The sequence below is a fragment of the Cavia porcellus genome, unplaced genomic scaffold, assembly GCF_034190915.1.
Source record: "Cavia porcellus strain 051 isolate PalLab524CR breed Dunkin Hartley unplaced genomic scaffold, mCavPor4.1 scaffold_61, whole genome shotgun sequence".
Lineage (NCBI taxonomy): Eukaryota > Metazoa > Chordata > Mammalia > Rodentia > Caviidae > Cavia > Cavia porcellus.
In genome coordinates, this window is record NW_026947544.1 from 1,875,919 (window position 1) to 2,363,505 (window position 487,587).

General features: G+C 39.6%; 5 protein-coding genes, 1 non-coding gene and 2 pseudogenes across 16 annotated transcripts; 5 read left to right on the forward strand and 3 right to left on the reverse strand.

Moving 5' to 3' along the window:
* Positions 1 to 26,743: 26,743 nt before the first annotated feature.
* LOC100735240 (protein Shroom2) lies at positions 26,744 to 217,119 on the forward strand. The gene is made up of 10 exons (XM_013144438.3): positions 26,744 to 27,065; positions 127,140 to 127,291; positions 156,196 to 156,327; positions 158,399 to 160,694; positions 162,308 to 162,408; positions 192,671 to 193,351; positions 203,639 to 204,190; positions 207,028 to 207,199; positions 212,301 to 212,573; positions 214,467 to 217,119. Exons 1-10 carry the CDS (start codon positions 26,928 to 26,930, stop codon positions 214,731 to 214,733), a joined length of 4,764 nt encoding a protein of 1,587 aa, XP_012999892.2. The 5' UTR covers positions 26,744 to 26,927; the 3' UTR covers positions 214,734 to 217,119.
* Positions 58,728 to 66,956, reverse strand: LOC134475117 (uncharacterized). Its single transcript, XM_063244508.1, has 2 exons — positions 66,392 to 66,956; positions 58,728 to 61,002 (listed from the first exon to the last, which is right to left on the reverse strand). Exon 2 carries the CDS (start codon positions 60,933 to 60,935, stop codon positions 59,061 to 59,063), a length of 1,875 nt encoding a protein of 624 aa, XP_063100578.1. The 5' UTR covers positions 60,936 to 61,002; positions 66,392 to 66,956; the 3' UTR covers positions 58,728 to 59,060.
* On the reverse strand, positions 178,421 to 178,594 carry LOC134475119 (U2 spliceosomal RNA; annotated as a pseudogene).
* LOC134475120 (U6 spliceosomal RNA) lies at positions 188,686 to 188,792 on the forward strand. Its single transcript, XR_010046091.1, has one exon. It is a non-coding gene; the product is annotated as a U6 spliceosomal RNA (small nuclear RNA).
* A 42,271-nt stretch (positions 217,120 to 259,390) lies between the features above and the next one.
* Positions 259,391 to 260,412, forward strand: LOC134475105 (large ribosomal subunit protein eL15-like). Its single transcript, XM_063244467.1, is given in 1 exon segment — positions 259,391 to 260,412. A coding segment is annotated over 1 exon segment (609 nt). The 5' UTR covers positions 259,391 to 259,506; the 3' UTR covers positions 260,116 to 260,412.
* Positions 260,413 to 263,027: 2,615 nt separating this feature from the next.
* LOC134475109 (probable ubiquitin carboxyl-terminal hydrolase FAF-X) lies at positions 263,028 to 448,199 on the forward strand. Of its 9 annotated transcripts, XR_010046058.1 has the most exons (48): positions 263,028 to 263,091; positions 264,830 to 264,878; positions 272,796 to 272,933; positions 275,604 to 275,719; positions 284,663 to 284,742; positions 286,836 to 286,948; positions 288,554 to 288,772; positions 300,545 to 300,660; positions 300,849 to 301,100; positions 301,191 to 301,326; positions 303,042 to 303,194; positions 306,512 to 306,616; positions 311,641 to 311,847; positions 315,075 to 315,211; positions 316,110 to 316,243; positions 320,181 to 320,268; positions 321,925 to 322,267; positions 324,048 to 324,143; positions 325,011 to 325,222; positions 326,422 to 326,662; positions 327,289 to 327,438; positions 328,108 to 328,228; positions 360,089 to 360,219; positions 360,397 to 360,675; positions 364,403 to 364,528; positions 366,472 to 366,597; positions 367,055 to 367,224; positions 375,577 to 375,685; positions 375,917 to 376,063; positions 376,836 to 376,982; positions 377,595 to 377,817; positions 379,508 to 379,728; positions 382,475 to 382,659; positions 391,982 to 392,155; positions 394,229 to 394,370; positions 395,619 to 396,357; positions 396,931 to 397,054; positions 397,630 to 397,855; positions 398,446 to 398,575; positions 402,257 to 402,442; positions 402,843 to 403,063; positions 403,150 to 403,238; positions 415,350 to 415,506; positions 415,637 to 415,849; positions 416,666 to 416,758; positions 444,418 to 444,467; positions 447,252 to 447,312; positions 448,172 to 448,199. XR_010046058.1 is itself a non-coding variant. In XM_063244488.1 (47 exons), the coding sequence occupies exons 5-47, from the start codon at positions 275,709 to 275,711 to the stop codon at positions 418,939 to 418,941; spliced, it is 7,410 nt and encodes a 2,469-aa protein (XP_063100558.1). In that variant the 5' UTR covers positions 263,028 to 263,091; positions 264,830 to 264,878; positions 272,796 to 272,933; positions 274,006 to 274,052; positions 275,604 to 275,708; the 3' UTR covers positions 418,942 to 420,430. The 9 variants fall into 9 exon arrangements, 8 of the variants coding, with proteins under 8 accessions (XP_063100558.1, XP_063100557.1, XP_063100550.1 ...); XM_063244488.1 differs by lacking the exons at positions 444,418 to 444,467; positions 447,252 to 447,312; positions 448,172 to 448,199 and adding exons at positions 274,006 to 274,052; positions 418,804 to 420,430; XM_063244487.1 differs by lacking the exons at positions 444,418 to 444,467; positions 447,252 to 447,312; positions 448,172 to 448,199 and adding an exon at positions 442,923 to 443,044.
* On the reverse strand, positions 364,907 to 365,939 carry LOC134475114 (small ribosomal subunit protein eS8-like; annotated as a pseudogene).
* LOC134475111 (ATP-dependent RNA helicase DDX3Y-like) lies at positions 416,671 to 486,543 on the forward strand. Of its 3 annotated transcripts, none has more exons than XM_063244506.1 (18): positions 416,671 to 416,758; positions 444,418 to 444,467; positions 447,252 to 447,312; positions 448,172 to 448,219; positions 450,513 to 450,642; positions 452,203 to 452,358; positions 452,437 to 452,536; positions 452,877 to 453,012; positions 454,485 to 454,570; positions 454,803 to 454,901; positions 455,139 to 455,299; positions 455,576 to 455,720; positions 455,823 to 455,967; positions 456,138 to 456,319; positions 456,391 to 456,508; positions 456,966 to 457,119; positions 457,375 to 457,493; positions 457,680 to 486,543. In XM_063244506.1, the coding sequence occupies exons 2-18, from the start codon at positions 444,420 to 444,422 to the stop codon at positions 457,757 to 457,759; spliced, it is 1,968 nt and encodes a 655-aa protein (XP_063100576.1). In that variant the 5' UTR covers positions 416,671 to 416,758; positions 444,418 to 444,419; the 3' UTR covers positions 457,760 to 486,543. The 3 variants fall into 3 exon arrangements, with proteins under 3 accessions (XP_063100576.1, XP_063100575.1, XP_063100574.1); XM_063244505.1 differs by lacking the exon at positions 416,671 to 416,758 and adding an exon at positions 443,754 to 443,927; XM_063244504.1 differs by lacking the exon at positions 416,671 to 416,758 and adding an exon at positions 444,014 to 444,309.
* The last annotated feature ends 1,044 nt before the right edge of the window (positions 486,544 to 487,587 follow it).

The window sequence follows — 487,587 nt, forward strand, 5'->3', positions numbered from 1 at the left end:
GACTGACTGTCATAAGCCAATTTTGTTGCTTCTGTATATCCTGGGTTATATCTGTTCTCTCTAGTAAAACCCTGACCAATACAGTCAAGGTGAAATATCTTGAAATTGCTTAAAAAGCACCAATATGCCTGCCTCCATTTCCAACAATCTATCATGTGATGCAGCAGCGCTTCCTGAAAAGACAGCAACCTATATGAGATTCTACAGTGAACTGGACATAAACAGCACACTTCAGGGGGCACTGTCTTCTCTCAGCCCCAGATAGGACCTTCTAATTGCAGGAAATCAAGCTTGTAGCTCCCATTGATTTTGGGCGAGTTGTAAATTATTTCAGCATATATTAAAATGTAGTCATCAAAATAAAGAGCACAATAAATGCAGTGTGCTGAATCACCCCCAGTCCAGCCCCATCTCACCAGTCTGTGCAAAAACTGTCTTCCACAGACTGGTCCTTGATGCCAGAAAGGTTCAGAAACACTGCTGTAAGCCATGCTCAGCCTCACTGTGTGGCTCCAGGGGAACTTTAATTTAAAATTCCCCTGCCTCTGCCTCCCAAGTGCTGGGATTACAGTGGTATGCCACTGTGCCGGGCTTGAAAGTATATTTATTTTTGCATCATTGATCCTCAACCCCTGCTTTTTTTGTCCTTCCTCTAAATTTAGTACCTACATCTGCTGTCCATTTTTAGTTGGGCTACCTAGAGAATCTATCCCCTGGAAACGCTCTATTCTTAGCTTTCTCTGCTCCATGATTTGCCTATCACTCCTGCTTGATCAGCTGCCTTAATGGCTGGAAAAAGCTCAGTGAGTTTTTGTCTCAGCTACTTATTGTTCACTGTGGAGTGTCCCGTTGTTCCGATGTCTCAAAGGATCAAGTTCACAGTAAGAATCTCTGGTAACACATGGAGCCCAGTGAAGGAGGAAACCAGGTGCAGATGGAAGGTGAAGAGACTGCCATTCACAATAACAGGTACTTAAATAATGAAGTAGAAACTAAATAATTCATGGAGCATGGGAAGGCACTGTGCCCTGAATTCTATATTTATCATCTCATTCAGTATTAATAATGAGCATTTCATGTGGGTTTTTCTGATACCTAAACTGATGAGGGTAATCCTGAAGCAAGTGAGCATGGCTGTGTGCCAATAAAACTTTATACAACAGGCAGAGGGGGTTTGCTCATTTCCTAAGAGCCTGAAGCTTATCCAGCTTATCCTGCAGCAATCTCAGAGATCTCAGAGTGTGGGGGCCAGTGAACCAGAAATGCAGGGGGTTAACACCTAGTTGTGTTAAAAGGGCTGTGTGACATGCAGAAAGTTGCTGGCAGATCAGTAAGTTACTCAGCTTTCATTCCTCCTTAAAGATGTTCTGGGAGTGGCCCAGAGCACCCAGTTGGATTTCTTAGGGATCTTGCACCATAGTGTGCATATTTTTAAAGGCTGAATAATATCCCATAATATGTATGCACACTAACATAGACACATGTACATGAACATGCACACACACACATCTCCCTCCTTGGTCCCCTTCCTCTTGTGTTATAGTCTCTGTTCTAGTTTGATGTCATCTTCCACCACCTTGTGGCCCTTGTTTTTCTGAATGTAGTTCACTTTTCTTAACAGGCTCTCCAGTTTGATCCACTTCCTTGCAAGTGACTTCAATTTGTTTTTCTTCATGGCTGAAAAATACTCCATCGTGCATAAAAACCACATTTTTTTGCTCACCCACCGATCATCATTTGGGAAGTTTATTTTGGGGACTGTAAACACAGCTGCAGTAAACATGGGATGCATGCAACTGTGCCAGGTGAGAAATTTGCCCCCTTTAAATAGCTGCCTGGAAGTTGAGGCTGAGTCATGAGGTAGGTCAGATTACTTTAAGAGTTCTGCACTGCTCTCATAAATGGCTCTATCAGACTCCATTCTCAACAGCACAGTAGGCTTCCCATTTCTCCACACCCCACCACATTTATCTCTTGTCTGTGTCATTTCATTGTTTTTTTAGACGTGGACCAGGCTGACCTTGAATTCCTAGACTCAAGCTTAAGTTAAGCAATCCTCCTGCCTCAGCCTTTGGAGTAGCTGTGACTATAAGCATAAACCGCTGACTGGCCTTTGTGTTTTTGATAACAGGAATTCTTATGGGTATGAGGTGAAATCTCACAGTGTTTTGGATTTTTACTGTACTGGGGATGGAACCTAGGGTCATGGCACTGAGCAACATCTCTGAATTTTTTTTTTCAATATGAGACAGGGTCTCACTAAGACATTAAATTGTCCAGCTGGGCTAGAACTCCTGATTGCTGGGATTACAGGCCTGCACCATCATGCCCAGCTGCTCATTTTTACTTCAGGTTATAAGGCTGAGAAAGGAGGCTCACCATGCGTTAGAGGCCAGCATGAACTACAGAATAAGACTCTGCCTCAAAAAAAAAAAAAAAATCAGTCATTTGAGTTTTTGCTATGGTAATGAGTTGTAAGAGTTCTTTGCAAACTATGAATCTTAACCTCTTATCCAACATATGGCTTGCAAAAATTTTCCCTATGCTCAGAATCCTTAGGCTCTGTTTGCTAAGAAACCCAGACCTAAACACTGCCTTTCCAGTCAAAAGTTCAGTGCCATAGACCCAGCCCTCTTTGGGATCACTGAGACCAAGAGCAACATGGCCTCTCCATTCAGCTCGATGGGAATTTATTGAGTTTCTATGTGCAAGGAGGCTTAGCATAGCTAAAGGGATGGTCTGTGTCCCATATATAAGGGACTGTCACAGACCTCAATAAAGAACACATGAAGAATAAAGGCATTTGCTTACATCAAACAAACCAATCATTAACCAGGCACAGTGGCATGTCTGTAATACCAGCACTCCAGGAGGCCAACACAAGAGGATCCTCAACTTTAGCCCAGCTTGGGCACCTCAACAAGATTATTTCAAAATAAAAAAGAAGGCTGGGGATGTAGCCAATGTAAATGCCCTGGGTTCAGTCCTAGTCCTGCCAAAAAGAAAAGAGATACACAATGGAGTAGAAAGATACAAGGATTGGATATTGGTTAAAAATGATATCCTAGCTTATGCAGTAGTATGTATCTATAGTCCTAGCCAACTAAGATACTGAGGCAGGGGGATTCCTGGAGCCCAGGAGTCTGAGACCACAGCAAGACTTCTGCTTCAAAACAAAATTTTAAAATGTGTATAAAAAATATGGAGTCAGGAGCTGGGGATTTAGCTCAGCGGCATAAGCGCCTGCCTTGCAAGCAGGCAGGTGTGAGTTCGATCCCTGGTACCAATAAAAAGGAAAAAAAAGACAAAAAAAATATGGAGTCACTGAAAGCGACATCTGGCCTCAGCTGAGAACAGCATTTACTTGTTGGATTTCATGTGCACAGCCTTGTGAATTTTCCAAAAAGGCAGATCCCGTTCAGAATGTCTGGGGTGTCTGGGATGAGAGTCTGCATTTCTCCCAATCTGCTGGGAGATGTACAGGCTTTCTTTGAGGAGCAAAGCCTTGGGCTGGCATCTCCCATGAAGAACAAAGGGAAGCCCAGGATCCTGCATGCATCTGGAGAGAGCTGTGGTGAAGACATACAGAAACCTGGGCACTCTCCCAATGCAGGGAGTGCAAGACACAAAGGAGAGCAGTGGCCAATAAACAGCACCCTTCCTCTGGACTTGGAAGGCCCAGGAGTGACACTGGAGGTAATACTGAGGAATGAATGCCAGGATGCTACAAATGGAAGAGGGAAGACTAGGAAAGACAGACAAGTTTGTGTTGAGAAACATGCTGACAGGGGCAGGGATTTAGTTCAGTGGCATAAGTGTCTACCTGGCAAATGCAAGGTCATGCGTTCAATCCCCAGCACATACCGACCCCTACAAAACCTACTGAACAAAACATGCTAACAATTTTCTCAGCTTGAAAGAATTTTTACCCCAACCTGGAGCCTTTTTTTTTTTTAAATCGGTACCAGGAATCAAACTCATGACTACAGACTTGCAAGGCAAGCACTTAAGCCACTGAGCTAAATCCCCACCCTTAAAGCATAGTGAATGGAATAGGGCCACTTTTTTTTTTTTTTTTGTACCAGGGATTGAACTCACTACCTCTCATTCTCGCTTGCCAGGCAGGCACTTAAGCCACTGAGCTAAATCCCCAGTCCCTGGAGCTTTTTTATTTTTAATATCGATTAATTGCATGAAACGGGGTCTCACTATGTAGTTCAGGCTGGCCTTGGACTCTCAGCAATTCTCCTGCCTCAGCCTCCTGAGTGCAGACTGCAGACATGTGCCACCATGCCTGGCCCAATCTGGAGCTTTTAAATGGGACCATGGCCTTGCACAAGCTAGGCAAGTGTTGTACTACTGAGCTCCACCCACTGTGTTAGTCTGCATGAAACAGCAGGGTAGCCATGTGTGGAACTCCCTGGGAGAGCAGCTCATGGCTCTCAGTGGAAAAATCTGGTTGCTAACAATCCCTGCCCACCATACACCATTTTATTTATGATTATAGTTCTTCATATATCATCTTAAAGGCCTTCTTGCTGCAAGTCAGCCAGCAGGTTGCTGAGCAGGAGAAGGAAGGCCTGTGCAGGGTTCACCGCATAGTGACTGGACTTTTTATTCAAACCTCTGTTTGCTGCACCACATCCATTCTAAAGAAAGCACCACTGATGACTGCCCAGAGACGGAAGTGTACCAACACATCCATCTAGCTCAAAAGTGGAAACTGGCATCCATAGGAAAATAAACACCAAGTGAAAAGAAAAGAAAACCAAGAGTATTTCAAAAGCTTGTGATACTGGGTGTCTAGCGCAATTAGCTAAAACATTTAAGGACTGAGTGAGAGAAAAGACCATAGGCAAGAACTACTAAGGGGGTACTTCAATGTTAATGACAAGTCAGAGGCTTTATATGTGAACCATTTTTTCCCCAAAATTCATTTTATTTCAAAGAGAAAAAAGAAATACAATTTCAAAACACATCAATCATGGGGCAACAATAGTACATTTTCTTTCTTGGATGCACATAAAAACACAATTCTACATCCCTTTATAGTAAAAATTAATCCTGCTCACACTTGCAAACCTGGAGACATTTCTCTATCATGCTTCATAACCAGAAACTGATCATCAGAGCCTCCTCAGCTTACTTCTTATTCTCCATGCTGGACTTTCAGGTTTGAAAAGAGAAAAAGGTTTTTTTTGTTTGTTTGTTTTTTTTGTTTTTTTTTTTTTTTTTTTTTTATGAAGAATTCTAACACTCAGAAAGGCACGTCATGATTTTGGGACCTGGTGCCTATTTCCATATTTTGAGTACACTTGTCTAAAGTGCACTTTTGAGAGCATGACATGTGCACCTTTTGTTCAAATATACACACAAAATTAACTCTTCATAGAAGTGTAGAAAGGGCTGGGGATTTAGCTCAGCAGCATAAGCGCCTGCCTTGCAAGCAGGCAGTCATGAGTTCGATTCCCAGTACTGATAAAAAGGAAAAAGACAAAAAAAAAAAAAAAAAAAAAAAAAAGGAAAAAAAAGGTCTTCAAAGAACATGGCGGACAGATAGCAGCAGCTATGGAATCTCTCTGCAAGACCCAGCTTAGAATTCAGGAATGGTGCGGAGTAAGGAATCATAAGCTAGAGGAGATATGCCCTGCTGACCCAAGATGAACTGGGCTGAGAGAAACCAACTGGGAATGCAATCCTGGTGTTATAACAGGAACAGAAAAGCCTCAGTCTGGAAGCTGGAGCCTGCGGCATTGGAAGCCGCGATTTGGGTTTCCCGCCTCCGCTGCTGCATCTACATTGGCTCAGCAGGGAGGGAGACGCACAAAAGCTTTGAGAACGGGAATTGGTGAACGGAGTTGAAAGCAGGACTGGCAGGGAGCTGTGCATTGACCTGTGGTGAGTGAGAGAAACTGGGACTCTTCCACAGTCTAGGACACTCCAACAGAGGACATTCTGGGACCGGGCAGACTTGCAGGAACAGGGCGCTGCAGTGACTTCAGTCACGTACCCCCCTCTCAAGCAGGATTGGTGAGCAGTGCCTAGCCTATGTGACCCTGCTGGCTGAGACCCAGTAGTCTAGCATAACCCAGGTCCCAGCGCCTGAAGGTAGATTGACCTGAAGGGGCAGGCCCCGCATAGGCTGCCTGGTCTGCAACTTCCTGGTATGTGGCGGTGGGCGGGAACACATAGCCAGCGCAATTCAATCAGACTGTGGCAGACAGGGAAGGAAGCTGGGTCTCCTATATACGCTTGCATATATAAGGAACAAAGAACATGGGAAGAGGCAGCAACAATAAAGGGTCCTCGGCCCCCAATCCTAAGAAAGAGGCAATAGTAGATACAGCACCAATAGATATAAAGCGCTATCTCCAGAGCCTCATAGACAAGTTCAGGAATGAAGTTATTAATGACTTGAAGCTAGACATAAGCAGAATAGTGAGAGAACTGGGATTATCTGAACTGGAGGGCAGATTTGTAATATGGGAGCATGAAATGAAAAACTTCTTAAAAATAACAAAGAAACAAACAGCAATAATACAAAGAAGACTTGAAGATACAAAGAATACTAGAAGATGATAAGAGGATCTATAACTTAAGAATTAAGAACATAAAAGAAGTAGGGACACAAACAAATGAACTACAAAAGCTACTCACAGAAATAATCCAGGAGAATTTTCCTAATTTAGCAAAAGGTAAAGATACTCAGTTGTATGAAGCATACAGGACCCCAGCCACCTACAACCCAAACAGAGCAACACCCAGGCATATAATAATTAAAATTCCAGAAATCCAATACAAGAACAGAATACTAAAAGCCATCAGAGACAAGAAACGAATCACTTACAAGGGAACCATCAGAATTACAGCAGACTTCTCGGCACAAACCATCAAATCACGAAAAGAGTAGGGTGAAATAATTCAAGCTTTGAAAGATAATAATCTCCAGCCAAGATTGAGATATCCTGCACAACTATCCCTGGAAATTGATGGAAAAACAAGGTACTTCCAGGATAAAGAGGAACTAGGGGAATATGCAACCACCAATTCAACTCTACAGAGAATACTGCAGGATATCCTAAAAAAGAAAAATACGCAGAATCCCGAAATAGTGGCAGAGAGGCCACAATGAATGGAGCAGAAAACAAAATGAAGAAGACAAACTGATAACTAATGACAGAAAAAGAGCTCAAAGGAATGAGGCAGAGAAGATTGGATGATAGGAACAGCTATTTTGGAGAAAATGACATAATACTGATTTAGTATCATCTTGTTTTGAAGTCTCATCAAGCTTTTGTTCTTCTATCTCCACTGGTCTAAACAGGTTGTATCTTGTTGGATTTAATTATATATGATAGTATAAGCAAAAACTTTTATAGACAAGGAGATTATACAGAAACCATTGTTCATTTTCTGTTAGTTGATTCTAAATACCCTGTAATACTGTCATTCTCTTAAGTGGTTTTACATTGTTTTGATATATTTGATGCTACAGTATATGAAGTTATACCCAAAGATTTCAAGGAAAGAGACAATATGGTAACTACTTTTATGTTGGGATTATCTTGTGGTGAAACACTATTTTGCTTAAATATGTTGTTTTGATCTGCGCTGTTTTGCTGTTATGCCCGCTTTTATCTCAATCTCCATTTTATTATTTACTTTTTTACCCTTTTAAGGGAAAAATAAATTAAAAAACAGCAGGATATATTATAGTAACCCATTTTGACTTTCCATTATCTTGATTTAAAGCCCTGTATTGCTCTCACCATCTTATTTTGACTGATGTTCCTCTATTCTGTTTTGCTTGATAGTACCAGACGAAAGTTTAGGCAACAGCTGTGAAGATAGTGGGATTCATTATGACGCCCATTCTGGTTGACTATTATCTACTTTTGAAGACCTGTAATGTCTCCAATGTTTTGGTTTTGTTGGTTTCGTTCTTTACTGTTTTGTTCAATTTTATTATAACTGATGATAGAGGCAATTCTATTAGAGATAGCGGGAGGCATGACGGTAACCATTGTTGATCACCTTGTATTATGTTTTACATTATCTATTATGTTCACCCTTTTGATTTGACTGACTCTGTTCTGTTGTGTCACATTTGGTTCTACTCTCTTCCAAAAAAAGTAATAAGAACTGTGGGAGCAACAAAACCCAAAATGTGTAATTGTCATTGTACAAAAGAGAGGAAAAGAAAGTGCTCTAAATGATATAACTGCATGTATATTTAAGTGTATAAGATAGATAATGATATTACTGAGTTTTGTTGGATCATTGAACAGAACTGTTTGCAGTCTCACTGTTGGAATGTCCACTTTATAAGCTTTAATTTTGTAACTTGAACAATTATTTCTAAGATGACAATATGTAATCCATTAACTAGTTGTTTCCTACTGTTTATTTTTTTCTGTAAATCTGTATAACTTGTACCCTTCTTCTGCTTTTTTTCTTTTTGTCCTTAAATAAAATTTAAAAAAAATTTAAAAAAAAAGAAGTGTAGAAAAAGATAACATGCACTGACAGCCAACCTGAGCTCAGGAAAAGGCTGAATGAGGGACTCAGGTTATAAATAAAAAGAAGACAGAAAACAGTGAGAAGGGAGGTGGACCTTTCTCTTGTGGAAGGGGGCTTAAGAGGGGTGAGGGAAAGGGAATGCAGACCTGTTATTTCTGGGTACCTAACCCCACCCCAGGAATGTAAACATTACAGCCAACATGGACTCTAAAAAAAGGCTTGTGCATTTAAAATCGTGAAAGATGGAAATGATTTGTTTAATCAAATGTTAGTTGAGGCTGGGGATCTAGCTCAGCAGCAACAGTGCCTGCCTGGCAAGCATGAGGCCATGAGTTCTACTCCCAGAATAAAAAAAAAAGGTTGAGGGCATAGCCCAGTGGTAGAGCATGTGTCAACATATGTGCAAGGCCCTGGTTTCTATCCCCTGTACCACACACACACAGAGCCAGGAACCCCAGTTCCATCTTAAGTGATGTCCTGAAGGTTTTGGTTGGATGTTTTGAGTTAGGGATTCACTATGTCCAAGCCCAAGGTCCCTGGGGCCACCTTTCAGAGGTGCCTGGATGGAGACACTACAACAGGCTGCTAATGACTCTGATGTCTGCTTCTGGAAAGTGGCCGTGTCCCAGAGAGAGGGTAGGACACTTGGTTCATCACCTGGCTACCTTCATTTGATGAAGTACCACGTGCACTTTGGAGAGGCCCACGTGGTCACAGGTAGCCAGGTGTGATACCTTGCAGCTAGTTGCTGTTTTCAAGCACATGTGTGTGTTTGGGAGGGATGATTACAATGTACCCGCATGCATCTCATGACATGTTTCAAACATTTGTTCAGTTTTTTTTTTTTTAATTTAAGAGGAAAAAGAGAAAAACACAAAACAAACCAAAGCGGTGTAAGGGTACACGTAATACAGAACTACAAAAAAACAAAACAAAACAAAACAAACAAACAAAAAAAAACATAACAGTAAGAAATCACCTGTTAGTATATTACATATTATCATCTTGAAAATAGTTCCTCAAATCACAGTATCAAAGAATACAAGGTGGACATTCAAACAGGTAGACTGCAAACAGCTGTGTTCAATGATCCAAAAACATTGATACAGTCAGCTATTTAACACCCCTAAACACACTTGCTGTTATATCCATTACAGCTCTTTTTCTTTTTTTTTTCCCCTCTCTTTTTTACAACAAAATTCACACACTTTGGATTTCATTACTCCTTAGTGCTTATTACTTTTTTGGGGGGGGGGGAGAATACAGTCAAATATGGCAAAACAAAGCTGTCAGTCAATACCAAGGATAGACATAGCACATGATGTAGAACAGAGTACAAGTTTATCAACAATGGTTATCAACGTTGTCCCTTGATTCCTTAAAAAGAATTGTCTATGTCATTAGATATTATAAAGTTGGACAAAATAGTAGAGAACAAGACCAATAAAACTTTGGCATTGTAAACATTACAGGACTTCCAAAGAAGACAATAGTCAAACCAGAATGGGTATCTTAGTGAATCTTATTGTCTTCAAAGTAGTTGCCTATGTCTTCAAACTTGATACTACCATATAGAATGGAACAGAGTCTAATCAGTCAAAACAAGATCGTGGGAGTACTACAGGACTTCAAAACAAGTTAATAGAAAATCAAAAAGAGTTACTATTTATATACCCTAATTTTTTGAAATTTTTCTTTAATTAAGACAAACATAAGAAATGACTAAATAATTTTTTTAAAACAATAAGGGGGAGATTGAGATAAAGCAGGACATAACAATATAACAATAGAGGTCACAGCATGACTGTTTCAACAACCCAGTACTTCACCACCATATAACCTGACTTAATAGTAGTTACCATAGTGTCTTTTTCCTTGATATATTTGGATAAAACTTCATATACTCTAGCTTCAAATATTTTCAAATCAAGAAGCCCAGAATAAAGCCTTTCTAATTAATGAGTGAAAACTTTATAAGGCTCCAAGGCCACCTAATGGGGAATCATGATTACCACATATTTTTATATATTTGAATCATTACTTACATTAGGGAAACTATTCGGTATTCACACATGCGAGATTGATTTATTTCACTTATGAGTATGGTCTCAAGCTGCGCCCATTTATTGATAAATATCTCAATGTGATCCTTCTTTATAGCTGGATAATACTCCATTGTATAGAAATACCACAACTTTTTTTATCCATTCCTCAGTTGATGGACACTTGGGTTGTGTCCAAGATCAGGCAATTACAAATTGTGCTGCTATAAACATAGGTGCACATATATCACTGTGGTATGATGCTTTCAGTTCTTCTGGGAATATGCCTAGAAGTGGAATCGCTGGAATAAATGGGATTTCCAGTCCCAACTTTTTGAGAAATCTCCAGACAGATCTCCACAAAGGCTGTACCAGTCTACACTCCCACCAGCAGTGCAGGAGAGTTCCTTTTTCCCCACAGCCTCTCCAGCATTTGTTGTCGGTTTTCTTGATCCTGGCCATTCTTTCAGGAGTGAGATGGTATCTCAGTGTGGTTTTAATTTGCATTTTTCTAATGATCAATGATGATGAGCATTTTTTCATGTATTTATTTGCCATTTGCATTTCTTCATCTGAGAATTGCGTATTCATCTCAGATGCCCATTTTTGGATTGGATCTTTAAATTTTGGAGGTCTGAGTTTCTTTAATTCTTTATATGTTTTAGACAAGAGTCCCTTGTCTGAGAGAGAGTTCACTAAAATCTTTTCCCAGTTTGTGGGTTTTCTTTTCACTATGCTGGAGATTTCTTTTGACATGCAGAAACTTTTTAATAAGAAGTGGTCCCAGTTATTGATTCTGGGAAGTATTTCCCGTGCGGTTTGAGTCCTGTTCATGAATGCTTTACCTACTCCTATGTCTCCAAGGTTTCTACCTAATTTGTCTTCCAAAAGATTTAGTGTTTCTGTTTTAATATTCAGATCTTTGACCCATTTAGATTTTAATTTAGTACATGGTGATAGACATGGGTCTAGCTTTAGTTTTTGGCAAATGGAGAGCCAGTTTTTCCAGCACCATTTATTAAAGAGACTCGTTCTTCCAGTGAACCTGCTTGGCTCCTTTATCAAAGATATGGTGGTTGAGTGTGTTCATAGTTGTGGTTGTATCTTCTAATCTATTCCACTGATCTTCGGCTCTGTTTTGATTCCAATACCATGTTGATTTTACTACTGTTGCTTTGTAGTATAACTTCAAGTCAGGGATTGTGATGCCTCCTGCTTTGTCTTTGCTGCTTAGAATTGCCTTTGCGATTCTAGGTCTCTTCTGGTTCCAGATGAAATTTAGGAGTGATTTCTCTAGATCTATAAGGTATGTTGATGGAATTTCTATTGGGATTGCATTGAATCTGTATAACAGTTTTGGGAGAATGGCCATTTTCACAATGTTTGTTCTTCCTATCCATGAGCAAGGGATGTCTTTCCATTTTCTGAGATCATCTTCAATTTCCTTTTTCAGTGTATTATAATTTTCACTGTATAAGTCTTTCACTTCTTTCGTAAGAGTATTTCCTAAATATTTCATTTTTTTGCTTGCTAATGTGAATAGTCCAGTTTCTCTTATTTCCCTCTCTGTAATTTTGTTGTTCATGTATAGGAATGCTATTGATTTCTGAGTATTGATTTTGTATCCAGCCACATTACTGAATTTATTTATTGTATCTAAGAGTATTTCAATGGAGTTTAGGGGGTCTTCTATGTAGAGTATCATGTCATCTGCAAACAATGATAATTTAACTTCTTCTTTTCCTATCTTTACCCCTTTTATTTCTCTTTCTTGCCTAATTGCTCTGGCTAGTACTTCCAGTACTATGTTAAATAGGAGAGGTGATAAAGGACATCCTTGTCTTGTGCCCGATTTTAAAGTAAAGGCTTTCAATTTTTGGGCATTTAGTATGATGCTGGCTGTTGGTTTGTCATAAATGGCCTTTATTATATTGAGGTAAAGACCATTTATTCCAATTTTCTGTAAAGTTCTTATCATGAATAAGTGTTGGACCTTATCGAAGGCTTTTTCTGCATCTATAGAGATGATCATGTGATTCTTATTTTTGGCTTTATTGATATGGTGGATTACATTTATTGATTTGCGTATGTTGAACCATCCTTGCATTCCTGGGATGAATCCCACTTGGTCATGGTGTATAATCTTCTTGATGATTTGCTGGATCCTATTTGCCAATATTTTATTGAGGATTTTTGCATCTGTGTTCATTACGGAGATCGGTCTATAGTTCTCTTTTATAGTTGGGTCTTTCTCAGGTTTTGGTACTAGAGTAATATTTGCTTCCAGGAATGACTTAGGAAGGATTGCTTCCCTTTCAATTTCATTGAATAGTTTGAGGAGTGGCGGCATTAGGTCTTCTTTATATTTCTTGTAGAATTCTGCAGTGAATCCATCTGGGCCTGGGCTCTTCTTGGTGGGTAAGGCCTTAATTACATTTTCAAGTTGATTAGCAGAGATTGGGTTATTCAACAGTTTTATATCCTCTTGATCTAGCTTTGGTACTTCATATGCTTCTAAGAATCTGTCTATTTCTTCTGTGTTATCAAACTTTTGAGAGTAGAGGTTTTCGAAATAGGTGTTCATGATCTTCTGTATTTCTGTTGGGTCTGTAGTGATTTCTCCTTTTTCATTTCTTATTGCATGAATTTAAGCTTTTTCTTCCTTTTTTTTAATAAGGTTGGCTAGGGGCTTATCGATTTTATTTATTCTTTCAAAGAACCAACTCTTTGATTCGTTGATTCTTTGGATTGTTTTCTTAGTCTCTATTGCATTGATTTCTGCTCTGATTTTTATAATTTCCTCTCTTCTTTTGGCTTTGGGCTTGACTTGCTCTTCTTTTTCTAGCTGTTTGAGGTGTAGCATCAAGTTATTTATTTGTATTCATTCTGTTTTCCTGATGTGGGAACTCAGTGCAATAAATTTTCCTCTCAGAACGGCTTTCATTGCATCCCACAGATTCCGGTAAGTTGTATCTGCATGTTCATTTTCTTTTAGGTATTGTTTAATTTCTTCTTTAATTTCTTCTGTGACCCACTGATTACTCAAGAGTGTGTTATTTAGTTTCCATGTGTTTGTGGAATTTTTGCAGTATCTTTTGTCATTAATTTGTAATTTCAGAGCGCTATGATCCGATAATATGCAAGGGATGATTTCAACTTTTTTGCATTTGCTTAAATATGTTCTGTGAGCTAATATATGGTCTATTTTAGAGAATGATCCATGTACTGCTGAGAAGAATGTGTATTCTGATGTTGTTGGGTGGAACATTCTGTATATGTCTATCAAACCCATTTGTTCACAGGTGTGATTCAGTTCTGTTATTTCTTTGCTCATTTTCTGTCTGGTTGATCTGTCCCTTGGTGTCAGTGGTGTATTAAGGTCTCCTGTTACAATTGTGTTACTGATAATTTGAGTTTTCATTTCTGTTAATAATTGTTTTATACAACTGGGTGCTCTGGAGTTTGGTGCATATATATTTAAGATAGTTATCTCTTCCTCTTGGAGTTTTCCCCTTACGAGTATGTAGTGACCTTCTTTGTCCTTTATGGTCATTATTGGTTTAAAGTTCATGTTGTCTGCAAACAGAATGGCTACTCCTGCCTTTTTTTGGATTCCTGCTGCATGAAGTATTGTTTTCCATCCTTTGACTTTCAGTCTGTGAGTATCCTTCTGGGTTAGATGGGTTTCCTGTAAACAGCATATGGTTGGATTTTGTTTCTTGATCCATTCTGCTAGTCTGTTTCTTTTGATTGGTGCATTGAGACCATTTACATTAATGGTTATTACTGTTAAATGCTGGTTAATTGTAGGAATGTTATCTCTCTGCTGTTGCATCTTTATCTTTCTGTTCTGTTTAATTATTTGCTTTGCTTAGTGGTTTTTTCCTTTGTGTATCTAAACTGTCTTTCAATATTTTTTGCAGAGTTGGTTTGGTGTTCATGAAGTTCTTCAGCTGTTCTTTGTCATGGAAGTATCGTATTGCACCATCTATTTTGAATGATAGTTTTGCAGGATATATCAGTCTCGGTTGGAAATCATTTTGCTTTAGAATCTGGAATACTTCACTCCATGCTCTTCTTGACTTTATCGTTTGTGCTGAGAAGTCTGCTGTGATTCTGATAGGTTTTCCTTCTCTGTGACAGCTTTTAATAATCTATTCTTGTGTTGGATTTCTGGGATGGTGATTATTATATGTCTGGGTATAGTTTTATTTTGGTTATGACTGTTTGGAGTTCTATATGCTTCACTGATCCTGATGTCAGTTTCTGATCTCATGCTTGGGAAATTTTCAGCTATTACTTCTCTAAATATCCTCCTGACATCCTTCATGTTGTCTCCCTCTCTTTCATTAATCCCTATCATTCTTATGTTATTCTTCTTTGCATCATCTTGCAGTTGTTGAATTGTTGTTTCCTGATTCCTTGTTATTTTCAAAAGAACTTTCCTTTCCTGTTCACTAGCTGCAATCCTGTCTTCAAAGTCTGAAATTCTATCTTCACTTTCATTAAGGTGGTTTTTACAACTTTCAGTGGAGTTTTTTATTTCCTGTATATCTCTGTGCATCTGCATTATGTATTCTGTTTGTTTTTTATATTGCTCGTCTAGGGATTCTATTTTTTTGTTTAGTTCCTCCAATTTTTTATCTGTGTTTTCTTTAGATATATTTAGAATCTCTTTCATTTCTTTTATCATTTCTTCTTTTATCTGGGAGATTATTTCGAGTTTGAATTTCTTTAAAGCTTCCTGGAGTTGCTTGTCAATTTCAGTGGCTATTGTGTCCGATATATGAGGTGTATGGGATATATTTTCTTCTATATACATCGCTCCTAGGGTTTCTTGAGATGGGCTGGAGGTTTGAGGTTGTAATTTGGTCTTTTGTTTTGTCATTTTCCTATATTTCTGTGTTTCAAGTGTTATTTGAAAGCTTCCTCAGGATCTGTTGAAAATCCCCTTCTATGTTTGGAGCTACTGAGACTCTGGCACCGCGCTATCCCAAGCCATTGCGCCTACAGAACCAGTGGCCCTCCTCTGCCTGCTCAGAACTCCACAGTTCCAGACAAGCTGGGCCTCAGGGACACTGTGCGCCCACCTGCCCCTTGGAAGCTCCACAGTTCTTCAATCACAGCCGGGTTAGGGTACTCACCACAGGCCGCAGTGCTTCAGGAACCTGTGGACCCTCCCTGGTTGCAGAGATATCCACAGTCCTCCAGACACGCAGAGAGGCCAGTGAGGGCACCCCAGATCTGCCCAGCTCCTCCTCTGCAGACCTGTGGCCAGGCACGGCAGCTAAACAGGCTGGGCTAGGCTGGTAGTGTGGGCCAGCCCACCTATGGGGAGCTCAGCAGGTCTCCAAGTGAAGCCGGAATGGGGAGGCTGATATGGAAGCCTCAAACCCACCTCTCTCCTTCACTGCACCTGGAAGCCTGGGGGAACTCCAGCAGTCTGGGCGGAGATATCCAGAGTCCTCCAGACATGCAGAGAGGCCAGTGAGGGCACCCCAGATCTGCCCAGCTCCTCTTCTGCAGACCTATGGCCAGGCGCGGCAGCTAAACAGGCTGGGCTAGGCTGATAGTGTGGGCCCGCCCATCCGTCCGCAGCTCAGCAGGTCTCCAAGTGGAGCTGGAATGGGGAGGCTGATATGGAAGCCTCAAACCCACCTCTCTCCTTCACTGCACCTGGAAGCCTGGGGGAACTCCAGCAGTCTGGGCAGAGATATCCAGAGTCCTCCAGACACGCAGAGAGGCCGGTGAGGGCACCCCAGATCTGCCCAGCTCCTCCTCTCATTTGTTCAGTTTTTATCTAAGGTTCCTTTTTGTAGCACACCACACTAACACAGTATAATGAGGTGACCTATTCTGGGAGGATTATGTTCTATGCAGTCCTCTTCCACACAGACCTGTCAGAGCAGACCTCTATTGTCTTTTTTCATTTTCTTTTTTTTTTTTATACAGGGGTCAAACTCATGACTGTGCACTTGCAAAGCAGGCACTTACGCTGCTGAGCTAAAGCCTGGGCTCAAAGCAGACCTCTAATGCAAAGGACACTCATTAGCCATGGCCTTGGCTGCTTTACTCTTGGTGCTGTTAATAAACCCAAGGAGCCCAGAGTGCTAAACACATGCTCTAGACCTCCAGCCTGACTTGGGCTATTTCTCCAGTGTCAGGGAAGATGTGGGTTGAACCAGGATCTTGCTCATGCTAGGCAAGCTCTCTACCACTGAGTTATATCCCCAGCCCTGCTATAATTTTAGTTTGAGGTCGAGTCTTACAAAGTTGCACTTGCTATCCTCCTGCCTCTGCTTCCCAAGCAGGTGGGACAGCTTGGCACAGGCCACCAGGCATGCTGACTTTAGCTAATGATGAAATGACTGTCACTCAAGTGGCAACAAGCAAGGAATAGGAAACCCACATGAACCTCAAGGCGTGGGCCTGTGGTTAGCGCTGGCGTGTGGCAGAGCTAGCCTGTGAGACACAGGCAGTTACACCTGAGTAGGCTAGGTGCCTTACACAGAATGGTAGTCTCCTGAGTCTGCCCTTGCACGAGTGGAGCTTAAGACCCCAACAACCTGTCACAGAGGTCAGAAAACATTCCCTTAGAGAGCCAGCTGGTGGCTGGATGTGGTGGCATACAGCTGTAACCTCAACAGTTGGAGGCTGACACAGGAGGATCACCACAAGTGGGAGGCCTGGGCTACATGATGAAACCCTGTCTCAACCTGCTCTGCCCCACAAAATAAGGATCATGGTGGTACGGATTTCAGCCCTTGTGTGTCACATAGTGGCTCTGCTGTAATTACCCAGCTCTGGCCATAGATGGATCCCAAAGTGGTCCCAGTGCACAACAAAAGGACAAGGGAAAAAGTACAGACAGGAACTGTCCCGGAGCAGAGACAGGACAACTAAATGCAATGTGAAATCTTGGATGGGAACCTTGGATAGAAACAGTACATTTGTGTGCAAATTGCGGAAATTCAAGTAATGTCAAGGTTAGTTAACAGCAACAGTAATTACTTAAGTTTTCTGGTTTTGCTTGTTTGTTTTTGGTACTGAGGAACTGAGCAGGGTCTTGTGTGTCTGTTAGGCAAATGCTCTATCACTGAGCTGCTACACCCCAAGTATTTTTATTCTTTTTTATTTTGAGATAGGACTTCAGTCTGGCTTTGAACTTTCCACCCTCCAGTCTCAGCTTCCCTAGTTGCTGAGATCACAGGCAATCAGTATCATGTGGCACTGATTTCTTAGTCTTGACAAAAATACCTCAGTACTGAGTTATTTATCAAAGAACCACACTTAACATTCAGAGAAAGTGGGGTAAAAGGGATCTCCTATGAGCTCTCGTCCCTAAATAAAAATTTACTTCTAATAAGATGTAAACCACATATTATTTCCTGTGGGCCTTCCATCTATGTAATTATAGAAAGGTAAAGAATGAGCACAATCAGCTTGTTAGGACCTTCCTTTGTCTGCCTGTACAGGAAGGGAGACAGCCTACTGCCCTTTGAACCAGGGCTCTCCACTACTTACTTCTTGTGACTTCTGCTTGTCAGATATTTCTACATTCCTTGAAATACAGAAAAACAGATCAGATTGAAACAAGTACTTTGGCCAGCAGCCAGTGAAGGAATTTCACACAAAAGCAGTCCTCTAAAACATCCAAGCCACAGTGGCTTCAGGTTCCAGCCTCACTCTGTTCCACGCAGCACCTGGATTGTTTCAACACTAAGGATGTGAAGACTCCTATGTGTGTGTGTGTGTTTGTGTGTGTGTGTGCACGTGCACGTGTACACATGCACACATGCATGTGTAAATCAATGAACCCCAGCCACTTTAGGGTGCCCAATAAGACAAAGTGATTAGATACAATGGGGTAAGCCAGGCATGGTGGCCCATGACTGCAATCCCAGCATTCAGGAGGCACAGGCAGGAAGACTGCCATGAGTTCAAGGCCAGCCTGGGCTACGTGGTGAGACCCTGTCTCACGCCCCTCCCTACAAAAGGGTGGATTCTAGGACATTAGGAGAAATTTGAGGAAATCCAGATAAAGTGGGAGCTCTTGTTAATAATCACACATCCGAGTTGATCTGTTAATTGTGATCACTGTGCACAGCATCAGACTGAGAGCTTGGTGCACTGTTAGCTCAGTTTCTCTGCACATTTTAACCTGTTTTGGCTTGGTTTTATAGGGCCACTGATGAAAACTGTGGGATTGAAAGCAGCATGCATTTCTTCTCTCCTGTTCTAGGGCACAGAGGGGCAAGATCAGGAAAGGAAGGCTGTGCAGCTACAGAAGTGGGGACTGGATCAAGCAAGATGGCACATGCCTGTAAGTCAGCACTCAGGCAAGAGGATTGCTCTGAGTTCAAGGTCAGCCACAGCTACAAAGTGAGCTCAAGGCTAGAGTGAACTGCATAGTGAAACCCTGTCTCAAAACAAAACAGAACAAATAAAAAAGATTTCACTTTGGCTGAGGGTTTAGCTCAGCAGCTCAAATGCTTGCCTGGTAAGCATAAGGTTGGGAGTTTAACCCCTGGTAGAAAAAAAAGGCTTTACTCATTCTTTTTTCCCTTCTTCTTGCTACTTTCATTTTTCTCCTCCAGACACTTTTGTAACTTCAGTCATTTAGCAATTAATTCTAACATAACGAAGCTCTTTTTGCTAGTGTACAGCACTAAGGTCCCCTTGCTGTGCACACAATACTCCTTTTGTGTGTCTTCCTTTTGCCATCCTCTGCTTGCCATGAACTGTTGCACCTCTGTGCTGCTCCTCTGCCAAGTCACCCTGCTGGCCGATTATGGATTGAAACCTTTACAAACTGTGAGCTAAATAAACTTTCCCTTTTTACATTTAGGTGTCAGATATTTTGTCTCAGCAATGAGAAAAGTAGCTAAGAACTCCCCACTCAAAAAAACAAAAAAAAAAGCCAGTGCAAATCTTTGGTTTCTGGGTTTTAAAAAATTTATTATTGTTATTAATTATTATTATTATTATTATTATTATTATTATTAGTAGTAGTAGTAGTAGTAGTAGTAGTATTTTGAGACAGAGTTTTGTTACGTAGTTGAGGATGGCCTCAAACTCATGGCAATCCTCCTGCCTCAGTCTCCCAACTGGTAAATTCTTGTTTTAAATTGGGAAGATGTAGAGGTGCTGGTGGTGGGATAGTTTAGCATTATTTTTATTTTTTGGAACTAAGGATGGAACTCAGGCCTGATGCATGCTAAGCATTTGTTCTACCATCTTGCCTTTGAAAAAAAAATACCAAATTAAAAGGTATTCTGAATTAGGCACAGTGGCACATACCTGTGATGCCAGCATGTGGGAGGTTGAGATAGAAGATTAGCCTGGACTACACAGGAAGGCCGTCTAAAAACAAAACAATGTAAATTTTCAGGAAAGCTTGACTTACTATTTTGTACTTTTATTTTATTTTATTTTATTTATTTATTTTGTCTTTTTGAGACAGAATCTTGCTATGCAGTTCAGGCCAGCCTTGGGCTCACTTTGTAGCCCAGGCTGGTCTCGAATTTGCAATGACCTCCCCTGCCTCAGCCTCCTGAGTGCTGGGATTGCAGACATGCAACTCCATGCCTGGCTGCCTACTATTTGGAAGGTAAAAGTAAAAATTGGAATCATATCATCCAACACACTTTATAATGAGTCTAAATCTATTAAAATAAAAGGATTTGATCTTTATTTCAGGTAGATTAGCTATTGCTGAGCACAGCAGCACACACCCCTAATCTCAGCACTCTGGGAGGCTGAGGCAAGAGGACTGGGAATTTGAGCTCAGCCTGGGCAACTTAGAAGACACAGTGAGAGACTTCTGGGAGAACATGGCGGACAGATAGCAGATACTACGGAGGCTCTCTGAAAGGCTTGGTTCAGAAGTCAGGAATGGTACGGACTAAGGAGACATAAGCCGGTGGAGATATGCTCTGCTGACTCAGGAATGAACTGGGCTGAGAGAAACCAACTTGGAATGCAGTCCTGGTGCTAGAACAGGAACAGAAAAGCCTTGGTGTGGAGGCTAGACCCCGCGCCATTGGAAGCCACGATTTGGGTTTCCCGCCACGCGGCGGCTGGCTGCCTCTACATTGGCTCAGCAAGGAGAGAGACGCGCGGAAGCTCTGAGAACGGGAGTCTGTGAACGGAGTCAAAAACAGGATGGGCAGGGAGGCGTACACTGACTTGTGGTGAGGTGAGTGAGAGAAACTGACACTCTACCACAGTTTGACTCCAGCGGAGGACTTTCTGGGCCGGGGCAGTCCTGCGGGAGCAGGGCGCGGTGGCGACTCCAGCCACACATCCCCCTCTTGGACGGGATTGGTGAAAAGTGCCTGGCCTGCGTGACGCTGCTGTTGGACCTGGTAGGCTGGTCCAACCCAGATCCCAGAGCCTGACGGTGGCTGGGAGGGCGGGCCCCGCGTAGGCTGCCTGATCTGCAACTTCCTGGTGTGCTGCGGTGGGTGGGAATACCTAACCAGAGCAATTCGATCAGGCTGTGGCTGACAGGGAGAGAAGCTGGGTCTCCTATGTAAGCTTGCATATATAAGGAACGGAGAATATGGGAAGAGGCAGCAACAAGAAGGGCTCCTCGGCCCCCAATTCTGAGAAACAGGCAATAGCAGACACCGCACCAATAGACATAAAGCACCATATAGAGAGCCTCATAGACCAATTCAGGAATGAAGTTATCAACGACCTGAAGCTAGAAGTATGCAGAATAGTTAGAGAAATGCTAAGCACCACCCAGGAAAAAACATATGGTGGAATGGAAGAACAGAAAAAGAGGGGAGAATTGTTTGGTGGAGAAAACAGAGAAAGCATAGAGTACATGAAGCAGGTTCAAAGGGACTATCAAGAAATTAAGAAGTCTATCCAAGACTGGCATAACAGCTTGAAAGAAACTAAGGACAGACTATCTGAACTGGAGGGCAGATTTGTAATATGCGAGAATGAAACGAAAAACTTCTTAAAAGTAACAAAGAAACAAACAGCAATAATACAAAGACTAGAAGATGATAAGAGGATCCATAACTTAAGAATTAAGAACATAAAAGAAGAAGTAGGGACACAAACAAATGAGCTATAAAAGCTACTCACAGAGATAATCCAGGAGAATTTTCCTAAGTTAGCAAAAGGTAAAGATATTCAAATGTATGAGGCATACATCTACAACCCAAGCCATCTACAACCCAAACAGAGCAACACCCAGGCATATAATAATTAAAATTCCAGAAATTCAATACAAGAACAGAATATTAAAAGCTGTCAGAGACAAGAAACAGACCACTTACAAGGGAACACCCACCAGAATTACAGCAGATTTCTCTGCACAAACCATCAAATCACGAAGAGTGTGGGGGGAAATAATTCAAGCTTTGAAAGATAATAATCTCCAGCCAAGATTGAGATATCCTGCACAACTGTCCCTGGAAATTGATGGAAAAACAAGGTGCTTCCAGGATAAAGAGGAACTGGGGGAATTTGCAACCACCAATTCAACTCTACAGAAAGTAGCGCAGGATATTCTAAAAAAAGAAAAATACAAAGAACCCAGAAATAGTGGCAGGGAAGCCACAATGAATGGAGCAGAGAGCAAAATGAAGAAGACAAACTGACAGCTACTGACAGAAAAAGAGCTCAACAGAAATGAGGCAGAGAAGATTGGATGATAGGAACAGCTATTTTGGAGAAAATGACATCTTAATAGGTAATACTGATTTAGTATCATCTTGTTTTGAAGTCTCATCTAGCTTTTGTTCTTCTGTCTCCAATGGTCTAAATAGGTTGTATCTCATTGGATTTTATTATGTACGATAGTATAAGCAAAAACCTTTTAAAGACAAAGATATTATACAGAAACCATTGTTCATTTTCTGTTAGTAGATTCTAAATACTCTGTAATGCTGTCATTCTCTTAAATGGTTTTACATTGTTTTGATATACTTAATGCTACAGTATACAAAGTTGTACTCAAGGATTTCAAGGAAAGAGTCAATATGGTAACTACTTTTGGCTCGGGATTATCTGGTGGTGAAACACTATTTTGCTTAAATATGTTGTTTTGATCTGCGCTGTTTTGCTTTTATGCCCTCTTTTATCTCAATCTCCACTCCATTATTTACTTTTTTCTTTTTATCCGTTTAATTAAAGGAAAAAAAATAGCAGGATATATTATAGTAACCCACTTTGACTTTCTATTATCTCGATTTGAAGCCCTGTATTACTCTCACCATCTTGTTTTTGACTGATGTTCCCCTATTCTGTTTTGCTGGATAGTATCAGTTTCAAAAGTTTAGGCATCAGCTGTGAAGATAATGAGATTCAGTATAATGCCCATTCTCGTTGACTTTTATCTACTTTTGAAGACCTACAATGTCTCCAATGTTTTGGTTTTGTCGGTTTTGTTCTTTACTGTTTTGTTCAATTGTATTATAACTAATGATATAGGCAATTCTATTAGAGATAGCGGGAGGCATTATGGTAAACATGTTGACCACCTTGTATTATGTTTTTACATTATGTATTATGTCCACCCTTTTGACTTGACCGATTCTTTTCTGTTATGTCACATTTGGTTTTACTCTCTTCCAAAAAAGCAATAAGAACCGTGGGAGCAATGAAACCCAAAATGTGTAATAGTCATTGTACAAAAGAGAGGAAAAGAAAGTGCTCTAAACTATATAACTGCATGTATATTTAAGTGTATAAGATAGAAAATGATATCACAGAGTTTTATTGGATCATTGAACAGAACTGTTTGCAGTATCATTGTTGGAATGTCCACTCTACAAGCTTTAATTTTGTGACTTGAACAATTATTTCTAAGATGGCAATATGTAATCCATTAACTAGTGATTTCCTACTGTTCATTTTTTTTTCTGTAAATCTGTATAACTTGTACCCTTTCACTGTTTTTTTTTCTTTTCTCCTTAAATAAAATTTTTTAAAAAATTAAAAAAAAAAAAGACACAGTGAGACCCTGCCTCAAAATAAAACATATAAAAAGGTAGGCTGTAGCACCGTGCACAGGCCGTGGGTTCAAACCCCAGTTAACCCTCACCTTACACAGATTAGCAACTGATAAAATCCCTGAAAGTTAGTTTGCTTTTTATTACTATAAACTGACTTATTGTAGGCAAAGCCAAAGCAAAACTTCTATGAATATACATCTCTTCTCTCTAAGAGAATGCACAACAGGCTAGCTGGCAGCACTCCTAGCGTTGCAGGGATGTCCAAGGTCACATGCCCTAGAAGTCCACAGAGCACGCAGGGTCTCCTAGGCTATGAAGCTATGAAGCTGAATGGTAAGGAGTGGGCAGCGACACAGACAACACATGCCTTGGCTTTCCAGAAGGACTGAGGACAGATAGGAACAAATATATTCTCCCTGTGCTAATCCCTCCAGGAGCCTACAGTGAACTCAAACAGATGAGGTGCCTAGCAGATAAACTGGGGCAGTTGGTCTCGAGCCATCCTATGATGATGTAACAGACATGATACAGAACACTGGGGTGCAGTAATGGATGTGCTCAACTTCACAGCACCAAGAATGTCAATGAAAGTACTTGTAAGTCTAGTCTGGTATGGTGGCACATTCCCTGGAATTCCAGCACTCAGGAGGCTGAGGCAGGAAGACTGCTGCCAGTTTGGGGCCAATCTGGGCTACATGATGAGTTCAAATTAGCCTGAACTACATAACCAGACCCTGTGTCAAAAACAAATAAAGCCAACCAATTCACCCAGATGTAGTGGAGCATGCCTGTAATATTGGCATGTGGGAGGCTGAGGCAGAAATATCACTGCAAGTTCAAGGTCAGCCTAGGCTACACACGGAGTTCAAAGTCAGTCTGAACTACATAGTGAGACCCTGTCTCAAAAAACAAAACAGAAATAGGGGCTGGGGATTTAGCTCAGCGGCATAAGCACCTGCCTTGCAAACAGACAGTCGTGAGTTCGATCCCGGGTACCGATAAAAAGGAAAAAGACAAAAAACAAAAAACAAAAACCCCAGAAATAGCAAAAAAGAAAAAGAAAAGAAAGTTGTGTCCTATGCATACTGCATCTTCCTGTCAATGGTGACATTTTATAAAACTACAGAATAAAGCTGCAAGGTGGATATGAACACTGATACAACCCGACAAGTTAACTCAGTTTCACACACACTCATCTGCATTTTCAGTTCTGTGCCACTTAATCTGTACCTCGATAAGCAATTTACAGACATATACACTTGGAAGCCAGGAGGTGGCTCATACCTGTAATCCAGGGGCACTCACAGAGCCTGAGGTCTGAGAATCGCCAGTTCGAGTCCCACCTGGGTAACTTAAAAAGGGCTAGGCCATAGTTTAGTGGTAGAGCCCCGTTGAGTTCCACCCCAGCTTTGGGGCTAGAGAAGGAGATATCCTTGCAGTTAATTCTGACAGGCACACTCTTGAGTTTCCATTTAAAAAGAAAAACCTTGCCTCATTGTAACTAGAGGCACTCTGAAGACCTGAGGCTTGCAAGTTATGTGGGGCAGTACCCTCGACAGTGATAGCTGCCTGTGGGTTTGGAGTTCAGTTGGTTGAGACACAGGACACCAGTCCACAATGCAGATCCCAGGCGCACCCAGCCTTGTGGCACCCTATTGGCCCAAGGCTCTGAGCTTGACCTGGTCATCAACTCCCAGAAGTGTCACCTGCCAAAGGACCTGGTCAGTGGACACAGGTGCTCAGTGGAGTCCAGCCACATGAACCTCAATGGAAACAATTTTTGCAAAGTACACAAATAACTACTGATTTTCTTTCTCCATCTTTTGGTGCTGAGTGTTGCAACTGTGGCCTTCACACTTTGCTACTTCCCCAATTCCTTTTTATTTTCAGTGTTGCTAAGTCCCTAAATTGCACAGGTTGGTTTTGAAGTTGAGTTTCTCCTGCCTCAGTCTCCCAGGAAGCTGGGATTAGAGCAGTGTGACATCATGCCCAGTTTGACGCAGATGTTTCCAATGCAGTCTGGAGTTTTACCTAACCTCAATACTTTCATCAATTACAGGCCATCTTTGTACAGGGCGCAAATGTGAGCCAGGCACAAGGATTTCGTGGCACAGTTCCATAAAAGGGAAGAAAGAGCAAGGTCCCAAAGAAAGGCTTGCAGCACTGTGACAACAAGGAGAATGGACCAGGTGCTATTCAGGACGCAAGCTGGCACCAAGACAGGGAATGTGTGGGAGGGTGTGGGGGCCCCTTTAGGAACAGGTCGGGGGTCCCTCCCGGCCCAGGCTTTGAAAGCAGCCCCCGCACTGTGAGCACTTTGGGACGAGCCGCGTCAGTGCAGGTGTGCGCCCACTGCGCTCTGGCCCACTGTCTTTGGCTCCCGGGGTGGGACGCAGGCGGTGGCCCCTCCAAAGAGCTTCCGCCCTCACCTGGCAGCTGCTCGCCTCCGCGGCAGGCGGGGACAAAGGCGAACGTCCGCGCCCCTCCCGAAGAAGGCACTGGGGACTCCTAGTGGCCGCCACCGAGTGCACACCCTGCTCCACGCTGCCGCTTCCGCCGCTCACCTGTTGCGCCCCGGCCTCTGGACGTCGCCACCCTCGCCCTCCCTGGGCCCTCAGGTGGCGCTGGTCACGCAGCGCGCTCTCCACGTCCCCAGCTACGCCAATCGGCTCTTCTCCACGCGGCCCCAGTTCGGAGTCGGCGCTGAATCTTCAGTGCACATCGGGCTACCGCCCCGGGCCTTAACCTCCACCCCGGCAGGACCCGGAATGGCCCCCCACGTGCGGGCCGCTACCCAACCGGGGCGGGATCCCGGATCGCGCGTCCCCGGGTGCAGGCCGCTATCTTCCATCCGGGCGGGACCCCGGATCTTGCGCCCCCGGGTTCAGACCCTTTTCTCCCAGCCTCGGGGAGACCCGTACCCTCCAAGTAGGCCGGGACCCGGGATCGGCCGCCTGTGTTTGGAGTCCCGGCTTCCTCGCCACAGGCGGAGTGCGCAAGTCCGGCTTTAGCTCTGCCCGCTAACCTCCAGCAGGAGCAGAAGACGAGAGCGCACCCCTCTCTTAGCCCCGGGCCCCGCCCCCACTTCTAGCACAGGCCGGAGGCCCCCCCCCCAGCGCGCCCCGCCCCCCGGCCTGCGGTGTTGCAAGCGGTCGGAGCGCGCGGGCCCCGCCCCTCTCCACCTCCCCTCTCCGCCATCTCCTCCCCACCGCCTGCGTGCCCTCCTCCCAGCTCCCTCCCTGCCCGGCAGGCTTTCATCCCGAAGTTGCGGCGCAAGTTCGCGGTGGCTGGTGGCGGGCGGCGGCGGCTAGGGCGCTCGCAGCCTCTCTTGCCGTTGACTGGCCGGGGCTTGCCAAGTGCATGGGCGCGCGTTGCTGCGGTCCTCGCCATGGAGGTCCTGACGGAGGCCGAGGCGCGGGCGAGCCGCGGCGGGCGACTGGTGGAGGTACAGCTGAGCGGCGGCGCTCCCTGGGGCTTCACTGTGAAGGGCGGTCGCGAGCACGGCGAGCCGCTGGTCATCACCAAGGTGAGGCGGCCGCGCGCCGGGGGCTGCGTGCGCGTGGGGTGTTCCAGTTGTGCGGTTGCGGGAGTCACCTGTGGGGACCTGCGCTCCAGGCCTGCGGAGATGTGTGGTTCCGGCGCCGATGGGCGTCCAGTGGCTCCTGTTCCAGGTCCCCTTCCCTTCCTCCTCCGCAAAAGGGCCGTGGCTGGGTCCCCTGTAACTCCAGCTACGGCGGTGATCCGCACCTGTGGGGCTTCCCCCAAGTGCTAGGAGGAAGACGGGCTGGTTGGAGCAGCCCTCAACTGTGTGGGCCTCGCCAAGGTCCCCGGCTTGGGACCTGCACCCGTTATCGCTAAGGAGAGACCCAGCCGGGCAGCTGCCGCGGATCCGGCTTCTCGATTCCCATCAGCCATCAATATTTACTGACTTTCTGCTGCCAGCCCTACGTCCTCGTGCACCGCCTACCTGCAGGAACTTAGAGAAACTTTGCAGTAACTGTAGGACTTGCTGTAACTGTAGAACTTGGATTCCCATAATAAGAATTCCTCCTGCGTCTTTAACTGCAGTGTCTGTGTGTGTGGGAGGGAGGTTGCTTCCGAACTTTGAATTCTCCAGGCTCAAAACCAAGTTAAGTCTTGAAATGTACCACCGGTGTCTGTAGGAACCTGGAAAAAGAAACCGACCAACCAACCCCTGTGTTTTCTTCTAGTGGAAAGTGCCCACGGGTCAGTTACTTTGGGAAAGGCCGAGCCAGGCCAGTCAGACGGACAAAGTTCCTTTTAAAATGTAAATGTTCTTGGCTGCTGGAAGCGTTTGAAGGTGACTTACAGGTTTTTCTACTTTCCTCCCCCACTACAGCCAAAGAAATCCAGTGACTCCTAACCTCATGAGATAACCAAGCTTCTTTCCCCCTCGCTGGACTCTCAGTCTGTGTCACAGATTGGGCCCAGAGTCTCAGGCCGAGTGCTGTACTTCAGCCCTTTCTTCTCTTGTGTATTTGCAAACTAGAAACTTTGATAGGAGTCTTTAGCTGTGCACTGAATTCATACTGAACTCAGGAAGAAGCTTTTGGTAGTTAAGAATTTAACTGGGCAATCCTTTAGTGTTTCTTTTTCTTTAACTTTTTTTTTTTTCTGGTGTAATAGTGAGGATTAAATTCAACACTTTTGCCCTGAGTTACATCCTTATAGCCCTCTTTATAAATTTTTAAATTTTTTTTTTAAATTTCCTGACCAGGTCTCCATAAGCTGCTATGTAGAGCCTAGGCTGAACTGGAACTTGTGATCCTCCTGCTTGTATTACCACTATGCATCACCAGGTCCCACTCAACTTTTTTTTTTTTTTAAGCTATTTATTCAATGCCACATGTCTTCCTTGTCTTTATAGCCAGTGAGTCAGTTGTAAAACGTTATTTAACATGAAATGTCTTGCATTTTGGCCTTTCATAGTATAAGACACTTGGAGTTCTCTTTAACTGAGAGTAGTTTCATGAGAAGTTGAGGGAGGGTCTGCAGAGCCCCTCCTCCTTCCTACCCTGCCCCCTGCCTTCTCAGTGTTCTCCTGTGCCTTCTAGAAATTGAAGGGGCTGCTCAGACCCAGTGGGCCCTGCTTCATTTATTTGTGAGTCCAATCTGACTGGAATGTTGGGATCTTATTGTTTAAGATGGAAGAGATTTGGAACAGACTTTGTTTTTTCTGTGTGAATAATCAGCTTCTGTACAGTGTCAGCAGTATTTCTTGGGCCTCTTAATCGGAGCAAGATCATCCATGATGTTTGTCTACAGCCCGACAGCTAGCAACTAGCTGTCCCACAACTTACAAAGGGCAAAAGGAAGTGTGTCCACTGGTGACCACTTAAAAAGTGGAAATGGGCCATTTGTGGTGGACCAGGGGAAAAATTCTACAACCAGAATTACATTAATCTGGGACTCCAGTCCTTCTTCCTCTTGCAGAAGTTGCTGAATAGTTCACTGGAGCTCATTAAATAATCATTATTCTTGATACGATTATTTCCAAAAGATGAAAAGTATTTCCAAAAGATGAGAAGTATAAAACAAAAAGAGGTCTTTATTCTAAGAATAACTGGCACCCCGGCCATTGAAGTCTGGTGATCTCTCTCGTGGACAAGTGGTGGTGGAGGAGGGGTATAAGTAGCCTAAACTTAGGGTAGAGCCCTAAGGCCATTAGAGATGCACAGGTATTTCATTGGCACACGTTTGGCGCCAGGGGCAGATTCTGAAGGGTGGGGAGAGATAGAGTTACAGGTAAATCTCTAGGTGCGGGGAAGACAGGAGCTCCCTGATTCAGGCTGAGGTCTTTCTGGCTACAGTGTCCCATCTGGGCCAAAACCCTTTCAATTCTAATAGTTCTTTTGCACTTTAAAAAAAAAACCTTTTGTAGTCAGTTACCTATTACAGTCATCACATATCGCATGAGATTTTCTGTTTAACAGACTCTGATTTGGAGGTAGCTTGATCCAAATAGAAAAAAGCTCATATTATTTTCATGAGGATATGTGTGAGTCCTCATGGGAGTGCAAAACTTGTGCAGCGGTGGCCCTGTCTGTAATCCCAGCTAACCAGGAGGCTGAGACAGGAGGATCACAAGCTTGAGGCCAGCCTGGGCAATTTAGCCACTTCGCAAGATCCTATATCAAAATAAAATTTTTGGGCTGGGAATTTAGCTCAGCGGCATAAGTGCCTGCCTTGCAAGGAGGCAGTCATGAGTTCAATCCCCAGTACCGATAAAAAGGAAAGACAAAAAAATTTTTTTTAGAAAAGTACTGGGGACATAGCATAACAGCAGAGCACTTGCCTAATGTGAGTGTGGCTCCATGTTCAATCCTGAGTACAGCAAAAACAACATAAAAATCTGAAAGGACTGTGTATATAACATAGTGGTCATGTAGTTGCCTAGCATAATGAGGACCTGAGTTCACCCCCAGTGTCACAAAAAACAAACCAAGAGTGCTGTCAGGCCTAGGGCTGGTTCAAGCTTGGTGTAGGGTGTCTCCTGAATGCCAACACACAGGCCAGGCTACAGGAAGTTTAAGCACCTTGCTGACACCTGTTAGATGATGGCTTTTCAGCCTGGACCCTGGTGACATTCTGGGCTGAATCGTTTTCTGTTGTGGGGCTGCCCTCTCTGTTGTTCCATGCCTGTGGTGCGGGTCTCCAGATGAGACAACCAAAAAGCTTCCCAGACATTGCCCCTTGGTGCCCCAGTTTTGAATTTGAACCCTTTTGTGAGGTCAATGGTTGCTTGTGAAGTGTCTCAGCAATTACTTATTTCTTCCGGAAGACTCTGGCTGGTAGCATGGTATGTTTGGATCCCTGGCATTTCCAGTGTTTGTGTGGAGGGCCATTTTCTTCTGAAGTGTTGGCCCTAAGGAAAGGCTTTATTTGTGTAGTGGGACACAAACAAATACTTGCTTCATCTGCATTTTGTAGCCAGAGAAAGGAAGTAGATGCAAGGACTCCCCTGTCCTTTGTCTTGCACTGTGGAAGTGGCTGTGGGCAAGATCTGCCTCTTCTCTGGGTCTAGTTTGAAGTTAAAACTCCCTTCCTGGGGGGAATGAGATGCTTACCCTAGACATCCTGCAAAACCTCTCTAAAAGATGGAGATGATACCTGATTCCTGACCACTAGGTGTGCTTAACCTGACTTGCAGTTTGAAGTCAATCTACTGTCAGCAAAACATGTACTGCAGCCCAGCTTTCCTTGCTTGAGTTACATCGGAGGGCAGGAATGAGGTCTTGCTTCTAAGAGTGCAGGGCTTATGTTTCTGAGGGGTATATGCAGAGAGATGCAGGGATGCTTGAACCTATGGAGGCAGACTGGATAGGATGGTGGCTGTGGTCTTGCCCATTTTTGCTGCTCTCTCCCCATCAGTTCATTTAGCTGAAAACCATAAAGAGGGGGTGGCAGACTGGTTTGTAAAATGTCACCTAGTGGTTTGAATTCCGGAGAGGCTGTGGAGAGGTGGGATGGGCTCTGAGGGTCAGTAGGCCCCCAGCGGCCTCAGGAATGTTTGTTACTGGAGAAGGAATGAAGCCAGTCCCACCCTGTCATCATCATTTCTTAGAATCCCTGTTAAGAATGTCAGAGCCAAGGAGGAGAGATTGGTTGGGGCCAGGCCTGGCCTGGCCTGTGTCCACCTCCTGTAGCTCCTTTGGGAGCCCATTGCCTTTGGCAGCTGAGCCTTTCAGGGTGTGGAGGGCAGGAACGCCCGTGGCTGCCTCCTTTCTGCTGGGAAGCTGAAGGCAGAATCAGTACTTTTAGGGGACCACACCCGCAGTGGTGCATTTGCTCAGGTCCAAGAGAACAAAGGGCTCTGGACCAGGAAGGACTGAGGGACCCTACGCCCCTCTACCTCCTCCCTCAGTGGTTTGATAAGGGGACTTCATTTTATGAGGCCCTGACCTCGTCAAGGTCATCCTTAACCTGGGCAAAAATAGCACCCTAGGTTGGCAGGCAGACTGTTGTCCCTGACATCCTTGTGTTTGCCCCCAAGAGCCAAGTTCTATGTCAGATGTCAGTCATGGTTCTGAAAAAGAGGAATCCGTTAAAGAACTGGGGATCTCAACTTGTTTGTGGACTTGGGTCGACTTTCATGTTTATGCTTCAGGGATGTCAATGTGAGGACTTGTGGCACCCCTGCCTGGGCACCCTGCTGGCTGTGGCCATAGCAGGTCCTCAGGATGATACAAAGGCCAGTCATTCTCTGATGGCAGTCAAAGTGTTTTCTTGACTTATTAGGATGAGTATAATTCTAAAGACTCATTTGTTCTGGGGAATGCATAGCGTGGTTTAAAAACCTGAGTGAGTTTTGTTTCCTGTGCTGAAAGACCTTTTCAGTTGGGAGACCTCCCTTGCCAACTGGCTTTCAAATGTATCTTTATTACCCTCTTCCAGCCTGCAAATTAACATAACCCTGCTGAATTCTAATCCTTGTTCCTCTGGAGATGTTTTAGGTGTGGCTAGGGAGCTAGGCAGAGTCCCATCCCCGGCCTTGGGGTTCAGCTGGTGGAGGATTCTTCCTCTCTGAGATGCTCAAATGCTGGACTCAGATCTAAAACTCCAGGGGCTCCTACATCATGAGTAGCTATAAACTGAAGCTGTTCATCATACGTCTGTGGTGGGGTGAATTTGGTTTTCATGGCTCAGGAATATTTCTTAACATGTCCTAACATTTATCTCTCAAGGGGTGGGAGAAAAACTGCCTTACCTTGCCTGCAAGCGGATGTACAATAACAAACACTGTATTAGTAGTTTTCATCTTGTTTCCTAATTTACCTTTGTATTTCATGGCTAAGTGTATTTTTTGGAATGTATTTTGGACTTGTCTCTGGCAGAATTGTTTTGTGTCAGCATGCTAATAAGCCTAATTTGTGGCCAAGCTCTTAGGGCAGGGGAAAAAGCTCCGGGCTGTGTGAAACTCCTCTTTCAAGATGGGCCCCTGGGAACATCCAACAAGATAATTTTAGGGTGTAGCAGCTGAGAAGACTTTACTTAGGTCTTCTGCTTTCAAACACTAGGTAGGAGCAGGCAGCACTCAGCAGAAATCCTACAGGTTTCTGCAAGTCATCGCTTTTGTTGTATAGGCAAACACAGAACTCAGTGTGGTGTGGTGCTTGGATAGACCATTCCAAAACATTGCCAAGGTTGGAGGACAGATGTAGCTCAGTGGTAGTGTACTTGCCTAACATATACGAGGCCTTGGTTTGATCCCCGGCTCTGCAAAAAAAAAATACATGTCATAATTGAAATAACTTCACATAGCTGATCCTCTAGAGCTAGATGTTCTCAGTTGCAAAGGTAACCTTTTTTTCTCCTGGAGGAGAGCTAGGCTTTTTTTTTTTTAATTTCTGGAGTAATAAATTGCAAGCAGTGATTGCTTCTTTTGGGTAAAGATGGAAGGAACATTGTTCTGGATTGGCTAGGAAGGTTGGATTATCTTCTGGTCCAAAGTGAGGAAGGTGTTTGATCAAAGGTGAATTGTGAAGGTTAAATGAGAACAGGGCAGGATAGATTATAGATCCCTGAAAGGCATCATTTTCCCTGATCAACCAAAGAAAGGGTGAAACTATTAGTGTGTCATTTTATCTGAGTTCTATTTTTGTGTTTACCAAAGCGCTCTTGCATAGGGCAAATAATCTTAGCAGTGGTGTTGCACACCAGTGACTCTGTCTCATTGTCCTTTCTTCCTCCCTGAGAAACTGCTGGAGCATTTAGCTGATTCTTTGTGGCACATCTGTCCTTGCCCTTAAATAACGAATTCGTATAATAGCAGTGACCTTTGTATGTCTATATGTTCTTCTTGCTGTAGGAGATAAGGATTTTATCACTACCTCCGCATACCACTTCCCTGAATACTAGGGCATATTCCCCTCCCCACCCCCATCCCCCAGAACTAACACTTTTAGGCTGGATATAGGATATAGCTCAGCAGCACAGTGCCTGCCTGACAAGTACCAGGTTGTGACTTTGATCCTGCTATCAAAAAATTTTTAAAAAGCCCACCAAAATTAACACTTTCATTGAATCAAGTTTCAAAAAAAGTTCAGGTAGAAAAGTTAACAAGGGTTTTAAGAGGCTGGGGATTTAGCTCAGCAGCATAAACACCTGCCTGGCAAGCAGGTGGTTGTGAGTTTGATCCCCAGTACCGATAAAAAGAAAAAGACAAAAAAGGGGGGGGGTTATTTATTTATTTATTTATTTGTCTTTTTCTTTTTATCGGTACCGGGGATCGAACTCACGACTGCATGATGTCAGCAAATCCACTCTTCTTCGTCCTTCATTCCATAATTTGGCCCTTTCACAAAATAACCTTAGGGTTCCCATCACTAAATTTAAATCACTCATTTTGTCTAAAAGATAGTGAAATAGTGGTTCATAAACACTTACCAGTTGCACGTTGTTTTCGAGAGTAACAAATGAGTCTGTCTCATTGTCCTTTACATTGTAACCGTGTGCAAATGTAGTTTTTAACATGTACTAGCAGCCAGCTATTCCATTTAACATTCATTCATTTTAAAAATTCAGTGACATAAAATTTTAATAAAGTCAGATAAATACTCCAATCCTGTATTGCTTTTGCATTTTTAAAATCCTTAATAGAAATTCTGTATATAACTCAGCAAATTACATGCAAAGATGGATGTGTAATGTATTAATATGTATATATACAAAAATATGCATGTATGTCTTTAGCTTTGAATGCATTTCTTTAGACATCTTGTTTATCTGGAAATAAATAAAACACCTGGAAGTTTGTACTGTAAGTTGCATATTAGCTATTGAGAAACACTGGTTATTGAAAGTTCTAAGGCCAAAGGACTGTGGTAGGACTTGGAGTGTATCAGGCCTGCAAATCAGTCAAACAAACAAGATTGAAATGACCTGCCATAGGGTGTATTTCTTCACTGTAAATTGCACCATAATTTTGGTTAGAGGAGGATTTTTTTCAACCTTGGTTATGTTGTGAGCCTAAGAATTCTTTGTTGTGAATCCATTCTGTACATGGTAGGGTGTTTAGCAGCCTCCCTAGTGTCATAGGCATCCCCTAAGCTCCCCAGTGTGGCCTCCAAACACATCTCTAGACTTTATGAGACATAGCCATTGCCTGAGAGTCCAAATGGCCCTCTCTGAGTGGTTCTGGGTTCATCATATTGAGTGTTTACTTTATGGTGCTCTGTGCATGATAGGCATGTGTTGTGTGGTTGAGCTAAACCATTAGCCTCCAAAATTTTTATAGCTTTCATTTAGTCATTTGTCTTAAAAATTTTTTTTTCATCAGTAGGTTTGGTATACATAATCATTATATTCATTGTAGGGTGCTGTTGCCATGTTACTAATGCCTCTCAGTTCTCTTTTCACCCCCTACCCCTCCCTTCACTCCCTGTTCCTTCCTTGGTCCCTTTCCCATTTCCAAAAAAACCACTATTTCATTTTTTCCCATCCCTTGTCACTGTCCCCCTTGTCCCTCCATCTCATTTCCCTTCCCATTTGAAAAAGACCTTTTTGCTTCCTATTACCTATCTCTTGTTTTGTTTTGTTTATTTTTTTTTTTCTTTTTGAGACAGGTTCTCACCATGCAGTTCAGACTGGCCTTGGGCTCACTTTGTAGCCCAGGCTGGTCTCTAATTTACAGTGATTCTTCTGCCTCAGCCTCCTGAGTGCTGGGATTACAGGAGTATGCCACTACTCCCGACTTTCTTTGGTACTTTTTTGTAGGTATTTTTTTGTGGTGCCAGAATCAAAAGTGCTTTACCAGAAGCTATTTCCCCAGTGCTACATTGTTTCAATGAGATGCTACCACTGTTGAGCCTGGGGTACATGGTGGTGATTTTTCCTGCCCAGGATTTTTCAGTCACTAAAAAATGACAGTTTTGTTTCTTTGCTTAATTGCCTACACAATTTAGCATTAATTCATCCTCTAAATCCTCGCTAATGATGAATCATCTCTTACTATGCTCACCCAGAGTCACACAGAGGATGATCATTTGAGACTTTTGTTGTCTGTAAATGTCATGATTTAATCTTGATAATTGATCATTTGGAGATCATATTAGCTTTCCTGTTGCTGGGACAAAATACCTGATACCTGCAATTTAAAGGAGGAGAGTTTAATTTGGCTGTCTTCAGAGGTTCAGTCCCTGGTCTACTGGCCCCAGTGGAATGGTATGTTGGAGCAGTGCTGCCCACTTCATGGCCTCTAAGAAGCAGCCTGAATAGAAAGCCAGAGAATGAGATAAGCCCTCTAAAGGCGTGCCCAGGGTAACCTACCTCTGCCAGCCGGGCCCTGTTTCCTAACAGTACATTCAGCCAGGAATTCATCAATGGATTGATCTGCTGATGAGCCTACTGCCCCGTGATCCAGGCATTTTCTGTGAAAATACTATCTCTGAACACATGAGACTTTTGGGGGACATTTTAGATCTGAGCCATAGCGGGGACATTTGTCCCTCAGTTCTTTGAAGGTGGTCTTCATTCCCTGCTGTTGCATGGTTTTGCTGGGAGGTCAGGTCTTTCTGTTTTTTGATCCTTTGGTTTGACCCTGATATTTATTTATTTTCTTTCTATTTCTCTTCTCACTGGGAGATTTTGTTAACTTTGTTTTCTAATCCTTGTGTTGGGTTTTAAATTTGTGTGCCCATTTTTTTTAATTTCAATTTTTATTTTATTATTATTTTGTTGTTGTTGTTGGTACCCAGGATTGAACTCATGACTGTACCACTTGCAAGGCAAACACTTGTGCCGCTGAGCTATATCCCCAGCTTTTAAATTATTTTTTATTTATTTTTGGTCTTTTTGACACAGGGTCTCATTATGCAGTTCAGCTAGCCTTGAGCTCACTTTGTAGCCCGGGCTAGATTCTAACTCACAAGGGTCCTCCTGCCTCAGCCTCCTGAGTGCTGGGATTATAGGCATGTGCTACCATGCCCAGCTTCAAATTCCAATTTTCTTTGGTTTGTTTCTTAGATATTTTGTTTTTATGCTATACTGATTTTGTTTTATAGTTCTTCACTCATTTTTTTGATGATATAGAGCTGGTTTCTGAAAATGTGCTCTTAAAAAAAAAGTAAATAAAAACATACCCTTTCCCCATGCATTCTTTGATCTCTGCTCTCGTTTGTTGTGTTTTTTTTTTTTCTTTTTCCTTTTTATCAGTACTAGGGATCAAACTCACAACTGCCTGCTTGCAAGGCAAGCACTTATGCCGCTGAGCTAAATCCCCAGCCCTAACTTGTTTGTTGTGGCTTGACCCTTCCCTGGCAGAAGTTTTCTTCAAATGTCTGCTGCTCTTTAGCTATCAGTATGCAGAGTCCATTGACCAAGGTAACATATGGAGGCTTGGTGCATAAAAATCAGACTGGGGGGATGCTTTTTTCTGGGGACATCTTCCGGACCATAACTTCAGATCATTTCTTTGTAGGTTGACCATGTCCTTGTCAGATAGTAACTGTTTTACATTATACATTTTAGGTATTGAAATGTGAGGGAAATTGACCAATGGAGGGGATCCCTGGCCAGCTCAGTGGGTGAACATATTTATCTCTGCCCCTTCCTCTGGCCACAGTGGTTCCAGCTTGGAGGGGAGGTCACCCCACTAGCAGGAAATGGGAGTTGTTGCCTTCTTGCTTCTGGAGTGGGCTCCTGTGCTATGTCCTTGGCCTTTTCTAAACCATAATCCTTCGGTCAAGCTTTTGTTGTGTAATTTGGGGGATCAAATGAGGCAGCATGTAAAGCTAGTTCTGGTAAATTTGATTTGCTTCTCTTCTCTCCTGGCCCCACCCTATTTTCAGCACCTAATGTTTCATTAAGATTTTGAGACACTAAAAAACAGTAATGGGAACATGTTAACCACTTATTTATTCCAGACAGATTTTGAGCTGGATTTTGTATGGCAGGAGCTTAATGTGCCTGGGATGATTTTGATACTGATTTTGACTTTCTCGTGGGATTTTTAGGAATGCATTTAATTAAAGGGTGCATCTAATGCTAGCTCTATATGTCACCATAATTTAAAGGCAAGGTGGACAAGGCAAATAATTTTTAAAATAATATTTGCTAGGATTATTTCCAAAAGATGAAAAATATTTCCAAAAGATGAGAAATATAAGATAAAAAGTGGCCTTTATTCTGAGAACATGGAGCGAGATGACCGGCACCCCCACCACTGGCGTCCGTTGATCTCTCCGGCGGACATGTGGCATGGGGGCCTGTAAATAGCCTCGATTTGGGGTGGAACCTAAGGCGGGCATTAGGGATGTACTGGTAGCCCATTGGTCCTAGGTTTGGCACCATATGTAAACTTCCAGGGGCAGGAAGATGGCGTCACAGGTAACTTCCTAGGGGCAGGGGAGATAGGGGCTTCCTGCTTCTGGTTGTGGCTTTCCTGGCTACAGTGTCCTGTCTCAGCCAAAAACCTTTCATATCCCATCTTATGATTATTAGTATGAAAAGGGGTGAAGATTTCTCTCTTTACTTCCTGCTGGCAGAGGGCGCTGTACTGGAGCCTAGGGGAGTCGACGGGATGAAGGTAGATGCTCAGGTAGACACTGGTGCCAGGTGTTTTAGCCAGGACAACTTCACTGGTGAATGCACGTATGTCAGACTGGAAAAACAAAGAGACAAGATGTTATGAGGAGACATGGCACTGTCATATTTAAGGACCCAGATGAGGTAGAGGGAAAGGTGCCTTTGATTTAGACATGTTCCACAGTAAGGCACAATTCTGAAAATTAAATGTGGGGTTAGGAGGAGTGGAGTTATGAGAGGTGCTTACTCCCACATCTGAAAGCATAAAAGTTAAGACAGTAGTTGGTAAGGCTTGTCTCTGGTATGCATGATGTTGGAGTTTGTAGGCAATACTGTTAAAGAGTACTGCTGTAAAATGATCATTAATAGAATGTAAGGAATTAGGAACCAAAATGGATAACAAAACATGACTTAGCCTGTTAACTGTGGCTGCGAGGCCTTTGTGAGACGGAGACGGTAGGCACCAGAAGATGAGAAGACCACTCAGAATGATCAGATTTAGGGCTGGGAGGGCACCTCTTAGCCTGAGTGATGTGAAACCAGGATGGGAGTCCAGCAACTTTGATTTAGGCATGGGTCGCTGTAACCCATTTGTATTAGCAGTTTACCTGGTTGTGGGAAAGGCTTTTATGTATCCTGAAAAAGTATAAACAAAGTGAGAAGACAAAATGTATCTGTCAGTCTTGACCAGGGTTGTCTGACAAATTGGTGAATAAGAAAGGAATGGGGTGGTCTATATCACTGAGGAAGGGTCCACCAGCAACAACAGGTGGAAGCTGTTGAGGCCTCAGTGTGTCTAAGTCAGCCTGTATAAAAGGCATTTTAAGATTTAGGACTGGGACCTGCACAAAATAGGCCCTGTTTGTAAATGGCATAGGTTGACCATCAATACCCCATCATAGAGATTGAGGACTTAATATAGCAGCCTGAATATTCAGGAAGAACTCTGTATATATGGCCTCTATGTCCACAAATATAGAGAATGTCTTACCTGAGACTTTTGTGCGTCTTGGAATCTGAGACGGACACCTTAAAGGGGGCTGTTGTTGCCCTGAAGCCTCTCAGTCTTCAGCAGCAATTTTCTGTTGGTGATGAATCTAGCAGTTTCGACATTTCTTGTGAGGGCTAGAACGTAGGATGACTTACCCACTCTCTGGTGGCTAGGACAGTCCAGTAGCCCTGGAGTAAGGTCTCAAAGAATGCCAGGAAGGGGAATTTTGTTGCCCAATGTCTTCTGCTGCATTTGAGCGTGGTCCATGGGGAGCCAGGCAGCTCCACCTTGTGTAGGTTTACCTGCCTCAGATCTCCCAAGTGTCACAAGTGTTAAAAATACAAAAAACCATATTGAGATCTCTCTAAGGTTTGAAGGTCAAGTTTTGCCTTTTTGTTTGGGATTCGGACTATAGTAGAATTAAGTAAGTATGCAGGAATTTAATTTTGGCATTTTAGATTAGAGAGCAGGCTTTATCTGGATGGCACATCGCTTTTTTATAGGGTGACACGTAGACTTAACAAAAAAAGCTTTAGTCTGCCAAACAAGGCTTTAATGTAAACATTTTGCAGTAAAGGTTTAGCAATCTTATGAATAAATCTATCAAAACTGATCTAATACTGTCAAATCTGAACACATTTACTTTTAAAGTTGTTATTTGCAGTAGTATGAGCCAAGACAAATAAAATAAAACTTTGAAGAAAACCCTTGTCTTGGAATAGACCTAGTGGTTTCCAGCAAAAAGGAATTTATAACCTTAGTTGTTAAACAGGAGATTGGTGAAGGCTTTGATTGATAAACAAGGCTGGTAAAATTATCAGGTGGCCAATAACCTTGATTAAATGGTTTGAGAATTGTAATAAAAAAAATAGCATCTCTTGAGTGGAGCCAAATTGTTAAAAAAAGCATGCCTGAGCAAAGCCGCTGAGCTGCTGTTTTGCAGCTCGCCAGCAGAGCACACCCAGCAGGTAGGGAAAGCGCTGGGACGTAGCACACAGGGGCAGGCTGGGACTGCCTCCAGAAATGCATAAGGTGGTAGCGACAATGATGGGGCATGGGGGAGGGAGGGCTGGGATGGCGCATGAGGGAGGGGCTGGGAGGCAGCCCAACACAGTGTGCGAAGCTGCAACTGCTCCTGGGGCTTGAGGATTAGAAAGCCAATTTAGGAACACAGCTGGGTTTTGATTATCCTCCTGGACCTGTTTTAAAAGTTTGTTATAGTTAGTATGCTTGACCTGCTCTGGTACAGGTATAGGCCCAGGGTCATTATCAGCGCTGTTTACCTTATGTCTGTGATCAGCTTCTTTTTGAACTGCTTGCCACAGCTGATTCCATTCTTCTGAGCTGAGAGTGGTATTTAGAATCACATAAACGTCCTTCAAATGTAAATCATAACAATTAGTAATAAATTTAAGTTGCCTGATACAATTCTGTGGGTCAACAGCGAGGCTACCTAATTTAAGGGTAATCTGAGATAGATCAGAAAGGGAAAAAGGCAACAAGTTCCTTGGGGCCAGCTTGCTCTCGAAGCAGTAACAGAGCCTGAGGAGATTCCGGAGCAGAGGGCCATTGGGCAGCCATCCATCCAGTAGGCGCGTGTGAGCAATCATCTGTAGAGCGGCTACAGAGCTGCTGCGGTCACCCTGGGAAACACAGGCAGATGGCGTCTCACTGTGTGCCTTGCAGCGAGAGGACTGCTGTCGGCAGCACAATGAAGCATCATGTGCACTGCAACAGGGCAGCTGTTGCAGTTCACAAGAGGAGCCACAAGGGGGCACCCGTTGACAGTGAGGGTCCTGGGAACATGGCGGTGCCTTGTTACCTGACCCAAAACATGGCGGCGCCCTGTCGCCATGTGGCCCTCCTGAACATGGCGGCACCATGCCATGTGGCAGAGGGTTGCAACATGGCGACTGTTCCCGGCGCAAACTGGAACAATCACACGGCCTGCTGGAAGGACATAGTGACTGAGACCTAGTATGGTGGGCGGGCAGTGAGAATGCTGTAGGGGATAGAGAATTCTCAGGAGAAGAAGAAGTCAGAGACTGCCAGGAAGCGCTAATAGAGGGATCAGAGCAGCTGGGAGAGTTATGGGTCCCAGGAGACGGAGGAGAGGATCGCACAGTGAGAGATAACTGCAACAGAGAGGGATTAGAGCTGCTGGGAGAGTTATGGGTCCTGGAAGGCGGATAGCGAGACGATCACACAGCAGGAGGTATCTGCATGGAGAGGGATTAGAGCTGCTGAGAGAATCAGGCATAGTGGGAGGAGAGAGCGGTCCGGTGGGAGGTAACGGCAGGGAATGAGTTTCATGGTAGGCAGGCAGCAGCTGGGAAAACACCAGAGGGCAGGATGGAAAAGTTTGTGGCGCAGTAGATTTAGCTAAAAGTATCTGAGCGGGAGCACAAGACTTAGTGAGAGATGGGCGTGTTCTCAGAATAAGAAAGGCTTGAATATAAGGGGGTTTTAATAACTTGTTGCCAGCTTGACAAAAATCATACAAGTTCCTGAGAATGCAGGGGTCAAATGTTCCTTGTTGGGGCCAATGCTTGCCAATAAGCGGGTAGGTTGGCCAGACCTCCTGGCAGTAAAAAGTTAGTTGTTTAGTTTTTATAGTACCTTTAATTTTTAGAGTACATAAATTGGAAATTAGGCATTATAAAGGCGTCTTTGGGAGTTAGAAAATACGTTCCCCATGACTGATTCAGGCAAGAGAAAAACCAGAGGTCCAGAAAAGTCATCACTTGTTTGTGGCACCACACGGCGGCTACGGTTCCAAAAACTGGTAAATTCCAGTTGTCACTGAGAGATTTACAAGTGGAGCCTGCGTGGGGTCAGTAACAGTTTTGCCCGTGAAAGCGCAAGGCTTTAAGGGAAGTGAGGTGTTCTTTCAGTGTGGGCAGTCCCAAAAATCTCTGCTTTGGGCTATCCAAACCCAAAGAACGTGAGAGATTTTGTGGACACAGGTTTTGCCCAGAAAGAACCCTGCCCTGGGCAGTCCTAAGGGCGTGAAAATGCACAGACCCACGCAGTTGACTGGGGCTACCCAGTGCCAAAAGTCCCCCGGGGAGTGCTCACGTGAAATCAATCTGGCCGATGCTGAGTGCAGGCGGCTGGTGACAGGGATGTCTTGGAAGAGGAAAAAGCTCGGAATTAATCCAGGATGTTATCTGGTTATCGGCTAGGGGACTCAACTGGGTGTGTGTCCCAGCAGTCAGTCGCCTGCCAATGGAGCCACAGCACCAAATGCTAGGATTATTTCCAAAAGATGAAAAATATTTCCAAAAGATAAGAAGTATAAAATAAAAAGCGGCCTTTATTCTGAGAACACAGAGAGAGATGACCAGCACCCCCACCACTGGTGTCCGTTGATCTCTCCGGCGGACATGTGGCGTGGGGGCATGTAAATAGTCTCGGTTTGGGGTGGAACCTAAGGTGGGCATTAGGGATGTACTGGTAGCCCATTGGTCCTAGGTTTGGCACCATATGTAAATTTCTAGGGGCGGGAAGATGGCGTCACAGGTAACTTTCTAGGGGCAAGGGAGATGGGGCTTCCTACTTCTGGTTGTGGCTTTCCTGGCTACAGTGTCCTGTCTCGGCCAAAACCCTTTCAATATTAATGATTTTTTAGTTCACATGTTCAAAACAGGATTTTTTTTTTTTTTTTTGGTACTGGGGATCAAGTTCCCGACCTTGCACTTGTGTACTGTGCTGCCGAGTTATATCCCTGGCCCAAAAAGAGGATTTTGGGCAGTGAAACTAGTGGGAAAGATGAAGGCTTACTCTCCCTGCAACTGCATACTGTGTTTCTTCACTGTGTTTGCAACTGCATACTGTGTTTCTTCACTGCTTCCACTCTGGTGGGGACAGTCTTTCAGGTGTGGCACTGGAGCCCCAAGTGTGCCATCCAGAGCTTCTTGCTAAAGTTCCTGGAGACTGGTGGGGGCTTGCTGCCCTGTCAGTGCATTTCCCAGCTTCCCTTGGAGCCAGGCAAAGTCATGTGATAGCAGTCCTGCCTGCCGGTAAGCAGGCTGGGCTGTGTTTCCTGGCCTCAGGAGGGAAGTTGGGCTGGGGCGGGTAGGGTGAGGAGGAATATTCTCCACTTTTCTCTTTGCAGTTGTCTCGAATGAAGATGGCTCCAGGGCAGAGGCTTATTTATCAGTTTCCTGAATGGCTGAGGACCTTCATTCTCCTCCCAGTTGTCAGTGGTACCATTGTGTGGCTCTGAATAAAACCTCTGTTGTATTTGGGCATTGTGTCTCTTGGATCACTTGGACTAATCGCTGGTCTAACAAATGACATCCAGATAGAAATCAGAAGTTTCCCTTTTAGCAAATATACTCTGCTTTAAGAATCAAAATACACACCACTATTTCCACCCATCCAGGCGGGAGTGATTGTTTCCTTTTTGGAAGGGGTGACCTTGGGTGTCCAATTAGCACCTAGCTTGTTCCCCACATTTTATTATGTAAAAAGAGACTTCCATACCCATGGCTCCTCTCTACCCTAGCTTTTTCTCTCAGCTGATAATTTAATTTTCACTCTGTCTTGCTGCTTCTTCCCTTCCTTGCTGCCAATTGCCTGGGCATCTTGGAGAGGGAGGGCATAGATAATTAGCTCTTAGGATGGGCTGCCAGAATCTGAGTGGAGGTGGGTGGGTGCCCAGTGTTGGAATTTTTTCAGGGCTTGGACCTTTCTCCTCCTTGTCCTCTTAACCACTTGTCCACATGTGGAATTTGTTGCTTGGGGTTGGAGGCACATTAAGTCCTCATTAGCAGGGCTGCCTTTATCAGATTAATTATAATCCTGTATAGGCGATTTTTTCTTTCCTAGAGGAATAACACTTAGACACCTGCATTAGACCAGCAGAGTCAGGAGCTGGACATGGGCCAAGGGTGGCCAGCCTTAGGCAGAGGGTGGGGATGGGAGGCTGGTAGGAGGGTGCTGAGGAAGTGGGAGAACCTGCTGGTTGGTCACCTTGGAGGAGGTCTTAGGGACTGGAAGAAGCCTTGGGAATTGGAAGAGGTGTTGGGGATTGGAAGAGTACAAATGGGAGGAGGGACCCAGGAGGTCCAGATCTTTGGAGCTGCTCTTGCAGAGGTTAGTATTATTTGTTTTTGTCTGTGGCATGCAAATTTGGAAACTGATGAAACTCCGCTTCTTTCTCTGTTAGTTGTCCTGTGTGTATACATTTGTAAGCACAGTGATATGTATCTGTGGTAATTGTACATATGCTTATAAAGTTACAAGCATAATGCTATTTTTTTCCTTCTAAAAACATTCAAAATATTGAAAAATGAGAATAAGGACATGCTTGATCAGTAGTACTCAAAGGTAATCATCTTCCATGTAGAAAAGTGTAAGTATATTGACGACCCCACCCTCATGGAATTTTTAGCTTTGAATGTAGAGGCATAATTACTAATTATTTGAAGATAATTGTCTGAAGAATTCCATTGCAGACTCTGCAGACTCTGGAATCAGGTGATGAAGAAAGTTTAATTTTGTATATGATACTTGAAATATTAAGAAATGGGCCTGGAAGTGTAGATCAGTAGGTGAGTACTTGCTTAGAGTGCACCACCAAAAAGCAAAAAAAAAAGAAAGAATGAATGAAAAGAAATGAGGCAGGTGTGGTGACTCCTGCCTGTCATCACAGCACTAAAGGGGGCTGAGGCAAGGATATCACGAGTCTGAGCTCAGTGTGAACAGCTTAGTGAGACCCTGTCTCAGTGCAGACAACTTAGTGAGACGCTGTCTTAGAAAATCAAGGTGTCTTAGAAAATCATGTAGCCAAGGATGAAGGCCTTAGTTCAATTCCAAATAATACAAAAAAGAAAAAAGAATTATTGTTTTATACTTGAACAACAAACTTCTGAAAAAGTCACACACAGACAGACACACATAGACACAGGGACACACACACACACACACACACACACACACACACACACACACACAGAGAGAGAGACACACACGCCAGACAGACAGACACACGTACACACATGCGCGCACACACAGACTTTTAACATTTTTGTTATGTTTAGAGGCCCTGAATCCTGAATTACCGTTTGGAAAGACAACAGCTGGACTTGAAAAGATAAGAGTTGCTGCTGCTCCAGTGTAATTTATTTTGTGTTGATTTAACAAGAGAGGTTTTACACAGCTGATCCCATTCAAGGTTTTAAGAGCTGGGGGTGGGAGAACTATTGCCACCCCCGCTTCCCTATTTTAGTGGCCTCAGTGTTTTGGAGAAAAGTAATTAAAATCTCATACCACTCTGCATAGTTGTGAAATTGCAATCACAAAGATAAGATTTTGCACTGGTTGATGTTTCCTGCAGATGCACCTCATGCCTCAAGCAGGAACTCACTTGTTTTCACAGAGTTTAATTCTCAAATTACCCATGCTGTCATCACAGCCCTGAAAAAGATGTTTCATTCACACCAAAACTACTCATCTCATCTACCACATTTCTGTTTCAGGCTGTTTTTACAATGACTTCTGACATGTTTCCTCTGCTGTCTCTGAGGGCGTTGATTTCTTTCAAAGATCTCTCCTCTGGTTAGGAAGTCTCATGCAGGTTCTGGAAATGAAATATGCATAGAGACAGCTTGAAAATCAACATAGGCAGATCTTAGCTTCTCCACTAAACTCAGGTGACCTTTGCAAGTTGCTCAGGCCTTTTAAACACAGTGTTATCCAAATGAGAATCATTCTTTTCTTTTTTTTTTTTTTTTTGCTCCAATGCTGGGGATTGGTTCTAGTGCTTTGGCTCCTTAATTAACTACAGCAGGACTGTCACAGCTAGGAATGTGTCACAATTTCCAACCGGGTCTTGTGCCTATGCTGGAAGCCTCAGTAACTTCTAAAGCACTTGAGATGGTTGAGGAAGGTGCTTTGTGTTTACTCCCTGCTTTCCTACCCACATGTGTTGGTCACTCTTTCTAGACCACTTCAGCTGGGTAGTCAAGGCTTTGTCTCTCTGATATGGTGACTGCATCATATATGACCACCCAGACTGTGACTTACCCAAACTGACAAACTGACATGCACTGTGAGTTAAAATGCACACTGGACATCAGCAGTAGTTAGAAGTGAAAAAGATGCAGTGTATTTCTTTAACAACTTCTTTGTGTTCATTATGTGTTGATCATATTTTGACTGGAGTAAATGGAATGTATTAAAATTAACCTTGTGTATTTTTTACTTTTTTTAAATTCATTTTTGAGACAGGTTCTCCCTATATAGTGTAAGCTGGACATAAAGTTTCTGTGTAGCCCAGGTGAGTTTCAAACTCAAAATCTTCCTGCCTCAGCTTCCTGAGTGATAGGATTACAGTGTATACCATCATTTCGAGCTCTTTTTACTGTTTAAAGTACAGCTCTGAGAGACATGTTAAGTTGTGTGGACAGCTCTATTTTAATTCTGTCAGGCAGAGGGACTTGGAGCAGTGCAGAACACAGAGCCTCCTCACCATGCTAGCCCACAGGCCCATGTGGGTTCATGCACACAACCACTCTGCAGATGGGTCATGGAGATGGGTTCCCTGCTCTCCTAGCAGCCTGCGTTAGTGTGGCTGCACCGAGGTTTTCCCCATGCCCTTCATGATTGCACAACCCTTTCCCTCTGTACAACCAGGGGAGTGAAGCCTGCTCTTCCCTCCCAAGGCTGCACAAATAAATGGTGAATGCACACATTTCTAATACTGATTGCAGTAAAAAAAAAAAAAAATACATATTGTGGTGATCTGTTCCACATAGCCATTCTTCAAATGCACATATCCTATCATTCTAGCCACTTTCTGGAGCAGTTCTGGAAGTTCTCTTTCGTGTGGCACTTCCCTGACTGCTCTGATGTCCTGAATCGATTCAGAACATGGTTTCATGGTTTTGATTTTGGGGAAGAGCCCAGTGCAGCACAGTGCCCTGTGTGGCAAATAAGGTGAATAAGGACACAGTGTCATGTTTCTGTGAGCCTGCCTTTCTGTTGGATGGCGATTGGCAGCAGTATTCGTATGGCTTTCAACATGCCTTGTGAAGGTATTCACGATAAGGACTTCAGAGCTTCTTCAAAAAGCAGTTGACAGTAATGGGATGAGTGTGTTCAAAGTGAGGGAGAGGATTGGTTTTGAGGGTGATGAATGGCAATATTTTTTTTTTCTTTTTGAGACAGGATCTTGCTGTGCAGTTCAGGTTTGCCTTGAGCTCAGTTTGTAGCCCCACTGGTCTTGACCTTGCAACAATCCTCCTGCCTCAGTCTCTTGATTGCTGGGATTACAGATGTGTGCCAGCATCCCTTGCTTTAATACATTTTTAAAATGTCAACTTTCACTGTCTGTTTCAACCACCCTGTAGATTCCATCATATGTGCCAGTCCATTGGTGAGTACTCTTTCTTGTTGGTTCCCCTTCCTCCCTGTTGGTGATGCCTCATCTACTAACTGATGACTTTGGCAAGGTAGGGATCAAGGGGGACCACATATCCACTGGGGACAGGAGAATTGACTTACCCTTTTTCCCAGGATCTGGCATCTTGAGCACATGCTTAAGGTCAATGTCAAGGTCTGCTGTAGGGTAGGGCTGGCCTGCTGTGCCATTAGGCCAGGAGCCAGGGCTGACAGGTTACTCACTGTGACCTGCAAGATTGTCCTCAGGCTGTTTCTGGCTCACTGTTGAGTTTTGGCAACCTTTCCCCCATTCTGAGGCTCCTGGTAGCATTTTATTAGTAAACCACCTTGCAGCTTAGGTGTGAGAGTGGTTTATGTTCCTCACATCCAAGAATGCCAGGCCAGGAGCAAACCGGTGAAACCCTGAGACCCTGGGACAGGGTCACATGTCATTTGTTCCCTGCTGCACACCTGGCACTTGGCCCCCCGGGGAGCAGCGGCACCCTAAGAGTGTCAAGGACGGGTTTCTCTGTTGGCCCTGCTGGCACTGGTGGTCTGGGTGCTGATAAAGCATGGCAGACAGTGCCACCTGTCATCTACTGAGTACCTGCCTTATGCTAAGGGTAGAGTTTTGTGCTGTGATGTCCCAGGCACTAGGGGTTGCATTATACCTGGAATGAGAGATAGTGTATTGTGGAAGCTGTGCTGCGCAAGTCCATATGCCATCTGTCCAGGCTCCATAACATGGCAGTGACTGGTTAATTTCATGTGACTGTCACAGCATCCTTTGGGGTAGGTTTTGTTTTGTTTTGTTTGTGTGGTGCTGGGGGGTGAATCTTATGCATGCTAGGTTGATGAGCTACACTCCCAAGCCTTTTGGGGTAGGTTTATAAATTTGTGCCGGTGGTAAGGTCTGAATATTGCTGGTCACTCCCAGGTTTTTAGGCTGATCCTACCCAAGGTGATCATATCAGGAGGAGGAGTGGTCTCTGGGTTGAGGTTAAGGGGATGGAGCTTTCATCTCCTATTATTAGGTCTTTATAAAAGAGAATCTAGAGAGCTTGCTCCTCTTTTACCATGTGAGGATACAGCAAAAAAAAAAAAAAAAAAAAAGGCACTGGGGGCCAGAAATTTAGCTCAGCAGCATAAGTATCTGCCTGGCAAGTGTGAGGTCTTATGTTAAATCCTGGTATAAAAAAAAGGCATTGAAAAACAAGAAATGTGTCCTCAGCATGCCTTGATGTGGAGCTGCCTACTTTCAGAATAAGGAGGGATAAGTGTCTGTTGTTTGTGAGCCATGTGGCCCATGGTATTTTGTTACAGCAGCTGTACCAGCCTAAGACAACCATTGAGGACACCTAGCTGAGGAAACCTGATGGAGGTTGGAGCAGGGCTGACATCTTCACTTAGCACAGTGGTAAACCTCAGAACCCATGACAGTGGTTTCATTTTTAGTCCAGAGAAGTGTTTGTTTTTATATTGCTGGGGATTGCATGCATTGCACTACTTTGCACATGCTAGGCAAGAAAATGATTTGAGATAATATTGCCTTAATATTTAATGTTTTGATATATATTTTGAAATATATATACATATATATATATATATATATATATATATATATATATATATATTTTTTTTTTTTTTTTTTTTTTTTTTTTTGGTACTGGGAATCAAACTCATGACTGTGTGCTTGCAAGGCAGGCGCTTATGCCACTGAGCGAAATTCCCAGCCCGAAATATATATTTATATAAAATAAGTAGCATTCATTTAGTATGTAACACCTTGATGCCAACAAGTTTCATCCTTTGTTGGGGCTGATGGTAGATCTCAGTGGTAGATCACCTGCCTGGCACATTCAGTGCCCTGGGTTCCATTCCCAGAGCTCAGGAACAAGTTGTTCTAGCCTGTTTGGGTTCAGGGCCTCCTGAAGGTCTCTCCCCCTGTGACTGTGATAAGCACATGGAGTTGCTTCATGTGTGACAATTTGGGTATAAGGGTCAGAGCACTCAGGACAAACAGGTCATGTAGGGCATTGTTCCCCAAGGGACTCAGAGAAGGGCCTTGGAGTATCTGGAACATAGTAAGGACCTTGGTGTCCTGTAAAGATGTAGCATCAAGCTGTCCAGTCATCCTGGCAATGTGGTACATCCTAGGCATGTGAGGCATGTTGGACCTAAAGCCAGCCCACAGATCACCTGTTGCTAGAATGCCTCACAAGGTGCCACCTCAGAAGCAGAACTACAGGTAACAGTGAGACTGAGATGCAAGCCACTAACTTCCCTCTCTTCTTCCAGGTTACTTGTAGTACCACGACCGTGCAGTGACAAAACATTGCACACACACACACACATAGGGGTGAGGGAAAGGGCACAGGGCCAGTGGGCTCCTGAGTATCCAACCTCTGTGCCCCTGTACCTCAGGGCTGCTGGTAGTCTGGCTCTGAGTTGATCAACTGCTTCCTATGCCTTTTATGACCAGGGTTCAGTGTCACTGGGAGGCCAGGAAAGGGAGTGACCCTGCTGATGCAGAGGGAGTGGGCCTGATGTGAGACCACCCCAGTTGCTGATTGCACTGGGGCTTCAGACCAGAAAAGCCCAGGCTGCCCCGCAGAAGTGTTGTTCTTTTCTTCTGGGGCCCCACTGTGTTGCCTTGGCTAGCCTTGAATTCTTAGGTTCAGGCAATTCTCATGCCTCAGCCTCCTGAGTGGTTGGGACTACAGACCTGTGTTACTGTGCTGGGCTAATATCCACCAATTTAAAGAGTACAATTCAGTGAGTTTTTCATTCACAGACTTAGGCAACCATCACCAGAGTGCCAGAATATTTTCATCATCCCATGGGGAAATGCTGGGCACCCAATTGTCCATCCCCAGTCCCCCCTACCCCCAGTCCATGGCCACTACTTTGATTTTCCTCCCTGGCCTGGCCTATTTTGGATACTGTGTATGTGGTCTTTTGTGTTGGGCATAATGCTTTCGTGTGGTCATGGGGCTTGGAGTCATTCCTTTTCCCAGGCCCTGCTACTGTCAGTCTATTTGCTTATCCATTCCTTGTGGCTGTGACAGTCCTACTGCTGTGAGCTTTCACTCTCTAGTCCTCCTGTAGGCATAATTTTTCCTTTCTGTGGTGCGTCCTTGTGTTTCCAGCTTGCCACCCACCCTGCCCCCAGGCCCAGTGTTAAAGCATCTCTAATAAATCACAAAACTGAGATTGTTCATTGTGGCTTGCAGGCCTTTTAAGCAGAACTAAAGTTAGTGGGGCATGCCGTGTGATGGATGTGGTCAGCAGCTCCTCTGGGCTGTTGGAGTGTGGCTTGCTGGGGAACAGCACCCTTAGGATGGTTACTAAATTTTACTGAAAAGCTCGCCTCTGTATGACTCCTGTAAGGGAGAAACTCAAAACACTGACCTGGACTGATAAATGTGAACAGGCCTTCCAGCAGCTCAAGCAGGCCTTGACAGAGGCCCCAGCCCTGGGACTCCCTGATGTTACTAAGGCATTCACCTTGTTCATAGACAAACTCAGGGGCATTGCCAAAGGAGTCCTAACTCAAGACATTGGCCCTTGGAAGAGGCTATAGCCTACCTCTCCAAAAGACTTGATCCAGTGACAAGAGTATGGCCCGCTTGCCTAAGAATACCAGCTGCTGTGACAATGTTACTTAAGGAGGTGAAGAAACTCACTTTGGGCAAGTGTTTCTGTGGTAACCTCTCACAGTTTAGAGACTCTTATCAAAACCCCTCCTAAAGAAAAAAAAAAGGCTTTGGAACGCCAGAATTCTACACTGTCAAGCCCTGCTTCTAGACCCAGAGTCAGTGATATTCAAGACTTCTTCAGCTTTAAACCCAGCCACCCTTATGCCTGATGATGATCGGGAGGAACAAAGGACACCTCTCCATGTGTGTACTGACATCCTTGAACTGCAGCAGAACCCACGGGCTGATCTTACCGACCAGCTTTTGGGAAATGCCAACAACTATTTCATTGATGGGAACAGCTTCATCCAGAACAGCAAACGAGTGGCCAGGGCAGCAGTGACCACCAAAAAGGAGGTACTCTGGGTTAAGCGAGTAGAGCCTGGCACCTCTGCCCAAAAGGCAGAGCTTGTTGCTTTGACTGAGAGGCTAAAACTAGCCATGGGAAGGAGGGTAAACATTTTAACTGACAGTAGATATGCTTTTGCTACTGTACATGTACATGGAGCCATCTATCAGAGCAAGGTCTCTTAACCTCAGCTGGGACTAAGATTAAAAATGCTCCACAGATTCTAGACTTGCTGGCAGATGTCTGGCTGCCTCAAAGAGTTGCTGTTATTCATTACAAGGCTCACCAGACAGGAGATGACACTGTCACCTTAGGAAACAGTTTGGCAGATCAAGCCACTTGAAAAATAGCAACCACATCAGAGGGGCCAACCAAGAAAGTAACTGCTCCAATGCTAGTCCCTCCGACCTTGTCAGAACCAGTCTACACAAAGAAAGAACTACAGTTAGCATCTCAACTTGGAGTAAAGTCCCCCACCCCCGGGGGCTGGTACCAGTTACCTGATAAACAAGTACTGTTACTGAAGGCACTAGGGTGGGAGCTGTTTCACCAGGCTCACCAGACTACTCGTTTAGAGAACACTAAACTTGTGGAATTGTTCAGAACTCGGTTTTTCATTCCAAAACTCTGCAAACTGACCACCTCTTTGAGCTCCAGATGCCCACAGTGATTGGGCATTGAAGAATTGTTCCAGGAGAACAGTAAAAAGTAGACTTCATGGCATGGTAAAGCCTGATTTACAGGGGTACCGCTATCTCTTGGTATTAATAAACACTTTTACTGGCTGGGTAGAGTCTACTAAGTCTGAGTCATCCTTAGTGGTAGTTAAAAGGCTATTGCATGAGAGCATACCTTGATTTGGCCTCCCACTATCAATGGGGTCCGATAATGGCCTGGCTTTCATAGCCCGAGTCACCCAAAAGTTAGCCCAGGCATTAAAGATTAATTAAAACTCCACTGTGCCTATCAGCCACAAAGCTCAGAGCAAGTAGAACATATGAACCAAAGTCTCAAGGACATTTTTGCTAAGCTGTCTTCAAAAACTGGCAATAATTGGGTGAGCCTTCTTCCCATTGCACTAAGAGCTAGATGTACCCCATATGTTTCTGGAATTTCCCCCATTGAAGCCATGTTGGGAAGCCCTGCCATTGGTTCCAAGATTGCCAGAAAATAAACTAGCTAAAATAACTAATCAAGATCTCATTAAGTCCCGGTAGACTCTCCAACTCGTGTTGACTTCAACCCACCAGATGTTTAGACTAGACAAAACACCCCGATCTGCCTTCAGAGACACCTCTCAAGGTGCCGATCAAGCCAGGGACTCCAGTCTTGGTGCAATGTCACCACCGTGACTCCCTCGAACCCTGCTGGGAAGGACCTTTCACCGTGGTGCTCAGTACCCCCACTGCCATCAAGGTAGCAGGATTCACTACACTCACGTAAAGCCACTGGAAACAGTGGACAATGAGGGACATACTCAGTGGACTACACAGCAGACTGGTAACCTCTTAAAGTTAAAATTGACTAAGGCATAGTTAGATTATTCTGGTCATGAACTGTTTTAGCTTGCTTGCTTTGACTTTAATAACATTGATGCCGACCTTGCCCGGCGGCTTTGGTCCCCCTGTAAGCAATTGTTAAGATCTTTATGTGGGAGCTCCTGTGATTGTGGAGGGGGCTATATTACTAAAGATAAAGATACCAACTGGGGGGAATTATACATACAATAGGAAACAAGGATGGAGATCCTTCCCACACAAATGATAAATTGTATACATACAGTCTTCGGACAGATTGTGGGAACAAGTTAACATTCCTTGTTGTTATACCCTCAGTTACAGGAGGTTTGAATAAAAGGTGGGTGTAAATTATAAAGCCCTGTGTGATACCTAACAAAGGCAGCCAGTGAGGGCCATGCCCTCAGAATTGTTCTTAGTATTCAGAAATGCATTCTTCCTACTATGACTCTGTTCAAGAATGTATAGGCATAGATAGCAAAACTTACTTCACTGCTGATGTTATGAGGACAAGGGCTTAAAGAGTTAAAGATGATTGGTCGACAAATCTGACAGTGATAGGAAGTTCAAAGTATGCCCAAGCTTCATGTCTCAGCATGGTTGATAAATCAGTGTGCTGGAGCAGGATGGCCCCTATACATGTGTCTGATAAGGGCGGGCCAAAAGATAAGATCAGAAAACTCTGGTGGTTGAGGAATGAGTCAAGCTGCTAATAAAAATAAGCAGCCTAAATCGCGGGGAATTGGTCTGGATGCTCAAACTTATGATATTCTAGAGGCCACTGATAAAGCCTTAAATGCTTCCAACGTAACTTTTGCTAAAGAATTGCTGGTTATGCAGGGCACAGGGTTCCCCCATCCCCCTTGCCATCCCCAGCAGTGTTTCTCTGGCTACACTGGAGAAACAAGATTACTTAAATTGTAGTGCTAGTCCCCGCTTTAGAGTACAACCAGTAGGCTTCAAGGACTCTCTGTCTCCAAGGAGGTTTTCATAACGATACCTCCAACATTGACGTGGAGTTCGTTACATTTACTAATTGTAGTTCCATAGTTAACCAGACTACCTCCTTTAACCTGCCAAAGGACAAGTATTTATTTGTGGAGGAAATGTGGCCTCTACTTTTCTCCCAGCTAACTGGACAGGGATATGTGTAACAGCTGTCCTGTTGCCTGATATAGAGATCCTACCCGGGGACAAGTCTGTCCCCATTCCTAGTTTAGATTATATCACAGGCCACTCAAAGAGGGCAATTCAATTTATTCCTTATTGGTAGGCCTAGAGATATCAGGAGCCTTAGGTATGGGGGCAGCAGGAGTAGAGGTTTCTGTTCAACCTTCCAACCAGATTGTTTGTGATGTGCAGGCATTATCTAATACCATTCAGGTCATTCAAGACCAAATAGACTTGTTGGCTGAAGTAGTTCTCCAAAACAGAAGGGGACTAGATCTCCTAACAGCAGAACAAGTAGGGATCTGTGTGGCATTTTAATTGACTCCTTAGCTGAAATAGCTCTCCAAAATAGCAGAGGGCTAGACCTCCTGTTAGCCAAAAAAGGAGGACTGTGCTTAGCTTTAGGAAAGCAGTGCTGCCTGTATGCTAATAAATCTGGGTTGGTAAAACAAAATTTAGCCGAACTCCAAAAAAGACTAAGGTGAGAAACCCTGGGATGGGCAGAACAAATGTTCTCCTTCCCATCATGGATGACAAACATAATAGCGACCATAGCCGGTCCTCTTGTTATGATTCTAGTATTAGTTACTTTAGGTCCCTGCATAGTAAATAGGCTAACTGCATATATCAGGCATCAGATGCAGAGCATAAAATTAATGATGGTTAAACAACAAGCATATGAACTTGTCCCCCGAGATCTTTAGGTCAAAGATTTGACCTCAGTCACAACATCAGAGGGGAATGTAATAACCTAAGGCCCCCTAACTATCGTGCCGTGAAGCCTGTTTCTGTATAAGCCTGCCTGCTGCTTTCCCTCCTCTTCCCCCTTCAAATCTAACTAGGTTAAGTTTTAACTTCCTAAAAGGCCATAAAACAAAGGCCTGAGGTAATAGCTCCTGACAACTCCCTTCTCTAACTGGTAGCCTTTCATAAGTTGTGTTAATTGCATTAGGTTATAATAGCTTCGTTTGTATCATAGCAGTACCTGTGTGTTCCTTTCCCTCTGAGCAAAGGATTGATATGTTAATCAATGCTCTCCTCTGTAAAGAATTGTAAAATCTTGATATGTTAACCATTGTTGCCCTCTACAAATAACAGTTGTGGTGCTAAAGTAAGGTAACTAAGGTTGTTAATTGCTGCTAGACTTCTCTATTCTTTGCTGAGAAAAACAAGATTTCTTCTTATCTAAACTTGCTAGACTTGCTTGTTAGCACAACCCTTACCTGATCTGGCCCTTCCCAAGACATGTAATCGCCATTTCCATAGTGTGTCACACCCCCGTCCCCCTCCTTACGTTGTGTGACCAGCAGCTGTTTGTGGATTTACAAGATAAAAACCCTGACTTTTAGCCTTGAGGTGCGCAGTCTTTGGGTTGACCCTAGAGAGACTGTGTCACCAGGCCTGGAAGTAAAGCATTTGCTTCCCAAATTTTAATTTCTTGCTTCCTTGAATTTCATACTGGGGTCCGTGTTATCACACTGTAATGTCTCCAATGTTTTGGTTTTGTTGGTTTCATTCTTTACTGTTTTGTTCAATTTTATTATAACATGATATAGGCAATTCTATTTGAAATAGCGGGAGGCATTATGGTTACCATTGTTGATCACCTTGTATTCTGTTTTTACATTATCTGTTATGTCCACCCTTTTGATTTGACTGACTCTGTTCTGTTATGTCACATTTGGTTTTACTCCCTTTCAAAAAAGTAATAAGAACTGTGAGAGTAGTAAAACCCAAAATGTGTAATAGTCATTGTATAAAAGAGAGGAAAAGAAAGTGCTCTAAATGATATAACTGCATGTATATTTAACTGTATAAGATAGTCAATGATATTACTGAGTTTTGTTGGATCATTGAACAGAACTGTTTGCAGTCCCAGTCCCACAGTCTGAATGTCCACTTTATAAGCTTTAATTTTGTAACTTGAACAAATATTTCTAAGATGACAATATGTAATCCATTAACTAGTTTTTTCCTAGTTTATTTTTTTTTCTGAAATTCTGTATAACTTGTACCCTTTTCCTGCTTTTTTTTTCTTTTTCTCCTTAAATAAAAATTTTTTTTAAAAAGGAGAAAATGTGATTTAAGTTTTTATTTTATTTTATGGTGCTAGGGATTGAACCTAGGCTTCCTGCATGCCAGATAAGCACCTCTGACCATGCTTCCTGCATGCCAGACTAGCCCCAACATTTAGCTTTTCAGTCAGTGAAGTTCACTTGCATTCTGGATTTGCCCCCTGATCCTTTTAGTTTAAACAGCAGTTCAAAACTTAAAAGAGCATTGATTTCTAACAAGAGAACATGTAAGTTGGGATCCATAGACCTAGAAATCTTCCATAGACATCCCCCACCCCCGCAAAGTACTCATTTGGACTAAAGTAATTCCCTGAAACCTTTCTTAGCTAGTTCCCAGACTTCCGGGCCAGGGACAATGGAGGAAAGCTGGAGAAGCTTTGCACGTATTGGAATGCTGCTGTGGGTAAGTGGATCAATAGCCCTGCTGTGCTTCTGTGATCCCAGCACACAGGAATTCTGCCCTTTTGAACTGTGCAGGGTCTTAGCTGGGCAGGACCAGCTACCTTGGCTGTTTTCTCTGGGTGGGACTTGGGAATTACATCTCAGTACCTAGAGTAGTGAGAGATACTTCAAAGCCTTTCCCCCCAGGGCTGAGATATTCTTAGAACTGCAGAGTAAAACAGTTTCACTGCTTTGAATGAAGTATTTCATTTTCAGATGTAATAAGGCATGGAAATTTCACTTGGATGTAAGCACACTATTCTTTTCTTTCTTTCTTTTTTTTTTTTTTTTTTTTTTTTATCAGGGATTGAACTCATGACTTTGTGCTTGCCAGGCAGGCACTTATGCCACTGAGCTAAATCCCTGATCCAAGCACACTAATTTTGAAGCAAGAGCTTTGGAAAAATCTCCGTGTTGGAATACAAAAGTTATAGATACTATGTGCTTAGAATAGCTTTTAAGGTCTCTCTCTAGAAAAGTCAATTGTTCAAAGAAATTTTGTGGCTCAATATTGGAGAAAAATAGGCGATGCTAGAAAGATGTCATAAAGAATGTGTATTTTTTTTTTTAATTTTGTAATGCTGGGGATGGGACCCAGAACCTCAAGCATAGTAACAGGCATATGCTTTGCTGCTGAGCTACACTGCTGCCCATGGGGAATTATTTAAAACTAGCTTTCTTCACTGGCATTACTGATGCATAACTCACTTAATGTTACCCTCATTCATTGTGTTGCTTAGAACTTACTTGAAAAAAACAGTATGTGGGACAATAATCCCATGATAGCATTAGATTTTAACTTTACCTTTTAAAATGGTGAGACTTGCCTGGTACTTTGTTCTTATAAATGCAACTGTAAATGAGAAAATTAATGAGTGGGGATTTTAGAGACAGTGCATTGTAATTTCCCTTCCTTTTCCTATGTTTACATCCAGGCTGATAAAACTCACCTGCATATAGTGTGTTCTCAGGAACTTGGGTCAAGGACAAATATGCACAGCCCCCAGGAAATGGGACATTTTCTAACATTTATTTTTTATTGGACAAACAGTGCTCAAGCTGTATATCTGGTACCATAATCAGCGCATGTATACATGTGTGCAAGACTGTGTATATCAACAGGAAAATAAGTTACAAGCTTCTTCCTCACCCTGGCTAACCACTTTAGACACCTGGAAACTTCTTTTTAAAGAGTTGTATCTTGTCGGTGTCGATCCCGGCCGGCAGGAAAAAACACACGACACGAGTAGTTGGCGGATAGCCTCTGATTTATTTTCTCTCTTTGTACGCCCTGTTCCGGGATCTCGGATCCCGCCTGAGGGAAGCCTCCTCTGGTCTGTTCTCTACGGCTCCTTGTGTGCTTCTCTCAGCAGTCCCTCTTTTTGGTGTGTGTTCTCTCCCCAGGGGTGGTGTCAGCATATATATGGACACATCGACCAATCACATCAAAGTAGGCAAGACGAGCTGATTGGCCAGCGTCAGCTGTTGCTGGGCAGACTAGCTTACAGGGCGTGTTGTTTACTAGCTAGGGAGCAGGAAATGGGCGCCATCTTGGCATACTCGATGGGAGGGGTAATCTAGCTCAGGCTTCACTCCTCACCACAGGCCTCATATCACTCGGTCGACGGGAGGGGCAATCTAGCTCAGGCTTCACTCCTCACCACAGGCCTCATATCACTCGGTCGAGCTCCCAACATCTCCCCCTTTTTTATTTATTAAGATAGGGTGGTCTGTGGGTCCATGTGAGGTGTCTGGGAGTGGGCCTATTTCGTAGGCCGAGGCATGAGAGAATGTAGAGGTCTATACCCTGCTGTGCATCACCTTGTCTCGTACATATCCTTGCGCCAGGACCATGCTCAAGGTGAGTGGTTCATTTTTTCGCAGGGCCAGGCTTTTGTGAACCGAACCTGGATGCATATAGACATTTATTTCTGCCTTCCCCTCAACCCTCGAGGCGGATGGCACTGTAGTACCCTTGGTCTCGCATCTCAATGTCATAACTCTCACTCCCTAGAGGACCCTCGGAGTAGAGCCTGTCTTAGGTTGATCAGGAGAACTTCTCCCGTCTTACCCGTTGTTGGCTTGCCCACTCAACTCTTAAAGCTTATATCTTGGGGGAGACACGGAGGGGTCAGCCGAGTGACATTTGAGGAACCGCGTAATCACTAATTACCAACCATAATCCCCGTTTACTACAATCACTAATTACTATTTTCTAATTATCAATGGGAACACGCCTTAAGCGTGGGGTCCTTCTAGTCTAAGTTCGCAGCCGCGACGGGGAAGGAGACGTACGTAATAATACTAGAACATCCGTAAGAATAATGGCGAGGGCAGCCACGTACTGGTTAAAGGAGCCGTGCCTTTCTAGCCTGAGCCCAGAAAACGCTAGGTGTGGAATCCCCTTGACTCTGGGCCAGCAACATCATCAATGTCATATGTGTCTTTTGGGTCGCCCTTATCGACCGCAGGCACCTAAGAGTCACGAGAGCGACAATCACAAGAGCAAGAATGATCCCATACGCAAGAAGTGACGAAGGTTTGAAGAAGGAGCCTATCTGGCTTAGGACATCATCAAAAAAGGAGGCTGTAAGTATAGGCACCTCTATCTGATCTAGCTGCCGGATAGTCATATCCAGGCGCACGCTAGCGTTCCAAAAGGAAGAATTATAGGTGGTGAGAACATAATCCTGAAATTGCCTGTAAGCCGAACGGTTGACCTGGATGGGGGTAACGCACAACTGGGTGAATGCCCATCTGGCGTCACATAAATTGTTAGCCACCTCCCAGAGTCCCTGGACTTCCTGAGCGATTAGGTCGATCTGCTGCTGTAACGCCATTATGGCGTTGTGCTGGAGGAGGTTGACTTTTTGTTGCTCCCTCAGCGCCAGGGAGGTGGTGTCCGTAAGATTGGTAAAGGCCTGAGCCGTCAGCGTAGACTGGGTCAGAGCAACGGCAGCCGTCACAGCCGTCGCAGTCAGAGTCACGAACAGTGCTGTCAGGGCCGCTGTGATCTCAAAATCTCTCTTACGTCTGAGCATGGGTAGTTGGTCCTGCTGATAGACGGGATGAACCCAAACAGATTCGTTAAAGGGAACCCACATCAGTGGGGGTCGAAGAGCCAACATAGCATACGGGAAAGACCCATTCCAGCAGTTCCCTGTAAAGCATGGTTGGTTACTGCACTTAAAGGAGATGTCAGCAGAGAATACCCATAAGTAGGGCGGTTTTACGCATGCAGCCTCAGAATTAAGGGTGACATTGGTGGTTCCATTAGAGGCAGAAGCGTTAATAGCGAGCATGGGTCTTAAGTCCATGCAGGCTCCGGTGGAGAGGCACAACCAATTTTTATTAAGGGGGAAGGGGAAGCTTATTGCCCACTTGTTGTTCACTCTCAGGTAGGACTCCCACCAGGTCAACGCGAATATGTTGTTACTACCGGATGGAGGAGAGAACCGGGACCACCAAGACATGTTTAGATGAGTCACTCCCACGCCGTCGACAGTACAGGGCTGCCATGAAAGTTGTGACAGGTCCACCATCTGTCTTTTTCGGCTTGGGGACACACGGTATGGGCATGTGGGGAAATCGGGACGGGTGTGCATGGCTGCTCGGGGTTTGCAGGTTGAGTTAAAAGTGATGACTCCGCCGCTAAGTGTGCCAGCTTTAAAACATCCAGGCGAATGCAGGGATGGGACAGACAACCTCACCGTCAGGGAGGTATTGTACCATTTTACAAGGAGGGGCAGGAAGCTAACGCAGGATCCCCGGTGACACGAGGGGTTACTATTAGTGGAAAAAATGACCACGTCATTGGTGATGGGAAGGTCAAAACGTATGGGTCTGATGGTTAACGGTATATCTGGTATGCAAGGCAATCTGGCGGAGCAGTTTTTTGCATACAACTTTGGGAGAGAGGGGGCTGTGGTGGAGATAGCGGCTAGCGCTGGCGGATGATGTATTGCTGCCCACACCAAGTCTGCTCCTATTTTAGTAGTGGTGGTGAGCATCAAAACCAGAAGGAAGGGGGCTGCCGGAAGGCGGCGTGGCCTAGCCACTCTGGCTGCACCGTACCCTAAAAGAGAGCCAATTACTATCGAGAGCATAATCATTACTGTGTCCCATAAGTCATACGGTATTCCTCGGTCGAGCAGCAATATCCTGGTCGGACCGATCTTGATTAGGCTGTCCGCTGCCGTTGAGTTTTGGAGTGTCTCCTGCATTATGTTTCGTTGGATTCGCCACACGCGTCAGCCGTTCTGGGACCCACAATGGTTCTCGTCCTGGTTCCTGCGGGAAAACACAAACCGCACCTCGGTTCCAGCTAACTACTGGATCCGGGCCCATCCATTGTCCCGTCAGGACATCTTTCCATTTCACCCATCCCCTATTGCCAGGAGATGGATTACAATGTTCCATGGCCGGGGAGTGATTGTTGTTATTCAGGTTCAGAAAATTGTATGTGAACAGTGCCATGGAGAGCCGTGCCTTTGGGGGCAGGCCCTGACTTATTCCCCCTTTTTGTTTTTGTAGAATATCTTTAAGGCTCCTATGAGCCCTTTTAATAATTTCTTGACCTTGGGGATTGTATGGGATGCCATGTTTTAACTGTACCCCCATTTTTTCACAGAACTCATTAAAGGCTCTGCTTGTATAAGCTGGTCTATTATCAGTTTTTAATATTTTTGGTTTGTCCCATGCGGCCCAAGCTGTCAGGCAATGATTGATTACATGAGACACCTTTTCGCCAGTTTTAGCAGTCGCAAATATAATATGAGAGCAGGTGTCCGTAGAGACATGAACATATTTAAGAGATCCGAATTCTATCATATGTGTGACATCCATTTGCCAAGTGTCGCCAGGAATCAATCCCCTGGGGTTAACTCCCGTTGATACGACGGGTGTGTATGTGGCGCAAGAGCCGCATAACCGTACGATGTCCCGCGCGTCAGCCCTGGAAATGTGGTACTGGTTGGCTAACGTCCTGGCGTTGACATGAAATCTGTCATGAAACAGACGGGCTTGTTCTATTGAAGATAACATATTGAGTATCTACAACGGGCGAGTGGCCACGTCAGCTGCCGCATTGCCCTGTACCATGGGCCCTGGCAGGCGCGTATGTGCTCTTATGTGAGTGATGTATATTTTGTTGTGTCTATTTATCAGCAGAGTCTGGATAGACAAAAACAAATTAGTCACTTTGGAGGTTGGCTTAATCGGGCCCGCAGTCTCAAGGACCTGCATGGCATTAACAACGTATTTTGAATCAGAAACAATATTAAGGGCCCCTGGGAACTTCTCGAGGACGGTTTGTACAATTTGTAACTCTACCACCTGTGGTTGATCTGGTTTAAATTGTATGCTGATCGGAGGCATACCTGAGACCACATAAGCCCCTATCCCGGTTTTTGACCCGTCTGTATAGATCGTTGTTGCAGGAGTAAGTGGTGTGGACGCGGTGATTTTTGGAAATATCACCGGATGTTGAGTAACAAACTGTAGTATGGGGTCCCTGGGGAACTGGTTGTCTATCTCCCCAAGAAAAACACATCTCAGGATGGCCCACGTATCTATACAAGCAGTCAGGATTTTTATTTGAGAAGCGGTATAAGGTACCCGAATAGCATGGGGTGCAGAGCCAAAATGTTGGATAGCCCTGCCATGTGCCTCCAAGGCCAGGGAAGCGACCGTTTTCGGATAATGTTTGATAATCTTGGCAGGTGAGACCTTAGGGTGCACCCACAAAAGTGGTCCCTTTTGCCAAATCACTGCCGTAGGTTGAGAAACGGTCTGCAACAAGCAGACCTCAAAAGGCTGTTCTGAGTCAATTTTCTGCAATGCAGCTGTACTTAGGGCTTCCTCTATCTTTTTTAGAGCAACTCTGGCTTCCGGGGTGAACTCCCTGGGGGAGGCAATATCCGGGTCTCCTTTCAGGAGGTCGAACAGGGGCTTTAAGTCCGAGTTAGGGATGTGTAAATAAGGTCTGATCCAGTTTATATCTCCCAGTAGCTTTTGCATGTCATTCAAGGTCCTTAGGCTATCTGTTCTGATGGTTACCTTTTGTGGAGAAATCGATGTGGGGGAGACTTTGGTGCCCAGGTAGGTCACTATGTCTCCTCCCTGAATCTTGTCAGGGGCAATATGTAAATTTGCCTTTCTCAGGGCCCTGACCAATTGGCCAAGCATATCCTCCAACTCAGTCACATCTTTTGCACTGATTAGCAAATCATCCATATAATGAATACATCTAATTCTGGGGAAGGCTTCACGCAAGGGGGCCAGTAGAAAATCAAGATACATCTGACACATGGTGGGACTGTTGGCCATACCCTGGGGTAATGTAACCCACTCGTACCTCTGATCAGGACTCTCTTGGTTAATGGTGGGTAGGGTAAAGGCGAATCTGTGGGTGTCCTCTGGATGCAGGGGGATTGAGAAAAAACAGTCTCTAAGATCTATGGCATAAACTGGCCAGGACCGAGGGATGGCTGAGAGGGCTGGTAGTCCCCTCTGGATCGCCCCCAGGGGCTGCATCTGTGAGTTGACAGCCCTCAGATCATGGAGCAGCCTCCACTTGCCTGATTTCTTCCTGATAACAAAGACAGGGGTATTCCAAGGGGAGGTTGACGGCTTTACGTGTCCCGCCTGAAACTGGGTTTTGACTATCTCAGTTAATGCTAAAAGCTTCTCCTTGGGTAAGGGCCACTGAGGCACCCAAACTGGATTTTGAGATTTCCAGGTGATCTTAATTGGAGCGGGCAGGAGAAGTTTCTCAGTGACCCCTAGGAAAAACCCAACCCGTGTCTACCTTCCCTTTTTTCTACAGGTACGGGGGATGTCCGGCCCTGCAGGGCTGCGCCCAGGCCCTTGCCGGGGACATATCCCTGATTTTTGAGTATCCCTTTGGCTTGGGGAGAGCAGGTGGATGTAAGAGTGACATCCATCTGGGTGAGAACGTCTCTTCCCCACAAGGATACTGGCAGCTGCAAGACAAAAGGTTGAAAATGTCCTCGGTGACCTTCCTCATCACCCCAAGGCAGGGTCACGGCACTAACCTGGGGGGCAGCCACTATCCCCAATCCTTGGAGTGTGTTGTCAGCTGTGTTGGTAGGCCAACTAGGGGGCCAGTCTTTTTTGGAGACGATGGAACGGTCTGCCCCTGTATCTAGGAGTCCTGTTATCTTTTTTCCGTTAATCCTGAGCGATAGCATGGGCCTTTTATCAAGAGTCATATGAAGTCCTTTAAAAATTTTCTTAGAGGAGCCAAGTCCCTGACCCCCTCTAACCCGTTGACCGGACCGGGGTCTCTCATGGAGACTGGGGAACAGTAAAAGTTGTGCTATCTTATCCCCTTCATCAATTACTATGGTCCCTATATGAGATTGTACCATGATTTTGATGTTTCCTAAATAATCTGGGTCTACAACTCCAGGGATCACGGTAAGGCCCCGGAGGGCTGTGGAGGACTGTCCAATCACTAAACCAACTAGCTTGTTGGGTAGTGGTCCTTTGGAGGTGGTTTCAACCACCTGAACGCCCATATCGGGTGTTAATAGGAGTCTGGAGGCGACACAGAGGTCCACGCCTGCTGGCCCGGGGGTGGCCCCTGTGGGGGGGTGCCATCTTGTGTTGTCCTGTCTAGGGAGTGGGGGCCCGTCCGTAAGGAGGGCCCCCTCTGGCCGTTTTTTGGCTCCGTAGTCTCCCTGCCACTAATACGGTTCCCCTGGGCATCAAAAATAGATCTGTAATCTTTTGCTTTGTGAGAACCTTTACCGCACCTTTCGCAGGTTCCCGTTTGTCTGTCTGATTCCTGTCTCTTGGATATAAACTCCCCCTGTCCGGTCTTGGGGCAGTTTTTCCTTATATGGCTGGGATCCCCACACTGGAAACATCCCCTGGGCTTACCAGGGTGATTGGTCTTCTGAGGCCCTGTCTGTTGTAAGGCGGCGGCTAAAAGGGCAGCCACGCCTGAGTTGGATAATGGCCCCCCTATTTCTCTACAAATTTTAATCCACGCCTCTATGTTTTTACCTTTATGGGGTGCTATGGCTGCCCTGCAGTCCTTGGTGCACTGTTTGAAGATTAACTGTTTAATAAGAGGAGCAGCAGCACTCGGATCTGAAAAGAGTCTGTCAGCTGCCTCCTGCATTCTGGCCACAAAATCCACAAAAGGTTCTGTGTTGCCCTGAACAATTTTAGAGAGGCATTGTGAGGCCACCCCTGTGTTGTTTACCTGCTTTCAGGCGCGGATGCCTATGTTATGTATCTGTTCATACACATTTGGAGGGAATCTAGTTTGATCTTGAGCGTACTGACCCTTACCCATAAGCATATCCTCATTTTGCCCCCTATGGCCCCTAGCCGCATTTTTTTCAGCCTGTTTGGCGGCAAACTCAGTATACCAGGCGCGCCAATCCAGAAAAGCCCCGGGGGCCAGGCAGGCTTTAGCCAGTTGGGTCCAATCACTGGGCGTCAGAAAGCCACCGGCAGACAAATTCTCCAACATAGTTATAGTGTAAGGAGCAGTAGGGCCAAATGTGGCAACCGCATTTTTAAGCTCCTTAATTTGCTTGATCTCCAGTGGTTCCCAGTAATTGGGTCCTTGGCCTTGCGCTAGGAGCACCGGATAAAGCCCACATTGTTCATACTCATTCGCCCCTTGAGGAATCTGTTCCATTCTAAATGTCCATCTACGAAAATACCTTCCCTGGGACCTTGGCATTTTTTCACAGGGTGGTGCCTCCCCATGAGATGTCTGTCCCTCCCTATCACAAAATTGTATCTCTTTGTAACATGGCCGACCAGTCTTTGGGGCACAAGATGGCGGGTCGCCAGGCAGACAAGATGGTGGCCCTACATGTGACAACGGTCCAGGCCACTCCCTCCATGGGGGGGGTGACGGAGGATGGCCCCAGGCCGCCATCTCACCACAGGAACCGGTGTTTGGGACCTCCCAGGGTGGCGCGGAAGGCTCTACGGCTTTCCGTTGGGGAGTGCTCAGGAGTTTTTTTCCCTTCTCTAGGTCTGTCTGCATCTTGACTAGGTCTCTACGTAAAGCTGCAAAGGGATTAGGGGGGTCACTTGCCTCATTGTCCTCGCCTTCCGAGGTATCTGAGCCCGAGGAATCCGAGGCAGGGGGTACCTCTCTCTTGTCTTGCTCTCGCGAGCGCCTCCGCACGCTCCCTGCGACGGACCCCTCTCGGGAGGACTCCGAACGGGCCCCTTCAAAAGCTCGGCGGGCCTGAGAGAGCCCATCTGTGCTATCCTTAGCCCCATTCCTCTCCCCTTTGAGGCATGAATGAATCATCTCCCAGAGCGGCCGAACCGAAAGTGGGAGTCGGCGCTCCTCTTCTGCTCTTTTTAAATCCTTACCTAATTTCTCCCAGCAAGGTAGGGACAAGTGCCCCGTCGGCAGGAACCAGGGTGCCGCCTCATCTACTTGTTGGAGAAACTCCGTAAGTGTCTTGGAGCTCATTGATATATCTGAAATCTTGAGCAGGTCTTTCACCGCTCTTACCAGTGACTTGGAACTCTTAGTGGGTAAGTTGCCCATGCCTGTTACTGAGGAGTCCGTTCTCACCGTGTGAGGCTAACCTGCCACATATACGTGAGCTTGAGGGGAGTCTAAAAAGCCCTGTAGGTGCGCGCCACCCAGAGCCCAGGTTTATCCCCTACTCACCTGTCCTGCAGAGCAATACTGGAGCGTCGTCCGCCTCGCCTCGGGGGTGATCAGTTCCCCGTACGGGCCACCAAATGTCGGTGTCGATCCCGGCCGGCAGGAAAAAACACACGACACGAGTAGTTGGCGGATAGCCTCTGATTTATTTTCTCTCTTTGTACGCCCTGTTCCGGGATCTCGGATCCCGCCTGAGGGAAGCCTCCTCTGGTCTGTTCTCTACGGCTCCTTGTGTGCTTCTCTCAGCAGTCCCTCTTTTTGGTGTGTGTTCTCTCCCCAGGGGTGGTGTCAGCATATATATGGACACATCGACCAATCACATCAAAGTAGGCAAGACGAGCTGATTGGCCAGCGTCAGCTGTTGCTGGGCAGACTAGCTTACAGGGCGTGTTGTTTACTAGCTAGGGAGCAGGAAATGGGCGCCATCTTGGCATACTCGATGGGAGGGGTAATCTAGCTCAGGCTTCACTCCTCACCACAGGCCTCATATCACTCGGTCGACGGGAGGGGCAATCTAGCTCAGGCTTCACTCCTCACCACAGGCCTCATATCACTCGGTCGAGCTCCCAACAGTATCTGAACCTCTGGGTTTTTAGCTCTTCAAGTGATGCTCCCTGCAACTCAGGCTGCTTTGATTTTGAGCTCTGGCAGATGCATTTGCCCCTACCTGGAGTGGGTGTCTGTTTTCCATGGTAGCAAATTTCAGTTTGACAGTTTGGGCCAGGCCTAGTAGTGTGACCTGGGGCTCCTCAGGTTATTGTCCATATCACATTGCTCAGCATCTGCTAATACTCAGATCATGGCATGGGTACTGCTGGCTGCTTTGAGCTTGATTTTAGGGAGAATCGAGACCAAAAAGGCAGAGTAGAAAAATTTTTAAAAACTTAAATTTTGACCCCGGAGAAACCATGTATAAAGTGGAGGTCAGGGCAGGTGTGGCTGCTAAGATTAGCACCACTAAAAAGAAAGCAAGTACTTTCTACAGGGACAAGAAGAAAATGACTACAGAGCTTTCCAGGAATTAGTGAGGCCCCACCCCTCACAGCCTCCTAGGTGTAAAGACATAAATCTTGCTTTTGAGAAGAGAGTCCTTGGGTTGCCTGCTTGAGGATGGTCTCCTGGAAAGATGGTTATCCAGGATTCATTTCACAATGCCCAGAACTTCAAGCACTTGTAGGCTGCTACAGTAATGGTCCAAATGGGCAGCCTACTTATTCAAAGAGCACCTGACCTTGGCATCACATCTACATGATGCTGGTTTTACCCAGGTGCAGAATGTAAGAGTTGTGGGGTCATAAAGGCTACCACCGCAATTTCAAAGGAAGGCCTGAGAGGCCAGGCAGTGTTGCCCTGAGATGACAGTACATGAAGCTGTGAGAATAGTGCCAAAGGTGCAGTGGAGACGTCAGGAACCCAGAGATGCCAGGAAGGTGAAACATCTTCTGAAGAAATTGCAGCTCAAAAGTGGAGTCAGCCTGAGAAGGAGGCCAAGTGGACTTCCACCAGCAAGGCCAGCTGTGTGGGCCTACCCAGACTTTGGAACTCACGTCTCACCACTGTGTGCTCTGGATGCTAAATACACTGATACAAGACTTAATGTTTGCCTCGCTGGGCTTTGATCTTGGCTTTTTCTGATTCTTTCCCACCTCTCTCCTTCCCTTTTGGAATGGGAATGCTTACCTTATACCATTGTACTTTGAGAAAGTATAATTTGTTTTTCATTTTTAAAGAGGTTCACAGCTGCCTTGAGTATCAGAAGAGACTTGGTCTTTTGAAAAACGCTGGAAGCATTTCGATTTTGGGGAAAGAATTACTATACTGCATTTCAGGTTGTACATGAAATAGTTGTATTATGGTAGGCAGATTATGAACTTGCTATCTTTATTTGGGGATTATGAGGAGAAGTGGATATGAAGTTGACAAGGGGTGGGGTGTGACCATTAGTCCTGAGAGGTCATCTTTTTTGGATTAAAAAGCACATGGCAGATTAATGAAGCATGCTTCTGGGTGGGTCATGCAGGTGTGGTCTTGGGTACTGTGCATGGTACCTCACCATTCCTCTCTTGTATTGTTGTACACTAGAAAAAAGGGCTTCGTTATGTTTGTATTACACCAAAATACCTGTAACGCGACCCTAACTGTTCTGTATACGTTTTTCTCCCTTCTCCCTCTGGGTGACCTAATTAATATGTTAACCATTGCTGCCCTCTACAAGTAACAGATATGGTGCTAAAATAAGGTAACAAAAGGTTGTTAATTACTGCTAGACTCTTCTGTTCTCTGCTGAGGAAAACAAAAGTCTTCCTCATTAACAGATTTCCTGATCCACGTTCACAGCCCCCTTACTTTGTAAATTGTGATGTATGCTTAAAGGTGGAAAATATAGAGGAGCAACACACACAGCTTTTGCAATCTCCAACTACACTGTGTCGCTGGGCCCAGAGTAAAATAAATCAGCGCTGCTTTTTAAAATGTTTTTGCTTCATTTTTTGAACTTGAGTTTTGGGACTGGTTTGTGGATTACAAGAGTATAATCCCTTGCTCTGATTCCTGCCACCATGAACTAAACAGTTTTGCTCTGCCTTGAAGTTCTTGCCTTTGAGGCTGCAGATCATGGACTGAACTGACTGAAACATTTAGCTTTAAATTAAACGTCTTCTCCCCTAAGTAGTGAGCGTGAGGTATTGTGTCCAGGAATGGGAATATGGAGTAATTCAGAAAGGAGTCAGCAGCATCCACTGCTTGCCAGAAGCGGGAGTCTTGGGTCTTGCCACCCTGAACCTTGGCAGTAGTGGGACTTGAAGAGCCACCTTTCCTTTTATAGTTAGCCAGCGGCTTCTGCTTATAGGCTAAAGTTAGAAATGTAGGCTTTACAGACTTCCTTTTGCATCTCTCTATTTGTGTGATGTGTGTGTGTGTGCATGTGCACGTGCACCCATGTGCACACGCTTTTTTAGTGGTATTGGAAACTGAGGCTCAGAGACTCTTCAGTCTATGGTACTTACTTGGTTTATTGTAGCTGTAAAATCTGGAGTGTGGCTGTGCCTCTTGGGGTGGTGCTGTGAAAGACTCTTGACTCCCAAGTTGCCCGTCTTTGCTTTAGCTCCTTCCATGCTGACAGAGGCCAGTGAAAGGAGGTGTTAATGTGTGGCTACCAATAGGTGTCAGTGCATATTTACTTTTTTAAAAACACATATGCACAATTACTTAGGATGCAAAATACATAAAAGCATATTCATGTGTGTGTATATATCATTTTTTTTTTTTGAAGACCGAGCTTTGTCATGTTGCGTAGGCTGGTTAATTGCCTAGGTTCAAATGATCTTCCTGCCTCAGACTCCTAGATGGCAGGACCACAGGCATATGTTTCTGCTGTTAGGTGTTTCTTTAAAAATTTTTTGTGTAACTGTGGTACATTTGTTTATCGCTTTCATCTATTGCCCATCCACTTATCCATCCACATGTACTGTTATACAAATGGCAAAAGAAAGGTTATTTCTGTCATAAGTAGGCAAATAGAAATCTTCAGCGAAGTGTGGAACAAAAATAATATATGTGGTGGATTGATAACTGGTGGTCCACTTGTAATACCAGCTGAACTGAATCAGCGGGATGCTGGATGTGAATGGCCCACCTGAAGTGTGTTGCCAAGATAGAAGGGAGACCTGGAGAGGAAGAAGTAGTGTTGTTGTTTGATGTTGTTTGTTCTCCTGTTGCCAGGAATACTCTTGAAGGAGCTTGTTTAACTTCTTTCCTGATGTTGAATTTGGCTGTTACCATCATCAAGAGCTTGGGACCTCATTGTTGCTGAGGATGGCTGTGGTACTTTCTAGAGGAGCTCTTTCTTTGAGCATCGCTTCCTGGCTCTAGTGCAAAATCCTCAGCCTACTGGCAGTGATCCTTCATCCTACAGGCACAGAATTTCTAGCTTCCACTGCTCTCCTTGGAACCTTCCCAGTGCAGATCCATGAAACAAACTTGCATGAGTCAGTGTCCTGGGCTCTAGGCCTCCAGTTGGACTCGTGAGGCACTGTCATGGGCTTTAGGTCTTCAGCAGGACTCATGCAGGATATTGCTGTGGCATCGAGGCCCCACAGCTGGATCTTCTAGGCCTTAGTGTGTGGACAGATTTCCTATACTTTCTTCACTCAGGTGACCATTATAAATAATACTATAAATTCTGTGTACTGTATTCTTGCTGTCCTTGTAAATCCCTGACTACAATAACATATGACTTGGAAATTAAGATGCTAGCTCCTCATGGTGATTGACCTTAAAGTCTTTTTTGGTGAGTAGAGCTAAAATTTTTGAGTCACTTAAATTTTTTAACCATGATTTCCTTGTATCTAAAGTTGCAGGAAAAAAAATCAAACTTCCCAGGGTTGTTGGAGATGTTTTTATAACAATTAGATATGTTTTAATGGCTGGTAGTTTTATGAACAGCACTAGACAGATTTTTCCCTTTTCAGATGTCTCTGTGCTCTGCATGATTGGCTTGTTTGGCCAGGGATTTCCCCCAAGATCCCTGATGGTGGTCATGCTTTCTTGATGGACTCCACAGATTCCTGGCACCCTCGTTGGAGCAGTACAAGGGCACTATCTCTTCCAAGGACGGACTCCTCACTCTGATTGCCTTTCAGCACTTTGGGTGAGGGGTTACTTTGTGATTCCAGGGCAGAATGATGAGGTGTATCAGTCCTAGCACAAGTCACTTATTTTATGTTTTTAAAAGATACGAAGTCAGGCCTAGAAAATCTGAAAGTTGAGAAATTGTTGTTGGCTTTAAGGTAAGTCACAGGCAAAGGTATTTTTAAAATTGGTATGTAAATCAGGTAGGAGGAATGATTCAGATTAAGATAAAACCAGACACTTGTCGGGGCAGTTATCTGAGTGAGCTTGTGGTTGACAAGCTGATATTCTGGTTGGAGTACAGACAAAGATGAATGATCATGGATGTTTTTGGAATGAGGAAGCCTATGACTTAGACCTAATATGATACTGCCCAGGTTTCAGGGTCAGTGGATGCTTTCAGGAGAGTGTTTTGACTCATTGCTGATCCTCAGTGAGGATCATTTGTTAATAGCTTTAGAAAGTATACAAGGTTGTTTTCAGATTCCCAAGACCAGGTATGTAAGTATGCAAGTCTGAAGGAAATGAGCATTATTTTTCTGGGTACTGGGGATTGACTCAGTGTTGTTGTGCTGAACTACCTCCCCAGCATTTTTATTTTGAGACAGGGGTTCACTCAGTCATCCAGGTTGGAGTTGAATTTGTAGTCTTCCTGTCTCAGCCTCCCAGAGTGCTGGGATTACAGGCATGAACCACCACATCCAGTTTGAATCATCACATTCATGTGGAGGTAAACCTGACTGCCCCAAACTAGAGATATGGATAGGACCTCAAAGGATTATCTGGCGATTCATAAATCCCCACAGGGCAACCAAATGTGTGACTCATCTTCAGAAACAACAAATGTAAACAACAGAGTATCCTAATTGTTTCTAAAGAATCATCAAGACAATGGCAGTTGCTATTAAATCATACTGGTGTACTGGCCTGTATGTAGTCCCAGCCCTCTGAAGGGCAGATGCAAGAGGACTGCACGTTTGAAGCCAGCCTGGGCAATTTAGCAAGACTCTGCCTCAAAAAAAACCATAAAAGACTAGGGTGTTGCCAGTGGAACATCTCTGCTTTTGATCGCCAGTACTGGGAAAAAAACAGAGACAAAAAGCTAAAAATAAGTTCTTCCAGTCTAGGACTTTCAGAAATATGTGCAAAATCAGGGGAGACTTTGCTTCCTTAGTATACGGCGCCGCGGGCAATGAAAGATGTAACTGTGTTTGGATCAGCTCTCAATATTTATTGTGTACATCGAAGCTGGATCTGACAAGATCTGCCACCCTCAAGTTTCTTCCTCTTTTGCACGTTGGGGGCAGAAACACACACTTATATAGGATCTGAGTAACCAATCAATACGAAGCAGAAGTCGCATGCTGATAGGCCACAGTCACCGGTAGCTAGGTAGACACTCATTTTGGCAGGGTTGTTTGCACGGCAACAGGGACCCGGAAGCAGGAAATGGGCGCCATCTTAGGGGAGTGGCTCGAGCAACCCCCAACATCTCCCCCTTTTTTATTTAAATTTGATACACAAATCACATGGGTCTTTTCCCCTCCGCCCGTATACTGTGGCCAGTGCCAAAAGAAAAGGGGAAGGCCCAAGACAGGCCGGGACAAGAGAGAGTGCAGAGGTCTATACCCCGCTGTGCACCATCTCATTCTATGCATATCTTTGCGCTAAGACCATGCTTGAGATGGGGTGCTCATTTTTCACAGGGCCAGGCATTATTGAGCGGAACCTGGATGCATATAGACATGCATTCCTATCACCCCCTGTTCAGCTCAACCAGGGTGGATGATATTGCAGTACCCTTGGTCTCGCATCTCATTGCCCCTGTTATTCGTACTCCCCAACACATCCGAGGAGGAAGAGGAGGAGGAGGACCCATGGGTGCAAACAGCCAATTTAAATCTGGTGTTCTGCCAGGCGCAACAAATAGGCTGCAGCCGGTCCCCCTGTCGGGCCCTGTACTGTAAGTTGCATAGCGGCCAGCGCCGTAAGCCTAACTTGTTGTTGAGTCTGCATTAATCGATCAAGCAAACACTTAATGACCACTAAGCCTACTAGTATGGCTACAGCTATGAGGACCCAAGTGGTGAGGTTAGGCCACGAGAACCATGACGTTACACGATCCCACAAGGATTTCAGGACTGTCCTCAGACTATCAAGGTCATAGGTTACTGGCTTTAGGCGGATATTGTCCATGCGATCAATGGCACCGAACACCTCTGCGGAGATGTTTTTAAAAGTAGGAAGGTAGGTGTTTTGGAGCCAGTGAGTCACCTTTTTCATAGTGCCAGTTAAATTAGTGCGAGCGGGGGTCACACAGAGGCGGGCAAACAGCCATCTTTGATCGCATAGCTGCATGGCTACATTCCAAAGGTTGTCAATCTCTTGTCCGATTTCGTCAATCTCCTTTTGGATCTCTAAGATGGTCTGGCTGTTAAGTTCAATGAGGAGCTCTTGTCTCCTCAAGGCGTAGGTGGTCTCATTGGCAAGATTGTTGACTGCTTCCATGGTCAAGGCTATCTGATTCATGGTCCACGCTTGCAACACCGTTTGGCCTATGGCTGGGACAAAAACAGAAGCAGCAACTGCGAGAGCATTAATAAGCCAATCTTTAACACTTCTAGTCTGTCTGGAGGGTAACTGAGAAGCTGAAATCTGTTGGACTACCGGACCCACCCAAGAATTTGTCTCTACTGGTACCCAAAGAAAGCTTGGGCGATATACCAAGACAGCGAAGGACGGGTGTCCATTGCAGCAGTTAGATAAACTGCAGAGAGTGTCAGTTTCATTACAAAGTTGAAAGTTATGTGTTGTGGCAAGGAGAAATAGGAAGGGTGGGTCCACACAAACATAATTATGAAGGGGGGTAGTGCTATTGCTTTCACTATTGCTCATGGATGTACTATGGAGCGTTCCATTAAGGGTGAGAAATGGCCTCAGGTCGAGACAAGCCTTTAACGGGTTGCATATCTGATGTCCTGTAAATACCTGTGGCCCTTGAAATGCTCTATATCACAATGTCCAGTATAATTCATGAAGGAATTATGGTGTGGCTGTGGGCAAGCAATTGCGCCAGAAAAGATTTTGCATAATATCACCTCTCAATAAGGCAGGATGATGAGAGGGAACACAAGGGTCCATCCATGGATGTTCCAACGGATGAGGGGACCAATTGCAATCTTTAAGATCTATAGAGGGCCATCTTACCTCCATCTTGAGGCAGCGTGTTACATTACCTTGCTGGCTTACAGAATCAAGACATTTTCTGCGTGTCCAATTGAGGAAGTTAATGAACGGGTGAGAATCATTATATAATGCATAGGACTCGTTGCAGGTGAAGTTAGCATAGGAGAAAACAAGGGTATCTTCTTCCAGCGGAAAGGAAGCATTAAAGGGGAAAAGGCTTGGGGAAGTTCGCTTGTAGGGGAGCGATATAAAAGAGTCATTAGGCACAAATACCATGGGAGCACTAGGAGACAGCGCAGAAAAAGGGGCTAGAGTAGGGGGATGCCTCCAGAGTCCCCACAGATATGTGGTCGGCTCTGGGTGCGCCACGACAGGATGGAGCACATACAACAGACAGAGGACAAGATTACTTATCCGGATCCCTGGGTGTTTGTCCTCCCAGCGATGCTTTTCCTCCATCTTTTGATGAGTCATCTTGGATTTCCCGGTATGCTGGCTGAGGGTTCACTGTTCGTACCAACCGCTCAGGGATCCACAGGGGTTCGCGGCCTGGTTCCTGTGGGAAGACACATACCGCACCTCGGGTCCAGCTGACTACTGGATCCGGGCCCATCCATTGTCCTGTGAGGACATCCTTCCATCTCACTAGGCCTTTATCAGAAGGAGATGGATTGCAATGCTCCGCGGCAGGAGAATGATTATCATTATTGAGGTTCAAAAAATTTATGGTAAATAGTGCAAGGGATAACCTCCCTCTGGGTGGTAGGCCATGGCCTATTCCCTCCTTTTGTTTTTGTAGAACAGGAGTGTTCCATGGGGAAGTAGAAGGTTTAATATGCCCTGCTTGGAGTTGCACCTGTATCAATTCTGAAGCTGCTTCTGCCTTCTCCCTTGGTAGGGGCCACTGTTGCACCCATGCGGGGCTGTCTGTTTTCCAGGTAATCTTTATGGGAGCAGGTGTGAGAAGGCTTTCAGTGGCCCCTAGGAAAAAACCCAGGCCCTTTCTATCTTGTTTGGGAGCACCTCGAAGCGGTGTTGCTCTGCCTTGTAGGTTGATGCCCAAGCCTTTTCCTGGGATGTAGCCTTGCTTCAATAGCATGGACTGGGCCTTTGGGGAATATAAAGTGGTTAATGTAATGCCCATGTTTGTCAAGACATCTCTTCCCCAGAGGGACACAGGCAATTGGAGTACGAAGGGTTGGAATTGGCCAGTATGACCTTCCTCATCTCGCCAATTCAATAGTGAGGCGCTGACTTTCGGGGCGTGAACAAACCCCAGCCCTTGCAGGCTTTGCTCCGCCACATTTGTGGGCCAGGAGCGAGGCCAATCCTTTTGAGAAATAATGGAGCGATCAGCTCCAGTATCTAATAGGCCCTTAATAGGTTTCTCATTGACATTTAGAGTCAACATAGGCCGTTCCTGTAAGGTCATGTGTAGGCCTTTGAAGACATCGCCAGAGGAGCCGAAACCCCCATCTCCGCGAGTCTGTCTTTCCGCGGGGAAGTGCTTGTGAAGACTTGGCAAAATTAGCAACTGAGCTATCTTATCCCCTTTGTTGATCAGAATAGTGCCCTGCAGAGCTTGAACCATAATTTTTATTGTGCTCGTATAGTCCGAATCAATGACCCCTGGAATAACTGTGAGATCCCGAAGGGCAACTGAGGACCTTCCCAACAAGAGCCCAACTGTGTCTGGTGGAAGGGGGCCTGGGAAGGAAGTCTCAATCAACTGAACTCCCATCTCCGGGGTCAATAGGAGTTCGGAGGTGGCACTGAGGTCCAACCCTGCGGAGCCTGGAGTTGCCCGCCCTAAAGGGTTTGGGAGGCCTGCTGTTGTTGTGGCTGAAACTGGAGAAAAGTTTGAGTTTGTGGGGACCCCGCCTGCCAGTGAGGTCTCCTCTGGCCATTTTTTGACTGGCCTTCAGGATGTCCAGAGAGTCTCCTTCCGTCTTTATCAAAAATCGAGCGACATTCTGCTGTGGAGTGATCACCCTTGTGGCATCTTGGGCACAACCCTGAACTAAGGTTGTTATCCCCCCTCGACTGCTTATTAGGGCAGTTCCTCTTTATGTGTCCTGATTGGCCGCAATTGAAGCATGCGCCCTGATTTTTACCTTTATTCCCTTTTCCAAGTTGTTTACCCCCATAATTACCATTCTGGAGCACGGCTATCATGGCGGTGGCAAGCCCGTGGTTAGTTACTAGTCCACCGAGCTCCTGACATAATCGTGTCCAATCCTCCAAGGTCTTGTTTTTATTGGATCTTAAAACATCACGGCACTCCTTGGTGCATTGTTCAAAAATTAACTGCTTTATAAGAGGGTGAGCAGCCTCCGTGTCTGGAAAAATCCTATTTGCTGCCTCAAGCATGCAAGCCACAAAGTCTGAAAATGGTTCTCCCTGACCTTGGACAATCTTAGTAAGGTGACCCGTGTGTTCACCCTTTCCTGCCAATCGTCTCCAGGCCTGAACACCACAACAGCTAATCTGTTCATATACAGGGCGAGGAAACTGTGTCTGATCTTCCTCAAAGGCTCCCCGTCCTAGTAACATATCTCTATTCCATTCCCTATGCCCATTATCCCTATTAGTTGCTGCCTGTTCTGTGCAGAATTCCTCATTCCATGATTTCCAATCTAGGTACTGACCAGGGGAGAGACAAGTGCGTGCAAGTTGTGTCCAATCCCCGGGTGTCAGCAACAAGCCAGCCAGGGCTTCCAGGAGGGCCATGGTAAAGGGGGCATTAGGTCCATTGATAGCCTTTAATTGCTTTATCTCTAAAGGTTCGTAATATCCCCCTCCTCCTCTGCCCCCTATTTGAACAGGGAAGGCATGAAGACCGGAACAGTCAAAGGGTAAGCATGACCAGACTCTCTGATGAAAAGAGCACCCCCCCACCGGTCACAGGTGGGGGTGGCAGTCTGGGAAGTAACTCCTCCCCCTGCCACGGCGGTGCAGTGGGCCACGGTGCCCCCAAGGGGGCAATTGCAGGCTGTAAGCCCTCATAGGGCTGAAGGAATCTCAACTCCTGTCGTAAGTCAGTGTACCTGGGACAGGAAGGCATTGATTTTCTCGGCCCATGTTTAGTATCTTTAACAATGTCCTTAGTGTCAAGGGCCGTGACATCATCTGGGTCATCCGAATCCGACCCCGAGTCCTCAGAGCTATCAGAGAGCTCTGGGGCAGGTTTAAGCAGTGGATCTAGCTCCTCAGAACATTTGGAACGGGCCCTGGCAAAAGTCTGTCTGGCTGAGTGTAGCCTGGGGGCGTCCTCATCCGCCAAGCAGGTCCTAACTAGCTCCCATAGGGGCATGACCATTGGGTCCAAATTACCCCCTTCTTTTGCACGTAACAAATCCTTGCCCAATTTTTTCCAGGAAGGAAGAGTCAGGGAACCCGTAGGCCAGAACCAAGGTGCCAAGTCATTGAGGTGATCCAGGAAGCGAGACATGGTATCCCGGCTAATCTGGATGCCTCGGGATTTTAACAGAACTCTCAATGAAGCAGCGAGGCGTTTACAGGCAGCGTTGCCCATGGCGTCGAAAGCGAAAGTAAGGAAGGCAAGCGAGCTAGAGAATATAACAGCGGTGTCTATGTGTAAGACGCCTCAGAGCTTATCGGGCGCGTCCACCCGACCCAGGTGACCTAGTACTCACCTGACCTAGGTATTTATCCGCTGTGTCATGCGTAGCTGACCCAGGGTGTTGAGAAGAGGCGCTCCCGGTCCTCTGCTGTTATTAGACCAGATCTTCCGTTACTCACAGATCGTGATGGAGGTCATGCCCGCTGCGTCCCTTGGCCAGAGAGAGCGCAGCGGTCGAATAAATTAGTCCCCGTACGGGCCACCAGTTATACGGCGCCGCGGGCAATGAAAGACGTAACTGTTTGGATCAGCTCTCAATATTTATTGTGTACAGCGAAGCTGGATCTGACAAGATCCGCCACCCTCAAGTTTCTTCCTCTTCTGCACGTTGGGGGCAGAAACACACACTTATATAGGATCTGAGTAACCAATCAACACGAAGCAGAAGTCGCATGCTGATAGGCCACAGTCACCGGTAGCTAGGTAGACACTCATTTTGGCAGGGTTGTTTGCGCGGCAACAGGGACCCGGAAGCAGGAAACGGGCGCCATCTTAGGGGAGCGGCTCCAGCAACCCCCAACACCTTAGCGTCTGATATTTTTTCCAATTAGAAATGCAGTGGGCTGGCAGTGTGAAATTACCGGGTTAAAAACAGGTCCTGAAATTTCAGGTGGACAGAAAATTAGGAATGCCTACAGAGCAACATTCTGATTTGTTGGCAGGAGTGGTGGTAACAGGGAGTGAAGTGTTCTGTCCATGAGGCCCACCCCAGTCACCCCAAAAGCAGTAAAAATGGGGCACTTTTGCCCAACGCTACCTTCTTTAACCTTCCTCCTGGATGGTTGAGGGCTTTCTGTCCTGGTCTCTGATTGGTTCTACCCAATATCTCTGTACCTGATTGGTACTGCCCAGTGAGTATTCACCACAGAGCTAATTATCTGCTAAGTATAGGACACAAATAATCTGATTTAATTCTGCAATAGCTCCTTGTTACGTACTATTTCTTTTGTTTTCTTTTGAGATGGGGATGATGTTGGTGTGTTGTCCAGATTGATCTTGAACTCCTGGGTTCAAGTCATCCTCATGCTTCAGCCTTTTCTGTACCTGGGATGGCAAGTGCCTGCCACTAGACACGGGTGGGTGACTTCTGTTTTTATTTCTATAGTTATTGGTGGTGGCACTGGGCTTCACATGTAGGGGGCTATCATTGAATTGCATCCTCAACTGTTACTCCCATTTTTAAATTGGAGACTTGGAGTTCGGACCTGGTAAATATTACCCAGATCCCTCCAGTGGCCTTAGGGTGAGGAAAGAATTCGGTGGCATTTACTGTGAATATTGTGTTCTCAGAATACCATTTCTGAGCTGGGAGGCAGGGACTCTGATCCACAATACAAAGTGTCCTATGCTTTAGTGGTCAACAAGTCCATAGGAAGGAGGGACAGGTGACAAATACTCAGACATAGATATGTATGTATGTGATGCCTGTTCCAGAAGCTGACATCTGTCTGGAGAGCTGTCTGGGCGTCTGCCCTCCAGCAGCTTTAATGTGGTGAATTTTGCTGTTTGTTCTATGGAAGCGAGACCATCAGTGTTTTCATCATCTCAGGAGCATATTAGAACTAGAGTACAACTGAGGAAATCCTAAAGCCATGCTACATTTTAGGAAGATATTAAAAATAATTCTTAGGCCTTTTTACTAGGGCTAAGGGTGAAGAGGGAAAAGCACAGTTAGTGTATTCCACATTTATAACCCGAAGGTGGGGTGTGGCTTTCGGCATAAGCATATGCTAGAAGCATTTTTTATTTTATTTTATCTTCATTAAATAATTAAGCTGAGGGTTTTATTAGACTTAAAAAGACATTTTGGATAATTTCCCTCCCTTTTTAAGAATATTATCTGGTTCATAGGTGACATAATACTCCTGCTTCTGTGGGAGTAGCTCTGAGGAGCTCTGTGCTTTATTTTTTATTAGTATATAATGATTGTGTTAGTCTTAGGGAGTAGGTATATGCATCTAATGCATCTTAATTCCACGGTTGTTTGTTTGTTTGTTTGTTTGTTTGTTTGTTTGTTTTGTACCAGGGATTGAACTCACAACCTCACACTTGCCAGGCAGATGCCTGTTCTGCTGAGCTAAATCCCCAGCCCTTAACTCCCTTTTTATTTCCCTTCTTTTCTTTTTCCTCCCTGCTCCCTAGGTCTCTAGATCCCCTTGCCATTTGCAGAACTTATTTCTTTGATTCCTATTGTCTTTTTTTTATTGGTACATTTTAGATAAATAAAATGATAGCATTTATTGTTGATAGCAATAAAATGAATGCTATTTGTATCTATACATGATAGATCTTGTTGCTGCCCCCCTCCCCATTTTCCTCCTGTCCGTTTCTTTTTAAAAAATTATTTATGGTTTGGCTTTTTCATATAAGAGAAGTTATATGTTATTTAATCTTGTGTATCAGGGCTGGGGAATTAGCCTAGTGTGTAACACCTGACTGGCAAACACAAGGTTGTGAATTCAATCCCTGGTACCAAAAAACAAAAAAAACAAAAAAACAAAAAACTTGTGTGTCATTCATTTTCCATAAGTGACAAAGTTTATCCTTATAGCAGAGTGGTGCTTCATTGATCCGGCCTGCGGACCAATCTATGGGTCTTACCTGGAGAGGGGATTGGGGATGGGGGCAGGGCAAGAGAAAAGAGAGATGGAGACAGGATGCGATTCCAATCGAGTCTCATTTATTTTTAAAATGGCTACAACTTATATAGGGTGGATGCGGGCCAATGGGGCAGGAAGAGGGCACAGAGTGTTATCTGATAGGTCATCATCACATCCGGATATATGACGTAAGCAGGAGAGGATTATGGGTAATGTAGGCAGACATGAGGATCATGGGAAATGTAGGCTGACACACAAAATGCCCTCAGGCAGGAGGGGCAGGACAGTAGCAGCTATTCAAAGCCGCTCCCTACACTTCATTATGTACAAATACATTTTCTTTATTCATTTGTTTGTTGATGGGCATATTGACTGTTTCCAGGATTCAGTTAGTAGGAATTGTGTTGCCATAAATATGGCTGTGCGTGTATCACTGGCATGTCTTTAACTTTTTTGGGAAAATGCTTAGTAGGAGAAGAGCTGGGTTGAATGGAATTTCTGTTCTTAGTTTTTTGAGGAATCTCCATACTGATGTCCTGGTGGTTGTACAAGTTCATATTCCCACCCGCAGTGTAGGAGGGTAACTTTCCCTCTGTAGCCTCCCCAGCATTTGTTATTCTTTGAGTTTTTTGATGATGGCCATTCATCATCAACACTGATGGAGTCAGTGTTGTTTTAATTTGGATTTCTGTAGCGGCCAGAGACTTGGAGTATTTTTTCATATTTTTGTTGTTGGCTATTTATACTTCTGAGAAGTTTCTACTGCATTTCAGTTGAGTCCCATCCCACCCCACAATCCTCCGCTTTTTTTCTCTTTTTTTTTTTTTTTTTTTTTTTTTGGTCTTTTTTGAAACAGTGTGTTGCAGTGAAGTTCAGGCTGGCCTTGAGCTCACATTGTAACCCAAGCTAGTCTCAGATGCACAATGATCTTTCTGCCTCAGCCTTCCAAGTGTTGGAATTATAGTCCTGTGCCACGAGGCTCAACTCTGTTTTTTGTGGTAGTACCATGCTGTTTTTATCACTGTAGCTTTGTAATATAACTTGAAATCCTGGATTGTGGTGCTTCCTGTTTTGTTTTTGTTGCCTAGGATTACTTTCACTGTTTTGGGTCTCTTTTGGTTCCATATAAATCTTAGGATATTTTTTTCTAGTTCTGTAATGTATGCTGTTTGCATTTTGACCGGGAATAAATTAAATCTAAATGTCAGTTTCAGTAGGCCATTTTGAAAATATTTGTTCTGCCACCCAGGAACAGGGAGTGTATTTCCACTTTATCTTTTTCATTCTCTTTTTTTTCAAAGTACTGTGGTTTTTGTTGTAGATGCCTTTTACTTCCTTGGTTAGATTAATGACTCAGTTTTTGTTGGTGCTTTTCTGAGTGGTATTATTTTTCTGATTTCTTTTTTTCATGAATTCATTATTGGTGTATAAGAACACTATTAATTTTTGTGTGTTGATTTTGTAACCTGCTGCATTGCTGAATTTGGTTTTAATTGTAGGAGTTCTGGTGGTATTTTTTGAATCTTCTATGTAAAGGACCATATCATCTGTAAATAATGATAATTTGACTTCTTCCTTTTCTATATGTATCTTTTTCTTTCTTTCTCTTGCCAAATTGCTTTGGCTAATGTTTCAAGTACTGTATTGAACAGGAATGGTGGTAGTGGAATCCTTGTTTTCTTCCTGATTTTAGAGGAACTATGTCTATTTTCTTCAGATTTTTATCATGAATATATGTTGGGTTTTGTCAAAGGCTTTTTTTTTCTGCCTCTATTGAGACAGTCATGTGATTTTTGTTTTTATTTCTGTTTCTATGATAAATTGTGTGGCATTGATGTGCATATGTTGAGCCATCCTTGCATCCTTGGGATGAAACTTGTCTGCTTGGTCATGATGCATAGTCTTTTTGATGACTTGTTGCATTGTACTTGGCAGTATCATTTTGAAGATTTTTACATCTGTATCCATTAAGGAGATTGACCTTTAGTTTTCTTTTTTAATTGCATCGCTGTCTGGTTTTGGAATCAGGATAATGCTAGCTTCAAGGGATGAGTTTGGTAGTACTCCTTCCCTTACAATTTCATAGAATAGCTTGAGTGTTACATCCTTCCTAAAGTTCTAATAAATTCAGCTGTAAATTCATCAGGTCTTGGGCTTTTCTTAGTTGGGAGATTTTTTTATTACTGGCTCAATTTCATTGCATGTTATGGATTGTTTGGGGGCTTTATGTTTTCTTGGTTCAGTTTTAGTAATTCACTTGTGTGTAGAAATCTGTCCTTTTTTCCCCCTAAATTCTCTGATTTGGTAGATTACAGATTTTCATAATACTTATTTATCTTGGTTTTGGTAGTATTGTGATTTTGCTTTTTAAAATTATTAATTACATTGATATGGGTCTTTGCTTCTTTTATTAAGTTTGGCTAAAGGTTTATGTATTTTGTTTATTCTTTTCAAAGAGCTAGCTTTCTGATTCATTGATTCTGTTGTTTGTCTCAATTTGATTAATTTCTGCCCTGTTATTTCTTTTCTTCTAATAGGTTTGGATTATTATTGTTTTCCTAGGACCTTGAGGTACATTGTTAGATTATTTGAGCTTGCTGTATTTTTCTAATGTGAACATTCACAGCAGCCAACTTGCCTCTTAGAACTGCTTTTATTGTGTCCCATAAATTTTGGTATGTGGTATTGGCATTATTACTTGATTCTAGGAATTATTGTATTTCTTCCTTGATTTTTTTCTGTTGAATATTTAGAAGTGCATTCTTTAATGTCCAGATGTCCATAAAATTTTTGTGGTTACTTTTGTGATTGGTTTCTAGTTTCAGTGTGATAAAGTCTGATAATGTATACAAGGGGTGATTTGGATTGTATCATATTTATTTAAATAGACTTTGGGCTAGTATGTGGTCTATTTTGGAGAAAATCCCATATGCTGTGGGAAGAATGTGTGTTCTATTTTGTAGTAGGGTTGAGTACTCTGTAGATGTCTGTGTATTTGTTTGTTTGAAAATGTGGTTCAGCTCTGATAGCCATTGAGTTTTTTGTTTTGTTTTGTTTAGTTGATCTACTTGTGAAAATAGGGTGTTGAGGAGGTTCCCATTTGTTTGATCTTTTATGTCCAGTAGTGTTGTGTGCCGTGTATTCTGTGTGCAGTGTGTCTATGTTCAGAGGTGTTCTCTCTTCCTGTTGACTTGTTCCCTTACTAATACGTAGTGACCTTCTTTGCCTCTTTTGATCAGCTTTATCTTGCAATGTACTTTAAGAACAAGCTTGCTATGCCTGCTGGGTATGCTATGCTATGCTGCATCAGAGTCCTGGTGCTTGGGATGCTACTTTACATGCTTTGGTTTTTATTAGATGTGTCCCTTGTATATAGTAAACTGCTGACTTTTATTTTTTTATGTAGTCTGCCAGTGTCTGCCTTGTAAGTAGGCAGTTGAGGCCATTTATATTGCATGTTATTACACAAAGGTATTTTTATTCCTGTCATTGCATTAGTTTTCTGTAACTGACTCCTTTGTTTTTCTCTTGCTTAATTTTTCAGCCTGCTTGGTCCCATCATTCTTTCCGGCTTTGTGGTTTAATTGTTTCTGTTTAATGATACATTTTGGAGTGCCGGTTTGGTGGTCAGCAATTTCTTCAGGTGTTATAATGTCTTTACATCTTAACGGATTTTGAAGGATAGTTTTGTAGGCTATGTTAGTTCTGGGCTAAAAATTGTTTTCTTATAGGGCTGACACACGTACACTCTCTCAGGATTTAAAGTTCATGTGAAAATGTGTGCTGTACTCCTGGTGGGTTTACCTTTATAGATGACTTTTTACATTTCTCGGACAGCTTCTACGATTCTGTCCTGGTGTTGGACTTTGAGGATTTTAATTATGATATGTTATGGGGAGCTTCCTTTTTTGTAATCATAATTACTTGGAATTCTGTATGTCTTGCTCACCTGTATGATAAATTCCTTCTATAGACTTGGGAAGTTTTCTGCTGCTGCTGTGGTTTCTGTAGACAGATTTTTTTTTAATGCATTTCTGCTCTCATTTTTCTAACTTCCATGGCCTTAGGTTAGTGTTTTTTTTGTTGTTGTTGTTGTTATTTATCGGAGATTGAACTCATAACTGCATGCTTGCAAGGCAGGTGCTTATGCTGTAGGTTAGTTTGCTTACATGATTAGTTTTCCTTGCTCTCTTGTCATTCTTTCTTTTTAACTTTTCTATATTTTACTTTTTAATTCTTAGTTTTTTTATTACTGACTATTGTAGTATACATTGATCACATTTGCCATGAGCAGTTTGTGTGTGTGTATATATATGTATGTATATATGTATATATATATATATATATAAATGTATCCTAATTCTTTTGTCATCCTCTTTTTTATTCGCACCAACTTTTACTCCACGTTTGCAGATGCTTTCCATTTTCTTTTCTTGTTTTCTCTTTTCAACCTTTCCCCTTCCTGCTCCTTCCCTCTGTTTCTTGTTCTCCTTCGCATTTGAAAAAGAACTTCTTATTTCCTGAAATCTATTGTTTTTATCTTTATTTATATTTCAGGTTTCACATATAAGAGAAACAATGTAATATTTAAGCTTATGCAAAATTAATTTATTTCACTTAACATTACAGTCTCAGGGTGCTTCCACTTATCTACAGATTTCTCAGGTTTATTCTTCTTTAGGGCAGAGTAGTACTCCAGTGCTGACTGATTTTTTTTTTAATTTTATTTAAAAGGAAAAAGAGAAAAACACAAAACAAAACAAAGCAGTGTAAGGGTACAAGTAATACAGAACTACAAAAAAAAAAAACAGTAAGAAATTACCAGTTAATAGATTACATATTATCATCTTAGAAATAGTTGCTCAAATCACAGTATCGAAGAATACAAAGTGGACATTCAAACAGTGAGACTGCAAACAGTTGTGTTCAATGATCCAACCAAAAACATTAATATGGTCAGCTATTTAACACCCCTAAACACACTTGCTGTTGTATCCTTTAGAGCTCTTTTTTTCCCTCTCTTTTTTACAACAAAATTTATTTGGGTTTTATTACTCCTTAGTTCTTATTACTTTTCGGGGGGGGGAATAAAGTCAAATATGGCAAAACAGAGCTGTCAGTCAAAACCAAGGATAGACCTAGCACATGATGTAAAACAGAGTACAAGGTTATCAACAATGGTTATCAATGATGTCTCTTGTTTCCTTAAAAAGAATTGTCTATCTCATTAGATATTGTAAACTTGAACAAAACAGTAGAGAACAAGACCAATAAAACTTAAGCATTATACACATTACAGGACTTCCAAAGGAGACAATAGTTAAACCAGAATGGGCATCTTAGTGAATCTTATTGCCTTCAAAGTAGTTGCCTATACCCTCAAACTTGATACTATCATACAGAATGGAACAGAGTCTAATCAGTCAAAACAAGATCATGGGAGTATTACAGGACTTCAAAACAAGTTAATAGGAAATCAAAAAAAGTTACTATTATATATCCTGCTAATTTTTTAAATTTTTCCCCTTAATTAAAACAAACATAAGAAATAACTAAATAATTTTTTTTAAAGAATAAGGGAGAGATTGAGATAAAACCGGACATAACAATAAACAATACAGGTCAAAGTATGACTGTTTCAGCAACCTAGTGCTTCACCACCAAATAACCCAACTTAATAGTAGTTACCATAGTGTCTGTCTTTTACCTTGAAATATTTGAATAAAACTCCATATACTATAGCTTCAAATATTTCCATATCAAGAAGCACAGAATAAAGCCTTTGCAATTAATAAGTGAAAACTTTATAAGGCTTCAAGGCCCCATAATGGGGAATCATGATTACCACATATTTTTATATATTTGAATCATTACTTACAGTAGGGAAACTATGCAGTATTCACACATGCAAGATTGATTTATTTCACTTATGAGTATGGTCTCAAGCTGCGCCCATTTATTGATAAATATCTCAATGTGATCCTTCTTTATAGCTGACTAATACTCCATTGTATAGAAATACCACAACTTTTTTGCCCATTCCTCAGTTGATGGACACTTGGGTTGTTTCCAAGATCTGGCAATTACAAATTGTGCTGCTATAAACATAGGTGCACATATATCACAGTGGTTTGATGCTTTCAGTTCTTCTGGGAATATGCCTAGGAGTGGAATATCTGTAATAAATGGGCCTTTCAATCCCAGCTTTTTGAGAAATCTCCAGACGGACCTCCACAAAGGCTGCACCAGTCTACACTCCCACCAACAGTGCAGGAGAGTTCCTTTTTCCCCACAGCCTCTCCAGCATTTGTTGTTGTTGGTTTTCCTGATCCTGGCCATTCTTTCAGGAGTGAGATGGTATCTCAGTGTGGTTTTAATTTGCATTTCTCTAATGACCAATGATGATGAACATTTTTTCATGTATTTATTTGCCATTTGGATTTCTTCATCTGAGAAGTGCGTATTCATCTCAGATGCCCATTTTTGGATTGGATCTTTGAATTTTGGGGGTCTGAGTTTTTTTAATTCTTTATATGTTTTAGACAAGAGTCCCTTGTCTGAGAGAGAGTTCACTAAAATCTTTTCCCAGTTTGTGGGTTTTCTTTTCACTATGCTGGAGATTTGTTTTCACATGCAGAAACTTTTTAATAAGAAGTGGTCCCAGTTATTCATTTGGGGAAGTATTTCCTGTGTGGTTTGAGTCCTGTTCATGAATTCTCTGCCTACTCCTATGTCTTGAAGGTTTCTACCCAATTTGTCTTCCAATAGATTTAGTGTTTGTGTTTTAATATTCAGATCTTTGACCCATTTAGATTTTAATTTAGTACATGGTGATAGACATGGGTCTATTTTTAGTTTTCATCAAATGGAGAGCCAGTTTTTCCAGCACCATTTATTAAAGAGACTGTCGTTCTTCCAGTGAACCTGCTTGGCTCCTTAATCAAAGATATGGTGGTTGAGTGTGTTTGTAGTTGTGGTTGTATCTTCTAATCTGTTCCATTGATCTTTGACTCTGTTTTGATTCCAATACCATGTTGATTTTACTACTGTTGCTTTGTGGTATAACTTCAAGTCAGGGATTGTGATGCCTCCTGCTTTGTCTTTGCTACTTAGAATTGCCTTTGCTATTCTAGGTCTCTTCTGGTTCCAGATGAAATTTAGGAGTGATTTCTCTAGATCTATAAGGTATGTTGACGGTATTTTTATTGGGATTGCATTGAATCTGTATAACAGTTTTGGGTGAATGGCCGTTTTCACAATGTTTGTTCTTCCTATCCATGAGCAAGGGATGTCTTTCCATTTTCTGAGATCATCTTCAATTTCTTTTTTCAGTGTATTATAATTTTCACTGTATAAATCTTTCACTTCTTTCTTAAGAGTAATTCCTAAATATTTCATTTTTTTGCTTGCTAATGTGAATAGTCCAGTTTCTCTTATTTCCCTCTCTGTGATTTTGTTGTTTGTGTATAGGAATGCTATTGATTTCTGAGTATTGATTTTGTATCCAGCCACATTACTGAATTTATTTATTGTATCTAAGAGTCTTTCAAGGGAGTTTAGGGGGACTTCTCTGTAGAGTATCATGTCATCTGCAAACAATGATAACTTAACTTCTTCTTTTCCTATCTTTACCCCTTTTATTTCTCTTTCTTGCCTAATTGCTCTGGCTAGTACTTCCAGTACTATATTAAATAGGAGTGTGGTAAAGGACATCCTTTTCTTGTGCCTGATTTTAAAGTAAAGGCTTTCAATTTTTGGCCATTTAGTATGATGCTGGCTGTTGGTTTGTCATAAATGGCCTTTATTATATTGAGGTAAAGACCATTTCTTCCAATTTTCTGTAAAGTTCTTATCATGAATAAATGTTGGACCTTATTGAAGGCTTTTTCTGCATCTATAGAAATGATCATGTGATTCTTATTTTTGGCTTTATTGATATGGTGGATTACATTTATTGATTTACGTATGTTGAATGATCCTTGCATTCCTGGGATGAATCCCACTTGGTCATCGTGTATAATCTTCTTGATGATTTGCTGCATCCTATTTGCCAATATTTTATTTAGAATTTTTGCATCTGTGTTCATTAGGGAGATCGGTCTATAGTTCTCCTTTTTAGTTGGGTCTTTCTCAGGTTTTGGTACTAGAGTAATATTTACTTCCAGGAATGACTTAGGAAGGATTGCTTCCCTTTCAATTTCATTGAATAGTTTGAGGAGTGGCGGCATTAGGTCTTCTTTGTATTTCTTGTAGAATTCTGCAGTGAATCCATCTGGGCCTGGGCTCTTCTTGGTGGGTAAGGACTTAATTATATTTTCAATTTCATTAACAGAGATTGGGTTGTTCAACAGTTTTACATCCTCTTGATCTAGCTTTGGTACTTCATATGTTTCTAAGAATCTGTCTATTCTTCTGTGTTATCAAACTTTTGAGAGTAGGGATTTTCAAAATAGGTGTTGATGATCTTCTGTATTTCTATTGGGTCTGTAGTGATTTCACCATGAATTTGAGCTTTTTCTTCCCTTTTTAAAATAAGGTTGGCTAGGGGCTTATCGATTTTATTTATTCTTTCAAAGAACCAACTCTTTGATTCATTAATTCTTTGGATTGTTTTCTTCGTCTCTATTGCATTGATTTCTGCTCTGATTTTTATAATTTCCTCTCTTCTTTTGGTTTTGGGCTTGATTTGCTCTTCTTTTTCTAGCTGTTTGAGGTGTAGCATCAAGTTATTTGTTTGTATTCGTTCTGTATTCCTAATGTGGGAACTCAGTGCAATAAATTTTCCTCTCAGGATGGCTTTCATTGCATCCCACAGATTCCGGTAAGTTGTATCTGCATTTTCATTTTCTTTTAGGTATTGTTTAATTTCTTCTGTGACCCACTGATTACTCAAGAGTGTGTTATTCAATTTCTATGTGTTTGTGGGATTTTTGCAGTATCTTTTGTCATTAATTTCTAATTTCAGAGTGCTACAATCCGATAACATGCAAGGGATGATTTCAACTCTTTTGCATTTGTTTAAATATGTTCTGTGAGCTAATATATGGTCTATTTTAGAGAATGATCCATGTACTGCTGAGAAGAATGTGTATTCTGATGTTGTTGGGTGGGACATTCTGTATATGTCTATCAAACCCAATTCTTCGCAGGTGTGATTCAGTTCTGTTATTTTTTTGCTCATTTTCTGTCTGGTTGATCTGTCCCTTGGTGTCAATGGCGTATTAAGGTGTCTGGTTACAATTGTGTTACTGATAATTTGAGTTTTCATTTCTGTTAATAGTTGTTTTATATAACTGTGTGCTCTGGAGTTTGGTGCGTATATATTTAAGATTATTATCTCTTCCTCTTGGAGTTTTCCCCTTACGAGTATGTAGTGACCTTCTTTGTTCTTTATGGTCATTGTTGGTTTAAAGTTCACGTCTGCAATGTGACAGAATGGCTACTTCTGCCCTTTTTTGGATTCCTGCTGCATGAAGTATTGTTTTCCATCCTTTGACTTTCAGTCTGTGAGTATCCTTCTGGGTTAGATGGGTTTCCTGTAAACAGCATATGGTTGGATTTTGTTTCTTGATCCATTCTGCTAGTCTGTTTCTTTTGATTGGTGCATTGAGACCATTTACATTAATGGTTATTACTGTTAAATGCTGGTTTATTGTTGGCATGTTATCTCTCTGCTGTTGCATCTTTATCTTTCTGTTCTGTTTAATTATCTGCTTTGTTTAGTGGTTTTTTCCTTTGTGTATCTAAATTGTGTTTCAATATTTTTTGCAGGGTTGGTTTGGTGTTCATGAAGTTCTTCAGCTGTTCTTTGTCATGGAAGTATCATATTTCTCCCTCAGTTTTGAATGATAGTTTTGCAGGATACATCACTCTAGGTTGGAAATCATTTTGCTTTAGGATCTGGAATACTTCACTCCATGCTCTTCGTGACTTTATTGTTTGTGCTGTGAAGTCTGCTGTGATTCTGATAGGTTTTCCTTTATAAGTGATTTGTCTTTTCTCTCTGACAGCTTTTTATAATCTATTCTTGTGTTGGATTTCTGGGATGGTGATTATTATATGTCTGGGTGTAGTTTTATTTTGGTTATGACTATTTGGAGTTCGGTATGCTTCACTGATCCTGATGTCGGTTTCTGATCTCATGCTTGGGAAATTTTCAGCTATTACTTCTCTAAATATCCTCTTGACATCCTTTATGTTGTCTCCTTCTTTTTCATTAATCCCTATCATTCTTATGTTATTTTTCTTTGCATCGTCTTGCAGTTGTTGAATTGTTGTTTCCTGATTCCTTGTTATTTTCAAAAGATCTTTCCTTTCCTGTTCACTACCTGCAATCCTGTCTTCAAGGTCTGAAATTCTATCTTCACTTTCATTAAGGCGGTTTTTACAACTTTCAGTGGAGTTTTTTATTTCCTGTATATCTCTGTGCATCTATATTATGTATTCTGTTTGTTTCTTACATTGCTCATCTAGGGATTCTATCTTTTTGTTTAGTTCCTCCAATTTTTTATCTGTGTTTTCTTTAGATATATTCAGAATGTCTTTCATTTGTTTTATCATTTCTTCTTTTACCTGGGAGATTATTTCGAGTTTGAATTTCTTTAAAGCTTCCTGGAATTGCTTGTTAATTTCAGCAGCTAGTGTGTCCGATATTTGAGGTGAATGGCATATATTGTCTTCTATATACATTGCTTGTAAGGTTTCTTTAGATGGGCTGGAGGTTTGAGGTTGTAATTTGGTTTTTCGGTTTGTCATTTTCCTATATTTCTGTGTTTCAAGTGTTATTTGAAAGCTTCCTCAGGGTCTGTTTGAAATCCCCTTCTATGTTTGGAGCTACTGAGACTCTGGCACCACGATACCTCAAGCCACTGGGCCTGCAGAGCCAATGGCCCTCCTCTGCCTGCTCAGAACTCTGCAGTTCCAGACAAGCTGGGCCTCAGGGACACTGTGCACCCACCTGCCCCTTGGAAGCTCCACAGCTCTCCAATCACAGCCGGGATGTGGAGGCAGATGTAGACGCCTCAAACCCACCTCTCCACTTCACTGCACCTGAAAGCCTGGAGGGACCCAAACAGTCTGGGCTCTGGGCAGAGTGTGCTGAGCACTAACCACAGGCTGCAGTGCCTCCGGTGATACCGGAGTATCGCCGGTACATACTTGGTGATGCTCCACCGCCTGCCAAGACATCCACAATCCTCATGCTGACTGATTCTAAGAGTTAGCCATTATAAATTGTACTGCTATAAACAAGGCATGCACATATCTTTGTAATATAATGACCTTAACTCTTTTGGGAACCCACTTAGAAGGAGAATAGCTGAGTAAAATGGAATTTTTGTTGTTAGTTTTTTTATGAGTCTCCATAGACATCTTCATAGTGGTTTACTAGTTTACATTCCTCTCAACAATGTGGAAGTCCTTTTTTCCCCGTCTGAATGGCATTTGTTATGATTTGATTTCTTGGTGATAGCCATGTTGTCTGGAGTAAGATTTAATCTGAATTTTTTTTATTTTTATTTCTCTAATGACCAATGATCTGACCATTTTTTCTTGTATTTATTGGCCATTTGTACTTCTGTGAATGTCTGTATGCATTTCAGTTACCATTGTTTGAGTTTTTATTTAGAGAGAGCTAAAACTTTTTTGGGGTTTATTTTTGTTCTTTACATATTCTAGATGTTAGTTCTGTGTCTTTGAAATAGCTGGCAAAATATTTTTCAGTAAGTTGTTTACTGTGTTGGTTTCTTTTGATGTGCAGACAACTTTTAACTTAGTATGATCTCATCTGATGATTCTCTGTATTATCTCTTTTGCCATTGAGAGTCTGCTCAGAAAGTTCTTGCTTGTGCCTATGTCAAGAGTTTTACCTATTTTGTCTTCCAGCAGGCTGTGTTTGTGTTTTAACATGTAGGTCTTGGCTCCATTTTGATATTCATCTAGTACATGGTGAGATGTATGGATTTAGATTCAGTCTTCCACATATGTATACTGAGTTTTCCCAGCACCATTTTTTAGAGAGGCTATTTTTCCTCTATTATTTGGTTTTTGGCACCTTGAAGGCGCAAAGGGTCTGAAGTGTAGCTGATGATTTCCAGGTCCAATTGGTTGAGCCCTGTCTCCGTGTCGGGCAACAGTTGGTCCCCCAGCAGCCCTCCACTGTCCCTTTATTGCAGAAACATCAGATAGCTTGATGTTTCTGGGATGGTTTTTGCTTCCATTCTGTTCCTCTGATCTATATGCTCATTTTTCATATTGAAATCACCATAGTTTTGTAATATTTGCAATCCTGCTTGCTAAATCTCTTGCTTTGCCCTTTTTACCCAGGATTACTTTTGCTATTCTGGGTGTCTCCTGGTTCCATATAAAATTTTATATTCTTTTCTGTGGATCTTTGAAGAATAGTATTTCATTAAATGTGTGTATCAGTTTTGGGAATGTAACTCTTTTGACATACCGATTTAGTCTCTCTAGGAATGTGGGATAGCTTTCTCTAGTCTGATGTCCTCTGCTATCTTCTCTTTGAGAGTGATATAGTTTCCATTGTATAGGGCTGTTCACTTCCTTGTTTTGATGAATGCCTACCTAGTTAATTTTTCTTGATACTGCTGTGAATGGCATTATTTTCCCAATTTCTCTTTCAGTGGGTTCATTGTTAGTCTATGAGCACTTCATCACTTACAATCTTGTTGTTCTATTCTCAAAGTCTGATGCTACGTCTTCTCATTGTTCATTTCTGCTTTTTGTGTATTCAGTAGAATTCCTTATTTTTGAGATTTCTGTTTGGCATCTTTTCATGGAATCTATCTCATTCATATTTCGACTGATTTTGGTCAGCTTTTCTGTTTGTTTTCATTTGATTCTTTTTTAACCAGGTTGGTCAGTTTGTTTGTTGGTTTGCTATCAGTTTAATTGTGTCATCCTGGAACTCACTAAACTTCTTGCTTCCTCGGTAGTCATTTTGTACAGCTCAGCTCTTTGATATTTGATTTCCTTTTGTCTAGACCTTTGGGTCTGCTTTGGGAGAGTTGGAGTCTTCGGAAACATTTCATTGCTTTCTGTCTCTTGCTTTTTTCACCCTCCACATTCCTGTTTGTGTGTGTATGCCTGTCTGCTGAGCATTGAGGTCAAACAATCTGAAGAGACCTCTCTGTTGGTATGAAAATCTCTTTAGTTAGGTTCTGCTTTCCAGTGATATGACCTTGGCTTTATTTTTCTACCACTTCATTCTGTTCAGCTTAATAGTTTTGGCCTTGGTCGCTGTGTTGTAGGGAGAGAATTTTTACTGGTTCTATCAATCATAAATATTAAAACTTGTTTTGACAATTTCCCCTTCTTATCATACTAATACTCTGTTATTAGCAGTTAGTCTTGGTTGCCGAGGAAGAAGAAAAAGGAAGAGGAAGGGGAAAAAGATGTGGGTAAGTCAGTAAGAAGAGAGGGATATAAGAGAGATGTTAGAAGGTGGAAAATAGTAGGAAGTGATTTTATGGCTGCAATAAAGGGACAGTGGAGGGCTGCTGGGGGACCAACTGTTGCCCGACACGGAGACCGGGCTCAACCAATTGGACCTGGAGATCATCAACCACACTTCAGACCCTTTGTGCCTTCAAACCAGATCTCCTGCCTCACTTTTCTCCCTGTATAGCAGCACATCAGCAGGTTCAGTGCCATGACTTTCCAGCTTTCTCCCTATGCCCCTATGTTTCTGTCACTGGGTTATGGAGGTTGCTAGGATTATTTCCAAAAAATGAAAAATATTTCCAAAAGATGACAGGTATAAAATAAAAAGCGGCCTTTATTCTGAGAACACAGAGAGATGACCAGCACCCCCACCACTGGCGTCTGGCCATCTCTCCAGCGGACATGTGGCGTGGGGGCATGTAAATAGTCTCGGTTTGGGGTGGAACCTAGGCAGGCATTAGGGATGTACTGGTAGCCCATTGGTCCTAGGTTTGGCACCATATGTAAATTTCCAGGGGCAGGAAAATGGCATCACAGGTAACTTCCTAGGGGCAGGGGAGATAGGGGCTTCCTGCTTCTGGTTGTGGCTTTCCTGGCTACAGTGTCCTATCTGGGCCAAAACCCTTTCATATCCCGTCTTATGATTATTATTATGAAAAGGGGAGAAGATTTCTCTCTTTATTTCCTGCTGGCAGAGGGCACTGTACTGGAGCCTAGGGGAGTCGACAGGATGAAGGTTGATGCCCAGGTAGATCCTGGTGCAGGTGTTTTAGCCAGGACAACTTCACTGGTGAATGCACATATGTCAGACTGGAAAAACAAAGAGACAAGATGTTATGAGGAGACATGACACTGTCATATTTAAGGACCCAGGTGAAGTAGAGGGAAAGGTGCCTTTGATTTAGACATGTTCCACAGTAAGGCACAATTCTGAAAATTAAATGTGGGATTAGGAGGAATGATGTTATGAGAAGTGATTACTCCCTCATCTGAAAGCATAAAAGTTAAGAGATAGGTCGGTAAGGCTTGTCTCTGGTATGCATGATGTTGGAGTCTGTAGGCAATACTGTTAAAGAGTCCTGCTGTAAAAATGATCATTAATAGAATGTGAGGAATTAGGAACCAAAATGGATAACAAAACATGACTTAGCCTGTTAACTGTGGCTGCGAGGCCTTTGTGAGATGGAGACGGTAGGCGCCAGAAGATGAGAAGACCACTCAGAATGATCAGATTTAGGGCTGGGAGGGCACCTCTTAGCCTGAGTGATGTGAAACCAGGATGGGAGTCCAGCAACTTTGATTTAGGCATGGGTCGCTGTAACCCATTTGTATTAGCAGTTTACCTGGTTGTGGGAAAGGCTTTTATGTATCCTGAAAAAGTATAAACAAAGTGAGAAGACAAAATGTATCTGTCAGTCTTGACCAGGGTTGTCTGACAAATTGGTGAATAAGAAAGGAATGGGGTGGTCTATATCACTGAGGAAGGGTCCACCAGCAACAACAGGTGGAAGCTGTTGAGGCCTCAGTGTGTCTAAGTCAGCCTGTATAAAAGGCATTTTAAGATTTAGGACTGGGACCTGCACAAAATAGGCCCTGTTTGTAAATGGCATAGGTTGACCATCAATACCCCATCATAGAGATTGAGGACTTAATATAGCAGCCTGAATATTCAGGAAGAACTCTGTATATATGGCCTCTATGTCCACAAATATAGAGAATGTCTTACCTGAGACTTTTGTGCGTCTTGGAATCTGAGACGGACACCTTAAAGGGGGCTGTTGTTGCCCTGAAGCCCCTCAGTCTTCAGCAGCAATTTTCTGTTGGTGATGAATCTAGCAGTTTCGACATTTCTTGTGAGGGCTAGAACGTAGGATGACTTACCCACTCTCTGGTGGCTAGGACAGTCCAGTAGCCCTGGAGTAAGGTCTCAAAGAATGCCAGGAAGGGGAATTTTGTTGCCCAATGTCTTCTGCTGCATTTGAGCGTGGTCCATGGGGAGCCAGGCAGCTCCACCTTGTGTAGGTTTACCTGCCTCAGATCTCCCAAGTGTCACAAGTGTTAAAAATACAAAAAACCATATTGAGATCTCTCTAAGGTTTGAAGGTCAAGTTTTGCCTTTTTGTTTGGGATTCGGACTATAGTAGAATTAAGTAAGTATGCAGGAATTTAATTTTGGCATTTTAGATTAGAGAGCAGGCTTTATATGGATGGCACATCGCTTTTTTATAGGGTGACACGTAGACTTAACAAAAAAAGCTTTAGTCTGCCAAGCAAGGCTTTAATGTAAACATTTTGCAGTAAAGGTTTAGCAATCTTATGAATAAATCTATCAGAACTGATCTAATACTGTCAAATTGTGAATACATTTACTTTTCTTTGATTGATAAACAAGGCTGGTAAAATTATCAGGTGGCCAATAACCTTGATTAAATGGTTTGAGAATTGTAATAAAAAAAATAGCATCTCTTGGGCAGAGCCAAATTGTAAAAAAAAAAAAGCATGCCTGAGCAGAACCACTGAGCTGCTGTTTTGCAGCTTGCCGGCAGAGCACGCCCAGCGTGGGGGTTGGGCAAGTGCTTGGACTGCCCTCAGAAACATGTAAGATGGCAGCAACGAAGACGGGGCATGGGGGAGGGAGGGCTCGGACGGCACATGAGGGAGGGGCTGGGAGGCGGCCCAACACAGCACTCTAAGCTGGAACTGCTCCTGGGGCTTAAGAATTAGAAAGCCAATTTAGGAACACAGCTGGGTTTTGATTATCCTCCTGGACCTGTTTTAAAAGTTTGTTATAGTTAGTATGCTTGACCTGCTCTGGCACAGCTATAGGCCCAGAGTCATTATCAGCACTGTTTACCTTATGTCTGTGATCAGCTTCTTTTTGAGCTGCTTGCCACAGCTGATTCCATTCTTCTGAGCTGAGAGTGGTATTTAGAATCACACAAACGTCCTTCAAATGTAAATCATAACAATTAGTAATAAATTTAAGTTGCCTGATATAATTCTGTGGGTCAACAGCAAGGCTACCTAATTTAAGGGTAATCTGAGATAGATCAGAAAGGGAAAAAGGCAACAAGTTCCTTGGGGCCAGCTTGCTCTCGAAGCAGTAACAGAGCCTGAGGAGATTCCGGAGCAGAGGGCCATTGGGCAGCCATCCATCCAGTAGGCGCGTGTGAGCAATCATCTGTAGAGGGCCTACAGAGCTGCTGCCGGTCACCCTGGGAAACACAAGCAGATGGTGTCTCACTGTGTGCTTTGCAGTAAGAGGACTGCTGTCGGCAGCACAATGAAGCATCATGTGCACCCCAACAGGGAGGCTGTTGCCATTTACAAGAGGAGTCACAAGGGAGCACCCGTTGACAGTGAGGGTCCTGGGAACATGGCAGTGCCTTGTCACCTGACCCAAAACATGGCGGCACCATGTGACCCTCCTGAACATAGCAGCACCATGCCATGTGGCAAAGGGTTGCAACATGGCGACTGTTCCCGGCACAAGCTGGAACACTCACGTGGCCTGCTGGAAGGACATAGAGACCTAGTATGGTGGGCAGGTGGTGAGAATGCTGTAGGGGATAGAGAATTCTCAGGAGAAGAAGTCAGAGATGGCGAGGAAGTGCTAACAGAGCTATCAGAGCCACTGGGAGAGTTATGGGTTCCAGGAGTCGGAGGTGGAGAGGATCGCACATCGGGAGATAACTGCAACAGAAAGGGATTAGAGCTGCTGGGAGAGTTATGGGTCCTGGAAGGTGGAGAGCAATAGGATTGCACAGCGGGAGGTATCTGCACAGAGAGGGATTAGAGCTGCTGAGAGAATCAGGCATAGGGGGAGGGGAGAGCAGTGCGGCGGGAGGTAACGGCAGGGAATGAGTTTCATGGTAGGCAGGCAGCAGCTGGGAAAACACCAGAGGGCAGGATGGAAAAGTTTGTGGCGCAATAGAGTTAGCTAAAAGTATCTGAGCAGGAGCACAAGAATGAGAGACTGGCGTGTTCTCAGAACAAGAAAGGCCTGGACATAAGGGAGTTCTAATAACTTGTTGCCAGCTTGACAAAAATCATACAAGTTCCTGAGAATGCAGGGGTCAAATGTTCCTTGTTGGGGCCAATGCTTGCCAATAAGCGGGTAGGTTGGCCAGACCTCCTGGCAGTAAAAAGTTAGTTGTTTAGTTTTTATAGTACCTTTAATTTTTAGAGTACATAAATTGGAAATTAGGCATTATAAAGGCGTCTTTGGGAGTTAGAAAATACGTTCCCCATGACTGATTCAGGCAAGAGAAAAACCAGAGGTCCAGAAAAGTCATCACTTGTTTGTGGCACCACACGGCGGCTACGGTTCCAAAAACTGGTAAATTCCAGTTGTCACTGAGAGATTTACAAGTGGAGCCTGCGTGGGGTCAGTAACAGTTTTGCCCGTGAAAGCGCAAGGCTTTAAGGGAAGTGAGGTGTTCTTTCAGTGTGGGCAGTCCCAAAAATCTCTGCTTTGGGCTATCCAAACCCAAAGAACGTGAGAGATTTTGTGGACACAGGTTTTGCCCAGAAAGAACCCTGCCCTGGGCAGTCCTAAGGGTGTGAAAATGCACAGACCCACGCAGTTGACTGGGGCTACCCAGTGCCAAAAGTTCCCTGGGGAGTGCTCCCATGAAATCAATCTGGCCAATGCTGAGTGCAGGCGGCTGGTGACAGGGATGTCTTGGAAGAGGAAAAAGCTCGGAATTAATCCAGGATGTTATCTAGTTATCGGCTAGGGGACTCAACTGGGTGTGTGTCCCAGCAGTCAATCGCCTGCCAATCGAGTCACAGCACCAAATGCTAGGATTATTTCCAAAAGACGAAAAATATTTCCAAAAGATAAGAAGTATAAAATAAAAAGCGGCCTTTATTCTGAGAACACAGAGAGAGATGACCAGCACCCCCACCACTGGTGTCTGTTGATCTCTCCGACGGACATGTGGCGTGGGGGCATGTAAATAGCCTCGGTTTGGGGTGGAACCTAAGGCGGGCATTAGGGATGTACTGGTAGCCCATTGGTCCTAGGTTTGGCACCATATGTAAATTTCCAGGGGCGGGAAGATGGCGTCACAGGTAACTTCCTATGGGCAGGGGAGATTACAGCATGCATTTTCTAAGCTGTTTGTAGCTGTAACTTCCTAGGAAGCAGGGGCTTTCTGCTTCCGGTTTTGGCTTTCCTGGCTACAATGTCCTATCTGGGCCAAAACCCTTTCAGAGGTATGTCATGTCCACACTATAAGTAAAATTCAACTATGTTAAGGGAATGATTCTGTGACTTTTAGTCAATTCAGAATTGTACATCTATCACCACCATCCATTATCCAGTGTTAGAACTTTCTTTCACCCCTCAAAAGGCTTCACACCCATTAAGCAGTCACTCCCCATACCCTCCCCAGCCCCAGGCCACCATCACCATCTATCCTGTCTCTGTGGGCTTGCCTGTTTTGGATGTTCCCTATTAATGGACTTTTGCAGTATTTGCCTTTCGGAGTCTAGTGCTTTTACTTAACCTAGTATTTTCTAGGTTCATTTGTGTTGTGGAAGGTGTCCTACCTCATATTTGACTGGTACTGAGTCTTGTATTGTTTTGTCCTGTGGGTGAAATGTGGTCCAACCATTGGACAGCTGCTGGGCACTTTTCTTGCTTTCTTATGCCACGTGGAGCTAACTGCTCATGTAATAGTTCTTGAGCCCCTGTGGGCACAGAAGCTAGCCCCAACTCTGGGAGGGACTGAGCTGTGTGGCTTAGGGGAGGGAGATTATTTAAGGCCTTAGAATATAAACTCCATAGCTTGTGATTAGGGATGAGTTTCTGTGAGCGTAATCTAGCATTCTTTAAAAAATCTAAAAAGTCCAATATTTGAAAAATCTGTTTCTTAGTGCCCCTCTCTGACCTTCTTGTCATGGAGAAAAGCTGCAGCTGTATTAATCTGACAGTGGAATGCACAGAGGCTTGTGTGTGTGCTGCATGTGGTTCTTCGGGAGGGAAAGCTGTGCCATGCACGGTCTGTCCCACAGATGGTTCAGAGCATGTAGCATGTTTAGAAAAAAGCCATGGTTTCAATAGCAGCAGGTTTCTCGACAGTGCAGCAGTGGGCTGAAACAGACTTCTCTCTCCCAGTTTGCTTTGTTGTCTTTGGTAAAGGGGAGATGCCACCAGCTGGTCAGTCACCTGCTGGGCCTGGCTCTATGCCCTGTGCTTTCTCTGATTTTCTACAGATGCTCTGTGTACCAGTTACCCACAGCTGGCAGGGCTCCTCATGCTTCTGTCCTGACCTGAACTGTGTCTAACTAGCTCACAGGCCTGATGGATGCCTTCAGTAGGCTCTGCCACAGTCCCTCCTGGCCTCTGAAAATGGTGACACTTGCTTGCCCACGTGCATGCATCAGGCCATCAGAGCCCAGAGGGCCACAGTCAGCCAGCTGGATGGCTGAAATTGGTGGTTCTAGACATTTCCTTGAGAAATAGGAGTACTTTGAATGGTCAGAATTTAAATAAATGGAGCTGGCTGGGATTGATTGATTGCTGACCTTGAGGACAGCTACAAACAGCTTAGCAAATGCATGCTGTAAATGTTTTATTGTGATGTGTGAGAGTACAGGGAGCCTGGGGACACTCAGGTCCACATGCAGATTGAGTGTTCTGACCAAGGGAAGAGTTGCATTCCTCTGGATAGAAAGGACTGAATCCTCACAGTGTAGCCTTGCTTTTCTCTGGAAATTTTTTGGTTCCAGTAGAAACAAAGACGGAAGTAAGGTACATTTAAGTCAAAGTGGGGTATGTTTAATTCGCAGCATTGTCTAGACTGGCCCTTTGTACCTGGACTCAAGTGATCCTTCCCCCTCAGCTTTTGAAGTCATTGGGACTCCAGGTGTGCACCACCCCCAAGGTCTCTGCTCTGAGCTTTTACTCTCCTGTAAGCCCAAGTGACACTGAGCTAAAACAAAAAAAAAAAGCCTCTGATAACTTGAAAGCCACTTCCCTGTCATGCGCTTGTTCAGACTGGAACATGTTTGCATTGTTAGCCATAGAGGGCCAACAGGATTCTCTAGAAATAGCTTCACCATGCGCAGAGGAGTGACCTGCTAAGTTTAATAAGGGAAGAAACCAGAAACCCTGCAAGAAAGAGAGCTGGGTGGGTGCAAGAAGAGGGCTGCATCTTTTTCTGCACTGAAATTTCACCAGGTCCCACCTGGTGTTGAGATGCACATCATCGAGCACATATTAATTATTCCTGACACTTCCCAACAGGTGTCTCCATCTCAGCAGCTGATACATCTGTCATGTCCTGTTAGGAAGTAAACCTAAGACTCAGTGTTTCCATGGTGATGAGGCAGCTGGGGGAAACAGTTTTCCACTGGTCTCCTTCTGAGGTCTACAACAGTCACCTTCCTGTAACCCACATTTCCTTACCGGCCTGGAGTCTGGACAGCAAGCAAATCCTGTCAGTCTGGCTCGTGTGTCCCCCAGTCCTGTGCAACTGTCATCACCATCTCCAGGGGTATTTCAAAACATCTGCCTTCACCCCACTTCGGCCCTGTACCCCAACATGGATGTGCTTTCTCGCCCTGTCGGTAGATTTGGCTGATCGCTTAGGTCTGTGCAATGATTCTAAGTCCAACCCATGTCCTCCGACGTATCTATAACTCCTTCCTTTTATCCTTTGCTTGATGGCATTGCGTTGCCAGCTTGTGAGCAGATTTGCCTTCTTTAATGCCAGAGATTGCATTTTAGGCAGCAATTGGAAGGAGAACCAGGAGGGAGAACCCAGGCACTTTCCCTTGTCCCTGCAAACTGTTCTCTTGGGACTGAGAGAGAACAAGGTCCTTTGGGAGTACAAGGCAAGCACTTCATTCCTGAGCTACCCCATGTCACCTTTTCTTTTCTAATTCCTTTGTTCCTTTGAAATGTGAGTTACCCCATATCACCTTTTTTTTCTGATTCCTGTGTTCTTTTGAAATACCCCTAGCTTTAATTGCAACCTTGATTCACTTTCCAACTTAAGACCTCTTTTCTGAATATTTGAGGCCACTAGTAAAAGGTTTGTATTGCCAGAAGCACGAGAGTGGAAAGTGTCGGGGCAGTTAAAAGGTGAGAGTGAGAACTCAGGACAGCACACTCCTTTAATCCACCAGTTTTAGGGGCGTTTTCACAGTGCAGGGAGTTCCCCACTTAGGAGTATTTGAGTTGTGAGCTTTTGCATAGATCTCATATTTCGAGTATTAACAGATGTGAACAAATCAGACTCTGCCATAGTTGTGCTGCTGTATGCTTACTGTACATTTGTGCAGTAGTGTTAATAGTAGAGTGATTAGTCAGCCCAGGAGGTCCGGAAACAAGAGAAAATAGTGCTGTGGAAGTTGTCTTTTTTTTAATGCTTTACATTCTATATTTGAGTCAAAGGTATTAATTTTGTTGGATTTTCGAATGAATCCAGCTTCCAGTGTTCTCCTGGAACCAACTTGTTCATAAGTCTGGGACCTGCTAGACTGCTTTAAAAATTGGAAGACCATTTTTTTACTTAAGGGAATCTCCTTATACAGGAAACATTGTACGTTGCACTCACAAATAGTGTTGTTCCGGTTCCAAATTCCTTTAAGTATATGGCAGGAAGTAAGAACTTTTGACTTAGGGTTTAAAGTTGTTGCTATTTTCATAGTTGCTAGGTGAAAATAGACTCAGAATTTATGACATTGCTCAGACAGTGGGCTCTTCCTAGGGGTGCAAGCTGCTGTTTATGGGATTATATGTTTATGATGATGAAAGCCCAGTGGCTTCTAAGTTAATGCAGAACTGTATGTCCATGGGAAAGTGAAGGGAGACTTGAGACCAATCAAGGTATCACACATTTGATTTCTAATTGTGGGATATGGATGGGTCTTCCTCATGTGCTTCTTTACATTTTTATAGACTTTGAAACTCTTCTAGAATGAAGAAGAGTATTTTTGAGAAGGCAGACAGATGGGGGATGTAGCTCAGTGGTATAATGCCTGCCTGGCAAGTGTGAGGTCCTGAGTTCAATTCCACGTACCCAAAGAGAAGGCAGACAAATGTTGTGTACAACTTGATTTGCAAAACTTAGCTTTTCTCACTACAGTTAATTGTAGAGGAAGGAATTTTGTTCTCCTTTATTACAGTTCTTACTATCCTCCATGCCAGTGAACATTGTAAAATAAATATGCAAGGATTTTATGAAGCATAAAATCATATGCAATAGGAATTACTGCACACACCTTTTGTTTGCCTTTTCCATGTGGTTTGTGTAATAAATGATAGCTTGGCAGATTTCTGATTCAGGCCATATTACATTGTAAGGTATGAAAAGAGAAAGACAATAATGGATAAGAATAACAGTGGGTTGGATGTGAGGAACAGTAGTTTTTTATTGAATTTTTGGTCTGCTTTGTTGTCTACCACTCAGTGCAATTGCTTACCTTGACCATCCCCCTCTACTTGTCCTACATGGTTTCAGAGATACTTGCAGTTAGAACCTAGGTAGGGCTGAGTGTTTCTGCCTTCCATACTTCAGTAGTGAGTAATTATGCAAACACACAGACAAACAGGAAGGTCTCAGAGACTGGAGTGGGGTGGGCTGTAGAGTGACATTTCTGATTCCAACATCCTCATATTGGGTAGTGTTGCTGTGTAGTGCAGTATCCCCTTGCTGTAATAATCTTACAATTTACTTAGCAAATCAGATTTCTCATTTATCATTACTTTATATTTTTCTTTTGAGGGGTCTTGAGGATTGAACCTTGTGGTGCTCTACTACTGAGTGACACTCCCAGTAATTTTTTATTTTTGATTTTGAGATAGAGTCTTGTTACCCTGGTCAGCATGGCTGGCATGTGTGCTCCTCCTGACTCAGTTGTCCACATAGCTGGGATTATAGGCATGTGCCACTGCGCCAGGATCTGTCTTTCATAACACGATATATCTGTCTTGATAACATGATATAAATTTGGAAACTTTGGAGGAGCTTCCTCTTCAGTTCCTTTAGCCAAGCAAGTCTCTGTCCCCGGAAGTGGCTTCTTCTGTGAGCTGTGTGGCTGGCAACTTGGGGTGGTGAGTCAGTTCCCGCTCCTACCTTCTCTCCCTGAGTGGGCAGCCAGCACCTTTGATGAGCTCAAGTCTGTGACTCAGGCCTTGCTAAGGGATTCTCCTCCTTCCTCCACCTGCAAATGACAGGGTGGAGGCAGCCAGAGTGCTTTCAGAGGCCAAGTGTGTGTTGTGTGTGGTTGGTAGCCACAGTGGCACTCAGGAATGCTATCTGGCCTTGCTGGGCATGGGCAGGGCTGTCTGTGGGCTCTGTTGTCTGTCCGCCTTCCTCCTCCAGCAGTCGAGCCCTGCCTCCACGCCAGGGGCCAGGCAGAGTAGGGAGGGAAGGGAAGGGGGGCAGGGGAGGGAAAGTTGGAATTTGCCCCCATAGCTGTCTGTTAATTGCTGTGAGAGCCCTGCCAGTCAGAAAGGTGAGGTGCTGCAGGCAGCATGTGGGACACGGGGTTTGTTCGTGTAACCTGTATGGTTGCAATGGGTTCCACACCCAGCTTTTTTCCTTATAGTGGGTCCTGTGTCCCAGCTACAGATTGCTTGGCTCCAGTATGCTATGTGTTGTTACCTGAAGCCAGTGCCCTATGTGGAGTGCCTCAGTTTCCCTGTTCATCTTTTTTTGTTTCAGGAGTCTGTCCAGGATGCTGTGTAGCTTGCAGTCTTCCTGCTTGTTTAGGTCCTCCTATGTGGAAGTTTCTCAGACTTCCATGGTTTCTCATGAGGTGGAGCTTTTAGAAGAGTGATACATTTTCCTCAGAATCTGAAGAGTTTCTCAGGGTAGGATGAGGTTTAGTGCTGGGGGAAGGAGGCCAGGGAAGTAAGGGGTTGTTTTACCTCACAGAAGGTAAAGCTCATGCACTACACAAGCACACATTTTGTTTTGATTTTCCAGGTTATCTTAATTCTAGGAATTAAGATTTTTCACAAAACCTATACTTGAGAAAATTCCCTTCAATGATGAAATTTCTTTAAGGAAGAAAACAAATTAATTTTCTTCTGAAAGCATCTCATTGAAGCATCTCCATTGTTTATGGAATATTGATAACTGCTTCATAGCAATAATTATCCTAGATGAGAAGATTTACTAATTAGGTCTTGAAGATACGTTCTTTTTTTTTTTTCTTTTTGAGACAGGGTCTCACTATGCAGTTCATACTGGCCTTGACTCACTTTTGTAGCTCAGACTACCCTTGAACTTGCAGCAATCCTCTTGCCTCAGCCTCTCAAGTGCTGTGATTACAAGTGTGCCCTCTCCCCTCTTATATGTGATTTATCTTACTTTATATTATTGTGCATCCTAGAATAGAAATATCAGGTTTCAAAATAGCATTTGAAACCACTTGCTTTGGCCGTGTCTCTCTGTCATGGAATCATGAGACCTTACACTGTTAGACTTGCAAGTTCATATAGTTCTTTAGTGCGGGGCTGGAGATAGTACTCCCCTCTGCTCAAATAAAACCTAACTGGAAAATAAACCCTTGCATAATTTTTCAGATTGCTCATAATGTAAGCTTTATCCCAAAAATAACTCCCAGTGAAGATCATTAGCAAGACGGACACATTCAGTGTGTCTGTTGCAGCACAGGAGATGTACTACAAAATATTAATATGTAATTAAATATGCATATTAGCAATAGTACTTAAATGATAATATAAATTATAATCAAGTATTGTAAATACCCACGTGGTGCCTTTGGACAAGAGGCAAAATGCCTGTGTAATCAGGTGATTCAAGATTTACTGCCGAGTGACCAGTTGTATAGGCACGGCCCATGAACAACATGCACACTTGGTAACAGATGTGTGTGGTTGTGTCTAATATGAATTTTCATAATTCAGTTTGTCATGTATTGTAACAATGTACTTACTACATGGATAAGAAGTGCTCATTGGTGGGGGAATTGAGAACAGGGTCTCACCGTGTAGTGCAGGCTGGTCTTGAACTCACTATATAGCACAGGCTGGCTCCTCCAAACTCCTGAGGATCCTCCTGCCTCAGCCTTCTGAGGGCTGGAGTTACAGGGGTGAGCCATCACACCCCACACCTATGAGGTGCTCATTTAAAGAGAGCTATGTTTCTGGATGTGAGAGACTGGGTTCAGGTGTTTCGCAGACAAGGAATTGCAAGAAATTTGAGCTGGAATTTAGTGTTTGGAGAGTTAGTTCCAGAAGATCATGATATGACCATATTTGAATAAATGCAGATTTTTGTATATGAATGAATGTAGAGTTTTGTACATAAATAAATGTAGACTGGTATATGTGAATAAATGTAGAGGCTGTACATTAAAAAGTAAGACACCCCCTGAAAATAAGTCCTATTTTGTTTTTTGGAGCAAAAATTAATATAAGAAGCTGGGCATGGTGGCACATGCCCGTAATCCCAGCACTCGGGAGGCTGAGGCAGGAGGATCTTTGCAAGTTTGAGACCAGCCTGGGTTATAAAGTGAGCTCAAGGCCAGCCTGAACTGCATAGGGAGCCCTGTCTCAAAAAAAAAAAAAAAAAAGTCCCCCCCCCCCATATAAATCTGAGTATCTTTTCAGGGACATAACTGTAAGAGCTTTAAATTTTGCTGTCTTTGAGGTTGTTTTAGCAGAGACAGATCGTGTAGGTGTGGAAATACTACAGAAACCAAAAACAGTGTGCAAATGAAGGTGTGCCTCTAAACTGTTCTTCAGGAATATGCAAATAGGCTCTGCAGACTGCAGTTGGCTGACTCCATTGTGCTGTACAAATGTTCCCTCATCGTGTCCTTTTTGCTTTTTCAGAAGAATTTGTCTTGTTTGCTTATTTGGCAAGTACTATACCAGGTATCAACTCAGTGTTTTTGGCACCCGAGTGCTGTGTTGCTAATTTTGTAACGCTGACTGAGAGACAACCCTGGGTTACTACATGAGTAGCTCCTCAGCCTTGGCTTTCTGTAACTGCTGCCCCATGATCCCGCAGCAACTAGCCATGTTTGTTTGCTTTGTCTTTTTGAGACAGGGTCTCACTGTGTAGTTCAGGCTGGCCTGGAACTCATTTTGTAGCCCAGGCTGACCTCAGACTCCACAGGAAGCTTCCTGCCTCAGCCTGCCTAATGCAGGGATTGTAAGGCTGCACCGCCCCACCTAGATTGTTTGTTTTGGGCAAGATTTCTCCTCTAGTTCAGACTGGCCTTGAACTTGCCTCTCAGAGCTCCTCTACTGTGTTCAGCCTTTGATATCACAGGGGAATCATGGCAGACTGTGAAAGTTGCGGGACATCATTGTGTCTTCTTCTCTTGTCCTACTTTTTGATGCCAGCTGGCTTTTGCTGTCTAGCTGTTGGAAAGCAGGAAGGTGGTGCCAGCTTTCTGCCTCCTCACCTGGGGCACAGCAGGCCTCCCAACCATGGTCTCTGTTTAATCTTTATATAACAGACACTATGCAGTATGTACTTGAGATTAGTTCGTTATTGCAGGGGGCATTTCTAATAGTTCCATACATTTTCATTGCTGTGATACCCTGACACCACCTTCAATGAGGGTTTAGCCTCCAGGCTCCTAGCAAGAGTTGCATCCACAGGCCTTTTTATTTTTTTATTTAATTTTATTTATTATTTATTTTGAGACAAGATGTTGATAAGCTGCCCAGGCTGGGCTCAAACTTACCATCCTCATACCTCAGCCTCCCAGGGTGCTTGGGGAGTATAGATGTGCCGCACCACATCTGATCTGTTTTTTATTGTATATGTTTAAGGATACTTTTGAAAAGGTTTAGTGGTCTTTGTTAGGTCTGAGAAGGGGAAGTGGGGAAGGAGTGGGGAAGGAGTGGGGAAGGAGTGGCCGGTGGTGGCTGAAAAGATAAGAAGTATAAAATATAAGTAACCTTTATTTCGGGAATGCGGGGAGACACACACACACACACACACACACACACACACACACACACACCCAGCCCCCGGGGCGCAGCATCTCCACCCCAGGGCCGGCGATCTCTCTCTGGAACCCTCTCTCTGGAACACGTGGAGTGAGGCACATAAGTAGCCTCGGCCTGGGATGGCACCTAGGAGGTATTAGGGATGCACAGGTATTTCATTGGTCTTAGTTTGGTGCCAGAGGTCGGTTTGTAAGGGTGGGGGTATAGGGTTACAGGTAAATCTCTAAGGGCGGGGGAGGCAGGAGCTCCCTAATTCCGGCTGAGGCTTTTCCTGGCTAAAGTGTCCGGTCTGGGCCAGCAACCCTTTCAGTCTTCACCTTCTTGTGGTCTCTTGTTATCCTTCCTTGAAGATTCATGTTAATTTGTAGCCCTCACCTGGCACTCAGGTGTTGGCATCCCCAACCTGCAGCTGTTTCACTTAGCATGTTGTGGCTTACAGTGTTCTGGAAGACTTGATGCTGATAAGGGCCAGAGGTGTCAAAGATGAAATCTGGACTCTGAGATTTTGAAAGGACAGTTCAATGACCAAAATATCATCATTGCTCTGTTGGATTTTCTCATTTTGGTTTCTTAAGGCACTTGCCACGCAGGCGCTGTGCTGCTAAGCATATCCCTGGTCCAAGGGAGGCTTCTTCCTTGTCACTTTTGTCCTTTTTTTAAATTTGAAAACAAAACAAAGACTAAAAGCGATACAGAAATCAAAAGCGTGAGGGGGGCGCATGCTTGTAATCCTAGCACTTGGGAGGCTGAGGTAAGAGTATCTTTGCAAATTCAAGACCAGCTTGAGCTACAAAGTGAGCTCAAGGCCAGCCTGAACTGCATGGTGAGAAAGTCAAAGGGTTCCTGATCTTTATTCAGTCATGTTGATTTCAAGGATATAAATCTTAAGTGCCTTGTTTTCTTCATTTTTTTTTAAGTAGGCTCTTGGTATGTAGCTCAGGCTTAGCTTGAACTTACTATGTACCCCAGACTAGGAGATTCCTGGATATTCTCCTGCCTCAGCTTCCTGAGAGCTGCTATCACAGGTATGAGTTGCAATGACCGGTTCCTTGTTTCCAGTCTAGATAATAGTTCAGCTATTTTTGTTTACTTCTCATATCAATTTGTTCTGGATAAATTATACTACTGATAAAATAAGGAATATGTTTGCTAACATAATGGAAACAACTGCCTCTCCTACTGAGTTTAAATTATTTAAATTTTACAAATGTTGATCCTTTACCTTCCTTCATGGCAATTTTTTTAAGTTCATTTTTAAGGGGCCAGCAGTTTAACTTAGTGGCACAAGCAGTCTACCTGGCAAGCATGAGGTCATGAGTTCAATCCCCAGTACCCCCCCCAAAAAAAGTTCATTTTTAAAAGTTCATTGGAGTCAGCACCCCTGTCTATCTGCTCTGACTCTTCCATAGATTCACCAGCCTTAGGTCAAATCACTCAGAAGAAAGACAGTGTGTCTGTATTGAACATATACAGACAGTTTTCTCTTGTCATTATTCCCTAAACAGTGCAGTGTTACAACTGTGAATGGAGTGTTTGTGTTGTATGAGGTATTGGAAGTGATGTGAATGCTGGTTGTACCATTTTATAGACTTGAGCATCCAGGGTGTCATGGTTTATGTTTGTGTCCCCCAGGCATCATGAGTTTGCATTGTTCATTTGTGATGGTTCATTGTATAGTGCTTGGATTGATGGTGTCAGTGCTCCACCCACATAGGGGTGGAGCCAGGATGTGATATAAAGGCAGGAAGAAGGTATGTCTTGCTCTTTGCCAGTTCCAGCTTGCCATGCCTGCCTGCCTTGGAGCCAACTGAGTGTGGCCTGAAACCTCCAAAACCTGTAAGAAATAAACCTTTCCTTTCCCAACTTGGGCTTCAGGTATTTTGTCTCAGTGACAAGTAAAAAAAGTAACTAAGACACAGGGATACCAGGGACAGCTAGATTTCCTGGTCAGCAAGGAGTGCCCACATCGGATAAATAGAATGTAATGCCTCTGGTACAGCTTGTAGGTTGTAGGATGGATGCAGAGAGAGAGAGAGAGAGAGAGAGGGAGAGAGAGAGAAAGAGAGAGAGAGAGAGTGTGTGTGTGTGTGTGTGTGTGTATGGTATGTTGGGGAAGAGAACCTAGGGCCTGTGTGTGAAAAAGGACAAGATACTACTGTTCCTCTTGGTTTATTTTATTTTATGTTTTTATTTATTTAAAGAAAAAAACAGAACTAAACAAAGCAAAACAGTAAAAGGCTAGAAGTATCATTAGAAGTAATACAGAATTTCTTTTTTTTTTTGTCTTTTTCGTTTTTATCGGTACCAGGATCGAACTCATGACTGCCTGCTTGCAAGGCAGACACTTATGGCGCTGAGCTAAATCCCCAGCCCCTAATACAGAATTTCAAGAGAAAAAATATACAGTAAGAATTCACCAGTTTACAGATCACATATTGTCGTCTCAGAAACAGTTGTCCAGAATACAAAATTAAAGCATACAAAGTGGACATTAATACAGTGACATTGCAGACAGTTCTGTTCAATGATCCAACAAAAACTCAGCAATGTGGTTCTCTATCCTACACTTTTAAATATACTTGCAGTTATATCGTTTAGATCACTTTTTTCCCCTCTCTTTTTTACTCTAACAATCACACATTTTGGTTTCCATTACTCCCATAGTTCTTATAACTTTTTCTTTGAAGGGCAAAAGAAAAAAGATTAAAAAAAACAAAACAAAACAAAACAAGACAGACCAAAGAAAAACCCAATGTGACAAAGCAAAACAGAGTCAGTTAGAACAGGAGGATGGACATAGTATATAATGCAAAAAGAAAAAAAGAAAAAGATTACTAGGTGATCATTATGCCTCTTATTATCTTAAAAAGAGTTGCCTATATCAGCTGGTATAAAAGAATTGAACAAAACAGTGCAGAAGACCAATAAAACCACATTGGAGACCTTACAGGACTTCCAAAGAACATAATAGTCAAACGATAACGGGCATCATAGAATATCTGGTTGCCTTCCAATGGCCTATACCCTCAAATTTGATAGTATTCAGCAAAACAGAATACAATAAAATCAGTCAAAACAGGATGTGGAGAACAATACAGGGGTTCAAAATCAGGTTAATAGGGAAACAAAAAAGTTACTATAATATATCGCACTATTTTTAATTTAGTTTTCCCTTAGTTAAAAGATACCAAGAAATAAATTAATTTTTAAAAAGGGGAGGGGAGATTGCGATTAAAAAAAGAACATATCAATAGAACAACACCAGTCAGAACCAAAAAATTTAAGTATCATTGTGTTTCACCAACAGATAGCCTGACATTAATAGTAGTTACCGTAGTGACTCTTTCCTTGAAATATTTGGGCCTAACTTCGTATACTGTAGCTTTGAAGTTATCCAGGCAGTGTGAAACGGTTCAAGAGAATGAAATTATTGCAGGGTATTTAGAACCAGCTAACAGGAACTGAACACCAGTTTCTATATTATCTCTCTGCCTATAAAAACATTTGCTTATGCCATTGCATACATTAAAATATAATAAGATACAACATGTCATAACCAATAGAAACAGATGAACAACAACTTGATGGGGCTCCAAAACAGGATGATATTAAATCAGCACTAGCTATTATGCTGGCTTATTTTCTTCAAAATAGTTATTTGTGGTATCACAGACAATAAAACAACCCAGATTAAAACCATTCCAATTAATGAGTGAAAACATTATATGGCTTCAAACCAGTGTGACTGGGAATCATGACTACCATGTACTTTTATGTATTCTTGTTGCTTCTTACACTAGGGAAACTATTTGATATTTACACATGTGAGTTTGATTTATTTCATTTCTGAGTATGGTCTCAAGCTGCGTCCATTTATTTATAAATGTGTCAATGTGATCATTCTTTATAGCTGAGTAGTACTCCATTGTATAAAAACACCACAACTGTTTTACCATCCCTCAGTTGATGGACACTTAGGTTGTTTCCAAGATCTGGCTGTTACAAATTGTGCTGCTATAAACATGGGTGCTCATATATCACTGTGGTATGATGCCTTCAGTTCTTCTGGGAATATGCCTAGAAGTGGAATAGCTGGGTCAAATGGGGCTTCCAGTGCCAGCTTTCTGAGAAATCTCCAGACTGACCTCCACAAAGGCTGTACCAGTCTACACTCCCACCAACAGTGCAGGAGAGTTCCTTTTTCCCCACAGCCTCTCCAGCATTTATTGTTGTTGGTTTTCTTGATCCTGGCCATTCTTTCAGGAGTGAGATGGTATCTCAGTGTGGTTTTAATTTGCATTTCTCTAATGACTAATGATGATGAACATTTTTTCATATATTTATTTGCCATTTGTATTTCTTCATCTGAAACTTGTTTATTCATCTCAGATGCCCATTTTTGGATGGGGTCCTTGAATTTTGGGGGTCTGATTTTTTTTTAATTCTTTATATGTTTTAGACAGAAGTCCTTTGTCTGAGGGACAGTTCACTAGGATTTTTTTCCCAGTTTGTGGGGTTTCTTTTCACTATGTTAGAGATTTCTTTTGATGTGCAGAAACTTTTTAATAATATGTGATCCCAGTTATTGACTCTTGGAAGTATTTCTCGTGTGGTATGAGTCTTGTTCATGAATTCTCTACCTACCCCTATGTCTTCAAGGTTTTTACCCAATTTGTCTTCCAATAGATTTAGTGTTCTCTTTTAATATTTAGATCTTTTATCCATTTAGATTTTATTTTAGCATATGGTGACAGGCATGGGTCTAGTTTTAGTTTTCAGCATATGGAGAGCCAGTTTTTCCAACACCATTTATTAAAGAGACTGTCATTCTTCCAGTGAACATGTTTGGCCACTTTATCAAAGATAAGGTGGTTGAGTGTGTTCGTAGTTGTGGTTGTATCTTCTAATCTATTCCACTGGTCTTCAGCTCTGTTTTGATTCCAGTACCATGTTGATTTTACTACTGTTGCTTTGTAGTATAACTTCAAGTCAGGGATTGTGATGCCTCCTGCCCTGTCTTTGCTGCTTAGAACTATCTTTGCTATCCTGGGTCTCTTCTCACTCCTGATGAGTTTTAGGAGTGATTTCTCGAGATCTATGAGGTATGTTGATGGTATTTTTATTGGGATTGCATTGAATCTGTAAAGAGTTTTGGGAGAATGGCCATTTTCACAATATTTATTCTTCCTATCCATGAGCAAGGGATGTCTTTCCATTTTCTGAGATCATCTTCAATTTCATTTTTCAGTGTATTATAATTTTCCCCATACAGGTCTTTCACTTCTTTCATGAGAGTAATTCCTAGATATTTCATTTTTTTGGTTGCTAGTGTAAAAGGTGTGGCTTCTTTTATTTCTCTCTCTGTGATTTTGTTGTTAGTGTATAAGAATGCTATTGACTTTTGAGTATTGATTTTCTACCCAGCCACATTGCTGAATTTATTTATTATATCTAGGAGTCTTTCAATGGAGTTTTGGGGGTCTTCTATGTAGAGTATCATATCATCTGCAAAGAGTGATAATTTAACTTCTTCTTTTCCTATCTTTAGGCCTTTTATTTCTCTTTCTTGTCTAATTTCTCTGGCTAGTATTTCCAGTACTATATTAAATAGGAGTGGTGACAGGGGACATCCTTGTCTTTTGCCTGATTTTAAAGTAAAGGCCTTCAACTTTTGGCCATTTAATGTGATATTGGCTGTTGGTTTGTCATAGATGGCCTTTATTATGTTGAGGTAAAGACCATCTATTCCAATTTTCTTCCAGGTTCTTATTATAAATGAATGCTGTACCTTATCAAAAGCTTTTTCTGCATCTATAGAAATGATCATGTGATTCTTATTTTTGGCTTTATTGATATGGTGGATTACATTTATTGATTTGCATATGTTGAACCATCCTTGCATTCCTGGGATGAATCCCACTTGGTCATGATGTATAATCTTCTTGATGACTTGCTGCATCCTATTTGCCAATATTTTATTGAGGATCTTTGCATCTGTGTTCATTAGGGAGATCGGTCTATAGTTCTCTTTTATAGTTGGGTCTTTCTCAGGTTTTGGTACTAGAGTAATATTTGCTTCCAGGAATGACTTGGGAAGGATTGCTTCCCTTTTGATTTCATTGAAGAGTTTGAGGAGTGGCGGCATTAGGTCCTCTTTGTATTTCTTGTAGAATTCTGCAGTAAATCCATCTGGGCCTGGGCTTTTCTTTGTAGGTAAGGACTTAATTACATTTTCAATTTCATGAATAGAAATTGGGTTATTCAGCAGTTTTACATCTTCTTGACCTAGTTTTGGTACTTCATATGTTTCTAGAAATCTGTCTATTTCTTCTGTGTTATCAAACCTTTGAGAGTAGAGGTTTTTGATAAGATAAAGAGGTGTTGATGATCTTCTGTATTTTTATTGGGTCTGCAGTGATTTCACCTTTTTCATTCCTTATTGCATGAATTTGAGCTTTTTCTTCCCTTTTTTAATAAGGTTGGCTAGAGGCTTATCGATTTTACTTATTCTTTCAAAGAACCAAGTCTTTGATTCATTGATTTTTTGGATTGTTTTCTTCATCTCTATTGCATTGATTTCTGCTCTGATTTTTATAATTTCCTCTCTTCTTTTGGCTTTGGGATTGACTTGCTCTTCTTTTTCTAGCTGTTTGAGGTGTAGCATCAAGTTATTTATTTGTATTTGTTCTGTTTTCCTGATGTGGGAACTCAGTGCAATAAATTTCCCTCTGAGGACAGCTTTCATTGCATCCCACAGATTCCGGTAAGTTGTATTTGTGTTTTCATTTGTTTATAAATATTGTTTAATTTCTTCTTTAATTTCCTCTGTGTCCCACTGATTACTCAAGAGTGTGTTATTCAGTTTCTATGTGTTTGTGGGATTTTTGCAGTGTCTTTTATCATTAATTACTAATTTCATAGCACTATGATCTGATAACATGCAGGGGATGATTTCAACTCTTTTGCATTTGTTTTAATATGTTCTGTGAGTTAATATATGGTCTATTTTAGAGAATCATGTATTGCTGAGAAGAATGTGTATTCTGTTGTTATTGGGCAGAATACTCTGTATGTGTCTATCAATTCCATTTGTTCACAGGTATGATTCAGTTCTTTTATATCTTTGCTGATTTTCTGTCTTGTTGATCTGTCCATTGGTGTCAATGGTGTGTTAAAATCTCCTGTTATAATTGTATTACTGCTAATTTGGTTTTTCATTTCTGATATTACTTGTTTTATATAACTGGGTTTTCTCGAATTTGGTGCATATATATTTAAGATATTTATCTCTTCCTCTTGAAGTTTTCCCGTAACCAGTATGTAGTGACCTGCTTCTGATCCTTATTGGTTTGAAGTTCACATTGTCTGCAAACAGAATAGCTACCCCCGCTTTTTTTTTTTTTTTTTTTTTGAGTTCCTGTTGAATGAAGTATTGTTTTCCATCCTTTGACTTTCAGTCTGTGAGTATTCTTTTGGGTTAGATGGGTTTCTTGTGGACAGCATATGGTTTGATTTTGTTTCTTGATCCATTTTGCCAGTCTATTCCTTTTAATTAGTGCATTGAGACCATTTACGTTAATGGTTATAACTGTTACATATTGGTTTATTGCTGGCATGTTATATTTCTGCTGTTGCATCTTTATCTTTGTGTTCTATTTAATTGTCTGCTTTGTTAAGTGGTTTTTTCCTAAGTGTATCTAATCTGTCTTTCAGTATTCTTTGCAGGATTGGCTTGGTGATCATGAATTTCTTCAGCTGTTCTTTTTCGTGGAAGTATCTTATTTCTCCATCAATTTTGAAGGACAGCTTTGCAGGGTACATCAGTCTAGGTTGGAAATCATTTTCCTTTAGGGTCTGAAATACTTCACTCCATGCTCTTCTTGCCTTTATTGTTTGTGTTGAGATGTCTGCTGTGATTCTGATAGGTTTTCCTTTACAAGTGATCTGTCTTTTCTCCCTGACAGCTTTTAATATTCTATTCTTTTGTTTGATTTCTGGAATGGTGATTATTATATGTCTGGGTGTAGTTTTATTTTGGTTATGGCTATTTGGAGTTCTATATGCTTCACTGATCCTAATATCAGTTTCCAATTTCATATTTGGAAGTTTTCATCAATTACTTCTCTAAATATTCTCTTGACATCCTTTATTTTGTCTCCTTCTTTTTCATTTATCCCTATCAGCCTTATGTTGTTTTTCTTCGCGTCATCTTGCAGATGTTGAATTGTTGTTTCTTGATTTCTTGTTTTTTTAAAAGATCTTTCCTTTCCTGTTCACTGGCTGCAATCTTGTCTTTGAGGTCTGAAATTCTATCTTCGCATTCATTGAGGCGGTTTTTACAACTTTCAATGGAGTTTTTGACTTCCTGTATATCACTTTGCATCTGCTTTATGTATTCTGTTTGTTTCTTATATTGTTCACTTAGAGATTCTATCTTTTTGTTTAGTTCCTCCAATTTTTTAACTGTGTCTTCTTTAGATATGTTCAGCATCTCCTTAATTTCTTTTATTATTTCTTCTTTTACCTGAGAGATTATTCCTAGTTTGAATTACTTTAAAGCTTCCCGGAGCTGCTTCTTTATTTCGGTTACTATTGTTTCAGGTTTTTCAGGTATATGGCATGTATTTTCTTCTACGTACATGGCACCTAGGCTTTCTTGGGATGGGTTGGATGTTTGAGACTGCATTTTGGTCTTTCGTTTTGTCATTTTCCTATATGACTGTGTTTCAAGTGTTGTTCCTGAGTTTCCCCTGGTTGTGTTGTAGATTGACTCTTGTGTTATGGGCTCTTGGGACTCCTCTGGTAGTAGCTCCCTCCTTGGGCATCGGAGCCCCTGGATTAAAAGAGGCTTGCCAGGCTCCTCTCAGGTAAACCGAAAGCCTCCTCGATTTGCACAGTTTCCCCTTCTGGTAGCAAAGCTCCCCTGAGGGATAGAAGGCCACCTGGTATGGTCTAGGCAGTCCCAAATCCTGCTAAGTCCAGTCTAGTGTGGCTGCAAGCCCAGTGGACCCCCCACCCCCTAGAGCAAGAATCTCAAAATCTCCCAGGGATTGGATGTTGTGTTAACAATCCAGCTCCTTGGATTGCAATACTCCCCAGGCTGATAGAAGGTCCCCTTATGGCCTAAGTCAGCCTCAAACCTCCTCAGCAAGACTGCTTCTTCATCTAGGCAGTGGCAGTAGTGCTGGTGCTCTCCAGATCAAAAGAAGGTTACAGGCAAGGTCAGAGCAGGTTCCAGCGGCTCGACCCAGCTCCCTCCTTCCGGCCAGCAGCTAGGTGTGCTCCTTGGCCAGACAAGGCAGTGTGCAGGGCTGGACCAGAGTCCCTCTGCTGGCTGGGCCCTCTCCTTCCAGCCATTGACAGTGGTGTGCTCCCCAGGCGGGAGAGGCAGCGAGTCACTCTTGGTTTATTTTTGAGACACACATCAGTTTTGCTTCCTGGTACCTCTTTTTAATTACAGTGGAAAACAAAGTTTTACTGACCACAGCTATTCTGATGGGTCTTAAGTTTTGAAAAGTTACCAGCATTAAAAGAAACATAAAGTATATGCTTTTTTTTTTTTTTTTCTTTTTGGTATCTGGAAGTGAAGCCAGGGCCTGGGACTTTCCAGGCAGGTGTTGGGCTGCTGAGCTACATCCCCAGCTGTACTTCAGGTTTATAAAAGCTGTGAACTGTCCTACAGTCTAGGCGTTCTCGGGGAAGAGTCATGCAGTTGTTCCAGTGTGGGCTCCTCACAAGGATGTTGGAGGTCCTGGATCAGGGACTTTCCCTGTCCTGTAGTCCTTGGCACTGTTCTTTGGATCTTTCTTTCTGATCACTGCATCTGCAAGCATCCTGTCTTTGTTCAGGGCCAGAGAGAAGGGAAAGGGCAGTTCAGAGTCCCTGCCCTTTGCCTGCAGAAACAAAGGCTGTCCTGGGAGGCCTGCCCCCAACTCTCTTCCCTGTGTTAGGCACCAGCAGAGTCCAGGCCCCTCCCTAGCCCTCCCCATGATGGGGCTGAGACCCCCCACACACACTCTCCACTGTGGATTCAGACCCTAGGTGGGGGTGGGGGCCACCTTACAGTGCTTGGTGTTGACAGTGAGGGGGAGGGAACACCACTTCCGAAAAGTGCAGTTAGGACTTGGGACTGGAAGGAATCCCCGACAGAGAGGCCAGCTCTAGAGAGGCACAGAGATTGGAATGTTAAGTGCTGGGTAAAGAAGACAGCAAGGGACCCTGGGAAGAATGCTCTGGGATACAACACTGATTCCCACAGAGAGGAGACTGATGTTTACATGTCGGAATAAGACTCGGGATATGCCTCACCTGAGGCAGAGGATGCTAGGTGTGGTCACAAGTCCTCAGTGATCATTTTGGGAGAGCAGGAGAGTTTTCTCCTATTGGGAAAAGGAAACAGAGGAAACGTACCTCCTGCCCACACCCAGATTTTCAGTCAGCACTCTTTCTATTTTGGGTACTTATTCCCTGCTGTGGAACTGGCTGATTATGCTCCTAGAGCAGCGGACCTTACCACTGCCCATTGGGGGTCCCCTGCTTGAGGGCCTTGCTTGTAAGCAGTCCTGCCATTTGAGTCAGTCCCCATTGATCATGGAGCTACTGCATGCACCATCTGGGCCTTCCTGTTCTCCCTCCTTGCTTAGTTGGCCTGTGCTGACTCCTGACAAAAGGCGTGTGTCCCCGAAGAGGGTTTTTTGAGTGGAGAGAGCCCCTCCACAAGGAGCCGGACCCTCCGACCTGAAGAGATCCTGGCTCGGACGGTGCAGCGACTGAGGGCAAATCCACCACAGCTCGTGCCCCTCTGCCTCTCCACGACCTTGAGGCCTTGGGTTGTCAGAGGCTGTGAGTGTCTTTGAAACAGCTATCAGATTGGGGTAGGGGTGGCAGAAAGCTATTAAAAATAAACAGCCTTAGGTCCTGAGAAGCGGGGAGTCTGTGTTTGTTTCCTGCCCTCCTCTGTGTATCTGCTCTTTGAGGTTGCCTCCTCCCTCAAACCCTACAGATGGAAATCATTCTGGTCATCTCACTTCAAGCAGATGCTTAAACAATCTGAGTGCTGGTTTGCAAAGTCTCTCTGAGGAGGACATGAGAAGCAGGGCAGATCTGTGCTCGTGGTTTGGCGAGAAGCCTGTTGCTGCTACTTGTAAAACTCACTTGAAAGAGATGTACTAGTTTTTTTCCTTCCCCTTCCCTCCCATAGTCCTGAGATGAAAGCTGGGCTGTCCATGGGAACTTTGCTTATCTCTGCTAGTTCACTTCCTCTCTTTCATCCTCTCCAGAGACCTTGCCTAGTGGATGGCAGTGTACTGTACTGTCTCGGCAGGGAAGAGGAGCAGAGAGAGAATTTGGGCCAGCTTGTGGGTGATTGCAAACAGGATGTCCAGGGGCAGAATATATGCATGTCTATGACAGGCCTATGGTGTAGCCAGGGGACCCAGTGCACACAGCTCTGCAAGTGAACAGACATGGACAAAGGACCCATTGTCACTGCAAGTGTGATGTTTGGGCAGGGTCGCTAATGTTCACAACATCAAGTCCTGTTTTACCTGGAAGTTTTGTTGGGACTTTGTTGAGTGCAGTGGCCACCACCTGGCCTTTAGAAGGCCTTTCTTCTGAGACAGGTGGCTGTCTGCTTGTGCTTTAGTTAGTCAGGGTGTGGCACAGGCTTCAGAGGTTGTGTTTTTCTGTTCCACATGGCTGGGGTACATAGAAGAGCAGTTCTTCACAGAATGGGGAGCAGTTCGATCCCTGGCAGACAAGGGGTGATATCTAGAGACTCTGTGGTTGTCCTGTTGTGGCACAGAGCCCTCTTCTGGCTTCTGGTAGGAGAGTCCGGGTGCTTTTGTGCATCCCCTACAGAACACAGGAGCCCCCCAGCAAAAGCAAGCAGGCCACAGATGTCTGTAGTGCCCAGTAGAGAATCTTGATTTAGAGGACTATATTCTTTGATGTATTCCTAAGTTTTGATGGTTGACTATGTGGGTGAAATAGTCAGTATGGAGTATTATAGACAGAGCTGGTATAAATCTCCTTTGGGGTTTTTTTTTTTTAAATGTCTTTTTGATACAGGGTCATGCTGTGCGTTTCAGGCTAGATTAATTTTGTAGCCAGGCTGGTCTTGAACTCAGTGATCCTTCTGCCTCATCTTCCCATGATCCTCCTGCCTCAACCTCCAGAGTGCTGGGATTACAGGCATGTACCACTATACCCAGCTCTTTGGAGGTTTCGGTTACATAATGTTATAGCTTGAACCTTAAATGTCCCTCAAGGCCCACAAGCCAAAGGCGCTTGTGGTTCTGTTTGAAAGCAATGGAACCCCTAGGTTGTAGGATCTAGGGGAAGGATGCTGGGCGTATGGCCTTGAAGGAAGGGGATGTGAGGACCCTGACCCCTTCCTCTTGTTCTCTTTGCTTCCTGACTACTATGATGTGAACCATATGCTTCTGCCATGAATGGCCTGCCTTGCTGCAGACCTGCAAGCAACAGCACCAAGTGACTGAAACCTCGGAAACCAGAGCCTCCCAAAGTTGATTCTTTCAGATATTTTGTCACAGCTGTGGCAAACTGGCTGAGGCACATGCACATACATGTGCACTGCTGAGCTGTAATAGGTTGTTCAGTGCTTTTCCTACATGGTGTCAAGTTTTATATCCACCCAGTATACAAGAGTTGCAGGTGTATAGGAAATAGTCCAAATGTCCCAGCAGATGAATGGAGAAAGAAAATGTGGTCTCAAACACGTTGGAATCTTGTCACATGCTATAACATGAATTTGATGCCCAGAACAATAAGCTAATCATAGAAATCAATTATCATATGATCCCACTTACACGAATGATCTAGAATAGTTGACTAGATAGAAACAAAGTAGAGTGGTGGCAGAAGTTGGCGTGGGAAAGGATGGCCTATGGGTTAGTGTTCAACAGGTACAGTTTTACTTTGGCAAAATGAAAAAAATTCTAGAGCTGTGTTACACCACAGTATAGTTACTGGTAATGTGTCTGAACTATATATAATTTAAAAAGATGGTTTAGAGTAAGTTTCATGTTACGTATTTGTTACTGCAATTTTTTAAAAAGCTGCAGGTGGCCTCGCCTTCATGGGCGCAGTTGTTCCTAGTAAGTGTTTTGGACATCGTGGGTGGTACCTACCACACCCATTCCAGTTCCATGTTGCTGACTCTGAGGGCACAGGAGGCTGCCTCTTGTACCAGGCTTCACTCAGGCAACAGTGGCATTGGGAGATGCTAGGTGGAGTAAGAACTGGGACATTGTGGGAGAAAAACCACAAGGGGGAGTTGAAGGAAGAACTTCCATTGGTCCTTGCACATCTTTTTTGAGTGGGCACCTCTGGGGGAGCCTGGTCCTCCGTGGGTGAGAGCCAGTAGACAGTGCTACTATAAATGTTCTGCTAGGCTTTTTGGTTATATAACGTTGTCATTTGAACCTTAAATGTCCCCCCAGGCCCACAAGCCAATGTCCCAGCTATGAGGCCTCAGGCACCTCTTGCCATGCTACTGTGCCCTGTAGCCACAGTGACTGATACTTTCAGTCAGCTTTCTCTTTGGCCACAATCTAACCACACAGGAATGTGGAAGGTTAACCTGGTACCTGGAACTGTCAGGAGCTTCTGAAATTCGCTTTCACTCTCTATTTTGGTTGTACTCAAATGTAAACAACCAGCAGATGATTTCACCTCTTTTAAAACCAGCATTTTTGTCACCCCAAAGATGAATTGAGATGGGAGTCTCTCCTAAATTAAAATGTACTTCAGAGCTACTGAAAACTTCCACTTACAAAATAGTTGATAAGGAAACTGCCCAGGCTTGTCACAGAAAACAGATGCAGACCGTGGCTGGGCTCTAGGGTTTGTGATGTTAAGAGTGGTTCTGTGAACTTGTGGCATGCGTGCAGCAGTGGCATGTTCCTGTCGCTGAAAGCTCTAAAAGGTTTGCCAGTGCTGGTCTGTGGGTTGGAGGGGTGTCCGTAGGGCTGGGAGAAGGATATGTGGGGTCTGGGCAGGGTCTATGATGTTAAGCATGCTTTTCTTTTGGCCAGCAGCTGGATTCTGGCTGATTGTAGTTTCTGTGCAGGTGGCCTGGTACTTGTTTAGTTACTTCAGCCCTTCTGCCGCTTGCATCCCTTTCCTGTTGTTTCCCTTTCCTGCCGTCCTTTTGGCCTGGCTGCCCCTTGTGTGGGGCAGGCTTAGCTGACCACTGTACCACTGTCCTGGGTTTTCTGTGCTACCCTCTGGACATGGCACGTATCTCCTTGGGTGTTGGGCTGGCATTAGGTGCCCTGCAGATACAAGCTCCTGTGCCTGCTAGCTGCTGCCCCTTCCTCCACTGGGTCCTCTGGGACCCACCTCAGGGCCAGGAGTTGCTGTCTTCTCACTCCAGCCAGCTTGGAGGGCGAGTTGCCTCTCTTCAGGGTGCGTGTGTGTCTCATTGAAGCCGAAACCTGCTGTGTGGTGAGCGGTAGTTGAGTCTTGGCCATCTGCCACCATCCCTACCTGAATCAGACTTCCTTCCCTTGGGACCTGAGCCCAGTTAGGATGAGGAATGCAATCTGATGGGGCAGATCTGGAGGTGCCTTCAGCAACTGGCCAGCCCTGCAGGAAGGTTACTCTCTGAAAACTGAGGCGATCAGAACTGATAAAGTGCCAGGTGATTCATCCATTTAAAATAGGGCAACAGACTGACAGAACAAAGCAGGTCTTCCTCCTTCCATTAGGGCCTCTGGTTCCTGTGATTTTCCAAGCTGGGATCACTGCCATGCTCTGCCACTTCAGGAGTCCTTGGTTTCCCTGACCCTCTGCCCTGTGTTGGTGTTTCTCTTGTCTCCCATCAGGAGGACCACAGAGACACGGGCAGGGAAGCATGCACAGCTCTCGCTGTTCTCACTGCTGGAGACTGCATTTGCAGGCTTTCCTGAACTGTTTTGCGTTTTCCCCCCCCCCCATCAACGTTTAGATAGAAACCTTTCCAGAAGGATAGCAAGGTGTTCCCTTGTACACATCCTGAGACATTTCATTTCTCAGTGGATTTTCCCGAATACTGTGGGGCAGATCTGCTCTGTGCCTGCCCTAACCTTCTGCAGACATTTACATTGCAAATATGGGGTCAGAGTAAAATTAGCATCCCCTGTGGGCTCCTGATACACTGGAAGGACACTGCTATCTTCAGTCCTGTGGAAACCAGTGCCAGTGTTACGCTCAGACCTTCTTCATTCTCCTCAGCATGAGAAGTTAAATGCATTAGAAGTGTAGAATGTACTTCTTCAGAGCCTGTACTTTTCTGACTACCTCCCCCATGAGCACATACATATCCCAGAGATATTTTCTCTTGGCACGAAGACCAGTGGAAAACAAACACTACCTTATCTCACAAAGCCGAGCAGGTTTTCTGGGGAGTGGAGGAGGTATAGTTGCGTGAGGCAGCTGTATTGTGAGAGGAATGTGGTCGTCCTTCGGGTTTTTTGGTGGTAAGCAGAGGTAACATGCAAGCTCCTTCCCAGTGAAGACAGTTACTAGAGCTGTGGCTTGGGGTGAGTCTCACAGGGTTGCTAGATGAGTGTCCATGAGCATGAGTTCGAAAAAGCCCACTATAGTAGCTGAGTCACACACAATTTGTCACCCTGAGAACATGCTGCTTCACAAACTGTCCCAGGATACTTCCCACTGGGTCATTAGTCATCAAGGCTTTATCTGAAGAGTGGCTTTGAAATACTTGAATTCAAAGGTATCAGAGAAAAGGGCATGTGGTTTTAGATACTGAAGGACAGATAACATTTATTTGATTGCTTGATTGCTTGCTTGCTTGATTGATTGATTCATTGACTGACTGAGACAAAGTCTTGCTGTGTAGTTCAGGTTGTCACTGAACTCACTATGTAACCCAAACTGGCCTCAAACACGGGGCACTCCTCTTGCCTCAGCCTCCATGTGCAGGAGTTAAGGGCATGTGCCACCACACCCAGCTAAGGGATATGTAACATTTTAGTATGGGAAAATACACATAATTTAAAATTGACCAGAGAAACAAAGATGCTTTCTGCTTTGGCCATTTTTTCATTGTACAAGTTGGTGACATTAAATACATTTATGTGTTGTACAAACATCATTATCAATTTTCAGGACTTGGTGTCACCTCCAAAACTGAAACTGTACCCACTAAATATTAATTGCCCATTCTGTGCTCTGTTTTGACCACTCAGTATTTTCTACAAGTCAGATGATTCACTATCTTTGCATGTCTGGCTTACTTCCCTTAGCATGATGTGTCAAAGTTCACAGTGTCATGGCATGTAACAGTATACTGTCAGGGGGTACTAAGCACTGAACCCAGACCTCATGCATGCCAGGCAGGTGCTCTGCTATTGAGTGACACCCCTGCATGGCCTCCCATTTCTAAAGGGTGAGTAGTATTCCACTGTGTGTATGCCAGAGTTCACCCATTTATCTCTTGAATGACATTTGGGTGGTTTCCACTAGGATGAATGATTGTTTAAAGGCAAGAGTAAACTCTGCTTCTGCTGTTCTGCCCATCTGACATGGTCTTGCATGTCTACCAGATAGCTGGACTGGGCACTGGATGACATTGCTGGCTTTCCTGGTAACCTGAGTGAGGCTAGCTGGAGTACTAGAGGCTCCTGCTAGAGCCACTTCCTTACCCCTTCCTACACTGTGGGTTGCAGTAGTTTTTGGGAGCCACTCTTATCTCCTGAGGTGGCCCCTCTTCACCAGTGTTGCAGACTCAGATCTATTCTGGGTACTTGTCTGTCCTCTGAGCCCTGGTTTGATTTCTGCACAGGTGGCCTCCTTTTGTGGCCTTTAACCTCACCATGAGGCTATCAATACTTTCTGGTGCTGGCCACTACGTCTGTAGGTCACCTTGCCCTGCTATATCCAACACAGCCAGTTGCCCTTGATCCATCCACTGGAAGCCTCTGGATCTCTTTCTCTTTCTCCCCCTCCCCCTCCTTCTTTCCTCTCCTCCTCCCTTTTGTTTTATCTTCTACTAGGGGTTGAACCTATGACCTTCTCACTAAGTTGTAGTCTCTGATCTTTTTGCCTTTCCTTTTTCTTTTTTTTATTTTCATATTTTGACACTGGGTCTTGCTAAGTCACTGAGTTGCCTAGCTGGCTTTGTGGATCCTCCTGTCTCACCTTCCCAGAGTGCTGGGATTATTGTCATACACCACCATACCAAATTTATCACAACTTTCAAAACTCATTGTTGGACTGGGGATTTAGCTCAGCGGCATAAGCACCTGCCTTGCAAGCAGGCAGTCGTGAGTTCAATCCCTGGTACCGATAAAAAGACAAAAAAAAAAAAAAAAAAAAAAAAAAAAAACCAAAACTCATTGTTGACCAAAGGAATCATTTCATATTTTTGTTGGGAGTGGTCTTTGAACTCCTGTATGGTGTTGATTCTTTTTTAACAAGAATTCAGTTGTTCTGGGTTCTGAAAGGAGGTTTTAGAGAAGTTACTGCTTTGGGACAGGCTTCCCACAGCAGTTTTCATGAGTCTTTGGGCTGGCTTTGGAGAAGTGACCCTCAGGTTAACCTGGCACAGAGCTAAGCAGTGAATAGCTACACAGGATCTACACAGATGGCTCACAGTAAGCCTCCAGTCAACTCCCATCAGGGTTTCTTCACCATTTGTAAAGTCTTTCTGGGGCTAAACAGGAATTGGCTGATGTTTTCTTGGAACAAGCCAAGTAGTAAATATTTTTGGCTTTATGGTTCAAAGACTCCTTGCTGCCTTGTAGCAGCAGGTAAATGAATGGTCCCAGGTATAGTCTAGGAAAACAATAGCAGCCGTGGCTACTAGCCAGTAGCTTACTGCCGTGGTTCGCCAATGTCTTGTGTAGAAAATAGATGTATTAGCTGGGGTTAATTGCCTTTTCAAATGGTATTGTTACTGTGTAGGAAGAACTGGCAAAGATTTGATAGATCAGATTTTCCCAGAATAAAAGTTACAAAATAGATGACATTCAGGTCTTTTTGTTGTGGGTCTTTGTTTCCATTGCTGTCTTAAGGATGGAATCTGGGCCTTCTACACACTAGCCAAGAGCTCTATCACCAAGCCATGCCCAAAGCCCCACGTTGAGAGTTTCAAGGGATCATTTAAGGAATGCAGAACAAATGGTGTTCAGACTCGAGCCATAGCAAACTAGCTTAATATGCACCATGGTTGTAACACAAGAATATGATTAAGACTATGATAATAGTGTTAGCAAGGATGTGGGGGAATTCTCTGGTGGGAATGTAAAATGGTGCATTGGCTTTGATGGTTCTTCAACATGTTCCAGTTGCCGTAGGACACAGAAGTTTGGCTTCTAGGTATATACTGTGCAAGAATGAAAACGTATCCACACAAAAACTTGTATACCAGTGTTTGTAGCTGCATTGCATCATAACCAGATGTAGCAACACATGAATATCTACCAGCTGACATGGATACACTTCTGTTCATGTCATGAAATATTATTCAGCCATAAAAAGAATGAACTGTAGGCTACTACATACACGAACTGCAAAAGCATAATTATGCTAAGCTGAGAGAAACCAGATGCAAAAGGCCAAATGTATGCTTCTACATCCGAGCATAGGCAAATTTCTGGAGGCAAGACACACAGAAGGTACATCATTGATTACCAGGAACTGGAAGGATTGGAAAGTGACTCACTTGAAGATGAGGTTTCTTTTGGGCTTAGGGAAATGTGAAATGGATCATGGTGATGATTATGCAACTCTGTGCATACCAAAAGCCACACATTTATGTGCACTTTATATGAATGAATGTAAGGTATCTGCATTCCATTGCCATACAGCTAACAAAAACAATCTAGCAGTCGAGACAGATGCAGGATTGATGTATGAGAAACAATGAGTGCTTAATAAAAAATGGTGCAAAAATGCAGGAGATGAGTCAGTGTCTTTGGGTCCCTTATTTTTGGTTCGATTCTGAGTTTTCCAAGTGCCTCACGAGATACCTCAGTTCTTGGAAAGGGGACAGGAGTGCAATGGAGGGAGAGGTATGTCCACAGTCTCCCCTGTAATGCCGTCAGCCCTGGGCCCCTGTGCATTTCAAGCTTCCTGGGCCCATTCAGATCCTGTGGTTGCTGACTAATCCCACAGCCAGCTCTGGGATCCTAGTCTGGGAACCACGTGGGCTCTGGTCTGTTATGCTCCCAGCTGCTCACAGAACTTAGTGTGGACTCTGGAATTGTTGGCTCCTCATGGAGGCTCACAGAACTTGCTTCTCTGTTACAGATTGAGGAAGGAAGTAAAGCCTCGGCTGTGGACAAGTTACTGGCTGGAGACGAGATTGTGGGCATCAATGACATCAGTCTCTCAGGGTTTAGACACGAAGCAATTTGCCTGGTGAAAGGGGCCCATAAGACCTTAAAGCTGGTGGTCAAAAGGTAAGCTCTGCGTCTCCTGGATGTTGGCAGGGGATTGCTTTGTTCTAGGGTTGTGTGTGTGTGTGTGTGTGTGTGTGTGTGTGTGTGTGTGTGAGATTGGTTCCAGGGCCCTACAGTTAGGGTTGTATGTGGGGGAGGGGGGGATTGCTTTGTTCTAGGGTTGTGTGTGTGTGTGTGTGTGTGTGTGTGTGTGTGAGATTGGTTCCAGGGCCCTACAGTTAGGGTTGTATGTGGGGCAGGGGGGGATTGCTTTGTTCTAGGGTTGTGTGTGTGTGTGGCGGGGGATTGCTTTGTTCTAGGGTTGTGTGTGTGTGTGTGTGTGTGTGTGTGTGTGTGTGTGTGTGTGTGTGATTGGTTCCAGGGCCCTACAGTTAGGGTTGTATGTGTGGGGAGGATTGCTTTGTTCTGGGGTTTTGTGTGTGTGTGTGTGTGTGTGTGTGTGTGTGTGTGTGTGTGTGTGTGTGATTGGTTCCAGGGCCCTACAGCAACCCAAATCTGAGGGTACTCAAGCCCTGTCTGTAAAATGGCACTTTATTTACATGTAACCTACACGTATCTTTGCATATGCTGTAAATCATCTCTGGATGACTGATACTACCTAGCACACCTTATCAGTAGTTATGCTGTATTGCTCAGGAAATGATTATAAGAAAAAAGTCAATACATGTTCAGTACGAATACATTTTCCCCCCAAATATTTTCATAGGTTTTGGATGTAGAACTCACAGGCATAGGGGGCTGAGTATATTATACCTCGGGATGAATTCAGCATTAAAAATGGATAAGATCCCATTTTGGCATTGAATTATATTTCTATTGTCTCAGTACTCAGGAGGTTGAGGCAGGAGGATCACTATGAGTTCTAGGCCAGCCTGGGCTACATAGTGAGTTTAAGGTCAGCCTGAACTACATACAAACAAACATCCAAAAAGAAAAGGGCTCCTTATTCTATTAGTGTTGTTGTTGTAAGATTTTCATTTGCTGAGTGAGTTTAATACTTGCATTCTCGGCCGTATGCTATGTAGATAATATGGTGCTTCTAGTGAGGTGACCTGTCATTACCCATTGTTCACAGGAGTGGCAGGCTGCTGCGTCCAATGTTTTACACTAGAGAGGGAGAGGGAGGGTGTTCACTGGGTCCATTTATACACCAGCTATCAGGTATTCCTATTGCTGGGCCAAGAACCAGGGGCGGAAGTTTAGAAATGAATGAAGAATGTTCTTTGCCACATTAACTTAGCAACCTCCTTTCTAAGCACAGTATCGTTTTTATGACACAGGATCTTGCTGTGTATCTAGGCTGGCCTCAAAGTCTCAGTCCTCCTTGCTCAGCCTTCCCAAGTGTTGGGATTACAGGAGTGGACCACAAAACTCTAGAACATGCTATGCATGACCACTGTTTTAATAAGACCTTGTAACTCAAGAACTGAAGTGTCAGGGTGGTGGCTATGTCTGAGCCAGGTGGGGAGGATGGCCTGGGAGAAGACCCGTCACTCTACAAAGTCAGGAAGCACGGCAGACTTGATGATGAGGCGGGGGGAGGGGGATTAATACCTAAGCAGTCGATGCAGCAGGCAGCCTGCAACCCTGGGCTTCTCCCTGGTCAAGTCCCTAGGGGCAGCAGAAGGTGTATGCACCATAAACAGTGATTGATGTTGCCCCTGGCCACTTGGTGTCCATGTCACCTTTACTGTCATTATGTTTTCTCTCTGTGAATGTAAGAACTGAGAAATGATTTTATCACTTTTGATTTCATTTCTGCAGTCACAAGCAAAGCTGGGCCTCCTGTGGTTAGAAGTGTGATATATGTAATATGTAATTCTTTTTTTTTTTTTTTTTTTTTTTTTTTTTGTTCTGGAGAGTGAATTCATACTGGGCAAGTGATTGCAGATTTAAAAAAAAAAAAAAAACAAAAAACCAGAAGTATGGCCAGGGATATAGCTCAGCAGTGCAAGCATCTACCTGCCAAGCACAAGGTTCTGAGTTCAATTCCTGGCACACTCCTCCACCTCCCCTCACCAAAATGTAGGAGTGCATATTTAAGGACAGACACAGAAAACCTGAAACCCGTTCAGGGGACAACATGCAGGCTATTTGCGAAGGAAAGAAAGAAAGCCACAGACCTGCTAGTTTAGGTCTGAAAATCTCTGGGGAAGAAGGATTCAACCTTTGTCCAGAAGGGTTGACTGAGGTTTTACATAGAACCCTTTTTTGCATTTTAAAACTACCAATTTCTTTTAAATGAATGTCCTCAGCCAGGCATGCTGGGCATGGTGGCACATGCCTGCACTTGGGAGGCTGAGGTGGGGGATTGCTGTGATTTTAAGGTCAGCCTGGACTACAAAGTAAGTTCAAGGCCAGCCTGAACTGCATGGCAAGACTCTGACTCAAAAAGAAAAAAAAAATGGATGTACTGAATAATTGTGCAATTTGCATAGTATTTAGTAGGTTGAATAATATATAGCAAGATCCAAAACTCAAGCCGTGAATTCAAAAACTTTCAAACATACTCTTTTTTTTTTTTTTTTTTGTCTTTTTCATTTTTATCGGTACCGGGGATCGAACTCACGACCGCCTGCTTGCAAGGCAGGTGCTTATGCCACTGAGCTAAACCCCCAGCCCCCAAACATACTCTTAATAACATACCAAGGTTTTCAAAGTTTTCAAAATTATTTTGTTAATTTTCAGTAATTGATGTAGGTAATATTTTGGCGATTAGACTAGAAATTAGGCTTGACATGGTGCTTTGTTCAGTGAGGCAAAGGACATTTTCTGAGTTATACATTAATACTAGGGTTAGTTGCTGTCCCGCTGAGTAAGTTCTGTGATTGATAAAAGATGTACGTAGTATGTGTACAACACCAAACTTTGTCCTAATTATAAAAGCACCGGTAAGTGGTTTAAAAATTATTTTTCAAGCCAGACAAGTATCATTCTCTGTCTAAATTCTGATCTTCTAACCAGCTTCCTTCACCATCCCCAGAGCCTGCTAATCTGCCTTTTGTCATGCTGGATTAGCTGGCATTTACTAAACTTGCTGCTCAGAGCTGCAGGGTGGAGCGTGCCCTCGAGCAAGCTGCAGTGGGAGAGACTGCAGCTGCAATCTGGTGGTACAAGGTGACTAACAGGTGGGAGGCCTTACTTTCATCTCTGGCACCAAAGTAAAGGAATGTCTGGTTTATCAAAATGCCTTCTGTGGATGGCTAATGGCCTGAGCTGCAAACATGCACATCAGTATCAGTTACTGCCTTACTTGAAAGCATGACCAAACGATTGATTTGGTAGCTCAACCCTGGACTTGGCACCCCCCCTGCCAAGCCGAGGGAAAGAGCCCGTGTATTTCCAAGTTCTGCTATTCTCTGGTTACATCTTTGCTTGGCCAGAAGAAGTGCATGTTCCCGAGGAGGTCCAGGGTGGAGGGTGGCCTTTTTAACATGTGTTCATCTCTCTCTCTCTGCACTTGTCTTGTGCACTTTTGCCCTCTGTGTTCAGGTCCCTGGAGATTCTGTGGCCAGGTCTAGAGGGGTCTGGGTTCTGGGATTTTTCAGGGAACCACAGATTACTTTGCTGGGTAGCTGTGATGACTGAGCTTTCACTGGCTTAAGCAAAAACCGAGGCAAGAACTGGGTGGCACAGTAACTTCCTGGCCTGGCAGGTGAAAGACCATACTGTTGCGAGAACTGCAGAGGAACAAGAGCACTATGTTGGCCACTGGCTGGAGCTCATGGCTATCTCTGATAGCTGGGCACAATGTCTTCTGGTTTTCTTAATTCGCAGGCAAATTACTGTAAGCTGAGCTCCTATCTAGACTTTCACACGTCTTGTTAAACACTTACTTTAAGTATGACACTATAAATTATTTTGAGTCTTTTTTCCTTAAATTTTTATTTTAATACTAGTTTTCTCAATGATGAAGTGCACCTGCCACCTCAGCCTTAATAAGCACACTGGAAAGTTTCCTTTGTGACCTGTCTTGGGCTGCAGGCACTTTTGTCAAGGTGCCAGATCATCCACAGGGTTCACACATGTGGTTTCCTGCTTCTTTGTGACAGACTTAAACCCTTTTGTGATTCTAATGACATCCGCTAAGCCTGTGTTCAGGAGCAGATTAATGTCAAGGAGAGGTTTTACTTGGGTGGCTATAGGTCACGGTGTGACCAGGCTTGTACGGGCCAGGAGCAGGTTTCTTTGCCGCAGCATCCCTTCTGGGGATGTCTCACAGCTGCTTTGATGTGGGCTTCAAAAATCAGTCCAGGGCAGGGCTCCTCCCTGCTTTTGGCTTCTTGGAGCTGTACGAGGGCAGGTGGCCCTGGGGCCCTAACACTGACTAGCACAGGTGTTCTGGCGGGCAGCAGCTATGCACAGTGCTGTGGCAGGAGTAAGGAAGGGACAGGCAGCAGTGCTGGCAGATTGCACCTTGCTACCCACCTCCTCTTCCCTCTCCATCCCCTTCTCCTCCCCTGTGCCTCTCCACCCAAACTTTTTATGGGACCAGGTGATCATTTGAAGGGAAAGTTTCTAGAGGGGCTGCTAGGGTGTGGGGGAAGCCCTTCTTAGGGGAGTGGTTTCTATCATGGTCAGAGGGACCATTTCTACTGCACATGCTTAGATGGGCCTTTGTGTTAATCATTCTATTAGAACAGAGGAGAGACTGAAGTTTATGCCAGATAGACACCCTGACTTGTTAAGCTATTTCCAATGTTGTTTTATGAAGCAAATCAAGACAAAAACAGAGAGGCAGGCACCATCAGTTCCAGAGGCCCACGCACTTTCCCCAAGTCCAGCCAGTTTGGAACCCTCGCTCGGCCCCGTCCAGGGAACCTCACAGCTTCTGGGTGCACTGGAGCAGCATGGCAGGTCCATAGTGCCAACATTGGCCTCCCCACGCCAGGCTGTGCTTGGTAGACTGTGGAGTTTTAAGCAAGCAGGCGGGCACTATTGGTTCCAGAGGCTGGGCTTGACCTGGCTTGCTGTACCCCCAATCAGTCTGGGGAACTGGGTACCAGAGTCCCAGGAGCTAAAGGCATAGAAGAGGATTTATAACAGACCCTGGGGAAGCCTTAGAATAACACTTGAAACACTTAAAACACAGAAATAGAGGAAAATGACAAAACAAGAGACCAAATTGCAATCTCAAACCTCCAGCGCAGCTCAAGAAACCAAAGAAGCGATGTACATAGAAGAAAACCTAGGCTATACACCTGAAATATCAGACATAAAGCAACTGAAATAAAGAAGCAAGTGGGGGAAGATTTAAAGGAACTCAAACTAGAAATAATCTCCTAGATAAAAGAAGAAATAAAAGAAATGAAAGAGATGCTGAATATACGTAAAGAAGACACAGTTAAAAAAATTGGAGGAACTAAACAAAAAAATAGAATCCCTGGATAAGCAATATAAGAAACAAACAATACATAAAGCAGATGCACAGGGATATACAGGAAATCAAAACTTCCACTGAAAGCTGTAAAAACTGCCTCAAGCAAAGTGAAGATAGAATTTCACCTTGAAGACAAGATTGCAGCTAGTGAACAGGAAAGGAACGATCTTATAAAAAATCACAAGGAATCAGCAATAACAATGAAACAACTGCAAGATGATGTGAAGAAAAACAACATAAGATTGATAGGGATTAATGAAAAGGAAGGGGACAAATAAAAGACATCAAGAGGATATTTAGAGAAGTAATAGCTGAAAATTTCCCAAACATGAGATCAGAAACCAACATCAGGATCAGTGAAGCATATAGCACTCCACATAGTCATAACCAAAATAAAACGACACCCAGACATATAATAATAACCATCCCAGAAATCCAACATAAGAATAGAATATTAAAAGCTGTCAGAGGGCTGGGGATTTAGCTCAACGGCATAAGTGCCTGCCTTGCAAGCAGGCAGGGTGAGTTCGATCCCCTGTACTGATTAAAAACAACAACAAAAAAATAAATAACTAAAAAGCTGTTAGAGAGAAAAGACAGATCACTTGTAAAGGAAAACCTATGAGAATCACAGACTTCTCAGCACAAACAATTAAGTCAAGGAGAGCATGGAGTGAAGTATTTCAGATCCTAAAGGAAAATGATTGCCAAACTAGACTGAAGTACCCTGCAAAACTGTCCTTCAAAATTGATAGAGAAATAAAATACTTCTATGACAAAGAACAGCTGAAGAATTCATGATCACCGAGCCAAGCCTGCAAAGAATATTGAAAGACAGTTTAGATACACAAAGGAAAAAACCACTAAGCAAAGCAGACAATTAAACAGAACAGAAAGATAAAGATGCAACAGCAGAAAGGTAACACATCAACAATAAACCAACATATATCAGTTATAACCATTAATGTAAATGGTCTCAGTGCACCAATTAAAAGAAACAGACTGGCAGAATGGATCAAGAAACAAAATCTGACCATATGCTGTCTACAAGAAATCCATCTTACCCAGAAGGATACTCAGAGACTTAAAGTCAAAGGATGGAAAACATCCTTTCATGAAACAGGAACCCCAAAAGAAGCAGGAGTAGCCATTCTGTTTACAAACAATGTGAACTTTAAACCAATAATGATCAGAAGAGATAAAGAAGGTCACTACATACTTGTTAGGGGAAAACTTCAAGAGGAAGAGATAACTATCTTAAATATATATGCACCAAATTCCAGAGCACTGAATTACATAAAACAAGTATTAACAGAGATGCAAAGTCAAATTATCAGTAACACAATTGTAACAGGAGACCTTAACACACCATTGACACCAAGGGACAGATCAATCAGACAGAAAATCAGCAAAGAAATAATACAACTTAATCACACCTGTGAACAAATGGACTTGATAGATGCAGAGTGTTCCGCCCAACAACATCAGAATACACATTCTTCTCAGCAGTACATGGATCATTCTCTAAAACAGACTATATATTAATTCAAGGAACATATGAAATAAATGCAAAATAGTTGAAATTATTCCTTGTGTATTATCAGATCTTGTGCTATGAAATTCAAAATTAATGATAAAAGATACTGCAAAAGTCCCACAAACACATGGAAACTGAGTAATACACTCTTGAGTAATCAGTGGGTCACAGGGGAAATGAAAGAAGAAATTAAGCAATACGAACAAGGAAACAAAAATACAAATACAAATACAATTTACCGGACTCCGTAGGATGGAATGAAAGACATCCTCAGAGGAAAATTTATTGCACTGAATTCCCACATCAGGAAAACAGAACGAATACAAATAAATAACCTGATGTTACACCTCAGACATCTAGAAAAATAAGAGCAAGTAAAGTACAAAGCCAAAAGAAGGGAGGAAATTATAAAAATCAGAGCAGAAATCAATGTAATAGAGACTAAGAAAACAGTCCAAAGAATCAATGAATCAAAGAGTTGGTTCTTTGAAAGAATAAATAAAATTGATAAGCCCATAGCCAACCTCATTTTAAAGAGGGAAGAAAAAAGCTCAAATTCATGCAATAAAAAACAAAAAAGGTGAAATCTCTGCAGACTCTATAGAAATACAGAAGATCACCAACACCTGTTTTGAAAACCTCTACTCTCAAAGGTTTGATAACAGAAGACAGATTCCTAGAAACATATGAAGTACCATAGCTGTCCAGAAGATGTAAAACTGCTGAATAACCCAATTTCTATTAATGAAATTGAAAATGTAATTAAGTCCTTACCTACAAAGAAGAGCCCAGGCCCAGACAGATTCACTGCAGAATTCTACAAGAAATACAAAGAAGACTTAATGCCGACTCTCCTCAAACTCTTCAATGAAACTGAAAGGGAAGCAATCCTTCCTAAGTCATTCCTGGAAGCAAATATTACTCTAGTACCAAAACCTGAGAAAGACCCAACTAAAAAAGAGAACTATAGACCAATATCCATAATGAACACAGATGCCAAAATCCTCAATAAAATATTGGCAAGTAGGATACAGCAAATCATCAAGAAGATTATACACCACGACCAATTGGGATTCATCCCAGGCATGCAGGGATGCTTCAACTTATGTAAATCAATAAATGCAATCCACCATATCAGTAAAGCCAAACCTAAGAATCACATGATCATTTCTATAGATGCAGAAAAAGCTTTTCATAAGGTCCAATATTCATTCATGATAAGAATTTTACAAAAAATTGGAATAGATGGTCTTTACCTCAATATAATATAGGCCATCTACGACAAATCAACAGCCAGTATCATACTCAATGGCCAAAAATTGAAGGCCTTTTCTTTAAAATTACGCACAAGACAAGGATGTCCCTTATCACCACTCCTATTTAATATATTATTGTAAATACTAGCCATAGCAATTAGACGAGAGAGGAATAAAACAGGTAAAGATTGGAAAAGAAGAAGTTAAATTATCACTGTTTGCAGATGACATGATACTCTACATAGAAGACTCCCTAAACTCCATTGAAAGATGCTTAGATATAATAAATTCAGTAATGTAGCTGGATACAAAATCAATACTCAAAAATCAATAGCATTCCTATACACTAACAACAAAATTATAGAGAGAAATAAGAGAAGCCATACCCTTCACACTAGCAAGCAAAAAAAATGAAATATTTAGCAATTACTGTCACAAAAGAAGCGAAAGACCTATACAGGGAAAATTGTAATACACTGAAAAGAGAAATTAAAGACAATCTTAGAAAATGTAAAGACATCCCTTGCTCATGGATGGGAAGAATAAACATTGTGAAAATGGCCATCTCCCAAAACTTTTATACAGATTCAATGCAATCCCAGTAAAAATACCATCAATATATTTCATAGATTTAGAGAAATCCTTCCTAAAATTCATCTGGAGCAAAATGAGACTTCGAATAACGATGACAGTTCTAAGCAGCAAAGGCAAGGCAGGAGGCATCACAATCCCTGATTTGAAGTTATACTACAAAGCAACTATAGTAATATCAACCTGGAACTGGAATCAAAACAGAGCTGAAGATCAATAGTACAGATTAGAAAATATACAGCCACAACTACAAACACACTCAACTACCTTATCTTTGATAAAGGAGCCATATAGGTTCACTGGAAAAAAGTCTCTTTCATAAATGGTGTTGGAAAAACTGTCTCTCCATATTCCAAAAACTAAAACTAGACCCATGCCTATCACCATGTACTAAATTAAGATCTAAATGGACCAAAGATCTGAATATTAAAACAGAAACACTAAGTCTATTGGAGGACAAATTGGATGAAAACGTTGAAGTCAAAGGGGTAGGTAGAGAATTCATGAACAGGACGCAAACCGCACGGGAAATACTTCCCCGAGTCAGTAACTAGGATCACCTCTTATTAAAAAGTTTCTGCATGTCAAAAGAAATTGTCATTTCAATTTCATGAAATGACAGCATTGTCATTTCAGCATAGTGAAATGGAAACCGACAAACTGGGAAAAAATCTGAGTGAACTCTCCCTCAAACAAGGGACTTCTCTAAAACATATAAAGAATTTTAAAAAAATCAGACTCCCAAACTTCAAAGATCCAATCCAAAAATGGGCATCTGAGATGAATGCACACTTCTCAAATGAAGAAATACAAATGGCAAATAAATACATGAAACAATGTTTATCATCATTAGTCATTAGAGAAATGCAAATTAAAACCACACTGAGATTCCATCTCAGTCCTGAAAGAATGGCCAGGATCAAGAAAACCATCAACGACAAATGCTGTTGAGGCTGTGGGGAAAAAGGAACTCTCCTGCACTGTTGGTGGGAGTGTAGACTGGTGCAGTCATGGAGGACAGTCTGCAGATTTCTCAAAAAGCTGGGATTGGAAGTCCTATTTGTTCCAGCTATTCCACTTCTAGGCATATTCCCAGAAGAACTGAAAGCATGATACCACGGTGATATATATGCACCTATGTTTATAGCAGCACAATTTGTAATCGCCAGATCTTGGAAACAACCTAAGTGTCCATGAACTGAGGAATGGATAAAAAGTTGTGGTATTTTTATCCATTGAGTACTACTCAGCTATAAAGAAGAATCACATTGAGATATTTATAAATAAATGGACGCAGCTTGAGACCATACTCATATGTGAAATAAATCAAACTCACATGTATGAATACCGAATAGTTTCCCCAGTATAAGAAATGATACAAATACATAAAAGTGTGTGGTAATCATGATTCCCCATTATATGGCTTTGAAACCTTATAAAGTTTTCACTCATTAATTGGAATGATTTTATTCTGGGCTGTTTGATATTATTGTCTGTGATGATATAAACAGTTATTTTGAAGAGAACAAGACATCATAATAGCTAGTGCTGATTTAATACCATCTTGTTTTGAAGTCCCATCAAGCTGTTGTTCTTCTGTCTCCATTGGTTTTATCATACTGTATCTTATTGGATTTTATCATATGTGATAGTATAAACAAAATTTTTTATATGCAAGAGATAATATAGAAACCATTGTTCATTTTCTGTTAGCTGTTTCTAAATACCCTGTAATACTTTCATCTCTTGTATGGTTTCACAATGTCCTGATATGTTTGATACTATAGTATATGAAGTTATATTCAAATATTGCAAGTAAAGAGACACTCTGGTAACTACTATTAAGTCGGGTTATCTCGTGGAAAACACTATGTTGCTTAAATTGTTCTGTTCTTACTTATATTGTTATGTCGCTATGTCCTCTTTTATCTCAATCTCCCCCCCCCCTTTTTAAATTTATTTATTTTTTATTTTTTTTAATTAAGGGAAATTTTTTTTTAAAAATTAGCAGCATGTATTATAGTAACTTTTTTGATTTCCTATTAACTTGATATGAAGCCCTGTATTGCTCCCACCATCTTGTTTTCCCTGATTTTACTCTGTTCTGTTCTGTTTGATAGTATCAAGTTTGAGACAACTACTTTGAACGCAGATTCACTATGATGCCCATTCTGGTTTGACTATTATCTTCTTTTGAAGTCATGTAATGTCTCCAATGTTTAGGTATTATTGGTCTTGCTCTGGACTGTTTTGTTCAATTTTATTATAACTAATGATATAGGCAATTCTTTTTAAGGTAGCAAGAGGCATTATGGTAACCATTGTTGCTTACTTTGTATTCTGTTTTTACACCATGTACTATGTCTATCCTTTGTTTTGACTGACTCTGCTTTGTTTTGTCTTATTTGGTTTTATTCTCTTCAAAAAAAAAGTAATAAGAACTATGGGAGTATAAAACCCAAAATGTGTAAATTTTGTCATAAAAAAGAGAGGAAAAGAAAGTGCTCTAATGGATACAACTGCAAGTGTGTTTAGGTGTGTAAGATGGATGACCATATTACCAAGTTTTTGTTGGATCATTGAACACAGCTCTTTGCAGTCTCACTGTTTGAATGTCCACTTTGTATGCTTTAATCCTGTAACTTGAACAACTATTTCAAAGATGACAATATGTAATCTATTAACTAGTGTGTTCTTACTGTTTTTTTTTAATTCTGTATTACTTGTACCCTTATACTGTTTTGTTTTGTTTTTCCTTTAAATAAAATTTTTTTTAAAAGACAAAAACAGAAAACCATAAGGATCATAATTGTTTTATTTTGGAGGGAATTACTTTCATTCAGGTTTAGTGTGGGACTTAAGTTATTTAATCAGACAAATACCTAAGTATGTGAGATTTTACATATACTATGTTAAGAATGGTGGAAAGTTAGAAGTTTATTGTTCCTTTTATTCACTGCAGTAAAGAAATTACTATTTCATAAAATAGTAATGAAATATATATGCATATATGAAATATGAATGCATATGAAATATATATGCATGAAATATATATGCATATGGATAAACAAGGCCTGCAAATGATGTCTATGTAAGTTAGTGGGGAAATATTTTTTTTTTTTTGTCTTTTTCCTTTTTATTGGTACCAGGGTTCGAATTCACGACTGCCTGTTTGCCAGGCAGGCGCTTATGCCACTGAGCTAAATCCCAAGCCCCTAGTGGGGAAATCTTGATGGTGTCTAATATATTAGACAGAGGGTTTCACATGTGTTTATTTATTGTTTTCTGAGAATTGTGATTGCAGAGAGATTGGGTTCACACTACAGACAAAATTCATCGTGAGGTTCGAGGACTTGAGAAAATAATCCCAGCGTTAACAGCCTTAAAAAGGCGTTTTGGTGTGCTCTGTGCAAACCTTACCTCTGTGCTTCACCAGCAACCTTTTTTCCCTTGAAGGAATGGCTCTGATGAGGTCCCTGCTGCAGGAGAACAGATGTCTTCTGCTGGCCTCTTTGCCAGGGTGCTGTCATGGGAGAGAGACGTCCTGCTGAAGTTGTGGAGCGCAACTTCCCAGAATGCCCATCCTGGAGTCTCAGGACCCCAAGATTACAGGAACAAGCCACGGGGCTGCCCTGGAAGAGGTGGCTAGATAAATGTCGCCCCGTCCTGGAACTGCTACCACTAACCATCCTCCACCACTACCCCTTAGTTCCAAGGCGAGTGAGGAGTCTGGAGAAGAAAGCAAGCTCTTCACCATTGCCATCATTATTGAATCCTGCACTGGCATTTTATAGAAAGTGAGGGACACATGTCGCTGTTAAAGAAAACCTCCTGTCCTCTGTGAGAAGATTAAGGATGCAGAGGACCCTTCTGTGGCTTGATGCTTTGAGAAGGCTGCTTCCTTGCTCCCTTGGTGAGTTGGTAACTGATGAAACATGAGAATTTTCACTAGCCACTTAGTGCATGTAGATGGTCTCACACGTGAGTGGGCTGATGGGTTACCAGAGTGACCAGGACTGGACATGTGCATTGTCACCTACCAGTTCTCCTCAGGTGTATGAAGGATCATAAAGAGTGTGGGTTAAAGATGAAAGGTTTCCGTTGGAGAAAATGTTCCTCCCATAGAGTAGCATCCAGCCATTGCTGCAGTCAGCAAACCTGCAGCAGGCGGGGCCCCTTACTTGTACTTAGAGAAATTCTTTGCTGGTGGTTCCATAGGAACTGCTCTTTTCTATCTGGGGACTGAACCCAGTGCCTTTGCACTGAGCTACATCCCCTGTGGTTCTTATATTTTTTGAGGTAGGGACTAAGTTGCCCATTGGCCTTGGTTGGACTCAATCTTCCTGTCTCAGCTGCCCAGAGTACTGAGATTTCAGGTGTGTGCCACCACACCTAGCTCTTTCCTGACTTTATGTTGGAATTTTATCGCTTTTCATACTAATGACTCCATATGTCTCTGCCATATTGTGATTGTAATGTTGCTTTCTTTGGTTATTTTCCTATACCTTATTTATCTCCTGTATTGTTTACTCATTTTTCTAGAAGGAAGTCTTTTTTTTTTTTTTTTTTTTTTGTCTTTGATACCGCATCTCACTACACAGTTCAGGGCTTGGGCTCACTTTGTAGCCCAGGCTGGTCTCAAACTTTCAAATCATCCTCCTACCTCAGCCTTAAAGTGCTGGGATTACAGGAGTGTGCCACCACACCCCAGTGGGAAGTCCCTTCTTAACTGTCTCAGTAATTTTTAACCTGAGGATGTTAAGAAAACCATGCCTCTAAGAGGAAATTTGTGGACATATTGAGTGAAAATGCATGGTTTTGTTTTTTGGAGAATTCTAGAGTCAGGTCAATGGATATGTTGGGATTTCATTTCTTTCTCTTCACATTGGTTTCAAAGATAGGCCTCTTTTGTAGATGTAGCACGTGAGCCTCTTTATATAGATAGTGTATCTCTCTATATTTGTGTGATGCTAGGGCTGGAATTAAGGCGTAGCACTTGCTAGGCAAATGTTCTACCACAGTGCTGAATCCTCAGCTGTACATTCACAAGACATTTAACTGGCAGCAATCCTGTAACCTCTAGTTGCCTTTTTTTGGCCTCCTTGTTGGCTCATTTATGCAGCACTGACAGATTGAATCAACAAATAAGGAAAAACCTCTCGTGTATTTTTATAAATAAGACTCATTAGTTCTATTGCTAATCCTTTGGGCTGTTTATAGTTATATTAGTGGTTGCACATTTGAGTACCTTTACTGTGCTCAACAACACACAGCCTTCAAGAACATCATTCATCATTTATGCAACTTGATGGGTCAGTTCTTGCTTTTGTCTTTGCTGGTCCTGGCGTTGGAACCCTGGGCCTCCCACACACTGAGCTACAACCAGTCCAAAGCTATATGTTTTGCCTTGAAATATCTTTTATTTTGCCAACAAATGCATTCAGTTGAACCAAAGCCAGCAGTTTATGCTGTACCCTCATTTAATGTGGAATTGGCAGGATGTGCTAGCGTAATCCCTATGATCTCAGCAGCTTGGGAGACTGAGGCAGACAGGAGGATCACAACTTGAAGCTTAGCCTGGATGAGTTAGACTCTAAATTTAAAAATAATATTCTGTATGTAGTGGTACATGCCTGTCAACCTAGCATTCTGAGAGACTGAGGCAGAAGTATCACAAATTTGAGTACAACCTGAGTGAGTTGGTAAGATCTTATCTTTAAGTAGAGGAAGAGGAGAAAGAGGAAGAAGAAGAGAATGAAGAAAAGGAAGGAGAGGAAGAGGAGGAAGAAGAGAAGAAAAAGAAAAGGAAAAAGCAAAGCCTGAGCATGTAGATCGCTGTGAAGGTGGCCCCAGTACTGGTAAACTGACAGAGACAAACATAAAAAGGATTGAATATGCAGCTCTGAGTAGTTCAGTGGAGTAGTTCAGTGTTTGGAGGTCCAGGGTTCTATCCACAGTACCAGCAAAGACAGAAGCAAACATAGGCCCCTGGAGTTGCATGAAAAGCTGTGTGATGTTCTGCAAGGTTGGGGAATGTGTTGTAAAGTGGAGGTGTTTTGCATACCGAGCGGGGGAACCCTCTTTTTCTTTTCTTTCCAGTTTAAAAAGGCTTATAGAATGAACATGATAAGAGTTAATGGAAGAAACAAGTCATTCAGGTCAACCCTGATTCCGGCCCTCTGTGTGTTCCTTGGATGGCCTCATTTCAGCAGTTACCTTGCCAGAGTCCTGGAGGGCTTTCAGGCTGAGACTAGAGGCAGAGCTGGTCTGCCCTGGCCTGGGGAGAGGCCGGGAGCTAGCAGGTGGAGAGGAGCACGGGCTTCATCCTATATGAACGCCACTGCTGGTGCTGGAACTGCTGCTTTGATGTGTCCTATGAGTTTCAGTTGCTGAGGTCAGCTGAGAATTTCTGCCTTTCCTTAAGTCTTTTCCTGAATAAAACCAGTAAGGATCACACAGTACTGTTGATTTTATCAGGCATGATGTCACCCTCCATGGCATGACATTAATCTATACTACTGCCCAGGAAAAGAGTGAGGTGAAATTAGACCAGAGAAGAGGAGGAGCTGGGCAGATCTGAGGTGCCCTCACTGGCCTCTCTGCGTGTCTGGAGGACTCTGGATATCTCCGCCCAGACTGCTGGAGTTCCCCCAGGCTTCCAGGTGCAGTGAAGGAGAGAGGTGGGTTTGAGGCTTCCATATCAGCCTCCCCATTCCGGCTCCATTGGAGACCTGCTGAGCTGCGGACTGATGGGCGGGCCCACACTATCAGCCTAGCCCAGCCTGTTTAGCTGCCGCGCCTGGCCATAGGTCTGCAGAGGAGGAGCTGGGCAGATCTGGGGTGCCCTCACTGGCCTCTCTGCGTGTCTGGAGGACTCTGGCTATCTCCGCCCAGACTGCTGGAGTTCCCCCAGGCTTCCAGGTGCAGTGAAGGAGAGAGGTGGGTTTGAGGCTTCCATATCAGCCTCCCCATTCCGGCTTCACTTGGAGACCTGCTGAGCTCCCGATAGGTGGGCTGGCCCACACTACCAGCCTAGCCCAGCCTGTTTAGCTGCTGCGCCTGGCCATAGGTCTGCAGAGGAGGAGCTGGGCAGATCTGGGGTGCCCTCACCGGCCTCTCTGCGTGTCTGGAGGACTCTGGATATCTCTGCAACCAGGGAGGGTCCACAGGTTCCTGAACCACTGTGGCCTGTGGTGGGTACCCTAACCCGGCTGTGATTGAAGAACTGTGGAGCTTCCAAGGGGCAGGTGGGCGCACAGTGTCCCTGAGGCCCAGCTTGTCTGGAACTGTGGAGTTCTGAGCAGGCAGAGGAGGGCCACTGGTTCTGTAGGCGCAATGGCTTGGGATAGCGCGGTGCCAGAGTCTCAGTAGCTCCAAACATAGAAGGGGATTTTCAACAGATCCTGAGGAAGCTTTCAAATAACACTTGAAACACAGAAATATAGGAAAATGACAAAACGAAAGACCAAATTACAACCTCAAACCTCCAGCCCATCTCAAGAAACCCTAGGAGTGATGTATATAGAAGAAAATATATCCCATCCACCTCATATATCGGACACAATAGCCACTGAAATTGACAAGCAACTCCAGGAAGCTTTAAAGAAATTCAAACTCGAAATAATCTCCCAGGTAAAAGAAGAAATGATAAAAGAAATGGAAGAGATTCTAAATATATCTAAAGAAAACACAGATAAAAAATTGGAGGAACTAAACAAAAAGATAGAATCCCTAGACGAGCAATATAAGAAACAAACAGAATACATAATGCAGATGCACAGAGATATACAGGAAATAAAAAACTCCACTGAAAGTTGTAAAAACCGCCTTAATGAAAGTGAAGATAGAATTTCAGACCTTGAAGACAGGATTGCAGCTAGTGAACAGGAAAGGAAAGTTCTTTTGAAAATAACAAGGGATCAGGAAACAACAATTCAACAACTGCAAGATGATGCAAAGAAGAATAACATAAGAATGATAGGGATTAATGAAAGAGAGGGAGACAACATGAAGGATGTCAGGAGGATATTTAGAGAAGTAATAGCTGAAAATTTCCCAAGCATGAGATCAGAAACTGACATCAGGATCAGTGAAGCATATAGAACTCCAAACAGTCATAACCAAAATAAAACTACACCCAGACATATAATAATCACCATCCCAGAAATGCAACACAAGAATAGATTATTAAAAGCTGTCACAGAGAAGGAAAACCTATCAGAATCACAGCAGACTTCTCAGCACAAACAATAAAGTCAAGAAGAGCATGGAGTGAAGTATTCCAGATCCTAAAGCAAAATGATTTCCAACCGAGACTGATATATCCTGCAAAACTATCATTCAAAATAGATGGTGCAATACGATACTTCCATGACAAAGAACAGCTGAAGAACTTCATGAACACCAAACCAACCCTGCAAAAAATATTGAAAGACAGTTTAGATACACAAAGGAAAAAACCACTAAGCAAAGCAAATAATTAAACAGAACAGAAAGATAAAGATGCAACAGCAGAGAGATAACATTCCTACAATTAACCAGCATTTAACAGTAATAACCATTAATGTAAATGGTCTCAATGCACCAATCAAAAGAAACAGACTAGCAGAATGGATCAAGAAACAAAATCCAACCATATGCTGTTTAGAGGAAACCCATCTAACCCAGAAGGATACTCACAGACTGAAAGTCAAAGGATGGAAAACAATTCTCCATGCAGCAGGAATCCAAAAAAAGGCAGGAGTAGCCATTCTGTTTGCAGACAACGTGAACTTTAAACCAACAATGACCATAAAGGACAAAGAAGGTCACTACATACTCGTAAGGGGAAAACTCCAAGAGGAAGAGATAACTATGTTAAATATATGTGCACCAAACTCCAGAGCACCCAGTTATATAAAACAATTATTAACAGAAATGAAAACTCAAATTATCAGTAACAAATTATAACAGGAGACCTTAATACACCACTGACACCAAGGGACAGATCAACCAGACAGAAAATGAGCAAAGAAATAACAGAACTGAATCACACCTGTGAACAAATGGGTTTGATAGACATATACAGAATGTTCCACCCAACAACATCAGAATACACATTCTTCTCAGCAGTACATGGATCATTTTCTAAAATAGACCATATATTAGCTCACAGAACATATTTAAGCAAATGCAAAAAAGTTGAAATCAGCCCTTGCATATTATCAGATCATAGCGCTCTGAAATTAGAAATTAATGACAAAAGATACTGCAAAAATTCCACAAACACATGGAAACTAAATAACACACTCTTGAGTAATCAGTGGGTCACAGAAGAAATTAAAGAAGAAATTAAACAATACCTAAAAGAAAATGAAAATGCAGATACAACTTACCGGAATCTGTGGGATGCAATGAAAGCCGTTCTGAGAGGAAAATTTATTGCACTGAGTTCCCACATCAGGAAAACAGAACGAATACAAATAAATAACTTGATGCTACACCTCAAACAGCTAGAAAAAGAAGAGCAAGTCAAGCCCAAAGCCAAAAGAAGAGAGGAAATTATAAAAATCAGAGCAGAAATCAATGCAATAGAGACTAAGAAAACAATCCAAAGAATCAACGAATCAAAGAGTTGGTTCTTTGAAAGAATAAATAAAATCGATAAGCCCCTAGCCAACCTTATTTAAAAAAGGGAAGAAAAAGCTCAAATTCATGCAATAAGAAATGAAAAAGGAGAAATCACTACAGACCCAATAGAAATACAGAGGATCATCAACACCTATTTCGAAAACCTCTACTCTCAAAAGTTTGATAACACAGAAGAAATAGACAGATTCTTAGAAGCATATGAAGTACCAAAGCTAGATCAAGAGGATATAAAACTGTTGAATAACCCAATCTCTGCTAATCAACTTGAAAATGTAATTAAGGCCTTACCCACCAAGAAGAGCCCAGGCCCAGATGGATTCACTGCAGAATTCTACAAGAAATATAAAGAAGACCTAATGCCGACACTCCTCAAACTATTCAATGAAATTGAAAGGGAAGCAATCCTTCCTAAGTCATTCCTGGAAGCAAATATTACTCTAGTACCAAAACCTGAGAAAGACCCAACTATAAAAGAGAACTATAGACCGATCTCCGTAATGAACACAGATGCAAAAATCCTCAATAAAATATTGGCAAATAGGATCCAGCAAATCATCAAGAAGATTATACACCATGACCAAGTGGGATTCATCCCAGGAATGCAAGGATGGTTCAACATACGCAAATCAATAAATGTAATCCACCATATCAATAAAGTCAAAAATAAGAATCACATGATCATCTCTATAGATGCAGAAAAAGCCTTCGATAAGGTCCAACACTTATTCATGATAAGAACTTTACAGAAAATTGGAATAGATGGTCTTTACCTCAATATAATAAAGGCCATTTATGACAAACCAACAGCCAGCATCATACTAAATGGCCAAAAATTGAAAGCCTTTACTTTAAAATCGGGCACAAGACAAGGATGTCCTTTATCACCACTCCTATTTAATATAGTACTGGAAGTACTAGCCAGAGCAATTAGGCAAGAAAGAGAAATAAAAGGGGTAAAAATAGGAAAAGAAGAAGTTGAATTATCATTGTTTGTGGATGACATGATACTCTACATAGAAGACCCCCTAAACTCCATTGAAATACTCTTAGATACAATAAATAAATTCAGTAATGTGGCTGGATACAAAATCAATACTCAGAAATCAATAGCATTCCTATACACGAACAACAAAATTACAGAGAGGGAAATAAGAGAAACTGGACTATTCACATTAGCAAGCAAAAAAATGAAATATTTAGGAATTACTCTTACGAAAGAAGTGAAAGACTTATACAGTGAAAATTATAATACACTGAAAAAGGAAATTGAAGATGATCTCAGAAAATGGAAAGACATCCCTTGCTCATGGATAGGAAGAACAAACATTGTGAAAATGGCCATTCTCCCAAAACTGTTATACAGATTCAATGCAATCCCAATAGAAATTCCATCAACATACCTTATAGATCTAGAGAAATCACTCCTAAATTTCATCTGGAACCAGAAGAGACCTAGAATCGCAAAGGCAATTCTAAGCAGCAAAGACAAAGCAGGAGGCATCACAATCCCTGACTTGAAGTTATACTACAAAGCAACAGTAGTAAAATCAACATGGTATTGGAATCAAAACAGAGCCGAAGATCAGTGGAATAGATTAGAAGATACAACCACAACTATGAACACACTCAACCACCATATCTTTGATAAAGGAGCCAAGCAGGTTCACTGGAAGAACGACAGTCTCTTTAATAAATGGTGCTGGAAAAACTGGCTCTCCATTTGCCGAAAACTAAAGCTAGACCCATGTCTATCACCATGTACTAAATTAAAATCTAAATGGGTCAAAGATCTGAATATTAAAACAGAAACACTAAATCTATTGGAAGACAAATTAGGTAGAAACCTTGGAGACATAGGAGTAGGTAAAGAATTCATGAACAGGACTCAAACCGCACGGGAAATACTTCCCAGAATCAATAACTGGGACCACTTCTTATTAAAAAGTTTCTGCATGTCAAAAGAAATCTCCAGCATAGTGAAAAGAAAACCCACAAACTGGGAAAAGATTTTAGTGAACTCTCTCTCAGACAAGGGACTCTTGTCTAAAACATATAAAGAATTAAAGAAACTCAGACCTCCAAAATTCAAAGATCCAATCCAAAAATGGGCATCTGAGATGAATATGCAATTCTCAGATGAAGAAATGCAAATGGCAAATAAATACATGAAAAAATGCTCATCATCATTGATCATTAGAGAAATGCAAATTAAAACCACACTGAGATACCATCTCACTCCTGTAAGAATGGCCAGGATCAAGAAAACCGACAACAAATGCTGGAGAGGCTGTGGGGAAAAAGGAACTCTCCTGCACTGCTGGTTGGGAGTGTAGACTGGTACAGCCTTTGTGGAGATCTGTCTGGAGATTTCTCAAAAAGTTGGGACTGGAAATCCCATTTATTCCAGCTATTCCACTTCTAGGCATATTCCCAGAAGAACTGAAAGCATCATACCACAGTGATATATGTGCACCTATGTTTATAGCAGCACAATTTGTAATCGCCAGATCTTGGAAACAACCCAAGTGTCCATCAACTGAGGAATGGATAAAAAAAGTTGTGGTATTTCTATACAATGGAGTATTATTCAGCTATAAAGAAGGATCACATTGAGATATTTATCAATAAATGGGCGCAGCTTGAGACCATACTCAGAAGTGAAATAAATCAATCTCGCATGTGTGAATACCGAATAGTTTCCCTAATGTAAGTAATGATTCAAATATATAAAAATATGTGGTAATCATGATTCCCCATTATGGGGCCTTGGAGCCTTATAAAGTTTTCACTCATTAATTAGAAAGGCTTTATTCTGGGCTTCTTGATTTGAAAATATTTGAAGCTAGAGTATATGAAGTTTTATCCAAATATATCAAGGAAAAAGACACTATGGTAACTACTATTAAGTCAGGTTATATGGTGGTGAAGTACTAGGTTGTTGAAACAGTCATGCTGTGACCTCTATTGTTATATTGTTATGTCCTGCTTTATCTCAATCTCCCCCTTATTGTTTTAAAAAAATTATTTAGTCATTTCTTATGTTTGTCTTAATTAAAGAAAAATTCAAAAAATTAGGATATATAAATAGTAACTCTTTTTGATTTCCTATTAACTTGTTTTGAAGTCCTGTAGTACTCCCACGATCTTGTTTTGACTGATTAGACTCTGTTCCATTCTATATGGTAGTATCAAGTTTGAAGACATAGGCAACTACTTTGAAGACAATAAGATTCACTAAGATACCCATTCTGGTTTGACTATTGTCTTCTTTGGAAGTCCTGTAATGTTTACAATGCCTAAGTTTTATTGGTCTTGTTCTCTACTGTTTTGTCCAACTTTATAATATCTAATGACATAGACAATTCTTTTTAAGGAATCAAGGGACAACGTTGATAACCATTGTTGATAAACTTGTACTCTGTTCTACATCATGTGCTATGTCTATCCTTGGTATTGACTGACAGCTTTGTTTTGCCATATTTGACTGTATTCTTCCCCCCCCCCCCAAAAAAAAGTAATAAGCACTAAGGAGTAATGAAATCCAAAGTGCGTGAATTTCGTTGTAAAAAAGAGAGGGAAAAAAAAAAAGAAAGAAAGAAAAAGAGCTCTAACGGATATAACAGCAAGTGTGTTTAGGGGTGTTAAATAGCTGACTGTATCAATGTTTTTGGATCATTGAACACAGCTGTTTGCAGTCTACCTGTTTGAATGTCCACCTTGTATTCTTTGATACTGTGATTTGAGGAACTATTTTCAAGATGATAATATGTAATATACTAACAGGTGATTTCTTACTGTTATGTTTTTGTTTGCTTGTTTGTTTTGTTTTTTTGTAGTTCTGTATTACGTGTACCCTTACACCGCTTTGGTTTGTTTTGTGTTTTTCTCTTTTTCCTCTTAAATAAAAAAAAAAAAAAAAAAAAAAGAAATTAGACCAGAGGACAGTGTGAGCCTGGAAGCAGTGCTACAGCCTGACAAAGAACCTGGGAAGATGGGCTTGCTTCTGAAGAAGGTGAGAACCATGGATGGTTCTGGGCAGTGGTCCGGCAAGGAATTAAGTAGGATAGAGTGGGCATGGGGAGGCCTTCCGGAGGCTTGGCAGGAAAAGAAGCCAGCACAGAGTCAGAGGCAGTCTAGCTTGAAGTTGGAGGAAAACTTCTGTGTGCTTAAAGAATTAGAGGCCTGTGTGTGGCTGCCAAGGGCTGGCTGGCCAGCTTCTTCCTCCACCCTAGGCACTCCCAGCACCCCGCTGGGCTGGCCTGTGTTGCTGCCTCACTTGCATCTTGGAAGATCTCTATGCCCAGGGCTTAGTTGAAGCCCCTGGAGGCTTTCAGCGCTGCCCTTCCTTGCACTAAGTCCTCGCAACACTCTTCCTGGCTCTTAAGATTCCTGATCCTCCCTCGGGCCACTGGCATCTTTTTCCCCAGCTGTCCTGCTGTCTGGCAGGGTCATGAGCTGGGCCTGGTCTCTTTGGGCTCCTGGGAGGCCCAGGGCATCCTTCCTAGCTGCCCCACCTGGCACCTGCCGTACTTCCCATCTTGCCAAGCGGGGCACATGAAGCAGGAGCTATTTGTTTGGAAAGACTGCACATCTAAGAGGGTAGTAAAAAAGCCAACACTGATGTGATTTTTTTTTTAATAAAGGAATTTTCTTTTTGTAATGAATATTTCATTTGGAACAGTCCTTGCAATAATCAAAATAATACTTGATATCCTGACATGTTCTTAATTTTTGTTTTTTTGTTTTTGTCTTTTAATTATTTTTTAATTTTTATTTTTTGGTCCACGGATCTAACTTATGACCTTGTGCTTGCCAGGCAAGTGCTTGTGCTGCTGAGCAAAATCCCCAGGCCCCTGTTTTTGTCTTTTGGAGCCAGGGTTTCTTTATGCAGGTCAGGCTGGCCTTGAACTCATTGTAGCCCAGGCTGAACTCAAACTCACAGCAATCCTCCTGCCTCAGCCTCCTCAGTCCTAGGACTGTAGGTGTGTGTCACAATACCCAGCTGTGTTTTTTAAGTTTTAAGGATATAGTAACATTGTTTTTATATTTGTGGTCTGAAACCCCTTTCCTTTCAAAAACAAAACCTAAAGAGTATCTGGCCCTGTAAAATTGTTTTTCAAAATTGAAGTAACTGTAAATCGATTTTGATGAGCGAATTATGGGAAAATATTTCAGGAGAATCATGAAAATATTCTTTTATCATTTGAAGATTGAACCCAACAATGCCGTTCTCAGTGAGGGTCCGCTGTGCCTTATTTTTTATTTTCAGACAGGGTCTTGCTAAGTCACTAGGTGGCCTGAGCAGGACTGAGACTTTAGAATCCTCCTGCCTCAGCTTCCCAGAGTGCTGGGATTATGGGCAGGGCACCCGGCTCCCTCTTACACTTTCTGCTAAGTAGATGGAGTATCTGCAGTGAAGTCCTCCATTCAGTGTGTGATACGGAGAGCTGGGCACAAACTCAATGTGATCAGCAGCTATCAGCGCATTTGTGCTCTTGTGGCACATGCTGTGGCATCCCACGTCTTGCTCACAGTTCCCACACTTCTGGGCTCCAGTGTGTATGTCACAGAGAAGGAACAGCACAGCCACTTTGGGAAGAGGCCTTCAAATCCATCATGAATGCCAAGGTGCTGGCTGAGTCTTAGGGAAACCGTGCCAAAAGTGCAATGAGTGTATGTGGCCTCTAGGTGGCACCAGAGCGTTCTGTCCCAAAGTCCTCAGCCTGGCCTGTATTTGATTCCCAAGAATGGTCATGGTTTTTCCGGAAATTCAGAGGACATGACCAAAAAAAGTGCATACACTGGAGGTGAACGCCATCGTAGCCATCAGCCATCGTAGCCATCGTAGCCATGGGAGGAATTTGTAACCCTTTCTGTTGCCTTTCTTTGTTTGTTCCCTTAAAGAAATAGCCCTCTGAAGGACATTGCTGAACTAGACACCTGCATCTCTGTGTGGTCTTTTTGCAGAACAGCTCAGGTCATTTGTGTTCCCTCAGCCTAGCCCTGCAGTCAGCCCCCAAGGACACGAGCCATGGACGAGGGCCGTGCAATGGCTGGATTTCCTCGGGACTCCTCTTCCACCCATCAGTGCCTGCTCATGTCTCTGCCCAGAAATTGCTCCCCCCCTCAATCAGGTTTTTATTAGAATATTTTAGATATACATATGATCATATTCATTATGGAGAATTTGTACCTATATGTGATATAACTTGATTCTTCTTTTTTGCCACTCTTCTATCCTCCCTTCAACCCCTCTTCCCCTCCCCATTTACAAAAGCTTTGTTTCCATTGTCTATTTTTTCCCTTTGGTGCCATAATCAAACTTTGGACCTCGACATTGGCAAGCAAGCACTGTGCCACTGAGCTATATCCCTAGCCCTCCATTTTTTCCTTCTTTCTTTCTTTTTCTTTTTCTTTCTTTCTTTTTTTTTTTTTTTTTTTTTTTTTTGGTCCTTTTGAGACAGTCTCACTATACAGCTCAGACGGGCTGGTCTCAAACTTGGGATGCTCTTTCTGCCTCAGCCTCCCAAGTGCTGGAATTACTGGCATGTGCCACCACATCAGGCTCCATTTTTCTTTCTTCTTTTTGTTTTGTTACTTTTACCTTCTGTCCTTTCTCCCTCCTCCCTCTCCCATTCCATTTGAAGATTTTCTTCCTATTCCACAATCTCTGTTACACATTTTGATCCTTGTTTATGCTTTCAGTTTCTCACACCAGAGAAACAGTGCGATATTTACAGATATGTGTCCAATGTACTTCACTTAAGAGTCTGATCTCAAGGAGCATCCATTTACCTAGAAATGTCTCGAACTTAACCTTCTTTATTCTCTCCGGAAACTGTGTTGGTAGTAGGTGGCGGGGGGTGCTTGGCCTGCACCCCAACTCTGATGACTTCGGGTCTTGCTCCCTCATTTGCATGCCTGCAGTTTAACCTCTCTGTGTGCATTTGTGTCCTGACAGCATGGCACAGCACAGCCATGTCCTGTGACCACTAGAGACCCCTAAGAGACCTTCAGATTTTTTTTTCTTTTTTTTGTAACTGTGGTAAAGTACACACAACGGGTGATTTATCATTATAACCACCTAGAGTGTGCAGTCTAGTACTGGTAAGTATATTTGTATCGTGCATTCCTTAGAACTCTTTTTTGTCTCGCAAAACTGAAGTTCTGCCCAGTCCACTGCAATGGCCCATCCCTGTTCTGCCTGTCTCAGCCTCTGGAATCTCCCATAGCATTTTCTGTCTCTGGGAATGTGGTTCCTCCCCGTGCTTAGTCTTAAAGTGAGATCACACAGTACGCAGCCTTTTGTAGCTGTCATGTTACTTAGCATAATGATATGTGTGTGGTAGCAGGTCTCAGAATTTCTTTCCTTTTTCTGACTGTATGCATTTTGAACATTTTGTTTATCCATTCATTCATTAGTGGGGCAATCTACATTTTAACCAAATGATTGGTTGTTAAAGTCCATATTAGATGTAAGCTGAATATTACTCATATAGAAACCTTTTAGAGTACTAGAATGCATTTGAAATGTTTTATCATTAATCGTTATTACAGTTTTTTTTGAAAAGCTCTTTTCAGGTTTTTGGAGTGACGTTTTGGTCCAGGAATGGAATCATTTAGCTCTGTTGACTGCTAGTGTCTGGTTACTGCCTGCCTCATTTACAGTGGATAAGCCCCTGTTTTCTTAGGAGGTCAGTGCAAGGGTGGACATTTTCCCCCCTACCTGTGCCATATGATTAACGTTACCTCTGGGCTCCTTTCTCCTCCGATTGCAAATCATCTTCCACTTCTGTTTCGCTTCCCACTTGGCTTTGAACATTTGATGCGTGGGGACAGGTGATTCCCCTCGAACCGATGCTACTTCTTGAAGCTCTGGGTACTTAGGGCAGGAGGTGCTTCCTACAGAGTTTCAGAAGAAGGTTTCTGGTTGTTGCTTTCTATCCTGATCATCTGGGGGCTTAATCAGAAGTTCCCCTCCCCCATTCAGGGTATCAAAATGGAATTTCCATTGTCAAGACATGAGAACATACACCACCTGTGGGAGGTGTGCTGTGTGTTCAGGCTGATCATTCTGGGATGGAGGTTTTGCCATAGGTCATGCCCTGCTAGTGGCTACTTGTTCTTGCAGGCAGAGGAGGCACGGAGACACTGCAGGTGATTTCCCACTGAGTGGTGTGCTGTCTAGTAGGACTCATAGCAGTGACAGAAAAGGCCATGTCCGCATAACCTGGTGTAGCAGCCACCAGTCTCCCGTGGTTATGGAGCACCTATGATATGACTAGGGTGACTTTATTTTATTTTAATTAATTTAGTAATGATGTGTAGCAACTAGCAGAGGTCTAGGAGCCTAAGTAACCTGCCTCTTTCTTCCTGTCTTGGTAGTGACTACCCTTGGCATTGATTCCTGTTTGTTCAGGCCAAACTAGGAATCAAGATACAGTACAGCAGGGACGCACTCAGTGGATGTTGCTGTATGCGGAGGGCAGTGATGGGGGCGGGGGTTGAACAGGCAGAAATGCCCTGAGATTAGGGACCTGGTCCTGGCTATTTTCTGGGTTCCTTAGTCTTTCTTCACGTCCTCTCTGCAGGGGAATCATGGCAAGTGGCCTCCTTCTGATCTGTCTGGAGCACAGGCTGCAGCATTGTGACCACTGGCTATGGTCTGCTTCAGTCTCTGCTACCTGTCCTGCAAGGCTGGCTTGGGCACCCTTACAATATGGCTACCCCAGATTGCTGGGTTTCTTAGTTGGTGGAGGGCTCCGTCCCTCGCTGCCTCCCTTCCTCCCTCTTTCCCTTCCTTCCTTCATTTCAGGCCTCTAGGAAGAAGAGAAATGTCTTCCTATGGATGTGCTCAAATGTACTGGAATGGCCTTCTTCCCATTCTGTTTTTTAGGTCACTTGGGCCAGCCCAGGCTCAAGGGGAGGAATGTGAAGCCACTTTTGTTGGCATAGAGAATAGCAGAGATTTAACATCCATTTTTAATCTCTTGCACATCCTTTGTGAGAGCAATTTCATGGCTGATTTTTTATCTGTACTGGCTGATGGTAGTTTTTCTGGAAGAACATTCCTACTGCCTACTGAGCACGGCAGCCACACCAGTCCCAGTTAATCTACCAGATATCTGGGCATTGGGGTGCATACAGCCTTGCAGCAAGCACCAGACATTTTCTTTTCTTAGCCTTCTTTTTCTGTTTGCCTCCATTTTAGTCAATCTAAGTTATTTCTCTGATTAACTAACTATAAAGAAACATGAAAGAAGCAGGGGATATTCTAGCACCCAAAAAGCCAGCTGAAAATGAAATTCACATGGCCAGAAGCTTCCTCACAAGGATTTTAAGGAATTCAATGAGGTATAGTCTTGATTTTGTAATTTCTTACTTCTGTGGTATAGGAATTTGTCTCAGAGAGTCATCAAAACCTTTGTGTTACAAAGCTTTGGTTTCATTTTGGAAAGCAATTCTTTGTTGTTTTCTAGTGTTGTAGCCTGCTGGGGGAGATGTCTGATCATTGTAAGGCAGCAGAAGATGCTCATTTGGGTTCTTTTCTCCATTCTATCCATGGGGAGCTTGTTGCTGCCTGCAGAGGCTTAAGAATGAAGGAAAGCTGGCTTTCTTCTGGAGCTTTGGAGGAGAAGGCAGCTTAGATGGTCTTTGGGTTGGGAGCACCTGTAGGGCTTTCCAGAGGGACACACCTGGCCATCTGGGCAGGTGTGGCCATAGCACCCAGAGGCCACAATCAAGATGATACAGATTGTGGCAAGGGTTCAGGAAGGCACATGGAAAATTTCTGTTGAAATGGACTCCAGCCTGTCAGTGTGGGGCACTTTGATTATGATGCTAGGATGTCTTGGTCAGCCTCGTAGCACATGCTGTAACATGCAAAGGCAGGAGCACCAGCTGGATCTACTTAGCTTAGCAGCAAGACAGCAGGGTCCACCACATCAGTGGACCCATGCCACCTGAACTCTGTGTGGCCTAGCCAGCTTAGGGACTCAATCCCATCCTTTCTTCCAAGGGGACTCGGGGTCCTATGCAAACTTGCACTGAAACTCAGAAGATAAGGAGAATCCAGTTTTGTTCACATTATTGGGTGAGGGGTTGTTTTTTTAGAGCAGTTTTATCTTAACGTGTATAAGATTTTCATTGGTAAATGATAATTATGTGTGTTTATATAGAAATCAATTTTTTTTTGTACCGGGGATCGAACTCATGATCATGCACTTGCAATGCAGGTGCTTATGCAGCTGAGCTAAATCCTCGACCCTCAGGAGTCAATTCTAAGGAATAAGTGCTGCCGCATGTTTTGCACCCTATGGCTCCCACTCAGCATGGGGGCAGGATGGACACCGACAAGCTCCTAAAAAGAGTGAGTGTGCAGGAATACAGTGGCCAGCGCCTGAGTGCCACTCTGCGGGTTTCACTAAGCAGCCAGGGCAGACTTCCTGTCTGGTTACACAAGTGTGCAGTATGCAAAGCGCCTGCCTGAGCTGTCCTCTTTCTTTTCCAGGAGGAAAGATGTGAGCTGGAGACCCCACTCATGGCACCCCACCAAGTTCTCCGATGGCCACTCGGAGTCAGCTGCCTCTCAGTTTCCCACTGCCAGTGGCTGCTCTTCTTGGCATGGCCACCACCACGCCAGGTAGATGCTCGCAATCTCATTACCTGACATTGGGGTGATTTTGATGTTTCTGATGAGACCAGGCCATCCATTGAGACCTGGTTAGGGTTAGAATGCTGAATGTTTCACTGGCCAGGAAAGTGTGACAGTGGGAAATAGAAAACGATGTGACAAAGTGGAGGATGAACAGGCCAGCATTTTGTGTGTTACTGGAGGCGAGGCTTAGGATGGGTCACCACAGTGGCTTCCCTTTGGGACTGTTCTGTGGGGCGCCAGGCAGTCAAGGGTTCAGAGCTGGAAGGGTGGCTTCATGTGACATGCACATGTGCACAGCCACCACCCTTCTTTCAAAGATTTCACAGAGGATTGGAAGGCAGGAGATATTGGTGGGGTGGCAGATGTATTTTTTGTGAAAGTTCCCAGGGAGATCCTATTGTACCTCTTCCTTCTTCCCCCTCCCATCTTGGTATTAGTGACAAAAGTGTGCACATAGTGTAGTTTTAGGGGATGTTTGTGTGTGTATCCCATACACACATGCATATGTGTGCATGTGTGTTTGTTGTGCATGTTATGTGTGTGTGTGACTATAAATGTGTACAGATGTATATGTACCCATATGGGTATGTTTGTGTGTACCTGTGTGCATATATGAATGGGAATCTGACTGCATGTATGTGTACATGCATGTTTGTATACACACATGTGTGTGTTTAAAACTGATATACTCATCTCAAAACCTGTCTGTCAATAAATACTGGTCTGCCACACAACTCCAAGGTAAGGCTCATGCAGTGTGAAGGAAGTATCCCTCAAATACAGTATAGTGGTCAGAGTGACAAGGGAAGATGGCACTGTATTTAGCCCAGAGAATTTTCTTGCAAAACCAGATTCTGAACCGGGTTGTAAAACTTTGGCAAAAAATAAGCCTTTCATGTCCTTACTGAAGTGACTTGAATGCCATAGGATGTCCATTGAGCCCACTAGGAATTTGGCAGGTGCTGTTGAGAGAGAGAGGAGCATGTGTGCTGCCCACGTCTGTGTGGGAACAGCACTCAGTGCTGTTGAATCTGCTCGGATCTAGGATCTCAAGGCAGAATCGCTGCTGGGGAGAGAAGTCAGGAACACACTCCATCTCTAAGCTCACAGAACATAGCAGTGTCCAACCTGCGCAGTCATCTCCCTCCTTTACATGAGCTCACCAGTGCATCCCCCCAACCATGTCCTTGGTGTGGTTGAAGATTGTGCCACTGAACTACTCCCCAGCCTACAGTATTAAAATTATTCTCATTTGATTACTGCCTACAGCATAAGCATAAAGCATGAATCTGCATGCTGGTTCTGCAAAAGGCTAGAAGGCAGATATTTTCAGCTTTGCAGGTCGACCAGGCTCTGTCTCGATTACTCAGCTCCACTGCTGTAGTACAAAAGCAGTGATAGTCCAAGCATGGACAAATGGACGCAGTTGTATTCCAGTAAGTCTTTGTATGTGGATTAAAACTGGTGGTTCATACCATCCTCACAGGTCACCTAGAAATTTCTTTGGTTTCTTTTCCCATGACCATTTATGAAATAGAAAAAAAAATCCTTAGCTCATGTATTATTACTCACCAGTCTCTGCCTTTGATGAGAGATGGTCTACAGATAGGTTAACTCCCGCATTGCCTGCTACTGCTACAGGCATTAGGGTAAAAAGTCCCCAACAGTGAAAAGAATCTATTGAAAAGGCCTCTAGTAGGGGAACTGGACCGCAGTCTTTCCAGCCAGTCCTCCAGAAGTACCCTGCCCTCCTGCCTTCCCCTCTCCTCCCCTCCCCTGCCCTCCCTGTATCATCCTTCTTTCTCTCTTTTCTTTCTCTTTCCCACCCTCTCCTTCCCCCCAGGATTCTGTCCCCTTTCCCTATTTCTCCCTCTGCCTTTCTCCTTTCTCTCTTCATAATTCAGGTATGCTAGGTAAGATTTCAGACCCAGGGAGCTCATCCTAGGAGGCTGCTATTGGCATCCTGACTCTCTGTGGAGGGCCAGCTGTGTTCATACAGCTGTTGCCCAGCAATATTGCCATTTGCAAACCTTCCGGTTGCTGTTCTTTCCTGTAGTTCTTCCTCCCAAGACCTGTCCATTTCATGGAAGCAGACAAACCTACAACGCACATCAAACCACTTCAGCTCCCTGGGCACTGTTGACAGCTTGGACCACCCCTCCCAGGCCTACCTCTCTGGACACCTCTTGACAGCTAAGTGTAACAGCAGCATCGACCACCTGGGTGGCCCCAACCAACGTGATTTGGCTTATGGCTCGTTTTCCACCAGCTCTGGCACCCCGGACCACACCCTGCCCAAGGCTGAGGCCTCCTCAGTAGAGAACATCCTCCACAAAGTTGGGCTCTGGGAGGCGGCCCCTCAGGCCCTGGAGAAGAGGCCCTCCACCTTCCTGCCCAGAGCCCCCGGGGACAGCAGTAAAAGCCCCAGGCCAGAGGACACTGTTGAACCCAAGCTGACCGCTTCCAGCAGGTCCATTTTCGGGCCCATCTGGCATGTTCCCGACAAGAAAAAAGCCCCTCCATCACCACCCCCTCCTGCACCTCCACTGCGCAGTGACAGTTTTGCTGCCACCAAGAACCATGAGAAGCCGCTGGGCCCTCCGTTCTCAGAGGTGGCCGCCACGAAGCTCTCGGCAGCCCCGATCCAGCCGCAGCCTCGTGGTGATTGGAGGTCAGACCTGGCTGATCGCCAGCGGAGGCCCAGGTGCCTGAGCATTGGGAAGGAATCAGGAGGCCACCATGAGTGCAGCCAGCCAGGTAGTCTCCCAGGCAGTGTCCAGGCCTCCCTGTCCAGAGCTGATGCATCCCTCACACAGCCTACCCACGGGAGCCAGCACCCACGCCAGTGCAGTGATGAGGGCATCACTAGAAAGTCAATGTTCCTGTGGGGATGGCATCATGTGGCCCCATCCGGAGGGTGGCAGGACCTGCCTGTGCCTTACTGCAAGGATATTGGCTCCCCACAAGCCAGGTGGCCCAAGGCTGTCGACCAGAGCTATTATTCTTGTGTGGCTGCCAGGCAGCCCCTGTTCCAAGGGGTGTGTTGGCACTGGGATGTGGTCCCTGGAGCCCCCAAGTGCCTTCCCCGACACCCAGTGATGAGCCCCAGCCCGCAGTGCCCCCTAGCCCACCAAGAGGAGCCTGGTCCCCTGCCAGACACAGTCACTGGGAGTGGTGTCTTGAGATTCCACGAACTGTCCAGGACCAGCCACGCTGAGCAGGGGCCACTGGCTGGTGGCTTCAGGGTGGCAGACGGGGAGGGCAGCAAGATCTCCTGCCAGCAGACCCCTATGTTGCACTCACTGAGCCAGGAGGGCCAGATGGGCGCCGTGGAGAAGTTGCCATCCTTTGACACACAGGTGGGTCAACCTGCACAGAGGAGCGACCGGTTCACCACCACACTGAGGAATGAAATCCAGTTTCGCAGAGCCAAGCTGCAGAAAAGCAAGAGCGCAGCGACCCTGGTTGATGGGAGTGAGGCTGATTCAGAGACTGGCAGCTGGCAGGCCCAGCTTGGAGTCCCTTCAGAAGATGCCTTCTCCAGCCCCTACAAAGACCATCTGAAGGAGGCCCAGGCACGGGTCCTGAGGGCCACCTCCTTCAAGCACCGTGACTTGGACCCCATCCCTGCGGACCAATATCCTGGGCCCCCAGGACACAGGGCTGGGGAGAATGGGGCCACCTTGTCTTGTCCTGTGGAGCTAGACTGCGCGCCTCGCTTTTGGGAGGCAGGTCTGACCAAGCCAGCCTCACCCAGAAGTGGGTCACCCCAGGTGTCCCGAGTTGGGGGCCGGAAAAGGTTCACGGCAGAGCAGAAGCTGAAGTCATACTCTGAACCAGAGAAAATGAACCAGGTGGGGCTATCAGGGGACTGCAGTTCACATCAGCACCCTGGGACCCCTGAGGACTGCATGGGCACATTCGCTGACAGGTGGAAGTTTTTTGAAGAAACGAGCAAACCTGTTCGCCAAAGGCCAGGCCACAGACAAGCTGCATTCGGACTCCCGAGAGAGAAGGTGGGGAGGCCTCGGACGGTGGGGATGGTGGACCCAAGAAGCGAGAGCATGGACCATCGGCTGCAGAAGAAGTCACGCGCCCCATCCTTTGGAGAAATCCTCAATGGTTACAGGAAAGTAGAAAACCCTGGGAAGCTGGACCCACCACAGAGACTTGGGACCTTTGCAGAGTACCAAGCCTCTTGGAAGGAACAGAAGAAGGCTTTGGAAACCAGGAGTGCTGGGCGATGTCACTCTGCAGGTAACATTCTGGATGCAGCACTGGACCAGCACCAGAGATCCCAGTATGTTCATGAACGGTCCCGGTCGTCACCATCTACAGACCACTATGTGCAGGTAAGCATCACACTGTGGGCCAGAGTGTCTGCTGCCTGCCCCGGCTGCCTAGAGCCACCTGCACGCACACAGAACATAGTGGCCCTGGTGGTGCTATAGGAGCCCAGCTGTCCAAGTACCTGCAGCACTGGCATGACTTGTCTTTAAGGTGTTCCAGCTGCTTGGGGGCAGAGTCTCCATAAACAGTGATTGTCATGCTTTATTCCTGCAGACCCACACCTTCCCTTCTCAGTCATCCTGTCTTAATGTCTCACTTCTTTTACTGTCTTTCCCTGTTACTAGCTTACTCCTATCTTAATGTCAAGCAGAGGCATAGTGAATAGCTCTTTTGAAGTAAAAGTGGGTGCTTTTAAAACATCACATACTATAGCCATTTTTTTTGAGGTACCAGAGGTTAAATACACTGGGATTGCTGACGTGGGCACTATACCTACCACTGGCTCTCTAGAATACAGATAGCCCTCTGATCTTTTATTAGAGGAGGGCACAGTGCTAAGGATCAGATCCTGGGCTTCATTTGTGCTAGGCAAGTATTAACATTGCTAGCCACTTTTCAAATATTGATGCCAGCTAATGTCTATAATTGTTATTTTTTAACTTGCAAGAATTTTTCAGGATTTCGCTGGGACAGAGTATCTTTTAAGATGCATTAAACTATTGCACTATTTTAGAGTGATAATTTTGATAGTGACAATTAACTTAAAACTTCCTAGAAAGTACATATGCTTCTCAATACCTCAGAGTCTGGTCTGTCTGATTCACTTTCACCCCCTTTCCTTCTCTGTCATATTCTTCCTTTTCCATTCCTTCTCACAGCCTTTTCTGCATCTTTTGCCTGCAGTGGTGTATTTCTGAAGAGGAAACAAACAAACAAAAAAAAAAAACTCCCTGTTGCAGTCACAGATTCAGATTCTAATAAATGAACCAACAGACACCCACTGCCCTGCCCTGGTTTGGTGGTGGTGGTTTTTCAAGATGGGCCTTGCTTAATGCCCTTTAGGATTATGTATGCCAAGCCGTCTGGAACTTGTGATCGTCCTACCTCAGCCTCCTGAGTGCTGGGATTACATGTGCCACAGCACCTGGTATGTGGTGATTTTCGTGTGTCTACCATGTGCAAGGAAAGACAGCTGCCCATTTGCCCAATGGCATCTTGTGCTGCAGACCTTGCACGAGCTGTTTCTACCATTGCTCCACCCTGCCTGTGGTCCATTCTCTCTGATCTATGAGGATTCTGAGCTCACCTGCTGGGGAGTGCAGAATTGCAGCCTCAGACAAGACCTGCTGTGGGAAGTCTCCCACAGTGGCTTATGACCAGCTGTCCTTTCTTTGATTTCTTTTGGTTGGTGGGTGGGTGCTTGGGTTGAGTCTCATGATCTTGCAGGCTGCAGGCAGGAACTGGTTCCTGTCTAGAGCAGAAGTATCCATGGGGTCCTAAGTTCTGTACCTCAGGGAGAGATGCTGTGGAGCCATACAGCACAGTGGGCAGAACACGTCACTGGCATTGAGGCACAGGCACACAGGCAAACCCACAAATTGAGGGCTTTTGTAATAACAGCTGCCTCAGGAAGGCGGCCTGAGGGTTTTAAGTCTCGTGCTGCCATCCTTTGCAGGAGGCATCTGTCGAAACTCTAAGGCATCCAGGGGACCCCAGAGAGCACCAAGAAATGCCTGTTTCTGCAGTTTGTGCACAGGAGGCACATTTCACTCTGAGGTAAGTAACTTCTGGAGCTGGGGTCATTTGCTGCAAGGATGTCTTGGCGGTGGGCTGCCCTGTGGAGTGCAAGCGCTGGCTTCCTGCAGTCTGATGTCTTGGTTTTGGCAAACCCTAAGCGTAACTGGGCATGATTTCAGGCACTGTTGTACGCTGGACTTCTGAGGAGAGACCCTGTGCCTGGCAGCCCTGCCCAGAGAATCATGGCTGTGGCAGTTTTGCTTCTCAAAGTGGCTGCTGTGTTTTCCATGAAGTGAGACATTTTCTGGGGACAAGATGGAGAGTCCTGTGTAACATGCTTGAGTTTTTCCTGTCCTGCTGGGAGGGATTTCTGAGCACTTCAGATTTGGAGTTGGGGCTCAGGATTGTTACTCTGGAGGGGAGAGGGCCAATCTTCCTAATATGGACTTATTGAGTGGGTTCATTTAAACTTGAAAATAGAAGTGGAACCAGTGAAAGAAAACTGATAGATTTAAGATTGGAGGAGACAAGACTATGCTTCATGTGATGGTGACCCCCAAAAAACCAAGAATAGCTTGCCGATCAGCCACGGAATGGATAGGAAAGATATGGTATTTGTATACAATAGAAAGCTCCGCAGCTGTAAAGAAGGATAACCTCAAGGCACTTGTAGGTAAATGGATGCAACTTGAGATCATGCTCATGAGTGAAATAGTTCAGACTCACATGGGTAAACCTTGTGTTGTCTCCCTAGTTAAAAAAAAAAAACAACTGAAGGAGTTAGTGGGATCCAAAATGTATAGTAGACATTGTGAAGGTGAAAAGGGAAGAAATGCCTAAAAAGGGAAGGTGGTAGCCAATGCTGATTTCCTATTTCCTTGTTTTGAAGTCCTGTAATCACTTGCATTGTTTTGTTTTGATTGGTTTTATTCTGTTCTATTCTGTTTGATTTTCCTGTGTCTGATGGTGTGGGCAGCAATTTTGAAGATAACAAGATAAATTGCGGTAGCCATTGTTAATTTCCTGTTGCCTTGTTTCGAAGTCCCATATCGCTTTTGCTATTTGTGAGGTTTTGTTTTATTCTGTTCTGGTCGGTTTGATTTTATCATATCTGATGGTATGGGCAGCTATTTTGAAGATAACACGAGGCATTATGGTAGCCATTGTTGATTTTCTATTATCTTGAAGTCCTGTCTCCCTCTCACTGTTTTGTTTCAATTAGTTTAGTTCTGTTTCATTTTGTTTGGTTTTATTCTCTTTAAAATAAAATCAAATAAAAAAAAGAAGAAGAAGAAGTGGCATCAGTTGAGTCCCCAGATAGGGCTGAGAGGTGCAGTGTTAGCTAGCAGTCACAGCACGTGATTCTCAAATGTCCCACACTTCACAGTTCTGCTGTTAGGGTGGGACTCAGATAAAATACAGGGTATTCTCTGGCTGCTGCTGCCTGCTGTAGGACATGACAAACGTGTGTCTCTGAGAAGGCATAGTGTGACTTTGTTTCCCAAGTGTTGAGGGGGGACTGGTGGAAGGAATTGTGTGTGCCTGAGTTCTGGACTGCCTCCAGACCCTGCTGCCGTTGGTGTGGTGTGTAAATCAAATGCTGACTGCAGAGCTGGGGAGTGCACGGCAGCAATCACCAGGCTAGGTGTTCACTGTCAGCAGCCTTCAGGAATAAGGTTTTCTTTCATTTGGGTTTAAACACAATGCTACCAGTTGTACAGGAATGTAGACATATTTAAGGCAACCAACAAGTTTTCTGTCCTGTGTGTACCTGTGTGGAAAGTCCTTCAGTTGTTTAACACTGTGTAGCTGGAGCAAGAAGCAGAAGAGTAGGAAAGGCTGACGAATAATCCCCCATCGAAATGTCACAGTGCTGGCGAGGCACAATTCCAGCTTTGTCCCTACTGTGGGCTCACAGTAGGTTATGTGCCTGGCGCCAGCTGTGGTCTGTTTGCTAAGCCGGCGTCCAGGCGCCTCTGCAGTTGTGGAGCCAGTGGTGCAGTGTGCATGGCAGCCTGGGTCAAGAAGGGGGCTGTGCACAGTACCCTGAGCCAGCAGTGTATGCTTGGGCAGAGGGCACATATTGGGGCCGGTGGTTAGAGCCTCCATTCTGCATAGAGGATGTCACTGTGTAAGGTAGAATGAGCATTGTGTGTGTGTGTGTGTGTGTGTGTGTGTGTGTGTGTGTATGTTTTAAGAGTGCCAAAGTGCAATAAAATTCTACACTGCAATTGTCAAAAAGTCCTTTTCAACTTAATCCCAGAGACTGTTTCATTTTCTGCAGAATCAGCAAGAAACAATATGCTTCTACAACTAAATGCAAATTAACAAAATGTGGGCGAAAGAGTGTTATTTGTTTGCCAAAAAACAGTCTCTGATACAGAGAATAAAAGCTACCCAGGATTGTGTGCAAGTTTCAAGTATGCATATCAGTATAATGAATAGATGACCGATACAGTGACTGATGTATTGTAATAAAAAGATTTTAGTTGCATTCCATTGGAATAACAGGAGAATGTTGAGATTGGAATTACTTTGTTTGCTGGTTTTATCCAGGTCAAACAAATGTTTCTTGAGGAAAGAAACTGGGAAAGAATGGTGCAGATATTTATACCTGAAGGGTTGGTACAGAATTATAACTCCTAAAAAGTTAGACTGAGTGTAGGGGGATGAGGCAGGAGGATCATAAGTTTGTACATTAGCTTGGGCAATTCAGCAAGACCTTGTGTGAATGTAAAAAGGGCCAAGGGCGTAGCTCAGTGGTAGTATGCTTGCCTAGCATGCCTGAGCCGCTCAGCTTGATTCCTCAGTACTGGAAAAAAAAGTTACATGGTATGCCCAGCAGAAGTTGGAGATGAAGGTGCTGTGACCTCTGATTGTGTTATAGGGAAATAGGTGTAGTTGGGTTACAATAAGCCTGAACCTAAGTGGGTCCAAGGGTATTTGCTCACCTGTAGTGAGTTCCCCATCTTACCTGTGCAAAAGGCCTTTCTCAGCAGTGCTGACAGCTTTCCAAGTTCCGTACCTGCCCTAAAGCTCAGGGTATCTTTGCAGATGCAGTCTCCTACTGATGGAGCGCCCTGGTATCAGGGCTCCCATAGTAATCATAATGGCACCCCAGTTAGCCTCGGAGGCTGGAGGTCAGGTTTCAAGGTTGATGTAGGGCTGTTCCTCCTAATACCTTTCTCCTTAGTTTGTGGATGCCTGACTTCTTCCCACATCCTCATCTGTTTGGTTGTCCCTCTGGGTATTTGTGTGTCCGGACTTTTAAGGACACCAGACAGTTTGGATTAGTGATCTTGTTTCCCTTCCTCTCTGCCGCTTTAAGAGTTTACCTTTCAGGAAGATGCAGGCTGCACACTGCCATGGCATGGGAGGATGGTGACTCTCGCACTCACATTGTGGACACTCTTGCCACATCTTTTTTTTTTTTTTTCTGGGAGCTCCTGGAAGACCAAGATTTTACTTCTGCATTTTCCAGTAGCTTGTGTCTAGCGTAGTTCCTGCAAAGAGGAACTAAGTATTAAATAAATGATTAGTTAGATGGATGTACTGGTTAATGAATAGATGGATGAATGACCACATGGATGACCAGTCTTCCTGTGGATAGATGGAGATGCAGATGGGTGGACAAATGAGTGTCCAGGTATGTGGATGGATGGATGGATGGATGGATGGATGGATGGATGGATGGATGGATAGATGGATGGATGAGTGTATCAGTCAGGGTTTACTAGAGAAACAGATATAACACAAGATATACAACTTTATAAGAAATTACAAGATGAGCTTACAGTGGCCAGCCACAAAGCTGAATATAAGGGAGCGTGCTGAGGGTGTCTGCATGCTAGAGGTTGAAAGGTCTAACCTTAAAGCTGGAGCTTACTGCAGTGCCCTGTGCAAGTCCATATCAGGAGGCCAACGGGTCTACAATGGAAGAATCTACGATGGAAGACTGAAGAGCATACAACTAAGGCTGAAGAGTCCCAGGCAGAAGCTGAACAGTCTGTGCTAGAAGCCAGGAAATGACGACCAAGCTGAAGGTGAAGACTGGAGCTACTCCAAAGAAGCAGCAAGCAGTCCCTCCTGGTTTGCCTTTGGTACCACCAGAGATGGAACTCATGACTTTTAGCTAGCCAGGAAGGGGCTTATGCTGCTGAGTTAAATCTCAGCCCCTCATTTGCCTTTTAAACTATGTAAGCTGCTCCCCTGGGGTGGGTGTAGCACTCACACTTGGGGTGCCTTCCTCTTGCACAGGCCAAGGAGGTTACAAACTAGGGACCCTGGCCCCCTGCTGAGTCAAAGTGCTGACCTTCTCAACTTGACACAATGAACAGTATCCTAGAACTATAAGTGCCTGTACTCTACACCCCAGAGGTAGAGCTGCTGAATCACTTGGTTAAACTTCTAGACTTCTCAAGATGACACAGTATATAAACCATAACAATAGGTAAATGAGTAGGCAGGTGGATAGAAGGATGAATAGATAGAGGTGTGGAAAGATGGATGGGTCAATGAATTTAACCTTTCTTGAGTTCTTTTTTTTTTTCCATTTAGTACTAGGAATTGCATTCCGGGCTTCACGCAGTCCCTAGTACTTAATCCTTAACCCATATTCAGTGCCAAGTGAGCACTCTAGCACTAAGTTACCTCCACAGATGTATGTATTTTATTTGAGACAAAGTCTTTCTCAGTTGTTCAAGGTGGCCTGTAACTCACAGTCCTCCTGCTTTAGCCTGCTGACTACCCGGGATTACAGGCATGTGCTCCCGGGCAGCCCTTGATGATGGTGAGTAATGATCCCATGGTGGTCCTTTCTGTGTGTGTACAAATACTTACTAAGATTTTTAGCTTACATGCTAATAAGTGGAGTGGGCCTGACTTGATCTTTCTGCCCTTGATTTAGAGTCAAGAAGACAAACATCTCAGAGTCGGTCTAGTAGCATGGACCTATTTTGCAGTGTTGTTTAAAACTTCTGGGAAGACTGAGATGTAGTTTGATTGTGGCACCTCAAGTCTGAGCAGATTTGGAGGTGCAAGTCCGGGGAGGCACTGGAACCTGGAGCTGAGAGGAGCCCTGGGCTGACTGAAAGTGAGGAGCGCTGGCATTATTTGTTCTTCTCCCTCCCAGCCACTTCTGCCCCATCTGTGGGGCCAACACTGTCATCAGGCAGGAAAGGGGAAAAGGAGAACATGAATGTACCCTGCATCCTTGTATAGCAGGAAGACTGCACATGGGTGAGATCACCGTCTCGAGGAAACACTTGCTTCACTATGAAACGGATAAGACAGACTAAGCTGCGACTTGACCTCTTGGTGCTTTGCTCAGAGCAGATTTCAAAATAAGTAACCGAGATTTATCATGCAGTTCTGCACCATGTACCTCAGGAGCAATTGAGGCTTTCCATTCTGAACCTCTCTGCATAGGTAATTATGTGGCCTGAACTGCTCTGTGCTGAGCAGCACAAGCTCTGCCTTTTCTGAGGGCAGGGCTGGCAGTTCCTTCCCTGCAAAAGAGCAGAGGCATGCTCTCTCTCCCTCACACCTCAAGTAGAGGCACCTTTCTTTGTAAGGGACACTTGTGGACAGCACCCAGAGACAGCAGCAGTTGCAGGGCAGAGGGTGCAGCACGAGACCAGTGGCTTTCTTTTTATGTCTTACTTTGCAATTGTGGTACATCCCTCCACTCTGTCTGTTTCTGCCCATTTAGACCTGAGGATCACAGACCGGGGACAAGTAGCTACAGGTGTACTGACTTCTTAGTTTGGTTATGAGATTGCATTATTAAAACCCAGGCCACAGAGCCCAGCAACCCGGTTTGGGGCCTCAGAGGAGGCAGTGAGACCTGGGAGCCAGACCCCCAGTATGCTGCACAGAAGGATAGGGTGACCACTGGGAGCTGCATGGAGTGCCCCAGTTGAGGGAAGCAGGAAGGAAATACAGTTGCCCATTGAAATGCAGCAGCTGAACGTCAGGTGGGTCAAGGAAGTGTGGGATTCTGGGGCAGAATTTCCAAGCGCAGCCTCTGGCATTCCCCAGGAGCCCTCGTTAGACTTGCAGGCTCTGGCCTGGTGCTTTCTTTCCCAGGAGAACCTATATCCTTGGGAAAAGCATGCTTCCGAGCCACACAGGAACCCTGGAGCCATGGTACAAACTGATCCTGCTCTTTGTGTCCTGGTGTTGGTTCTTCTCCACTGACTTCTTTAGGGCCTTTGCACTGAGCTATCTCCTCAGCCTTTTGTTTCCTTTTGAGAAAAAGTCTTGCTGAGTTACCCAGGCAGGGACTTGGCTTTATAATCCTCCTGCCTCAGCTTTCCAGAGTGCTGGGACAACAGGCCTGTGCCACCATGACCTCCCTGGACTTCAGCTTTCAAAGCTCTCACTCTTGTCACTTGACCCTGGTTGACTTTGCCCATAATGGAATTCTTCCTTGTGTTTACTTCCCTGCAGAAATGCATCTGAGAATACAAAAATCCACTGTCTTCTGTAGATTCTTCCAGCCTTCTTGGTAGGCCTAAGAGCAGGCTCCCTATGCAGGTAGCTGCTTTATTTTGGGAGATGAAGGTGAACTGCAGTGAGGTCCCTTTCTACTTTAAACATCTGTGCATGAGGACCGTGGGAACATTGTACCTGGAGAGAGTGGCTGAAGAATTGGAGGCCTCCTAGGTTAATCTCTCTTAAAAGACAAGCAGGAGGACTGGGTGTCTATCCTGCCTTCTCTTGAGACCTCTAGGCTTTGCAGTGTGTGAGGGCCACCTTCACTCCTACTTAGCTGTGAGGTTATTATACATGGCTTGCTTCTGTCCCTCTCCTCCCTCTCTCCCTATCTATCCCTGCAGGGAGGTTGTACATTTATTGAAATTGTAAGGTTCATATAACATACAATTTACCATTCTAACTCGTACAAGTTGGGAGCATTTAGTACATTTTTAAGGTTGTATAATTACCACAGAACATTTTCATCACCCATAAACCTTTCCCACTTCACTGTCAGTGACTCCTAAAATATGTTTATTCTTATACTTGACTTGATAGAATACTGAAAACTCATGTCCTAAGCATTTGGTGGATTGTTGCAGTTAATATAGACATCTATGTAGCTTGTTTTGTTTTGCTTTGGTTTCTTTTTTTCCTCTTTTATTAGACAGGGTCTAGTTATGCATTTCAGGCTGGCCTTGAGCTCACATTGTAGCCCAGGTTAGCCTCAATCTCAAGGCAGTCCTCCTGCTTTAGCCTCCCTGAGTACTGGGATTACAGGTGTGCACTACCATGCCCAGGTCTTTGCTCAGTTTTTAAAGAGTCCACCTAAAAAATGTGACAAGTTTTATGCATCACTTTATTCTCAACATAAATAGACTGAAAAGCTGAGGGAGGAGGATCCGAAGTTCAAGCCCAGCCCAAGCAGCTTAATGAGACCCTGTTTCAGAATAAAAAAAGTTTTGAAGGCTAGTGAAAATTTTTACAAATATACTGTATTTCCCTGAAAATAAGTCAGGGTCTTGTATTAGACCCTGGGCTTATTTTCAGGGGATGTCTTATTTTTCATGTAGAATAATCTCACAGTCATTTCATCTTCTCCTGAAACAACCTCCAAACCTCATACTCCAGCCTCAATTTCTTGTGACTCTTGTTCCTGTAGAACCATTGGCCCCAGTCTCTTATGTCCAGCAGCAGAGCTCTCTTCTTGTCCTTATAGCCCTGACAATTAAACCATGAATTCTCCCCTCAAGTCATGCCCTCTTGCAGGCTGGACTTCACTAAATTTCTATTAAATCAAGTGTTAATTGGAGATTTATAAGACAGCAGCAGCCACAAAAATGATGAGAGTTGGGAATGATGGTTCACACACAAGTGACAGGAAATCGCAGGCACCAAAACTCAGAAAATGTTTCTTTGCTTCACGTGAGTGCATCATGTCTGTTAAACACACTAAGTTTTGAAGCAGGAAGGTTCACGTTAGACACATCTACCTCCATCTGTTACCAAGTGTGCACATCTTATGTGCATTGTCTGTAATGCTGGTTAGTTATTTGGCAGCAAGTCTCGAGTCATGTGTTTCCATAGATGCTTTCCTCTCATCCAGAGGTGCCTGCTTGGGTATTTAAAATACTTAATTATAGTTTATGCTATCAGAGCTGTGTGGCAAGCCTGTGGTATGTATGTTGCAGCAGGCTGTTTCATTGAAAGCTCTCAAAGCTTCACCCTTCCTGCCTAGAAGGTGTGCATCGCCATGACTCACAGCATGTCAGTCTCTGGTCTTTGGTCACAGCATGATAGTCCCTGGTTGGGAGGAAGGGGTAAATGCAGGGCTGTCACAGAAACTGTGCTGTCCTTGGGGACCTCGGGCTGCCATGTCAGCAGAGCTACTGGGAGACACTGTCCCATTAGTTGAAAGAAAAGCTATGGATCAAATAAATCCCTTTTTTGGCATCCAGGAAACCAACGTAGCTAGAGTTACAAGTGTCATGGCGTACTCTGGCCAGAGCTCTGTCATCCTTCATATTAAATAACATTGATTTTGTTGTTTTGCACTGAACTTGCAAATTCGTTTGTGGTTTATAGTTGAGAACTATCAACATGAGGAAAATAAAATCCATTTTATATTTAGACATTTAACAACATAATAAAACTTAATCAGAGCCACTGTAAAGTGTCCTGAATAGGCAAGCCCACAGGAAGTAGATTTGTGATTATCAGGTCTTGTAGCCCAGAAATGAGCCCCTAGAGGCCCCCAACTTGGTGTCCAAAAATGGGGCAAGACGTATTTTTAAAAAAGCAGCTCTGATTTATTTTAACCTGGGCCCAGTGACACAGTGCAGTTCAAGTTTGCAAAAGCTTGAACTCCCTCAAAAATATCTCCCTCAAAAGTTTCCCAACTTTTTGTATAAAACACAGTTTACAAAGTAAGGGGTTGTGGTCCTGGATCAGGAAATGAAAGATCCTTGATCTGTTAAGGAATAAGGAAGACCTTTGTTTCCCTTTTCAGAGAACAGAGAAGACTCGCAGGAATTAACAATGCTTTGTCAACTTAGTTTAGCACTCAATTTTAGATAACTGTTGTTTGCAGAGGGCAGCAATGGTTAACATATCAGTTAGGTCAGGTTCCCAGAGATTTATAGTTCTTTATAGAGGAGAGCATTGATTAACATACCAATTAGGTCACCCAGAAAAATGGCACATACAGAACAGTATGACGGCGTTACAGGTACTTTGATCATATAACTTAGGCATAACACAAACATAACGAAGCTCTTTTTGCTAATGTACAGCACCAGGGGCCAAGGAAAGAGGGAGCCTGTGGAGACTGCATGGGGCAGGGGTTTCTTTTGGAGTGAGTGATCAAGGAGGTCTGGAATTAGTGATAGTTGTGTGACTTGGTAAACATAACTGAAAACCAATGTGCTCGCACCTTTGCAGAGAGTGAATTGTGAGACACCTAAAATTCTGTCTCCATTTTTTAGGAATCTAAACATGAATGTTTAGATTCATGTTTAGATAAATATTCTTTTCATTTAAAATGTGTGTGAAGAGCCTGTAGCTCAGAGGCTTGCAAACTTGGTGCAGGATCACGGGACAAGCCACTTACTGATCAGGCTGCCCTCCCAGTCAGCCCAGGAAGAGGCTTCTACTTGGGATCAGTGCTGAGCGTTCATCAGCTGGGCACAGTAGCCACACTACTCATCACACCAGCAGCCACAGGCTTTTCTCTACATCCACCACTCCCGAAGGTAGGAACCAATATGAGCCAGTCCTCAGTTCTGTTCTGGGTGAGCCCAAGGTAGGAGGAGCAGCTTGCAGGACTCTCCCTTTAAGTGCCCCTGTGTGTCCTGTGGTCAGTCCTGCCTCCCACCTACCAGTTAGTTCTGTGCCACCAACCTTCCCTGGACCCTGCTTAGGCACTTGGGTGGAGCCAGAGTCCAGTGAAGTGGGCTGTCTGACAGAATCTCCTGGTGGGGTCCTCCTTCTCTGCTCCCCATGTAACCACCTATCCATGCTAAGTTCCTGCCCACCTGTCGCCTCCCAGAACCATCTGCCTTTAAGTTTCCCACACCCTCTCTTGGACACACCCACAACTGTGCATGCAGAACCCTAGAGAACCTAGGGGAAGGAGATCGACTTGGACAAAAAAGTGAACCAGGGAGTTGAACTCTGTCTTCTCTGGTGGGAGGAATGTGGTAAAGCATGGTTCAACATGGTGGTTTTGCAAAGCAGATGAGTCAACAGAGAGGGGTGGTGCAACTACTGGTTTAATGTGGGTGGGGACCGAGGCCGCCTCTGGCCCATGGTTCTTTTGTTTTTTATTTTCTTGTTTGTTGGTTTTAACTAAGGTCCTCTTGGCCTCCATTTGCTCACAGATTGCCTGTATCTGCTTCTTCACTGTAAATAGCAGAAGGGAATCCTAGGAGTAGGTGTGGCTTCCTGGAGCTAAAAGATGTTGTACCTGAAAGATTCCATGTCCTTTTATGGAAAAAAGGCTTGCCAACTGTGTGGGGTTTGGTGCAGAGATTTGGGGAGTGTCCCTAAAGGTGTGCGTGGCCATCACGAACATGGAGCTACCTGGATGTTCTCAGAGACATTTCCTCTTGGTGTTGTGGATTCTCTTGCCAAACGATAGCCATTTATTTCTCTGTCACTTTCCTCTTCCTGCAGGAGATGGGGGGGGGGCCTTAAGTGCCGGGCCCTGGGGAATACTGCTCAGCTGCTTCAATTGACAGGGTTGGCTGGGGAGGATTATCCTTGGATGGCAAGCAAGGGCTGGAGGTGCCACTCAGTTCATGGAGAAGGTGATGGGAAAATGTCCCACTGTTGGAGACTGTTGGAAAATTGAGGCAAAGAAGTTTGTTTTGGAATGTGAGGGTGCTAGGTAGCTACTTTGTTCTATGATTTTTTAGGTGTCGGATTTTTCAAGGGCACATGTGTTTGTGGCAGTTAAAAGCAGATTCAAGCGCAGTTTATTATAGGAACTTACAGTTTAACTTTTAGTAGCATTAATACTGTAGTGCCTATGGAAAGATCTGAATGGCTTATGAACTGTGGTAGTTCTGTCCACTCCAAGACATGTGGATATATGAAAACCCAGTGACAAACCTGGGTGTCACACAAGTGCTTTCTCCCGAGAAACAATGCCTGGAAGGGCCCCTTCCTAAGATGTGGCCAACACATGGACCTTGCAAGCTGTCTGATACTTTTCTCCAGTAGGCAGGACCAGAGGCACTGGGGAAACAGTTGCTTTGAGGATGGAAAAGGGAGTAGAGATAAGCCAACTGGGGCAGCCCATGGTGCCAAGAAGGAAGGGGACACACAAGTACATGCAAATGACCCAAATGGTAACGAGGGTGTGTTAGAGGGACCAAAGCCAACAGTGACCAAAGCCAGAACAATGTAAGCAATGAAGTAAATAGTGGATTCATGTGTGAAGTAAATCTGTGGGCCCATGACATACACAGAAACCGTTGAATACATTAATGCATGCCAAGCAGAGCAGTTTGTCTTACCAAAAAAATTCTTTATCAGGTAGCCAAGGTCAGTGTCAACAGAGATAAACATGCTCATAGCATGTAAACTTTATAATAGCAGTATTTTCCCTCCATGGTCTTTTCACCTCGAATTATTAATCCTGCTCTAATCATAAATAGAAAAAAATCAGTTCCCAAATGCTTGAGTAATCCTCTTCAAAACTGTCAAGAGCATGGAAAACAAGGCCTGCCTGAGAAGTTGTATGTTTTGGTCTATTCAGGCTATTTATTTTATGTGTTAGATTTGGTGGCTTAAAACAAGACATTGGATTTTTAACAGCTCTGGCGGCTAAAGTCCAAGGCTGAGGCATGGTGGATTTAGTGACTGGTGAAGGCTGTTTCCTGGTTCATAAATGGTGCTAACTGTGTGACCTAACTTGTTGGAAGAGAAAGGGATCTCTTTATTATAAGGGCACTAATTCCATTTATGAGGCCCCATCTTCATGACCTCATCACCGCCCAAAGATCTCCAGCTCCTCATTTCATCTTCTTGAGTATTAGGTATTTTTAATACCAGTACTGACAAGAGTTGGGGATGGTCACAGTTCTTAGCACTGGCACCTAAGGAGACGTGCTGAGATGCTATTTTTTTTTTTTATGGTAAATGGTGGGTCCTAGGACCAGAAAAGGACATTAAATAAAGAGGATGTCTGAGTAATTTTGGCCTTTGGTCACTGTGATGGATTAACAACTCATGGCAACTTGTCACACCCAGCTGACCTCAATCAGCATCAGTGTAGTACTGGGTATGGAGGGCTTCCTTGAGGATTGTTGCCAACAGCATAAAAGGAGACTCAGAGAGGAAGAAGTACTGCTGTGGTTCTCCTGGAGGAACTTGTTAAGCTTCTTTCCTGATATGAACTCAGCTGTTTCATCAGAGGAGCTTGGGACCTTGTCGCTGAGGATGGCTGTGAAACTTTTTGGGGGAGCCCTGGTTCTTATTTGAGCATCACTTCTTGGTTCCAGTGCAGATCCCTCAGCCTGCTGGCACAGATCCTTCATTCTGCTGGCACAGACCTTCTAGCTTCCACCACTGACCTTTGGGCTTTCCCAACACAGATCAATGAAACAGACTTGTATGAGACATTCTTTGTGGGCTCTGGGCCTCCAGTTGGAATCATGAGGGGCATTTTCATGGGCTCTAGGTCTTCAGCTGGACTCATACATGACATTGCCATGGGGCCCAGGTCCTCAGCTGAATTTCCTGCATTCATTGCTTCATTCATTTGACTCTTTGAGTGACTATTATAAAATAATTCTGTAAATTATGTGACCTGTATTAAATCATTTTCCTTGCAAATCCTCCCTACAACGGTTACTATTAACACATCAGTCTTGGCTCATTAACTGAGACAGTCAGCTTTCCATTGCTATAACAGAAGTGCCCAAGACAATTAGCTCTTAAAAGAGAAAAAGTCTATTTGAAACTTACAGTTTTGGAGGTTGTGGTCCATAGTGCATTGGATCTATTGCTTTTGCACTTGTGGGGCAGCAGCACATCATGGCCATACTGTGTGGTAGAACAGAACAGAAGCTAAAGAGGAAGAGAAAGAAGAGGTGGAAGGGGAGGGAAGAAGGTACTCCTTGACTTATGATGGTTCCACTCTGCTGTTTTCAATTTTACGATGGTACAGAAGGGAGTGTGCATTCACTAGAAACCTGACTTCAGGGTTTGGGTTTTGGTCTTATCTCAGGTTGGCAATATGCTATCATATGCTCTCTTGAGATCCAGGAAGTGAGCTGCAGTTTCTTTTGTCTTTTTGAGGCAGGGTCTCTCTATGCAGTTCATGCTGGCTTTGAGCTCACTTTGTAGCCCAGACTGATCTTGAACTTGCAATGATCCTCCTGCCTCAAACTCCCAAGTCCTGAGATTACAGGCATGAGCCACCACACCCTAGAAACTTTGAGCTGCAGTTTCTAGGCCTATCATGATGGTGAGGGAAGTAACCAAATAACCGTGTATGTGCTGGGCCCCTGGGCTAGGATGTTTGGTAGATTAGATGTATTGAAGCCACTTTTGGTTTACAGTATTTTCAATTTACAGTGGGTTTATCAGGACATCATCCCTTCTGAGCTGAAAAGCATCTCTATCTAATAGGACACACCTTTTGGAAAGTTTGGTGTAATGAAGTGTTTAATTGGTTCTCAGGAATTAAGTGGATTCCTGTTGGATGTGCATTGTGGATTTGGAGTAAGGCACCTGCCAGAAGAATGTTAGCTTCCTCCTCTGTTTGCAACAGAAGCACGTACCTGGTGAAATAATGCATGCAGATGAAAAATACTAGAACGAATGTGAGCTTCACAGTTGAAGACACTGGTTCAGATCCTCATTTTGCTTCTCGTTGTGGCCGTTAGGCTAGCAAAACTTGCTGACCTCATGGCCCTGGATGATGGGGAATCCATAGCAACCCTTCTTGCAAACTTACTTAAATGCTTCACAGATATAAAAAGAGTTTACCGTCAAGTAGGTGGGGGGGGGGGCAGTTACTCTTACTAAAATAATCATGCAATGCAGACTAAAAAGCAGTTTGCTTCATTTAATGAAATGGGTAGGAAATGTGAAATGAAGCAATGCCTTGGATTGCAAGGAGTTGATGAGAACAGGCAGGAGAGAGAAAGTCCCTCCATTGGCTCAACCCAGTATTTAGAGTTAGGGGCAGCAGTGGGTCCTGTGCAAGGCCCAGGCACGAAAGTCTTGGGTACCCCTAGAAAGGGAGGTGGTGCATGGAGACCCTAAATGCAGATCATTGTGAAGACAGATGAATTGGGTGATTCAGAGTTAGCTGAACAGCTTTGTCTTCTTCCCCAAGTGCCATGCACACAACAAAACTTTCGGAGCACTTGGTTGATGGGTTGATGGATTACATTCCTGATGAGTATGTAATCACCCAAGCATATAGATATACACCAAATAGGCCATTGAATGTCTTCTGGGACTTTATTATGGCTGTAGAGTTGAACTGTGTGTCACTCGTGTGTGATCATCAGGAGCACCGAAACAGATGCAGCTGCATGACAGTGGTGGGGAAGGCTTTTTTCTCTTTCCTGTTTTTGATGTATTAGAAGGAAGACTCCTCATGATGCCTGGGGTTTGAAAGGAGAAGCCTCTGGAGGCTTCCATATGGGTGCTCTGGGAGCCCCCCTCCCTGCATTTGCTCAGCGGTGAAGGTGAAAGTTGACAGAGCCTGCATGCACTCTGTCACAAGGCAGCCAGCTGGCGCTGACACACCAGCTGTTGCTACCAGGGCTTCTTGACTCTTCAGTGCTGCAGACAGTGAGATGTGAGGGCTGCAGCAGTAGGCAGGGAAGGGGCAGTCTGTGCCCCCCCACCCCCACCCCCACCCCAGCACATTGCCGTCACTGTTGGCTGTGAGCTGGGTGAGCTCAGGTCCACTGCAGCGAGCAGGGGAGCAGGTAAGGGACTCTGGCACTCATTGGAGAATGTTTCATTTGCAAGGGGACTCATTTGAAAACATTTGTGCATTTGTCAGAGGGTTGTTCTCAATGCCTCTTTTGTTCTGCTGTCTTGAAGTCAGGTTGCTTGTCAACTCGCAGTGGTGTGGGTAAGGTCTGGTAGAATCTGTAGATGTTTTCATTGTTGAGTGTTCTGCCCAAAGATGAAAAATAATGCAAATTGGGGTGCAGCCTCGGGCCAAGGCTCTGCAGTTATGCACGTGTGTACATGTGTGTATGCTGGAGCTGCACAGGTATCTGTAGATACATGCAGTTTTTTTTGCAGCTTTGGCTTTCACAATTTGTTAAATGCACATTGGTGCTGGAAACCACAGCAGCATTGTCTGTCCCAAGGGACTGGTAGCCCTTGGTATATGGGATTGTTGCTCTGCGTCATGTCTGCAAATGGCTTATTCAAGCAGGCTCACTCAAAGACGCTGGCATCACATTAAGACCCTTTGCCTTGCTTTTCATTTTTAACTTTAGTAAGAAGCACCTCTCTCCTGAGGTGTTGTGTGTGGATGTTGAAAGGAAACACTGAATTAACCACATCCAAATTAATTAAAAAAAAAAAGAGAGAGCAAAATCAAGGATGTTCACTTGGTCACGAAAAATGCTTTGTGGATACATTCACACTCAGCCTGCTACCTGCAGTGAAAACTTCCCAGGAAGGAATTAGAATCACTGTGGTTCTTAGTATTTTCCAGTTCTGTTTGGTGTGATTGTGATAGTGCAGAGTAATGCGTTTCTGTAAGGATGTTACTGGACATGGACTTTTTTTTTTTTTTTTTTGGACATGGACTTTTACAAAATCTGTTTTGCCCTTTATGTTGTCATAAGAAGAACAGATTATCCTTCTACTTATGCTGCTAATGGTTGAATTGCTTTTGCTTCATGAGAGGCAGTTTTGTGTGTGTAGAGGAGCTGCCATTTTCACAGGGAAAGTGCTGCATAGCTATATCTACACAGACACACACACACTCCCTCCCTCCCCCACTTCCTCCCTCTCTCCCTTTCAGGCGGTGGGCACAGACTTGTGGAATGAGGTACTGTATCATTTTGTAGGTGCTGAGGGAACTAGGGAAAAGGAGCTCAAAGAAAGGTTTCTGAAAATCAATCTGCAGTCTTTGTAATTAAGCAGCCTGCTGCTTACCTATACAGTGTCCTAAGATTTATAAAATAAATGAATGAAAATAACTTTTTAATATCATATTAAAAAACTACACTTGATCTTAGCCAAAAGGCAAAGAAGTGATGTCTCATTAAAACTATAGTTTGATAAGATTTGGCAAATGATTGGCCTATTTTTCATGCAAAATAGAACCTTTGAGGACTCACTCTGCAGTATTTGTGATGATTTTGTTGCAGAAAACATGGTAGAAAAGGTCACATCTGTATTTTGTGTTGCTGTACAGAGAACAAACATTTTATGCTTCCTCCTTATTTTGTCCATCTGTTTTGTTTTTTCTCTCTCTTACACAAACACACTGCACACACGCATGCGCGTGTGCATGTGCACTCCTTTTATCTGGTGAATTCTGATTCTTAGTGGTAAACACAAAATCAAGTTTGTAGAGTCCTGGAAACTGTCATACATGTATGTTAACTGCATAAGTTGCAGAAGGCTTCATTTTTGCTCACCTGGAAAGATAAATGGCCCTAGTAAATGCACGCTAATTTGCCACTTGTTTTGTGTGATTGGCTGTTCCCTTAAAGTCTGCCTTAGCATTTCTACGTAATCTTTGACATGTGTTTGTGGAACACTTCACTACCTGTAATCCTTTGCCTCTAAAATATGGATGAAAATATGGGAAGGTCAGTGTGAGGAGGCAGTAGAAGCAAACTGTGTTTTGTGTCTACTTGACTGGCCCATCTGTGGTCAGGCACCTGGTTTTTCTAGCTGGCTTTTCATAGAGGTTAGCAGCTTGGCATTTCTGAATGCTAACAGATTTCCCTGGATGTCCAAAGAGATCCGAGAGTGATTTAATTATTCACTTTTAAAAAATATCTTTGCAGACCCCTTCTTACAAACTGGTGAGCATTGACAGTACCTTTTTGCATATATACCTTGGGTTTTGCATATATACCTTGGGTCTCAAGCTTATAGTGAAGCAGACTGGGTGTAAAGTGACTGAGTTATTCCTCTGGTTACAGCAGGTTGTCACATTGGTGGATTTCTGGTGACTCATAAGAAAATGGCCTACAGGTAATCATGCTGTGAATGTAGAACTTTACAAGGTTTCAGAACATCTCAGGTGTTCAGCTCACAGATGAGCTTCTCTAGGGTGTGACTTGCATGCAGTTAACCGATTATTTTAATTATGTTAGCAAATCTAGCTAGTGGGTCCATTCAGTGTACTTGGATGCTATTAAAGGTGGAATAACTAGAAATTCTAGGAAGATGTTTAACATATATGCATAAGTATATATGTGTGTAAATGTGTGCATACATATATATACATACATATATATATACATATATATATACATATATATATATATACACTACAGACATTTTCTATAGTAATTAAATGTGCAGAGTAATTAATGTATAATAAATACCTAAATTCTTGTGTTGTTTCCAAGCTCAACTAAAGAGCAGTTACCAGGCAGTCATCTGAGGTGTGACATTTTCAGAATTTTAGGCCACATGCAGTTGTGTTAAAGGAAGGCAGCTGATCTAAACAATTTTCTCTTGTTTACGGAGATAGCTGTTGTAACTAGATTTTTAATAGGCTTTACTAGTGGGCTCCCTGAAGTTCAGAATTTGCCTCTTGTTTGATGTATGAAAATCTTAACCATTAATCTGAGATTACAATATCCTAGGATGTGATATACAGTTTATAATAACTAATAATTTAATTTTTTAGAAAATCTATTTCCCTAATTAAAACTTTTTTTTCTTTTTGTTAAGAATATAGAGAGGCCCTGGAAAATGGAATGAAGATATTAGAAGTCCCTTACCCAGGGGCTGTACTGTGGAACATGGAAGTATACTAGCTGCATAATTCCTTTTCTAGACAAATATGTTTGTATATATGCAATCCTTTGCACACATTGTGCAGAAGCTGCCTTTCTGAAAAGCTTTTCTGTGTATGATGTGCCCTCCCACAAGTGAGCCTTGGCATTCAGGGCTGATTCCAGCTTTTCACAATTACCAGCATCACTGCTATGACTACTTCATTGTGCAATAATTGTGTTCTTCTGTGCCAGTTTGTTTAAGATGAAAATCCAGACATAGAATTGCTAGGTGGGCATTTAGGGTCCCCGTGGTGTCATATTTAGAGTATGTTTACTCTTTGTGCTGCAGTCATCTATGATTCCTTCTTTGCCCAAAACTTTGTCTGTTTCTTTTCCTGGTGCTAGAGATCCAGCCCAGGGTCTCTCACATGCCAGGCAAGCTTTCTGCTACCAAGCTATATCCCTAGCACAATATTAGGCATTTTAAAAAAAATTCTTTGGTTGGTTAAAAGAGGTTATTTCATTTTTAACACACACTCTTTCAGTGTATCTGTTGGCCATGTGTTGTTTTGCTTTTCTGCATTACTGATTATACTCTAGTATATTTTGCTGTTGTAGGCTGGACCTGTCTTGATCATTGTCATCTGGGTTGCAAATACATGTATGCAGTGTGCTGAATGCTTTTTACACATTTGTAGCTAGTTAGGACTAGATTTTTTTTTTAAACCTGCAGATGTGTTAGCATTGTCATGTTGTGGCCCTTGTGTCTGGAGGCTTTTGCAGCCAGCTCAGTATTAGAGGCTGTTGGCTTATGGAGATATAGTACATGATAGACGTTGCCATCTGGTTATGGTTTGGGCTGCAGGTTACTTCTTTTGGGAATGAATTCCCTAGGATGTGTTATCCTTCCTTGGAAGTAGCCTCCAGTGCTTTGTGCTTTGTAAAGATGACAGAGCTACTAAGGAATAAAAGGGACAAAAGGTTTCAGATTAGCATGTAGTATGGTACTGCAGAAGCCAGAAGGTGACTATCTAAAGCCTAGCTCAGATATCAGGTGAATCAGGTCCTCTTGTGGGGCTTCTGTGTGCTCAGCTGTGTAAGGCTGGAGTACTCCCTTGTAAGAGGAGATTGCTGCATCTTCTCTGTCTTGCTTGTACTTGCAAAGCAAGTTTGGTAATAGAACTGGCTCTATGAGGAGTTTGGAAATGCTTGGTGTTCCCAGTAAGCCCAAATTGTCATACCTCCCTTTTTGCCCTGGTCAGCAGCAGGCCTGTGTCCTGGAGAAGACATGACTGTGTACTGCTCACCCTCGGGCCTCCTTATTTGGGTTCTTCCCTGGCCTGTGCCTTCTACTGTTTTCTGCCAGTGTCTCTGGCTGCAGTGTATTTATGTTAATTTTAGTGCACAGGTTATGCATACTATGTTAATTTTAGTGTAGAGGTTATGCATTTGTTTTCCTTGGGTAAGCCACCTGAAACCATTTGCTCTCTTTCAGGGTATAACTCTATCGAATTACAATGAAGGGAGCCATATTATTATAGATGTATGTCAAGAGGAAGGAACTTCTCAATTCCAGATCATTATTATTATTTCTTATATTGAGATCACATCTTGCTATATAGCCCAGGCTGGTGTTGAATTCAAGAGCTAAGATCTCCCAAGGGGCTAGAGTTACAGATGATCCAATTAATTTTGGATATTTGCCCCTTGGTAGACCTGTAAGTTTCTTTATAGTTTCCTAGCATAATACAAAAGACCAAAAGCACTGCAGTGGTATGTTGAACTTTATGAATGACTGGACTCTGGCCTTAGACATATGCCTGAGTTTCTGGTAATAACTTGAGATTAGCCAGTTACATTCCAGCTAGGATGAAGTCAGTTTTGCCCTAACCCATAAATATTCTTCCTTTCTGACCCAAATTGCTTAATAGCCAACTGGTTTTGTTGCAGCCTGGGACCACATGTTCATCTTTAAATTTGCCAGCAGACCACACTCTGTGCAAGCCTAGATCTATCTGTCTCCTTTGGTCTGTTAACATCTTAGGACCTATCCTCATCTACTGAGACTGAGTTCTTCCAGAATATGTTCCAATAAAACTTTATTTCTGGGCTGGGGATTTAGCTTAGTGGCATAAGTGCCTGCTTTGCAAGCCAGTGGTTGTGAGTTTGATCTCTGGTACCGGTAAAAATACAAAAAATAAAAAACAAAAAACTTTATTTATAAAATCAGCAGTGGGAATTTGGTCCCACGCTCTAGTTTGCCATCCCCTAGTCTACAAAGCAAGACAGGTACTAATTTTCAGGGGGGACAGAAGATATTTGCATGGTGATAGAGTCTGTTGAGCTTTTAAAAGCTATGATTTTGTGACTTTGCAGCCTCTCTGAAGCTGCTTCTAAGAGCACTGGTCCATGCACATGTGAACCTGCTCCACATACTGTGTGCCTTTTGTAGTCCTGGCAATTAGAAGAGATGTTTGGCCTAGGGCTCCGGGACTGTTGTGACTGGTGGGATATGAACTGGTCTCTCTTGGGTTGGTGCCAGAGAGCACACAGTCTCGCTGTTTTTGCAGATGATGACAATTAGTGTGGGAGGAACATGCCAAGCTAAGGATTCAGACATCAGGAAAATAGTTTGTCAAGATTCAAATGTAGTGAGCAGGGAAGTGGGAGAGAAGAATTTGAGAGGGTAGGGCTATATGGCATCCATCCCTGCTTCAAGGCTTGCCTGGGAGTAGACTGGCAGCCAGTCCATCCCTCCCTGTTCCAATCTCTACCACATCTGGCCTTCTAATCTGTTAAACTTGAGTAGAGCGCAGCTCCCACTGGCCAAATCTTGGGGCCACACTGGAGGTTTTTCAGGCAGGGGAGAAAGAGTTGGAACAGATTCTTAGAATGTGTCTACATAATATGGTCCCAGTGGGGTACTAGGGCAGTTGTCACAGATACAGACTAGGATCTAGGCATTTTTAATTACTGGACACTAATCCCTCTAGAAGATAAGTCATCCACAAGTGGAATTTCTTTTTTACACTCCCCACCTCTCCACAAAGGATTTGATTATCAATCTGATTCAGCTTCATTACTATTGGGCATCTAAGTGCCTGTAAGCAAGAAATGAAATCCCAAAGAAGATGCAGACCTTTGTAATTGTCTAGGAAGACACTGAATAAATAAAATCCATGTGATTTTTCCTAAAATAATTGCTTTTCCCATGTGACATAAGAATCCTGGAAGAGAGAGAGCATGTCAGGGGGCTGCTGTGGAGAGAAAAGCTTTAGTAGAGATGGAATAGTAAGGAAACAGGCAAGAGAAAGATGATTCTGTACTTGTGTTCTTTCTCAAAGTGGGTTGTGCAGGACACAGAGTCTCCACATCACTCTGGTCCTTCAGAGGATAGCGCTCAGCCTGTGTCGTTTCCATGCCTGGAAACTGCTCCTGCAGAGCAGACAGCCCTTCCCCTGCTGGGACTTGTGGTCTAGGGAGTCTTGTGATAGATTGGTATTGCTGAGAAGGAAGTGGGAGGTGGCGATGCTGATACTGTTATTTACATATTCTAATGTATTCTTGTCCATCCTTCTGTGGGCTGATCCCCACGGCATGGCTGGCTCTTGGTACGCTCAGGCTCTGGAGCTTTACCCTGATGTCCCTTTTTCTCTATTTTACTATGGAATTTATTATGTGTTGCTGGAAGGGCCTCCTGCTCATGCTGGACGAGGAAAGCGGTGTCTGCCAGGGATTGCCCAGATGTGGGAGGCACTGTGAGACCACAGGGGCTCATTTAGGAGACTTCTCCATGGGGTGGGGTGGATATTTTCACCTCTCCACCATCTGACTTCTGTCCAGAAACCCAGAGGCCTAGTTGTACTTCAGCACCCACCAGCCCTGCCCATGACTGAAGGGCAGACATGCCCACAGACATGTCTGTGATTTCTAATAGTCATCTACCCTTTACAAGCTCACTTCTGTTTCCTTAAATTCGCAACTGATGGTGTCCTTTGTAAATGCTACAGTCACATTGGTAATGTTGAACTCAAGGTGACGTTTGAGGGACGGTCCGCCTTCCCTGTTCATGGAATCTGTTTGGAAAGCCCCACCTCATACAGTAGATTCAGAAACAGCTCTGTCCATTGCTGCTGTGGACAGTATTCAGGTGGACAATGTGTTAGTGTATGACATGTCAGTGAGCACTTTCCGTGGATTTAGTTGAAAGGGGGAAGTACCTCAGTATTATTTTCAGTCACCTCTAACTTGCTGGTTGGCCTGCCTAAGGGATGCCTTTCCCAGCACCAAGGCCTGGGTGTTCTGCCTTGAGTGTGGTGTGTTGTGTTTGGGAAAGACATGTGTGGTGGCATTGCAGCTGGACCTGTTGCACCAAAGACCGGCCCTTTTGTCTTCGGTACTTAGCACAGTGCCTGCCTCATTAGGACACCACAGAGCTCCTCCTCCTCCCCTCTGTGGACTTTGTGTGTCTCTGACTCCCATAGCCATACCATACTGGAGTCGCCCATGCAGATCATGTACCAGCGAGGACAGAAACTTTCATAGACACACCTGCTGGCCGGATCTCAGAGTCTGGCACAGGATGGATCCTGATTGGAAATGCCTGCCCCATACAGCCCCAAATAGACAAAGCTAGACAGAGCCCTCAGGCACCAGAATTCTTCACAGCATTGGACCTATAGTAGCTGAGATCCTGTCATTGACACCAAGAGAAGAGAGGGGCCTGGGATGTGTCTTCCTTAAGGCATCCAGAAGACTTGAGAATTCCCCCATCCTTCTTGGTAAAGGGAATTGTAAACCCTGTCTGCAGGAAACAGTGAATTAAACAGCGATATTGGAGCAACCCTGAATGGTTAGCTCTGCCTGGAGTGTTTGAACATGAGTGGTTTCACTGAGTTGGCCACTAGGTCTTGAAAAAACTCTGCTCTTCTCGGGGCAAAGTTTAGCTCAGCGGCATAAGTACCTGCCTTGCAAGCAGGCGGTCATGAGTTCGATCCCTGGTACCGATAAAAATGAAAAAGACAAAAAAAAAAAAAAGAAAAAACTCTGATCTTCTCATGAAAACTGTGCATGGTGACTGATGGTGCTGGCCAGCAAGAAGTGTGTCTCTGCCACAGGTGATTGCACAGCATGATGGTGTAACAGCCTGCCATGTGGCCCAAGAAGATGCTTCAGTCCAAGGGGAGCATGTGTAGTGAAGAATGAGACAGGGACAGTTGGGCAGGACTGAGGGCCTGGGTGGTACAGAGCCAGCTGTGCACAGATGCAGCCTAGTGGGGAACAGAAAGAAGACCTGAAGTCCAATGACTCTAGGGAGAATGTAGTGAACAGATGGAGTCTGAAAGTAAAACAGCCACCTCTGATGTATTAAAACCTGGCATGTGGATCTGATCCCCTTCCCCCATAGCAGGATTAGACACTTCGATTTGAATAATAGGGATGGTGATGGAGTTCAAGAGTGTAGACTCTTTTTGGCAGAGGTTTCTGTCCAGTAACAGTGTATTGTGCTTTGGGCAGCATTGAAGACAGCCCTTCCCAAGGGCTGGTCCTCCTAGATACCTTGTTTAGTCCAGTCCCCATTAGGGGACCTAGGTTCTGCAGCTATGGCCCATCCACTGAGGGCCACTGAGGATGGGGGCTAGTGCTCTGCTGGACAGGCAGCCTTTCAGAACCTCTGCTGTTGCCAGGAGCCTGCCCAGCTCACCTCTCCCCACTGAGAGCTGTATTGCTGTCTCTGGTAATATGTTATTAGCATGTTTTGCATTGAATGAATGAGGGAGTCAGCCTGAATATCAATTGCCAGGATCCTAGATACAGCTGCCTTTCAGAATCCTTTGTGTGGCTTCCCTCCCTGTCCAGGCACTTTCTTGCTTTTTTGGTGGATGCACAGAATCCTTAAATCCTTCCTTTCTCTTGCTTTCTCTTGTCTCTGGACCTGCTTCTTTTTTTTTTTTTTTTTTTTTTTTTTGTACTGGGAATTGAACTCACGGCCTCATACTTGCAAGGCAGGTGCTTATACCACTGAGCTAAATCCCCTACCCTGGACCTACTATTAAGGTTTTTTAGTTTTTTTTTTTTTTAATTTTTAAAAGTATAGAAAAGGTCTATATATATTATGCATGCATGCAGAGACAAGGTCTAGACAATCTCATCACAGACACTTATACAACACACACATTACTGCGATGAATGTAGCAGGTCAGAGCCAGACTCCTTTGTACACTGAGCAGTGGATTGCAAGCACACACATGCCCCCAGTGGCAAGTGAAACACAGCTACAGGTATTGAAGACCTTGGGAGATTGTACAAGTCTGTGCTGACAAAAATACAGCATGAGCAAAAAAGTGGTGCCAGAATGACAAGAACATAAAGACATTGCACATAGAACACAGCACACAGAAAAAAAGTTTTGGAATTTAAAGGATATGTGCCTCTACCCATATATGCAGCCTCCCACTGAGTTTCTAAGTATGATTGACAGGGATGATTGACAGGATGCTGTGTCATCTCAGGGGCTCACAATATGCATGTCTGTCCCAGAATTCACCCTGCTCTTATTTATGAGCGGTAGTACATAAACCCACTCATAAGGTTTGTTTTGGGTTTTTTTTTTTTTTTTTGGTGGTACTGGGGATCGAAATCAGCACCTCACCTTTGCTAGGCAGGTGCTTACGCTACTGAGCTAAATCCCCAGCTCCGAGGACCCTCATAAGGTTTTTAAGTAGGGTGAACGTGACTGAAGATCAGGCCAGGGGATCTACTGCCCTGTGCTGTCACTCAGCCTACTAGATGTCTGGTACGAGAGTTTGTGTTCCCTAAAATTGGAGAATGAGTTTTAGGAATAGCAGAGATTAGGAGCAGAATATATTTATTGAGAGAAAAAAAGCATGTCTGAGAGAGACAGAAGGGGTCCCAAGTGGGTTGCCAAAGACTGTCTTTTCTAGGGACTTTATAGAGCAAAACCACAAAGTGAGGCAGGTCTACGGTGAGGAAAAGTGGAGCCTTATAAAGTTTCCACTCATTAATTGGAATGGTTTTATTCTGGGCTGTTTGATTGTATTGTCTGTGATGATATGAACAGCTATTTTGAAGAAAACAAGACATCATAATAGCTAGTGCTGATTTAGTATCATCTTGTTTTGAAGTCCCATCAAATTGTTGTTCTTCTGTCTCCAATGCTTTTATCATGTTGTATCTTATTGGATTTTATTATATGTGATAGTAAACAAAAAATTTTTATAGGCAAAGAGATAATATAGAAACTATTGTTCGTTTTCTGTTAGTTGGTTCTAAATACCTTGTAATACTTTCATCCTCTTGAATGTTCTTTCACACTGTCTTGATATGTTTGATGCTATAGTATACGAAGTTATACTCAAATATTTCAAGGAAAGAGACACTATGGAAACTACTGTTAAGTCGGGTTATCTTGTGGTGAAACATTACGTTGCTTAAGTTCTGTTCTGACCTGTATTGTTATGTTGTTATGTCCTCTTTTATCTCAATCTCTCCCCTTTTTAAAAAAGTTATTTATTATTTTTTTAATTAAGGGAAAAAGTTTTTTAAAAATTAGCAGGATATATTATAATAACTTTTTTGATTTCCTATTAAGTCAATTTGAAGCCCCACATTGCTCTCACCATCTTGTTTTGACTGATTTTATTCTGTTCTGTTTGATATTATCAATTTTGAGGGTATAGGCAACTACTTTGAAGGCAGTAAGATTCACTATGATACCCACTCTGGTTTAACTATTATTTTCTTTTGAAGTTCAGTAATGTCTCCAATGTTTAGGTTTTATTGGTTTTGTTCTGTACTGTTTTGTTCAATTTTATTATACCTGATGTTAAAGGCAATTCTTTTTAAAGTAACAAGAGGCATTATGGTAACCATCGTTGATTACCTTGTACTCTGTTTTTACATCATAAACTATGTCCATCCTTTGTTTTGACCGACTTCTACTTTGTTTTGTCACATTTGGTTTTATTCTCTTCCAAAAGAACTGTGGGAGTAATAAAACCCAAAATGTAAAAGTGTTATTTTAAAAAAGAGAAAAAGAAAGTGCTCTAAAGAACACAACTGCAAGTGTGTGTAAAATAGATTACCATATTGCTAAGTTTTTGTTGGAACACAGCTGTTTGCATTCTCACTGTTAGAATGTCCACTTTGTATGCTTGATTTTGTGACTTGAGCAACTATTTTTAGGATGACAATATGTGGTCTAATAACTAATGATTTCTTACTTTTTTTTAAATTCTGTATTGCTTGTACCCTTTTATGGTTTTGTTTTGTTTTATTTTCTTTAAGTAAAAAAAATAAAAGCTCAAAAAAAGAAAAGTGGAAACTCACAAGATGGGCATGAAGTGGGACAGAACTATGTTCAATTGTGCTCGCTTCTGCAGCACATATACTAAAATTGGAACAATACAGAGAAGATTAGCATGGCCCCTGCGCAAGGATGACACGCAAATTTGTGAAACGTTCCATATTTTTTTATCTCAATCTCTCCCTTATTCATTAAAAAAATTATTTAGTTATTTTTTATGTTTTTTTTTAATTAAGGGGAAAAATTTTTTAAATTAGCAGGATATCTAATGGTAACTTTTTTTGATTTCCTATTAACTTGTTTTGAAGTCCTGTAATACTCCCACTATCTTGTTGTGACTGATCAGACTCTGTTCCATTCTGTATGATAGTATCAAGTTTGTGGGTATAGGCAACTACTTTGAAGGCAATAAGATTCACTAAGATGCCCATTCTGGTTTGACTATTGTCTCCTTTGGAAGTCCTGTGATGTTGACAATGCTTAAGTTTTGTTGGTCTTGTTCTCTACTGTTTTGTTCAACTTTATAATACCTAATGAGATATACAATTTTTAAGGAAACAAGAGACATTATGGTAACCATTGTTGATAACCTTGTACTCTGTTTTTACATCATGTACTATGTCTATCCTTGGTTTTGACTGACAGCTTTATTTTGCCATATTTGACTTTATTCTCTCCCAAAAAAAAAAAAAGTAATAAGAACTAAGGAGTAATAAACCCAAAATGTGTAAATTTTGTTGTGAAAAAGAGAGGGAAAAAAGTGCTGTAAAGGATACAACAGCAAGTGTGTTTAGGGGTGTTAAATAGCTGACCATATTAATGTTTTTGGTTGAACACAACTGTTTGCAGTCTCACTGTTTGAATGTCCACTTTGTATGCTTTGATACTATGACTTGAGCAACTATCTCTAAGATGATAATATGTAATCTATTAACTGTTGATTTCTTACTGTTTTTTTTTTGTAGTTCTGTATTACTTGTACCCTTACACCGCTTTGTTTTGTTTTGTCTTTTCTCTTTTTCCTTTTAAATAAAATTTTTAAAAAATATTTAACGGTAAAAAAATAAGAACTACGTTCAATTAATAAGATTAATTGCTTCAGTAAAACTGATTAAATCAGGAACAGATGGGGAAGCATGTTACATAGCAGGTGGTAGCAAGCATGCATGCTTAACAGAGCAGTGACTCTCTGTAGCGGTTGGGATGCCAACTCCTGGCTTCCTCAGGGTAATGGGGACCTATTTAGAATATCAGTCCTTAGGATGTGGTGCATTTGCTTGATCTTTTGTCTTGAGGCCTGGCCCATACCAGAAGATGTCTTTCTCCTCCAAGGTTGCAAGGTATTTGGATCTTCTGCACTGGCTACTTTGAGGGCCCAGCCCTGTCTGACTGCCTAGAATATTTCTATCTAACTCAGCTGCCTGTAACAGAAGGTGAAATGACCCTCGGGTGCTTTTCAAACTTGTGAGTGGATGAGAGTGATTTCCTCACACACACACCCCCCCACACACACAGACACACCCCAGAATGAAGGTCTATTTGTACATAGCACACACATCTATACACGTGTACAGTGCAGGCACACACATTTGTATGCATTGTATACATTCATTTGTATACATTTGTACAAATATACACAACATAGTTGTATAGCATATGTACCTCCATACATGCACACAGTCATCTCCACTTGAAGGTATATCTACATACCATGCACACATATTCCTTATCTACACAGTCCTCTTTTGGAACCTGTTAGGTACGAGATTGCAGTATGAACCTAACAATACCCTAGATTCCCATTTCTCAGCCCTTTCAAATCACATATGCCTCTAGGTAAACAAAGGCACTTAGATTCTATCCCAAATGGAAACTTGTTTGATTTTCTGTCAGTATGGTGTGGTAGCTATTAAATAATATAAAGATGCCAGGTCTCTTTAGATTGATCTGTGGATACTAGATTGCAGAGTTGGAATAGGAGGAAAACTGTTCAGGCGCACCTCCACTTTCTGGAAAAAGAACAAAGAAAAAGAAGTGTGGAGACATCTCTTGAGGTGTGCTTTTCAGAATCCGTCATCAGTTTGACAGTATACTAATCCTCTCTTTTGTGGCCCAGCAGCTACTCAATTGAGTATTGTTCTCTGAGTCATCCTTTGTTGTGTCTGAGCTGAAGAGTGGTTATTTTTGATGGACATTAATAGGAGGGGTGCACTCAGAGTGAGTGCCAGCAGAAATGAAAAAAGTGACACTAGCAGGGAGAGAAGTGGCCCTAGGGATTGAGGAGACAAGGGATGGAGTGAAGTAGCTTAGGCCTCTGGTTTTGGAAACATGTGCCCTGTCCAAGATGGCTGTCATTGGGGCGTCCACAACATGGTTGACAGAGTGCTGTGTGCATAGGATCTTTCCCAGAATACAGTGGGTTATTACACACGTGATTTGCAGCTCCTATGTAAGAACTGTTAATGAATTTGGAGCAAGGAAGGGTCATTGTGGTTCAAGCAAGTGTATCTAACAGACTAGACTGGAGCTTTAGGGATTTCCTGGGTCTTTTTGTTTTTTTATCCTTGGTCTGTTGCTCAAATTCGGGTGAGGGAAGTGGGTGTGGTTTCACATCCCAATTGTACGGTCTTTAATAGTGTAGTTGCAGCTAGTGGAGCTCTTTTGTATTCTTCCAGATGTTGAGGACTTCAGCTCCTGGCTGTAGGGGTTTATTCCCTGGCTCTCTTGCTGCTGTGCAGACTCAGGGAACCTTGGCACCAGGCCCGGGCTTGGTCTGTGCCAGAGCATCTGTAAAGGCTACCTACTACCCAACTGCAGCAGGACATAGGCTGGCCTCTGCCTCTGTTCTGCACCCAGTGTTGCAGACCCATCTGTAGCACTGACAACACACATATTGATCATCACCAGATGGTACAAGGACAGGAGGGACAGGCAGGTGCTTCTGCAGGCTGCAGCCGGTCCTGGAGTGAGGCACTGGTGTGCTGTGTAGGACCAGGCATCCTCTGTTCTGCTGCTTACTGAATGGGTTGTATCTTTTCTTGGTGCTTGAGCTTATCTCTGGTTCTCCATTTGCTTCCTGGGGTTTTGTTGATGAGTCCTTGTGCTCCCCACTCAGTGGGTAGGACTTAGGGTCTTGTGTGTCGTAGGCAAGTGCCTTTCTCCTGAGGTGTACACTCCAGTGCTCGTATGTCATTTTGTAAAAAAATAAAAGCAGTTCTTACCTTAAATTAGAAGATTGTTTTGTTAACTTTGGGCCTGGAAGTGACGCTCAGGCAAAACCATGCAGTGGGCTAACTTGTGCTGGTATCACGTTGGAGCCCGTATACTTTAGTAGTGACATAGATAAGCACATGCATGAAGCCTGCACACATGTGGGGGATGCATGTATGTAAGTGTGTGTACATATATGTGATGTGGTAAAGTTGTGAGCAGATTCACAGGTCATCTCTGCTTCCAGAAGAAGTGACCGTTTTCTTGTCATGAGACTTTTTGTGAGTGCTAGGTGATGTGCATCAGGATTTGAACCCAGGGCCTTGCACTTTTCAGGCAGGTACTATACCACTGAGCTACAGCCCTAGTACATTATTGGATTTTAAAGATTTGTGACTGAATTGATTCCTAGTCCATCTAAAGATGATGCACCCCAGTGTCTATGGCAGTTTCTGAGAAGCAGTATAAGAATACTGCAACTGGAATGAAATAGTTCTCAGTACAGCTATAAATTTTCACATTGTTTTCCACAATTTTGTGTAATTTTTGAAACTAAAAGAACATAGTAGGTGTGTGTATGTATCTGTATTTGATGTATGTGTAGGTCTTGTTTCATGCTTTAGTTCCTTGTATAACATACCTTGTACAGTGTCGTATTATCTGTAGTGTGAGAGGAATGCCACCTTGCATTGTTGTGGACACGGGTCTGGGAAAGTATAACTTGATTTAACACCTTTAGTGACTCCAAGGGATTGTCACGACATGGGTCCAGTCCCACACTGGGAAAGGGTGTCTGGTGGAACCTGTGGCTGACTTTTATTTGTTCTTCCTCTAGGCAAGCAGATGCCCAACATTCTGAGGCCAGTCCAGCAGCACAGCAGGACCCACCAAAGCAGAGTGCATGGCCTTTGTCTGCGGTGTCCAGTGCAGCTCCAACTCAGGAAACCCCCGAACTGCCCCGAGAGGGCAGGGGTCGAGCAGGGACCCTGCCCCGGGATTATAGGTACTCGGAGGAGAATATGCTTGCACACTTGGGACTGCAAATGCAGGGTGCCTCCTCACCCTTGCAAGTTCAGGGACAGGACTCAGTGAGTCCTGCTGCAGTGCAATGCCCAGTAAGCACTGCTGCACCTCCCAAGAGACCAGCCCCACAGAGGCCTCCACCACCCAAGCACGAGCCCGGGAAGCACAGGACCCCGGACACAGCCCCTGCAGATGTTCGCCCGGCTGTCCTGCCACCTGTGCCCCTGAATGCTGCTACAGCCTGCCTAGCCTTGTCCTGTAGCCCCTCCACGTTGAGCAGTACTCAGACCCAAGACACCTTGAAGACCACTGCGTGTGAGCGAGATAGCCAGCATATGAAAGAGGACCCACTGCCAGAAGTGCTGCCTTCCTCCAAATTTCAGCATTTGAAGGCATTCGCCATGGAAACCTCTCGATCCCCCTCACCTCAGTTTGCCCCCCAGAAGCTGACAGACCAGCCCCCACTCCTCATCCACAATGAGCATTCAACAAGGTATTGTCCAGCTAGGGCATCCCGCCCATTCTGTTGCTGTAGGCACAGTTTTGTATGTGCCTCCTGGGTGGTCGGTGGCTGGTACCTTGCTTCAGCCTAGGACCCAGGATGGAAACATGTCCTGTAGGGGAAGCACGATTCCAAGTGATTGGATGTAGCCCCAACTCATTAGGGGCTGTCCTTGTCCACCCAGGATGGCTGGCCTTTCCTTGCAAGACAAATGCATTTATGCCTGTGTTAGCCCTCAGACATCCGCAGATTTGGGGTGTGGAGTTTTTTAAATCATTTCAGACTTGTGATCAAAATCAGGCCTATCCCAAATGTAACACCTTTAGGTGAAGCTAATGTTTACATAATGAACGATATTTTTTTGTTCCTTTTTCCCCTGCTTTAAAAAATGTTAAAAGCTGGCTGGGATTGGCATACTGGTTGGTGCCTGTGATCTGACCAAAAAGGACTGCAAGTTTGAAGCCAGCCTAGGTTGCATATTGGGCTGACCTGAAATGCATCACAAAGTGTTTGGGTGAGGGGACCTCACCCCATGACAGGATCCTCCCCTAACTCTTACCAGAAGTCATATATCCAGATCTCAGGATCACCACCTATGGCTCACCCCTCCTTCCTCTCTCCTTCCCTTCTTCCCTTCCCTCCCCTTCTCAGCTCCTTTCCCCTCCCCCTTCCCTCTCCTCTCTCACCTTCCCTTTCCTCTCCTCCCTTCCCTATGCTGACTTTGAATTCCCTGTAGGTTCCCAGGCTGCTCAAACTCTTAACTCTCCTGCCTCAGCCTTTTGAATGCTCAGATTCTAGGCATTAGCCACTGTGCCCTGCAAACACTAGAGGTCTGTTTACTCTCAGAAGTGTTTTTCAGCATGTTTCTTATTTGTGTCTGGGAGTGTGTGTGAACAGAGAGCAGTCAAGGCCCCTTCAGACACAGTGGACAATCAGCATGGTGGAGGCACAGATGATGGTGTAATTTGGGAGACCCAGAATGGCTGGCAGGTCCACAGACAGCCGCATAGCATGTTTAGAGCTTTGGATGGCACAGCAGGAGTCCAATGACCTGCAGGCTTATGTTCTGGGAGGCATTGCAGGCCATCCTCCTCCATCCCCTCAGTCCTGTTTTCTGATTACGAATGGTGAGCTTAGCAGAAAGGTCTAATTTCTTTATTTTCCTCTCCATCAGACTTTTTTTTTTTTTTTGTCTTTTTCATTTTTATCGGTTCTGGGGATTGAACTCACAACTGCCTGCTTGCAAGGCAGGCACTTATTCCGCTGAGCTAAATCCCCAGCCCCTCCATCAGACTTTTAAAGGTGGATATTGTGACCATTTTTTTAAAGATAAGAGATCTATTTGTGCTTAGAAATGATCAGGAAAGGCTGGGGATGTAGTTCTTGGGAAGAGTGATTGCCTCACATATGCACAGCCCAGGATTCTACCCCCAGCACCATAGATGGATGGGTGGGTGGATAGATGGACAGACAGGTAAAGATGCTTTCTAAAAAATATATGTTAGCCTATGGAAGATTTGTTTTCATAACTTAATTTTTTTCTGTTACTTTCCTTCACCTGAAATCAAATCTCTCCACAAATGAGGCCGGGCGGAAATCCAAGCTGAGTTAATTGTCAATAAAAGGTGATCCTGTTTCCTAAGTGCAGGAAGGAGTAAATGCAAAGGTTTTGTTTATTTGCTTATTCTTGCTTGGCTAAGATGGCAGGCTTTGGCTTGTTCAAGTCAGTATATCTAAGCAAGGTTTTCCAGAGGTAGACTTTTATAAAGTGGTTCACAAGGAAGGAGTTGTGTAGATCATATTAGAATCCAGGTAAAACCTATCAGATTCTTACTGTGTCTCCAGGAGTGAGGGAAGAAAATAGAAAATCATTTCATTTTGGCATGTGCAGCACCGTCTCCTAAGGAGCTGGAGTCCTCCTATGTCCCTCTAAGTTATCCAATTAGGGGCGAGAACCAGCATTTCACTTAGAAAGGAGCAATGCTCCCTAGCCATTACTATAGCTTCCCCCATCCCACAGAACTCTAGGTTCTCTCTTTTCCCCTCTCAGTTTGGGTTCATCTGTTGTTCCTCTTCAGAAACCAGCAGGTGGCTCTGTTTCTTCCCTAAATCCTGTGCAAACAGCCAGTCCTCAGAGCCCTGGTAAAACCCCACTACTCCCAGGTTGTCCCAGGCCAGCCTTTGTGGCACTAAGTGGTTTTTCCTCACTTTTCTCATTCCTTGTGAATATGTCAGACACCTCCCTGTCCCCTTTCACCAAGAAACTTTGTTTTTGGTTGTTTTTTTAAAAATAGGGCTCAATATGTAGTTCAGGCCTTGAGCTCACTTATGTAGCCAGAGCTGGCCTTGAACTTGTGATCTTCCTGCCTCAGCCTCTTGAGTGCTGGGATTACAGGTCAGTACCACAACCAGCAAGACCTATCTCTTTGAGAAGGAAACAGATGCCTTTTGAACATGTTCGTGACCACGACACGGAGCCAGTGAGTTCCCTGATGTTTTGGGGATCCTGTCCTTCGTGTGACATCCATACAATGTGAGGCTTGGGGGCACTCAGCCAAACAGTGATCTTCATGGAAGCCCTCCGGGGGCTGCCCTGACCCTACTGCAAGTCTCCCCCACTAAAAAAGTTTAAGGCTGCCGCTGGCCTGGAAAGAGTCAAACCCAAGCCTATGTCTGTGACTCAGTACCATTCACGGACCTCAGAGGAAGAGAAATAGGCCCCATGGGAGGAAATCATGGAAATGCGCAGACAGATAAGGCCTCCTCCCTCGAAACCATATCATTTCTTTTTTTTTTTTTTTCTGGGTTGGGGTTTATTTTCTTTTGTTTATGCTGTTCTGCTGGCATGAACAGCCAGACATTTTATGGAAGCCTTTACGTATCTACTGCTGGCTTGTTTTGAGGTTCTTTCTTGCATTCATTGTTTCGTTTTTATTGTTTCTATTCTACTGTAAGAACCGGTGTCACAGGGGAGAAGACCCCAAGGACTCAGCTCGTAGTGAGAAGTAAAAAGTTTATTTCCATGCGCATGGGGTCCCCCAGGCAAACAAGTGCGGAGGGCCCTGAGGGGGAATTGTGTAGGGTTTTTAAGGGTGCAAACGGGAGGCAAGCGAGTTTACAGAAGCAGATTGCATTGGTTAATTTTGAGCAGGATAGGACTTGGCAGAAGTTGATTGGAGGGGTTTGGGGTTGAGTAACCATGGAGACTGGGGGTCTTAGCCCAGTCACTATGTGCCCAGAACAGAACAGTTACTTGTCTTACTTATCTCGTTGAGACAGAACAACCTTGCAGGTGCATTTTTTTTTTTTTTTTTTTTGCTCGGTTCTGATAGCTCTGGGGAGTTAGGCATTCCTTTCTTCTCTGCTCTGATAGCTCTGGGGAGTTAGGGAGTTAACCCTTTCATCTCCCCCCTTCTTCTGCATAATACCTCTAATCTTAGAGGTCAGTTATAGCTAAGGGAGTATGTTGTTGTCTAAGGACCATTATTTTTATCTGAGAGACTTGGGAGTTAATAAACTGAGTTATGTGATTTATAAAGAAACCTTTAGAGCCATCAAACTTGTTGACCCAAGTCTGGAAACTGTATTGTTGTTTACCTAGCTCTGACAATCTCGGGAGCCCCCGGTTATTTTTTAAATTACTCCCATCCCGCAGACTGACATTATCTCAGAGTGGCACGTCTGCAGCAATATTTGGAGAAGAAAGTGGAGAGTTAATTATCTCAGGACAGCTTGTCTTTGCTAGTGAGTGCGAAGGGGTCACAAGTTATGAGACACTGGAACTTAAGTTTTACAAAGACCTGATATCTAACTCATTTGATACATACAGAACAAAAGGAAAGCACCGATTGGGGTTTGGGCCATAGTATTACCCGGTAATTTTTTTGAAGCTAAACAGTTTTTAAACTTTGGGGCAGGCTTATTTTATAACAGGTCATCACCAGGTCGGGAGGAGGTCACCAGAAACCCAAATTTTTTATGGCCTAGACAGATAGGTGAGGGGAGAGGGAGGCAATAAGGCGCCATACAGAACAGAAAACGGCGGTTATGTGTCAAGGTCAGAGTAAAGGGCCAAACTCACACGCAAATCTCTCTGCACACAAGCAGGTTACTTTAAACAAATGTAAATTAATTGTCATTTTAGTTTTTTTTTTTTTTAACGGAGAATAGAGGCGCCTAGCAGTGATTAACAACCCTTGTTAGCTTGTTTTAGTACAGCTTTTGTAGTTTGTAGAGGGCAACAATGGTTAACATATCAATTAGGTGAGATTCTTGTAATTTTTTACAGAGGAGAGTGTTACTCAACAAATCAATTAGGTCACTTAACATATCAGTTAGGGAAAAAGGATAAAAAAAAACATTTAGTAAGTCACTTTACAGGTTTATTATAATATATATATAACGAAGCTATTTTTAAGAGTACAACATTTTCTATTGATTGACTCATTAGCATCTGTTTATAACCTTGTATGTGTCTTTAAAATCACAAGCTTTTAAGAACTTTGACATAGTTTATCAACTTGTTTACAACATAAGGCCCAGTAGGGGGATTAACAAAGGTCTTGTAGCTGTCATTAAAGCTGTTAACCAAAAGGAGAAAGAAAACCAACATTTAAATTTACTCTGTTTTATCATATAAGTAACAATTTTTAAGTCAGACAGAGGCCTCCTTGGAGTCTCTATAAAGGAGGAGAACACAAAATTATCAGTTAATATTAGACAATCTTAAGCTTTAAAGTGTCCTTGGAAGAAATGACAGTTTACTTATTTGCAGGCTGATGGTCTTTTGAAGTTGGGACTTGTCTGCATTGGGAACGTTGAATCCAGGCAGGCTTTTAGCTATTTTGACAGTCCATTGTGGCTCAAGAGATTTACGGTGAGGTCGCTCTCAAGAGATTTACGGTGAGGTCGCTTGTCCAGGTGTCTAGGCTCTTTAGCTGCAGTGGGCAGCAGCGAAGTAACCAGTGGATGGAAGTCACAGCTAGCTGAAAAGTCTGGGGAGACTTACTAAGATCTTGATTAGTTAAATTAGCTAATTTCTAGAAACCTCACATAAAACCTCCAAAGAGGAAATATCTGTAACATAGGGGGTGTATCACGCATGCAAAGGGGCAGAAGGAAAAGAGACTCACCCAGTTTTCGCCAGTTTTTAAGGCCATTAGTAATTAGTCTTTAAAATCTAACATCTTTTTACCTTTTTTGAACTCTGAGGCTGGTAAGCCCAATCGAGTTTTTTTTTTAATTGATCTGTAAAGCTTAGGTTAATTTGAGTTACTAGGCTATAAAAGCCAGGCCATTGTTGGACCCCACGGATAAAAAGGGAGACCAAATCAGAGAAACTGCTATCAGAGCTGACTCAGACTAAGTAGAAAACACTTATATTTTTGAAGTTTAGGCTTTTTATTTTTGTAAAATCTATTTTTTAGTGTTTTTAGGCATAGTCCCACGATAACCAGTGGTTTTTATTTGTTGCAGTACTTTTAGATTTACTAATTGGCACTGAGGGCATCTGAAGCTCACAGACTGGGCTAGCTTGATATTAGCCCCCGGAATCTCTTGGAAGTTGAGCTGCCAGATGCTGGTCTTTTTAAGTGCAAATGGGCTCTTGAGAGACATAACTGTTTTCATCAGAGAAGTAGGATGGAACTCTAGACAGTAGCTTATCAACTAGATAAGGTCGATGTTCCGTGAGGTGATCAATGAGGCAACGAGGGATCATCCTCAGGCAGCAAAGTAGCCGAGTTTGAAGCTGTTGTTTCCAGAAATAGTGCCTGATAATGTATGGCTCAGGAATTAGACATCCATCAGTCTGGTGGGACCTTGATGAGAGTCTCCAGTGAATAGGAGGAAACAATTAAGAGTTTGTGTCCAAAAGTCAATTTTTAAGCCTCTTTTATGAGGGGGCCATTGATGAAATCACCGCAGACAGGGTGGCCATCTGGCTGCCACAGAACCAAGTCTCTTGGAAAGGTAGGCAACAGGCCTCTGCCAGGGTCCCAAACTCTGGATCAGTCCTGTGGCTCCTAGAAATTTTGTATTTGTCTTTTAGTCACAGGGACTGGAATCCGTTAGATGGCTCACAACAACCAGTGTAGTCTTTTTTTGTGTAGACTGGTTCTGATAAGGTCGGGGGGACTCGCATCAGAGCAGTTACTTTTTCGGCTGGCCTCTCTGATGTGATTGTTACTCTTTTAGCGGCCTGATCTGCCAAATTGTTTCCTCAGGTGAATAGCAGCAATCTGCTGACAGCCAGACTGCTGCCAGCAAATTCAGGATTTGTGGAGCCCTCTTTTTTTTTTTTTTTAATCTTAGCTCTGGCCAAGGTTAAGAGACCTCGCTCTTAATAGATGGCTCTATGTATATGTATAGTAGCAAAAGCATATCTACTATCAGTATAGATGTTTACCCTCTTTTTCGTGGCTAGTTTTAGTACATCAGTCAAAGCAATGAGCTCCGAATTTTGGGCAGAGGTGCCAGGCTCTAACCCTTTAACCCAGAGTACCTCCTTTTTGGTGGTCACTGCTGTCCCGGCCACTCATCTGTCTCTGCCGTTCTGGATGAAGCTGCTTCCATCGAACAGTTGTCGGCATTTTCCAAAAGCTGGTCAGTAAGATCAGCCTGTAGGTTCCGCTGCAGTTTGAGGATGTCAGCACACTCATGGAGAGGTGTCCTTTGTTCCTCCAAGTCATCATCAGGCATAAGGGTGGCTGGGTTTAAAGCTGAAGAAGTCTTGAATATCACTGACTCTGGGTCTAGAAGCAGGGCTTGACAGTAGAATTCTGGCATTGGAGAGCCTTTTTTAGGAGGGGTTTTGATAAGAGTCTCTAAACTGTGAGAGGTTACCACAGAAATCACTTGCCCAAAGCGTGTTTTTTCGCTTCCTTAAGTAACATTGTCACAGTAGCTAGTATTTTAAGGCAGGGGGCCACACTCCTGTTACTGGATTAAGTCTTTTGGAGAGGTAGGCTATAGGCCTCTTTTAAGGGCCAATGTCCTGAGTTAGGACTCCTTTGGCAATGTCCCTGAGTTTATCTATGAACAAGATGAAAGGCTTGGTAACGTCAGGGAGTCCCAGGGCTGGGGCCTCTGTCAAGGCCCGCTTGAGCTGTTGGAAGGCCTGTTTACATTTATCAGTCCAGTTCAGCGAATTTTGAGTTTCTCCCTTATGGGAGTCATATAGAGGCAAGCATTTTAGTAAAATTTAGCCTACAGTATCCAATTGTCCCCAGAAACTCTCGTCTGTTTTTAAAAGTTTTTTTTTTTTTTTTATAGAGCAATTTTAACATCTTGGCTATCTTTTTATAAATTTTTTAGTTTTTAAAGACCTTTTTGTGCTATCTCTATTAACTGGCTGAGGGGCATTTTTTTAAACCTCTCAAACCTTTGTAATTTTTGTCTAACATGTGGGGCCGACTGAGCTACAAAGAGAACAACTGGCGATGCTGGGGAAACCCCCTTACCTCTGGATGTCCAATTGGGATGGAACAAAGGGAAAACATGGTTTTGGCATTCCGGATCAGAGAGCAGGCTTTTTCTGGATGGCACATCATCCTTTGTCCCAGGCTGTCACGTGGCATTACATCATTTTATTGAAATTAAATACTTAACAAAAAGAAGCTTTTTCACAGGTAACAAAATTGTGCCATATAATCTCCCAGATGTCCACAGCACATGTAAGAACTTATATCTTAACTTTATTATCATCTATAATCTCATATTAATGGAAACACCTTGCAGCAAAGGTTTAGAATCTTATAAATAAATCTACCAAAACTGATCTAATATTGTCAAATTTTGAACACATTTACTTTTTGTCAAACCTGCTGTTTTTAGTACTATAACCAAGACAAATAAAATTCACATCATCTCGTGCTTTTTATAACTTACAATATACCTCCAAGTTTTATCTTTTTTTTTATATTCTGGCACAGCCAGATATTTTTACTTGAAAACAAACCACTTTATTTTTTCTCCTTTTTACTATTACCGGTCAATTACCTTTTTTCTCGTTTCTCAGACAACATTAAAACTCACAACAGAACTTTGAAGTCACCTTCTAGTAGTCTAAATCATATTTAATTATTTTATGTCTTTTTACCACATTAAAATGCTGTTTTTTTTTAAAAAAAAAAAAACTATAACCTTTTTACTGGCTCAATTACAGTATGACCTGGTTTTCACTTGGTAAAGTTGATATGATTCTTAATAACCATAGATATACATATATATGTGCACATGTTTACATTTTCACCAGAGAGAAAAAAATACTCCTTTTAAAAGGCATGCTGAGGTTGCAAGCAATCAATTGAAGTCTTACATATTAAACAAGGCGCCACAACATTAAAGACACAAACAAAGGGAGCTTCTTGCATAGTTTGGTGAGCTAAAGGAAATAATTTTTCTTATCATGAACCTTGAATCTAATAAGCCATATGGATCCTGCAACAGAAATGGGCAACAAGCCCCTAAGTTAGTAACAAGTTTAAATAGGCAACCAAGGAGAGGGCGGAGGAAGGAAGGGTTTTACCCACGGTGGGGGCTCCTCCCTGAGGTCCTGTCATACCAAGATGTAGGCGACCTGGTCGGGGTGGCCCTCTCGTCCGGGGCGGAAGATGATGTTCTTAACTGCTAAGATGAGGGGAAGGTGGAAAGTCCCCTCCGGTGGCCAGTCCACGGAGAATGTGGGCCACTCAGACGAGCAGAAAGTCTGCCATTTACTTTTTTAACCTGTAAGGAGAGATTGTGAGCCCTCTCTCGAACCTCCGACCAATGGTCGAGGGTGAGGGACAATGGGGACGATGTCGTTTGTCCCATGATGTTCTGAAGACAAAGAGTGGTTAGCGTACGCGCGACACAACAAATAACCGATCACAACAGTCACAACACACAGGACAAACAGGCCGGCCACCTCACTCTCACGCATTACTTTCACATCAGACGAGTCACCTTAGGGGGTGCCTCCAGATTGGCCCGAACGGACCACAGATTGGGAATGAAATTCCCCAGATTGGCCCAGACGGACCACAGATTGGGAATGAAATTCCCCAGATTGGCCCAGAAGGACCACAGATTGGGAATGAAATTCCCCAGACCGATAGGAAAATCCTATCGCAGACGGTGAGTCACGGAAAACCGTGTGGGGCGTCCCCCGGTCACCAGAGAACAGATAACAGAAATTGCCCCTAGATTGGAGCAGCTCGGCTCGGGGGCGTAAAGTACTGGTAGATCGATCTCAAAATGAAAGTAAACAAAAGTGACTGGTCGTACTCACCCACGGTGTAAGGCGGAGCCATTGAGGTCGTCTCCCATGAGACATACTATCTCGCTAGGGCCTCCATATGTAAGAACCGGTGTCCCAGGGAGAAGACCCCAAGGACTCAGCTCGTAGTGAGGAGTAAAAAGTTTATTTCCATGCGCATGGGGTCCTCCAGGCAAACAAGTGCGGAGGGCCCCGAGGGGGAATTGTGTACGGTTTTTAAGGGCGCAAACGGGAGGCAAGCGAGTTTACAGAAGCAGATTGCATTGGTTAATTTTGAGCAGGATAGGACTTGGCAGAAGTTGATTGGAGGGGTTTGGGGTTGAGTAACCATGGAGACTGGGGGTCTTAGCCCAGTCACTATGTGCCCAGAACAGAACAGTTACTTGTCTTACTTATCTCGTTGAGACAGAACAACCTTGCAGGTGCATTTTTTTTTTTTTTTTTTTGCTCGGTTCTGATAGCTCTGGGGAGTTAGGCATTCCTTTCTGCTCTGCTCTGATAGCTCTGGGGAGTTAGGGAGTTAACCCTTTCACTACCCTGTTCTGTTTCATTGTTAATATGGAAAATGTGGTATCTGCAGCTCTTTTGAAGGCAACATACGCATTGTGGTAATTGATAATGATTTCATATGGTTTGGAAATCTGGTATCACTTATTCTGATTTATTTTGATAGATTTTATTGTTTTATTTTTCTTGGGTTTTTTCCTCTTTAAAATTAAAAAAAAAAAAAGTCCACAAAAAAAAAAAATAACGAACTTGTCACTGTCTGCACTGTGAATGGGAAGAAAACAAAGAAATATGGGCCTATCCTTGAGTCACTCAGTCAGCCAGCTACCTACCTCTTGTCTTCCAAGCTAGTAGGGAAGTGGTCTGTAGGTCAGGGAGACCAGTGGGGAGGGCTTTCACAGGTGCACCTTCTCAGCCTCCTAGCCCATTCGAACTGGCAGCACTTGCCGGTTGAGCGCCCCGGAAGGGTGGGGTCCATCTCAGAGTTTCAGAGTTGGGCCCTTGTCTTCCAGAATCGAGCGGGTGATAGACAACAACCCCATGCTGAAGATGGTACCCATCAAGATCGTGCACTCGGAGAGCCAGCCCAAGAAGGAAAGCTGCCAGAGCCTGGCACGCCTGGCCCAGCTGCCTGCGCTGCTGAATGGGCTGGAGCAGGACCAGATCAAGACATTACGCATGTCAGAGCAGAGCTACTTCCGCTTCTGCGTGTACACACGGCAGGGTGCCGAGGCTGAGGCCACACTGAGGGACCAGCTACCTGCACCCCAACCCTCTGTGCCTCCCACAGCCCATGCATCAGATGTCTGTGCCTCCCCTCCAGGGTTCAGCTATGCAAAGACCAAAGAGAAGACCGTGGAGGACCTGAAGTCTGAGGAGCTAGCCAGGGAAATCGTGGGCAAGGATAAGTCCTTGGCCGACATCTTTGATCCCAGCTTGAAAATCAAAACCACCATGGACCTGATGGAAGGAATCTTCCCAAAAGACGAGCATGTTCTGGAAGAGGCTCAGCAGCGAAGGAAACTGCTCCCCAAAATCCCTTCTCCCAGGACCTCAGAGGAGAAGTGAGTAGATGCTGCCCTCCAGCGGGTTCGTGATTCTGCCCACATCTCTTAAGAGTGAAAAGGAAGGAGGAGGGCTTATCTGTGCATTTCCATGATTGCCCTCTCAGCCTGGGACAGATCTTCCTGGGAGCCCCCAGTGCCCATGGCTTCTCCACAGGTATCCCTAGGGAGAGGTTGAGCTGCAGACTTGCCGACCTTAGGGCCTGACAAAGGCGGGAAAGTTCACGTGTTAGGGCTGATGCCGCAGGGAAAGAGACCCCAAGGACTCAACTCTTGGTGAGGGAAAAAAGTTTATTTCCATGCGCATGGGGTCCTCCAGGCAAACAAGTGCGGAGGGCCCTGAGGGGGAATCGTGTAGGGTTTTTAAGGGTGCAAACGGGAGGCAAGCGAGTTTACAGAAGCAGATTGCATTGGTTAATTTTGAGCAGCATAGGATTTGGCAGAAATTGATTGGAGGGGTTTGGGGTTGAGTAACCATGGAGACTGGGGGTCCTAGCCCAGTCACTATGTGCCCAGAACAGAACAGTTACTTGTCTTACTTATCTCGTTGAGACAGAACAACCTTGCAGGTGCATTCTTTCTTTTTTTTTTTCTCTGCTCTGATAGCTCTGGGGAGTTAGGTATTTCTTTCTGCTCTGCTCTGATAGCTCTGGGGAGTTAGGGAGTTAACCCTTTTATTCCCCGCTCTGGGGAGTTAGGGAGTTAACCCTTTCATTCCCCGCTCTGGGGAGTTAGGGAGTTAACCCTTTCATTCCCCGCTCTGGGGAGTTAGGGAGTGAAACATTCTTTGCTGCTTTTTATAACTCGGGGAGGGGGTTATAGCAGGGGGGTCAACTCTCACACATGCAGCACCTCAAGTCTGTGACTGACTTTGGAGGCTGACTGGTCAGCATGATGCCTGCAGAGTTCCTTTCCTTAACACAGGTTCTTGGAGAGGTCATTCACTGCCCCAGGGCCAGTCAATTTGGTCCAGGGATTCTTAGGCTGGTACACAGGACAGGAAGATCCTGGTCTCTGGTGGGAAGAGACCAGCATAATGCTCTCAGCCTGTTTTAAAAGTGAGCAAACAAAGCTGGGATAGAAAGGATCCAGAGAAGGTATGGAGGTCCCTGGAAGGCTTGTACACCAAGGGTTGGTAGATTGTGGCCTCTTGGCTCAAGCCTACCTATTGCTGCAGGGACATTCTGGACAGTTTGTTGGACTGAAAAATGTATTAACCTCTACGTGAACACAGTGGTATTGAAGCCCCAATATTATATATTGTCACCAAAATGCTGTATATTGTAATCCAAATGTTGTAATCTTTTTCCAGTTCACCTCATAATCCAGAGAGTTATATTTATAATCCCATAGAAACGTTACTGGAATTCCAGTGAGTTAATTCTAATCTGCCACTTCCAATGTAATCTATGGTGACAGTAAAGACACTAAAACATATTTAAAGTTATGGACAGCTAAGGGGTTCTAAGCCCCATCCAAGTGAGGATATAGGGACCAAGGCCTTGATCCAAGGCCTCTCCCTGAACATATTATCTCGTGAAGAAGAAAGTGGTTCAAAGATGAGTGACAGGACAGCAGGAATTATTCGAGTAGCTGGAGCTAGCTAGTCAGGTGGGGAGAAAAGTATCTTTGCAATATGCAGGGAAGAATCATGCAGATGGATCAGGCTGCACAAATCAATTAAGGGTAGCATAGGAATGGTTTAAGGAGGCTGTTGCTTCAGTTTCTGATATGTAAACTTTTGTGCCCTGGGAATTCATAGCCTCTTACTTTGAGGCTCGTACCCAGCTGACATTCCTGGAGCTGAGTGGCTCTGCCATCTGTCTGTGCTTTCAATCCTTTACAGGAAGCACTATAGGAGGAAACAGGAGCCTGTAAGATTGGCTTTGAGGGGGGCTGGGGATTTAGCTCAGCGGCATAAGCGCCTGCCTTGCAAGCAGGCAGTTGTGAGTTCGATCCCCGGTACCGATAAAAAAAAAAAAAAAGATTGGCTTTCAGGATCACATATTAGTACCTTAGTTGGCCTTATTTGTGTCACTTGGAGCCAATTTTAGGGGGAAGGAAATAGCATAGCCAGCTCTGTACATATCAGTACATGGAAATAAGACTCAACTTAACTAAGGTTGCAGCAGGTGTTCTGCATTCAAGAAGAGTTTCCCAGGTCATCTTCCACACATTGGTTTTAGTTTTGTAAGTAACACTCACTTGACTGCATTTGGGTGCATGCAGTACCATCTTTCCTGCATGTCCTCTGTCGTCACAAGCATTATTTGGAGGCAGCAGAGCAGTGCCTCTCTCTGAAGGGCAGCAGAGGAGGAACAAGGACAAATCTAAGCCAGGCTCAAGGGAAACCAAGGAGACCAGCTGTGAAAGGGTTGGCATTTGTTGTACTATCTATGTGGTCCTCATCCCTGTCAGCCCCCAGCTCTCCACATGCACAATCTGGGCTGTCACCTCTGTAGCACAGATTTTAAGATGGTTCTACTTATATGAAGTTGTTGCCCTTGTTAAAAATTCCCCTACCCTGGGCTGGGCACGTGGCTCAATGGTAGAGCACCTCCTAGTATACATGCGGCCTGAGTTCAGTCCCCTACACCAAGAAATGAAGCCAACAGTAAAAACCATTTCCATGGACATTGTGAGCACCCATTTGGCAAGGTTTGTTACTGTGTTCATTTTAACATTGTTAGCTGCTTTCTTTTCCTTTTCTGGCTGTCTCATCCCAGCTGGTTGTCCTGCTGGTGCCAGCTTTCATTTGTCACAGCTTGGGGAGCAGGTCCTAAGGGTACATCTGGTATACCATTGCAGCTAATTGAAGTTCTGACCTCTTTATCCAGGAAGAAGGAGCCAAGTGTGCCGGCAGCCATGTTCCTGGCCACCAATTCTACCTACTACAGCACATCAGCTCCTAAGGCGGAACTACTGATTAAGATGAAGGACCTGAGGCAGCAGCAAGAGCCTGAGGAGGATCCAGGCAGTGACTTAGATCATGACCTGTCACTGAAGAAGGTAGGAAAGGGAATTCCACACTAGAACCTCACACTGGAGCTGTATATGGTGGCTGGTGCCTTGTAGATCCAGTTACTCAGGAAGCTGAGGCAGAAAGATCACCTGAGCCTAGGAGTTCAGTGCTAGTATAGGCAACACAGCAAAACCCCATTTTAAAATGAAGGGACTGCACCAACCCTGCACTATGTCAGGGCATTTGCATTTTGTACTCCTGCAGGACAAGGAAACACAGAGCAAATAAGCAAGCCCTTTGTGGTTAATTCTCTGTATTCTCACTTGCTGTTGAGCTTTTAACATCTCTTTTATGTAAACGAAAATGGAGGAAACTTAATTGTGTTGCTTTTAATGTGTCACTTGTTCTGTCCTTTTTTAAATATTGAGTTCAAATACCAATAACCTGATCATTTTAAATAAATCCAAAGTCAATCAGAAAATACCTTCTCTAGGCCAGGGTGTGGTGGTGCACACCTGTAATCCCAGCACTCAGGAGACAGGAGAATCACAAATTGGAGGCCAGCTTGGGCTACATAGTGAGACCCTGTCCTATGACAGAAAGTGCTTTGTGAATCAAAAGTGTTCACTCCCAAGTACTTAGCCTGGCTTCTGTGGCGTCAGCAGTAGACAAAATACAAACAAAATAGGACCCTTCCCTGAGGGAGCCTGTGTACTCATGGGTCAGGTGAACACCACCACAAAGACAGTTGTACAGTACAGAGCAGGCTCAGCAAACCTGGCCCATCACTTGTTTTTGTAAATAAAGTTTTATCAGAGCACAGCCACATCTCATTTGCATATGGACTATGGTGGCTTTCATAAGATGGTAGCAAAACCAAGTCATGGCAGTGTTTGCATGGCCTGCAAAGTCTGAACCGTTTACTGTCTGGTCCTCGACAGATGAAGTTTGCCAGCCCTTGATGTCTTCTGTCAGGTGATGAGAGCAGTGGGAGCAGGATAAAGAGACTGAGACAAAAGGCTGTGATTGTAGAGGGGTTCAGCAGAAGTCATGGCTGAATAGACAGGGCATGAGGGGTGAGCCTTGGAAGGTCCAACGTGGAGAGTGAAGGGGTGCAGAAGTCCTGAGGAAAAGCATCAGGGATCAGGGCCAGGAACCAAGGGAGCTAGAAAGGGCACATTGGAGATGACATTAAAATGGATGAAGGAACAAATTATGGACAACAGCCATGATGATGTGGACAGAATTAGCCGACATCATTCCTGCTACATTAGCTATCTATCTACACATGGGTCGGCAGGCTAGGCCCGTGACACCAAGGAGGCACCCGAGTTGTATATGAGGGATGCAGGCTTGGCCAAAGGCTGGTGCAGGGACAGTGTGTCTGTGGTTTATTTCCTGGGCCTTGGCTGCCCCCTCAGCTATGAGCCCTGGGGACAAAAAAAAGGGATGGCATTGTGCCTGCTGTGGGCCCTGTGTGGCAGAAACAACGTCCATAAAAACTGCTGCCTTTTTTTTTTTAACAAGATTTTTGTTATGTTGAAAGGATGTTTGTATTGTTAGTGATTTTTAAAAATACCATGGATTGATTTTTAAATGTGATAGGACCTGTATAGATTTGAAGTCTTTGAGGATTATAGTTGTTTGGGGAACATCGAGGTGGGCACAGAACCCACAGGAAAGACACTGCTTTTTCCTTGGAGTACAGCATGTGCTTACTGAGTGTGAGACCTTGGTTCCATCTCTGGCAAAGCACCCCCACTCCTACCACCAAAAAATAAAAAGACAATGTCCCTGCTGAGAAGCACTTGCTAAGGGTCCTCCTGTGCCTCTGGAGAGCTCCATTCCTTGAGCTGTTCATTCAACTTAGAACTGGTACTGGGCAGGGGTCAGGGAATTTTTCGTGTGTTTTCTGTTTCATGCTTTTCCCTCAAATGGTAACTGTTTAAAATGGGGCCATGTTCTCAGCTGTGGGAGTTGGGGTTGATTTAAATAATCTTTGCAGATATCCACGTAAACAACATGCATACCCAGAGGGAATTGGGAGAAGGGACAAATATTTTTAAAAGGGCTGGGAATGTAGGTCAGTGTTATAGCCCTTGCCTGACATCAGCAAAGCCCTAAGTTCCATTCCCAGCACCACAAAATGAAGACAGAGAGAACATAAAGGAAATTTAGACATGTTTATTATTTAAATCGTAGGGAAAGAAAATGTCTTTTCACTCTGTATTTTGAGAGCTTGACCTAGAAAAGCCAAAGCAATTTATAAATCCCATATGGTCCTTTTAGGGCAAGAACTGTGTGTCTGAATCTCAGTGGGGCCCAGTAGCCTGGAAAACTGCATACTGCTAATCTGTAGGTGAGTGGGGTGCACCAGGCCACCGAAGGCAGGTGACAGCAGCCCTTTCCTGGGCATCAGCTTTTTGCTGTTTGTTCTGCTTACAGAAATGCTAGATGGAGACTTTTTACAGAGCATCTGAGATGCAGCCCTCCATGGGAATTGCAGATAGCCTGCAGTGGTTCAGGGTTTCTCCTAGGGAGAATTACCTCCCTGCTCATATGGATAGCAGGATGGTGGTGTTTCCTCACTAGTGCTGCATGCCATGAGGCTAGCTGATCCTGTCCTGTGCTGGCAGTAGCTGACACATGCTAGGCACCTTGTGTGTGCTGTGACAAACCCTTTCCACATGACACTCTTGACCACCTAAGCCCAGCCCAGTGGGTGGCCACTGCTGCTCCTGCATTGCCATAGGACGTCCTGTCCTTCGGAATGGATGTGAGCCTTCATCTTTTAATCTCCAAGCCAGCGGTCAGTTGATGATTTCAACCAGCTCCAGATGCTAGTACCACATGGCCCCCTGTTATACACTCATCCTGCTGACCGTTGCTGCTTTAGCATTCACCCTGGTGGGGTAGATAGCCCTTGGCTTGTGTCACAGGCAGTCTCCATGGCTGGGGAGGCAGGCTTAGTTGTTAGGAGGTAGTTTTCAGAGGGAGCCATCCTTGCCAGACTCCTGCACAGCCATCCTGAGAAGTGTTCTCCAGGATGATGGTGGCAAAAAACATCACTGCTTCTGTCCTAACTCACATCAGGCTACAGGGTGCTTCTTCACTGCAGGGTTTAAAGGATTAAACCCTGAGCCGCTTTAAAGGATTTATATAGCGTGTCTTTGGTTGATGCTTTGTAATGGATTAAAACCTGGTTGTCAACTAAACACCAGCTGAATTAGATCAGCCTTGTGCCTGTTGTAGATGGCCCATCTGAGGAAATTTGCCTGCGTAGAGATGTGGAGAAGAAGAGCTGGGCATTGTAGTCACTCTAAGTGTTGCTGTTTGAGCCATTCATTCTCCTGGAGGAGCTCGTTATGGCCAGCTTCCCCAGTGTGAGTTCGAGCATTGTCATCTCGTTATGGCCAGCTTCCCCAGTGTGAGTTCGAGCATTGTCATCAGAGGAGCTTGAGATCTTGGTGAGGGTGGCTGTGGTTCACTTTGGGGGAGCCCTGGTCCTAACATTGAGCATTGCTTCCTGGCTCCAGAGGGGAAGATGTGTGCTATTTAATCTCCAGAAGAAGCTTGTCATGCTGGCTTTCTGGCATGTTCTCAACTATTCTTATCATCAGAGGAGCTCAGGACCTCCATGTCACTGAGGATGGCTGTGGTACTTTTCAGGACAGCCCTGGTCTTATTTTGAATGTGACTTCTCAGCTCCAGTGTGGAACCCTCAACCTACCAGCACAGCTTTTTCACCCCACTAGCATAGACTTTCTAGCTTCCACTGCTGACCTTTGGGCCTTCCTAGCACAGGATCCGTAAAAGAGACTGACGTGAATCCTTCTCATGGGCTTTAGACCTCCAGTTGGACTTGTGGGAGGCTTTGTTATCAGCTCTAAGTCATCATCTGGACTCATGCAGGACATTGCTGTGGGATCCAGGCCCTTGCTGAATATTCTGGGTCTTTAATGTTTTGGGCAGATTTGCTGCACTTTCTTGTGTTTAACTCTGGGTGATCATCATAAAATAATATTATAAATTCTATGACCTGATTCCAAAACCCCTGACTACAACATGCTTTAAAAATGATTCCCCCAAAGGGCTGGTGTGGGACACTGTGTTAGTGTTCACTGATTACACTGTTCCACTGGGGAAGACGAAGGCTCAAGTGGGTGTACTGCTTGTGTCTGCACAGCGTTGTGAATGTGCCTGGTGCCACCTTCCAGGATGGCTGCAGTGAGTGCAGGGGCGTGGCTTGGAGGCGGAGTATAGGCCTGGCCCTTGTGATGTCATGAGCTGCTGTCTCAACCCCATACCCTCCACCAAAACAGTTTCTGTGGTAAATTCTCTGTGCTTTTCCGTAATAGAAAACTAGCCATTTGTTTGCCTCTTGGTGCAAATGAAGTCACTAGGTTCTATTAAATGACTGTTAAGCTCACTGACAGCTCTTCAGGGATCTAAATTTTTAATTGCTAAGAAGGAGGACAGGGCATTTTCAAGGTAAGGGGTTCAGCACTGGATGTGAGACCCAGCACTTCTCCATGTGTCTGTCTTCATTTGGAAATTTCCAGGGGACTAAGCCCAGAGCATCACATAGGCCCTGACACCTGCAGAGAGGGGTTTGGGGGCAGCTCCAATGTGGTCTAACAGGGTAGTAGCTGAATAAAAAGAAGTTGTGTATTTAAATTTTTTTTGTATATCTGTATACTGTATATAATTTGTTTTATTTGTTTATTAAATGCCAATAATTTACCCAGGTGTCCTTCCCCTTCCTCTAGTCTTATAAATAAATACTTTAGGGGCTGGGGATTTAGCTCAGTGGCATAAGCACCTGCCTTGCAAGTGCACGGCCACGAGTTCAATCCCTGGTACTGATAAATAAAACAAATCATAAATAAATGCTTTATTATTCATTGGTGGAGAAATGAACCTCACAACCAGGTAAAGTGGCACATTCCTGCTGTGGGAGGCTGAGGCAGGAGAATCAGGCAGGTATATAACCAAGCCTTCCCTGGGTTCTGTGTCAATTACTGCAAGGACAAATAACAGACCGGTTCATCCAATTGTGCATAATTCCATGTGGGAGGCTGCTGGCACCAAGGTGCAGGTGCAGGCTGTGCTAACCAGTGTTTCCATGTTCTCCTGACGCCCCTGCAGCAGGAGCTCGTAGACAGCATTGGCCGCAAGCTGCAGGTGCTACGGGAAGCCCGGGAAAGCCTGCTCGCGGACATCCAGGCCAACAATGCTCTGGGAGAGGAGGTGGAAGCCATCGCCAAAGATGTCTGCAAACCCAATGAGTTTGACAAGTTCCGAATGTTTGTCGGGGACCTGGACAAAGTGGTGAACCTGCTGCTGTCACTGTCGGGCCGCCTGGCCCGGGTGGAAAATGCCCTCAATAACTTGGAGGACAGCCCTTCTCCTGGTGATCGGGTATCCATTCCAGATGCGCCACCTGCAAATGGGTGGGCAAGGAAAGCTGTCCCCAGGGTGATGGGAAGAGCAGCTCCCTGCAGGGCTGACGCCATGTGCATTGCCATTGCCCATGGTTGCGTGTTCCTTGGAGGAAGGAGTGGGGCATGCTGCTGGGGAGCAGTGAATTCAAGACTTCGCCTCTGCACAGGGCACCCTATGAAAGAGTCTCCCTTTGCAGATCCTCCCCTTGGTTTTTACTCCCTCAAGAACACAGACTTTCTTTTAACTGTACTGTGTGTCAGTCCATAGACCAAACTCCTACTCCTCCTAAAGGCCAGAGGTGCTAAGTGATAGCATTTTAGTGCTGTTGCCACTGTGATTCAACACAAGTATGTCTAGCCATCTGGACAAGGTCAGAGGGCTTATCTGACTTCGTCCCCCTCCTGAGATGACGTCTCTTAGGGATCTGTTTCAGTTTTGTTATACATGAAAGAAGGGGAAGGATCTCTACCTTGTTGGCTTTAGCTCCTAGGTATCTAATATTGGTAAAATGTCTTGTTCTGTGCTTACACAATAGATCTTGAAAATAATCATTTATTATTACTGAACACACACACACACACACACACACACACACACACACACACACACATGTGTATGCATTTGCAGCTGCCAGGCACTGGTGACTGGCTGATTTTTTTGTAAACTAAGGTACATTTCTGGATTCAGACATCATTCTTTCTTTTCCATTGGAGGAAATTGGCCTGCCTGCACCCCCACCAGTGACAATGCATGGTGTTTTTGTTATACTCACACTGAGGACTAAGACATTCCTCGGAAGTGAGTCAAGAGATTGGAAGTTTTGTGATCCATGGCACTTCACAAAAGTGGTATGCCAATGCCACTTGCACTTTCTGGCTGCTGCTCAATGACAGTGGCTCTGAATCAGCTTTACCAATGACCTTCTGTGCCTGCTGTGTGGCAAAGTGCTTTGTGGCATTGCATGCACCCCAGTGGCTGCAGAGAGATTGCCCTGGTCCTCAGCCTGAAGTCTGGACCCTGGCTGCCAGGGATAGCCCACTGCCAGAGCTTGGACTTTTGCTTCCCTGTGCAAGGCCCTGCAGCAGAGAGAGAAATCTGAGCTAAGACAATGAATGCCTGCTGCTTTCCAACCTGCATGTGAGAGCCCCGTGCCCATCCCTTCCTTTCCTAGTTTTCCTTCAACTTGGCTTATGCAGGGAAGCAAGGTGCATGTTCTATGAGAAAAGTGTGTGAGTTTCCTGTGTAGGGAACAGGGTTGTTGCCTGTGCCCTGGGGCAGAACCCTCTTAAGGACGGAGGGGACCAGTCTCCAGGCCACTCACTGTCCTGTCCCCTCCGCTATCTTTTGCTCTGCCCTGTGTCCTCTGTGGTTATACCTACAGATTCTCTTGTCAGGAGCTTGAGACCTGCTATCCTGGAATTTCATTGTCTTTCTCTTGCCAGCCTTCCCGTAGCATTGTTATGGAAAGGGCTTTGATGCAAACAGTACCCCCAAGTCCTTTGAGATCTTGAGCACCTGCCCATTCTGTAATTTCTGGTCTCCCAGTTATTTTTACTGCTCCCCACAATTTCTGTTTTTCGTTCAAGGCAGGTGGGAGAGAATGAGGCCAGGACAAAGGGAGAGAACCCAGGGTGTCCACTCATGGCATCAGGAGAGCTGCAGCCAGATGCATAGTGGTGCATAGTCATCCGTAACCCTGGCATTATTGTGTGGGTCCTATCCTGTCTGCAGTGACATCGGGATTCCCATGGACCATGCAATGGACAGACGTGGGAGCAACTCCCTAGTCTGACCCATTTTCAGGGGCTGGGTAGGGGCTTCTGTCTTGGTTCTGGTCATCACCAGGCTCTTGTCTCTGTGTCCCCACAGCAGTCACTGATGGAGAAACAGAGAGTCCTCATCCAGCAGCATGAGGATGCCAAGGAGCTCAAGGAGAACCTGGACCGCCGTGAGCGCATCGTGTTTGACATCCTGGCTGCCTACCTCAATGAGGAAAGCCTGGCAGACTACGAGCACTTCGTGAAGATGAAGTCAGCACTCATCATTGAGCAGAGGGAACTGGAGGACAAAATTCACCTGGGTGAGGAGCAGCTGAAGTGCCTGCTTGACAGCCTACAGCCTGAAAGAGGCAAGTAAGTAGCTGGTCAGCCTCGCAGAGAATGTCCACGGCCCTCTCCCCATGCACACAAGCTCCAAGCTGTGCTGAGCTCCTGGAAAGAGACTCATCCCAGGGCACAGTAACATAGCTTTGGTTGGATCACCTATTGAGTCATTTAGTTTCCCTTTGGAACAGAGCAGTTTCCTCACATGTGACTATACAAGTTTCCAGGCACTGGCAAATGTGGTCCCTATGGATCCACTAGGCTGGGGTTGTGGGACATAGACTATCGCCTCCAACAGAAGGGCCATTGTTCCTCCATCTTCCAATGCCAAACCAGCCACAGAGGAAGACACCAAGAACATCCTCAGGGTGGAGAAGAGGGGACTCCCTGATGGACATCTTCCCTCAGGATGAATCCAAGGATAGGTCCCTGGATTTTGTCTATGCCAGACCCACAGCATGAGTGCCCATGGCTTTGCCCTGTGAGCATATTCCCTGACCCGGCGAAGTCATGATGAGGATGATAACTTATTAACATGTAGGAAATGTCAATGGTTTCCTATTGTTGAAAACCAGCTGGGAAATGGACAACCTACATGTTGGGTGTACTGTCTCTAAGATTAAAAGTGCCACTTAAATGATGTACATGCTTTAGGACTGAGGCACATGACAGACAAACCACTGTGGTCCTTCTCACCTGGCATCAGAGGTTAAATGATGTTCTGCAGCCAAGTGAGAGTACGTTGCTATGTGTGTTCAGTACTTGTGCTTGTTAGCTATTTATTTCCTGAGACCAATGGAATATTTTTCTAGTTATGTTTCCCGCAGAACATTAATTTTGTGCACACATTCATTTGTGACCATTGTTTTTTGTTTGTTTGTTTGTTTCTGTTTTGCCACCAAGTTGGTCCACAAACATTGAGGACTCCATTCAATGTACTATGGGAGCTTTCCTTTCCCTTTCCTGGGGACCTGTGCTCTATCTTAACTCTTAAACTTGAGCCTTCTCTGCTGCAGAGTTTAAGATTGTGTGCCTCTCTGGGGGGCCTGAGACATTGAGACTCCAAAGAGAGACTTCTCATTAAATAATATCACAGTGCTGCTGTTTCCATTGGCACTTGGAGACTGAAAGGAAGTGTTTGCAGATGATGGGTCTGACAAAGGATTTGTACCCAGAATGTATGAAGACCTCTGAAAACCTACTAGCATGAAAATAAACAGCCCATTTAGAAAGGAGATAACAGACTTGAGCAGACAGTTCACCCAAGAGGATGTACACAGAGCTGATAAACATGGGCAACCATGTCCAGCTGCTAGTGGCTCTCTGGTTTTCACCTAATAATCATAGGCCACATGTATTGCTAGAAAAAGTTCATCTGACTAAAGCTGTGGATAACGGTGAGCCAGTCCCTCAGATAACTGGATATTTATGTAATACTTGTCCCACATTTCTCCTTGATCCCCTAAGGAATGAACAGATTTCCCCTCAAGGCCTTCCTAAAAGATGTACACACACTCCCTACACATACACACACACCCTACACACACATCCCCTCCACACACACACACCCTACACATACACACACCTTATATACACACATACCTGATACACACACACCTGATACACACACACCCGATACACTCACACACACCTGATACACACACACACACACACCCTACCCCTACCTTACACTTCTGGCAGCCTCCCAGGTACTGAAGAAGTTAGCCTTCCCACAGGTGGCAATTCCTATTTCCCATGAGCTGTGTGACTTTGCGGTGGCAGCTTATCCTCCCCTCCACCTGGCAGCCCCTTGTTGGGAACACAGGCCTCTGGCCATCCACTCATGAGTAACTTGGTAATTTTGTTTATAATTCAGACAAAAAAAAATCTGTCTTGGCCCATACTTCTTTCCCCTGCAATTGAGTTTTGTAACCATTTTAATAATATACATGTGAAATATGAATAATCAAATGTGTGTGCCCATTCCCAGCCTTTCCTTGTCTTTTTGGACTCTGTCTTATACTTAGTAACACACAGTGCTTTGATGTTGTTTTCACCAAGCACTTGCACACGCTTCCCTTCTGGTTTTCTGTTGGTCTCTGTAAGGTTGGGCCACGGGACATGAAAGAGGTCTCCATATACATAAATTATTACACAGATTTATTATTGATATTTTTTTAAAAATATGGTGCTGCCAGTGGCCCTGGGCTTTGGGAGGTGATGGCTGATTCCTGCCCCTCTCATAGCAGAGCTGTGAATTCTGCTGAGTGGGCTATCTCTCCTGTGGGATGTGTGCAGCCTGTGTCCTCAGCATACTGTTTCAGATGTGTACATTTTTCATGCTTGACACTTCCCACTTACTGATCAATGGAGTATCATGCTTGATTTTAACAAAATAAATAACTGTGTCTTTGAGTGAATGTACTAAGTCTATGATTTACTGACATTACAGCTTTGGGGTTTTTTTTGACACCAAGATCGAACTCACAATCTCACCTTTGCCAAACAGGCACTTACACCACTGAGCTAAATCCCTGGCTCATTATAGCTTTTTTAAGAAAATCACAGCAGTGGGGCGGGGTGTGTCGCTTGGTGGTAGAGCACATGCATGCAAGGCCCTGGGTTCAACCCCTATAACAAAAAAAAAGAAACAACGTAGAAAGAAATTTCAGGGTATCTTCAGAATGTTTCAGATCTTTAAAGCAAGTCTTGTAAATTGTAGTACTGATCACCTGCTTGTAACTTGCAAGTAGGTATAAGGCCTATCAGCTTGCAATTACAACAGAGTCAGGGACGCATTTAGCTATTGTCTCAATAATGCCCTGTAACAAAAACCTACAACTGTACAGCAGTATACAATAGGAAGTATATACTTAGCCTATGAGTTTGCACATCAGTGGCTGATCTGGGCAAGGCTCCAGCCCATGTGCCTTTCTCCTTCCTCTTGGGAGCACCAATCTGGACTGGGCTGTGTCCCTAGTGGGGCAACAGAGCACAAGACCAGGCATAGAGCAGTGTGTCCTGGCTTTGGTCATTTCACAGCTGCCAACCTTCCATGGCCAAAGCACAGAGCAGGGCCAAACCCAGAGCCCCAAGGATTGGAGCAGGCTCCACGTGCTCAGTGGAGGGAACTGCAGAGACACAGGGACCAAGAGTGATACAAGGGGTTGTGAGATTAGGGTTGTGCTCGGGTTCCACTTGCCTCTGCAGTGTCTGCTAACGTAGAGAGGTCCCCTGTACTCCAAAACCACAGAGCCAACTTGCCTGCTACAAAGCCTTCTATGGGGCCTCTGAGCTGTGTGGCCCTGAGCAAGTGAGCTGGCTTCTCTGAAGCCTGAGTCCTCTCCTGTCACTGCAGATGAGGTGCTATCTGGTGAGTACATGGCTATGCTTGGAAGCCAGGTCTGGGTCACAGAAGAGCTGCACATGCTGTGATCAGAGTGTCTCTGTGTCTGCAGAGGCCGGGCTCCTGAACTACAGTAAATACCAAAACCACCGAAGGGTATAGACAAGGGAGGGAAATTCCTGTGTTCTGCCATTATTTCTGGCTTAAAAGATAGCATATTTAATCCAGAAAAAGAGGCAAGTGTTTTACAGGACAATTAAGAACAAATACAATTGTTTGCATTCATATACCATTTTGCACACAAACAGTTGTTTATTTAATATTATCTTATTCTATTACCAGTTAGAAAGTCTGAAATGCATGGGTCTCACTGAGCTGAAGCCAAGCTGTGAACAGAGCATCCCGGGCACCCTTTCTCTGGGCTCTGAAACAGAGCTCATTCCTCCCTCCTGGCTTCCCAGGCCTGGCCTGCCATGCCTCCTGCTTCTTCCTCCAGCCACAGAGCCAGCAGCTCAGCCTCCTGCCATCCTCCCAGCCCTCCACCTTCCCATCTGCTTCACTGACTTCCACCCTCCTACCTGAGGACATGGGGAACTCCCAGGTCCTGCAAGATCAGGTACCTATCTCAGGACCCTGCTTTACTCACACTCCCAAAAGGTTCACTGCCCTGCATGCCCCACATCCACTCCATCCTCCCTCCCTACTTCCTCTTTCACTCCTTCCCTCTTTTTTCTCCTTCCATTTCTCTGCTTTTCTCTTTTAAAAATAATATTACACTAATCACATATCTTTGAAATCTTTTCACTTTGCAGAATTGGAAATTATTTTCTTAAATTATTCTTCAACATGATTTTGAGGTTGAGTAACATGGTAAGACTATAAAACGTTTTAGTGGCTGTGTCTTCTAAATGTATTTTAGGATGTTCCTTTTCATTCCAAATATACTCTCATATGTACTTTACACTTAAATCTCTGTAGACATTTCTACTCACATGCTTGGAAGAAATTCCTCATTATAGAAGTGCTGTAAGCAGAGGACTCCACTGCTATTGTGACTTCCGTGTGACATCTAGTGCTAAGTAGTACCAGAAGGACACCCTTTGGCTTTGTGGCAGCTCCGTTTCTTATAGAAGCTCCCTCTGAAGCTGCTGTCACCACTTTAGCAGGCCAGTGTCTCACAAAGGAAGGCCCTGCCTACATGATGCCCTTGTCTTTCCCACATGCACCTTATTGCAGCAAGTGTGAGTCAAGGCCCAACCAGAAGGGCTCAATTCCCCTGAAGGAAACAGCATCTGTCCCAGTGTGTTGAGCATCAGTGGCCTTGCACATGGAAATCCTGTCCAGGTGGGTGCCTCTTATACTAACCCTCATGTTTCTACACTGCTGCTGCCTTTTTTACAGTGTCCTCATGTGTGTTTGATGTGAGAGACTGTTTCTGAAGGAAAACAGAGGAGATGGTCACATGGATCTCAATGGCCCATTATACTGTCCCCAAAGGCTGACAGAGAGGCAAGGTACACAGAGTGTCAGGGCCAATATGGAGGACAAGTGTCATTATCCTGGTGAGCTGGCAGCTCAGAACTTGGCAGGTGGGGATGGAGAAGGGGTGGAATGCAGTGACCATGGAAACTGCAGCAGAAGAGCTTGGCACTGAGAGCCAGGCCCATCTCATAGGTGAGACTTGCTGGCCCCTGGACCAAGATGCCATTGTGAAGATGTGGTGAGGACTGCGAGGAGCTGTGTCCATCAGCCTGCTGGCCAAGTGAGTGGCCCATCGTCCTGCCCTGTCACTGGGTCCTGAAAGGCCCCACGCGGGTTAGTGGGGGCTCTGTCCTTTATGCTTGTGTATCCTTTTTATTGTGGTAAAAGCGACAATCTATAATTTGCCTTTCTAACCAGATTTCAGTGTACAGCATAGTGACCATCATCACCATCCATCTCCAGACCTTCTCACCTTCACCATGGGAAACTGTCGCCATGAACTCTCACCTCCAGTTGTCCGTGTCCCCAGACCCTGGCCACCACCTTCTCCTGCCTATTTCTGGAGTTCACTCTCTAGGGATCCTGTGAAGGGAATCACACAGGACTGGATCTTTTCTGCCTGGCTTCTGTCACTCAGTGCAATGTTCTCTTCATTTTTCTATTTTGCAACACAGGACAAAAAGAATCCTACTTGTGTCCACATTCCCTGTTTACATCCTAGAGATGGCAACTTTTATTGTCTATGTATTGTCTACTGTGTGCCCTGTGTATTTTTCACCTAATCCTGTGTCAAATAGTCTTGCCTTAATTTTCATCAAAATGGAGCCATGTCTACAGTCTTGTCTACATGTCTCCAGCTGATAATTGTATCTAGCAAAGGGTCTGGAATAGCCTTATTTGCAAGATATTTCCACCCAACCATCCCTTTGCCTCTGTGTATATTATTGTCTGTAAGTCTCTGTGCACTTTTCTGTCAGTCTCTCCCTTGTCTCCATTTCTATCTCTGTGGGTCACTCTCAGTCTTTTTCTAAGTCTGTGTCTGGGTCACTGTCTGTCTTGGCCTCTTCAGTGAAAACTCCACATGGGAGGGTAAATGAATTGTGCACATACTGTGAATGGGACAAGGTCTTGTCTCCTCAGACCCCTCAACCGTTCACAGACCCTTTTGAGGTGCCAGGTGCTGTTTTTCCATATCTCTCCATGTGTATTCCCAAGCATGGAAACATGTGGAGATCCTCTTAAAGTCTATAATCTTATCATTTATGCCATCATATTCTCAGTAGTCCCATAAGCCTCTCTGCCCTTCTGGTCCCCTTGCTAGTTGGAACGTTGTTTCCACCACTCCCATGATATCAACCCTCACTCCCTCACACCCCCTTCCTAATGCCCAGGAGCCCTGTGTCAGGAGATAGCTTACTCTTGGGGTTTCTGCAGGAGGACAGGAGTAGAGCTGCCATGTAGATGTTGCAGATTAGAGGCGGCACACAGTGACTTCTTATAAAGGCTGGAACAACACCTATTAACACTTTTCCCTGGACAAGGATCCTGCACTCCCAAACTGACCAAGCCATGAGATACCCGAGAGAGCCTAATGACTTTAATTCACTCTCATGCCACACCAAGCACTGTTCTCATGAATGCAGGGTAGCAGAGGGGTGGAGTTGGTTGCCTGAGCCCTTGGGCAGCAGATGGAGCCACCTTTTCCAAGTGAGCCAGCTAAGGCGGTAGGCATCCTGGTTCCTATGCAGGTGAATCTGCCTCTTCCACTACACATCCAATCGCTGCATTTCAATGCTTTCACCAGTGCAGGAGCTCCAAGGGCAGTACCTAATGTGATCTCAACAGAAATGCCTATAGTCACTTAAACCCACTCAGAATTCCCAGCTGCCACTTTTACACATCCTTCATTTAGGCTGATGGATGATGAGAGGACTTTTTGTTTTTGTTTTTGCTTTTTTTCATATGACACCTGCCAGAATTTTCTGGCCATTGAGGCTGTTTCTGGTGTGACCTGCAGCATCCCCCACCCTGTCCTCCTCTTAGAGCCACAGTCTCCCCCCAGCCCTCAATATTCTAGCACAGGCTTTCCTAGCTGCTCCTGCCTCTCTCTTTCTTCATGGCTCCACCCTGAGAAGTACCTTCCACACAGTTTCCACACAGTGGCCTCCTCTCCTCCCATTTCTAGCACTAAAAGTACTTCTTTTGGTATAATTAGGACAATTTTCCTTCAGAGACCCCTGTCCTCCATGTGGTATCCTCTCTGCAGCATGTGTCTGCAGCTGCCTCCCAGGCCTGTTCCACCTCATCTGCATTTGTCACTTCAATGTCTCCTCCTTCCAAGATGAATCTTCCTTGAGTTAAGGGCATATGAATGACTCCTCTTCCGAGCACCCAGGAAGGTTTTGTGCACATAGTAGGAGCTCTGCACAAAGCTTCCTTGCACCTCTCCTCTCTGCATCTTCTAAGGACCCTACTATGTTGGATTAGGGCCCAGTGTAACCCTGATTTGATTTTGATAACCTCTATAAAGATACTGTCCTTCAGGACAGTCTTATTCTAAAGGTCTAGGGCTGTGACTGTGACATGGTTTTTTTTGTTGTTGGTGGTGGTGGTGGGTTTTTTTTTTGCCTTTTTCGTTTTTATTGGTACCTCAGATCGAACTCACAACTGCCTGCTTGCAAGGCAGGCACTTATGCCGCTGAGCTAAATCCCCAGCCCCTGTGACATGGTTTTTGGGGGGACACAATTAAGCCCATATGCTGAGATAAAAGGTTGCATGAGAAATGCAGATGGGAAGGAGGGTGGTGTGATGGGGAGGGACTCATCCCACTGCTGGTTATGGTGGTGCCTGAAGAAGCAGGGAGAAGGAAGCAAGTGTGTGTTCCCAGGAAGGAGGCAAGGAGCCACTTAGCAAATCCCAGAGCTTTCTCCAAGAGAAGGGGACAAGAAATGGCAGGAGGGGGCTGGGAGAGGTGAAAAAGGAATGAACAGGGAATGTAGATGTCCTCTGAATGTGAACCAAGTCTGTACCAGGAATGGAAGCTTTATGTATTGGAAACAATAAGATAAGGATGGAAAGATGGGTGGTGAGGGAGGGAGGAAAGGGGAGGAAAACAGGAATTAAGGTGTATTATGTACACATGCTAGCTTCCCAGTAGGACTGTAAACATTATACACTAAGAACTCCTACTGATAAAATCACTTATGAAAAAATGGGAAGGGTTGGGACATAACCGAGTGTAAGATCCCTGGATTCAGTTTCCACTGTCTGCTTTTCTAGTGATGCTTTCCTTCTGTGGTGAAATACGTGTGGCATAAAAGTCACCATCTTACACATTTTGAGATGCACAGATCTCTGGCACCTTGTATATTTCATTCCCATCTTTCTAGACCTTTTTCATATTGCCCCACTGAAACTGCATCTCCACTTTCTCCCCTTCAGTCTTCTCCCAGCTCCTGGCATGCAACATTCTACTTTCTGTTTCTAGAATATCTACCTCCTAATGGTACATTGTGTACGGGCAACATGTGGCATTTGCCCTTTTGATGGACTTCCTTCACTCACTGCGATGTTTTCAAGGTTCATGCAGCTTGTAGCATTGGCAGAGTTTTTTTTTCCTTCATGTTCTATGTAGAGCCCTCGTGTGTGTAACTGTTCATTCCTTCAGCTGGCATTTGGGCAGTTCCTCTCCCCCCTTTAAATTACTGTGCATAATGCCCCAATCGTGGCAGTGCAAACACATACCCAAGACCCAGCCTTGACCAGTTTGCATGCATGCCCAGAAGTAGCACTGCTAAGTCACATGGTGATTCTGTGGTCAGTTTTCCCAGGAATTGCTACAGTTTCCACAGCAGCTGCACCCAGTTCACATTCCGAAAGCAGCATATAGGTTGTTAATATCTCCATGTGCTTGCTCAGGTTTCTTATTTTCATCTTTTTGAGTGAAAGACTTGTCCTTTAAGAGGTTTTTATTCAATCTGAGATGAGACAAGGAACCAAGGGTTTTATATTTTTCTGGCTGCTTCTCTCAGCCAGGATTCATTTTTAGAGGACTCTGAGAAGGTTGTGGATGGGCACTGACACAAGAGTCATCTATGTGTTGCCATTCTTAACTTGTAGTACTGTGAATGGAACCTAGGCTCCGTGCACATGAGGCAGGTGCTCTACACTGAGCAGCAGCTCCAGCCTTGTGGATTCTCTTGATGTGAACAAATCCCACCGAGTATCATGTGAGGCAGGAAGCAGGGTGTGTGAGGGCTCTGAAGTCTGCATTGCCACTTATGTGTATGTCACATAACCTCTTTGTGTTCTGTCTCTCCAGCAGTAACAAGGATCATAATTTTACCTCTGTCCCTGGACTCTCTGAGATTTGCCTGTATTAATATCCATGCAGCATTTACACAAGACCCTGACTTTATACAAATCATGTATTAAACCTATAGTGAATATTTTATGAGAGCGATGACATTTTAGGCTATGTTTACTACCTCAAATTTTATCTAACAGTACTTCTTTTCTTGTAGGTGGGTCATCGCTTTTTGTTGGTCTCTTCCCAGTGGTTGGACATTTCTCTTTCCCCGTTGAATGTTTCCTGTTCTCTGAAGAATATTTACTGTTCCATTTCCCAAATGTGGAAAAGGACCGTAACTCCCATCGGTAACATGTATGTAAGTTCCATATAGTCTTCTTGGTCAGTCTTTGAGAAAAATATATCCCTGCCCCACTGGCTTGAGACATGGGTGGCCCCAGATTCAGCCAGGTTAGCACATTTTCTTGACAACTGCAGCATTCTCCTTCCCCGAGGCCGTCTCTTCATCAAGGCTCCTGGATCCTGTCATCCATTCCTTCAGACCTCATTTGACAAGAAGTGCTCTGGACAGTGAGTTCTCAAAACTGCCCACTACTTCCACACCCATCTCGTAAGGGACCTCTCAGAGTCAGCTGCTGCCTTCTCAAAGAGGAAGCACATTCCATGGCAGCCAGAGGTACGGTGGGGCCTTTTGGCAGAGAGCAGACGACACAGGAAGAAGAGAGAGTGGGGAGGCTCCTACAGTGCTGTGCCTGGGCAGCACCTACATTGTCCACACACTTGGGCAGGCATCAGCACCATCTTTTTCAGAATCAGCACCAGGGTATGCCCTCCAACTCGAAATTTCTTACTATTCCTGATACAGGCATTGGAATGGACAGGGGAGTCAAATAGGTGGGCTCACTGTATGAATGTGTAGTGTTAAGTTTTACTTCCTAGGAGATATCTGATGCATATAAAATATATCAGGACTGTTTTAAGCTGCACCCAAAACAAGCCAGGATGTAAAGGTACAGTTCTGAGCAAGCAGGGTTAAAATTCTGAATAGGCGAGGTGTGATACTTAACATGTACATCTGAGGTCACAGTCACTCTGCCTATAATTATAAAGTATGTATACTTCTCAGTATACAAAGCATTTACAGATAGGCTGAAGGTTTATCCCCGTGGTAGGGCACTTTTTAGTGTGATTGAAAGCTCTGTGTTCAATTCCTACTACTGCAGAAATATATCTAAGAATGAAAAGCTACTCTACCAAATTGATTTCTTTAGAATTATTCCTTTTGCGTGCATCTTTTCAAGTTTTGGAAAACTGTGTTCATATCTATTTGTATGTGGAATAGCAAACAAGTTTTTCACTTAACACAAATGTTCACACCATGCATTTTATTTTTCATTTTGGTTTTGCATCTTACTCATTTTGGGTTATTTTGTTTGTTTTTTGCTCCCTACATTTCATATGGTTTAACATGTTCTTGGCAAGGGCCAAGTAATAGTCCACTACAGTCTTGGAGATACCATAATGTATTGGACATCCCTCTACTTGTAAACACTTTGTTTATTTCTAATTTTCTCTATTGCAAATGACACTGAACTGAATATTGCCACATATATTTGTACAAACTATTATTTTAGTATGAATTCTCAAGATTGGAATTGATAGACATGACATGAACATTTCCACTTTTGGGTTTTTTTATTTCTAAAAATAAAAAACAGGAAAAGAAGGACAGAAATAATACAGGATTTTAAACAATAGCAAGAAATCAACAGTAGTTAATATTTTGCATATTGTTATCTTAGAAGTAGTTGTTCAGGTAACAAGATCTAACCATAAAAAAATGAATCAGACAATGACAGCACCAACTTTTTTTTTTTAATGAACTAACAGAATTAGTAGTATAGTTATCTGCCTTGCACACATATACATACATACAGTTATATGTGTATACCTACTTACATTTCCACTTTTGAAAGACACTATCTTCCAAAATCTCCACAGCTCATACTCCTGCAGCTGTCATGGATTCCTACGCTTTTTTCCTTCCCTCCGCTCTCCACCTCTCTCCTTCCCTCCTCTGCTTTCCTTGCTCTCCTCCCTTTGATTGCTCCCCTTCTCTCTTTCTCCCCTCCCTCCATTCCTTTTTCCTTCCCTTCTTCCTTCAGAATGGATTCAAGACCAGCCATGAATCACTGTGTAGCCTGGGTTTGCCTTGAACCCTAGATCCTCCTGCCTCAACCTTATGAGGGATGGGATTACAGGTGTCTAACCACATATAGGTGCTAAACTTCTTTTCCTTATTTAAAATGTTTATGATAGTCGTATGTATATAGAACATTTCAATGTAACTTTCATATATGAACAACATGTAAATATTTACCTCTTTAACCATAACTCAGCTCTGTTTTTTCCTTTTCTTAGTATTCCTGGCTTGACTTGCTGCCTCCTCATCCTCTGCAGTTTTCCTGGAGTGAAGCAATACTTCTACGCCCTGACTGTCCTGTTTAGTGCTATGGCCTGGGTGTTCAGCATTATCCTAGTAACCAGTGTATTCTGGCGGGTGTGGGAATTTGACAGCCAGGTCATTCCCATTGCCTTCCTTGGCCTTTGGAAGACTCAGTACTATCGCAGATCGAATGACTCTGGCTCAGTGCATGATGTGCTAATAGACGCCAACATCCACAGTGGGTGGACCCATGCAGTTGAGCTTGAATATGCAAAGGATCTAATGGTGCTGGTGAATTTTATGCAGCCAGTGACCCTGATTTTCTGCATAGTGGCTTTTCTGGTCAGCACGTTGAAGCGCACCTACCCAGCTTTTGTGCGACTCTATTCCAGAAGCTCGGCCCTCCTTCTTTTCCTCAACTCTGTCTTTGTGGCTATGGCTGTGGGCTGGAACTACATGATGGACATTTCTGGCCAAAGCACCCTTGATTTCCCACTAGATATTCCTGTTGACAAAGAAGATGTGATCAAAAAACACTTTTCCCATGTGTTCCCCTAGGGATTGTCACTGCTGCTCTGTCCTTCCTCAATGATATCCTATGCTTTTGGACCATGACCTTCCTAAAGGCTAAATCAGTGAAAGTGTGAGATGTTTATTAAATCTCATAGGAAAGCATGGGACTGAGAGTTGAGATATGTGGGAAGTCCTGAGTGCAGGACACTTGAGAAAATTACTATGTAGGTGGCATATTAGAAGTGTTCATGCAAATAAAGTCTGTGCTTTGGTTTTTCAGCTTGTGTCTCAAGCTCCTGAGCTCCTCAGTTCCATCAGTCCATCTCTTCCTTGAAGGGTTTCATTTCCAGAAGTCAGCCTCCCAGCACTTCCTGTTCATGTGCTGCCAAAATCTACTGTCAGGGAAGTGTGCTGGCTGGGGTATGCAAGGACTGGTACCAAGTGTGGAAAATAGTTCTCGTATGTGCATGGAAGATATCCATTCTCAAAATTAGGAGGTCTGTCAGATGTGGTCAGTGGTGAGGTCAGGGCACTTTCTCCAACTTTGCCACTAAGGACACTTTGGCCTGGATTTTTTAGTAACATGGGTGCATTGAAGACATTAAGGAGCATCCACAGCCTCTTCCCACTAGAAGCCAGTAGTGGCATTAGTTCCCTGAGTTGCAAAAGCCCAAATGATTTATTTCACTTATGAAAATGGTCTCTAGTTGCATCCATTTACCTATAAAAGCCTTGAGTTTATTCTTCTTTATATCTGAGTATTATTCCATTGTATAATAATACATCTTTTTTTATCTGTTCCTCAGCTGATGGGCACTTACATTGTTTCCAAGATTTAGCTATTTCAAGTTGTGCTGCTATAAACATGGGTGCATATGTATCACTGTGATATGTTTTCAGTTCTTCTGGGAAAATACCCAGCAGGAGAGTAGCTAGATTGAATGAGACCTATAATGCTAATTTTTGGGCCATCTTCACTAATTTCCACAGCAGTTTTATCAGTCTGAAGTTCCACCAACAGTGGAGAAGGTGTTCCTTTTTCTCCCTACAGCCCTATCAGCATTTGTTATTGGATGATTTCTTAATGTTGGCCATTCTTTCTAAAGTGAGATGGAGTCATGAGTGTAGACTAGTGATGTTGGACATTTTTTCATATATTTATTTGCATTTCTTCATCTGAGAAGTGTGTTTTCATCTCAGATGCCCTCTATTATCTCTCTAGTGTAAAAAACTGAAAGAATAAGATCCAAAAGTTACAACAGATGTAGTGAAAGGGAAAGAAACTGCTCAAAGGTAAAGAACAACTGGAATGGGAAAAAACAGAAAAGGAGGAAGAGGAAAGAAAAAATTATGTATATAAACATAAGATAGCAAAGATAATCATATTTCTAGTTCTAATAGTTTATGGAAATGAAGATTTAAGGCTCATATGGTTTGATCAGTTTTGCATGCCTGTATCTGGTAACCTGAGCAACTCTTTTGATGATAACCATGCAATATTACAATCATTGTTAAATTTCTATTATCATGTTTTGAAATCGTGTATTGCTATTAGTTTATTGTTGTTATTATTGTGGGGTTTTTTTTGCTTGGTTTTTTTTTTTTCTGTTTTTCCCCTTTCAATTAAAAAAGAAATAAGCAGTCATTTCCAAGTGACCTCTGAGATGTGAATGTGTTCCTACTGAGTACTGCTCTAGATGTAGCTGTGACCAAGGCCATTAAAGTTAACGGTAAGGAAGTTTTTGAGAGGATGTTAAAGAAATAATCTAATGAAACTGTAGTCTTATGCATTACTTTAACTCAGGGGTCTGTTGGAGATGAATTTGCTTCTTCCAAATGAAGATACTTGACCATGTCAGTGTCAGTGTAAAAATGTAATCTCCAAAGTATCACATACTTTTAAAAAGGTATCAAATGCTATATTCAGATAAGATAGCTAGACAGGTACAAGTGTTGATTGGGAAAACTGGATTACAAAGCTTTAAAAAAAAATCACCTGAAACAGGAGAAAATAAAGGAGGCTGCTAAATGAGGCTTTCAGAATTTGAAGGTTAGACATTTCTGCCTTAGGTGTCTCCCACTCAATCATTTGGTGTGATTGACAGGAATGATGATAGAGTATTTAGTCATAATGTGGGCTTTTAGCATGCTTGAATGCTGATTCTGAAATTTGTTCTAATCTTTTTTTTTTATTTTTGTCTTTTTTTTTATCAGTACTGCGGATCAAACTCACGACTGCCTGCTTGCAAGGCAGGCACTTATGCCACTGAGCTAAATCCCCAGCCTATTTGTTCTAATCTTAATTATGTTTATGAGACATAGACATCTTTATGAGCCTGTAACAAGCTGGAAGTAAGAGAACTAGGATGATCTAATTTAATTAGGCTTTTTTACTCAAATTGCAACGATCAGTTAAAAATCACAAAAAAATGGGTCAGAGATATAGCCAGTGGCATGGCACCTGCCTGGCAAGGTTGGGGTCCTGAGTTTAATTCCCACTACCAAAAAAAAAAAAAAAATCACAAAAAATAGACAAGAAAGAGCATAGTTTGTAGCCAGGACAGAACAAAGGTCTTTGCAACCAGGGTGATAGAACAGCCTCACAATGGAACTGTGCCACTGCCTTTAGTGAGTTCCATTGGAAAGGCAAATCAATGCAGTCAGAAGCAACTAGGGTGAAGTTAGTGGACATTAGACGAGCCAAAATGAACAAGGCTGTGGGAAGAGTCTAAAGAGCCAAGGATGAATCTGAGAGCTCAGCAGAGCCTATGGGACAGAAACTGGAAGGCCATAAGCTGCTCTGTGCAAAAGCTGCTAGAGCAGATTAACCAATGGTCAGTTTGTTACATCCAGCTGAATTGAGTCAGTGGTGCTGGATATGGAGGGCCTACATGAGGACTGTTGCCAGCAGCATAAAAAGAGAGCTGGAGGGGAGAATGGTGAGCTGCTAATTGTCCTGGAGAAGCTTGTCATGCTCATTTTCCTAATATGAAATATTTTCCTAATATGAAATGAACTGTTCTCATTGTCTGAGGTTGTCACTGAGGTTGGTTATGGGTCTTTTGGAGGGAGCTGTGATCCTGATCTTGAGCATCACTTCCTGGCTCCAGTGCAGACCCTCACTCTGCTGGCACAGATCCTTCATCCGTCTGGTGAAGACTTTGTAGCTTCCACCGACTTTGAGCCTTTCCAGTACAGATGCTTGATACAGATTTGTATGAGACATTTTCATGGGCTCTAGGCCTCCAGTTGGACTTATGAAGAACATTGTCATCGGTCTTGAACTAGACTCATGCAGGACATTGCTGGGGACCCAGGCCTTAGTTTGTGGACAGATTTCCTGAACTCTTCTGTATTTGACTCTTTGAGTAAATATTATTAAATATATCTAAAAGTCATGTGTCCTCTATTAAATCTTTTCCCTTGTAAACCCCAACTACAACAGCTGCTAAGGACTACTTGGAATGACATTTGCAGTTAATTTGGAATAAATGACACAGACTGCATTGAACCTGTTACTTGAGTCCTGAAGCATTATATGAAGAAACTGCAAACAAATTTTTGTCTTCAAATGGAGAGAGAATGTACACTGGAAATGAGGGTGCAACAAACTTGCTAGAGAGTGAATGAGCTGGGACAGCAATAGCAAACGAAAATTATCAAGGAAGCTTTAGGAATGTAAGTGCATCATGCCAGTCCCAGAATTTGGGAAAGTGAGGAGGATTATTGAGAGCTTGAGGCCAGCATAGAAGCTATACTGAGTTCAAGGCCAATAGCAAGAACCTGTATCAGACACACACACACACATACACACATATTCATGGGGATAGAGGGGAAGAAAGAGACAGAAAGAGAAGAAGAAAAAGAGAAGTAAGGAATAGAAAAGAGGAAAAAGGATTGTTGGCCTTGTGCTGGCCAGTTTCCTGTTATACAAATACATAGTCCAAGGCCCACCGAACTCTCTCCAGCGTCCCACCAGACTACTCTCAATAGACACTAATAGTACCTATGACTGGTATTATGGTTGTGTCTTGATGTCCTCCCAACACTTCCTGTAACTAAAGTGATGAGGTTTTAGAGTTTGTAACTGATTTGTAATCTAATGCTATAAGTCTATTTCCTAGTTTAATGGGTACGAGTGCTACAGTCACCTTAGGATAGGTAGCCTGCACACAATATAAGGGACAGAAAAAGTGTTGCTCTTATCTCTCTTGTTGCTTCTGGTGTCTTCTGCCACCATGAACTCTTGCCCCTCAGCCAAGCCACCTTGCATTGGAGACAGATGATTTTGGACTGAAATTTCCAGAAATTGTGAACCTGTAAGGAAGTATATAAGTAAGTTAAGTACAACAGATGACAACACCATTGGCTATGTTAAACTGAAGCCCGCAGACTGAATGAAACTCATGTTTATGGCCATGGGTATTTCCATATAGTATACTGTGATTTCCCCCTAGGTAGTATCAGTCTATGATAAACTGGCATGATTTTGACTTCAGAAGCCAGCAGGCAGTATTAACAATCTTACTGCAGATGTACCAGTATCGAGTAAGAAAGTGCCAGGAATGCTGACAAATAACTTTAGTGCAGAGGTCAGCAAGTTCAAAGGGTGATCCAACCCCATATGTTACCAGTACTGACACGAGAAAGCATAGCCTAAAGGAAAGAGTAAACCTACAAGCAACATTGAAGTTATTAGAATTAGAATACAATTATTCATAGAATAATTAAATTTGTCTTCATCAATGAATATTTTTCTATTTTCACTGCTTATCCTTGGCAACAGAAGAGATCATGGACATACACAGCAAAGTATGTATGACTCACTTCCCCAGTTCCCATTCTTGAGAGAAATGACTGGATTTGTCTAGTGTAGGGTTAGACTACCCACAGGAAGTATAGTTGTGGCAAGAAGTTAGCATCATATGGAAGACAAATGGGATAAAAAGAACCTTCCATTGGATTTCCTATGTGAATGAAGGCTCTACCTGATGTTGGCTTCTTTGTGAGTTATGGCTTGCCTTAGAGATGAATTGAAAGCTAACAAATGCCTCAATACTGTTTTCCTGCTGTGTTACTAGTTGTGAGCTCATGTTTGTCCCTTTTGATTGTTGGAAATAGCAGAATCCTAAAGAAAGTCTTACTCATTAATACTGTCCTGTCAGTTTCCAATTGACAAATCACAGACTTGAAGAAAATATTTTCAAGTGGTATCTTCAATAAAGGACTTGAATCCAGAATATATAAAAACTATTCACACCAAAAAAAAAAAAACTTTGCAAAACAAAGGCTGGAAAACAAAATCTTTTGTAGGCACACTCCACTAAAGCATTGTATATATATAAGCAGAGGTAAGAATGTCCTAGCAGGGGCTGGGGATTTAGCTCAGCGGCATAAGCGCCTGCCTTGCAAGCAGGTAGTCGTGAGTTTGATCCCTGGTACCGATAAAAACAAAAAAGACCAAAAAAAAAAAAATGTCTTAGCATAAAGAACTTGATTATAACTTGATGACTATTATGTAAAACTTTTAATTATGCATATTTCTTCAAAATCCAGTCATCTACCTAAAAACATGTTCAATGGAGAGCCAATCCCTGGGATGACTAGATGTTTAGGTAAGATTAAGGCACTTGTCGTACTGAGGGAATGTGTTAATCCTCATTTCCTGTTAATTGCATAAGGAAATATCCACCAGGTGGGGAAAGATTTCCCTCTATCAAAAGTAAAAACCACCTTCCAAAAAATTGCTCCCTCCAACCAGGATATGTGTACATGTACACAGCGAGCTGAGTGTGTATCCTATACACAAACATATCATACACACGTATCCTGATCAAGAGAACATAAGGCAAATATGTTGTGAGAACAGCCACGTAAAGTAGAGCAAGTTTCTTGCCTTGTGATTGTACCTATATGTCCCTACAGAGCCTTATGTAGTTGTAAGTGGGGAGTTTTGAAGATAGCTGGATTAGGGTATGTGACAGGGTAAGGAGTTGATACTAGGACTAAGACTGTTACATAATGGAAGCCTTAACCTGCGTGGGTGTCACCAATCAGTAGGCTTATACATGAATGGGATATAAAGGGGCAAAAGCAAGACAGGTTGCTGCAGCTGCTTGTTGACTTCTGCCTGCCACACACACACACACACACACACACAAAAATTGTTTCTCCTCTGTGATACGCCTCTGCCATACCATCCTGCTTTAGAGCCACTAAAACTGAAACTCATGCAAACTGTACCAGGTGTCAGGTATTTTGTCTGAGCAACAAGAAAAGTAAGACAGACTTGATTTGTATGTGATAAGCCAATAACTTGGGAGCCTCCCACTTCTTAAAAAAAGATTGCCTTTTGAGAAATTATTCCAATCAATGGAGCTTTTTCTTACTTGGGTCTCTGTTATGACAAGACCCTTTACCTTTCTAGCTGGTAGCCCCTTGCTTGAACTATATGCCACATGAGAACATGTGATGTTAGCTATCCTTAGGCCTTCCAAATGATTTGTACATTTCATTTTTCATTTAGAAAAAGTTTTGATTTTCTACCTCAAAACCAGTACTGTGAGCATTTTAATACATATGTAAAATAATCAAACGTGAGTGTGTTTCCAGTATTTACATGTTTTTTAGGACTTCAGTACTTACTTAGTAAGATATAATGCTTGATAGAAGCCCATATCAAGGGGCTGGGGATTTAGCTCAGCGGCATAATCGCCTGCCTTGCAAGCAGGCAGTCATGAGTTCGATCCCTGGTACCGAAAAAGACAAAAAAAAAGCCCATATCATCAAAATCTTCCTACGTAATCTCCATTGTGTCTGTAACATATACTTTGTGAAACACAATGACACTAGGAATTATTCATAGTTGTATTATTCAGAAGAGAAATATTTTATTGATGGTTGCCCTTGGTCATTCTGAGTCGTGATTAACTGTTAGCTCCAATTATAGCAAATCAAAGCAAAGCTTTCACTGAGGTGTGTGCTCCCTGTATTGTACAATCCATAGTTCTGTCTCTGTCTCTGTCTCTATCTCTGTCTCTCTTTCTCCCCACCCCGTGTGTGTGTGTGTGTGTGTGTGTGTGTGTTTTTCATGGTTTGCAAAACTTTCTGATCAATAGGTCATTCTGTTTGACTTTAACAAAATAACTAGCATTTCATCAAGTGAATGGAACCTGTCTTTCATTTACCTAAATTAACAATTTCTTCAGAAAATTAAAATTTTAGGGCTGGAAGTATAGTTCAATAGTAGAAGTCATGAATGCAAGGTTCTAGGTTCAATCTCTGGCACTAAAAGTATAAAAATAAAGAAAAGTCAGAATGTCTTCACTTTTAGTCAAAATGTTTAAAAATTTTACTAAACTTAATATATTGATTGTTGTCTTGTAATTTGCCAATTTGGTTAAAGTCAATCTGTTTGCTGTCAAAAAAAATCAGAGGGACAGGATGGATTGGTTAGTTACTGGGCCAGTAAATGATGTATAAAAAAAGGGAAAATTTTCAGCAGAGTGTGATGTAACAGACTTACATAACTTCTTAGTTTGCAGTTCAGCAGCTGATCTGGCCACATGTCTATCTCCTTCTTCCAAGAAGAGGCTGTCTTGCGCTTGGCAATAACTTTGGCTGCTGCAACAGATATCAAGCCTACTCATAGACCTACATATCCTAGCTTTTGTCATTTCATTTCTGCTAAACTCCCATAGCCAAAGCTCAGCACAAGATCAAACCCAGAATCAATGAGAGTGGATCAGGCTTCCTTACTCAGTGGAATGAACTATGGGGATATAGTCAGAGTGTGGATGTAGAGTAATATGAAATTAGAGATGTTCATGGGATTCAGTGCAACAGCAGTGTTTTCTAGTATAGAGTAACACTCAGTACTCCAAAACCAAGAACCAAGATGTCTGGTGCAGTCACCTTTCTCACTTTCTGGCTGTATGGTCCAGAGCAGGTGATCTGGGCTCACTGAGTTTCATGTACCCTCATCCTTGCAAATGCACTATTGTGCTATGAGTACATGACTGAATGTGGAACATGGATCACCAAATGCTGAGAACGCTGTGATCACTGCAACTACCTGTGTCTTCGGAAAATAAGCTCCTGGACCCCTGTGAATGATGACGGAAGAGACAAACATGGAGAAAGTGGAAGGAAATTCTTGGTTTCTGATCATATTTATAACTTTAAAAAGAGCCAAATATTAATCTAGAGAAAGAAGCACACACATTGCAGGACAATAAGCAATAAATAACTTGCTATTCACTATCAGAGATAGCCACTGTATGAGAGTCCACTAGCTGCAATGATTGCTACAGATTGAGTGTTTTAAAATAATATTAATTCAGAGAAGTGTGATTTGACTGGTGGAGAGATGGCTGCCACTACAGAGGGAGCCAAGGGCCAGGCAGCCAAGGTTTTACAGTTGTTTTTTTAAATATAATAAAATCCAGCAAAATACAACACAATAAAGCCAATCAAAACAAAGCAGTGAAACTGGTACTGAACTTCAAAGTATGATACTAGCAAAGCAATGATTACCATGTATCTTCACAATAGTTGACCATTCCATCAGGTATAGCAAAATCAACACAAAACAAAATAGAATAAAACCAATAAAAAACAGAACAGTGCATAAAGCAAAACAATTATTCAGAGCACAGTGAGAACAATACAAAACAGAACAACATTGAATTTCAAAGATAAGAGAAGGAAATCCCCCATATTTGCTATATTGCATACTGTCATCCTCCCAATAGATATTCAGCCTATTCTTCAAACCAGCTGTTTACTTACGGGGTTGGGGATGGCACATGTTGTTTTTCAGTCTCCATTCTGGTAGGCTTACCAGAGGTACTAGTTTCTCTTTTCCTGAGGCCTCATGGCTTGCACAGCTTACCAGAAAAGCTGACTACTTGCCTTTTTAGTCAGCCCCTTCCAGTCACAGCATGGCCAGTTTTCAGAAGGTACTGAGTTTTGTCTTTTAGTTTTAAAGCTCTTTAAAACACTGCGTAAAACTAGGTAAGTTTTTAAAAATGATGCCAGAGATTTAGAAGCAACCACAATAAAGATTAATAAAGCATTCAAAATTGACAAGAGTGAAAGTTATCCTTGTAGGACAGTAAAAACTAAGGCTGAGTTGATAGCAACTAAGGCACAAAAAAGCAACTGAATGCTTGTATGGTTTGGTTGATTTTGCAATCCTGGGGCCAGCAGTCTGAACATCTATTGGGAGGATGACAGTATGCAATATAGCAAATATAGGGGATTTCCTTCTGTCTTATCTTTGAAATTCAATATTGTTCTGTTTTGTATTGTTCTCACTGTGCTCTGAATAATTGTTTTGCTTTATGCAATGTTCTGTTTTTTATTGGTTTTATTCTATGGTAGGATATTCTGCAAGGATAAGCGGAAGAACTCATAAAAATAGGTTCTGATATTGAACTGTTACTTAGAACATATGTCATACACAGACCACAAAACACTGAAATTGGTCCCTAAGAGAGATCTTCTTGTAGAAAAATGAGCCATACTGTTATGTACCAACTCAGAATCAGTGAATTTTTTAGGCTAATATAAGTCTTTGCATTTGTGAATTTTTAGAAACATAACTCTTAGAAAAAGTTCTAAAAAATTTCTCTGAACTACTGTACTGAAATGAATGACTTAATAGTTCATACTTAAATTTTACATTAAAATAACATTGCTGTGAAATGTGGAACATATTTAAGCATTTTTAACATTAAATGAAACAGTAATTTTTATTGAAAATCTAACTTTATAAAATGAATAAATATTTAGAGAGATACAGCATATTCATTTATCTAAGACATGATAAGTATTTTGTACTTTGTGTCTATTTGGGGGTGCAGTATTGGATAAGTTGGTGTCTTCTTCCCATGGGAAACACAATTATTAAATTAAACTGATATTTATTCACCAAAATATTAAATTGGATAGAAAATTACAGCATATGACATCTCTCCATAACACATGTTATTTTCTAAAACAGGAATTATTTCTGTAGCTAGTGAATAACTGCATACTTTCTTTTTAGAGATAGGGCATGTCTCTGTACATATTACATATATATGTACACACATACACATACACACAAATATGTATATTTGGGAATCAAATTTAGCACCTAACACTTGCCAGGCAGGTGCTACACCATTGAGCTGCATCCCTGACCCATCCTGTTCTGATATTTTTAATCAGTCTTCTGAAAATAGATCAGTAAAATATCAAAACTTTCTAGGTTTGAACGTAACCCTAACCCTAACCCTACATTCACTGTGAATAAAGAAACCTTAGGATTTTAAGAAATAGTGGCCAGTGATGAAATTACAATGGACTTACTAGAATAAACTATGTTTAGACCAGTTAGAGTTCATTGTGAAAAGGTAAGGAATGGCTTCATTCTCTTCTATTTAGTCAGTAAAACTTAAATGGCTTCTATATGTCTCTTCTCCAATGACATTGTCAGTGTTATCAAAGGGCTTGGCATTGGTTCCTCTACTGATAAGAGATATAAAATTATATTTGACCTTCTTTCTCTTTATCTGTATATTTACTACTCGAATTTCTGTCTCACTTCAAAATTTTCTATGATTTGATGATGACACAGTGTGTGCAATTTTGCAAGATTCTCAGTGTCAGTTTTTTAAGTTTGTTGGCAAAGCACCCTGGTGTATCTATACTGGATATAAAATGTAATATCTGAAAATAGTTTCATTTTGGAAGATCCAAATATGATCAAAATAATTCAAAGCTAGAACATTTATTATTAAACAAGAGGCTAAACTTCATGTCTCCTCAGTTTTGAGGAGATAATTTCCATGTTCTGAAATGAAATACATTATATATGTCCAAAATTAAATATGTTTTCATCTTTTGTATATATAGCTTCTTACTATGTATATAGAAATTATACCTAGGGAAAACAAAAGTTGTATCAAATTTTAAATTTGCACTTAGAAGACCACTAAAAGTCATCTTTGCCTAATCAGTACATAGATACAAATACGTTGCCTTTTGGGGGATTGGGAAGACAGAGTTTTACTATATAGTTTAGACTAATTGCCTGGGCTTACTATGAAGACCATTTCCCAGTCTGGCCTAAGAGATTTTCCATAAGATATGCAGATACAGATAGATAAATAAAGGCCACATTGTATTTTCATGCCTTGCCTTAAAATTATCAATATGTTCCTGTGAAATACATTGACTCATCAATAGTAGACTTGACTGTCACAAAATTTTGGAAAATATGGCACCCTGTCCTCTTATAGCATATTAGCATATTTCAAGTGACTCTTACTTAGTTACTTAATAATGTAATCACAAACTAAGTTTTAAATTCTTGGCCTTTTGTAAAACAAAGGTTGAGAGCTGATATTCTAGATAAAAAAAAAACTACTGCAGCTACAGGGTGCTTATTTTGTGCATAACAGATAAATAGGTACCTAACTTCTCTTGTTCAATGTCAGTATTAACTAAATCTTTTAGTTTAAAAAAAATAACTGTTCACATTCCCATATGAGTTACCCAAATTGCACATTCCAATTGACTGTTGAATCCAGTAAAAGTCAAGTATGTGGATTGTTAATCATTGCAGATATTGTAGCTCAGAGGCCCAGCAGATGTTTGTAAAAAAAATTTAGCATAGTTTAGAAGTATGACTGAAGCATTAGATTTGGCAAAGGTATATAGGGAAGAGTCCCTTTACTGAACATTTGAATGTAGGGAAAACTTGCAGATATTGCAGTTTGCCTCATGTCTAATTGAGAATATTAAAGTTAAGATTTGAGTTAGACTTTAAACTGGTTTTTATTTCACCTACATTTGCATCTCTCAACATCAGTACAGTTTAAAAGTAGATAGAATGTCAATATTCACTGATAAGACAAATGAATTTTTTATTCTTTATTTTAAAAACAAAAACAATGATGCACCATTTCAAAAGAAAGTAAGATTTATTTTTAGGGCAAAAAATTTAACAGGAATACAAAGCCACAGGCCAACAAATAGAAAGCGAGCCCATAATACCAACTACTGGTGATGTTAAGGCAAGTAGACCAAAAGTTGAGGCCAGCCTGGACAACTTAGTGAGATACTATATCAAAATGAAAACAAAAAGAAAAGGTTTAGGAACATAGCTCATTGGTAGACCATTTGCCTACCATGTCCAAGACCCTGGGTTCAATCCCTATTAGTGGGAGGAAAAAAATATATTGACACTGAGGCCAGCATGGGCTACATGATAAGTTCAAAGCTAGCCTGAACTTCAAAGTGAGGCTCTTGTCTTAAAAAACAAAACAAGAAAAACGCCCCACAAATTTAATATATTGAATCCCAATGATTAATATTTCTTCATAAAAATAAACTTTTCAGGGCTGGGGATTTAGCTCAGTGGCATAAGCACCTGCCTTGCAATGGCACAATCATGAGTTTGATCCCCGGTGCTGATTAAAAAAACCAACAAACAAAATAAAATGAAAAAAACTTCTGTATTCTGTGGAAAACCACTACATGTGAAATATAGAGAAAATTATTTCCTCCAATGTAATGATATAACTACTTTATAGGTGCTTCTCTATAGTCACAGTTAACAAAACAACTTAGTGGAAAGAAAGGACAGATTATATAATTTAAGAAATTCACAGAAATTACTTTTAGTGATCATAGAAATGCAAATTAAAATGGATGCTTTTGTTCAAGTTGTTAGAAGTAAAAAAAACTTGCATTAATAATTCATAAAGGTTGTAGGGTATTTAAAATGTCACTTTTTAAAGAAAAATATAAATTTCAAGGCAAATTTGAAAGGAAAATTGATATTATCAAAATTTAAAATATATACATTCAATGCATTATTGATATCTCAGAAGTATACTACTTATATGTACTGAATATATGCATAAAAGTTTCTGTAATACTATAATTTTTAGAGATGGAAAATGGGCACAGTGGCAAACACCTGCAATCCCAGCACTCAGGAAACTGAAGCAGGAGGACTGCTGCAAGTTTGAGGCCAGCTTGGCCTGCATGGTGAGACTCTGTCCATCCAAAATATAAAATAAGTAAATAAATATAGCAAAGTATATAGTAATAAATATAGTATAAGTAAATAAATATAGAAACTTATGTTTCTAAGTTTGAGAGAATAATTAAAATGTAGTTCATACAGGGCTGGGGATTTAGCTCAGTGGCTTAAATGCCTGCCTGGCAAGCATAAGTTGTAAGTTCAAACACCAGTAACAAAATAAATAATAAATAAATAAATAAAATGTAGTTATACAGGAATTGAACAGAGTGTTTTTTAAATACATGTTTTCAAGTGCAAGCAGCAAGTTACACTCTGAATCTATATATGAAACTACATATACATATACATACATACATGAATGTACATGTACAAATGCATAGAAATGGTACATGCCAAATGTTACAGTTAATCAGGGAAGAAAGTGAAGCTAAGAGAGGAAGTATAAATTGAGGCCTTTTATTTTTGTTTACTTTCTATTTAAATATTGTTCATAGAGCTGAGCATACATATTTGTGATTGATCACTGGCCTAGCATGCATGAGATCCTGGGTCCAGTGCCAGTACAGACACACGCCCACCCCACCCTCACACACACATGCACATGCACAGACACGATAAGTAAATATCGTTTTTAGACTTAAAAATGATGTTTAAAAAATAAAAGATGAAACAATAGTATTAACTCATTTTGTCATTATTGAAAAGATCAGAAGTAGGAAATGCATATCATCTAAATAAAAGTCTAATTAGGGTGAAGCCACATTTCTGGCAGGCTTTGAAACAATTGGTTTTCTCTTTTCTGGCTTCTCAATGGCAATGCCTGCCTTCCATGTCCCCCACTTCTTTCTCTAGCCACAGAGCTAGCAGCTCAGCCTCCTGCCATCCCTCTGAGCCCCCTCTACCTCCCCTTCTACTTCACTGACTTCTACCTGCCCCCTCCCACAACCCTTTGTGAGGTCATTGATCCCCCCAGCCTCTGCACAATCAGGTTCCCATCTCAGGACCCCGCTACTCACATCCCCAAAGGTTCTACTGTTCTGTGAGCCATCTATACATGTCACCCCTCTTTCCTTTCCACTTTCTTCTAGTACTTCCACCTTTGTATAATGTCATTAGATGGACTTTGCACTGACATTTCTGCATACTTCTCTGCTCAATTGTATGAATAAAAAAAAAATTTTTTTTTTCAGACAGGTTTCTGTAGTTCAGGCTGGCCGTTAGCTCACTTTGTAGCCCACGCTGGTCTTGAACTCACAAGGATCCTCCTGTCTCAGCCTCCTGAGTGCTGGGATTACAGGTATGAATCACCACTCCTGGCTGAATAAATTCTTTTATGCAAGCATAAGATTCCCCAGGGATTTTCGTCTTTGTGTGACATTTTTCTTAAATATCATCCAGCTCAAAGTCTTTATTTTTTGTTTGTTTGTTTTTGTAAGACAGGGTTTCACTATGCAGTTCAGGCTGGCCTTGAGTTCACTGTGTAGCCCCGGCTGGCTTTGAACTCAATGATCCTTCTTCCTGAGTTTTGGAATTATAGGTATGTACTACCCACATACTTTACCCTCTTTTCAACTGTGTTACTTATTGAAGCTCCATGAAACTCCTGTCTTCAACTTAGCAAGCTCACAAAGAAGGACCCTTCTGAATTTTTTCCTTGACTTACCCATGTGTAAAACCCCACAGAAATGATAAAATAACAAACAAAACGGAGTTATTTTCCATTAAACAAGATGACCCCATACATATTTCCATTCATATCTTTATCTTAGTTATTTTTTTTCATTGCTGAGACAAAATACCCAGAACCCAAAATTAAAGGAATAAATTGTTTAACTCACAGTTTTTTGAAGTTTCAGTTTTCCAAGAGAGAGGTATGGCAGCAGGGCAAAAATTCATGGTGGCAGAGCTCATGTTGCAAAAGCAACAATAGCAAAGGGAATGAGCAAGCCACTTTTCCATGCCATAGGTTGAGTGTATCATTTATGCCCTTCTTAAGTTTAGTGGCATCCCAGACTAGAAAATGATGTAATCGATTTTTTGAAAATGGCGGCTTGCTAGGGAATCAGGCGGGGAGTCTCTCCGGAGAAATCATATTAGAAGCTAGAATATGACAACATGGAGAGGGCCAGACAAATGGATAATGATTCTTATTAACCAAGATAGTGCAGCTGGAGGATTTAAAGTTGTGCTGAGACTGTGAAGGCTGATAATGGGAGGCTGCAAATCCCGCGCCTTTAAATCAACAAACTGACCCGTGGACCCAACAGGAAAAGCTGTGTTGGCTTTTGGTGGCAGCTGGAAACTGAGACCTGGGACCCCAAGAAGCAGTCAGGACTGCCCCGCTGCACCAGAGGAGATCGTGAAAGGCTCTGGAGCTCCAAAGCTGAACGCTGAGCAGATTTCTGACCATTCCACGCTGTGCTGGGAGTGCAGGAAGGGTGGGCAGCGTGGTATGCGGTGGACCCAGGAAAAGGACCTGCGCTGGACCTTGGTGAGTACTGGGGACCCTGCGGCTGCTGGGGTTGGCCAGAGAACATCTTGGAACTGGGCAGTGCCCGCCACCACAGGGACATCAATAACACAGAGTCTGGTGGCAGCCATCTTAGAGTTGGGCAGAACCTACAGCTCGGTGGCATCACTGAGTCCCCCAGTAGGGAGGCTGGTGGGAGACATCTTGAAATTGGGCAGACCCTGAGTACATGCTGGCTTCAGCGTCATACAGAGAACTAGTGGGAGACATCTTGGATTTGGGCAGATCTGCTGTTCTGGTGCTCCTGTCACAGAGAAGTCTGGAAGAGAACAGCTGGGATTTGGGCAGGACCCTGTGCCATAGTGACATTAGTCAGCTGCTTCTGGTACAAAGAGAACCAGCAGGAGCTACTGGGGCTAAACCAAGCCTCTGCTTGGGGCCCAATAAGCGGATACAAAATAGTCACAACTCAGTGACACCCAGAAAGTACAGCCTAATTTACAGATTGACTGGTGCAGAGGCTGGAGACTAGCCTGTACCGCCCCTGCATCCCAGCCTACCCCAGATAACAGCAAATTGGGGAGGACAGCAAAAACTCAAGCCAGCACGCTTCTGAAAGGCCCTAAGCAATTCGGAGAGGGCCAGAGAACTCCAGGACAGTCTGAAAGAAACCAGAAACATGACAAGAGATAAAAATAAAAAAAATATCCAGCTGCCCAACAGGAGAAAATAAGCCCAGGAGAACTAAACACTGAAGAGAACAAGCACAGTAACCATCCACTACTCGACACAGCATCAGCCGAAATTAAAAAGTACCTACATGATCTCATAGAGGAATTTAAAGCTGTACTCCTGATCCAAGTGAGGCAAGATATAAAGAGATTAATTTAAGAAATGACAAGCCCTGCCCAAGAGAACACAGATGGAAGAACTGAGGAAATCAGAAAAGAAAGAGAAACTTCAGAAGAAGAATTTAAACATAACTTAGAATACATGAAACAGATCCAAAGAGAATACCAGGAAACTAAAAACTCCATTGAACACTGGCAAAATGCCTTGACAGAAACTAAAGACAGCCTTCTGAAACTTGAAGAGAGATTTATGGCATATGATCGTGAAAGAAAAAGCCTCTTAAAAATAACAAGGAACCAGAAAGAAGCAATTCAAAAACTAGAAGATGACAAAAAGATACATAACTTAAAAATAAAGAATGTGAGTGAAGAAGCAGGAGCAACCAAAAATGAAATACAAAGAATATTCACAGATATATTAAAGCAAAATTTCCCATGTATAGCAAAAAGAAATGATATCCAGATAAAACAGGCATACAGAGCACCAGCTACCTACAACCAAAACAGATCTACGCCTAGACATATAATAATCAAGATTCCAGAAATCCACCAAAAGAACAGAATATTAAAAGCAGCCAGAGAAAAGATGCAGATTACCTACAACGGGAAAACTATCAAAATAACAGCAGACTTATCAACACAAACTCTTAAGTCAAGAAGGGAGTGGGGAGAAATTCCAAGTCCTGAAAGAAAATAATATGCAACTGAAGCTCATATACCCGTCAAAACTCTCTCTCAAAATTAATGGAGAAATAAGATACTTTCAAGACAAGGAGGAACTGTGGGAGTTTGTGGCCACCAATCCAACCCTATAGAGAGTGCTGAAGGACATTACAGAGAAAGAGAGGAAGAGATACCAGGATTCCAGCAACAGTGGCAGAGAGGCCTCAGTGAATGGGGCAGACAGTGGAATGAGGGAATAAGGTAGACAAATTATAGCAGAAAAGTGGAGTAGCAGACATGAGGCAGAGACGGTAAGCTATAGTCTTTAGTATGACAGCTCTGAAACTCTATTAAAAAAAGGCAGAGGTCATTGTTAATGTTGTATAAGGATTTAAAAGACACAGTAGTCTGATTGCCATATTTAGTTTGAATTTAATTTGTACTGGTCTGTCCACTCATGTCAGATTTGAGGGCACAGACATCTTGACCCAAAAATAGCAGGTTATACCATGGAAACTATCCTTACTTTCCTATTAACTTAAACTGAAATCCTGCAATCCTTACATTGTCTTACTATGACTGATCTTAATTGAATCTGAATCATAAGACTATGGGTTGGCCTTGGCTGATTTTATTTGAAATTGGTATGCTTGTTAGTATCAACCCCAAAAGTAGAGGCAACTACTCTGAGGATGACAAGATGTAAAGGATATCCATACTGGTATTAATTAGTAACAGCTCTCAAATCCTACAATGCTGTCAAAGTTAAGCTTTTATGAAAATAGGTGATACTATATTTAACTATGATAATCCAGTGTTGTGGTCAAATCTATTGAAAATAACAAGAGAAAACATAGTAACTATGGAAGATCATCCATATTGTGGTCTTATATGTCTTATCCATTGCATGTTTTTCTAGGAAATTGTTTTGCTGTCTTGCTATGACTTGGTATTCCCTATAATACAGAGAGGATAGATATATATGTAGAAATTCACACATGGGTTTTTTTTAAAAATTATTTACGGGAACAGATTATATAATGCAAGATGTAATGAACAGATACTCTGAGGAAGAGACGCTAAGAAACCCGATGCTAATTTTGTAGCATTATGATATAAATTGTAGCAATACTATTGTTCGCTGATTAGAATGACATTGGACTGGTTTCTTGAGTTCAATTTCAGCATATGTAGAGAAGGGGACAGCTATCACAAAGAGAATGAGAGATGCGATGGTAGTTACTATTGTCTTTCCTAATTTGGAACTTGAGGACCTAAAAAGCCTCCAATGATTTGATTAGTTCTATAATATGCAATAAGTATATAAAGTGGGTGAAAATGGGGACAATTATTTGTAAGAAACTAGAGACAGTTAGATAGATAATGAAGATCTCCAGTGGACTTGCTTCGAAATCTGTATTTCTTTAGTTTTTTTTAATTGCTTTGTTCTATTTTGATATGTTTAATCTTACCCTCTTTGAGTGAGATGTAAAACAAATGTGTAGGACTGATAATCATATTACTGAGCTTTTGTTTGATCATAGAGCAGAACAGTTTGTAGTGTCACTTTTTGAATGTCATTCTAAAAACTTTAATTCTATAGCATGAACAGCTATTTCTAAGATGACAATGTGTAACTTATCAACCAGCAATTTCTTACCGTTTGTTTTTCTGTAAGTTTGTATTATTTCTACCCTTTTTTTAAATCTCCATGTATTTTTTTGTTTCCTTTTCTTTAAATTAAAAAAAAAGAAAGAAAGAAAATGATGTAATCACAAACTCTAGATTCAGCTACATCTGAACAACCCATCCTCCATGGTTTGGAGGGACATAATGCTTTGGGAGGACATCCAGACACAAGCCATAACACTTTCCATCATAAAATCACATTCAGGTGGATTCCACTTCTGCTTACCCTTAGTAATACATAACTATTGCCTTTTTAGACATCAAATAGTGCAGAGATGGATCTAAATCAATCATATGGATCTTGAATATAGACTCAGAGCGTATGAATAAACTTACTATTCCCAAAAGCCTGCTCAGTACTCAAGAAGTCACACTTGTGAGTACGGTTGGCTCAGTCCATCATTTTGTCCATTACCAGGTTGTTGAAAATATCACCATTGCTTAGTACAGACTCAGTTCTACATAAAAGATTGTATTGAAGCGGCAGCTACAACACTATTTTAAATAGACTCCACATTAACTCTCTTTAGTCCTCTGCCTACCTTTCTCAACTTCCTCTTTGCTGAAACATGCAGAATAAGCAGCCATAATAATTTTGTTCTGGGTGACTTCATCTGAGAAAGCCCCTCTTGCCACTGAAGGCACTTATAGTCTTCACCCCAACAGGAAAAATTACACTAAATAAGGAGAAAACCTAAAATCTAGAAATCACCCTTTATGTAATGTCCAGACACCCAGCCCTGGGGGCCGCCACTCTGGACTCCATGTTAGATAGTGTTCCCTGATTAATAAAGCTTGTTTGCCTGCTTCTCAACCTCTGTGGATAATTTCCTGCATCATGTTACAGCACTATATTCTTACTGTGGTAAAGTCCAGTAAGAAAACACATAGCCCAATGGTGGTGAACCTATGACTCGTGTCACAGCATGCTGTAGCATGGAAAGCTCTAAAAGGTTTGGCATAATCCTTGTTTTTCTATCTACTTTTAAGTGTATTGTCCACTGGCATTGTGTTTACTGAGAGTATTTTCCCCAAGTGCGGCTTCGTTTGGTGCTGCACAGCGCCTCCCAGCTGCTTCTCCAGGACCCACAAGTTAAACCACTCGCTTTTTGCACACAAGTTAAAGGCTCCTCCAGTCAGTTGTCAATAGTTCATTCCAGCCCCCTTTTAACTTCGCCCTTTGTCAAATTCCAAATAAAGCCCTAGGTTTTTTCCTAAAATTTCTAGAGAGCCTGTGCCTCTTCAGCAGCTCTCTCCTTCTTTCAATAAAGGTCTTTTTTCTTCTGCCCTCTGTCTCTTTCTTCTCTCACCCACCAGAGAGGACCTCACCCACCAGGGAAGACCAAACAGATGGTGCCATGACTGGAGTGGAGAAGTTTCTGTGATTCTCAGGTTACCTGCAGTTCGAGTTACCTACCGCTGTAGACTTTTTCTCCTTTTTCTTTCCTCTCTACTTCTGTTATTGCTGTTATTAGCCTGTATCTACCACCGGCCCCCGCTTAGTTCTCGCAGATCCATGCAGGTGAGTTAACTAGGAAGTCCTGCTAGTTAGACACTCCTCCCTACCTCGCTCTCCTGGGCTAGTCTTCCATCCTACCAGTGAAGACTGCTGGGCTTGGGAGTGGGACTCTCTCTGTCGGGGACTCCCACTGGGGTGACCATTCTTACAGGGACTGCCACTTGGTATTTTTGCCTGTTGGTCTGCTTTTAGTTTGGTCGCCCATGTAAATTGCCACACCGCATGGCTAGCCTGCAATAACCATCAAGGCCCACCAGAGGATTCTAAACAGCGACTAGTCCAATTCAGCCAGGACCCTCCCCCACACCTCCTGCCGCCCCATGACACTTTGAGGCATGTTGGGCAGCCCAAGCTTTTTTGTTTTGGTTCACTCCACACTGCAAGCTCCTTCCCCCAACGCATTTCCTGGAGAGGCGTCCTTCTCTTCTCCGCTGCCATCTCCCTCGCCATCACTCTTTTCCCTTCTGCTCTTCCTTCTTCCCTCTATGATGAACCACTAGCCAACATCACAGTAAAAGGTCAAAATTTGAAAGCTTCACTCTAAAATCAGGTATAAGACAAGATTATCCACTTTTACCAATATGGTTCTGGAAATATTAGGCAGAACAATTAGGAGAAAGCAATAAAGATTAAAAAAGGAAGAAGTTCAATTTTCATTATTTTCAGGTGACATAATACTCTGCATGGAAGACCCCAAATACTCCACCAACAGATTTCTAGAGTTTATAAACAAATTCAGAAACTCAGCTGGGTACAAACTTAACACTCAAAAGTCAGTACTATTCCTGTACTCAAACAAAAAACTCACTGAGAGAAATTAAGGAAACCATTCCCTTCATAATAACATAAAAAAATGAAATACTTATGAATCAGTCTAACAAAGGAAATGAAAAGTGTGTACATTGATAATTATAGTACTCTGGAAAAAGAAATTGAAAAAGAATTCAAAAAATGAAAAGTAGCCCTTGCTCGTGGATAGGAAGAACCAACATTATGAAAGTATCCATTCTCTCAAATCCTAATCAAAATACCATTAACACAGATCTAGAGAAAACATTCTTAATATTGATACAGAACCATAAGACACTTAGATTAGCAAAGGCAATCCTAGGCAGCAAGGCAAGGCTGGAAGCATCACAATCCCAAACTTGAAATTATACTATAAAGTTGCTATAATAAAATCAGTGTGGTATAGGCAAAAACACAAACTGGAGGATCAATGGGCCAGAATAGAAGATACAGACACAGCTACAAACATAGTCACTTTATCTTTAACAAAGGGACCAAACATGTTCATTGGAAGAAAGCTTCTTTAGTAAGTGGTGTTGAAAAAACAGGCTTTCCACATGCCAAAGACTTAAACTAGACCCATGTGTATCACCATGTACTAAACTAATGTCAAAATGGGTCAAATATCTAAATATTAAGACAGAAACACTAAAGCTACTGCAATAAAGTAGGTAAAATCTTGAGGACATAGCAGTGGGCCTAGAGTTCATAAACAAAATCTAAACCACACTGGAAGTACTTCAAGGAATCACAACTGGATCTTGTCTGATTTAGAAGTTTTTGCATGTAGAAGAAATCAGAAAGAGAGTGAAAAGAAAACCCACAGATTTGGAAAATATTTTTACTAAATGTCCTTCAAATAAAGGATTTTTTAAATATAATACATAAGAAACAAAAAAATCAGGCCCTCCAAATATAAGGACCCAATCCAAAAACGGGCATTTGAGATGAATACACAACTCTCAGGTGAAGAAATACAAATGGCAATTAAATATGTAAAAAAAGATGTTCAACATCACTGTCATTTGATAAAGGCAAATTTGGGGCTGGGAATTTAGCTCAGCAGGCATAAGCACCTGCCTTGCAAGCAGGCAGTCGTAGGTTCGATCCCTGGTACGGATAAAAAGGAAAAAGACATAAATAAATAAATGCAAATTTAAAAAACACTGAGATACCCTCTTACTCCAGAAAGAATGGCTAACACCAAGAAATTAACCAATCATAAATGCTGGAGGGGCTGTGAGGAAAAAGGAACTTTTCTGCATTGTTGGTGGGAGTGAAGATAGGTATAACCATTGTGGAAATTAGTACGGAGATTACTCAAAAAACTAGGTATTGAGATTCCATTCAACCCAGCTATTCCTCTTCTGTATATTTTCCCAGAATAATTCAAACCATACCACAGCGATACATGTGTATCTATAGTTACAGTAGCACAATCTGTAATAGCTAAATCTTGGAAATAACCAAATGCCCATCAACTGAGGAATAGATAAAAAGATGTGGTGTTTTATATAATAGTATACTACCTAGCCATAAACAATAATAAATGAGACTTTTATAGGAAATGGATGCAATTAGAAACTGTACTCATAAGTGATTTAAGTCATACTTGCATATGTAAACACTATATTGTCTTACTAGTGTAAAAAACTGAAAGAGTAAATAATATTCAAAAGTTACAATAGATATACTAAAAGAGAAAGAAACTGCTTGGAGGGAAATTATATTATTTGATTAATCTTACATGTCTGTGTCTGGTAAATTGACTAATTACTTGAAAGACAACAACATGCAATATAACGACCATTGTTAAAATTCTATCATCTCATTTTGAAATCCTATATTGCCACTTTTTTATTTTAAAAAAGGATTAAGATAAGGGGCTGGGGATTTAGCTCAGTGGCATAAGCGCCTGCCTTGCAAGCAGGCAGTCGTGAGTGTGATCCTTGGTACCGATAAAAAGGAAAAAGACAAAAAAAAAAGATTAATATAAAAGAGAACATAACAACACAGGTCAGAATAGAACAATTTAAGCAACATAGTGTTTCACCACAAGACAATCTGACATAACAGTAGCTACCATAGTGTCTCTTTACTTAAAATATTTGAGTATACCTTCATATACTATAGTATCAAACATAAAAAGGCAGTGTAAAACCATTCAAGAGAATGAAAGTATTACAGGGTATTCAGAACCAACTAACCAAAAATGAACAATGTTACTATATTATCTCCTTGTCTATAAAAATTTTTGTTTATACTATCATATATAACAAAATCCAATAAGATATATACAACATGATAAAACTGATGGAGACAGAAGAACAAAAGCTTGGTGGGACTTCAAAATAAGATGATATTAAATCATCGCTAGCTAATTATAATATCTTATTTTCTACAAAATAGCTGTTCATACCATCACAGACAATAAAATCAAACAACCCAGAATAAAACTATTCCACTAAATGAATGAAAACATTATAAGCCTTCAAGGCAATATAATGGAGAATCGTGATTACCATGTACTTTGATGTATTCTTACCATTTCTTACACTAGGGAAACTATTTAGTATTTATACATGTGGGTTTGATTTATTTTGTTTATGAGTATGGTCTCAAGCTGCGTCCATTTATTTATAAATATCTCAATGTGATCCTTCTTTATAGCTGACTAGTACTCCATTGTATAAAAATATCACAACTTTTTTATCCATTCCTCAGTTGATGGGCACTTAGGTTGTTTCCAAGATCTGGCTATTACAAATTGTGCAAACATGGGTGAACATATATCACTGTGGTATATCACTGTTTTCAGTTCTTTTGGGAATATGCCTAGAAGTGGAATAGCTGGAACAAATGGAACTTCCAATCCCAGCTTTCTGAGAAATCTCCAGACTGACCTCCACAATGACTGCACCAGTCTACACTCCCACCAACAGTGCAGGAGAGTTCCTTTTCCCCCACAGCCTCTCCAGCATGTGTTGTCGGTGGTTTTCTTGGTCCTGACCATTCTTTCAGGAGTGAGATAGAGTCCCAGTGTGGTTTTAATTTGCATTTCTCTAATGATTAGTGATGATGAATATTTTTTCATGTATTTGTCATTTATATTTATTCATTTATGAATTGAGTATTCATCTCAGATGCCCATTTTTGGATTGGATCCTTGAATTTGGGAGTCTTTAAAAATCCTTTATATGTTGTAGACAGACGTCCTTTGTCTGAGGGACAGTTCATGAAGATTTTTCCCGGTTTGTGGGTTTTATTTTCACTATGCCAAAGATTTCTTTTAATGTGCAGAAACTTTTTAATAAGACATGCTCCCAGTTGTTGATTTTGGAATGTATTTCCCATGAGGTTTGATTCCTGTTCATGAATTCTCTACCTACCCCTGTGTCTTCAAGGTTTTTATCCAATTTGTCTTCCAATAGATTTAGTGTTTCTGTTTTAATATTCATGTCTTTGATCCATTTAGATTTCACTCTTACCTAGTGATAGGCATGGGTCTAGTTTAGTTTTTGGAATATGGAGAGCCAATTTTTCCAACACCGTTTATTAAACAGACTGTCATTCTTCCAGTGAACATGTTTGGCACCTTTATCAAAGACAAGGTGATTCAGTTTGTTTGTAGTTGTGGTTGTATCTCCTAATCTATTCTATTGATCTTTGGCTGTTTTTATTCCAGTATCATGTTGATTTTACTACAGTTGCTTTGTAGTATAACTTCAAGTCAGGGATTGTGATGTCTCCTTCCTTGCCTTTGCTGCTTAGAATGTCTTTGGTATACTAGGTCTCTTCTGGTTCCTGATGAATTTTAGGAGTGATTTCTCTACATCTATGAGTTATATTGATGGAATTTTTATTGTGATTGAATTGAATCTGTATCACAGTTTTTGGAGAATGGTTTTTTTTTTTTGAGAATGGCCACTTTCACAATATATATTCTTCCTATCCATGAGCAAGGGATGTCTTTCCACTTTCTGAGATCCTCATCAATTTCTTTTTTCAGTGTATTATAATTTTCCCTATATAGATCTTTCACTTCTTTCATGAGAATAATTCCTAAATATTTAATTTTTTGGTTGCTAGTGTGAAAGGTGTGGTTTCTCTTATTTCTCTCTCTGTAATTTTGTTGTTAGTGTATAGAAATGCTATTGATTTTTGAGCATTGATTTTGTATCCAGCTATATCGCTGAATTTATTATATCTAGCAGTCTTTCAATGGAGTGTTGGGAGTCTTCTATGTAGAGTATCATGTCATCTGCAAACAATGATAATTTAACTTCTTTTCCTATTTCTTTACCCTTTTATTTCTCTCTCTTGTCTAATTGCACTGGCTAGTATTTCCAGCACTATATTAAATAGAAGCATTTAATAAGAGACATCCTTGTCTTGTGCCTGATTTTAAGGTAAATGCCTTCAGTTTTTGGCCATTTAGTATGATACTGGCTGTTGCTTTGTCATAGATGGCCTTTATAATATTGAGGTAAAGACCATCTATTCCAATTTTCTGTAAGGTTCTTATCATGAATGAATGTTGAACCTTATCAAAAGCATTTTCTGCATCTATAGAATGTGATTCTTACATTTGACTTTATTGATATGATGGTTTACATTTATTGATTTGTGTCTGTTGAACCATCCCTGCATTCCTGGAATGAATCCCACTTGGTCATGGTGTATAATCTTCTTGATGATTTGCTGCACCCTATTTGCCAGTATTTTATTGAGGGTTTTTGCATCTGTATTCATTAGGGTGATTGGTCTGTAGTTCCCTTTTTCAGTTGGGTCTTTCTCAGGTTTTGGTACTAGAGTAATATTTGCTTCCAGGAATGAATTACGAAGGACTGCTTCCCTTTCAATTTCATTGAAGAGTTTGAGGAGTGGCAGCGTTGTCTTCTTTATATTTATTGGAGAATTCTGCAGTGAATCTGTCTGGGCCTGGATTCTTCTTTGTAAGTAAGGATTTAATTACATTGTCAGTTTCACTAATAGAAATTCGGTTATTCAGCAGTTTTACATCTCTTGACCTAGCTTTGGTACTTCATATGTTTCTAGGAATCTGTCAATCTCTTCTGTATTATCCAAATTATGAGAATAGAATTTTTTGAAATAGGTGTTGATGAGCTTCTGTATTTCTACAGAGTCTATAGTGATTTTGCCTTTTTCATTTTCTTATTGCATGAATTTGAACTTTTCTTCCCTTTTTAAAATGAGGTTGGCTAGGGACTTATCAATTTTATTTATTATTTCAAAGAACCAACTCTTTAACTTATTAATTCTTTGGATTGTTTACTTAGTCTCTATTGCATTAATTTCTTCTCTGATTTTTATAATTTCCTCCCTTCTTTTGGCTTTGGACTTGACTTGCTTTTCTTTTTCTAGATGTTTGAAGTGTAGCATCAGGTTATTTATTTGTATTTGTTCTGTTTTCCAGATGTGGGAACTCAGTGCAATAAATTTCCCTCTGAGAACAACTTTCATTGCATCCTACAGATTCTGGTAAGTTGTATTTGTATTTTTGTTTGCTTTTAGGTATTGTTTAATTTCTTCTTTCATTTCCCCTGTGACCCACTGATTACTCAAGAGTGTGTCACTCAGTTTCCATGTGTTTGTGGGAATTTTGCAGTATCTTTAATCATTAATTTCTAGTTTCATGGCACTATGATCTGATATTGTGCATGGGATAATTTCAACTCTTTTGCATTTATTTAAATATGTTCTATGGGCTAGTGTATTGTCCATTTAGAGACTGTCCCATGCACTGCTGAGAAGAATGTGTGTTCTGATGTTGTTGGGTGGAACACTCTGTATATGTCTATCAAGTCCATTTGTTCACAGGTGTGATTCAGTTCTGTTATTTCTTTGCTGATTTTCCGTCTGGTTGATCTGTCCCTTGGTGTCAGTGGTGTATTAAGGTCTCCTATTATTATTGTGTTATTACTGATTTGGTTTTTCATTTCCATTAATACTTGCTTTATATAACTGGGTGCTCTGGAATTTGGTGCATATATGTTTAAGATTGTTATCTTGTCCTCTTGAAGTTTTTCCCTAACCAGTGTGTATCTCTTCTGACCATTCTTGGTTTGAAGTTCACATTGTCCACAAACATAATAGCAACTCTTTCTTCTTTTTTGTGGGGGGAGGGGTCCTGGTGCATGAAGTATTATTTTCCATCCTTTGACTTTCAGTCTGTGAGTATCCTTTTGGGTTAAATGGGTTTCCTGTAAACAGCATATGATTGGATGTTGTTTCTTGACCCATTCTGCCAGTCTGTTTCTTTTAATTGGTGCATTGAGACTATTTAAATTAATCATATAACTGTTATATGTTGGTTTATTGTTGATGTGTTGCATCTCTATCTGTTCTGTTTGTCTGCTTTGCTTAGTGGTTTTTTCCTAAGTGTATCTAAACTGTCTTTTGATATTCTTTGCAGGGTTGGCATGGTGATCATGAAGTTCTTCAGCTGTTCTTTGTATGGAAGTATCTTTTTTCCCCATCCATTTTGAAGAACAGTTTTACAGAGTACTTCAGTGTAGCTTGGAAATCATTTTCCTTTAGGATCTGGAATACTTCACTCCATGCTCTTCTTGACTTCATTGTTTGTGCTGAGAAGGCTGCTGTGGTTCTGATAGATTTTCCTTTATAGGTGATCTGTCTTTTCTGACAGCTTTTAATATTCTATTTTTATTTTTGATTTCTGGGTGTAGTTTTATTTTGGTTATTGCTATTTGGAGTTCTGTTTTTTTAAATTTTATTTAAGGAGAAAAAGAAGAAAAGCAGAGAAAGGGTACAAGTTATACAGATTTACAGAAAAAAATAAACAGTAGGAATTCACTAGTTAATGGATTACATATTGTCATCTTAGAAACAGTTGTTCAAGTTACAAAATTAAAGCTTATAAAGTGGACATTCCAACAGTGAGACTGCAAACAGTTCTGTTCAATGATCCAACAAAACTCAGTAATATTATCTATCTTATACACTTAAATATACATGCAGTTATATCATTTAGAGCACTTTCTTTTCCTCTCTTTTGTACAATGACAATTACACATTTGGGTTTTGTTGCTCCCACAGTTCTTATTACTTTTTGGGAAGAGAGTAGAACCAAATGTGACATAACAGAACAGAGTCAGTCAAATCAAAAGGGTGGACATAATAGATAATGTAAAAACAGAATACTAGGTGATCAACAATGGTTACCGTAATGTCTCCTGCTATCTCTAATAGAATTGTGTCTATCATCAGTTATACTAAAATTGAACAAAACAGTTAAGAACAAAACTGGCAAAACCATATAATAAAATCCAATAAGATACAACCTGTTTAGACCAATGGAGACAGAATAACAAAAGCTTGATGAGACTTCAAAACAAGATGATACTAAATCAGTATTACCTCTTAAGACATCATTTTCTCCAAAATAGCTGTTCTTATCATCCAATCTTCTCTGCCTCATTTCTGTTGAGCTCTTTTTCTGTCATTTTGTTGTCAATTTGTCTTCTTCATTTTGTTTTCTGCTCCATTCATTGTGGCCTCTCTGCCACTATTTCTGGATTCTTCGTATTTTTCTTTTTTAGAATATCCTGCCGTACTCTCTGTAGAGTTGGATTGGTGGTTGCATATTCCCCTAGTTCCTCTTTATCCTGGAAGCACCTTGTTTTTCCATCAATTTCCAGGGATAGTTGTGCAGGATATATCAATCTTGGCTGGAGATTATTATCTTTGAAGACAAGTGAAAGCTCTGAGTGAAAGCTTGAATTATTTCCCCCCATGCTCTTCATGACTTGATGGTTTGTGCCGAGAAGTCTGCTGTAATTCTGATGGGTGTTCCCTTGTAAGTGATCTGTTTCTTGTCTCTGAGGGCTTGTAATATTCTGTTCTTGTATTGGATTTCTGGAATTTTAATTATTATATGCCTGGATGTTGCTCTGTTTGGGTTGTAGGTGGCTGGGGTCCTGTGTGCTTCATACAACTGAGTATCTTTACCTTTTGCTAAATTAGGAAAATTCTCCTGGATTATTTCTGTGAGTAGCTTTTGTAGTTCATTTGTTTGTGTCCCTACTTCTTCTTTTATGTTCTTAATTCTTAAGTTACAGATCCCCTTATCATCTTCTAGTCTTTGTGTTATTGCTGTTTGTTTCCTTGTTATGTTAAAGAAGTTTTTCGTTTCATGCTCCCATATTACAAATCTGCTCTCCAGTTCAGATAATCTGTCCTTAGTTTCTTTCAAGCTGTTATGCCAGTTTTTGATAGAGCTTTTAGTTTCCTGGTAATCTCTTTGAACCTGCTTCATGTATTCTATGCTTTCTCTATTTTCTGCATTAAACAATTCTCCCCTCTTTTTCTGTTCTTCCATTCCACCATCTGGTTTTTCTTGGGTGGTGCTTAGCATTTCTCTAACTATTCTGCTTATGTCTAGCTTCAAGTCATTAATAATTTCATTCCTGAACTTGTCTATGAGGCTCTAGAGATAGCGCTTTATATCTATTGGTGCTGTGTCTGCTATTGCCTCTTTCTCAGGACTGGGGGCCAAGGAGCCTTTCTTGTTGCTGCCTCTTCCCATATTCTTTGTTCCTTATATATGCAAGCGTATATAGGAGGCCCAGCTTCCTTCCCTGTCTGCCACAGTCTGATTGAATTGCGCTGGCTATGTGTTCCCACCCACCGCCACATACCAGGAAGTTGCAGACCAGGCAGCCTATGCGGGGCCTGCCCCTCCAGGTCAATCTACCTTCAGGCGCTGGGACCTGGGTTATGCTAGCCTATTGGGTCTCAGCCAGCAGCGTCACATAGGCTAGGCACTGCTCACCAATCCTGCTTGAGAGGGGGATATGTGACTGAAGTCACTGCAGCGCCCTGTTCCTGCAAGTCTGCCCGGTCCCAGAATGTCCTCTGTTGGAGTCTCTTAGACCGTGGAAGAGTCCCAGTGTCTCTCACTTACCGCAGGTCAATGCACAGCTCCCCACCCGTCCTGCTTTCAACTCCGTTCACAGATTCCCGTTCTCAGAGCTTTCACTCATCTTTCTCCCTGCTGAGAGGATGTAGATGCAGTGGCAGCAGCGGGAGACCCAAATCATGGCTTTCAATGGCGTGGGCTCCAGCTTCCACACTGAGGCTTTTATGTTCCCATTATAGCACCAGGATTGCATTCCCAGTTGGTTTCTCTCAGTCCAGTTCATCCTTGGGTCAGCAGGGCATATCTCCCCTTGCTTATGATTCCTCACTCCACACCATTCCTGAATTCTAAGCTGGGTCTCTCAGAGAGCCTCCGTAGCTGCTGCTATCTGTCTGCCATGTTCTCCCGGAAGTCTATTTGGAGTTCTGAATCCTTCACTGATCCTGATGTCAGTTTCCATTCTCATGCTTGGGAAATTTTCAGCTATTACTTCTCTAAATATCCTCTTAACATCCTTTATGTTGTCTCTTTCTTTTTCATTTATCCCTATTAATCTTATGTTGTTTTCCTTTGCATCATATTTCAGCTGTTGAATTGTTATTTCCTAATTCCTTTTTTTTTTTTTTTTTTTTTTTTTGTTTTTTGGTCTTTTTCGTTTTTATCGGTACCAGGGATCGAACTCACGGCTGCCTGCTTGCAAGGCAGGTGCTTATGCCACTGAGCTAAATCCCCAGCCCCGATTCCTTGTTATTTTTAAAAGATCTTTCCTTTCCTCTTCACTCAGGGCAATCTTCTCCTTGAGGTCTGAAATTCTATCTTCACTTTCATTGAGGCAGTTTTTGCAACTATTGTTGGAAGTTTTGATTTCCTGTATATCTCTTTGCATCTGATTCATGTATTCTGTTTGTTTCTTATATTGTTCATCCAAGGATTCTATCTTTTGTTTAGTTCATCCAGTTTTTTAACTGTGTCTCTTTCAATATGTTCAGCATCTCATTTCTTTTATCATTTCTTCTTTTACCTGGGAAATTATTACTAGTTTGAATTCCATTAAAGCTTCCCATAGTTGCCTCTTTATTTCAGTTGCTGTTATTTCAGCTATTTCAGCTGTATGGCATATATTTTCTTCTAGCTTTCTTGGGATGGGCTGGAGTCTTTGGATTACATTTTAGTCTTTCATTTTGTCATTTTCCTATATTTCCATTTTTCAAGTGTTATTCCAAGGCTTCCCCGGGGGCTGTTGGAAATCCTCTTCCATGCTCTCAGCTTCTCGGATTCTGGCTGCCGAGTTCCCAGGATTAGAGTGGATCACTGCTGGTGGGGCAGGCAGGCTCAAGCCTTGCTGAGCCAGTGCATGAGGCAGGAAGCCACAAAGTTCCCTGGCCAGGGGAACTATGATCTTAAACTCCTTCCTGGGGCTTGGGATGGTATGGGGGCACTCACCCCAGGTCACCCAGTCTCCTGCCATTGTTTTTTTGTTGTGGTTCTCATGATCATCATTTTGTTTTTGTTGTTTTTTTAAAAAATTATTTGTATCTTGATTTTTCTGGGTTCTTTCTCTTTAAAATAAAACAATTAGGAAGAAACATATATATTTAAAAATACATTCTGTGAAAAAACAAAAAGAAAAAAAGAAAAAGAAAAGGGCTGGGCATTTAGCTCAGTGGCATAAGTGCCTGCCTTGCAAGCAGGCAGTCGTGAGTTCAATCCCTGGTACCGGTAAAAACGAAAAAGACAAAAAACAAAACAAAACATTCTGTGTATAGGTTCTAAGCTGGTTACCAAAAGCTATGGACTAAAACTTTCTTGTTCAGAGTTTATTCTTAAAACTTTCAATCTAACAATTCTTCAAATATACATTAACTATTTTGAATAATGTGACTACTACATAAATAAAGTTCTCAAGAATGTTTACGAAAAAAGATATTTAAATTCATATGCTGGGTGTATATGTAAAATCTGGTACAATTAATCCATTGCTACCTCTAATAATGGGTCAGTATTTGGTGAAACAGTTTTTCATGAATCTTGAGTGCCCTCTATTATGTTTTACTGGGGATGCCAATAATGTAGCATATTAACAACTCTTTATGTCATTTACTAATAATCTTATGAGATAAGGAAATGGCATTTCTTGACTCCCAGCACACAATGCATTCTTATAAAATTATTTTTCCCAAGGTCAGTGTTCCTTAGATGTAATGAAATGTAACATTACAAGTGGGGTTATAGACATATTTCTTGTTTGCATTACTTTAGTAAGTTACAAAGCAAAAGATTTCTGTAAATATAATGCTCATACTTGTTTTGCTGTGAATACTTGATGTTTGTCCCAAACATCATATCAGTAACTACTAAATAATAATATAATCCAGTAGCTTTTAAGTAAAGGGAAATAAAATCCTTGCACCAATAGTATTTATTTGAACTGGTCATGATTATTTAAAGTTGAATTGTAAAGTTTAGAGGAAATAACTCTGATCAAGCATACTTCAGTTCCTTGGTTGCCCAGGTAATAGTTCCTATTATAGTTTCCATCGTTTCTATTCTATAGAAATGACTTGTCACTATAATGGATAACTGGTCACTATGATGCATATTATAAGAACCAATCCCCAACTGACAAGGCATTCTTCTTCAGTACTGCCTGCTAGTGTATCCTATTTAAGGATAGGTCACCAATAGTCAGGGTCTAATATTTTGGGAATGATTCCAATAAATATCCATTGATAAAAATAAATCTTCATTATCTTTTCCCCTGGGGGCAGCAGTCAGGTAAGTCAAGATGGGTGCATACAAGTACATCCAGGAACTATGGAGGAAGAAGCAGTCAAGTGTGATACACTTTCTTCTGAGGGTACGCTGCTGCCAGTACTGCTGGCATTCTGTGCTCCCCAGGGCTCTCAGTCCTATCGACAACCCCATCCTGCCAGATAAAGCTTGCAAACTTGAATACAAAGCCAAACGAGGTGATGTCATATACAGGATTTGTGTGCCTCCAGGTGGCCACAAACGTCCAGTTCCTAAGGGAGCGACTTACAGCAAGCCTATCCATCATGGTGTTAGCCAGCTAAAATTTGCACGCAGCATTTAATATGTTGCTGAAAAGTGAACTGGACACCACTGTGGTACTTGGAGGGTTCTTAATTCTTACTGGGTTGCTGAAGATGCCATATACAAATTCTTTGAGGTTATCCGGATTAATCCATTCCACAAAGCCATTAAAAGAAATCCTGACACCCAGTGGATTACCAAAGCAGTCTATAGGCACAAGGAGATGTGTGGGCTGACATTTGCAGGTGGCAAGAGTAGTGACTTTGGAAAGTTCAACAAGATTCACCACATTAGTGGTGGTTCTCACCATGCTGCTTGGAGAATGTGCAACACTCTTTAGCTCCACAGTACAGCTAATATAAGTGATGTTTGTAAAATTTGTAACCCAATAAAAAATTTAGGCCAGTCTTGTGTGCTTAAAGGTGTTATTTGTCTGTTAAGCACTCTACTGATTATTTCATGAATATTTTGTCAAATGGAAGTTAAAGTACAATAGTGTTTGAAGACTACAAGTGATGATGTATCCTTGTTCCTAAGAAGATAAGCTTTTTTTGTCTTTGTTTTGTCTTACTAGGAAGTTATATGTTTGAAACATGCTGTGATATAATAAGTATAAAATAAATTCCTTAACAGAGAAGTGCTAAAATTAGTCCTGTAAATCTTTTTGGTGCATGTAATGAGAACTACAGGTTTACTGGGGTAATGCAGTATTCTGCTGGTTTGAAGTGATTGGTTTTTTGGAGTTTGACAAATATACACTTAAAATCAGATAACCCTATGTCTTGATTATATGTTTAAAAGATGGGGCTCAACTAGAACTTTTTTCAAATTGAACCCAGAATTCCCATTTGTACAATTGATGCTTCTAAAATAATTAAAAAATTTTTTTTGTCTTTTTGGTTTTTTTATTGGTATCAGGGATCAAACTCATGACCACACACTTGCAGGTGTTTATGCCCCTGAGCTAAATCCCCAGCCCCATAAAAGAATGTTTTGAAACTGTCACATTCTTTTTTTTTTCTTTTTATTGGTACCAGGGATCGAATTCACGACCGCCTGCTTGCAAGGCAGGTGCTTATGCCGCTGAGCTAAATCCCCAGCCCCAAACTGTCACATTCTTAAAAAAATAAATCTAGTGCACGAGGTTTCTCTTGGAAATAAATTTAGCTTAGCATGAACAAAATTACTCATCTCCATAGTATCAAGTATGTTTACATAAAGTGTTCAAACTTCTGGTTTAATTATTTGACTTCATGGAATTGTGAATTTGTTGCATAGTGATCAGCCATAATGTTTATACTGGTATGTTTCAAAGCTCATGGATATTGAATGAATATTAGGTAAGTAAACTTACCTTAAGGCTTGTAAACTAATGATAAATGCTAGTGTGAGAAGCTAAGATAAAGTGGTCATTTAGTACGTACTTTAGAATGTTTTGAACTCTATAGCCATGTAGGGGAAAATATTAGCCATAAGTCTGTTGGCATCTGTTATGCTATTATACTCTGTTATACTCTTCTGTAATGATCACATTTCAATCCTCTGAGTATGGAAGAAATACAGAAGAAATTGCAATTTTAACTTTCAAATTCTGGATTTGCCAATTTAAAAATAGGGGATCTAGCTTCAAAATATAGATGATGCTTTCCCTGCACTGATTTTTCTTTTTATGGGGGCTTCAAAAGCGTCAGTTATTTTCAAGGAACATTTGTTAATAGATATAAAGCTTGAGACCTAAGCTTTTAATGAACAAGGGGCCCATATATGTCAATTTCGTGTAGAGATTCAAATAAATGTTTACCAAATTGAAAAAAAAAAGACAATAAATCTATCTCCCAATTCTAGGTGTCATTTCAGTGTTTCCACTTGCAGTTGCAATGTGTTATACTTCAATAAAATATTCTCCAAAAACAAAGAAAAAAGTGGCTATGTTTAAATATCACATATCAATAGTCTTCAGAGGAAAGACAAGGAATAGAAGGCACAAATAGGATTCAGAGATTTTAGTTACGATTGTTTTGAGAAAGATGTGAACCTCAACATGAAATTTAAAAGAGATTAAAAGACTAGCATATTTCATTTATTTCTGTTTCTTGATTTTGGAAAGTTAATGTATTCTATATAAATATTTTATTCGTGGAAAGTCAAAAAGACCCACATTTGATGGCAACACATATCTTAATAGGAAGATAAATGCTGTGTTAAATAACATTTTAATCTTTAGCAAACTTATGTGAACATCACAAGAAATTATTTTTGGTTGGAACACCAATCTACAATACTAAAACAATGTTTAATAAGATGAATCTCAAATAGGCCAATTTATCCTGAAAACAATATATTCCAATGTACTTTTGTCAGCATTTGTAATTAAAAAAACCCTTTCCTTACACCATTATATAAAACAAAAATCCCTTTCATACCCTGGTGTTAACTGGTCAGTTTTTGTTCTATTGTTCTCTCATCTACCCTTCAAATTACAACTACAGATTACTTGGTAATACTAGCCAGTTATTGCTAAGTGGGTGCTTTCATTCTATTGTGTAAATGGAGGGTGCTAATTTTCATGACTCACATATAAGTAGATTATATATAAAAGTAAAATTGTGACTTTGTCTTTTAATATAGCCAATTGTCCTGCTAGGTACAAACAAATGAGAAATACTAATGTATGTATTCAGCACACAAAACAAATGTATGGCCAAGTAGGATTTATTCCAGAAATACGATTGTTTCAACATGAAAATACATGTGTTAGATTAATAAACTAAGGGTCTTGAAGGAAATGAGTTTTTCATCTGCTTGTCAGGACAGATAGCTAGTCCTGGATCATGCACCACCATCACCTAGTTTCACCCTTCTCTCGAAAAGCGAAAGCATTGGGCCCAAACTGTAGCATTCTGAAGAACTGCAGGCTGCCAATCATTCAGTAAGCCATCTGAGTATCTCTTCAACAAAGCCCATCTTTTTTCAGTATCTTCTATCCTAAAAACGTTCCACCTGAAAACTGCTGCATGTTCCCAAAGCAAAAAAGAGCAAAGAAAATGACAGAGAGGAAGAGGTGAAGAAAGGAGCTCCTCACCCCCTATTTTAGTTCTTCCTAAATTTGTACATTTCACTAAAGAAGGAGCTCCAGGACTTTTGGATCTAACAAGCGTAGTATATAGGGGAAGGGAGGGGAGACCGGAAAGACCCTCCGAAGCGAGACATATGAAATGGGAGGTAGGGGGTGGAGTAGGGCTTTCTGGTTCTTAAATTTCTATGAGCTCTAGGCGGCGCACTGCGGAGGGAGTCTGCGCGCTACAACTACTGAAAGGTTTGTCGTGGGTTTTTGTTTTGCCTGCGTGTCTCCGTGTCTGTGTGCCTTTCCTGCCTTTCTTTTTGTCTTTCTGTGTTTCTCCGGAGTTTAGTAGCTCCGCCATAATAAAGAGCGTTTTGTGTGAGCCGCAACCGCTTTTGAGGCTCAATTGGTCTGAGTCTCTGTGGGACTCGAGGAGCTAACAACTTGAATCACGGGAGGTAGCAGTCTCAGTCCATAGGTGCTGGTGTAGATGCTGAGAGCTAAGTAACTCAGCGAAAACGCTGGGTCTAGAACAAGAGAAAGTAAAACAGTAGGTGCTGGACTAGTCAGAGGTGACGCAAACAAAACGCGCCATCTAGATTAGAGCCCCGGCTTCGACGAGAAGAGGTAAAAGGGTCGCCGCCTACTAAGGAAGGCGAGGTGTTTAGGGCTGGCGGTCACTTTTGTGAGGAGCAAAGTGCCTAGCAAATTTGGCAGCAGCCATTATTCGTTGTTGGGTGTTCTATCTGCGCCTTTCTGTCTGGTAGCCTAGCGGGAACGTTTAGGCTGGGCGGACATCGCAACGGTTGGGTATTTTGGCATGTAAGAAAATATGGCGTCTAAGGGCCCCCGCCCCGCCCCCTTTTCTGTTGTATCATAAGAGCGTAGAGTGTCTGGAGTCTTGTCTCGGTCAAGTCTGTTGACTGAAGCCTGAGTCAGCGCCAGGTGTGGTTAGCTCGGGGTTGCGGATCTTCCGCAGACCAGAGTTACTTGGTCCCCAACGCTATCGCTGAGGTGAATCGGTTTGGCATGGAACTCTTCGCTGTTTCTGTTATCATGCAGGACTCCTGGTCTGCCTTCTGAAGTGAGGCATGGTTTGTTCTTGGGAGGCGAAGAAATGATAAAAGTGAAAGATATTTTAAAGAACTCTTTCCAAACTAAATCTTTTCATGTTAGTGATAAAACGATTTTTGTGATTTTTATTTATATTTCATAAATAATTTTGTGAAAAATTAACATTTTAAATTATTAGCGTGAAGCATATGTTTTATAAATCGAGTAAAATATACTTTCCAAAGTTGTGTATATTATATATTTATTTTGGTGTTAAAAAAGTGATGATCATTTGTAGTGGATTAGTGGCAGAATTCCATTACAGAATAACATGTTTTATTGTGTCACTTATAGGTGTTTGTGTAATGTTTTCAGACATTACTGAATTTAAACACTTATAAATGATAGTTAATCAGTTTTTAATTTTGTTTAACTCATTTACTGTAGGGAGATAGAGTATAAGGCTGACTTTCATTTTCATCCCTTACTGTTTTTAAATTTGACATAGCCTAATCAATTAGCAAAATCCTTTTACCTGAGTTTCAAGTCAGCTAGGATTACAGGTTTAATACACCTGATTTGGCATATATATATATATATATATATATATATATATATATATAATTTTAACGAATATTCTCTTGTAGGAAAAGTCATTTATTTTCTAATCCATACTGTGACCAAGAAACTAATAAAGTCTTTTGGTTCTCAGTAGTAGTAAGTAGTACATGTACTGATTAAGGCAGCTAGTTTAATAATCAAACCATGACCTACAAAAAACTTTTAGAAAAAAATTATACCATTTTCTTGGACTGTAAATTCAGTGTTTTAGTACCTGCAAATACATAAAATATTTAAAGAAATTTGTAAAATGGGAACTGTGTTCAGTTTAAGGCTCATTCTTACTGTTTTAATTTTCATATGTTAACTTTTTCCACAGTGTATGGAGACAGTGAAAATCTGAAGTATTTCCAGTTGGTGTTAAAAGGGTGAGGACCCAGTAGTTTTTTTTCACTGACTTAAAAAAATAAGATTCTTAGTTTAACTGTTAACATTTTTTAATGCAACATTTCCATAATTCCTATTTCATCCTCATTTATTGTTGTTGTTTGCCTCAGAAAGATCTAGTATTTCTTCTAAACTTAGAGAAAATTTCAACAACTGTTACATAATACCAAGAATATGGCAAATCCAGCTCCTAAATAAGTAATTTTAAGAGTTTTTGATATCATTTGGTATCAGTTTTTGTTGACTTTTTAAAAGTTTATTCTAGAACTGGTAAAGGATTTATTGTGGATGTTTTTTAACTGGCTCTTGAGATGCTTTTTTTAAAAAATTAGATGCCTTAAGGTAAAATTCATACTTTAAATTTTGGATAATAAGCTTGTTTCGTTAGGTGCTAAGTTAACATTATTGAGATAGAATTTACATATATAATTTATTTCTTTGACATGTACAACTCTGAATTTTAATAAATTTGTAAGTTTCTAGAAAAATCACCTCAATCTAGAATTTTTATCACTTGAGCCAGATGTCTTCACTCCTTTGTTGTTACTGCTTGATTTCATATTCTTACCTAAACAAGCTTTAATTTATCATTTATATCAGTTTTGAATGGTTCTTTTGAAACTTAAAATACTTAGCCTTTTTACCTAACTTTCATGTAAATATTTTGAAATTCATTCATATTGCAGTGTGGATCAATACCGTACCTCTTTATGCCGAATATTTATTGTATGGTTATACTACATTTTGTTGAACTCTTATCAGGGCAAAAGTAAATGTTTATGTCTTGTCTATTTCTATCCTTTCTGCTTCATGTATACAGTGATGAAAGGCCTACAACTTTTGCAAAAAAGCTCTGCAAAGCCCACTTTGCCATCTTGACATGGGTCCAGGTCCTTTATGATTTTGTCCACAGCCAGAGTATCCTCTTGATTTTCCAAAAATACAGGGAACTCCTTTTTCTATGTCCCTAGGAAATCTGTGAAACACATCATGGTTTCTATGGTGTTTTCCATTTCGTAGAGCATTTTAGTGAGGTTTGTTGAAATCTGGGCACTAATGCTTTGTAAATGAGGGGCAAAAGGTTGTGCTGTCTGCGTGTGAGAGTTCTTGATTTGGCATGTGAACCTTCACACAGTTTTGGGAAATAAAAAAGAAGACTAAAACTAATGTAAAGACCAAAATCATAATTAATTCCAGAAGAAAAATGCAAAGTTTACTGCATATTATGTGTGTGTATACATTTATTGTTTTTATTTTTACTTTAAATATAAAGTGATAACCATTTAAGCTATAAAAAGTAATCAGTTTTGATGCAAATTTTTACATCTAATCTAAGTCTTTTAAATATTTTTGTGCTAGACTAAGCTTACTTCTTTAAACTTAAGTTTACTTTCTATATATATGTATATATTATTTGATAGCAAAATTTTAAAAATTCTGTCAACTTATTATATAATTGCGATTGATTGATTTTACTCCAGTGTCTGAGAAACTATTTGACCTTTAGAGTACATGAAAAGATTCTAATAGAGTAGATATGAAATGGAACCTTTATTAGTGTCAGTTGCTTTTCATTTTCATTGGCTGGTAAGGATAATTCACTTTAGGACTAAACTTTTTTTAAGCGCTATTGTTTATATTGCTTTTCATACTTGAAACTTTGGCTTCTGCATTTTAAATTGGCACTGTCCTGAGAAATGAGGTGATTATATGTTTATACCTATATAAAAACAGCAGAAAATCTGTAAATTCTGTACAAGAATTTAGTTATACTTAGAAGTGTTTCTTTGTCTTATAGGGGTTCTTGTTTTGTTTCAAATTAAAAGTTCTGGGTAACTTAAAAAAAAAAAAGGATATATTTTTTCCTAAAATGTTAATTTGTCCTTGTCTAAGATGCATTCACAATGTGTACTTTTATATATTATGTTTTATATGTTGACAGCTTCAAGGCCCCTGTATGTTTTTTCAGAATTTAAACTTAGCTTACTAGGTGATAAGAGAGTCTTTTTGTTTTACTTTAGGTGATATAGTTGGTTTTGAGACTGTGAATGTATTTGTGTTGGGGTGTTTTGTATAGATATTTTAAGTTGATTGATCTTACAGGATGAAAGAAAAAAATTGAAAATATGATTGATTCTAGCCCAGCATGGTGGTGTATGCCTATATTCTATCATTTGGGAGACTGAAGTAGTAGGATTGCTTTGAGTTGGAGGCCACCTTAGGCTACAAAGCTACAAAGTGAGGTCAAGGCCAGCCTATATTGCATAGTGAAACCTTGTCTCAAAAGGTAGAGAGAGAGAGAGAAAGTATTCTACTAATATCATAATGTAGCCAAAAGGAACTATTAAGGTATGGTGAATCTGTGACATTAGCTTTACTGATTCTGTTAACTTAACTGAGAGCAATGGTTAAAATGAATAAAATAGGACTGGAGATAGAGCTCAGTGGTGTAGCTCCTCCCTGGAGCTGAATTTGAGTACTGATACAAAAAAAAAAAAAAAAAAAAAATGTAAAGAGTATTTGTCAGGGTGTGGTGAAAAAGGAAACATCTTTTATTGTTGGTGGAAATGTGAACTATTACAGCCATTAGGGAAATCAGTATTAGATGTTTTTTTTTTTTTTTTTATGTAATGGGGATTGAACTCACAACCTTGTGCTTGCCAAGCAGACACTTAACGCTACTGGGAAAATCCCCAGCCACTATTGCAGTGTTAAAAAGGAACTGAAATTAGTAATTCCACATGACCAATTGCTCCCCCTGCAAGGCACTTTCCTCAAAGAGCTTAAAACCTCACAAGGTAGCAGTGTGTGTGTGCCAATGTTTATAGGAGCACAACTCATAATAGCTAAATCCTGTAAACAACCTGTGTACAGATCAAGAGATGACTGAATAAAGAAAATGTGTCTTATGTAATGGAGTACTACTTTGTTTAAGGAGTAATAGATTTGAAACATTTGTAGGAAAATGGATACACCTGGAAAAATATAATGTTGAGTGAAATTAACCTAACACACAAATTTAAACACTATGTACTGTCTATCATTTGAGTAAGAGAGTATAAAGAGAATAACAGAATGGATAGAGGGGACAAGCAGATGGATCTCTTGCAGTAGAGAAGTAGTTTAAGGGAAATAGTCGAAGATATGAAAAGAAGGGGAAGTTTGAGTAAGAAAGATATACCATGTACAGGAATGTGACCTCGGTTAGTGTAAATGTTATAACTTGGGCCCTGATATAAAATCCAAGGAAGCAAGAGACTGAAAATTTAGGTAGCAAAGGCTTTATTTTCAGGCCTGGTGATGAGTCTCCGGGAGCCAATTTGGAGACTGTGTCTCAGAGACTGAAGGGAGGACTTTAAAAAGAGGCTGGAGGAAAAGGGGGGAGGGGGAGAGCAAAGAAACCTGCAGAGCCATCAAACTTGTTGACCCGAGTCTGGAAACTGTATTGCTGTCCACCTAGCTCTGACAATCTCGGGAGTTCCTGGTGTTTTTCAGATTACTCCCATCCTACAGACTGACATTATCTCAGAGTGGCACATCTGCAGCAATATTTGGAGAAGAAAGTGGGGAAGTTAATTATCCCAGGACAGCTCGTTTTCGCTAGTGGGTGCGAATGGGTCAAGAGTTACAAGAAGCTGAAACTTAAGTTTTACAAAGATCTGATATCTAACTCATTTGATGCATACAGAACAAAAGAAAGCACCGATTGGGGTTTGGGCCATAGTATTTCCCAGTAATTTCTTTGAAGCTAAACAGTTCTTAAAATTGGGGCAGGCTCATTTTATGACAGATCATCACCGGGTCGGGAAGAGGTCACCAGAAACCCAAATTCTTTATGGCCTAGATAGATAGGTGAGGGGAGAGGGAGGCAATAAGGCGCCATACAGAACAGAAAACGGCGATTATATGTCAAGGTCAGGTAAAGGGTTAAACTCATACGCAAATCTCTCTGCACACAAGCAGATTACTTCAAACAAGTGTAAATTAGTGGGCCATCCTAGTTTTCTTTAGCTCTTTACTGGAGAATAGAGGCACCTAACAGTGATTGACAACCCTTGTTAGCTTGTTTTAGCACAACTTCCGTAGTTTGTAGAGGGCAACAATGGTTAACATATCAATTAGGTGAGATTCTTGCAATTCTTTACAGAGGAGAGTATTGCTCAACATATCAATTAGGTCACTTAACATATCAGTTAGGGAAAAAGGATAAAAAAACACATTTAGTAAGCCACGTTGCAGGTTTGCTATAATACACAAAATAATCAAGGTATTTTCTTAGAGTACAACAGTAAACATGTCATATCATAAACTGCAAGAATAAAAAATGGAATAGAGAAGCTGGAGGAAGAGGGAGTGAATGAAGCAGAGGGGATTTAAAAAAAAATAAAGGAGATGTTCATATAACATTCCAGAAGATGAGTATAAACTGTGTGAACTGTAAACATTTACTAATAAAATTTTTGTAAATGATTGAGAGTTGCTGGGTTAGTAATAGCTGTGGATCATGTTGTCTCTATTATAATGGCTGAAATAGCAATTTTTAATCATAGTTTCAGCTGGTGAATAACATAGCTTTGTTGTTTGCTCTGGTTCTAGATCTCCGCTAACACTATATGAAAGTATTTTGTTTTGTTCTATTTTGTTCCAGAAATTGAACTTAGTGTACCTTACTAGGTAGGTACTCTGCCACTAACTATATCCCCAGTCCTTCTAAGGTTTGCCTGTGGTTGATGTCTGAAGAATTGACTAACCGTGACTATGTAAACTTATTAGGGTGACTATTAAGAATTATTTTCCTTCTTTCCTTTTTCTTCTTTTGTTGTGTGTGGTTTTGGGGATTGTTGGGGAAGCGTTAGCTCTGAGTTACATCTCCAATCTTTTTTATTTAAATTTTTTGTTTTTGTTTTTGTTTTTTTAGATAGGGTCTTACTATGTAGCACAAACTCATAGTGATTGTCCTTCCTCAGCTTCTTGATAGAATTATAGGCCTATGCTACCATGCCTGGTTGATGTTTAATGTTGTTGTGGTTTTCTTTTACTTTATGGTTTATGTTATATTTTATTTTGAAACAGTGTCTCACTGAGCTGCCCAGACTGGTGTATAAATTAAATACTCCTATCCCCACCTTACAAAGTTCCAGGAATATATCATATCTGGCTAGGATTCAGTTCCTTTAAGTTTATCCATAATACTTCATCTGTTGTCAACTGTAGAGCACTCTCAAGTCCTTGCCATGTTGTCTTCATTATAAAATAGGTCACAAAATAGCAACTTGCGTCATGAAAAAGAGTTCTTAGACATATTATGAGATACCCACAACTTAAAGGAGAAGTTTGCCTTGGCTTTCAGTCTATGGGAGCTCTCCAAGGCAAAAACAGTTCCTATCAGAGGAACATGGTACTTGAAAAGCTACTGTTGATATGGCAATCAGGAAACAGGAAGGAATAATTAAGGAGTGTGATGAACCCTTTTAGGTCAGACATCAAGTAGGGATCATTCCTCTTCTCACCAGTCCCCAACTCTTTTTAGCTAAGAATTCATCAGTTCATTAATCCTATGACCCAGTTTACCTTCTTAAAGCCCCCACTCTGAACTCAGGAGGCTTTTGGGGGATATTCTAGATCTAAAGAATAACAGATAAAATATAAATAACATGAAAATTTTGTAGGCCACTTTAGCAGCTCATGCTTATAATATTTTATGATACTTAGTTATTAATCTTCAGATGTTATTAATCTTCAGATCTTAGTTATTAATCTTCAGATCTTCTAAAATGAAGTATATTGTTCTATCACGATATGTTATCTATTTTGTTATCAGTGATGCAGAATATATTTAACTATTAAGGTTACTGTTGTGATAAGTCTCAATCGTATTTATCAATATACTTATTGTATTCTGTGTAACAGAGTCAGTGAGTGGAGTAACTAGTAAAAAATGATCATTTTGCCTTTTGGGGGGTATTCTCACAGTCTAGTACAGCATCTTGAGTTAGACTTAGTTTGTCCTGTTATTGGACATCTCATGGTGTCTGGAGACATTTTGGATTGTAAGATCAGGTGATAGTTTGTCACAGAGGCCATAGATGTATTGAGTTCCTTAAATTGCAGAGTATTCCCTTCTAATTTGTTATATGGTCCTAAATGTAAACATTAAGATTGAGATATCCTAGTCTGTCTCATCTTTTGTATACTTTTCATATTAGACTCAAGTCTTGTAGCTAGAATGATTAGTAGATTGGACTTGCTGGTAAGCTGAATAGAAATGGGACTGTCAGAGAATTCTAATGGAACAATCCCTTCATGTGTTTCTTGCTGAGATACAAGAAGGTGTTGTTGTCTGAGCCTCATAAATACCTCATACTTGACACTGAACCACTTTATTGGAAGGCTATTTAGTAATACTTAGAATAGGCTGAGTATACTGATTTACATTTGTGAAACAGTTACGGAAAACTTCTTTGATTCCTTTTACTAGATATAACCTCAGGTTGCTTTTGTCTTCTGGTTTCTTTTTTCAAATACCATTAACCTCATAACATTCTCAGTTCCACTACAATGGAGTCAAATTTGCTGTGATTATCATTTGCTCATCTAATTGAACTGGCCTCAATTCATGTGGATGCTCTAACCTGACTTTCTTTTACTGTCATTCTTACAATATGTTTAGTAATGCTTTTTTTTGGTACCACGTATTGAACTTGCAGCCTTGTGCTTGCCAAGCAGGTGCTTATGCTGCTGAGCTAAATCCCTAACCCTTTTTAATTCTTACTCTTGTTTCCTTTTTTTGTCTGGCATATGTTCCTTTCATTATTTGTATATGATTTGTAGCCCAGTTCATATGTCATGCTGTGATGTGGTAGCAGGTGTTGTTGAATCTTATTTATTCATTTGGCCTGCCTACTTTTTTTGCCTAGGGATTTTAATTTGTTTACATTTAAAGTACTTACTGATTGAAATAGATTTACTATTGCCATCGAATTATTTATTTTCTATACATTTGTGGCTTTTGAGGGGTTCTTATTTTCTGTGTCTTCCTTGTGTTTTATGTTAGAAGTTTTTTTGATAATGCTTTTCCTTTCTTTTGCGCCTCCTTTCAGCTTATTTTGGGTATCTTTTATGGATACTTCGTAGTTATAATTGTGTCAAAATATGTTTAATTTGAAGAGTTGTGTAGGGTGTTTGTCTTGGGGTGTTTTACGTTTGTCCTTGCAATTTAACATTACTCTGGAACTGCACTTTCCTAAAGTAGAATTCCAGTATGTTAGCTAATACTTAAGTGGACAAATCTTTTTTCTCCGTTGTGTATTTCTGTTTATGTACATATAAAAGGACATAAAGGATTTTTACCTATACTTTTTACCTATACTCCTGGGCTGTCAACTAGCAAAAAATACCCACCATAAATCTACATAGCCTGTAGCCCCAATAGGATTCCTAAGATATATTGATGACTGCCCTAAAGAGCTGTCAATAGGATTTGTTTCCTTTTCTTTTGTTTCTTCTTTTTTTTTTTTTTTTGTATATTTTGTGGCTCCCAGGAGTCAAACTTAATATCTTATACTTGCCAAGCAGGCACTGAGACAATGTGTTTTTGTAATATAACCATTTGTGCTATAATATGAAATTAGTATGGGTAAGAGTATTATAATTTTAACTTTTGATTTCTGTTTTATATATAGTGTATTATTAACTGTGAAGAGTGATATTTCTATAAAAGTTAAAATTGGAATAATTTATTATTCATCTTTTTAATATCTGATGCAGTTACGCTCTCATCCACTTTAAGATTATGAAATGATCTCTCAAGGATAATGTGTCTATGAATTGAAGATGTTTAGGACTATTGTATGCTAGTACTTCATCTTTCATAAGTGGGGATTAATTTTTTCTCTTAGGAGTTACATAAACAAATTGACAAAACCTGTTCTTTGATGAGCATGACAGCCACAACTGGTGGTTCTCCGGTGGGAGGGAATGACAACTGTGGCCAGGCTCCTGATGGACAATCTCAGCCTCCTTTCCAGGCAAACCAGGTACAATTGAATTTCTGTTGTTTTAGGCATTGTGGAATATGAGATGATGGAGTATGCTGTGAATTATTTTTATTTATAAAATTTATTATTTTAAGTAATATTTTTAAGGATATGACCTGAATATTAGTAATAGGAAACCTTAGTTATCACTTGTTGAAGAATCATGAGTCCTGGCTTTTGTTTTTAATCTAAATAGCTATATGAATCCAAGAGCCAAAGTATTAAGTTAATCATTACTATTTTGGTTAAAAGTGTATGCTTATATTAGTAGTATGCTTATATTAGTAGTTTGTTAAGTATCATCTTTGTATGATAAAGTACTGAATCTTCAGTTTTCCTATTTGTAAAATGAAGATAATTAATATTTTAAAGCATTAATATAGATTTTAGTATCAGAGTTATACACTGACTTAATTGGATGAGATTGGGTGCATTCAGGGTGGTGTTTATTCATTGACTTATAGGCACAAACTATTTTTCTGTTTCCTGAAGTAGAAATTTTAGAAAATTCCATTAAACTTTGCCTTGATGTTTCTCCCATTTATAAGTAATATTCTTTCTTCTATCTTACTAATTCATTCATTTTGCTTCTTGGAATTTGATGTCATTTTACTAGTTCTTTTTTCCTGCTTTCCCCAGATGGAAATTAGATTATTGATTAATTGATTTCCAATTTTTTTTTTAATTTTGCAGTATATCCGGTATGTGCTACTTATGCTTCCCTCATTTATTGCTTTTTCCTCTTTTGTTAGTATATACTCATTTTTGATTTTTCTTTTAAATGTTGTTCTGGAGTTTACAGTATACATTTATAATCCGTAAATCCACTTCAAATAATGTGATGATAATAGTGTATATACTTTATAAACAAAATAACATAATATCAAAATGGATGATCTAATAACAGGAACAGTTACTAAGTGACTGACTAGCAATAAACATGTAAGTCATGACTACACCAAAAACTGTCAAGGCAGGAGGTTGTGTGATGCTTGAATCATGCTACGGAGAAAACCCCATAATAAAAAATTAAGGCATTGTGTTTCTGGTTTTTTCTCTTTATCATTTTTAGATCAAAATTGACTTAGGTAACTGAAACCAGCAAATATAAAAATTTGGGTAAGTTGCTGCTATTTGGGTGGGTTCATTTGCTTCATTCTTTCTTTTTAGTTGGGAGAGTGATCTTTTTGATCACAATGTGGTATAGACTGACCTTAAAACCACTCTGTAGCCCAGGGTGGCCTCAGACTCATAGCAGTCCTCCTGCCTCAGCCTCCCAAGTGCTGGGATTACAGCCATGTAAACTTGGCCTGTGCTGTACTTTTTGTAGTTGGTTTATACTTCTTAGATATTTTGTTGTATTTTTACTTAACTAGTTTTCCTTTTTGCATTTCTGAAAGTCCAATAAATGAGTCAATCAGGAATATCCTTCATTCTTGTTACTTTATTTATAGCATTTGATTTTGATCCTTATGTAGAATTATTATGTCTTTGCTTTTATTTCTCATCTTTTGTCTTACCATGTCTTCTATCCAGTGGGATTCTTACCTTATTGATAATAATTTTCTCTGATAAATCTAACATTCCTGCTCTTCTGAGCCTGATTTATTTATTTATTTTTTTATTTTAAAGAGGGTAAAATTAAACAACAAAACCAAACAAAACAAAACAGATCAGAAGGAAACAATTTTAAGAAACACAGATCAAAGCAAGGCCACTGGAGATCTTCACTGTCTATCATATTGTCTCTTGTTTTCTTCCAAATAGTTGTCCTGAGTCTGATTTTGATGCTTAACTTTTTTTCTTAAATTTGCTTTTTGCCTATTAGTATGTCTTCAAGTTTGTAGCTGAAAAGTGTTAAAAGGGACTTTGGGCAGAAAGCCTCTCTAATAGAGAAAGGATCCCATCTAAAACCCTAACATGTTAGGATAGTTCCTATCCTTTTATTTTCTTTTTCCTTTGAGTCCTTGGATGTAAATTGTGTTTGTTATCTTGTGTAGTTTGTGTGTGTAGTTGTATTTTGTGTTTTTATCTTAATTCATTTTGATGGAATATTTAACACCTACTTATTAGTGTAAAATTTACTAATATATATCAGTTGTTTTTTGTGGGTTTTTTTTCCCCCCTTTGGTCTTTTTGGATCAGGATCTCACTATGCAGTTCAGGCTAGTCTTGGGCTCACTTTGTAGCCCAGGTTAGTCTTGAACTTGCAAAGATCCTGCTGCTTCAGCCTCCTCCAGTTGCTTTAAGAGTGTATATGTGTATACCTGTGTGTGGTGGAGAGGAGCTTATATCCTATATCTCTCGGAGAGGTTTATCCTGTTAACTTAATTACTTTATTGCTTGGTTGATATCTAAAAAGGTTATTTGAAGCTTATCCTAAAGATTTGTAATTTATGTTTTAATTTGGTATTAATTCATACTGTAATACATAAATACCTCCTCCTTATCTCGGGAAAAATATTTCCATGGTGATGTAAAAGGGATAGGGAGTAGCAGTGCTACCTCAGTTTTATTAAATACATTAATATAAATACAGATTAATTAAAAATATGTATTTCCACATAATGTTTCCTGATGTATGAATTGCAGATGTATATACATTATAGAAATTTGAGTTTGGGATATTTCATTTTAGTTAAGACCTTGTCTCCTGGTTCTTTTAATGAGAATTTTCCAGCAACTCCTCCAGAATATGGTCAAGGTGATGCTCCGACATGGCCTGAAGATGAGGAACCTAGTTTTCCCTATACTGATCTTGCAAAATTGGATGACATGATCAACAGGTATTTTTTTTTTTTTTTTTGTAATGAAGTGGAAAGACCTCTCAAAATCACCATTCCAATCAATATTAAGAAAAACGAGTAGACACTGTTGTTCTAAAACTGTTAACTTTATTACTAGACCAAGTATAGCCAAGTATTTTATAATTGATTTTCTTAGTGCAAATACTTTTATGAATTAGAAAAATTAACAGGTCATGACAGTATAAAACAATTCCAAAATTATTATGGCATACAATCTATTTGTGTATTTCTAGGCTAGATTTGTATTTCATATCTCTTTTGTATGTTCTTCATAGCAAAGTTTTTTAAAGGACTTTTCTAACTTGTGGAATGTTTATTTTCTGTATATCAAGATATTGTTACCCAAAGGTTATATTTTTGTTTTTACTGTTTAATTCTGGTGTTGCTGAATTTTATTTGTTTTTATTTTTCATAAGGACTGGTAGACGGTTACGGGTGAAATGTTTTGTGTAAACCAAGAAACAAAAACATATTTGTTTACCTCAGAGATTTGTTTTTTAGGGGCAAGTTTTGATTTGGTTTGGATTGGTTTGGTTTCGGGGTTTTTTGAAACAGACTCTGACTATATAGCCTAGGCTGATCTCATTTTCATAGTGATCCTCCTGCCCCAGCCTCCTGGGTGCTGAGATTATAGATGTGCACAAGCATATCATGTTTCTCCAAACATCATTTGTAATCAGGTAACTTTTCTAATAAAACTGGTACTTGTTGATTTCATTGTCTCACAATATGCTAACAAAGGAATATAGACAGAGCTTTTTGAAATTTTATTAGTATATTATTTGCAGTACATAATTAAATCATATTCATCATATGAAATTTATATCTGTATATATAACTCTTTTTTTCTCACTTCCTGCCCCATTTAAAAATTTTAGTATTCATTTATTCTGGAAGAAAATTTTCATGGGGAATAGTAAGTGGATCCTGGGTATGTCTAGATACCTGAACTTTTTATGAAACTCAAGAAAGAAACACTTATAACATGATAGTATTTGCATCAGGTTTTAATGCAGAAAAACTGTGTAATGATTTATGGTCTACTAGCATTGCTTTTGAACATAGGAATTTATGAAAATAAGCTTAGTGGTCCATGGAAAAATTGGTGAATGTCTCGAGATTAAGTAAAGGAGAAATCGATGTTAGTCATTTAGCTTTTGTCTTCTTGAAACAAAATAAGTTTCTCACATTGTTTCTTCTTCCTATTAATTCTGAACTTAAAAGAAATACTTTACTGTTAATGGATAAAACTTTGTTTCACTTGGTGATGCTTTAAAAATTCCTTTGGAAAACTAGACTTTTATCACCATGTACTAAAGTCAAAATGGACCAAAGATCTAAGTATAAAAATAGAAACACCAAATCTACTGTAAGAAAATATAGGTGGAAATCTTGAAGATAGGAGTAGGCACAGTGTTATATATGTTAAAAAAAAAAAAACCAACGAAGTGAAAAAAAAAAAACTCAGAGTAGAAAAAAATTTATAGCCAGTGTCTTTTAGACAAAGGGCTTATATCTGAAATGTATAAATAATGAAAAATATATAAAAAATGTTCAATGTCATTTGGTCATTCAGAAGTGCAAACTAAAACAATACTGAGATTCCATCTCACTCAAGAAATAACAACTATCATCCAGAAATCAACCAATAACAAAGGCTGGTGAGACTCACATTTGTAAACATTGTATTGTTTCCCTGTTTTGAGGAACTGAAAGAGTGAATAGGGTCCAAAATGCAAATAGATTTTTGTGAAACAAGAAGAAATTATTCAAAATGAAAAAGGAGCTAGGGAGAAAGGAAGGAAGGAAAAAAGAAAAAAAAAAGATAATTGTACTACTAGCTTATCTAGTTCATTGAAAAGAAAGGTTAGGGCTGGGGATTTAGCTCAGCAGCATAAGCACCTGCCTTGTAAGCAGGCATTCGTGAGTTAGATCCTCGATACCGATAAAAAGGAAAAAGACAAAAAAGAAAAAAGAAAAGGAAGGTCTGTCGATGTCGCTCCCGGCCGGCAGGAAGGACACACGACAAAGTCTGGCAGTGGACAACCTTTTCTTTTATTTTCCTCTCCGTACAGCCTGCCCTGGGATCGCTCCCAGCCGAAGCCTCCTTTGGTCCGCTCCCCGCGGCTCCTTCTGGGCTTCTACTTCCGGGCTTCTTCTTCTCCCCCAGGGGTGGCACCAGTATATATACGGATACAGTGTCCAATCATGTTAAAGTAAGCAAGGCAAGCTGATTGGCTAACATCATCAGTTGCCAGGCAGACTATATTGTTGAGCGGGTTGCTTACGCGGTAAGCAGGAAACTAACGTGCTCGATGGGAGGGGTAATCTACCTCAGGCTTTACTCTTTACTACAGGCCTCACGTCTGCCAAGTGAGGCGACCGGGCTCAGGGCTGCGGCTCCCAACATCTCCCCCTTTTTTATTTTTTATGAATGTGCGCATCGTAGCCCTTCCTGGACTGGGTGCAGAGGCTTATGCCCTATGCGTAGGCCCACCGTAGGTCCTTGGCTTAGACCCTGGTCGGCCGTCCCATGGTCCGCCAAGGCCCTGAGGCCCTCGTCCTTTTTCTAGGGCCAGGCACAAACTGGACGGAACCTGGATGCACACAAGCTTGCACTCATTTCCTCTCCGTAAAGAAATCCCCTCGGAGAGAAATTTAGACCTGGGCAGCATCTAACAGTCCAGCGGCTTACGTGCAGGATGGGGTAGGGCCTGGCTTAGGTTGAGTCGCACCGGGGGAGTACGCTCTTACCCGTCATTGACTCTCCTACCCAGCTATGTCATAATTTTTTAGAGGAGGAGTGTGGGAAGCTCACCGTCCCTAGACTCGGTCGTAGGCTAGGCGAGCGAGCCATGCATATGCCTGAGGATCTTTTTGTCCATTTCGGGCTACCGCTATTTCTATTCATCTTGTTGGTTGGTCTGTGATGGATCTCCGGTAGGGCAGGTCTGATCTTCAGTCGAGGGCTTTGTCGCCCGTGTCAGTCTCTCCGGTACCCACAGTGGTTCTCGTCCCGATTCCTGTGGGAAAACACAAACCGCGCCTCGGTTCCAGCTGACCACTGGATCCGGGCCCATCCATTGTCCTGTCAGGACATCTTTCCACTTCACCCACCCTTTATGGTTGGGGGAATGGTTGCAGTGCTCCACGGCTGGGGAGCAATTATCATTATTTAAATTTAAAAAATTGTGTGTGAATAGTGCCATGGATAATCGTGCCTTTGGGGCCAGGCCTTGGCCTACTCCCCCTTTTTGTTTTTGTAAAATTTCTTTGAGGCTTCTATGAGCCCTCTCAATGATTCCTTGACCTTGGGGATTGTATGGGATACCATGTTTTAATTGAACCTCCATCATTTTGCAGAACTCATTGAAGGCTTTGCCTATATAGGCTGGTCCATTATCAGTTTTTAATATTTTTGGTTTGCCCCATGCGGCCCAAGCCGCCAGGCAATGATTGATCACATTAGACACTTTTTCACCTGTTTCTGCTGTTGCGAATATGACGTGAGAACAGGTGTCTGTGGAAACATGAACATATTTAAGAGTCCCAAACTCCTGTATATGTGTGATGTCCATCTGCCAAACATCACCAGGGATCAAACCTCGAGGGTTTACTCCCATCGGTATGGCAGGTTTGTATGTGGCACAGGAGTCACATAGTCGCACGATATCTCGTGCATCTGCTCTGGAAACATGGAAATGGTTTGCTAGTGTCCTGGCATTGACATGAAACTTATTATGGAAGGCACGGGCTCGCTCGATTGGTGTTAGTAAGGTAAAAATCCATAACGGGCGAGTGGCAGTATCAGCAGCCGCATTCCCCTGTGCCATGGGCCCCGGCAGGGATGTATGTGCTCTTATGTGGGTGGTGAAGACCTTATGGTGTCTGTTCTGAAGCAATGTCTGGATAGACAGGAACAGCCCAGCCACTGTGGAAGTGGATCTAATTAAACCGGCAGTCTCAAGCACTTGCATAGCATTGACCACATACCTAGAATCGGAGACAATATTAATGGCTTCTGAGAACCGTTCAAGAATCATTTTAACGATCTGCAGTTCCACCACCTGAGGCTGATCAGGTTCAAATTGTATGGTAACCGGGGGCTTGCCTAGGATCACATAGGCGCCTATCCCCGTCTTGGAGCCATCTGTGTATATTGTAGTTGCTGGGACTAATGGCTCAGAGGCAGTAACCTTTGGAAAAATTATAGGGTGCTGAGTGACAAATGACAAGATAGGGTCTTTAGGGTATTGATTGTTTATATCCCCATGGAAAACACATCTCAAAATGGCCCACGTATCTATGCAGGCAGCCAGGGTCTTGATCTGGCTGGCGGTATAGGGTACTTGGATGGCTTGTGGTCCTGAGCCAAAATGTTGGACAGCTCTATCATGCGCTTCAAGGGCCAATGAAGCGACTGCTTCCGGGTAATGCTCTATGACTTTTGCAGGTGAGACCTTAGGGTGTATCCACAGTAATGGTCCTTTCTGCCAAATCACCGCTGTGGGCTGTAGACTAGTCTGTAGCAAACAGACATCAAAGGGTCGCCCTGGTTCAATTCTGTGTAAGGTAGCCCCACCTAAGGCTTTTTTCACTCTCTGTAAGGCAGCTCTTGCCTCAGGAGTGAGCCTCCTGTGGGAGGCTATATCTGGGTCTCCCTTTAGAAGGTCGAACAGGGGTTTGAGATCTGAATTTGGTATATGTAAATATGGCCTAATCCAATTAATGTCTCCCAATAGCTTTTGCATGTCATTTAGGGTCTTAACGCCATCCGTCCTAATGGTGACCTTCTGTGGAGAGACTAGCATAGGGGAGATTTTCGCGCCTAAGTAGGTCACCATTTCTCCTCCCTGAATCTTGTCGGGGGCAACATGCAGATTAGCTTGTCTCAGGGCCTCGACCAACTGGCCGAGCATATTATTTAGCATGTCTGGGTCCCTGCCGCTGAGTAAAAGGTCGTCCATGTAATGCACACATCTTATCTTGGGAAAGGATTTCCGTAGGGGGGCCAGTAGGGAATCAAGGTAAATCTGACACATAGTGGGACTGTTGGCCATACCTTGGGGCAGCGTTATCCACTCGTATCTGAGATCAGGGCTTTCTTGGTTAATGGTGGGTAAAGTAAAGGCGAACCTATGAGTGTCCTCTGGATGCAGGGGGATTGAGAAGAAACAGTCTCTAAGATCTATAACATAAACTGGCCAGGACTGAGGGATGGCTGAGAGAGCTGGCAGCCCCCTCTGGACCGCCCCCAGGGACTGCATCTGCGCGTTGACCGCCCTTAGATCATGGAGCAGCCTCCACTTGCCAGACTTTTTCTTAATTATAAAAATGGGGGTGTTCCATGGGGAGGTTGACGGCTTAATGTGTCCTAATCTAAGTTGTGTACTGACTATTTCTGACAAGGCTAATAGCTTCTCCTTAGGCAGGGGCCACTGAGGTACCCAAACCGGATCATTTGACCTCCAGGTGATTTTGATCGAAGTGGGTAGGAGAGCTTCTTCAGCGGCCCCTAAGAAAAACCCAGCCCTTGCCTACCTTTTTTGTTCTCTACTGGTATTGGGGATGTCCGACCCTGTAGGGCATTGCCCAAGCCTTTGCCGGGGGTATATCCCTGGTTCCTGAGTATATCCTTAGCCTGGGGGGAGCAGTTTGACGTAAGCGTGACATCCATCTGAGTGAGGATGTCCCTTCCCCATAGAGACACTGGCAACTGCAACACAAATGGTTGGAAATGGCCCTGATGACCCTCCTCATCACACCAGAGCAGGGTTGAAGCACTAACCTGAGGAGCTGACACCATCCCCAGGCCCTGCAGCGTGTTATCTGCAGTGTTGGTGGGCCAGTTGGAGGGCCAATCCTTTCTAGAGATAATGGAACGGTCAGCTCCTGTGTCTAGGAGCCCTGTTATATTCTTGCCATTGACCTTAAGTGAGAGCATGGGCCTTTTATCAAGTATTATATGGAGTCCCTCGAAGACTTCCCCTGAGGAACCGAAACCTTGACTTTCTCTAATTTTCTGCTTTGAGGGGAATCTCTTGTGGAGACTGGGGAGCAGCAAGAGCTGCGCTATCTTGTCTCCTTTATTGATTACCATAGTACCCACAAGAGATTGAACCATAATTTTAATGTGTCCTGTGTAGTCTGAGTCTATGACCCCCGGGACTACTATGAGACCCCGAAGGGCCGTGGAGGATCTCCCAATCACCAGACCCACGGAATTTTCGGGTAACGGTCCCTTAAAGGTGGTTTCAACCACTTGAACACCCATATCAGGCACTAATATAAGTCTGGAGGCGACACTGAGGTCCACACCTGCTGACCCAGGGGTGGCCCTTGTTGAAGGCTGCCATCCTGAGCTGTCCTGTCTCTGGGGCGGGGGCCCGCCTGTGAAGGGGGCCCCCTCTGGCCGTTTTTTGGCTCTCTAGCATCTCGTCCACAAATATGGTTGCCCTGAGCATCAAAGACCGACCTACACTCCTCAGCTTTGTGTGATCCCCTCTTGCATCGCCCACAAACATATGGTTCTTCATTCCTAGGGCGAGGCCTAGCATCTGCATTGTTTGGGCAATGACGTTTAATGTGTCCTGGCTCCCCGCAGGCAAAACACCCTTTAGCCTTACATTCCCCTTCTAACCCGCGAGGTCCCCTCTGCTGTACAGCCACGGCCAGGAGAGCAGCCACTCCCGAGTTGGAGAGCGGCCCCCCTATCTCTCTGCATATCCTAATCCAGGCGTTGAGGTCCTTGTTCTTATGAGGAGCTATCGCTGCCTTGCACTCCTTTGTACATTGCTCAAAAATCAGCTGCCTTACCAGCGGTCGAGCCACTCCCGGATCAGAAAATATCTTATCGGCAGCATCTTGCATTCGGGCCACAAAGTCAACAAATGGCTCTGTGGTACCCTGAATTATTTTTGAAAGACACAAGGAAGCTGTTCCGGCACCACTTACCTGCTTCCAGGCGCGGAGCCCTATGGCATTGATTTGTTCATAGACAGCGCCGGGGAACTGAGTCTGATCATCAGCGTGCCGACCTTCTCCCATAAGCATTTCCTTGTTCCACCCCCGGTTTCCCCGACTGGCGTTTCTCTCAGCCTGCTCTGCAGAGAACTCTGCGTACCAGGCTCGCCAATCCAGGTAACTACCCGAGGGCAGACACGCCTTTGCCAGCTGAATCCAGTCCGCGGGGGTGAGGGGCCCAGAAGACAGGTTCTCCAGCATGGCAATGGTGTAAGGCGCAGTCGGCCCAAAGGTTGTAACTGCATTTTTAAGTTCTCTAATCTGCTTTATCTCAAAAGGCTCCCATGCATTACGTCCCTGGCCCATAGCTACTTGTACAGGAAATATCCCGTAGGGGCCACTATCTATCCCAGGTGGTGGATGTACCTCATGAGACAAACGTCCCCCCTGCCATAGCCGCCTGTAAAAATACCGACCCGCCGGCGGCGGAGCATAAGACGGCGGCCGTGATTGGGCGGAAAATGGGGGCCCGTGCATCACTTCCTGTTCTGGCGAAGGGGAAGGGAGCTCCCGGGCAGCCGCCTCGCGGCGAGGGATCGCCTCCGGGAACAGCCCCCAAGGTGGGGCGGAAGGCTTCGCCTCCCTCTCGCACCGGGGAGCGCTCAGGAGCTCTCTACTCCTCCGCAGACCAAGTTGAGCGGAGCGCAATTCACGGCGCAATGCTGGGAAAGAACCCTGCGACTCCTTATCGAGCGACTTAGGCTCCTGACAGCTGGTCTCTTTGGCCTCCTTGCCATTCAACTTTCCCTCGTCCTCGGAGTCAGACGACTCCGAGGCTAGAGCCCCGTCCTTCTCCTTAGCATCTTTGTTCCCCTTGACGGGCCCCTCTCGGGAGCTCCCTGACTGGGCCTGCTCAAATACCCTGCGTACTTTTGTAAGCTCTTGAGAGCTTTCTCCACAACCACCCTCGCTCTTAGTGTTGCTACCTAGCATGTTTCCCATCTTTTAATATGTTACTCACCGCGTGAGGCCCAAGGAATCCGCCACTTACGCGTGAGCCTGAGGGGAGTCTAAAAGCCCTGTAGGTGCGCGCCACCCAGAGCCCAGGCTTATCCCCAACTCACCTGTCTCGCAGCTCTGTACTGGAGCGTTGTCCGCTGTCACGTCTCGGGGGTGATCAGTCCCCGTGCGGGCCTCCAAATGTCGATGTCGCTCCCGGCCGGCAGGAAGGACACACGACAAAGTCTGGCAGTGGACAACCTTTTCTTTTATTTTCCTCTCCGTACAGCCTGCCCTGGGATCGCTCCCAGCCGAAGCCTCCTTTGGTCCGCTCCCCGCGGCTCCTTCTGGGCTTCTACTTCCGGGCTTCTTCTTCTCCCCCAGGGGTGGCACCAGTATATATACGGATACAGTGTCCAATCATGTTAAAGTAAGCAAGGCAAGCTGATTGGCTAACATCATCAGTTGCCAGGCAGACTATATTGTTGAGCGGGTTGCTTACGCGGTAAGCAGGAAACTAACGTGCTCGATGGGAGGGGTAATCTACCTCAGGCTTTACTCTTTACTACAGGCCTCACGTCCGCCAAGTGAGGCGACCGGGCTCGGGGCTGCGGCTCCCAACAAAGGTCGTGCTAGTATCATTTGAAGATGTTTTTATGTCCATATCTTGTATTCTGATTAAAGATAACATATAATATGTTAATTGTTGCTATTCTTCTATTATTTTGTTGACTTTTTACTTTTCTCCATTAAAAAAATTCCTTATGAGACTGAAATGTGTTTCTTAATTCCAATAAAGAAATAATTTGTGAGTTTCCTTTTAAAAAATAGATGTAAGGTGTTTTTTTTTTGTTTTTTTTTTTTTTTTTTTTACTTTTTTGTAGTGAAAGTGGTTGTATTTGTTGTATTTGACTAGTGGTCGGCTGGTAAACCATCTTTTTATTTTATAATAATTTTTAGACCTCAGTGGTTGGTTCCTGTTTTGCCAAAAGGAGAATTAGAAGTGCTTTTGGAAGCTGCTATTGATCTTAGTAAGAAAGGTAAATTTGTACCTTTTCATAACCTATGCTATGTTATTGCATATACTTATTGCCTTAAAGCTTTGCTTTTCTATATTATAATGTTACTCTTAATTTGTAATGTATCACTAATCATTGTACTACAACTTATTTTATACTCACATATATATACACACTGTTAATGGAAATGGTTGCATAGAGCCTTGTAAGACTGTGTTTATCTTTTAAAATGTTATGCAGAAATTTATACATATTTTCATGTTTATAGCAAGATCTATTGTTTCATCAAATTTTCAAAGGAATCATTATCCAAAAGTTAGAAAAACATGGTTATGTGACTTCATACATAATTTGGTGATAACCTAAGGCTCTTGACAAATGTTTATTTATAAATAATTTCGGCAAAAAGCATTTAAAGTTACTATTTTGAATTATTTTCAAATGAAAATTATTTCACTAGTATGTTTGTGTGTTTAATAAATTAGAGAAACAGTATTTTTTAAAAAGCATCAAGTTGTAAAAGATCAGGTCTTATTTTTAAAAAAGATTACCTAAGAAAAAGAGGTAAAGAAAATGCAGTATTTTTGCTGTAACCCATAACTTTAAGATGTATTTTGATGACTTTGAAGTAAAAGTATTTTGATGATGTTGTCTTAATATTGGGTATAATAGATTTATGTTAGCCAGTAGGTGATTTTTAAAATGTGATTCTTTAAAAACTCTGATAACTTAAAATGAAAAGTTCACTCACAGCATTTTAATATCTGTGTTATATAACACTGACTTGAAATAAGTTTGTTATAAAACAAAGACTTGAAATAAGTTGTATATTAACTATCAGTGTCACTACTCTTTTTTTGTTCTGATGTTGGTATGTTGCTGTAGATTTCATCGCCAAAAAAAGTTACCTTAACGCTAATTATCTTTATCATAATTATATTAGTCACCTAAGATCTGTTCCTTATTATTGACCTTAATAAAATAGTGACATACAAAAATGTTTTACCAAATTAGAATGTGTCACTTTATGAATCTTTTAGTTAATTTACATGGGAATTACTTAAAACAGCCATTCTCAGGGACTTAGATACTAGGAATTTAGTACAAAGTGTACAAACCTGTAAATGATATTTAATAGCATTAATAGGCAATAGGTATATATCATTATGGAGAATTTTCCTCATAGATTTTTTGGGGATTATGGTTACTGTGACAGATGACGCTTGTTTGCTTGTTTCTTTTTTGTTTGTGTGTTACTCAGTATTTTGAGAAAGGGTCTCAACTGCCTAAGTTGGGCTTGGATTCAGAAACTCACCAAGCTCAGCTCCCTGAATACTAGGATTGTAGACATTGTCACCATGCCTACCTGGGAGTTAATTATTTTTAAGGAAAATTCAGGTTTTAAATAATACCCCAGTATATTTGCAATCAAAGTAAAAACTGGATTTAATGGTATATACCTGTAATATAGTATTTAGGAGGCTGAGGTGGGAAGATTGCCACAAGTTTGAGGTCAGACAGAACTATAAAGTAAAACTATCTCAAAAAACCAAAAGAGAAAACAATACAATAAAGGAAAAACACACCTTATTGTACAGATAAGAGAAAGATAAGAGTAAATAACTTTTGAGATTTCTTTAAAAGTAATGTTTTGAGTGAAAGCGTATGAGTTTTTGTTTACCTTACATTAAATTTAAAATTTGATGATAAATTTGATGATGATGATGATAAAACCTAACATAATTAGTTTTTAAAATTGTAATTAGGTTTTAAATTTTAAAGTGTGTTTCTGTGATTAAGAGTTTGAAGTGGTGTATCTCTGAGTAACTTGAAGTTATTTTTGAAGCTTTCTCATTTATCTGAATTTTCCCATTGTGGTTTTGTACTATTTCCTGTTTCTGAAATTTCACTATGTATATTTCATTCTCTCTCTGAAATCTATGTTTTTCTACCTTTTTAAGTTCTCATTGCCAATGTTAAAATATTTTTCACGAATTGGTACTTAGAATAGTTTCTGACAATGTGTGCCTAATAATATAATTGGCTATTTTGTCTAATATACTATAATTGTTTTCTTTATGCTTATTTTAGTTTCTTTTAAAATTTTTCTTGAGGTCTTGATGTTAAGAGTGAAGCATGCCAGCGTTTTTTTCGAGATGGCCTAACAGTATCTTTCACTAAAATTCTTTTGGATGAGGCAGTGACTGGTTGGAAGTTTGATATTCAGGTAAGTTTTGTGATTTTTATTACTCAAATTTACTTGATGATTTCTGTATATTTAAGTCTGCTGATAGGTATGGTAGAATTGAAAGCATTTTCTATTAAAATGAACATAAGATTTGACCTATAAATCCCTAATTTAATTGTTAACTGGAATTTCAAGTGGTCTATAACACTTGACAAAAGTCTATAGCACTGCACAAAAGAATTGCAAATATGTGTTACTGTTAATTTTAAACCTATACATTTGGAAGGAAAAATCTTTTAGGTAGAAAATGTAATAGCAGACTGTTAGTGTATTTGGGATACCAAGTATGTAATTTTAGTGCAAGTACAGTTTATGCAGAAATGTCAAGAAAACTTAAAACTGTAGAAGGAAAGTACTCTCCCTAGAAATCTAGGCCATTAACCATTTTTTTCCATAAATTCAAACTATCGTTATCCTCATACCAAAAAAATAAAACTGAATTTACAATGTTCTCCATGTGTTATAGTCAAGTGACTGGCAAAAGTGAAAAGGTCCTACCTTTTCTTTAGAACAAAAATTAACACCCAAACTGCCACTGAGTTTGAGACCTCCGTGTTAGAAAGATAAGAGTAAAATGTATTTGAGTTATTGTAATTACATTAGATCTTTGGTCTTTACAAAAGATCTTTGATCTTTTTACTTAGTAAAAGTTGTGAAACAGCTAGAGATGTTGATGTTTTCACACAACTGGAAAACTGAGGAGGATCATAAATTGAAGTGCAGTCTGGAAAATTGAGTGAAATCCTTTCTCAAAAAGTAAAATGTCCTACATATGCAGCACAGTGTGAAGCCCTGAATTCAGCTTATAGAGCTGCACCCCCAGCCCCCATTCCATCCCTCAGAAAAGGTTAGTGATAGGATTATTTTCAAAAGATGAGAAATATAAAACCAAAAAGGCCTTTATTCTGAGAACACAAAGAGAGAGAGACCCCCTCCCCCACCCCAGTCCAGCGATCTCTGGCAGATTGGACACGTGGCGTGGTAAATTTCTAGGGGCAGGGAAGATAGGAGCTTCCTGGTTCCGGTTGAGGCTTTGCTGGCTACAGAGTCCTGTCTGGGCCAAAACCCTTTCAGTTAGAAGCCAATATACATAGTTTTGAAGAATACTTTGGTATTTTCCAGAATGATTATTGCCTGCATATAAATGTTTACATCTCCTAAACTGACTTGTAGAAATAATAGCTTCTTGAAAGTGATACTTGATTATCTAATTGTGTTTAAATTACAAATTTCTTTTGTCATGGGTAATTGGCCTAACTTTATATGTCTACCTTTTAGAATTATTTCCTCAAGGAAACAAATTCTAGATAGAGAAGCTGGTACTATGTGTATCCTCTGGGCATAAAGTTGTTATATATACAACCTTTTAAATTAATTTTTCAACTAGGTGAACAATTATAAAATGAAGTAAATATTGATTTTTCTTTGCATAATATTCATTTGATCACAGAATTTTTGAGTTAAGCACAATCAGATGACCAGAAAATGAAGGAAAAAATACTAAAATGAATGGAATAAAATATGCTTGAAATTGCAGTTTTCTATGTAAAGGATATCATTTTTTTTCCTTCTCCCACTTAACAGAAGTGCATTATTAACAATACTCATCGCCTCGTGGAGCTTTGTGTGGTCAAGTTGTCCCAGGACTGGTTTCCACTTCTAGAGCTACTTGCTATGGCATTAAATCCTCAGTGTAGTTTTCATATATACAATGGTACACGTCCATGTGAATTGGTTTCCTCAAGTATTCACGTACCAGAAGGTGAACTCTTTGCCTACTCGCCTGATCCTCGATCACCAAAAGTAAGTTTTTTTTAAATTAAATATCAAAAAGCTTTGAGGCTGGTTTGTTTTGTATTGCCCATAGATTAGTAGAAATACATGCCAATGAAAGTATAGTCTTTAGTCATACAAGTCTGATTTATTTCACTTGTGAATATCATCTCTAGTTACATCTATTTACTTACAAAAGTCTTGAGTTTATGTCTGAGTTGTACTCTGTTGCTCATTTTTCAATGCTTCTGGGAAGCATTTAATGCTTCTGGGAAGATACCTGGAAGGAACATAGCTGTGTCAAATGGGCCCTTCAGTCTTTACTCTTTAAGGAATCTCCACACTTTAAGAAATCTTGTAGTAGTCTATATTCCCACAAAAGTGAAGAAGGGTTCCTTTTTCCCCATAGCTCCTATAGCATTTGTTACTAGTTGATTTCTTGAAGAAAGCCGTTTTTTCTGGGGTGAGGTGAAACCTCAGTTTTTAAAATTTAATCTCTTAAATGTGCAGTGACATTGAAGAGTTTTTCATGTATTTATTTTCTGTTTGTATTTCTTTATCTGAGAAGTGTATATTCATCTCAGATGCCCATTTTTGGATTAGGTCTTAAATTTGGGAAGTCTGATTTTTTTTTTAGTTCTTTTTGTATTAATATGTAAGTTTCTATTTAAAGATTCATTATTCAATACATATTATTGACTAACATTGAAATCATGGTAATACAACTGTAAATTACAAGTGTTCCTATATACTGATTAATTGATGAATATGCTTACTGTATCCTTTGTTTCCCCTAGAAATAGTGGTTCAGTATTTGCAAATGCCTTTGGAGAATATAATTACTACAAGTAGTACTATATTGTGTCTGAGCATGTGTGTGGATTTAAATGAAGCAGAAAACAAACTGAGATCTAAAATTTTGAGTTATTTTATAACTTACTTAGTAGATATTCCTTGAAGTGCAGTTGGTTGCTTAGTATAAATCAGGATTGACCAATATCTGAATGTTGAGTAAGGAAAGTATACTTTATTCTTCTGTCATGCCTCCCTTATACTTGACAAAATTATAATTTACATTATGCAATCATGGTAGAAGAAAAGAAGGAAGTAATTGCCTCAAATACATCAAAAGAATTAAGAAAAGCCTCCAACACTAGTGGCCTAGTAGGCAAAGATATGCAGAAAACTTCTAGATTTGAAAATATAGATTTTTAGTGTCACTACTTTTTTGTGTCTCTAAGCCAGTTTGACTACATTAAATTTGATAAATATATGAAAAAGATTTTACCAATAGCAGAAAAGGTAATTTTAGCGTGTAGTCATAATTATACATGTACACATGCATGTGTTGATTCCAAAAAGGAAAATAAAATGGTACAGAGTTTCTTTAAATCATATAAAGTTTCTATAAATTATTTCTAACATGAAAACCTCTTTTGTTTTTCTGTGGCTAGGACTTTCAGTTATTATGTTGATCAAAGGTGATAAATGCAAACATGTTTGCTTATTCCAAATCTTAGAGAAAAAATTTTGTCTGTGATCATTTAACATAATGTTGTGTGTGCTTTTTAAAAATAGCACTCTGTATGTTGTACTAGTTTCCTTATGTGGTATCAATGAAATGTTTTTTTTTTTTCTTATTAATGTGATATATCAAATGATGTGTATTGAAGTTTGATTTTATTCAGAAAAAATAGTACTTATGTATGAAGTTTTTAATAAGCTTTGTCATTAAAGTGTTAACAGGAGTTTTATATCAATATACATAGGAAGACCAGTGTGTACTTTTGTTGTACACACTCCATAAGTAATGTTTTTCCTATAAGTGCTGGTCATTGGTACCTGTTTTTCCTTTTGAGACAGGCTTGTTATGTAGTCCAAGCTGGCCTGGACCTGATTGGGTAGCCTGGAACTTGTGGTAACCCTCCTGCCTCAGCTTCCTAGATGGTTTTTTGAATGGTCTGATTTTTGGAAGACAATGAGAAAGATCAGTATTCTAAAATGTATAGTGTAATTCTTCACTGAAGGTGTTTGACAGCAGTTGATCATTGATTCAGCCTCCTTCTTAGTAATGCAACTGTTCAGATTTTGTTTCTTGATAACTTGGTACAGGTCACACATTTTATACTTACATCTAGTTACACAATTTGTTGGAATAAAGTTGCTAGATATTTTATTTCCATCACATGTCTATTATTTCTATTTTCATTTATTTGGGTCTTCTCCCTTTTCCTCTGAGGACATAGGTAAAACTTTAAACCAAATTTTGATTACACTGTGCTTTACTGCTCTGTTCTCTGTACTTTTACTATTATTACCATTTTTCTATAGTTTAGGGTTTGTTATTCCTTTTCTAGTGAATGTTGCTCTTCTTGAGGCATGAGTGCTTTTTCTCTATTCATGACTTTGATTATACTGGTTTTAGTCAATTTACCCCTAGTACCCTGATTTCCTCTTTGATCTACCATTGCTTAAAGTGTATCATTTTATTTCTACTTACCTGTGAATTTGCCATTTTTCCTTCTGCCATTGACTTTCAGTTTTATTACACTCGGTTCTATCAGATGTTGACCTAGATCCCTGATCTTCCAAATGAGTGTATGGTAGAGATTTAAATAAAATGAGCCAAGTTAGGTGGTTTTAGGGATCCAAGAGGGTCAAAACCATTTAGTTAAGCTTGAGACTCCCAGGGCTAAGACAAAGACTTTTCTGGACCAGCCCACTTTTATTAGGACCAAGAACAAAAAAGGCAAGGAAACTGAGAAAAGCATGGAAAATGAGCAGGACCTTGGGAGTCATTTCAAAGACTTCTCCAAATAGTAAATTATGCCAATTTAGGAGAACTGTTCTATCTCTAAGATGACATTTATGGAGGCAGGGCGACTGCAGGAGTGAAATTTCTTTAGCTATAGTCTCTATTAATTAGTGTTGGAGCCAAGGTGTCTTCAGCTGTGGTCTTATCTTGCCCTTTGAGCTATCACTGGCCACTACAGGCCTTAGCCAGGACTAGTGATTCATAGAGGTTCAATTTGTATGAATAGCTTCCATCGCCAGACAAGGGGCTAAGGCTTAGGACAGACTCACGGATAAACATAGAAAGCCAATTAGTTAAATTTAAATCCTGCTCTGAGCTGCTTGTGGTCTCCAGCAGGGTTCCAGTAAGGTAAGTTCTGTTATTTTAGTCTTCTAAAATTTGTTGACTTGTTTTATGTATCAGTGGATTATTCTGACGTTCCATGTGCTGAGAACAACGTGTATTCCATTTTTAGTATGTTCTATGTATAATTTTTAACTCAGTTTTACATAATAGGAAACTTCTTTTTTTGTGCTGATTTTCTAGTTGTCCCCCCATTATTTACTAGAGTATTGAAGACTGGCTGATATAAGGGAACTGTTTTTCCTTTAGTTTGATAATATTTGCCTCATACATTTAGCAGGTCTAAAATTTGCTGCATGTCTTGGTCCATTGTCTCTTGTAACAGAGTATCTGAGTCCAGTTGCTTTAAAGACAAAAAGGTTGTTTTTGTCTTAGGCTTCTGAAGACTTGAAGCAGAATAGAAAATACTGTGGCCCCCAGCTGATGATGATTAACTCAAATTCTTATTTGCTGAGTTTTTTTTTTAATGTTCCTCTTTTAGCTTATACAAAAAGGGAGTTAATTGCTGCAAAATGTTTTACAACCAGGGCCACATGATCTTGGGACCAGGACTGAGTTTTATAATTAGTGGCCAGCAGATGTTTTATAACCTAAGGGTCAGCTGGTTTCGGAACCAAATTGCTGTTCTGGAAGGGGGTAATTCACAAGAAACAAAGGTTGAAACACAGGTCAGGGTAGCAAGGCTTACAGAACAGGATGATGGCACCTTAGCCAGGTTGTAACATTCCTCACTGATTTAGGCCAATGAGTCAAATTATTGACTCATGGAAGAGGCTTCAGTTAGAGGTATCTGTCTATAGCCTTGTGTCCTTAGTATCATTAATTTAACAGTTTGAACTCTGTGTTTGACATAGTTTACTAATTTGTTTATAACGCAAGTTTCAATAGTTACAAAGAAAAGGATGATTAGCAAAGGCTCTGCGACTGTTTTTACCAAAGTTGTTTACCAAGGAAAAACCAATATTCAAGCCAGTTTTGTTTGGCTTTCCTGGCTTGTTCTTGTTCTTGCAATTGCTTTTTAAGGCTTGCCATGTTTTGTCTGATGACCTCAGAATGGCTGCCACATAGGCAGCAGTTTTCTCCTAAAGCCCTCTTTTAAGAATAGGATATCTAGTCCCCATCAGTTTTGTAAAACCATCTCAGCTAGGGAACTCAAGGAATCTTTTAGCTTGGAGATGGAGTCACTAAGAGTGGCTAGATCTTGGTTGATAAGTACACTCAAATACCTATAATTTTGGTCTCCAGTTACTAGCTGGACACTCCTAAACCTATTGATCCTGCCATTCCAATATCTATAAAAGTATTTTGTCTCTAAAGACTGTGAACATCTCTAGGAATGATAATATCTAGATATTCCAGTATGGGCAAGGTTAATAGCTGGTTCTTGTGTCTAGGGGCAGAGGTACCAGCCAGTGGACTCTTAACTTCTTATGACTATTTAGGTCTTTGAAAGGCCCAGTTTGTCTTTTTTAATCTGCCAGATGTGCTGTATAGCATACTGTCCTACTTTTACCCTCTTTTGTCTAATTTCTACTGGGATTTTATTTAGCAGAGCACATAAATCTAGTGGACAGTGGCACTGGTTGTCAACATCTCACCGGTATTGTAATCAGTTATCTTCTAAGTGCCATATTAAGGATTATGAGATGTGTCCCTGAAGTCTCCATAAGGGAGTACCCATATGAACAAGACTATTAGGTACATTTGACAATCTTAAGCTTTAAGAGGTCCCTGGGAGGGATAACAGTCCACTTATCTGTAGGTCGATCACCCTTGGAGGCTGGGACTGGCTTGAAGTGGGAATGATGAACTCAGGCAGGTTCCCAGCAATTTTGATGGCAGTTGGAGTGCTGAGGACCATGGTGTAGGGGCCTTCCCACCATGGCTCGAGAGATTCTTGGTGTTGAGAACTAGTGTTCCTGGTTCCACTGCAGGGCATTTGTCCTCGGAATGGGCTGTAGGCAGAGGATGTTGTTGGAATAACCGGTGGATGGAAGTCAGAGCTGGTTGAAGGACCTGGAGAAATCTAGTAAGATCTTGGTTAGGTAGATCAGCTGACTTTTCTTCAGAAATCTTAGGGATGAGGGGAGGGGGTTTCCCATGTAGAGCCTCAAAAGGGGAAATACCAGCAAAATAGGGGGTACATCGCATACACAAGAGGGCAAAAGGAAGGAGAATCACCCAGTTCTTGCCAGTTTCTAAGGCCATCTTAGTTATTAACGTTTTTAAAGTCTGGTCCATCCTTTCTACTTGTCCTGAACTTTGAGGCTGGTAAGCACTCAATGGTGTTTAGTCCAATCAATCTGCAAGGCTTGGGCCAGTTTTTGAGTTATCTGAGCTATAAAAACTGGGCCATTTTTGGACCCCATGGATAAGGGGAGGCCAAATTGAGAGATAATCTCATATAAGAGCCTTTTAACTACCATCAAGGCTGATTTAGACTTAGTAGGAAAAGCTTCAACCCATACAGTGAAAGTATCAACCATTATTAGTAAGTACTTATACCCTTGAAGTCCAGATTTTCCCATCTCTGTAAAATCTATTTCCCAGTATTTTCCTGGCATGATTCCATGGGAGCGAGTGGTTTTTATTTGTTGCTATCGTTTTGGGTTCACCAGTTGACACTGGGGGCATCTAAGGCTCACAGACTGGATAAGCTTTGATAATTGGGGAACAAAGAAATGATCTCAAAAGAGGGCAGCAAGCTTTGATCCTCCCAGGTGAGTGGACCAATGGCTTGTTGGATGAGTTCACATCCCAACACGTTGGGGAGGAAGACTGTCTCATCAGGCAGTTTATATTAGCCCACAGGGATATTAGGCTTTGCTTGAAGTTTGAGCTACAAGTCCTTTCAGGTGTAAATGGGCTGTGACAGAGCAGATGGTATCAGCAGTAATGTCAGAGCCACCTCAATTCCCACTGATTTTATGGCCACCTTTCAGGTGGTGAAGTCTGCCAGATTGTTTCCTTGTATAACAGGATCATCTCCCACTTGATAGGCTTTACAGTAGATGATAGCCACTTTCCTTGGCAATCAAATGGCGGCCAATAAATCTAAAATTTGGGGAGCATTTTTGATCTTTTGGCCCCCAGAAGTCAGTAGACCTTGTTCTTGATAAGTGGCCCCATGAACATGGGCAGTAGCAAATGCATATCTGCTATCAGTATAAATGTTTATGTCTTTACCTTCTGACAACTTGAGGGCCTCAGTGAGGGCAATGAGTTCTGCCTATTGGGCCGATGTTTCTGGGCTCCAAGATTTTTTTCCATAGAATCTCAGAGTGTAGTAACGGCAGCTTCTGCAACCTGCTTCCCTTGATAGATGTAACTGCTTCCATCAGAGAAATTTGATGGAACTTTGAATAGGGCCTCATCCATCAAATCTGGTCACAGCCCCATGAGGGGGTCAATAACATTAGTGCAGTCCTGGAGAGTCAAGAAAGGGTCATCGCCAGGCAGCAGAGTGGCAGGATTTTAAGCTGCTGTTTCTTTGAAACTGATGGTAGTCGGATCCAGAAGTAACACCTGATAGTGCATGACTTGGGAGTTGGATAGCCATTGGTCTGGCCAAGCCTTGATGAGGTTCTCCAGCAAATGGGAGCAGGCAATTAAGAGTTTTTGTCCAAAAGTCAACTTTTGAGCCTCCTTTACCAGGAGGGTCACCAAGGCATAGATCAATCACCCATAGACAAGGTGGCTATCCAGCTGCCACGTTATCAAGCCTCTTGGAAAGACAGGCAACAGGCCTCTGCCATAGTCCCAGACTCTGGGTCAGTACTCCTTTTGCTATCCCTCGCCTCTCATCCACGTAGAGAGAAAAAGGTGCTTGTAGGTCTGGCAGCGCCAAGGCAGAAGCTTCACTTAGGGCCAGTTTCAGCTGTTTAAAAGCCTGGTCTTGAGAGTCTGTCCACTCTAGAGGGTCCTGAGTGGCTCCCCTTAATGAGTCATGAAGAGGCTGAGCTATCTCAGCAAAATTATTAATCTAAAGCCTACGATATTCCATGGCTCCCACAAATTTTCGCACCTGCTTTTTAGTCACAGGGACTGGAATCTGTTGATTGGCTTGCACCTGCTGGGAGGAAAGAGTCAGCTTTCCTTTATGGACTTGGTAACCTAAGTAGGTCACATGTTTTTGGCATAGTTGGGCCTTTTTAGAAGAGACCTTATAGCCCAGCTCATCTAAGCCCCACAGAAGAGCTTGGGACAGTTCTTTTGCCAGTGCCCCTTCTCTTTGCAATAAGCACATTGATTTTTATCTAGGGGCCAGGGAGACTTTGTATCTGGCTTGGTAACTTTCTTCATCAGAACCTGTAATACTTTTGTCAACATCTGATCTTTCAAATCTTCCCGATTGTGGAATACCTTCTGAGCACTGTCCAATAACTGGGAAAGGGGCATTCCCTCAAATCCCTCAAGCTTGTGCAATTTTCGCTTAATATCAGGGGCGGACTGGGTTACAAAGGCAATATTAATGGCCCTTGCATGTTTAGGTGCTACCAGATCTATGGGTGTATTAATGTGATAGGCCTCTTGCAGTCTTTCCAGAAACTTCAAGGGAGGCTCATTAGCCAATTGTCTTACCTCTGAAACAAATTGGTGGGCTTTCTGGTGGTACCCTTAAGGGCTTCTGAAAACAACTGGCAGTACTGATGGAGAGCCTTTTCACCCCCAGTCCTGTTAGGATTCCAATCAGCGTGGGATAAAGAGAAAACATGGTTCAGGCATTCAGGATCGGAGGACAGATTTCTATCTGGATCGCAGGTTTTTGTCCCAAGGTGCAAATGTGCTCCCTCTCCTCCATGGTAAACAGTACCTGTAACAGCTACTGACAGTCATCCCAAGTAGGGCGATGAGTGAAAAAGATAGATGACAGGAGAGAAATGAGGCCTTGGGGAGCCTTAGAAAAATGTGGGTTAGGGACATAAGTCCATGACTCTACTCCTGAGACAGGTGTCATATATACAGATACTGCCAGCACGACCATTAAGGCAACCAAAAGATTTTCAAAGTTTGGTGGAATTCCCCTTTTTGTGACTATATCTTTAGCCTATGGATCAATGCTTAAATATCATTTTATTGGATCATTTGTCTTTTCTGCTTGTCTTTTGGGGGAGCTGGAAACCGATTTTCTGGCTGATTGGCAGGTCTCCCTGGGCCCACGTTGGTAGAGCCTATCACCTAAGGCTGTCGTCAGCATTGGTTGTGTCTCTCATCAATGCTTTTTATATCTTGTGGATCTTGTGCCTGTTAAGACAAGCATAACCTCGCTTCTATGTTACTAGCTGTGTTGATCTTTTAAAGTGTAAATTAAGCCTGGAAAAGATAAAACTTGGTCTATCTGTAAAAGTAAGAATGTTAAAGAAACAGTCTTTTCAATCAATTATGATGAGAGGTCATTCTCTAAGAACTGCAGTTGAATCTAGCAGTCTAGCAAGTAAGCAGGCATTTACAGCTCTTAGATACTATAACAACCTCTATTTGCCTGACTTCTTTGGAATAACAAAGACAGGAGTATTCCAAGGGAACTTTCTAAATAGCCTTGTTGTAATTTTTCTTTAACTAATTTGTGTAATTGAGTTAGCTTCTCTTACACAAACAGGCTCCTTAGTTTTGCATTATAAAGGCAGAGCTATTTTGAGGGGAGAAGCATCAATGGCCCTTGTCAAAAACTTGCTGATATCAAATACCTTGCTTGTCATTTTTAGGCTTAATAGGCTCTTTAATTCCCTGTAAGTTTTTGGGTTTTTTAAGTCCTTTGTCTTTTTGATATCCCATTTTAATCATCATTTTCTTAATTTTAGGATTTGAGTCAATTGATTCAATTTCCAAATTGAAATTTGTCTGTTCAGCGTTTAAATCAGAATCGCTAGTCAGCACTAATTTCCACTTTTGTAATAAATCTCTTCCCCACAAGTTAAATGGAATAGGTGCCACATAAGGTAAAAAGAAACCCTTTTGTTGATGTGGTCCCTCATAAGGCAAAGGTGAGGCACTCTGTAAAACATAAGGGATGTGGGGCCCCTTTGTGTTAGCCACTTGGCGGGCCATTGTTCTAATGCAATTACAGACACATCTGCCCCAGTGTCTGTCAGACTCTCAGGTGTTTCCCATTTATTTTTATAAAACACATAGGCCTGTTTTAGTCACTTCCTGTGTAAAACAAATTTCTCTTTTTGTAGTTTGGTTCTGAGGGTCTTGCTTCCTCCTGAGCTGTCTATACATAACAAAAGAGGGCTTTTCTATAGGTAATAAAATCAACTGCACCACATAGTCTCCCTGTTCCAAAACCCAGATATCCGTAGCACATGCAAGTACATAGCACATGTATTTCATCTCTGTAATCACCATCAATCACACTAGACACAATAATTATTCCTTTTAAATTTAGATAGCCTTTCCCCGCACAAGACCAACTGTTCTTTCAGGTGGGGGGCCACCCCAAATTATGTGGGAATTGGGGTGGGCTTGTCACTTCCAATAAGAGTGACTCTACAAGCGGCAGAAAGGTCTAATCCTGCAGTTTGTTTAAGATTTTTAGCAGTTGTATTTTAAAAGGCTTATGAACAAAATACTCCTTATCTTAGCATCTGTTACAGTACCAACTGGAAGGCAAGCAAGGAGGGTATTATTTGCTGCCTTTTGTGGCTGCCTCTTCCCACACTACCTGTAATTGGGCTCCTACTGAGACAATCCCTCTAAGGCAGATGACTCAGCAGGGAGCTCTCTTCCTTCTACGTCCCAGTCATCTTTTTTAACAGACTTAAAACTAAGCTGACCAGATTCCAAGTTGAGAAGTCTCAGGAGAAATGATTTGTCCTGCTCTATGGCTCATTTTAATATTTTTTCCAACTTTTTTTCTAGATATTAATCTCTATAGTGCCTGTTTGAGGGAACCATGGGATATATTTGGTTACCTCTTTTAACATTGTTGTTAAGTCTTTTTTTGGCACATGAGCTCCTGAGTGTTTAAGCAGGCTTTGGAGCGGTTGTGAATACCTCTGCTCCTCTGCTGAAATCTTTTGCCCCATGTTTTACTCCCAGAAAAAATGGCTTTTCGGGTGGGAACACTTACACACACCCCCTTTATTTTTCTTGTCTCCAGTCTCTTGAGAGGCATCTTTTTCCCTCAGCAGACAGAAACTGGCCCATCACAGTTGAAAGACTTAAGAAATTTTTTAAGCAAGGAGGGGGGTCATGAATGAGATCAATCCAAACCTGAATGTACATGATTTGATCTGGATGGGTTGGGGGACTGAAAACATATTGTCAGATGGCTTGAGCTGTGGACAAATCAAAACTACCTGCCGGGGCCAATTAGGAACCCTGGTGGGCCATTCAAGTTCACAGAAGATACAGAGCCTCCCAGGATGTGCAGGTTCTCCAGATTCCCGGGGCAGGATCCTTAAAATCTCCAAAATGATTAAGGACCAGGGTTAAAGGAGATAAAGACACTGATGATGATACCTGGCCCATAGTTATTAATAACTGGTCATATACAAAAACACAAGACAAGGTGCCACCAAAGTTAAGATAAACACTGAACATGCACACGAAGGCTTTTCTGTCCACAGTCCAGTGACTTTAAAGGGTAACAATTTTCATTATAACTCTTGAGTCCAGTAAGCTACATGGAACCTGTAACAAGTTCAAATTGCAATGAGCCCCTAAGTTAATAACAAAGACAAATTCAAATGGGCAAAAAGCCCCCAGTTACAAACGGGCAAAAAGCCCCTAGAAGACGTCCCTTTCCAGTGCAGAAGAAGCACCTGGCTCGTCTGCTACAAATGTGTGCCCCAAATTAAATGGGGCTTACTTATATACAGTAAGATGATTGGTGAATAATTTGGGGAGGAGTCCTCAAGATATCCTGGGTGGGCCCCCAAATGTTGTATCCCAAAAACGAGCCCCCAAGATGTTCAAAAAATGGGGCAAGGTGTCTTTAAAAAGAAATGCTTTATTTTAGTTGGTACCCAGTGACACAGCATGCATTAGAATCTGCAGAGCTGTGTAACCAGGTTAGGTTACAGGAGTTTTTAAAAGGAAAAACTACAAGGAAGAGAAAAGGGGAATGAGCTTATACAAAAAGGGAGTTAATTGCTGCAAAACATTTTATAACCAGGGCTAGTTGGTCCCGAGACTGGGACTGAGTGTTTTGTAATTAGTGGTTAGCAAATATTTTACAACCTTAGGGTCAGCTGGTTTCAGGACCAAATTGCTTTTCTGGAAGGGAATAATTCACAAGAAACAAGAGTTGAAACACAGGTTAGGGTAGCGATGCTTACAGAACAGGATAGTGGCATCTTAACCAAGTTACAACATATATATACACTGTTTTAACAGTATATATGAACATACATAGTTAAGTCTCCCATAATTAACTTATATTCACCAGATAATGACTAAGAATCCAGTCATACCTCTAAGCTACTCTGTTGTTTGCGTTGCTTCTGGCAGAAGGAATATAGAGAACAAAATCAGTGTTTTGTGCAAATGTGTACCGATCTTTTTCAAATACTTGCGTGTTTTTGAAAGATAATTGCATTGATTTATTAAATTTTCTGTTTTTGGTCTTTTTAAACAAATACATTTCAGAAAGTAGTTTTTTCTAAAAGAAAGGAATTAATTTTTTCATTACTGTGTTACAGGGTTGGCTAGTGGATCTCATTAACAGATTTGGCATGTTAAATGGATTCCAGATTTTGCTTGATCGTTTTATTAATGGATCAGGATTAAATGTTCAAATAATTGCTGCTCTTATTAAGTAAGTTGTATTTTAAAACATTTTTAGTGCACTGTACAAATTGCTTTCCTGTTTCTTTGAAATTGAGTTTTCAGTATTCTCAAGAATTTTGATTTTACAATAACTTGCATTTGTTTTAAATGTTGAAGCTAGTTTGTGAATTTAGGTATGTTGAAAAAACTATTCCAGAAATTTTGTCTTTTTTTCAGACCATTTGGCCAATGCTATACGTTTCTCAGTCAACATACACTGAAAAAATATTTCATTCCAGTTATCAAAATAGTTCCTCAGTTTTTAGAAAAGTTGACTGATGAAGAATTAAAAGAAGAAGCAAAGAATGAAGACAAAAGTGATGCACTTTCAATGATTATTAAATCTCTGAAGAAGTTAGCTACAAGAATTTCGGGACAAGAAGAAACTATTAAAACTTTAGAAATTTCAAGGTTAAAAATGATACTCAGGTAAGATTTTTCCTACTTTAAATTATTCATGTGAATTTTTTTCCTCATATGAATTCTTAAAATGATACTTAATCCAGATTTTTCTTACAGATTATTACAGATTTCTTTTAGTGGGAAGATGAATGCATTAAATGAAATTAATAAGATAATATTCGGTGTATCATATTACACTCATCAGTGTGGTAATTGTGACGAGGAAGAGTGGCTGACAGCTGAGCGAATGGCAGTAAGATATTTTTGTGAATAAGATTCTTTCAGGAAACCCAAATAAAGGAACAAGACAGAAGGGAGATAGGAAATAGAAAGTCAAATACTTTCCCAAACTATACATTCTGTTGTTTTAAAAAACATTTTAGTACGTATGCTAAGTGATGTCATTTTTACTACCAGTTTATTTTAGTTCCTTAAAATGAAAAACTTGCTGTTGCTTGTTTCTTTTGTAAAAATCTTTTTGGTTTATGTCGTATAGTCTGAGTAACTGCTTCCAAGACAGTGATATGCAGTGCAGTAAGTACTGTTGTTCTCTGATGATGAAACTGTATTTTTTCATAAAATAAAGAAGACAAATAAAATAATTTATAGGAAAGTAGTTATCAGTTACTGTGAAAACCAGCAAAAACAAAAACAGTCTTTTAAAAAAATTTATATGACACTAAAACGTCTTCAAAATAGTGACAACAGATAATCATTTGGGACTGGTAAGGGTAATATTGTGTAATTGATAAGCTTAATTGCTGGGTAGATATCTTTGTAATCCACTTATAATTTGGTGGGTTGTTTAAACTGAAATAGAGGTAATATTTTAAAAAGGCTTAGCTAAATCTGCAATCTTTGAATTATCTAGTAGTAACTCCTCACTTCAGTTTAAAGTTCTTAAGTTGAGATTAGCTATAGCTGCTTGATAAATGCAGGGTCATGAGTTTTATCCCCCGCACCAAAAAAAAAAAAAAAAAAAAGTTGAGATTATAAAAAATATTAACAATCTCCATGGATTCCTGTATTGGGGATTGAACCTGGGAGTATTCTAACAAGAACCGTATCTCTACCTTTTTCAGTTTTTGAGTTTCTAAATTGGCCAAAATGTCCTTGAATATGTCATCTCTGGCTTCAGCCTTAGTAATAAGTAACTTACTAGAGGCATATGCCATAATATTCAGTTGAATAGTCTATTTTTAAGTCGGTCATATTAGCATTATATTGATATGGAAAGTATCGTATTTTTATTATCTTACTTCTACAAGTTGTTTTGAAGTTAATAACAAATATGCCCTCTAAGTAACACAAAATATAACAAATATGTTATAGTGTAAGGTGAGAACGATTAGATCACAGCAAAAATACCTCAATGGGAGGTACTATAAGTTTTGGCTCAATTTTTAGGGTTCTGATTTGATGGGTGAATTCAATTTGTCTTCTTTGTCTCAACAAATGCATAAATGAAAGTATGTAGCAATTTTAAAGCAGTTTGTGACATTTTTAAATTGCATTTTACAGAAGAATCTAACAGATTGAGAATTATAAAGCTAGTTATAGTTCTATAGTTTGAAAGTATATTGAAATAGCACATATAGTAACATTTCTGTGTATGGAAAATGTAATTCTATAACATTATGAATTGCAGTTTTGCAGTTTGTGAATTTATAAGAGACTTTTTTTTTTTGTCTTTTTCCTTTTTATCGGTACCGGGGATCAAACTCACGACTGCCTGCTTGCAAGGCAGGAGCTTATGCCGCTGAGCTAAATCCCCAGCCCCCACGAGACCATTTTATATGGAAACTGAATTTCAAAAAATTATGGTTGTATATTTAAGTTGCATTAAAACTCTTAAACGTACAGTATTTGTGTGTCACAATTGTGACCATGTGCCTATTTGGGGCTTCCATTTATTTTTAATTAGAAGTTTGAACTGTGAATTTATTTTGCCTTTTTTTTTATACTTAGGAATGGATACAACAAAATGATATCTTATCCATAGTTTTGAAAGATAGTCTTCATCAACCACAGTATGTAGAAAAGCTAGAGAAGATTCTTCGTTTTGTGATTAAAGAAAAAGCTCTCACATTAAAGGATCTTGATAATATCTGGACAGCACAAGTAAAGAATTTTCTTTCTTCCTTTTTTTTTTTTTTTGTGAGACGGGGTCTTGCCATACAATTCAGACTGCCCTTAAGTATATTTTGTAACTCTAACTGGTCTAGAATTTGCAAAGATTTCCTTGCTTCAGCCTCTCAGTGCTGAGATTATAGAAGTGTGCTGCCACACCCAGTCAAGAATTTTCTTTTAACAAGAAATACTCTAAAAATTAAAGGGTTAGAGTAGTCTTACTGCAATGAGATAAATTTATATTGTTTAATATTTAATAATTAATTTATTATCTATATATTAAATTCTGCCAAGAATTTTATAAAATAAAAATCTGTTGGGCAGGCACTTAGTTCAGCAGCGTAAGCACTTGCCTGGCAAACATGAGGTTGTGAGTTCGATTCCTGGTACCAGAAAAAAAAAATTCCCTCTAGTTACAGATGCTAAAATTGGTAGGTGATTGTTTTTTATAAGAGCCTATCGGAAAGTAGTTATTTAAAGAGCCTGTTGAAAAATACAAAGAATCTATAATTGCTGGGGTTTTCTTTTCTTTTTTTAATTTAAAAAAAAAAACAGAAAAAGGGTAGAAGTAATACGTAACTTAAAAAAAAAACAGTAAGACATCACTAGTTGAAAATTACATATTGTCCTCTGAGAAATAGTTATTCAAGTTACAAAAGTAAAGCGTACAAAGTGGACATTCAAACAGCGAGACTGCAAACAGTACTGTTCAACTATCCAACAAAATCTTAGTAATATGGTTATCAATCCTACGAACTTAAACATACATGCAGTAATATCCTATAGAGCAATTTCTTTTCTTCTCTTCTTTAAAATAGCAGTTACACATTTTGGGTTTTGTTACTCCTACATTTCTTAACGTTTACACTAGAGACACAAGACCTCTCCAAAAATGGGCATCTGAGATGAACATATCTGAGGATGAAGATATACAAATGGCAAATAAATACATGAAGAAATGTTCACCATCACTGGTCATTCGAGAATGGTATTTATAAATATGATCATTTCACTAATAAGATAGTCTCAAGTTGTCTCTGTTTACCTTCAGGCTCATCCTTTTTATAGTTGAGCAATATTCCATTGTATAAAAAATACCACATCTTTTTCATCCGCTTTATGGTTGATAGGCATCTTGATTGTTTCCAAGATTTAGCTATTACAAATTGTGCTGCTGTGAACGTGGGTGCACATTTATGACTGTGATATGAAGTTTTCAGTTTTTCTGGGAAAATAACGAGGAGGGGAATAGCTGGGTTGAATAAAACTTCCAATCCTAGACTTCTGAGAATTTTCCATAGTGATTGACCAGTCTACACTCCCACCAACAGTGGAGCAGTGTTCCTTTTTCCCCCGCTGCCTTGGCAACATTTGATATCAGTTGATTTCTTGATGGCAGCTATTCTTTCCAGAGTGAGATGAATTCTCAGTGCTGTTTTAATTTGCATTTCTCGAATGACCAGTGATGGTGAACATTTCTTCATGTATTTATTTGCCATTTGTATATCTTCATCCTCAGATATGTTCATCTCAGATGCCCATTTTTGGAGAGGTCTTTGAACTTGATGTTTTTAAAATCTTTACATGTTCTGAATATCAGTCCTTTGTCTGAGAGGTTGCTGGCTAAAATTCTTTCCCATTCTGTTTTCACTCTGTTGGTGATTTCTTTTGAAGTGCAGAAACTTTTCAATAATACGAGATCCCAATTGTTGATTTTTGAAGTGTTTCCCGTGCAGTTTGCATTTTGTTCATGAATTCTCTGCCTACCCCTATGTCTAACAAGACTTGCCACCTACTGTGTCTTCCAAGAGATTTAGTGTTTCTATTTTAACATTCAGGTCTTTGATCTATTTAGGCTTTAGTTTTGTGCCTGATGATAGGCATGGATCTAGTTTCAGTCTTCGGCATGTGGAGAGCCAGTTTTTCCAACACTATTAAAGAGGCTATCCTTCCAGTGAACATGTTTAGCCCCTTTGTCAAATATCAAGTGGCTGAGTGTCTTTGTAGTTGTGCTTGCATCTTCTAATCTGTTCCATTGATCCTCAGGTCTGTTTTCTTTGCCAGTATCATGCTGATTTTTATCACCATAGCTTTGTAGTATAGTTTCAAGTCAGGAATTGAGATGCTTTCTGCTTTGCCTTTGTTGCCCAGAATTGCCTTTGCTACTGTAGGTTTCTTCTGTTTCCAAATGAATTTTAGGAGTGTTTTCTCTAGATCTGTAAGGTGTGTTAATGGTATTTTAATTGGGTTTGCAATGAATCTGTATAACAGTTTTGGGGGGTGACCATTTTCACAATGTTGGCTTTTCCTAGCCAAGAGCGAGGAATATCTTTCCATTTTCTAATACCCTCTTCAGTCTTTTTGAGGGTAGCATAATTTTCAATTGTGAAATATATGAGGAAACAAATGTCAGGGAGTTATAGTACTATATTAACAAAACATGCTTATAGCATATTGTAACTTTCTAGGATATTTAATACCAGGAAAACTAAGAAATCATGTATTTTATTATCTGAATGACAGGTTTCTACTCACAGTTCACTTAGGAAATATTGACCACTAGATTGTGTGTGCATGCATGCATGTGCATGCATGTGTCTATACATACGTCCATGTGTGTTTTAGAAGAAACTGACCAAGGAGGGCTTTTACAGTGGGCTATATCCAGATTGCTTATTTATTTATTTTTAATCAGCAAGTCTACTTACCGGTAATTGTCCAGGTTGGACTTGAACACTCAGTTCTCTTGCTGTAACGTCCAGAATGCTAGGGATACTATTGTGTTCTATCATGACCAGCATCGAGATTTTTTTGGAAAGACTAATCAAACAAAATAGTCAGGCTTGCCTTTATTGAGCACTTAGGTTTTTAATTTCTGAAACACGTTTCAAAATTAAACAAAATAGTCTTGCCTTTATTGAGCAAAATAGTTAGTTTGCCCTAATTTAATTTTTGAAACAATCTGCTATACTAATTTTTCTACTAGATTATTGTAAATGTCCTATAAATTTTCACGTGAATTCATCAAACATCTTATGTCAAAAGTTTTATTGCTGAGTGTTAAATATCTTGTTAAATATTGAAAATTCTGTTGTAATTTCAGATGTGGATGTTCTATGGTAATTTCAGATGAAGATGATGGAAATATTTATTCATTTATTTATTTATTTTTGGGTACCAGTGATCTACCTCAAGACCTCACACTTGTCAGGCAGGCACTTATGTTACTAAGCTAAATACTCAGCTGGAAATGTTTATTAATAAAATGTTTTTTACTTGCTTTTTAAAAATTTTATTTCCTTCAACAGGCTGGGAAACATGAAGCCATTGTGAAAAATGTGCATGATTTACTAGCAAAGTTGACTTGGGATTTTTCTCCTGAGCAACTTGATCATCTTTTTGATTGCTTTAAGGTAACTGTTCAAATAATGAAGTACTAACATTTTACTGAAAATGGAATTGATTAAGTCTGTTGTGTTTTTAGCCAGTACACCAACCGATAATATACTAGATTGGATTTGGTATAAATAGTCTGTTGTTTTTTCAGATTAAATCTTAACAGTATATTATAATAAACTGACACAGTTGAAGACTTAATTTTGACAAGTTAATTTTTGAGATAGTTGCATATGACACTTTTTATTTTTATTTATTTTAAAATAAATAGAAATGCATACAAGAAGTAATAAAAGAAAGACCTTAAAAAGTACTGTAGTTCTCTGGATGAATATCAGAGTCAAAGTAAGTTAGCCTTTCTTTGTATACTACAATTGAATAATCCCACCTCTCTTCCTTTTCATTGTGTATGCCTAACCTGTAATGTTTTACAAATATTTGAGTTCCACATGAACCTGTATCTTTTATTTGTAATCTTTGCTTAACATTTATTTTTGCAGAAGCTTGGTTATTGGTAACTGTATGAATCTAAAATTCTCATTGTGTTATTATTGGTCATGTGTCTACTCGTTATTGACATTGAATGCTCTTTTTCATTATGGGATAGAGGTGCTGTTCTTATTTCCCTTTTGATACATGTCTGCTTGTTAATACACATACCTTTCACCGTGCCGTCATGGGGATTCAGTTTGGGGGCTTGCATATGCTAGACATTGTCACTTAATCCCTCTTTATTACGCTAATCATTTCTCAGCCTGTAAAATCAATAATCAGTTGTTATTAGGCCTTTATCTTTTTTGTAATAAAAAGGTTTTATATTTTGATAAAGTCCAATTTATTTTATTTTATTTTTTTCTTTTTTGTGATTGTGTGGTTTTGGTCTCTTGTCTAAGATATTTGTCTACTCTAGGCTTTCAAAGATTTTTTTCTTATACAGTATACTGGTCAAATTTGTTTTTATGTGTAAGTCTATTTGAGGTAATTGTTTTGATATGAAGGTAGGGTTCTAGATCATTGTTTCTCATGTGAATACTTGATCAAACATTTGTTGAAAAGGTTTTCTGTTTTTCTTCATGGAATTGTTCTGGCATCCTTGTCTAAAGTCAGTTAATCATCAAAGGGTTGATTTTTCTCTTCTGTAATCTGTGTCTGAAACTTTCCTTCAGTAATATGGATCTTGAAAGAGTATTCTCATATTAGAAAGTGTAGGCCTCATGCTTTTTCTTGGTAGATTGTTTTGGCATTTTCAGTTTATTGAACTTAAATATTTAATTACTAATTGTCAGTTTCTACGAAGTTAGCTATAATTTTGATAAGAGTTTCTAAGCAGTTGTAGACAAGTTTGCACTTCTTTTCCTTTTTCCTTTTTCTTTTTTTGGTGTCTCAAGGGTGAAAACAGGCTGTGTGTAAGCCAAGTGCATAACCACTAAGCTATATACCCTCATCCCTGTAACATAGCTTTTGAGAGTAAAGTGTTTATTTCATTTTTTAAATTTCATGTCTAAGGTGGGAGTGTATATCTTACATCTCAAAATATACTTAGAAATAATTAGTATTTGATATTGATACTGCATTCTGAATTCTTGTTAAATTTATTTCTTACAGTTTTTTTTTTTTAATGAATTCTTTAGATTTTTTTCCATTTGCAAGGTCCTGTGTTTTGTGGACAATAGTTTTATCCTCTTAATTGTCTTTACTGGAACCTTTAGTATAGTGGGAAACCAGGTTTCCTACACAGCTGCATGGAAGACTAAAATAGAAAGATCATAAATTTAAGTTGCATTGGCAACTTAGTAAAACCTTATCTTAAAAATAAGAAAAAGAAGGAATGGACTTGTGTCTCAGTGGTAGTATCTGCCTAGAATGTGTGGAGTCCTGAGTTTCATCCTACGTGTAAAAAGCAAACTAGTCAACAGAACTGATAATCTTTTTTCCTGAATTCAGCTTAAAAACTTCTAGTCTTTTACCATAAAATATATGCAAATGGGAGATTTTTATACTTGCCTTTTACTTATTTATTTATTTTAGTTTTTGGAGACAGGATCTTACCATGTAATGCAGGTTGGCCGTGTACTCACTGTACAGTGCAGGCATCTTTAATCACACAACAATCCTCCTTCCTTTTGGGAATGCTGAAAATAGTGGCACGTGCAATCATCACACCCAGAGTTTTGTTTTTTGAGGTAGCATCTTACTATGCAGTACAGGCTGATCTTAAGCTCATTATGTGTAGCCCAAGTCAGCCTTGACCCTCCTGTCAACCTCCTGATTGTTAAGATTATAGGCATGTATCTTCACACTGGCCCTTATTGAATTTAGGGGATTCTGTTTCTAATCTACTGAGTATTTTTATGTTTACTTTTGGTATCAGGGTTTGAACTCAGTACCCCTATGCTTGCCCAAGCAGGTGCTTGTGCCACTGAGCTAAATCCCCAACCTTCTACTGAATATTTTCATTATGAAAATTATAGTTATGTATTGACTTTAGATAATACTTTTTTAGGCCCTGTTATATTGATTTTATATATTTAGAGATTCTTACAGTTCTGGAGTACATCCTGTATGTCATAATGGGTAAGCTTTTCTCATATGTCTCTAGATTTGTCATATTTTATTAAGGACCTTTGTAGATTGGTAAGAAATTGCCAACCTTTTCCAAAATGGACTAGCATTTTATATTCTTGCTCATAGTGTTTGAATGATCCAGTTCTTGTGCCTTCTTAGAGATATCAGTCTTTAGAAATCTTGGTTTCAGTTTTTTTTTAATGAATGTATTTATTATTTGTACATGTTTTCAGTAAAAATAGTTACCTTCATTATGAAGTATTTGCTTTACATAACACATCTTAATTCTTTTTCATCCCCTTTCCATTTCCTCCCTCTAACCTTTCTTCCATTTGCTAAAGCTGTTACCATTTTTCCTTCAGGCTTCTAAATTCCTTTTTTCTCCCTTCCTCCCTCACTCCATTTTGTTCCTCCTTGTATTTGAAAAGGTTCTTACTTTCTACTTTCTGCTTTCTGATTTGCACTTTGTTTATGCTTAGATTTTTCACACAAGAGAAACAGTGATATTTAAACTTGTGTCTTATTTATTTCCTTTAAGATTATAGTTGATATTTTTTAACCTACAAATGCCTCAGATTTTAAAAATTGATGTGTATGCAAGAAAATGTCATAATTTTAATTTACATTATTCTATTATTTTAAAATATTGAGCGTCTTAAAAATATGAGGAACTATGAAAGACGCTCAATACATATTTAAATACATTAAATACATATTTAAATACATTTAAATATGTATTTAAATTACAATGTGACATCATTTAAATATCTTTTTAGGCCAGGTGTCATTTCTCAGTTTGAATGTTTTCTTATTGTTGGCTTTTTATGGTGCCAACTGGATGGTGTCCATTTGAGACACTGCATTTTCTTCTCACAAAACAGTGCTTATAAGCAAGGCTGTGTTGTCCCTGTGTGTATAGCAAGACATTATCTTGAAAAACAAGCATAAAAAAAATAAAGTTTCTGTTTTAATCTTAATCCAGCAAAATGCAGACAAAGGAAGGGAGGAATGCTATTGTTGTTTGGTTTGTTAAGATAAGGTTACACTGTCCCAGCATCTCAGTGTTCTAGGTTCTCAATGTTATTGTAAGGAATCATTTTCATTATTATTGCATTGGGAAAGAAATTTAGGTTTTGTTTGTGATTTTTGCTCTCTCCATGATGGAGTGACTATTTTACTTCTGTGTAATAATGAAAGTTGTTGGTACTTGGGATCAAGCTTATGACCTTGTGCTGCCATGGAGGTGCTTATGCCACTGAGCTAAATTTCGTGCCTAGCTATGGTTTTTGAGGCTTTTTTTTTTTTTTTTTTTTGCTTTATTGGTACATTTTAGGTACACTTACCACAGGTTTTAGTTTCTGTAGGACCTGCTTTCTTGCTACACTTTTCAAATTTTTACATTTGGTTTTTATGTAATATCCAGAAGTTTTAATTTTAGTTTTACTTTAGCAGGATAAACCATGAAAAATGCACCAATATGTTTGTTTTGTTTTGTTTACTTTCCAGTTTTTTTTTTACATTTCCATTATACTTAATCACATTTTCTATAGAGAATTTTTACCTGTGTATAATGTCTTGCTTTTTTCCATTTCCTTCCTCAGCCTTCATCTCTTTCTGAGGGCCATTTTAGATCTAAAATATAAACTCAGTAACTTCTGTTTGTTTTTGCTCTGAAAATGTTTTAATTCACAAAATTTTAAATTGGGTATTTCTTACTAGTTTTTAATTATATAATTTTTAAAATGAGGAGTGGGACAGACATCCTTTATGTAACAAATGTGTTCGTTTCCTGGGACTAAACAAGTGAATTGGTTGCTAAATGAGGAACTATGTGTACTATATACATTATGGTATTTAGAATAAAATGCTCAAATGAAATTCCACCTGGCTGACTCTGCTTTTGTTTGCATAACTCTTATATGTAGTTATAGAACTGTGCCATCTAATACAGTCAATAAAAATTACAGTATTGTGTATAAAAGATGTAATATACAAAAAGAGAGACACTAAGGTCCTATAAACAATACAGACAGAGGTGCACAAAACAGTAAAAACATTTGCTAAAGCTGTTACCATTTTTTCTTCAGTCTTCTAAATTCCTTTTTTCTCCCTTCCTTCCTTCACTCCACCTTGTTCCTCTTGTATTTGAAAAAGTTCTTACTTTCTACTTACAGTGGGTCGCAACAGTGGGTCACAAGTCTGAGAAGTCACTAAGTGGATCATTAAAGAAAGAATGTCTGTACAGTTTAAAATTGTTGATACACATTTCTTGGGAATTTGAGTTAGAGTATCTTTTGAGTACTATTTTCTCAAACTGAGCACTGACATTTAGGAAATATAAATTCATGTTTCTGGTTTGTGTGTATGTAAAAGATGCATTGGATGTGGTTTTCAGAAAGAGATGGTTAAAGCAGTAGTGATCTAATAGAAATATGTATTTAAATTACAATATGACATCATTTAAATATCTTTTTAGGCCAGTTGGACAAATGCAAGTAAAAAACAACGTGAAAACCTCCTTGAGCTCATATGTCGTCTGGCAGAAGATGATAAAGATGGTGTGTTGGCGCATAAAGTGTTGAACCTTCTATGGAATCTGGCCCATAATGATGACATGCCTGTAGATATCATGGATCTAGCTCTCAGTGCCCACATAAAAATACTAGATTATAGTTGTTCCCAGGTATGTGGTTGCTTCTTTGCTCAGTTATTTTCGGTGTCTTTCCTTTACCATAGCAGCTTAGTGCCAGAATATCTCGATCAGTTGAATCTGTCTTGTGGTTTTAAAAATAATCTTGAAGAATTCACTTGATTTTGTTTTAGAAGCCTGGCTTCTTTCCCTCTTGTGTTTTTTGACAAATTTTTATGTACTATGTACCAAGCATTTTGTCTACTTTTGATTTACACAGGCTGAACAATTTATTAAGGTGGCATCATAGTTAAGTATGTGACACTGAGATCATAAATAAAGCTGGTAGCGATTTTGGAAGTATAAGAATAAATTTTATTTATTCTTAAATTAAGTTCAAATAGTGGGTTTCCTAGGAAACTTTTTTTTAGCATTTTTAACTTTCATGTTTACACATTTTTCATATTTATTTTTATAGTGTTTTTACCTATAATCTTGGACTTATTTCTAGATTTTTGTCCTTAGTGCCATGCCAGTTTTAAAACTCAGTTCAAAAAATTTACAGTGGTGCCAGGGATTTAGCCAGAAGCATAAGTGCCTATCTAGCAAGCACAAGGTTGTGAGTTTGAACTCCGTTACCAAAAACTATTAACATTAGTATATTATCTTTTTTTCTTTTTGTTTACTGGTACTTCCTATTCATTTAATTCTCATTTTTTATAATTTTTGAGAAAAACTTTTACTAAGTCATGGCTGGAGTCTTAGATTCTCCTGCCTCAGCCTTCCAAAGTAGAGGTATATTCTTTAAAAATTAGAAAGGATTAGATATTTGTGTTTTCAATTTCTCCTTCTTCTTTTACTTGGATTGTGTTTAATCCAATAAAGCAAAGTCAGCTTACATTTTTGGGTTGTTAAAACCATAATTTTGAAGATTCAGAAGTGTTCAGGAAGCTGCTTGACTACCTTTTTAAGTTCATTAAGTATACACATATTTTTTTTTTTTTTTGTCTTTTTCATTTTTATTGGTACCAAGGCTCAAACTCACGACTGCCTGCTTGCAAGGCAGGCGCTTATGCCGCTGAGCTAAATCCCCAGCCCCTGTATACACATATAATTAATGATCGCTTATACACATAAGTAAATTCAGAGAAGTGCTTTTAATCTAGATTACTTAAGAAAGGAAGATTATATTCATAATCTGTGAGCTAATTTGTTCTAAATATCTATGTAAAACTGAATTTTTTCCTGGTCTGAAAAGCATAATTGAAAATCTATCATTCCTGCTGTCTGATATAAATCAAGATACGTAACTTTCTGCAGTTGTAGTGACCAGTAATACATTGGCTTTGCGGTAATGCATTTGCATCTTCAAATGTATCAGAAGAAAATAGCTTGAGTTATTTGATTAAATGACACTATTACAGTTCTTTCTCATTACTCATGAAGTTTTGTTCATCTTGACTAAGGTTGATATTGTATTAAGTGAAAACTACAGAGACAAAACAGTAGTACACTGGTTTTAAGTATAAGTGTGTACCAACTATTCATTCACATAAATGCTTTACATTTGTTGCTTTATAATTAGATACTAGCTTTTATTATGTTTAAATACTTGCTTTTTTTTTTTTTTTTGTACTAGGGATCAAACTCCTGACTGCCTGCTTGCAAGGCAGGTGCTTGTGCTGCTGAGCTAAATCCCCAGCCCAATACTTGCCTTTTTTAACTTCCACCTTTATTTGGGTCACATCCAAAAGTGCTTTTAAGTGTTATAGCAAAATCAGTTTTTGTTTTTTTTTGTTTTTTTGTCTTTTTCTTTTTTATCGGTACCGGGGATTGAACTCACGACTGCCTGCTTGCAAGGCATGCGCTTATGTCACTGAGCTAAACCTCCAGCCCCCAAAATCAGTATTTTTAACTATGTTAACTATTTTTTATATACATATACATACACATATACATGTTTTTCTTTCAGTTTATCACACTAATGAACCAACATAATGTTTACAAATGCACGTCTTACGTATTTCACTAATATCTTCTCAGGCTCATACATTTACCTATAAAAGTGTCTGATTTACAATTTTTATGGCTGAATAATATTCCATTGTATAGAAAATGCCACATCTGTTTCATTCATTCCTCAGCTGGTAGGCATTTAGGTAGCTTCCAAGATTGGACCATAATAAACTGTGCTGTTATAAGCATGGTTGCACATGTATTGATACGTATAATGTTTTTAATTCTTTTGGGAATATACTGGAATAGCTGTGTCAAATGGGACCTCCAATCCTATGTTTTGATAAATCTGCACACTGAAAATCAGTATTTTTGTATCATAAGTATTTTATGATGCTAAAATAATCCTTAAAAAATGTTTTCTTCCCATGTTTGGACTGTAATAAGTAATAATTTGCTAAATACCTAATTCAGACCTCTGATTTAGTCATTATAGTTTATAAGAGTAATCAATAAAATAATGGAAGAACATTTGAACTGGACTTTTCAGTATTCTGGTATTTTCCTTTAGGAGGAGAGTATTTGTGACTATTTTTACAACTTGCATTTATCTGTTTTTATCTTTTTTATTTGCACTATTTTACTATATTAATAGATCCTAGATTACTATTTCTTGACAAATCCTACATTTTCATGATTAAGATAATATTCTAACACTAACCCTTTACTGACAAATAATTGAAATTTTAGATTTCTGCTAAATATTTTAGATTGGTTTTGTGGATGTTTGTTATTGTTTTTAGACAGAATGTTATGTATTCAAGTTGACCTTAATCACTGTGTTGCCCTGCTAACCTGCAGTTATCTGCAATCCTACTGCCCCTGCCTATCTAATACATGATTACATGCCCATTCATTTTTACTGAGTTCATATATTACCATGTAGAATAAAAAAAAAATCAAGTGAAACTGAGTACTTGTATTCAAACAAGTATTTTGAAAACTATACTCTCCATGAATGTGTCTATACTTAGCAAATATTTGCATTATGGTGCATGTGTATCTGAAACCATGGAAAATATTGAGTGTATAGTTGTGCTTTGTGTAGAATGTTGAAGATAATTTCAAAATAAGAATGTACTGAAAGCACTGGGAAAAGAAGCATTTTGTTTGATTATTATGTTACAGTTTTGGCTACTCTGAGCTGAAATGCTTCTCTGTTTTATAATTTTCAAAAGAATGAAAAAGTCAAATTGTAATGTATTAATAACGATCCATTTAAAGCCTAAATGTTCCTGTGTGTTGTTTTAATGTGTGTGTGTAAGGATCGAGACATACAAAAAATCAGATGGATAGACTGCTTTATAAAAGAACTTCAGTCAAATGAGAACTGGGTAATTCCTGCAATGAAACAAATAAGAGAAATCTGTAGTTTGTTTCGTGAAGCACCTCAAAATTTGAGGTAAGACACAGATGATTTTATAATGTTGAAAATATCTGTATAAGCTAGTTTAATAAACGGAAAGCTAGCATTAAACACGAAACTTAGTGTTTGGAACAATAGAAGTACATTCAGTTCTTTTTATGATCCATATAACTTAGTTAAGTAGTATATATAAGATTTCAAGTATTACAAACCAATTAAGTACCAAAATCAAGATGATATTCTGCTGATTCTTAGTTCAGAATTATCTTGACTGCAGTAGTTACAGTCAAACAATAGAATACTTTATGCTTTTATGTCATATTTCATTTTGTTTTTCCATTTCTTTTTTTTTAATCTTTGGTCCAATGTTTGCTACAGTTCTATGTGGTAATTTTTGGTTTTTTTTTGGTACCAGGGATTGAACTAACGACCTTGGGCTAAACCTCCAGTCCCTTCCATTTTCATTTTGTAGTTGAATGCCGTAGTATTTATATACTTCCAATGCTGGTGTCTTCATCAATAAATTAATAAATTAGAGATATCATTAGTTTGATTGAAAATGATAAAATAATAAGGTGTCCTTTAATATCCACAGGAATATAGTTCTACACTCACCATTTTGTGATTTAACATCAGGGCCTACTTTTTTTCTTTGTGCTCGTAGTTCTGGGAATCAGAGTAGGCAAGCCTGATTAACATTTGATCAGGAATATTGATGAGTATTTTTTATGTAAAATAGGAACACTTGAGATATGCTTTTGAGGCTTCAGTTGTTATATGATTCATATTTTTAAAGAAAGATTCTTAACCACTTATTTTTAGAAATGTTATATTTTACATATTTAATAGTACGTAACATTTAGCCTCTGAACACTAAACAACATAAAGACATTCTCATTTGCCTTGTTATACTGTTCAATTTTTCTCATTTCAGTCATACTCAGCAAGGTCCCCACATATTTTATCGCCATGATTTAATCAACCAGCTTCAGCACAACCATGCCTTGATTACTTTGGTAGCTGAAAACCTTGCCACTTACATAAATAGCATGAGATTATATATTAAAGGTATGTATGATAAGCTAAAATAACTTTAAAATTCAAGATAGGCTTTCCTCCTGATTTTGTTGTCTGTTTTGCTTTGCTTTAATGTTATTTTTAAAGGAATGTTTTTAAATATTTCTTCTTAAAGAAAGAAAGCATGAAGTGAATTGGTTTTATAAATTATAAAATGTATTATCTTTTGGTATCTGATGGAGATTGGTTTCAGTACCTCTCGCAGATATCAAAATACTAAAACTCAAAAGTTCCCTCTAGGATGATATAATAATGTAATATAATTCCTATATATTTCGTCTTTTTTTTTTTTTTTTTTAGTACTGAGGATTGACCTCATGACCTTGCACTTGCCAGGCAGGTGCTTATGTCACTGAACTAAATCCCTTGCCCTACTTCGTCATTTTTAATTGACTTATAATACCCAATACAATGCAAATTCTATGTAAATATTACTATACTACATTGACTAGAGAAGAACAAGGGAAAAATATGTACATATTAGTAAAGAGTTTTTTACACTGTAATATTTTACGGTGTCAGTCAGACTTCAATAGAACTTTTTAAAAACAAAAAGGAAATTGGTTTGATGGCATATCCATGTAATTTTGGCATCAGAGCAGCTGAGATAGGAGATCACTAAGTTTAAGACCAGGCTGAGCTTTGCTTAATCACCTCAAGTTCAGCCTGAACCACATAGTGACACCCTGATGCATTGAAACAAATAGTGTCATGATTTAGTATTTTCCATTGTTAAAGAAATTTATTAAGTGATTTCACATGTTTCCAGAATATGATTTGAAGAGAGGGGCGAGTAGGCTTCAGAAAATGCTGAGCAGTTACTCTATAATGGGCTAAAACCTGTAGTTTAGAATATAAACTTTTTAAGCACTTCCGCTACCTGGTCTTTCAATAGTAACAGTATTTGTCAGGAGTTCTCCTAGCACTTCAAAGAAACTTATAGTGCTGTTAACCTCTGACCATTTTGTTAGAGTTTAAAATGTGGCACAAGCTAGGCTTTGTGTATATCACTGTGTTCTCTCAAATCAACCATCTACAGATACAATTTAACTCTAATGATTCTTCTGAGTTTCTTTACCTCTCAGATTGCATCCACTGTTTTTCCCTGTGTCACATTGTTTCTAGGCAGACTGATAAATCAGGCAAGGCAGTTGAGTCATGTAACCCTAATTTTATTTATACAAGTAACCAAAATATATGAGAGAAACAAAATTTGCATTTGTGTTCTTCAGTTCATGATTTCAGACCTTTGAAAGATAGGAGACCTGCAAAGTGCCAGGAAAAGCCTTTCCCAAAGTGATGCCAGTTCCATATTAATTTTCTTATCTTTTCCTTTTTTGTGTTTATTTTGGGTATTTTGAGACAGGTTCTTTCTATATAAGTTAGGATGGCCTCAAACTCGCAGCATTCTTCCTGGTTCAGCCTCCTTAGTGTTGAAATTATAGGCATGTTCCACATCTGGCTCCCAGCTTTTTGATTCATTATTCTTTGTTTTTTTTTTTTTTTGTTTTGTTTTGTTTTTGTTTTTTTTTTAGTTTCAATTGCACTGATTTCTGCTCTAATCTTTATAATTTCCTATCTTTTACGAGCTTTCAGTTTAACTTGCTCTTCTTTTTTAGAACCGTGAGATGAGGCATTAGGCTGTTAATTTGGGCTTGTTTTGTTTTCTTGATATGACAATTTATTGCTATATATTTGTCTCTTAAGACCACTTTCATTAAATGAAAGTTTTTCTGGGTACATCATTCTGGGTTGAAAGTTACTTTCTTTCAGGGCTTGAAATAGCTTACTCTAAGCTTGTTTTGATTTGTGAGTTTGTGCTGAAAAGTCTACTGTGATTCTAAATGGCTTTCCTTGATAGGTGAGTTGCGTCTTTTCTTTAACAGCTTTTAGTATTCTGTTTTTATGCTATATGTCTGAGATCTTAATTATTATATATCTTGGTGTAGATTGTGTTGGTTTTCTATATGCCTAATTTATGTGCATGTCAGATTTTTTCCTCATGTTGGGAAATTTTCTGCTATTTCTCTGTGAATATTTTAGTTGTGTCATTTGCATTGACTTCTGCCATCTTCACTGATGTCTATTAATCTTATATTGTTACTCTTGACATCATTTTGCACTTGCTGTATTGTCATTTCATGCTGCTTTGTTATTTTTAAAAGTTGTATCCTTTCATGATCACTAATTGTGTTCCTGTCCTCAAGGTCCGAAATCCTATCCTTAGCTTCATTTAAACAGTTTTGCCAGCTTTGAATAGAATATTTTGTTTCTTGGGTGTCCTTTTGAGTTTGTTTGCTATATAGTTCATTCAAGGTTTCAGTTTCCTATGCTCCTATACTTTTTTCTCTTGTTTCTTCTTTGGCTCCTTTACTAAACAAATCCTTTGCTTAGGTTGTTATTTCTGTCTTTACATGGGAGAGTACTCTCTATCTTTTCAGAGATTTTTGCTATGTTACTTTTCAGGTCCTCTATTTCAATGTCTTGTGTACCTCCTCCTGGTGAACTATATATTTGACACTGCATTTTGCTTTTTTGTTCTGCCATTTTCCCCTTTAGACATAATATTTCATCCTTTTATTCCACTAGTGTCAACTGTTGGTAGTGTGTATCTTGGGATCCTAATATAAGGCTGATGTTTGTCCAGTTGATGGGTCCCACAATGAATAGGTGGACCAGTCACCTGACTTCCCACTTCAGAGCCTATTGGGGGAGTCCTGTATTCTCCCTGGGCTGACAAGCATAGTAGTGCAGATGTAGGTAAACTTTTAGTTGCTGCTATTTCTTTATCTTCAGATTATCCCAGGTCACCAAATCTCCCTGTCTGTAGTGTTTGTATTGAGTAAGTCCCTCCTGCGTCCCTATTGTGTGCCTGTGTGTCTCATAAGCCCTTTTGATTTTCTCCAAAAAGTGGCACACTCCTCACCCTGCCTGATGTTCTCTGTATGCAGGAAGGAGTCACCCACAGTCTTGTCAGACTCACTAAGGTCTTACAATTAGTTGGAAGAAGCTTCATTACTGGCCTTATTTATCTACTGTAACCTTTATTTTAGGGACATACTCAGCACACTGACTGGAGCCTCTTCTGAGATCTCCTGTTTGGGTGAGGCAGTTACTGAATCTCCCTTCAGCTTAGCACAGTTGATTGGCTGTAGTCTAAGGTTCTGGGAGAAAGGGTGGGAGCTGAAGATCAACAGCAGTACTAGGTCCTGGAGGTAGGGAGTGTCACCAAGGGGCCAGCAGATGTGCTGGCCTCAGGGGTCTGCTGGGTGCGGGCCAAGGTCCCAAGGCAGCGTGATATTCCTCAGTGCCAGCTAGAATCTTGAATGAAGCACGTGGTTACATGTGCCAAGGTGTGAGGACAGCATGCCCAGGGCGTTGCCAGTCATGCAGTGCAACGGCGCGGCAGCAAGGGCCAAGTTTCTAAGGTGGCATGGTGTTCCTCAGTGCTGGCTGGAGTGAAGCAAGAGGCACGCAGTCACATGAGCCAAGGTTCAAGGGCAGCATGTGTTCCCCAGGGCCAGCACCAGTCACACAGGAAGGACGCGGTGGCATGGGCCAAGGTCCCAGGGTGTTGCGGCGTTTCTTAATACTGTCTGGAGTCAGTAATTCTGTATTTTAATGCTGAAACACCAAAATATATTGGAAAACAATCATAAGCTGTTCTTACAGATTGCTTCATGGAGGAAGAATAGAGGAGAAAGTTATACTGAAAGTTACTTTTGATAATATTTAGCAAATTGTATTTTTTTTCTGGACTGTAAAAAGGTAAATATTTTAATTTTTAGGGGAAGTTGAATAGATGAGGGGTCCCCTAAAATGTGTTGCCTTATGATAAGATTTTTATTGACTTTCCAGTTTCTTTTGGCTAAAGTTAGCAGTGATGTGGACAATCCTGTGTATAATTCATAATTTTTTAAAATTGCAGATCATAATGATTATGACCCTCAGACTGTGAGATTTGGAAGTAGATACAGTCATGTTCAAGAAGTCCAAGAACGGCTTAACTTCCTTAGGTTTGTTTAGTGCTATTTTTTCTAAGACACAGATAAAGAATGGTGTTCGCCAAGTGTTTGTTACATAGCTATGCTGATGTAGAATGTTTGCTAACATGAGAAGAATTGCCAGAAGTTTTATAGCATTACCCTATGGGGTCATTGTTAAATATTTTTAAATTATTGGTTAAAATTTAGCTTTCTTGTTTGAAATTTTGAAATAAACATGAGGTATGCAGATTGAACCCAGGGAAACTTTATAGCCAAGTTACATTTTCTAACCCATTTTATTATTTTTGAGACAGGTTCTCAAAGTTCCCATGCAGGGTTTGCATTTATGATCCTCCTGCTTACCTTCCTTAAGTACTGTGATTACAAGAATATATGTATTTTCACATTTTGAAATATAGGACACATATAGTTAACTAAGTAATCATATTTGTGTGAATGCTCTTGCCAGATAATGCTGGTTTATTGTTGCCCTCTGTAATCTTAATAATGACTAACTGAAAGATAATGAATATATAATTTCACATAAAAAAAGTCCTTTAAGTGAACACAAAGTATAAGTCAAGCTAAGTCTTCTTAATGACTTTTTTTTTTTTGACATGTGTTTGTATATATTGTTTGAATAATGGAATATTTCCTAGAGGTTCATAAACATAAACAAAAAGTATATGCAAGACATAAGTATGCAAAGGAAAAAAAAGTCCATACTTTCACCACTGTATAAAATACATTTATTTGTTTTTATTTATATTCTGAGAAATTTTCTTTTTATAAATAACCTGATTGATATAATTGCTATTTTAAAAATTCTATCAAATTCCTGACATTTGTTTAAAGTAGTTTTGTTTAACAACGTGGAAGAACATCAGTTTGCCGCATTAAAAATACCTTTCAAAGTGTTAAATTGTTTTCTTTGCTTGTTTGTTTGTTTGATAGCAGGGATCAAACTCATGCCCACAGCACTTGTCAGGCAGGCACTAGTGCTGCTGAGCTAAATCCCCATGCCTGATCTATTGTATTTGATGAGTCTATATTATTATTCTTATGTATACTGCTGAGAAACATGCATTAGAATTAATCAGTTCTCTTACTATTACTTAGAACCCAGAGACTTTGTTACATGCCAGCATACCAGACATTTTTATTTTTCATTTTGATACAGAGTCTTACTAAGTGACTAAATTGTCCACATTAAGCTCAAGCTTGTAATATTCCTGCCTCAGCCTCACAGAGCATTGGGATTACAGATTTGCGCTATACCCCCGGCTTTGTCACATAACACTGATAAATGTCGTAATAATTACTGATGTAGAAATAATTCATTACTTAGTTATTTCTGAAAGTTGTTGTTTTGTGCTACCTGGCTTTCCAAGAACACTGTAATCAGGGAGCTAACTTGGTATTGGGTTTCAAATACAACTTTTAAAAATAGGACCAAAATTTTTGGGTGACATCACCTAGAAAAGTTACTGGTATATTTGGTTCTCTAGTGTGTACTTGTTAATTAAGTTAGTCTAGTTGTTATATAACTCTAAATGGAAAGTTAAGAGATGAAGTTCTATTGACAGATTACTTTTTATGATATAATTAATGTAAGAATATTTTATGAATATAAGCTATAAGGATACTACTGTGTTAAGCTGAATAACTGGTTTATGTTTTTACCAGATTTTTACTGAAGGATGGTCAATTGTATCTCAGTGCAACCCAGGCAAAAAAAATATGGAAGTGTTTAGCAGAGAATGCAGTTTATCTTAGTGATCGTGAAGACTGTTTTAAGTGGTACACCAAGTTAATGGAAGATGAACTGCATTTAGATCCTGACATTGTTAAGGACTTTTTTGAAAGTAATATCCTTCAGTTTGATCCTTCCCTGTTAACTGAAAATGGAATAAAGTGTTTTGAAAGATTCTTCAAAGCTGTTAATTGTAAAGAAGGGAAGCTAGTAGCAAAAAGAAGATCGTATATGATGGATGATTTGAAATTGATAGGATTAGATTACCTTTGGAAGGTAAGTAAAAAGTAGTTTTTGTTTACAAACATTGTATATGAGATAGTTTGTCAAAAAATAGTATAGAATCGAATTTTTCTGCTGCTTATCCAGTCTTGATATTTATCTTAGAAAGAAAGGGCTTAGTAGTTGTTTATCCATACCTTCATGTTATATTTCTGGCTTTAGAAGTATTTAGTAGTATTCTGGCTTCTTTCGCCCTTTTTGTTGCCTGGCACTGATACTTTTATGCTCCCTTCTGATCTGCTATTTTGCAAACATAGTTGCACTAACACTTATTAACCATGTTTTGCTTTTTCATGAAAGTTAATTATTTTAATTTCTAAAACATTTGGAATTTATAATACTGTTAATATAATGAATGACATGATTATTGTCACAAAATGTTATCAAATATTTTTATGTTTAGCTTGGAATATACTAATACATTTGAAGAGCAAGTGCAACTGATTTTTTTTTTTTTTTTTGTCTTTTTGAGACCGGGTCTCGTTATGCAGTTCAGGATGGCCTTGAGCTCACTTTGAAGCCCAGGTTGGTCTCGAACTCTCAACGATCCTCCCACCTCAGCCTCCTGAGTGCTGGGATTACAGGCATGAGCTACCATGCCCGACTAAAAATAACTGATTTTGATAGAATAAATAAATCTTGCCTTTCTAGAATCTTATGTAGCTTAGTACTTTTTTTTTCTTTTTGATACCAGAGATCAGACACCTCACGATCAACCTCACGCTTGGCAGCCAGTTGCTTGTTTCCCTGAGCTAAATCCCTGGCCCTAGTTTACTACTTTCTACATTTTGAGGCAGGGTCTTGCTATGCAATTCAGGCTGGCCTTGCTATTTTCTACATGCGTGTGTGTGTGTGTGTGTGTGTGTGTGTGTGTGTATGTGCGTGTGTATGTGTGTGTGTGTGTGTGTGTCTATCTGTCTGTCTGTCTTTTTGAGACAGGGTCTTGCTGTGCAGTTCAGGCTGTGCTTGAACTCACTTTGTAGCCCAGTTGGGTCTCAATCTTGCAATGATTCCCTTGCCTCAGCCTCCCAAGTGCTGGATTTACAGGCATGAGCCACCACACCGACCTCTTTATATGCATTTTATGTAGGTAAATTTTACAATGATTAAGACAGTTTTTACGATCTTCCACTAAAGCTAATGTTTTAAAATTTATTTTAACCGGTATTATTTGTAAATAGTTGAAAAAAGAATTTCTGGTTTTTCTTATCTCCATCTCCATTATTCTTTTGTGAAATTCTTAGAAGGTCATCTCTGAAAATTTTTGAAGTCCCAGAATTCTAAACACAAATAAAAAACTACTAATATTTATTAGGTAATTGATAAAAGATAAGAAAAAATTTTGGTGGTGTGAGACAATGTTTTTGGTTAGACATAATTTTTTTTTTTATCATTATTTGTTGTAGAACTGGCAATTGAATATAGGGCCTTCCCTCTAGCTATATCCTGGCCCCAAACAAATTTGTTATTTGAAGATAAGATGTCTCTAAATTGCAAAGTAGAACAGAACTTTAAATCCTCCTGCTTTACCTTCCCATAGTGCTGGGATTATGGGCATGCACCACCACATTGCACAGCTTTTACTTCTGTAATTTGTATGAATTAATTTTTTTAAATAATATTACAGATTCATTGTTAGTCACTTTGTTACACTGAGTATTTACCCCCCAAATTATTGGAGATTGTTTTTTAAAATAATGTGATTTGAATTTATGCACAAAATTAAAATATATACTGAGAAATATTAATATTATAATCTTTTTTTTGGAATTAGGTTGTTATTCAGAGTAATGATGACATTGCCTGCAGAGCTATAGATCTTCTTAAAGAAGTATGCACAAACCTGGGTCCCAGGTTACAGATGAGTCAGGTAAAAGCTGCCAGTTCTAATAGATTAAAATCCTTACAATTATAGTTAGTGGGACATTCTTCTAAATTTAGAATTATCTAGAAATGAATTTTTAAAAATGTAATCAGGGGCTAAGATTTAGTTCAGTGGCATAAGCACCTTACTGGCAAGTACAAAGTCATGAGTTCAATCCCTGGTACCACCAAAAAAATGTAATCAATGTATTTCTTAAGTGTTTAATCCACATTTGTGCTTTACATAATGCCAACCAAAAGATATTCTTAAATTACTGGTATTTTTCTTAGGTTAATTATTCTTAAATGATTGGGGATTACTTAGAATGTAATTGTGATACGTGTGTCATGTTCAAAATTTTGCTTTTCTTGGTTTGATGCTAAGTCCTGGGATTGATTTATTTTTAAAAATGTAATTGGTTTTTTTACATACTTTCTTATTAACCAGTATTTTACTAGTAGTTAAATAAGATTTAATTGAGACTTGCCTTCAAAATTGTACTGCCTTGGGGCTGGGGTTTAGCTCAGTGGCTTAAGTGCTTGCCTGGTAAGTGCAAAGTCATGAGTTCAAGCCCTGGAACCAAAAAAATAAATAAAATAAAATGTACTGCCTTAATCACCCCAATTAATGTAAACATTTGCCATAAAATGAACCGAGACAAAGTTCCATCCAGTATGGAAAAAAGGAAAAGAGATGGTGTGTTGTATACATGTATCATATATGTTCCCAAAATGATTGTAAATGTATGAATTGCAGACGTACTTAAAATTTTTTTACGCCTTTTCACTGGTCTAATGTCATGTAATTTTCAAATCTTGAATAGGAAATTTAAATAAGCAATTTGAACTATCTTTATTTGGTCTATATTTGCAGGCAGTTATTCATGAAGATTTCATTCAGTCTTGCTTTGATCGATTGAGAACCTCATATAATATTTTGTGTGTTTTGGTTGGTAACAAAGACAGTATAAATTGTGCAAGTCAGGAAGTCAAACGAATGGTTCGAGTATTAACTGTCTTGAGGGAGTACATAAATGAATATGACAGTGATTATCAGCGGGAAAGAGTCATTCTACCTATGTCCAGGTTTGTAAAAAATTAATGTTATATTCCAGTTATTTAATGTTTCCTTAAATTCTTAGGAAAAGGGGTACAAATTTCCTCATTTCTGGATTCATATCCTTTAAAACATTATTTACATCCTCTATATAATTACTTTAGAGTATGTACTTTGCTGAGGTATATTTATTTCTGTTTATGTTTTGGTAAGGCATTTGCATTTGTTAAGTATAGTTTTTCTTTTTCCAAGCTGTTAACATTCATTAAGTGTGCCACTGATTTTTAATTTAAGGTTTTTAAAGTTTTGTTACGCTGTCAAAAGTAAATCTTAAGAGCCTCTTAATTCAGTAGTCATTAGGAGTGTGAATATTTCAAGGTTTTAAATGGTCTGTGTTAAACTGTCCTTACATTTAAGAACTAACACTAGGAAATAATTCAGTAACTTGTCATTTTCATCTATACAACTTATATTATGGGATACATTTTTATAAATTAAAGCAGCGAACAAATAAATTGTTTAACGTTGTCAATGGGAGTTTTTATTTGGGCAAACATTTTAAACTAGTATGCATGTTTAATTGAAAAATTAACAGGACTTTTAAAATGTTACTAATTTTTTATCAGTACTCGAGAATATAAACTCAAATATGCCTACAATTTGATGAAATTTTGCTATTTTAAGAGCTGCTAAAAATGTTAACATTAGCATATTTATCAGTGAAGATTAAGCTCCTGATTTTAAACATCTTGAGTATCAACATGTTCTGTTACTGTCTTGCAGTGAGCTGTGGTCAAAACACAGGTGCATTGAATATACATAAAACTAACTTGAGGCTATATGTATTCGGTTTATGTAAAACCTAAATAAATTTGTGGTTAGGTTGGTTTCATTACTCAAAATAATTATTATGGTGTGCAAAGATTAAAACCATACATAGTCTGAAATACTTGTGGAGTTAGATTCAATTTATTCAACTTGTCCTTTCAATTTAAAACTTCCTTTCTGCACTTAAGAAGTCTTAATAAATTGAACTTTTATTGTAAGAAAGTGTGACATGGCTTTAAAGATCCTGAAAATTAAGTAAGTTTTTAAACTATTAGTTTGATATTTAACATAAAAAATAATTCCAAGCTTTTTTGGTTGGTGTTCAATTGTGTATAATTGTACTTTTCTGTTTTGTTTTGCTTTGTTTGATTTTGTTTGATTTGTTTGTTTTTTCTCCCAGAGCATTTCGTGGCAAGCATCTGTCTCTTATAGTTCGATTTCCAAATCAGGGCAGACAAATTGATGACATGGACATACTTTCTCACACAAATGATACAGTTGGTTCAATACGACGATGTATTCTCAATCGTATGAAAGCCAGTTCAGCCCATACAAAAATTGAACTGTTTGTGGATAGTGAACTATTAGATTATGAAGATGACAGAAAGTTAATTGGTCAATTAAATGTAAAGAATAAATGTGTAAGTACTTATAATTTGCACGCATTTCCCCAAAATTAAATGTTTAGATAATGTTGTATTATACAGTTAGTAGTTATTGGACATATAGCTGTTAATTCATATGTCTGTATTCATGTTTGAATTATAACATCAAAATAAGATAAATGTCTCATAATAATGGAAGAAATAAAATTCAGCCTGCACTCTGTAGTTTATGTTCTACATCTATTGACTCATTCAAACATAGGTGAAACTAATTATGGAAAATAATTTTCATCTTTCCTGAGCAGACCATAAAAAAAATTTTGGAGCCATTACTCCTTTAAAACAATACATAGTATTTATCTAGTAATGTATTAGGAATTATAAGGTAGATAACATCTAAAGTATAGGATGATACATGTATGTCATTTGTACCAGTTTATGCAAGGGACCTAAGCATCCATGAAATTTTTGTTACCCATAGGGTGTTGGAACCAATCTCTGGAGAATGGTAAGGGAGGATTGTACTGTCTGGTTATGCCTAGCAGAATTTTTTTTAGTATTTTTTAAAATCAAAGGATAAAAGATGAGCTCTTTGGTATTTCCAGTTTCTTTTATTTGTAACAGTATTTTATCTTTCTCATTAAGTACATTTCTATTTTCAGTTAATTATAGCTAAGGTTACACAGATAAATTCCAACATGCCTTCAAGTTCTGCCAGTGCTTCAGATTCTTCAGCTGCATCCCCTGGAGCCCACTATAGTCACGATAATAATGTTCCCAATCCAGAAGTGGAAAGTTGTTTGCCTGGGGTGGTGAGTAATGATAGTATGCAAAAAGTCACATTGTATCTGAGAATAAGAAGAAAAACATAGAATTTTTTGATTCTGAGAAATGAAGTTTTCTCTAATGGATCAAAATATCTGACATCTGTATACTTACCTATTAGTTGTGGATTAGATGTGGATTCTTTAATTGTTGAATTTAAAAATAGAAATGTAAAATGTACTATTCAATATAATTACATGTAGAAATTATTGCTATATTATCTACCCATCTTTTGTGCAAGAATATTTTAAGAAAAAGTATGATCAGTATTACTTAGACTCTTAGTTATTAAATATCATACCCAAAGAAACAACTCACCTTTCTTAAACTTCTTTTACATCTTAAGAATCTGTAGTTACACAAGCCACCTGGGTAAGTAATTTAGTGCTTAAGGGAGCAAGGTGCCATTTATATATATGTCTGAGTACCATACAAAACTGAAGTTTACAAAACAGTACACCTCAGAAAGAAATTTCTTAAAATTACTTATAAAGTTTAATAGATGATATGTTAAATTTGCATCATGGAGAATCAATTGATTTATGAAATGAAAGATACATACGTGGTTTTTCTGTGGGACAATGGATAAGTCAGTTTTTAAACAGTTTTTCTGGGTGCAGTCTACAGATAAATATTTTGTGCATTTTATATTCTAGATAATGTCACTGCATTTCAAATACATCTCTTTCCTTTGGAAAGTGGCTGACTTAGGTAGTAGCCTGAATATGCCATCTCTTAGAGATGCAGCAAGAGTACTTATGAAACTTATGCCGCCAGGTAAGGAAATAAATGTGCATCCATTCATAGCCCAACAGCAGAATAAGAATGCTTACAAGTACATAATGAACCAAAGAAGAACATGTGTTAAAGTCTGTTTCCAAATCAGATATACTTGTGAAGTAGACCCCAGCCAGTATTAATCACATGTCTTCTGTACCATTACTTCCAAAAAAGTTTTCCATACATGGGATAGATATTTATGAGCTTGTAAACTTTTATAAAAGGTTTTTAGCAAAGTACTGCATAATTGAGACAACATATTTCTTTAGGAATCTTCATCCTTCTTGCAAAGAAAAAGCAGTTTCAACTTTTAATTTCTTTTAAAGAGAAAGTAAAATAACAGTGTCAAAGCAGCCTACTAAGATAGTAACAATAATTAATACATTGTGTATTGTTGTTTGTATAGTAATGTAATACTGTCCAAACAATATTAGTACAGACCTTTCTCTTCAATGAGCTAAGAGAAACTGACTGTATTATTGTCTTAATTATTTTGTGTGTGTGTGTGTGTGTGTGTGTGTGTGTGTGTGTGTGTGTGTACGTACACATTTTTTTTTCCTTTACATTTCCCTTTCCCCATAACAGTTCTTTCCTCTCTCTCTTTTTGGTGTTTTATTTTGTTTTGTTAAAGAGTAGAAGGAGAAAAATAGAAATAAGATAAAACAGTTTCTAGTCAGATTAGTAGCATCACAATAATTAGTGCATTTCACATTATAATCTTCATAGTAATTACTCAGAGTATCAGATTTAGTTATGAAATAATCTGCAGACAGTATTAGCACAAATCTTCCTTATCAGTAAGCTGAGAGAAACTATTATTGTTTTAATTATCGTGTGTGTGTGTGTGTGTGTGTGTGTGTGTGTGTGTGTGTGTACACATATTTTTTTTCCTTTACTTTTCCCTTTCCCCATAACAGTTCCTCTCTCTTTTTGGTGTTTTGTTTTGTTGAAGAGAAGAAGGAGAAAAAAAGAAATAAGATAAAACAGTTTCAAGTCAAACTAGTAGCATCACAATAATTAATGCATTTCACATTACAGTGTTCATAGTAGTTGCTCAGTGTATCAGAGTTAGTCATGAAATAATCTCCAGACAGTATTAGCACAAATCTTTCTTATCAGTGAACTAAGAGAAACTAGCTGTGTAACTATTTTAACTATCTTTATGTGTATGTTTCATTTTTTTCTTCCCTTTTTCCCCATTGGTCTATCTTTTCTCTGAAACAGTTTCTTCTCAATTCGCAGTATCTATTATACTTTTTGGATCTTATTTACTTGTTCAGCTTCTTAAACTAGGGAGACAATGTAATGTTTATATATATGGGTCTGATTTATCTCACTTAGAAGTATGGTCTAAAGTTGCCTCCATTTTTCTATAAAAGTTTCCAGTTCATCCTCAGTGACTGAATAGTACTCACTTTTATTTAAAAAATCAATCTTTTTTAATGTGTTCCTCGGTTGATGGGCATTTTGATTGTTTCCAAGAGTTAGCTATTAAAAATTGTGCTGCTATACACATACGTGCACATATATTAGCATGATGTTTTTAATTCTTCTGAGCAGATAGGTACTCAGGTGGGAATAACTGTCTTGAATAGGACCTCTAATCCTAGTTTTTGAGAAATCTCCACACTGATTTCTACAGTGGCGTTACCAGTCTACATTCCCAATAGTGGTGAAAGATTTGTTTTCCCCCACACCCCTGCCAGCATTTTATATTGCTTGAGCTCTTGATAGTAGTGATTCTTTCTAGAGTGAGGTGGAATTTCAGTATTTGTTTTAATATTTAATAGTGATTCTTTCTAGAGTGAGGTGGAATTTCAGTATTTGCATTTCTCAGATGATCAGTGATGTTCAACATTTTTTCATGTTTATTGTTTGTATTTCTTTGTGTATGTCTTCAGGATTACTACCTAATTTCTCTTCCAGTATATCTAATGTTTCTGTTTTAATGTGTAGATCTTTGATCCATTTTGACTTGAGTTTAGTGCATGGTGATAGGCATTGGTCTAGTTTAAGTCTTCAGCATTTGGAAAGTCAGTTTTTCTAATACCATGTAGGAAAGACTTTTTTCCAGTGCATGTGTTTGGCTCTTTTCTTATTCCTATCTTTTGTGTATATGTTTCCTTTTTTCTTCTTTTTTTCCTTCCTTTTCCCCATTAGTCTGTCTTTTTTCTGAAACAGTTTCTTCTTAACTCACAATATCTATTATACATTTTGGATCTTATTTATTTGTTCAGCTTCTTACACTAGTGAGACAATGCAATGTTTATACATATATGCTTATATTTGTGTTTTTCTTTTCTTTTTGGTGAGGTTGGCTAATGGTTTATCTTTTTTTTTTTGTCTTTTTCGTTTTTTTATCGGTACCGGGGATCGAACTCACAACTGCCTGCAGTTTATCTTATTTTATAGATACTTTGAAAGAACCAATTTTTTGACTCACTGATTTTTTGAATTGCTGTCAATTGCATTATTCTGTTCTTTTATAATTTCCTTCCTCACATGAGTCTTGGGTTTGATTTGTTCTTCTTTCTCTTGAACTTTGAATTTCAGTATTAGGTTGTTTATTTAAGCTCATTTTGTTTTCCTGATCTGAAAGTTCATAACTATAAATTTCCTTTGTAAGACTGCTTTCATTGCATCCCATAAGTTTTGATATGTTGTATCAACATTGTCATTTATTTGTATATACTGTTGAATTCTGTTTTTAATTTCCTCTGTGACCCATTGGTTGTTCAGAAGGGTGGTGTTTAATTTCCATGTGTTTATGAAGTTTTTGTGATTTCTTTTGTCATTGGTTTCCATTTTCATTGCTCTGTGGGCAGATTATTATGCGTGGGATGATTCCAATCCCTCTATATTTACTTATGCATATTTTGTATATTAGTATGTGGTTTGCTTTATAGGACATACAGTGTATAATTGAGAAGGACATGTGTTCTGATGTTTAGAGGTGAAACACTCCATAAACATAACAAGTCCAGTTGTTCGCAAGCTTGGTTTAATTCTGATATTTCTTTTTTTTTTTTTTTTTTTTGTCTAGTTGATCTGTGTATTTGTAAGTGGGTGGGGGAGTGAGGATCCTATACTACAATTGTATTGGTGCTTATTTCGTTTTTCATGTCTGTTAATATTTCCTTCATGTAGTTGATGCATGTGTTTGATGTATGTATATTGTTATCTCTTCTTCTAAGAGTTTTCTCTTCTAAGAGTTTTCTTCTTCTAAGAGTTTTCTCTTAACAAGTACATAGCGACCTTTGTCTCTTTTCAGCAACTTTGGCACAAAGTTTACATTATTTGCATATGGACTAGCAACCTCTGCTTTTTTCCATATTTCTGTTGTGGGGAAAATTGTTTTACATTCTCACACTTTTAGTCTGTGGATTTCTTTTTGAATAAATGTATTTCTTGAATGCAGCATATTGTTGGATCCTGCTTCTTAATCCATTTTTTCCAGTCTCTTTCTTTTTATTGATTTGTTGAGACCATGCACATTGATGGCTATAATTCATATGTATTAGCTTATCTTTCTCATGTTACTTTCCTGTTGTTGGTTCCTTGTCTTTGTCCTATGTTTGCGTCCCTGCCTGGTGGTTTCTTTCTCCAGGTATTCTTGTGTTTGTGGTCTTCATTTCTTTCTTCATTCTTGTGTTTGTGGTCCTAACATATTCTTCAGAGTACTGTGCTGATTCGATGGTCATAAATTTGTTCAGTTGTTGTTTCTCACGGAAGTATCTTATTTCTCCACTAATTTTGAAAGATTTTTACAGAGTACATCAATCTGGATGAAAGCTTGTTTTTTTTACAGCTTGAATTACCTTATTCCAAGCTTCCTTTGTTTGAAGGTATATGGTACACTGAGAAGAACTGTTCAGCTCGTAGACCTCATCCTTTTTTAGGTGAATTGGTTTTTTTTCACTAACTGATGGGCAGATCTTCTCATCATTTTTAGGTGAATTGGGTTTTTCCCCTCTAACTTCTTTTAATATTTTGTCCTTTAGCCACAGTGTTGCAGGCAGCTAAATTAGAATAGTTATAGGCAGGTAGGACTGGGCCCTCGAAGGAATAAGAAGGAGGTATCAGAAGACCAGATACCTTGAAACTGTAGTGGAGAAAAATACCTCCCTCTGTGGCCTCAAGACAAAACAAAAGGCAACCATGTTATAAGGGTAAAGTCAGGGATTGATACCCCAAAAAGATATCAGATTACTTTGAGGAAACCAGAAGCCACTAATCCAACCCCTACAGGCCAAGACTGTGACTCACTTTCCTATTAGATCCCAATTTAATCAATTTTACCTGAGCAGTTGCACTCAATATTATGGGTTGACCATAGTTCTGTCCCACCTATGTGCATCTGCCTTGGGAGTTCCCACATTTTCTACATTGGACCTGTCTCACCTTGTTGTTTTGCTTTAAAAAATCCTTGGAAAAGGCAGAATCTAACTACTTGGGACCCCATATCTCTTTCAGATGCTTTCTTTTTCTGAATAAGAATATTCTTTAAAAGAAATTTTTTTTAAAGCCCCCTAACAGGCATCTGGGCTACACTGACGATTATTAGATTTTATTAGATTTCTGGAATTTTGATTATTATATTCCTTGGTATAGATTTATTTTGGTCATGGCTATTTGCAGTTCTATATGCATCATTTGTTTTTATGTTAAATTCTTTATCCATGTTTGGAAGTTTTCTGCCATTTATATAAATAGGTTTTTAATGACTTGCACAAACTAGCTTTTTCACTGTCTCTAATCCATCTTATCAACTTGTAGCTGTAAGACTGATTTTTTGTCTCATTATTTTTAAGATCTCTTTTGTTCATTGTTTTTAAGATCTCTTGTTTCTCAGTCACTAATTGTAATCATGTCTCCTGGATCTGATACTCCCTCTTTGTCTTCATTCAGTCTGTTGTGTATAGTTTTAATGAGGTTTTTAATTCCTGAATTTCTGTCTTGTGGATGCCATTTATTGTCTGTGTTGGGCTTTGATGGTTTCCATCATTTTCTTCTTTTATTTGTCTGCTGTGATGTCTTCCTTTCGATTACCATTTCTTTGTATGTGTTAGAAAAAAAATTTTTTTTATTAGAAATCAAACTCACGACTTGCCCTTGCACAAGTGGGTGTGTATTCCATCAAGCTATATTCCCAGCACGGAAATTATTTTTTTGCAAAGCCTCTTTCGTTTATTTTTTCACTTCTGCTGCTGTCATTTCTGAGAATTCAAGTGGTTGGCATGTGATTTGCAGTATGACTTTATGTTCTGGATTTGTCCTAGATGGGCATTTGGGGTTACATTTTGCTCGTTCATCTTGTTATTGTCTGTTTGTATTTTTCTAAGTTGTGGCATCTTATAGGAAAAGCTTTCTCTTGATTGTTGATCCTGGAGAGTCAGGGCCAAAACATTAGCTATCCTAGCCGCCACTCCCATGCATTGCCAACAGCAATCCAATATGTGATAGTGAAAATCAGGGTGAACAAGTTTGGCCAAATTGAGCATCTGATTATCAGGACTGCTTTCAGCTCTGGCAAAGTGGATATTGTGACCATCTGTGAACCCTTTATTCACGTCAACTACTTGAGCTAAATGTCCCATTATGATTCCATTCTCGGCAAGTTCTACAGTACTCTCAAGGCTGATGACAGTAAGCTTGTTATTAGTGGGAATCTCCATCTTCTAGGAATGAGATTCTGTCAACATCACTGGGAGACTGCTGGTGCAGAGTATGCGGTGGAGTCGACTGATGTCTTCACCACCATAAAGAAGATCAGGCCTCACTTGAGGGTTCGTGCCAGCACAAACCCCATCTTCCTGATGCCTTTGTGTTTGTAACGGGCATGAATCATGAGAAGATCCTTCAAGATCATCAGCAATACTTCCTGTACCATTAACTACTTAGACCCCTGGCCAAGGTTATCTATGATAATAAGCATTGTGAAGGGACTCTTGACCACAGTCTGTGCCCTCACTGTTATCCAGAAAACTATGGATGACCTTATGGGAAGCTGTGGCATGACTACTCTGACATACATCATCCCTGCATCTACTGTTGCTGTTAAGGCCATGAGCAAGGTCATCCCTGAGCTGAGTGGGAAGCTCACACCCAATTATCGGTTATTAATATTACCTGCTGCTTGGAAAAACACATGAGTATGACGACATCAGCAAGGTGATAGAGCAGATATCAGAAGCCCCCTAACAGGCATCTGGGCTACACTGACGATCAGTTATCTGGGATTTCATCAGTGACAACCACACTTCTACTTTTGTTGCTGGAGCTGGCATTGCTATTAGTGATCCTTTGTCAAGATGATTTCCTGATACGACAGTGAATTCATCTACAGTAACAGGCTGGTAGGCCTTATGGTTCATGTGGCCTCTACCAGTGAGAATCTCTGGACCACCACCCCAGCAACACCACACTGGACAAGACCTCAGCTGCAGAATTCTCTGTCCGCTTAGCCCTCACACACTGAGAATCTCCATTTCTCACATCTTGTATTCCAAACTCCTTGGAGAAGGGGAACTGCCTTGAGAGTCCTGGCTCATCATGAATCCTCAATAAAGTCCATTGGCTGTCCTTTTAGTCCAGTTACCCTTTTAACATGGTTACTGTCAGTTGTTGAACATCCCTCAGGAATTAGTTTACACCAGCATTGATAAGAATAAGTTTAATTTCATGATCTTACCTAGATATTAAACACTTTGAAATAGACAACTTGATTAGGGAACTGTTATTCCCTTTATCAAAATGTTGGCTGTCCATCTAGCCCAGTTGTCCTTTTAGGTATGGTTACTAAATGTCAGTTATTGAACATCCCTAAAGAATTAGTTACACCAGCATTGTAATGATAATAGTACATTTAATTTCATGACCTTACCTAGATACTAAACACTGAACTAGACAGCATTACTAGAGAATTGCTATTCTTTTAATTAATAATGGTTATGTTAGAAATTGAGTCTCTATATAGTGGTGACAGCAGTCATAACCATGATATACCTTAGCAGCATAAGTACCTGGCTGGCAAGTGCAAGGTCCTGAGTTAAATCCCTCATACAAAACAAAACAGTAAAATTATAAAATAATACTTTAAAATTGAGGTGTACAGAAAACTGGAAATTGAGGCCAGTATAACATTTTGGCAGAACAATATGATGAAATTGTTATATTAGAAGCATGTTTAAATCTTTTTTGTGGGGTTTATTACTACTAGGAATCAAACTCAGGACCTCATTCTTACAAGCTAAGTGCTGTGCCACTGAGTGATGTCACTGGCTCTAAATATTTGATGTAGTGCAAAATAATGTTCTAGTCAGTCATTGCCATCTTTAATTATAAGATATTAAATGAGATACAGCCTGGGAAGATGACAGATTGATAAGTAGCAGGGTACAGAACCTCTCAGAAAAAAATAACTCAGATGCTAGAATTTAACACCATGGAGAAGACCAGACCAAAGGAGAGGATTCTCACGAGCCAGGAAGAAGATGAGGAAAAAGAAAAATAAAAGAAAGCAAAGAAGGGAAAATGTGGATGACACACTCTCACTGGAGCTGGTCCCAAGCTGTGCTAGGTATGCCTTGGAGTCAGTTGACTCATGGTTGCACTGAAGTCACAGTAATGCCAAAACTGGGAGTTGGTGAGCCCAAGGCTCTTGGTGGGTGGATGTGGCACAACGGAGAGTGGAACAAATGTGAAGAACTACATTAACCCATGGAAAGCGCTAGGAATTGATTCCTGTGGAGCTGGTGACTGCCTGAATGACGTATTGGAGTTGCTTAGGACAGGCCTGAACCTGGAACTGCAGTGGCCTTAGTCGACTATTCCTAGCTCAAAGAGCACTGGTGGGATCTGCTTGGGCTGGGACATGCCCCTGGTTGGGACCTAATAGCCAGGAATGAAACTGTCCCAAACCTGTGACATTTGCATGGCACAGACTAACATGTGGAAGGCACTTGCTGGTTGACTGGCTCAGAGAAGGGGGGCCAGCACACATTGTCCCTGTGTGCACCTCACAGATCAACAGTAAACTGGAGAGGGCAAGCAATTCATTAGCCAGCATGCTTCAGAAAAACTGTAAGCAATACAGAAAGGGCTTGAGACCTCCACCATACACCTGTCTGAAAGAAACCAGAAACATGACAAGAGAAGGAAATAAGAAAAAGCCTCCAGGTACTGACTCAGGGAAAATCTGTCCAGGAGAGGTAAATACAGAAGAGATTGAGGGCAGCAAACGTGCACTATCAGACACAGCATCAGCAGACATAAAGAAATAACTGAGGACCTCATGGATGAACTTAAAACTGAAATTCTAATTCAAGTGAAGCAAGATACAAAAAGATTAATAAAAGAAATGCTAAGCACCTCTCAAGAAGATACAGATGGAAGAATGGAGGAACCCAGAAATGAGAGAAACCTTTGATGAATTTAAACAAAATCTGGAATATATGAAACAGATCTAGAAAGATTACCAGGAAATTAAAAACTCCATTGAAAGCTGGCAAAATTCCTTTACAGAAAGTAAAGCTAGACTTTCAAAATTTGAAGATAGATTTGCAAGGTGTGATCATGAAAGAAAAGAACTCTTAAAAATAAAAAGGAACCAGGAAGTAACAATACAAAGGCTAGAAGATGACAAGAGGATCTATAACTTAAGGATAAAAAACATGAGTGAAGAAGGAGTAAATACAAATGAAATATAAAGTCTTTTAACAAAAATAATTATGGAAAACTTCCAAGCATAGGAAAAGAAAGTGATATTTAGCTACATCAGGCAGACAATTTCGGCCAGCTACAACCAAAACACTCAGACATAATAATCAAGATCCCAGAAATTCATTACAACAACAGAATATTAAAAATGGTCAGAGAAAAGAAACTGATCACCTATAAAGGAAAACCCATCAATATCACAACAGACTTCTCGACACAAACTATCAAACAAAAAGCACTTGGAATGAAGTATCGCAACCCCTGAATGAAAATAACCTCCAACCCAGACTGATGCACCCTGTAAAACCATTTCTCAAAATTAATGGAGAAACAAGATTTTTTCCATGACAAAGAGGAACTCGGAGTTCATGACCGTCAGTCCAACCCTACAAAAAATACTGAAGGACTTTCTAGAGATAGAGAAAAAAAAATCACCAGGATTCCAGCAACAGTAGCAGAGAGGCCTCAGTGAATGGGCATACAGTGGAATGAAAGAGAAAAGTAGACAACCAACAGCAGAAAAATAGCATAGCAAATATGAGGCAGAGAAGACTGGCTATAATCTCTAATGCAGATGACCTTCATGCACTAACAGAAACACAGGCAGAGTAAATCAAGAGATAGGGTCTATTGAGATGCTCTAAATAGGAAACAATCTCCCTGAAAGGGTTAATGAACTGAAAGTAAAAGATCAGAGAACAATGCTCTGTGTGACAGGGAACCAGAGAGAAAAAGGGACAGTCATCCAACAGCTGCAGATAGGTTGGAAAGTCATGACACTTTTGCAGTGGGGAACTTCTCAGCTATAAGGAAGGAAAACCTTGAGGCTTTAGTAGGTAAATGAATACAGCTCAAGATCAAGCTCCTGTAAAAAGCTTTAGAACGCTTAGGTAGATTGCAGGTTGCACTAAAGAAGTTAGCGGGACCCAAAATGTACAAAGCACCCTGAGAAAGGGAAAGGGGAGAAACCTGTCTTAAAAAGGAAGGCAGAGAACGTTGTTAATAGTGTACCAGGATTTAAAAGCCACATTAGTTTTATCACTCTGTTTCGTATGATTTTATTCTGTTCCAGTCTGTCTGCTCATACTAGATTTGTGGGCACAGACAGCTATCCCAAAAATAGCAGGATATGAAAGGATTGCAGGATATTAAGTATCCTTAATTTCCTATTAACTTATCCTGAAGCCCTGTATTACTTAGGCTGTCTTACTATGACTGTTCTTACTTGAATCTGGTTTGTTAGATTGCTGTTTTGTCTTGACTGATTTTATTCAAATTTGATAGTATCAAGTCTTAAGAGCAGAAGCAGCTACTCTGAAGATGAAAAGATGCAATAGGATACCCATTCTGCTTACACCACTGAACCAAACCCCCAGCCCTGATGTCTAATTTTCAAAGTGACTGCCTGATCCACACAGTTTGAGCGTTTTTTTATTTTTTGTGTCACATAAAATATTGTTTTCCATCCTTTGATTTTTAGTCTATGAATTTCTTTTTGAATTAAATGTGTTGTTTGAATTAAATGTGCAGTACATTGTTGGATCTTGCCTCTTGATCCATTCTGCCATTCTTTTGTCTTTGACTGGTGAATTGAAATCATTAAAACTGATGGTTATAAGAAATATGTATTGACTTACCCTTGTCATGTTATTTTCCTATTGTTGGCTCCCCCCTGCTTTTTTTCTCTACCATGTAATTGTTTGCCTTCCCTGGTGGATTCCTTCTGTTGGGGTTCATGGATCTCTTGTCTTTATTGTCTCCTTCTTGAATGTCCTTTAGAATATTTTGGAGCACTGGTTTGGTGGTCATAAATATCCTGAGATGTTCTTTGTCATGGAAATACGTTTTTTCATCATCGGTTTTGAAAAATAGGTTTGCAGAGTACATCAATCTGGGTTGAAAGTTCTTCTCTTTTAGAACTTGGAGTAGTTGGCTTTAAGCTTTCCTTGACTTGAGGGTTTGTGTTGAGAAGTAAGCCTGTGATTTTTATGAGGCTTTCCTTCATAAGTGATTTGTTTCTTTTTCCTAAAAGATTTTAGGATTCCATTCTTGTGTTGAATTTCTGGATCTTGACTATGATATGCCTGAGTGTAGCTTTTTTTTGAGGTGGGGCAATCATTGCTCATTGAAGTTCTGTATGTGTCTTATTTGTATGTCAAATTCTTTTTTTCTACCAGGAAAGTTTTCTGACATGATTTCTGCAAACATTTTTTTAATGTCATTTGTAGTATCTCCTGCTTATTTATTGGCTCCAGTTAATCTTAAGTTATTCTTCTTTGACTCAGCTAGCAGTTGCCTGCTGGATTGATTTCTCGTGATACTTTGATACTTTTGAGAAATTTTTCCTCATCGCCAACTGCAAGCCTGTCTTTAGTATTTGAGATCCTGCCCTCATATTAGCCTAATCTGCTTTTGAATACTTTCAGTCGAGCTTTTCTTCTTCTGGATATCTGCTTGAATCTGATCTATGGATTTCACTTGTTTTCTGTGCTGAACTTCCATAGTGTTCTTCAGCTTGTCTATCTTTTTTTTTTTGTCTCTGTCTACTCTAATGTTGTTAAGCATGGTGTATATTTTGGTAATCTCTGTAGTTACCTGGGAAATTATTTCTGATTTCAGTTTTTCCAGATCCTCATTCATTTGCTTTTTGGTTACTAATTCAGAGAGGTCTAATGGGGGGGACTTTAGCACTGTCCCACCTGTTGGTCTCCTGAATTTGCCTTTGGTGAGCTGGAGGTCTGAAACTGCATTTTGCTTAAGTATCTTCGCATTTTCTTTACTCTCTTTTCTTAGTTTTATTCCTGGGATGATGCATATGGTGTGTTGGTTTATTGCTAATATTAAGAACCCTTAGATGATGCCTATTTCTCTGAAGTATCATCCAGGCGTAGCTGGTTTTTGGGTTGTGAATCTGTTGGAAGATCTTTAGTTTGTTAGAGGTGAGGTGTCATTGCTTGTTTGAACTAGGCCCTGGTTCTTTGGCACTGTGCCACAATATTTTCTGTTTACATCTGTGAAACAATAAGGTGAGCTTAATTTGCAACTATTAACTGTATGACTAGATCTGTGATTATATACCACAATGTAAAACAGCCCAGATACTTCATGTATCATTTTTGTCTTTGGTGGTTAAACTTGAAAATGGATTAAGGAGAAAATAGAGAAGTAGAAGAAAAGAAAGAGATTAGAAGTAAAGTTGAAGGAAAAAGGAGTATCTTACCAACTTGGCGAAACTGGTGCAAAAGACTGAAGAAAAAGAAAGATGGAAGAGATTAAAGGACGAAGAGAACAGAACCACACTCATAAAGAGGATAGGAATCACTTTCACACTCCTATAAAAACAATGAAAGGGAAAGGCAGGGGGAGAAAAATAAAAATTAAAAAAAACAAAAAAACAAGTGAACATTCCACTTCCAGGCTTCTCTCTGGTTTCATTATGGACAACCTGTGGAGATGAGTCCCAAATCGAGCTCCTCTGTCCTAGAAAGCCAGCAGGTCTTCCCTGAGACCAGACTCATTGAATTTGCTATGATCTAAGCAGTTGCAACAGGTCGGAAACCAACTGGAAACTACTAGATGAGGCCTGTCAATTTAGCTCATCAGCACAAGCATCTGCCTAAAGGTAGCCGTTCAGGGTTCCGGGTTCAGCTGTGCTGTCTCCAAGATGACCCTTGGCTAATCACTGTCTCACAGGCAGACTAAGTTCTGTCCACTGACTGCGAGACAGTGCAGACCTCCAAGTATGCTGTTCCTCTCCACTGCTGCGTCTCTGCATGGGTCACCAAGGTCAGCAGCCATAAGCTGTCAGCTTCACCACATGTTTTCAGGTTCAAACACCTCTCCCACTGTGAATGTGGTTCAGGGAGAAGGTGCTGCTGGCTACCACCTTCTTCTTTGAAGTTTTTCTTTTCATTCTCTCTGTAGGCTTTAGTTCGCACTTTAGATTCTTCCTGAGTCCAAGTCACCCACTTCCTTCCTCTTGTCTTACATCAGCATCTGGATGGTGACTCTAAAAGAGGTGATTTTCCCTGCTGCTTACTGTTCCATCATCTTCCCAGTAGTCCTGATTTCTGTTTTTAAAATGGGTGGAAAGTCTAGATAAATGTATTCTGAAATATATTATTTTTTTTGCACTTTCATAGAAATATAGTAGAAACTGATAATCTTGTTTTAACTTTTGAAATCTGTGGGAAGTACCACACATTTATAAATACTAGTCACGTACTGTGACTAATAAATCACAGAATGTGCTGTCATGTTAATTATTTTACTGCTGTATTTAAAGTGAATTAGTACATTTTCACTTTGTAATTAAAGTTGAATTTCTTAAGAGATGAATAGTGGTTTCTTTATAATTAAAAAAAATTCAGTCAAGGATGGTTTCATACACCTGTAATCCAATCATTTGAGAAAGGAAGCAGGACAATCACTCCAGCTTCATTGCTGGCTCAGATTATGTTAATGGCCAGCGTAGTTTCTTTTCAAGGCCACCCTAAGCTACATAGCAAGACCCCATCAAAAAACAACAGGAATGGCCAGGTATATAGCTCATAGGCACAAGAGCCTACCTGACAAGTGTGAGGTCATAACTTGATCCTCAGTATAGGGAAAGGAAAAAATTTATTCTTAACTCTGAGCTTAAAAAACAACAGCAACAAAAACAAGAAAAATAGAACTGTATGGCTTTTACACATCACATTACCATGTGCTAGATAAACCAGAATATCTGTATACTGTTTCCAACAGAGATTTACAAAACTCAATATGGCTAACTGAAAACATTCAGTTAGCGTGATTCAACATAGTGACATTTAATCCATGCAGACTACTTATAAATGAAAAACACAATGAAGTAACTAAGACCACAACTATGAACACATTTTTTAATTTCTATTTTTGTTACCTCATGTTTGCAATACATGATTTCACTTTGGGGTATTAATACATGTTACTTATACATCTTAACTCATTTTTTTTAATTTTTAAAGAGAATAAAATCAAGCAAAATAAAATAATCAGCACAAACTAGTGTAAGTGATACAGGACTTCAAAACAGTAGCAGAGCAATAATAGTTATCATAATGCCTCTTGTCTTCAAAATGGCAGCAGATACTTTCAGATACAGTAACAGTTAATACAAAACAAAATACAGTCAATAAAAATAAAAGTCAATGCAATAGAAGACTTCAAAACAAGATGAGTAAATAAAAAGATAAATCCAAAATGGCTACCATAATGCATCTTATCGTTGAAATAGCTGCCCATGCCCATTGGATATAATAAAATACAACAAAACAAAATAATAAAACCCAACTCAACAAAACAATGAAAATGGTACAGGACTTCAAAACAAGATAGTAGGTTTTTAACAATATCCACCACCTTCAGGAGGAGATCCCCATAGATGCTACATTGTATATTGTTATCCCCTGATGACCAGCATACCAACTTTAGACCTGCAAAGTCAGTGAAACACTAACCGACCAACCGCTGTAAGTGTTAAATTGTATTTTACCTCAGTACCTATCATCGCAGCTTGTATTTCTCTCCACAACAGCTGGTCACTTACAGGGGACAGGATTGGGGCCTGGGGTGGGCAGGGGAGACTTCTTGTTTCCCTGCCCATATGCCAGAAAGAGCTGGCATCTGGCTCCCCCCACACTTGGTGCTGATTCACAGGAAGGGCTTGCTTCTTGATGACTCCTTGTTCTCATCCCCCGCAGTCCGTGAGTAGTGCTGACTCTCGGAAAAAGGCTGTTGTGTGGCTGTTGCCCCGTTGACCTGTGCATTGTGCTGATTCACTGGAAGAGCTTGCTTCTTGGTGACTTCCTGTTCTCTCCCCCTGCAATCTGCAAATGGCTTGCTTCTTTATTCATTTTACCCTCCTTTCCTTCCTTTCATCTCCTGGCTCCCTTCTCATTTGGAAAAGATCTATCTTTTTCCTATTACTATTCTCTTTAATTGACTATTTTAGAATCCCCATAAAAGAAAACCATTTAAGCTTATAGCTCTGGTTATTGCTCTCTACAGCTTAAAGGTGCATTCATTTTCCCAAAATGACTCAAATTTTACCTGATCTTTATCCATGAATCTGTTAATGAACATTTCCAACATTTAGCTATTATAAATTCAACTTTTAGAAAGATGAGTGTAACTACAATATAATGTCTTTAACTGTTTGGGGAAAATATCTAAAGGGAATTAGTGGCTCTTTTTGTGGTTTCCTGAGGTATGTCTATACAAATTGCCATCACATTTGTTTATTCTGGTACCATATTTCCAACCAAAAATGTAGCTGTTTTATCCTAGGCAGCATTTATTATTATTTGACTTTTTTTTTTTTTTTTTGGAGTAAGATGAAATCTGGGTGTTAATTTGCTGTTATCTAACTTGCATAAATGTCAAACATTGGTCAGTGTGTTGGACATCTGTGTTTCTTCTTCTGACAAGTGTCAATCACTTCAAATTCCCATATTTGAATATACTTGTATGTATGTATGAATGTATGTATGTATTTATTTGGAACTGGGGATTGAATTTACAACCTTGTGCTTGCCAGGCAGATACTTAGGCCATTGAGCTAAATTCCTGGCCCTTATGTTTTTAATTTAAGGAAAACCTAATTTCTGTTCCTAAATATATTCTTGATATTAGTCTTGGTTGTTTCTATTGCAGTGTAAAACTTTCTTAATTTATTTTGTTGTTCTCAGTGTTATTTCTTGTGCAGATAATTTTGTACTCAGAATTCTGGCATATGCCTATTAACTTTAAGAATTCTGTTATATCTTTCAGCCTGGTGTTTCTTTTTTAGTATTCAGAGTGTTGGTCCACTCTGATTTTAGTACATGGTGAGAGCTGGGAGTCTAGGTTCAGTTTTCTGCATGTGGACAGCTGATTTTTCAGCAACATTTGTGAAGAGGCTGTTTTTGTTCCAGTATAATTTTGCCAGTTGACAGAAGATCAAATGCCTGAATGTGCATAGAATTATTTCTACTGCCTCTCTTCTGTTGTATTGTTCCATGTGGTTTTTTTTTTTTTTTCTTTATCTTCTGTTCTTTTCCATTCATCAACTTGTCTGTTTAAATTACTGTTGCTTGGGTTAGAATTTTAAATCTAGGATTCTGATATATCCAGTTCTACTCTTGTTGCTCAGAATTTCTTTGGTATTCTGGGTCTCTTCTCAATCCATATGAGTTTTAGATTTTCTCTCATTCTGTGAAGAATCATGTTGCATTTGGATTAAGATTATATTAAATCTATAGGTCATTTTGGTAGTGTGATCATCTTGAGTATATTCTTAGTCAGGTCCAGGCATATGTTTCCATTTCTGATGATGTCTTTGATCTCCTTTGTAAAAAGTACTATAAATTTCCATTATAAGGGTCTTTTCATTTGTCACTTAGATTAATTTCTAAGTATTTAATTTTCTTGATTCCCTTGTGAAGCTGCTGTTTTCCTAATTTCTTTCTTAGCAGGTTCAATATTGGTGTACAGGAACACTTGGTTTTGCATGTTGATTTTACACAGGGACAGTGTTGTGTATTGAATTTTGTGGCCAGCTACATTGCTGATTTCATTTTGTATCCATGTAGAGGATCGTATTTCCTACATCTGTGAGAGTGTGTAATCTTGTTAGGTTATTTTTGATAATTTGTTTCCTTGTTAGTGATCATTTGTGTTTGATCTTTCTTAGACATAACTTTTTTATTTCTTTTTTTTGCTTGGCTAGAATTTTGAATTGTGTTCTTGCAGGAATGCTGTCAGCTTTTCTCTTTTTATTATGATGTTCCCAGTATGTTTGTCTTTTATTGTTGAGATAAGGTCCTTCTATGCATGTTTTCTTCATGAATTTTATCATAAATGAATGATGTTTCCCTGCCCATATGCCAGAAAGAGCTGGCAACTGGCTCTGATTTGTGAAAAACTTTGATGTGTCTGTTTAGATGACTGTGATTTTTGTCCATGCCTGGTTTTATTAGTATATTTTTTCATTATGTTTATATTAGTACATTTATATTAGTGTATTTCTTCATTATGTTAATATTAATATATTTCATCATCACTATGTTGAATGATCTTTGCATTCCTAGAATACAGTCTACCCTGAGATAGTGTACGATCTTGTTTGGTTATTTGTTGCATTGTTTGCTAGTGTCTTAAGGGTTTTTGTGTCTGTTCATTAAAGAGATTGGCCTGTGGTTCTGTTTTTTATTTGTCCTTTTCTGGTTTTGGAGTCAGGTGAATAGGTAGCTTCAAGGAATGAATAGAAAGAATTTTTCCCTTTCAGTTTCATTAAAGAGTTGAAGATTATGGACATCATAAAATGTAACAATGGGATTTTCTTAGTTGGTAGGTGTTTTTATTACTACCTCAATTTCATTACTGTTGTTGAAATCTTCAGCCATTTTATGTCTTTGTGGTTGAGTTAATTTATGTTTGTCTAGGAATCTGTCCATTTCTTCATTATTTTCAGGAATTGCTAATGATCTGGCTTAGGAGTATCTGTTATGATATGTTTTGTCTAATTGCATTGATAGCAGTTTTCTGTGGACAAATATGATTAAGGGTTTGTCTGTGTTTATTTTTTCAGAGAACTACCTCTTGAATTCATTGGTTCTTTGTATTGTATTAGTCTCAATTCCGTTAATTTCTGCTGTGATCTTTATGATAATAAGATAATATGATTGACATCTATGGTCTTCAAGTGTGTCATTATATTATTTATTTGAACTTACTTAACTACTGTATTTACAACAGTAAATGTTCCTCTTTACTGTTTCAGCCTTTTTAAAAATTTTATTTAAAGGAGAAAAAACAAAACAAAACAGTATAAGGGTACAAGTAATACAGAATTTCAAAAAAAACAGAAATCACTAATAGATTACATATTGTTATCTTAGAAATAGTTGTTCAAATTACAGGATTAAAGCATACAAAGTGGACATTCAAACCGTGAAACTGCAAACAGTTGTGTTCAGTGATCCAACAAAAACTTAGTAATATGGTCATCTATCTTCACACACCTAAACACACTTGCAGTTGTATCATTTGGAGCACTTTTTTTTTTACAACAGCATTTACACATTTTATTACTCCCATATGGGGGTTTTATTACTCCCAAAGTTCTTATTACTTTTTTTTTGGAAGAGAATAAAACCAAATATGACAAAATAAAGCAGTCAGTCAAAACAAAGGATGGACATAGTACATGATATAAAAACAATACAAGGTAATCAACAATGGTTACCATAATGCCTCTTGCTATCTTAAAAAGAATTGCCTATATCATTAGTTATAATAAAATTGAACAAAGCAGTACAGGCCAAGACCAATAAAACCTAAACGTTGGAGACATTACAGGACGTCAAAGGAAGATATCAGTCAAACCAGAATGGGTGTCATAGTGAATCTTATTGCGTTTAAAGTAGTTGCCTATACCCTCAAACTTGAGACTATCAAACAGAACAGAACAGAGTAAAATCAGGGAAAACAAGATGGTGGGAGCAATACAGGGCTTCAAACCAAGTTAATAGGAAATCAAAAAAGTTACTATAATATGTCCTACTGATTTTTTTCCCTTAATTAAAAAAATAGTAATAATTTTTTTTAAAAAGGGGGAGATTGAGATAAAAGAGGACATAACAACAGAACAATACAGGTCAAAGCATAACAATTTCAGCAATCTAATGCTTCACCACAAGATAACCTGACTTAATAGTAGTTACCATAGTGTCTTTTTCCTTGAAATATTTGAGGATAACTTCGTATACTATGGCATCATGGTGTAAAACCATTCAAGAGGATGAAAGTATTAAAGGGTATTTAGAACCAGCTAACGGAAAACGAACAATGGTTTCTGTATTATCTCTTTGCCTATAAAATTTTTTGTTTATACTATCACATATAATAAAATTCAGTAAGATGAAACATGATAAAACCAATGGAGACAGACGAACAACAGTTTGGTGGGACTTCAAAACAAGATAATATTAAATAAGCACTAGCTATTATGATGTCTTGTTTTCTTCAAAATAGCTGTTCATATCATCCATCACAGGCAAAAATATTTAACAGCCCAGAATAAAGCCATTCCAGTTAATGAGTTAATGAAAACCTTATAAGCCTTCAGAGCCACATAATGTGGAATCATGATTACCACATACTTTTATACATTTGAATCATTTCTTACACTAGGGAAACTATTTGGTATTCATACATGTGAGTCTGATTTATTTCACTTATGAGTAGGTCTCAAGCTGCATCCATTTATTTATAAATATTTCAGTGTGATCCTTCTTTATAGCTGAGTAGTACTCCACTATATAAAAATACCACAGCTTTTTTATCCATTCCTCAGTTGATGAATACTTAGGATGTTTCCAAGATCTGGCAATTACAAATTGTGCTGCTATAAACATGGCAGCATATACATCACTGTGGTAGGATACTCTCAGTTCTTCTGGGAGTTTGCCTAGAAGTGGAATAGCTGGAACAATTGGGACTTCCAATCCCAGCTCTTTGAGAAATCTCCAGACTGACCTCCACAAAGGTTGCACCAGTCTACACTCCCACCAACAGTGCAGGAGAGCTCCTTTTTCCCCACAGCCTCTCCAGCATTTGTTATTGTTGGTTTTCTTGATCCTGGCTATTCTTTCAGGAGTGAGATGGAATCTCAGTGTGGTTTTAATTTGCATTTCTGTAATGATGATGAACATTTTTTCATGTATTTATTTGCCATTTGTATTTCTTCATCTGACAAGTGTGTATTCATCTCAGATGCCCATTTTTGAATTGGATCTTTGAATTTTGGGGGTCTGAGTTGTTTTAATTCTTATTTGTTTTAGACAAAAGACCCTTGTCTGGGCTGGGGATTTAGCTTAGCGGCATAAGCGCCTGCCTTGCAAGCAGGCAGTCGTGAGTTCGATCCCCAGTACCGATAAAAAGGAAAAATACAAAAAAAAAAAAAAAAAAAGACCCTTGTCTGAGGGGGAGTTCACTAAGATCTTTTCCATTTTGTGGGTTTTCTTTTCACTGTGCTGGAGATTTTTTTTAACATGCAGAAACTTTTTAATAAGAGATGGTCCCAGTTATTGATTCTGGAAAGTATTTCCCGTGAGGTTTGAGTCCTGTTTATGAATTCTCTAACTAACCCTATATCTTCAAGGTTTCTACCCAAGTTGTCTTCGAATAGATTTAGTGTTTCTGTTTTAATATTCAGATATTTGATCCATTTATATTTTAATTTAGTACATGGTGATAGGCATGGGTCTAGTTTTATTTTTAAGGAAATGGAGAGCCAGTTTTTCCAACACCATTTATTAAAGAGACTGTCGTTCTTCCAGTGAACCTGCTTGGCCCCTTTATCAAAGATAAGGTGGTTGAGTGTATTTGTAGTTGTGGTTGTATCTTCTAATCTATTCCATTGATCTTTGGCTCTGTTTTGATTCCAGTACCATGTTGATTTTACTACGGTTGCTTCGTAGTAGGGATTGTGATGCCTCCTGCCTTGCCTTTGTTGCTTAGAACTGTCTTTGCTATTCTAGGTCTCTTCTCACTCCAAATGAATTTTAGGAGTGATTTCTCTAGATGTATGAGGTATGTTGATGGTATTTTTATTGGGTTTGCATTGAATCTGTATAAGAATTTTGGGAGAATGGCCATTTTCACAATGGTTTTTTTTTTTTTTTTATTTAAACAGAAAAGAAACGAAATAGAATTAAAAAAAAAACAAAGCAATAAAAGGGTACAAATAATACAGAATTTCAAGGAAAAAAATACAGTAAGATATAAATAGTTAATAGGTTACATATTGTCATCTTTGAAATAGTTGTCTAAATTATAAAATTAAAGCATGTAAAGTGAACATTCATACAGTGAGATTGCAGACAGTGCCGATCAATGATCCAACAAAAGTTCAGTAATATGGATTTCCATTCTACACTCTCAAACATACATGCAGTTATATCCCTTAGACCACCTTCCTTTCCTCTCTTTTAATAACAATTACACTTTTTTGGATTTTTTTAATCAGATAATTCTTATTATTTTTTTGGAGAGAATAAAATCTAACGTAGCTAAACAAAACAAAGTCGGTTAGAACAAAAGGATGGGCATAGTACATGATGTAAAAATAGAATATCAGGTGATCTAAATGATTACCACACAATGTTTATTTTTCCTATCCATGAGCAAGGGATGTCTTTCCATTTTCTGAGATCATCTTCAGTTTCTTTTTTCAGTGTATTATACTTTTCCCTGTATAGGTCTTTCACTTCTTTCGTAAGAGTAATTCCTAAATATTTCATTTTTTTGGTTGCTAGTGTGAAGGGTATGGCTTCTCTTATTTCTGTCTCTGTGATTTTGTTGTTAGTGTTTGGAATGCTATAACTAACAATGATTTTTGAGTATTGATTTTGTATCCAGCTACATTACTGAATTTATTTATTATATCCAAGAGTCTTTCAGTGAAGACTTTCAATGAAGTTTAGGGGGTCTTCTGTGTAGAGTATCATGTTATCTGCAAACAATGATAATTTAACTTCTTCTTTTCCTATCTTTTACACCTTGTATTTCTCTCTCTTGTCTAATTTCTCTGGCTAGTATTTCTAGTACTATATTAAATAGGAGTGGTGATAAAGGACATCATTGTCTTATGCCTGATTTTAAATTAAAGACCTTCAATTTTTCGCCGTTTAGTATGAAACTGGCTGTTGGTTTGTCATAGATGGCCTTTATGATACTGAGGTAAAGACCATCTCTTCCAATTTTCTGTAAGGTTCTTGTTGTGAGTGAATGTTAGACCTTATCAAAAGCTTTTTCTGCATCTATAGAAATGATCATGTGGTTCTTATTTTTGGCTTTATCGATACAGTGGATTACATTTATTGATTTGTGTAGGTTGAACCATCCCTGCATACCGGGGATGAATCCCACTTGGTCATAGTGTATAATCTTCTTGAAGATTTGCTGTATCCTATTTGCCAATATTTTATTGAGGATTTTAGCATCTGTGTTCACTATGGATATTGGTCTATAGTTCTCTTTTTTAGTTGAGTCTTTCTCAGGTTTTGGTACTAGAGTAATATTTGCTTCCTGGAATGACTTAGGAAGGATTGCTTCCCTTTCAGTTTCATTGAAGAGTTTGAGGAGTGTCGGCATTAGGCCTTCTTTGTATTTCTTGTAGAATTCTGCAGTGAATCCATCTGGGCCTGGGCTCTTCTTTGTAGGTAAGGTCTAATTACATTTTCAATTTCATTAATAGAAATTGGATTATTCAGCAGTTTTACATCCTCTTGACCTAGCTTTGGTACTTCATATGTTTCCAGGAATCTGTCTATTTCTTCTGTGTTATCAAACCTTTGAAAGTAAAGGTTTTCAAAATAGGTGTTGATGAACTTTTGTGTTTCTATAGAGTCTATGATTTCATCTTTTTAATTTCTTGAATAAGTTGAATTTGTTGCTAAAAAAAAGTTCTCTTCTTTTTAAAATTGTACTGCTCCTAATTGGTGGTCTGCTTATCTATATTGTATGAGGACCCAGAGTTTGATTCTCAACACTGGAAAATATTTTGAGAAGTATGCAGTTGTTTGTTTTGTTTTTAAGTATAGTAGTGATACATTGTATAAAACATATTAGTGACTTTTTTTATCCTGCTTATTCCTCCTCTACCCCTCTAAATTTAGGTCACGTTTCATTTAAGAAATACTTGCCTTCCTATTTCTTGTGTGAATTTTTAATTTTTCTCTTTATCGTTTGGTTTTCTCTAATAAAAGGAATAATGTAATGTTTAACTAATGTGTCTGATTTATTACCCTTAATGATATCTTCCCAACATGTTTCCATTTCCTATAAATGACTCAAGTTTTTCTTAATGGCAGGCTAGTCCTCCATTGTGTGTAAAAACTACATTTTCTTTATCCATTCATTTGTTGGTCAACATATAGGTGGTTTCCAAAATGTAACTACTATAACACTGTGGTATTATGTCTTTAACTCTTGTTGGACAGATACATTGAAGGGGAATAACTGGGTCAAAGGAATCTCTTTTAATTTCTTAAGGAATCTCTACACCAAGTTCCATATTGATGGTACTACTTTACAGTCCCATAGATAATGTAGGTTTCTTTTTTCCAGCAACCTGGTTGACATTTCTTATAACTTGTTTATGGCAGTTATTCTTTTTGGGTAAAGAAAAACTTTAGTATTCTTAATTTGCATCTCATGTCCAGTGATGTTGAGCGTCTATTTATTTATTTATCTATTTACTTACTTATTAAGTAGACTTCCATGAAGTATCTATTCATTTGCCTGTCTTTCACTTGGGTCTTTTATTTGAGGAGGACTTATTTTGTTGACTTATTTTCATATCCTAGATATCAGTTCCTTTGTCTGAGGAGTAGCTGTGAGAAATATTTTTGTGAGCTAAATTTGGATTTTCATTCTGTTGGTTATTTTGCTGGGCACCTTTTTAATCTTTTGATTCTTAGTACTATTTTGCATACAGTCTGGGTTCTGTTTAAAAAATTCTTGTCTATACTTACGACTTGAGTTTTGCTGTCAGATTAAGTGTTTTGTTTTAATGTTAGTTGTTTGACCCATTTTGATTGTAGTTTAGTACATTGTGAGAGATACAGGTTTAGATCAGCTTCAGTGTTTTGCTCATGGATAGCCAGTTTTCCTGGTATCGTTCATAAAAGAGATTACCATTCCTCTCCTGCATTTTCTTAGTCTCTTTGTCAAAGATCATGTAATTGAATGTGCTTGGGGTTGTTTCTACATTTGTTCAGCTACATTTGTCTTCATGTTTATTTTTGTGTCCATATCATGATGTTTTTATCTTGTTCCTGAGTTTGTCTTTGACTTTTAAAAGTTTTATTTTTAACTTATACATTAACTTAGTTTTAGTAGTATCTCTGGTAGATAATGCTTACTTTCCTCATGAGAAATTGGTACCTATACATCCTACCTATCAATTCTTTTTTTTTTTTTTTCCCGCTTTTTTGGAGTATCTATCTTTGGTAGATAATGTTTACTTTCCTCGTGAGGAATTGGTATATGTATATAATACACCTCAATTCGTTTTCTTGTTTTCCAAACCCCTTTCCTTGTCTCCCTCCATCCCCACTTACCTCTCTTCCTTCTCTCTTGTTCTCTATGTCATTAGGGACTGTGCCACTGAGCGATGTTCCTAGCCTTACCCCTCCTATCTCTTGACCCCCTTTTTTTGGAGGGGAGCACAACCTTGTGTGTTCCTGATTTTAGAGGACAAGCTTTCAGTTTTTACCCTTGAAATACGAGATTTGTAAACAGTTTATTATGTGTGCCTTACCACATCATGATAAAGTCTGTCTGTACTTAAAACTTTTCTGTTGCTATCAGGAAAAAAGTGTTGAATTTTGCAACTAATTGAGTTTTTGTTGTTGTTGTGTTTTTTTGTTAGTGTTTTTAGGCTAGTTTTTTATGTTTATTCAGTCTGGTATGTCCCTTAGTGCTTTCTGTTTTCCAGTCTCTTATGCACTTTAGTACTTGTTTTATGAAGTTTGGTGCAATGTTCTTTCATGCATATATGTTATTTCCTATTGGTTGTTCTCTTAAGTATAACTTAAGAGAACAAGTTCTCTTAAGTTCTCCAAGTATAACTTCCTTTGGCACTTTTAATCAGTTTTAGCTTGAAGTTTCCTTCTTCTGAATAGAGTTAGTACGCTGGCTTTTATTATGAGTTGTATTGTTTGGAATATTTTTTTCCATTCTTTGATTTTTGTCTGTGATTTTGTTTTTGGGTTAACCTTCTCCTGGTGGTTTTTAGCACCAGTGGCTCACTCAAAGGGAATATAACATTTTCAAATGAGTCACCCAGCAGTAAGATGTATGAATTAAGATTCTGTGTTAAATGTGTTTTTTGTTTTTAGTTTTGTTTCTTGTACTATTAGGTTTGTGTCTTTTCAACTGGAGAATTGAGACTGTTGTAGTCAGGGGTTGCAAGGAGAATAATTACATATAGGACACATGATTTATAGTATTATTTATAATGATTACCCAAGAGGTCAAACACAAAGAAAGTGTAGCAAGTCTGTTCTATAACACTGAAGATCTAGAAAATCCAGCTGAAGGCTTAGATCCTGTGTCATGAGTTCAGCTAAAATCCAGGGCCCACAACAATGACCCATGCAAGTCTGTCCTATGGCTGTGCTGGCAGGGCCCCAAGGTCAGCAGTGGAAGATACAGAGTCTGTGCCATTGAGATGAAGGATCTGTGCCAGTAGGCTGAGGGTCTGCACTGGAGCTAAGAAGAAATGCTCAAAGGACCAGTGCTGACTCTAATAGTACTACAGCCATCCTCAGTGACAGTAAGGTCCTGCCCTCTTCCAATAATGGTAACAGCCAAGGACATATCAGGAAACGAATGTGAAGAGCTTCTGCTAGAGATCTCCCCCAAAGTTGAGTTCATGTCAGGGAAGCCAAGATGATTAACCTCTCCAGGAGAATCAGCAGCTCCAAACACCACCACCACTTAGGAAAACCCACAATGCTATTCTTCCTCTCCAAGTCTCCTTTTTATTCTGGCAGCAGTCCTGAGGTGGTCCATCTACGCTCAGTGCCTCACTCGGTTCAGCTGGTGTTTAAATTGACTACCAGTTACCAGTCCTTTACAGAGACCAGTCACATTGAGAGATTACTGATCTGGTGGTTGTTTATATACTTCTGTCTTTCCTTAATATCCTGTTACTGTTTTCCTTTCTTTCCCTTCTACCTAACTCATAACCCCTGGTTAGACCTTTTGTCATTGTTAGTTTTGTGGATTCATTCTAAAGTATCCTATGAATTTTTTGGTGTGTTGGTTTGACAGTCATGGATTTCTTTGGGTACTCTTTATGAATATTTTCTTGTTTCTCATCAATTTTGAAACAGTGATGGAAGGTTATGTCATTCTAGTTGAAAATTACTAGTTTTAGGGCTTACGATTTGAAACTCTTCTCTCCAGGGTTTCCTGGCCTTTAAAGTTTATTGTGAGAAGTATACTTTAATTCTAATAGATTTACCTTTGTAAGAGATTTGTTGCTTTTTTTCTATTTTTAAAATTCTGTTCTTTGTTGGGCTTCTGGGATTTTTATTATCCTGTGTGATAAACACTTTCTTTTTGATTGTGGCTATTGGGGGTTCAAATGCTTCATTTACCTGTTGAGTTCTTTTCCCTTTTGTAGAACAAACAAGGTTTTTTAGTGCCATTTGTGCTATCTTCTGATTTTTAGTAATTCTAATTAATCTTAGTCTTTGTGTTGTCTATTAACTTTTGGGTCCATTTTTCATCTTCTTTTCTCTCTTTTTTTTTTTTTTAAAGCAGAATATATTGAGAGAAAAAAAGCTCTTTTGTCTGGGAGAGAGACAAAAGGAATTCAAGTAGGTTGCCAAAGACTATCTTTTTCTAGGGACTTTTATAGAGCAAAACCACAAAGTGACACAGGTCTAAGGTGGGGGAAAAATGGGAACTTGCAAGATGAGCATGAAATGGGACAGAACTGTGGCCAACCAAATAATATTAGTTTTTCAGGTAAAATTGATTAAATTGGGGACAAATGGTGAAGTGAGTCAAGTAAGAAGGAGGTATGCTTAAAGATAGTAACCCTTTCTGTAAAGGGTTGGGATGGTGACTCCTGGCTTCCACAAAGTGATTGATACCTATTTAAAATATCAGTCCCTGTTATTTACACTTACACTTAGGATATGGTCACATTTGTTTTACCATTTGTCTTGCGGTCTGGCCCAAAGCTGAGATGTGTGTCTCCTCTAAAGTTGCAAAGTATCAGGTTTTCTGCACTGGCTCCTTTGAGGGCTCAGCCCTGTCTGACTGCCTATAATATTTCTTACTATCTCAGCTGGTGTGACATACCTCCCTCTGAAGAAGTAACATACTTCCTTTTTTATTTGACCAATTAAAAAGAATGTTTGTATTTATGAACAATGATATGTACTGTATTTATAAAAACCAATTGCTGTGTCAGTTTGATTAGTTGTCAACCTGGGTGTGTGTATACATATATGTATGTATATGTTACAGTAGTCAGGATAAAATCTCTCCAGAATTGGGAGCCAGGCTTTTAAGAATAACTAAAAGCAATGAGTAAAGAGAAGATTATTCCAGTTACAGTTTAAGCAACATATATTTTGGTGACTGTATTGAGGTATGATGCCTGGAAGGAAAGCCAGAATTGAGGAGAAAGAAACATGTACCAATGTCTAGCTTTCAGCTGGTTTTTAACCTCTTGTCATGATTACTAGGGCTTCTTCAAAGAGATGACAGAAACAGTCTAGCCAGAGAGAGGAAACAAGTGTCTGAGGCTGTTAAAAGTCCTACTGGACCAACTGATAGGAAGGGTTTCAATTGGGGCCTTATCCTTACAGCACAATTGACTCTCTTTGCAGATAGGGCATGGCTGCAGGGCAGCTCTTACAGCAATTCCTGTTAAGGTGGCCTGGCTTTGTGGCACAGATAGCAGATCAATGTAGTCTTCATTGAGCTAGACTCCAAACACTGGACTAAAAGTCTGTTTCTTGAAGGCCTAAAGAAGGTTATCTACTTTTTGGTTTCTTTGTTTTCTCTCTAGCTTTTTCCCAGTCCTGATCATAGAATAGTAAGGAGGCAGTTTTTAATCAGATATAAGTGAACTAACTGGAACAGCTCTTTCTCAACATGGGAGGCTCAGACATCTTACAGTGCTTAAGATTGCATTCCAAAGGAGTAAGAGGCTTTGGTATTGAGTTGCCCATGTCTCTGTGATAACTCGGACCCCGGTATGAAATTCAAGGAAGCAAGAAATTAAAATTTGGGAAGCAAAGGCTTTATTTCCAGGCCTGGTGACAAGTCTCCGGGAGCCAATTTGGAGACTATGCACCTCACAGCTAAAAGTCAGGTCTTTTATCTTGTAAATCCACAAACAGCTGCTGGTCACACAATGTAAGGAAGGGGCTGGGGGGTGTGACGCACTACAAAGCAGAAACGGCAATTGCAAGTCTCTCTGCATACTAGCAAGTTTAGATAAGAAGAAATCTTGTTTTTCTTAGCAAAGAATAGAGAAGTCTAACAACAGTTAACAACCTTAGTTACCTTACTTTAGCACCACAACTGCCATTTGTAGAGGGCAACAATGGTTAACATATTAATTAGGTAAGATTTTTACAATTCTTTACACAGGAGAGCATTGATTAACATATCAATCCTTTACCCAGAGGGAAAGGAACACACAGGTATTGCTATGATATAAACGAAGCTTTTACAATCTAATGCAATTAACACAATTTGTGACAGGCTAGGGGTAAAGAAGGGGCTTGTCAGGAGCTATTACCTCAGGCCTTTGTTTTATGGCCTTTTAGGAAGTTAAACTTAACCTAGTTAGATTTGAAGGGGGAAGAGGAGGGAGAGCAGCAGGCAGGCTTATACAGAACAGGCTTCACGGTGCGATAGTTAGGGGGCCTTAGGTTATAAAAGTCTCCATCCAATGATCTTGGGGGAAGACCTCCAAATGATACATGGGAATGAAACTCTCAACCTCTTAGATGTATAGTGTAAGTTCATGTTCTCCAAAATCAAAGAATGTATTTTAGGAACAGTAAAGGTTTAAGAGTAGAATATATTTACTGAGAGGGAGAATGTCCATCTTCTCTTGTTTTTCAGGCATGTCTCATTAATTGATCACCAATATAGCTTTATCTTGTAATTCTGATACTCTGTCCTTATATTTATCACTTCTGCTATTCATACTTTTGATAGAATTTTAATTTCCTGAATTTCTGGTTAGAACCTGTTTATGGACTTTGATTTCTTTGCCATACAAGTCATTATTTTAAAGTATTTTATTTCTGATAGCTGTGTACTCATGTGCTCAGCAGACTTAGTGATCCTTTGTTTCACTCAGTGATAAAAATTCAGTTTGGCTTTTGGTTTCTTCCCTTGCAGTGCACCATGGCTCACTTTGAGGGGATTAGGTGGTTTTGGAGGTATTTTGTTATATTGTCTTCTTGTTTTTGTTGTTTGTTTTTGTGATAAGCTTTGCAGACTGATTGTAATGAAAAGTTTTGTGTCTTTTTGGAAGACTTATAAATGTTTATTTTATGGCACTTCTTTTCATTAATGCCTTATTGGCCTGGCTAACCATTGATCTTTACCTTTGTCCCACAATCCACCTTCATTTACTTGCAACAGAAGGTTACAGAGGTACTTCATCCAGTTCCCAAATCTCAAGGAATGAGTCACAATATTATTAATGACACCAAAGCAATCCAGACATTGGCATCCAAGAATACCAATAGCTGGGTTATCATAACCCATTACATAACACATTAGTGGCTGTCATAATAAAATCAGCATCAGTTAAACTGTCAAACACAAACTGAGTATTGACAAATTCGAAGGACCAATAATTTACCATCTATAATCAGAGAAATTAGAGGATATATACTAAAACTAAACAAATATTGACCTACTATTGACCCATAATAAATATTTGCAAAGTGGGAAACCTGAGTAACAATAGAACAGTATTCAAACATCATAGCATAAAGGTAATTAGCTATCTAGAAAGTCATAAAATTTAATAGCTATACTATTTTATTTTTTTGTCTTTTTCGTTTTTATCGGTACCCGGGATCGAACTCACGACTGCCTGCTTGCAAGGCAGGCGCTTATGCCGCTGAGCTAAACCTCCAGCCCTAATAGTTATACTATTTAAAGTAGAGGTAGTGAGAATAAAAAAGTAAAATTTTAGAAATTGATGGAACATGAGAAAAAATGAGACAAAATTCTAGTGACGAGTACACAGAAATTCATAATGTTAGAGAGCAGTTGCAGGAAACAACTAACAAGAAAGAAAAGTAAACAGCAAAATATGAGAAATAAAAGAGAAAGAGCTGATGTTGGTAGCACATACCTATAATCGCAGCACTCGGGAGGCTGAAGTAAGAGGATCTTTGCAAATTTGAGGCCAGGTTGGCCTATAAAGTAAACTCAAGGCCAGCATGAACTGCATAGTGAGACCCTGTCTCAAAAAGATGGGGGGAAAAAAAAAAAAGGACAAAACAGAGAAAACCCAGATCCTAAAAAAAGAGAGAAATAATTTTTGAAAATAGAAAATCAAAATGGACCAAAATGGATCAAAATCAAAATGGAAAAAAAAAATTTGTTTTTGGGTGAATCCTAACATCTTTAGTTTTGGGCTCTAGCCAGTCACAACTTTCTCTTCCTCACTTGGGCCTACAGACTTTTTGAGGTGTCCCAGCATACCCTAAGCTTAATCACCCAAGACCATGGTTAGTATACGAGATTTTTCCTTTCTTCTGTTTGTAGATGTGAATGGCAGTCAGTGCTTTGGTTTCTGCTAGGTATGGGCTACAGGGCATGGATGCAAGTGGACTGTGACATTGTTGACAATCACAGGGTCTGATTTATTTCTTTTCTCCCAAGGTGTTGTTCTTATCTGACAGCAGTTCTGTTTAGTCCTCACTTTAGCTGCTCCATGCCAAGGGGTTGCAGAATATACAAATGGCTTAAAGTTGGTGGGTAGTTTCAGCTTGCATCAGCTTAGGATGCACCAGTGTCTGGAGCAAGGTTGGTTGATCACATGAGTTGGATGCCATTCAGTACACTACTGCTTCTAGGATTGGAAAGGGGTGATAAGTGCACAAGCCTGATTGCTCACCATATACAGTTAGCTGTTGATTAGATTGCTCATATTACTGTGTAGCATATATGTGTATGTGTATTGTGTAGCATATATGTAAAGACTTTAACTTTTTATATTATAAATTATAAATTAGGAACTCTGCATTAACTATATAAGAGCTCCCTATTTCCCCTTCACCTGTGCTTGGCAGCCACTTTCCTACTTTCTTCTGTAAGTTTCACTACTCTGTCTGCTTCTTACAAGTTAAATCATGTAGTATAAGTAGCATTGTGTCCTCATTATCTATACTGCATCACTGTCAGAATTTTTTCCCTTTGATGAATAGTAGTAATACTTCATTTTTTATTTAAATGTGTTAATGAAATCTAATTCAGCTATTATTAATGAAAACTACTTTTTGCTTTTTATAAACAGTACTGCTATAAATGTTCTGGTATCAATTTTGGTTTGCATTTTGGCTTACATTCTCTTAGATAACTTGGATAATGAATTGTTCATTACTGTATAGAACCTGTATATTTAAATTACCAGGGGAGCTACCAACCTTTACCAAAGTTCTGTACCATGCTATATTCCTACCAATAATACAGGAGGTTTCCAGTTTGTCCACGTCTTCACCAACCTCTCACATGAGTCTGTTATTTTGCTTTATGATTGTCTCTTACCTCTGATGTTAAAGTGATAACACAAGACAGTTTTGATTTGTAAGTCTCTGATGACTAATGATTTTGAATAGTTTTTAAGGTACTCATGGTACATTCATGTATCTTCTTTAGAGAAATACCTATTAATATTCTTTTTTAATTTTATCTCAGACAGGATCTTTCTGTGGTTTTTTTTTTTTTTAAACAATTTTCCATTTCAGCGTTGTGTGTTTCGTTTTGTCTACAGTGGATAAAGTAGGGCACATTGTTGTGAGATTTCTGGATACGAAAACTATTCTCTTCACATTTTGGCAGTTAAAGGACAATTAGTGATGATTATAGTATCACATACCTGTAATTCCAGCATTCTGGGATGCCAAAACAGCAGGAGTAAAATTGAAGCTCTACTTGGGCAATTTAATGACTTAGTGAGACTGTACCTTAAAGCAGAAATAAAGCTGGACATTTATACTCCCAACACGTGAAAGAGGATCCTTGGAAATTTTAGGTTTTCCTTGTATGAGTTCCAGGCCACCCTAACTCTGCATAGCAAGAGCATGTGTCGGATTAAAAAAAAAAAAATTAAAAAGTTTGAAATTTAGGACAGTGCAAAAGCATTGTGTTCTGTTCCTACTGCTACCACTTTATAGCCCAAGTCTGGTGTTTCCTTGTAATATTTGATCTTGTAACTCAGCTTAAAACTTACAGGTACTACTTGATAGTTAAGATAATAACTCCTTAGACTATCAAATGACAATACTAAGCATAAATGAATTATGTTTTACTTTAAAAGACCATCCGATTTTCTCTCTTTCTCTGTAGATAGAACAACTATTGAAAAATTAAGAACTATTTGTTTGGACCATTCAAAGCTTTGTGAAAACAATCTTAATCTACCTCTCAACTCACTTTTCTTTGGCCCTTCAGCTTCCCAAGTGCTGTACCTCACAGAGGTTTGTTTTTTCTTTGCAAATGTTAAATTTTATAGTAATACTAATTCTCTGTATGTATCTAAAACTTTATAATCAAGAATTTCATCATAATGATGACAAAAATAAATACTACTGAAAGGTTTTTTTCTGCAATTTTTATTACAGTTGTTTTGTTTCTCTCCCCTCACCCCATTCCAGGTGCTTTACACCTTATTAATGCCTGCTGTTCCACCTCTGGCTGACATTTCTTCAGACTTTCAGTTTCACTTCTTGAAAAGTGGTGGCTTATCCCTTGTACTGAATATGCTAATAAGGAAAAATTTCCTGCCAGACACAGACACAGAAACTCGGAGGAGTGCTTTCTTCAGTGCCCTTAAAATAGCCAAATTGTTATTGACTACTGTTGGCTATGGCCATGTCCGAGCTGTAGCAGAAGCCTGTCAGCGTGTTGCAGATGGTGCTGATCCTGTAATGCCAGTAATAAATTTTAAAACATTTTTTGAAATTTCTTGTTAGTGTTATTGTAAATAATAATTTAAAGACATGGGATTGCATAATATCTTACAGCTTCTTCTTATATTGTTATAGTTGTAATAAAAGTTTAAGTTTTTCCATACTAAGAGAACATACCCACCTTCTTGTTTACTTCACAACATTTAGTTAAATGAGGTTTCCTAAATACTTCATGTAAATCTTTGGTTACCATGAATGCATATATTTCTAGTACTAATGATCAAACTCACTGGGCTACATTCCTAGCACTTCTTTTTTTTTTCTTTTTAGGCAGGGTCATGCTAAATTACCTGCTGAAACTGTGATCTTTATCCCCTTACCTCTTGAGTAGCTAGATTATAACTACTCAGGATTATTGATTATGCCACAATACCTAGGAAAGATAGGTCACTTCAAAAGTATCTCATTCACATACCTCTTTCCTACAGTGACTAAGATTCTTTTCTTTGTTGTTATTCATGAGAGATCTGTACTTGTCATCCCAGTACTTAGGAGATTGAAGCAGGAGTACCACCTGAGCATTCAAAGCCTGCCTGGGTTATATAGTGAGTTACAGGCCAGCCTATGAGACCGTATCTTAAAAAACAACAGCAAACAGTGGCATAAGTGCCTGCATGGCAAGTGCTAGATCATGAGTTCAATCCTAGGTACCAAAAAAACAAAAAACAACAGCAACCACAATGGATTAAAATCATTTAATGTGAATAATTAAAATTCACAGGAAATTGCAAATTTAGCATTGAAAAGTCTCAAGTACACCTCATTTGTTTGCTGGGGATTTAGCTCAGTGGCATAAGCACCTGCCTTGAAAGCAGGCAGTCATGAGTTCAATCCCTGGTACCGATTAAAAAAAATTTGCCAATTTTAAAAAAACGTATATTTTAAAGGGGCTGGGGATTTAACTCAGTAATATAAGCACCTGCCTTGCAAGCACATGATTGTGAGTTCCATCCCCGGTACCAATTAAAAAAAACAGCAACAAATATAATGCTTAGTTTTGTTGCAAAGGACAAATTCAATTCTAGCTAAGACAGAGTTAATTTATTCATGTTTTAAATGATGGCTTTTTATAGCTCAGTGGTATGCACCTACCTGGCAAATGCAAGTTTGATTCTCATTTCCAAAAAACATTCAAAAAACTGAATGATTGCGTTATTAATTGTTGGTTTATAAGGCAATTTTATGTTTTTCTCTACATCTTTCTTTTTCAGTTTTCAAAAGAAAATGATAGGAATTTAGCAGTGGTTCTCATATTGCATATTATTGTCTTTAGAACGGTTGCTCAGGTTACCAGATACAGGAGTAAACAAAATAGTAAAATGGAAAAAAACTTCGCATTTAAAAAACAAGACAGAGGAAAAGTCCCTGATAGTTGCTGTAATGCATATTGTTGCCCTCCAAATAGATGCTCAGACCATCAGCTTTAGGCCTGTAACATCTATTATAAACAACATAAGCTTTAAGTTACTTGTTTTTCTTCAGTTGCTATCATTTCAGCCTAACTTCCTCCATATCAGCCCTTTGCTTAGAGGGCAGTAAGAGGACAGGGAGGTGGTTTACTCTTCTTGGCTTGCAGCCTGTACACTGGCTTGCTTGTGGGAAGGCTTGGTTTGCTTTATTGATTCTCTTCCTCTTCCCCAAGGTGGTTGTCTCTGGCTCTTGGGAACATACGATTTCACTTTTTCCAATTTTTTTGTTTTTTTCTCTCTTTTTTTTGGACCAGGGATTGAACATATGACTTCAGAGTTGCCAAGCAGGCACTTGTGCCACTGAGCTATATCCTTGGCCCAATAATTTTTAATTTTAAGTCACATTGTAATAAGAAACTAAATGTAAAACTTGTATATAAATATTTATTATAGAACTAGATACAATGTATGCAACAGAGTTGTAAGTTGAGAAATAATAATTGAATAAAATTGTAGGAATTTTTGGTCATGAATTTAAAAAGATTTTAAATTATTACATAAAACCTTTCACATAGTCACAATCAGCTGCCATTTTTCCACATTCTTTTTGTAGTTAGACTACAGAAGTTTTCAATAGGGTATATTTAGTTCTGCCAATACTGTAATAAAAACACTGTTTGGTTTCTGCTAGCTTTTTCATCCCTTAGATTCCCAATCACTCATTTTAATTTAATGATTTGAATTAGAAAATGATAAATGAGTGATGGCTTTAACAAGATAAGTATAATGTAAGAACAAGTAGTACAAGATTTTTCTGAAGTAAAACAATCTAGTCAGATTAATAAAAGGTTTTAAAACATTATGTGTAACTATTCAGCAGATAACTATGATGCATCTTATGGAGGCCAGGTATTTTGAGAAACACACATTGCGAATATGAATTTACTTAGAATCTGTTGTACAAGGTAGTTTATTAGAAAATGGTCAAAATACACTACACAAAATACACTACTTTATCTCACTTAAACATTCACATAGCTCTTTGGTGGTTCATTGCTATTCTTACATTGCACATAAAACTCAAGACCTAAAGTGAGGAAATAACTTGATATGACATAGTTATAACCAGCTACCATTTTAATTCAATAACTTAGAAACTGTTACTTTTACTCTTCTGCCACTTAAGCTTTCAATGTGAAATTCTGTAAAGTAACACCTGGTATGTAGATGTTTTTAGTTTGAAGGATTAATTTAGTTAATACGTACATAATGGGTAAAATTTTAATCAGTTTGGAGAGAGAAGTGAAAAATACTAGATCTGTTAAGTTTGCTGTACCTACCTGGTAACTGCAGTTAATGCTTCCCCATTGTCAAGTTTCTTAAGATGTTTAGGTCTTAATTTTTTAAAACTTTAAAATGGAAAAGCTGTACCTGAGGATGTGCAGGTTATACTGAGAGATGTTACCATGTAGTGCAAAGATGTTACCCTGTAGCGCTAAGGTAGCAGAGTTAAACTTGAACAGACTAAAGAATATTATGAAGATTAAGAATGGATTGTAGTGAAATAAGTTTTTAAACTTAGGAAAAGAATGGAAGAATTTTAGTTATCTTCTCCAGTTTTTTCTGTAATGTTATGCTAAATACTCACAGCTGAAAGAGAGACTAGAAGGATCTGCCCAAAGGCAAATGAAATCTTTGTTTAGACTTCTATGACTTATTCACTGCAAAAGCAAGTGAGTGTGGGGCTGGGGATTTAGCTCAGTGGCATAAGCACCTGCTTTGCAAGCAGGCAGTCATGAGTTCGATCCCCAGTACTGATTAAAAAAAAAAAAAAAGAAAGGAAGTTTGTGTAAATTTAGAAGCAGTATTTAATTCATCTAAAATTGGAATATATGGGGCTAGGGATTTAGCTCAGCGGCATAAGTACCTGCCTTACAAGCAGGCGGCCGTGAGTTCAATCCTCGGTACCGATAAAAAAAGACCAAAAAAAAAAAAATTGGAATATATGACTAAAAGTAGTAAAGTCTACAGTATTGGTAATCTAAAGTACAATTTTTTTTTTGGTATGGGAGATCGCACAACCTAGCCCTTGGCAGGTAGGCACTTATGCCATGAGCACCTTTTTATGAAAACCACTATAAATTCTACAGAAAATTGGTGAAAGGATAACATCCTGGGAAGTGATGATGGTTATGGAGCGAGTGATTTAATTTTACATATAAATTTTTGGAATTTTCTTGTGTGCAGTTTTTTCTTGAAGTAAAATGATTAATTTATTTCAGATTAACCAAGTCACTCATGATCAAGCTGTCGTACTACAAAATGCTCTTCAGAACATTCCTGATCCTTCATCTGAGTGTGTGCTAAGAAATATATCAGTACGTCTTGCTCAGCAAATAGCTAATGAGGTTTGTATCAAATTGAAAATTCAAAGAACCTAGATTAGCTTTGGTTACTTGTAAATGGAATTTACCACATTTGAAGTTAAGGACAGATGTAGTGGTCATATGTCTTTGCACTTAAAAAATCTTAAATCATCTAAGTTTCATAGAGTTATAATCTTTTAACCTAATAGTGCTTTTAAGTACTACTTACACAATCTTTCAATAAAGCCTTTTAAAATACATATTACATTGAATAACTGAGGGCAGATTAAATTTGATATTTAAACCTCTCATAGTTTATGAGTTGTATTGTATTGTATTGTATTGATTGTATTTTTAGAACAGTAACACCTTTATTACATGAGTAAGCCAATGAGGAAGGTTATTTGCCTTTCTGAGTGTTTATTTCCTCAGAGAGAACTCCAGCTCCTTGCCCTTTAGCACATAGCCATTCGTTGGTCACACTGGCTTGATCTAATGCAGTGGCAAGCAAGAAGCTCACTGTCCTGGAACTGGCCTTCTAGAAGATTGCTGATTTTGGCATTTGCCTTTCATTATACTTTGTTTGAATTTTCTTTGATCATTTTTTGTTTCAAATTTCTCCCTCCTCAGGAGTCAGCTTGATCAGCTTCTTGTGGGCCACTGACAGTACATCGTGGGATTCTTACCACTGTTGATATAATGTGCACCAGGGTCTTGGTGTGGACTAGCTCATTAATGGATGTATTGTAAACAGCATCAGTGATCTTTGTTTTTTGAGAACAACACTCCCAGAGTCCCAGGAGAAGTTTCATATATCCATCCTCAGGGCTCACCACTTCTCATTGCTTGGATTCTATGTATTTGACAGGGGCCAATCTTAGTATTGGCAGCAGGGCGACCCAACTCATACTTCCATTTCTTGTGGTACGACTTTATTTTACCTCCAGTCTTGCATCTTTTGTGCCAGTTGTCCCAAGAGTTGCCCCTTGTTCAGTGCCAGCTGGAATAAGCTGAGCAGAATATATTTTAAGCCCCCCAAATTTTAATATGTCTCTGTGTAACTTACACTCTCTGCCTCTGGTATCTGCAACTCTACTAATCTTTCTGTGAGTTTTATTGTCTTAAAAATCACATAAAACATACATTTGGCACTTTTAATGTGTGTATTGTATCAGCATGATTGTGAAAGTTATTCATGTTTGTTTTTGAGCCCATTCCATTTTTATGATGATTCCCTGTTTTTAATGCATTCATCTATGCATGAACATTGGATTACTCCTACTCAGTCTTTTACTTGTGAAAAGAGACCTGTCACAAAATTTTTGTGAGACAGTCACAGTTTTCTGTGGGCATATGTCTTCACACCGCTTGGGTAAACATTTGAGAGTAGAATGGCTAGTTAATCGGATTTTTATGTATTTTACAAATGCTTTGAAAAATACCTTAGTGCCATGTATCAGATCTTATATTGACATACAGTTTGTGAATGTTGCTATTAAATGTTTTTTCTTTATGTGTAAAGTCATGATGTATGACTTGATTATAAGATACAAAAAAATAAAAAACAGAATCAAGGGAGCTTTGGGCTGTTAGTAGCAGTCTGTAGCATATTACTTCTTTTCTAGTCATTTCTGCTACTAAAAAAGAGAGATGTTGGCCTGAGGATTTAGCTCAGCTGCACAATGCCCGCCTGGCAAGCACAAGATTCTAAGTTTGATTCCCAGTGCCCCCCCCCCCAAAAAAAAGAGAAATACTTTGTTAGTGGATCCAGCCTGGTAGTGCATACTGTTAATCCCAGGGATTGGGAAGCTGGGGCAAAAGGATCACAAATTCAGGGCAGCCTGAACTACATAGGAAATATAAGACCTACCTGAGCTATGTAATGAGTATAAAACCAGCATAATGTGCTTAGTGATGGGATCCCCTCATTTTTTTCTAATTATTGCTCTTTATAATTGTCAGCATGTTTAATTTTATTTTTACAGGCCTCAAGACATATGCCTAATATCTGTGTGATTAAAGCTATACAAAAAATTATCTGGGCATCAGGATGTGGGGCATTAGAGCTTGTATTTAGCCCAGATGAAGAAATCGCTAAAATTTATGAGATGGTAAGAATTACTACAAAAAATATATTACTTTAAAGTTTCTTCATATCTGTCATATGTTAAAGACCAATTCTTTGTATTTGTTTCAACTTAACACTATCAGAATACATGCAGTTTTATTTTGAAGATAAAGTATTTCAGAATCCTGCCATGAGGACCTTGTGCTTGACAGGCAGGTCTGAAAAAATATTTAAAAACTCAAATTGCAATAGACAATAGTCTCTTTGAAGGAATTATAATTTAAGCAAATATTCCACATACTTTAAAACATAAGAAAATGAATGATTAAGTATAGTCCTTTAATCCTATTACAATACATTCCATAGAGTCTCAATAACTGCAAATGAAAGCCTGAGACCAAGTCGTATTTGTAGACTAGGTAATTTTAAATATTAACTAGAAGATCTGAACAATTTTTCTTAACTGTGTCTGTCAGTAATTTGCTTCCTATTGTTTACAGATGACCAGTACAAGCAGTGAGCCAGGGATAGAAGATGAACAGGTTTGCTGTGAGGCTTTGGAAGTGATGACATTATGTTTTGCTTTAATTCCAACAGCCTTGGATGTACTTAGTAAAGAAAAAGCCTGGCAGACATTCCTCATTGACCTGTTATTGTACTGTCGTAGCAAGTAAGTGTTTTTAAGTATAATTGAGGAAAGAAGGCTAACTTTAAGAACATGAATTTTGAAGGGACTGTATTTCATGATGTGCAGGAAATAATTTTTCTTATTTGCTACACAACTTGGTTTGCTCTGTCTATAAAACGTCCACATCAAGGGAGTTTTTCCCCCCTTTTCTTTTTTATTGTGTTACTTATTCATGAGGGGGGGAAAAGGCATTTTAACCTATGGTAGGTGAACAGTTTAGTGACTAAGTATATTTATTGTGACATCATCAGAAATACCTAAACATACCAAAATTCTTCATCACCCCAAATTCCTTTAACGAGTAACTTTTCCCTACTGTTTGATCTCTGGTTACACTTGATACCTCTTAATTTGTCTATTATAAATATCTCATAAATAGAATTACAAAATTCTATCTTTTTTATTCTATCTTTTTGAAGTTCAGCTGTATTGTATCATGAGTCATCAATGAATTTATAAAGCTAGGCTAGGCATGATGTTACACACACTTAATCCCAGCACTTGGGAAGTAGTAAGTCAATTTGCAAAGTGAGTTGTAGGTGAGTCTGAACTGTATAGCAAAACCTTGTCTCAAAACTACCAAACAAAACAAAATAAACTTTGAAAGCTAAGTACTGTATTATATACATACAGCACGTTTTTACACTTTAATCTGTGTTGTGAATTATGTCAGTCTTAACAATGAACATTGCCATAAGTGCAGATTTCTATCTACAGTTTCTTACTCAGTCTTTGAATATATGCCTAGCAAAGGATATTTCCATTTTACTTTTTTGAGGGTGTTCTGAACTTTGTAAATCTTCCATTTTACATGTCCACCATCAGTTTACATAGATTATTTTCTGCATTCTCTCCCAAATTTGTTTTCTTACTTCTCTGATAATGAGGAATGTGATTTTGCTTTGAATTTGCCTGATTAGTAAATTAGTAGTGACACTGATAATTTTTCTATGATTTACTGGTTAATTGTGCGCAGTGTTTTAGAATTTTGTGTATTTACAATTTCTGTGCATTTTTTAATTGAGTCATGTTTTTGAACTTTTGGGTGTGTTAGTCTTTGATCAGATATGTGATTTGTAGATATTTTCTCCTATCCAGGGAGTTAGTTATCTTTGCCCTCTGAAAATTTCAGTTTTGATATTTGGCATTTTATTGTTATTGTTGCCTGTACTTCTGTAATCTTCTCCAAATCCAAGTGAAATTCATCTGTTGATACATTGTTTGAAGAATTTCAGACTTTTGTCTTCCCAATTTAAGTAGAGTTTTCTATTTAAGTAGAGTTTTCTATGTGAGGTAAGGATTCAGTTCCACTCTTCTGCATTACATGTTTTTTCAGCACTTTGTTTTGGTTTGCATTTTGATTGAATCCATTTCTTCACATTGAGATGCATCACAGGCTCCCACACCCCTTCTGGTCAGTGTGTGCAAGAGAGATACAGTATCACTGAGTTACCCAGGATGACCTCTTAACCTGTGATTCTCCTACCTCATCTAGAGTTGTAGGATAGCAGGGATGTGCAACCATCCTTAGCTTCCAACACTGTTATTTAAAGAGAGTGTTGTTATAATACTTGAATAACCAAATACCTAACAAAGAGCCTCATATGAGAAGAGCTGCAAATCCTTATTTCTGGGGTATGAATTCTGTTCATATAATCTGGTGGCCTCTCCTTAGGCTATGGTTGGTATTAATATTTGTTGAACATGGGTTCAACAAATCTTTTTGAAGATTTTTGCATGTTTTTCTATATGTATTTAAAAGTATATGGATGTATAATTAATACTAGGCATTGAATTCAAGGCCTGTGCATGCAAGGCATACAGTTCTCCACTGAGCGGCATCTCCCAACCCTTTTATTTGTTACTTTATTTTGGGACAGAGGCTAAATAATTTGCCTAGTCTGACCTGTTTCTCCTGCTTCAGCTTTCCCAAATACCTTGGGCTTACAGATAGGCACCATCTCCCTTTGCCATATTCATAAGAGGCACAGTCTTTTCTTGAAGTGTTGTGCGTGATTTTTATCAGGATAGTGTTGGTTTTTATAAATTAGAATGTCCTTCCTTTTAAGTTCTTGGAAAAGATGATGTTTAATTTTTTTCTTTTAAGCACCTCAGAGTTCACCTGTGAAACTTCTTTAGACATGGTATTTTCTGTAGGTTTGTTTCTTTGGTTGTTTTTTAATAATCGTATGGATTTACCTCTGATATAGTAATCATCAAATTCACCAGGGAAGTAGTACCTGTAAATAATATATTAATTTTTCCCACTCTGCTTCCTTCCTTCCTTCTTCCCCTCTCCCTTTATTAAATTTTGTTTCTATTGTGTTTCTTGCATTGTTTTAAATTTTTTTATCCTTATTCCTTCCCTAGCAGTTAGCCTCTCCCCGACCTTGTTAACCTTCCCATTTGAACATTTTCTTCCTACTTCCCAGTATCTTGTTATCCATTGTAGTCTTTATTTATCCTTTGGATTTCTCACGTAAGAGTGGTGAAGTGGACATCCTTGTCTTATTCCTGATTTTAGAATGAAAGTTTTCTGTTTTTAATCATTTAGCATGATGTTGACTATTGATTTTTCAGATTTGTATCAAATGGAGAATCAAGAAAAGACTCTAGAAACATTTCCAATTTATCTTGCATGAATGTTGGACTTTGTCAGATGCCTTTTCTGGATTAATTGAGATGATCCTGAGATTTCTATCCATGGTTCTCTCAATATGATATATTACACCATAACCAACAGACAGATCAATTAGATAACTTAAAGAGATGAAATAGTCATCTCCAAGACCAAGTATTCCTTGATGTTAGGATTTTATTTGAGAAGTGTGCTGATTCTGATGGGTTTGGTGATTTCTTTTCTCTAAAAACTTTGAGTACTATGTACTTGTGTTGAATTTCTATAATCTTTATAAGCTTTTCTGTCGATATGATCAAATTGCAGCTATTTGAAGTTATATATGCCTCACTTTTCTGTATCTCAATATCCTTTTTCATACTGAGCAAGTTTTCTGCTGTTTCTGTGAACTTTCTTTTATGTCTGTCATGCTGCCTTCTGATTTTTCATCGATTTCAATTAATTTTGTGTTCTTGGTGTCATTCTGCAGTTGCTAGATTGATTTTTCATAGCCCCTTGCTATTTTTAAGAAGTCTTTTCATTTGATGATCACCAACTATAAGCCTGTCTTCACATGTGTTGACTCTGTTGTATATATGTTGAGTAGAATTTTTAATCTCCTCAGTATGTATTTGAATCTATTTTATGGAATCCAGTTCTTTCGTATTTTAGGCATTGATGGTTTCCCTCACTTTCTTAAGCTGCTCACTTTTTCTTTTTTAATCATGTCTACAATAGATTTAGTAAACATGTATTTTATTATGATCATCATCACTTTTGTTATCTATTTATATCTCATAGATTTTTTTTTCTGGAGAGACATTCATTAGTTTGTTACTTCCACGACTACCATTTCAGAAAGTTCAGCTGTGGGTTGCTTTTCATTTCTTCTGCTTAAGTACTGCCTGGATTTCTCTTGTGAGAGCTGGAAGTCTGTGGTTGCATCTTGCATCTGTTTTCTCTCTTTCTAATTTTAAATTTGTTTTCTACATCACTACTGATAAATTGCCTGGGATAGGTAGCTTTAAATCTAATATGGGAACTTCAGAAATGTCTTCTAAGCATAACTGGTTTTCTTCTTTTGAGTTTGTTCTTTCCCTCTTCAGTTTACTAGGAATCACATTGCAGCCTATGTGACCTAGCACCCATTTCGTCAGCATGGACTATGGCATTATGACTCAAGACAATCTCAGAGCTGGCATTTAAGGAAGATCAGCTGATCACAACTACGTTTCATTTGCTAAAGTAGTACAACCAATAATAACTCTAGTATCCACCACAGTTTAGGAAATGGAAAAACTGATAACTGTTAATTTGACAACCTTGATCATATACATAAGATTTATAGTTATATATCAAAATCTGAAACAATCAGGAAATTATATATAGCAAATACTCAGTTTTGCTCTCAGGATAGAAAATTCAAAAGGGAAAAGAAGAAAAAACAGAGAAATAAAAGAAAGAAATCAGAATCAAGGCCTGTAGGGCAAAAGAATATTGCCCAAGCTTTGGGAAACAGTGAAGAAGAGAAGAAGAAAGGAAAAAAAACAAAAACAAGAAAGAAACTAAAAAAAAAAAAAAAAAAAACAGAAAACACAAGCAAAGAATCTGGTAACAGTGTTCATATTCATTAAAACAAAAACGTATTTAAGGAGAATAAATTACAACAAAAATCTTCTCTGTGATTTAAAGCCTATAGTAATGTTTTGGAATCTATAGTTTCATCATAATGAATGTCTGGATGAGTCTCTCCTGTCCCTGATACAGAAAAGAGGCACAGCAAGCCCATATCATTTTGAATGATTCCAGCAAGACTCCAATAGGAATAGATACCCAAACTGACTTCCTGGTTGTGAAATTAAAGCCTGAATTGTTCTATCTACACACTGTACATACTCCTTGTTGGTTTGACCTTAGCTACCTGGCCCTGCATATCTCCCAAAATGTCTCTCACCCAGACACTTTAATTTCAATACTGAGATCCCTGAGATGAAGCTAATTCCCACTCCCAGGTTCAACTGACCCCTCTCTACAATGCAGTTTGACTAACTGTCCTCTCCAGCGGATATACAAATGCTTGAACTAGAGTTACTCAACAAATCTTGTACCACACAGCATCTTCCACTGATCCATTCCCATGGAATTGGGGCTGAAAGGGGAAGAAATGGTGAATGTGACGCCTGGGGAAGGAGAGTTAGCCTGTGTTCACAGGAGCGCTCAAGTGGCTGACTTTGAGATGGCATTTTTGTGTATACTGGAAAAACTACTGAGATGAGAGTTTGAAGGTAGCTATCAGAAATTATTTTATTCCTCTAAGGGAGGAATAAAGGTATAGGTTTTTTGATAGACATTATAAAGAGATCTGGCTTATAGGGGCAAAGTTGGGACCTCAGAGGCAGAGAAATCCAACTATATGGTTTTTGTTTCTAAGAAAGGAGGGTTTACTGAATGAGAGCATTGTTATAAGTTGTATTTGCCTATTAAGTGCTGTGACCCAGTAGAGCTCCTGAGGTTTTTTAGAATTAAGCACCGCAGGAAGATAAGAAAAAGAGACATAGCAGGTGGAGTCCTTATCCTTCTGACGGAAGGAAAGGTAATGCTCAACCAGTGCAGCATGTTTATTTATATGCTGTGAAAAATGATGTCAATTTCAGCTCCTCTGCCTAGCAACCCATTGCTTGGATTGTCGAGGAGTGTGGTGTTTTCTTGGGCTGCAGCAACTTCTTTATGTGGCTGACCCAGGAGCTCTTTTTTTATGGTAGGGTCACATCTGGTTCATACTTTAGGTCAATTTCCAGCTTCCATGGCTCTCAACACATAAGGTGGGCATAAGGTCAAGCTCCATGTATTCAAAGATAATGTGGAGTGTCTGGAGGGTAAGGCATGGTATATAGTATCCATTGGAGCAGAGGAAAAAGAAGAGAGAAATATCTGAGTGACAGTTTGGGGAGAGTAGAGTAAGACATCTTGAATACATTGAAACTCTTTACAATCTGATTAAGACTGTAGTGAACAACCTAACCAAAAAGGTGAAGACTGTCCCAAATACTTTGAGGGAGGACTGCCCAAGTAAGCTATTCTTGGTCTCTTCTGGTTCAAACTAATTTTAAGAGTCTTTTCCAGTTCTGTAAATAGATATTTTGATTTTGGGGTTGCATAAAATCTGTGTGTTAATTTTGCAGCAGTTGCCATGTTTACTGTTGGTTCTGCCTAGGAGAAAGAATATTATTTCATTTTCTAATGTCTTCTTCAGTTCCCTTTTTAGAGACCTGTAGTTTTTGTTATGTAGATCCTTTACTTACATTAATTCCTAATTTTGTAATTTTTCTTGTGCTAATTATGTGGCCTTATTTTTTCTACTTCTTTTTTACTGAATTCATTATTAGTGTAAAATGCTATTGATTTTCATGTGTTGATTTTATGTCCTGCTATATTACTGAATTTGGTTATTAATCTATGAGTCTTCAGGTAGATTTTGGGGTGTCTTTTGCATGTCACCTCCAAATAATAATAATTTAACTTCTTCCTTTCTAGACATACCCTTTTTATTTTTCTTGCCTAACTTACTATGGTTCTGTGTTGAATAAACATGGTTATAGTGGACATCCTTGTCATCTTGTTTTTAGAGGGAAAGCTTTCTTTCTCTCCCCCTCTTAATATGATGTGGGCAATAGGTTTGTCATTTTTTATTTGAAATCCCATTTGTGGATTTAAGTTTTACCTGTCTCATTACCTAAACCAAAAAGGGCACATTCATCTGCCCATCCAGTTATAATGGAGTTTGAGGCAGGCAGGCTGTTAACTTGAACTCATCAAGTAATTTAAAGTTAGACTGGACAACAGAGCAAGGCCCCTTAAAAAAGTGACATGCAAATGAGACAAAAACTAATTTTAGCTAGTAAGGAACAACTGTGCTAGACCAGCATATTCCCTAAGCAAACTACACAGTGCAGTGTTAAACCATTGACAATCTAGATTTTAACAGATACGTTAGTTACTTTTTGTCACTGAAATATGACCTGCAACCCACAATTTAAAGGAGAAAAGGTTTATCACAGTTTACAGAGATTTCAGTTCATGTATAATTTACTAACTTGTAGGCAAAGTGGCATAGCAGAGAGAAAGTGCAAAGTACTGGGGAAGAGATAATTCTCTTCCAGGGCATGGCTGTAGTGACTTGCTAAGTCTCATTTAGCTATAAACTCATCAATGAATTTATCCATCAGTGAGTGCTACAGAAACAAGATCCAGTCATCTTCTAAAAGCCCCACTTACGAGTGCATGAGGCTTTTGAAGGATGTTAGACATAAACCATAACAACAGAAGTAGTTGATCTGACATTATATGTAGATATGTTTAATCAGGTGAAATGATTGTTGTAAGTAAAGTATGTTTATTGTAGTCTAAAAGTACAGGCTGATACTGTTATGAAAGTCTTCACAGAGGCTACTGGCTTTCATTAATTATATTTAAAACTGATAGATGCATACTTTTTATTGTATATTAGAACAATGAGTTGTTTCCTAAATTTATGGGAATTTAAGTTTTTATTTCTTAATGAGTGATAACAGCTTAGCTTGTAAGAAGATTGCTAGTATTTACTCATTTAGTAACTATAATAATCTGTCAAGTAACTGATTGTCATAGATTCTATAGTTTAGCACTAATATGAGGGGTGGTGATGCAAGGGAATTGTTAAGTTTGAGACCACTTTGGGCTATCTAGCAGGTTCCTGGCCATCCTGAACTATTTATCAAGAACTGCCTCCAAAGTGGGAATAGGGGAAAGGAACAGTAGAATATGTACTCTTTTGAAGTGTTTATTCTATAAAAATCAATATCACATTTAAAAATATAATAATTATTGATGTTCCTAATACTGAGATTAGAGATAAATTTAAATAGTGCTTCTCAGTGAGAGAATATTATACAATAAAATGTTTGAGTAGTTTTCATAAGTTATACAGAATCATTAGCATGGCTTATTAAACTGTGGATTGTTTGGCTTCTTAACCATTGTTTATGAATTACTAAGTGCAGAAGTTAGCCCAGAAATTTGTATTTCTTATGCATTCTCAGGTGATGCTGATGATGGTGCTACTGGTCTGAAAATCATATTGTGAGAACCATTGATAGCCTTACGTTATTATATAATATATTATGTCCTCCAAAGCAGTTTATTAAAAGCAACAGTAAAAAAGATGTAAAGACATACTGAACTTATTACATAACATGGTACTTTGTATAGTATAGAGAGCCTTTTCTGTACTGTTTCAAAAAAAGATATTAAGGGACTATGGATATAGCTCAGTGAAACTGTACCGGCCTAGCAAGTGCAAGGTAATAAATTAAATTCCCAGTAACAACAACAAAAAAAAGATATTAAAATATATTCCACAGAACTAAAGGCATATAATTCATTCAATCTTACTATCTCTACTCTGTATGTCATTACATGTTGGAAACTTTGAGAAGTCATACATTGGGAAACTTTAACATTCTGTAAAAAATAATACTCTTGGGTTTTTCAAGTGACAGTTTGTGGTTTAATTTCCTGATAGATACCTTGTTTGTCTTTTGTTGTTACCTAAGTATTCATGTTGGGAGAGAGGGGCTACTTTGTATTTTTATGTTAATTTATATCCCCTATTAATAGAAATTAGTTTGCCTTTATTTGTGAAAGTAACAACATTAAATAAAAAAATCTTTTTATTTCAGAACTGTCCGTCAGTTGGCACAAGAGCAGTTCTTTGTAATGTGTACCAGATGTTGCATGGGACACAGGCCTCTACTTTTCTTCATTACACTACTCTTTAAGGTTTTAGGGGTGAGACATTTTTAAATGAACCTATAAGTATAATTCATTTTTAAAATTGAGAAACATTCAAAATATAGTTATTAAATTTATCTTTTATTAAAGATAGCCATAACAAAATCATTTATTTATAGTTGTAGTTTTTTTCTTGTTACACTTAATTTTTAATTTTCTGAGGTTTTAAAAAATGTGCATTATGACCATAGACTTCAGAGTTCGTATTGTTTTAATTTAATATTTCAGGGCACAGCAAGAGACAGAGGTAAATATTCAGGTGACTATTTCACCCTTTTACGACATCTTCTCAGTTACGCTTACAACAACAATATTAAGGTACCCGATGCTGATGTTCTTCTCAACAATGAAATTGATTGGCTCAAAAGAATTAGGGTAAGTTGAGTAATATACAGATTGTTACATCCATGTTAAATGAGTTATCTTGTTCAAAGAAGGCTTACAGTTTTGTATGCTTTCTAAACAGAAAAGTCTATATTAAAAAAAACAAAAAACATTCCATAGGTAATTAATAACCCTCAGATAGAATATACAGCTAATTTTGTTTAAATTACTTGATTGGAAGCTTGGAATATTGATACTCCGTTTTCTTCATTTTAATATTTTGAACTCTGCAAATTATTATATTGAAGTTGTTTCAATTTCAGTGTTAAATACTAGTGTTTATTTTAGCTACTTTATTTATACATAGTCCTGTGAAAATATAAATATACAACTGTTAGGTTTCAGATTAACATTTTTTCAGCAGCTTATCATGAAGCAGTATTTCTGAACCCTAGCATTACTGACATTTTATACTGTATAATTTTTTTGTGGAGCTTCCTCATAATATAACATATTAAGCATTATTGGGCTGGGTGTTTAGCTCAGTGGCATAAGTGCCTTCCTTGCAAATGTGCAGTCTTGAGTTCGATCCCTGGTACCGATAAAAACAAAAAAGACAAAAAAAAAAAAAAAAACATTATCTGTGGCTTCTACTAGGTACAGTTTTTTTCCTCCTGAGTTCTAATGTCCAAAAATCTCAACCACTTAAGAGAAAAGATTTGGGGAAATTATACACAAAAATTCATACCTTTCCATATCTTTTTTCCTTCTTATTTTTTTCCAGTATCTTTTAAATGAGTCCTATAATGGTTTTGTTTGGCAGGATAATGTTAAAAACATGGGTGAAACATTTGTAGAAGAGCCAATCTTGGAAGGCCACCTTGGAGTAACAAAAGAATTGTTGGCCTTTCAAACACCTGAGAAAAAATATCACATTGGTTGTGAGAAAGGAGGTGCTAATCTTATTAAAGTAAGTTCTAAATTTTGGTACTAAACTTTTAGGATCTTTTAATGTTGGTAGATGTAACTGATGTTTCTGTAATATTGTCTTTTAACAAATTACCTTTTTCCTACTACTTTTCTTTTAAAAACCTGTATATCTGTAGAAGTTATATGAATTTTTAAATGTCTACCTCATTTAAAGAGGTTTTTTAGAAAGACAGTCATGGACAAATTTGCTTAATCAAAGTCACCGTATTTACCAAATCTGAGTATTTTACTCATTTACAGTTCAAAATAGGAAGTTGTCTCTACCAATAATAGTGCTAGGGATTGAACCCAGGGTTGACACATAGTAGCTAAATGCTTCATTACTGAGCTACATTTTCATCCCCTTTTACAACTTTGAAACTGTGTGAATAGGTTACCCAAGCTGGTTTCACATTTGTAATAGCTAATCTGGAAAATCAACTATATTCAGTAGTTTTTAATTAGAATTTTATTAGAAAATCCAGAACTATTTTTGAGGTGTAAGATTTGTTTATTTATGTCAAGGAATTAAAAAAAGCACTTTTGTATTAAAAAGATACTTTTTTAAATACACAGTTTTACTAATACGTAATATATTTTTTTAACTCCTTAGGAATTAATTGATGATTTCATCTTTCCTGCCTCCAAAGCTTACCTCCAGTATATGAGAAATGGAGAACTGCCATCTATACAGTCTATTCCAATCTGTAGTTCATCAGCTACGATCAGTGCTGGTTTTGAACTACTTATAGCATTTGCTTTCAGTTGTATAAGGAACTTCAAACATATAGTAGATTGTCTAACTGAAATGTATTACGTAGGCACACCAATAACTAGTAAGTAAATTGTAAAGCTGCTTTTGTTTTATATCTTACTGTTTAAAAATTAAGACCATTACACACGAAGAAAAGATACATAATATCTGTTAACTTTGGTGGACTTAGATAATTTAACATAGTAAATTTTATTTAATCATACATGAAATCTGGATTCCAAAGATCATAGTGAAAGCATATAAACTACAAATCAGGCTTTGATTTACTTAATGTTGTTTGATGAATGTATTGCATACATTTGAATTCTAAGTAAGATGACAGCAAGGATTTGTTAATCAGTACACAAGAATATTTGCATTTTTTTTTTTTTGTCCCATCAATGCCCACAAAATGGGTATTCAGCTTCAGATATTACCAGACTGATTCTTAGGAAGGTAAGTGGTCAGTATCCTATTAAAAAAAAAAAAATAGACATAAGCATGATGGCATTACCTGTCATCCTAGCTCCCAAGGAGGCTGAGACAAGAGAATCCCCATGACTCAGAGGCCAGACCATATTACATAGCAAGTCCCTGCCACAAGACAAAAATAATAACATAAAATTTATTTTTAAGGGAAAACCAAGTATTATAAATATTACCAACTGTTAGATTCAGTAAAAACACCCAAAATTGTGTTAACAATTTTTTAAATAAAAAAAAATTATTAATTACATTTTAGGCCATTCTAGATAAGCTTATTGCTTAACGAAAATACATAATAAAAATATTGACTTTCTGCATGTTGCCTATACCTGCTTTAAAGAGAGCCTCAATTCAAATTGTATATACTGTGTCTATTTCTTCATTTAATCTTTTTTTACTCCTCCTTCTCCTCTAACACACATACACAAAAATGGGAAAAGAATAAACATGGTATTCTTGTCTTTTTTCTTTTTTTGCATTCGATTCAGTAATGCCAGTTGTATAACTGCAGTTCATTATAACCTTTACTAATCCATTCAGTCCCCATGTTAGTAATTGATGTTTGTTTCTTCTTTTACTCTTAGTAATATATTTTTCACAGTACTTTTCAAGACACTGTATTGTTGGTTGCTAAACTGTGACTGTAGACAGCATTGTAACTTTATTCCCATTTAATAAAAAAGAAAACATAAAATTTATGTGAAGGACATAGCTTTAAGTCCAAACCATGAGTTTAATGTCAAGGTCTTACATACAATTAAAACTGAAAAGCAGTAATGTTTTGTTTTGTGTTTGTTGTTTTTGTTTTTGTTACATTCTCACTGTGTGTTCAGGCTGGCCTTGAACTCATGCGTAGCTCTGAATGCCTGTGAATTTGCAGTAGTCCTCTGGCCTCAGACACTAAGTGCTGGGATTATAGATTTGCACTACCACAAGACAGCAGTGCTTTTATCATTTATGTTAAGTTCTGATCACAATAAATTGAATATAGTTATTACAAAAGTAAAAGCATTTTAATAAAATTAAAATTATGTTAACAGAAATTTAATATCACACTTTTACTGATGCTTCTAAGAATTGTAATCAATAAAAATGTGAACTCCATTGGTCCGTAGTAAAAACTGTTATAATAGCTAATATTATTTAACTTAAAATTTTGGATTACCGTCTCAGAATGCACCTAGTAGAGCAAGAATTGTTGATCATATTAACTTGTTAACCTAATGGAGTTGAAAATGAACAGAATTACTATTTTCATGCAATAAGCATCTCTTATCTTTTGTCAGCTTGTGAAGCACTTACTGAGTGGGAATATCTGCCACCTGTTGGACCCCGGCCACCAAAAGGATTTGTGGGACTGAAAAATGCTGGTGCCACTTGTTACATGAATTCTGTCATCCAGCAGCTATACATGATTCCCTCCATTAGGAATAGTATTCTTAAAATTAAAAGCACAGGGAGCGATATAGATGATGATATGTTCTGGGATGAGAAGCAACATGGTGAGGTAAATTTTAATGTTCTTTTTCGTGTGTGTTTAAAGATCCAGATATCAAAAAATAAAGGTACAGGTATCATGCTTTATGTCTCCCTTAGGACACTGACTTACATTTTTTTTTAAGTTATATAAGAAGATATTGCTACTTTCTATGGCATATTACACTGCCCATTGTATATTGGATTTGAAATTCAAACTGATAATTTTTAGTATCTGTTTTCTGTTTATCTTCCCTGTATTTTCAAACTATCACAGTTGATGATTTGTTTTGGGTGACGTTAAAAATAATTACTTGTTTGTAAAATTACAACTTTTTAATGCAACTTTTTATCTGGGATATTACTGTTTTTATTTTTTGTTCTGGGAGGAGTTATTTTGTTCTATAGTTGAAATTAGACCTTTGCCTTTCCCACGAGCTGCGTTTTGGAAATATTTTTGTTTCTGTTTTTTAGATATGGTCTCTGTAAGTTAGCTAGATGCCCGACCTCGATTGAAACTTGGAACCCTCATGCCTTTGCCTCCAAGAATGTTGTAGTTAGAGGCATGGCTAGTTTTATTCTTGAAGGATATTCCTTTTCACTTATTTTGACTTTTTTTTTTTTTTTGCCCGTCAGTCTCATAATCCATGTTTATTCTAGATCTACTTATTTATCTATTTTTATTGTTCGATACTGGGGATCGAACTTAAGCCCTCGCACTTGCCAGGCAGGGATTTATGCCACTGAGCTAAATCTCTGACTCCCCCCTTTAATATTTTATCAAATAATCACTAATAACAGAAATTAGATTTATTTTTTCATTAATACTACATTACTTGTTAACAACAATAGATAAGCAGGATACAGAATCTTCAATAAATATTGTGGAAGGGTAAGAAAATTCTCAAAAGGAAAAAATAACCCAGATAAGGAAAAGGAGAAAAGAAGAAAGGGAAAAGAAAAAAGATATAAATCTATACATATACACTTAAGTTGGCCAAGATGATTGTAATACTAATTCTATTTATAGGATTATGTCAATTTTGCATGTTTATGACTGGTAATCTGAGTGACTCTTGTTTTGAAAGCCTATATTGTTTTTGTTTTGGGCTCTTTGTTATTGTTAGTTATTTGTCTCTTGTTTCTTGTTTTTCTTGTATTTTGTTTTGTTTTCCCCTCTAATACAGAAAGGATGGATGTACATGTGTAGGTTTATATATGCTTAAAACTTCTACAGAGTTTATAAGAATTTTATTATGTGTGATAGTATGAACAGCTGTTTTGAAGAAAATAAGACCATTATGGTATCCATTGCTGATTTGCTGTCATCTTGCTTTGAAGTCCAATAATGCTTTTATTCTTTGTTTTGATTTGTTTAGTCTTTTCTATTATTTGATTTCAATTTATGTGAAGGTACAGACAGCTATTTTGAAGAAAATAAGAGACATTAGTGTAGCCATTGTTGATTTCTAATTGGCTGGTTTTGAAGATAATGCTTTCATTTTTTGTTTTTATTTGCTTTATACTATTTTGTTTTGTGGAACTTACTGTGTGTGAAGATACAGACAACTGTTTCAAAGAAAATGAGATATTGTGGTAGCCATTGTTGATTTTTTGTTGTTTTGCTTTGAAGTTCTGTATTGCTTACATTATTTTGTTCTGATCTGCTTTGTTCTGTTTTGTTTTGTTTTATTCTCTTTTTTAAAAACCCATAGATAATCTAAACTGTCAACCAGTCGGTGGACAGGAAAGCAAAAGCAAAGTTAACTTTATATGGCAAATTATGGTCTTAAGATATGCTCTGGCTCTCAGTTAATCATCACTTACTGAATTTCACAATTGTGTTTCTATCCCATTCTCCCAAGATCTAATAACCATATCATTCAAGCTTCTGGTTCTGGGTGTGTTTAGTCTATCAAAAACAGCCATACATAGCAAACAGTGATTCTTTTGAAATACAGCTCTTCCTATTGCTTAGCTGCAGATAGTTGACTGATCATACTGGCACAAAAATGAAGCAGAAAAAATACTTTTAAAAATATGAAATTTTTATTGTTTCCTTCCCTGTTTTTTTTAACCTGATCTTCCTTTTATTATGTCATTATTTACTAGTTTCTATACTAGTCTATGAGCTTCTCAAGGACGAGAGGTAGGTATTATTGGTCTGTCATAACATGAAGTAGGTATCATTTGTCTGTCTGTCATAAATTTCAGATACACAGTAAGCATACAGAAAAGATTTTCAAGTATTGGTAAAACAGTTAAGTTCTTGCATGTACTTTGAATGAAATTTTGACTTTCAGAGTGTCTGTCTGAACTGTACTCTTACTCTTATTGTAAGTCATCTAAATAGCAGTTGTTGAGTACAATTCATATTATGTAAGTTACTGGTATTATTCATGAATAATGCATTATTTGCACAAAAAGATACTGACTTATAGAATGACTAGGTAATTTTTCCTGAAGTTACTCAAATCAACAGTAGTCATTTGTGTCTGAACCAGTCTATTTAATCAGACTGCATTATATTACCTCCAGACTGCATTTTATTACCTCTAGTGAATACTCAGAATTACTGTTATTACTCTTTTATGACTCATCAGAAATCTTTTATATCATCCCACCTATGAAACAAACACTAATATTATATAACTTGAGAGTTACATGCCTTAGAAATAAAAACAGATACAAATTACTCATTTGATATTGGTATTCATGTTGTTTCAACTGTTTTACTGTAAAGTTAATTTAGCTCATCCATGTTTTTTGCTCTCTAGAGATACATTGACCCCCAAGATGATTTATTTGAATATCAGTATGACGACAAAGTACCATTAAGTATGACAGAAGATAGGCAAGAGTATAATATTGGTGTCTTAAGACACCTGCAAGTTATATTTGGTCATTTAGCTGCTTCTCAACTACAATACTATGTGCCCAGAGGATTTTGGAAACAGTTCAGGTAAATAATGGGTGGATGATCATTTAAGTTTTATAAAAATCACCAAACAGTAACTGTAAACTTACAAAGTATATGTAAGAATATTTAAATAAGTCAGTTAATTAGTTAAGGGTAGTACTCCAACTGTTCTTCTTAAATCAGTTTTTTATTAGAGCCCCAGTCAAGTCATAAAATTTGCCAAAGAAAGCCAATACTCTTAGTCAGTGTTTTATTTTATAAAACATATAAATAGAGCAAAATGAAATGTTAAAATGTAATTATCTCAATATAACAGATTAGATTTGAACTGACACAAATGTATAGACTACATAGATTTTGAACTGACACAAATATTTTTTTTTTTTTTTATTTAAGAGGAAAAAGAGAAAAACACAAAACAAACCAAAGCAGCGTAAGGGTACACGCAATACAGAACTACAAAACAAAACAAAACAAAACACCATAACAGTAAGAAATTACCTGCTAGTAGATTACACACTATTTTCTTGAAAATAGTTCCTCAAATCACAGTATCAAAGAACACAAGGTGGACATTCAAACAGGGAGACTGCAAACAGCTGTGTTCAATGTTCCAAAAACATTGATAAAGTCAGCTATTTAACACCCCCAAACACACTTGCTGTTATATCCGTTAGAGCTCTTTTTCTTTTTTTTTTTCCCTCTCTTTTTTACAACAAAATTTACACATCTTGGATTTTATTACTCCTTAGTGCTTATTACTTTCTTTGGGGGGGGGAAGAATACAGTCAAATATGGCAAAACAAAGCTGTCAGTCAATACCAAGGATAGACATAGCACATGGTGTAGAACAGAGTACAAGTTTATCAACAATGGTTATCAACGTTGTCCCTTGTTTCCTTAAAAAGAATTGTCTATCTTATTAGATATTATAAAGTTGGACAAAACGGTAGAGAACAAGACCAATAAAACTTAGGCATTGTAAACATTACAGGACTTCCAAAGAAGACAATAGTCAAACCAGAATGGGTATCTTAGTGAATCTTATTGTCTTCAAAGTAGTTGCCTATGTGAACTGACACAAATATATAGACTACATATTGTCATTTATGTGTCTCTGACATTTTTAATAAGCATGACTATAATATAATAAAGCTCGTTAGTGTCATTAAACCATCCCCATCATTATTCAAATTTATGCCATTGTTTTATTTTCTAGTATACCATGATACTTAAAAAGCATAGTCAGGACCTACTCATATTTAATTATTTATCTCTGTTTTCTAATTTCATTTGTTAATTCACGTTTAGGTACATAACTTACACATTTCTTGTGTGAAGTGGTACATGTATATAGCACATGTTAATTCTTTTTTTATTCCTTTCTTCCTTTTCTGTCCATGTTCATCTCTTGATTTCTTTCCCATCTGAGAAAGACCTATCTCCCTAATATAATTCCTATTTTCTATTTTTGTTTAGCTCTTCGCAGTTTCTTAAGAGAAACAATTCAGTAATTAAGCTTCCTTGTCTGACGTATTTCACATAACATTATGACCTCAAGGTGCATCTGTTTTGCTACAAACAACACAAATTTATCTTTCCTTTTGACAGTGGAATGCTGTATTATATGTAATTTGCTTTTAATATTAATGTTTTTCAACCAGTTTAAATCTGTTAATACAGTCTTAGACCGCATACAATCACAGAGAGTAGTGTAGATTTTCTCATAGTTTGATTTAGACGTTTACTAATATGTGGTCAGGAGGCTTTATCCTACTCAATACAACAAAATCAATTCTGTCTCTGGGAAGAATAATGGATAATGATTTTATTTCTGATGGGAGGAACAAAATAATTGAATTAGAATGACTTTCATATGTAATACCATTATCTTTTTTCAGATCTGTGTCCTAATAAATGTTTTGCTCTCCTGTTTTCCTATTTCTTCTCCTTTTCTTCTCCTTCTCCTTTTCTTCTTTCTTATGGAGTGGTTTATTTTACCTCACTTGAGTTGTTTTCTTGCCCTAGTTTATTGCATCTCTCTCTTAGTCAAGATTTTTTTTAGCATTCTAACCATCATTCTGTTCTTTTTTATATTTCTCATTTTGTTCTTTTTTATGTTTCCCTAACATACTGAAGTTTTTTCCACAACCTTTCTCTCAAGTATCTGTGTGTGGTTGCATGTGTGTGTAACAACTATATAATAATTACGTTCATTAAAAATAATAATTACATTCTTTATAATTGGAGTACAAAATCCATACATAATGTGTTTAGCTGTATATATGCAACTATATCTACATAGTTTTCTTTTACATTATTTGTATTTAGATATATTCATTTATAAGGCATATTTACTTATATGTAATATATTTACTTTTTGTCCTAGATATTCCCTCTACCCATGCTAGGACTCAAAAATCATTGTCTACATTTGTATAACCATCACTGTAGTATTCTTAGTATTTTTAGTATGTTTTTCTTAGTATGTTCTTCTTTTGTAACAAAATTTATGATTATAAGCATTTAAAAGCACTTCAGTGACATTTGATACTCTCAAAATATTTATGCGATCATTTTCTAGTTCCAGAACATTTTATCACCCACAATAGAAGCTGTACACTACCATCATTCCCTAGTATCCTCTTCTAATCCTGGCAATAATAAGTTAGACTTTTCTGTACATGAACTGTATATTTTGAATAGTTTATATAAATCAACATTTATTTTGATACATAGCTAGAAATATAATAGATGAGTCATATAATTCTAATTCTGTGCTTAACTTCAAAGAACCACCAAATTGATTTGTAATCTCCAGTATATGCATTTTAGTTTTTTGTTAGCAATTTTAAAGAAATACATTCTGTCGATATTCTCAACACTTGATTACTCCGCCCACCTCACCCCTCACCAACCAATTCTTTTAATTATAACTATCTGATTTCTAGATGTGAAGATCTCATTATAGACTTGCTGTCATTTTTCCAATGAATAGTAGTGTTGAGTTGCTTTTTTTTTTTTTTTTTTATTTAAGGAGAAAAGAAAAGAAAGAAAAAAAAAACAGTGAAAGGGTACAAGTTATACAGAAGAAAGAAATGCGCAGTAGGAAATCGCTAGTTAATGGATTACATATTGCCATCTTAGAAATAATTGTTCAAGTCACAAAATTAAAGCTTGTAGAGTGGACATTCCAACAATGATACTGCAAACAGTTCTGTTCAATGATCCAATAAAACTCTGTGATATCATTTTCTATCTTATACACTTAAATATACATGCAGTTATATAGTTTAGAGCACTTTCTTTTCCTCTCTTTTGTACAGTGACTATTACACATTTCATTGCTCCCACGGTTCTTATTGCTTTTTTGGAAGAGAGTAAAACCAAATGTGACATAACAGAACAGTATCGGTCAAGTCAAAAGGGTGGATATAATAGATAATATAAAAACATAATACAAGGTGATCAACAATGGTTACCATAATGCCTCCCGCTATTTCTAATAGAATTGCCTATATCAATAGTTGTAATACAATTGAACAAAACCGTAAAGAATAAAACCAACAAAACCAAAACATTGGAGATATTGTAGGTCTTCAAAAGTAGATAAAAGTCAACGAGAATGGGCGTTATAATGAACCTCATTATCTTCTCAGCTGATGCCTAAACTTTCGAACCTGATACTATCCAGCAAAACAGAATAGAGGAACCTCAGTCAAAAACAAGATGGTGAGAGTAATACAGGGCTTCAAATCGAGATAATAGAAAGTCAAAGTGGGTTACTAGATTATATCCTGCTATATTTTCCCTTTAATTAAATGGATAAAAATAAAAAAGTAAATAATGGAGTGGAGATTGAGAAAAAAAGAGGGCATAACAGCGAAACAGGGCAGATCAAAACATAACCATTTAAGCAGAATAGTGTTTCACCACCAGATAATCCTGACCCAAAAATAGTTACCATATTGACTCCCTCCCTGAAGTCCTTGAGTACAACTTCATATACTGTAGCATTAAGCATATCAAAACAATGTAATACCATTTAAGAGAATGACAGCATTATAGAGTATTTAGAATCGACTAACAGAAAATGAACAGTGGTCTCTGTATAATCTCCTTGTCTTTAAAAGGTTTTTGCTTATACTATCGTACATAACAAAATCCAATAAGATACAACCTGTTTAGACCATTGGAGACAGAAGAACAAAAGCTAGATGAGACTTCAAAACAAGATGGTACTAAATCAGCATTACCTATTAAGATGTCATTTTCTCCAAAAAAAGCTGTTCCTATCATCCAATCTTCTCTGTCTCATTTCTGTTGAGCTCTTTTTCTGTCAGTAGCTGTCAGTTTGTCTTCTTCATTTTGTTCTCTGCTCCATTCGTTGTGGCCTCCCCGCCACTATTTCTGGGTTCTTTGTATTTTTCTTTTTTTAGAATATCCTGCAATACTTTCTGTAGGGTTGAATTGGTGGTTGCAAATTCCCCCAGTTCCTCTTTATCCTCGAAGCACCTCGTTTTTCCATCAATTTCCAGGGACAGTTGTGCAGGATATCTCAATCTTGGCTGGAGATTATTATCTTTCAAAGCTTGAATTATTTCCCCCCACGCTCTTCGTGATTTGATGGTTTGTGCAGAGAAATCTGCTGTAATTCTGGTGGGTGTTCCCTTGTAAGTGGTCTGTTTCTTGTCTCTGACAGCTTTTAATATTCTGTTCTTGTATTGAATTTCTGGAATTTTTATTATTATATGCCTGGGTGTTGCTCTGTTTGGGTTGTAGATGGCTTGGGTTGTAGATGTATGCCTCATACATCTGAATATCTTTACCTTTTGCTAACTTAGGAAAATTCTCCTGGATTATTTCTGTGAGTAGCTTTTATAGCTCATTTGTTTGTGTCCCTACTTCTTCTTTTATGTTCTTAATTCTTAAGTTATGGATCCTCTTATCATCTTCTAGTCTTTGTATTATTGCTGTTTGTTTCTTTGTTACTTTTAAGAAGTTTTTCGTTTCATTCTCGCATATTACAAATCTGCCCTCCAGTTCAGATAGTCTGTCCTTAGTTTCTTTCAAGCTATTATGCCAGTCTTGGATAGACTTCTTAATTTCTTGATAGTCCCTTTGAACCTGCTTCACATACTCAATGCTTTCTCTGTTTTCTCCATCAAGCAATTCTCCCTTCTTTTTCTGTTCTTCCATTCCACCATCTGCTTTTTCCTGGGTGGTGCTTAGCATTTCTCTAACTATTCTGCATACTTCTAGCTTCAGGTCATTGATAACTTCATTCCTGAATTGGTCTATGAGGCTCTCTATATGGCGCTGAATGTATATTGGTGCGGTGTCCACTATTGCCTGATTCTCAGGATTGGGGGCCGAGGAGCCTTTTTTGTTGCTTCCCTTCCCCATATTTTCTGTTCCTTATAAAATGCAATCTTACAAAGAATGCCCGGCTTCCCTGCCTGTCAGCCACAGCCTGATCAAATTGCGCTGGCTAGTTGTTCCCGCCCACCGCTGCGCCCCAGGGAGTTGTGGAGGAGGCAGCCTACGGGGAGTCGGTCACTCCTCCGGGCCACCATCAGGCTCTGGGATCTGGGTTAGGCCAGCCTAGGGAGTCCGCCAGCAGCGTCACCCAGGCCAGGCACTTTTCACCAATCCCGTCCGAGAGGGGAATGTGTGGCTGGAGTTGCCACCGGGCCCTGCTCTTACAGGACTGCCTGAGCCCAGAAACACCTCCGCTGGAGTCAAACTGTGGTAGGAGGTAGTTTCTCTCTCACCTCGCCACCAGTCAGTTTTCGTGTACGCCTCCTTGTCCGTCCTGTTTCCGACTCCATTCGCAGACTCCTGTTCCCAGAGCTCGGCGCATCTCTCCTTGCCGAGCCGCTGTGGAGGCAGCCAGCCGCCGGGCGGCGGGAAACCCAAATTGCGGTTTCCAATGGCGCTGGGTTGAGCCTCCACACCGAGACTTTTCTGTTCCTATTTTAGCGCCAGGACTGTATTCTAAGTTGGATTCTCTCAGCCCAGTTCGTTCCTGAGTCAGCAGAGCATATCTCTACTGGTTCGTATCTCCTTAGTCCGCATCATTCCTGGCCTCTGAGCCGAGCCTTTCAGAGAGCCTTCAGTAGTTGCTGTTGTCTGTCCGCCATGTTCTCCCAGAGTCCCCTGAGTTGCTTTTTTTATTTTCCATTTGTGTACTTTTAGAGAAGCATCATAACCAGATTTTTTCTTAGTTATTTTTGGTCTGTATTTTTGTTATTGTTGTATGTATTGAGTTATTACAAATTTTTGAGTTGTTATAAATTTAGAAATATACCCAACTAGGGATGTAACTCAGTGGCATAGTGTCTGCCTGGGGAAAGATAGGTAAGAAGACTCATACTTTGTGATTCCAACACTTACTTAGATCTAGCAGTTAGTATGACCCTGGTGTACGACAAGTACGTCAGTGAGGTAGAATGAAGGCTGCAGTGATAAACTCAACATTTGGGGGTAAATGATACATTACAGAGGCACCAAGGCCAGTGGTAGAACTACAAATCATATGAAAAGAAGGACATATAACTAATAGCATATGTAATTACAAACAAATAGACCAAAGATCTAAATGTAACAGAAAAGTGAAACTAGAAAATAAACAAATCTTTACGACATCGTAGGCAAAGACAATAAAAAAACAGGCAGATTGGACTTAATGGAAATTTTTAAAAGATGTGTATATCAAAAAACTCACTCATTAGCCAGACATAGTGGTGCGTGCCTGTCATCCCAGCATTTAGGAGGGCGAGACAGAAGAATCCTTGCAAATTGGAGACCAGCTGGGCTGCAAAGTGAGCTCAAGACCAGTCTGAAATGCAGATGAAGACCCTGTCTCCAAAATGAGGAGGGGGAGGGGGCGGGGGGAGGAGGAGGAGGAAGAGGAAGAAGAGGAAGAAGAAGAAGAAAAAGAAGAAGAAGAAGAAGCCACCAAAAACAAAAACTCATTGGGAAAAATTATCCACTGAAATATCTGGCCCAGAACTACTACACCCTGGGTCAGGGTTGTAGCTCAGTGGCATAAGCATCTGCTTGGCAAATGCAAGGCTCTGAGTTTGATTCCTGGTACCAAAAAACAAAAAAACTAGTGCAAGAACAAACCAATTCAAAAATGAGAAAAATGAGCAAAGAATATTAGTACAGATAGTTGATCAGTTGAATGAAGAGAATTTATTCATATCACTATTGACAAGGAAATTATGACAAAAATAACAATAAATGTGAAAATGGAACATCTGTGAACTGTTAGTGGTAACACAAAATGATAAGCCTTTGTGGGAAAACGAGATGACGATACTTAAGATTTTTATACATGAATAGTTCCCAGGATCTATGGATAGGTATTTTTGAGGAAGTTTTATGGAGTAGATTTTCAAGTTTGTTGTTTGTTTATTTTGAGTTATTACAGATTTAGAAATATAATGTCTCCAACTGGCAGTGTAACTCTAAATGGATTGTGATGAAAGTTGGGTGACAAAATGAAGTTGCTTGATGTTGCAGGGCTGTGCTTTAAAAAGGAGGTACAATGTTAAGCTTCATGTTTGCTATGTTAACCACGGTTCTTTTAAAGTTGATGGTCTTATGAAATTTAATCAATGTCTTTTTAAGTGTGGATTTAAAGTTGAATAAACACTCTACGTGCAGCTTTGGTACAAATTTCCACTCTGTATTAATGAAGCTAATACACTGATATGTTGCCCTTTCATCACTTGCAATGCATGTTTCTTTCTTGTTGGTCACATTAATCTATATTGACATGTAACTCATAAAATGTCTTGTTTTGCAAATAATCCAATTTTTCTCAGTCTGCCTCTCTACACTTTGCTTCATAATTAAGTTTGTAAACTACATTTGCCTTTTTATGTGTCATATTTAGACCTGTTAGTTTTAAAGGCTAAGTACTTAAGTGTTAGGTGTACTTTTCCTTTTTTTTTTTTTTTTTTAGAAAAGCAGGAAAAACTAAATCTGTTTAATAGCTACTTATGCTCATCTTAAAAAAGGCTACTCTAGACTGATAGAAAACAAATAGTGTTGCCAGGAATTAATGTTAGAAAAAGGGTTATCCCTGTAATCACAACTACGCAAGAGAAAGCAGGAAGATTATAAGTACACGGCCAGCCTTAGCAACTTAGCAAGAGCCCATGTTATAGCTCAGTGGAAATGTTCGGTGTTCATTACAGTTATCTCCATGATCTCCTAGTTCGTTTTGTTTTTCAGAGAGAACTAATGGATAGTATCTTAGTACAACTTACCATTATTGTAAATACATGCTGTGCACTGAGTGATTTTTTTACTTTCTATAAATATAAAATTTAATCATTATAGTAACAAAAATTTTCAGTAATGTAAGTTCACTACAAAAGAAAAAAAATGAAGCCAGGTATGGTGACACACACCTGTAATCCCAGCATACAGGAAACTGAGGGAGGAAAATCACTATTGAGTATGAGACCAATCTAGACTATATAGTGAATTCAAAGCCAGCCTGAACTTCATAGCGAGACCTGTCTTCAAAAAAAAAAAAAAAAAGAAGGTGGGGGTGAAATGCCCCTCTTGGCAAGTTTAAAATATTATTATGTCTTTTTACTAAAATGATGTATTGTGATGTGTTATTCTGTAAACGTTAAATATTCTTGAACATTTTCACCACAATTAGTATTGTATCATTATAAATTCTTGTTTTTTTAATATACATAGTCGATACCTAGTTACTGCGATATAATCACCTAAATTTTAAAATCAGTTGTATTACTGAAAATATATTTACGTTAAAATAGAGGTTTAAATCTTGTTGTTTTCACTTGATTTGGGCTTTTCTGTTTTGTTTTGTTTTCTGGTTCTGTGAATCAAACTCACTACCTTGTGCATGCCATACAGACAGTTAATCCTACTGAGCTATATCCCCAGCTTTCCTTTCACTTGGAAAAGACTCTGTAGTTAGGAATAAAGTGATAATTTTCACTGTATCACTTAAAATTTAAACAAATTTATATATAAAAGTAAGTTACAAAATCCATGTTAGAGTTTGTCATGTAGAAGATACTACTTGAATTGAAATGCATAAATATATTTCATAAAACAAATATTCTATTTATCTTAATCATATCATCTTAACTAAGCTGCACTATCATTTTCTGCTCACTTCCTTTCCATTCTACATACATAAGATTTACTGGTTTATTTCATCTTCCTCGACAAATGGACACATTTTCAGCTCTGATTTTTGTCATTCTGGTGGTAGGAATTAAACATATTGATGATTCATACATTTATTTTATTTTGGTTTGTAAACTTTGAGATTGTGTTATTTTACTTGTTTTATTCTGTTTCACAGGCTTTGGGGTGAACCTATCAATCTCTGTGAGCAACATGATGCCTTAGAGTTCTTTAATTCTTTGGTGGATAGTTTAGATGAGGCTTTAAAAGCTTTAGGACATCCACCAATGATAAGGAAAGTCCTAGGAGGCTCCTTTGCAGATCAAAAGATTTGCCAAGGCTGCCCACATAGGTAAGCAGTAATTATGTTTAAGGTATGCTTTCTGCTTTTTATGAATGCAAATAAAAATTTTATATGTTTATATTCTTCCTGTCAAACAGTGCAGTCAGGCCATGATGATGGTATAGGTTATAATTCTGGTTACTGAGAATATGGAGGCAGGAGAGTCACAAGTTCAAACTGATACTAGGCAATTTAGCAAGACCTCTTCTTTTTTGATACCAGGAATCAAACTCAGGCAAGCACTGTGCTGCTGAGCCATATACCCAGTTCATAAAAACTTTATGTTTTACAGAGAGCAGAGTATGCTGATTTTAAACCCGTAAGGCTATGGATTTATGTTCATACGAAATACTATTCTGTTTGATTTTATTTTCCCCCAGTTATATTTGATTCTTTTCACTGATTTGTTATTTCCAAAGACTAATGTGACATTTTCCTTCCAGGAACATACTTATAATCCCATTGTTCAGGAGGCAGGAGAATTGCTTTGAGTTCAGGGTCAGCTTGAACTACACGGCAAGGCTTTGTCTCAATAATGAAAAAAAATGGCACTTCCCAAACATGTATAATTACGGGTAAAAATCATGTAGTTATTGTAATTAAAATAGTTATTGTTTTAGTATAATGTAAGTTTAAAAGGTGACTGATAGGGCTGGGGAGTTAGCTCAGCAGGCGGTCATGAGATCGATCCCTGGTACTGATAAAAATGAAAAAGACAAAAAAAAAAAAAAAAGGTGACTGAGAAATGGAAAATTCTTTCCCACGCAGAATAAATATTTGAATATGTTTACTCTCCATGGGAAAGAAACTGGCCAAGCATGATTCCTACAATTGTTAATGCCAGTATTCTGGGAGGCTAACACAGGAGAATTACAGATTTAACCATAAGCAATTTAGTTACTTAACAAGACCCTAATTCAGAATAAAAAAGGGCTGAGGATATAGCTAAGTGGTACAGTGTATGCGTAGCATAAGATAAGGCCCCAGTTCAATGCCTATTACTGAGGAGAGAGTTAAAAATTCAAATTAACTGCATACAAGCTAAACTGTTAAATGTTTTAGGATTATATGAATTACAAGGCTTTGTGGTTTTAGAATGTTGTATTTTTCTGGAACATCTATCAGACAAAAATATAAAATACATATTTTAATGTACTATATTTACATACATATGTACATATGTACATATACATACATATGTGAATTTTCTAGAGCATCAGTCAGACATACATGTTGGTATGTTCATTTGAGTATGTGAATTTTTAAGTTGTCTTAAAAGGCTTTATCTTTTATCATATGATGAATTGCAAAAGCCATTCTTAACAGTTTCATTTTTGTAACTTTTTCTTGTACCTAAAATGAAAATTTCTAAATGAGAGGGATTATATTGTAAACACAGTAACTGCTTGTGCTTACATCTGGTAGATGCATCTTAATTAGTTTGGATGATTGAGAATGTATTCTTTTGATCTAATTTTTTGTGAATCATGAGAAATTTTAAAGTTACTTTTGTAATAGTTCCCCTCAATATAGAGTACCTTTTCATTGTCACATTTATGAATTTTTGGTCTGTATTTGTTTTTTGGATATATAGAACATAACATACTAGGCTTAAAGAAAATTTATATGTGAAGGTACATGTTTGTAAAGCCTCTAAAGCGGAGACATGTTTTTAAATGCACCTTTTTAATAGAAAAGTCATTTTTCTGAACTTATTGAACCTCTGTCTTTATTGTAGCATGAGTTACTATTTAAAGAGATGTTAGGAAGACAGCCATACAAACATGACTTTTCAAGCATCGTTGCCAACTGGAACCAAATTATTCTACCTTCTTCCCCAACCTGTTATTTATCTTCAAATTAGGAATAGATAGAAACACTGCTTGAATGTATATAAAGAATCTAATAGAATGCCCAATGCAAAATAAATGACTGATAAAGATACTATTACTTAATAACATCTTATGGCTGATGAAGTTTGTTAGGATATTAAATGTTGCAAATATATTTTTCATCAAATTACAGTTCAAGATAATGTTTAGAAATTTAAGGGTCCTTTCTATCTTTTCTTAATATCTTCAGGTATGAATGTGAAGAATCTTTTACAACTTTAAATATAGACATTAGAAATCACCAAAATCTTGTTGATTCTTTGGAACAGTATATTAAAGGAGATTTACTGGAAGGTGCAAATGCGTATCATTGTGAAAGGTGTGATAAAAAGGTATGAAGTATACAATTTTCAAAATCATTGCTGTATTTGTACTTATCAACATAGTTGACCTCTGATTTGTTATGGATGCAAAAGGGTAATGACAGTGATTATTTATTTAAAGGTATGTTAATGAAGGAATACTGAGGGATAACAGTTGTACAACTAATTTATCAATTTTTAAACTGTTTTGGAAATCACAGTAGGTTGTCATTTTATTCTCAGAGTTTTAACACTTACATAAGTAACTTTTTTTCTGCCTTCTGAAATAGATTGCTGTTAAATGGAATTTTAAGGTGTTGATAGTAGAAAACATTCTTTCATACTCCAAGTTACTGTTCAAGCCTAACAGATTTGCTCATTTTATTTAATTGCAGATTTCCACAGCATATATGGTTTAAGCAATTTTTAGGTCCAGCTAGTTAATTTCATCTCTGAGTGTGGTGTGGAATAGGATATCTGTCAAAATTGTACATAGTTAAATAATACATCTTTTTCTCAACTCTAATGTCCTCTTACCTCCAACTTCCCTACATTGTCTTCATCTTAAACACTGGATTGTATTCTGCATGACTGTATTGCTTGCCACCCACAATACTTGGAACAATTCCTTCTTACCCTGTTACAGTCAGTAACTATTTCAAGGGGAAGTGGCACTAAAATATACTAATAAATGGGCAGCCACTAGAGAATTAACTAGCATATAACTCCGTGAATACTTGCTTTTATTATTGCTTAGATTATTTCTTGGGTTTACTTACAATATGCTATTTTCTTCGGTATAAAAGTAAGCACCAGCTAAGCTTGGTGGCCCACACCTGTAATTCCTGGGAGGATGACGTGGTGGTTTACTGTCAGTTTGAGGCTATCCTGCACTACATATTAAGATGCTACAAAAGAACTATAAAAGTAAACATCAAAGGGATAGTATCATAAAGAATGACAATGTGGAATCAGGAATAAATAAAAATCTGTTTTCATATCTCAAGGCTTAGTAAACATTTGTTGGTGGGGATGGTTTAGTGGGGATCGAACTTATTACCACATGCCTGCCTGCAAGACAGGCACTTATGCCACTGAGGTAAATCTCTGCCCTTTAGTAAACATTATTTGAAAGTCAGTTGATACATAATTACCCTGGTTGTCTTCAGTATCATTTATATATCTGTTTATAAATAAATTTAAATACATCGTGAACTTTTAGTAATAGATTTTATGTGTGACTTGAGTTACAATGTTACCTTACATTGTTTGTTGTAGGTTGATACAGTAAAGCGCTTATTAATTAAAAAATTGCCACCAGTCCTTGCCATTCAACTAAAAAGGTTTGATTATGACTGGGAAAGAAAATCTGCAATCAAATTCAATGATTATTTCGAATTTCCACGAGAAGTAGATATGGAACCTTACACAGTAGCAGGTGTTGTGAAGCTGGAAGGAGATAGTATCAACCCAGAGAGTCAGCTGATTGAACCAAATGAAGAATACGAAAGTGAGGTAGCAGGAAGTACAAAATACAGACTTGTGGGTGTGCTTGTACACAGTGGCCAAGCAAATGGGGGACATTACTATTCTTATATCATCCAAAGAAATGGTAGAGACAATGAGAAAGATCGCTGGTACAAATTTGATGATGGAGATGTAACAGAATGTAAGATGGATGATGATGAAGAAATGAAAAATGAATGTTTTGGTGGAGAGTACATGGAGGAATTATTTGATCATATGATGAAGCATGTGGCGTACAGACAGCAAAAAAGGTGGTGGAATGCTTACATACTTTTTTATGAACGAATGGACACAGTTGATGAAGATGATGAGATAAGATATATATCAGAACTCTCTATCTCAAGACCCCTTATGTCACCATCCATTGAGAGAAGTGTATGCAAACAAAATATGGAATTCATGCATAACCAAATGCAGTATAGTTTAGAATATTTTCAATTTGTGAAGAAACTACTTATGTGTAATGCTATTTATTTAACCCCTGTTCCAGGTAAGTGTCTGTCAATTAGCCTATTAATATATAATAATTCTTATTTCACTTGTAGGATTTGTACCAGAATCAACCTTTGTTTAAATCTTTCTGTTGTTTATCTTTTTTTCTTCCTTCATATCTTCATTAAACTATGTGAACATACCAGCATTTTCATTTTATGTTTTAAAGTGAGATACCATTTGAATAAACTGTGATTTAACAACTGATTTAAATAAAATGCTTGCTTTCCTTAAAAAAATTAAATTGAGCCAGGGATTTAGCTCAGCAGTGTAAGTGCCTGCATGGCAAACGTGAGGTCGTGAGTTGATCAATGACAGCAAAAAAAAAAAAAAAAAAAAAAAAAAAAAAAAAAAAAAAAAAAAAAAAATTAAGATAAAGTATATCTGAACCTTTTAATGTAACATTTATAAAATAGAAGAGCTTGTTATACTGTTTTTGTTTGTTTGTTTTAGCAAACTTTAGTTTTAAACATAGTTTAATAAGGTCTTAAGATATAATCAGTAAACATTACCTTTGTCTAAAGAATTTTTTGTTAGGAATTTAGCTGTATGTTTGCTTTTTTATTTAAAGGACAAGATCACTTGTTGCCTGAAGCAGAAGAATTCACCATGATCAGCATTCAGCTTGCTGCCAGATTTCTCTTTACAACTGGATTTCACACCAAAAGAATAGTCCGTGGCCCTGCCAGTGACTGGTACATGGCTTTGGGAGTTTATTTGACTTTTTGTTACACTCAACACATTTTTCTTTCATTATGAGAATGTTGTTTTAAATGTCAAACATGAAATAAAAATTTGTTGGCACTGGGAAATAGCTTACCAAAGTTGTATACTATAAATATGACTTTTATTTTTAAATGAACTTATTTTTGTTATAGCACATCATTAGTCTCTTTTATCAATAAAATAATAAGCTTTATCTTAACTAAAGTCTCATCTAAAATGAAAAAGATTTTTAAATGACTGTTCTTAAATTATTAGTAATTTTTTAAATTATTGGTAATTTTTAAGAAATAGTGATTACAGTATCTTGATTTAGCCAACCTGACAACATCATTTACAGTATAAAAAATGTTAAGGAAATGTCACTGCTTGAAGAACAGTTTGAGAAGAGATTTGTGGAGACCTCCACATATTCTCTTCAGATTATTTTGAAGCTATGTTTATAGAGATCTAGTTAGGCGGCTTCATCAGAAACTTTTTCAATCAATATGGCAGCTCAAATAAGCATATTAATAAAAATTTATAATCATAGATATTTCTATTTTAGGTATGATGCACTGTGCATTCTCCTTCGTCACAGCAAGAATGTACGTTTTTGGTTTGCTCATAATGTACTTTTTAGTGTGTCCAATCGTTTCTCTGAATACCTTCTGGAATGCCCTAGTGCAGAAGTGAGGGGTGCATTTGCAAAACTTATAGTATTTATTGCACACTTTTCCTTGCAAGATGGTTCTTACCCTTCGTCTTTTGCATCTTCAGGACCTTGTAACCAGGTAATTGCACAACTTCTATGTAGTAAACACCTGAAAGTAAATTCTATTTTTGCAAAGTTAGATGTGTACAACTTTGTGTCTGTGTTTGAAGTGCAAAGAGAATGTAAACATAAATACTTTATGGTTTCTACTTGTAAAACTTACATGCTTATTAGGCATTTTGTTTGTTGTTGGTTTGTTTTCTGAGACAAGGTCTGATTATGAAATCCAGGCTGACCACAGATGTAAAGCAATCCTGCTCTAGGATCTTACATGCTGGGATTACAGGTGTGCAGCATACCACCTAGCTAATGAGAACTTTGATAAAGAAATATGCTGTTCACTTACTTTCAGTTCAATAAATTTGAAGGTTCTGTAAAAGATTTCATTAACAGCTTAATTTACAGCCTCTGTTAAATAGTTAAGTGTAAAAAGTACAGCAAACACATTGTAGCAGTATGAAGGATCTAAAAACTTGTTCTTTTAAAGAACTACTAGATTTATTAATTCATTTCTGAAATTTTTACAAGTGACCATGACTTTCTTTATGCAAAGAAAAATGTATTGTTTCTGCATGTTATTGCTGATGACACAACTTTTACTTCTCACAGATTGGTGATAACTTGAGCTTGAGTGATCATTTACTAAAAGCAGTATTAAATCTTCTGAGAAGAGAAGTTTCAGAACATGGGCGTCATTTACAACAATATTTCAATTTGTTTTTAATGTATGCCAATTTAGGTAAGAATATTTCAGCTAACCCTTATGTCAGTGATTGTTTCATATTTGCATATTAATGATAAAAACTTTGTAGCAAGTGTGGTACATCTTAAAAGGATTGCAAATTTTTGGTATAACTTTTCAGTGGCAGTTTCCATTTTGTACCGTTAGGTAATCTATACACTTAATTTTTCCCTATGGTAGTCATTAAGGTCAGATTTTGTGTGTAATCCATGTTTTTTTAATCCCTAAACCCCTTTTTTGTTTGTTTTTTTGTTTTGTTTAGTGGAAATCAAACTTTGTGCTTGCCAGGCAAATTCTTGTGCTGCTGCACTATATATCCCTGGCCCCCACTAACTCCTATTGAATTTGAAAACTGGTGGTTTCCTAATCATGTTTCTTATCATTTAATTCAGCATTCACTTTTTTCTATACAGATACTAAAAGGTTGTTATTCTTTTCAGATTTACAGTCACTTCCCACAGAATTTAAGAAAACACCATATGTCATTGTTCAAGGAAATTAAATTGAAATAGCTGGGAATTAAATAATACCCTTAAATCTGTTAATTTTCAGGACTAATAATATCATTTTCAACATATCCTCAAAGTAGTGGCTTTTTCTCCCATAATTTAAACATTTCTCTTTTTTCCCCTCAACGGAGTCAGACTGGTTTACCTCAAAAATCATAGTTTGCTTATATTAGTATATTTTGAAAGTTTTAAAATTGTATATAATATGCTTATACCACTTTTTTCTTCTTGGCACCATTGATCAAGCTTGTGACCTTGTACTTGCCAGGCAGGCACTTATGCCACTAAGCTAAATCCCAAGCCCTGTACCAATGTATTTTCAAGGTTTTTAAATTTTGTATCTTTCTGTCAACTAGAATTCAAAATTCTTCTCAGGCATTACATAAATATCAAGTGTCCCTTTTAAGATACTGATTCTCTAAAGTAGTTCTGAAAGTTCTCTTTTATAAATATCTTTAAGAGATACTGTCAGAAATATAGTGAATGCACTCCCGAATAGCATTAACACAAAGGCAGGCTCCTGAAAGCACTGGAAAATGTTCACCTTATTTATGTGACTTTTTCCAAAGTCAAAATAGTCAAGGAAGATGCCTACTTTGGATCATTTTAGAATATAGAGGCAGCCACAACAGAACAACCAAAGACAACTCATGAAAGAACTTCCAGTAGCAAAAATAATGGCATTATTGTATTCAAAGTGAGGAGGATTAATCTAAAGGAAATTAATGGCAGTTTTGCCTAATTCCATAATTTTAAAAATACAAACACACAGTATGTTTTAATCAGATCTCACAGATCAAAAATGATTTTTTTACCTTCAGAATTTTTTTTAGGTAGTTAGTTGCCTTTGGGTGAAGAATTTCTATTTGTTACAGGTACAGTTACAAAATAGAAAAGTATGATTTAAGCATTTGTGCCCCAGCACTTCAAATTACATATTCAATTAAAATCTTAGCAACATTAGAAGACATTTGGTCGGATTTTTATGAGAAATAGGAAATTAGCCAGTTGTTCTGAATAATGCTTAAAATCATAGCTACATTGAGTTAAATTCTATAGTCACACATTCTTTTTATTTAAATTTTCTCTTTGTAAACTTGTTAAACAGCTATTAATCTGACTTTTCAACAGAAAGATTGCACCATCATCTCTTCATTCAGCTGTTATACTGCAATGCTTGCATTTTTAGATGGAAAAGATCTCACAACCAAACATTAATGAAATTTTTGTATGTAAAAAATACCAAGTATAACATGCATGTGTTCTTTTTATTTTATACATTTTTGACAGTTTTAGGAATTGAACTCAGGTTCTTTACTGTGAACTACATTCCCAACCTTTTTCTACTTTGGGACAGGGTATCACTAAATTGCTGAAGTACTTAATAATCTATCTTCAGCCTTCTAGTGTACTTGAATTACAAAACTGTGCCACCATGCTCAGTTTATAATTTCCATTTGAACTGCTTTCTGTCCATAAACTGCTAGACTATTGTATAATGTAATCAGAATTTCCCTTGCCAAAAACTATTTGTACATTAGTTTGTTGTTTATATTTTGGAGGATTATTTTTTTATTTTTTGGTTTGGATTTTTGGTTTGATTTGATTTGGGGGGGGTTATTGAGACAAGATCTCACTATATAGTTTAGAGTGACTTTGAACTCCTTAGGTTAGCCCAGGCTAACCTCAAACTCACCACAGTTCTCATAGCTCAGCCCACTGAGTGCTGAGTTTATTATTACATGGATGGGAGCACATGCATGCATTTTAATGTAAATCTTAATTCTAAATCTTTATGGGCATATATATTTTTACATTTAGAAACAGTAAATCAGTGCACTTGAAACAAATTCTATAATATCTTTGTTAGATATTCTATTTTATTATAACCATTATTTTATTAAAATAATATATTAAAAATAGTTTTTCTTCAAAAAGTAATAATAGAACTAGTATGATCCAGTTAGCTGTTAATCCATTTATTATGAGATTTTTTTTTTTTTTTTTTTTTTTTTTTTTACTAGTAGCAGGGATCAAACTCAGGACCCCGCACATGCAAGGCAGGCATTTATGCCTCCAAGCTAAATCCCCAGCCCAGTCCATTTAATATGAATCAGCTTGCAAATAGCTGTAATAGAGCAGTTCCGCTGCTGGCATGTACAAAGGAAAGAAAATTACCACATATGTCAGAAAGATACCAGTAAAATACATCCTTATAGCACTATTCATGTTGGTCAAATTACCAGAGCAACAGAAGTGTCTCAAGTGAGCAACACATGCTTACACCCTGAAATGATGGTTGACCTTTGAAAAAGAAATGTCATTTCAGACAAAAAGATAAACATGGAGTTACTGTTAGGGGTAAAATTCACCAGACACAAAAAATAATCTGATGCATGAATAGATTCTTAAAAAGGTATAAAGGGAAGGAATAGGAAAGAAAATCAGAGAAGAAATCTCAAGGCAAATAATGTTTAAAAAAAGAACCAAAGATCTGAGACCTCATTCTTAGCATGAAGTCAAGAAAGTTGAGACAGCAACTAAATAGAGATTAGAAATGAGAACATGAAAAACTAGGGGGCTTTTTTTTCCTAAGAAGTAAAAAAGAGACTGATAATTTCTAAAAGAATTGTTCTAAAAGTTTATTTTCTGTCCTACCTTGCAAGAATTGCTGTTTGGACAAAACTGTTTGTTGTAAAGCCCTAGAAATACATATCCCCTTTGGACCAATATAATTGGAATGCCAGAGTCATCGTTATTTCACAAGCCAGTTTGGTTTGGTATTTTAATTTTATTTTTGTGGTATTGGGGATTTAATCAAGGGCCTTCACATTGAGTTACATCTCAAATGCAGTTAGATGTGAGATGGTTTTGAGACAGACTTCGTAATTCGCTTCATTGCCCAGATTAGGCTGAAACTTGGGATCTTCCTGCCTTAGCCTGCAAGACTGTGAAGATTACAAGTTGGTATGGGCCACCACACTCAGTTACTTTCATTGTTATAATCTGCATGTTTTCTGTTCCATCTGCATTTCATCTCTTAATATTTTTAACCTGAACAGAGCACTTTACTCAGAATTTCTAAGCAGCTGTGATAGTTACTTGTTTAATATTGCAGCGTTACCCATTCTAAAATTTTTATACATATTGTTCTCTCCATTTTTTATAGGTACAGTGGAAAAGACACAACTTCTAAAATTGAATGTGCCTGCTACCTTTATGCTCGTATCTTTAGATGAAGGACCCGGTCCTGCAATCAAATACCAATATGCTGAATTAGGCAAATTATACTCAGTAGTATCTCAATTGATCCGTTGCTGTAGTGTCTCATCAAGAATGCAGTCTTCAGTCAGTGGTAAAATAGAGCGCTGTCTACTTTAATCACATTTTAAAAAAATTTTTTTTATTTTTTAGACGGTAGTAGGTTTGTATAGTAATTGATGGAAAGAGTTATAAAAATAGAGTAAAAGGCCCATGTTTTGGGGATATTTTTGAATTATTAGCTTTATTTATGTTTAAAAGAGATCTTTTCAAATTCAAATGCTGTAGTAATTACTTGACTTTGATGGTTGGTTTAAGAATTTTTAACCTTCTTTTTCTTTAGTTTTATCATATATTTCATCACTTTGTAGTTCTGGTCCTGTTAGTAAACTTTTTATTGGGCTTAGAAAATTTAAATCAAATATTATTTTTAAAAATCATAAATTTAGTATTATAATTGTCTAATTGGCTTATTGATGAATAATCTGTTCTAGGTAACCCTCCTCTTCCCAATCCTTTTGGTGACCCTAATTTATCACAGCCCATAATGCCTGTTCAGCAAAATGTGGTAGACATTTTGTTTGTGAATACTACTTATGTGAAGAAAGTTATTGAGGATTCCAGTAATTCAGAAGAGACCATCAAGTTACTTCAGTTCTGCTGCTGGGAGAATCCACAGTTCTCGTCTACTGTCCTCAGTGAACTTCTTTGGCAGGTTACAGAAAAATAAATAATCCTATGTTTGTAATTTTATTTACATTCTTTTAAATAAATAATTCACTATATTATCCCTGTTTTTAGGTTTCATATTCATACACCTATGAGCTCCGGCCATACTTGGATCTACTTTTGCAAATATTACTGATTGAAGACTCCTGGCAGACTCATAGGTAGACATTCTTGCTACCAATAGAATTACAGTTTCTCAAGTTCTGGAAATAGTTGCAAATACCACTACCAAAATATAGTTTTACTTTTTAGAATACAATTTAATGCTGTATCCTAAGTAATACTGTTATTTAAAAATTAATTACTAGCCTATATAAGTAGTTTTAAGAATATATGAGATCAAAATGATGAGAAAGGAGGCTAACCTCTTACAAGGCCTCTAAATATGCCCTAAAATTCCAGTGTGTTACTTATTGTAAAATTCAGTTTAAATGATGATATAGAACTTAGTGTCTATCTCTGTCAAATGATTCCGTCTTTTCTCTTTCTGGGAATGACTTTATAGTCATTTATTTTAAGAAACAGAAATGACACCAGCTATGGTGGCATATTCCTGTGCTTGCAGCACCCAGGAGTCAGATGTAAGAGAATCTATACAAGTTCAAGGCCACTCTGGGCTACATAATGAACTTGAGTTCAAGCTTCTCCTGAATTGCACAGTAGTATCCTGTCCCAGAACTAAAAGGAGCAATAAAAAACAAATAACTCCAGTTCTCTTAGTAGCTGACACAAGAGGATCACAAATTCAAGTTTAGCCTGGACAGCTTAACAATTTATCAAAACCGTAACTAGAAAAGGATTAAGGATGTACTCAATAACTTGAATTTAACTCCCTTACGACATAAGAAAAATGTGGAAGTATGCACATATCATCATTCATTAGTCACAGTAACCAAAAGAAAATCCCGAGAATAAAAAAGATTTTATAAAGATGTAGAATATTGTATTTAAACTATAACCTTCAGCTTCAGAGTACTGTGTAATAATAGTACAACAGAATAAATTATTTTTTTATTATTGGTACAGTTTAAGCATGCATAATGGTCACACTTCAGAAAATTTCTACCTGTATATAATACTGATATATTTATTTTCCATTCCCCTCCCCTTCCCTCCTACCCTAGCTCCCCTCCTTATTTTCAAAGCTTTCTTTCCTTTTTATTCTTCCTGGGGAATGGTCCAGGCACTTAGTTTCTCTGAACTCAGGTTCCTGGGGAGACAGTGGGGTATGCAGCAGGCTTTTCCAGACTCATGCAGCTACACTGAGGCTTTCCTGATGCCCATCACATGTGATGGTGGGGCTGCTTCTTCTCTCAGTCGGTATAACTATACCAGAACTCCCTCAGTGGCAGCAGGTGCATGCCATAGTTTTCTATGTAGATTGTTTCCTTTGTTAGATTGATTCCTAAGTATTTCATTTTTCTGGATGCTATTTTAAAGGGTATGGTTTTCCTAATTTCTCTCTGTGAGTTTGTTGCTTATGCACAGGAATGCTATGGATTTTGAGTGTTGACTTTGTACCCAGCTACACTACTGAACTTTGTTGGTGTCTTTTATGAAATTTTTAGGGTTTTGTAGGGTATGATGTCATGTGCAAAAGATGATAATTTAACTTATTCCATTTCTATCCTTATTCCTTTTGCTTCTTTCTCTTGCCTTAATTGCTCTGGCTAATGTTTCCAAAATTGTATGGAACAGGTATGCTGATAGTGAACATCTTTGTCTGGTTTTTGGGCTTTTATTTTTGTTTTGTTGTTTATTTTTGGTACTGGAGATTGAACTCAGGACCATGTACTTGACTGGCAGGCACTGATGCCGCTGAGCTACATCCTATGCCCCTTGTTTTGTTCTTGATTTTTGAGAGAAAGCTTTCAGTTTTTCTTTTCTTTTCTCTTCTACCCTCCCCTCCCCTCCCCTCCCCTCCCCTCCCCTCTCCTCTCCTCTCCTCTCCTCTCCTCTCCCCTCCCCTCCCACCTTCCCCTCTCCTCTCCTCTTCTCTCCTCTCTTCTCTTGTTTTTCTTTTCTTTTGAGACAGTGTCTTGCTGTGCAGTTCAGGCTGGCCTTGAGTTCACTTTGTAGTATAGGCTGTGCAGTTCAGGCTGGTCTCGGACTCGCAATCATCCTCCTGCCTCAGCCTCCCGAGTGCTGGTATTACAGGTGTGAGCTGCCACACCTGGCTCATAGCTTTCAGTTTTTCACATACCAACATTAAGTTGGTGTTGGCAGATTATCCTAGTTGGCTTTTATCACATTGAGGAAAAGGCCATCTACTCCAATTTTCTGTATAGGTTTGTAATCAAGAATCTGTATTTAACTTTGTCAAATGCTTTTTCTGCATTTGCAGAGATGATCATGATTCCTGTCTTTGGTTCTGTTGATATGGTATGTTACCTTTGTTGCTTTGTGTGTGTTGCATCATCTTCACATTCCTGAAAAACATCCTACTTGGTCATGGAGCATACTCTTGATAATTTATTCCATTCTGCATCTTTTTGCAGATTTTTGCATGTATGTTACTTAGGGTTAGCATGATTGGGCTGTAGTTCTTATTTGGGAAGGTCCTTCTCTGGTTTTAGTATCAGAGTAATGCTCACTTCTACAAATGACTCTAAGTTCTGCTTCCCTTTAATTTCTTTTAAGTTTCAGTGTTAGTGGCATTTGTTCTTTGCTAAATTCCTTCTAGAACTCAGCAGCTAATGCATCAGGGCCCGAACTTTTTTTTTCCTGTTAATTTTTAAATTAATTTTCAATTATATTGACTGATAATTTGTTGATTTTGAATTTTTACTTTGGTACTTCATATATATCTAAGAATCTGTCTGTTTTTCTTTGCTTTCATAGAATACAGGTTCTCAAATTATGTATTGATGAACTACATTTCTACAGGATCCTTTGTGATTTCTCCTTTTTCATATTAATTGCATGAATTTGATACTTTCATCTATTCAATGAGTTGTTTAAGATTCATGAGTTTTTAAAAAAAGATTTATGAGTTTTATTTACTCTTTCAAAGAACCAACTCTTTAATGCATTAATTCTTTGTACCGTTTCCTTAGTCTCAGTTCCTTCAATTTCCCCCATGTACAAGCTTTGGATTTGACTTTTTTGCTAAAAGTTGGAGGTTCAAAATTTTATTTGAGCTTGCTTTGTTTTCCTGATATGAGAATTCATGACTATAAATTTCCGTCTTGGGACTGCTTTCATTGTGTCCCATTACTCTTTGCATGTTATTTTGGTATTATCACTGAATTGTAGATACTGTTTATTTCTTAATTTCTTCTGTGATTCCTTAGTTGATCAGGAGAATGTTGCTTAACTTCTATGTGTTTATTTTGTAGTTCCTTTTAACATTGATTTCAGTTGCATTGTGTGTAGTCAAATAATATACATGAGATAATTTCTTCTGCATTCACCTGAGCAAGTTCTATGAGCTAGCATGTGGTCTGTTTTGAAGAACTTCCCATGTGCAGTGGAGAATATATATTCTGAGTCACGGATTTTATTTAATTACCTCCCCATGCCTCGCTTTTATTTTATTTCAAGGACAGAAAGAAAGAAGCAGGAAAAAAAACTAAAACTAAATTTCAAAACACCTTAATCAGAGGATGGAGTGGTACATACATTGCACATTGTCATCCCCAAAGGTTTTATTTAATTCAGATGCTTCCTTGTTACTATTTTTTTGGTCTAGTTTATCTGTTTGAGATAGTGAGCTATTAACCTCCTCCATTACAAATGTATTAGTGCTTATTATAATGTTTCATATATGTAAGTATTCATCTTATGTAATTGAATGTACCAGTATTTGATCCATATATTCTTGATTATTATCTGTTCTTGGGTTTTCTCATAACATGTAGTGATGTTGTCTCTTTTGACTTAGTTTTTGGCTTGAAATTGTCTGGCAATAGAATAGAGACTGATTGTCATAATTGTTATATATGTGCTTATCCTTGTTAAGTTCTTTTCTACTGATGGTTTCCTATCTTTCCCCTCTGTTTAATTGCTTGCCCTATTGGTAATTACTTTTTTCTATTGACATTATTAGAATTTTGGTTTTTGTTTCCTCTTTTTAGAATATCTTTCAAAACTATTTTTAGAATTGGTTTTATGGTTGTGAATTGCTTCAGTTATTGCTTGTCATAGAATATGTTATTTCTTCATTGATTTTGAAAGCTACCTAGAGATCTGAAGATGGTGGCTTGGTAGGTAGCAAGGTAGAGAGCCTCTCTAAGAAAAATAACTCAGACGCTAGAATTTAACAACATGGAGAAGACCAGATGAAAGGAGAGGCATTCTCATGACCCAGGAAGAAACTGAGGAAAAAGGAAAAGTAAGAAAGGAAGGAAAAATGTGGATTAAAGCCTAAAACCAGACATGCTTACTGGGACTGTTTCCACGCTCTGCTGGGCATGCCATGGAGTCCGATGATTGATGGTTGTACTGAAGTCGCTGCCACCGAAATTAGGAGTTGGTGAGTCCAGGGCCCTTGGCGGAGGATGCGGCACAGCATAGAATGGACCCACATGGAGAGCTGCATTAATTCACAGAGAATGCTGGAAATTGGGTCCCGATGGTTGTGGCCCCTTGAAGAATATACTACCGTTGGGCAGGACGGGCCTGAACCTGGAGCCGCAGTCAGCCACCCCTGACCCAAAGAGGACTGGTGGGATCTGCTTGGGCTGGGTCACGCCCCTGGTTGAGACCCAATAAGCAGGGACAAGTATGTCCTGAACCTGTGACTGCACAGCACAGACTAATATGCTGAAAGCCCTCGCCAGTTGACTGACTCAGAAGCCCACATCATCCCTGCGTGTACCTCAGATAACAGTAAACTGGAGAAGGCAGCAAGCCCCCAGCCAGCACACTTCAGAAAAGCCGTAAGCAATACAGAAAAGGCCTGAGACCTCCACCATACACCTGTCAGAAAAAAACCAGAAACATGATAAGAGAAATAAGAAAAAGCCTCCAGCCACTGACCCGGAGAAAATAAGTCCAGGAGAGGTAAATAGAGAAGAGATCCAGGACAGCAAATGTACGCTATCAGCCGCAGTGTCAGCTGACATAAAGAAATACCTTTGTGACTTCACAGACGAATTTAAAACTGAAATTCTAACCCAAGTGAGGCAAGATATAAAAAGATTAATAAAAAAAAGGCTAGGCCTGTCTTAAGAAGACACAGTTGAAAGAATGGGGGAACCCAGAAAAAGAAGAGAAATCTTTGGTGAAGAATATAAACCAAATCTAGAATATATGAGACATCTAGAGAGATTTCCAAGAAATTAAAAACTCCATTGAAAGCTGGCAAAATTCCTTTATAGAAACTAAAGCTAGACTTTCAAAATGTGAAGATAGATTTGCAATGTGTGATCATGAAAGAAAAGAAGTCATAAAAATAACAAGAAACCAGGAAATAACAATACAAAGGTAGAAGATGACAAGAGGATCTATAATTTAAGAATGAAAAATGTGAGCAAAGAAGCAGGAGGAAACACAAATGAATTACAAAGGCTATTCACAGAAATAATTAAGGAAAAGTTCCCAAACATAGAAAAAGGAAATGATAGCCAGATAAATGAGGCATACAGAACTCCAGCCAACTACAACCAAAACAGATCAAGATCCCAGAAATTCACCACAAGAATAGAATATTAAAAGTGATCAGAAAAAAGAAACATTACCTCTAAAGGAAAATGCATTAAAATCACAAGAAAAAATCACAGACTTCTTAACACTCAAATCAAGAAAAGGTTGGAGTGAACTTGTCCAAGCCCTGAAAGAAAATAACCTCCAACCCAGATAGATATACCCTGAAAAACTCTCTCAAAATTAATAGAGAAGTAAGATGTTTCCATGACGAAGAGGAAGTGTGGGAGTTGGTGACCATCAATCCAACCCTATGAAAAATACTGAAGGACATTCTAGAGACAAAGGAAACAAAAAATGCCAGGATTCCAGCAACAGTGGCAGAGAGGCCTTAATGAACAGAGTACACAGTGAAATGAAGTAGAAAAGTGGACAAATAATAGCAGAAAAATAGAATAGCAGAGATGAGGCAGAAAAGGTTAGCTATAATCTCTAATACAGATGGCCTTGATACACTAACAAAAACACAGGTAGAGTAGATCTGGAGATAGGGTCCATTGAGATGTTCTGAATAGGAAATATACTCAACTCCCTGAAAGAGGGTTCATAAACCGAAAGTCAAAGATGAGAAAACAATGCTCTATGTGTCAGGGAACCAGAGAGACATAGGGACGACTCATCCAGCAGCCGCAGATAGATTGGAAGGTTATGACACTTTTGTGTAGTGGAGAACTACTCAGTTATAAAGAAGGCAAACCTTGAGGCTTTAGCAGGTAAAGGAATGCTGTACAAGACCAAGCTCAGGGGTAAAAAGGTTCAGCACCACTTAGATGGATAACGGGTTGCCCCCCTAATCTAAAAACAAAGGAGTTAGTGGGACCCAAAATATACAAAGTGCTCTGAGAAAGGGAAAGGGACAGAATTGTCTAAAAAAGGAAGGCAGGGGACATTGTTCATAGTGTATCAGGATTTAAAAGCCATATTAGTCTTATCGCTCTGTTTCGTTTGATTTTATTCTGTTCCAGTCTGTCTACTTATACTCAATTTGAGGGCACAGACAGCTATCCCCAAAATAGCAGGATATACTATGGTAACTCTTCTTAATTTCCTAATAACTTAAACTGAAGCCCTGTATTACTTACAATTGTCTTACTATGACTGATCTTATTTGAATCTGGTTTGTTAGACCGCTGTTTTGTCTTTACTGATTTTAGTTGAATTTGGTGTGCTTGACAGTATCAAATTTAAGAGTAGAGGTAACTACTCTGAAGATGACAAGATGCAATAAGATACCCATTCTGGTTTATTAACTGATTTTGAAGTCCTATAATGTCTCCAATGTTGTGTTTTTATTAAAATTACTATGTAATGCCATGTTCAATTATGTTATACCTGATGATGTAGACAATTCTATAGAAAATAAAAAGAAACAGCATAGTAACTACTGTAGATCACCTAGTATTGTTGTTTTACATGTCTTCTTCATTTCATGTTTTTCTAGGAATTTGTTTTGTTGTCTTGTTTTGATCTGTTTTTTCTCAGAAAGGATAGGTATAGATGCAGAGATTCATGCATGTGTAGAATTTCTAAACAGTTTATGAGAACATATTATATAATGCACAATGTAATGAACAGATAGATACTCTGAAGAAGAAACTAAGATACCCAGTACTAATTCTGTAGCATTATGATATAAAATCTAGCAATACTATTATTCACTATTCATAGTGATATTAGTCTAGTCTCCAATTTTAATTTCAACATACGTAAAGATACGGACAGCTATTTCAAAGAGAATGAGAAACATTATGGCAGCCATTATTGACTTCCCGATTGTCTGGTCTTGAAGACCTAAAATGCCTTCATCATCCTGTTCTGATTAGTTTAGTACTATTGTTCAATATGTATTCACTGTATGTGAAGATGTGGATAACTATATGAAAGAAAACGAGAGACAGTATGATAGACAGTGAAGATCTCCAGTGGTCTTGCTTTGAAATCTGTGTTTCTTAAAATTGTTTCCTTATGATCTGTTTTGTTCTGTTTAATTTTACTCTCTTTAAAATTTAAAAAACAATTTTTGAAATATAGTTTTACAGAATACATCTGTCTGGCTTGAAAGTTACTTTCTTTAAGGATTTGGGGCCCTCAAGCTTACCTTGACTTAGTGGTTTATGTTGAGAAGACTGCCGTGATTCTGATGGGCTTTCCTTTAAAGGTCAATGGTGTGTTTTCTCTAACAGCTTTTGATGCTCTGTTCTTGTGCTGAATTTCTAGAATCTTGAGTATTATTTGCCTTGGTATAGATTGCTTTGGTCATAATTAATTGGAGTTCTGAATGCTTTAGGTACCTATATGTCAGCTTCTTTTTTCATGCTTGGCAAGGTTGTTCCTATTAGTTCTGTGAATAAATCTTTTATGTTGGCTGTGCTGACTCCAGCTTTTTCCACTGAGTTCAGTCAGTCTTAATGTTCTTCTTGGCATCATCTTGCAGCTGTTGGGTTGTTTTTTCAGGGTCCCTTGTTGGGGGACCCTGAAAGTGATTACAAAAAGAAATTTTTCTTTTTGTAATCACTAACCTTGATCCTGTGTTGTAAGTTTGGTATTGTTTTCACTTTTATTCGTTGGATTTTGCAAATTTTCAGTGAAATTTTTAATTTCCTGTGTATTTGTTTTAGTGTGTTTCATGGATTTCATTTGTTTTTATATTGGGCTTTCATGGTTTCCATCATTTTCTTGTGTTCCTCTGTTTTTATCTATCTATAGATTTGCTGAGAAAGTTCTTCATTAAAGTCATCATTTTCCTTTTTATTTATCTGAAATGAGAAATTGATTCTATTCTGATTTCTGTTATAGCTTTATAGGGTTTTTGTTTGTTTGTTTTTTGTTTCCCATTTCTGTGGTCATTTCAGAAAATTCAGATAAGTGGCCTCTGATTTCCTTTATCTTCTGGATTTACCCTATTGGACTCAAAGTCCTACTGGGCTGCTTTTCTGTTAGTCTTTTTATTTTCTGTATTTTTTCTTTTTTGTTTTTTTTTTGGGGGGGGGTGTTTGCTTGCATATTTTCTTATGCTAGGTACTTTATTACTGGTTTTTAAGATTTCCTAGGAAAGGTCTGTTCCTCCCAGATAGCTCCATGCTGTATCTGACTATTGATCTTTGTGTCTTTCTCAAGGCCTTATTTTCCTATTTTGTTAGTGGTCACAAGTTGCTATTTGTCTCAGTACCCCAGTCCTTTGGCACTGGATTATGGGAAAGGTTAGGCCTTCAGACTATCACAGTATTGTCATTCAAGAGTGAATAATTAAGCATAACATGTGTGTTATTCTGGCTTATGTAGTACAACTGGCAGTAATGTAGTGCAACTACAAACTGACAAACTGTGGTAAGTACTAAATTGGTATGCATAGGAACAAGACCTAACCATAGGAATAAGCATTCAGCATAAACCAGAAATTTGTATGTAGTGAATTTTTTTGGTAGTGTTTTATCCTGTGGGGAAAGAGAAAAAAAGAGAGATAGGGTACAAATCAGAGTGATAACAAAAGAGAAACATAGTAAAAGCAGGGCTGAAGGACAAAGATGATCACCCAATTTGGGAAAGTAGAAAAGAAAACAGGGGAGAATGAATGAAAGAGAAAATAAAACAGTATCTTAAGTGAGCCAAAAATACTTTAGACATAAAAATACAGTTATATTAATCTTGTATCTTGAGTTCTTACTCAACTCTGAATTATTCCCCTCCCCTTTTATGGGAGGGTACTGGGGATTGAACTCATGACCTTCTATTGCCAAGCAGATGCTTAAGCCACTAAGCTAAACCCCCAACCCCTACTTTTGACATGAAAATACCAGAGAAAAAGAAAGAAAAGAGAGAACTAAGACAGACATACCAAAAAAAAGTAAAAGTCAAAACCTAAACAACACCCTCCCTGAAAAAAAGAAAACAAAACAAAACATATTTCTCTAGTGACTCCAGTTCTGTGTTGTTTCCATAGTCAGAACCAGAATCTGTATTGAGTAACACTATTAAATTTACCGTAGGAATTGAAGCTATTGCAGGGCTGATCTTGGTCCCCTCTACTAACACCTCTCAAGTGTTGGTTATAAGGCTATGGAAGTCCCACTTTTCCACTGCAGACAAAAGCGGGTCACATGTAGTTTTTCATAGCAAAAACTAAGAGTAGCAATTGGTGACCACCAGAAAGAAGTCTGGGTGGTCTTGGCTCCTACTTCAATTCCCCTATCCTACTGTCCACCTGTCAGCAATGGACTGTAACTGGTAACACCCTTCCCTAGACACTTGTAGTGAATTGAACCTGTCCTTGTTCTGCTGCTGAAGTTCAAGCCCCAAGCCCTTTGAAATGACGTGGCAACCTCCACCTGCGCGCTCTGTTAGACATCAGTCTAGCTTCCTGCAGACTCAGTTGTGGGGAATCTCAGAAAAGTGTCTTGTGTTCTCATCACTGTCTCTGATTGCCTAGGCTTTTTTTGACACAAGTCAGGTCTCCATTGCTCAGTGAGCTACAGAGTTTTTTTTCTCTGCCTTCCTACTTGTTGGTCTCTGCTATTGGTAGCTTCTTCAGTAGCAATGCTTTGTGTTTTTTTTTTTTGTTTTGTTTTGGTTTTTTTTGTCAGTTCTCTTGTTGTTCCTATGTGCCCTCTACTCTTAAATGCTTTGGTTCCTCAGTAGGTTATTGTTTTCAAGAATCTCAGCACTTTGTCCTGGAGAAGAAGAGTTCCTGGCACGCACCACGCTTGCCATTTTTCTCCTCAAACATCATAAAAATTTAAATGGGATAAATAAAAGTAAAAATTACATTGGCCCTCTATTTGAAACAATGTCTTGCTAAGTAGTTCAGACTGGTCTTGAATTCATGATGATCCTCCTGCCTCAACCTCTTGAATGCTAGAATATAGATTTATGCCACCACACTTACATGATTCCCATTCTTACACTATAATTCCACATTTAGAACACTGAAGCAAGAGGACCATAAAGTTCAAGGATACCCTAGGTCACTGCAAATTATGAAGCAATGATAATATAGTCATGCAGTGTCCCATATAGATTGTAAAAACATGTCTTTGATCAGCAGCTCATAGATACGACAAAAATTTTTTTTGAATCTTAAACTTCATTTTTGAAATTATTTTCCATAATATTTCAACACTTAGATTTAGATGTTTTTTAAAATTATGTTTTTGTTTTATTGAAACTTACTTGCTTTTGTTTATAAAACTTCAGATATTTGCTTTAATCCCATCTTGTCATTGTTTTATCCAACTAAATGATGATGTTTGAATTAGCTAGTGATGGAGCTCTTGCCTAACATGCATGCAGCCCTGAGTTCTGTCTCCACTCCATGTTTTCAAAATGCCAAAATTAAAGATCATGTGCAATATATTAATCAGTGAAAATCCGTTTTGCTTTGAAATTCTGTATTGTTTTTATTCTCTTTCCATTTTAAAATTTAAAAAATAGTGTTGAATTAGCATAAAGAATAGTGGACTTTTATGCACAAGTTATCAGTAAAGTATTGCATTAAATATTTTATCTAAAATTTAAGTTATTCAGTAACTATATTCAACAAATATTTTATAAAGCACTTGGTATTTCCAGAAACATGAAACTGAGTGAGACAGTCTGTTCATAAACACATTATTTTTTGTCAGAAGTAGTTAAACTCTAAATAATTCCAATTTTCAAATAGACTTAAATTAGTTTCCCATGGAAAAAAAACTTATGTTTTGGGTTAGAATATAATGGGACTATTTTAGTATATGATGTAAAATTTTTTCATTAATAAGTCATCCAGATTGTGGTTTTGTTAATGAAAGTATATACCTATCATAAATATATTGTTACTGTTAGAATTCAAGTTAATTTTTTACTGCTTTCACTATTTTTATCTTTTGGCTACTTAATTCCTAACTGTGCATTCTAAAAAGAAATCTTAAACAAAAAATTAACCAACTGTGAGAAAATTATTCCATTATCTCCACCTAAAGTAGCCTTGAAGAAAAGGAACATGGTGAGTTTTAAGAAGGCATTTAACTTTTTTGTTTGTTTTTTACTGCTGCTGTTTTGTTTTTATACCAGGGGTGAACTCATGAACTAGTGCTTGCCAGTTGGGCACTTACACCACTGAGCTAAATCCTCTACCCGGCACTTAACTTTAATATAGAAAAATCTATCTTTATTGATTTTTGGTTTTGTGCCTCTGTGTGTACATCTGTGCATGTGAGGTAGTAAGAGCTGAACCCAGGGCCTTTGTATACACCTATATATCCTTGTTCCTTTTTTCTTTTTAAATTTTTATGATAGAGTTTCAGTAAGTATCAAGATGGCCCCAAATTTTCAGTCCTCCTGCCAGCCTCCCGAGTAGCTGTAACTACAGCATGTGCCACCACCTCAGTTAGCAAAATTCCTTTGAATTAATAATTTGACAGAAGGTCAGATCTTTAAATTAGAGTATAAGCCAGCTCCTTCTCTTACATTTTTAAATGTTTTGTGAGATATTTAACCTGTGTAACTTTTTTCTCATTTTGTAATGAAGTTTACTAATGCTGCCTATTTCAGAAAGTGATTATAAGAATATATAGGGTGACACACAAGAGGCACTTGAATGTTAGTTTCTTTTAAATATTATAAATTGTTTCTGGTTCTCTCTTTTTTTTTAGAATTCATAATGTTCTTAAAGGAATTCCAGATGACCAAGATGGGCTTTTTGATACAATCCAGCACTCTAAGAATCACTATCAAAAAAGAGCATATCAATGTATAAAATGTATGGTTGCTCTTTTTAACAGTTGTCCTGTTGCTTATGAAATCTTGCAGGTGAGAGATCTTACAGAATGTTGGGTCAGAATTTTAAAAGTAAATAACAAAAATTTGGGAGTTGTCATTTTAAGCTAACACTGAAAATTCTTAATTTTTTTTTTTAACATAGTTCTATTTTCTTTTAAAGGGTAATGGTGATCTTAAGAGAAAGTGGACCTGGGCTCTGGAATGGCTTGGAGGTGAACTTGAAAGTCGATCATACGCTGGCAATTCTCAGTACTCTTATGATAACTGGTCTCCTCCAGCACAAAGCAATGAAACATCAAATGGTTATTTCTTAGAAAGATCACACAGTGCTAGGATGACACTTGCAAAAGCATGTGAACTCTGTCCAGAAGAGGTAAAAAAAAAAATCTAATGACAGCAGGTAGAAATACATTATTTTATAAACCAGTTTTTATGTATTAGTGATTATTTTTCAAAAAAAAATAGTTTTGCTTGCTTTGTGAGTTAACATTGATTAGTTTGCTCTTAAGTTGACCATGTAATTTATTTTTTAAAAGCCTTACACGAAGTTTTATAAAAAATCATATATCTGAGCTGCTTTGGTGGTACAGCTGTAATTCCAGCATTCTGGGAGGCTGAAGCATCAGCATCTCAAGTTCTAATCCAGCCTTACCTAGAAACTAAAATGTCCTGCACATTCTAGTTGCACATGGTCCTACTATTAAAAAAAAGTACTCAAGGTTTTCTTTCAGTAAAGTACTGTATCATTTGAAAATGGAAAGATTAAATGTCAATTTTTTTTTTTTTCCTCCTGGTCCTAGAGATTAAACTCATGACTTTACACTTGCCAGGCAGGCTCTTATACCGTTGAGCTAAATCACCAGCTGCCCTCACCCCCGTTTTTGAGATCATTTCATCATGTAGTTTGGCGTGGCCTTGAATTCAGTATGTAGTTTGCTGCCACATTTGAGTTTGTGAATTTAAAAAAAATTTTTTTAATTTAGATTAAGTTAGTGTGGTGGTACACACCCATAAATCCCAACACTCAAAAGAAATTGAGACAGAAGGATTAAGTTTGAAGCCAGTTTATATTGTAAAACTATTTTATGAAACTCTGCCTCAACAACAATAAAAAAAAACTGATGAGATTAGAAATAAATTTGAATTTACTGTCATAATCACATTCTCAATCTGTTCAAATTTTAAATAGGATTCAGATGGCCAAGATGCCCCAGATGAAGATGAGTCATCTCCACTAGAAATTGTATCACTGTATCATTCACCTGGATCTCAGTTTCAACAGGTAAATGCAGTTGTTTTCATTTTTGTCACTGAAACCAATTTTTATGCCTTCTTATAAAGGCATTTTTTTTACTGTAAGCATTTGAGACATATATGACCATACGCACTAAGTTATCAAGAATGGTTTTGGGGGCTGGGGGTTTAACTCAGCGGCATAAGCACCTGTCTTGCAAGCAGGCGGTCGTGAGTTCGATCCCTGGTACCCATAAAAATGAAAAAAGACCAAAAAAAAAAAAAAAAAGAAAAGAAAAAAGAATGGTTTTGAAAGGTGATCAGAAGAGTAGTTAAAATGGAATCATAATGCAGTATTATCTAACCCTATGATATTTTCTTTATCCAGTAGACAACCTAATGCTGGAAGCCATAGTTAATAAAATTAACATAAATCTTGATTACTTAGTCCAGAGATTCAGTAGCAGTAAAATGCTTTTTAAACATCAGAGATTTATTTTCAGTAGGTACTTTAAAGGAAAACAACAGAGAGAAAATATAAATGCAGAGCCAAGTGTGGTGGTGCTTCTTTGTAATCCCAGCACTTGTTTTGGACAGGAGAAACCCCATAAGTTCAAGCCCAATGTGAACTGCACAATGAGACTCTATCTCTAAAAATAAAAATAAATGTGTGTCTGCATGTGTACAAATGAAGACTTTTTTTTTTTTTTTTTTTTGAGAGAAGATATCTCTATGCGGTTCACACTGGGCTTGAACTCAACTTTGTAGCCCAGGCTGGTCTCGAACTCGCAATGGTCTTCCTGCCTCAGCCTCCCGAGTGCTGGATATACAGGTGTGAACCACCATGCCCCGATGAAATGAAGACATTTTAAGAATTTAAATTGGGGGGCTGGGGATTTAGCTCAGCCGCATAAGTGCCTGCCTTGCAAGCAGGCAGTCATGAGTTCGATTCCCGGTACCGGTAAAAAGGAAAAAGACAAAAAAAAAAAAAAAAAAGAATTTAAATTGGTATTGGGTAGGAAGGAGTTCTGTAAAAATTATTGTAACGTGCCAGAATTATGACTAATTCAGAACAGAATTTGCTTGATCTCATAACCCAACCTTTCTGATTAAACCCATGGGTATATCTAAGAATTTGTATTGCAAACTGGACGTGGTTGTTCATGTTTATAATCCTAGGACTCTAGCAGGTTGAGGCAGAGGAATGACAAATTAAAGCCTAGCCCAGAAAGTTTAGCAGTTGGCATTAACCCCCTCCTCCAAAAAAAGAGTACATTTCTAACCAACCTGGATAGCATACTCCTATGATTATTGTAGCGCAGGGAAAGTGACGCAAGAGGATCAAAAGTTTTAGGGCCAACTGGGAATGTTTTATGTTTTGTTTTGTTTTGTTTTGTGACAGGGTCTTGTGTAGTTCAGAGTGGCCTAGATTTTTGCAGCCTGAACCTTGCCTAAACCCCAATGCTAGATTACACAGGTGTGAAGCTGGTCTCATAGAAATTTAAAACCAGCCTGAATTAACAAAATTTTGAATTAACAAAATCCTGGCTTATCCACTTCCCTTCCCAAAAAAGAATTATTATTTCTGATAAGTTTCCAACTAATGCTGATGCAAGTGGTTGAAAACTAAATACCTGTTTGTGTTAGCATAGTAAATGGTGATTTAAAAGAAAAAACTCCTAAACATTTTTTCTGTAAAGGTAAAATTAATTATATATTATATTATTTCTCATATAATACATGTTGACCTATGATATAGGAATAAATTTTTGTAAGTTTTTTTCCTCCAGTCTTGTGAGGACTAAACCCAGGGCTATGCATGGAGGTTCATGAGTTAAAGGCTAAATTGGGTAGATCTTCTATTTATGAAACCCATCTCAAAGTTTAAAAATGAATAACAGTATAATATATTGCAAAGGCTACATAGGTTCAGTCTTCAGAACCAACATTTTTTGTTTTGCTTGGTTGGTTTATCTGTTTGTTTGGGTATCAGGATTCAAACTCAGTACTGAACTATATCCCCAGCCCTGTGATTTAAAATTGTAAGGGTAATATACAAAAAGTTTGACTTGTAGATCTATTTCATCCTCTCAGAGTAATCATGTACCTGAACAGCCATATATAGGTTCAGCAACACGTTACTTGAACAGCCTTGAAAAAAGTGGCCAACAAGTACAAGAAAATTACAAAGGCAGTGAAGAAGTACCCTCACCTCAAATAAAGAATCAGTGAACTGCACATAGCTAACTGGCAAAAGCCTATGCATTGGATTCAAACTTCTTCTGTATTTAAAACTAGAAAAACTTACAAAGCAACATGGAAGTAAGAGTATATTATTCACTGTCTCATTTGTAGAAATCCACTGTGAGTAAAAGAAAGTCACAAAATGTATAAAATTTTGTAATAAACTTCTGATAATATATAAATGGAAAAGGTGGACATGTTTTTTCTGTTTATTCTTTTTTTGGAATGATTATCAGAAATTGAACTCAGGACCTTGCACTTGCCAGGTACGTGTTTATGTTGCTGAGCTATATCTTTAGCCCTTCACTGTTTATTCTTAAGTAAGAAACTTTTTGTTTTGAAAAATCAGAAGTCTATAATAACATTACAGTTAATTGTCTTACTAACATCCGCTATATTTAATAATATTGCCTGCTTCCTGGCAGATCAATTGTATTATTCCCAGTAAATAAAAAGAAATATTAGAGAACCTATCCAAGTCAATTACATCAATAGTTTACTGTTGTTATTAAATATGTAAACAGGTGACCTTTAAATTGCATTGTTGATGTAGAAATTTAGAGATACAACCTTTTATAGATATTTTTATTATTTTTTATTCTGATATTTGATTAATTCAAATCTATACTTAGAAGTATTTAACATGGTTTCATGCCTGGTACCTATTACCGAAGGGCAGAATTACCTGTATAATAGTAGTATCCCAAAATGATAACTATATTGCTCAAAATTTTTATTCCTTATACGTAAGATATGGAGAGAAATATGACAAGGTGTTTCTAGTTGCACATTTTAAATTTTTTATGCTTCATGATTGATAGTTCTATCTTCAGGAAATAAAGAATATCAAAGTGTTAGTAATAGGAATTTTAAAATATTAAAACATTTTTGTAGGGGAGGGATATATGGCTTAGTAGCACAGCCCTGCCTTTGCATACCTAAGGTCCTGAGTTCAATTTCCAGTACAAAAAAAATACGTAAAATTTTCCTATGCCAAAAATGTATAAAACCTAAAACAAATCTGTATTTGGTATACTTTGTTTAATTTTTCTTAGAATTTGTTAATTAAAACTTCTAAAACTTTTACTGAGTTCATTTAAATGGATATCACCAGAATCTATACTTTGAAATAGCATGACTGGATGAATTTTTAGAGTTTTCTCTGAAAGCAAGAATTGCCCTAATTCTTTTTCCATTATTTCAAAATTCTAATTGATAGATTTACGATTTCAAAGCTGAATGTAATTCTAAGGTATCATTTTAGATTCAACGTTTTTGTAAAAATTCCAGGAAACCCTTACTACTGTATTTAAAGGACAACTGATAGTTTTTGAATATATGTAATATTTTGGAAGCTGTGTAAAAACTCAATATTCCTGCGAACAGATACTTCACATCCTACACTATTTAAATATTTTGCTGTTTTGTTTTTGTAGCAATTATTTTACTGAATTCATAAATAGAATTTAAGAAGATATTTTGTCATGTGGTGTGTTTTTGTTCTTTATTACTATATTATGTTCTTACAGACCCATACATTAAAAGTTTTTCTTGTCATGACATGAATTCAGCATTTTAGACATCAAGTTTTATGCATTTGAAGATTTTGTTGTTGGTCTTACTGAAGATTTAGAAAAAGAAAATTAAGACATTAACATTGAAAAAAATTTTCTAGTGTAATCAATCAGACTTGTAGTAAGTATAAAGTCATCAAATTATTGAATACTAAAGCATTTATTTCAGGGGTCCATTCTTTAACACTCTAACATATATCTATTTGATATGATTTATTTCTACTTGTTACATACTAGTCCATAAAGTATGTTCTTTAGTCTAAAGAAATGCAAATCACTTAAATTATTGGTCCAATATAGTACAGTATCTTTTGTTCCAGTCTTTTATTGTGATTTTTGTTTTGTGTTGTATTTTGAGGGGTGTTGCTTTGTTGGTTGTTTAGTTGGTTGGTTGGTTGCTTGATTGATTGGTTGATTTTGCAGTACTGGGAAATAAACTCTGAGTCTTTTCTTGCTTTTTTACTCTGAGAAAAGATTATGTCAATTTACTAAGTTGCATGGGCTGTGATCTCACTTGCAGTTCTACTTCAGGTCTCAAGAGTACTCAAATTATAGGTGTTCATAACCATGCGAAACTACTTTTATAGTTATTTTGGGTGTTGTTCATGAATTACAGAATGCATTCTGCACCCCATTTATAACCTGAAACTGTTGCACTGTAATCTGGTTATGTTCAGTTATATTGACCATCTGCCTATACTCATATGCAGTCCCTCTACTATAGATAATACTTGGTATATTGTGCTTTAGAGAGTATAAAGGAATATGCTTAGATTTAGCTCATTTTTGCATTTCTGTAGTATTCTCATGGAATGCTCACCACAGTATACAAATGTACAGGTTCTGGTGGTGGTTCAGTGATCGATATCAACATACTTTATTTCAGTTTATACTGTAAATTGTCACAGATTTTCACAGGGTATAACTTACGAGCAGCTGTTTTTTATTAGCTCAATTTTGCATTTATACGGCCAGGGTATTAACCATAATTTGGAAACAAAAACAAAAACAAAAAACCCTAAACATGGGCATTTAAAAGGATGATCAGAAACTCTTGTAAAGGTTGAGACTGTGAGGAAAAGAGGAAGGTTTGGGCCTTTTTTTTTAAACAACAGGGTCTCATTGCAATTAAGGCTTTCCCTGAGCTCACTTCATAACTCAGGCTGGTCATAAGACACAGTAGTCCCACCTCAGCCTCCCAAGTGCTAAGATTATAGGTGTGTGCCACCAGGCTGACTTGAATGTTGGTTTTAAAACCAAAAATGAACATAAAAGTGTTTACCTGCTGGTATGGGATCCAGGTAAATGAGGATACAAAATTCCGCTTTTAGAGTTTTGGTGCATACTGCTCATGCTCGTCTTAGGTTTCATTTTTTTTTTTTTTTTCATTTTAAAAAATATTTATTTATTTATTTATTTATTTTTGAGACAAAGTCTTGCTATGTAGTTCAGACAGTCTTTGAACTATATTGCACAGTCTGGTTTCAAATTCTGTCTCAGCCTCCTGATTGAGATAATTGTAAGCATTCACAAAAGTAACAGTAAACTTAGTCACCAATGGACTGTCACAGTGCCTCTTGCTAGGTTTTTCTAAGATTTTCACCCTAGTTTTTTATATCTTTTCTGGGTTTATCTATCTTCTTTATTAGTCATACAGACTTGCATATTTTTAAGTTAGTATTATGATGCTATTTGTTATGGACAGAAAAATGACTGAGTCTAAAAATTGAAAAGCAGTGCTTTATTAGCTGAGCTCAGCAGCAACACTGTCCCAGAAGAGCAACCAGGGAATTGTGCTCCTGAATTAGGAACTGCAAGGAGATACTTTATGACTGGAATGCCACAAGGGGAGATGTCAAAGTATTATGATCGGTTTGTCCCTATAAAAGGAACCAGAGAGGCAAGGTTGGTTACATGGTGGGTATGTTACCAAGTTGCAAGTTAACTTACAATTACACAAGTTTTATAGAAGAGAATGGCACATTTTGGGTTTTTTAGCTTATAACATTCCCCACTGCTTTTGGTCACTGAGGCAAATCTTTGACTGTTGCATAATCATGTGTAGGTAACTAGTTATATCTTTCTTGACTAAGTATGAATATTTTAACGGCTTGAAGTTGGTCCTGGATGTGGTTTAGAAGGCATTTTATAATGTATGGCATGATGGTTATGGGAGGTAAAAAGAAAACTATTGGTCCTATTAGAGCAGAGTGCAGGGTAGTCAGCCAAGGGGATAGTGAGAACAGATTTTGAAATTCCGGTCAGTTTGTCCATGCTGCTCTCACTCATGGAGTCTCTTTTTTAAGTTGTTTATGTAATCTTGTATGACTTCAGAGTGATAGGCATAGAAATAGCAAGCCTCTCCTAAGGCTACACATAAACCACCTTTTTTATGAACAATAGGTCTAGGCCTTTACGGTTTTAGAGAACCATTTCTGTCCTAGAGACCCTAGGGATTCTTCTAATTTGGATACAGAATGTTTTAGTGTTGCCAAACCTTTGTCTATTAGGGTACTTAGTTCTTGGTAGTTTGATCACCAATTATTAAGCTTTAGCTCCCAATGCTGTGGCTTCAGAGAGATCTAGTCTCATAAAACTTGTAGTAACAGGGACTGCTCGAGCTTGTCCTAAAGAAGTCAGATTCTAAATTTAAGTGTTTTCTTCCACTAGTGCCAGAATACTAGTAAACTTGGGGAAATACATGTGCAATAATACCTAGTTTATATGCCTAGTAAATATATCAAGCATGATACAAGGGAGTTAAACCTGAAGTACAAGCAAACCAAGATCCTGTAGGGGCTTACAGGTATTCACTTGGTGGGTAACAGACATTAGTTACTACAGTAGAGTCAGACCATAAGTTTGCATAGGGTCTAGAATCAAGGTTATAAGCAGCAGATCTGACACAAGTTTTTTTTACCTCGAATATTTTAAGGTAAGGATGTCTCATGTTCAAGAGACAAAGCAGCCATTTCCCAACAAGCAAGAGAAAAACCATCATTATCAAGAATATTTTGACAGTTTGAGTCTTAGAGGGTGTTCAGTCTAAGTAACAGTCCACTTATATGTATCCTGGGTATCTGGAGGGAGGACCTTGATGTGTGAGTGATGTAGCCAGGTAAGTTTTCCTGCTACTTTGAGATGCTGAGGTGCTGAGGACAATGGTTTATGGTCCAATCCAGCAAGGTTCAAGAGACAAGTTGCAGGAACAGTGCTTAAATAGGACTTGATCTCCTGGATTAGCAACAAGTGGAGATACTGGTATGGGCAAAGATTTGGCTTGGTGGTCTCAGAAGAGTTGGCGGTTGGAGGTCAGCACAAGTTGAAGAGCCTGTAGGGACTTAATTAAACTGTGGTTTAATTAAGCCTCTGCCAAATGAGTACTATCAAGGCGGGGGACAAGAGATGGCGGTCTCTCAGAGACTGCCTCAAAAGGGGTTATTTATATATGGAGTACAATGCACACACGAGGGCAAAAGGAAGGGGTCACTCAGTTTTCGTCAGATTTTAAAATCAATTTGCTAAGCATCTCTTTTAGAGTTCCAGTTTATTCTTTCAGTGTGACCTGAACTTTGGGAATGTTAGGCACAGTGAAATTTCCAATCAATCTGTAGTAACTGAGCAACTTTATTAGTGATGGAAGCTATGAAAGCCAGACCATTGGATCCCAGAGATAAGGAAAGGCCAAATCTAGGAATTATTTCATAGAAAAGGTTTTTGACAACAATTGAGGCAGATTCAGTCTTTATTGCATATCCCTCAGTCCAACCTGTGAAAGTATCAACCAAAACCACAAATATTGATGTCCATGTAATTCTAGCTTTCTCTCGTCCATGAAGTCAATTTCCAGTGTTCTTCTGGAAAAGTTCCCTGGTATTGAATTTCCTCTGAGATAATGGTGACTTTGGTATTTACTTGTAGACATTGTGGGCATCTTTGACTGACTTCCTTTGTTAATTGAGTTAGCTTAGGAATGAAGTAACTATTCCAAAGAAACTCGGCCAGTTTTGAGCCTTCTAGATGTGAGGCCTGGTGGATTTGAAGAATCAAGTCTCTTCCTAAGAGAACAGGTATTAAAATTCCTTTGTCTAGCAATTGAAACCAATTTTGAGGGGCTCTTGTTTTGCTCTCAGTTGTCTAACTAGCTCTTGATTTGACGTGGAATACACCAATTGGGGCAAACAAGGGAGTGGCAAAACTGGCAGCAAATGGGCCATAGGCTGACCTGTCAAGATTGGATCTTTTCCCCCTTGGTGGCCCCTGTAGTGCACCACTATTACAGATTTGGAGAAGCCAGAAATCGGCTAACAAGTTCAGGATAAAAGGAGCATTCTTAATCTTTGAGCCAGTAGAGGTTAGGAGTTCCCCTGTCTTAGTAGATTGCCCCATCTACGTGAACTGTAGCAGATGCGTAACTACTATCCGCATAGATAGTTACCCTTAGATCCTTAGCCAACTTTAGGGCCTCCATGAGAGCAATGAGTTCGGCCCTTTGAGTGGAGGTGCCTTGATCCAGGGGTTGGGCCCAAATTAGAATGGTTACAGTTACCCCTGCCACCTGTTTACCTCTAAAAAGGAAGCTGCTACCACTGGTGAGATATTCAACATCCGAGTTTTCTAAAAGATCAGTAAGGTCTTGACAAAGACTGGCAGTGGTACAGAGCAAGTCCAAGCATTCATGGATGGGTACCTGTGGATCATCATCTGGCAGTGGGATTGCTGGGTTTAAGACAGTAGTCCCCTTGAATTCAATAAGATCAGAGTTAAGCAAAAGGATGTGGTATTGTACAATCCTCATGTTTGAGAGACATCTGTCAGGTGGGGAGGAGGTGAAACTCTGAGGAGGGTTTCAATTTCATGAGGAGCCACAACTTGGAGTTTATGTCCAAAAGCTAATTTACTTGCCTCTTTTATTATCAAGGCAATGGTTTGAAGGCAATTCAGTCCCCTCAAAGAGACTGGGTCCAGCCTTTTTGAGAGATAAACAAACTGGCGGTGCCATGGTCCGTCCCAACATCTGAGTCAGTATCCCCTTTGCTATCCCATGCTATTCTGCAATGTACAGCAGAAGGTCAAATCTGGGAAGGCCAACCCTGGAACTTGGGCAAGGGTCAATTTTAGTTTTTGGAATGCTTGGCTTTCCCTCTGAGTCCAAACAGGTGGTTCAGAAGGGGTCTCCCACTTGCAGTGAGGGGTTGTGCCAGCTCAGCAAAGTCCAGTATTGACCAGGAAATCTATGGGTTGCCCCTTCATAGTTAAGGTTAGCTGGGGCTTGTGGGGAGTGGATGAACCCTGAAATTGTCAATCTCTTTCCAATAAGACAGGAGAGTTGGTTTCCCCTTTCACCAATTTGGCCTTTAACTTTGGACAATCCTTTTTCCAGTGGCCCAATTCTTTGCAATATGCTCATTGATTCTTGTCTAGCACGGTCTTTGTTAGCTGGTGTTTTCCCTTTTTGCCTTGAGTACATCCTTTTGCTAATACAACCAAGATCTTTGTTAATTTTTTTTCTCTTGTTGGTCTTCCCTGTTGTTAAAAACCTTTTGGTCTATCTCTATCAACTGACCTAGCATCATCCCTTCAAAACCCTATAATTTTTGCAATTTTCATTTAATATCAGTGGCCAATTGAGAGATGAATGCTATATTAATAGCTCATCTTCTCTGGTGCCTCACCGTCTATAGGTGTATAGATATGATAGGCCCTAGGAGGTGCTCAAGGAAAGCTGATAGAGGCTCAGAGCCAATTGAGTTACCTTAATTACTTTTAATAAATTGGTCGGCTTTCTGATGGCACCGGCACCTCAGAATGCCATAAGAATCTGACGGTACTGATCGACAGCTTCCTTAGCTCCATCTGTGTTGGGGTCTTAGTGGTCAGGTCAAGCCTCGTTGGATCCGAAGTGGGTTCCCTGTTAGTGTCGAGGACAGATTGGCATGCCACCTCAGATATGAAGAGAGTCTGCAAAAGCTGTTGGCAGTCATCCCAAGTTGACCAAAGGATGACAGTGCTGTATCAGACCACTTGATCAGGAGGCGTGGCTGGCTTCTGAGGGAGTCCAAAAATGACTTGACAGACCTGTTGAGAGACTCGTAAGTTAAAAGTTCCCTGTGAAGGGCACCCAATACCAAAATAAGGCCATTTGAGTTCACAGAAAGTTTCTCTGCTTTATAGGGTAGACAGGATCTCCATATCTGGCAACTTGATCCCTAAAATTCTTAAAATGATTAAGAATGACTTGCAAAGGGGCTGGGGCATAAACTGGGGCATAGCTCAGCGGCATAAACACCTGCCTTGCAAGCACACAGTCGTGAGTTCGATCCCTGGTAAAATAAAAAGAATGAGTTGCATGGGTGGCAAAGGGCAGGAAGCTGTTTGGCCCATAATAATAGACATGTGAGACAAGGGGTGCAGAGAAGCAACCAAAGACAAAATGGCAGGGGCGTGCCACACAGACAAAGATAAGATACTAGAAGCTTGTCTCACAAAGACAAGATGGCAGAATCCTGCCTCACGGACAAAGGCAAGATAGCAGAAGTCTGCCACACAAAGAATCACCCAAAGGAATATAGAGCCTGTAGTAGGTCAATTTTGCAATCAGAAACTGGTTAAAATTCCCAGGTGGCCACTGTTCTGCCTATTGATCGCAGACCTGCCCCAGAGGTTTTAAAATAAACAATTTTTGCTAGCTGTAGTTTAGCCTAAGGAAGAGCATGCTTTTCAATAGAGTAACCCAACTAGCCCCCCCACCAAAATCTAATTTAGTTAACTCAGTTAATCAGCTGATAACAAAAAAAACTCTAAAAACATGGCTGACTTACATATTAGGTCCAGCTTAAATTGCAAGGATTCTTAGTAACAGATGAATCAGGGACAGAAAGAAGATGAAAGTATAGGAAAGCTAAGACAAAATTTTGGTGACATCTTGCATCAAATGGGAGCAAACTTGGAAACTTGACTCCCCAAATGCGCACGCAATGGAGGTCAAACAAACAAACTTGACTCCCCAAGTCATAGTAAGGAGAAAGATTGCAGAGCAAACAAAAGTAATAAGTAGGGGCTGGGGGTTTAGCTCAGAGGCATAAGCACCTGCCTTGCAAATAGGCGGTCCTGAGTTCGATCCTCAGTATCGATAAAAAAAAAAAAAAAAAAGTAGGAAGTACTTGCTGGTAGAAGGAAGCTACCTTTAAAAAGATCCTGATGTCATCTGAAGGGTAGGAGCCCAGGGAGGGGGGAAAATCCTGTAAAAGTTGGGATCCCAGAGGAGCCCCCAAGTGATATGGGCAGAAAAATGACAGACCAAAAATTGAAAAGAAGTGCTTTATTAGCTGAGCTCAGCAGCAACACTGTCCCAGAAAATCTGCCAGGGAATTGTGCCTCAGAGCCAGGGGCTTCAGGGAGTTATAAAGTAGCAAGCCAGAAGGGAAAGGGTCAGGATCTTAGGATCAGTTTGTCCCCATGAAAGGAACCAGTGAGGTAGAACAAGCAGTTACAGGAACCTGGAGGGTGTTACATTGTGGGTATGTTACAAAGTTGCAACTTACTTGGTAATCACACAAGTTTTACAGGAAAAGAACAGGTTATAATAAGCACAGCACATTTTGGGTTTTTTAGCTTCTAACACTATTCAACTTCAGGTATCATCATGTAATCATGCATATGTTATACCACTGTATTCAAAGCTCAAAAGTTTTCTTGTAAAGATACTAACCCCTTAGTAATACAATAACTGAATTGAGATGTTTCCCACAAGATGGCACTCATTCCCAAGATTAAATCAATACTGTCATCAGTCACTGAATATCAGCATTCTTTATTTTTGAATATTTTTGAAAGCTGTAATCCTAGGTAATGTAGCCAGGTTTGTGATATCATCTGCTCTGTAAATTCTTATAAATGAATAGAATTGTACTTAGTAGGAGACCATAAAGTTTTCAGTAGCTTACCTAACTCCCAAAGTGCTGCCCTGAGACATTTGTAACCCCACTGATCCCATTTATTCATCTAGTATCTTTACATTCATTTAAACTTGTGAATTCTACTGGCATTGCTATTCTTCTTTTCTGTTCCCTGAACATTTCCCCTTTGCTTGAACTCAAGACTTTAGCAAAAACCAAACCTTTTCTCTTTTTTTTCTTCATTAGTTTAACCAAGTGTGGCTCAGAACAGTCTCTCTATCCTTTTTTTTTTTTTTTCTTCTTTTTTTAAAGAGAATAAAACAAAGCAAAACAGAGCTGAGTAAAACAATGCAAATAACACAGGACTTCAGAAAAAGCAGGAAATAAAATTTGGCTACTATAGTGTCTTGTTTTCTTTAAAATTGTTGTGCATATTTTCACACACAGTAAAATTAGTACAGATCAAAATAGTGTAAAAACAAAACAAAAAATGAGCTCCTTAAGGGCTTTTAAGATAAGACACTAGGAAATCAATAATAACTACAATAATTTTTTTATTTTCTTCAAAACAGCTGTCCATATCATCATACATATTGAAATCAAATAATTGATTCCAGATTAAAGCCAATCAAAACCGAGAATATAAAAGCATTATTGGGAAGTAAGGAGCTGTTGAAGCTGGAGATTGATCACATGCATGGGGCTAAAGCAAGGTCAGCCTAGAAAAAACAGAAAGACCAAAACAAGCTAAGTAAACAAGCTTGTTGCTTGTTCCAGCACCAAAAAGGCAAGAGGCCCAGACCTGCCACACAATGGGTTGCTAGGCAAAGGGGCTCAAATTGACATTATCTTCCCTAGTAGATAATTAAAGGTGCTACAGTCGTTGAGCAGTTCCTTTCCTCTCATCAGGAGGATAAGGGCTCCACTTGACCCCACCTTTGTCTTTTCTTTATTTTTCTCATCCTATTGACAGTCCTTAATCCCAAGAACTTCAGGAGCTGCACTGAGTTGTGGCATTGGACTTCGAAACAAAATCATAGGAAGTCATCAGTGGCTTCTATGGTGTCTCGATTTCTTTAGTGTAGTTGTTCATATTATCACACCTAATAAAGTCAATTCTTACAAACCCTTTAGGAGAAGTTCTAGGCAAATATAAGCCTGGACATGTATGCCTATCCTTCCTATATTAGAGAGAAAAACAAAACAATAAATAACTATAAGATCCCTACAATAACAATGTAGGCTTTCAAAACAAGGAGTAGGGACATAACAAATTTTGCATAGTTACCTTCAGAAGTTTTACTTGAACTACCATAGGTCATGCAAAATTTATCTAATCCTGTCGATGTTGACTGTTTTGTTCCAAAAACTAATAGAATTAGTAGCACAATCATTTTAGTAATCTGTGTATTTACAAATTTATGTATTCTTTTCTCTTCCTTTTCTCCTTCTCTAGATACTTTTTTCCTCTGAGCAGTTTCTTACCCATTCACAATATTTATTGAAGATTTTATATCTTATTTATTTCTCAGTTTATTATGCTAGGGAGACAATATGGTATATATACATGTGAATTTGATTTATTTCACTTATGAGTATTGTCTCAATCCCTTCCGCTTACCTATAAAAACGTAAATGTGGTCTTTATCTGCATAGTATTTCATTGTAAAAATACCACATCTTATTTATCCATTTCTCAGTTGAAAGGCATTTGGGTTGTTTTCAAGATTTAGCTATTATAAACTGCTGAAATAAACAGGGGTGCACATATATCATTGTGGTATGATTTTTTTAGTTCTGGGAATATGCCTAGAAGTGGAAAAGCTGGGTCAAATGGGACTTCCAATCTCAGCTTTCTGAAGAACTTCCACACTGATTTCCACAGTGATTGCACTAGTTTATACTCTCACCAATAGTGCAGCAGCGTCCTTTTTCCCCACATTCTCTCCAGCATTTGTTATTGGTGGTTTTCATGATCCAGGCTATTCTTTTTGGTAGTGAGATGGAATCTCAGTATTGTTTTAATATGCCTATCTCTCACCAATGATAAGTGAACATTTTTCATGTATATATTTGTCATTTGTATTTCATCTGAAAAATGTGTATTTATCTCAAATCCCCATTTTTGAATTTGGCCTTTGAATTTTGGAGCCTTTTTTTTTTTTTTTTTTTTTTAAATTCTTAGGGACAGTTACCTGATATTTTTCCCAATTTGTGGGTTTCTTTTTCACTCTGTTGGAGATTTAACATGCAAAAACTTTTTATTGCGATGAGATCCCAGTTGTTGATTCTGGGAAGTATTTCCCATGCAATTTGATTTCTATTCATTAATTGGCTGCCGAACCCTCTGTCTTCAAGATTTCTGTCTACTTTGTCTTCCAGTAGATTTAGTGTTTCTGTTTTAATATTTAGATCTTAGATCTATTTTGACTTTAGTTTAGTGAATAGTGATAGACATGGATCTAGTTTAGTTTTTGCATATGAAAAGCCAGTTTTTCCAGGACCATTTATTAAAGAGGCTGTCTTTCTTACAGTGAATGTGCTTGGCCCCTTTGTCAACGATAAAGTAGCTGAATTGTTTATAGTTGTGCTTGTGTTTTCTAATCTATTGCATTGACCTTCAAGTCTTTTTATTCTAGTACCATACTGATTTTATTACAGTAGCTTTGTAGTACAACTTCAAATCATAGATTGTGATGTCTTCTGCCTTGCCTTTGTTGCCCAGAATTTCTTTAGCTATTCCAGGTCTCTTCTGGTTCCAGATGAATTTTAGCAATGATTTCTCTAGATCTATGAGGCATGTTAATGATATTTTGATTGGTATTGCATAAAATCTGTCTAACAATTTTGGGAGAATGGCCATTTTCACAACGTTTGTTGTTCCTATCCATGAACAAGGAATGTCTTTCCATTTTGTGAAATCCTCTTCAATTTCTTTTTGCAGAGTACTATAATTTTCACTGAATACATCTTTTACTTCTTTTGTTAGATTGATTCCTAAGTATTTCATTTTTGGATACTATTGTGAAGGGTGTGATTTCTCAGGGCTGTCTCAGTGAGTTTGTTGTTTGTGTATAGTAATGCTGTTGATTGATTTTTTTAGTGTTGACGTTGTATCTAGCTACATTACTGAATGTTGTTATTACATCTGGAAGTCTTTCAGTGGAGTTTTGGGGTCTTCTATATAGAGTATCATGTCATCTGCAAATAATGATAGTTCAACTCTCCCTTTCCTATTTGTATTTCTTTTATTTCTCTGTCTTATCTAATTGCTCTGGCTAGTATTCGAAGCACTGTATTAAATAGGAGTGGTAATAATGGACACCCTTTTCTTGTTCCTGTATTTAGAGTGAAAGCTTTTGGTTTTTGGCCATTTAATATGATGCTGGCTGTTTGTCATAGATAGCTTTTATCAGATTGAGGTAGAACCCATCTATTCTGATATTCTGGAGGATTCTTAATGTGAATGAGGATTGGGCTTTATCAAAAACTTTTATGCATCTATTGAAATAATATCATTCTTATTTTTGGCCCTATTGATATCATGAATTACATTTATTGATTTGGTGTGTTGAACCATCCCTGTATTCCTTGGTTGTAGTGTATAATCTTGATGGTTTGCTGTATTCTGTTTGCTGGTATCTTACTGAGAAATTTTGCATCTATGTTCTTAGGGAGATTGCCCTATAGTTCTCTTTTTCATTTGGGTTTTTCTTTGGTTTTGGTATTAGGGTACTTCTTCCAGCAATGAGTTAGGGAGAATTGCTTTTGCTTTAATTTTGTTGAAGAGCTTGAGGATTGTTGGCATGAAATCTTCCTTGAATTTCTTCAGGAATGCTGCTGGGAATCCATCAGGGCCTGGGCTTTTCTTTTTCGTATGTTTTAATTACATTTTCAATTTCATTAACTGAAATTGGATTATTCAGCAGTTTTACACCTTTTTGATTTATATTTGGTAATTCATGTTCCTAGGAATCCATCCATCTCTTCTGTGTTATCAAACATATAATAGTAAAGATTTTTTCAAGTAGGTATTGGTGATCTATTTTTCTGCATGATCCATAGTGATTTCATGATTTTTGTTCATACTTCCTGAATTCAAGTTTTTTCTTTCCTTTTTAAAATTATGTTGGCTAGGAGCTTATTAATTTTATTATTCATTCAAAGAATCAACTCTTTGATTTGTTCATTTTTGTCTTGTTTTCTTAGTATCTGTTGCACTGATTTGCACTCTGATCTTTACAATTTCCTTTCTTCTTCCAGCAAAGAATTTGACTTGCTCTTCTTTTTCTAGGTGTTTGAGGGGTACATCAGGTTGTTCATTTGTATTCATTTTGTTTTCTTCATGTGGAAACTTACCACAATAAATTTTCCTCTAAGGATTGCTTTCATTACATCCTACAGGTTCCAGTAAGATGTATTTGTATTATCATTTACTTGTAGATATTGTTTAATTTCTTTTGTGATCCTCTGATTGTTCAGGAATGTATTATTTAGTTTCTATGTGTTTATGGAGTTTTTGCAGTTTGTTTTGCCATTAATTTCCAGTTTTATAGCACTATGATCACATAATACACATGGGATAATTTCAGTCCTTTCACATTTACCTAAGATGTTGTATGGGCTACTGTATGTTCTATTTTAGAACAGTGTCTTGTATGAAGCTCTGAAGAATGTATATTCTGATGTTGTTGGGTAGAACAGTTTTTTTTTTTTTATTTGAAGAGGAAAAAAAAGAAAAAAAAATTTAAAAAAACAAAGCAGTAAAAGGGTACAAATAATACAGAATTTCAAGGAAAAAAAAATACAGTAAGATATCACTAGTTAATAGGTAACATATTGTCATCTTTGAAATAGTTGCCCAAAAAATTAAAGCATGTAAAGTGAACATTCATACAATGAGATTGCACACAATGCTGATCAATGATCCAACAAAAGTTTAGTAATATGGATTTCCATCCTACACACTTAAACATACATGCAGTTATATCCCTTGGACCACCTTCCTTTCCTCTCTTTTTAATAACAATTACACTCTTTGGGTTTTTTTACTTCCACAATTATTATTTTTTGGAGAGAATAAAACCTAATGTGGCTAAACAAAACAGAGTCGGTTAGAACAAAAGGATGGGCATAGTACATGATGTAAAAATAGAATATCAGGTGATCTAAAATAGTTACCATTGTGCCTCTTGCTATTTTTTTAAAAAGTTGCCAATATCATCAGGTATAATAGAATTGAACAAAACAGTACAGAACAAGACCAATAAAACCTACACTGGAGACCTTACAGGATTTCAAAAGAAGATAATAGTCAAACCATAATGGGCCTCTTATTGAATCTTATTGCCTTCAAAGTGGTTGCCTATACCCTCAAACTTGATACTATCAAACAAAATAGAATATGGTAAAATCTGACAGGACAAGATGGGGAGAGCAGTACTGGGGATCATATCAGGTTAACAGGAAAACAAAAAAGTTGCTATAATATATCCCACTATTTTTTAATTTAGTTTTCCCTTAATTGAAAAAAAATGTAAGAAAAAAAAGATTAATTTTAAAAAAGGATGGGATTGAGGTAAAAGAGGACATTGTATTAGAACAACACAGGTCAGAACTAAACTATTTAAGCATCATTGTGTTTCATCCCCAGATAATCTAACATAATAGTAGTCACCATAGTGCCTCCTTCCTTGAATTATTTGAGTATAACTTCATATACTATAGCATCAAGCATATCAAGTCAGTCTGAAGCTATTCAAGAGCATGAAGAAATTACAGGGTATTTAGAACCAATTGACAGAAAATGAACAATGGTTTTTTCTATATTATCTCTTTGCCTATAAAAATTTTTGTTTATACTATCGCATATAGTAAAATATATGTTAAAACCAGTGGAAACAGATGTACTTCAAAACAAGATGACATTAAATCAGCACTAAGCTTTTATGATGTGTTGTTGTCTTCAGAATAGCTATTCATACTATCAAGGACACTAAAATCGAACAACCCAGGTTAAAACCATTGCAATTAATGAGTGATAACATTTTATGGATTAAAACCAATATGATTGGAAATCATGATTATCATATAATTTTATGTATTCTTATCATTTTTTACACTAGGGAAACTATTCAGTATTTATACATGTAAGTTTGATTTATTTCACTTGTGAGTATGCTCTCAAGTTGCGTGCATTTATTTTTAAATATTTCAATGTGATCTTTATTCTTTATAGCTGAGTAGTACTCCATTGTATAAAAATACCATAACTTTTTTATCCATTTCTCAGCTGATGGGCACTTAGGTTGTTTCCAAGATCTGGCTATTACAAATTGTGCTGTTATAAACATGGGTGCACTGATATCACTGAGGTATGATGCTTTCAGTTCTTCTGGGAATATGCCTAGAAGTGGAATAGCTGGGTCAAATGGGGCTTCCAGTCCCAGCTTTTTGAGAAATCTCCAGACTGACCTCCGCAATGGTTGTTCTAGTCTACACTCCCACCAACAGTGTAGGAGAGTTCCTTTTTCCCCACAGCCTCTCCAGCATTCGTTCTTGGTGGTTTTCTTGATCCTGGCCATTCTTTCAGGAGTGAGATGAAATCTCATTGTGGTTTTAATTTGCATTTCTCTAATGACTAATGATGGTGAACATTTTTTCATGTATTTGTTTGCCATTTGAATTTCTTCATCTGAAATTTGTTTATTCATCTGAGATGCCCATTTTTGGACTGGGCTTTGAATTTTGGGGGTCTAATCTTTTTAAATTCTTTATATGTTTTAGACAGAAGTCCTTTGTGTGAGGGGCAGTTCACTAAGATTTTTTCCCAGTTTGTGGGTTTTCTTTTCACCATGTTGAAGATTTCTTTTGACTTGCAGAAACTTTTTAATAAGATGCGATCCCAGTTATTGACTCTGGGAAGTATTTCCCATGCGGTTTGAGTCCTGTTCATGAATTCTTTACCTACACTATGTATTGAAGGTTTTTACCCAATTTGTCTTCCAATAGATTTAGTGTTTCTGTTTTAATATTTAGATCTTTGATCCATTTAGATTTTATTTTAGCATATGGTGACAGGCATGGGTCTAGTTTTAGTTTTCAGCATATGGAGAGCCAGTTTTTCCAACACCATTTATTAAAAAGACTGTCATTCTTCCACTGAACATGTTTGGACCCTTTATCAAAGATAAGGTGGTTGAGAGTGTTTGTAGTTTTGGTTGTATCTTCTAATTGATTCCACTGATCTTGGGCTCTGTTTTGGTTCCAGTACCATGTTGATTTTACTACAGTTGCCTTGTAGTATAACTTCAAGTCAGGGATTGTGATACCTCCTGCCTTGCTTTTGCTGCTTATAACTGTCCTTGCTATTCTAGGTCTCTTCTCGCACCAGATGAATTTTAGGAGTGATTTCTTGAGTTCTGTGAGGTATGTTGATGGTATTTTTATTGGGTTGCATTGAATCTGTATAAGTTTTGGGAGAATGGCCATTTTCACAATATTTATTCTTCTATCCATGAGCAAGGGAGGTTTTTCCATTTTCTGAGATCCTCTTCAATTTCATTTTTCAGTGTATTATAATTTTCCTTATATAGGTCTTTCACTTCTTTTGTGAGAGTAATTCCTAAATATTTCATTTTTTTGGTTGCTAGTGTGAAGGATGTTGCCTCTCATTTCTCTCTCTGTGACTTTGTTGTTAGTGTATAGGAATGCTATTGATTTTTGAGTATTGATTCTGTATCCAGCTACATTACTGAATTTATTTATTATATCTAGAAGTCTTTCAATGGAATTTTAGGGATCTTCTATATAGAGTATCATGTCATCTGCAAATAATGATAATTTAACTTCTTCTTTTCCTATCTTTACGCCTTTTATTTCTCTCTCTTGTCTAATTGCTCTGGCCAGTAATTCCAGTACTATATTAAATAGGAGTGGTGATAAGGGACATCCTTGTCTTGTGCCTGATTTTAAAGTAAAGGCCTTCAATTTTTGGCCATTTAGTATGATATTGGCTATTGGTTTGTCATAGATGGCCTTAATTATGTTGAGGGAAAGGCCATCTATTCCAATTTTCTGTAAGGTTCTTATCATGAATGAATGTTGGACCTTATCAAAGGCTTTTTCTGCATATATAGAAATGATCATGTGATTCTTACTTTTGGCTTCATGGATGTGGTGGATTGCATTTATTGATTTACGTAAGTTGAACCATCCATGCATCCCTGGGATGAATCCACTTGGGGTGTATGATCTTCTTGATGATTTGCTGCATCCTATTTGCTAATATTTTATTGAGGATTTTTGCATCTGTGTTCATTAGGGAGACTGGTCTGTAGTTCTCTTTTTTCAGTTGGGTCCTTCTCAGATTTTGGTACTAGAGTAATATGTGCTTCTAGGAACGATTTAGGAAGGTTGCTTCCCTTTCAATTTCATTGAAGAGTTTGAGGAGTGTTGGCATTATGTCATCTTTGTATTTCTTCTGGAATTCTGCAGTGAATCCGTCTGGGCCTGGGCTCTTCGTTGTAGGTAAAGATTTAGTTACGTTTTCAATTTCATTAATAGAAATTGGCTTATTCAGGAGTTTTACATCTTCATGACCTAGCTTTGGTAGTTTGTGTGCTTCTAGGAATCTGTTTATTTCCTTTGTGTTATCAAACCTTTGAGAGTAGAGGTTTTCGAAATAAATGTTGATGATCTTCTGTATTTCTGTAGGGTCTGTAGTGATTTTGCCTCTTTCATTCCTTATTGCATGAATATGAGCTTTTTCTTCTTTTTTTTAAAATAAGGTTGGCTAGGGGCTTGTTGATTTTATTTATGCTTTCAAAGAACCAGCTGTTTGATTTGTTGATTTTTTGGATTGTTTTTTTGTCTCTCTTGCATTGATTTCTGCTCTGATTTTTATAATTTCTTCTCTTCTTTTGGCTTTGGGCTTGACTTGCTCTTCTTTTTCTAGATGTTTGAGGTGTAACATCAGGTTATTTATTTGTATTCATTCCATTTTCCTGATGTGTGAACTCATTGCAATGCATTTTCCTCTGAGGACAGCTTTCATTGTATCCCACAGATTCCATAAGTTGTATTTGTGATTTCATTTGTTTGTAAGTATTGTTTAATTGCTTCTTTAATTTCCTCTGTGACCCACAGATTATGTAAGAGTGTGTTATTCAGTTTCCATGTGTTTGTGGGATTTTTGCAGTATCTTTTATCATTAATTTCTAATTTCACAGCACTATGGTCCAATAGTATGTAAAGGATAATTTCGACCCTTTTGACTTTATTTAAATACGTTCTGTGAATTAATATATAGTCTATTTTAGAGAATGACCCATGTACTGCTGAGAAGAATGTGTATTCTGTTGTTGTTGGGTGATATACTCTGTATATGTCTATTCAGTCCATTTGTTCACAGGTGCAGTTCAGTTCTTTTATTTCTTTGTTGATTTTCTGTCTGATTGATCTGTCCATTGGTGTCAATGGTGTGTTAAGATCTCCTGTTAGAATTGTGTTACTGCTAATTTGGTTTTTCATTTCTGTTAGTACTTGTTTTATATAACAGGGTGCTCTGGAGTTTGGTGCATATATACTTAAGATAGTTATCTCTTCCTCTTGAAGTTTTCCCCTAACCAGTATGTAGTGTCCTTCTTTATCCCTTCTGATCATTATTGGCTTGAAATTCAGGGTATCTGCAAACAGAATAGCTACCCCGCTTTTTTTTTTTTTTTTTTTTTTTTTTTTTTGGTTCCTGTTGCATGAAGTATGGTTTTCCATCCTTTGAGTTGGAGTCTGTGAGTATCCTTTTGGGTTAGATGGGTTTCTTATAGACAGCATATGGTTGGATTCTGTTTCTTGATCCATTCTGCCAGTGTTTCTTTTAATTGGTGCTTTGAGACCATTTACATTAATGGTTGTAACTGTTATATATTGGTAGGGCCCTGTTTAGTGGTTTTTTTCCTAAATGTATCTAGGCTGTCTTTCAGTATTCTTTTCAGGATTGACTTGGTGATCATGAAGTTTTTCAGCTGTTCTTTTTTGTGGAAGTATCTTATTTCTCCATTGATTTTGAAGGACAGTTTTGCAGGGTACATCAGCCTAGGTTGGAAATCATTTTGCTTTAGGATCTGGAATACTTCACTCATGCTCTTCTTGACTTTATTGTTTGTGCTGAGAAGTCTGCTGTGATTCTGATAGGTTTTCCTTTATAGGTGATTTGTCTTTCCTCTCTGACAGCTTTTTTTTTTTTTTAACTTTTTATCGGTACCAGGGATTGACCTCACAACTGCCTGCTTGCAAGGCAGGTGCTTATGCTGCTGAGCTAAACCCCCAGCCCCTCTCTGACAGCTTTTAATATTCTATTTTTTTGTTCAATTTCTGGGATGTTCATTATTATATGTCTGGGTATAGATTTATTTTGGTTATGGCCAATTGGAGTTCTGTACATTGATTTTTTTTTTTTTTTTTTTTTTTTTTTTGTCTTTTTCCTTTTTACTGGTATCAGGGATCAAACTCACGACTGCCTGCTTGCAAGGTAGGCGCTTATGCCGCTGAGCTAAATCCCCAGCCCCTGCTTCACTGATCTTGATATCAGTTTCTAATCTCATGTTTGGGAAATTTTCAGCTATTCTCTAAATATCCTCTTGACATCCTTTATGTTGTCCCCTTCATTTTCATTTATCCCTATTAACCTTATGTTGTTCCTTTTTGCATCATCTTGCAAGTGTTGAATTGTTATTTCCTGATTTCTTATTTTTAAAAGATCCTTCCTTTCCTGTTTGCTAGCTGCAATCTTGTCTTCGAGGTCTGAGATTCTATCTTCACATTCATTGAGGTGGTTTTTACAACTTTCAATGGAGTTTTTGATTTCCTGTATATCTCTTTGCATCTGTTTTATGTATTCTGTTTGTTTCTTATATTGTTCATCCAGGGATTCTATCTTTTAGTTTAGGTCCTCCAATTTTTTAACTGTGTCTTCTTTAGATATGTTCAGCATCTCCTTCATTTCTTTTATCATTTCTTCTTTTACCTGAGAGATTATTTCTAGTTTGAATTCCTTTAAGGTTTCTTTATTTCCAAAGTTGCTTCTTTATTTCAGTTACTATTATTTAAGGTATTTCAGGTGTGTGGAATGTGTTTTCTTCTATGCATGTGGTTCCTAGCTTTCTTGGGATGGGCTGGATGTTTGATGCTGCATTTTGGTCTTTCGTTTTGTCATTTTCCTATATTTTCGAGCTTCAAGTGTTGTTCAAAGTGAGGGAGAGAGCTCCCCCAGACCGCGTCTAGGCCCCACAGCCTGGGCCCACAGGAAACCACGGCTTGGCCCCTCAGGCGAGGAAGAGTGTTCCTCAAGACTGGGACTTGATTTCGTGCCTAAACCCGACTGGCTGGGCCCAGCAGGAAACCGTGCACTGGTCCCCAGGCGACAAAGAGAGTTCCCCTAGACTGGGGCAGGATTCCTTGGTTAGACCCCACTAGCTGGCCCCAGCAAGAAACCACAGGCTGGTCCCCAGGTGACAAAGAAAGCTCCCCTAGTCTAGGGCCGGATTCCCTGCCTACCCGACTCTCTGGTCCCAGCAGGAAACCGCAGGCAGATCCCCAGGCAACGAAGAGATTTCCCCCAGACCGGGGCGGGATTCCTGGGGCAGGGTTCCTTGCCTAGGCCCCACTCCCTGGTCCCGGCAGGAAACTGTGCGCTGGACCCCAGGGGACAAAGAAAGTTCCCCTAGACTGGGGCAGAATTCCGTGCCTCCCTGATTCGCTGGTCCTGGCAGGAAACCGCAGGCCGACCCCCAGGCAATGAAGAGAGTTTCCCCAGACGAGGGCAGGATTTCTTTTCTAGGCCCCACTCACTGGTCCTGGCAAGAAACCACACGCTGGTCCCCAGGCGACAAAGAAAGTTCCCCTGGGTAGAACACTTTGTACAGTACTTTGTTCATACGTTTTTGTTCACACGTTTAAGCCCATTTGTTCACAAGTTTTTGATTCAATCCTATTGTTTCTTTGCTGACTTTCTGTCTAGTTCATCTGTCTCTGTGTCAGTGGTGTTAAGGTCTCCCATAATATTTGTGTTATTGCTTATTTGATTCTAAATTTCTATTAATATTTGTTTTACATAGCTGGATGCTCCTCATGTTCACATTGTCTGGAAACAATACAGCTACCCTAGTGTTTTTGGGTTTCTGTTGCTTGAAGTATTGTTTTTTATTCTTGGTTTTGTCACTTTCTTTTTCTTTTATACCTATCAATCTTATATTATTTTCCATTGCATCATCTTGCAACTGTTGAACTGTTATTTCCTGATTCCTTGTTATTTTAAAAAGATACTTCATTTTTTGTTCACTAGCTGCAGTCTTATCTTCTAGATCTAAAAGTCCATCTTCACATTCATTTAAGTGGTTTTATCAAAGTTTGATAGAATTTTTGATTTCCTAGAATCTTCTTGAACCTGTTTCATGCATTCTCTTTCTTACATTGTTCATGCAAGGTTTGCAACTTTCTGCAGTGCTCCTTAATTTTTTACTTATGTGTTCTTTACATGTGTTAAGCATTTCTTTTATTATGTTTATCACTTCTTCTTTTACCTGGGAGGTTATTTCTAATCTGAGTTCCTTCACAGCTTTATGGAATTGCTTCCTTCAGTTGCTATCATTTCAGAAGTTTCAAGTGTATGGGTTACACTTTTCTTCTATGTCCATATTCCTAGGCTTATTTGGGATGGCCTACAGGTTGAAATTCATTTTGTCATTTTCTTGTATTCCCTGGGTCCCTATTAGCAGTGAAAGGCTCCCCAGATGGAGGTTATGCACTGGGTGGACCTTTAGTATCCCCTCTGTTGCTCACTGAAGCTCCTAGGCTGCTAGAGGTCACTGGGCAGGGCCCTACCAGGTTCTGAGTGGTGTAGTAAGGCTGAATGCTATGTGAAGTACACTGGGCAGGCTTTCAACTTACACCATGTGGCACACCAAAATTCTCTGGCTTCTTGGTGTCTCTGAACAGCGGCTCCTGGCTATCTGGAAGATAGCCCAGTGATGATCCAAAGATTCCAGACTGTTGGGGATGCTGCCAGGGGCCTACTAGATTCTCAGTAAAGACCTGCAGCTGTGCAGCTAGGTAGGGATTGCTGTGGCAGGCTTCAGCTTGCCTGTACAGCTCTGGCTCCCTGGAGGTTGCTGGGCAGGGCCCAGCCAGGACCTCAATCTGTGTTTGACTATTGTTTTGATCTTGTAATTTAGACTGGGCCTGTAGTTTAGATGTTTTGTATAACCTTCAAAATGACTTGAATTTGACTCTCTTGCTTCAGCCTTCCAGAGGCTGAGTTTACAGGCATAAACTACCATGCCTGGTTTACAGCCTCCCCCACACCCACTCTTTCCATATGGTTTTGGTGACCTAAGCACATTATTTGTATCATTATGTTTACAAGCAGTTGATCTAATTAGAAATATTACAGGCAGTGAGACAGGGCTAGGCCCTCAAGGAAGCCAGCACAGAGGACCAAATGTCTTATGATCTTGGAGGAGATATATACGTCTTGCTTTGGTCCAGATTGCAAGACAGAAGACAAAACAAATGCAACCATATCCAAAGTATAAACATTAGGGATTAGGTTTGAATCACCTGGAGAAGACAGAAGTCACTATCCCTATTCCTATGGAAAGAGTTACTGATCCCTAAAAATGCTTGCTTGCTATGTGACTTGCTTCCCCATTTGTCTCTGATTTGGTCAAATTTACCTAAACAACTAAACTTATTAGTTGACCATAGTTTGATCTCACCTCATGCCTGTCTGCCTCATGATTTCCCAGTTTTCCCCAATTTAGGCCCTCTTACCTCATGATTTTACTCTATAAACATTCCTAGAAAATATGGAATCTTTGGCAACCCACACCTCAACCCTTCTGTCTATTGAACTGAAGCTCTCTTTTCTTTTCTTTCTTTCTTTTTTTTTTTTTTTTTTGGTACCAAGATTCAAATGAAGCTTTCTCTCAATAAATATTTCTGCTCTTAGTCTCCATTGTTCCTAAAATTCATTCAATCTTGGAGAACGTGAACTCATACTGTACATATGCTAAGTCAGAAATTTCTGTTCCCCATACCAATTATACATGCTGTCTACACTTTTCCATCATTTCAATCTTACGCATTTCTCAATATTATGTCTGTAGTAAGACATTAAAACCCAGGTGTAGGAGGGCAAGTCTGTCATCCCAGCATTCTTACAGGCTAAGAGGAAGGATCAGAAAATGCCAACCTGAGCAATGTAACGCCTTTGCAAAACTCTGTTGCACAATTTTTTTAAAAAAATCTAGGAATGTAGGTTAGTACAGTTAGTGCCCCCTACCATGGGGAGGGCTAACTGAAATTACAGAATAATGAAAAGATAGAATTGGGAAAATGAGTGGAAATGATTACTTAATAGAATAATTGTTTACTACCAGAAGTTCTGTGAAAGATATTTTATTTACTAACCATCAGTAATGAATACATTTTTCTTTTTCAGAGAGACTGTGAAGACAAAACTTTTTGTTCATCGTTCTTTCCCAGTCTGTTTTGTGTTTTTTGGTATCCTGTCATACCCCTTTATCTGCCTACTTTGCCTTTTTTTTTTTTTTGAGACAGAATTTTGTTATGTAACTAAGGCTGGACTTTAATTTACTGTGAGCCCAGAATAGCTTCTAAATCATGGCATGACTTGCTGCTTTAGTATCTCTAGTACTGGATTTACAGATGTATTGTTTCTTTTCAACCTGATACTCTTTTATTATATAGATTAACAAATCTAGTCTTTTAGCTATACATGTCTTGAGTAACCAAAATTAGGAACTTTTCCTTTGTGAATATTTTAGGTGTTTAAAGTAAATTCCAGTCAGGAGAGTCTTAGCATCTGGCACTTTAGTGAACTGTAGTGCTGAAATTGATTCGGACCACCAAACGCAATTCCTCACTCCAAGTAAGCCCATTGTCTCCATTTTCCGCTCACTAGTGCTGCCTGGGGGTCATATTCACAGTTCCATTCCTTGTGGGTTTTTCAGAGATAGAATACAGTACTGTTAGCATCAAGTACTAGTTCACTGCTACTAATGTACTTAGCTAGGATGGGAAGAGGTCATCTGGAGTACGTATGACCGGAGGCGTCATTGACAGTATCATTGTTTCATTGTGTCCTCACTGCGTGAGGCGTACACTTCATCTACCTGCAGGGGAAACACATCAGTAAGAAGAAGGGCCTCAGGTACTTGGGAACCCCCAGCAGCCTAAGCCATCTTAGTGGGGTAGCCCGCCAGCTTGTAAGTGCTACGGACTGTCCTCTATGTTGCCTTGCCCTTGAAATCTTTCTGCCCACCTTCCGCTTGTTTCTCCTCCCCACCTAAGTATTCGAGCGATGGTATTTTGTTCTACGAAATGGACTCTACACCAGCCACACTTGATTAGGTGGAACTAAACCCTCTGTTTCAGGGTTTTATTTCACTGGTTCATAATCTGCTAAAGCTGCCCCGAAGCCAAAGTAAGTAGAAATTTTAGAAAACTTCTGACTCCCATAATCCTAAGGGAAGAAAAAGAGTGCCTGGGGTAGAGGGAAAAGGGAGGAACGAGGGAAGGGGATGAAAAACGTTTTCCACTAAAGACTAAAAACAGTAATTCCTCGCTACTTTCCGAGAACTCAAACGTGTCGCTTTGGTAGTGGGCGACGACAACAAAATTCTCGCGATTCCCAGAAGTTGTGACGAGACTCAAAGATCTCGCGAGGTTATGACTTAAGCACGAGAGTATCTAAGGCAAAAGTAACGGCTACTTTAAAACGGTGGTGTTAGTAGTGATGGTGGTGGAGGTGTTGGCGAGCACCGAAGAGGCAGATACGTGTCTTGCGTGCTGATGTACTCTGCAGAGTAAGTGTAATACTAGTGTCGCCGGACTGTAAACGAATAGTTGTCAGAAGTCCGGCTTTCGGACTTAAAACCTGCAGTGAGATACCTCAAGTTCTCCGTTCTTTCCAGGGATGAGTCATGTGACTGTGGGAAATACGCTGGGCGGCGTGGACCAGCAGGTAAGATGAAATAAGCCTACTTGTTCGAAGACTTAACATGACGAAGTGTTTATTGAGCTCGTTTTCTCTACTATTGGCTTCCGTATCGTGGGGTGGCCTGTGTAAAATGGGGAAAGAATGTGAACTGAGCCATAAAGAATTGTTAGTGACAAAGTGCGTTGGCAGTAACCTGATTATCAGGCATAGCCTAGGGTATTGGGTTCAATGGCGCGTAATGGCGGACTTACTATAAAGGAACGCTGTTCCGTGGAAACGCGCATATGCGGGCGCCCACTAATTTGTGACGTTTAGGAACGCAAGATGGGTCCTTTTGGGGCACTTTCTGAGGGGTTGGTTTATGGTCATTTCTGTTTAATTCTATGCTGCTACCCTGCCTTGTAGTAGCAGGACAATATAAAGCGAGCGATGAGGAGATGTTATGTGATTTTGTGTTCCATGGAGTGGAAAGTCTTGTGACGCGTGAGAACAGGAAAGGAATGGTGGGGACTAGAGGCCGGAAAGGAATGGCTGCCACGAGTTGTCTTAATCCCTGTCTGGAGATAACCGAGGTCAGGCGCTAGCTGGGGCGGATACACTGTGCTTTTGTACAGTCACTTGTAAAAGTAGTTACTGAATAGCAAGTTAGCCAAAGGCAGTTTTATTTTTATTGTAATTTGTATGCTTTAGTTAAAGCGTGTGGACGGGCTCAGTGGCACATCCCTGTAATACCAGCATACGGGAGATTGAGGCAGGAAGATGACTGCAAATTGGTGGTTAGTCTGAGCTAAACTACATAGCGGGCTCCTGTCAGAAAAACAAAGTACGAGGAGATAGGGTGTTTTTTTTGTTTTGTTTTGTTTTGTTTTGTTTTTTGTGTTTTTTGGGGGGGCGGGGTGGTGGCATTATTTGCCAGTGCAGGAAGGTTAAAGCAAGACTCTTTCTTCTTTTAAATGGAATACTTTAGCATTTGAGGTATTGACCGCCGGGAAGAGAGTGCATATTTTTAGAAGTGGTGTTCACAAACTTTACCATTGCAAGAATCTGTCACTACTGTAGTTTTGTTTTTGATGGATTTTTTGAGTTATGTAGACCGTTTATCAGGTTTTCTGCGGTCAATCTCCTGACATTTAAGGCGTTTAAATGTTGTATGTAATTAAAAGGATTTGCTAGTTTATATGTTTGAAGGTTTTATTTTCTGTTTGCAAGACGATTATGTTAATACTAGCGTTTGTCAAGATCTAATGTGTTAAAATACAGCATCGAAATAGAAATAGGGCTGAAATTGCTGAAATTTCAAGGCCAGCCTAGTCCTTGTCTAAAAACAAAACAAATGATTTTAACACTTGTTAAACAAAAAATTTTTGTAAGCTATAACAAAGTGAAATAGCTTTTTTTCCCTATTGTATTGGTATCTGTTGGTGTGAGAAAAGAATTGAGGTTAAGGTGGTTTTATTTTTTTTTTTTTTTTTTTTTTTTTAAATTTTTATTTAAGGAGAAAAGAAAAGAAAAAAAAAACAGTGAAGGGTACAAGTTATACAGATTTACAGAAGAAAAAAATGCGCAGTAGGAGATCACTAGTTAATAGATTACATATTGCCATCTTAGAAATAATTGTTCAAGTCACAGAATTAAAGTTTGTAGAGTGGACATTCCAGCAATGATACTGCAAACAGTTCTGTTCAATGATCCATTAGAACTCTGTGATATCATTTTCTGTCTTATACATTTAAATATACATGCAGTTATATAGTTTAGAGCACTTTCTTTTCCTCTCTTTTGTACAGTGACTATTACACATTTTGGGTTTCATTGCTCCCACTGTTCTTATTGCTTTTTTGGAAGAGAGTAAAACCAAATGTGACATAACAGAACAGAATCGGTCAAGTCAAAAGGGTGGATATAATAGATAATATAAAAACATAATACAAGGTGATCAACAATGGTTACCCTAATGCCTCCCGCTATTTCTAATAGAATTGCCTATATCATTAGTTGTAATACTATTGAACAAAACCGTAAAGGATAAAACCGACAAAACCAAAACATTGGAGATATTGTAAGGTGGTTTTAGAAATGTTTTAAAGCATTGAATGTAATTTAATTTTCTTATTATATTTATGGCTAAAGACCTAAACTTGTCGAATGTATAAGTGGAAGGAATATTGCCACTCTTCAAGTACCAAGCATCAGTGCTGTGATATGTAAATTTATTATGCTTTACTTAGCATCTTTTGGATGGTGACAGTACAGTGTTCTGGATTCTGATGTCCAGGAGTTTTGTTTGTTTGAGACAGGATAGGTTGCATATTCGGATTGGTTTTAATTACTGTGAAGGCTGACCCCAAAGTCCTGATTATCATAATCCTGCCTGAGCTGACGTCCTTAGTACTGGAATGATAGATGTGCACCATCATATCTCGATGATGTCCAAGAGTTCATCGGAGTGCAGTGTTGTTTAGAACATAAAGAAATCAAGGAATTTTCAAATGTTCCTTTTTTTAAGTTGAAAATAGTATCAGGAAGTAATCAGTGGCATTAAGATTAGTCTTCAAAGACAATTACTAAATTTCGTTACAGAAAAGTTGAAAGGACATTTTAAATTTGGTATTTGCTTTATAAAATGGTTTGCTAAGATCCTGTGTTAATTCATGATCTGCCTGTCGTCATTGCCATGCTTTGTGAATTTAAAAGCATTCGTAAAACTTTAAAGGCAAACAAAAGCCATTAGCAAATGCCATGATGCTATTTGATTTTCTTTCCTTTAGTTTATATGTACCTGTGTTGTATTTAATGCCTCTCTTCCAGTTGGCTGGTCTAGACCTGAACTCTTGTGATAATCAGAGTGGGGGAGCAGGTACAGCAAGCAGTAAGTAAAAAATTATATGAAGATGTGTGCATTCTCTCCTGAACTGTGTTAAATTTATCAAGACCATTTGTATATTTATAATCTATAGTTACCATTAGTCTTTTTTTTTTTTTTTTTTTTTTTTTTTTTTTTTTAGACAGGTCTTACTGTGCAGTTCAGACTGGCTTAGAGCTCACTTTATAGTGCAGGTGATCCTTCTGTCTCAGTTTCTCAAGTGCTCAGATTAAAAGCATGTGCCACAATACCCAGTTTAGCCCCCAGCCATTTTCTCTTAAAGAATTTGAAGCATAGTGCGTTGTGTTAGCCATGTGAAAAGAAATTTGTTTTTAACATGTTAGGCTGGGTTTCATGGCACACATTTCTTATTGCCAGCACTTGGGAAATTCAGGTAAGGTAATTACTGCAAGTTTGAGGCCGCATGTGCTACATAGTGTGTTCATGACCAATCTGAATTACCTAGTGAGAAACTGTTTCTAAAACAGTTGGATATAAAAGAGCACTGGGACTTTTTGGAGTTAGTATTTTGGAAAGGAGGGTAGTTAGGTGGTTACTTAACTATCACAATTTAAGCAAGTGCCATTGGATTTTTTAATATTGAAGATTAAATTTTGTGCTTTTGCAATAGTAAGTGACTTCTTTGTACTTTTACTTATGCATGGATCAGGTGACAGACTTTAATTTTTAAAAGCTCAAGAAATAAAACAATTGCTTTAAATTTTTTCTTTTCAGCCTTTTTATATGTTTTTAATGTGTAGTATTTTATCCTAGGAGAAAAAGTAGCTCTTAGTAATTTGACATTTTGATAAACTTTGGTAGAATATAATACATATGAGTTCAATTTTTGCATTTTCTCTTTTAGAGGGACGTTACATACCCCCTCATTTAAGGAACAGAGAAACATCTAAAGGTATGAGTGTGACATTTTGCAGAAGGCATTTTTCTCGACAGTCTCGTATATTTTCAGTCTTGTTTGGCCTACTCAGTATGTAATGCAGGCTAGTATCAAACCTGCCTCAGCTTCCTGAACCCTGGGATTAACAAATGTGCACCACCACAATCAGGTACTGTGTGGGGTATGTGTAAATTAAACAACTTTAGCACAAGACTTCCCAGCTGTTTAAAAGTGAGACATAAATTAACACAGTTAAACCTAATCTTTTTTTTTTAATTTTATTTAAAAGGCAAAAGAGAAAAAACAAAACAAAACAAAGCAGTGTAAGGGTACAATTAATACAGAGGTACAAAAAAAAACTGTAAGAAATCACCAGTTACTAGATTACATTTATCATCTTAGAGATAGTTGCTTAAGTCACAATATCAAAACATACAAAGTGGACATTCAAACAGTGAGACTGCAAACAGTTGTATTCAATGATCCAACCAAAAACATTAATATGGTCATCTATTTAACACCCCTAAACACACTTGCAGTTGTATACTTTAGAGCACTTTTTTTCCCTTTCTTTTTTTTTTTTTTTTTTTTTTTTGTCTTTTTCATTTTTATTGGTACCGGGGATCGAACTCACGACCGCCTGCTTGCAAGGCAGGTGCTTATGCCGCTGAGCTAAACCCCCAGCCCCCTTCCCTTTCTTTTTTACAACAAAATTTACACATTTTGAGTTTTATTACTCATTAGTTCTTACTACTTTTTTTTTTTTTGGAAGAGAATAAAGTCAAGTATGGCAAAACAAAGCTGTCAGTCAAAACTAAGGGTAGACATAGCACATGATGTAAAAACAGAGTACAAGGTTATCGACAATGGTTACCATAATGCCTCGTGCTTCCTTAAAAAGAATTGTCTATCTCATAAGGTATTATAAAGGTGAACAAAACAGTAGAGAACAAGACCAATAAAACCTAAACCTTGTAGACACTACAGGACTTCCAAAGAAGATAATAGTCAAACCAGAATGGGCATCATAGTGAATCTTACTGCCTTCAAAGTAGTTGCCTATAGTTTAACTTAATCTTAAAATGGTATGGTGGCAGTACCTCTAATCTTAGCTACTCAAGAGACTGAGATAGGACGATTGCAAGTTCAAGGAGATTCTGGGCAATTTAGCAAAACCATGTCCAAGTAAAAGGTTAGAAAAGGGCTAGATTTAGTTCTCTGAGTTCAGATCCTTATACTAAAAGAAAAATCCCTTTTAACTTGGTTCAAGTTTTAAGGATTTGCCAATCTTTTTAGAATTGAATTTGCTGTTTTTATATTGTTGTTAATAAAATGAATTGTCATAGTAATAGTTTACTGAAGTATGGAATGAAGGTATGGTATTGATTCTGAACTGTATTTTTTTTTTTTTTTGACACTGGGTCTCCCTATGTAGTAGTTCAGCTGACCTTAAGCTTACCTTGTAGTCCAGGCTGACTTTAAATTTGAGGCAGCCTTCTTGCGTCAGCCTCCCAGGTGCTATTAGAGATGTGCACCAGCACACCAAGATAAACATTTTTCCTTTTTTTTTTTTTTTTTTTTCTCTTTTTGTCTGTTGTCATTTTAAGACAGGGTTTTGCTGTGCAGTTCAGGCTGGCCATGACCTCATTTTGTAGTCCAACCTGGCCTTGAACTCCAAGCACTCCTAGATCCTCTCACCTCAAGCCTCCCTAGTGACGGGATTACGGGCATGCACCATTATGTGCAAGATCACCTCACTAAATTATACTTTCTGCCTCACTCAGGTAGAAGCTTACCCTGGGCCCTATGCCTGTGGGCTTCAGGACCAGAAGTCATGAGGCAAGGGCAGAGATGGCAACAAGTGCAGGCAGCTAGGGCAATACTATGAGCGGCAGCAGAAGTAGAGGTGTTGGTAGCAGCACTCCCAGACTGTGAACTCGGGAGGAGCCACCCTGATCTGAATGCTACCACAGAGGAATATCCACTGTCCGCCGTGACACCCAGCTGTCCTGCTCCTACCTCACATCCTTGAACCAGGGACAACCAGTTCATTGAATCATGGACCTATGGCAGTCAGCTGTCATTTGAGACCTCCAACATGCCACCATTGCTTTCTCTGACATTATTCATGGCTGTCCCAGGATTACGTTGCTTAAATGAAGAGAGAATTAAAAGATTTTTAAATTAATCTTTCATTCCACACAGAAAAAGTAAAAGTTGTCATTAAATAGCTTAATATTTAGAGAGTTGCAAGTCCTACAGAGTCCTGACAGTTTCTAATTTTTGCTTCTTTTTTTTTTTTTTGAAGGCCTCTACCATAAGGAAAGTTCAGGATGGAGCTGCAGTAAAGATAGGGATGCATATAGCAGTTTTGGATCTCGTGATTCAAGGGGAAAGTCCAGTTATTTCAGTGATCGTCGCAGTGGATCAAGGGGAAGGTAAAAAATTTATGAATGCATGTGTTAGTTAGGAATCATTTTGTAAAGGGTGAAACCAGGAGCCTTGTTGCATGCTAGACAAATATTATACTACTAAACTACTTTAGTCTAATTTAGGAATCTTAATTTGCTATATTTTATTTTAATTATTTATTTATTCATTGTCTTTTTGAGACAGGGTCTTGCTGTGCAGTTTGGGCTGGCCTTAGGTTCACTTTGTAGCCCAGGCTGGTCTTGAATTTGCAGTGATCCTCCTGCCTCAGCCTCCCAAGTGCTGGGATTATATGCATGAGTCACCATACTTGGTTTGCTTTTGATTTAATTAACAGGCTGTTTTTCCTTTACAGATAATGTACTAGTTGATTAAGCAAAATGTTGCTTTTGTTTGATATTATTTTTGTTTTGGGAGGAGTCCTTTCTAAATTAGATAAATTTTTTGCAGTAGCATTATGGTAGGTAGACCTGAGGTAAAGTTGTGTGGAATAATATGAAATGTATTTCTACTTGAGATGTTTATGAACTACAATTTTTAAACTTTATTATTTTGGATGAGACAGGGTCTCACTTACGGAGTTGGGATTGGGTCTGAATTTTGCTAAGTCTAGTCAAGGCTGGCCTCAAACTTGAGATAATCCTGCTTCAGCTTTCCCTGATCTGTGGTTATTCTCCTAAACCACCATAGTCAATTTAAATATTTTAAGTTGCTTATTCTGGTAAATTGATATTAATAACTGAATAATTGTATTTAGTTTAGTATTATTTCTGGATTTGTTTTGTTTTGTTTCTCTTGGTGTTATAAGGGAGTTTTTAATCTTGTTTGTTTGTTTGTTTGTTTGTTTGTTTTGGTACTGGGGATTGAACTCATGACTTCGCACTTGCCACACAGGCACTTACATACCACTGAGCTAAATTCATGGCTTTTTTTTTTTTAAGTTGAACTTAGGACTTCATGCTTACCAGGCAGGTGCTGCACCATTGAGCTAAATTCCTGATGTTTTTTGGTTTTACTTTTCATTTCTTTTGGTTTCCTTTGTTTTTTTGACACAGCATCTTGCTATGCAATTCTTTCCAGCATTGAGCTGACTTTGTAGCCAGTGCTGATCTAGAATTTATGATTCTCTTGCCTCAGCCTCCTACGTGCTGGGATTAGAGGTGTAATGCTGCGATACCTGACTATTTTGGTTTTAAAGGATAGATCTTTTTATGTGGACCAGATTGGCCTCTAATTCATGGCTTTCCTGCCTTAACCTCCTAAGTTTTGGAATATTATTTTTGAACCACCAAACCAAACTGCTTTCAGTTTATTATAAATGACTAAAAGTAAAACTTAAAGTCTTCTCATAAGTACATATTCCTCTCTATATACTTCTTACTTGTTTTTGCTTTTCTACTACTAGTTGTTTTTCTTTTTTTAAAATAAAAGTGTAAGCTATACCCAAGCAGTAGTTGAATAGAGATCATTTTTACACAACTGGTGTTTGAATTATGTAGAATTATTGACATATCTGAAGAAAAATTATGTTCAGTGTTAACTAAATAGCAATTATGTATGCTGTTTAGATTTGATGATCATGGACGGAGTGATTATGATAGTGCTGGCTGTCGTGACAGAGCTGGCTTTGGCAAATTTGAACGTAGTGGACATAGTCGTTGGTATGACAGATCAGATGAAGATGATTGGTCCAAACCACTTCCTCCAAGTGAACGCTTAGAACAGTAAGTTTTTGAAAAATGTTATTAAGTGTTGTGAAACTTATTATCTAGTATAACATGCATACAATGATCTGATTTCAGGGAACTTTTCTCAGGAGGAAACACGGGGATTAACTTTGAGAAATACGATGATATACCAGTAGAGGCAACTGGCAATAACTGCCCTCCACATATTGAAAATGTAAGATTTTTTAGTTTGACTTTTGAAAACAATGTGTTTTAAAGAGAAAAAAAAAAATACATCAAACATGAAGAACCAAATTTTTTCTTTACTGTAGATAGAGCTAGAAACCCAGTTTTTTAAAATGTACTGTAATACTCTAAAACTGTAAGCACTTACTTGATTGTTTCATTTTATTAATATGAAATATTAATATGAAATAAGCATATCAGAGAGCATTTCTCTTTAACCCTGTTCTTGATTGACCTCCCCCATATATATATAGAGATAGATAGATAGATAGATAGATACAGATATATATAAAATTTTGTGGTTTTTTTGTTTTGTTTTTTGTTTATAGTTCAGTGATGTTGAGATGGGAGAAATTATCATGGGAAACATTGAACTTACTCGTTATACTCGTCCTACTCCGGTGCAAAAACATGCAATTCCTATTATCAAACAAAAAAGAGATTTAATGGCTTGTGCTCAAACAGGTACTCATGTTTGATAGAGTAAAAGTGTATTTTAACTGAGTGTGCCCTATAGTCCTGTAGGGAGGCCTGAATCCTTTGTTTGGCATGACTTTGAGATGTAGCTAGAGATTAGTATAGTTATGTTTAAAAACCTTAGAATCCTTAGGGTGAAACTAGTATTCTTATCAGACCATCTTTGGGTAACTTGTAGCAGATTGTCAACCTGGTAACAAAGAAAATTATGAATACACCTTGGAGAAAGTAACATGGAGAAAGACTGTAAACTAAAATTGTGGGCAAGAGAAAGTATCTCTGACTTATTTTCCTTAGTGTTTAGGGGTATGGTAGGGATAGAACTTTTATATAAGAATTTGTTACAAAGGAAATATTTTTTGTTCACATACTTGTATTTGCATTTTAAATATCTGAAATTTTTAAATATTTTTTGTAAGAAATGGAATAGCATTTTTAATGCGTCTTGAGTTACTGATTTTCAGGCGTTAGCCAGAATCAGACATTTGTTTAAGAAAGGATTTATTTAATATATGAGTTGCTGAAGTGAGCACAAGAAAAGTTGTATTTCAGTATAACCTTGCCTATTTATCCATCTGTGGCTGCAGAAGTCACTGGAAATTGGTGCAGACTGGCCTTCAAGACCTGGTTTTGTTAGACTTTGTTAGACACTATATAAAAATTCACAAACTTTGCTTCCTAAGTGTTGAGATTACAGGCAACTTCTTGTGTCTGAGAACTATTGGTCAGGCCAGGGATTTGGCTCAGTGGCATAAATGTTGCCTGGTAAGGGCGAGGTAGTGAGTTCAATCCCTGGTACCAAAAAAAGAACTACTAGATCTTTTAAGGAAAATTTGCTATAGTTTACTTTCTAATAATATATAATAACTACGTAGAAAAGTCAAAATAAATGATGATGACACATTTGAAACAAAATGATACTTTTATACAAATTAAGCTGTATTGTTCAAAAATGGGTTATTTACTTCAAATTGAGTTTGAGAAATTTGATGAGACCATATTTCAGAATAAAAACTAAAAGTAAAAGAACTCATTGGGGAAGTCCTGGGTTCATCTTCCAAAAGAAAAGAGAAAAGTATAGTAGATAATTTTATGTTCTTTTTTTATATTGCCCTGAAAAAACAGGCAGACAGTAGGATAGACTTTCTTCAAAGGACATGTGGGATATTTTATCATCTCTTCAAATTTAAGCCTGATGTTATAGTGAAAAATCTGTATCAGATGGATTATGATAAATTCAAGGCCAGTCTAAAAAAACATAAGACCCTTTCTCAATCTCCCCATCCCCTAATTCAGATTTGTCACCCCCTCCTGCTCTTTTTAAGACAGGGTCTTGCTCTGCAGTTTCAGGCTTTCAGTTTACTTTGTTAGTCCAGGCTGGCCTCAAATTCAAAGTGATCCTTCTGCCTCAGCCTCCCAATCCCAAATTCAAATTTAATAAGCCATTATTTTCTTCACAGGGTCTGGAAAAACTGCAGCATTTCTTCTACCAATCTTGAGTCAGATATATACAGATGGTCCAGGAGAGGCTTTAAAAGCTGCAAAGGTGAAGATACCTTTATACAGAAATAATTTTTTATTTTAAAAAAGTTTTACACATAATTATAGATCTTTCTAAGCAATGGTAAATACATCTTTTTGTTGCTGTTTGCAGCTTCTAATGAAAATTTGTTTGGTATAGTTTTTAAGCCGTAAAAGAAATTGTTGCTATAATGGACTTTCTAAAAAAAGCTGAAGTTTTGGATCTTTATTGTTTGAAATTCTGCTTAATTCCTTAGGAAAATGGGAGGTATGGACGCCGCAAACAGTACCCAATCTCCTTGGTGTTAGCCCCAACAAGAGAATTGGCTGTGCAGATCTATGAGGAAGCCAGAAAAGTAAGTACACATTATAGTGCTTATTGGTTTGTTTGTTTTGCTGTCTTTTGAGACAGGGCCCCTCTACACAGTTCAGGCTGGTCTTGAGCTCACTTTATAGCCCAAGTTGGTCTGGAGCTTGCAACAAAACTCCTGCCTCAGCCTCCCAAATGCTGTGCTTATAGGCAGGAACCAGCTTACTAGCTTTTTCATTGATCATAATCTTGTTTCTAACACTAATACATTTCTTGCTTATAGTTTTCATACAGGTCTAGAGTTCGTCCTTGTGTAGTATATGGAGGTGCTGATATTGGCCAGCAGATTCGAGACTTAGAACGTGGCTGCCACTTACTAGTTGCTACTCCAGGACGTTTGGTAGATATGATGGAAAGAGGGAAAATTGGATTAGACTTCTGCAAGTATGTTGGTTGGGTTTTACTTTTTTTTCTTTCTTCTTCCCTTCCCTGCCTTCCTTTTCTCTTATTTCTTCCCTTATACCCTTACTCCTTCCCTGAGACAAGGTCTCACTATGTAATTTAGGCTGACCTTGCACCAGCTGGCAAATTCATGACAGTCATTAGGAGTGCTGTAATTATATGCATGCTCCATCATACCTGAAAGTTATATTGAAGTTTCTTAGCTAATACAGTTCTCTACCCAGTCACTATCCAGTGTTGATTTTTTTTTATTAACAGATACTTGGTACTGGATGAAGCAGACAGAATGTTGGATATGGGATTTGAACCTCAAATACGGCGTATAGTTGAACAAGATACTATGCCACCTAAAGGTGTTCGTCATACTATGATGTTTAGTGCTACCTTTCCTAAGGAGATACAGGTACTATTTGATGTTGGGTGGATGGATTGGTGGGTTGGTGGGTTGGTTTAAGAGCATTGTGGTTGTAGGCAGTGTCTCGTATAAAGGAATTTTTTTTTCCAGATGCTTGCTCGTGACTTCTTGGATGAATACATCTTTCTAGCTGTAGGCAGAGTAGGCTCTACTTCTGAGAACATCACGCAGAAAGTAGTTTGGGTGGAAGAGGTTGATAAGCGGTCATTTCTGCTTGATCTCTTATGTGCCACAGGTAAAATTATGAGTGGTAGTGTGGGCAAGATAAAGAATCTCTGTATTTTTGTGCCCCCATGTCTCCCAATTTGATGTACCCTTTTTAACCAGAGTGCAAGAATTAGGCCAGTTAATATTTAGAGTAAGTAGTGATGCCAGGTCATTGTAAACAAAATCTTAATTTTTCAGGGAAAGATTCCTTGACTTTGGTGTTTGTGGAGACCAAAAAGGGTGCAGATTCTCTGGAAGATTTCTTATACCACGAAGGGTTTGCCTGTACCAGTATTCATGGAGACAGATCACAAAGAGATCGAGAGGAAGCACTTCACCAGTTCCGCTCAGGGAAAAGCCCAATTCTAGTGGCCACAGCTGTGTGTATATTTTACTCTTTACTTAATCATGTTTGAGTTTTGCTTTCTATTAATGAATATTATTTCTTCAGGTGGCAGCAAGAGGTCTAGACATTTCAAATGTGAAACATGTTATCAACTTTGATTTGCCAAGTGACATTGAAGAGTATGTGCATCGCATTGGCCGTACAGGGCGTGTAGGCAACCTTGGTAAAGTGTTGAGTTGCATATTTTGTATGTATGTTTGATGTAAAGCATTTGATAGAATTATAAGATAGATCTTTTATTTTTTGGGGACTAACTTGAAAGTTTTTGTTACTGATCTTCTGGCTTGGTTATTTTTCTTTTTTTTTCTTTTTTTTTTTTTCATTTTTATTGGTACCAGGGATCAAACTCACGACTGCCTGCTTGCAAGGCAGGCTGCCGCTGAATCCCCAGCCCCAGCTTGGTTATTTTTCTTTCTTTTTTTTTTTTTTCTTTTCTTTTTTTGTCTTTTTCATTTTTATCGGTTCCGGGGATCGAACTCACGACCGCCTGCTTGCAAGACAGGTGCTTATGCCGCTGAGCTAAATCCCCAGCCTTCATATGTGTCATTGGTCTACTTAATAACATATGAAAATTACCCTTTGTGTGCTTTTTTCTGTTTTTTTTTTTTTTTATTGTTTAGGCCTTGCCACCTCATTCTTTAATGAAAGAAATGCAAATATCACAAAGGATTTGTTGGATCTTTTGATTGAAGCTAAACAAGAGGTGCCATCTTGGTTGGAAAGTATGGCTTTCGAACATCATTACAAGGGTGGCAGTCGAGGACGTTCTAAGAGGTACACTATTAACAGCTTGGGGCAAGAAGCTAAATTTAAAATCAGATTAAGACATTAACAGATTTTTTAAGTACCTAAACACTTTAAATAAGGAGTAATTCTAGAAAGGGTTAGCTCTTCTCTGCTTAGGCTTTTAAGAATTTTTTGACTACAGTGTGAATTAAATTGTAAAATTAGTTGAGAACTGGGAAGTTTTTATGGCTATTAACGTTTTTATATGAACATGACACTCACGTAAATTTTTCCTTAAAATAGATTCAGTGGAGGATTTGGTGGCAGAGATTATCGACAAAGTAGTGGTTCCAGCAGTTCTTGCTTTAGTAGCAATCGTGCAAGTGGTGGCCGCAGTGGCAATGCCAGAGGATTTGGTGGAGGTAATGTTAGTATTTCTTTGTAAAAACCCCTCATCCTTCTTGGTCATTGTTTCAAAGCATAATTATGAAATTCCAATTTTGAAAAAACACGAAGTACAGTAGTAGATAACTCATGTTTATATTGCAAAGTAAAAATGTAAAAATACTAATGGCATGACTTAATTTCTCTTTGAATCATTTGTATAGGTGGCTATGGAGGCTTCTACAATAATGATGGATACGGTGGAAATTATAACTCCCAAGGGGTTGACTGGTGGGGCAACTGAATCGACTTTGCTACAGTCATCATCCTTTCATACAAGCTGATATGGAAACCACATGTAACTTAGGCAGACTAAAATGTGTAGCTTCAAGAACTTGCAGTACATTACTAGCTGTGATTCTCCTAAAAAATCTGAGAGCTGAAAGTCACTAGAAGAAATGAACAGAACAACTACAGCCATATTCAGAAGTTGAAGATTTAGTTGCCACAGTATGGATTAACTTGCCTCCTGCTTAATTCCACCCCAAACCACATTTGTAATTTTGTGACTGAGAATCATTTGTTTGTTAATGTACTGTCAACTTTAGACAACTTATTTGATGTCTTGTTGGCTCAGTAGTGCTCAAGATATCAATTATTTGGACAAAATAAATTCACTGAACTTGGGCTACAATTAAACCTTGGCACACAGGCGTGATTCAATTTAGCAGAGATAATAATTTTATCAGTAAATAAAAGGGAAAAACTAATGCAGTAGCCTGTGTTAGGACTTCCATACTTGCAGATCCTGGTGGAAAGAAAGAGATCTTAAAAGTAATTATTTTCTAATGAAACAAACTACTAAAATTCTAATTTGTTCACTCTTCTGGATAGGCACTTCAGACAAATTATAAGCCATTCCAGTCACGAAGTGTGATGTGTAAAAACAACTGTAACATTTTTGGAACGCATTCTTGGATGCCAGTAAATACAGCAATTCCTTTTTTAGTGTTTAGGATGCTTCTTAATGTTGTTTGTCATCTGTAAGTATACTGCTACAGGGAAAGTTTTGAGACCTGACTGAAGGTGTGTGGGAACATGTACTTGGATTCTTTAATGCTTGCCTTAGTATAAATGAAATGTTAGAATGACTATCCATAAGAATGACTTGCCCTTGTTACAGGCCTTGTTGGAGTTCTGGTCTTTCATGGATGCATTGTGGGTATATCTTGGTCAAGAAAGTTCAAATTGAAGGGAATTATAAAGCAGGCTTTCTTTTTGTGCCATTGCTTTGTTATAACTGTAGTAAATGTTAAGGTGGTTTACACTTGTAGACTTTGTTAAATCTAAGAATAACAAATTGAGATTTCACAGGTGGGAGCTATGTACTAAATTGTGCAATATGTCAGTTCTTAACAGTGCTGTTCTACTCTATTTTAACCATAGGTTTCCATTATATTTATACCTCTGCTGAGTTTGTCCAAAGATGTCTGTCTCCTACTGAAAAGAAAATGCCTTTTCATTTGGGATGTTGTGGACAGAACACAATCTTTTTTTTTTTTTTTTTTTTTTTTTTTTTTCCCAGCACCAGGGATCGAACTCAGGGCCGCCTATTTGCAAGGCAGGTGGTTATGTGCTGAGCTAAATCCCCAGCCCCAACAGAACACAATCTTTAAAAAAAGTTTTTAGAGTGGCACAAGTTGACAAAAATTTCTTCTAAGTGCAATATATTTTTAGGTGTATCGTGCTTTGTTCTAACTTACTAAAGTAGGAGCCCTTTGACAGTATTGAGGTCATTTGTTTTGCTGCTATTTCGATTAATGTAGGTTTAGACTCGTGTATACAAATTTGCCCATAGTTTTTAACAAAGTATTTACTTTACTGCACATTGAATTTTATATATATGCCTTGTGTACCACTCCTTAAATTTCCAATCTTGTTTTGTCTCATGATTGTTGAACAGAGCTCATCAAGAGCTAGTTTCTAAGATTTTACTTGGGACTATGGATGGTAGTTAAAAGGACTGTTTGCACATGATAGACCTTAGACACTTATGCTGCTAGTTTGTGTAATATTTATTGAACACTTTGACAAATAACTTATTTTTGTAAGCCTAAAAAATGATTCTAGGAAAGCTTATAAAAACTTGACCAAAAGGCACTCCCAAAATACTGGCACTTCAGTGTTGAATGTCGCCATTTTGAAATAAAATATTTCAGGGTAGTATGAACTTTTAATGTTAAGGCCTATTACGGCAAATTACTGACATTGGCATTGGAGATTAAAATTTTATAATAAAAGTTAAACCAAAATTGACAGTTCAAAATTAGTATATGCAAAGGTTTTGATATACTTGTTTTTAAGAAATTAATGAAAATATTTTAAAATGATATGAAGCATCCATATTCTCAGTTTCTCTGAATTTTGTTTATTATGTGTTTGGTTTGGTTTGCAATGATAATATGACATATTTGCAGTCTTCAAACATGTTATCTGTGTTTTGCCATAATCAGTAACTTACACGTTTAGTTTTATGACCAGCCAGCAATATTTTCAATAAATAATTGATTTGAATTGCAGAATGTAAACATTGACCCTGAAGTCACTATAAGTTTAACTGTTTATTGTATTGGTTTTAGATGGTAGCACTGCATATGCTGAGTTGAATCTTATTTTACTAAAATAAAAAGTTAAAGTCTTTCTGCTGACAGTTGTGGCTTAAAGGTGAGAAGATTAAGCTCATACTCTTAAGGAATTAGAAAACCAGTTTCTTACTTATGTATTTGTGAAATATGTACTTCAGGGCTGGGGATTTAGGTTGGCAGCATAAGCACCTGCCTTGTAGGCAGGCGGTCGTGATTTCGATCCCTGGTACCGATAAAAATGAAAAAGTTAAAAAAAAAAATGTACTTCAGAAAACTACTTTTCAGTAAGATAAGAAGTACTATAGAAAAACAGAATTTTTTTTAGGGTTGAAATATTTTTAAAAAGATGTTAGCATGTGTTTACAACACATAATTATTCACCATGGAGAATTGGGATGCATAATTAAAACTTTTTTCTTCATCCTTTTCTCAACCTGTTCTGTCCACTCCCTTCATCTTAGAATGGCTATGATCAAAGAAATCAAATACAGTGTTACCTTGGTTCATGAACATAATTCTCTCCACAATTCTGGTTGCAGACTACATTGGACAAGAATCCAGTCAAATTCAATTTTGACCTTGATAGGGTAATTTGATTGTTTCTCATCCAATTTATTTGGCAGCCAGGATTGGGGAAAGAAGGAAGTTAGTGAACCAAGGTGGTAGTGTAATCACGTTTCATAGAAGCTGTGGAGGAAAAAGAATTTTTCAGAATTGTTGGTCAAAATGTAAATAAATTAGAACAACCATCTTGGAAATCGGATAAAGAGTCCTCAAAAAACTGAAATCAGAAATTCCATTCAATCTAGTACTTCACTTTATAGCCAGGATTGTTTCCTAAGAGTTAAAGACTTCATGTTATACTGATTTTTTAAATTAGTGATTTAATGTTTTGGCTATTTACTAATTGTAGTCATCTGTGGGCATGCTAGTATAGGAAAAGTTTAGAGACCTGGTAAAGAGTTTGGGAGATTATTTAATGCCTGTCATACTATAATTCAAATGTTAGAATGGCTATCCATAGGCATGACTAGTCCTTGAACTTGGCTTTGTTGGAGTTCTGATCTTTCATGGATGCAGTGTTGATGTTTTTTGGTCAAGAAAGTATAAGCTGAATGAATAATACAGCATTTTTTTTTTCTGAGATAGGGTGTCACTATATAGCACAGGGTGGCCTTGAGCCCACTTTGTAGTCCAGGCTAGCTTCAAACTTGTAACTATTGTTCTGCCTCAGCCTCAGCTAAGTGCTAGAATTACAGGCATGCATCACCATGCCCAGCTGAGCAGGCTTTTCGAAAATGTGGACATGGCTTTGTTACAGCTGCATTGAAATATTAACACTTGTAGATTATATAAATCTAAGGATAACAAATTCAGATCTCACAGGTTGGAGCTAGATACTAACCTACACAAGCTGTCAGTTCCTTTTTTTTTTTTTTTTGGTGGCGGGATCAAACTCATGACCTCACAACGTCATGCTTGCCAGGCAGGTGCCTATGTGGCTGAGCCAAATCCCCAGGAGCTGTCAGTTCTTAATAGTGCAGTTGTGTTGTATTTTTGTTGCATAGGTTTCCACTGTAATTAAATCTGCTGAATTTACCCAAAGGTTGACTGTCCACTACTAAAAAGAAATCTCTTTTGGTTCTGGCTCTCTGCTCAGAATTTTCAGATGTATTGTACCTCGTTCTAAAATTACATTATTGACATCATTTGTTACAGTGTTAGTTACAGGGCAATTAGTGTGGCTTAGGCTCTGTGTACATATTTGCCAGTAATTTTTTTTACAAAGTACTTCAGAGAGTTTTATATGTATGTATTTTTTTTACAAAGTACTTCAGAGAGTTTTACAAAGTACTTCAGAGAATTTTATATGTATGTCTTTTGCGGAAGCTCTAAAACTTCTAATTTTGTTTTTTATCTTTTGGAAGTTTTTTGATGTTTTTTTTTTCATTAGTACTGTGACAAAATTTATTTTAAAATAAGAACAAAAAGTGAGGTGGCCAGCCACAGTTGTGCATGCTCATAAACTTTGCACTTGGAGGGGCTGGGGATTTAGCTCAGCGGCATAAGTGCCTGCCTTGCAAGCAGGCCGTCGTGAGTTCGTTCAATCACCGGTACTGATAAAAAGGAAAAAGACAAAAAAACAAAAACAAAAACAAACAAACAAAAAAAAAAAACTTTGCACTTGGGAGGTGGAGGCAGGAGGATGGCTGCAAATTTAGTGCCAGTCTCAGTTTAGTTTAAGATTAGCTTGAACTGCAGAAGGAGACCCTGTATCAAGAAACAAGAAAAGATAGCTCTACAGAGTAACCTTGGCCCACATTATTGAAGGAGAAAGCAACATAAACAAGTACACCTTGGAGGATGCAAGGCAAGCTGCTATGAGGAAAGCCACAGAAGTCTTTTGGAGGTGGTTTTGCACAGCTTTTAAAGATACAATTTTTAGTATACTGTGTATTGTAGGTGTTAATCCTCTGTTTTAGGTGTATCTGACATTTTTTTTCCCTTTATATAGGTTGCCTTTTCTGTGCCGATTTTAATTTGATGAAATTCCATCTGTTGATCATGAAGATAAATTCTTTGTTGATTATAGTTCTGTTCAGTTTGAAGGTACTTGTCTTCCAGAATTTAAATTTGCTTTTTTTGGTACTAGGGATTGAACTCATGACCTCACACTTGGGAGGTAGGCACTTAACTAAACCCCTGGTCCAGAGTTTTTAAGTATTTTGACATTTGAATTTTGATCCATTTTGATTTAGTTTAGTTCTTGAATAGGCATGGTGTCCAGATTTAATCTTCATATGGACAGTCAGTTTTACCAGTACATGTGTTCAAAGGCTGTCCTTCCTCCAACATGTATTTTAGTACCTTTGTACCTTTGTAACAGACCAGTTAGTTGAGTGTGCACAGGGTTGTTTCTCTGTTCTGTTTCGTTGATGCCAACTGTCACGTTTTTTGTTTGTTTTTTACCTGTCTTATTTTTTGCAAGCTTCTTCTCTCTCTTTTTCTTTTTTTCTTTTGGTGGTGGTACCAGGGATCAAACTCATGACCTTGTGCTAGCCAAGTTGCATACTTTTTATTTCTGGCTGAAACTGAATTGTGATAGTCTCTTTCTATTACTTTGTGCATAATTGCTTTTGCTCTTTGCTGTAATATTCCATTAAATACTATAATTGTTTTCTGTGGTTCTGTGAGGCATGCTGTCTGTATTTTGATTTGATAATATTAAGTCTGTTACCAGTTTTGGAAGTCTGGCCATTTTGACAGTATTTGTCCTGCCTCTTTAGATACCAACCATGGAGAAGGATTCCTTTTCCCCAAGCCTTTCCGGCATTCCTTATGGCTTGATTTCTTGATACTAGCCATTCTTTACAGGGTGAGGTGGAATCTCAACAATTTGTTAATTTGCGTCTCTGGAATGACCAATGATACTGAACGTTTTTTCACATACTTACTTGCTCTTTTTATTTCATCTGAGGAGTGTGTTCCCATCCTCATTTTTGGATTGAGTCTTTACATCTGGGTGGATTGAGGTTTTTTAAAGTTATTTTTATGTTCTTCATGGTAATCATTTGTCGAGGAATAGCTGGCAAACATTTTCTCCCATGTTGTAGGTTGTCTCTTCACTCTGTTGGTGGCTTCTCTTCTTGTGCAAAAGCTTTTCAGTAGGGTGAGATCCCAGTTGTTGATTCTTTGCAGTAGTTTCTGCGCAATCTGTACTTGTACATAAAGTCTTTGCCTACACCAATGTTGTCAAGAGTTTTATGTACTCTATCTTCCAGCAGATTTAATGTTTCTATTTTACTATTAAGATATTTGATCCATTTCAGTTTTATCTTAGTACCTAATGAAAAATGAGGATCCAGTTTTAATCTTCAGCGTGTGCAGAGCCAGCTTTTCCAGCATCGTTTATTAAAGAGACTATCTTTCTTCCAGTGAGTGTGTTTGTCACCTTTGTCAAAAAGTTAGTGTGTCTGGATTTGTTGCTACATCTTTTAAAATGTTCCACTGATCTTTTGAGTGTTTTTATTCCCTCCAGTACCACACTTATTATTACAGTAATTTTATAGTATAATTTCTACCCAGGAATTGTGATGCCCCTGTCTTGTCTTTGTTTCCCAGGATGGCCTTTGCTATAATCTGTGCTTCTTCTTTTTTTCCCCTGTATGTCTCAAGAACTTCCAGATGTATTGTCGGGTTGTTTTCTCTAATTCTGTGAGATATGCTGTTCAAGGTTTGATTGGGATTGCATTGACTGTACAACAGTTTGAAAGTATGGACATTTTCAGTATATTCATTCTTCCTACTCAAGAGCATGGGATGTCTCTCCATTTTCTAATATCCTCTTCAGTCTCCTTTTTTAGAGTACTGTAGTTTTCAGTGTAGAAGTCTTTTACATCCTTTGTTAGGTTGAGTCCTAGATGTTTCTTCTTCTTCTTTGTCTTTTTCTTTTTTATTGGTACTGGGGATTGAACTCACGACTGCCTGCTTGCAAAGCAGGTGCTTATGATGCTGAGCTAAATCCCCAGCCCCATTTTTTTTTTTTTGATGCTACTGTAAAAGGCATTGTTTCCTTGATTTTTCTCTCAGTGAGTTTGTTAATCGTGCACAAGAAGGCTGTTGATTTTTGACTGTTGACTTTGTAACCAGGTATGTTACTGAATTTGCTTATTAAATCTAAAAGTCTTTTGGTGGAGTTTTTGGGGTCTTCTAAGTAGAGTATCATATTTTCTGTAAAAAATGAAAGTTTTAAGTTTTCCCTTCCGAATGTTTATTCCTTTAATTTCTCTCTGTCATCTAATTGCTCCAGCTAAAGCTTTTAGGACTATGTTGAATAAGAGTGGAGACAGGTGTATATCCTTGTCTTTCTCCTGATTTTCGGTGAAGGCTTTCAGTTTTTGCCCATTTAGTATGATATTGGCTGTTGCTTTGTCATAGATGATTTTAATCAGATTGAGATAAAGATCATCTATTTCAATTTACTGCAGCGTTTTTTTTAATTTTAAATATCATGAATAGGTGCTGGACTATGTCAAATATGCTTTCAGCGTCTGTTGAGACAATCATGATTTTTGTCCTTGCCTCTTATGTGGTATACTACATGTATGGATTATGTATACTGGACCGGGTCTGCATCCCTGGGATGAATTCCACTTGCTCATGTTGTACAGACTGCTTGACGATTTGCTGCAGTCTGTTTGCCAGTATCTTATTAAGGATTTTCTGCAGCATTGTTCATTAGGGAGATGGCTTGTAATTCTCTTTCTTAGTTGGGCCCTTCACTAGTTTTTGAATTAGGAGAAATGCATGCTTACAGGAATGAATTTGGGAGCATTCCTTTTCAATTTCATTAAGGAGTTTGAGAATAGTGCTGTTAGGTCTTCCATAAATTTCTTGTAGAATTCTGAAGTGAATCCATCAGGGCCTGGGCTTTTCTTTGTTGACAGGGCTTTTAAAAATTTATCTAATTAATTAATTAATTAATTAATTGGTTGGTAGTTTTTTAAAGTTACATCTTTGATTTGATTCATTGATACTGGGTTACTTCGGGTTGTCATATCTTCTTGATTCAGCTTTGGTACTTTATATATATATATCCAGGAATGTGTTCATTTCTTCTGTATTTTCCATCTTGTTAGAATATGAGTTTTATTTAGTCTTTTTTAATCCTTCAAGAACCAACTCTGATTCATTGTAAGTTTTTAGTGTCCAGTGTGTTAATTTCTACCCTGATTTTTATAATTTCCTCCTTTGTATGAGCTGTTGGTTTATCCTGCTGTTCTTTTTCTAGAAATCTGTGGTTCAAATTTAAGTTGTTTGTATGTGCCTGCTCAGTTTTGCTTATGTATTTACTGCTCTTAAGTTTGCCTTTTAAGGCTGCTTTTATTGTGTCTCACAGGTTTTGGTACGCTTAATTGTCATTATCATTCAACTATAAAAGCTAATTTCTTCTTTAATTTCATCTGTGACCCATTGGTTGTTCAGTGGAGTACTATTTAGTTTCCACAAATTTATGAAGTTCTTGTGGTTTCCTTTGACATGCATTTGCAGTGCATTGCAATGTCATATTCAATAAGCCAGTATGTGGTCTGTTGCGAAGAATATCCCATGCAATGCAGCTGAGAAGAATGTGTATTCCGATGTCATGGGATGGGACACTATAGACTTCTAGTAAGTGCATTGGTTCAAAAGTTTGATTCAGTTCTAGTATTTCATTATTCATTTTTTGTCTAGTTGATCTATCTTTTTGTGATGGGGTCATTGAGATCTCCCAAAACAGTTGTATCAGGACTCCTGATTTTTCATGTCTGTTAGTAACTTTTACATAGTTGTGTGCACTAGTATTGTTGCATATGTTTATGATCGTAATGTCTTTTCCTTGGATTGTTCCCTTAATGATGATGTAGTGACCAGCTTTGTCTCTCTTAATCAGTGTTGGTTTGAAATTCACTTTGTTTGCAAACAAAATAGCTACCCCTGCTTTTTCATGGGTTCCTGTTGCATGGAGTACTGTTTTTATCCTTTGACTTTGTCTATGAATTTCTTTTGAATTGAATGTGTTTCTTGTATGCAGCATATTTTTGGATCGTGCTTCTTGATCTCTTCTGTCAGTCTATGACTGACTGTGAATTAAGACCATTAACACTGGGCTGGGGATTTAGCTCAGCGGCATAAGCGCCTGCCTTGCAAGCAGGCAGTCGTGAGTTCGATCCCTGGTACCGATAAAAACGAAAAAGAAAAAAAAAAAAGACCATTAACACTGATGGTTACAACTGATATGTATTGATGTATGCTTGTCATGTTATTTTCATGTTGTTGGCTCCCTCTGCTTTTTTTCCTCTTCCCTCTAATTGTTTGCCCTCCCTGGTGGATTCGTTCTGTTGGGGTTCATGGAGCTCTCATCTTATTATCTCTTTCTAGAATGTCCTTCAGAACATTTTGTGTTTTGGTGATCATAAATTTCCTCAGATGTTCTTTGTTATGGAAATATCTTATTTCTCCATCAATTTTTAAAGGGTGTGTAGCAGGATAAATCAGTTTAGGTTGAAAGTTGTTTTCCTTTTAATTTGGTGTACTTGACTTCAAAGTCTCCTTGGCTTGAGAGTTTGTGCTGAGAAGGCAGCTGTGAGTCTGATAGGCTTTCCTTTATAGGTGATTTGTTTCTGTTTAAACCGCTTTTAAGATTGTATTCCTGTGCTGAATTTCTAGAATCTTTTTGGGGGGTCTTTTTGAGACAGGGTCTCTCTGTGCAGTTTGGCAGTCCTTGAGCTCACTTTGTGGCTCAGGCTGCTCTCAAACTCACAAGGATCTTCCTGCTTCGGCCTCTGGAGTGCTGGGATTACAGACATGAGCCACCGCGCCCAGCTGAATTTCTAGAATCTTGACTGTGAAATGCCTAGCTGTAGATTTTTAAAAAATCATTGCTAATTGGAATTCTATATTCCTCAGTTATTTGTATATCAAATTATTTTATCTGTACCAGAAAATTTTTCTGTGTTGTCTGTCAACATTTTTTTTGATGACACTTGTGGTATTTCCTCCTGGTTCATTGATTTCAGTTAACCTCAGGTTCATCTATTTTGTCTCATCTAGCAGCTGCTGTAGTGATGTGTCATGGTCCCTACTTTTGAGAAGTCTTTTTTTTCCTAGACACTAATTGCAAGCCTGTCTTCAATATCTGAGATCTTATCCTCACATTGACCTAATGTACCTTGAATACTTTCAATGGAGTTTTCATTCCCCTGGTTTGTGATGGGTTTTTCCCTTGTGCAAGTTAACATGGCACTGGAGAGCCACCTCCCTTCAAAACTACTCCCCCCGCCCCGTGTTCTTCTTGCAAGTCAAAAGTTAAGCCAGCTCTTCAGGTGTGTGCCATGCTCCTCTATTCACCCCTTTAACTCTACCCAGTGTCAATTCCAAATAAAGCCTGTGTTTTTTCCCCTGGATGCTTCCAGGGGGTGCTTGTATCTCTTTAACAGCCCTCCTGTGACTGCAATAAAGGCCTCTTTTCCTTTCTCTTCCCTTCTCTCTGCTACCCTCCCCTTCTCTCCCCTCCCCTCCCCTCTCCTTCCCTTTTTCCTTTGTTTCTTTTTCTCCCTCTTTTTCTTTGTTTTCTCTCTCTTATCTCTCTCCTGTAGCAGGACCAAACAATATCTGATTGAATCTGCTGTATGGATTCCATTTCATTCTGTGCTGCGTTTCTGTAATTTGCTTAAGCTTCTCTATTGTTTTGGTCTATGTCTACTGTAACATCACTAAGCATGGTGTTTATTTTCTGATTTCATTTTTTCCAGAGCCTCATTCAATTGCTCTGTTGTTCAGAGAGACCTGATGGGGGTGATTTTGGATTGTTGCACCTCATTGCCTCCGGTTTTGCCTTTGGTAAACTTTGTCTTTGGAAAATTGGGATTACATATTGTTTAATCGTCTTCTCATTTATTTTCTTTTTCCAGTTTAGTTCATGGTGTGATGCTTGTAAGTTGCCTATGGTGGGGTTGCTTTATTGCTTTATTTTAGGATACCTAGGTGATAACTCCTTCTCTGAGATATCTTCCAGGTTTAGCTGCTTTTTGGGCTTGAGTCTTTGGAAAAATCTTGCCTCTTTAGTTTGTTAGACATGAGAAGTTGTTGTTTGGTTAACCTAGTCCGTGGTTCTTTAGCACTGTGCCACATTATTTTCTGTGACCCAGTCATGGTTTATCAAGGCCCACAGTGCCAGCCAGTATAGTCTTTCATGTCCACTGTTCCCCTGCACTGCCATGTCTCTCTGCAGAGGCCTTCAGGGTTGCCAGCCTCCAGTGTCATCTTGACAGTTTGTACCCATGTTCCAACAAATCTCATGTAGTGAGTCTGGTGGGCAAAGGAGCCCTCTTCTTGGTGAAGGTTTTCTTTTCATTCTCTTTTGGCTTCAGTTCACACTTCAGATTCTCCCTGTGTCCAGAGGATCTGTGTCCTTCCAGTTAAATCCCTGGTTCTCTTTACAGCATTTGGATGGTCACTCTCAGATAGGCTGTTTTCTGTGCTGCTAACTGCACCACTATCTTCCTGGAAATCTTTTTGGTTTTGAAAAAGAAGTATTTTAGTCATTAAGTTCTCAGACTTGAAACATACTTTATATCATGACTTAATGTGTCCTGTCTCTTGAATATTATTATATTGATTGTTTTCAAATTTTAAGGCTAAGTAGTGTTTGTCATTTTACAATTCAGAAAGCAAGTTTTCTTCATTGCCAGTTTAGATTTTTTTAAAACTACATTGTGGTTCAATTTATGAAAGACAAATAACATGTATAGTTCTACTATAAAGGTATATGAAGTTTGTACAGAAAGTTTGTATAAAACATAAAATTCTTAATGTATAACAGTATGTCTAGCTTGCCGTTGCTTTGATGCTTTGCAGTTTTAAAAGTTTTTATTCTTTTAAGGATCCAGATTTTAAAGTGATGTGCATTTAAAAGTTTACCTCAAGTAAATGTTTAGATTTTATTCAGAGATTGTGAGTCTGTTGTTCAGTAATAGTTTCCTCACTTAAAAAAATTGTTCATTAATTCTTTGCATATGTGTGTCCCCATCTTTTACTTTTATCCCTTTTTGCATCTGTCAGGAAGTATTTTTTGTGATTTGAGAACATTTTATCTAGAGGACTGGGGGTGATTTTCTTAGTCTTACACTGAAAGTAAGTAAGGAAACCTTTACTGTGTGAAAGGAGGTATGCCAGGTTGTTAACTTCCCTTTTAGGTACTTGCCTTTTGGGAAGTGAGTTGCATGGTAAGAAAAATACAGTATGTATAAGTTTCATCAGTTTTATTTTATATTGAGCATAGAATATCTCTCCCTTTTCTAATATTCTACTCATTGTCCTTTTTCAGAGTACTATAGTTTTCATTGTAGAGGTCTTTTACATCCTTTGTTAGATTGATTCCTAGTATTTTTTTTTTCTTGGATGCCACTGTGAAAAATGGTGTTTCCCAAATATTTCTCAGTGAGTTTTGTACAGGAGAGGTATTGATTCTTGAGTGTTGAGTTTATGTCCATCTGTACCTCTGAATTTACCTATTAAAGTTAGTAAAGTTTATGGAGTCTTTTATGTAAAGTATCATGTCAACTGCAAATAATGATAGTTTAACTTCCCCTTTCCTATATGTATTCCTTTTATTTCTTTCTCTTACCTTATTGCTCCAGCTAAAGTTTCCAGGACTATGTTGAATAAGAGTGGTAGGGGCTGGGGATTTAGCTCAGTGGCATAAGCACCTGCCTTGCAAGCAAGCAGTCGTGAGTTAGATCCCTGGTACCAATAAAAAATGAAAAAGACAAAAAAAAAAAAAAAAAAAGAGTGGGAACATGAACATCATTGTTGTTTTTTTTTTTTTTTTCTTCTTGATTCTTGAGAGAAAGCTTTCAGTTTTCGCCCATTTAGTATGTTCCCTGTTGATTTCTCTTAGGTGGCTTTTATCAGCTTAGATAAATAGACAATCCATTCCAATTTTCTGTGGGATTTTTGTCATGAATGGGCACTGGATTTTTTCAAAAAATTTTTTTACATCTGTTCAGGTAATCGTATGGTTTTTGTCCTTTGCTCTGTTAACATGGTATATTATATTTATGAATTTACGTTTGTTCAACCATCCCTGCATCCCTGGCATGAATGCCACTTGTAATGATGTATGATGTTCTTCATAACTTGCTGCATTCTGTTTGCCAGTGTCTTACTGAGAATTTTTAGATCTACATTCATTAGGGAATTTGGCTTGTAATTCTCTTTTTTAGTTGGATCCTTCTTTGGTTTTGGTATTAGGATAACACCTGCTTTCAGGATTGAGTTTGAAAATATTGCTTCTCTTTCACAGTATTGCTTCTCAAACTCTTTAACAAAGAGTTGTTAAAGAGTTTGTTAAAGAGTTTGAGAAGTAGTGGTATTAAGTCTTCTCTAAATTTCTCATAGAATCTGTCAGGGCCTGGGCTTTTCTTTGTTGATAGGTTTCTAATTACTTCTTTGATCTTATTGATTCATACTAGTTTATTTAGGATTTTTATATCTTCATTCAGCTTTGGTAATTCATGTCTGTTTAAATGTATTATTTTCTTCTGTATTGTCCATTTTTTAAAAATACAAAGTAGGAATAGATGCTCTTCTAAATTTCTGCAGTATCTGTTGTGATTTCACCCTCTTATTCCTAATTAATTGCATGGATTTAAGTCTTTTATTTCCTCTTTTTTATAAGATTGGCTAGGATTTAGTTTAACAGCATAAGCACCTGCCTGGCAAGCTTGAGGTTGTGAATTCGATCCCCAGTGGAAAAAACAAAAAAGATTAGCTAAAGGATTGTCAAGTTTATCTAACCTTTCAAAGAACCAACTCTTTTTTTTTTCCTTTTGTCTTTTTGAGACAGTTCAGGCTGTCTTGATCCCCACCACAAAAAAAGTCAGTTAGATGGCTAAACAGTGGTACGTGTAAACAATGGAATACTATTGAACACTGAAAATATGAAACTATTAAAAAGATAAATTAAGAGCTTATTACTAAGTTAAAGCACTCTCTCTTGGATGTGTGATATAGGTCTCACTAATATACATGGGCTCTGTTTCATTGTCAGCGCTGAAAAAAGACAGAGTGGCACAATCTGATTGAATTTTTATAAGTAATATATACAGTTATACGTTTTAAATGCACTAAATTGTAAAGAAATTGTAAAGAAATTCAAGACTTTTTTTTTTTAGTCTTTTGAGACAGGGTCTCGCTATGCATTCAGTCTGGTCTTGGGCTCACTTTGTAGTCCAAGCTGGTCTTGAATTTGCAATGATTCTCCTGCCTCAGCCTCCCAAGTGCTAGAATTACAAGTGTGAGCCACCATCCTTGGTCAGAACCAACTCTTTGATTCATTGATTCTTTGTATTGTTTTTTTAAAATGTCCGGTGTGTTAATTTCTTCTTAGATCTTTATAATTTCCTCTCTCCTATGAGCTTTTGGGTTAGCCTGCTGTTTTTCTAGAAATTTAAGATTCACCATTAAGCTTATATGTACTTTCTCTTTTCCTTATATGAGTATTTACTGCTATGAAATTTTCTTTAAAGACTGCTTTCATTGTGCCCCATAAGACCCAGTGTGTTGTACTGTTTTCATCATTTAACTGTAAAAATTGTCTAATTTCATCTATGATTCATTTATTGTTCAGTACAGTACTATTTAATTTACATGTGTTTACCAAGTTCTTGGAGTTTCTTTTGCCATGAATTTCCAATTTTATGGCACTGAGTTCTGATCGCATGCATGGGATAACTTGAATTCCTTTGCATTTACCTAAGTATGATCTATTGGCCAGTATGTAGTCTGTTTTTGAGAATATCCTGTGTGCAACTGAGAAGAGTGTGTATTCTAATGTTGTGGGGTAAAACACTATAGACATCTATTAAGTCTGTTTGTTCTAAAGTTTGATTCAATTGTAATATTTTATTATTAATTTTTTGTGTGATCTATCTTTTTGTGACAGTGAGGTTGTGAGATCTCCCAATACAATTGTGTTAGACCTTACTGGTTTTTCATGTATATTTGTATTTTTTTAAATATGGTTGGTCACTGGTATTTTTCACATATATCGTTATAATTATAACCTCTTCCTTGGATTGTTCCTTTTCCAAGGACACAGTGAACTTCTTTATATCTCTGAATCACTGTCTGCTTAGGGTTAGACTTGTCTGTAAGTAGAATAGCTACCCCTGCTTTTTTCTGGGTTCCTGTTGCATGGAATATTGTTTTCCATCCTTTGATTTTCAGTCTATTAATTTCTTTTTTTAATTAAATGTTTCCTGTTTACAGTGTATTGTTGGATCTTGCTTCTTAAATCACTCTGTAAGTTTATGTCTTCTGATTGGTGAATTGAGACCTTTAACACTGATCATTATAACTGATATGTATTGACTTATCCTTTTCATGTTATTTTCCTGTTGCTGGCTCTGCCACCTCCTTTTTTTCCCTCTAGTTGTTTGCCTTCCCTGGTGGACTGTTCTTTTGGGGTTCACATGGGGATATAGTCCTTATTATCTCTTCCTAGAATGTCCTTCGGAATTTTAGGATGCTGATTTGGTGGTTATAAATTTCCCCAGGTGTTCCTTGTCATGAAAATAGTTATTTCTCCAGCAGTTTGGAAAGATAGTTTTGGGGAGTACATCCATCTGGGTTCAAAATTCTTTTCCATTAGAGCTTCTTAACTTGAGATTTTGTACTGAGAGGTCAGCTGTGATTCTGATATACTTTCATTTACAAGTGATTTGTTTCTTTTCTCAAACAACCTTAAAGATCTTGTTCTTGTGTTGAATATCTTGTGTTGACTTTCATGTACTTACCTGGCTATAGAATTTTTTGATCATGACTAATTAGAGTTTTATATGTCTCGCTTACCTTGTTTTTTTCTATACCAGAAAAGTTTTTTGCCATCATGTCTGAATGTTTTTTAAATATCATTTATGATACCCCCTGCATGTTCAATGACTCTGTTTAATCATAAGTTATTATTTTTTTTTTCTCATCTAGCAGCTACTGGATTGATTTCTCATGGTCCCTTGTTTTGTGAAGTTATTTTTTTTTTCTGGTTCCTAACTGTAAACCTGCCTTCAGTATCTGAGATCTTGTTCTCACATTGACTTAATCTGCTTTGAAGACTTAAAGGAATTTTTATTTTCCTGGATATCTGCTTGAACAAATCTGTGTTATGGGTTCATTTCTTTCATATGCTGAGCTTCCATAATTTTCTTAAGCTCATCTATTTATTTGTGGCTGCTCTAACATGGCTAAGCATGGTGTGTATTTTGGTATTCTCTGTAGTTATCCGAGAGATTATTTCTGAATTCATTTTTTCCAGAGCCTCATTCAATTGCTTTGTTGTTTCCACTTCAGGTGGGGTGCTTTCAGATTGTCCCACCTCATTTCCCCCAGGGTTTGCCTTTGGCGAAGTGGATGTTGGGGTGGGAGGTGTATCTTGATTGTCTTCTCATTTCTTTTTCTAGTTTTAATTCCTAGGGTGATGTTGCAAATTGCATATGGTAGTTGCTTTATTGCTAGTATTTAGGATCCTTAGGTGATAACTACTTTTCTAAGGGATCTTCGAGGGGTAGCTGGTTTTTGGGTTTGAGTCTGTTGGAAGATCTTAACTCTTTAGTTTTTTGAAGATGAGAAATTGTTGCTTGGTTGACCTAGTCCTGGTTCTTTAGCACTGTGACATGTTATTTTCTGTGACCCTTAGCAAATGTCAGTCCAAGACAAATAGCACCAGCCAGTGAAGTCCCTCACATCTTCTGCTCCCCTCCACTACCAACTCTGTAGAGGACTCTCAGGTGCCAGCCATCATTCTTACTTTGAGTCCTTAGATTTGAACCGCTCCTCTTGCATAGTGAGTCTGATTTCAGGAAGGAGGTACTGCAGGCTACTTCCTCCTTCACTGGAGTTTCTCCACTTTGTTCTCCACTTGGTCAGTTCACACTTTAAATTCTTCATGGGCCCAGTGGACCCACTTTTCTCCTTGTCTTTCTTATAATGCTGTTTTCCATTGTGTGAATCATGACTCCCAGAGAGGCTATTGTCTCTACTGCTTACTGTTTTGCCACTTTGGTCTCTGAATCTTATTTTTTAACAGCATAGGATAGCTTTTTGCTCGTGCTCTAGCTTTTTGTAAATGAAATCTTTGCCAGTTTTTGCTTTTACTTCTGTTATTTATTTGGTGGTTTGTTTGTTTATTGTCTTTCTGAGACAGGATCTTACAATGCAGTTCAGGCTGGCCCTGAGCTCACTGAGTACCCCAGGCTGGTCTAAAATTTGCAATGATCCTAGCCTCTTTAGTGTTGTCACCACACCCTACTTGCTTCTGTTTTTAAATCAGGATCTTTTCCTTATAACCCAGGTTTGAAGTAGTGATCCCCATGTTCAACCTGCTGAATGTTGGGATTGTAAGTCTACATGATCATGTCCAGCTTGTAACTTTTAAGGAATAACTGTGCGATGAACACCTGTTTGTTTTAAATTTGTGTCTTTTATGAATTACTCTTGTATGATTTTTATTAGATATGTGCATTTTCCCTTGGGAACATCATAAAATAGAATTTGGGTGTCCTCATGACCTCTGTTTTGTGAATTCTACCAGTTCTTTATTTTTTTTTACTTAGTAGTTGTGAGGATTCTGGTTACCTAAGGATTATAATTAGATATAGAAAAATTTTCCTGTTAGTAATAGTGCCCTTGTGTGGCGTTTTTTTTGTGGGGGAGAGTACTAGGGATTGAATTTGTGACCTTGCACTTTGCCAGGCAGGCACTTACGCCACTGAGCTTTATTCCTGGTCTTTTGTTGCCCTGTTTTGAAGAAAAGGACAAATTGGTGTTGGGTTGCTTTGGCTGGACATCTTGATACGAAGAGGAACTTCTACTGAACCTGCTCAGCTCCAAACAATTATACACCTTTATCATCACTCCCCCCCCCACCTTTTTGTTTTTTTAAACAAAAACAAACTTTGTAGTTCAAGTTCTTGGAATTCACTGTGTTGCCTAGGCTGCACTTGAACTCAAATAAAATCCCCTGCCTCAGCCTCTTGAATGCTGGGATTACAGGTGTGTGGCATCATCCCTGGCTAGATAGTGTCTTTCTAACTATTCAGAAAACACACATGATTTTCCCTTATGCAGTTCTTGGGGGTTACAATCTGCTTCTGGTTATGCATATAGTCAGTTCTTGGGGGCTACAAACTGCTTGTGGTCTTCTGTTCTACTTAAGAACCTCACTGGTAAGGGGATGTTGGAATCTCAGCTGTGGAGAGGATACTCAGCCTGGGCCCTTTCCAGATATAATCCTTATGATGGACTCTTCCTTAGTATTTGAATTTCAGGCGTAAAGCTCTTCCACCCTAGTCATACAACTTTTATGTGAAATTGTGCATGCATCAATTGACTTATTAAGCTTCGTTTTATTACTTTCAACCTAGTGTTAAAGGCCTTGCTTGACTGTGAATTGAACTTCTAAATTAAGCTGTTGTGACAGACTGTAGTCTGTTTAAGACTTCATTGCCTCATGTCTTTACCATTACTTAATGTTAATGTTTACATCTAGATGTCCCACCAGAGCCTCATGTGGACATATGTGGGGCTTTGGGGAGATGACTAGATCATATGTTATGATATTCATTAGTGGACTAGATCACTAAAGTGCTTATAGCTAAATGTGATAATGAGAGGTGAACCCTGCTTAGAAGAGCTTGTGTCATTGTGGGTAGTATATAGAAAAGTGTTTCTCCTTTCTCACATTAGATTTTCAATTGACTGTCAATATTACAAACACTAAGCAGATTTTTTTTTCCAAATTTGCTAACTGAGTTATGGAAAATTTGAGCTTGGAGCCACTTGACAACTGAAGCATTGCTGTATTACTGTGTATTACCTCAGTTATAATCTAATTACCCAAAGTAAAATATCAATGTCAATATAAATCCTACATGTGCATGTTTACAGTAGTTGTCTCCATAATTTTTGTCAAATTTTGAAACAACAAAAATGTCAGCTAAGGGCAGGGTAGTGTAGCAGTATAAATACCTTTCTGGCAAACGCAAGATCGTGAGTTTGATTCCCAGTACCCCACCCCACAAAAAGTCAGCCAAATGACTAAACAGTGGTACATGCAAACACAATGGAATACTGTTGAACACTGAAAAAATGAAACTAGAAAAAAAGAAGAAATTAAAAGCTAGGTTAAAGAAGTCTCTCTTAGACTGGGGTGATAGTGATACAGAGCTCACTAGTATACATGAAGCTCTGTGTTCCATTATCAGCACTGAAAAAAGCAATATGTGATTGTGACTACGTGATATTGTGGCAAAGTCAAAATTTGAAGACAGTGCTCACTTCAGCAGTATATGTACTAAAATTTTGAAGACAGCATAAGTAACTAGAAGTTGCCAGGTGTTGAAGGACAGTATGAAATATGTACAGCATAGATAATTTTTAGGGGAATGAAACTGTTCAATATAGTTGATGCCATTTTAACTATATTGCCCATCAGAACTCATAGAATGGAAACTGGGGTGAAACTCAATGATAAACCACATGCTTAGAATATAGAAGACTCTAGCAGCAATCTATAGTACCAAAACAAATGAACAAACAACCACAAAAAAACCCTTCTATATAAAATTAATAGCACTAAAAAGTCTGTAAACATGGGTTATAGATCAGGTTTACTGATTATAAAAAAGTTACATTGTGTGAGATGATAGTAATGGAGGATGTTACCCATTAATATGAGGAAAATATGACCAAGAACTCACCACCTGCTATTCAGTTTTTATTTTGAACCTAAAATAGCTATAAAAGTATCTATTTTTAAAGTTTAAACTTTTAAAATTTTTTAATTTTTTGGTACCAGGATCCAACTCACAACCTTGCACTTGCCAGGCAAGTGCTTATGCCACTGAACTCACCCCCCAACCCCTTGCACTTTTTTTTTTTTTAATGAAATGGGAGCTTACTTAGTACAGTCTGTACTTGAACTTTCTGTTCAGCCCATGCTGACTTCAAACTCACAATGATCCTACCTCAGACTCCTGAGTGCTAACAAGTATGTATCACTGTATCATGCCTAAATTATAAACTTTTTTAAAAACAATTTTAATAAGATCTGACAACAAACAGTACATCAAAATTTCCTTTTATTGGAACTCAGATTCCTAAGAATCAGAAAATCTATTTATGCTTGGCCTTTAAGCTTTTAAAATAGAGAAGATTTGAGACCTACTGGAGCCTTCTGGATCAAATCAAAACGCAAAGTGTATCGACGAACTTCATTTGAACTACATAGATTATCTAAGACTCAAGCCTCCACTAACCCTATGTTCTACTCCCTATTCTAGCGTTCTCGGGTCCCATTGAAACTATATTCTGCAGTGACACAAAAACTGCACGAGCACTTGAAAGGCGTGCTTCTTGGTTTATCCTTGACACCCTTCGGACTCTTGTTTCTCACTATTCCTCTGAGGAATAGCCAGGGGTCGGCCTTGAGTAGTCTCCGTATCAGCAGGTCCCTGCGCAGCTCCGACTGCACGGTGAGCACACTGCGCCTGCCCAAGAGGGGAGGCACTGGCCCCAGGTTCGGTTCCTGGCGCCCGCGGTCGTGCCAGTCTTCTCTGTCCTCGCTCTGGTCAGGTTGTGGTGGCGACACCTCCAATGGAGCAACAGGATTGAGAGTCAGGTTGCTGAAGTCTGTGACCAGCACTTCTGAGCCCTCTGCGTCCCGCGGATAGGTCTCCTCGTAGGCCATCGGAAGAGGCTGCGGGTTCGAGGTTGGCGGTACAAGCTCCATGGGCTGAGTGCTGAGCTCTGCGGAGCTCGCTACAGTGTGGCGGGGAGGAGCTCCAGGCCTTGAGGCAGACTCATCTCCAAGGCCAAAGCAGACAGAGAAACCAGCTCTAAATTATAAACTTCTTAGACCATCTGTCAACCCTTAGTAAAAATTCCTAATGAATAAGATAAATAATCTTTATAAAAGTAAGTAAGGGACTAGAGATACAGCTCAGTGGCATAACCTGGCAAAAATGAGGTGATAAGTTCAATTCCTGGTACCAAAAAAAAAAAGTAAAAATAATAAATAAATGGATGGGAAAGAAGCATAATATGAAATATGAAATGTGATTTTATATTTGGAATTCCTAATATCAAATGAAAATAATGAGAAATAAAATAGATATTACATGATTCACTACCAAGAAAGTACAGGACAAAGTAGATATCATAATGAAAGACAGTTAATCACTACTAACATGCAACAGAAATGCATCTTAACTAAGAAATGCCAATGGAATGAAGATAATTGAAATAATTGAAACTATTTTCTGCAAAACAATTGAATTAAAAACCACTAGCAAATGCAATCAAAAAAATTCTAAGTATTTATAAACTGTATGTGGAGGAATTATAAATCAAGGGCTAAATGATAGCAGAAGTATTTTCTTTCTTTCTTTTTTTTTTTTTTTTTTTTTTTTTTTTGTCTTTTTCCTTTTTATCAGTACCAGGGATCGAACTCACGATTCGTGCTTACAAGGAAGGCGCTTATGCCGCTGAGCTAAACCTCCAGCCCCAATAGCAGAAGTATTTTAACCTTAATGAAAAAATACAATGTCAAATCTAGTAAGTAAAACTAAAAGAGTACTTAGCAATTTGTTGGCAAGGTAATACATCCCTGTAACACTAGCTACTTGGGCGATTAATCAGGAAGATAATATTAAATTCAAGAGCAGCCTTAGTAATTAAGAGAGATTTCATCGCAAAAATAAAAAGGACGGAAAAAAAAAAGGCTGTAAATGCAGCTCAGTAGTATTGTAGCCTTCAGTACTAAAGAAAGAAAAGTTATAAAACATTAATTGAAGATTCTACATAAAGACACAAAATGATCAAAGTAAAAGCAAGAGAAGAGCCTAGTGTGGTAGCATATTCCTGTTGTTGCAGCACTCATGAAGCTGAGGAAGGAGGGAGTAGTCATGAGTTTGAGAACAGCCTGGGCTACACTTCTGTGACAAAATTGAGTCTGTAAAAGGAATGACACCTGAACAAAGCTGGAGGCAGTGAATAGCTTTATTTTACACTAGAAATCACAGCCAGGATCACTCCCAACAAAGAAGGCCAAATGTGCAGTATTTGTAAGCTAGCACTTTTATAAAATGCATAAGGAGAGTTACAAAGGTTGAACAGTTTTTACCTTTCAACATAAGCGAGTGGGCCAGGGATATAGCTCAGTGGCATGATCACATGCCTGGCAAGTGCAGTGTTCTGAGTTTGATTCCTAGTCAGTGATAGCAAGTTCAAGCCAACCTGAACAACATGGTGAGGACCCATTAGGAAATAATGATACTATGTTTCTTTTTCTTTCTTTCTTTTTTTTCTTTAGTACTGGAGATCAAACTCAAGACCTGGTGCTTGCCAGGCAAGCACTTGTACCGCCAAGCTAAATTCCAGGCCCAGAAAGTAATAATAAGCATAAATTCATATTCTGAAAGCAGAATAATTAAAAAAATTTCCTAATATGTTAATATAACTACAAAACTTTTAAGGCAGATCGACCAACAAAGACAGAAATTAGTATGAGAGAAGATATATTAATTCTGGATTTAAGTAAATAAATAGACACTATTAATGTATTTGTGGGGGCTGGGGATTTAGCTCAGTGGCATAAGTGCCTGCCTGCAAGAGAGAGGTCATGAGTTCGAAGTTCAATCCCTGGTACCACAAAAAATAAAATAAAATAAAATAAAAAGAAAGTATTTGTAAGGTTAATGAGACCATAACCCATGCAAGGATGATAGAGACACTCTGCCACAGAGTTTATTTGGCTGAGGGGAGGGGTCATCTAACGGGCAGAAAATAACCCCAAAGGGAGGAAGTCATGGGCTTATATCCCATAAAACCAAAGTGGTGGGAATGGGTGTGTAGACCAGAACCAGCCACTCAGAAAGGCATCAGGATACATTTAGGGGTAGAATTATGAATCACAGGAACACCATAGGTCTCCTGGTTGCTGCAGTTCTCAGGAAAGTATCCAAGTGTCTTTGTGGTTGGTGCTGTCCTAAAAATCTGAAGGGATGGTTGGGTTGCATCCTTTAATTCCCTTCTCCCTGTGACCAGGAGTTCATGGCTCCTCATTTCAACCTTTTGTTTTAAGGGATAGAAGGAGGGCAGGCCGAGTAGGTGATTGGGTAGAAAGGTTGAAGGCTACATGAGGGAGAAGGTCATTGTTTCTCAAGGCTTCTTTGACCATGACAGTAGAAGCTGCATGGGCAACCTAAGGTAAGCAAACCTGGGGTTAGAATACTTGGCAGCACTGCTGATGTTATGGATGACTTGGAGTTAATGGCTGTCTAGAGGAGAGTCATTGCCATGTGGCGCTTATGCATTTGGGGTAAATTGAGTCATCAGGAGGAGCTGCTTGTTCCACATGAAGCAAACCTGTCCTTGGATGAAATATGCTATTCGCCTATCCAACAGGGCAGCAGCAGAAGCAAGATAGGGGCAAAGTGGCCAAGGATGGGAAAAGCCATGACCATCACCCAGACTAGAAGAAGCCTGCTCCCTTTCACCCTTTTCCTGCTTTTTGAGCCTGGTGGCCTGGTCTCACAGACTTTGGACTATCTGGTGAATGAAGCCTGATCAGTTGACATAGAAACAATACTCTTCTCCAAGAAAGATGCAAGTGCCCTTTTGTAGATCCGTGACAGAGTCAAGGATTTTGTTGAATCCTTCTGACATTTTTCTGAGAGTTGTTGTTGGGTTTGACTGACAGGGCCAGTCCCGTCACTCTGGCTTTCACACCTGTGGAAATTCCTATTATCAAGCCTATTATCAAGTGAATGAGGGTTGGGACCCAGGAGCACTGTGTGGCATAGGTAGGACTAGCACTCTTGTCTTGTTGACTGTATCCATTTTGGGAGTTAAGAATACCAGTGTGCAGGCCCCAGCCCAGTTGGCAAGGAGAAAGATCTAGGCAGAGGTTCTGCAGAGCCAACCCTGTCCTGAAGTATTTAAACAGAAATGGTTATGCATCTCTAGAAGGTGAGCAGCGCCTTATTTACTGGTTCTATTTTTCCAGATCCCCACAGTGACAGGCTTGGCTGACCCTGTGAAGGGAGGCATTTTGGAGGTGTTTTTCGTCTGAGTCTGGTCCCTCTGAACTGTAGTTGAGTCTTTGGTCCTGTTTACCTATGGTAGATGGAACCTCTTGGTGCCTGTTTGTTAGTGTTGTAGTGGCTCAGAAAAAGGAGACAGGCAGCTGGGATATGTGTTTCTGTCTGTGGGTACCAATTTCCAATAATAAAGAGTGGAAGCTAGGTGATATTAGAGAGACATGACTGTTTGTCAAGGAGCTGGGAGGTATCTATGATGGGCGGCCTGTTATATGGTAGGCATCCTGTTCAGGGAGGGCTTGAAACCCAAGGGGGAAATTAGGAGCGATCTCCTTTGGAGAGAAGATGTGGGTGTTAAAAGTAGTATAGTACTGAGGGAAATGTAGGGTAATAGTGAAGTTACAGCTAGAGATAGGTGGATATCCCAGGGGGACTCGTAGAGGACCTTCACAGGAGATGCACAGTATGACTTTAAAGAAAAGCTGAACATTAGAGTTTATAGGCCTTAGAACAAGATGGTATGGAAAAACTGTTTAAGCATAGGCAAAAGCTATGTCAGTTTGTCTGTGGTTTTTGTTTGCAGCTTTGGCCTTCCAGATTTTTTTTTAACATCATAGGAAGTTACCAGGAGGACTTGGCAAGAGCCCAAGTTGTGAGTGGGAGAGTTAGCCTTTTAGGCAGAAGTGGAGATAGAGACACAAAGCTAACAGCCTTTAACCAAGGAAGACTTGGATTAATTTAGTAGAGAATGGTCCAGTTATAGGGTCCTAAAAAGATATTTAAGGATCCCTGGGTTAAGTGAAGAGGACATCTAAGATCAGGTTATCAGAAGGGGAACTTTAGTTAGGATAAGGTTGGAGGAAAGCAATAGGAGTTTGATCTAATCAGGAGCCATCTCAGTACCAGTCTGGAAAATGCCTGAGCATGCCCAGGAGAATGAGGGTGGTTGTCACAAAGAGAAGATGATGGCCAAAGGCTCTTTTTTGTGAGGCTCCAGTCAACTGAAGCAATACCTAGTAGGGCAGCTGTGAACAGAAGGGCCAAGAGTATGTAGGCAAGGAGGTAGGAAAGTGGCAATGTATGGATCTATCTAAGATCCTGGATGAGGGGGTGGAATGGCCCCAAACAAGGTGAGTGGTAAATCAAATTGTAGCCAAAAGACTAAGGACTAGAAGATACATGAACAGTCAGAGGTCCTCCACAAGGCAAAGAGCTAGAAGAATGGCAAAGAGGTGGATTTCATCTAAGGACTGAAAGAGGAAGAGTTCCTGGGAAATAAGACATTTTACCCAGGGGAGGATAGGTTTATGGCTGTCTACTGGGGGATGATGGAAAAGAAGGGTTTTTGTCCAGGGAAGAAGAGGGCTTAGAGGATGAGACTGAAGGAGACAGGTGAGCGCTTGCCTTAGAGCATTGGTGAAGCGACAGATAAAGCAGGGCATTATTTCTCAGGGATGAGGGTGAGATGAAGACACATTAGGGAGAGCCAAGTAGAGAAGCAGAGACTTATTTGAGGTTGCTATTCATTAAAGGGTCCTTTTTTAGTTTGGAGAAAGGTATCCAGGCAGATTTGCCTAAAATCTTGGCTACTATAGGGGTGCTTAACATCACAATGTGTTGTCTGGTTCACTTGGATTTGAATGGTGGTAGAGTGAGATCTCAGACCCAAACCTGGTCTCCTGGTTAAACCTCGTAAGACACTAGGGAGATTGGGGCAGATAATGGTCTGTGTGGACTTGCAGGAGATTTCATAAAAGTGAAAAGAAGTGAGAGCGGTGTCTTTGGGAGCCTGGACATGGTACTGTCAATTTCCACAACAGAGATGCCAGTTAAAAAAAACAGCTGTCCTGATAAAGAGGGGGAAGTAAAATGGAGTGCCTACATGTCAATTAAGAATAAAGCAGTCTTACCTTCCACCCAGAGAATTATGCAAAGTCTGGCAGCTGTAATGATCCAAGGGGCATCCAAGACTGTTAGGGCATGTTAGTCATCTGAGGCCCACTCAGATTGGAGAGGACATGACTGTCTGTGGAGCACCCTGAGAAGGAACTCCTGCAGCAAACCTAGCTGCCAAAGGACAATCTGACTTCCAGTGAGGGTCCTCACACATGCAACATGGCTTGGAGGAACATCTGAACTAAAGGCACTCATTGGCCCAGTGCCCTGAAATAGAGTCCTGGAGGGGACAGTACCCCTTTGTTCCCTTGGATTTGTTTGGGTTTCTAGTGGTGGAAGCAAGCAACTATAAATCAGAGATATATCATAGGTGGGTAGTCTTATTTTGATTCCTTAGAGGCCTGAGAAATTAATTTCTGTTGTGGGGCTTGAGAGCCTGTTTTAATTTTTTGGAGGTCTCTTAGACCTGTTTTTATTCTTTGGGAGAGAGAGTGAAGGTTAGGATGACAGTAACATAGTTTCAAGTGAGGTCATATATCTGGACTAGGTTTTGGAATTTCTTGAATATAGGGGTAAGAGTCTGAAAGGAAGGAACCAAAATGGTGATTGATTTAAGAGAGGTCTGTGAAAGAGAAAGGAACATGGACTTGGATAATGTCTTTGTTTTTGGCAACTTCATGAAAGGGAAATTGGGAATGGTGAGACCAAATGGGAGAGGCCAGATCTTGTACAAGAGGGAGTACAGTTATTGGGACTTAGAGGCTGTTGTTAAGGAGCTGTCCAACCCACAGGTGGAGATAGGCAAGGTGATGAGCTAGAGCAGCTTGTTGTGGTGAGTCAGTTTTGGGGGCAGAGGGTTTGTCCTTCTTTGAGGAGAGGCAGACTACCGCCCAGTGGCCTTTTTTATTGCAACTGGAGAATGGGGCCCAGTGACAGATGGGGATTGGGGCAGCTTCTGGCCCAGTGTCTCACATTTCCACATTTAAAGTAAGGCCCCTCAGGGGGATCTTGTGAGTGGTTTTATTGTGAGTAGCTCCAGGAGGCCTCAGGATTTGATATTTTTATTTGATGTGGGCAAGTTTATCCCTTTGTTCTTGTTTGTTTCTCCCATTCAAAACTTTATAGGTCTGGGTACTAGGATTATTCTGGTGGGTACTTGGGCCCTACTCTAGATATTTTAGTTTTTTTTCTGATGCCTGGTGTCAACTGATTAATAAAGCACAGTTGTGATTGGTCAAGTAGAGCAAAGAAAGCTTGGATATAGACTTCGGGCCATTTCCTGTTGCATTTGCAGAGTTTGAAGTACAGTCACCCAGTGCAGTCAACAACAAGGTCAGGGCCCTGAAACCCTGGTCAAGCACCAAAGTAGTCCCAAGAGACTCCAGGTATTCTGAGGGACATAAGACCTAAACTCCCAAGCAGGTATCCCTGGTTGGGGAGAAAATCACGACTAACCATCCAAGTTGGCATGCTAGCTTGACTTCCAGACCAGACTGACCTAAAGCTTATGCCCAAAACCAGACAGCCTGGACCTAGGGGCATTGTTGACTGCTGGTGGGAGAAGAGGAAGCAAAAATGAAGTTGTCAGGAGGAAAATCAGAGTAAGTTCCCTGGAAAAAGTCGCAAGTGAGCCAGTGTAAGAAATTCTTGAAAGAAGTGAAGGGGGAGGGCAAAGGAAAGTTTTGCAGGGTGTAAGATGTAATATGAACAAACAAGAAGAGACATTGAGGATGTTCAGGAGGGGAAGATTGGAACACAAAGGAGATTGTCTAATTAGTCTTATATTAATCTCTTCATAAATTATTATTGTACTTATTGTACCTCTAATAGTAAGTTTGAAATTGAGATATAAAGGAAAGTACTCACTGGTTATGTGTCTTTGAGTGTGGTGTAGCTGGCTCCATTCTAATACAAGTTCTAATATAAACAAGAGTCATTATTACAATTCCTTTTTCTAAACATAAACACAGATGAAAAGCTCTACAAATACAATCGTAGTAATAGCAGTAAGTTGAGAGTTATAACAATAAATTCTACATAATTTTTTTCAAAAAGCAGAAAATAGACTGGATTACATAGTTTAAAGTCAATGTGGACCATATAGTGAGACCCTGTCTCAAAAAAGACAAAACAAAAAACAAGGATACGATGAGAATATATTTTACTATGACTATATTAACCCTGGCTGCTTTTTTTCTGTCCAGTTTTAGTTTAAATTTGGATCTGTGAACTTTCTTACTCAATTACTTTTTGCCAATAATAGGATAATTGCTGAAGCAGGATGTGATGGCACATGTGTGTAATACCATCACTAGGAGTCCAAGGCAGGAGTATCTGGATAAATTGCAGACCAGCTTGTGCCATAAAGTGAGTTCAAGAACTTGGACTCAAAACTAGACTGAAACAGATCCGTCTCGGGCTTTTGAGTGCTAGGTCTGTAGACCTATACCACTGTGCTTGACAACATTAAAAGTTTTACAAACTCAGAGAAGCTTGAAAAGTTGTGAAGGTCTGAGAAAGATGGATCTTGTAAAGACTTTTATGTATGATCATTCTGGATCATATTAGAGGGAGTTGTTTTTTAGTTTTTTTTAAGAAAGTAAGCCTTAAAATCTTTTGATTTTTTTTGTTTTGTTTTTGTATTTTGTCTTTTTGAGACAGAGTCTTGCTACACAGTTTAGGCTGGCCTTGAGTTCATTTTAAAGTCAAGGCTAGTCTTGAACTTTTAATGATCTTCCTGCTGCAGTCTCCTAAGTGCTGGGAATCATGCAGATGACTAACATCAGAGTCATCTGATGCAAAAGTAGAATGTGATACTTTCTGTTGCAGCTACACAATTCTCATAATTTGTTCTGGATATGAAATTATAACTAATATAGGAAATAAAGATTCTATATTTTGTCAGGTAATGTCCTGTGTTTCATTTTGTATTTTTGGTTTTGGGTGTTTTGTTTTGTTCTGTATTGCTTTGTTATTTTGAGGCAAGTTCTCATGATGTGGTGCAGACTGACTTTGAACTTGCTTATGTAAATTAGGTTAGCTCAAACTCACAGTGGTCCTCTTGCTTCAGCCTCCCTGGTTCTGGGATTCCAGATAATCTGGATTATGTCTTTTTCTTGACCTCAAATCATTTTGGAACTTTTCAGATGAGTTGTTGGAATTTACCAAAGGTACATTCCTCTTACAAATGAAAGTATGTATTAAAATTCTTACATGTTGGTTCAAATAGCAAATTACTGTCCCCTCAAGCTTTGCGTGCTTGGACCTCTGGTGCTCCTGGGCTCCAGAACAGAAGACTCAAGCAGTTCTCAGATTCCAGGGTGGCTAGCACCAAACTAGTTCCCGGGCTGCACGAGTTACAAGTGGCACGTGTGCAGGTCCCCCGAAGTTCCCCTAGGCCTATGGCTCACTGAGTCAAGTTTTCGCTTCGCTTCCACAGGGGAGACCCACCGCTATATTTTAGTGGGTTCCAAGAGGACCAGAACTGGACCAGAGCAGATCTGGGTCCCTCGGATTTTGTCTTGAGCACATGCGGAGGTCAACAGCCAGGAATAGGTTGAGCACTGCCAATACAAGTCGTTAAAGCTGAGGTGCTGTTCTGCTGGTATTTCATCTGATACTGTCACTACAGTTTTAACAGGACAGTGCCTCTAACGAGGCGAGATATTCTGAACTATACTTGACGTGATTTTAAAAAAATCAATAAATATTATTGAATGGCATTTGACCATCCAACAAAAAGGCAGGGATAACTTACTTGGGGGAAGTCTGACCTCTCAGATTGAGAGATGATGTTTTTAAAGTGGCATAGATGGTGGAATATGAACCATTGTTCATATTAATATGAAATTTTGTTTTGAACTGCAAAAAAAGCACTAAAAAGATGCGCGAAATGTTAAAATTAGTGTAGGGAGATATCACAGTGATCAGAAAGACAATTTACGAGTTGTTTA

Excerpts from the sequence above, each read along its gene's own strand:
- LOC134475109 (XM_063244480.1), top strand. The coding sequence starts at position 272,832 with ATGAGCATGACAGCCACAACTGGTGGTTCTCCGGTGGGAGGGAATGAC. Across the intron at positions 322,268-324,047 it reads GATTAGATTACCTTTGGAAG|GTTGTTATTCAGAGTAATGA; the intron begins GTAAGTAAAAAG and ends TTTTGGAATTAG. Across the intron at positions 376,064-376,835 it reads ATTGGCTCAAAAGAATTAGG|GATAATGTTAAAAACATGGG; the intron begins GTAAGTTGAGTA and ends TTTGTTTGGCAG.
- LOC134475117 (XM_063244508.1), bottom strand. The coding sequence starts at position 60,935 with ATGCAGGAGACACTCCAAAACTCAACGGCAGCGGACAGCCTAATCAAG.
- LOC134475111 (XM_063244506.1), top strand. The coding sequence starts at position 444,420 with ATGAGTCATGTGACTGTGGGAAATACGCTGGGCGGCGTGGACCAGCAG. Across the intron at positions 452,359-452,436 it reads CCAAGTGAACGCTTAGAACA|GGAACTTTTCTCAGGAGGAA; the intron begins GTAAGTTTTTGA and ends ATCTGATTTCAG. Across the intron at positions 453,013-454,484 it reads AATGGCTTGTGCTCAAACAG|GGTCTGGAAAAACTGCAGCA; the intron begins GTACTCATGTTT and ends TTTTCTTCACAG.
- LOC100735240 (XM_013144438.3), top strand. The coding sequence starts at position 26,928 with ATGGAGGTCCTGACGGAGGCCGAGGCGCGGGCGAGCCGCGGCGGGCGA. Across the intron at positions 27,066-127,139 it reads AGCCGCTGGTCATCACCAAG|ATTGAGGAAGGAAGTAAAGC; the intron begins GTGAGGCGGCCG and ends TCTCTGTTACAG. Across the intron at positions 127,292-156,195 it reads TTAAAGCTGGTGGTCAAAAG|GAGGAAAGATGTGAGCTGGA; the intron begins GTAAGCTCTGCG and ends TTTCTTTTCCAG.